Source organism: Harmonia axyridis, chromosome 7, assembly GCF_914767665.1.
Source record: "Harmonia axyridis chromosome 7, icHarAxyr1.1, whole genome shotgun sequence".
Classification (NCBI taxonomy): domain Eukaryota; kingdom Metazoa; phylum Arthropoda; class Insecta; order Coleoptera; family Coccinellidae; genus Harmonia; species Harmonia axyridis.
Window position 1 is genome coordinate 28205674 of NC_059507.1, and position 576716 is coordinate 28782389.

Here is a 576716-nt window from a genome sequence, read left to right on the forward strand (position 1 = left end):
AATTTTGTAGGAACAAAAAAATTTCTTAACGAATTGTATCAGATAGTTCTTCCTACCGACAATGAAGAATTTCTGAAGAGACATTTGTTGTCTGAAAGAATAGACATTTAATGTGTCATTAGCACCTCACGAAATGAAGATAAATGTTAAGGGCATGAAAAGTGATCTATTCAATCTATACAAAATCTATAGTAAAGATACAACGTAGTTCTTAAAGGTGCATTTAAGTACCTATTTATATTTCCATAATGTTAATAAAATTGGCTCTTGGCAATTTTATTCGGATTGAGGTAAAAATTTTGTAGGAACAAAAAAATTTCTTAACGAATTGTATCAGATAGTTCTTCCTACCGACAATGAAGAATTTCTGAAGAGACATTTGTTGTCTGAAAGAATAGACATTTAATGTGTCATTAGCACCTCACGAAATGAAGATAAATGTTAAGGGCATGAAAAGTGATCTATTCAATCTATACAAAATCTATAGTAAAGATACAACGTAGTTCTTAAAGGTGCATTTAAGTACCTATTTATATTTCCATAACTTCAATAAAATTGGCTCTTGGCAATTTTATTCGGATTGCGGTAAAAATTTTGTAGGAACAAAAAATTTTTTAACGAATTGTATCAGTTAGTTCTTCCTACCGACAATGAAGAATCTCTGAAGAGACATTTGTTGTCTGAAAGAATAGACATTTAATGTGTCATTAGCACCTCACAAAATGGAGATAAATGTTAAGGGCATAAAAAGTTATCTATTCAATCTATACAAAATCTATAGTAAAGATACAACGTAGTTCTTAAAGGTGCATTTAAGTACCTATTTATATTTCCATAATGTTAATAAAATTGGCTCTTGGCAATTTTATTCGGATTGAGGTAAAAATTTTATAGGAACAAAAAAATTTCTTAACGATTTGTATCAGTTAGTTCTTCCTACCGACAATGAAGAATCTCTGAAGAGACATTTGTTGTCTGAAAGAATAGACATTTAATGTGTCATTAGCACCTCACAAAATGGAGATAAATTTTAAGGGCATAAAAAGTCATCTATTCAATCTATACAAAATCTATAGTAAAGATACAACGTAGTTCTTAAAGGTGCATTTAAGTACCTATTTATATTTCCATAATGTTAATAAAATTGGCTCTTGGCAATTTTATTCGGATTGAGGTAAAAATTTTGTAGGAACAAAAAAATTTCTTAACGAATTGTATCAGTTAGTTCTTCCTACCGACAATGAAGAATCTCTGAAGAGATATTTGTTGTCTGAAAGAATAGACATTTAATGTGTCATTAGCACCTCACAAAATGGAGATAAATGTTAAGGGCATGAAAAGTCATCTATTCAAGTCGAATATTCATAATTCACTGAAATTTAATTTTTTTACGCACGATTGCAAGATTTATGAATCTTATCAATTATTAACATAAAATAGTTTATAATTGTACCAACCGTAAGGGCAAAACTATTGTATGGGGCAAAAATTAATTAATTTTCAAAAAAAAAATATCTCGAAAACGGTAAGACTTTTATAATGTGAATTTTGCGATAGCAGGTGGGTTATCCCACATTCTCCCTACATTCTCCCTCGGTTTGACGTGGTATTTACGGGACACCCTGTATATATATATAATGTTATATCCCAAAATAAACAACTGCTATTGAATAATCAATTGAAGTGTTTCTCTGAAATTAAAGTTTATTTTTTTATCATGGAAAATACAACAGGTAGATAGTAACACAATTTAATTAATTATAAAACATACCTGAAATTAAAGAAACAACATTCTAAGTTAATTATTCAATCAATTCAATTCAACATTCAAATTCTCTTCAATTCAAAATTCAGTTTTAATTATTTCTGTCACTTTGACATACAATGTAACTTGATAACATACAACAGTCTCCTTACATCTCCCACCCCCCCTAGGAAGACATTTTTGGTACAAAACTACTAAACAATCGAAATCATCCTTCATCTGCTACTTCTATATTAGGAATCTGAATCAATTTAGAAATATGAAACAAATTCGATTCTGATTTTCTATGTCCTGCATTAATTTCAAAAATCGATTTTGATATTTTTTTCAATATTATATAAGGTCCAATTCTTAATTGGTCTAATTTTTTTCGATTCAGTTTATAACCATTTTCAACATATACTGAGTCGCCAACTTTGAAATCGTATTCCCTTCTGTTCTTGTCATATATTCTCTTATTGTATTCATGGTATCTGTTACTATTTTTTAAGGCAATTTTCCTATCCTTTTCTAGGTTATTCTTGTCCTTCGCTTTCCTTAGTTCATTTGGTAATATTGAAGTATCATCTCCTTGTAATAAATATTTAGGATTGAATCCAGTAACTGTGTGTTCAGTCTCATTGTACTTTTCGACACAATTATGAGCTACTCTTGTCCATGCGTATCTGTTATTTTTTTCATTCATTGCACATCTTATTTTATTAACTTACCTTTGATTGAGTCTTTCATTCAAACCATTGGAGAATGGTGCATTCACTGCAGTGAAAATCATTGTGATGTTTTTCTCTTTTAGGACATTTTTAAAATCCTTAGAATTTATACCCGGATACTGATCGGTAAGAAGTGTTCCAATATTATAATCTTGAAGTACATTTTCTATAAGCTTGATGAAATCATTTGAGTTTTGTGTTTTTGATGTCAATATGTAAGCAAATCTCGTTAAATGGTCTACTAGCAGATGTAAATATTTCTTAGTGGACCGCGAGCCACCGAATCCTCCTATTTTGTCTATTGAAACTATTTCAAACGGTTTTTCTGCAGGACCTAGTTGCGATAACAGACCAATTTTCTCTTGTCTCGATTTATTTTTTATGCAATTTTCACAACACTTACAAATTTTCTTCATATTCTTCAATACATTCTCTGATGTGTAATAAGGGAGTATTTTGCTTTGCATTTATTTTATCCCTATGTGACAAAAATTCTTGTGGGTATTCTCTATAAGTTTTTTACAAAACTCTTCCGACAGTATTATCTTTTCTTTATTTCTTACTTTCTTGTAATATAGACTATTTTTGGAAATTAATTTATTCTTGTTATTTTTTAAATCTTTGTTCTCTTCTTGATCTGCCAAAATATCTTCAATCTTTATCATATTCACTATTTTCAATTTATCTTCTTCGTCCTCTTGGGATTCCAGTACCGGATTTCTGCTCAAGCAATCTGCTTCCAAATTTTCTTTTCCTGGACGATAAATTATTTCAAAATCGTATTGTGATAAATAATAAGTGATATCGCCCAATTCCTCATCTGTTCGAGCTTTAATATTCATTTTCTCTGAAGGTTTATGATCGGAAAATACTTTGAATGATTTTCTTATGAGCCAATGTTGCCAATATTCTACAGATTCTTTTATCGATAAACATTCTAAATAGACAGCCTTCTTCCTTTTCAGTGTTTCGTTCAGTTTTTTTGAAAAATATGCCACTGGTTTTTCAACTTTTGAATTCTCATTCAGTTGCGGTTGTTTCAGAACAGCTCCTATCCCTTGTAAGCTTGCGTCAATATATATATGGTTTGGTAAGCCCGGATCGAAAATAGCCAAGATTGGCTGAGTACACAGAAAATTTTTCATATATTTAAAGGATTTTTGACATTCTTCTGTCCAAATGAATTTTTGACCTTTCCTCAACAAATTATGTAAGGGCTCTAGAACCAATGAAATTTTGGGAACACATTCGTTATAGAAATTAATTTTTCCCAAGAACTGTCTAATGTTCTTCTGATTTCTTGGTATGAGAAAATTCCGAATTGAAATCAAATTATCTTTTATTGGAGAAACAGAGTTATTTCTAATGACGTGACCCAGGTATTGAACTGAGTCCAATGCAAATGAGCATTTAGAGAGCTTCAATCTGAAACCCTCTCTCATAATAGCTTCTAGTAATTGAGATAAATGATTTATATGTTCTTCAAAAGATTTGGAAAAAATTAATATATCATCAATGTAGTTCACGGTAAAATTTGATAATTTGTGTTTTCTTATTATGTTAGACAAGATTCTTTGAAAGATAGCTGGGGCAGTCTTCAAACCAAATGGCAGACAGGTCCATTGGAAATGACCCTCTTGAGTTACAAACCCTGTTTTTCTTCTATCTTCAATTCGTAGTGGAATAGACCAAAATGCTGAATTTACGTCAAGTTTCGAAAAATACTTACAATTTCTGGTTTTTATTACTAAATCTTCAATTATCGGAAATGGTTGTGATTGAGGAACAATTATCTTATTCAATTCTCTGAAATCTATGCATAGTCTTGATTTTTTGTTTTCATCTCTTTTATATGCTATTGTTGCCGGAGCAACAAAGGGACTATAGGATTCTTCAATTATATTTTTTTTAAGTAATTCTGAAATTTGTGCTTCTATCTCCTTCTTATCTTCAATCGTGCATCTATAAGGTCTTTTGCTACAGTATTTATCCACTATAAGATCTATTCTGGCTTCATAATCTGTTACCGAGCCAACATCATATTTATCTTTAGCAAATATTTTTTTATATTTATCTACAAGATTTCGAATAGATTTTTCTTCCTGATTATTCAAATTACTTGTTAGGACTTCAAAAATATCTACGTCTACATGTTCATTGAAATTTATTTGATACTCTTCTGGTTTTTCGGTAGAATCAGGAATTTTCTGTTCTATCTCTAATTTTTCATTTTGTATTAATCTAAATTTTGTTATGCAATCTAATCCAATTAAAAAATCATTTTCAAAATTTTCATTACTTATTATGAATACATCTATGTATTCTTCTATATTCAATATTTTTGCTTTTACTGTTATCATACTATCTGTTTTATTCACACCATTAATTGTTCTCAAGTTAACTCCTTGTATGGATTTATTCTCATTTGATTTTAGATGTATGAGTTTCGAATTTATTAAAGAAACATTTGAAATGTCATAAATAGCGGATACTTCCAACGTGTCATTCAATGTTACCTTGAGCTTAATTAATGGTGGAATTATTAGTTTTTTGGATCAGTGGTGTTGAATTCTACTTCTAATGTTGAATTATTAACGTGTTGCATTCTTTCTATTTTTTTTTTTTGAACCAGCGCTGTAGGATGAAAACGTATTCCTATTTCTTTATTTCTACAAATTTCACAATGTGACTTGACTGTATTTTCTTTGTTAGAGTAATACTTGTCATTTTTCTTTTCAAAACTTTTCTTATATACCAAATGTTCTAATTTTCCTATTTCATTATAGAGATCTTCTACTATTTTTAAATTTCCTCTATCAATCATGTTGATAACAAAATTTGGCAAACCTGTTGCAATCAGATCTATCAATGTTCCACTATCAATAGAATTTCTTGCTTCTAGCAGAAGTTTTTATTTTTATCGCGTATTCTAACAAAGAGCCTTTTTGGTATTTGAATGAGAACGCAAATCTTATAGAAGACCAACCTTTACCTGTGAATGTTTTACAGAAACTCTCTCTCCATATTTCCCATTTTGATTCAATGGTTAGTTTCATTAGTGTACAACTATACCAATCCATAGCACCTTTATCCATAAATGATTTCAGGATCTCAATTTTGTTTTTATCCACAGATATGTGAAATCGCTCGCATTCTTTCTCGAATCCAGTAATCCATTGATCTGCGCTCGAAGTTCTCCCATCAAATTTTTCGATGGTGAATTTATCTGCTATTTCGCCTATGTTTCTAAGTGAAGTTTGACCTCCACTCTTTTCAAGTAATTTTTCCAACGCTTTAATCAGTGGCTGGTCAGAGGCATTCACAGAGACATTTAGCTGATCTTCAAGCTTTTCTTCTAAGAAGATATCTTCAAACTGAAGATTACCACCTTCATCCAAATAGGTAGCAGCCAAATCCTCGTTTAAATTAATCCATACCCTTCTAATTTGGTTTCTCTTGGAAATTGAATTTTTAACCTTATTATAAGCTGAAGTTTTTATTACTTGTGTATGTAAACTAGCTCTTTGATACATATCGGGTATTGCATAATTACGGCCATCAGTAGTTTCAATAGAAGTTATGCAAAGCACATTAGTTTTGGAATCTTCTACACATATCTTAAAATCAAACCGTAGCTTGTCCATGTTTGTGATATCAACAAGAATGTTGTTTTATAATGTTATATCCCAAAAAAACAACTGTTATTGAATAATTAATTGAAGTGTTTCTCTGAAATTAAAGTTTATTTTTTTATCATGGAAAATACAACAGGTACCTAGTAACACAATTTAATTAATTATAAAACTGACCTGAAATTAAAGAAACAACATTCTAAGTTAATTATTCAATCAATTCAATTCAACATTCAAATTCTCTTTAATTCAAAATTCAGTTTTAATTATTTCTGTCACTTTGACTTACAATGTAACTTGATAACATACAGGGTGGCCACTTTTTCAATGGGATTGTATTGGTAACTTTTAAACCATAAGAGTTAGAAGGTCGGTCAAATGGAGAAAAAGTTGCATGCATAGAAGCATTATCAAGCAAATCAAACAAATCGAGATTATCAGTGCCGGTTTTCGAGATATCATAAGAAAAGTAAATTATGTCATTTTAATTTTTCTTTTTTTCCGACTTTATTTCAAATATTATCAAAAAATGTTACAGGAATTTTTTATTCGACAGTAAATTATCTTCAATTTGACGTAATCAGATTTCGTATCCAACGTTTCGTACTCTCTGGGCCATCCTCAACCTCATGTTTTTCAATACGGACCTGCATATTTTATGACATTTTTCGAAATAACTTTTAACGCTGGATTCAACGATATATCATACAATGTCATTCAAAGTTGATTTTAGGTGATTTTGACCCTTATCCAAATTTAATGGTGAGTATGTAAGAAAAAACAAGTCTATTAACGATATCAATGTTCTGACCCAAATTTAATTGAACCCAGAAAAAAATCGAGAACTGTGGCCAGTGAATGAATTTTTTCAAAAACTGCTGTTAATAAAATAGTCAAGAGACGCGAATACAATGATTTTAAATTTGAATACCAAGCCTTGCAAAAATTATATCGTAATGATCTCAAAATAAAGTTCGATTCTGTAATTTGTTTCAACGATTCAAATGACAAATACAACAATAGTGATACCTCGCGAGAAAATGGAGAATGTTTTGGAAGGTATTCAAGTAGACCAAACAAGCAACTGTATAAGAAGTATGGGTTCCAGAACCGTAAAGTGCAATTTACAAAATGGTGGACATTTCGAACACTTACTTCATTAATTTTCATTTACATTCGAATAATCATTTGATTTTTCTTTCATCAAATGATACTTTCGTTTAATTATTATGAATTGAAATATTTAAATGATTATTATAAAAGAAGAACCAAGAAACCAGTATACTGGTTTCTTGCTTTGATTCTAATATGTTCCATTTAGTTCAAGATGGGTAAGTTGATTTTCTTATCGAAATTTATTGCATATTGCATGTTGTTAATTAAACTAAATGAAGGTAATACAGATCCGACCCAAAGAAAATTGGAAAAGGGTCAAAATCACCTGAAAATCTACTTTGAATGACATTGTATGATATATCGTTGAATTCAGCGTTGAAAGTTATTTCGAAAAATGTCATAAAATATGCAGGTTCGTATTGAAAAAAAATGAGGTTGAGGGTGGCCCAGAGAGTACGAAACGTTGGATACGAAATATGATTACGTCAAATTGAGGATAATTTACTGTCGAATAAAAAATTCCTGTAACATTTTTTGATGATATTTGAAATGAAGTGGGAAAAAAAGAAAAATCAAAATGACATAATTTACTTTTCTTATGATATCTCGAAAACCGGCCCTGATAATCTCGATTTGTTTGAACTGCTTGATAATGCTTCTATGCATACAACTTTTTCTCCATTTGACCGACCTTCTAACTCTTATGGTTTAAAAGTTACCAATACAATCCCATTGAAAAAGTGGCCACCCTGTATAACAGTCTCCTTCCTTATATATGTTTATTTTCATAGTATGTAAATTCTGGGAATTGATGTCATTTTGAGAAATTTTGTTTTTTTCTTCTGAGAATAAACTATATTATTATAATCGGAGCATGTGCTGTTTTATTTTGGGAGGGGAGGGGAGGTAGGCCATGTTGTTATTGATGCTTTTTCAGCAGGGGCGCCAAAAAATTTGCTTCAGGTGCCAAAATCACTCAGTCGAGCCTGACAAATTTGAAATGTTAATAGTGATAATACGGATTCATCACTATACCTAGGTGTCATGCCATGTTCCGCCTACGTGTTTACCTTTTTTTTTAATTCTCCTACAAACTCTTAAAAACCTGCTAATATGATTTAGGTACGTAATGGCAATTGGAATTAAATTCTAGACAATGTTTCTTCCAGCATTCAATTTTCGGACTCTAGCACTACCATTTTTTTACACTCTATGAAATGGAAATGTTTTTTTCACTAGATTCACTAATTTTCCTCTACTGGTTGGAAAGTTGGGCCCATTTTCGGTTTTTCCGACATATCTAGCACCTCTGCTTATAGCCTTCAATATTAACAATAAAAGTACGTAATTAATAACTATGAAATGAATATTTTAACAACAAACGTAGGGGAGGCCGGGGCCACAATTAACAAAAATTGCATATTCATTTGTAATTCCGAAATTATTCAACATTTAGACCTGGTTTTTGCGTCAATTGATACTTCAAATGTTCAGGCATCATGTTAATAACATAAATAAAAGATTGAATTAATGATGTCTTAAAGAGACATTTTAATGACGAGAAAACCATTTGTTAATTCTTACCCCGTGGTTGGGGCTAAAACTAACAGCTCTGGGGCATTTATTAACATGATGTTATTCAAACTAATATGAAAGAAAACTAACATGACAATGAAATAATACTTTATTATCAAACTATAACTATAAAATAGCTGAGTATTATAGACTACATTAAAAATAAAAAAACTATTCGTACTCATCGTCATCTGAATCACAATTCAAGCAAAGGAATGATGTGATATCACCCTTGATGCACCCAGCTTGGGCCCATTCTTTACAAGAGATACATTGTATCCAATCACCACCTGATAAATCATCCTTATACAACATACCACAAACAATGCAAAAACATTCATCTGCTTCATCAGAATCATTGCTTTCGTTTAATATTCTTTTTTTTACCTTTTCTATTTTCTCGTCTTTCTTCCCCTTTCCTTTACCTCTTCCTTTTTCTTTCTTATTCTCTTTGTTATGTTTTCTTTCCTCCATTTTCCTCTTTTTCAGTTCTCTAACGTGTTGTTCTTCTTCCAACGCATTTTTTTCAGGTGTATCGGTGAGAATGGCAGATTTTTTAGCCCGCTTACGGTTGGATGGAGCTCGTGGTGAAGCTTTTGGCAGAGGTCTTACAGTTTCAATGGAGAAATCATTAGAATCCCTCTGCAAACCTGATGGTCCAGCTACTGGCCCATTAAACACGTGCGCAGTAACTACAGTTGAGCTGTCCAAATCGGGCATATCGTTCAGTAGTTCAGAATTAATTGAATTCGATGAAAAATCTTGATTCGTCGGGTCAGGACGGTCCGTGACATATGATGGCGCAAAGTCCGAATCTTGGAAGACTTCGTCGTTGAGTGGCCAGACACCAGATTTCCTAAATGCGTTTATCACATTCCTCGGATTCAATGCCAGAGGCAATGCATCTTCAACAATACCAGGGAGATCATATATGGTCATAGTTTTTCCGGGATTACTAGTCATCCAAGAAGTTTGCGCTCTATTTAGATAATTTTTAAGTGGACCATACACTCCAACATCAAGAGGCTGTAGGCGATGGGAGCAATGAGGTGGGAATGACAATAGAATTATATTATTTTCCTTGGCTTTGTTAACTACTTCTACATTCACATGTGAGCTGTGGTTGTCTAGTAAGAGTAAGACAGGGTCTTCTTTTGACGGCTTCACATGATGAATAAAATGATCAATGAATTTCACAAACTCTTTTTGAGTCATCCAGCCCGATTGATTACCAACTCCTATGCATTCTGGTGGTCCATTTCTAACAAATATGTCATTGTAACGAATACGAGGAAAGACAAACATACAAGGTATGGCATTGCCAATAGCATTTGTTGCTACTACAAGTGTAACTAGTACACCTCTTTCAGCAGATGTTACCGCACCGACCTGCTTTGTGCCTTTGCCAGCAACAATCTTCTTCGGCTTCTGCACGGTTGTGATACCTAGGAAATTATGATATTTATAAAAGTATTAAGTAAAAACTGACATAAGATTGGTATGAAGCAAAGAAGACAGATACCTGTTTCGTCAACGTTCCAAATTCGAGATGGTGGGAAGCTGTATCTTTCTAGTACGCTTCTGTATTTCTCGAAGAAATTTTGAACGTTAGTTCTATTAAATGAAGTCGCTCTGCTCAAACTGGTGGCTTCAGGGCTTCGTATTGCCAACTTAGGATTTCTCTTCATGAAATTAGTGAACCAATCATTACCGGCCATCTGGTTAACATGCCAGGACTCTGGTACCTTATCAACATCGTAAAATTTAGCACATTGATATGCTAATCGCCTTACGTCTTCGTAGTAATCCGAAATAAATATTGGAGCACTTCAACAAATATTCTGCAATAATTTCTTCTTGTGCAGCATTGAAGACTAAGCGGGTTTTCTGGTAACCTACTACTGCTTGTGCACCCGATTTCTTTTTTTTCACGAAGTTGTAGAGTGAAACGTGACAGAGCTCAAACTCTTTCGCTACTTCTCTATACTTTCTATTTCTTTCTATCACTTCCATTGCAGCCAACTCGTAGACTTCTAAGGATTTGGTTCCTCGAATAGTTTTTCGTTTATATGTTCTCATTCTGTAATAAAATGGAACGAAAGAAATATTTATATCTAATTATCATACCCAGTCCATAAACTTGTTAATACTAGCCCTCAAATTTGGGGTAGGTTTTAACACGTTAATTCTAACCCCGGTGATTTGTTAAGTTTAGCCCCAAAGGAATATTTTTGATTTCAAATAACATAAGAAAATATTTGTAGAAACGTTAGTCAATTGGGCTACACAGCCTTATTAAGTATGAAATAGGCTTCTAGAAAGATGAAAAGCATAATAATAACGCCGTTTATTTTGAGTAAAAATCAAATAATTTTAAGGTTAAAAATGTTCGTTACCTGCGTAATAAATTGATACAGTACACATGCGTCTTGCAGGACGCGTGGAGCACAACTGGGCAATGCAGAGTCATGTGGCGTGATCTAGATGGCGTTTTGAACCACGTGGTGTAGGTTTAACTTGTTTAGTTCTCGAGAAATTCTCTTGTTAATACTTACCCCTGTTAATTGTAGCCCCGGTCTCCCCTACACACCACAGTCTCCTTCAAAACCAACTGAAAATAAACTTCCTTTATTCACCTTTTTTCAATTACAATTCGTTTTGATTGAACAACAAGTTGTTTCAATTTTTGAAAATTAACTGTCAGAATTGAAGAATTGACAGTGTTGAAGTTGTATGAATTCGTGAATCCTAAAACTCAGATTACTTCGCCTGGGGAATTGGAATTCCCTTAAAAGCGGGTAAAAGGGTTGACTAGTATTTTCTGAGATTCCGTAACAGGAGCCAAAACATCATTTGGTCAAATCGGCTCTAAGTAGACGTCACTAATATGGGTGAAACTCATTATTCATAAAGACCTGTCATTTCCATGAATTACTGCTTATCTCAAAAATTCAATGAGGTAGAAAAATTGAATTTTAAGGCGATAACTGATGACACATTTCTCGAATTATGTCATTTCTTAGTTTTCTATGCTCGAATGAACTTATCTCCATTTCTTTTTCTTTCTACAAAATCTATTTAAATCCCATAAATCTTTCAGAAAGGTGAGATACTCAGTCATTAACAATTTAAGTGTGTTTAGTACTAGTGTGTTTAGTACTAGTTGAAGACAATGGCATCTTTAACCGAAAACGGAATGAAACCTTTCTCCTCCGGAAGAAGAATCAAGAAAGTACCTTCTGTTCGCTCAACTATTAATGAAAAGGATACCTTCAGATATAAAAAGTGTAAATGTGTTAGAAAGAAAATTAAAAATGCGGTGAAGAAAATGGAAATAATGAAATTTGATATCTCAGATATTGAACCAATCGCTACAAAAAAGTTCTATGGTGACGGATCAAGCAGGAAATATTTAAAACGAAAACCATCACTGGTAGAAGAAACACTTCAAGACGCATTTTCTTCGATGTCCATAAAGGAAGTTGATTCGCAACCGAGTAACAGTGTACCCAATCACAATAACAATTTCGTTCAACCAGAGATTGAAAACGAAATTCCTCCTTTGGTGAAATCAATGGCGGATTTATCTTTGAAGTGAACTATTGTTTTATAGAGTGAGTAACTATTGTGATGATCTTTACATGTGAATATTATTCTGTATTTTTTTGGACGTTTTGTATATTTATTCCTTGTGTTAGTGATGTAATTCTGATGTTATATAAAGATTATGAAAAACCAAAGTTTTTTACTTTCTCATTTCCATTTACGCTTTCCTGATAGTGTCCTCAGCCATATTTTTGAAATGTACAATTATATTTTGTTGAATTGAATAGTGCTCTTTTTTGTGCTTTTTAACGTAAAAAAACTAATGTTATTCATCAAAATGATAATACTTATGTATAAAATAACAAACAAACGGAGTCTACGTGTTGAAGTTGGTTATTGCCCGAAAACTTATGTTTTTTTCAATTTCAGTGTCGATCAACTTAATAAGAGCTTATGCACTACAGTTCATTCATTTCATTTTTCAAGTCTATGTTGATGTATAAGTGTTCGTTTGTATAACAAACATAATCAATATTATATAATAAATTGTTTATTTACCGAAATAAACTCCATTATTATATAATTCCTCCAATTAAACCTTGAAATTTCCTAATTTTATAAGAAGAAAGTTTTTATTTCTAATAATTCATGTTATCTTTTTCGTTGATTTGCTGTGCTTTGATTTGATGTAGAAAATTTCCAAAATTCCTTCATTTGTCCGAGTTTTCAATGATTTTTCCTAGAAATGCTTTCATTTCTCATTCTCCGTCTTACACTGATTACATCTCTTTACCTCATAAAGACCATTGCAATTGTTATTTATGACTAGGGACAGGTGACAATTTTATGATCTAGAGAATAATGGTGTCTCTAATACTACATAGTTGAAATTTCTAAATATTACCTTTGTTCAAGTTTTTCTGATAAAAACTCCAATTACTCTATTTCTAGGAGTTACTCGATAAACCTTTGTAAGTTCTGGGACACAAGTTGTCAAATTTAATGGATCTATAATTTAAACTAATGAGGGTTTTGTGGTGACTTATTTCAGTGATATTAGGAAGAACATCACGGTATAGGTATTTGCACTTTGAAGAAATTCATTATATTGAAATTGAAATATAATAATGAATTAGTATTATTACGATTTTGAGTGTTCTATAAATCGAAAGAGAATTTTATTGAGCATTACTTCATTATATTACAAATCAGGCGTTCAATTTTCAAGTTTGTAAATATGGGGAAGAAGGCAAGTTTTGATATTTATTTATTTATTCGACTTTTTTATTGAGTTTGCATTGAGTTTATTGAGTTGAGTTTTTGATAATTCTGTTTTTTGTGTTGCTTGATATGATATTGTTTTCATTTTAAATGAATACACTACATACAAATAGATATAGATATATTCTGAAGTGAAATTTTTACAGAATATTATAATAATTCGATATTTACTTTTATACCTAATAATATATTTCTCATTCCAGTCATAAGAAATTTGAAAATAGCCAGGTACGTATGTATAATTGTAATATTATGGTTAATTACTTATTCAATCAATAAATTCGAGTCAAGGAATATTGAGCTGTATAAAATGAGCTGAAATTTTCATGGAAATTTCATCAAAATTGGATCAGAATTGAAGAAGGCTGTTACAATGATGTGTGGACAGACATACACGAAACCAAATTTGTTCAGGATGGTCTAAAATGCATTTTGCGAGTGGATATTTTGAAATCTGAGACAAAATATACAAATCTTTTTTTCGTTCAAGGACTGGAATTTTTTCCCTACGCTAAGCCCCTACTATAATTTCACCAATTTCCTACTGATGTTGTACATTAGGGAGACTTCTTCATTCTCATGTCACTTTTTTCTTCTATATGTACTTCGTTTTTTGAAAGAGGTATTTCCTCTTGTCTGTCTTTCTTATTGGGATTCAAATTTCTCAATTCCCTATTCTCATGCTTTTTTAAAGTATCTTCCGTCTTCTTTATTCGTTTGTTGACTAAAGGGTGTTTTTTCAGAGCTATAGAACTTAAAAATTGCAATAAAACAACGATGGATTATTCGATTGACATGAATTTTATTTATCCGCAAGATAATCTTATGGCATTACATTGTAAATATGATTTCTGGCATATGACCGCCACGGCTGTCTCGGATGTAGTCCAATCTGGACGTTCAATTTTCGATGACTTTTTCCAACATTTGTGGCCGTATATCGGCAATAACACGGCGAATGTTGTCTTCCAAATGGTCAAGGGTTTGTGGCTTATCCGCATAGACCAATGACTTTACAAAGCCCCACAGAAAGTAGTCTAGCGGTGTTAAATCACAAGATCTTGGAGTCCAATTCACAGGTCCAAAACGTGAAATTAGGCGTTAACCAAACGTGTCTTTCAATAAATCGATTGTGGCACGAGCTGTGTGACATGTTGCGCCGTCTTGTTGGAACCACAGCTCCTGGACATTATGGTTGCTCAATTCAGGAATGAAAAAAATTGTAATCATGGCTCTATACCGATCACCATTGACTGTAACGTTCTGGTCATCATCGTTTTCGAAGAAATACGGACCAATGATTTCACCAGCCCATAAAGCGCACCAAACAGTCAGTTTTTCTGGATGTAACGGTGTTTCGACATACACTTGAGGATTAGCTTCACTCCAAATGCGGCAGTTTTGTTTGTTGCCGTAGCCATTCAACCAGAAGTGCGCTTCATCGGTAAATAAAATAAAATGGAGGTAGTGCGCGATACGTATTCCGCACAGAACTATTATTTTCGAAATGAAATTGCACTATTTGCAAGCGTTGTTCAAACGTGAGTCTATTCATGATAAATTGCCGAACCAAACTGAAAATGAATCACTTGACAGCTATCAAATCGGTCGCCATCTTGGACAGTAATGCCAACTTAAAGTTATATACCTTGAAAAAAAACACCCATTACTTCTTCTATAGTTTCAATTTCCAATTCTTCTCTGATTTGTTGGTTGCTAATATACCATGGTCCGCCAACAGTTGTTCTGATTACTGTTATTAGTGTACTTTGCAAATTATTTTTCTTATCGTCTTTCATATTATACCAGGTTACTCCTGCATACGTAATATTGGGTATTGGTACTATTTTAATTATCTTCAGCGTAGGGCTGAAGCTCACCTTCTCTCCTCTCGGTCTCTACGGCCCTGAATTTGAGAGATTTGCTCTTACATTTCTCCTCGCTCTTATAAATGTCTAACTCAAGAAATAAGGATATATTAACTTCAACAGCATGATTTATTAATAAAATAAAATTACAAAAATTAATCGATGCTATTTTTTCAGATATGACTTCTTTCTGATTTTTAATGGATCTATTGTCTGAATTAAATCTTTTTGAAAATATTTCTTTCTTGTGTTGTACTAATCTATTTCATCTACACCTAAATTATTGAAATATATGCTTGCTGAATTATTGAAATAATACCAAAAAAAGGGGTTCAATGGAACACACATTACATACATAGATTAGGAGGTAGTTGATCAATATTTTATATAATACAATATTAATTATAATCAATCACTTCTTGGGTGATCCTGAAAAAAATATATATATTTTAGACTTTGATGTATTTGAATCATGAAATTGTTACGTTTAATTCTCAATTCGAAATAAAGGTTTTTGAGTTTCAAATTTTCATAATAGCAATATTGAATTTTTCAAAATGTAAATTAACGTGTCTCGACAACAAGGCCATTGACACATAGTACAATACGAGTACTACAGGTAATAATGTTTTCAAAATATGAGTATTTACAGATAAGAAAACGTAGTACTATAGCTACATTGATCATATATGATTTTGTCCAGATGAGTTTGTAGAAATTTAATCAGATTTTATATTGGTTTTTTTGTATACTTGATATTTATCCCATCAAATATTTCAATTTTTTATAAATACTTAAATATCTTACCTAATTTTCCCAAGAGCATTTTATTTAAAATGATCATTGGTGATTCGAAGGTTAGGGTCCATATGGTAGATAATATTAAACATACTACAGTATTTCCGAAAAATAGATAAATCTAGAAAAAAATAAGATTAACTTTAGTTTTGAATAGTGAGAATTTGGAATTTCACTCATTTTATTCATATTATTTTATTTATTTTACTGGATGGCTGTGGGGATATCTGAAATACGTACTTCATCGAATGAAGTACGAAGAACATTTTTAAAAATTCTCAAATCGAAAAAGTTGGGAATTCAAAGTATAAAAATGTTTGTAGCAATTATAGGTGACTAACTACTCGTCTTCCAAAATGATTGTTCAAATTTGATAATGCTCCAATAACAATTGAGAAATTCTGTTTTTTTCATTGCAAATATATTATATTTCGTAAAATTCAGAAATGTTCGAGTGAAGTATTCTCGTTAACACTTTAACAATTCCCTAACTTGCCTACTTGTGTATATTTATCTACTCACTGAATTGTTAGTATAGGGTTTTAACAGTGGTGACGCCAGCTTTCAAAAATAGGGGTGGCCAAGGAGGGGCCGGATTTTTTTGGGGGATCAAAGTAAAGCGAAATTATAGTTCTGCTAATCTTTTAATTATTTTAGCCTTAGTATGTCAAACTTAAGGGGGGAGCTCAGGCCTCCCCCTGGACCCCCTAGCGACGCCACTGGGTTTTAATAATAAATGTTTGAAAATGATAACTGGAAAAACAATCTGAATGTTTTCTTTCGATTATAAAGGACCTAAGTCATAATTATATTGAATTGTAAAAACTCACCATAGCATAATCACTGAAATATTGATATGATCTGATACTACCAACGTTGTACAAAATAATCATACCATGGATACAATACATACAGTAGGACAGTCTAGATCCAATTTGGAAACACGAAATAGATAAAAATTTATTTATAATTCCTGTGGAAGAAATTGAAACGAGTTAATACTTAATACTAATACATAATTGTATCATAATCATACTTTTAATCACTGTACTCGATTAAATGATCTTCATATTGCAACGTAAAATGTAAAAAAAATTTTTCTTCGAGCAAGGATATCAGTCTAGTTTATACACATAAAATGATGTTGGAATCTTCCATTAATTTCGAGAAGTGATGATTTCCCAAAATTGGCGATAATGGCTTGAATATTGAAGGTCATAATTATATATAGATTTACAGAAAAGAATTCTAGAAATAAACCTGCACTTACTTCGTTCTTTGGAAGTAAATATTCATTGGAAATGACAATAACCTTTTCTATCTTTCGAGAAATTATTATTAATTATTTATTTATTATACCATTCAACAGCCTAAGCCAATTACAGAATGAAAAAAAATAACAAAAAATGAAACCTTATTAAACTAAATACATTCCACGTGAAAAGTAAAGTAAAACATAAGAAATCGTAGCCAAGTGCGAGGCATGAAATGATGCAAAAAAATACCCGCACTTAGCTGCATAATTTGTAAATTAATTCAGACTATGATCCAAGAATTTTTCCGCGTCAATCACGTAGGTACTACTGCAGAGCCCGCTCTAGAGGCCACCATTTCGCAAATAATGGAGGGTGGCATTTTCTACTTTTTTCGAGAAATCTGAATTCCTAGAAGAATGTATTGAATACATTTTTTTGAATTTTAATGAATTTCACAGAATTAATAGCTAGTTTCAGTCGTGGGTGCAATTTAAAATAATGGTACATCCGCATCTTCCGATTGTTTTACTATATCATCTTTGAGAAAAAAAAACAGAACGTTCAAGCATTTTATAAAGTCGAAACTCAGCAGAATAACCTGATGATACCTTAGGGCTTGCTCTAGAGGGGCGGAAAATATTGGATGATCGTATTGTCTATTTTTTCCGGGAAATCTGGATTACTACAAAATTGTATTGAATAATTTTTTAAATTTCAACAATTTTGTTTTTAATGAGTTTTTTGGATTTAACTTTGATTTTCTGAATGCTGATTGGAAATTGAAATTTTATTTCAAACTTTTTTAAAATCAATTATATCTTCATATTCAGTTGAAAGAGCTGTTAAATTTACTAGATTTTTTGCGAAGTTATCTGAGGATACTCAAAAAAAATAATCCCTATTTACAATTTTTTTGGAAATTTATAACAATGTACCAAATTCAAAATGAGAAGCGATTATTATTCAGTTCATAACTCATTCTTATAACACTTTTTTTTACTCACCACCATAGCCAAAATGACATGAGATTACAATCCATAAAATGCAAGCACTCCATATGGGTCTTTGAATTGGGTAAAAATAGTTCGTTTTATCCACAGTAGGATGGACGATTATGTCGTTTAAATAGAGAACCAAAAATATCATTACGGCTAGAGTAACAACCCACACAGCTAAGCTAACAACCTAAAAAAAATTATAATGAATGCATAGAAGAGTTATTATATATTATTTTTCCACAAATTGAGTTAGGTGATTTGTAAATAAATTTGATTGCCAACCTTTTTTATTTTGATAGTCTTTCCTCTCATAGTGTGCATTATTATTCCTCCTATGATACCAACCAAATAATCCGACAATCTTGAATGTGTATCATAAGGACTAAAAAAAAACAGAATGTAAATATATTCAACTGGATTAAAAAGTATATGCCAGAAGTTGGCTAATGTATCGTTATTTATGCCGATTAATTGAGTTCTTGTATTCAAAGAAGACCCTTCAAAAATATAAAATTTACTTGTAAATGCATATATTTATCAATGAATAAATAGTTCTTTCCGAACAAGTGCGGGAAGTGGTACTTTCTCGTATGGTAATGCCGTTGTTTGAACGACTCGAAGCGGATATGTATGACATACGTTATTCTGCATATACCGGGTGTAACAGGATCATGGTACACCCCCTGTATCTCCGTTAGTTTTGAAGGTAATAGATTGAAATTTGGGATATCCCATGAACATAATAAGCGACACTTTTTGATCTAAAAATGATTTTTTTTCTCTTCCTGTTTCGCCGGCAGTGATACCAACGATTTTTAAATGGAACACCCTGTAAATTATTACATTTCTGAAATCTGCATAATTTTCTGGATCCAATGATACCACATAAGTGGCATTTCAAACGTCAAAATTTTTTATAATTCAATTTTCAGTTTTTCATTTAAGTGTGCCATGATGGTTCCGATTTATTCCAATTGACCCGTCTAATACTAGGAAAATCTAAATCCCGTCAAAAATACTAAATTGCGTTTTTTTATAAGCAAATAAAGTTCGCCGTAATCGTTTTTGGGGTAAAACTCAATTCTTTCAAATGGAACCATATTGGTACCGTGGTACCAATTATTAGTACTATTAATAAGGAATTTATCCATACCTGGTAATAAAATGTGCGATCAATACAATCAAAATTACAGCCAAAAGATAAGAAAATACAATCATTTTGTTTTAGCTGTAATTTTGATTATATTGATCGCACATTTTACTACCAGGTATGGATAAATTCCTTATTAATAGTACTAATAAATGGTACAACGGTACCAATATGGTTCCATTTGAAAAAATTGAGTTTTACCCCAAAAACGATTACGGCGAACTTTATTTGCTCATAAAAAACGCAATTCAGTATTTTTGACGAGATTTAGACTTTTCTAGTATTAGACGGGTCAATTGGAATAAATCGAAACCATCATGGCACACTTAAAAAACTGAAAATTGAATTATAAAAAATTTTATTGTTTGAAATGTCACTTATGTGGTATCATTGGATTCAGAAAATTATGCAGATTTCAAAAATGTACTAATATACAGAGTGTTCCATTTAAAAATCGAAAGTTGCTATCACTTCCGGCGAAGCAGGAAGTGAAGAAAAAATCATTTATAAATCAAAAAGTGTCGCTTATTATGTTTATAGGATATCCGAAATTTCAATCTATTACCTTCAAAACTTACGGAGATACGGGGGGTGTACCATGATCCTATTACACCCGGTATAGTATGATAGTTATCTCATCATTGTCGTTAATTGGGTGTTAGGTTCATAGAGACATTACAGAGTTCAATTTACTCTTTGATATATGCGTGCGGAAAAAAATGAGCAGGGATTTTTCCTGCACCTTGCGGGAAATTGACTCTTTGTTACTTGAAATGCGTGCAGAAACATGGATGAAAGTGCGCTTGTAGAAAAAATATTTTATTGAAATATTTTCAGAATTCAACCTTATTGAATTTTCTATTATTTATTCATTTACAGAAAAGAGTCAAGGTAGAAAACCTAAGAAAGACTCAGAATATAAATTTAAGAAAAATGAACACAAAATTCTAAATAATCAATCGAAACATACGGAGAAAAAAAAATAAAAAATATATTATAATTTAATATTTAGAAAGAAAAAATGTCAGCGCAGCCAAACTAGTGGAATGAAGGAGGATTTGTTAATTTTTTTTCGTTTCGTGAACCAAGAGTTGTAGGGCAAAATTCATGAGTTTTCTTTACAAATAGTTGGTTAGTTGGAATATTCGAAGAATAATAAAATTTTTCATTGTTTTAGGCTAAAGGATTTCCATGTGCAATGCAAAATTTGAGACCCTGAACCAGCTTTTGAAAATAGGGGGGTCAAGAAGGAGCCAGCATTTTTTGAGGGGGGCCAAGATTTTCAGGCCCATTTAGTTTATGTTGAATTCATGTTGTATTTTTTTTGATCTTGCAATATTTCGGGGGGCAGAAAAAATTTAGAGGAGCCCAAGTCCGCTGCCATTCCCCCTTTTGGCCACGCTCCTGCCTGAACATATTGCTATCTTATTTCGACAATATGTCTGTAATTTTAAATTTCGAGCCAAGAATGATCTCAAATAATAAGCTTCTACTCTATCTTTTTGATATTTGAACGTCCGGGATTGATTTAATGTTCTCCTTAGCGGGTAGTTTCAGAGATAATTATAATATTAAGGTTCGACTAGATGATGACCAATTAATTCCAACCGTAAACACGATAACTCTGGAACAGAAAGACCTAGAAACTTGGAAATTACAGGTTTTGTTCATTTCAAAACTACAACTTCGATCTAGATGAAATTTTTAGATTTGTATTTGGATATAAAATGAAACTTAAAAAAGAAATATCGAAAAAAGAATACCCAATATTTCTATGACCACGAAATCGACGGAGTTGAGATTTTGGAAGGTGGTATAAAATAATAATTTCAAGCTTCATGAAGAATTTCAAACTGATCACATCGTCAGAATTATAGAAAATTGAGAAGAATATTGAAAAAAAAAATAAAACCCAATATTTCTGTGACAGCAGACAGGGCCGTAGCTAAGAGCTTTTCTGAGGGGGGAGAAACGGATTGTTATTCAAATATATACAAAATATAGAAGGTAGCTCACCTCCCTCCTCGCGGTTGCTATGGCCCTCACAAAAGATCCAATCAGCATGTGCTTTTGCGTGTATTTTAAAATTAACAATTTCAAGTTTCTTGCAGATAGCGTCATCAGAACCATAGAAAAATTCAAGCAGAATAACGAAAAAAAATACATGTATTTCAGCGACAACAGACACGACCGAGTTCAAATTTTGCGTGTATATAGAGAATAATCATTTCAAGCTTCGTGAAAAATTTCCATGTTGATAGCGTCTTCAAAACCATAGTCAGTATATCAAATATTGAAAAAAAAATAAGAAAGTCAAAGGCTTTTTGGCGCTTGTTGATTCATGTGCCAATTGCACTCTTGAATACAATTATACCCAGTTCTGTGGACTTCAAGGGCGTAACAGGCTTATAAATTAACAAGCGTACAAAAGCTCCTACCGTGATTTCTTCAGTTTTTTCGAAAATTTTTATCTATGGTAAAAATCATGAGCATACCCACACACGACCTATATAAAGTTCTATAGTCTCCTAGGGTAGAATTGGTGCACGAGACACTTAGTCAGTCTCCTAATTTTTTTTCTCTTTTATATAATGATATGGTATTGATTTAAAGATAAAAAGAATACTCTTGATGTCTAGGAATACTCACTAATTGTAATTATCCACAGTATATAGTATTGTAATAGTTAATCCAACACAGAATACTATCAGACCAACTAAAGAAGCTATAACCCAATATAGATTTTTCCGGAAGTATATTGCAGCCGGAATCAGAACTATTGGAGCTGCAATGAACATTTGCATATCTGCTGACAAGTACCAAGTTTGTGTGTAACACTAAAATCATTTATTTTTACTATATTTTTGAGAAACCAATTCATGAAATTGGATGGATAGACATGAGTATATACCACGTCACTCAATAAGTCCTGGGCTTGGGATACAGATGGCACTGCCAGTACCAAAACATTTTTTTCTCGTTAATACGAAGCTTGGTCATGGACGGTCTCCTGAAGAGGCTTATGGCAGGTGGCTTTAACACCCAGGCTTACGCCGACGATATAGTGGTGACTGTTAGATGCAAGCATGAGGCCTCAATAACAGCCGAATGCAACTTGCCCTCAAACTTATTGAAAAGTGGTGCGAGGAAGAGGGGCTAACTGTCAATCCCTCGAAAACAACACTTATTCCGTTCACTAGAAGAAGGAATCTCGATCTCAGAGCTCCGGTCCTAAATGGCCAGTCTCTGAACTTCTTTAATGAGTGCAAATATCTAGGTGTTATCCTGGACAGTAAAATCAACTGAGGGAAACACATAGATAAGACTCTTTCCAGAGCCACAGCGGCCATGTGGGCCTGCAAAAGACTCTTTGGTAAGACATGGAACATGAAACCGAAAATGGTACTGTGGTTATTATGCTGACTTACCCATGCGGTTCAAAAGGTATTTGCACCAATAGTGTATATAATAGTGCATCCCATTTTGGGTGAGACAGCCAGGTTTCTCGCTTGTTATTTAAGATAGAGCCTTGCGGTTTTCACTTTCCTGTCCTACTTTTTCGTGAAACTCAAAATGGTCTAATCAGATTTTGCATAACTGTTTTCGTTCAAGAGATACAGGGCGATTTTGGAAATTGATACTTTTGGGACCCCTCCTTTATCTCCGAAGTTATTAGAAATAATGCTGAGGTAAAAACTACGTCTGAATCAGAATTTTGCGTAGAATCCAGTGGCGTACTCACATTTTTTTTCGGGGTATGGTTTTGAAGATTCAACGCAAACCTATATTTTTTTTAATAGAACACCATGTATATCATAACTTCGTTGAATTTGTTATTTTTTTCCCTTCAAAATGATGTATATGATACTATGTAGGTAGGATGTTCATAAATGTTAAAAAAACACTAAAACATCAAATAATGATGATTTTTTGTAAATAGACCATGAATTTCCTAAGTTTCAATAAGAGGATTATTACTTTTGATTTTTAAAAGTAGTAGGTCGTTGATGATACAAACATCCTTGTTGTTATTATGGCTACTATGCATTTGGGAGCATTGTTTTATCAAGTAGGCATTGGAGAAAAAAAAACCAATCTGATTTAGCTGTCATCGCTATGAATTATTGTTATTATTATTGACTCTTTTTTTTATATGCGAAATCCATTGCCCATTTACAAAAAATCATCATTATTTGATGTTTTAGTGTTTTTTTCAACATTTCTGAACATCCCACCTACATAGTATCATACATCATTTTGAAGGGAAAAAATAACGAATTCAACGAACTAATGATATACATGGTGTTCCGTTAAAAAAATATAGGTTTGTGTTGAATCTTCAAAACCATAACCCGAAAAAAAAAATTGAGTACGCCACTGGATTCTACGCAGAATTCTGATTCAGGCGTAGTTTTTGGCTCAGCATTATTTCTAATAATTTAGGAGATAAAGGAGGGGTCCGAAAAGTATCAATTTCCAAAATCGCCCTGTATCTCTTAAACGGAAACAGTTATGCAAAATCTGATTAGACCAACTTGAGTTTCACACAAAAGTAGGACAGGAACGTGAAAACCGCAAGGCTCTATTTTAAATAACAAGCGAAAAACCTGGCTGTCTCACCCAAAATGGGATGCACTGTAATGTCAACCATCATTACCCGAAGCTCAGATCGTGGTAGGTCCAAGAGCTTCCTGGAATAGGTCGGTTAAAGCACCACAAATTCATTTACCTGAGCAAGTTTTTCTATGGCATCACTCCCATTGATGCCAACAGGTGTTAACATTGATGCCGTTTTTCCAAGTTTATTAGAAATTTGGTTCTAATGAAGAAGTGATTGGCGAATTTGAAGCTAATTTCGATAACAAAGACAAATCTTTTTGAAGAAAAGGTATTGAAATGTTGAAGTAGCTTTGGAGCACATGTATCACTCCTGATAGTGACCCTGTTGAAGAATAGAGCCGAATTTTTCGGAAAAAGTGTTTTCACTTAGCCCAAGAGCATATTGAATGAAGTGTTACCTTAGAACTCAACAATTTTCAAGCTTTTCATTATGAAGAAATACAATATCTTACAATTGCAGAGCTGTAGTTTTGCAAATAAAAGAAAAATCTCCACCAGTAATCCGTACATGGTTTATTTACAGATTCAACACTTTCAACCCATATTGGACCATTTCCCAATGACTTCAAGAATGAAATTGATACAAAAAACATTGCAGCTACTGCTGGAGTTAACCTAAAAATAAAATTAAGTTAAAATGTTCGGTGAATGCTCCAGCAAAATTCTTACCGTAGATAACGGTGCAAAATCATAAGTGGTATAGCCATGATTTGTTTGGTAGCTCTGACTCCTTTCATTTGCTTCATGTACCCGTATGCCAATAGGAAACCGGAGAGAAAGAAAAAGGTATCTACTGCATATGGTCCAGCCAATATATATTGAGCGTAGAGATGTGAACGCCACTGTGAATATTAAAATTTAATATATTTGACTTGTCAAAGATAATGAGATATCAAAAAGGTTTGTTTCATTTTGCCTTTAATTGGAAATTTATAATCAAAAATATTTCCAATTTCATGCAAAACATTTTGAATGAGCGTTTATTCAATCGTCAATTCTTACCTCTTTTGCGTCCTTCACATTGAATAGTGGCAGTATTTCCTCACTAGCAAAAGTATGTCCAGCAATAACCCACAACATACTGAAAAATCTCAGACCATGAATGCACTGAATTTGATCTGGATTGTCCCTACTTATTTCTACAAGTTTTTGGCCATTGTGTAGAACTGAGAATGCTTTGATTATGTCGTGTGGCTCCCCTTTTGAATTGATTAAATATATACTCAGTAAAATAGGTATTTATAATACAGGTGCAGAAGGCATTGATATTCTTCCACGAGTTCAAAAATTCAAAAACGAGCCACGAAGTGGCAAGTTTATGAACGAGTGGTAGAATGAGCCTTCTGTACGAGTATTATACATTATTTTCTCTAATTCATTTCATTCTTATTGAAATTAATGAAATATTTACATAACTATCATTTAGTGATTTTTGCATCGAAAAATGTTGGTTGGCAGAACTTTTTTCCTCAAGGCAAATTGATGAATTGACAGATAAAGCCGTGGCGGAAAGTTCGGAGTACCAACATAAAATAATAAAATATAACCATGAAAACAGTGCGTTTCTGATATATTCTCGCACGATTTTGTTCTACAAGATGTGGAAGAATGAACGGAATAACCACAGAATTAGAGAAAATATAATACATTACACATCATCTTCGACTTACCTTCATCTGCGCTACGTAGCCAAATGTGGTAAGCTGTAGAGCAAACAACTATAAGTAGTATTATACAGATACAGATTCTGAAAGATGACATATTAGAGAATTATTAAAAAATCAATAGGAAGTTTCAAATAACTTACGTGACGACTATTTGGAAAGTAGACATCTCTGTGATATCATCTTTAGTGACACAATTAGCTGTGCTGTTTTTGTAGAAAACTGGATAAACATAGGGATTGAAAACTTTGGTAAACTCCTCTGGTGTACAACCATCGGGTATACACATTGATCCCAGCAAAGTAATTTCTTCGGTTGTTCCTACTTTTACATTTACTACGTCCTTCGATGGAAGCTTTAATAATAAGATTTCAATAATTTTAGCTGAGGACATTTAAGGGAAAACATGGTTTTTATGTGCATTTCAAGATTATGTATAGAAAAAAAAGGTCTGAAGTTGAACTTATCAGAAAGTTTAGAGGAAAATCGTCTGAGGTTTTCATGGAATTTTCTGAATGACCAGAAAGAGTTATTCAATTCACCTGTGTTGAATGTATTCAGCTAGGAACCCAGTTGGCTAAAAACATATAAAATCGAAGAAATCAAAACTATCCCAAAACTTTTATGTGAAAAACTTATGATCTGAACACTGATGAAATCGTCAGTTTTGCAGTGATTTCTGTCAAATACACCTTCCATCCCTATGGCGGAGCATGGTTACTCTGCCGTAGCGAGGTTGGATTTATAAAGGGTGTTTTTTTTCGAGGTATATAACTTTAAGTTGGCATTACTGTTCAAGATGGCGACTGATTTAACAGCTGTTAAGTGATTTATTCTCAGTTTGGTTTGGCAACTCATCATGAATAGACTCACGCCTGAACAAAGCTTGCAAATAGTGCAATTTTATTTCGAAAATAATGGTTCTGTGCGGAATACGTATCGCGCACTACGTCCATTTTATCGTCGACAAAATCGTCCATTAGAGCAGTTAATTCGATTAACCATGGAACGTTTTCGCACCACGTTTACTCTTATTGATAACTCGCATTCCCAGAGACGCCTTAAGGTACAGAAGAAGCTATTGCTGCTGTAGAGCGTAGCATTGAGGAAGACCCGAATGAGTCTATCCGCCATCGAGCACAGGGATTGGATCTGTGTCCATCCACTTTATGGAAGATTTTGCGGAAGGATGTTGGTTTGCGTGCTTACAAAATCCAACTCGTGCAAGAATTGAAGCCAAACGATCATCAAGTAAGGCGTAGATTCGTTGAATGGGCCCAAAATGAGATTGCCGTTGTTCCTGATGTTCATAAGCGAATTTTGTGGTTGAATGGCTACGTCAACAAACAAAACTGCCGCATTTGGAGTGAAGCTAATCCTCTAGTATATGTCGAAACACCGTTACATCCAGAAAAACTAACAGTCAATGGTGATCGGTATAGAGCCATGATTACTAACTTTTTCATTCCTGAATAAAATTGAACAACCATGATGTCCAGGAGCTGTGGTTCCAACAAGACGGCACAACATGTCACACAGCTCGTGCCACAATCGATTTATTGAAAGACACGTTTGGTGACCGCCTAATTTCACGTTTTGGACCTGTGAATTGGCCTCCAAGATCTTGTGATTTAACACCGCTAGACTACTTTTTGTGGGGCTATGTAAAGTCATCGGTCTATGCGGATGAGCCACAAACCCTTGACCATTTGGAAGACAACATTCGCCATGTTATTGCCGATATACGGCCACAAATGTTGGAAAAAGTCATCGAAAATTTGACGTCCAGATGTGACTACATTCGAGCCAGCCGTGGCGGTCATATGCCAGAAATCATATTTAAAATGTAATGCCACAAGATTATCTTGCGGATAAATAAAATTCATGTCAATCGAATAATCCATCGTTGTTTTATTGCAATTTAAAGTTCTATAGCTCTAAAAAAAAACACCCTTTATCTACACCACAACTACTTCGATCATAATTCGGAAGAAGGTGCATTCTATCAAATCTTTCGCTACCAGGTGTTGTCGATTGATGACACAGTGTGAATTGCCTACTCCTGATGTAATTCTTTTAAGATTGACAATAAATTAGGGAAGACTGGTTACAAATGAAACAGGTGGCGGTTGAAACAAAGTGAATATCTCAAGAACTGTAAGTTGTACAAGAAAAGTTCCAAAAAATGATCGAAGCGGAAGACGAGTCCGAACCCGAATTTCAATAGCACGCCAATCTTCGCGCAGTTCCTTGTAGTAGGCCCTATAGTTATTTGGTGAGCAAAAGTAAGTAAAGAGTGTTTTTTTTAGAGCTATAGAACTTTAAATTGCAATAAAACAACGATGGATTATTCGATTGACATGAATTTTATTTATCCGCAAGATAATCTTGTGGCATTATATTTCAAATATGATTTCTGGCATATGACCACCACGGCTGGCTCGGATGTAGTCCAATCTGGACGTCCAATTTTCGATGACTTTTTCCAACATTTGTGGCCGTATATCGGCAATAACACGGCGAATGTTGTCTTCCAAATGGTCAAGGGTTTGTGGCTTATCGGCATAGACCAATGACTTTACACAGCCCCACAAAAAGTAGTCTAGCGGTGTTAAATCACAAGATCTTGGAGGCCAATTCACAGGTCCAAAGCGTGAAATTAGGCGGTTACCAAACGTGTCTTTCAATAAATCGATTGTGACACGACCTGTGTGACATCTTGCGCCGTCTTGTTGGAACCACAGCTCCTGGACATCATAGTTGTTCAATTCAGGAATGAAAAAGTTAGTAATCATGGCTCTATACCGATCACCATTGACTGTAACGTTCTGACCATCATCGTCTTTGAAGAAGTACGGACCAATGATTTCACCAGCCCATAAAGCGCACCAAACAGTCAGTTTTTCTGGATGTAACGGTGTTTCGACATATACTTGAGGATTAGCTTCACTCCAAATGCGACAGTTTTGTTTGTTGAGGTAGCCATTCAACCAGAAGTGCGCTTCATCGCTAAACAAAATTCGCTTATGAAAATCTGGAACAACGGCAATCTCATTTTGGGCCCATTCGACGAATCTACGCCTTACTTGATGATCGTTTGGCTTCAATTCTTGCACGAGTTGGATTTCGTGAGCACGCAAACCAAGATCCTTCCGCAAAATCTTCCATAAAGTGGATGGACACAGATCCAATTCCTGTGCTCGATGGCGGATAGACTCATTCGGGTCTTCCTCAATGCTACGCTCTACAGCAGCAATAGCTTCTTCTGTACGCATCGTACAGCATCTGGGGATGCGAGTTATCAATAAGAGTAAACATGGTGCGAAAACGTTCCATGGTTAATCGAATTAACTGCTCTGATGAACGATTTTGTTGACGATAAAATGAACGTAGTGCGCGATACGTATTCCGCACAGAACCATTATTTTCGAAATGAAATTGCACTATTTGCAAGCGTTGTTTAGGCGTGAGTCTATTCATGATGAATTGCCAAACCAAACTAAGAATAAATCACTTGGATGCTGTTAAATCGGTCGCCATCTTGAACAGTAATGCCAACTTGAAGTTATATACCTCGACAAACAACACCCTTTATTTGTGTACGCTAATTTTCACAATTAGTCAATTTTTGTTAACAGTGACAATGTTGATCGGTGTATTTATGTTTGAACTAATGCTTTTGGCATGAGGACAATTGAAACAATTTAATTTTAATTTTTAATTTGATTTCAAACGAATTCAAGAAGACCGATCTCTCAAATGATACTGTCAATCGGTAGATAAAAACACGAGCTTTCATTAAACATATCTAATTCGGTGTTCGGTTTGGTATTGAGAATGCTATGGGCAATTTAAGCAAAATTGTTTCAACCGTACTCAGTCTCCCCTATATAATTTACGAATTTTGTGCTTCTTTAATTTTTTTCAGATGTGTTTTACGAGCCGACATTGATGATATTTTTATTCATTACAATCGTAATCAGAATGATTTTTGTGGATCTCCACTAACAACTTGTAGACCTTATTTTTTCTTGTCAACGTGCACCCTTGTCATACCCTCCGTGGATCCCTGGGGGTCCATCTGAAGCACCTCACCACCGTAGATAGATAGAGCAATCTGTTCAGGGAACATGCACAAAAATCTTGTTCTTCGGTTAGAATAATAACAATTATACCTACTCACTTGGTACTCACTCACGGAAGGAATAGGAATATTAATATGATTTTTGAGTTCCATGACAGCTATAGCTTCTTTTAATAGTTCTTTTGGAATTGTTGTGGCCCATTGGAATGGACAAAATTTTCCCTTCAAACCATTTTCATCGATCGACATACATAGGTCGTAATTTCCCAAATCTTGATTATTAGTCGCTGTCAAACCATTGTGGATCACTCTTGTAGAAGAATCCCAGACTGGAAAAAATATATTTATGAAATTTTTCAGGTATAAAAAATAAATTGGGATTTTTCACAAAAAATATTTTCAATTTGATGGTACAACAAAAAATTATTTCGGGGAACCGTCTAAACATTCATTGTTGGATAGGCAATTAAAAGTAATATGACTGAAGTGGCAATGGGATACAATAACAAGGCTTATTTTGGATGCACAAGCTCTAAGGTTCTGAAAGGTATAAAAAAGAGTAAAAATTAAACAAATATGTAACAAACATTTAATCACACATTGCATCAGATTTGTTATTTGAGTAGGTATGTGACAACAATTTTTTATTGGATAATTTGGGAATAACTACTGAAAAGAACCAAACAATTGTATTTGGTATGTCTGTATATCTTTTGAATATCCATACTATTTAACACGTGAGCTATGAGAAAATATTGAGGGCTTCATTATTATGGAATAATATAAAAAAATGGCGAACAACAATCTCTTGTTGTTGTCAGACAGTCATCTTAATGTTTAGGTACCTACATGAGACATTAAGACAATTGAAAAACGGACATTTCATTTAGTCCTAGGCTTTTGTCAGGTTTGTTCACTTAATTCTCTCCTGCGCATTATGATGTGGATATATTTCTCATTTGTATCTGAATATAATAAAGCTTTTTTCTCTTAGATTTTGAATGTTTATGATAAATAAACCTGTAGGGAATCTATCGATTCCCTCGAAAATATTTTAAGTCCGAAAGTTGAATTACGAACGAAATTCCTATAAACGAAAGAACTCGGTGTAAAAACTTGTAATGATTAAAGCCACACCCCTAAGGGATCCGTAGGAAGGCTTTGCTAACGGTCGAATGGAAAACGGCCTGAATGCCCATAAAACTCGACATTTCAGGGCGAATAATTCAACCCTCACACTAGTTCCTTTGGAAAAGGTTCATCTGTAAATGGATTCCCCCTGCTTTAAAAAAAAAAAGAATAATTCAATTGAGTTCAGTCCAGTCTACAACTACGACATATGTGCAACACTTGCACCGACAACGAGAAGAGTAAAGATTTTCACAACTGTTCCCGAGACCGGTGAAAAAGTACTTGCAACCGAGCCGCAACGACCCAAGTATCCAGCGACTATTAAAAACGATTAGATCTAAATCTCATCTTCTTCACACATTTTTAGTGGGTAGGAAATAAATTGAATAAGTGTTGTTATCCCGTTATTTTATTTCCCTTATTTTTCCTTGGCCGTGAACTACTTAAGTCACAGTATAAGGATCACAACCCACAAACCACTGAAAAGATAACGTGAATGAACCAAACGCCACTAACTTTAATAGTTGAATATCTAATGAATGAAGTTGAAAAATCTAATGAATGAATTGAGTATACCTATTAAACAAACTGAGTCGAATTTCGAAAGTCGAATTCGAATTTGGTATCTTCTTAAGGCATAGCTTGTCAAGGATACATTCAGGGCCGCCGCCAGACTTTTTGGCGCCCCGGCAGCGTATTGGCATTGTTTACTATGCTGCAACGCATACATGGTGTTGCAACGCGGTAAATAATGACTGAATCAATGCTCTCTCTACCCAGACATATCTTACCACGACTCAGCACAGGAAGGTGTTCAGACGTAGTAACTATTTTATTATGGATACGCGCCCATTCTCGGGGCATTTTTTACCGCGTTCTAACTCAAAATTGAGCTCTGCTTACACGGCCGCACCAACTTGTACCAGCCACCGTGCCTTCTGAGCTCTTGTCAGTTACGCATGACCGCTAGACAGGCGCAGACGTTGCGAAGGTTAGGAAAAAAATGTCCCTCGAAAACAATATTTTCGTATCACTAAAGAAATTAAGTGGAGACGGTGTTGTCAGTAATTATAATTTTAAAAATGAAGGCTCTTTCACTGCTCTTGTTAGAGCAAAAAGTGGCTGTTCTGATAAAAAAGATGCGCAGTTTTATGATGTATGGTGCACAAAAGCGTTCAATGCTTGTCCCTTGCTGGATTTCGTTGCCAATGTTTTCGAGTTCTATCAAAGACGACACTTGCTGTCATTTGCCAATTTCCGGAACTCAAAGAATGAAATACTGTATAGAAAAATGTCACATTCTGCTAATGTCTTCTTTAGTTTCTTCGGAGACCGATGATCATATGTTTTATACTGCATATGTGGATAATGCATTTTGCGACTGTGTTTTCGGACAGGGTGGAAGGTATTGTAAGCACCTTTGTGCCATACAAAATAAGTTTGAAATCACTTTTAGGACCTGTATGCAAATAAACATTGATGACAGAAAAGAATTAGCGAAATTATCTCTAGGAGAAAACATATCCTCAGAATTTTATGACGACATGTTATTTGATGTGGGTACAGAAAATGACTTGACTACTAGTACAGAGCAACAAAGCAATATTTTTACCCAACAGGCTAATTTTTCTATAGCAACAATAAACACTGTCGAGAATGCCAATGAAACAAATTTAGGTGGAGAACATTCCGCAGCTGTGACAGAACTATCAGAAAATTTTGAACGCATTAGTAAAATAGCATACAAAAATAAAACGGTTGATATGGTTAATGCTATGAAGAAATTTAATAAAACTCTAAACAAAATTGTAACACCCTCTGACTTATTTAATTTTATTCACGTATCAAAAAATATCTCACTAAAAAAGAACTTTTCTGTTCAGCAAACATCAGTGAGCCGAAGAAAAATTAGACTTGGTTTATCATGCGGCGCAAAACGTATTCAAGCTAGTGGGCCATCCAACAAAGAAATGCCAAACAATCGTAAAAAGGAAAAATATCTTTAAAGAAAAATATTGATCTTAATAGACCAAATGCAAAATCACATGGAAATGCACACTAGGATTTATAAACTCTTTTCAGTGATACTCACTGTAATTATACTATTGTTATTTTTTGTGTATTAGTATTATTTACAATGTATTATTCTTTTTCATTTTAGTGTTGTTTAATGAACGATTTTTGACGATAGTATATTATTGTTATTTTTATGAACGCCGATTGCAAAATTGCGAAAGGCAGTAAATTTGAACGTGGTGGGGACTGCAACGCGGTAAACAATGCCTCGAGAATGGGCGCGTATCTATAATACAATAGTTACTATGTCTGAACACCTTCCTGTGCTGAGTCGTGGTAAGATATATCTGGGTAGAGAGAGCATTGGTTGAGCCATTCTTTACCGCGTTGCAACACCATGTATGCGTTGCAGCATAGTGAACAATGCCAATACGCGCCCCGGCAAAATAAAATTTCGCCGCTCTGATTTGCCTAATTCATCTGAATTAGCTTTTATGGAGTCTCTGTTATTCCCCTTAGGCATCGTTTCAATTTCTTATGAAATTGTATTTTTTGACTTAAAATCACCTCGTCAAATTATGTCGATTTCATCAAAAAACGTCCTGCATTGTTTAAAAGTACGAAGCTTTATAAGTCTATAGTAAAAAGACGACGTAGTTCCCAAAAGTGCAATTTAGTATTTATTTGTATTTTCTTAACTATAGTCGAGAGCATTCATTCTTTTTGAAAGAAATTAGCTCTTGGTAATTTTATTATTTTACTACAAAGAGTGGTATTTTCACTAAGAAAACATTTTTGTGTCCAAAAAATATGTCTTGTTTTTTTATCTGACTGGACCTCTAAAATTTGGCGCTCCGGCGGCAAAATGTCCGGTTTGTCGGTTCTGGATATATTGTCGGAAATAATTTTGTAGAATAAATTACCTACCTATATTTGGTTTTTGATAAAATCTTGCATACAGGTTAACGGTATTTTAATTGCTTTGGTTAAATTTTGAGGGAAATAAATGAAAGAAAGATAATGTCAGCAAATGAATGTACTGCAAAATTTCTTGATATTCGTACGTAGTGATAATAAAATTTTTTCGAAGCATATCTAGATCTAAATGTAGATCATCTATCTCTTATAGTTCAAAACAATATGAAATAATAATTTTATTGATAACTGAAATCTCCAAGTTCAATGTTCAATATCCAAAAATTATAATGAATTCGATTTTCAACAAGCACTTTGACTTATGCCATTGATTCTATTTGCAAACTACGCCAAATTCTATTAGTCACCACATGAAATATAGGTTATCATCCCCCCTTATTTCTCTTTTTATCTTCAATAATGATTCACATTTTATTCCAGTTTTGAATTGTGCACACTAGATCATGTGATATGAAGTGTTTACGTTCATTATGTTTCCTGGATTTTCATTTCGATATATAGGATGTCTCATTTAAAAGTATCCACCCTCAATAACTCAACAACGAATCAGAATTCGTGAAAACACTCAGGTCGATTTTTGAGGACGGGGGACATGATCAGGGATACAAAGCTTGTTTCTACTAGCAACCCCCTGGATAGGGTTGCAACCCCATCAGGAATTTGACATATAATATAATATAGATTTTTTTATAATAAGTAAATAATTTCATATAAACGTGGATCCGCCAAAACGTCGTTTTGGATTGTATAAATAATCATTTTTTACTCACATGCAAGTAGCCAATCTTTATTATTACATAATTTTTCTAGTTGATTTACACACTTTTCTCCGATCTCATTCCGCACAAAATCAATTCGATACGAACATTCATCAATCATCAATGATTGACCAAGACATAGAATTGTAATAAAAAAAATACTAAGAAATTTCATATTGTGGAAAAAGGCAAAAAAATTGTCTAATTCCATCAACTACCGAACTGGGGTATGAAAACGATTTTGCTATCTATCATTTTCGCATGCTATTCAAGTTTTGATAGTTATTTAAATTTTTTATCTATTATCTTTGATTTTCAAAACAAAAGAATATATCTTTTATCCGATTAGCGCAATAATTTATCTTCACTTATCGTGAAATCTATGATATTGATATTAAACAAAAATAATGAAGTGAATTTTTCGATGAGCTAATACATTCTTTCAACCGAAATCATCAAATTGTAAGATTATAATAACTTTAGAAATTTAGCGTGAATGATGAGTTTGATTATTTATAACATTATATATATAGTTGTGATTATGACATTTTAAAAGATGACATTGTGGTTTTAATCCAAATTATGTACAAGATGATAAATTTGTATTTTATCTTTGATAGTCGAGACATTAGTCGAGACGTTTATTATTTTTTATTATTATTATTTTTTCTATAGCCTTCAACTTTTAGACTTTAAACTCAGGTGAAAAATAAAATTTCAAAGAAAATTATAATTTTTGGCAGAAAAATCGCAATTGTTTTAGGGGAAATGCGGACAAAACGACATATGCGGACAAAATGAACTTTCAAATTTTTTCAAGAGTGGTGCTCTATAGCTCGGGGTTTCACAGTGATTCAGTTTCTGCTAGTGAACTGAAAAACGAGATTTTCTTTTTTTCTGTTTGACTTATTTGTTTACCGGTTAATTTCAAATGTTAGTATTGTTTTTTGTAGAACTTTAAGCCCTTAATAATAAAAGCTGCTCAGAACGCTGATTCCCCAGTTTTAGGGTGTTCAAAGTAGTCATAGCGATAAAAGTCACAAATGTAATAATTTTATAACTTTTGAAGCAGGGAACATATTTGAATTTTTTTTTGGCTATTTTGCAGTTAAAAGGAATCTTCTTTATTGATCGCTAATATATAATATAAGGTTTTTAATGTTTTAGTGTATTTATCGTTTTTACTTATGAGCCACATAACTAGGCCGATTACGTATCTACTTAGCTGTTTTGCACATACAATGTGGACATAAAAATAGCGAAATAATGAACGAATAATGAAAATAATACATTGTATGAGCATAACCATGATTCTGTAATTGGCTTAGACCGTACATGGGTGTAGAAATTAAATGAATAAATAAATAAATAACAGTTTAGAAGTTACGGTTTTCACCTAGTTACGTAGCTCTTAAGTAAAGACGATAAAAACCTTTAAAAGGATAAAAAACCTAAGTTATCAATGAAGAAGAGCCCCATGATAATATTATATTATAACTTTTATCGCTATGTCTACTTTGAACACGCTATAGCTTAGGAAATAGCGTGGATCAGTGCCTTCTGATCAGCTATATTTATTAAGGGCATAAAGGTCTACAAAAAACAATACTAACTTTTTAAATAATTCATTTTTATACATTCAGCTACCTTGGCTCTTTGTGAAATTCACAGGGAGAAAAATACCTCAGATGATTATCATTTTATTAAACCAAACAGTCCTTTTCCAGTGTATCTTTTATCTTGTGTTGATGTCATTTATTATTTTAGCTTTGAATAAGAATCACACAGGATTCGGAACGTTGTATGACTGAAAGATTAAAAAAAAATTTCTGTCATCTTTTTTAATTAGTTTATAAATATGGACACTACTAACAACAAAGAGGTAATGTTTGTTTATTTTTTCTCATTATTATTATTTACTTAAGGATTTTTAACTAAATAGGAACATTTATCTTCGTAGAACTTTCAGGAATTACGTTGTTTATCACATTAAGTAGATCATCATAGACCAACTTCTTGGCAGCTCTGGTGAATATAAAATCTATATGATTGAAGTTTTTTTCTGAAATTTTTCGAATTCCATGCCTTGCAACTTTGGGTAACTTATTATACAGATTGAGGGCATCCTGAAAAAAAGATGGTAGCAAATTATAACCAGTATATCAGGGTGTTCTGAATTTCAGGAAAAAAGGCTTATTAACATGTGCTCGTAAACGCTTTGTTTTCCAAATACAGGGAGTTGATCTTCGCTTTAGATTGGCGAATGCGTACCAAACCTTTTAATTGATTTATTCATCACAGCTAACTATGTAAGTGGGTCTTTAAAATAATTCGAATTCTCCTAAGGATTCATAGAGAATTGTAGAGATCAAAAAGTGTAGTACACAACCAAAGTCTCTTTAAACATTATTATAAACTACCAGTGGTCCATCTCAAAAAAATTCTGGAGAAAAGAATCAGAAAAAAAATCACTCTGTATATATGCATTCAAAATTACCATATCACATGATGAAAACTTCGAATTGGAATATTTATGCCAAATTTGAGGTGAATTTCTTGTGAAGGGAAGGTGCTTTGAGACAAAAACTTGAAAAAAAGAAGAACTTTAACACCCTGTATCTTCAACACAAAGCGTTTGCGGCCCATTCTTATGGTACTTTTTTTCTTAAAACGATGCGAGAAATCTGTCATTTTCATTTGTACCTCCAATTTAGGAATATAATAACGAATTACTAAAAACAGTTAAGTAATTCTCCGATTTTTCTTTACTGTTTTAAGAAATTCAATATTAGGAATATTCAATTCGTTGAATATTCCTACCAAATTCATAGTAAAGGGTGTTTTTTTTTAGAGCTATAGAACATGAATTTTATTTATCCGCAAGATAATCTCGTGGTATTACATTTTCAATATGATTTCTGGCATATCACCGCCACAGCTGGCTCGGATGTAGTCCAATCTGGACGTCCAATTTTCGATTACTTTTTCCAACATTTGTGGCCGTATATCGGCAATCATAGCCCCCCAGAAAGTAGTCTAGCGGTGTTAAATCACAAGATCTTGGAGGCCAATTCACAGGTCCAAAACGTGAAATTAGGCGGTCACCAAACGTGTCTTTCAATAAATCGATTGTGGCACGAGCTGTGTGACATGTTGCGCCGTCTTGTTGGAACCACAGCTCCTGGGCATCATGGTTGTTCAATTCATCATCGTTTTTGAAGAAGTACGGACCAATGATTCCACCAGCCCATAAAGCGCACCAAACAGTCAGTTTTTCTGGATGTAACGGTGTTTCGATAAAAACTTGAGGATTAGCTTCACTCCAAATGCGGCAGTTTTGTTTGTTGACGTAGCCATTCAACCAGAAGTGCGCTTCATCGCTAAACAAAATTCGCTTATGAAAATCGGGAACAACGGCAGTCTCATTTTGGGCCCATTCGACGAATCTACGCCTTACTTGATGATCGTTTGGCTTCAATTCTTGGACGAGTTGGATTTTGTAAGCACGCGAACCAAGATCCTTCCGCAAAATCTTCCATAAAGTGGATGGACACACATCCAATTCCTGTGCTCGATGGCGGATAGACTCATTCGGGTCTTCCTCAATGTTACGCTCTACAGCAGCAATAGCTTCTTCTGTACGGCGTCTCTGGGGATGCGAGTTATCAATAAGAGTAAACGTGGTGCGAAAACGATCCATGGTTAATCGAATTAATTGCTCTGATGGACGATTTTGTCGACGATAAAATGGACGTAGTGCGCGATTCCTATTCCGCACAGAACCATTATTTTCGAAATAAAATTGCACTATTTGTAAGCGTTGTTCAGGCGCGAGTCTATTCATGATGAATTGCCAAACCAAACTGAGAATAAATCACTTGACTGCTGTTAAATCGGTCGCCATCTTGAACAGTAATGCCAACTTAAAGTTATATACCTCGAAAAAAAAACACCCGATATTTATCAAATTATAGTATTTCACTTCATATGAGAAGAATCACTTGGTTATTACCTGTTCAGTAGTAGCCCAATCAGCAGTACTGTAAACTATGTAAATTGGAGTTTCAATTTTCTTGATATCATAAATTGGAGGTTTTGCAGTACCATATCTCTTGATGTTTTCCGCATAACCATGATCGTAATGTCTAAAATTCCCTAAAACTAAATCTGCTGAATGCTTGCCGACTTTCAAAGACGTTCCACCAGGTAATTGATGAAAGAAAATTGGCACATTTTCCTGAAATATACTGAATATTACGTTTTGCATCTTTAGGCTACACTCACAGGACGTTCCAATGAAAACTTGCGCGTGAAAAATCACGTCAATTCGTATACAATTTTGATATGAAATTCATATCTGAAACTGTATCCCCCCTCTACATTTTTAAACAGCAATTGGTTCATCTGAAAGTTTTTTTTGTCCTTCTATTATAGCTATATTTGTGTCCATAAATCTCCCATTTAAGGGGAAGAAATTTTTTCTCGTAGATACTTACAGGGCCTATAGTTGCATCAAGACCATAGAAGAGATTCCAAGCTCTAAGACATCTTTCCATCAAATTTGGAGATTCTAAACAAATTCTCCTCATCATTCCTCTTGTTGGTTCTGCTTGGGAAAAAAGTCTCATCAAGTCCATGTTGAGAGCAGTGTTCTATAAGTGAACTATAAATCATTTACGTAAAAAGAACAATGTCTAAAAATGTATGAATAGCAAACCCACGCCCATTACTAGTTCATTATTTTTACTCAGCATAGTGTAGTGTAGTAATAATAATATTTCTCTAATTCTATGGTTATTCCGTTCATTCTTCCACATCTTGTAGAACAAAATCGTGCGAGAATATATCAGAAACGCACAGTTTTCATGGTTATATTTTATTATTCTAGGTTGGTACTCCGAACTTTCCGCCACGGCTTTATCTGTCAATTCATCAATTTGCCTTAAAGAAATGAGTTCTGCCAACCAACATTTTTCAATGCAAAAATCACTAAAATATATTTATGGAAATATTTCATCAATTTCAATGAAAATGCAATGAATTAGAGAAAATAATGTATAATACTCATACAGAAGGCTCATTCTACCACTCGTTCATTCCAAAACTCGCCACTTCGTGGCTCGTTTTTGAATTTTGAACTCGTGGAAGAATATCAATGCCTTCTGCACTTGTATTATAAATAACTATTCTCTAATTCTGTGGTTATTCCGTTCATTCTTCCACATCTTGTAGAACAAAATCGTGCGAGAATATATCAGAAACGCACAGTTTTCATGGTTATATTTTATTATTCTATGTTGGCACTCCGAACTTTCCGCTACGGCTTTATCTGTCAATTCATCAAATTGCCTTAAAGAAATCAGTTCTGCCAACCAACATTTTTGAATGTAAAAATCACTAAATTATATTTATGGAAATATTTCATTAATTTCAATGAAAATGCAATGAATTAGAGAAAATAATATATAATACTCGTACAGAAGGCTCATTCTACCACTCGTTCATTCCAAAACTCGCCACTTCGTGGCTCGTTTTTGAATTTTGAACTCGTGGAAGAATATCAATGCCTTCTGCACTTGTATTATAAATAACTATTATTAAACTATTTTTTCATACAGTCAATAAACAGACGAAGTATCTTATAGTGGCTACCAATCACAAGAATTTGATTATATAGGGTCACTGGTGATGTTGAAATGTCCCATAAGGATATTTGTTTCAGAGTTATAAGGTGAAAAAGTGTTTATGAAAAAATGCTGGAATTATGAACTCCCATATCTCAATTAAAATGGAAAAATTTTCGCCAACATCTAATAGAAATTTGAAAAAATATTGAGTGAAGATCAGGTTATTGTTCGAATGACGCAAACGATGTATTGTTTTCATGATATGTTGAAAGCGGAATATCACAAAATTTTCATATCCACTTGATGAACTCCGATTTCTAGGTACTGGAGATAAGTCTGACTCATTTCAATAACTCCCAGAAGTACTGTTTGTTCAACTGATCCGAATTTGTGGAACAATCATCCACCTGGTATGTTTTCAACAAAGTATAGCTAAAATCCCTTATGTCACCAGTCACCCTGTCTATTCATACTATTATATATTCATATGAAGAACTTGAAAATAGTTCCAACCTGTTGTAGATCAAATGATCACAAGTCATTTCAGAGTCCAAATAACTAATACAAAAATTAAGATTTTACTTCTTCATATAGAAGAGGAGAATTTCAACAACTTACCAATATCATTTGTCCAAAGGGTGCAGCTAATCTATACGGTGATCTCATGTTTGAGATGGTATAGGCTGGACATAACAAGATCACTAATTTGAATATATGCTTCGCTTCTTTATGGTATTTTGCATTATACATTAGGGCCAGAGAAGTTCCTAAAGAGTGACCAATATAAATTATTTGACCACCAGAAGGAGTTTCTGCGAGAATTTTCTCGAAAATGGCTGGAAAATCATATTTCACGATGTCGTCCATCCTAGTGATGAGATTTTATATATTATTCAATTTCAATAGATACTAGAAGGCGATACAATAAATTTAGGTGAATAGGTACATAGGGGAGAGTGGGACTGGAAGTTCCCGGGGTAAGGCGTTCCGATGGTAATAACTTTTTAACGAAAAAAGACAGCATGACATGCAAAATATGCTTCTAAAACACCAAGTGGAGCGCCAATTTGGCAATAATATTTATTACTCTGGTGACGGCAGTGTGCATGTGCTCTCGAAACGTCACGTTAGTGTAGGTTTTCATGTTTGAACTATTTGGTCTATCTTTGTTAGTTATGAACCTATTCATTCGTAAATTTCCCAAATTTTAGTTACATAAGTAAGGAATCTTATTGCTTTAGTATTGTTTCAATTGATTTTGTTAGTTTGCCAGAATGTCAATGTTCGTATATTAAAGTAATTTGGGGTCATAAGTTCATTTGTGGTGGGGCTGATTGTTCCGCGGAAAACTTACCATAATCGACTCTCAATTGAATCTAAAAGTCTCATGACACATTTTTGTTTATTCTAAGGATACGAAACTACAAGACAGAGAGAGGTACATTGTTACGTCAAGCTTCCCCTTCTGTTAACAACGACGGAAAATCTGTTAAAACTGTGGCAAGAGTAATTGAATTTTTCGCATGACCTTACATTGACTTCTAGAAAATGACGTTCACGACAGACCAATATTTAAACAGATATGCCAGAAAAAATGGATTGGCTAAAGAACAGGCAGAAAAAAGACAAACAGATGAAGGCATTACAAGGACTGGAACAGAAAAAACAAAGATACAAAAAAAGTAAAGGGTAAAAGCAAGGAGGAAAGTGAAGAAAAATATCAGGGTTAGGAAAGAGCAAAACGCAAGATACCGACAGTGACAGCGGTAAGGATCTGGAATGGTACCTACTGCCTAATTTGTTATGATTCAAATTAAAATTCTCGACCAAGAGAACAATGGATTGTGGATATAATGTACTATGTGTAAAAATTGGGCTCCTACCAAATATTTAGATGGAAATGATAAAGTCACTCTTATCTGTGCATCATAATTATTGTGTGTCAGATGGGGAGAAGAGTGATGAATAAGATTGCTGATGAATAAAAATAAAAAACATACACAAGTTAATTAAAATGTTTTTTTTATTCAATACAAACATTATTTCAACAAAATATTGTCAGAATCTAAGAGGAACAATTTGCCCCAAAGGTGGAACAACTCGCCCCAAAGCGGGGTTGAATGTTCCGCTCCGAAATTTTACAAACATTTACTTCTGTAAAAGAAACTATTGAGATATAAGTAAATACGATTATAATATTTACAAAAACGATAAATATCCGTTCGATATTATCCCAAGTTGAAAATTACATCCTTCATTATCATTATGAAACTTCGTATTATTTAGAAATCGGAACGTCCAGCCCCGCTCATCCATATTCACAAATTTTGTTGAGTAACTCACTACATTTAGTACTCATATTCGCCTTATGAGTCAAAAAAATGTTGGTCACTTAGTTTTCCAAATAAGCATTTATAGTCTTAATTTGTGTAAGGTTATATAATTAAGTGTTAACATAGTTAATAATATTGCATGAAATATAATAGAAACCAACTCACGAATGATCCCAAAATTCATTATCTCTAGTGGTGTACTTCACATGTCCTTCGGAATATTCATTGCCCCTGTAATTTCCAAGCCAGACATCATACCCTGCATCAGCTAAGGTGAAAGCTAGAAAATACAGCAAATAAAGTATTATGACATACGAAAAAATATTAAACAACTATTGAAGTACAGATAGCGAGGGAAAAGTGATCAGAATTTAACTCGAAGTTTAAGGTTCAACAACTTTCAATTTCCTTGAATTTATTATCGTTCAAACATGAGGAAAAGCAGAAACACAGATGTATCAAAATTGGAATAATATGTCTATGGCCAGAACCTTCGCTAGCCAAATTGCCGCCCTAGGAAGATACCCATAGGGAAAATATTCATCAACAAAAAGCAACCATTTCAAACGTGTACGAAAAATTGAATTCATTTTAGGAATCAGAAAAATAGATTTTTCACTGAGTATTTTGATTACTGATGATTCTTTGTTATCAGTTTCCTTGAAGTTATAGTAGTAGCACAAAGTATTGTGCGGTATCACCTCCTTCGTTATTAATAAAAAAAACTTACCCAGAGAATCTTTTCCAACAGCCACGAAGTTAGAGGCAGTCGAAAGCAATCCATGTTGTAAAAAAACAGGAAAATATCTTTTTGTGGGATCTGATCTTATTCTGCTTGGTATTTTGAAGAGACCCAGTATGTGCCCATCTTTGGTTTGAATTTTATATTCACTAAAGTCGAATCCATGCATTTTAACGATTGTGCGCTATAATTTATCAATGAATTACAAATTTGAAATGCTGAAATTCAATTTAATTCAGAAAAAAGTGTGATTTGAGATCCGTAGATGTCAGGAAATTGCTCCAAAAAATAAATATTTTGAGGGTTACTACTTGACTTGAAAATCAATCTCGTGAAAAATTACATACTTGCTTGACTTGAATTTAGATATTTATTGCTTGACTTAATATCAAGCTACTCGATATTACTTGCGGTTGATATGCACTCAGAAAATAAATAAATAAGGGGATTCCTAGAGCGCCGAGAGACTAAAGCATTCGCCAGTGTGACTTTATTAATAGTTTCCTCCATTTTTTCAGAAATATCGTTCTCTTCCTTGGCCATTTTGGCCAAGGATTTTCTCATCAACGCCAGCATCTTCAGCTCTTGTTGAAAAACAATTTTCCAGAGCTGCTCTTACAGTTACAAAAACCCGCAATAGGTTAGGCGGCAAATCTATAAGATGCCTCATATCAAATCAAACAAAGCCTGGAGGTTTCCAATATTATTTTTTTACTATTTTTTATTTTGTTATGATTTATAGTTATAGTGATTTAATTTATGTTTCTATTTCAAAAAAGTTGATATTTTCGGTTCCTTTATACAAAAAGTTTAATAAATAAAAGTGTTTTTTTGCAAGATTTTTTCTCATTACATCATTTTTTTATTCATGTGACACTACACAATAAAACTGCTAGAAATCAAGTAACTTGATATAATTCAAGCACTTGATAATTAAATATGAAATGACTTGAGCTTGACTTGAAATCAAGTCAAGCTCAAGCCTGGATGGAAAATTATCAAATCAAACAAAGCCTGAAGGTTTCCAATATTATTTTTTTACTATTTTTTATTTTGTTATGATTTATAGTTATAGTGATTTAATTTATGTTTCTATTTCAAAAAAGTTGATATTTTCGGTTCCTTTATACAAAAAGTTTAATAAATAAAAGTGTTTTTTTGCAAGATTTTTTCTCATTACATCATTTTTTTATTCATGTGACACTACACAATAAAACTGCTAGAAATCAAGTAACTTGATATAATTCAAGCACTTGATAATTAAATATGAAATGACTTGAGCTTGACTTGAAATCAAGTCAAGCTCAAGCCAAGTAGCTTGAAAATCAAGCCAAGCCGATAATCCCTAACTGGATTAATTGGATTTATTCTTCGTGATAAATCTATAAAAATTGCAATTGATATACCATAAACACTTGTGACATATTTATTTTCTATTGAAATCTATATCTCTAAATCTTTCTCGACAAGTTCCGCATTCGGTAAGATTTACAGGGAGTGATATAGATATAAGCGATGAACTCATTACCAACTGAAATGTAATTTAATTGTAATGCAATATTCATTGAGACAATATTTATATTTTACATGCCATTGAAGGTCAGTGTAATGAATGATAGTTCGTATGAGAATGCAGAAATTCACTTGAAATGGTCATTTATTACGAAAATGTTGAAAACATAACTACAACTGCTCCACCTTGACCAACAGACGACAATTTTCATTGAAGTATCAAAGGCGAATCGATTGATAATTGGAGCAAGAATGTCATTCAGATGAAATCCGTAGATAAATGGTTTGTTTATAAAAAATCTCCAGAACAAAAAAAAAACGAGAAATTGGGTGAAATTTGTGGTTTAATGGAATGAGTAAAATTTTTTTTCTTCATTAGAAAAATAATTACAAATGTTATGTGATAAGTGTGCTCCTTTAAGTGATATTATTTGAATAATTCATGTTTTTTGAGTGGATTTCGATACTGTAAGAATTTTATTATTATTTGATAGTTTTTCTGGAGAGCTTTCACTCACTATGCTGATTCCGATAAAATCCATAGCATATTCACGTATGTACCTTCTACCGTAGTGAAATACAAAGATTCACATAGATTTATTTTGTTCATTATTGCGAAATTATTTGTTTTCGGTACGAAATGCAAAAGAAGAACATTTCAGTCAATATACAGGGTCAGTGTGATGTCAGGAGCTCCTTTAAATCTAACCTTAAAATGTGATGTTACTTCTCAAAAAACTATATATGAAAAACAGATATGACATCAATTCAGAAATTACCCCCATATATGATGCTTTCTGATTGGATAAACATGTTTCTTTCACAATACATGAAGCACTCATTTTATCGATGTCTTTTTGTTTGAACGTATATCAAAAAAACACTGAATAATTTTGAACAATGCTTCAATATTTTTTCCTTCAATGAAAAATATATCAATACGTGTAGAAGAACATTGATGAACCTATCATTCGTTTTGGAATTTCAATAACAATTTTAAAAATTCATAACTCATTGTTGAGTTTTGGAAAAAAAGATTTTTTCGATTTTGTTTCATAACTTTTTTGTTTTGAAAAATTATGAATAATATTCTCCAATTGAGATTGAATATAGTATAGGAACCGATTTTTGTACCCATTTTCAAGAAAACAAGAATGGATTCCTCATTCGATATTTGGAAATGAGATCTTTTGAAAATTTAACTGTGAAAATTTCAATGAGTGTTATTTTTTTATGATGAACAATGAATCAAAGCATGTCGAAATCCTTAATTCCTATTCTCAATGCATATTTATATGTATTAGAAAAATATCCGAAATTCATTTGAACGAAATGATTTTAATAAACCCTAAATGAACTCTATAAACTATATGAATGAAATACTCACTGTATCAAATTCAGCTGTGAAGTCATACCAACAATTCGAGTTATTTTTTATGGTATAATAATCCTTAAAAGTGGGGCAAACATTGTTTTCCTGAGCGCCACAAAAAAGAACAAAATTCAACACTACTATCAAAATTAGCACATTCCAGTAAGATATTCTTCTGACTGCTGAGATCATCTCAAAGCATTTGTTCTGTTCTGAAACAGAAATCAATATGAGTTACCTTTATAAAATCAAATATAACCTTGGTACAATGGTGGTCAGTTAAGTAACAAAATATCTTTAGGGCTATATGTTGAAGAAAGCTGGAAAATATACCGCAAATATCAATGTTGAAAAAATAATGGTTTACCTTTCGACCAAATGGTATAAAAAAGTTATTGAAAAATACAGTGTATTAATTAGCAAAATTTACATGAAATGTTAATGTGAAATTTGGTTTTCAACTATTTTGAGGATAATTACTGCATTAAATGGTAATAATAAAATCAAATGAATGATATTCAAGGTGCAATTTTTATGCACGACTAGCTGGGAACATGAAAAGGAGCTTATTCATCAGAATTTACGAATATTTGATATAAATTTGACAAAAATTTATAATATATAATAATTTTATTGAAAAAGTTGATTGTACACTGTTATTTAAATGATCTGATTTTGGTTTTTTGATTAATCTTTCTGAAAATTTTTGCTAAAGATTCAAGAACTGATCCTGACTTATAATGTCAAAACGAAACGAACATTTATTGGAATAAGTATTGTAAGATTTGAATGTATGGAATCCAAAATGTCCTTCTTGAAACTCAAACTGGTCTATCTATATTTTTTGTGGTTTGTGCACAAAAATATCCCCCTTATTAGCATAAATAAAACACCAACTAATTGGATTATTAACTGTGGGATTTACAGTATGACAGTCACCCATGTAAGTTGTTATAATATTCGATTGTAAAATGTATATGAAATTCAACAGAAACGTAAGTATAATTATTTATAGAATGTTATTTATTGCACCATTAATTGACGGAATTCTTCATTTATATGTATTTTCAAAGAACATGTTACAGGTCATCAAGTTTTTGCGTATTATACGTTACTACTTATATTACTATAATTATTGATTAAATATACATTACCCTGACAAATTTTTTAGAATATTTAATCAAGTACAGTCGGATAACATCATCATCTCTTTAGAAGTTCCAATTTACGCTTACGCAATGATCAATGTATAATATATTCAAAAGAGATGAAATTGGGTCCTAACCGAAATACCTTAATTCCATCAAATTTGGACCAATTGAAATAATAAACATCGACAATAAACAAATCGCTATTATTTAGGTTTATAGATAACCATCATATTCAGTGATATGGATCTCTTTTTGAAAAATTCATTATCATGCTGAAAAGTCTATTAAATAAGAACTTATGATACTTAATCCAGCCAACTTTAATATACATTTACGATACCTAATGAAACATGTATCCATAATATGATCACTCATAATCCCATCAATCAAGTTATTAAGTATAAATACTCTTATTCAAATACTTAACAGTTGAACATGATAGACTGGAAACTATAACACCTCGTTCGATTAACGAAAGAAATGTCTGAATTTTGCAATATTTAGGTCCGTCTGGAGTAGTTCATAATCGGAGATAGGATTGTTGAAGAGCTTTGTATTGTCCAGAAATTGTAAGGTAAGTAAGGTGACCTCAAACTTCGGGGTGAATCAGCAGTGTAGACCAAGAAGAGGAGAGGACCCAGAACTGTCCCCTGAGGTACACCGCTTGTTACAGGTCTAGGTGAAGAGAAACTGATAGCTTCAAACCACCGCAAAAAATGTAATCTGATTCCAAAATACTCAAGCTTGAAGAGGAGCCGTTCATGAGGAACACGGTCGAAAGCCTTTGAAAAGTCGAGATATTTTATATCAGTAGGAATACCTTTATCGAAAGCTTTTGTCCAATCATTTATGCTCTACAGAGGTCAGAGAGTTGGTGATAAAAGAGTGACTAGGTAAAAATCTATGCTGAGTGTCAGGAAGAATGTTTCTCCCTAGCATTGTCATATAATGACATGGATTGGCCCTTATGTGGCTTCTACTCGCAACATTTTGCGCACTATCAAAGAGAGAGAGAGATGTTGTGAAGGATGCAATAATTAATACCAAAACATACGAAGTGACTCTGAAAATAATGGGTTTTTATTTATTTTTTCGAAAGGAATATTGAGTTATTCGTATGGGAAGAGTACAGCTACAGCTGAATGAATCACATTTAGGGACAGATTTTCATGATATCTTAAAATTTCTTTAAGAAAAAAGCAAATTTCATTGAGTCCAATATTTGAAAGAAAATATTTTTTATTCTCTATTCCAAATTTTTCTTGTGATTCGTCAATATTTTCCCAGAAGAGAAGGTACAAGAACGATTGAATGATAAGTAGAAGTTAGGAATATTACAAAAGTTACAACTTTCGTCGAAAGGAAGTACTTTTTATGAATTTTCACAGAATTAGAGTTCTGCCTCATTTGTGATAATTTTTTGAAATATTTTCACGAATATTTTAATTCTTTATACCATATGATCAATTATTTCGCGAAAAAAAAAAGTTACCAGAATTATAATTTCGTTTTGAAATCAGCAGTTACGTGTTGTTCCCTCCTGTGGCCACTAGAAGGGTTTGCAAATGCACTGGCAGACTGACATCAAACCAGTTCTTCGAAATGGTATCTATAATATCAATTTTTTGAGCTGGAATGTTGGAACCGTAATCGAATTTTTGTTCATCTTATAATCTATTCATCTATTTTCGGTAGCTGGAAGCAATATTGTTTCTATACGTAATGTGGCTTTTCAATTGATTTTTGGACCAACTTTAGCTCTCAAACCACAATCAACATTAGGAATAATATCACTAAAATAGTTTACTAGTTTAATAACGTTGCTACATTTTTAAACTGGGAATATTACAATTTGCATATGGTATTTGAATAGTTGAGGGTGGTTTGTCGTTTCGAAGAACTTCGAAAAGTGGGGCATTCCTGAGGTTTCTTAAAGATTTCAAAGATAATACTATGTCTGTCTTCAATGTTGACGTTGAGTCAAGATAACGTTTTCAACTCTCAGATTATTGTTTTGAAAGACAATCTGAATATAATACATTTTCTGGACTCAACGTTAATACTGATAATAGATAGTATGTCTTCTGAAATCGTACTACCACAGACACTACTTTTCTATCCATCCTAACTCTCATAAACTAGCCGCATTCAGATCAATGATCCATAGAGTATTTTCAATTCCTTCAAAAAATACAGCATTAAAACATTAATTGAAAATCATGAGAAAAATAGCTGCTAGCAGTTATTTCAATATAAAAAAAATAAATTCCCTGTTACCAGAGAAATTTTATTTGGAAACCATATAAAATAGCCTTCACACCGTCCTACAGAATATCCAACCTTTCCTTCAATGCAGAATATAAGGACAACTGTTTTAATACAATATAATAACTCAAGAGTTCATAAATTAATATGTACTGAATACAATAGTGTATTCATAGGTCAAAGCGGTAGAACCTTCACAAAAAAGATTCAAGGAACACCAGTCGGATTTCACACCATAAAAGAATTTTTATTTCCCTAAAAATTTATTTGACACGAATTATGTTTTCCCGGAAATAAAAAATACTCAAAATACTACACATGGAACCAAAGGACGAAAACTATACTCAACAGATGAATAACCAGAACATAAACCTTCTCAAAAAACTCACGAACTTTTCGAAGTTCTATGAGACTAAAAACCAGCCTCAACCATTTAAATAGTGAAGGGTGTTTTTTTAGAGCTATAGAACTTTAAATTGCAATAAAATGGATTATTCGATTGACATGAATTTTATTTATCCGCAAGATAATCTTGTGGCATTACATTTTGAATATGATTTCTGGCATATGACCGCCACGGCTGGTTCGGATTAGTCCAATCTGGACGTCCAATTTTCGATCACTTTTTCCAACATTTGTGGCCGTATATCGGCAATAACATGGCGAATGTTGTATTACAAATGATCAAGGGTTTGTGGCTTATTTGCATAGACCAATTACTTTACATAGCCCCACAAAAAGTAGTCTAGCGGTGTTAAATCCCAAGATCTTGGAAGCCAATTCACAGGTCCAAAACGTGAAATTAGGCGGTCATCAAACGTGTCTTTCAATAAATCGATTGTGGCACGAGCTGTGTGACATGTTGCGCCGTCTTGTTGGAACCACAGCTCCTAGACATCATGGTTTTTCAATTCAGGAATGAAAAAGTTAGTAATCATGGCTCTATACCGATCACCATTGACTGTAATGTTCTGGCCATCATCGTTTTTGAAGAAGTACGGACCAATGATTTCACCAGCCCATAAAGCGCACCAAACAGCGGCAGGTTTGTTTGTTGAAGTAGCCATTCAACCAGAAGTGCGCTTCATCGCTAAACAAAATTCGCCTATTATACGTATTCCGCACAGAACCATTATTTTCGAAATGAAATTGCACTATTTGCAAGCGTTGTTCAGGCGTGAGTCTATTCATGATGAATTGCCAAAACAAACTGAGAATAAATCACTTGGAAGCTGTTGAATCGGTCGCCATCTTGAACAGTAATACCAACTTAAAGTTATATACCTCGAAAAAAAACACCCTTTAGTAGTATCTTCATTGCATTTGTAGACTAGAATCATCTTGTTTAATTTCCTATGTTCTTTGTTGTTTATTCGGAGTCTAATTGTTATTTTAGTATTTTATTTCCATATCCAATCAGGATAGATTCGGCTAACCTTAACAAGCGCGTAACGCTTTTAAAGATTTCGTGGCTTAGAGTTTGGTTACTACAACTTCAGGAGTCACAAAGTATTGACTATGTCGACAGAAGAATGGTTTCAAAGAAGATTAGATTAGATTGAAGGGAAGTTTCATTGCACCGCGACCTTCAGGTCTATTGTGCCCCCATCAGAGCTGCTCTCGCCATCTCGCCATTAGTTGCTATAGTCCATGGGCACCCGTAGGGGGAGCCAGGGGGGGCCATGGCCCCCCTGAGATTTTGATTGCCTCATTTTTCAGCACAACACCCTCAATATTACTTTCTCAATCCAAAGGGATTGGAAAAAAGGAAAGAAATGGATTCACAACAAATTTCCGGTTTTCAATGACAATCATGGACGCCTTTATCGTTTTTCAATAATTTTCATTTTGCCCCCCTGAGAAAAATTTCAGCGGGCGCCCATATTATAGTATGTAGCTCGCCCTGCAGCTTCAGAGTTCTAATGAACTGAGATGACTTCATGGAGGTTACTTCCTCAGTTCTACAAGTCTCTTGTCCAAAGATTTTTTTTGCGTTGGCTAGCGACGGCGAAGCATTTCATTTCTAGGGGATCCGGAGTTTCTTTCTGCTCTCCGCAGAACCTGCACTCGTTGTTTTCTGCTAGACTCATTCCCATGAGGAGCTTCCTGAAGCGACAATATCCTATAAGAGAACCAGCGTAGCATATTCTTGTTTAAATTCAGATATTTCTTAGATCTTGTAGTATCAAGCCAGAAAGATTCCGCCAGAGTGTTTGTGCTCTTTTTCCTTTTTTGGCTAGGCGTATCACCTCTTCATTTTCTCTTATTTCCGAGTGACCAGGAACCTAGACTAAAAGACTTTGGTATTTTGACTATTTCATTGAGTTTCCTTCAGCACTCCAATACCATCTTAGAATCGACGAGTTGTGAGTTCAATGCTTCGATTGCAGCCTGACTGTCAGAATTTATTTTTATTACATTTATCATATTTCTGATAGATTTAAGGAATTATAACCCTTTTTGTAAAGACAAGCCAATTATGTAAATATTTCAGATTTTGATTAATCAAAATCCCTAGTTTCTTAATCCTGTCAGTGATTACTTCATCTTCAAACATGATCTGATTCCCGAAAATTCAAATTGTATGTGTTTGTAGTGTGATGTGTTTGAAAAAAAACTTTCAATTTATTCAGATCGTAGTTAAGAGCATCGGTGGCTTACTCAGCCTCTCATCCAGACTAAATATAAATACACTTGGATTACTAGGATATCGTATGTGTAATGTGTTGTATGTTGTTAACAAGAAAGGAACTACATCCACTTTTTCCTATAGCTAATCTTGAAATGCTGTTTCAGCAGCTGTTTTGAGTAGATAAAGTATTTCTTTAACCGCAAGGGTAGATAAAGTGGGTAACACTTCAACTGGTTAAAAAAAGGGTGAAACATTTGAATCTACCCTCGTAGATACAAATGTTTCAAGTTTTTTTAATCAATTAAAGGGTGAATTACCAACTAAACGAATTTCATTTTGAAAAATGTTTGACTCAACCCTATCTAACAATAATTTTCATAAAAACCAGTCTGAAATTATTATCTTAAAGGTAATTAATATTAGTCGCGCAAAAGTGTTTCATTCCAGATGATTTCCTACAAGAAATTTTTCTTTGAAGAAATGCCATTTTCCAACTTCGACACCCTATATCTTGAAAACTAGTCATATGATTGAGTTGAACCCTTAGGCTAGGAACATAGTGAAACGACCAAGAGGTGCGAAGAGGATAGTAGAGAGGATATAGGCGAATTCAAACAAATATATTCTAATAGGGTAGTACATAGTACAGAGATCCCGAATGCGGTTGCGCGAGGCGGTTAAGCGAAGATAGGGGCGAGATCGGGGAAGTTTGTTTTCGTTCATCGCCGCGCGGCTGCGCAATTAATAAATAAAATTGGATATTGAAGCATTCATAAGTTCGATATTTGTGAAAAGTAATTTGTGGAATCAGAGAGATGCTCAACATCATAATTGATATATTTTGGACAAGTTATGGGATGCTGTAGCGGATGAAATGAAACAAACAAGTAATTAATCCATGGAAGTGATAGGGTCGCGAATGAAATTAGTCCAGTTTTTCATTAATTTAGATTCACTTTTTTCCAGAATGTAGTCGTTGTAATATTCATATGGAAATACGAAAGAAATTTCTCTGGATGATCGCTTAATTCTTTAAACAAGTGATGAAATTCACCATGTACTTTCCTAGATTTATTAATTTCGTGAACACTACAAGTTCTTCTATTTTCATCATTTTTCATTACATACCAGAGTTTCAATAACGAATTTTTTAACAGTATAAATCTTTTTTTCGGAAACGCGCCTCCTCTGTAATAATCAAACTCGACTATCGCCTTGATTTCTTGTTCGCCTCACTATGAGATGACACCTCGTCATCGCCGCTACTATCGGGAACCGCTATCCTTTCTGCTATCCTCTTCACACCTCTTGGTCGCTTCCCTATGTTCCTAGCCTTAGACTTTCTTGCTCAGAAGGCAGTGGCGACGGTGAGGAGAAAGCTGTTTTTGAGAGCTGACGTCTCCACTGTCAGGAGATCATATTCCACAAAATACGAAAAATTCAGAAAAATTAACCGTATATAGTTTTTTCATTAGGCTGCTGCTTGGTCCTCCACATCTAATGGCAGGTTTTCTTCCTCTTGTGTTAATTCTTTTCCATACATTTCGTATTTTCTTCGTACACAAAATGCAAAAATACTGCACTCAGTTGCGATTTTTGTACCAAAAATTACAATTTTCTTCGATATTTTATTTTTCACCTGAATCGTATGATCTTAGTGTCTCAACCGACGCCGACGTCTCGAAGATCAATACTCTCTAAGATAAAGTACAAATTTACAGTCTTGTGCAAAAAAAAAAATTTATCAGAGGTCACAAAATAGAGCCCCGAGGTATTGAAGTTTGACTCTTCAATTGAATATTCTACAGTTTCATACCCCTGGCTCAAAAAATTTTAAATGAGTTTAATTGCCATATGAAATGTAGAATAAGAGCAACATCTCGATTTAGAATGTTAATTTAAATAATTCAATGCTTAAAAATAAAGTGAATTTTCATCCGGAAAGAAAATTCAGGATAATATGAAAGTATGCTTTTTCATCATAATACAGAAAGAGAATGTAAAATACCTACTAAATTATTGCATTCCAATAGTCAAAAATTTCAAAAATTAATTTTCATCGAAATAATTAAATGGGACACGATGAAACGATGTGAACAGCAAAAAATGCACACGTTCCATATAACATATTATTACATGATAAAATGTCAAATTATTGCTCTATTTCAATTTCAGAAGTCGAAAAGGGTCATTTAAAAGAAAGGAGTACAATATATTAAAATTTATTAGAGTAGTCCTATTATAAATTGGTTTGATCCTAGTTTTTCTTTTCAGATCCTGCTAAAAGATCGTCTGTTTCAGATACTCTGCCCAGAAGTTTCAAAAGATGATCATATACTAATTCCTTGACGTTTCTGCCAAAAAGGAAATCGAAGTGATTGAAATTTTCGGCTGGAACTTCATACAGACCATACCGGATTCTATTTGGAAGAGTATTGTACAAATTGATGGCATCCTGAAATGAAATAAAATGAGTGTTTATCATTCATCTTCATTTTGACATCAACAAGTAATTAAGTATTTGATATTGCTGATGATAATAATGATTATTAATCAGTTGTACCTTTTTGGTGTTAATAAATATTTTTATATTATATTATTTTCGAAAATAAGGTGAGACAAATTATGTTCAAATGAAGACTGAAGTATTGAATGAAGAGGAGATTATTTTACCTTTTTTGGAGTAGCCCAGTCATTTCGTGCAAAATAAATGACAATTGGAACAGTAATCTTTGTTATGTTATATTCAGGAGGTTCAGGCGTACCATATTTTATCATATTTCGACCTCGACCATAATCGTACTTTGTGAATTTGCCTTTTGATGCTTCAGTTACATAAGTTAAAGTCTTCAAGGAGGTACCACCTGGCAATTGATTGAAATAAACTGGCAGCGTTTCCTGAAAAGAATTGAAAAATCATCAAGACGAATACCATTGAACCCTTATTTTAAGTTAAATATTTTTTTTCCATTTTCGTTAATGCTAACAGATTATCACATTGTTAACAACTGATGCGAGAAAATTTCATTTAGGCTGAGATTATGAATAATCTAAGATTGAATATTTGGTTTTCATTATTCACCATCTTTGTAGATTCTTGTCGAAGTTTTCTATTTACACTCACCGGCAAAAAAAAACTTGAAATTTTGTTGAACTTCGTTGTCCGAAAACTTTGGGAATTTGTCATCGATTTTAATGGTTTTCACGCCAAATTGAAGATAAATTCTTTGGTATCGAAACAAACTCCATAAAATTTCTCCAAAAATAATGTTACATTTATAAATATAATTTGTTATATAGGGTAAAAAAAAATGTATTTGTAGTACAATTCCTTAACATCATGTAGAACAGTTCCTGAAATTTGCAGAGTTGACGCTCAGTTTATTACAAAGACCATCGTTTTCGCCATATTTCAGTTTTTATTTGACCTCGAAATCTTGATTATTTTTTTAAGATACACGTTCGAAAACTTGCCACTTCGTTACTCGTTTTTGAATTAACGAGTGGTAGAAACAGCCTGTATGAGTATTATACATTATTTTCTCTAATTTACTGAATTTTAATATTATATTTATATTATTTAAATATTTTTTATTGATTCTTGCACCGAAAATGTTGGTTAGCAGAATTGTATTCTATATTACAAATTTGACAAATAATAAATAAATCTTTGGCAGGAGAGTTTCGAGTACCAAAATATTATAATAAAATATAACCCTGAAATCTGTGCGAATCAGCGATATTCTTGCACGATTCTATAGAAAAAAAATACTGAATATTTGTATGATTAAAGATTCAATCGGATTGAGATTTGGCGTGTTAATATACAGGGTGTTTCCTAAACATGCGGCAAAAATTCAGGGGGTTGTTCCTTGGACTATTTTAAGCATGTTTTGTCCTTGGATGATTTTTGAAAAACCTCTTTGTTTCGAAGATACAGGGCGAACAACATTTTTCATATTTTTAAAATTAATAATAGTTTAAATAAAAATGCGTACCGCACTGTGTTTACTTAGTAGGTACAATTTATTTTTAAATTTGTTTAACAACATTCCAATTACTAAAAACGGCCAGTTTTTTGACTAAAAATTAATAAGTGCAGATGGTAAAGGAATACAGATTGAACACGGTTTTCATTTGAATTCGTTTTGTGATGTATTAGCAATTAACATTTTATCTTTGACTATTATGAATCGCTATACAAACACCGAGATGACTGACATGCATTTCATTTATGGACAGTTTTTGTAAGTTGAGTTGAATTTTCATGTAATTTTTCATAATAAAATGTTATTATCTGAAATTTTGTTTCCCCTATATCTTCGAAACAAATAGGTTTTTCAAAAATCATCAAAGGACAAAATATTCTTAGAATAGTCCAAGGAACAACCCCCTGAATTTTTGCCGCATGTTTAGGAAACACCCTGTAGAATAACCATTACGTGCAAAATTTTGTATGAATAGCTCAACTAGAACCTCAGAAGATTCAAGAAGAAAACCGAAAAACCGAACACAACAATTTCAGTAACAATAAATCCGACTAAGCTGAAATTTAAGGTGCTCAAACAGCTCACAACAGTGCTTTCACCATTTTTTAATATAGGTTTGATTACGGACAACTCAAATGCTGTCGGAAATACACCATTTGTTAATCTCGTTAATAATATGAGAGAGTGTCTGAGCTATTAGATTTCTTCAATGTTTCTATTCTATTAACCTTCACATTTTCACTTCTAATTTACTCTGGCACTTGTTCTACAGTTTAATTCAAACCAAAAAATGAGTTTGATTAATTAATTAATTTACTCTGGCACTTGTTCTACAGTTTAATTCAGACCAAAAAATGAGTTTGATATCTCCTATGAGCTGAGGATCAAGTTTTATTTGATTCCTTCACCTAATTCTACAATTCTGATGTTAAGGTTTCCAAAACTCAACTCAAATTGGCTGATATCAAATTTTTAAGTTCTATTATACTCCTCTGTAGTATCCAATGATCTAATAATACATGGTTGTGCTCTTTAGCGAACTTACAGCGCAAATCATCGACTTCAACATTTAGAGAAAAAAAGATTAAACCCTGGGTCGCTGGACCATGAAGGAAAGGATAAAGATACTTTAATTTCAACCAATGATAAGGAAAGCCAATTCACGTGATCTAAAAGGGTTCAATAATTTAATGATCAATTGTTTCAATATGTTCAGGGCGTAAACGAACGTTAGTTTTAAGCTACTGACTTAAGGTCAGTACTCTTCTCTTTTTTGATTTCATTTTTCACAATATCAAAGCGTTCCCTTCATTTGAAATAAGTTACAAAATCTCTGATTCTGTGTTTTTTTTTGAATCTCTGCTTATATTTTTTCTCGTTTCAATTTCACTAACGAGTTAGATGCACTTACAGGAGCTATTTGAGTCCAAGGTCCAAGGTAAATGTTGATCGCATGCAAACATAACAACATCAATGCTGTAGAGGCCAAACATGTTGATCCTGTTAGTCTTCTTGAATAACCTCTTGAAAGAAGTTGCACAACATTCAAGCTACTGGTAACCCTCTGTAAGAATGAAATATTTCACTAAATACTGTAGATTTAATGAATACTAATTTAATATCAACATTTTCTACTCACCATAAATGGTTTCAATAAGGGAAACAATATTTTATATGGAGACGGAATATTGCTCAGTTTGTAGGCTGGGGATAGAAAAACAAAAAGTTTAACCGTGTTTCTCGCAGCTTCTGGATATTCCGATGCATACATGAGAGCAGCAGTTGTTCCAAGTGAATGACCTATGTAGATTATATCTCTCCTTCTGGTATGTTGTTTTATCATTGATAGCATGGCTGGTACATCATACAGTCCTATTTCATCTGCTCTGTATGACAAAAAATAAAAATAACTTTATTCGTTTAAGTAATCAGTAAGATTCGATCAACGGAATTTTGATAAGAGTTGAAATATATGAAAGATAAAGGAAATATATAAAATGTCATCGATTATTATCCATATACTGAGTTTCGACCAAACTTATTAGCTTAACAAAGTAGAGCGTAGAAAGAAAAATGCAGAAGTTAAAATAAATAGATACTGTCGGAAGCTTTGAAACAAGTCTCGGAAGTATTAGACAACGCTAGAAAATTGATTAGCAGACAATATACTCGTATATAGTAATCCTTACAGAATGATGGACTTCACCAAGCTAGTGTTCATCAAAGAATCTAAAAAAGTTTGAAAAGTATAAATGGAAATAATACGAAGTTCTTGTCCTTTGAGAATTTGGGTAACTTGAACCAATCTGTACCTGCTGCAATCATCTAGATACTTCATACAGACAACCAAACATAACTGAAGAAATAAAGACAAGAATACTGAAGTAGGTCGGATATGGCTCTAAGAGAAGACTCAAATATATACTACGAATGAAATTAAATTCTAGCTTGGAAAATTCAAATGAGAAGGATAATCAACCGATGATTCGTTCGTGTTGAGATTGAGATGTAATGATGTATACGAGTATATAGAATGTCAGCTCTATGCAAATTTTCATCTCGATAGCGTTTTCAGAAATCATAGGATACTCGAGTATCTACAGGGTCTTTCACGAGGAACCTCACCCATATTTATACGGGAAACTACTGAACGTATTTTCATGAAATTCAGCACTTATAAGTATTTCACGATGCTGATGAAATCTAAAATATTTTCAAAGCATGAACACCTCCGGTTTTTCCGGAAATGACGTCAACTTCCGTATTTCAAATTAGAACACCATTTTTTTATTGCAGAAATAGATTCCTTAGAAAATTTCAAGTTATTTTGATGTAACATTTTTCAGTTTTGGTTGGAAAATTCTCTCTGAGCAGGAAAATTCGAAAAAAAAATCGAAAATAGAGCTCCGCTGAAACAAGAATAACTTCGAGGTTTTTGGATGGAAAATTTTCATTTTTCGGATTTTTCAAGATGTAAGATTGATGTATCCACTTTAAAAATCGAAATTGCGATTCATGATACAGGGGGTGAAAAAATCGCTTTCAAAGTTAGGGATGACAAAATCGTGAAAAATCAATTTTTTCAAATTAGAACCCCATTTTTTTATAGCAGATATTGAATCTACGTTAAAAAATAATGTGAGTGTATGCATCACACCCTTGTCCTAAAGTGGATATTTTCTGAGTTATTCACAAAAAACTGTTTTTCGTCTTGAATTTTCAGCTATTTCTTTTCCCTTCACGCCAAAAAGATGAAATTTTCAGGAACTGTTGTTTGAACCATGCTGTAGATTTTTCACCCCTTCTTGAAACCGACTTCAATTTACTATTAGGAGAACCATGGCAAACTCTCGCAGTTATAACTAGAGAAGATGCTCAAAGTTTTGACCGTTAATTTCTAGACATTTATTTATACGTCTCAGGAATGCTTCGTGCGTTGCTCTTCTTATTTCATCGGGAGGAAGAGATCTGCAAAAGTGTTTAAAATCCAAATTAATAGTAAACACAAAATGCTACTGAATAAAGGGGAATTTGGCAGATGTAATTAATGATATCTATCATTAAAAAAAAAGAATGTAAAACATGGTAAGTTTTTGCATATGGTTCATAAGGAATTATTTATTTATCACTGGAGAGAAAACCGATGGCCGATTAGTTGAAATAAAGGGGTTTCCGATACAAATTCGAATCAAAATTCGCCATCTATTTAGGAACAACCTGTAACTTTTTTCTCTTGCATATTAGGGTAGTGAATTCTAAAACAAGGTTTAAGTAACAGTTCCTGAAAATTTCATCTTTTTGGCGTGAAGGGAAAAGAAATAGCTGAAAATTCAAGACGAAAAACTGTTTTTTGTGAATAACTGAGAAAATATCCACTTTAGTGCAAGGGTGTGATGCATACACTCACATTATTTTTTAACGTAGATTCAATATCTGCCATAAAAAAATGGTGTTCTAATTTGAAAAACGGAAGTTGAATTCATTTCCGGAAAAACCGGAGGTGCTCATGCCTTGAAAATATTTTAGATTTCATCAGCATCGTGAAATACTTATAAGTGCTGAATTTCATGAAAATACGTTCAGTAGTTTCCCGTATAAATATGAGTGAGGTTCCTCGTGAAAGACCCTTTATAATAGATGAGCTCTCAAAAGCTCTTGACTTCGTGTCAGAGTTTTAATTATTTGTTAATTTATATTTTATTAATTGGAATTGCTATGTTTGTATGAAGCAGTTGTTGCAGATAATAATATAGGTTATCATGATTCACCTCAGTGCCCTCTATTCAGCCTTAGCTTCAGTATAGCTCCTGTATAAATAACCATGGGAGTTATAGTGGTACTCACCCATAGTCCCAAAATTTTCTATCCGTTACATTCAACGTGGCGTGACCTTCTGAATATTCTGTTCCTCTGTAGTTTCCAAGCCAGACATCGTACCCAGCATCAGCTAATAGAAATGCTGAAAGAAATACACAGTGTGAAGGATTTGAATGAAATGATAGCTCACAAAAGATTTGATTAATTGAAATGCTTCAACAACGTAATGAACAAGAAAATGTGATCTATGATGTAAGAACAGATCCTGAAATTAGTATTGGGAGAGCATCTACACAATGGACTAGTTTAGTGATGTTGATAATACTATATTTGACACTACAGAATTGAAATATAGAGCAAAACTGATAAATCAGTGAAAAAATTTTGAAAATCCATCAATAAATGCCTGAGAAATAGATTATTTAAATTTACGTATTTTAGCGCGGAACGTCTTTGGTCTGTGACGTCACGGCTCTTGCCTATGATCGCTACACCATAAATTACATTTAAATAATTAGCCGTGCCAAGGCTCTCGCGCCGTTTGTAGTTGTACAGTGTAGTTTTAACTCGAGTTTTGTTTTTATGTCACCATAATGGAAGAAGGCTTCGTGAGAGGACAAAGTGACAATTTGCCTAAAATAGATATATTCGCAGTGATGGAGTTCTTTTCTTCAAATCCATTTTATGTCAGTGCAGAAATAAAAGGAGTTAAACTTTTCAAGTAAGTATCTACTTTTGAGTTTGCTTCATCATGGTTCAACTTATAACGATGATTTATTTAAAAAACGTTTCATAAACAGTTTGTAGTTGAGTACTGGTTGTTGAAGTCTATCAATGGCAAAACATATTTATGTGAGGAGTAAAAAGTAAAAACAGAAAAAAGTAATTTATATGTATGTATATAGTAAGTTATTTCAGCCATCGTCTAACGAACAAAACACGACACGAACGGCACAAGTGATTGTACACCAATGAATTCGTAAGCACTCTGCGAATACCAGTCGTCTCCAGTCGTCTAGTGTGTGACGTCACGCCACTTACACGTACTATGAAATTATTCTTCCAAGCGCAACTTCAAAGTCCCATAATTTTTTCATTTCTAGAGATATTTCAATGATTCTTCCACATTTTTGTTTCCTTTTACTCAAATTTTTAGAATCAATCCTTAACAAAAAAACGAAAACTAGTCCATTGGGAGGGAAAAAGAATAAAGTTTTGAGAATACTCCAAACTGAGAAAATGCATCCATTTCATTACCAGACAGTTAAAAGAGAAGTTAGAAAAATAGATGAAATCCTTTGAATGACAGTTTCCAACTGGGTTCTGTACAATCGCAGGAATCTCTCTCGAATATTGTTTAGCGATCAATCTCAATTCACTTGCGATAGCATTAATAACATGCGAAATAAACACGTTTGGTCCAAAAGAAATCCTTCTGTTATATTCCGGGAGCGGAGCCAACATAGATTTTCAGTTGATGTATGCTGCGAGTGAGATTATTTAATTGGACCACATATTTTCGAGGGAGCATTGAATGAAGGAGTAAATTTACATTGTCTCACAAACATACTGCCTAGTTTGATGCGAAATATCCACAGGCAGGATATGCACTCCACATTCTAGGAGTTCGAAATTTCCTAAATACAGTTTATAAATAGGTGGTTCAGCAGAGGGGGTCCAATTGCTTGCCTTGACAAGACTTCTCAATTTCTTCTTATAGGGCTATATGAAGAGCCGTTTTTACCAAAAATCCGAAATGTGTCTTAGGAATCAGGAATGAACCTAAGTTGATGAAGAAAGCAATAAATAATACCTATAACAGAGCTGAGGTTTATATTCAAATGGAGGACCTTCATTTCGAACACATATTGAGTGCCTCTGAGTTTTGTTTTATTTTACCTATTTCTTATTCAATACTACTGCCTATAAATGCCTATAAATTAATTAATTATTAAACACTCATCCTTGGGTTACGCTTCGAAAAACTGATGTATTCCATCGAATGAAATATGAAATTAACATTCAATAGCATTTATTCAATTGATGAAATTCATTGAGATTCTCGTCGTAATGAGATGAATAGGAGGTTAAATATTGATCAAAAAAATGTTTCTATAAAAAAAATCAGTACTCGCCTACCTTGATATTGCAACGTAATAATATTCGGCTAACTGAATATACTACAGTTTATGGAGATATGAAAATCGTTATTATTAGGATTTCTCGAGCTCGAATAATTTTTTTATTGCCGTTTACTTGAAACTCGTGGTAGCTATGTCCATTCTGTATATCAGATGAATCGGTGATTTGGTTCATGGTTTTAATTTTCATTCAAATTTGAAAAACAGCGCTAGAACTAAATGAACTAGAGTTTTTTGTGGTCCTCCAGGTATTCTCTGTCTCCATTAAAATGTTTCCCAATTTATCCGGACACTCTGCATACCTCAACTTTGACAAAAATTCACTTTGGATCAAATTGAAAAACCGAGGGAACCCTTTAAAAGGATGGGGAAAGACTTGCAACTTTTGGTTTTAACGACGAGCAGTATGGATCATAGTTTTATGTTTCATCTTGTTGGAACAAAAAGACTTGTTCCATAAAAATGAATCAATAATCAATATCATTCGATGACCCCCAAGGAAAAAAAAATATTGTTGGAATATTGGTTCATTATCAACGTCTCACTGTTTGGTTGAGTTTTTGGCTGGTGAGTGGTGATGTCACTGGACCTTATGAGACTGATGTAACTGTTACTGTGAATGATCACTGATTTTTATTGCCGGAATTGAAAGATGTTGATGTGGACGACGTTTATTTCCAACAAGACGGCTCTACGTGCCATACAAGCAAAGAAACGCAATTTTGCAAGAAAGGTTTCCTGGCCATATTATTTCTCGAAGAGGTAATCGAGATTAGACACTGAGATCTTATGATTCAACACCGTTAGATTTTTTTGCCACCTGACAGATAAGATTTACGCCATCAATGATCCACAATCTATTCAAGACCTCAATGGCATATCTTCCTCTTTACAATGAAATAAACATTCATTGGTTTCTTTCAAAATATACTTACTCTTTTTTTAACGACGAAAATTTCAGGTACCATAACGGTTCTAATCTCAATATTTAATACATTATTTTATAATTAGTATCATAACTTTTAAAAGTAAAAGCTCATACCACATTACTGTTGATATATCTCGAAAAATTGTTTCCTCATAAAGGGTTTTCCAAAAAGAGGTTTCATTCTGATATTAATAATAAGACTACACTCACCTATTGAATGCCTCCCTAAGCTCACAAATATGGCAGCAGTACTTTGTATCCCGTGTAACATGAACACTGGACCTTTTCCACTATTTCCGCTATGGATACTGGGTATTCTGAATAATGTTAAGATATATCCATCTTTCGTTTGTACTTTAAATTCTTGAAAAGGATAACCAGTTTTCTTTATTATATCTGGCTGAAAACAAAATTCATGTTAGTGACAGATCATGTATGTTACATGAAATATTATATAGGTATACATTTCCGAAAGACAAACAGCTAATGTTACCATATTGTAGAATTACTTGCCCGAAAAAATATGAAGGAGTTTGAAAAAATTTTCAAGATTGGTGTAGCAGTAAGATCATTAAGTCATCGTTTACAGGGAATGTTTTTTGGTGTATTTTAATGCATTTTATAGGCAACTATTGAGGTTTTTCAATATAGTTCTATGTCTGTACTCTGTACTGGATTCGAGCTAGCCGAAGCTAATTCGATTGTAATTGGTGACACTAAGTTTCCATCTCACTTGTACTCGAGATTGAGCACATATGCTTATTTCCCGTTCCTTCTGTCTATATTCTAAGTCTGTATTTTTTTCTTAGTATTTATTGATATAGTCGTAGATAAAGTATACTATTCAACTTGCGGTAATGGTCATAACTCACTTGAATGAATTACAGCACGAGCCGCAGGCGAGTGCTGCAAACTTCATCTGCGTGAGTTATGACCTACATTACCGTAGTCTCAAATCATAAAATAATATGGACTGATTGTTAGAGAGAGACCATTGATATCAGCGTATTTGTGACAAAGATAAAATAGTTAATGGCAACACATTGGTTTTGTGAATTGCTGTATGTAGTTTGTTGTGGTGATAACCGATTTTCGAACGATTTAATAAGTGTTTCTTGTAATTCTTTGATTCTTGGCCTATTTTATGAGTAATAAACAATTTCAAGTAACCCCACTTCGTGTGCAGCTTATATAATTGTGTTATTAGATCCAAAAAAGATTGGCCATGAAATTTCGTAGGTTTGTAAGCATACAGTGGTTTATTGTTTATTTTCTTGAATATTATCATAGGTTTCCAAGAAAAAGGGATGAGATAGAAGGAGTGATGGCAATAAGGAGAAAAGACTACAAAGTACAAAGTCATAGCCGTAAAATGTGGTAATAGCATAGTATAAGGAATACCTTATACTATGGTAATAGTCACTTCAAAACAGATGATATTTATCCTAAAACTTTTATATTGATATTTATTTTTTTCATATGTGCTTGAATACTTTTTTGTGATATTGTGATAAAATGATGAATAATAAACCATTCTATAATACTTTTTTACGCCGCCAAAATAAAGGAAGATCCTACTCTTGGAGCGTAAGGCTGAAATGAGAAAGACTTTCCTTAGGAGAGTCCGATTTTGAAATTGCTTAATTCCATTTAAACTTGTAGCTACATAATATCGAATATAATAGGTATTTTTCTAATAAGTACGAAAAGTGGTGAACGAAACTGCCAAGCCGTTGAGTGTGGGAAAGACACTTTCTGCAAAAGTTAGGAACAACATTTTTTCTACAAAAACTCAAATGATCCTAAATAGTACCTCAATTGAAAACAAAATAGGACCAACCAACTGCACACACCAATAAATTGATATAAATAAAATAAAACAAAGTAATTTCCACTGAACTATTCAATTGTTAGCAACAATTGTTTCGCCATACTGTGGCATCATCAGGCTACATTTCTGCCATGTAAAATTTCTTCTTCTACTAAATTTTGAATTTGTACACATTTTCCACATTATTGTATAAATGATCAAGTAGGAATTCGTGTTATATAACTATTTTACCATTGTCATCGTATGTTCTGCATGTCAATGATACACCGCAATTACCATAAAACAAGCAATCGGGAAATGCAATCTAATTGTACGAGATAAATTCCAGCCAACTCATGAAAGTGTTTTTTATCCTTAAAATGATGAATGAACTGCATTTATCGATTGATATCTGGGCTGATTGGCTGGGCAAACTTTCACTTGGTAAAGACCGTAAAATAGTCATATAGAGAATCCATTTTTTGTAACCGCTAAGTAAATGACACACCGGTGAAGGTATCTACACTTATTTTGATAATATGTAATTGACTTTCGGTTTTACTTGATTGGAATTTCTATTGATCACTTCTTGATGCACCAAAATAATTTGGAAGCATTGTTGACTGATATGTTTTGAATTCACAATATTTTTGCTTCCACTGGAAGATTTAATTCTCTATAATTTCTCATTGAAATATTAAAAATTCTTATAACACCAATTTCAAAATCTCCTGATAGTTTTGAACAAATTTTCTCTTGTAGATATTGTTTTCCAGTGTTTATTGGAGCTGACGGGGCTTGATCAACAAAAATTCCATGTGCAAAAAATTCAAAGTACCGGATGACAATGTCATTCAGTCAGAAACAAGAAGAATACAGACAAATTCAACATCAAAAACCATCTAAGGTGCCGCATTATGCATAAATATCTCAGATAACTCAGATTGACGCTAAATCTTACGTAAGCTTGTTGGCGTTCTCTTTGATAAACTGGCAAATTTTATTCTATTTTAGGGGTTGCTCCTTGATGTTTTAGGAATAATTTGCATTTTTGTTTCTCCAATCTCAATGTTACTTCTAAAAAGGAATGCAAAATATTAAAGAAAAGATATCAATTAAAGAAATGTAAGAGGTGTTTTTATTTCACACCACAATCTATTAAGATCATTTTTAATCGTGTAATGTATATGCAAAGTGAGTGTTATCATGTTCTTACTTTTTCAATTTGCCTTTAGATTTGAGGACTTCGAATTAGGTTACCTAATAATAGTAAGCCCATAATTTTTTACTTTAAACATTTTTTCAACACTGGGTATTCTCTACGATGTAATTATCACTCAGAATAGATGGCATTTATAGAGAGATATATTGATATATCGAGGAATTCCACAAATAATTCCGTGAATAATGGAGAAAAAGGAATTATAAGAATCAGGGAGAATTCTTTAGGATATGTTCTTTCAGGAATAACGGCTGGAGTGGATTTAGAAAAAGTTGTTGTCAGCCATCTAGAAAAAATATGGTAATGCGAATAATGTGAAGGGAAAGGACACTAGTTTTTCTAACCAATCCTTAAATGAATTCAACTTGAAATTGTTCGTTTTTTGTTAATGATCAAAATTTTTCAAGGAGAAATTTCATCTCAATAACTTTCATGTTATCCAAAATAATGAAATGAATTGATTTTAACTATTTTTTTAATTTATCACATTCCAAAAATTATCGAGAGACTTTAATTCCGATAACATTCGCTATTACTTCGTATTCTATCAATCACTTTTCCTTCAGATAAAATACTGAATAAGTCTGCGTATGAGGACATTGAAATTTGTGTTTCAATGTTGCAATTATTGATTCCACACCTTCAATTCAATATTCAGGAAGGAGCTCATTTAAATGATTTTTTTATCTTAATTTGGGTTATAATGTATTAGTTCTAATAATATACTTCAATATTTCTGATATAATTCGTGGGTATATGGACTGATTTGTCAGAATAGCCTTCACATTATACCTAACACTTTTTTTCAATTTCTGCGCTAAATCTAAAGAATTAAATTACAGGGGGGTGCAAAGCGCCTATGATTCATTTAAATTGGAAAAATATAAATTGAAAATAACTTATGACTAAATAAATAATAACTTATCGTGATAATGAAATAATCTTCATTCCATCATTATTGAGAAGACCTGTTGGTGAAAATGTAATAATAATTTCAGGTTCAACATATTTTTCTTAATAACTGGTAATTGATAGGTTTCTACCTTATACTTATTTCTAATCATTTATCTCATTTCTTTTATCTACCTTTACGAATAAATTATTGTGCTCAACTTCTCTTTGAATAAACTTTCATAAAATAGTCAGTATACTAAACAATTTGTCATTTCAACAAATGTAAAATCAAGAAATCAAATTACGAAAAGTCATCATTGACAGACTGGAATATATGCTCAGGAATAGACTATTATTGTGATACGTACATTATTTTCAGCAGTGGCGTAACTAGAGTTGACTCATGGGGGGGAGTTCACCTTATTTGAAAAAGCAAAAATCATTCAATTTTTCATAGTTTTTTTTTTATTGTTACCCAATTTTTTTTCATTTCTTTTAATCAATGGGGGTGTTTATGTCACCTTTAACTTCTCCCCCTTCCTTACGCCTATGATTTTCACCTCCAAGTGTCTCTGACAACGTGAACTTAGCTGCCATATGTATACAGCACCACAGTATAAATTGACATTAATAAAGTATTTTGATACTCAAGAATACTATAATAATTGTGGCAACGGATAGCTTGCAGCTAAGTGTCTATGTGGTAAACAGAAGTGGAAATAAAAAGAATGGGCATTCATATTTTTTTACTAGGCAGTCTATTTTTAATCGTTTCGAAGTTATATTATTCTGATCATTATTTCGATTGGATAATTGAAATAATAGTGAATGACAAAAATATTTACTCAATAAAATAAGTTTGATGAGCCGCTTGGTTTGTAAGTATATTCTGAAAAATAATTCCCAGCAACTAGTCAAACTAGTTAATTGATCGTCTGGTAAGACTCTGATATCCTTGGAGGGTAATTATATAGGTTGAAAATTTGATAAACCAATACGAGCAGTGAAAAATATTCAAAGAATTTGAGTCGAACATCAAGAAGAATTCAATATATTTACACCGATCGGAATTTCGATATTGCAGAATAATTAGTCGCAATTCTTATAGGTAGCTACTAATTATGTTATTCACGACATGCCACAAATTCATAAAAAAGGAATTTATCGATCGAGATATAGAAGGACCAGTGTGGTCAGAGGCCTAATTTCTGTATGAAATTTCAATAAATTGCGTCAAAGATTCCGAGAAAACCAATATGAACAGCGAATTGTCCAATTTTTTCAAATCGATTCATGAATTAGTTATTACACCTTCCGAAATGTGAACTGTTAAAATTCAATGGAAACCCAAAATTATTTCTTTTGCCTACACCAAATGATTATTATTGAAAAAATGAACCAAACATTTGTCCAAAGCTTTGAACATTGAAAGCTTTCAAATGAAATTTTGCGGAAATATAGTTTGCTGTAACCCTTTATTTTTCCTATCTCTAGAATCTGATCTATTCGCTATAAACCATAAAAATTAAGGAATCGAATATTAGAAAAAATTATTCATCGGAAACTTGAGGATAGGTAATCATCAGATGAATGATACTGAATACAATATTCCTTACGGCAGTTCTAAGCTCAGATTGAAACCACATGGCGTGCATTTATTGAATAATCTTTTCTTCTAGTTGAGACAATCTATGATATGGGGGAAGTATGTAAAATTTGCAATACAATGTTTTTGACATAAACCAAATAAAATAAATAAATTGGTTATATGATAACTCAACTTGATCTTGAAGTAACTACACTTCTACGTTTACCGAAGTTTCGACAACGATGTTGTCATCTTCAGAATTTCAAGGTTAGAAATAAGACAAGTATGTGACCAATCCAAAATTTTTCTAATTTAATCGGAAAATAAAAAAAAAGTTGAAATAAGAAGAAGGTACTCACTACTTTCGATTCAGCTGCGAAATCGTACCAGCAGTTGGGGTTGTCTTTCATGGTTGGATAATCCCACAGGCTAGGGCAAACATTGTTCTCGAACTCTGCATTAGTCGCCCACAAAAAACTCAGCGTCAACACGGCACTCAGCAGATTCTTTCCTATCATTATTATTGCAAAGTGAGGAACAGAATTTCTGTCTCTGTCCACTCCAATTTCTCCGATACCGGTGAGGGAATTCCTAATGCCACTTTCTTCCTTATTTGCCTCCGCCCGAGAATAACAAGAAAAATGTTTTCTTATGGTTCAATGTACCTACTACTGGGCATTGAAAATCTGTCTAATATAAACGGTCCAACAATTGTATCAATTAGACGGCAATTAGAATTAGTTTGTGGAGTAATTCGGATTTCAGTGTCATAATTTTGAAATTAATCTACTCCAATCACTTTTTCATCAATAGCCTCAAACAATTTAGGTACACTTTCTGAAGAAGAATTCAATTTTGACTACCCGTTTGGTACAATCACTTTCTCAAGAAAATTCCTGGTTATTTGAGATTTTCAATACAGGTTAGTTTGCACCGGTTTAGTTCGTAAATTGGCAAAATTTAGTAAATTATTTTGGACATACAGGGTGTTCCACCAGTGACACGACGCTCTGTTTGAGCAATGAAATTTTCAAATTTTTTTTAAACGCAGTATCATTAGGCTCTATCAGAGCGACATTCTCAAATTGTTTGTAAATACGTAGGAAGTACCAAAAAAGTGTAAATGACTAAACATAAGTTTTTCTTATGGAACACTATGGTTTTTATTGAATTTTCAAATTGCATGGAATAAATTAACCTAAGTTAATTCAAAGTTTCATGTGTTCAATTTTTTTAGATATTTCTATTATCATAAATTGAAGGTTCTTTGGAGGAACTTAATAACTCTGAACTGAATAAATTTATTCAAATGAGATTTTGGAAGTGAATCCTAGAAGAACTCTACTACCAATGAGTCATCAATTGATTGAATATCATATTGCGCAACATGTCTGAACTGAACCTGTACTCTACTATTCCGCAAATTAGTTATAGTTCATATATAGAAGGATACGCTTGGATTGTTTTTTTTTAAGTGTGTTTGTTGTGCGTTGTGTCTGAACTCGAAATGTCTGAACCAGAACTTTTTTCATATAGCTCATGCAGCTCGGAATACGTACCAGGACAAATTGAGTCTGGTTTTGAAGACCCCCCCCTCCAAAAACTATGAGAAAAAAATCTCTAGACGAGGCAAAATTAGCCAACAAGAGAAATAAATATACATATTTTTTCGATGTTGCGGCAGGCGATTCCAAAACAATGAAAATTCGAATGTGCAAAGTATGTAGAAATAAAGAAAAGCGGTATAAAATGCCAATAAACATTCACTTAATTTGTAAGAAGTACTCAAGTAAGAACTTTAATTTTCACGAAGAATTTTGAGGTGACAAGTTGGAGTTGACTAAAAAAGAGTTTAAAATAATGTATTTTCTTTTTGTTTTAAATTAATGTAGGTATTTGTTGTACCTACTTACTATATTTAACTGAATAAACTATTTTTCAAACTTGAAACTAGTTTGACCAACAGTTTGAAATTTCAAACCTGTAACCATTGTCCAGTTTGATTTGACTTGAATCATTTCTCAGAAAGATGGACTTGAGTTTGACATAATTTCAAGTCGAACTCAAGTCGAACTTGTGCAACTCTATGTCTCATGCATGCGTAAATATTGAGCACATTCCACTTGGCATGCATTGTATTTTATTTTTTTAATAGCAAATTTAAAGATCTATCTGAATAAATATAGTGTGCCATTTGGAAAAAGCTCAATATATTAACAATTGAATAATCATCAATGAATCGTCTCATTCGAACATTCTTTAGAATTCTCGATGATTATTGAAAAGTCAGTACTTATCTTCATTCTTCTAGGATTCACTTTCAAAATCTCAATCGAATAAATTTATTCATTACGGAGTCATCAGGGTTTTCCAAAGACCCTTCAATTTATTAAAATTGAAATAACTCAAAAACGATAAGTTTTAACCACATGAGACTCCGAAGAAACTTGGGTTTAATCCATGCAATCTTTAAATTCAATAAAAAAAGGCTGTTGAATAAGAGAAAACATTTGTTTGGTCCCCTAAACTTTTTTGGTTCACCTGTATATTTACCAACAATTTGAGAATGTAGCTCTGATGGAGACTAAACAATAATAGAATGTCGCGTCAATGGTGGAACACCCTGTATATCCAAATGATCAATTTCACTTAGTTTAAACTTAATAGTATCTAGTTAACTATCAATTAAAAATTTGTTGATGTAATTATAAGATGCATAAATTTATGCATAATTTATCGATATACAAGGTGAGTCAATAGATCCCGATCGGTCGTTAACTCTTGAAAATTTTGGGCTAGGAGAATGCTCAAAATTTTGAGGGAATCGACACAGCGCATAAGCTTAAATTATTTTTGACTTTACAGAAAGGTTCATTTCAATTTTGATAGAAATTACATCACTTGGAATGATTTCACTGGAATGAAAACAAATTGATCATTATATAAAAAGAATGGCAATCATCACTTTCATTTCATTGATACAATGTACTTTTTCGTCAATATTATGAAATTTCATTCATTGATATTATAAATTCCTGTAAACTGATATGACGACTCTAAAATTGATGCAGTGTTTTTTATTTCAGTAAAATATTCATTGGATAAAAGAACTTTGTTTATAATATCTAGATATATAAACATCATTGATACTAAGTAGAACTGATCGAATAAGTCTAAAATTATGACATCAGCGTATCGTGATCATAATGAACCGAATATTGTAATAATGAACATTCCAACTTTTTATGTTATTATCATTCATTTTTCTGTCAATCGGTTGACTAATTATGATCGAATTTATTAATACAATTGATTTTTCATACATTTACACTTTTGGTTCATGGTATCAATTGAAATTGATTGATATGATATTGTGAATAAAAGAAGAAAATATTCAGAAAAGATGGCAACATCTTAGTATTTGTAAATAATCTTGTCTGTCAACGAATCACTCCACAGATGAATAAAACCTTACTTTATTTTTTTTTGTTCACCCCTTTATATAACCAAAAAGAAAGTAAATGAGCACTACAACTGAATAGTTCTGTTCCCAAAGAATCAAGCTTCAATTAAAAAAATAATCACTAAAATCAGTCAAAGGGTTAAAGAGAAAATGAACCACAAACTTCGTTGAGATTTTGTCCGTTCCCCTAATTTTGCCGGTGTGTACCTATAACTGTCAAAACAAACGCTGAAAAAAAATTTACACGGACAAGAATGTGAATGGATGATCGATCAGTAGTTCTCAAAGATTAACAATCAGTTTTACAATTTTAGATTTTTCTGATAGAATCATAAACTAGAACGCTTTAGAGGGAGCTGGCGAAAAGTTTTGCTTTGTGATGATAATTACAAATCTTTTTCGGGTGTTGATCATTCTCAGATGATAACATCATATTAACATGACCAGTTAAAGACCATCAAGTCAAATTACCCAGTCACTGAACAAGATGATTACTTTTATTTGATATACTTAATTTGATGTTTTTTCGATTCTTAAGTTTTAAGCGTCTCTGATATTGTTATTATTTATTTGTATAATTGAATGAATTCCGCCAATTAATCAATGAGTTGAATGAAAATTTTCAATTGTTACAAAGTCACAATGCCAATTGACATACCACTTAACACTGAATGAAGAAGTTTACACTAACACATTACAAAGATCGAAGCGAAGAACACCATCAATAAGTAATTTTTCGCAACAACTCTTATCAAAATTGAGACTGACTATGATTGAATTTTATTTGTGGTTGACCATGCCAAAGTTCCTCATTTAACATTGAAGAACTCAGTAACCTTCTTTGAATATCATATAGGTATGGTACGCGCCTATTTATTAAATTGATTAGAATTAAAAACTGGTACATCTTTGGAAGTTTTTATGCTTGTTCAATATGGAACAAGTATAATTAATGGTCGTGGGTATACTAGGAAGCATTATTTTAATTATTCCTCTATAATTGATGGAAAATTATTTATTCAAGAAGCAATTGTTTATGTTATATGAGTTGCGCCTGATGGATCTCGTGTTTTTCAACTCAGATATTCAATTGATTAATTGAGTGTTGCATAGCAAGTTCAACAAGCTATTGAAATATGTCGATATCAAGGAATGTGCGAATGCGTGAACCATCATGTAATAACTTTGAGTTAAGGTTAAAAGATTAACACGCTTTAGTTTGAGCTGGAGATCATTGATTTATATGAGATTTTCATTATTATTCATTCAAAAGAGTTCGTTATTGCAAAAACTCCTCATATATTGACGCACCCGGTTCCGAATCTTCGCATCACTTACTTTTCCCAAAACTCAAATTTTCCCACCAGTTTCACTATTGCCGGTCGAGAAGGTGCTTCATGATGACCCAAAAGTGCTATCGTTTTGCGAACTGTGACTGCGAGATTTTCACCATTTTCCTAGTAAATTTCAACGATTTCAATGCGTTGTTGACGCGTGCATCGTGCAATTTTTTGTAATAACGTATTTTCACCTCTTAAATATCAAAAAATTACAGCTTCAAAAGTGACATCTGTTCAGCTGGCGGGTTATTCAAAATAAAACCTCTTATTAGAAAAACCTTTAGATTCATTTTCGAAAGAATTAACTTTTAGTTCGTGCACTTTATCATAATATTAATATCTTAACTTTGTCGAATGAGTTGGAAAGTAATATACCACAGTTAGAATTTCATCAAGCCAAGTAGCTTAACATTTTAACCAACTACTTGACTTGAAAATCAAGCTTGTGAAAAATTACATACTTGAGCTTGATTTGACTTGATTTTAGAAATTTATTGCTTGACTTGATATCAAGCTACTTGATATTACTCGCTTGAATAAATAAGGGGATTCCTCGAGTGCCGAGAGACTGAAGCATTCGCTAGTGTGACTTCATTAGTAGTTTTCTCATATTTCTATGAAATCTATTGGTAGAATTTGGTAGAAATATCTTTCCAAACATGGCCAAAATGGCCAAGGATTTTTTATCAACGCCAGCATCTTCAGCTCCTGTTGAAAGACAATATTCCAGAGCTGCTCTTACAGTTATTACCCGCAATAGGTTAGACGACAAATCTATAAGATGCCTCATGTGTCTTAGATCTTGGGAAATTATGGAATCAAATAAAGCCTGGAGGTTTCTCAATATTAAGAAACTTAATTTTTTTATTATACTTTATTTTATTATGATTTATAGTGATTTAATTTATGTTTCTATTTAAAAAAAGTTGATATTTTCGGTTCCTTTATGCAATAAGTTTAATAAATGAAAGTATTTTTCAACGTTCCTTCTCATTTCATCATTTTTTTTACTTGACTTGAGATTGAAAAACTACTATTTGACTGGAGCTTGACTTGATTTCAAGTCAAAAATTAGCTTGAAAATCAAGCCAAGCCGTGAATCCCGAACCACACTGTGTAATTTATGGCATTTTATAGTGATTTCAATGCACTAATTCGAAATTGCTCTGACATAATGTTGAATACATATACAGGGTGGCCATTTGAAAACGAAACAGACGAGATTACAGACGAAATAAAGTTTTTCGATAGAAATGCTCGGACAGGTCGATTTTTGTTTCGAGGGGGACAACTTAAGATGTAGGTTACGGATGCATAGCGCTTCAACCCTTGCTGCTACAACCCCCGACCCCCAATTTTTGAATAGGGAAGATGGGGTGAGTGATACCTCAATTTAAAGGTATTTTTATACTGATTTCAGCACAGTAATTGTTTTTTCATTTTATGCATTAGTTCTCGAAATATTCATGCGTTAGTTAGTTAGGAAGGAAGCCACAGTCATGGTTTTTCACAAAACACTACAAGTGCCATGAAAACACCACTTCATTTTCAAATACTTAGTTAAGAATATTTCGAGAATTAATGCATAAAATGAAAAAACAATTACTGTGCTGAAATCAGTATAAAAATACCTTTCAAAGGAGGTATCACTCACCCCATCTTCCCTATTCAAAATTTGGGGGTGAGGGTTGTAGTAGCAAGGGTTGAAGCGCTATGCGTCCGTAACCTACATCTTAAGTTGTCCCCCTCGAAACAGAAATCGACCTGTCCGAGCATTTCTATCGAAAAACTTTATTTCGTCTGTAATCTCGTCTGTTTCGTTTTCAAATGGCCACCCTGTAATTATTAAGACAAGTTTCTCCATTCCAGTTGAATAAGCAAACTCTTCAAAGGAAGCTTTTGCTAAAAAGTTATCTCAAATGCATTTAAGAGCATTGTTACATTGGAGTGAATCTCAAATATCTTGATCAATGTATTTTTGGGGAAGAATTGTGGCTAAGTGTTCCATCATTTTTAAAATTGCCATTTATGAAGTAAATAAGTGTAGTCATAGCAACTCGAACGACTGTTATGTCTAGAAAACAATACACAATTTTAATATTTAATAAGTAATTCAAGAAAACATTTCTCTTATGATAATCCATCATTATTTTTCATATATGAATGAAGAACTTTTGGATACATCACGATTGAGATTCATCTTGTGAAGTTGATTGTGGTGGAATTAGTTTCATCACACTGGACATCAAATGGGTGTGAAGGAAATCATTGATATCTTTAGCTTGCACAAAATCTGCTTGTCCAAAGGACTCGTATTCTATCACATGGAATTCGTTTTGAAATTCGGCTGGTATTTTTTGATACATAACTGTAGCATCCTGAAATATAAACAATGAGTTCAACATTCTAATCATTATAGGAAAGGAATAATGGTTACATAAGAATCAAATTGGCGAATGCGCTATACTTGAATGAGCCCATCAAATAACTTCCTAACATAACATGCAATTTTAATGGCAGCTATTTCAATCCCCAGAAATAAGAACATACCAAGTGAGTTTTGGACGATGGACGATTTATTTATTTTTTTTTGAATGATAGAGGTTACTTTCTTCTGTGTGAACCGTATCCTCATAAAAACCTGTATTTTACGAATGCTGACTATCGCAATTATAGCCTGTCGTTTTCATAAAATTTGTACACTCTGTAGAGTATAACAGTTATCAAGTTGTAATTAAACTTACACTTTATCCTTGCCTTTTTCATTTCTGATTATCTTCATTATCTTTCTCATTACTCGAGAAACACCATTTTATAGCATAACATGATTTTATGGAAAATAAAGATCCAAATACATAATAGCTAACTAACGAAATAAAATGAACAAGTTAAACAATAGTGTCAATAGCGAGTATTTCTATCTCTGGTAACGAAAGATGATAAGGTGGATATGTGAATAACCGATTCCATAAAAATGATTTGATTTCACTTATTGCTCTTAATTTCTCATATACCTTTGTATGTTATTTCTTCAGAGAAATCATAAATAACTGGAGAACTACTCAAGATAGCTTAGAAAATGTTGAGGAAAATGTACAGGGATTTTCACCATTATTTGACCCCCCCCTTTAACTTTGTTACTAAAAGAGGTACAAAAAAATTTTTCTACAAAAGTTTCACGAAATCGACTAGTGTTTTTCAAAATGATTTCACAAAACGAAATATATGCAGAGTGGGCCACATATTGATTGCAACTTCATTTTTTCAAATGGAACACCCTGTATATTTTTCTATATTTGACTAGCTCTTATTCCCCTGATTTCGAATATATAACATATGTTTGGCCTATCTCTCTTATTCTGAGTAGGTACCACGGAGTTTCAAATTTTAAGAACCACCTGACATGCTCAGTAATCAGTTTTCAAGTGGTAGGCTGCGATAACTCAAAATGCCCTTTTTTGAGTTATCTTGTTGGCAACGATATGACATATAGCCGAATTGCCAACGAGATAACTCAAAAAAGGGCATTTTAAGAACCACCTGGCATGCTCAGTAATCAGTTTTCAAGTGGTAGGCTGCGATAACTCAAAATGCCCTTTTTTGAGTTATCTCGTTGGCAACGATATGACATATAGTCAAATTGCCAACGAGATAACTCAAAAAAGGGCATTTTGAGTTATCGCAGCCTACCACTTGAAAACTGATAACTGAGCATGCCAGGTGGTTCTTAAAATTTTAAACTCTGTGGTACTCAGAATAAGGGAGATAGGCCAAACATATGTTATATATTCGAAATCAGGGGAAAAAGAGCTTGTCAAATATAGAAAAATATACAGGGTGTTCCATTTGAAAAAATGAATTTGCAATCAATATGTTGACCACTCTGTATATATTTCGTTTTGTGAAATCATTTTAAAAAACATTAGTCGATTTCGTGAAACTTTTGTGGAAAATATTTTTTTATTTCTCTTTTAGTAACAAAGTTAAAGGGGGGGTTAAATTATGGTGAAAAACCCGGTACACTGAATGTATGATTTAAGAATAACCTCTGAATTCACAATTAAATAGAAGATAGCCCATTCAATTTGAAAAAGTTGAGAGTATATTTTTAGTAAAATAAGAATCCTGTATTTCTGAAAAAAATTTCGAAGGGGGTCCGGATCCCACCTCCCCCATGGCTACGGTCTTTACAAGATGGCTATATAAAACAATGTATTTTACCTGTAGAGTCCCAGATTTGTCATTTCTTCCAACGAAAAATAGTTGTGGGACGTTTATCTTTTTCAAATCATATTCTGGTGGAGTACGGCTTCCATATATAACTTCATTTTTTCCATCTCCGTAATCGTACTGCTGAAATCTCCTGCTCATTGACATTTGGTAATATTGTTCAAATGTCATGAGGGAGTTGCTATCTTTATTCTGAGCGATAATCACTCGAAGCGTTTCCTAGAAAAACAATAGTTGTTACAGCATTGAAAATATAGTAGCAATAATATAAAGATTAGGGAAAATTTGGTGTTCAAGGTTATACTCAGTTCAGAACAAAAGAAGATTTTTTTTTCTGTTGTCTTTTTCCTGTTGTTTGAAATAGTCGCATTTCTCTCAAAGAATACATTTTATATAAAGGGTTTTCCATAAGAGGTTTTATTTTGAATAGGCCGCTATCTTGGCAGCTGTTACTTTTTGAGTTGTCATCTTTTGATATTGATGAAAAAATCGAACAAAACTCGCTTCAAAATTGCAATAAAATTGTTGAAATTCACTTCAAAAATAGTGGAAATTTTGCAGTGACAATTCGCAAAACTAAAGCACTTTTGTGTTTTCGTGAAACACCTTCTCGGCTGGTAATAGTGGAGCTGATTACAGCAGTAATATTATCCGTTGTTCTTGAGCGACACACACGGTTTCGATTTTTCACATCACTAACTAGTCCTAACAACTCCAATTTTTCCAGATCGTGCTTCACGACGACCCCCATTTCATTGCATTATTGAAAAGTGTATAGTTCCATTTTTAATAATGGCGTAGTTTTTGCTTATCAAATGTCGAAAGATTACAGCTTCAAGAGTAACAGCTGTACAGATAACAGGCTTTAAAAAATGAAATCTCCTATTGAGAACCCTTTCTTATTTTTATGTGCTCCTGGAAAGTATCTCGTAATTCTATATTTTTATGGCATGACAGAGTAATAACATATTGCGTATTAAACATTAGTTACAAATTTTGCAAAATTATAACTACTTACAGGGTCCTGTTGTTTTAGATCCAATCCTGATGAATACATGAAGAAGGCATCACAAAATCTAGCAAACCAAACTCCACCGTTGCGGCAAAATACTGTAGCCCGAAAATTTGTATATATTGCTGGAACCTCACCATGATAAAAGTACTGCAGTAAAGGCTAAAAAACACTCGTTTTCATATAGTACTCTTCCATAAAAATTATTTCTTCTCAAAAGTATTACATTCACCATATAAGATAAATAACGCCCCAGGTTAACAGTTCCCATTAGAGGGAACTTCGACCCGAGATTTTTATGTGTGAAGGTCACAAAGTCTATGGTGTCTTCAAAATTTTATGTCAAGCTAAGAAAAAATATGTTACGCTTCTTCACATCTTTAATTTTCAATACATGTTTTGAGACGTTATTCCATCTATAATGATGTTTCACAAAATTCTATCTAAAAATGTTTGTCGTCAACATTGTATAGAGCTTACAGAGAGCACAGAGTACAACTGCACAATTTCTGAGATGTTTTACAAGGCTAGTCTGACAAACAAATATAAAAATTTTTAAATCAAGAAAAAATATTAAAAAGTGCGGATTAAAGTTACCGCTGTTTTTCGAACAAAATACAATTTTTGTGAGAAAGTGGTCACAAATGACTCATTCAAAGTATTGCTGCAACATTTCAGCATTTTTTCGGTAGAACTCGAATGATGTTACGGTAAAAGAGTTGATTTTTTGAGGCTATCCACGAATCAAGCCATTTTTTGATGTCTTCATATGAGTGTAGCTTCTGATGAGTAAACAAACAAACAAACGAAGTTCAACATCTCTCGGCTTCAACTCGTACTTGATCAAGTAATGCCTCCAATTCTGTATCTTCGAAAATCTCCTCTCTTCCACCGCCATGCTTGTCTTTGACATCAAAATCATCGTTCTTTATATTGAAGCAGAAAATTAAAACCTCCCGCAAATGACAAGAATTTGGCTTGTAAGCTGACATGTTTAATCGAGAATAACTTTATGATGCAGACACAAATGGACTAATATTTCGATGGCGTTATGTTTACAAATACCTAAGCTTATTATATGATATCTACGATCTATTTATCCCGACTACTTCTCACACCAATTGCAAAATGGCGGAAGCAAAGTTGCACACTTTTTGTAGATAGCGATTCATTAACTCAATTATCTCCTGATGTTTTGCATTTTTATGACAGACTCATGTGTGTAATTATTATTATTTCTATACATGGTGACAATGAAATCGTTGAAGACACCATGACCACATTATTTGCCTTCAAGCAACTGTAATACCCGCTGTTTTTACCTTCATCATAACAGGTATGGAATATAACATCAGTTTGCTTAATAAGCCAACATTTATTGGTGCACCAGTTGGAGAAAGGGAGACAATACCACTCAAATACTTTTGAGCTTCATCGGGATACAAAGTATTGTAAATTAAGGCAGCTGTATTTCCCATCTGAAAACCAACTGCAAGAACTTTTTGATTATTATTTTCCTTAATTGTTTTTAAAGCTTGAGGGAGATCGTAGATCGCCAATTCATTAATACTGAAAAGAATTTTAGTTTATTTGATTGGAAAAGCTACTAACTCATACTCACCTGAATTTCCAGTATTGTGATTGATATGTCTTCAAATCTATATGCTGTCTACTATATTTGTTGCCTCTCCAATTCAACAGCCATACATCGTATCCTTTATCGACAAACTGATAGGCTGCAATAGAAATAAAGTCAGTTATGAACAGTTTATTAGAGGCCTTCAATGGTTATTCAAAAAATGAACTATAAAACTACTAGAGATACCCATACGATACGTACATAAAATGAACTTTCAAATTAAGAGGAGGTTGAAGTTGAAATGTTGCTCCTGACTTCACGCCAGTGCTTTTTTATTTTTTTTAAATTTTATTATTAGCTTTTGAGCTCTTACTGCACTCTTTGGAACCACATAACTGTATATATAAGCCTATGCAGGACTTAAGTATATGCAGTTCTGTAGTCTCCAAGGAACAAGAGGGCAACTTACGCATGAATGGCGAGCGCTCAAAATCTCCTGATACGTTAATGCTTTTCTTCATACGCAAATTGCTTCCTTGAAGCAAATATGATTATTTATTATTTCTGTCCAAATTCCAGTGATAAATTGCTCAATATGGATAATATTTTCAATAATAAACTTTTGGAATCATAAGAGAAACAAATGATAATTTCTCCAGAAAACTTCACAGTTTACGTTCAAAATAACATTTTCAATATTTTAGGTGAAACTACAAGCTTATCCATATAGAGTTATATACTCTACTCTTAGAGCTCCTTACATCATTAGAATCATAGAAACTTCAAGAAGAATTAAGGAAAAAATATAGTCGACAACGGATCCGATCGTATTAAGATATTTTACGTATATATTCAAAAAAACAATTTGAAACTTCATGAAAAATTTCTTGTCGATAGCGTTGACTGAATCATATAAGATGTAATCAAAATATCAACAAAAATGAGTAAACCCCTGTCATGAAGTCATGAGCTTTTGAAAACTAATTCATTAGTCCGCCAATTAGAACTACTGTATTATAGATGCCATTTCAGTTGAGTACAAGCCTTAAATACAACCACTCATCGAAAAAATGTTTTTGGATTTTATTGTCGTTGGTTTTTATGTACTGATAATAATAGTGTTACTTTCTTACTAATTTTATTTACTTCTTTTCATTTCTCGAATATTTGTTTAGTTCCCTATCAAAATGTTAACAAATGTAAACAGGTAAAGAATATGATCTTAATGATAGAAGTACCACTTCAAAAATTGAAGTCATGCTTACCCAGTGATTTCGTTCCTCTATCCACGAAAGCTATCGCATTCATGAACATACCAGGCAAAAGAAGAACTGGAGCTGTGTTCGGCTGATTTGCAATTATTCTGAATAATGTTAAAATATAACCATCATAGGTATTAATTTCATAGGTTTCCACCTTTCGACCCCATCTACCAACAATGGTAACCTGAAATATTCAAATAATATATAGGTACTTTAGGATTTAGAAATCAAATATAGGCAACAATAGATTACATATAACAAATGAAATTTTCCGATTTAAAAATTAGATTATAATGACACATCGAAATTTTTAAATTTAGTACAACATACAGGGTGTCTTATTTAAACGTGTCCACCCGCAATAACTCAACAACGAATCAGAATTTGTGAAAACAGACGCAAGTTATTTCCTTATTAGAAAATGCAGAGGACATAATATGTTACATTAATAGAATTTACAACAGAGCTTCAATAGCAGCTTGCTGACTGTATATGTGGATTGCTGTCACATATTGCAGATGGTTGCTTTCTTGGTTCGTTTACACGCATCTCTCAATTGCAAGAAGTATTTCAACTTAATTTGATCTTAAAAAAATTATCTGATAAAAAGAAAGTGTACTTTGACAACTCTGTTTGTAGTCTGTAGTTTGTAGGTTTCGCAGGTTTCCAGGGGTGACATAGCTATGAATCGGAAATAATGGTAAAGAAGAGTATTTCTCTAATTCTGTGGTTATTCCGTTCATTCTTCCACATCTTGTAGAACAAAATCGTGCGAGAATATATCAGAAACGCACAGTTTTCATGGTTATATTTTATTATTCTATATTGGTACTCCGAACTTTCCGCCACGGCTTTATCTGTCAATTCATCAATTTGCCTTAAAGAAATTAGTTCTGCCAACCAACATTTTTCAATGCAAAAATCACTAAATTATATTTATGGAAATATTTCATTAATTTCAACGAAAATGCAATGAATTAGAGAAAATAATGTATAATACTCGTACAGAAGGCTCATTCTACCACTCGTTCATTCCAAAACTCGCCACTTCGTGGCTCGTTTTTGAATTTTGAACTCGTGGAAGAATATCAATGCCTTCTGCACTTGTATTATAAATAACTATTCTTTTGACCTCAGGGATCTAATGTTGAAATATATTTACAAGTTAAAGACTCCCCGGTATATTAAGGGTTTTCCAATATAAAAATTCATTTTGATGTCAAAAATACGAGTATATTTTGAGAAAAGTCAATGGATGTTTATTTCATTGAAAAAAGGAAAGTAAATCATTAACGATGGAAAGCTCTATCAGCCAAATGGTTTCCATCTTCAAGGTCTTGAATCGATAGTGGAACATTATCGTAGACCTTATTTTTCACGTGACCCCATAGAAAACATTCTACAGGTGTTAAATCACAAGATCTCGGTGGCTAATTGTGATCACCTCATCCAGAAATCATAATTTTTGTTTGCAAAATTGCAATTGTTTCGTTGCTTGTGTAACAGGTAGCGCCGTCTTGTTTAAAATAAACATGGTTCACATCAGTATCTTCCAATTTCGGCCATAAAAATCCTTAATCATATATCTGCAGCGCAATGCACTTACACTTACAATGAGTAAGTTAAGCAATATTCTCGGTTTTTCTTGACACACACGGTTTCGATTCCTCACAGCAATAACTTGTCCCAACAGCTCAAATGTTTCCTTCAGTTTTAATAATACTAGTCGAGAACGTAGGTACTTCATGACGACAAAAAAATGCTTTGGTTTTCACCATTTTTCTAGTGCATTTTAACAATTTCAATGCGTTTTTGAAGAGTTTATCGTTGTATTGGAACCCGATATTATCAATTTCATGATATTGTGTAAAGTTATAAAGAAATTGAATATTAATTTCGTTTCCCTGTTTTTTAACATGTATGGATCATCATTTCAATCGGGAATATTAATAATTTTTATACCAAATTTCTTGCAAAAAGCATCTGTAACTCTCGAGAAAAGCTCTTGTCGGCGTACGCCAATTTTCTGTTATTTTCAATAGTTTAATTTATTCCTCTAATAATTCCAAAGGCTATTATTGAAAAAAAACAACAAATTGGAGAAAAAAAGATTATGTAGGCAGTTTGATTGAGTATTTGATTGAAATTGACTCAAAAAATTCAGTAATAACTTTCAAGTTATTAATCAATATATTCCACTCACAAATTCATCTTCGGCATCCAAATTCTGACGACAACTGTTTGCCCCGTAAAAATTCCAATAATCTTGCCATGTACTGCAAACTTTTACCGCAGAAGCATAATATTCTGAATACAAAAATAGGAGGAGGGTGATTTTAAACTTCTTAACTTGCATTCTGAAGTACGAGTGTTCAAACTATGAATGAATATCCACTTGTGAAGCGTTAGAATCTCTTGGAAAAGTACAGTAGTTTTCAAGATAATGTGAAAAACATTAAAAATATTTTTTTCATGATAAGTAGCTAGGTACTCAAATAGTGAAATATCAGAAAATTGTCTATGGCAATTGGGAATTATCTTTAGTTGAATTGCCATCGTTAAATTTTGTTTCGAAACATGACTATATTCAGTCATAAATTCTCCCAAATATAATCGATTCAATCGTAACAAAGAGACGAATTGAAGAATTTGAATCCAATTTTTTTTAAGTCGCATCAAATACTGTATAAAACCATTCTCATTCAGAATCATACCGGGTGTTAAAAAACAATGTTTCAATATTTTGGGAGCTAATTCTAGACTTTGAAATAAGTAAAAAGTTTCATATAAATATAGGTCCGCAAATGAGCCGTTTTGGAGATATGAGCGATTTTCGGTTTTCAAAATATTAATTATAGTTAATATTTTGAAATGAATTTCGCATTCGCGTTGGAATAGGAGTCCATTCTGCAACTTGTTTTAGAATAAGTCTGATAATTTCAGAACAACTAGTTCGATCGAGATATTATTTTATATAGGTACCTATTACTAAGACGGTTTCTATCTTCAAGTGAAATTTCACGCTCATCGCTTCATTAAAATTGAAGCAAAATATCAACAAAAAAAAAACAATATTTCCGTAGCATTAGATCCGACCAAATAGAAAAATGTATAATAATAATAATAATAATTTTTTGATTTATCTCATTGGCAACGATATGACATACGATTTTCACTATAAATTGGAATTGGATGAAGCTCCATATATTCTCTCCTTGTAGCTTCCTTATTTTTATTGTTCTTCACATAAAGTGAAGAAAATATTTCAAATTTTTCCGCTTCTGTGTAGTTCATATTCGATGAATAGTTTCATTCAATGAGAAAAGTATGTCATATATTGTTGCCAACGAGATAACCCAAAAAAGGGCATTATGAATAATCGCAGCCTTCCACTTGAAAACTGATTACTTAGCTTGCCAGATTGTTCTTAAAATTTAAAACTCTGTGGTACCTACTCAGAATAAGAGAGATAGGCCAAACATATGTTATATATTCGAAATCAGGGGAAAAAGAGCTAGTCAAATATAGAAAAATATACAGGGTGTTCCATTTAAAAAAATTAAGTTGCAATCAATATGTTGCCCACTCTGTATATATTTCGTTTTGTGGAATCATTTTAAAAAACACTAGTTGATTTCGTGAAACTTTTGTAGAAATTTTTTTTTCTACCTTTTTTAGTAACAAAGTTAAAGGGGGGGTCAAATTATGGTGAAAAACCCGGTACCTGAGCATGTTTGGATGAGGAACAAGATCAGAAAGATATCAGAAGATTTTAATGCTTGTGATTCTTCAGCTTTCTCTGTACGATCTCATCATTTTTTCTTCATAGAAGTAAATCAATTTCCACGTAGTTACTGAAAAACACTGAATTACCTTCATACAAGTGAGTTCCAAAGTAACATCATAAAATTTGAAGGAGTTATACCTGGCTCTATTTCAAGAGAAGAAATTTCCATTAATATGAGTCCGGAAAAGCTCACTCCCCAAATACAAGCTATTGAAAATCGAAAAAAAATGACTATATATAGATATAGAAATGACCTTTGAAGCATTGTTGCTACTTTTCAAAAAAGTGATCTCTGATATTTTTGAAAATGATCAATGGTTTGAATTCTTTCGAACGCATTTTCTTCCGATTTGATGAAATGAAATTCAAGTTCTGAAACTAGTCCCACCACGTCTTTTCACAATGCTTTATTCTTCACATGTCAAAGGCCATTTTGAGGCCTTTTATAGTTTCTAAAATATTCAGGAAAAGATTTCTTTCAAACTTCAACACCCTGTATATTGCTAAAGAATCATTTTCGGACCTAAGTTCATGGACAACTTTTTTCTCAAAATATGAAATGACATTTCCTGACGTCATTTTGGAGCACCCTGAAAAAGAGTGATATTTCTACAAAAAGTTTCAGTGAATAGCAATTCCACTACACACGAAGCATTGCCATTACCCATAAATTTACGTCTACAAAATACTGCACCGACGCCTTGTCTTGTTTGCCTACCATCAGGCAACAGACAACAGATACCGTAAATAATCCAATAAGCTAGATCATCCAAAAATGACATAAATGAAGCAACGACAAAGTCAACAAACAACAGTAGATGTAAAGAGTAGTTTATTTAAATTTTCTTCATATTTACATTAAAAGGACAGTTTACCATCCATGTGCACGGCCCAAGAGACCGTGTCCTGACACAGCAATTCCGTGGGAAACTGCTACTGGAACCCCAACAGGTCTGTCTACAGGTACAGCAATGGGTTGAGGAACGCCTACAGGAACTGGGTGTGGTACTGGTACTCCAATGGGTTGAGGTACGGCAACAGGAACTGGACGGTCGACTGGGACAGCTACTGGGCGGTCTACAGCAACTGGTACAGGGCGATCGACTGGATAAGGCACTGGACGGTCAACAGGCACATTCACTCTCACAGGAACTCCAACAGGTACTGGCCTGTCAACAGGAACAGCGACAGGGTGAGGAACTGGGATTCCGATGTTTCTGGTGATGGTGGTTTGGGTGTGAGTATGAGAATGGGCAGATGCTCCTAGATCGATGCCAGCACCTCCAATGGCTACACCTCCAGGAGATAGGGTAAGGGCGGAAGGTCCAACAGCTATAGCACCTGGTCCGATACCAATAGCTCCAGTGGTAGCCAGAGAAGAGAGTCCGGTAGTTCCAATTAATCCAGTTCCATGAATTCCAAGTCCAAGTAGTCCTCTTTTGTCAACCTTCTTGTCCTTTGGGACTGCCTTCTTCTCGTCGGCAACGACAACCGCGACTAAAACGGCAATCCAAAACTGCAAAAAAATTAATTTCATGAATGTCAAGATACGTTTCGAAGTGTACTCAGCGTTACAGGTTCCTCAAAGGCACATTAACAGCTGTATCATACATAAAAATGAAATTTGTATTCTTCGAACATTTGATAAGCTCATTTGATTGTTAGTTTTCAAAATTTTTGGGATTCGATAAAAATCATCATACAAAAAGTTAATCGACGATAAAATTTTCACACGAAAAAATCTGGGTATCCAAATCATAGAGAATATGAGATTAGTGATATGTCCAACCATTTCTTTGATGTATTTCAATCCTAACACTTTTTTCCCATGCTATTTAGTTCAAGACTGGATTCCAGTAATACAACATGAATATAAATAAAAGCTTATTGAATAAATTTGAGCAAGCTGCATAAAATGGCAAAACTCAATGAGATCGCCAGAATTAAACATTTATTATCAGAAGAAAATGAAACTTGATTCTATAATTGTATATTCTTCTTATTTTTTAAGATTTTTCAAATTATGCAATGATATGCACAAGGAAATTCAGAAATGAGAATAATTCAAAATTTTTTATAGTTCAAAAAAAAACTATAGCATTGATTCATTTGAGAAATATTAACATGAAAAGGAAGAAATCTTAGGTAATTATTCCTTGTTAGTTATCGTTTATTGCGATCTGGTAGAGGAGAATTGTCCTCTCAAGTAATAATGTCGATTCTTACAATTACTTTCAACGACACTGGACGCAAACAATAATAATCTCGCTATGACTAATACAAATAGGAAGCAGCCCACGAATTGAAGCTTTTTCTATAGATTTGTCCCGTAGGGTGTGTCAAGGATTCGTAAATGATACTTCTACAATTTCAAATGCCGTAAATGGCCGCTTTCATGAGTTAATTTATGATGTCCTTACTTCTGCTTTCATTGGGTAGTTGAAAAATCTATCTGAACTAGGTATATCATAATAATTTATGAAGGTGATTGTCAATTTCTGGATATTAATAAAAGTTAGCGATCATGTTTGGCTAAATATTTCAATAGTTAATCTTTAAATTCATGCATACAATCATAACTATCCTGAATTTTACGCTATGTTCGAAAGAATTTGGTAAGAAAATATGAATTCTATCAGAACGTTATTTTGTTGTTCGATTTGGGTGAACATATTTGCAACCTTTCGAGAAGTAAGAGAAAAAATTTCAATTCTGAGTCTAAAATTGAAATTACTTTTGAAATTTTTTGATGAATCATAAAAAAGACAAAATTATGAAATTGAAAATGTGTAATTTTATGAAATGAAAATTTCCCGAAGTCGTTCTAATAGGCCGAATCCCTATAATTTTGAAGTGATGACATTTTTCTGATTCTATCCAGTTCAACGTTCAACCAAAACATAAGGGTAAGGAAAATATGTAACGATATAATTATTTCTTGAAATTCATGTTTCGCGAAAAACAAAATGATTTCTTAGACTATCCGGTAATATTTGGAATAGGATTGTAACATCAATTCATAAAAAAAACTAGGAAGGAGTTGAGCAAATTGGGGAATCCCTGCTCGAGAACTTTCCGAATTATCAAATTATTAAATAGGTAATGAAAGAACTGAGAGTATTTTTCATGACCATAAAACTCAATTGGAATTGATATTTCGTGAAGATTCTATGAAATTTCAAAATGACAATTTTGGGGTCGTTACTCAATGAGTAATTTTTCGTTCTCACTTCCACTAAACTGGAAAATCCCGTAAAACGATCTTTCACCCGAATTATTTTTATCCTGAAAGAACTGTACTCACCAGAGTTCTCATGTTGGCAGTGATTATGTGACAAACACAACTAGGGTTTGATTGTTAGATTGTAAAAGGATCACTTTATACCAGAATCGAAGTCACCCCCACTAACCTAGAAAATGTTTCAGGGATACCAGGTGATAAAGAAGGATATTGAATTTGTCTCTCTAATACCGATATGAATAAATTTCTTATTTCATTCTTAAGAACACACCTAATCCGGATTTTACGCACTTGCTGAATGTTTATTCATAATGCATTCAATGCTGAATTGCGCTATATTTTGAATTTTGTATGCACTCTAGTTTCCCAATATTGAGGTGACTGCTTAAGGAAAAACAAATTCAGAAAATGCGGTCCTGCCGTTTTGGGAATGGAGAATCATCAAATTTGGAAACCATTCATTGGGATCTTCTTCCTCGATTTTTCAATAACCGATAGGGGCAAATTTTTTAATTGGTTTTCAAAAAAAGGGTCTTCAAGCTTCTCTAATCACTTTTTTGTCAGAAATGAGCTGTAAATTTTTCTTCTCGTTCATTCTCTCCCTCTGAGCCGTTATTGTTACAGTGTGTTTCATAAATAACTGATGTGAATGCTCTCAGTGGGAATGCAGAACACTTCCTATAGTCAGAATCAATTTTGAGAATTTTCCTAAGTATATGAGTATATAGGGTGCTTCATGCATTTCATCAAAAACTTCAAATCGGTATAACTCTTGAATGCTTTCATAGATTCATAGAAATTTTGGGGATAAAGTATAGGACAATAACTAATATTCAGTTCTAGTTGATAATCAGTAGCGAAGACCATTTTTGATGTAACATCTCGTCAGACATCCCGTACATCAATTTAAAAAAAAAACGCTCATAAACTACAATTTATAAAACATCCTTCGTATTTACATTTCTTGTAACTTAAACATCGAATATAATTTCAAACATTCTGAATACGGATCCGTTAATCAATTCTGCACAACTTTTAAATGATTAACACAGAGTTAGAGGACTTCCTAAAGAATGTGATACATGATGCATAATCTCGTTCCACCCAACTCCACAAATTTTGGATTCCCTCAAAGAAAGTCTCTATATATTCGAATTGATGGATGTTGAGCTTACATCCTCAATAGCTGCTTAGCTAGATTGGCTCACTTTGTTGCATCTCCGATAGCGTTGATCGAATAATATCTACAATATTTAATATTATTCCCCAGAACGGAATTCATGAAATGGCTATTATAGAAATTAAAATGAGTGAGGATTCGAAAAACTTAAAAATCAGAATAAGAAAGGAGATAAGATAACAGGGAAAAGTAACGGATAAGACGATGCAATCTAAAGGCGCCATACCAAATTTGTTCTCGTCAGTACCAAGCTTTAAAAGATGGGTTCAAAATTTCGTGTTCCTAAATTCATGCGACAGAATTCAAGAGGTGAATGCTCGTATGAAATGAAGGTGGGTCTTTGTTATAACAAAATTTCCTCATCCCACCGCTTTCCGAGATATCACCCTTTAATGGTGGTGTCTAAAATACAGTTGTTTTTTTTAATTCTAGTATATCTAGAAAGTTGAAATTATGTAATTTTCGTGCACTCACAAAGGACTAACCACGGGTATATTTTCAATATTCCTGTTACATTATACGGGAGTGAAATTAGCAACCCTTATTTCATTTCATATCAAAACATATTTTTCGAGATGAAGTTTCATGAAATGAAATTAAAATTGAAATTCTTGTTTTGTTCTTGAAATTTTTTCCCAAAACCAATAGCTGAAAAGAAAACCTTATTATAAAATTTTTTTAATAAATTGAGTAGAAAACAGTAACGATGTAAAATATGGAAGGATTCATAATAAATGCTGGAAATACTCCTTCAGCCAAAAAAAAAAGAACGTATAGTCATGGATTGCCATACACTTTCAAAGATTTAAGGTGTATTTCTTATGGCGTCACGCGCTATTCAAATACGATTCTTCAAATCATTGATATCTCGGACTGAGGAAATTTGTTATAGGAAAGACCCATCTTAATTTCATACGAGCATTTACCTCCTGAATTTTGTCGTATGAATTTAGGAACACCCTGTATAGTTGAGTCTGGATCGAGATATTGAAGGTTAAGTAATGTTCAATATGTTGTTGTTTGAAAAATAAATGAAAAAGAGTTCGATGTATTGATAAAATACTGTTTTCTCATTGGTAAAATACTGTGCAAGCAAAGCAATGGTTTGATAAGTGTTATTAAAACTCTGCTCCATAGATAAAAACGGTCAAAATAAGTTATGCTGACTTTAAGCATTATTGAACAATCACCAACGATGCTGAACGCCCTGATCACCCGCATAAGGTAGTTTCAAAAAACATGAAAAAAGTCCTCGAAATGGTTTTAAACGATCGTAAATTGAAGATACGTGGGATAGCGGTGGAATTGAAGATATCTGAAGGCAGCGAAAATTTATCCATGAGAACGCATTGCGCGAAATGGATGCCGCGCATCATCGCTGACCAGAAGATAAAACACATCGTCGATTTCAGGGTGACAGAAGATGAAACATGGATTCCTTACTACACTTCTGAGTTTAAAAAAGCGTTAGCTGAGTGGAAAGCAGTCGGTGAAAGCCGTCGAAGCATCTAAAATTTCAAACATCTACTGGCAAGGTCATGGAATCCGTATTTTCGACTGAAGCAGAGATCGTCAACTTCAAAGAAAAAGTCTATATGATAACTTTCTATCTTTCTAACTCTCTTTAGCTCATTTTACGATTTTCCTATTACTGAGAAAGAACTGATCGACGTAGTGAATAGGATGAAGGTACAAACTCTTTTGGATATGATGGTATAGCAATAACTGTAATTAAGAGGACTATACAGCTGATAGCGGGAATTTGGATCATATTATGTACCCTACATTTACTGAAGGGATGTTTTCATCCGCCCTCAAAATAACTCTCAATAAACCACTGCTCAAAAAAGGAGATATAGATGATATCAATAATTATCGACCAACTAATTTACTCAGATTTTTCGCTGAAATATTCGAGAGACTTCTGGTGGGTAGGCTTTGTTCGTTCATGTTGTATAAGTACCTACTACTCCAGCGATGTATGAAGTGATCTTTGATATTGTTGACGCTTTGGAAAGTGATGATGTTCCTACTGGGCTTTTTCTAGATTTATCTAAGACAAGCTATTTGATAGCGTGAATCATGAACGCCTTCTGAAGAAGCTCTCCTCTTATGAAATACGCAATTATCTTGTCAACTACATTACTCGAAAGCTATTTGTTCAATAGAATTCAAAGAGTTTGCATCGATGATGGATGACAGGTTTTTATGTCTGAGGATAAATATGTCAGTATAGGAGTCACCCAGGGAATAAATCTGGGATGTACATCAGTTTTCTGGATCTCTTGCTGTTTGTTGATGATGCGAATGCAAATTGGCAAACTCAATTAACTTTCAATTCAGTACAACACAGTTTCTTAATATGATTGCATGATATATAGAATACTCTCGGGCAATAACTCTCAATAATAACTAACCACGTAAAATTTTCATTGTTAACGAAATTTCTGTCTGATCTCAAACCCCAATTTGTAAATTTTCAACACAAAATTCTAACAAGTTTTCCATAAACGTCTAATAGGCCATCGCGGTGAATCACCCTGTACCTATTTATAGAATCCTTGGAATCAACTATTCGATTAATGTAGAAGGCTAAGATATTATTAGAAATATATAACTGTAGAATACTTTTCACTCATAATTATTTATACCCATATTAATTCCTTGAAGATTTTTTGAAGAAATAAAGAGGTATGTGAGAGAAGGAAATAATGAATTAATTAATCAAAAAATTTAGTGATAAGATATCAGTATTCCATACGGCTCAGTCTAAAACTTCAATCTAGCTAGAAGAGAAAATTGGTGAAACATAAGATCAACTTTTTGTATATCTGTCACTAGGATGTAATGACGAGAATATGAAAGTAACCCCCTGAAATATGAGGTAGTTTAAATCTCTATTTGACATCAAGTTCAAATCTGTGATTTATATGCCGTCCTCAATTCTGGTTATTTATTCATTAATTATTATTATTATATCTGATTGATAGCTGGAGATGAACGAACCAAATGCGAAAAGCTGTGAGGATTTCTCGAAACGCTGACATCAAGTGTTTTATTCAGACTACATTCTATCTCTTGAACTGTTATTGCAACGGAGAAACAGTTCTGTTTGAACTATGGATTTTACTCATTCAATAGATATATATGTGTTCTTCCGGAATCATTTCCAAATCAACGTATCGGGGAATACTAAACGTGAAGCAATGTATCCCTACCTCAGGAAGAACGATATTCAGACCTATCAACATGTCAACATTTCTATTAGGATTGTAGTAAAGAAGGGGATTTGAGTACTTATAAGAGAATAGAAGCTCTGCAGAATCAATTCATAACTATATCATGTGAGTTTTCGTTTGTGAGGAACAGAGCTTCGTTTCATTTTAGTTGATTATTTACAAGAGAACATTTTTCTGAGTTTTCCGGGTAGTTTCCATATGAGCAATAGTCAATCCATATAATGCGAATATGGTACACACAAACAGAATTCCAGTTGTAATGTAGAGTTGATGAAGATTCTTTTTTGGACTCAGTATAATGTGAATAGCGCAACCCCTTTGAGATGAACCAAAAATGAGAATGTATGATGCTCACACTTCTCGTGAGAATAGAGTACAAAGTCTAAGATGAAAACTATTTAGACAATATTTACTATTACAATTACAATATTTAGACTATTTAGACAAATGGACGATAGACCATGGAAATTAAATTCTCTTTTTTAGTATTTGAATCTATGCAAGACATGACTAAATAATTTCTAATATATTGTTACTCATTAGAGATAAAAATTTTGACTCTTATAATATGTTTATATTACGATATGTTTAGAGTAGTTTTGTGGAATATCTAGTCGTCTAATCTTTCCAAGACCCTATTTACGTTAAATTTCATATTCGAGAAATTGATCCCTAAATAGTAATAGAATTTAAATCTACGGATCGAATTGAAAAAAAAAACAATATAAATCATCAAATTGAAAACTTTCAATACTAGGTACCTAAAATAATACTGAATACAATGTTATAGCGTCGGCGTTTTTTTTTAACTAGGAATGAAAAAGTGGATACTAGAAATCATCTGATACTAAGAGCAATGGTAATAGTAGTCCTGACACTGATACATGAACAAGAAGGAATGCGCCAAGGAAATAGATAATATTAACAGATAACTTTAACAGCAAATATCAATTTCATCGCATTTAGAGTTGTGGAATTCCTTCTAAATAGAAATTGTCTTGAGCGATTGTCACAATCGAATGCACTTTTAAGGTCGATATATATCAGATATAACACCTCAGAAGCCATTCACTAGATCAAAAGACTAGATACGTATCGTATTTGTAATCGAAGATATATAACATATTTTCGTACAGAAATGACATGATTCTAACGTCCTTATAATTCAAAGAAAATTGTTAATAGATCAAAGTGGTCACTGGATTTTCTTACATAAATGAAATAAATTTTTATCAATATCAACCTGTTTTTCAAATCATAAAAAATGAGTGTACACAGAGAAGATAATTAACACCGAGGTAATATGAATAAAAAAGATTAGAAGAACTATTTAAAATGATGGAACATAAATATGTTTATGAAGTTTTTCGAGTTGACAGAAGATCATTCTACTGAAGTTGTTGCAACCACTCTCTTATCCGTAGAATCTTTATAAGAGTGTAAAAAACGTTTTGACAACGACGTTGTTACTCCGATTCGCAGAATCTTCATAAGATTTTCACGAACGTTTCGACTACGATGTGTTCATTTTCAGAATTGTGAAGTTACTAACCACACTGAATCAAAAGTGTACATAAATGCATGAATTCAATCGTCATTTTTCAACCAATGAACAGAAACATTAATACAATGAGAATTCGTTCATCATATTAATGAATTTTTTTCATTTCATTAAGGAACTACTCCTAATGAGCCAATGAAATATGCATTATCAAAATGTTGTTTGGAGCTGTGGCTTCATACATCTTATTGCCAATGGATATTTAAGTGAAACAAAGAACACTAAACATTAATTTCATAATCATGTAATTGATGAATAAATATAGTTAAGGAATGAAATTTGATAAATTGATGAGAACGTACATTGTTTCAATTAAATCAAGTTTATGATTGCCATTCTTCTAGATAATGAACACTATTTTTTCATTGCAAAGTTACAAAAATATCTTCCGAAGGATTCCAAACTACCCATACTAGAAGCTCTAAAAATAAATAGAAGTAGACACAATAAAATTAAAATTTTATTGAACGGCCAAAAGAAAGTTAACAACTCGCCGCTTTCAGATATCATTCTATAAACCATTTATTGGTTGAATTTTCAGGATTCCTTGTTAATAACACGTAACCTCAGAGAATTTTTTCAAGTCAGAAATCTCGAAAAGGAAAAATGTTTCAAATGAATGGTAAATAGTTTTGAGAGGAAAGTTCACTTATACTTAAACCTCTCAACATTCCAAAGTTGACCTTCCTACCCCCAGAAGGATCAATTAAATGGAGGTTCTGACATAAGTGGACTTCCCTCTCAAAACCATCATCTTTTAGAAACATTTTTCCATTATGTCTTCTTTTCGAAAAATGATTCAGTTCAAAAAATCACCGGGTACACGGGATAGAGTCATTTTAAAAATTCGATTATTCAAAATATAAAATCTGAAGAACTGCGTTATTTAATTCCGATTGAAATGAATTGCCATCAACTGAAGACTAAGTCAATCCAATAGAGATTTTTTACAGTGAAACGAACTCCAAACAGACATGTTTTGACACATATTTACGGAAATATACGACTGGATACTTTATGTGGTCCACCTGTATGTAGGTTTCTTTAGTTATTCATTCAAATTACTTCGAGTTGTTGGTGATAGTTCAAATTCGCATAGCTATAGTAAGTTGCACTTCTTCAAACCAATGTCATAACAAGTCGTTTACCATGTCAAGAATGAAAAAAAATTGCTATTGAGGTTGAATGAATAAATTCATATATTATCGTCAAATTGTTTATAAATAATGATAATTCTTGGAAGGAAAAGTGTCAGATATTTTTCTTGAGAAAAGAACCATTGAAGGAAATGAGAACCCAACGAAGCAGATTCTTTCGGAGCCATAAAACAAATACCACCTGGTAGTTGATGCTAGTTGTCGTCATTTCGTAAGTAACAACTGCAGATTAATTATAATTTCCTACATTCCAAATGTACTGGCATTTTCTGTTCCGACTTATAATCATCGACTTTTCCTATTAACATCAAGGTCCCTAAGAGTTGCGAAATCTTTGCAAGAAGGCGAAAAGTAATTCGGATCAAGTGGTTTCACACTATTCCGCATGTTTGCTTATCGACTTATGAGTTTACTGAGAATTTAGAAAACTGGAATAGATTGGCAACCCAGAATTCAAATAGATTCCATAAATACGTTAAATAACGGCTTTTTCAGGTTACAACCATAAGTGGCATTCACGATGTTATCTTGTTTTTCATCTTTGTCTTATCGGAAAATATTTCTAGATCTATATGGTTTCATCATTTACCATATTTACAAACGTACCTATATTTGAAGTGATTAAAGCTGTGGATCACGTGCATTTACATTTCATTATTTTCTTATTCTGTTAATTTCAGAAAGAGAAATTTACATCTACATTAGGGTTATGTTCCATATATTATTCATGGCAAATAAGGAATAGATGTTTTATTTATTATTCCTTCCTATATCAGAATTTTTTCCTATCTAACTTTCAAATTATTCGAGAAGATCACATAAATAAGTCATAAAAAAATTCTAGATGAGAACTAATCAAGAGATTTTTAGTGCTCGTTAATTCATGCGTCAATTGAAGACTACAAAATTGTGATGTATTATGATGCCATTGTTGTCGGTTAGTTTATCTAAACTGATGATACTTTCCTCCTGGAATTCGACTTGAACATTGGAGTGATTAGTTCCCAAAAACATACCTTCTTACTCAATTTCAACCTAATCGCATTTGTTACAGAAATATTGAATATTTTTTTCGATATTCTGCTTGATTTTTCTGTAGTTTTGGTGAAGTGACAATATGTTATTTTGCATCAAGCTCGGAATATTATATCTAACAGGCCAATTGAAAAGTCCCCTGTCCACCATAGTAGGTAAAACACATTTTTTTGACAAAATTCGATTTTATTATTCAACATAGTTGCCTTCAACGGCGATACAGCGATACGATTTGTCTTTCGCTTCAAAATAGGCCTCAGTTTCGGCGCTAAATTTCTTTCCAGCGAGCATTCTTTTGAGGTATGAGAACAGAAAAAAGTCGCTGGGGGCCAGATCTGGTAAATATGGTAGATGCAGAAGCAATTCGAAGCCCAATTCATGAAATTTTGCCATTGTTTTAATTGATTTATGACACGGCGCATTGTCTTGATGAAACAGCACCTTTTTTTCTTCAAATGGGACCGTTTTTCTACGAGTTCGTCCTTTAAACGATCCAATAAGGCTATATAATAATCGCTGTTGATGGTCTGGCCCTTTTGGAGGTAATCAATGGATATTATACCTTGCGCATCCCAGAATACTGATGCCATAACCTTGCCTGCTGACTGTTGTGATTTTCCTCGGTTTGGATTCGGCTCATCGTGTGCAGTCCACTCAGCTGACTGTCGATTGGAGTGAAATGATTGATCCATGTTTCATCCATTGTCACATATCGACGCAAAAATTAAGGTATATTGCACTTAAACAGCTTCAAACACTGCTCAGAATCTTTAACACGTTGTTGCTTTTGATCGATTGTGAGCTCGCGTGGCACCCATTTTGCACACAGCTGTCTCATGTACAAACATTTGTGAATGTTATCAGGTACACGTTCAGATGATATCTTCACAATGTCTGCTATCTCGATCAACTTCACTTTACGGTAATTCAAAATTATTTTGTGATTTTTTTTTCTCGTCGGTGACAGCCTCTTTTGGGCGTCCACTGCGTTCGACGTCTTCGGTGCTCATTTCACCACCTTTAAACTCAGCATACCAATCAATGATGGTTGATTTTCCTGGTGCAGACCCCAGAAACTCTTGATCAAGCCAAGATTTCGCTTCAACTGTATTTTTTCCCTTCAAAAAGCTATATTTTATCAGCACACGAAATTCTTTTTTTTCCATCTTTTTTCAAATAACAAATGAAGTAATTATACTTACAACGCAATATCTCACAAACTAATGGTCGGACTACTGTAAAATTTTGACACGTATCGTTTGAAGGTTGATACTAACTAAAAATAATATGGATTCAATAATAGTACCATCATCTTTGCATCAGACCGGGGAATTTTCAATTAATAATAATAATAAGAATGCACCCAAAGATGGTGGCCTACTATGAAGCTAATCGAGTAAGAATCAGAGATGTAGGTATTGTTATCATAAACATTCGTCCAACTATTCTATTAACAGTTTCAAGTTCGACCTTCAAATAATTCAATAAAAATCTTATTACTCCAACGTTCAATTTCTAGGTTCATTATTTTTCACCCTCAACTATGATTGATTATCAAAACACGACATTAATTCCCAATATTTATTTACATAATTATTATCATTACGCCTATTCCTGATACAGGTCTCCTACACAGATCTTTTGTAGCTTTTCCGAGAAAGTACGTTGCATTTTAATAGTTATTATTAAATCACCGAACTGATTATAGTGAAACAGGAGAAAAGGAGGTGCCTCCCTTGAATTCTTGTAGGAGTTTTAACAATGTTCTCTTTGACGTCAATGGATTAGTAATAGAATATAGAATGCAAATCATTGACGTATTTTGTTGTCAACAATGACTTGTGTTCATGAGCATAATGAATTAGAACAACCTTTTTTTCAGGATATTATGAAGTGAATATCGAACATAAAAACTGAATGCTAGATGGTGACAAGGTATAAATCAGTAGGTCTCCTAACACACATTCATTTATTCCTCACTAAGAAGGTGCAACAAATCTCCGTCCTGCTGTTTCTCTGTTTAAATTGAAATAAATAATAATATGTATTAATCAATCCATAAATCTACTCTGATTGATTTATTATATTAATGCGAGTTTGTCCCCTGATATTATTCCAGATCTTAATTACCCAAATTTTGTCAATATGAAATAATAAATATTGCATTTCATAGGTTTCATCCAGTGGCGTAACTATACCATTGCGGGCAAAGTCATTAAATGGGGAAAATGGTCTCATTAAAATAAAATAACAATTCAATCTAGAAAAACACAATTCGATCGTTAACAGATATTTATTGATATAATTCTATCTGGGAACTGAAATAAGGGGTGTTTTTTAGCTGCATGAGAAGTTTCAATGGTTGTTGTCTATGGTTTAATAGTTGAGAATGTCAAATTGTGTTAAGATTTCTGTTGAATAAGGTTTGGCAATTCATCATAAACGTTCAACACTCAGGGCCGTCGTTAGCAAAACTGCCACCCTAGATAGAGACCCATTTTGCTGCCCTAACAGAAGCTTACTCTGGAGAATGCTAAAAATTCAAATTTTAATCCAATAGATGATTTAGGATAAGTGGAATGCAATCAGCAATAAACGTGCTGAACTATATTCTAATGAATAAATGATAAAATATATTAATTGAATTCAGGTTTCAGATCCTTCTGCTGAGTTTTGACTACATATAACGCTCGAACATTTCGTTTTTTTTCTTTGATATATGATTGAATTAAACAACCGGATGATGCGAATGAACAATTATTTTAAATTCGAATAGATGCTACAGATATTCACGATTCAAAGATGTCCAAGATTAGTGAATTCGATGAAAAAAAATCATCAGTGAAATTCGTTTAAATAAAAAAAATATTCAATTCGTTCTTCCAGTAATCCAGATTTCCCAGAAGAAGTAAGTAATCCCGCCCTTCATTATTTGCCGGCCCTTTAGAGGGGCCCTGTAGTTTCAGGATCCTAGCTCAGTTTCGATTTTAGAAAAATATTGAAAAAAAATTTTTTTTTGTTTAAGATTATCAGTAAAACAATCGGAGGATGCGGATGAACCATTATTCGATTGCGCCCACGCCCAACACTAGATAATTTGATATAAAAAATGAAGATTATTATAAAATAATGGAATGTGGTATGAAATAATAAAACTTCTTATATATATCTTTAGAAGGATCAGTTGGAAGTGATGAAAGCGAATTATTTTCTAATATTTTGCATTTCATTCTAAGGAATCAACATTCTGATTAGAGAATTGGAAAGAAAATAATCCTGAACCCCAAGGTGCAATAAAATTCGGCAACGTAAAGGAAACACCGACAAGCCTGATGGATGCATGTGTTCTTTTTTAGCGTCAATAACTGGTAAACAGCACTATGAGGGGATCACGCCACATCTGGATATTTATAAGTATAATTTATAATGCGGCACCTTTGCTGGTTTTTGATGTCAATTAAATTTGTCGGTATTCCTTTCTGTTGTTGCTGACTGAATTAAATCTTATCTGGTACTTTGAATTGCTACACATGTAATATCCTCATATGGTGTTGCAACCGTAGCCGTAGCGGCCATTTGGCGTTTTCCATCATTAATGATTACCTACGTCTTTACAATGAAACAAACATCTATTGATTTCTCTTGAAATATACTCTCTTTTTAATATCAAAGTGAAACCACTTTTTGAAGAATATTTTATTCACTACATCCTCTCTAATTTTCCTTTTAAATTTTCTATGGTTCTGATGAAGTAATCGGCTTGAAATTTTCATAGAGCTTGAAATTGTTATTTCATATGAATACCCAGATGGTTGTTTTTTCGATTATCCTCTGGCTCCGGTTAAGCGATCAATATGATACCTCACACTCTCATTCTATATCCAAATGCAAATTTTTGGATTTTATCCATTAACGTCGTCTGCGACATTTGAGAAATTTCAAGTTTCTAGGTCCTTCTAGTAGTGGCTGAAATGACGAATAGAATCAATTTTAAACAGTGGTTTGGCATCAGTGAGCCAAACCCCATCGTTTGATACCATTTACGGCTCAAATTTCTGAATATATAGACATTGCGATGACATGATAGTGATATAGTCCGGGAGCCAGTAACAGATATACATGACCAAGTTCCTCTCAAACGGTAATTAGTAGAATGCATCAGGTAATAGTAATAAAAAGCCTCGTGAACGTCAGCTGCGACTCTGCTGGGGGTAAGAGCGGCGGCAGCCCCCAAACACGAAGAAAAAAAAATTCAGTCATTTCCTCCCAACTGAAAATTTGTCAAATTGTAGCTTACCCAATATCTAGACGAAAAAATACAATCAGCTGGCTATAGCATGGTGGATTATACGTCAGCTGGTGCATCAAACATGAAAAAAAAAAAAATATTTTCAATAACAGCTCTGACAGCGACTCTGACAATGAATCAGAGAGAAAAGGACTTTCTCCACATGTTGCACAATAATATTTAGTTACTTCCACTCTCTGATTCAGTATCAGAGTCACTGTCAGAGCTGTCAAATTTATTTTTTTTTTCATGTTTGAGGCACCAGCTGACGTATAATCCACCATGCTATAGCCAGCTGATTGTATTTTTTCGTCTAGGTATTGGGTTAGCTACAATTTGACAAATTTTCAGTTGGGAGGAAATGACTGAATGTATTTTTTTTTTCTTCGTGTTTGGGGGGCTGCCGCCGCTCTCCCCCCCAACCGAGTCGTAGCTGACGTTCACGAGGCTTTTCATTACTATTATCTGATGCATCTCACCAAGTATCTCTCGAGAGGAAATAATCAACCAAATTTGCACCAAGCTCCCTAGGTTCGGAGAGTGCTCAAAAACCAAAATTTGTTGGTTACTCATCTGCTGCTAAATTGAAAAAATGCGAAGGCATAAGCAAATGAGTTCAAGTAAATGAACCATCCTTGCTACCTTCCTAAATAATCCAAAGACCTCCAAGAAAAGAATCATCAACTGACGACAACTTCTTTCAACTAAATTCTTCAGAAGCAAAAGTTTTCTTCGTCTTATTAGCAACGAGCCAATTAACCAGTAACAGTATTCATGAAATCATAGACAACTCGGCATAATTACTGAGATAAATTACCATCGAGTTCAGTATTTCAAGTTTAATACTGCTCAATTATCTTCCTACTTTTGCCAATGTCCTCTACTTATTCTTGCACTTGATATACTTATGCAAGTCATTTCGTAATAGTGGGGGATGATGAAAAGTGTAGGTAGTCGGATTCGATTGTTTTCAACATCGCACAGCATGCACCTTTATTACTGACTCAAACAATATTAGTTTCAACTGTACAATCAGTTTGGAATGTACCTACTGCAAATAGTGCAAATCTGGCTATATACTTTCAGATAATTACCTGTTTTGAACATTGGTAATTATATGTATGGACCTTTTCTGCACGGGATGAGGAAATATGTAAATATAGCTCAGCTCATAAAGTGTTTGATGTATCAAAATCCATGTATTCCGATTTGAAAAAATTAAGTAGAGGGGTGCGCGGCGTAGGAGGTGAAAAATATCAAATTCAAAAGAGCATAGGATGAATTGATGCTTTCGAAATTAAAAATCGACGGGTGCGAGGATTGTTCTTAATAATTCTTCGTACAAGAATTATTGACGAGTTACGTTACTTTTTTGGCACTCTGTATATGAACTCACATGACACATATGCACATCTTTTGACATTTGACAAGTAAAATCTACACTATTACTAAAAATGAAACATTCTGCTAAGAATCGTTAGTGAAATGAAACAATAAATACTTCAACAAAGCGTTAAAATTGATTGACTACAAAAATAATGAAAATTTTGTGGTCATTGTTCGCAAAATTAAAGCAATTTTGGGTCATTGCGAAGCACCTTCTCGGCAAGCGTTAGGGATACTGGTGAAAAAATTTGAGCTTTTGGGTCAAGTATGTGATGTGCAGAATCAAAACCATGAGCTTCGCTCAAGAACAACTGGTAATATTGCTACTGCAGCCTCTAGTGTTGACGAATTCAATTCTCCAATTGGGATTAGACAATGGTTAATGATTTTTTATGGTCAGAATTAGGCGATATTGATATAGACGACATTCGTTCTCAACAAGACGGCACTACATGCCACATAAACAACAAAACAATTACAATATTGTGAGAAAATTTTCCTGACCGTGTTTTTCCTCAAAGAGATGATCTCAATTGACCACCGAGATTTTATTAGTTATAATAAAGGCGATTTATTATTATTTTTATTATCATTATAAACTATTCGAAAAAAATTGTCATTTTAAGATGCTCAAACAAATGTTTACAACAATATTAAGGTGCCGATTTATTGAAATCTAATGAAACTGTTTGACATCATTCAATAAAAATAGACACGATAGAAGAAGTGAGCAAGCACTAATTGCCGAATAAAATGATTCACTCTTTTCAAGTTTTATTTCATATTACAGGAATAGGCAGTGAAATATAAATAATTGTTTCAATTGCAAGTAGTAAAAGAAAAAAAAAACTGTTACAAAATGGCGAATGCGCAAGATAAAAATTAATCTAAAAGCAATTAGGTATAATTAATCTTTCGATTGATTGAAGTCATTCTTTCTATGATAAAACAACCACAAGAATGTAGATATATGGATGTAGATGATCTGGATTCTCTTCCTCCTCACCACAGGATCCACACTCGTGCTAAACTCATTGTCATGAGCATAATATTCTTGTTCAGATCTAGATACTTTCCATATCTTGCTGTATCAAAATTTCTCTTTCGGTGTTTTCCTACTCCAGAAACTCTTCCTTGTACATTTATCTATACATTATAAAGTTTCTTATGCTACTTTTCTGGCAACTGGCAAGTTTTTGACCTCTTTATTTCCTTTATTTCTCCAGTGGCCGGTAACCCAGACTAAAGAAACCTTGTTTTTCATGCCTATTTCGTTGAGTTTTCTAACTGCAGAATCAATGATATGTGATTTCAATGCTTTGATTGAAGCCTGACTGTCAGAATGAATCTCTATGTCCCATTTCTGATAGTTTCTTACTAGGATCATTTCCACACACATCTTTCAATTGCAAGTATCTCTTCCTGAAAGAAACACGATACTGAGCATTTGGTGCCAGTCCCCGTCGTAGTTTTAGAACCCTCTGTGTGCTATTTGATGGTATTATTTTTGAGAACAGAGATAGTGGACTCCCTTTCCCAACTTTTTTTCTACTTAGCATCGTAGTGAAGGTTCTCTATACTAGTTTTCTTTATCATCTCGTCACTAGGAATGTCTGCTAATGGTTTGTTATTAGTCAGAGGAGACCAAGCTCTCTAATTCCTAATTTCCTCATGGCCGATAACTTTCCTGGATAGTCTCAGAATGGTCTCATGGGTTCATCTAATGCTACTGGTGTGCCCCAGGGGTCTGTATTGGGTCCGATATTGTTTTTAATATATATAGACAATATGGTATATAACGTTGCCGCGGATGAGAGGATCATTTTCGCTGATGATACATCATTTTTGAATAGAGCACAAAATAATAGAACACTCCAGCAAAAAGCTGAAAAATCTGTTCAGGAAGCCGTTGAATGGTTCAATGGAAACAATTTGAAGGTGAATCCTGATAAAACACAAAGGCTAGTAATAACAACAAAAAGCCATAATAAAGAAAGTATTTCTTTGCTCGGGATGTGCATCAGTGGAAATTTGACTTGGACTGAGCATGTGACTGAATTGTGCAAAAGGCTTTCCACATCATTATTTGCAATAAGACAAATAAAAAATATGCTTACAGAAAACGAAGAAATCCTCACCTATCACGCTCAAATTTGAATATGGATTTGTCATCGACGAGTAAAACCTTATCGTTTGGGACCACTACCGGCTCAAAATTTGGAAAATTGAAGACATTGTAACGAAATAATATCCGCAACAGAATATCTAATTTGCAGTTCCTTCAATTCCATGAATGTATTTCCGAGAAAAACTTTACACAAGAACGGTGGGCGGACATATTTATTATTATTCTATTTTTAGCTACTAAACAAAGAATTTTTCCTCATTCTTTTCCAGAGGTTCATCATTGTAGCAATAAATCAAAACCGTACAATAACTCAGTGCAGAAAAAACACACGAGCCAAGAAAGGTATCAATATCCTAGGGTGTGGTGAAATATAACGATGTTGTTGCACCATTCCTCTAATGTGAACTTTTCGCACAAACGCCTTCTACATGCACGCTCCATTTACCCTACGATAACTCCGATGCAGTTTTAGTGCAGAATTTCGTTGTCAGTGCCGGAAGTAATCTAAAGCGAGCTCGAAATTACATTAATTAGGTTGCAACTTTAGATGGTAATCTCAATCTGTGGGGATACATGAGCACAACAGATAGGATGTCATTGAGTATTATATTATTATGTTGTAAGTTGCATTAACCTATTTTAAGTAATTTACAGAGTATTTAACTTATTATACGTCATTTATCAACTAACTGTAATTTTTGGAATCGTTTCGTTTGAGAATGCTATATTTCACATAATTGCAATTTTTCTTCATTAATTGATATTAATTTAGAAAAATGATCTATTAATACGTTCATTTTACTGATTAATTGCTTTTATCAGTTTGTGTAATATACAGGGTGAGTCAATAGTGCTCGATCGGTCGATAACTCCGGTAAATTTTGGTCTAGGCGAATGATTCAAATTTTGACGGAATTGACAACACTCAACACATAAGCTCAATTTAATTTTTGATTCTACAAGCTGGTCAGAAAGTGGTGAAACACGATACCATCTTGTTCTTTTAAATGGTAATGTCCATTTTTTATATCATACCCATAATTTCCATGAATTTCTGATTTAGAAATACCCCAGTTGTTGTCATTTATCTGTGTAACGTTTTGACGTAGACCACTTTTTTCGAATGATTTCATGATTTTAGTGGTTTAAACTAAAGTTCATATCTTGAAAATACTAGTGGAATAAATTGAAGGATCAAAATAAAATTGGAAATTTTTAGCGGTTTTTCAAATGGCTGTATTTTCGATAACAATGGTCGTATCTTACTTTGAAAAAAAAAATTTTTGAAGCTTGAAGTTTATAGTTTAGAGATCTTATGATGAAAAAATTTTTCAAGCTACGTGTCCCGCTCAATCATAATGAATACAGTATCTAGAATTTCTGCGAAATTTTTGAAGTTTTCATTTTTGGCATACAGACATGGAGATTTTTTTCCAACTTAACCACTATATGGATGAGATAACTTGTTTATTCAGCTTCAATATCCTTTTTTCAAAATTTCGATGCCAGCACTTCTCGATGAAATATCGAACTTTGAATTGAAAAGGACCTTTTTGTATTTAACCATCAATATCTCACCAATCAATGATTGCACAGAAAATTTGAGGAATAATTTGAAATCTTGAATGAATTCTCTACAAGAAGTAGCAATTGGATTTTCGGAAAGAATTTTTCTTCGTTTTATACATTAATTTGAAAAGTTGATAAAAAAGGGCTTTCGGAGGCTTTTTGGATAATCAAGCGCTGAATTGAAAATATCGAAAAAACCATCAATGTTAAGAATGCGTTTTACAGTTCGATATCACTACAAAAATCCCAGAGAATTTCAATTCAATCCATGATGATGGTTCATAATCACGCCTTCTAACCATGTTAGGAAATCAAAAATAATTCTCAAATTTTGCAAATTCGTTTTGAGAATAAGCTGGTCTTTTTTTAGTGTTGTAAAAGTTCTATAGATCTATAGATTTCGAAATTCCCTTGGGTATATCAACTTTAGTTTAATTTAATTTGGTTTTTATCATCAAGGTCATGGAATGAAATTACGGAATCGCACAAGAATTGATAATGACATGTTGAATTGATTCATTTGGAGTCAATGAAAAAAAAATTGAAAATAAAAAAACAATTTGATTTAAAAAAAAATATTTCATGAATTCTGTTATTTTTCTGTTCTGGTATTGTTAAAAATGCAAAAAAACAATTCTAAAATTTTTTTTCTTCATTTTGTGGGAGATAAAATGAATCGAAAATCGTGATCCTTTAATTTTTTGAAACTTCGATCGAATGAAACAAAAAAACCGCTTCATGGATTAAAATGAAATTCTTTGAGATTTTTGTGGTTATATTGAACTGTAAAACGCATACTCAACATTGATGGTTTCTTCGATATTTTCAATTCAGCGCTTGATTATCCAAAATCCTCCGAAAGCCCTTTTTTTTATCAACTTTTCAAATTAATGAATAGAACGAAAAGATATCCGTTCCAAAAATTCAATTGCTACTTCTTGTAGAGAATTCATTCAAGATTTCAAATTATTCCTTAAATTTTCTGTGCAATCATTGATTGGTAAGATATTAATGGTTAAATACAACAAAGTCCTTTTCAATTCAAAGTTCGATATTTCAGCGAGAACTGCTCGCATCGGAATTTTGCAAAAATGATTGAATCTGAGTGAACAAGTTATCTCATCCATATAGTGGTGAGGTTGGAAAAAAAATTTCCAAGTCTGTATGCCAAAAATGAAAACTGAAAAAAATTCGCAGGAATTTTAGATACTGTATTCATTAGGATTGAGCGGTACACGTTGCTTGAAAAATTTTTTCATCATGAGATCTCTAAACTATAAACTTCAAGCTTCAAAAAGTTCTTTTTCAAATTAAGATAGATCATTGTCATCGAAAATACAGTCATTTGAAAAACCGCTTCGTACAATCGATTTTTCCAAGAGCTATACCATCTCAGACCACATTTCCCTAGTGTACCTACAATCAAAGATAACTAAACTCCAAAATCTTCCAACAGAATTCAAATTATTTCCAGCAACCAGTTGTACCTGCAGTGGAATCCGGTGATTTCACTTTCTTGAATCCATATCAAGATGCCAATTAAAAAGAAGCCGTTGACAAATCTCGATAAAACATCTCTACATCTGAAATTAAATGACTGCATGTACATGTTTCGCATTGTTGAGTTGTGTAGTCGTGTTCAGTGATCTGTTACCAGTCTTTTTATACGGGAAGCAATCAATACGTTCTATACACGCAATCCTTCTGATTTTTCGGAAACGCTGACTACAGAAGGGAATGCTCGATTGAAGGTTGTCTCTGTATTGAGGTTTTTCTTGGTTGCAAGAATGAATAAATCGATTTCAATGAATAAATATCTAGCTAAAATGAAAAAGATAATGTTTATTCAATATTGGCTAATCGGTAATTGCTTTATTTATGAAATCCACAGTGGAATTGAGCCCATTAACTGACTTCGAGATCCAAAGCTACCGGCCGACTGGGCGGACAGAATTGAATGTGACCACGAATTCGTCATCGTTGAATAGAAACATATCGTTTGAGATCATCCCAGACTTGAATTTTGAAGGGATAAATAATATTGAAATATAATTACAAAAATATTCAATCTGAAGGAATATAAAAAACTGAGTCTTTTATGAAACATTATTCTATTGATATCAATATTGTAAGTATTTGAATTTTAAAGTTATCAATTATATTGAAATATAATTAGAAAAGTATTCAATTTTTAGGCCTCTACAAAGTAAATGACACTTCTTTATAATTTTCTTCTTTTATTAATCAGGGGCAATCCTCATGGAGTAACTACTTTATAAAAGGTTGAACATAGTGGGATACCGCGTTTGAAGAACACGATCAACCTCACTAAACCGAACCTGCTGTTTTTGAAATTTATTATTGAAAATAATCAACCATTAACACTGCAATTTTTTGTAATGGCAATTACTTGTCGAACGTGAAAAGGTGCACCTTTTTTCTATTTTTTAATTTACTACAAAAAATGGTATTTTCATAAGGAAAATATTGTGGGGTAAAAAATATATCTTAATTTACCAACTGACTTTGGATTTGGACTTTGGGCAGATGCCACTTTTGAAGTTGTCATGACAACTTCAAAAGTGGTATATTCTAACACAAAAAATAAATTCTACATTTTGTTCATAAATTTTTTGTGTCTTGTACTTTTTACGCATTTGTGATCGATATCGAGAAAAATGTGAAATTATTTTTTGTAATTCGCTAGATTTAATTAAAATTTTCAACTGAAGGTAATCTAAATATCTCAAAAACTGAAAAAGCTATGAAGAAAAAACTGAAAAATTTTTAAATCTTTAACGCTCTCTAGTTCGGTAACGAGTTTGCGGTCACATTTTATGGAAAAAAGTCTTATTTTGACGCATGTTATCTTGATTCTTGATACTGAAATTAAAAACACTCAGTACAAATAGCTACTCAAATGCGCCTTTAAAAACTGCGTCATATTTTAACCATGGAGATTGTTACTTTCGAATAACTCAGGGTGATTTTTTGTTGAAATCGACAAAACGTCCTATGATGAATTGGATCAGGTGATTTTAAGTTCGAAAATACAATTTCATATGAAATTGAAAAGATGCCAGAGAGAAATTACAGAGCCTCCTCCATAGAAAATTCAAGAACTCGCAATTCGAAATTTTGAAGAAATCCGAATAATAGGGCTCAAATATACAGGGAGTTTCGTAATTAATCCTGTGAAGAGGTCATACAAAAGGTCATTTGCAACAAATTAAGTCCAGTCAACAAGGGGTCAAAAGTGGCAGGTTATACTGAGCGATAGAGGTTTTCGATTTTTCAAAAAATTTCTGAGTTGTACCGGAAAAGTAGGTATTGATTGTGTTAAAACTGTTAGGGTGTGAAAATTCAATTGAAGCTTTCTTTGAAGCTGAAAAATGAGGGTACTTCAGAAAAAATAATTGTCGCCCGTAATTTAAACTTCAATATTCAACATAATAAAAACATATAAAAAACATTCAAAGGTCTTGTTCAAATTGCTTGCCTCGATTTCTCATGCAGGCACATAGCCTATAACGTACTTCAGTGTCTGTTACCCGCAATGAAAATCTTTATTTTATTTCATATGCTGGGTGGCCTTCAACATCCTCTCCCTCAATTTTTTGGATATCGACACATGATTGTTGTAAATCAAACTTTTCATGTGATATCAAATGTAGAAGTCACATGGAGTTAGTTCTGGATATCTGGCGGGTCAAGAAATTGGTCCTCGCGTAGGCAGCAGTACGTCAATCAGATTAGATTAGAGATTAGATTTAAAGGAGGTTACATTTTACTGCAACCTAATGGTCTATTGTGTCCCCCATCATAGCTATTCTCTCCATAACGTGATCTATAGCTCGCCTTCCAGTTTCAGAGTTCTGATGAACTCCAATATCTGGGATGCCTCCAAGGAGGCTAATTCTTCACTTCTATAAGTTTCGTGTCCAAGGCAGTTTTTGCGTTGGCTAGCGATGGCATTCCGTCACCAGGTGATCCGGAGTTTCTTCCTCCTCCCCACAGAATCTGCACTCGTCATTTTCTGTTAGACCCATTCTCATGAGGTGTTTCCTAAGGTGGAAATGCCCTGTGAGGAATCCAGTGAGGAGGTGTAGCATATTCTTTCTAAGATCCAGATACTTCTCGGATCTTGTAGAGTCAAAGTTTCGAAGAAACTTTTTGGAGTGATCCAGACCAGGAAGATTCCACCAGAGTTTTTCTCTTTCGGTTACCTCCTTTTCCTGAAATTCTTTCTTGTAGGTGCATTTGTCTACACCACAGAAAGGTTCCGGGCCGATGAAAGGAGTTTGTGCTCCTTTTCTGGCTAGTGTGATGGCCTCCTCATTCCCTCTGATTCCCGAGTGGCCGGGAACCCAGACTAAAAAGACCCTGTTATTCCTACCCATTTCATCAAGTTTTTTTTTGCACTCTAATACCATCTTAGAATCGATGGTATGTGAGCTCAGTGCTTTAATTGCAGCCTGACTATCATAAGGTATTACTATGTCACGTTTCCGATAGTTTTCTTGCTATGTTGATTTCTACACATCTTTCTATTGCAAATATCTCTGCCTGAAAGACATTTAGACAGTGACCTAGCGATATTGAGCATTTGGTACCAGCCCCGAATACTCCAGCGACAGTCTCCGTCGTGGTTTTGGAATCTGTATACCATTTGATGGTATTCTTTTTAAGAACTGGGATTATAGACTCCTTTTTACGTCAATCAACTCAGAGATTTTTCGAATCGAAAAATCGCCATAGCTGACCAACCATCAACTTTTGACCCATAGTTGACTGGTCTTAATTTGTTGTAAACGAGGTTGCAGTTGACCTCCAGGATGACTCCTTCAAATGATCACGTCGAATTACGAAACACCCTGTATATAACTTATTTAATCGAAATTAAAAAATTAATAGAAATACGTAGTAATAAATTATTGTCCTTCAGAGCGCTCAGCTGCCAAAAACAATTTTTTCTGTCAAATAACCAACAAAATTCGATGAAGAGGAAGGTACTATTTATTGCATATAACACAATATCGAGTCAGATAAATTTGGCAAAGCAGGGAGCCAAAATGTCTGGCGGTGGCCCTGTAGCGGCTACCTATTCAAAATAAAACATCCTATTGGAATAGTATATTCTAAAACAAGTTGCAGAATGGGCTCCTATTCCAACACGAATGCGAAATTCGAAAACGAGCGACGGAAGGAGCGAGTTTTGGAACGCATGAGTGTTGGAATTGCCTTCTGCAACGAGTATTAGACGATATTCTCTCTATTTCAGTCAAGTTCGAAATTCAATGAAAAATTCAGATCATATATCCTAGTGACATTTGTATCGTATCTTGGCAGTTGGTGCGACTGTTACGAAAATTGACAGATTACGGAATTCCAATTCGAATCGTATGTTTCGAATTTTGAAAAAATTTAATATTACGCATTGAATTCGTGAATAATGTCTGACAAAATCTATTTAACACCAACAGAATTGAGAGAAATTGCGAATAATATCGCAAATCATTTAATTATCCAAATTATATTATATTGACAATAATTGACGTGTGTTGAATTTTGATAGAATTGGAAGTTTGACGTCTGTGTAGACAACCACAAAACGAAAAATATAACTAAAAACAATGCTGTAATGACTTCATTACAGCACTGTTTTCAGAACTGTAATGAACTCATTACGATACTGAAATAGAGAAAACCCTTTAAAACAGGTACTGCTGAAAATCTTCAATCATCTATATGGCAAGACAGCATGGTAGCACCAATTCAAAACATAGGAATTGTGGGAAACGTAAGATAATAGATACCCTAAGGATGAAAACAACCGTTAGATACGTTAATAAGTTAGCGGTGAAACACATTGATATCTTGTGTGTGACATAATAACCCCAGAAATGGTAGACAATCCCTAGGCAGCTATACCTATGATATTTGATATTTCACAACCCGATATCTCGTGTTCACGGTTCGGTGTTACCGGTAAACCGAAGGTAAATGCAGTAATGCCTGCTCATTTTTGTTATCGGGCTGAAATCTAACGGCTAGTTCTCTAAGGTGAAGTGAGTATCAAATTGATACATATAATTGATCTGTGCACGACGCAACTTAAGCAACGGATGTGGAAAAAATGAGAAATGGGAAAATGATCACGAGAACCGCCCAACGGTGTACGCTTTCCCAAGTCAATCTACCTATTCTGAAAGATATACCGGGTGGCCCACTTCAGACCTGAATCTCATTTTAAGTGTGTCAGTAAGGATATTTTGAAAATATTTTTTTGAAATATGTATAGGATAATCCAAAGCACAATATAAAATTATTTTCATATATACAGGGTGTTCGAAAACGAAGAAATAGACGAAAGTTTCATTTTCTACAGTGGAACATCCTGCATATGAATTAAAAAATGGAATGGCAATGAAGAGTTCGTTCAGATCGCTTTATACCTTACAAGCACCATTTACGAGAAAATCTCGAAAAATTTTTTCTAATTGGTAATTAATAAAGAAACCGGTTGGATACGCCGCTGATACAATGTTTTTCCGAGTAGACATATTGGCTACTCCTAAATAGGGAAGAAATTTTGAACTCTGGATTATAAAGAGTGAGCATAATTAATATTCAAACATTAACTACAAATAATGGCCAAAAACTTTCTTATTTCCAATGGCACTTCCAGTATTTATGTACAGGGTGGGCAAATTTCGATGTTTTAGCACTACATCTTTTAAACCAGATGAGATAGACAAAATCTGATACCCTATTTTCGGTCTCTTTTTCTGGGAAACTAACAAGGGTACTATTCATTTTTGGCCACCTTCTTTTGTTTTCGAGTTATAAGCGAAAATTGGAAAAATGGCGATATCGAAAAACATTTATATCTCCGCTAATATTGATGATAAAACTCTGAAATTAAAACATTATACAGGCACTTTTTTACGAATAATCCAGTGGCGTACTCGTATTTTCAAAAGGGTTTTCAATTACGAAGCTATGACCTAAAGTTATGTTTTTTCAAATGGAAACACAAGATTTTTGTGCCATTTTCTGAAAGCTTAATTTTTTCTGATTTCAAAAATATATAACATCGTATGATTCGTATTAAAATAAATAACAGAAAATGGTCAAAAGCCTTTTTTTACTTAAGAGTCTCAATATTTCTATGGTTTCAACTGTTGATGAGCACAGAAAAATTGAGTAAATAATCTCCGGATACATGCATCTCAATGCAACTCTTTCGATTGAAAAATTCGATCTTGTGGTTTCTCCGTTATTTCCAAATCAATTTTTAGATAAAAAATTTATAAAACATATCTAGATTCGAATTTTGTAGAAATAAGTGAAAAGCATAGAAATAATCAGATTGACGGAAGGGCACTGCTCTTGTTATAGAAAGCTCAATTTTTCTGTGTTCATGAACAGTTGAAACCATAGAAATATTGAGACTCTTAGGTGAAAAGAGGTTTTTGGCCATTTTCTATTATTTATATTGATCCGAATCATACGATGTTATATATTTTTGAAATCAGGAAAAATCAAGCTTTCAGAAAATAACACAAAAATCTAGTATTCCCTTTTGAAAAAACATAACTTTGGGTCATAGCTTCGTAATTAAAAACCCTTTTGAAAATACGAGCACGCCACTGGATTATTCGTAAAAAAGTGCGTGTATAATGTTTTAATTTCAGAGCTCTATCGTCAATATTAGCGGAGATATAAATGTTTTTCGATATCGCCATTTTTCCAATTTTCGCTTTTAACTCGAAAACAAAAGAAAGTGGCCAAAAATGAATACTACCCTTGTTAGTTTCTCAGAAAAAGAGACCGAGAAGTGGGTATCAGATTTTGTCTATCTCCTCTGGTTCAAAAGTTGTAGTGCTAAAACGTCGAAATTTGCCCACCCTGTACTTCTAATACTTTTTTTTCAGGGGGTCACTTGATATTAAAGAGTTTTTGGTTTTTTTTGTACTCCATCTGGTATCTTCATTCTTCTTCTTTTTTATCAGTCATTGCAGGTCCACTCTTGGACATAGGCCTTCTTCAATCTTCTCCACTCTGACCTGTCCTGTGCCTTCTGATGTCATCTATTTCCTACCTGTTCCTTGATATCGCCCAGCCATCATTTTTGGGGTCTTCCCACAGTACGTTTTGTTAGTCTGGGACAATTGAAAAAACTTTATTCCTTAGTTTCAATTTTTCGCCATTTATATGTATATGGTGCTCCTAAGATATAAAGTGATCTGAAGAAACTCATCACTATTTGAGCTTGCCATTTCATCTTTAAATTCATATACTGGGTGTTACATGGAAAAAAGAGTGAATTTCGTATATATCTTTTTGTTTGCAAATATAAAAATAATTTCAAATTTTGCCCGCTTCTTAATTCCAGAACTTTTTTTTGGTGGTCCACTGGTATTTTAGATAGATTTTTTATAGTTTTTTCGTATACGTATGCTACCGATTTCGAGAAAAAAATTTCAATCAATTCTCTAGTAATCATCAGAAGAATACAAATTACTTTGAAAATCCAGTAAGTAGGCTATAATGAATAAGTTGATTATAAATTTTGATACTCATTTACTCAATCCGTAGCGAATATTAATAAAGATGAACTAATATAATAATCACAAAAAATAGAACTACAGAAACACCCTGTATCTCGAAAACAAAGCGTTTTGGTTTAGAATTTTTTCTGAAAATTAACACAGGAATCTCTCATTCTACTCTCTACCTCCAATTTAAGAACACCCTGTATAGAAATTTTATTGAATCTGTAATTTTAAATCTCATATTGATTCCTAATTTTTCGTAATTTCTCATTTATACTACAGTTTCAATCGTTTTCGGTTCGGAATAGGTTTATAGTTGCATAAGGTGTGTTAACCACTTAGGGAACGGAATCCTAAATACATCCTCAAATACTCTTTTTTGCTTCTCTCGCTAATAGTTGCAAATATTGTGATGATTTTTGTGAAAAAAAATATACGATGTCCGATTTCAAAATTTCTACTCCCAAAAGGCATTCAGACCATGCTAATCAACTTCCGTGTCTGTCTACCTGTATGTCTGTCTGTGTGTCTCCGAAAATCCTTGTAACAATTTTTATCCGATATTAATTAAATTTAGTACCTATGGCCCCTATGGGTATTCATTTTGGACCCATAAGGGTTGTTTCTTGAGCATGTGCAAGCATAATAATAGTGCCTTTATTTTTAGGAAAAATAATACATAATATAGGGACGAAGTCTAGCTTAAGATACTCCACTCACCCCCCAAATAATAAAATTAAGGAAATTACAAAACGAAATAGAAACAACAACCATGAAGCAACAATGATAACAATAGTGAACTCATCTCAAACAAACAGACTGCTCACTCAACGTTTTTTCTTCAAAATTCTCTCAATGAGGTCACAAAGAACATCCACATGAAATTAAATAAACATTATGTAGGACCTTCAATGCATTAGTGAAGGCGCTGAACCGAATCTTGGCAACCTAAGCCTATGCATATGCCTTATGGCAACTTCATGAATACCCGGGCCTAAAAATCATCTTTTCACTGAAATAGGAAGGAAGGAAGAGAACTCGAAATTCTTTGTACCGTTATCATAATCTGAAATCGAAAATATTCTCCACCCTGATCCACACATGTTTAGTTTATTTTTTCGAACACTTTTTCCTCCATAATGTTTGCTCAAGCCAAAAATGAACCAACAACACGAGTTCTGCAATCTATACCTCGCAACAGAATCAATATAAGGATAAAAAATTGTTAACCCATAGTCAAATTTAAACAATAGTCACTAGTGGCTCGCAAAGATACTTAAGTCGCAACAGGTGGGCGGCTAGGCCGCCTGACCTAACGTCTATGGACCTTTACCTTTGGGGAAGTTTGAAGATATAATTTTCCCCATAGACATTAGGTCCATAGGCGTTAGGTCAGGCGACCTAGCCGGCCAACAGTTGGGAATTCGAACCTGAGATCAGAATAATATCAAGTATGCTATATTTTTGGAATAGTAATAATATCTCTATCGAAATATGTAGAAATATACTTAGCTATTACCGTGAATAAGCATGTCACGCTTCATCAAAATTTGTGGATACTTAATCAAAGTTTTTGAGTAGTTAAGAAAAAAACGATTTTCTTAATAACTTGAACACACTGTATGAAATCGAAAATATGTTCAAGAAAAAAAACTTATTTCCTCTAAAAATCCTTTTATCTTGGTGTTAGCCTGGGTCAATTTGGACTGCAAGGATAGCGAGACGGGCGGACAGAATCGAACTTGAGGACCGATCCGTCATCAGTGACTGGAAACTTATCGGTTGAGAGCATTTTCATTACAAAATTGAAAAAATACAGACATTGTGACGAAATAATAAAACGATGTGTTCAAGGAAGAGCAGTCAAAAAAATAAATAATATATAATATTTTCCTTATCTGTAATAAATTTATATCCAGCATGAATAATGTACTCAGTGGTGTTTCATTTCATAAAGATTTTGAATTAGCCTAGATGGGGTTAGTATTAAATGAATGAATGAATGAAGATTCTAAATTATTATGTCAATTATATGTCCATAATTGATTTTTCAACCTACCTGCACTGAATTGATACCATGTATATATTACGAAAACGTAGATAATTTGAGATTCATTTCATCCCTTTTTCCACAAGATATACAGTATAGAAAATTCTACTAGTCAGAGTCTTGAAACAAATTCTAATATTATTCGATTTTGGATGGAGGGCCAAAAAAATTATTCAAATGTGATATACCTGAATCACTCGATACAGCTTGCAGTCACATCACAAACCAGAACTAAATTTTTACTTCAACACCATAAAGCAATCATAACCTTCCTTTGTGGCAAATATAACAGTGAAAGTTCAAATCCTAAAAGATACATCTCATGCGATTATTCAAAAGAGGGGAAACACCCAGGCGACTATAAATATCAAAATCGTGAAGTCTTTTGCACCATTCACCTTTTAACATCTTGAACAAACACAAACATGAGGGCATTCCAAGTAAGCGAAAATTATATTATAAATTTCACCTAAAAATTAATCTTGAACTCGTGAAGATATTTCCTGATCAAAATTATGTTTTGTTCTCCAATAGAATAGAACAAAATTTTAGTTGAAATTATGAAATTAGTAACATAATTTGTATAATATTTTCAGGTGATAGCTTTGGTTCTCGCCGCCGCTGCTTTAACCTCTTGCGAGGAGGCTAAAAAGCAAGAAAAGAGAGGCCTTATCGGTCTAGGATACGGATATGGCAGTGGCCTCAGTCATGGAGGATCAGGCCTATCTGGTGCCTATGGCCTCTCCGGTGGGTACGCCCTTGGAGGTTATGGACTTGGATCTGGACTGGGAGGACTTGGAGGTGGATTGGGAGGTGGATTAGGAGGTGGACTAGGAGGCGGAATCAACACAGTTACTACCATCAACAGAGCAGTCCCAGTTCCAGTTCCCCAACCTTACCCAGTAACTGTGAATCGTCCAGTACCAGTTCCAGTGGCTCAACCCGTTCCAGTTCCAGTAGATCGTCCAGTAGCAGTTCCAGTTCCCCAACCCTACCCAGTTACCGTCAACCGTCCATACCCTGTCGAAGTACCACGTCCATACCCAGTACCACATGCAGTACCTGTACCTGTCAGAGTACCCCATCCAGTACCTGTATCTGTACCAGCCCCATACCCTGTAAATGTACCAGTACCTCAACCCGTTGCTGTACCAGTAGCTGTCAGTGTTGGTGGTGGCATTGGAGGAGGATTTGGGCGTGGTCTTGGAGGCGGTTATGGTCTTGGAGGTGGATATGGTCTTGGTTCCGGACTAGGTGGACATGGAATCATTTCTGGAGGTTATGGATCCCTTTCTGGTGGTCATGGATACATCTCTCATCACTAAATGTTTACGGATTCTTTATAATCAGACTGTCTGTAAAATATACGAGCCAATGAAAGTATTGTGACCATGTACATATAGTGAGCAAATATAATTATTACCACAAAATTGCTTTCATCCATTTTTGAACTAATGACTCATTTTGAATACCCGTATTAATTCTCTTTGGTAAACATAAGTTACCTAATTCAAATAGTTAATACTGAAAATCTCACTTTGGTTTAATTGTAAGCACTTTCATCTCATAATATCTCGACTCTTATGAAAGAGTAAACTTATAATAAGGGCATGTTTCAGCACTTGCTGATTAAGTCCCAGAAGTTAATCCAGCGGATAAAATCTCTACTGGATAAATTTGTTAGATAATTTTTTTCCAGTTCCACGACACTCAGATCCCGTAGCAAAATATCTGCCAGATATGACTATAAAGTTTTGGCGAGGTGTTCTAAAGCCAATTTCATTTCATCCTGAGATCTTTTCAGCAGAAAAATCGGTTACGCATTTATAGAGAGTTTGGCGAGTCTTTCTCGAGCCAAGTTATGAGGTGCACCCCTCTCAGGGGTTTGATATTTCGACCCTGAGATCGCTGGTGGTCTCATCACTTGTGCTATCTAGCGATATCCACCCAAGACACAACTTCATACACCATCGTGGAGAGGTGACCATGTTGCAACGCAACGACCCCTTAAAATACGCCGGGGCCGAAGTAGTGTGGCGCGAAAACCCATAGCGCCATCTGTGGCAGACAGAGTCACCACAAAGGAATTGTTAAATTCCCTAGGTAAGTGTTAAGTGACTGTATATACAGTCACTGTAGGTAAATGAATGAAATGACGCTTAGGCAAAATCGCATGTATGGTTGCTAATGGACACTGGTTAAAGAAATGTAGTGTAAGTTCTTGCAAATTGTGTTATGTCTCTGTGATGATTTGTCCATAGAATCAGAGTATTTTGGGTATACAACTAACTCTCAAACTATTCAACACCACTCGATATTCGCGACTATTCAAAAAATGTTGGGGGTTGTTGGCGTTAATGCCACCTTCATGGGGGTAGCTTTTTCGGAACAAACTCATGACGAAACTTCGTTCCCCTTAAAACAGAAGTTGACCTTTTTTTTAATCTTCGAAAATTCTTCGTTTCTGAGTTCTGGGGGTCGAATTTTCGTTGTTATGATCATTCGACAAAGGCAGATATTTTTTATGGAACTTGGTCCCAACCTAAAAGTAAGTTTCTTCGTTTCAGAAGATTTCAAAAAGCCAACTATTTTAATTTTCATTGAAAATTCACTACCAATTATTGTTCATTCCTTACCGAAGGTATTTCAAAAAACTCAAAACATGATTTATTACGGGAAGAAAAAAATTTCTTGTATCATGATTAATTTTTCAATCAAATCATTTTCAGTAAACATTTTTTCTGGAAAATAAATATAAATAAAACAAGAAATTTATAATTACTTGAATATTTTATTTTGAAATTCAACCAAATACAAAAGTAACGAAAAGTTCAGATAAATAAATACAAAATTTTTATTTACATAATTACAAAATTAAAAAAACTATATAAAATTAACATCATTAATAAATTTGATAAGGACCGCTAAAGTTTTTCAAAAATATTGGAACTGATGTTTCTTTAATTAACTGGTATATTGTAAGAACTATAAGCTGATTAGTTTATGAAAGTATAAAAAGTGAAAATATTGGCCATTGAAACATCAAATTTATAAAAATTGCTCGTGCATGAAATTTCCTTCAATGTACATACTTGAATAATAAATATGTATATATTATGTCAAATACTTTGGAAGTACTGAGTAGCACTGAATATATTGAATAGCAAATAAAATATGCATTTTATAGTAAGACACTTCTACAATTATTGCCAAATTCTCCACCTTTGGTCCCTAATATAAAAAATCAGAAAATTTAAATACAATAATGAAACCTCTATGGAAAATGATTATATGTACAATTCTTACAAAATTCAATGGCATAGGCATATATAATTGAATTATTGATGATGCTGATTAAATATTCAATATTTCAAATATAATTTATGTATTACATATTTACAAGTAATTATGTATAGAGAATCTGCGATAAAACAATAAATATTGTATTAATTTTCAGATAACTATAAATTATTGAGATATCCATAAAATATCCCACAAAAAAAAGATATGGAGGTAATCTAAAAATGTATACAATCTATTCAAATTCAATCGTTTTTTTCAAATATCACCTCCAATCAGGACAAGTCCTCCAAGAAATTTTTGTTCAAAATCAAAACTTCCATTATGTTTTCAAAAATACATATAATACATTTCGTAAAAAAATTGCAACAATAGGTATGATTCATATGACAATTTTCGAGCTATGAGGGGAAGTTCATACATAGGTTTTTTAAATATTTTCCTTTGACAACAGTTTAGAGAATGCAACCAGAACGTATTATCTTTAAAATTAGTTTTCCCTTGAGAGTATTAGCCATTTCATACATAATATTTATGAGAAATATCAATACCTAATTAATCACTTGTAACAATAAAAAACTATGAGTTTCTTAACTTTTTATGATATTGATATTCTTACTTTTGGGTTTGCTGTATGAATAGTTTGTTCTTCTGCCTTGTTACAATTGCTTGAGGAACTGATACTGTTGCTTGAAGTTGCTTTGGTACTGTTTCTTGTCTGGCATATCTTGTGAACCTTGCAATCAGACTTTTATCTCCTTGCTTGCTAGTACCTGCCATTTGGAATGCTAAGGCATGCTTGGAAACCCTTGAAACAACTCTATCATCACCATTATCATTAGCAAGATGTTTCATAACTAATTGTAATTTATTCTCGTGTTGATGTTGTAAAGCTATAATTCGCCTCTCCGACTCCAATCGAACTTGTTGCAGGTTATAACTCAAATTTTGAACACGACAACTCAAATTTTCATTTTGATTTTCTATATCAATTACTTCAAGCTCCAACTTTTTTGTGCTGTTCCTTAGATCTACAATTTTTTGGAAATAATTATATAATAGGATCCTCATTTCTGCTTCATTCAGTTTCATTAGCCTATCCATTAACATTTTGTCACCATGATCATCAATAAGCTCTAAAGATTTTGCCACAATTGGATAATGTCCACACAGAATTTCATTTTTGAATTCCATTGCCAAATCTATTGCTTCAATAGCTTCTTCATATTGAAGCAATTTTCTTTCTTCATATTCATTCAATATTTTATTATTTGATAATTTGGTGTCAATCATATATTTCTGTTCAAGTAAATAATCACGGGTCTTCCTTAGATTCCTTATTTCATGACGAAGAGAATCTCTATTCTCGAAAGGCAAATTTAATACTGCGGGATGAGTCATAACCACCAACTGCTTATTTTCATTGGAATTTTTAGTTTCAACACTATTTTTTTGTTTTTCCAAACTGTCTTGACTAGTTTCAATTTTTTTTTTGTCTTCTTTAAGTTGAGTTTCATACATTATTCTCCTTTTTTCTTCTTTCCTTTTACATTTTTTCAATTTCTCCAACTGTTTTTTGGATGTATGAACACTATTTTCAACTTCTTGAAGTTTTTTATTACTCTCCTCTGTCAAATTTTTCAAAGATTCCGCATCTTTGATTTTTTTCTTGAGTTCTGTTAATTTTAACTGATATTTTTTCTCAGAGTCAGAGTCTTTATTAATTTCAGCTTGAGTAAGAGCAGCCATCATCTTATCATATTCTTTCAGCAATTTCTGACATTTCTGTTCTAGTTTCATCCTAGCATTATTTTTTATATTTTTATTCTTGATCAATTGTTGCATCAATTTTTCTTTAACCTGAATTGTTTTCTGTAAATCTTCAATTTGTTTTTGGTAACCTTGAATAGCTGTTACAATTTTTTTCAAAAGTTTTTTCTTCATTTCATAAGTCATATTATCAGTTTCACCTATTTTATCATCAGTATGAACTTCCAGTTCTTCACATATTTTGTTGTTGTTGATAGAAACTGAATTTTTCAATTCTGCAAATGAATGTATGCTAACTCGACGACCTCTAGCTCCCTTTATATGATTTTCCGTACTGGAAATGCAGGAACTTTCTTTACCACTGACATTTACATCAAAATAATCACGATAATAGTTACTAACAAGTTCATCAGTTAGGGAGGAGAAATTTTTCAACAAATCCTCAAAATTTTCCATGATCTTTTCTGAATTATCTTCCTGTTCTTCATCTATTCCTTCACTATCACTACTATGTATTGTATTACAGCTCATGTAATCCTCAGCTTCTTCCTCTTCAATTATATCTAATGATCTATGAGGCTCACAGTTGTCATTTAAGCATTCCTCGCATTCTTGTTTGAAAGTTAACCAATGGGATATCTGTTCTAACAAACTTTTGGGTAATGCTGAATTTGTTAATACCTTTTGGAACAAATCCTCTGCATTTTTAACTAATTTAAGTAATTGATTGGCTGCAAATTGAAGACTGAAAACATCTGAATTCTCTTCAATATTTTGGTACATTGTATATGAATTAACAGTGACAAAATTCTTAATAGCCTGTGACCTTAGTGCCAACTGTAAAGTATATAAAGATTCTGCAAAATCTTCTATAAAAGGAGATACAGTACATAATAATACTGTTTTAGAGCGACCACCAAAAGAATCTTTCAATAATTTTGTTAACACAGATTGATCATAAGGAATATTATTGATATTGAAATTTGAATAATGGGGTTCAGAAAGTGCATTGATACATTGTTGTAAGGCCATAAGTCCTGGATCAGTTGGTACAGACTGAACAAGTCCATTGTTATCATAGATCAAAACTTTTTCACTACTTCCCAAATCTGTAAAACTGGCTGTTGAAATTCGGTGTTGAACAGTAGATTCTATTGTCCATTCTTGATATAATGTGATTGTGAATAAGGTGTGTGCAAATTTTGGTCCTGTATTTGACATACCTAATTGAATTAAATGGAAAGCTTCAAGTATATCAGTACATTCCACTAAGCCTGAACCGAGTAAATCTTGAACTGTTTCACCACATATTTGGGACCAACCAATAGTTATTGTGAAAGTTTTATCTCGATACTGTTTGATCTTAGAAAATAAGTCTCTAATAAATCTTGGTATAATCCCATGTTCAGCTTCACTTGCAGCAAAATGAAATCCCGGTCCAAATAATGAATAAGTTTTGCCAGTACCACTTTGTCCAACCGCCACTACCGATATATCACAACCTTCTATGAAGAAATTCATTGAAGGTGTTACAATTGTATTGTACAAAACAGCTTGGCTAGTATGAGGTGGAAAGGCATAATTTACTGGAAACCTTTGAGTATTTGCCAACTGAATAGAGTTAGTCCCATTTGTATGCAATCCTATCATCCTATTTATGCCATTATCTTCACTATTCCGACAACTTATTGGGCAAATTCTTACTGCAGTTTCTATATTGATATCCATGTTTTTATTTTAGAAACTGCCTTTTCAATGAAAAAATTCAGTTGAATTAATATTTTCAATTCACATATTTTTAATTAGTTGAATAAACAGAAATGTAGATGAAATTATTCATCTCATATTCTTCCCGACGTAAAAAACTTTTAATTTGTTATTCGAAAACGGTGACAGACTCTTCAAATCTAATTAGTTCTAACCTTGTTTGACACTTGACATTTATGGTCATAGAATTTCAGATATATCTATTCATTTCGGATTGAAAAATTGGAAAACAATTTATGTTTAACAGTCGAATAACTCCGTCATCAATTCAAAATTTTATTATAAATGCTTCTTTTCGAAAATGGTCAATTGTGTTTTGCTATTTCAAATGTCGTTTGTATCATAGCTGTCGAGTAGATCTAAAGATCCTAATATAAAAGTGGCAAACCTGTTTGTATTATCAATAATCAGCTGATATGGAAGGTCGATTACACTTGATTGAGAAACAATAATAAACAATACGCAAAAGCTTCGACAATAACGTCCACATAATCGAATTGAATTCATAAACGAATTTTTTAAATCTATTCATGATAATTACAGAATTTTAGAGCGATAACAGATATGGAGCAAGTAAGAAAAAAGCCTTTGGGCAAGGTATGTTCTTTGTTATGATAATCAAAACCTCAAAATAAGTGTCTCTTTTTAAGCGGAGGAATAAATTAAGAAAAACAGTAAACAGCCATGAGGTAGTTCACAGTCAAGCAGAACAAATAAGTGAAAACCCTATTTTGTCAAATGAAGGATCTGAAACCATGACCAATTTTCACACTAATGATTCAAAAGATGAAGACAATTCAGAAATGAAAAACAACTTCTCCCAAAATACTATTGTCAAATCTGAGATAGAACACCTCAATTTTAAACTTTCTTCTACTACAATTAATGCTGATGATATTAAAGACAGAAGTGACAATGTTGAAAATAAAAGTGAAATACAGTCTGCTGTTTACAGTGCAATAAGACCTTATGCAGAAACGCAACTGGCAGCTTTTTATTCAAATAATGAACTAAGTATGATTGAGAATTTCTCACAACAATTCATTGAAGCTGAATTACAAGGTTTGGCAATAAAATCACACTCTTTATATGAGATGCTTTGTAATTATCTCGATATAAGACTAAAACTTATTGAAACCAATAAAGAGATCAACCAGCTGAAGGCAGAATATGTAGAATTAAAGACAAAACTATGGATTTCAAGTTCTGAAAATATTTCTAGTAAAGGAAAATGTCAACATGGAGACATAGTCAGTGTTTCACATTCATATTTGAAGTATAGTTTGAATAAGTCTGCTTGGCAGAGTATGCAGAGGATATTAGCTAATATACAGAAAAGTATTCTAAAAAATCTATCATTGTATCATTTTTCAGCAGGAAAACTTAAATATCAGGTTAGTTGATTTGTTGGGTGATTATGTGAAACATATCATTTTCATCTGATTTTCATTCGATTATAAAAATCGTTGATTACTTAAAAAAAATGCGTCCTTAGGTTGGGACATATTCCTCAATTTGTATTATCACCGCAAATTTAAACTTAATTATTATATGTTGCATCATATTTTTTTTTTAAATTATCCCCAGAAACTATTGAAATTAAGTCTTCAAAAATGATCTTTTTTTTTTTTCAAAATAGTAGCAAATAAAGTAATAAATAATCTTATTGTATATTTCAGCCTCATTACCAGAATTCATTGATGACTGGAAATATGTGAATGAATAATTATTTTCGAAAAATTATAACTACTTTTATTTTCAGATTGAAATATATTTACAAACAATAATTGCACATTGTTTGAATGTCACCCAATTAAATAAAGACAAAGAAATTATATTGAACCTACAGAAAGAACCTGAACATTGGAAACCCTATTTGAATGATTTGAGGCTATGTGTATCTGTTTTATTTGCATTTCAAAGGAAACTTATAAAAGATGATCAGTTTATAGATGAAACTAGAGCATGGTTGAAACGTCTCATTGCTGTTCTATTAAGAGTTGCGAATTATCAAGACCATCTGTTTTTATTGAACCATGTTTTAAGGTAGATTTCAGCATGTAATGATTAATTGTAATTTTCTATATTTTCCTAAGTCACATTTGAATTCTAGATGTCCAGCAGGAGTGGGTCTTTGGGCTTCTAGTTTTGTGCAAACACCTCTTTTACAAGAATTTGAAAATCCATTTATGAGTTATGAAATTAACCATGTTTTGGCAGTTTTATCTATAATTCTATCACCTGTAAAAGACAGAGATAAATTTTTAGGAGAGGTAAAAATTTATATTTTTGTTATCTGTAGTTTATTACACTTTGATCATACTCCCAGCAAATATGTCATGTTTGTCCTAGAAGTAAATAGTATTTTTTGGCAATTGGTTTTAAAATTCAGTGAACTATTTTCTGGAAGTAATAAAATAATAAATAAAAAAAAACTTTTTCTCAATTATAAAGCTATTTATTTTCATAGGTTGCCCAACAGAACAATGAAGCTCAAGATGCTTTATGGGTAGTTATAGATTCTGATGGAGAAGAAGATGAAGAAACCTCTGGAACTTCTTTGAGGGAAAATGATTTAGTGGCTCTCTTAAATCAGTTACCACTAGGATCATTATTTAGAGCGTTATCATTATTGAAACAGAGACATAATTTGGTAATAACCATTATTTATTCAGGCAAATAGAGAAATAGATGCCTAACTAGGAGCTAGTTATAATACTAGGATTTTTCAATAAAGTTGGATAATTACGGGCTTTGTAGCAGTGGTCTCACCAATTTTTCATCTTTTCTATTTATTTATTTATTTAATCAAACGGAACAAGCCATTTTACAGATGTACCAGAAAATAACTTTAGAGGTTTCCCTGTTGTATATTGTTGACTTGACTCTAAATTTAAACAAACTAGTTGTTCTCGACTCGATAAGGTATTTATATTTTCTCCATTCAGTGCAATAAGGATAATTGATTCATCTTCACCTTTTGATTGGTTTGGTTCAGGTACTATTGATTGCTAGAAGCCACTCGCTCTAAATGATTGGTGTCTCTTCTCTCTTGTTGATGTAATTGAAATTTTTGGAATAGGTATACGTCATATTGTTGATTTACGTTAACGGAACAGTTCTTGGATAATCTTTGAATATTATATTGATTTGAATTGAAAAAATTCAAGAAATTTATAACATGTCTTTGAAATGCGCTGAAATTTTTATTTCTTAAGAATATTCAAACTTTACACGGTGAAATGAAATATTTTGCGCGTGAAACAAGCATAAAAAAGTACAGACAAAAGTGATAATGACACAGATGGTGTGATATGAAGTTTGAAATCAAATAAAAATTTAAATAACTGGCATAACCATCATATCAAAATGAAATGCTTCCTTTTGGATAATGCTTTTTTGCTAAAAGTTCTCATTTTGTGTTGCACGTTTTTTATATCTGCTTCTAAGGAACTACACCGAGAGTACATTAGGTTTGAACATGCATACATAGTAATGGTTCTCGTCATGTTTTTGATGTTGAAATTTTTGTTTTATTTTTTTTATTCTCCTCAATCCTTAAGCCGTCCTTCATTCTTTGATGGTTGATTCGGCGGTTTTGTTTCATTCTAAGGTATTTGTAAAGATCGTCTGATTTCATTGCTTCTCTTGTTTATTTGGAAGAGCAATCGGTTCATCTTGATTTCTTCCTTGCACTATTTTCCACAGTTATTGTTATTATAAGTACCATATCCAGAAAAAAAAACAAATAGTTTGAAGAAATCTAGTATAGAAATACAATCCATGTCAGAGAAGCCTCTGAAGATGCCTATTGAAGTTTTAGGCAAAATGTTAAAAAAGTATTTTGGTAGTGCTTGCATTCATATTTAGTTCATCTTCTCAAATGATTTTAACGTGTAAATAAAATTAATAGCACAAATTATCTCAATACTAAACTTTCATTTTCAGTTCAAATTGTTTTTTTTTTAGGATCACTATGCAGATCAACTAACAGAACAACACATTCTTCGATTTTTTGCATTTTCCACCTTACTCCTAAGAATAATCAACAAAGGCCTTCATACATACAATCAACCAAGATATAATCAATTTGCAAAGAGACTCAGTCGTTTAATTCTTCATTTAGTACAATATGCCACAGATCTATGGGAAAGATTTTGTTCGACGCAAACCATTGACGATTCCGCAATGATGCAAAGGTTACAAGTAGAATATGACGCTTTTTTCTTTAGGGCTGTGTACTGTTTATACTCTTCACAGAAATTAGGTGCATGGCAGTTTCTTGCAGTTGTACCTTACAACTTAGTTTCATCAGTAACTTTGTGGAAAATTTTCTTTCTACTTCATGGTTTTAATGTTGAAGAGCAGGAATTGTTTTCATCCACAAATTTGAGAGATTTTAGAGCTCGTTTTGACAAGGAAGAATTCAAAGATCAATTTCTGGATAAACTCATTACTTTACCTGATGGCGAAATTTACTATTTGCTGAATACTTTTGCAAATATTGCATTGGCAAGAACTGAAGAAGAATTAATAATTGCTGCTACAATGGACTTACTTCTAGTGAGTTTACTTATTATGATTCATTCAACTAATAGCAAACCTACTGAAAATGAATAATAAAAAGGATAAAATAAATTTGTGTTCCAATTTGAAGTGACTCTCAGAGTAATAAACTTAGATAGAGGAAGCATATGTCATTTTCAGTAGGCAAGTTTGGTCCCCAACATGAACTATCAAATTTGACATGAAGCGTGCAGAAATGAAAACATATCAGTGATACAATATTTCACTCAACGCACTTTTTATGTCCCATAGTGAATCAACATTTCATATCAACTCAAAATATATTGAAATAAATACCTAAACATATGAGGAATTCAGAAAACAAACTTCAAGCGCGCCAAACGACGTTAAACAACCAATGACGCTAAGATAGCAAAAGTTGCCAAACCTTTGATTTCAGCAGGTAGATACAGAAAATAATAAATATTTTGCTTATTATAAATTCGACAATTAGGTAAAATATCGGATTCCAAATATTCAAATTTGCTTATTTCATCATGTTGCTCAAATAAATATATTTCATTCAATATAATATACATTCATAATGATATAGTAAACTTGTGGATTTGAAAATATATCACAATCCGACAACGTAATTTAACCATGTTGGGGACATGTAAAAATTTCGTATACTTCCTCATTCTATGTTTATTACTCTATGGTTTTCATTATGGAATCTCATTTAAAAATTTTTCGATGATTTGATTGCATATCATATTGTTTGTTTTTCAGATTGGCTTCATCAATGAAATAACTCAAGATGTATGTTCAAAAACATCTAGAATTTTATTGACACATATCACATCAAAACATCCTCATCTACTCTCAAGAATATTGAAACAAGTTATGGAAAACATCAATTATATACAGGATCTATCACTATATTTATATGAGGAACTACCTTTAGCAATTTGGAAAGTAAATAACAATGATATTGACTTACTGTCGAGACTCATTAGGACTGAGTCTGAGTCTCAAATTGAAACTAAATTAGCAAGAATGATAATATCTCGATTAAACTGGGATATAAATGGAGATGGTAGTTTATTTTTGCCTTATAAAATTCACTGTGATATAGCGATGCTAGTTTTGCAAGCTGTTGATGAAACACCTGCTTTTACTAATTGGGGCTGGCAAACAATTTTAAGGTTAAAATTACATATTAGTGATAATGGACTGAAAGATATCAAAATGGTTGCGGATATTGACAACTATGATATTCTTCTTAAAGGTTAGTGATATTTTGAAATTTCAGCTAAAATATTAATGTTACGCCGACCACACACATTAGGTACAACTGATAGGTACACCTAAATAGTTATGTCTTTCAAGAGTAACTTAATCTGTAACTGATGACGGCTCAGCAAACTTCTAGAAAACGGCTGCTTGTAGCGACTTTTGACAAGCATACCTTTTTCACGTAAAAATGATAAGGGAATCGATTTTTCTTCTAGAAAATGTGATACATACATGCATGACAGAATTGTGATTCCCCAAAAAAGGCAAAGGCCTGTAGGTGACGCCCCCTACATTTAAGGGCCAAACTAAGGTCAAATTTGAATTTCTCATATTGAGAAATCCCCAATACCAATTTTCGTCCAAATATCGACATTACTTTAAAAATTATTTACGGAAAACCAAAATGCTTATATGAACTTTTCACCTTATGAATAACTGAGTAATCGTCTTGAAAATATCAGACACTTAGGCTAGGAACATAGTGAAGCGACCAAGAGGTGCGAAGAGGATAGTAGAGAGGATAGAGGCGAATTCAAACAAATATATTCTAATAGGGTAGTACATAGTGCAGCGATCCCGAATGCGGTTGCGCGAGGCGGTTAAGCGAGGATAGAGGCGAGATCGGGGAAGTTTGTTTTCGTTCATCGCCGCGCGGCTGCGCAATTAATAAATAAAATTGGATATTGACGCATTCATAAGTTCAATATTTGTGAAAAGTAATTTGTGGAATCAGAGAGATGCTCAACATCATAATTGATATATTATGGGATGCTGTAGCCGTGTAGCGGATGAAATGAAACTAACAAGTAATTAATCCGTGGAAGTGATAGGGTCGCGAATGAAATTAGTCTAGTTTTTCATCAATTTAGATTCAATTTTTTCCAGAATGTAGTCGTTGCAATATTCATACGGAAATATGAAAGAAATTTCTCTGGATGATCGCGTAATTCTTTATACAAGTGATGAAATTCACCATGTACTTTCCTAGATTTATTAATTTCGTGAACACTACAAGTTCTTCTATTTTCATCATTTTTCATTACATACCAGAGTTTCAATAACGAATTTTCTAACAGTATAAATCCATTTTTCGGAAACGCGCCTACTCAATAATAATCAAACTCGACTATCGCCTTGATTTCTTGTTCGCCTCACTATGAGATGACACCTCGTCATCACTGCTACTCTCGGGAACCGCTATCCTTTCTGCTATCCTCTTCGCACCTCTTGGTTGCTTCACTATGTTCCTAGCCTTAACATAACTTCCTGTGTAACACAAATACAAATCATTTTTGTTCAGAAAGTACACATTTAATTTGTGTAATAATATCATTAAGAGAATTGATATCCTCAATCTATCAAGTAACTTTCAATTAACTTTCTTTCAAATTATGAAAAGTTGTTTAAAATTATATTATTCATTGTTACAAATATTTATAATTGTTGCATATTTCAGGTATAAGAGAGAGAAAACCTCTGCATGCATTTGTAGCTCTACTAATGACTTCTTGGGGTCACCTGATTCCAATCATATGTACCAATGGCTTTGCCCAACTACTTTTTCTCGAATCTCAACAAAAATATGAAGCAGTTCTATTTGCCCTCTACTTGATAATGCCCCTTTTTTTGAATGCGCAAGAATGTATTGTGAACTCCCTTGAATTTCAAGAGATATTATCTAATCTACTTTATGTCGATCAGAGCTATATATCAATGGCTAAATCATTCATTGGTGCACAGAATACAGTATTGCAACAATTCGGAAATATGATAGAAACTCAAATGAATAATTACCATAATTATAACTTGGACAGTCCTAGAATATTGGTTAGATTATGGATGAATTCATTGGTTTCTGTGGAGCAATGGACTAGAAACTATGGGGTATTATATTTGTTAGACGTGATAATTAAAGCGTCTTTCTTTCAAAAAGATGCCATAGAAGCTGCCACAAATGTTTTGAAAGAACTTTTGCAGGTATGTATTGTTTGTTTTCGACTCTCCTAGACGTTTGCGAGACCTAGCAATCTTGTGCAAATTATTGGATATAACAGTATTTATTTGATTTAGCATAAAAATTTCTAATATTCCCATATAGGAAAATTAAATAGGCACAGGTTCCTATCAAAGAATCTCAAATACAGTATAACTTCAGTAGTCCGGGCAGATATCGTTCCGGAACCTGCCCGGATTATTGAGGCGTCCGGATTACTGGAGTGATTTTAATTTATGACATAAAGCAACTTATTTTCAAATAAAATAAAACAAAACAGAAAAAAACTCCTAAGTACATGTAACACGTTATGTAAATATGTACATGTAATTATAATAATGTATACATATTATGTATGTATGCAAAATGAAATATCTTCCACTTTTTTGAAAAATACATATCAATTTTAGTTTGGACCTTTTTGGATGCTTCTATATCAGTTGCCTTATCTTTAAGCCTTTTTAAAAGCAATTAATCTTCAAGGGGAAGATTATTCTCCTCAGTCCACCTGATAGCTAGTAAAAATGCTTTGACAGCGTCTGCATACCTGTTCCTTGAAACGATTTTGCAGTAAAGGTTCTTATTTTATCCTTGTTTTTCTTTATATCGAACACTGTATATTTCGGAATACCTAACTGATCTGCAATTTGACGTGTAATTTTTCCTATATCAAGGCAATCTAATATTTTAGACTTTTCTGTGAGTGTAAGTGTCTTATGTGATCGTTTGACTGGAGCCATTGCGTCCGGCACGCTCAAAAACCAAGTGCAGAATGAAAGATGCTGTCGCCGCGCTGTTTCCAACCGACATGTTACCGTTTTTTGCATGTATAGACAGGAAAATGCTATTGTTTTGCATAATGAATATTTTCGCGCCCGGATTTCACAGGCAAAAATTTTATAATGCCCGAATCACAGCAGTGTCCGGAATACTGGAGTGTCCGGGTTAGCGACTGTCCGAACTATCGAAGTTGTACTGTACATATCAAAAATATTTTAACATCCAGCTATCTTCAAGGGAAGGACCATTTTTATGAACAACTGGATGGTAGTCCCTTAGGTCTAGCTATTGCAAATTTCTTCCCCGGATTTCAGAGGCAAAAATTTTAAAATGCCCGAATCACAGCAGTGTCCGGAATACTGGAGTGTCCGGGTTAGCGACTGTCCGAACTATCGAAGTTGTACTGTACATATCAAAAATATTTTAACATCCAGCTATCTTCAAGGCAAGGGCCATTTTTATGAACAACTGGATGGTAGTCCCTTAGGTCTAGCTATTGCAAATTTCTTCATGAAAAATTCCAAAAAGATGCCTTACAAACAGCACAAAATAATAATAATACAATCATCAGTTTGGTTTTCGTCCATGATAACAATATAATAAAAAAAAACTTGTCAGGAATTTGGACAATGCTTTAGTTTTTTTTCTCACAAGTTTACTTTTGCCAACGTTTTGGAGGCGATTTCCTCCTTCTTCAAGGCTCAAGAATATCGACTTTTCCAGAAAGCAGCAAATAAGCAATATTTCATAAAGATTTGCAGGATTTAATCACAAATAGATATAATATATAGAAAATAATTTCTGTATTGATGAAACTGACTTCAATGACAGAATGTATTTCTTAGGTTGATTTTTCAGATTATTTTTGTCTAATGTGATATTTTATTATCAGGATACAACACCCCAAGAACAAGGAGGAACAATAAGCTCTATTTTTAAATGGGTGTCTGCTTCGAATCAGAATGTTTCATTAATATCAAGTTCTTTATCACCATTTCCTTGGTTGGCTTATATAATGATAGGAATAGAGCATGAGGAACGAGAAAAAAAAACTGGACTTTGGAAGGAATTACTTCAGCAACTTTATTCTCAGAAAGGAAAAGTAAATGTGGATTCAGCTATAAAAGTGAGTTAAACAAGTTTAAATTTGTATAAATATGATATCGGGCGATTTCATAAAAATGAGAATGAAAAATGAGAATTTCCTATACCCTGCTTTTCAATTAGGGGTTAGTCTTGCTAGTGTGTACTAGCTTAACTTATTTCTTTTTCAGAAAGCTGCTGGAGTACTTAAAATTAATTCAGTATCTTCGGCTTCTTTGTGCATATACAGGTATGCTCAACTGGCCATGGATACAACTATTGATCATCCCATAGGTGTACTAATTTGGCAGAAATTTTTTGAGTTATATTTTGACGCAATATCAACTCCCGGGTGAGTGATTCTTATTTACTGATTCGAGATAAAAAGGGAATCTTCTCTCAACTAACCATTATTTCTGACTAACTATATATGATCGATTAACCTAAAATAAACATTATAAAAAACTTTCCAAAAGTAGTGCTCTTTTTATAGGTCTTTTGATAGAAGAAGTATTGGAGACAAATTTTTTGAAGGAGTCATAAATTTTGCTTTCCTCAAAAAATTAAAATATCGCCTGCAAGAAACCAAACAATATTATCAAAATAAAATTTATGAATTGGAAGAAGCAGAAGATAATTGGACTCTCCCATTAATGCAATCTGGTTCTAAGTATGTACTGACATAAAAAAATTATATAAAACCAATAGACAATAATTTTTCAGATTATACAGTGCTTTTGCACTATGGCTGGAAGAACCAAGATTGCATAAAGCTAATACATTTCTTCGCAGTTTTCCATTTTTATATGAAACAGATCTCCTACAGGTTTTATTTGAAGGTGATAAGGTAAATATCGTCATAATTTTCATTCAATTTCAAGACCCTAAATAAATTCTAATTGCTTCATTTCAAGACACCCTGGTATTCTTATGTTGCCTACAATAGAGTTAAAGCTGAACAACAAGAATCTATCAGGATATGGAGAATATCCAACTTCAGAGAACATACAAATGTTAACAAACCCCTTCTAAACCCTGAAGGACGTTCTCAAAGTAATGACCCTATCGAGAGAATGTTGAGCAGAATTGAATCATATGAGCATCCAAAACCAGCTCCTACAATTGAAATTGAAGAATCTGTAGTTCCTATAGTGGATACTAGTTCAGTGAGAAAGATGTTCCACATGTTGGAAAAACACTTTACAATTTTGAAATTTTTTGCTAAGTGAGTACATATTACTTGAAGATGAAAAAGTTTCCATATTACTTAAAAGAAATCCTAACAACTTGATAAATTTTCGAAGAAATATTTTCAAACATAAGTTTCTCAATGTATCATATTTTGATATCTAAATTTAATTATGATGAATGAATACAGAATCAAACATTCTACAATTACCAAAACTGCCAATATCAAAATTGATTGACCCTTAAATTGGAATTTTTTAGGGACCACTCCATATGTGTAAATACATATGAATCGCTCAACAGATCTTATCAAGAATTAATACCAATGCTTTATAAATTGGTACACGTGGTAACAAAGAAGGTGGCTAAATGTAATTGTAAAGAAACAAAACAAAGAGGAAGTTGTGCAGAAGTAATCATCAATATTTTATATGATGTAAGAAAAATGTTCTGGTTATAGTGTTGATAACTATTTAATAACAAAATGCTAATTGTAGGAAAGTAGGTTAGATGAAAGGACAAACCATCTCATCCAATCGAACCGACATGAATATGAATTTATTTTTGATTTACATTCTACACCTGCACCAGATATTCGTAACACGGCAATTGCTATTGAACATACTATCAAGTGAGATTATTATTATTCAAATATATTTATATTTGTATTTTATTAGTAGTTTGATATTTTCAACTACTTTGTTTGCAGGATTCTTCAACATCAAGTCCAATGTGATCCCTCAACAAGAATTTTAGGAGTTGAATTATTTTATAGCATCTTGAAATTGATTAATGAAAAAACCATGAATTATTTACCAACCAAAACTTTATTCGTTGATTGGTTAGAAAAATTGGGACAAGTAGGTATTTTTTTAGTCTAGTGAATTATGATTTCTATATTCTGAATTCTGATGATCTGAACCAAATTTTTCAAATCGTAGCACAAATCTTTTGCTATAGTTCAGAACTTTGAAGAGGTTTAAAAACCAAAACAGAAGCTGGAGTATCTGGAGCAGGCACTCAGTGTTAATTATCGTAAGACTACTGCTCCGTATCTTTCAGACAAAAATACTCCCATTCATATTGGAGAAATTCAGTATTGAGTGTAAATATAAGGCCTAGTAACCTTTGAAGATGCTTACCACAATAGTAAGCAAAGCTTCAGACAAAAATATCAACTACAGAGCCTGAGATTTTCAAATTCTGTTGAATAATCTGGCAGTAAAAACCTTCAGCATTATAGAAATATTTCGAGTTTAAAGATGTGTAGAAATTAATAATATTATGAAGTTTATTCGTCTAAAGAGGAGTTACGCCCAATATAAGACAAAAATATTAGTACAAAGTTGATGTCATGAACTAATATCAAACGAAAATTCAAAGAAGGTAACAAAAATAAAAACTCACAACTTCTTTTGGATTTTTTACAATAGCAATTTTATTTCATTTTTCGGCATAGGCTTATTAATCAAAATTTTCAAATCACTGTTGCATCATAGTAAACATGATGGAATTACGATCATGGCGTCACCTTGAAAATATTTTGAAATAAAAATATGGGAATGCATCTCTTTAGTTTCCTACAAAATACTAACACAGAATTCAGCCACAGTCCGTATTCTCAGTAAATTGAGATCATTCATGAATTTGTTTTTCAGTCACATCTTTGTGGAGTAGAATCCGAAATTTCAAGACTTTTGGATACAATTCTGGAGGAACCAAACTTAGGAGAATTTTTAGCTCCTCATTTTGCTCCAGGGAACACTGGTACAGCCAATTTATTATTAATGTATGAAAAAATATCAAATGAAATTGGGCAAAAATATGAAATATCATTTGCCCTGTTATCCAAGGTAAGATATTTCAATAAAAAGTTAATTGAACCATAAATTCCAAAATAATAATATTCCAATAAAAAGTTAATTGAACCATAAATTCCAAAATAATAATATTCCAATAAAATACCGAGAATTAGTGAACGAAACAAAATATTTATTGTTTATCCAAATTTAGAGTTCAGACCTTTTCGTATAAGTATACTTATTTCAAGGAATAATCTAATTATCAAATTTTTTTAATGTTTTCAAAAATCAATTCAGTACTTCTCTACATCTCTTTTATGTCTTCTTCGAACTTGAAACGGTTTCCAGGAAGTGGTGATTTTGGTATTTATGTAACATCTATTATTCTGTTATCTCTACTGCATACAAAATTCCATTTGCATTGAAAAATTAAAAACACATTCTATTGTTCGGTATTTTTTTTCATTGAAGAAATCTAACAACCTCTTTTAGGGGAACTGACATAAGAGAGCACTGTTAATTGAATAAATGACCCCGCGTTATCTTGAAAGATGGTTGTTTCAAATGAACTGCAAAAAAAATTTTTACAACGTCTTTGAGCTGGAAATTCAAATGACCAATTCTTTATATATTGTCGGCTTGTATATCAACATCACATTTAGTATCTAAAGAAATGATATATATTTCTTATTATGAGTTTACTTTTTTAATTCTATGAATAAACCTCTACTTGAAGAAAATAACCTTGAATAATAAGAATTTATTCTTGATACTTTTGTCATTTTTCAGTTTGATATAGATAAATGGCTGCAAAACAAAAAACCTAAGTTAAATGAGCGTTCTCAATTCATAGAATTAGTTGTGAAAGGACTCTCAACCTTGGGAACTGATCCACCAGTTGAAGCATTAACTCTCCATGGATTGTACAGAAAACATTTACTCTCTGTATTTCAATTTCAATTTCCAGAACATTATGGTGAAATATTAGTAAATCTTTTACGAACCTGTTGTGAAACATCTAACTCCTGCCCGGTTGCTATTTCTGTGTGGTTAGATATACTCAACTCACTGTCGTTTCCAACACAAATACATCCAAGGAATGCTTTAAGAGATCAGTTGAGGGCTTATGCCCAAAATCAACAAAAACTGAACTATCGAGAAATTTTGGAAACTTCAGAACTATTATCAGGACATTTCACTCAAGAAAGGTTGCAGTATGGCCTTTACGGTTTATATCCCAAATGTGAACAATATTTGGATATTTATTGCTTACTTTTGGGTATGTCTGGCCACTCTTTGATAATAAGCTCGCTAAATGTGCATCAGGGATTAGAATCGGATAAAATGTGTGAAAAAATATGGCCGCATATAAGAGATATGTTTGCACCTTGGATAGCACCATACTCAATGCAGAACCTGAAAGATTATATGGCTTCTTGGATACAGCAATTGACTGATGACAGATCAGTACTTCTACCTTGGATCCCTTCTAATGTTAATTCGGCGCAGAAAATGTTAGATTGTTTCAAGGAGTGTATATTATTCTTACTACATATTCTTCCAGGTACGCAATATTCATTTGCATAATGAATTTTATTAAACTCACTTGTCACATCTGTATTACAGGGACTCAAATGAATCTTTTTTAAATCGTCATAAATCGGTTATTTTTTCTTGAAAAGTTAGTTTATTTACATAGATATATTGATAGTTATATGCCATGTGAGATAATTGACTTCAAGTTTGAAAATAATATCAACTAGTTGACATACATACAAGTTTCCAACAGAACTGAAAAATCTTCCCTATTTGACCCAACTTTTTTCAAGTCGATTCTTTGCATACTGCAAAATCTTCGCATTGTTTGTAATCTCTAGGTTGAAGTTTTTAGGCGCTGCACATCTTGTTAGAGTGGAATTTTGATTTTTTATGCATGATCCTATACCTACAGATTCTCCCAAGTACTAACCATTTCAAAAAGTCATATTTTCGTGGGTCACCCTGTATACTGTATAATACATATATTGCTCTAGTTATATTTCTTTTCACTTCTTATGTATCTTGGTTCGTTCGATCATAATTGACATTTTTCAGCTTGTTCTATAATTCTCAATTATATTTGGCAATGGTATGTAACTACTTATGCTCATGGCTGTATTAAAGAGCATATACTCAACAGTATTCATCAGACATTGTTAGTGCTTCCGTGGGCTAATTTTTGGCCATCATTAACCGATTTGGAAGCAATGTTGAGAGTAAGTACATGATAAAGGGGGAATACATCATTTTTATGCTTTTCATTTTAGATAGTAGATCAGTATTTACCGGAATGCCATCAATTTTTGGGACAAATATTCATTTCAGTGCAATGGATGAACTGGATGAATCAATTCATTAACTGTCCAATTCAGATCAAGTCCAGAGTGTACCATTGCTATATTAGCCTATTGGTTAAACTCTCCAATGAGCCAAACTTAAGAAGTCAGCATGTTGAGAAATTTAACAATCTTCTCGTTCAATCAGAAAATTTAGATTGGACCATGTTAGACCCTGTTGCCTATCAAAATGTAATGGATTGGTACATAATGAGTTGTGATTCTAATGTTATTTTCAAAAGTGATCCCTTGGACCTAGATGTTAGAGTATTACAGTAAGTTTGAAGACAAAATTCCTAGCAACTCATTAGATGAAGTATTTTAATCATTTTCATTGTATTACATATTGAACATGATAAGTAAATAATCAGTTGTGTTTTATCAAGCTGTTGATTTTGATTTATCCAACTTTATGTGAAATATTTATGTTAATGAGAAGTAATTTTTTTAGCAAAAGATGGATAGTGATTATAGAGTGAGGTGTTAGAAAACCTGTTTGAGAATTTGCAAAAATAAAAAAGAATAAATTTGAATATTTCTAACTTCTTGATAATTCAATGGTACATCATAATCATCAAGTCTCTTTCCCATAGCCACCATTCTAGATACTTTGAACTTAACAGTAGCTGTTTTGTCCACAGTAGTTGATTTACCACTCTATAATGAATTTGTTCATATGAAGTTTTATTTATTTTTCATATATTTCACTTCAGGTTCCTGAAGACTATTTCTGGATACGATAATGTGATAGAAAAGTGTGAAAACCCAAATATTTCGAATAGGAGATACATATATGTCAGGAGTTTTGTGAAACTAATATCAGTGTATAATAGTAAAAATAAACTGACAGTACCTTCTAGAGAAAGTGAAATTTCTTCTATGATAAACAATAATATTAAACACATGGAGTGTGTCGTCAAGTCCAAAGAAGAGTTGAATATCATTTTACCAGAACTTCTCAATATGCTGAATGTTAGTCCTTTAGGAGATATAAGTTTAAAATGTTTCTCTCATTGGATTTCAAAAAAATCAGGAAACAGTTTTGTTATACATTCTTTGTTACATGTTTCTGTGAAGGCTGTGAAGAATTATGAATTTATAGCACAACTTTATGAATTATGTTTAGAATGCTACTTTCAGAATGGTGAGTAAATTCAAAAATTTTTATTGTACTTGAAGAACTATATCTTTAATTACCTTTAATTTTTAAAATAACTGTCCTTTATTTCTTTCGCAATCAGCCAACAACTTAATTCTCATTTTTTAATGTATGCTAAGAATGATTTATCTTTTAATGTATAATGTTGAATTCTAAACAAATTATAATGATGAATCTTAACAAACCTAGATTTAGGAGACTATCCTAGTTATCACTTGAATGAAAACATTTGTAATGTCTAAAGTTGTCGAAACCAAATTTGATCTAAAAGTAGTATATATATGTATATATAATAAAAGTACTTACATTTTTGCATGAAGTCTGTCAAGAATTATTGAAATGTTTAATGTGTTTTTGTAACTTTCTGTACAGAAGATAACCTTTTATATTCTTTAACATTGAAATTGTATGAATCCGTTTTAATATAAGATTATTTTTAGTCAATGAACATCACCAACCCTCTTGGACAGAACTGAGGCAGTATGTTAAAATAGTGGTTAACAATCAAATCGAACTGGAGCAAATTTTACTTGCCAAAAAAAGTATTCTCACATTAAACCTAATACTTCTAGAAAAGATTAATTGTTGCACCGACTACCAAGGATTACTCAATATGTGTATAGATTGGTTACCAAAAATTAAAATGGGGTAATATAGAAAAATTTCTTCATACGATAAAGTTTACAACAATAAATATGTACTTGGAATCTTTTGAAAAAGAAGATTCCACTTCTTTTAAAAATTTTAAATTTATTGGTGTCCTGGGAAGAATGCGACAAACAAATACCATAAATTAACGTCATCAGGCTGGACTTGTCACAAGAGGTTTCAATCGCCTGAGTGCCTTCGTCTGGAATATACAGGGTGAAGTTCATCTTATGAGTGAAATTTCACAGTCAATAATACTTGAACTAATCGACCAAATGATTTCAAATTTTGAAGTTTTGTCACCCTTTGCTATCGCAATCCTTCAATATTTCTCTTAAATCGCATAAATCAGATCCGAACTGAGAAAATATAAAACTTTTTTCTATTTTCGTGATTATTGGATCATCCTGTACGTAAACATTATGAGTTTTTTAGGTTTTCATAACAAATAAGAATCAACTCATAATAAATATTGTAAATCTCTACTTGGCACTGTTATACAGGATGATCAATAAACATTCTCTTATAAGTGAAATTTCATAGTTCAATGAACCTCGAATTTATGGGAAGAATTATTTTAGATTTTGCAGTTTTATCACCTTTTACGACTCTTTAAATTGAAAAAAAAATAACTTCAAAATTTAAAAATCAGTTATTGAACTGTGAAACTTCACTCTCTAGATGAATATCACTTTGTATATCTCAAACAAAGGCTCTCAGGTGATTAAAACCTTTTCTTTCCAGGACACCCTGTGTTTCAAATATCTGAAAGATTACAAATATTATTTTAAACTTTCAGTGATTCAGTGGAAAATAAAATACCACTGATATGGCTTGGAATATTGAATATTGCACTCAAATATTGTGAAGTGGATGAATCAGCTGCAGGCGGATGTTTGTATAAATTTTCTCAAATATTGTTGCAAATAGCGGAAGATAAAGGAAATTCCAGTTGGGGTAGAGGCATCTTAAGTGTGATTGGAATCAGTAAAGCAGATTCTGTATCTTTACCGTAAGTGAACTACTGATAATAACCATATTTTTATACATATAATAATGCAGTAGAAAACTGATGTGTCTGTTCATTTCATAAAATTATAAAAAAAATTCGAGTGGATGATAAAAAAAGGATAACACAACAAAAAAGTAATTTTTCGTCAACCGTCCGGGAAGTGCTCACTTCCCGGACGCTTTTTCTCTGAGAAAGTAGCATTTCCCGGCCTAGTCCGGAAAGTAAGTACTTCCCGGACTAGGCCGGAAAAGAATCATAGAATCCATAGCAACCGAGATAACGGCTGACAGTTCATATGAAATTAGTTGTCAAAAATTTGCATGTTTTTTATCGCAATCGCAATAAAATATGGAAAGCAGCAGCGATAGTGTTATTTTACATGGTTGCCGAAAAAATATTGTACGCAACACGCCCGAAAATGGTTTTTTTGGACTCACAGACCCTATTTTCCGGACTTGTTACGTAAAGATAATTTTTGGAAATGATCTTATCTCCAAAATGACTGCATTGATTTATTGAGGTTTTTACTGTTGAATTGCAATTAGATAGGAACAACATTTAGGCTTTATTTGTTTAAAATCGGATGGAAGTGAAAAAGCTGTGGTCTAGTCGGTTTTTCACCTAACGTTTTGCCTACAATTACAGTAGGCATTCTCTGAGGTTTCACAGTCATATGTTGTAACTCAGACATGGGATTTCTGTAGAACAGTTTGGAGAAATTCATTGACAAGTTACAATCTCTTAAGATACCTACCATACCACTGACTAGACCACAGCTAGAAAGTCCGAAATTTTCTAACTCTGTTGAATAATCTGACTATGAAAGAACTCAGTGTTATATGAAATTACTGTCAGTGTTATTAAATGTATGTAATGATATTAATAACTATATTATTATTATATCATATTTTTTCAGGTTTAAATTTCTTTGCCGGGCTTTAGGAGGTTATATTCTTGCTCAATTGCCTGAAATGAAAGGCAAACCTCAAATAGTTAGAAGACATTCGAATGCCCCTGCTAAAGTGGGTCAACCAGGTGGGAATACGGAGTGTGCAAAGATTCTTTTAAAATTAGACTTTGGCCAATCTCAAGGAAAATTGAAGGAATATGCAGAGTTGGCATTAAATGAGGTAATGTTAACCCCTCACTATGCTATGTCTTTTTCGTGCCTATTTTCAGTCTCCACAATGAATTAAACTGCAACTACATTTCTGAAAAATAATTTTCAAACAAACAACATTGTGTTGAATATTTATTTTATTTATTAATAATTTACAGCTCCCTTAAAATCAATTCCATAGAACTGATTATCTGCCTGTTATATCTTGTTGAAATTTATATTCTAAATTTCATAATTTTATTTTTTGATAAATATTTTTTTTTAATTTCATTCAAATAGCTGTTATACTTAGGGATAAAAGTTATGGAGGGATTTTTTAATTGATTTTTGGTTTCTACTCTTCCCAAGATATATGGCAGGTATCACATCCTATCAGCTCTTTAATTGTGGTTTGAAATTTGTAGTGGATCCTGAAATGACTTAAAATTGAATGATCTCATTTGTGAAATCCACTAGTAAACTGAAAATGTCAGTTTTTCCTGAATTTTCCTTACTTATTTGTTAGTTATGTCAAACATAAATACTGTATAAATGTCCTGAAATTTTAACAAAACAAGTTCTTATCAATTTTAGATCAGACTCTACATCTAAATAGGCATGAAAAAGACTGTTTTAAATGGCTTATGTTTATCAGAATCAACATTAATCCAACTATTTTTTTTAGATTCAAGATCCGACGAACTCGTTACATAATGTGGCAGATTTTCTTACTCTAATGACTAACGAGTTTTCTGATAAATTATATTTTAAAGATCTAAGCAGGAATTGAAATGATACTATGTTTTATATTTACATATATAAATCACCAAAGTTAGATATGTAATAAATTTTTAACTCATTTCCATTATAGTTTTGAAATCCAAGACCTTTCAGAAATTCTTTATGACAATTGGTTGTCTTTCTAGATATTTTTATACATTAATGAAAAACTAATTGAAGGTAGTAAAACATTGAGAATTAATAAAAAGATGACTTTTTAGAATGAACTTGTATGATTGTCCAACCACTTGATATTATGCATGCATTTACCCAAGTAACACTTCAAAATTCTCAAGAACATCTTTTATCGACATGAAAATAAAGTGTTGGAATGGAAAAATTTATCTTCTTCTAATTTTTTATGGGACGATGTTGAAAAATATTTTATTCTGATGAGTTTTATCAATGATCTAATAATACATGGATGCGCCTTCCAGCGATTATGCAGAACATTGACACCCACATTAGAGAAGAAAAAAGATTAAATAATAATATATATTTATCCTTCAAAACCATATTTACATGTATGAATACAAAAAATATAAAAAAAGGTATAGGATATGTCCAAAATGATTATATACAATCAAGTAGCATCTGACAAGTATTCCTGTAGAGAGTAGAAACACTTAGACAATAAAAAATTTTCAACTAACCTATTGAACTCACGTATATTTTCAATTCTAAGGGGAGTGCATTATACATTTTGATTCCCCTGGGTCACATGACCACAAGGAAGAGGATAAAGATGTTTGAATTTAAACCAATGATAAGGAAATCCAAATCACGCTATCTAAAATGGTTCAATATGTTCCACCAATAAAAACAATGCTTGGTTGGACTCCGGGTCATGAGGTGCATCATGCATCTCATCATCCTGTTAGAGTCGATTCCTGTCTCTCTATGCGCTCCCTAGTTAATATTAGATCATTGAGTTTTAACCAGCTATATTGTATTATTGAATTTTTTGAATATACAGGGTGAGTCTTTGACTTGTACATATATTTTAACCGAAGATTCTTGAGGTCAAAAGAAACACTTTTTTCATTTACCATTTTTTCCGATTCGGCCCTGTTAAAAAGATATAGCCATTTTAAATTTTCATAATGAGCTAATTCACCCCTGGTAACCGGAACACTGAAGTGTTTCTTTTGACCTCAGGAATCTTCGGTTGAAATATATGTACAAGTCAAAGACTCACCCTGTATATGCAGTATTCTACATTAGTTATGGTTTGCTAATTTCAATATTCTGCCTCATACCTAGACAGTTCAAGAAAACATTGTGCTTTGTTTCATCCTTAGGGTAATAAACATTATTACTTTGAGGTTTCATCACATGTATTATGATTGAAAGGTTTAGCAAAAAAAAACATATTTTGAACTCGTTTATTTTTCAATAATTGCATGCTGTCCAACAATCTTTGATAATTTTTCTAAATGGTTCTCATCTAAAGTCAATTTTGTTTGTAAATTTTTGGCAATTTCATCTATTCCTTCATAACCATAATCTGAAATGTACTGAAGAACTGTAAGTGCCTTAGAAGGAGTTTTCTCAGCAATACAAGATTCAACTAGAGCAAAAATTGCTTCCGAGGATGGAATCCCAACAATCTTATTGAAGTTTTTATCTATATCGGTAAATAAGTCCCATGCTTTATTGAAACAATTATTCCTCAAAAATAGTAACATTACACTGCCAACCATTTCCCCAGTTATGGTAATTTGATTGTATCCAGTTTGGTTCATCAGCTTTTCATAAATGTCCGCACCAACATTACAACATTTTTCAGTCAAGTCGGGATTATCCTTGGTGTCATTTGTTACCATGATGTAGAGTATCAAACTCAGCATTGATTCTTTCCTGGTACTATCAAAGATTACCATATCTGACCACATCTTTGGTATATATTCAATTGCACCATAAATTTCAATTTGTTTCAAGATTTCTTCCAGGACACTCATTTCTGGTGTATAAATATGAGGTACCAACTTATCATAAATATTCTCCATAAATTCCTTCATAGGTAGAGTGTGAACTGCAAGGATGAAATAATGGCGATAATACACTGCCTCTTTATAACTATCACCAAGAAGATCATAATTATTTCTATAATGTAAAAGAGCATCTACTCTTTTAGCTATTCCTAAATCATTTAAGTGATACCTGCATATACTCATTGCAGTAAAAAAAAAATTAACATCTCGCATGTCACGTATTTTATGCTCCTTGTTCTCTATTTCTTTCATAATATCGAATAATATCGTACTTATAGGAGCATTATCTTTACAAAATATTTGCATTAAAAAAGTCCATGATGCAAGAGATGGTTCAATGCCTAGTTTTTTGAACTCTGAGAGAGTTTTAAGTGCTGCATCTCTACTGAACTTACTTCCCATTGAACTCAAACAATATAAAACAGCATTCAATGTACCAAGATTAGGTTTTATCTTTTTCTCATGCATTTCATTTAATAACTGTTGAATATAGGCCCACCTCATTTCATAATTTTCTTTAAGTAAGTTACCAGCTTCCAACATAGCATTGTAGGTATCTGTACTAAGAATGAAGCCTTTTTGCTTAGCCTCCTCAAATAATTGTGTAGCACGTTCAATTTGGTAATACTTTGCCATACCCTGAATGATTGCAGAATATGTTTCCGCATTTGGATTTTTGATACTTATAAAAATTTCTTCTGCAAATGCACCATCTTTCCAAGATTTTCTTTTTCTTTCATTACCTTTACCGCTTTGTCTGAACCAACGTTCTTCAATAAATTCTTCGGATAATGTATCTTGACTATTGAAGAAACATAGTAACTCTAATAAACTCTGCAATAAATCTGGTTCACATTCTAAATTCTGCTTCTTCAGCAATTGATATACCATAATAGCATCGGATACTTCTACATTTTTTATACATTCTTTGAGATCATCTATGGAGACCTCACTAGTTTCTGTGTATAATTTTGGCGCACCAAACATTTTAATGAAAGGTTCAGCCTCAGCATGTTGAAATAAATCAGTATTTTCTTTCCTTACCCAATGAGCAGCCTTTTTTCCGGCTTCCTGGGCCATTGCAAAGGCTCTCTTACCAAGATTAGATTGAGGTATTAAGTATGGATCATCATGAAATTTATAATGTGCTGCAGTAGGATCTCTACCGATCGTACTTTCTAATGCTCTCAAGATATCGGTAGGTTCTCTTGGTATTTTATGAGGAATTATAATTTCTTCAGAAGAACTTGTAGAATGATTTTTTAATAAAACAGTTGGAGAAATTCTGAATGGTACCTTAAAAGAAAACGAATAAAGTCTACAATGTAATGCAGAAGAAATGTTCATTTTTATAATTTGTGATATCTTTATCAATATTGTGATTTGATTTCAAAATTATTTTTTTTATAGATTATCAAGAAAATTAGAGGTTAATTCAATCCTATATCTGTGATTATATAATTTATGGTTTTAGACAAAGTTATCTACTCAGTTATTTGTGGTTATCATCACAGAACAATAATTAGCATCAAAAGAACTACAAAAAAAAGAAACCTGTCAGCTCTGTCATTATTATTTATTATTTAACCTCTTTCACCTTGACTGTCATGTCAAATTTTTCCTGTTTTTAAAAATAATAATATAATTAAAATAAGCAAAAATGTAACATATTCTTATGGATAAAAGATAGATTTTATTGTTCAACAATCGATTTTACTATTTCTAAAACAGTTTGAAAGTTAGTATACATGTTATGTCATGTTATCATATGGTCGATTGGTAGAATATATCTCTTGAAATAATAATAATTAGAATTGATATAAATATACTTAACAATATTTAAGAAATGGTCGGCGATTATCTTATCTAAAGCGTTAGGAAAAAACCTGTGTTTATCTGTATTGTTTCTTATGTTTTATTTAGTATTATCAAGTTCTCGATTTGTTTGAATTAATTCTGCAAACCTTATCTAAAATAATTAAGTATATATTTAAATCAATCATATGAATTTAAATTGTGGAATTTATTCCATTGTTTCATTTTCAGTTAACACTGCAAATTGAATAGATAATTACATAAAATGAAGGTGGTAGCTTTAATAAGTGGTGGAAAAGATAGCACATATAATATGATGCAGTGTGTTGCAGCTGGGCATGAAATTGTAGCTTTAGCAAACTTATTTCCAAAAAATAAGACTGAAATAGACAGCTACATGTATCAAAGTGTTGGATTTGAAGCCATTGATTTTATTGCAAAGGCAATGGATCTACCATTATTTCAAAAAGAAACTTTAGGAATAAGTAAAGAACGTGGAAAAGTCTATAATGCAACCCAAGATGATGAAGTAGAAGATCTATTTGAATTGCTTCAAAAAGTGAAGAAAAAGGTTCCCATAGATGCTGTATCAGTTGGAGCTATTTTATCAGATTATCAAAGAGTTAGAGTAGAAAATGTGTATGTATGTTAATTAATTTTAATGAAGATAATAGAAAACTTTACTTTGAATTCTTACCTTCAAAATTAATATGAGAAGTTACTTGTGCAATTCTTTACTTTTCTTACTTTTATTGATAAGGTGTGGAAGGTTAGGACTTGTCCCTTTAGCTTACCTCTGGCAGAGAAACCAAGAAGAACTTTTAGATGAAATGATAAAATGTGAAGTAGATGCAATATTAGTAAAGGTAGCAGCAATAGGCTTAGATCCAAACAAACATTTGGGACGATCACTAAGTTCATTACAGTCTTTTTTACATACTTTGCATGTTAAGTATGGAATAAATATTTGTGGAGAAGGAGGAGAGTATGAAACACTCACTCTAGATTGTCCGCTTTTCAAACATCGAATTATAATGTAAGTTATAGATTTTTAGATTTATGTTTATTATTTTTTCATAATTTAGGAAAATCATGATATTGTAAAAAGTTTATTCTTCTACTAAAAACATGGGGGTTCTATTTCTGATATTCTAAAAAATTCTAGTGAACATTCAGAAATAATACTACATTCTAATGATCCTTTTGCACCAGTGGGATTTTTGAAGTTGAACAAACTGAGACTGGAACAAAAGCTTCCCGTTCTGGACCTTCATGAGCGGCTACAAAATTTGCCACTTAAAGATTGCGATGGTTATGTTACAGATCAAGGAGAAGATGTCAAGGAACTGAATGAAGATGACTTAGGTTAGAAAAATGATCTTTTTTAATTTTAATTTTTTTCCAACTGTCCTAGGCCTCCATGAGGAACTGTTGTGTAGGAGTACACTTGTCACTTCAGACAAAGAATGTTTACTTATGAAAAATTTTTCAGATTCTGATAGTGAACCTACAATGACACTGGATAGAGTTGTGCTAAATTCTTCAGGAATACAGAATTCATCTGTGCATCAAGCTTGTAGTGGATGGTTGTGGATAGGTGGTATCAGAGGTGAATTTGAAGGAAATCCAATGGAGAATGCCATATTAAAACTCATGTGTAGGTATGCCTTATTAGGCTATCATTTAGTAGGGTAAATGCACTGGTTCTCGACCAGTTAACAGAAATATCGATTTCGTGCACGATTTTTTCACACATAAACTTATCAAATTTTAATGGTGTTGGTGTTCATCGATTCTTTGGCGAGTTTTGAATGATTTGTCATATAATTTTAAGCGTTATTTCCGCATTTAACCTTTGAAATGTGAAAACATATAGAAAATCTCAATAACCTTCGGTTCTCGACCACGCCGCAGAGTTCTCGACCATTTTTGTGTTAGTTTTCGACCACTTATAATAGTGGCCGCTCCTCTTGAAAATTTTATAAAAAACTTTAGAGCGAGATGAGTGATTAGTACTTACTTTCGTACTGTACCATTGACATCACTACCTATCACTCAGATGGGTTTCAGATGAGGTAATCAAGTAAGAAACACTCGGAACGTAAAAAATAATTATTTTGCAAAAGTTTCCACTATCTATAAATATTTCAAAATAGCAACTCATACAACATTATTCGGTTATTTTGCTCTTAATATCTATTTAGAAACTAATGAGTAAATAAAATATAAAGCACCGACCACCAGTGTTTGAGAATTAAGTACAATCAAATTGGTTCTCCACCGCGAATAAATAAAGGGTAGAAATAAGTGTTTCAACGTTAATTCGGTGGTTGCAAACTAATATTCAGAAAGTAGATATGTAAATGAATCAGGGTATCGAAAAAAAAACGAAAATGATCCAACAGAAATATATCGGTTGAAATAAACAATTATTGAAGTAACATACTTCGGTCGAGAAATAAAAGATACAAATTTTCCAATACCAGTTCGCGACCGCCGAATATTGAACAAAAAAATATACATTTATTTGCTTTTTGATTGAAATACACTCAAAAATATATCTTATAGTTGATATGGAACAAAATATACACACATAATTCATTTTAAATAAGAAATAATTACTATTTTCTTGTCATATATCACAAAGCACTTTTCTAAGAGAGGACGAGAAAGAACCCTTTTCTATGATAGACGATTATAAACTAATTTTTAGGGCGAAAACTTTGACCTATACCACTACTATGCAAACTATCTTGGAAGGGTAGAATGGTCGAGAACACGTACCGCGAAAATATTTTGCACTACATGATATATTTTTATTATTATTTTATCTCAAATCACGAAATGGTCGAGAACCAGTGCCGGTCGGCTTACCAGTGCATTTACCCTATTTCTCTTTCAAAGTTCCTTAAGTTGATAAAAATAATCGAATCCATTTGATAAATCATAAAATTAATGAGCTTTTATTCTCCCTAATTGCTTTAATCTTTTTCAGTATCCTTATCCCATTATGAACAAGACCTAACTAATGTTTGTTCAGTTACTCTGTATATTTCTGACATGAAATTCTTTACTCAGATCAATGATGCCTATGTTAAATATTTCAATTTTCCCAATCCACCAACAAGAGCATGTATAGAAATTCCATTGAGCAAGGAATGTCCTATCATTTTGGATGCAATTTCATGGAAAACCCTTGAAATTCAATCTGATCTTCCAACAGAACGGTAATTGGACTATTTTAGTTTTTATTCAGTTAAAAATGTGTTTTTATATTTGCGCAGATGTACCATGCATGTACAGAGTAGATCGCATTGGGCCCCTGCAAATATAGGTCCTTACAGTCAGGCAGTCAAAATTGGTGAAATAATTCACCTAGCCGGTCAAATAGGAATGATCCCTGGAAATTTAGAAGTAGTGGAAGGTGGCATTAAATCTCAGTGCCGTCTCTCAATGAGACATTTGGAAAGATTATTGAAAGCTTCAGATGCAAATGTGAATTTAAGGAATGTTGTTCAAGTAGGTGTGAATGAAAGAAAAATGTAGTTATGTCATGAATTTTTTTTTAGGGCGTTTGTTATGTGACCAATATATCATCTATTCCTCAAGTCCGAAAAATTTGGGAAGAGAATACAAATAATGCCATTGTTGATTACGTTGTTGTTTCGAATTTGCCAAAATCAGCATTAGTTGAGTGGCATGTTTGGGCTCATAAATACAATCACATATTCGAATGTAAGTATTCAAAAATTTAATATATTACATTTGGACTATATGAGGAAAGATAGTTATGGTATCTTAGAAAAAACTCACGATAAAACTTTCAGATGAAGAGACTGGAAAATGTATAGAGGATAGAAACTGGTCAATATCCATTTACAAAAGATGGAATCCTGAAGATAATATAGTGGCTTTAGTATCTCACTTAGAAAAAACAATACCTAGTGAAGAAAGTATATTCAATAGAGATATTTTTATAGAGTTTATTGATTATGCACTCCAGAAACTTGACCAAGCAAATGAAGAGAATTCTAAAGCAGTTCACAATCTTAAAATATTTTACCCCACAAGCAAAAATATTGACAGTAGTGAATACTTTGAGTATTTAGATGATCTGAGAAACAAGATTTCATTGACATATACTTTTATACCTGTAATATATTGCAAGGATGAGAACACATATTTATCTATTTGTGGAACAAGAACTGAGTGATTCATAACGTGTTTCATTCTTCACTTCATCATCCTTAATTCATTTTTTATTTAATTTTGTACGGATCTATGGATTGGCAATACTCAAGTATTTTTTTAAGAATTTATATTCCTGTAATGAAGCAAATATTTTTCAGAAAGGTTCATGAAAAATACATAAAATACAGGAGGAAACCCCATTAACATTTACAGAGTGGGCAAATAAGCGAGGTAAGCGGCTATATCTCAGGATCCACTCATAGTAGAGACTTGAGGTAAAAAATTTTACCACTAAAGTGAACAAGGGAACACACTGGAAATTATTTTGAAGTTCATACCTCTACCGCTAGGGGGCGTAATAGCTACCGTCGAGTAGAAAAATGAATTTTACTCGAAAATGTTTCATATGAAGTTGAAGAAAAAATATCATCACAGTAATCCTTGGAAAATTCTCTATCTTTTTAAACTGTCACTTTCGATTTTACGACATCAAATAAGGGTAGGTGAAAGGGGGAAATCTGACTGATTGAAACGCCTGTAACTACAGTTTGGCTCAACATTTTTGAGCAAACTAGATCTCGTCTGAAAGATAATATCTTGTTGATTGAGGACAAAATATACTCATGATATATTTGTTTTTGCTGCTTTCGATAGGGGGCGCTAAGTCAGAAGTTCATTGTTTTGTTCATTTTACTCCGAAATTTCAAATGTAATGATAGGATTTTCTTAACAGAAACAAAAATTCCATCAAATTTGCATAAAAAACCTGTAGGTCGCAAAGCGATAATTTCAGGTGTTCTGAAGTTATGGCCGAAAGAAGATATTCTTCAACTGATGCACGGCGAAAAACCAAATTGTGTCTTTAAGTTCTTACAGAAACAGAAATCTCATCAAATTTGTATGAAAAAACCGAAAGGTCGCAAAGCGATAATTTCAGGCGTCCTGGAGTTATGGCCGAAAAAAGAGTTTCTTCATCTGATGCACTGAATTGACTAAATTGTGTCTTCTTTCGGCCATAACTCCAGAACGCCTGAAGCTATCGCTTTGCGACCTTTTGGTTTTTTCATACAAATTTGATGGGATTTCTGTTTCTGTAAGAACTTGAAGACACAATTCGGTTTTTCGCCGTGCATCAGTTGAAGAATATCTTCTTTAAGCCATAACTTCAGAACGCCTGAAATTATCGCTTTGCGACCTACAGGTTTTTTCATGCAAATTTGATGGAATTTCTGTTTCTGTTAAGAAAATCCTATCATTACATTTGAAATTTCGGAGTAAAATGAACAAAACAATGAACTTCTGACTTAGCGCCCCCTATCGAAAGCAGCAAAAACAAATATATCATGAGTATATTTTGTCCTCAATCAACAAGATATTATCTTTCAGACGAGATCTAGTTTGCTCAAAAATGTTGAGCCAAACTGAAGTTACAGGCGGTTCAATCAGTCAGATTTCTCCCTTTCACCTACCCTTATTTGATGTCGTAAAATCGAAAGTGACAGTTTAAAAAGATAGAGAATTTTCCAAAGATTACTGTGATGATAATTTTTCTTCAACTTCATATGAAACATTTTCGAGTAAAATTCATTTTTCTACTCGACGGTAGCTATTACGCCCCCTAGCGGTAGAGGTATGAACTTCAAAACAATTTCCATTGTATTCCCTTGTTCACTTTAGTGGTAAAATTTTTTACCGCAAGTCTCTACGATGAGTGGATCCTGAGATATAGCCGCTTACCTCGCTTATTTGCCCACCCTGTACACAAGTAATAAAAAAATCTTTTTCAATATTATTTCAGATAATTCAATCAAACAAAAATATCCTCATTCTAGACACTGAAAAAAATAGTCAAAATATTTCAGTGGTCTTTCTTCATTAATAAATTGTCAAGACTGATTTATTAATGCTCAAAAATGCTGTCCATTGCATTTTGTGTTAGACTTTTGGGAAATCCCAAAGTAAAGAAAAAGTCATCTAGATTGAATATTAAATTTGGAAAACCAATCCTGGAAGTATCTTATGAATTCATAAACATTCTTATATGGGCCTTTTTCTTAACAGCAGGTGTAAACATTTTCTACTCAGGAAAGTTAATGTATAATGCCATATACATTAGGAATCATGTTGGTTATTACATAGACCTTATATCAAAGAGAGATGGAAATGTTTTACCTCTTCTTCAAGCCTTACCTAGCTTTATATTTTTAATCATAAATCTCTTTGGACTTTATTTAGTGCTAAGAATAATGTCTTCCAGAGAAAAACAACCCAAAACGAATTGGATGTTGTATTTTGTTGTTCTTTTAAACCTCATCATGATTGGTGTGGGCTTAATTCTGGTGATAGTTGTATTAATTCATTCTTATGGAAATCATCAAGGTTTACATGATGGTATCAAAGGTGCTATGAAAGATTACGGCTCAAATGAGAAAGTGAAATCGCAGATTGACAGATTACAAATAGATTTACAGTGTTGTGGAAGTAAGAAGTATGATGAGTGGTATGACATAAAATGGTATGATAGTGCCCTAATTGCCAAAGGAAGCAAGTGAGTGATATGACAATATGAATGTATTATCAAAGTTTTAGAATGATGGGTGTCTATATCAAGATTACCCAAGTTATTTTGCTCAATTTCGGATATCTCAGAAACTATAAATCGTCACTTTGAACATTTATGTTCTAAATTTTAGAGAGTCCAAGAGTCAGACTCCGTTTAGTTGCTGTTCAATGAAGTCTTTATCCCCTTGCATTCATTATGACATTGAGGAAACCGGAAGCGTATATACCTATACTCCGGAATATAATTTAAGTATATCTACTGTTGGCTGTTTTGACATGTTGAAAAAAAGAAAGCAAAATGTTGGATGGGGAATAATTGGCAAACTTTTATTAGGACTATTCTTGCAGGTAAGATTAACTGTTAACATTTCTCAGAAATAAAATTCAATTTGATGTATGGAGTTCTTTTTATATTCAAAATTTTCAAGTAATTTGAAAAGAAGATAGATGATAACATTGATAACTACAAGAACTAAAGAATTATAAAAATATGATCTGAATTTTTTAGTTTACAGATGTATATGCTTTCAGATATTCTTTATATTCAAAAGATTTTAAGAATGAAATGAATGTGTTGTTAATAATTTTGGTGTTCATGAATTGTCTTTTATAGGCTCTCACAACGATCCTAGTGAGGTTTATTCAAACAGGTCATTTTGAAAAATTCAAGTTTGAAGGTAGGTCCAGAACTTACATCATCTGGCTGTTTGGTCTTTACACTGGCAGAAATTTGAAAAAAGTCAAGGAACCTCCTGAACCACCACCACTACCTCCTGAACTAGAAGATTCACAATGAAACATGATAATCGACTTTTAGTTTTCACAAATTTGTCTTCATTATTACTATTATTTTGCACAAAATACTTTTGAAAACAATAAAGAAGTGACTCACTATTAACATAATTTAGGAGCACAATAGAATAAACACATTTAAATATAAAAAATCCTTTTTTCAACAATATTTACATTTATGAGAAATACAAATGTGATTAAACTGTTGATGAAGACTTGGCATCTCTGGTCACTGGACTCCCCAAAGAATTTGACATCTTGAAGGGATAGATTAACACATTCTCCATGAAAACTTTTAGAAACAGATGACTTTATCCTTAAAAGAGATATTTTTCAAGCAAGCAGAGCAAATGGGCATTGTTAAGACTTTCAATTTAGAAATCTGAAGGTGTATGGTGAGCTTTAGTTTATACGACAAAAGGAAATAATCACGATATTACGAATATTTGTGACACTGCTACAGATTTTTAAAATGATTTAAAGATTCCCAATATTTGATTCAAAAATTAGTAATTATTTTCTGTTTTTAATGGCTTCAGCAGCTACCAAATTTCGACAAAAATAGTTCGATAAGATGTAAACACCTTGAGTTCACATTTGTATAAATTTCATGAGAAAATTCACTATGAGTATTCTCTTCTACTTTTTAAAAGCAGATAATTTATTACATCAAGTTGCAAATTCACCAGCATATTTGTTTATCAGAAACCAAGGCTTTTAGGGTCCTTTGAGTGATAAACCTCATTTCAAATGTTGGAACACTGGAATTATATAGAACACATAAAATATTCTCTTGAGAAATCAATGCATGACATTTGTGGTATTCTGAACACCAATAGGTTTCTTTTCCAACATTAAGATTTGAACTATCTGGTTGCTCCTTTTGAACTTTCTTTTTGTCATTTTTCTTGGTAGTTTCTTTTTCTATATTCACTCTTTTCTTATCATCCTCATTCATAAGAAATGAAAGAACCATTCTATAGTAAAATGTTCTTAATATATCAAGCCTATGTGAACTACTGGCTATTTTCTTTGTTGCATTTTGATGGGGATTTTTTGATATAACATACTTTCCAGCAGAGTAGTTAACAAGTAGTAAACTGCAAAAAGAAAAATTAATACTTTTCAGCAGAATTTTCAGTGAATTTTACCCTAAAATTCCACTATCTACTTGACAGGAAGCAGGAAAATTTCTCGGATGAGTATGTAGAGCTGCCGTAAATAGTTCAGTTGAAGATTTGAAACATTGTGTTACAGAACGTTCTATTTCAACCAAATTTGGAGTTGGACCACATAATGAACAAATTTGGACATCTGGAATTAATGTACAAGCAACAAATCTAAAAGCCATCTGAAATTATAACACTGTTCTCAAAACTATCAATAGATTAAAGTAGTTAAAGTGCACGAAACTAAGTATAATAGAATTACCGTTGGACTTTTATAAGGGAGAAATATTGGAATGTCTTTAGATGTTCCACCTTCTGACATAGCTAATAAGGACAGAAGTTTTATTTCCTCAGGATCAAGTGACCACCAACTCTCTGTAGCTACACATATTTTCCCATTGATTAACACACAGCTGTATAATGAGTCTACATACTCCATATACGACTCTAATAAAATCTGAAATATTTAACGAAAATTTATTTTTTAGAATGAAAGTAACATCTGTTACTAATACATTGAATGATTTTTCAAGTTGAGTACTGTAACAATTGAGACATTCGATTTTAGATCTTTGAACATTTGAATTCTAAGTAGTCTCAATAATTCAAATAATAAAAAATCCCCCTATGTCTTTTCAGGAACTCTCGATATTTGATTTGTTGGTAATGATAAAACTGAATACCTGTATCAAATGATTCTCAGGGCATAAGATACATTCTGCCAATCCAACAATGTCTGAGTAATATTTGTTATTTGTACCACCACAATCTAATGAATCCATCAAACGGTCAATCAATGGATAACAGGTTTTTAATTCCCTCTTCAATCTATCAATTATCCTTTGTGATTTTATTTCTTCAATTCCAACTATCAGAACCATTGAGTTGAAAACTGAAGTTAAGAGATTGTTCAGTACCTCCTTGGTACACCCGCTGGATATTCCAATAAGAATGACACTGTAAATACGAACTTTCCTACATTATTGCATTTTTTTGAACCACATCGATAAATAGTGGGATTGGAAAAGCAGGCTGTTAAGAATGAAAATCACTATGACAAACTTAGTTTTGTTGGGGTAGGGGGGTTAATACCCCCGGGCACCCCCTGGATTCAACTCTGATCCAGCTGAAGAAGATGTAGTTGACAAAAAAAAGTGTTAATTTACTTTGAATTAATATAAATAATTTTGTTTAGTATATTAATTTTTTGAAAATATAGATTAAATAGAGAGAACTAAAAATGTGATCTACCTATCTTCAAATTCTTTCCAGCTAATACAGTAATCTTCAGTGAGAGTATTCAGTAATTCTAGATTCAAGGATTTTCCATACATGTGAACTCCATTCAACGAACCTTTGATTGAGAATGGTAGCTGCAAATTGAAAATTATATTCCATTTTTTGAGTGTAGCCAGAACAAATAAAGGTTTTAATGCTTCTCAAGTATAATTCAGAGCAGTAAAATGATATGCATAGGATGAATACTGAAGTGACCCCACTGTTGTGGGGAAATATAATAATGATAAAGGTCTTTATTCAATTAATTTAATGAAAAACAATAACAATAAATTACATCAAGATACTGTACACAAATTAACCATATTAAGCAATGTATTCTTAATGACTTCAGTAATGTTTGAAAAAATCTTTGTTCTTACGCTATCTACATTTCCTTTTTTCCTTGAAAATATGGGAAGTCCACTACTGGAATCAACACAGAAAATAAAGGCCGACATATTCAAAAAATTAATATTTCATTTAACGTTTATTTATTATTTGTTTGTGAAAAAAGAACTATTTTACAGAACACATCGATAATAGTTCTAATGGAACAATATGTACTCTTTGAAGATAGATAATAATAAAAACATTGTTGAGATTTTTGGGTTGCAGTACTTGAGTACTACCAGTACCACAGACTAGTCTGTGGTACTCAAAGACATAAAATAATTATTTTCTTGTCTATGGTGGTTAATTTTTCAAAATAACCCGAGATTGTGTTCGGAATCTACTATAACCGTCACGAACTTGGTAAGCTATTGTCAACAATAGTTTTTGAAATTAAGTTGAGAAGGACCAGGTCGAACCGATGGAGTGCACCCGGGGTAATATTCGACTTTCATTCTGACCGCAATCAGACGAAAATGGAGAAAAACATAGTTGAAAAAGTTCCCCTTGTCTCTCTTTGAAATCATTGTCAAAGCTTCCTCTTATCCACGAAGAAAACAAATCGCTTCTCTTTTGGTGTGAGAAACCCTGGTTTGTGTACTGATCCGATTTTGTTTCGTACATTTTGAGGTGGTTCACCTATTGCTTTGGCTATAACTCGACAGAGGTATGTATTATTATTATTATTTCACTGAATCGGGATCTTTACGGCTTTGTTAGCCCTCCGGGAACTGCGACCAAGTTGAACTTTTCTTCTTAACCCTACCTATTTCATACAAACCCAGGAAGGCCGTCGATGCTAATAATGAAACCGACGACATCCTTAGAAGCCTATCCAGAACTGACTTTCCCATATGAGTGGTTCTTAGGCCAGTCCGCTCCGGAAATTTGCACACTTTCTGCTGTTTCTTCCTCCTTTCCACGTACATAGTCTGCAGATCTCATCTGCTGACTTATTCATTCGGTAGAAAAGGTATTTGCAGCGACAGTGTCCTGTCAGCAGTTTCACCATTATTTGAAGCTCAGCTTGTGGTAGCTTTCTGGTAAAGGTCGGTGAAAGCAATCAAGCCCCAGCTGACATGTATGAAATCAAAAGAGGAAGAACTACTGAAGGTGTCAGATACAGGGAGAATTGCCCAGAAATTGTATTCTTGTTGGACGGTGTAAGCCTAGATGCTCTAAGAGCGCTACTTTACTTGGTTAATTACAGTCTACAGACAAGGTAGAATTTTGTGTGAAGAAACCATCGAGCGCACATAGCTCTGCAGCTGCCGATGACGTGGTTCCTGTGGAATCTAATGCCGTGGCTCCTGCTCCTGCCCCAGCGAGACAGAGCCCTCGGTGTCCCAAGGAAACTGCTGAGCCGGCCAAATAGCCCAAAATCCAACCAGGGCGAAGGAAGACCCCAGGAATAAAAAGGTCCAAACGCAGGGTCATCAGAAAGGCGGAAGGTGAATTCTACTCCGGCAGGAAAGTGACAGGCGACCCCTGGAACAAGGTGAAGCCTTGGAAACACCATATGGAGGATTAAAAAGAAAAACTTCAAATGTCTCCAAATCCACCTTCGCCATGCCAAAGGCCGCTTCAGATGCGAACCTCTAGCGGTTGATCAAACAAGACCTTGACATAACGCAAAAAATCCTCATGAACCAAATTTTCATCTGCCAATCGCATTTTTGACCCATTTTTGAAGCGATTTGTGAGTGATGATGGAAAGTGGACCACTTACGACAACGTCAAGCGAAAATGGTCGTTGTCGGAACGCGGTGAGCCGGCGGAAACATTGTTCAAGTTAGGATTGACGGCCAGGAAAGTTTTTCTGTGTGTTTGGTGGGATTGACGGGGAATTATCTACTATGAGCTGCTCCTCTACGGCACAACTTTAAGGTCAACAACTGGATCATCTGAAGGAAGCAATCGCCCAGAAGCAGCCAGCCTTGGCCAATAGAAAAGGAATTGTGTTCTATCAGGCCAACGCCAGGCCACATACATCGATAGTGACTAGCCAGAAGCTCTGGGAGCTTTGTTGGGAGGTTCTTATGCTTCGACCTTATAGTCTGGACCTGCCACTAAGTGATTATCATCTGTTTCTATCCATGGCGAATATTTTTTTTAATTCCACAGCGGCACCGACTTCATGGTCATTGATCCGCTTTCCTCCTCCTCATTTACATCATAGGTAGGGAGGTAGTCTCACACTTTACGCCACAGGGGATCAGAGGATCGAACTTTGAGACAAACAGGGGGATCAGAGGGTAAGAAAGGTATCACATATAGGGTTAACCGATAGAGGACTTTTTTTAATTATAATTTGTAGAACATACCTAGTGCTTTGAGGTATAGTACATCCAAAGTCACTTGGAGGAAGCCAGAATTTTCGATTATATACAAGTATTATCTAAGTTCCTTCAGGGCCAGTGATTTTATTGCCTTACAATACCTTCAAATGAATCCCGGTATTCAGCGGATCGAGGTATCCACTTCAAATGGACATCTGGCAAGCGTTTTTTTTTTTTAACTAATTCAAATGACTTTGGATATATTATAGCTAATATTTGTTGCGGTATTATTAATTGTTTCTTCTGTATTGTCAGGAATCATTAGTTGTTGCGCAAGATTTGGTAATCTTCGCAGTTGAATATAGGTACGACTAACATAATGTCACGTATTTATCATATCCTCTGGTATTTATGGAAGTCATTTTGGAGGTCTTGGAGAATGCTCATTGAGTCCGTACAGATCAGGTTTCGCTTGTGTTTTGTTAGTATGCAATGTAGTGTTGCCTGTCAGATGGTGTATGTTTCTATTGAATCCATCAGTGTATATAGTCAGATAAGTCTCATCGATTTCATGTGCAGTTATTCTTTTCACAATGTTATTCGGTAGTCTGTCTTTTCCCCAAGCTTGGAGCGATGTATTTATCCTCAAGACGATGCATGTCCAAGGGGCGGGTTGCTGGGATTTGCGTAGGTTTGGAATATATCGGTTTGATGGGAAGATTATATTTCTCTCTGAGTTTAATGTGGCCTTATCCTCAATGGTCTCGTTTTTGTAGGTCTGGAGGAAAAATCATTAATTCGGTTGAGCATGTCGTTATTTATGTGTTCTGATGTTACTGTGGTTTTAGGGGGTGTATCACTGTGTGCATGTCATGGCGTAGATGGAAGGCTATGGTGAGACTTGTTCTCAAGGCTTGGTTCTGTAAGGTGTCCAGGTATTTAAGGTGTGTTCTTCTGGTTAGTGTTGATGATACTACATTGCCATAATCGAGCCGAGATAATATCAGTGTATTGTATATCTGTAGTAGGTTCTTCGCATCCCGTTTGATGTTGGATATGCATTTGAGTAGGTTGATTACCTTTATATATTTTTTCCGAGAGATGTTGTATGCGACCGGTCCATCGAAGTTTTGTGTCGAAAATCATTCCGAGGATTTTACTTTTTGGCTTAATTGTAGCAATCTAGCCCTCAACTATTCGTTTCTCAGACGGCAGAAAAGCATACATGCAGCTTTCTCGACAGAGAACTGGAACCCATATTGGAGCAACAGTTTCTGCTCGGTCGATTTCTGCTTGATAGCGTCCAATACAAGTTCAATAGAACGTCCTCTGTAGAGAAACGTTAAGTTGTCTACATACATGACCATTTTAACTCTTCTCCACTGAAGGGAAGGTTGTAGAAAGCATCTTCATCACTGGAGAAGTCCAAGTCCATGGATTCAGCTTGGTTCTTGTATTGTATAAAGGTTTGCTCGTAGTTGTTAAAGCTGCTTATTGAGTGAAAGTGGTCTGCTAATTTTTCACATATTTCGTTGTGGTCTGTGATTATGTTGTCATCGGAGTGAAGCGATTCTGTACGGTTGCCAGAGAGATTTCCCGAGATAACTTTTATTTTTCTCCATACCTGTGATAAAGGTGTTGATGGTGATATGGATGACACCAACTTGCCTTTGCTTCCAGGATCACCCTGCGAGCTTTAGCTCGCGATTATTTGAACTCTATCATATTCTCGAGTTGTAGGAAGCATCTTTATCACTGGAGAAGTCGAAGTCCGTAGATTCAGCTTGGGTCTTATATTGTGTAAAGGTTTGCTCGTAGTTTTTAGAGCTGCTTACTGAGTGCAAGTGGTCTGCTAATTTTTCACATATTTTGTTGTGGTCTGTGATTTTGTTGTCACCGGAGTGAAGCGATTCTGTACGGTTGCCAGAGAGATTTCCCGAGATAACTTTTATTTTTCTCCATACCTGTGATAAAGGTGTTGATGGTGATATGGATGACACCAACTTGTGCCCTTTGCTTCCAGGATCACCCTGTGAGCTTTAGCTCTGGATCCTTTGAACTCAATCATATTCTCGAGTGTGCAGTTTCTCTAAAATTTCCTTAGTGTATTTTTCTACTAGAAATTACATCTGCAACTTCTTGGTTCCACCAAGGTACAGTTTTTCTTCCTTATCTGGAAGTGTTTTACGGGATACTGACGGATGCTGCATCGATTATGGCTCTAGAAAAGATATCTACCACTTCATCTATATCATAAGGGAGGTCGCCAATTGCTAATGAGGTAGAGAATTTGTCCCAATTGGCTCTAGAGCATATCCATCTTTCATGGTAGGTATGTCTTCTTCATGCATTCTGAATACTCATCTTGAAGGGGAAGTGGTCGCTTAAGTGTAAGTCCGTTAGCGGTTGCCACGTAAGTTTTGGCATTAAAGATAGAGAGGAAAAGGAAAGATCTATGCAGGAGAAATCATGTGATCCAGCACTTAAGTGAGTAGGCGTGCCATTATTGAGTATACATAATTTGTTATTATACAGGATGATTCTTTGACTTGATTCTTGAGGTCAAAAGAAACACTTTCATCATTTATCATTTTTTCCGATTCGGCCCTGTTGAAAAGATATAACCATTTCAAATTTTCAAAATGAGCTAATTCACCCCTGAAAACCGGAACACTGAAGTTTTCTCAAACATAAGATATACCTTTTGAACCTTGGAAATAAGCTACTAAATTAGAAAAACCATCATAAACTCACGTTTAACATTCCATTTGTTGAATAAAGTAGTGTTAATAATAAATTAAATGAGTTATTCCAATTTCGTTGACGCTAAAGATTAAATATTCTCCTCTTGATTTTCTATTTCATTTTCGATAATTATAACGAATTGAGCTCGCTACCACCCATATTAGCTCTGATATTCATATCCATTCATTCATTATATTTCATTTTTATGGTATCGTTGTTTATTTCATTTCGTACAAGAATTGCCATTTAACCTCAAAATCTCAAATAAATGATATTCATCTGTGAAAGTTCTAACCATAGAACTATGTATTATTAGTTCGATGGTTCTAACACAGACTATAGTAGTCTGTGGTTTTAAGTTTGAATTTCAAATTTCGAGTGATGCCAAATATAAACACAGCAGTTCGGTAGAATAATCTATGTTCTAACCTAAAATTTTCATTTACAGTTTACACTGTTATTGTTATGATGATATGATATTTGTTATTATGTTAGCATGAAATGAAAATCAAATTAGCCAAATATTCTTCAATGAACGTTCAAATTACTCTTAAGAGTTGGTTTTTTCGAATTTCTGGTATTTTTATGGGATGTAATGTTCATAATAAAGAAACAGAAGAATGTGTATGGAATCTTGTGTTCGGAGAAGATGTATCACATAAAAAAAGCTATATTTCAAAAATCATTCCTTCGATAGAACCAATTACGAGATATAGTCGAAAATCACATTTTTTTAACGATTTTCAGCAGCCTGTATCTTTTTAACCGGGCCGAATCGGAAAAAAGGTAAAGGAAAAAAGTGTTTCTTTTGACCTCAGGAATCTTGGGTTAAAATATATGTACAAGTCAAAGACTCACCCTGTATATTACAGTTTCTACTTTTTGCCCTCTCACATCCTGTTGGGTAGATTCCCAAATGGGAGAGTAGGCTGAGTCTCTTTGTTATTTTGGTTTGGACCAACTTCGGTAGTACTTTTAAGGAATGCTGCCAATAAAATAAAAGTTGCCATTTTGATTGCCAATGTCCGGAACGGATATAGCACACCAGGAAGAATAAGTCTTTTTATCGAGGCGTTCTCGAGTCAATTTCGAAGGTGCGTCCTCTCTCTGAAGATTGTGGTATTTCATCCCAAGATCACTGATAGAATCACAGAACACTTATTTACAATCCGATTTTTCAACTCTTCGATGTGATTCATTGACGTTCATCATCATCATCATCATAAAGCTTATCCCGTCCACTGCTAAACGAAAGCATCCCTTAACTCTAGCCATTTTTTCGGTCTTGTGCCGTCTGAATCCAGTTTCGAGCTACTCTCTTTATATCGTCTGTCCACCGATTAGGAGTTCATCCTCTACTTCTATATGCCTCATGTCTGGGTCTCCCCTCCACAAGTCTCTTCGTCCACCTTCCATCACTCATTCTCGCCACATGTCCAGCCCAGCTCCACTTGAGCTGTAAGATAGCCTCAACTGCGTCTCTTACTCCTGTTCGGTTCCTTATGGTTTGGTTAGATATCCTATCTCTGAGGGTAACTCCCAGCATTGATCTTTCCATTCCTCGTTGCATCACTTGTATTCTGCAGATGTTATTCTTTGTTAATGTAAGTGTTTCAGCTCCATACGTGAGAACAGGCAAAATACACTGATTGAAGACTCTCCTCTTTAAGCACATTCGGACATTAGCTGTTTTCAGGACATTGACGTTGCATAACCTAAACTCTTCAAATATGGAACCGCAAATACAAAAGTCCAACGGATTCAAATTGGGAGATCTAGCGGGCCATGACACTAGGACTCCTCTATCTCTCTATCTATCTTCTGGGAAACTCTGCAGTAGCATCGGCCATCAAAAAATAATACACTAAGGGTCAGTAGCACCGTTTGAAAAATTGCTGCTAGACTGTTTATCCTTTCTGGAGTTCTAGTGGCAAGAGCACGCGTAGGTACGAGAGGAGGAAAACAGAACACTATCATCTGCGCATGAGCCTCTAGAATTCTTGCAGAAAAGTGCATGAGGATCGATGAATTTGTCACTAAACAAATATAACTTTAATCAACGTTACATAAATATGACCAGTATTACGATTACGCTAAGTGTTTTTGTAGGAGACGGAAATCTAGACGGTGTGCAATAGCGTAGGTGAGTTTGCGCGTAGATCACGTTTTGGCCTCCTCTCACTCCAACCGCAACGATTGGCGAATGGCGTTCGCTCGCCCCAACACAGACAGACTTGGAGACGCACTCGCGTGCGGAGCAGAAGCTCGGGAGAAAAATTGAAATGTCCGCCTTTTCAGTAACGCCGTGACGTTGACGCGCCAATGTACAGCGTCCGCTGGCCAAATAATACCTTACGCGTCGGTTTTAGCGAGAAAAAATGAGACGGAATGTAAAAGTGTTGTTGTTCCTATGCATTTCTTGGATATTTGTCGTTGTTTACTACCTTCAGACTGCGGAAGTTAGCAAGGTTAGAGATTTTTAACCTCAAATTTAGACACCCTCTTGTTCCCTGTTTACAAACAATCTGTGGTTGTTGGGTGGTTTTTCCGGGATGATTATCGGTTCCACGGTAATTGATTCGGGAAAACTGATGGACCAGGGGGAAAATGTGTTGGGAAAATTACGATAATATGTACCTACCTAATTCAAAAATTATTAAGTACAGGAGTTTTTTCCTCTTATCACTCAGACTCTTCAAACACATTAAATTTTGGCGTTTGAATACAAAATTACGAATGAAATATTTGAAATATCTCTACTTAGAAAATAGTAGTTTAAAGGAATTGCATGAAAAAAATTTCATATACCGCATAATCATACCTCTACATGTATATTTAGAAACAGTTTCTAGTAGATATCACATCTTTTTCATTCTAATATTTTCATTTTTAGCCTTCAGAATTAATGAATACATGCAATATTTTTTCCCTCTTATTTTTCTAAGGATACATAATTTTTTTCGTAAAATTGGTTGCATTTTTACAAAAATTATTAATTTCTGTTTTCGATTTGAATATTCTATTCCTGCATTTTATCATTAATTATGCATTATTCAGGAACCTTATTTGGTACTAATGACAATATAGTACCTATATGTATGTATCTTCTTTGTCGTCAGCTTCCAGTTTTACCCTTTAATTGTTGTAGCATGCCAATATCTAGGTGTCTGGTGATTTATTATTTTTAAAAACAAACTCTTAGAATCGTTCGAAAAAAAAAATTGAAATGTCCTGAAACGATGGGAAACATAGTTGCGTGTTGCTATGTATAAAATATAACTAAAAAACGAATAAATATCGTTTATAGTTTGCGTTACAGAGAGCTTTCCACGGAAACAATAAGCGCAGTTTGCGTAAAATAACTCGTTGCGTGTACTTTGAAGGCAGTGCATATTTATACACTCACATCATACCTAATATACAGGGTTAGAACTATTTAGAGGGGCACTACAGGGATATCGAAAATCGTTAGAAATACGGGGTGACTTAAATTATATAAAAGTTGCGTTAGTTAGGGATGCGCTTGTTGGTGTGAACAGATTCAAAATATCTCCAATGGTTCCCGAGTTATCTCGAAAAATCTGAAAATCGAGATTTTCTTTTTTCTATATAACTCATTTATTTTTGCTGGTAACTTCGCGAAATTTGGGTTGTAGCCATTATCCAATGTAGAAATTCTAATGGTGTCTTCAGATTTTTTCTGTTTTCCACTCTACAAAAATATCTAGCCTAAGCCTGTAGTGGCTCTCTGAATTGTTCTAACTCTGAATATACCATGATGAGCAATAAATCCAGAATTTTTTTCTTATTCCAATCCTAGAATAACAAAACTTTCCAAAACATACCTATGATTTTGAAATTTGGAATGATATAAGGAATAATGATATGGTGATATCGTATTTATTCAGAATAAAAAATTTTAGTTCGAACCGCGTAGTGTACCCATAGATATATTTCATTATAAATATTAATAAGATATTCTGTGAGAAAACTGAAAATAATAAACCATTTTGTAAAATTTGTATTGTGTTTTAGTAAAAATAACTAAGTCTTTTGAAAATAATATAAGATTGTGAGCGCACCTCAAAAATACACTAAGAAAAGGTTTCGAATTTGAAAGAAATTGTCGAGTGAAATATATTTCACTCATATATATTTTTTTTCTAAGTGGAGTTAATGAAAGTGTGTTAAAAATAGAATACAATAAAAATAATTGAGCGAGGAAATTCCCAAACGATATGTAGAATTCCAATTTATTCAATCTAATTTATGAAATTTAGACAGTAGGGTGTAAATATACCTATACCTAACTATGAAACACGCACTGAGATATTTTGATATAAATGCACAATTAATAATGAGATTGACCTTTAGAGTAATTTATTGTGCATTTTACATATTTATGCGTTTCTAAATTACTACCATTCATTGAAATTTTCCATCAACATTGTAGATTAATACAATCCAAATCTTGTGAAGAGGTTTCATACACTATAGGAGAAGTATTTTAGTCATTTTTCTGAACCATGAAGCTAAAGAGCTCATTGATTACAGTAGTTTTCAACAAAGTTGGGATTGTTTTCAAAATATTCAGAATAGTCAGTTGGATGAAGATACACCGATTTAAAAGTACAATATAGTCTGGTTCTGTTTTCGGATCTGGATAGGTCAGGAAAAAAGAGTTGGAAAATGTACCATTCCTCCGATAGTTCTCACTAAACATCGAATTGTGCCCACCCTTTGCATTGTGTACCGACTTTTATGTGCAACAAATTGAAGGAAAACGAGTGTAAAATTTGCATTAACATCCGAACAGAACTCGTTGAAATGATTTAGATACTCACTCAGTAGCGTATCCAGAAGTTAGATCTGATGGTAATGGTCAGTATTGAATCTTTGTATCCTGGGGGGTAATTATGACCCCCCTTAGTTAGACTGATAATTAATTGAGAAATAATCTATTTTGAGATTGAAATTATACATTTCATTAAATACATAAAAAATATTGATATGACAGATCCGGTTGAGATTTATAAGCTCCTTATTGATGGCTTACAGTCTACGTTTCCAAAATAAGAAAGTGATCTGAACATTTTTTTCAACTATGCCAGCCGCAAAAGAGCCTTTTATTCATCCGAAAGAGTGAAAAATAATTTGAGGAATATTTTGTCCTAAACAGTAAGTATTGTTTATCGAATCAGAATCAGTGTGAGAAATTGATTATGATTTTTATGATGCCAAGTCCAGCGTTAAAAAAGTTCTTTCATAAATTACCTAGAAAGTTTTTTATTTTTTAAAATTTTAGCATCCAAGGAAAGTATTTTTGATATTGTTATTTTTGTTTTAGAGTTATGTTTTATTTGTTCACATTTCTTTCGTTCCACCAAAAATAGCGTTTTATTTCTTTATTATATGTATGTATTTTTTTATTCTGAATATTCATTTTTTTACTTTCATATTTTATACTGTATGTAGTTTATTATTCTTATATTTACTGCCCTAAAATCATTTTAAAATAGAGTATACTGCGAATTCGCGATTCCAAGACCCATTATAAAAGAAATACAGAATTACTGGTGGAATCTTCAGTTAGACCACCTAGTGATCACTGCCTAATACACCTTCCCAGAGGTGACTCTGCTATGCGGCAGCCAGCTTACACCCGCCGGGGCCGCACTAGAGTGTGGCGCGAAACCCATAACGCCACCTCTCGGGCAGACAGAGTCACTACAATATTATTCACGTTATTCATTCAATTTAGTATGTGAAAATAATCTACCGCATTCTTCATTATCGCACTCATAATCTTGCCGATCCGAGCTAAGGTCTTTTCAATCAATTCTACCAGCCTACCTAACCAACATTTCGACTCTTCAGCTATTCAAAACATACACTTTCATGAAAAATGAATGGTATACGCATATTACCTACATATAAGGAATGAATTGACAATTTAAAAAAAGAAGAATGATTTGGTGTCGGGAGCTTTCAAGTGACCATCAAAGTCATTGTTATATGCCGTTGAATGATTCGTAAAAAATATACCTATGTATATACTTACTTGATGATCGAAAACTGAGGTTTGATCTCATTTTAAAACATAGAGGGACTTGATGAATTTCATATTTGTGATAATAATAGTATAGATATAAAACAGAATATAAAATTTGATTATTGTAGGTTATAGTCGACCATCGTTTCATCATCGAGATAAATGATCTGAAATAATACTCAAGAACTGTTATTATTATTCCGAAAACATTTGCAAGTGTTTCTCCTTCTGGCTCCTGAACCGATACTAGTATTAACTTATAGTTAATAAAAGCAGTAGAAGCTAAAATTAGGGTTGAATATCAATTGATTCCGTTCAAAAGGACCGCTCGGTTACTGATCTTCACTGTTGTAATAATAAGGAAAGTGTGGTATCCAATTAAGTAGAGTGTAGTGGTTATTAGACACAGGTGTGTAGGTTCACACCCTTTCTATGCTATTGAATCTTGAAAATAATCAATGTCTAGGCGCGTTTCTTGCTAATTTGCCAGAAATGAATTTCTTCAATGGACAACTATCAATTTTTCAATAATTACAATATTATTGACAAATGATTGAGAGTTTATGATTTGTTTTGAGCTTATGATAAAATTTCTCGAATTACAATTAACATCATCCAGAAGATGAAAATAAGAATGACGAAAATGTATTTTTGAAGATTTTAGAAGGTGACTATTTTCACTGTTTTAAATAACATAATTATAAAATTATTCTTCAGGGAAAAATTTTTTGATCACAATGATCACAAAATGTTATTTCTTGAACTCTTCTTCAATTTCAAGAAAAACATTCTTTTTAATTTTTGGAAACTTTCAAATGGGGTTATTTTTAATGTAAATTCTCCTATATTTTCGACTAGGATTCTCCGCCTTAAAACTTTTGACCTAATTTGGTAACATCCTATTTAACTCAACAACTTTTATGTTGCGTTGATCTTTATATTCCGAATATCAAGTTTTCATTTACTATCACAAGGATAGACAGACGAAAAATAGGATTACGGAGGAATAGGAATACGAAAAAACCCTCAGAATTCACTTCGAGTAACTCACATGACATCCGCCATTAACTAACCTGGTTAAAAAAAAGTTGAATCTTCAGGATGGACCATAGTGAGTGTTCTTAGATATGAAGAGCTGCGATTAGCATATATATGCAGGAGAGGGATAAAAACATCTTTAGTATAATCCTATTCAAAACATTTTCTGGATTTTAATGATGCACTAGAATTATTGTTCCTGCTGGTGGGATTTGTCTTGAAAATGAAATAAAACATTTGTCAAACCCTGCGCGGAAAATAGAGACTGGAAAGTTTTCCATTCTCCAGGGGCGTAGGATGCTGCATTCATATTGAACCAACTGTTTTCTGGATCATCACACTCCAAATATTTATCAAGTTCTCATTTTTTTAATGTCACTAGGAGGGACAGACGAAAAATAGTATGACAGAGAAATAGGAATACGATAAATCTCGCAGAATTCACTCCAAGTTAGCTCACATTACATCTGCCGTTAGCTAGCCAGGATTAAAAAAAAGAAGAATCTTTTGAATAGACCCTTGTAAATGATCTAGATATGAACAGCTGCCATCAGCATATATGCACGAGCGGGACAAAAACATTTTTAGTATAATACCATTCAAAACATATTTCAGATTTTAATGATGCACTAGAATTATAGTTCCTGCTGGTTGGGATTCGTCTTAAAAATGAAATAAAACAATATTTGAGAAATCCTGTGCAAAAATAGAAACTAAAGAGTTTTTCTCCCTGCAGCGGCATAAGATGCTGCATTCACATTCAACGAACTGTTTTCTGGATCCAACTACTCCAATTATCAAGTTTTCAGTTTTTACTTGTCACAAGGATGGACAGACAAAATATAGGATTACACAGAAATAGGAATACGAAAAAACCAGCAGAATTTATTCCAAGTTAGCTCACATTACATCTGCCATTAGCTAACCTGGATTCAAAAAAAGATGAATCTTCTGAACGAACCCTCATAAATGCTCTGGATATGAAGAGCTGCCATCAGCATATATGCACGAGCAGAAAAAAAAACATTTTTAGTAGTCAAAACATATTCCAGACTTCAATGATGCACTAGAATCAAAGTTCCTGCTGGTTGGATGCTGCATTCACATTCAACGAACAGTTTTTCTGGATCCACCTACTCCAATTATCAAGTTTTCAGTTTTTACTTGTCACAAGGATGGACAGACGAAATAAAGGATAACAGAAAAAGGAATACGAAAAAACCAGCAGAATTTATTCCAAGTTAGTTCACATTACATCTGCCATTAGCTAACCTGGATTCAAAAAAAGATGAATCTTCTGAATGAACCCTCATAAATGCTCTAGATATGAAGAGCTGCCATCAGCATATATGCACGAGCGGGACAAAAACATCTTTAGTATAATCACATTCAAAACATATTCCAGATTTTAATGATGCACTAGAATTATAGTTCCTGCTGGTTGGGGATATGTCTAGAAAAAGGAATAAAACAACATTGGGCAAACTCAACTCGAAAAATAGAAACTAGATAGTTTAACATTCTCCAGATGCGTAGGATGGTGCATTCACATTCAACCAACTGTTTTCTGGATGATCATACTCTAAATATCAAGTTTTCCTTTTTTATTTGTCACAAAGATGGACATACGAAATATAAGATAGCAGAGAAATAGGAATACGAAAAAACCAGCAGAATTTATTCCAAGTTAGCTCACATTACATCTGCCATTAGCTAACCTGGATTCAAAAAAAGATGAATCTTCTGAATGAACCCTCATAAATGCTCTGGATATGAAGAGCTGCCATCAGCATATATGCACGAGCGGGACAAAAACATCTTTAGTATAATCCCATTCAAAACATATTCCAGATTTTAATGATGCACTAGAATTATAGTTCCTGCTGGTTGGGGATATGTCTAGAAAAAGGAATAAAACAACATTGGGCAAACTCTACTCGAAAAATAGAAACTAGAGAGCTTAACATTCTCCAGATGCGTAGGATGGTGCATTCACATTCAACCAACTGTTTTCTGGATGATCATACTCTAAATATCAAGTTTTCATTTTTTATTTGTCACAAGGATGGACAGACGAAATATAGAATAACAGAGAAAAAGGAATACGAAAAAACCAGCAGAATTTATTCCAAGTTAGCTCACATTACATCTGCCATTAGCTATCCTGGATTCAAAAAAAGATGAATCTTCTGAATGAACCCTCGTAAATGCTCTGGATATGAAGAGCTGCCATCAGCATATATGCACGAGCGGGACAAAAACATCTTTAGTATAATCCCATTCAAAACATATTCCAGATTTTAATGATGCACTAGAATTATAGTTCCTGCTTGTTGGGGATTTGTCTGGAAAAAGGAATAAAACAACATTTGACAAACCTACGCGGAAAATAGAAACTGAAGAGTTTTTCACCCTGCAGGGGCGTGGGATGCAGCATTCACATTCCACCAACTGTTTTCTGGATCATCAAAAATCAAATATCAAGTTTTCATTTGTCACAAGGATGGACAGACGAAATATAGGATAACAGAGAAAAAGGAATACGAAAAAACCAGCAGAATTTATTCCAAGTTAGCTCACATTACATCTGCCATTAGCTAACCTAGATTCGAAAAAAGATGAATCTTCTGAATGAACCCTCATAAATGCTCTGGATATGAAGAGCTGCCATCAGCATATATGCACGAGCGGGACAAAAACATCTTTAGTATAATCCCATTCAAAACATATTCCAGATTTCAATGATGCACTAGAATTATAGTTCCTGCTGGTTGGAATTCGTCTTAAAAATGAAATAAAACAACATTTGAGAAATCCTGCGCAAAAAATAAAAACTGAAGAGTTTTTCACTCTGCAGGGGCGTAGGATGCTGCATTCACATTCAACCAACTGTTTTCTGGATCATCAAGAATCAAATATCACGTTTTCATTTTTTATTTGTCACAAGGATGGACAGACGAAGTATAGGATAACAGAGAAAAAGGAATACGCAAACACCAGCAGAATTTATTCCAAGTTAGTTCACATTACATCTGCCATTAGCTAACCTGGATTCAAAAAAAGATGGATCTTCTGAATGAACCCTCATAAATGCTCTAGATATGAAGAGCTGCCATCAGCATATATGCACGAGCGGGACAAACACATCTTTAGTATAATACCATTCAAAACATATTCCAGATTTTAATGATGCACTAGAATTATAGTTCCTGCTGGTTGGGGATATGTCTAGAAAAAGGAATAAAACAACATTGGGCAATCTCTACTCGAAAAATAGAAACTAGAGAGCTTAACATTCTCCAGATGCGTAGGATGGTGCATTCACATTCAACCAACTGTTTTCTGGATGATCATACTCTAAATATCAAGTTTTCATTTTTTATTTGTCACAAGGATGGACAGACGAAATATAGGATAACAGAGAAAAAGGAATACGAAAAAACCAGCAGAATTTATTCCAAGTTAGCTCACATTACATCTGCCATTAGCTAAGCTGGATTCAAAAAAAGATGAATCTTCTGAATGAACCCTCATAAATGCTCTGGATATGAAGAGCTGCCATCAGCATATATGCACGAGCGGGACAAAAACATCTTTAGTATAATCCCATTCAAAACATATTCCAGATTTTAATGATGCACTAGAATTATAGTTCCTGCTTGTTGGGGATTTGTCTGGAAAAAGGAATAAAACAACATTTGACAAACCTACGCGGAAAATAGAAACTGAAGAGTTTTTCACCCTGCAGGGGCGTGGGATGCTGCATTCTCATTCAACCAACTGTTTTCTGGATCATCAAAAATCAAATATCAAGTTTTCATTTTTTATCTGTCACAAGGATGGACAGACGAAATATAGGATGACAGAGAAAAAGGAATACGAAAAAACCAGCAGAATTTATTCCAAGTTAGCTCACATTACATCTGCCATTAGCTAACCTGGATTAAAAAAAAGATGAATCTTCTGAATGAACCCTCGTAAATGCTCTGGATATGAAGAGCTGCCATCAGCATATATACACGAGCGGGACAAAAACATCTTTAGTATTATCCCATTCAAAACATATTCCAGATTTTAATGATGCACTAGAATTATAGTTCCTGCTGGTTGGGGATTTGTCTGGAAAAAGGAATAAAACAACATTTGACAAACCTACGCGGAAAATAGAAACTGAAGAGTTTTTCACCCTGCAAGGGCGTAGGATGCTGCATTCACATTCAACTAACTGTTTTCTGGATCATCAAGAATCACATATCAAGTTTTCATTTTTTATTTGTCACAAGGATGGACAGACGAAATATAGGATAACAGAGAAAAAGGAATACGAAAACACCAGCAGAATTCATTCCAAGTTAGCTCACATTACATCTGCCATTAGCTAGCCTGGATTCGAAAAAAGAAGAATCTTCTGAATAGACCCTCGTAAATGTTCTGGATATGAAGAGCTGACATCAGCATATATGCACGAGCGGTACAAAAACATCTTTATTATAATCCCATTCAAAACATATTCCAGATTTTAATGCTGCACTAGAATTATAGTTCCTGCTTGTTGGGGATTTGTCTGGAAAAAGGAATAAAACAACATTTGACAAACCTTCGCGGAAAATAGAAACTGAAGAGTTTTTCACCCTGCAAGGGCGTAGGATGCTGCATTCACATTCAACTAACTGTTTTCTGGATCATCAAGAATCACATATCAAGTTTTCATTTTTTATTTGTCACAAGGATGGACAGACGAAATATAGGATAACAGAGAAAAAGGAATACGAAAAAACCAGCAGAATTTATTCCAAGTTAGCTCACATTACATCTGCCATTAGCTAACCTGGATTCAAAAAAAGATGAACCTTCTGAATGAACCCTCATAAATACTCTAGATATGAAGAGCTGCCATCAGCATATATGCACGAGCGGTACAAAAACATCTTTATTATAATCCCATTCAAAACATATTCCAGATTTTAATGCTGCACTAGAATTATAGTTCCTGCTTGTTGGGGATTTGTCTGGAAAAAGGAATAAAACAACATTTGACAAACCTTCGCGGAAAATAGAAACCGAAGAGTTTTTCACCCTGCAGGGGCGTAGGATGCAGCATTCACATTCAACCAACTGTTTTCTGGATCATCAAAAATCAAATATCAAGTTTTCATTTTTTATTTGTCACAAAGATGGACAGACGAAATATAGGATAACAGAGAAAAAGGAATACGAAAAAACCAGCAGAATTTATTCCAAGTTAGCTCACATTACATCTGCCATTAGCTTGCCTGGATTCAAAAAAAGAAGAATCTTCTGAATAGACCCTCGTAAATGTTCTAGATATGAAGAGCTGCCATCAGCATATATGCACGAGCGGGACAAAAACATCTTTAGTATAATCCCATTCAAAACATATTCCAGATTTTAATGATGCACTAGAATTATAGTTCCTGCTGGTTGGGGATTTGTCTGGAAAAAGGAATGAAACAACATTTGACAAACCTACGCGGAAAATAGAAACTGAAGAGTTTTTCACCCTGCAGAGGCGTGGGATGCAGCATTCGCATTCAGCCAACTGTTTTCTGGATCGGAAATGAATTTCAGCCGAGCAAATCTACGAAATCGTGATACTGAATTGGCGTCGACTGATTTGAATTCTAGATGAGTACGCCTCGCAAAGCCTCCGGATAATCATTGTCAGGTATTATTACCTTCTAGGTAGGGTTGGAATCAAAGCCTGACGTGGAAATGTGCTATTTCTGGAACGTTCTGTTTGCTCTTTGTCTTCAACCGGGGGGATTTTGTTGGTTCTCGCTTATTTTCATAACTGAGTTCTGTAAATATTTGTCAGCTTTTGATTTCGCCGCATTGTGAATAACTCAGCGACTAACGAGAAAACCATTCGAAATATTTCGAATTAAGGATGAAGGATATGCAGTTATTACATCGGACAATAGAAGACAGGAAGTGGGAGGCTCTATTGGAGGTTTCCTTCTGCAGGAAAAACAAAACCCACCTCTACTTTAGAATCGGATGTGTGATCATGCTATTAAAAAAAATGGAGGGGTTGCTGATGACCACATTGGGGTGGAGTTTAGTGTTTGGAATGTATCAAAATTGGACATCCTAGAAACAAAAATGCACGTGTCCTTTGAAATTTTGATCTAACAGCTCTTTCTGACTTACAGGATCGGACAAGTTTTCGTGGGAACGTTAAAAACTAAAATCCTTTCTTCTAAAAATAAATTAATTTGAAAATCGAATTAATCTATACCATTCTAATATTAGCCTCACTCCAGCTAACATTTTAGACCTTACAACTAAGGATTCTAACTAAAATTCTTATATGGGGTGTTTCCCAATTAGACGTGAACCTTGAAGGAGGTGTTAGTATCCCTCATTTGATGTTGATTGAGCCATATTTATTGATAACCGAAAATGTTTTTCAAAAATTTCTCACCTTCATTTTTTGTCAATTCTTATCTACGTTGACCAAAATTGATTTTAATTTTGGATTATTTTCATCAGGTAAGGATATGATATGTATATGAAGAAAGCAACACTATGCTGTTATTCTCATGAACTGCATAAACAAATCAACATTTACAATTGAAATAACAATTTTAGAAATTTTAAATCAATTCTTTGGTTGATAATGACTCTCAATCAATAAATGATAACTTCAAATTATAAAAGTTTGATGAGTCTAATTGATGAAGGATATTCAATAGAAATATCAAAAAAACACTTACGTTTAGTCAATTTGAAGTTTCTCAATTGCAATTTTTGTGAAGTAGATATACAAGTGGTGAGTTGGTAAATTCAGTAATTTTGTAGAACTAGAAGGCAGTGATGAGGAAAAATTGTATTAGCGAATACAAAAATTCCGAAACGTACGTCTGTCTTTATGTTAATTTAGTTATTCAATTTTTTAACCGTTCACTCTATTTGTACAGTTTTAGTTATTTTGAATTTTCTTTTGGTTGGTTATTAATTTTGTCATTTTTAGAATTGGAATTTTATTCCAAGACAAAAATGAACCGAATATATCATAAAGATATGATTGTGAAGGAATATGCACAAAATTGTAAACTTGTTGATGTTGATAATAAAGGAATAATAATAAATCAAATAATATATAAAGGATATTCCAATAAGAGTTGTCCTTTTGAATAGTTCGCCATCTGGGCAGCTATCACATTAGAAGCTGTCATCTCTTGACATTTAACTAGTAATAACTATGCAATTGCTAAAAATGGAATGATACATGCTCCAACAAAGCATTGGAATTGTTAATATTCAGTACCAAATGCTGAAATAGTAATTTACGTAACAAGTCCGGAAAATAGGGTTTTTTTGGACGAATAGACAAAATTCCAGGACGAGCGTAAGCGAGTCCTGGAAGTCTGTGAGTCCAAAAAAACCATTTTCGGGCGTGTTGCGTACAATATTTTTTCGGCAACCATGTAAAATAACACTATCGCTGCTGCTTTCCATATTTTATTGCGATTGCGATCAAAAAACATGCAAATTTTTGACAACTAATTTCATATATGAACTGTCAGCCGTTATCTCGGTTGCTATGGATTCTATGATTCTTTTCCGGCCTAGTCCGGGAAGTACGTACTTTCCGGACTAGGCCGGGAAATGCTACTTTCTCAGAGAAAAAGCTTCCGGGAAGTGAGCACTTCCCGGATGGTTGCCGAAAAAAGTTTTTCCGTTGGTTAAATGTTTTCGGCAGGACGAATTCCAGACACTGAAGTAACTCTTGAAAACTCTATTACTGCTTAAGATTTTACCACACCAAAATTCAACTAATTAAATGTTCCTGTTAGGAATAAAACCTCCTAAAATAAACATTATTATGTTGAACAATTTGAATAGATTTTCAAACGTATTACCAAACAAAAGCTTACTTCTCGCTTTTTGTAATAGCCTTCATACATATCCTTGAGTACCAATCTTTCATGTACGGTGTGTTCCTTATCAAGCTTTCCTTTCTTCTTCAATTTGTTGTGAAACACCTTCAATTATAAATTTCTTCAAAGCCTCATCAGGAGGAGAACTCCACGCAATTCAATTTTCTGTGAACAGAACCGACCAACTTATATCAAGGCAGACTTTCATTACACACCGCGACAAACAAAGTTAGCACAGAAATCGTTTACATGGGTGGATAATCTACGTCTTGGAAATTAACTAAGGAGGTGTCGAAAAGCAGCAGCATTGCACCTTGTTGCGAAGCGCTCAACCAAGCACTTCGTTAATTGAATTGCTTTGCTCGAAGTTTCCTATTTGGAGATCTTCGAGATTTCCACTTCTAAGTCGTATTTTTTTTTTGGACGTTTTCGATATGCCGCCCTATACGATTTGTCAGGTGTTGTGTTAATTGAGTTTACCACCGATGTCTTTTTCTATTTTTAAAACGCCCACTTCTCTGGACTTTAATATTAGAGCAGGTTGCAATATTTAGAGGACGACATTGACATAGAACATTCAATATGGATGTCTAAAAATAGATATCGGTTTTTGATGCAGGATTGGATTTACGTAATTCGAATGGTTGTTAGGTTTAGATTTAATCATAAAGGAAAACCTTCGAGCATTATGAGTATGAAAGGTGAACGATTGTCAGATTTACTGATAATAATTATTGTCGTCAGTTTGTATAATACTACTACTGAAATGTTTGTTTTTCTATCATTCATTCATCCAATATTCCCAAAGTATGGATTTCAGTGCCTTGAAATAGTTTGAAATAATTTTATATGAATTGCAAAGGATACCGCACAGTTCATCAGGGAAAGAGGCCTCCAGTCGAATTGACTGAATTTTTGATATGTTATAGTCCACATCATCCAAACAAAAAGTTCAATAGGCAAAAATTTTTCTATAGGCTAGTTTCGATGCAAGAGGCCCTTGAAAATTCTCGTTTGTTCTCCATTGTTAAACAATACAAAATATTATCCTGGATAATCATCACTCTTCTATGAGTAATCAAGATGTGATCAGCAGAGGCGGATCCAGGATTTTAAGGACCCTACGCTTGAAAAATTTTGCCCCCCCTCCCCTTTCCTTTCTTTCGAATCAATTTTTTATTTAGAATTCAATGTTTATACAACAAACATAAATTTAATTGATGAAATATAAGGTACCTACATCAATTCAAATATAACAAATGAATCGAAATTAACACAAATGTAACAACTTCACAAGAATAAATCAAGTACAAATACAAAATATTTCCAGAAATATAATCACCTTTAACAATAAGAATACAAATCAATATTTCTTCCTAAACATAAGCATGAAAAATTATTGAAAAATATAAGGGAAATATAATATAAAATAGCTCTCTCTCTTTCCCTCTCGAATGGAGACATCATAGAGTGCAAATCTGAAGTCGAATTTTTGGGAATAACCCTAGATTGCGAGCTTCTGTAGAATAAGCATATTAAGGTTTCTGTTAAGGCCTTGATGGCGTGCAGAAGTCTGGCTAGTAAGATTTGGGTATGTAATCCCAAATTATTGTGATGTGTACGTCATGATCTTGAGATCGAAAATAATGTTATGGAGCAATCGTCTGGCATGCCAAAGCAGGCCACAACAGCATGAGTAGATCCCTCGATAGAATATGAAGATTGGCCTGTGTTTGTATCATTGAATCTATGACAAACTGCCCAACTAGGGTATTGGAGATCTCTAACAGATCTCACACCTCTTCATTTTATGATAGAATACCCATGAGGCCATTCTAAGACTGTCCAGGGAAGGTACTGGCAATGGGAAAATTAGGAATCAGTGAGCTTGGTCCTTTTTGACTAATTACAAACCATCCCAGTAACGAGATGATAAGGAAAACTAGCATCGAGAAAACCTTCACTACGATGCTAAGTAGAAAAAAAGTTTGTAAAGGAAAGTTCCCAATCCTTGGCCTCAAAAAGAATGGCATCAAATGGTTATAAAACCACAACGAAGATTGGGGCTGAAGTAATCGGGGCTGGCACCAAATGCTCATCATCTTTAGACCAAGTCCAAGTGTCTTTCAGGCAGAGATACTTGCAATCAATGTGTGGAAATGAACCTAATAAAAACCTATCAGAAATGTGATATAGCGATGCATATTCACACATTCTGACTGGAATCAGATCATTGAGCTCATATATCGATTCTAGGAAATTAAAAGAAATAGGAGAGAAAATCAAGGTCTGTTTAATGTGGATTCCCGGTCAGTGGGGAATCAAAGGTAATGAAGAGACCAACACTCTTCCACTCATCCACATGAAAGAGTTTCAAGAGAGGGAAAGAACCGAAAGAGAAACACTGGCGGAACCTTCCTGGGTTGGGTAATTCCAAAAAGTTTTGAGATACTTTGATACTGCGATCTAAGAAGTATCTGTATCTTAGCGAGAATATGCTACATTTTCTCACTTGCTTCCTTACAGGACATTGCTTCCTCAGGAAGCACCCCGGGAGAACGAGTCTAGCAGAAAAATAGTACAGATTCTATGGGAAGACAGAAGGAATTCCGAATTACCCGGTGACGGAATGCCTCACCATCTTTTGCCAAAGCAAAAAATGCTTTAGACAAGAGACTTGTAGAAGTGAGGATGAGCACGAGAATAGCCTAGGGAGATACACCCACTTACTCAACCCAATTCGTGCTTGTAATGGTAGGTTCAAACCCTGCCCCTACTGGGTTGAGGAATCACTAAATCTTAGTGATGTGAGAACGCATTTCTCTAGGACAAAACCCCCTTTCTGCCTTCATAAGGTCCTAGAAGCCATCCTAGATACTGTTGTCACATAAATATGGATTATTTTTTTCAAGAATCTTTGTGATTTTTTTCTGGATCTGATGCATAATTGCCACAAAATTTTGTTCATAAAATCCTTAGTTTCGAAATTATCAAGGAACCAAACTTTTAATTTTACTCATTAAAAAATTTGCATTCGAGATCTGAACATACCCTGAGACTTTGAAATCTCTAGGCTTTTCTGTTCGAAAGTTATTGTATTGAATTTGATGAGAGATTCCTCATCTGTTTCGAACCCTATCAATTGAAATTATCGCTGATGGCTCAAATTTCGAAAATATATAAACATCGAGGCGAAATAATCTAGTGCTCTATTCATGGAACAAGCACTCAAAACGAGACTCAAAAACATAATTTGCTTGATATATGAGCGTCTGGATAAGGTAATTGAATATGATGAAACTTTTGCTCTTTCAAATTTCCATTAGAATAAAGTTGATAATTCGTAGCTCATCGAAACTAGAATCGAATTGCACTCGATATCCTACTTCGTAACCTTGGCATTCGGATTTCACAATGCGAAATTATGAAAATGAAAGGATTCCTCATCATCTGAAGAATCTCAGGTAGCGTCTTATGTAACAGTATGGTTTGAATAGAATTCACTCATTTGTTCGAGAAATGAAAGGCTCTTTATCTAGTACAGGTTAGTGAGCGGATTTCGTGATGTTCTTACTTTCGGACATTGAGATATTTACACACGTAATAAGTTAATAGATGATTGTGAGTTGCATCTTCGAGTTCAGGAGTCCAATTCGTATTTCAAGACGAAAGCCATTTGAACTTTAAGCAATTCGATCTGGTAATTCCCGCAAGCGGACATTCTCTCACTGGATATAATCGTCCGAATTTCAGTTTCAACCGGTAAGATGTTCGGAGTAAATGAGGAATGTTATCTATCACAGTTTGGGATCTTGGCAAATTCGACTTCGTACTTTCAAATCAACTTTTTTTTACATCTCGAAATCAAGATAATTTTGAAACTATGTTTGAAAGGGGTTTATACCATGTGGCATTCTCGTGATCGGCCAAAGTTCAACTACTCCTCTCTCCTCCGCGTTTTTGGGATCGCACCACTTTCCATGATGAGTGAAGCAAACTCAAAGGTTTCTCTTAATACTGTCTGTTAAGGGTACGCTTACCAAAGCACCAACTTTTTGGAATACAAAAATTTGTTTTTATTTCTACCACGGATTGGGATACCCTTAGATTCTGATAAAACACTTGGGTTTTTATACTTGTATTTGAACAATAACATACAACAGTATACAATGATGAAAATGAAATAGGTTATGAACCAAAATGGACTGTATTTCTATGATATGTCAGCTGATTGCTGCTATACAACTACAACTATGAAATCAGAGCTGTGAAAGAGGAAGGAATGACGGTAACGATCGGTGATGTCGAGTTGAGACCACAGAACTTACATATTAATGATTTCTTGTTCCTTTTTGGCTCGCCTCAACCGTCTATTGAAAATTGAAATATAATTCTAATACATAAACTCCGACACTGTCCTTTTCTACCATCTGCAAGAATTCAAAATAAGTTTTACGTCTTTATTTTTAATTTTAGAAGAACCGCATTTTCAAACTTTTTGTATATTATTTTTATGTGAAAATTCATACAGAAAATAAATGTTTGTCCGAAAAGTTATATTACGCATATATTATTACATAGGCGTATAACATTGCCTAAGCCGTTTTTTCCCGAAATTCGAGGCTTTAGATATTGTAAAAAACTGGTTTTACATTTAAGATTCAAAGTTGTCCATCGATGGCCAACACATTCTCCCATCTTTCGGGCAGCTTTGAAAAAACTGGTCATCTTTTGAAGTGATCTACGAATCGATCCAATTTTTTACTTCTTACCGGAATTGCTGGTCAGCCAGGCCGTGTGCCATTGATCGAAACAAGTGATGGTCCGAGGGAGCAACGTCTGGAGAATACGGCGGGTGGGGTAGGACATTTCAACGTTTCCAAATATGTCTTGACCACTTTCGCAACATGGGGTCCAGCAATATCATGCTTTAAAATCACTTTATCATGTCTCTCGTTGTATTGCGGCCGTTTGTCTTCCAATTCTCGGCTCAAACGCATTAATTGCGTTCGATAATGATCGCCTGTGATTGTTTCAGTCAGTTTTATTGACTCATAATACACTACGCCGAGCTTGTACCACCAAATACGTAGCATAACCTTGGAACCGTGAATATTCGGTTTGGCCGTCGATATGGAAGCATGGCCGAGATATCCCCATGATTCTCTGTGCTTCGGATTACCGTAATTAATCAATTGTTGGTCTCCAGTCATAATGCGATGCAAAAATGCCTTGCCTTTCAAGCAGACAAACAAGCAAACAAACGCCGTTCAACATGTCTCGGCTTCAACTCGTACGACACCCAATTTCCTCGTTTCTGAATCATTCCCATGACTTTCAGGCGTTTTGAAATGGCTTGTTGCGTCACCTTCAATGGCCCTACCAATTCTTGTTACATTTGACACTGGTTTTGATCAAGTAGAGCCTTCAATTCTGCATATTCGAAAACCTTTTCTCTTTCACCGCCATGCTGGTCTTCGACGTCAAAGTTAACGTTCTTGAAGCGTTGAAAACACTCTCGGTACGTTCTTTCACTAATAGCGGCCTTACCATAGGTATTTGAGAGCATCCGATAAGCCTCAACAGCAGATTTCTTCATATTAAAGCAGAAATTTAAAACCTCCCGCAAATGACGAGAATTTGGCTCGAAAGTTGACATGTTCAGTCGAGAATAACTTTATGATGCAGACACAAATCGACAACAAATTTCAAAGCTTAAAATTTCTATGGACCTTTTAGTTCGAACAAAACGGTATTTCATGTTTGGGCATAAGCGAGGCTGAAATTTTTAAAGGAACCTAAATACCCGATCCGAATATACATACAAATTTCAATCAACATCGAACAATGAGAACGCGATATATGGGAATCCTGTGAATTTCATGTTTACGCATGCTCAACGCGCATGCTCTCTCTGATAAAGCTGAAAGGAAACAACTTCATCTCTAATGAGAAATCTAATAAGAATAAATGAAAGCTGTTACAAGACGGTACAGACACACAGATTGACTGACTGACAGAAAACAAATGTTGTTCAGAATGATTATAAATGCATTTTGAGTTTCGAAATCGGAGATCAAAATAGTAATAAGTTGTACCTAATAATAATCAATATTCACTACAAACAGTACTGATTTGAATGCCATTTCCTAAAATGGATCCAAACTTCAATTTAAACTCCCTTCCTGACTATGCTTCACGTAAATATGTATTGAAATTTCACACCATGCAAAGTTTTGATTTAAATTCACCCTCTGTATAAATAATTGCAAACTTGTAGAAGTTTCTTAGCATTTTATGCGCTTTTGTATAAACGTAGATAGGGAATAATTGAGTTGAACTCTAAATGGATTGTTCATATGATACTGAAGGTAAAAGTTGAGGCTTTTAAGCCTTATGGCAACACAGGAGAGTAGGTTTTAGTGCTGAAGAGGAGGAATAGGGGTAGCATGTTATAACCGTATATGTATTGATCCTGTACAGTTCGAGAGCCCTTTATACACTGAATAGAATGAGGACAATATTGGCAATACTGGATTAAGTGTGATTAAAATAACTTATTCATATATTCGGTATTTTGTTCTCCAATAACAATAGTCTCTTTGTAGTGTTATATTTCATAACGGATAAATATTGCATTCTTGTTGGAATTATCAAAAAAAAACTCTGCCAATGGTTGAAGCTTTATGCTTCCTTATCCTTCGCTCCAAAACTCAGAGGGTGATTTGTAGAAGGCATTGCCTTCTACATTATGTTATTTTCAGTTTCAATTTCATGAATATCTGACTATTAGGTAAGTGCTGAAAATTTCCCAGGTGGAAAATATAAAATATGTACATACAAAAGAAGCAAGATAAAGATAGTTTTCAAGTTCAACTCGACTAGTTCGTGATATATGAAATATTGAATATTCATTAGGAATGCAGTTCATTAAAATGATTTAAGGTTTTTTTTTGAGACTATTTATGAGAGCGAACGAAATGCTTATCTCTTGTCTTTCATGTTGAAATTAAATCTGCCTTCATTAAAACGATTGGAGTTTTTTTTTTGCTAATATTTATGAGACAAATGAACGAAAGGGTTATCTGGATAGAATTCTCAAATTTTTGAGTCATCGAACTCATTCTAACGAAGGTTAAAATTTAAAATTATACATGCAAAGTAACCGGAAATAATTAAACTCTAGTTGGAATGAGATATACTTCATATGTTGCTTTCGAGATGAAGGAAAATGTTTAATTACGGTTTTCAGTTTCACCTTTATTAATCGATATGAAATGATGAATTCATATCATTATTTCAAAATTTACTTTTTGTCTTTGAGTTAAAGTTAATTGAAATTTTTGTGCCAAACATAATTCAAATGTAAAATAATGAATAATTCTTAAAAGTTTTCTCAATCAATTTATAATCAATTTCAATTTCAGCTACATATAATACAAAGTTTTAAAAATTTTATTCATTCTGAATTGCAAATGTAATTTTGAAATATTTCTAATTTCTCAACTATTAGGGATAATAGTAGACACTCTGAAATAATGTGTATCATGCTTGATTTCATGAATTTGTATTGTAAATTTTTTTGGAAATGATTTCCGGATTTCGAAAATGATGGATCATATTCTAAGGCTAGAATAACTCACTAAAATTCAGAAGAAAGCTCTATTGAAACTCGGATTTTTAAAAAATTTCTGAAATTTACAAGCTGTTCTACAAGCTTTTTGCTCATTTTGAAAATTTTTCTTCCATGAACATGCATTATTTTTTTTTTGTGTACTGAAGGGGCTTTAGATTTCAATGTATGATTTTGTGAATTCTATTATTAATAGTTATACGTCCGATTTGTTCTCATTCAGAACAATATTTTGAAGAAAAAAATGTCATGTTTGTGTTGAAATGAGGTCGGTAAATGAAAATACCGGTTGATATGGAAACAAGTGTTATTTTAATTATTCATTTTACAACTGGTCTACGTTTTGAATAACAATGCATTCACTCACACCTACCTGCTCACGCAATATTTAGTGCATCATTGTGAAGACTTCGAGAAATAGGCAATCCTAGTCCAAAAGAATCTATTTGACCAACTGAAGTCAATGTGGAAAAAGAAGAAAATGCTGTAATATGAGCTTCGAAGCTTGTCTTTGATAATTCTTCAATTAGTGTTCGTTTTACTAAACTTTATTCATCCCCAATGGCTTATGTTGAAGATAGAAATGTTGCATCCATTTCCTAGACAAAATATACAAGCTCTACATGCTGGTGATGCCCAACAGTTGTTAAAATTTTGTCGATGGTAACTTTAACAACACGCACAGATTGAAATATTTATTTCGCTCACCATGTGATCTTAGGTGACATGTTTCACTTATCAACAAAATCACAATGAAAATGTATTGGTATTGCAAAATCTACGGGTATATCAGACCAAGACATTTCCAGCAACGTTTGGATTAGGATTTTTAACAGTGATTTGTGTTTTTGTATCACAACCTTTTGGTTTTTCTTGTTGATCTTGAGTTCAACATTTTTAGCAGTATGAGGTAATAGCACTATGGTGCACCATCATATAGAGGAGAACAAGTAGTTGCTTAAAAATTTCTCGAATAAGTGGATAGTCCACCTCGTTTGCCGGATCTAAATCCGTTAGATTTTTATATCATATGTGCAGCAGCTTGTCTCTTATGTAGAAATAAAATCTCTTCAACAATTACTGCTTATAATTTCAAAATGGAGTAAACCAAATAAGAAATGACCTAAATCTGATCTGTGGAGTAACGGAATGTTTAGTTTGTCGATGTAAGGCTTGCATTCTAGTCAAAGGTGGACATTTTGAACAATTAAACAATCTCAAGATTTTTTAATCATCACATGATTATTGAATGTTTATTGTTGATCCAATGTTTGAAGTCCAAACGTAGTTCTGAATTTAACAAGAAAATATATTTTTTCAAATGTTTGCTAATACAATATTCAGAATTATTTGTCATAGAGAATACCCTGTTTGAAAATGTTGAAATTGAAATACCTTATTGAATTAAAAATGCAAGCAAAATTTCGTCTGTTTGAGCGATAAAAACTGTTGAGTATAAGTATGTATAATTAATCGAAAAAGAGAGATTTTTTCAGGGCAAACTGCTGAATTATGTAACGCGATAACGCACGATAATATACATTTTTGCCCAATTAATATTATCGAACTACCATCGACTGAATTCCTCTGATATGAATTCAGCTGATTGTAGGTGAAAGCTTTCGAAAATTAAAATTTTACTTGGAGGTAATAGTCGATAAAGGATAAAGAAGACAAGTCGCGACAAGTAAGTACTGAAGTCGATTTCTGAAAATGTGTTTGAAGCATTTAATTATATAACAAAAATATAAATAGATTCTATATTTTACACGTGCAAGAAAAAAAGAATTGATATTTGAGTTGTATTTTTCAAAAATTTACAATAAAAATAAAAATAATCTGCATTATTAAAATGACACAAATGTCAAATTTTTATTTTTGTGACAGTTACTTCAATAACTAATATTGGGCAATAGAAAAATGTGTATCTATCGCGAAAATCCAAATATTTCTCACAAGTGTGAAGTAAGAAATGAGTTAGAAGTGAGAAATGTGGTTTTCGATTTTTTACGATTGTACACTCTTATGAAATAGAAATCATACATAGGCACTTGGCTGATTTGCCGTGTGAAACTGAAACTTTTGATGATTTTTAAAGTTTGATGAGCAATTCATTTATCATGTTATATATTTTTGAAAAGTGTAAATCAATCAATTTTATTTATTACAGAAATTTGTATGGTTTTTATTAAAAAAAAAACAAAAGTTTGTATTAAAACTCCAAAACTGATTGCAATAACAAACAAATAATAACACCATTGGATTCTACTGAAAAAAGTGCCTATAGAATGTTTTTGTTTCATGTTTATAGCACCAGTAGTAAAGAAGTTAATATATATTTTCATTTCACGCCATTTTCAAATTTCCTCTTATATAAAATAGTTGAATTTATGAGGTTGCGGTTTTCTCTCGAAAATCTTACCCGAATATGGGCCATTTGTTTTTTTCTATCTCAAAGGGATTCTGAAATCCCCTCACTAGACAACGAACTTGACACACCCAATACATATAAAGAACTTGTATATACGAGGGAAATAGTCAAAGTAAGTATTTCATTTATGAAAATAATTGAAATGAAATTGCTGGCTATTTTGTATTATCTTCATTTGATTCACGCAGGTCTCCGGGTTCTGCACGTCGAAAAAAAAGTTTGTTTATATTCTGTTGAAAATAGTAATTTACGTAACAAGTCCGGAAAATAGGGTTTTTTTGGACGAATAGACAAAGTTCCAGGACGAGCGTAAGCGAGTCCTGGAAGTCTGTGAGTCCAAAAAAACCATTTTCGGGCGTGTTGCGTACAATATTTTTTCTGCAACCATGTAAAATAACACTATCGCTGCTGCTTTCAATATTTTATTGCGATTGCGATCAAAAAACATGCAAATTTTTGACAACTAATTTCATATGAACTGTCAGCCGTTATCTCGGTTGCTATGGATTCTATGATTCTTTTCCGGCCTAGTCCGGGAAGTACGTACTTTCCGGACTAGGCCGGGAAATGCTACTTTCTCAGAGAAAAAGCGTCCGGGAAGTGAGCACTTCCCGGACGGTTGCCGAAAAAAGCCTTTTTTTGGCAAGAAATGTTTTATCGTAAATCTTGAGTAATATCAGAAGGGCTTCTAATTTTTTCGACTATTTCCCTCGTCGTAATTTGCACCAATCAGAAACGCGCAATTTTGAATTACAAATGGTTTCTAGGTGGAAAAACTGTTTGGCAGGACCTGTCAGCAGTTTATTCGCGTTTACCCGCGGCAAAACTTGACAGTTGTTGTCACCAAAAATTACAATACCTTTGAAAACAAACATAATTATAATCTCCAAGGACACCAGAAAACGACGCTCAACAATTTTTTCTGATTTTATTGTCAAGTGCTAGTTAGTCAGCTTATATCGTGAAAATGAGTCGCTTTGGAAGCGATTCTTTGTCTAATATTGATCTGGCGATTGAGAAAAGTATACCGTATAATACCCTCAGAACTCATACTTCAATATGGAAACAGTTCATGACATTCTGCAAAGCAAAGAACTATGAGCTTATGGAAAACACAACTTTAGAACAACTAAACCTAATTCTGAAAGATTGGGCGTGGAATATGAAGAAGGAAAACGGTGAAAATTACAAAGAACTAGTTGTGAAGACAATGTGGAACACCGTTGCAAAAAAATGCAAGAAATGTATTTTGCGAAGTGGAAAATAATTTTTGACCCATTTAAAGACATTATCTTTAAGTCTAGTAGGGAAGCTCGTAATGCGAAAAGAAGGAATTTGCAGACGTGTGCAAATAAAAGGAAGTGCAGCTCTGCTTCATTGAAATTGGATGAGTATTATGCAATGGTTTCATTATGGGATGAAAACACTACAGCAGGACTCCAACGGAAATTTTACCATATCGCTTCAGTGGAACTTGCCTGGAGAGGTGGAGAAGCAGTAAACTGCAAAGTTCATTATTTTAAAGGGGAAGCGGATAATTCTGGGATAAAAACAGTTAGAATACACATTTTTTTAAATAACTGATTTTCAAAAATCCAACTTTTTAGGAAGAGTAGAATATAATCCTCTCTTCAATAAAACGACACAGGGTGGAGAAAAAAAATGGCCGAAAGTAAATGGCTGGTCCCTAACACGAAGAACCCAACCTTTTGTCCAGTCCGCCTATTTAAAATTCTGATGGTTAAACGTTCATCTAGAATAACAACTGATAGATTATTCGTAACGATTAACCCATCATGGAACAAAGAACTTTCAAGTGGATGGTACAAAAACACTCCAGTGGGAAAAAATGAACTTTCGAAATGGACTAAAGAAGCGGCACAGAAGGCAGGATTGAATACAAAAGGAATAAAAATAACAAACCACTCTATGCGGTTGACAGCAGTCAGTAACTTAGCTAAAGCAGGGGTAGGTGAACAACAATTAATTAAAATTACTGGCCACAGTTCAGCCAACTCAATTAAACCTTATCTGCAAATGGATAATGAGCACTACTCCAACATCATAAACACTCTTAGAAGTGACGTCTCAGAACCTCCAGCTAAAAAGCAGAAAACAGAAGATCCTGCAGTCACTCCTCCCGCTTCTCACTCAACAGATTACATTAATGATGTACCTACACCCCACATCTTCAATGAATCAACAAAAGTTTCAAACAATCCCCTACCGTGTACCAAAATTGCAATTTATATTTTAATTGTACCATAAATAATTGAATTTGTAGTATTTTGGATGAAATAAAATTGAGTATCTGTTCTTCAGTTTTCAAATTAATACCTATACATAGGTAATGCATGCAGAATAATCTGTTACTCAGGAAATAGTCTTGTCAAATACCATTCGGGCTTCTAATTTTTCCTGTGAAAAAAATCGAAAAAACACATTGCAAAGTAATATTTTTTGACAAAAAGCATTCGTGCAGGTGCAAAAATCCTCGTCTTCGACTCGGATTTTTCGTGCCACCAGCACTCATGGTTCTTGTCAAAATATTACTTAGCAACGTGTTTTTTCAATTCTTTTCGGAAAAATTAGATGCCCTTATGATATTACTCACGAATAAAATCGAAAAAACAGGTTCCTAAGTAATATTTTGACAAAAAGCATGAATGATGGTGGCAACAAAAGTCCGAGTCGAAGACGAGAATGCTTTTTGTTAAAAAAATATTACTTTGCATTGTGTTTTTTCGATTTTTCTCACAGGAAAAAGTATATGCCCAAATGGTATTTCACAAGACTATTTCATGAGACCATAATTACTTGTTAGATCAAACGTATTGAAATATTTGTTGACAACATCTGTCAAGTTTTGCCGCGGGTAGACTCGAAAAAACTGTTGACAGGTGGTGTCATACAGTTTTTCCATCTAGAAATCATTTTAAATTAAAAATTGAGGGTTTGTGATTGATGGACATTAAGACGAGGGAAAAAGTCAAAGTGAGTATTGGAATTTATGTATGCATTCTGCTCTAAAATAACTTGCCCTTAACATTTGAAGGCATCATAAATGACACATTGAATATATTGGAAAAACGTTTTTATGATTGGATTACGATTGGCGCAAGTTTATCATTTTTGAAGGTGCTTACCTCAAAACGAAGCAATAAATTTGGATGAATATACATGTATACCTATTTTATCATTGACTCGATTATCTCCACGTAGTTATATTTGGATAACCCTTCAGTCCGTCGTAAATTTTACTCGAGTGTGCACAAACTGGAACGATGATAAAGATAATGAAGCCCGTGTAAAATTCTGCACATAACCCTTATAATTGTTACAAGGTCGTTTACTCCGTGTCCCCATTAAAGAAACCGTAACTTTGAAGTTGAGTTCCTGTAACTTTGTCCCCCAGAACGACCAAAAGTAAGACAACTACGATTGCACAAAATTAAAATGGCCCTCGAAAACGTGCTCGGAAATATTAGCTAGAGCTGCACCCTTATACTCCTAGCTTCCTTGTTATTGATTTTGTGTAAATCAAAAGATAACGAGGAGAGCAAGCAGGGTAGTCGTTTGGGCCTTATGAGTTGAGACGAGTGGAATTGAAAATTCGGGCAATATCCTTTTCACTTCATCAGACGAATCTTCTTCTGATCTTCGAAATGATGATAGATTGAAGTGGTGGTGGAATGCTCTCTTATTTTGCGTTATTCGAAGACTTGGCTTAGGGTTTACTGTGTTTCTGCTTTCATCCGGAAAAAATATATTTGTTAATGATTGAGATCTGAAACTACGTCAAAAAGCTACAGGAAATTGACCAATGAAATTTAAAATATACATTTTCATCCAAATGAATACTATTATTTCCACAACAGGCCTTTTAGGAAATCAGACCAATTTAATAAATATCACACCGGTAGTATTAGGGGAACGAATCAAAAACGTTTGTATATTATTTTCACTTGAAACCTTATCTCTATTATAGCAATTTTTTTTAATTGTAGCTTGGTACCTTAGGAATATAAATGTTCAAGTACCGTCCTCAGTTTCTCCTTTTTTTGTCGAACAAAAAGAATGGAATGTAAGCTTTTATTCAGAACACCCTTTGATTGAATCGTTGACAGATGAGATGTTGCCTCATCTTTTATGAACATTTTCTCTCTTCAGTTATCTTCATTTTGAAAGAAATTAGAACACTTTGAATGGTTTCAGTACCTACACTGAAAAAATTGTCATTATATTGAATAATGGCAATCATCAACTCGATTTCATTGATACAATGTACTTTTTCATCAATATAATAAGTAATAAATTTCCTTCTTTGATTGATGTATTCATTGATATTATGAATAGAATTTATTTGAGCGTTCGTTCGCTTTCATTTCGTCACAATTTGTGTAATTTTCGAATATTTGAGCTGGTAGTGGTCTCCAACGATAAGGTTCTATTCACTGATGATGAATCCGCATTCAAAAACGATAACATTCAACGGAAAAATAACGAGAAGCTTGAAATTTTGGAACTCAAATGGCGTGGTTAAGTTTATAGCAAAATCGACTAGAGGTTTCGTAAATAAGGCTGTTCAAAATGTTGTTCTCTTTATAATTTGAAACCATAGTTGCGATCGAAATGAAATAGTGAGTTTAGATGTTATTAAAAATTTAAAGCCCTCTACAAAATTTTATATTGATCGCCACATCAGAACTAGTGAAATTTCAAGAAAAATGTCAAATGGGTCCGCCACTGTCGGATTCTCTGTTAATATAAAAAAACTTTCTTTTTATAGAGAGAGGCGTCGAACCTTTGTAAATTCTGTTTTAATGAAATGTAAAATCTTTAGAAGGAGTTTTGGTATCAAAATATTGAAACTGAATTAGAAGTATAGTCTCTGCTCTATAATTGTCACTCATTAGAAGTAGTCGATTGTAAGTTATACATCCCTTCAAGAAAGCTACTCAAATATTCTATTCTTCTCTTGATGACATATTTCTCCATTCTCCTGTGAAACATTATTAGACATAATATTGAAAAAACTCTTTTTCATTTATCGACTTGGTGAAAAAAGAAATGTTTGAAATTATGAAGAAGTGATCAAACAAACGAAAACCGGAAATGCAAAATTGAAGTGAATGCTAAGTTAACTCATTGCTTTATGTTAACTTCTGTTAGACAGGAAACGATCTTTCCCCTCTCCTTTTCCATATTGCTTTTTAGGAAACTCGAAACGTACATCTGTATCATTTACATATACATATAGGGGCTGAAATGACAAGAAATGTTTGCGCACTCTCCAAAGCCGAATATTCTCATACTAAATTTCATGCATTTATCTCTTATATTTACGAGGAACGTTTTGAATGGACGATGCATTATTTGATTTGATTTTAGAATTCTAAACACTGTCTCCGAAAATTTTACGAATTAATTCAGATGGTAATTGATTAGACGTAACTCACATTATTCAAGCTATTTTTAGCCTACTTCAAATTTCTACAGTTTACATTTTGGAATGTATATGAATTTCAAGAATCAATTGGAAAAGAGCGCCAGATTTAATGTCAGTGCTTTTCGCATTTTCTTCGTAATTTCATATGGTTCAGACGGCGCTATCCATCCAAAATGTTCAATTTTTGTAGATATACAGGGTGGTTCTAAAGTTCAGGTCATAGCTTTATGAAGCGATAGTTTTAGTTTAAATAAGAATTTTCTTTCAAGTCAATTTCCTAATTGGAATCTCTTCAGGGATAGAGGCTATTGAACTTTTTTTTTTCATTTTATTTTCATTAATTCTCAAAGAGTTGGAATAATAGGCGTTTGAATTTTGGAGGGTATAGTACCCAGAGGATTTCCAATATTTTGATGTTCTTGTCGAGTTCTTGCATACCCCAGTGTTGTAGTTTTTGGGGGTATCGTGACTTCAGTCGTCCCTAAGCCATTTTCTGGTTTTCCCAACTTTATCTGACAAAAAAGTGCCCTTCTTGAAAGCCGATAGGACATAGGTACCGTTATCGAGAAAAATTAATTCAATGTTATCGAGACACCAGTCATTTGAAAGGAAAAACATTGTCATTGTCATTTTTCTCGGAAACAGTGTGTCCTTTTGAGTTTTAAGAAAGGTACCTTTTTCGTGAAGATTAATGAAGATATAGCGCTGTCCATAACAAGAAATTTCGGACATAAAAATCATAAATCATAGTTCGGTAGCGGAATACACTAACCGAAACAATTGCACCAGACTCATCTTCGAATAAGGCAGGTCTAATCACACCACAAGCCCAAAAACCAAACCAAACAGTGACATGTTGAGGATGGAGAGGATTTTCAACAATTATTCTTGGATTTTCCGAGCTCCAAATGTGACAATTCTGCTCATTAACGTAGCTTTCAAGTTGGAAAAGGGCCTCATCTGATTTTTCGATGAAAATCATTTTGATGCATTTCAAGGACCAAATCAGTAAAGACACGACGTTACTGGTGATCGACTTGCTTGAGTTTTAATGTTAACTGAACGTTAAAACTTAAGACTTTATACAAAATATGTCGTCTGTAGAATGCCAAATTCCTATCATCGATGAAGAAACGACATAATATGTGGGTTTTCGTCAACACTATGGGCTACAGCAGTACAGCAGCAATATTCCCAGTTGTTCTAGTCGTTTTTTGCAAGTTGTTTAAATTTTACAACAAACAAGCTGTTCGAGGAAAATCAAAGTCGATATTTATTTGTTGTTAAAATGCCTGGAGCACGTGTATGCGGAATTTGCTATGACAGCTCAGTGAATCTGAAAGAAGTCGAATTATTGGTCTACGGGAGGAGCGGTCGTCATTTCGAGAAATCGCTAACCGTACGAACAGAAATCCAACTACTGTTATGAGATATTATCAAGCGTAGTTTGCTAATACCCAAAATCGAAGAAGAGTAGGCCGGACGTCGAAGGGAACAAATGAAATTCAAGATCGATGTCTAAGACTTATGGCCATTATAGAGAGATTTGCGACAACTCGATCTTTGGCTGATGAGTGGTTCGGAAAGCAAGGCCGTCTTCCTGTAACTGTCCGAACGGTTTACCGCCGGATAAGATCTTTTGGACTGCAGCAGTATCGACCCCATCTTTTGTTACCTCTGACGGTTGAGCATCACCGGCAACGATCATACGGGTGCAGAGAACGTCAACATTGAAATGTGGAATGGCCGAAGAAGGGTTAGACGACGTCGGGGAGAAAAACGTGAATCTCAGTTTGATGTTGAGCGTCATGTACACCGGACAGTAGGCGTTATGGTAAGGGTAATGTGTAATTGCACATGTAAGTAGGTCACCTTTAGTCTTTATTCGAAGTAACATGACAGCGCTGTGTTACCTTCAAGAAATAGTGGAGAAATATGTTATCCCTTACCTTTACCGTCTCGAGAATTCAACATTTCAGTAAGATAATGCCCGACTTCATGTTGTCAGAGTTAGTTCAACCACTTTCGAAGTGACCCATGTGAATCTTTTGCCATGGCCTCCCAAATCCCTTGATCTTTTGCCTATAGAGCATTTTTGGACATCATGGGTAGAAGGCTTGGAAATTTACCCCAGCCCCCACGGACTTTGGTGGCTCTGAGACATGGAGTACAGGTAGCTTGGGATAGTATCCCTCAAGAAGAAATAGACCATCTTGTTGCATCAATGCCGAGAAGTGTTGGGGAGTGTATAGATAATCGCGGTGGACAAACATATCATTAACAAATTTATTAAAAAAAATTGTGAATCCTTCGTTTTTTTCTCCAAATTTCAAACATTTACTCCTTGCCATACTTTCTATGTTTTACAAAAAAAAATCTAATTTGAACAGCTCCTCATGGTGTTGTAGTCTCTTTGTCAGTATAAAATAAACTGTTATAATCGTCAGTCATCATAAAAAGTAGGACTACAAGAAACACCCTGTATTTCGAAAGCGAAGCGTTTGCGTGCCCATGTTCATACGACTTTTTTTTAAAAGTATCTAAGGAATCTCTCATTCCCCTTTGTACCTCCATAATGGACTAGTTTAGTGATGTTGATAATACTATATTTGACACGATAGAATTAAAATATAGAGTAAAACTGATAAATCAGTGAAAGAATTTTGAAAATCCATCAATAAATGACTGAGAAATAGATTATTTAAATTTACGTATTTTAGCGCGGAACGTCTTTGGTCTGTGACGTCACGGCTCTTGCCTGTGATCGCTACACCATAAATTACGTTTAAATACTTAGCCGCGCCAAGGCTCTCGCGTCGTTTGTAGTTGTACAGTGTAGTTTTAACTCGAGTTTTGTTTTAATGTCACCATAATGGAAGAAGGCTTCGTGAAAGGACAAAGTGACAATTTGCCTAAAATAGATATATTCGCGGTGATGGAGTTTTTTGCTTCAAATCCATCTTATGTCAGTGCAGAAATAAAAGGAGTTAAACTTTTTAAGTAAGTATCTACTTTTGTGTTTGCTTCATCATCGTTCAACTATCAATGGCAAAACATATTTATGTGAGGAGTAAAAAGTAAAAAGAGAAAAAAGTAATTTATATGTATGTATATAGTAGGTTATTTCAGCCATCGTGTAACGAACAAAACACGACACGAACGGCACAAGTGATTGTACACCAATGAATTCGTAAGCACTCTGCGAATACCAGTCGTCTAGTGTGTGACGTCACGCCACTTACACGTACTATGAAATTATTCTTCCAAGTGCAACTTCAAAGTCCCATAACTTTTTCATTTCTAGAGAGATTTCAATGATTCTTCCAGATTTTTGTTTCATTTTACTTAAATTTTTAGAATTAATCCTTGACAAAAAAATGAAAACTAGTCCATTTAGGAGTATTCATTTATGTAATATCGAAACCACGTTGTTTGAAGTTCAATCCTACCCTGTACTAAATACGCCACGTGAGTCCCTATTGACTTTTGGCTTCCAAGCGAACGGATTTCGATCGAACCGCACGAAATGGCTCCAGAATGCACGTAACGCGTATATTATCAGCGAGCGTGGGAAACGGTAGAATTACGGGAACTATAAATCGTTTTGCGTTTCTTTTTCGACCCAGCGGCGGTTATTTTTAATAATTCAAATCTATCGCGAAAATAGGTACGTTTCGGCTGGTGAGGAAATCCGTACGGACAGATTTTCAACGGATTATGTTTAATCGTCGTTCTCGTATTGTTGTCGCCGTCTGAAATATGTGATAAATTTTTGATACGGTGTGTTTCCATGTGAATTGTATCGTGGGGTTTTTGGAAAGGGAAATATTTCCGACATTTTCGTGGGAGGAGATAAAAATGTTTCCATTCCTTATATTCCGGTTTTTTCTAAGTAATATAACGGGTGTTTTTTTTCGAGGTATATAACTTTAAGTTAGCATTACTGTTCTAGATGGCGACCGATTTAACAGCTGTCAAGTGATTTATTCTCAGTTTGGTTTGGCAATTCATCATGAATAGACTCACGCCTAGACGACGCTTGCAAATAGTGCAATTTTATTTCGAAAATAATGGTTCTGTGCGGAATACGTATCGCGCACTACGTCCATTTTATTTTGTTTAGCGATGAAGCGCACTTCTGGTTGAATGGCTACGTCAACAAACAAAACTACCGCATTTGGAGTGAAGTTAATCCTCAAGTGTATGTCGAAACACCGTTACATCCAGAAAAACTAACTGTTTGGTGCGCTTTATGGGCTGGTGGAATCATTGGTCCGTACTTCTTCAAAAACGATGATATGGTCAGAACGTTACAGTCAATGGTGATCGGTATAGAGCCATGATTACTAACTTTTTTATCCCTGAATTGAACAACCATGATGTCCAGGAGCTGAGGTTCCAACAAGACGGCGCAACATGTCACACAGCTCGTGCCACAATCGATTTATTGAAAGATACGTTTGGTGACCGCCTAATTTCACGTTTTGGACCTGTGAATTGGCCTCAAGATCTTGTGATTTAACACCGCTAGACTACTTTCTGTGGGACTATGTATAGTCATTGGTCTATGCGGATAAGCCACAAACCCTTGACCATTTGGAAGACCTCATTCGACGTGTTATTGCTGACATACGGCCACAAATGTTGGAAAAGTCATCGAAAATTGGACGTCCAGATTGGACTACGTCCGAACCATCCCTGGCGTCCGTATGCCAGAATTAATATTTAAAATGTAATGCCACAAGATTATCTTGCGGATAAATAAAACTCATGTCAATCGAATAATTCATCGTTGTTTTATTGCAATTTAAAGTTCTATAGCTCTAAGAAAACACCGTTTATATCAGAAAATTTTATGATTTCAAGCTTCCAATGAAATTTCGTATCGATCACTTCATCAGAATCATAGGAATTTCAATGAGAATAGCGAAAAAAACACGTTATCCGTGACAACAGAATCGACTAGCTTGAAATTTCAATTTGTTCGTGTAAAATAACCTCTCAAAAGTTCATGCCGAATTTCAGGAGCATCGTATCATCCCGATAAACTAACCTACAACAGTGAGATCATAATCATATTCATATGCTATAATCACGACATAAAACCGAGCACAAAATACTTTTTTTTTTAACCGTTGGTTGGTTCAACCAAATTCCTTTCTAGAAATACGGAATGTGGTAGTTGACGCACGGCTCAACCGTCGGTTATCATTTTATAATACCGGCCCTTATTCCTAAGATCGACCAGGAATTGACAAACCTGGGCTTTCGTCAATACCTCGGCCTACAGCGGTAATATTTTTCCAAAATCTCAAACTTGTCACCATTTTCACCATTGTCAGCTGAGAAGGTGCTTTACGACGACCAAGAATTGCTTTAGTTTTATGTGAACGGTGACTGCAAAATTTTCATCATTTTTGTTTTGATTTGATGATTTTTCGATGAAACTTTGATGCATTTCAGTCTTGCGAACTGTGATTGCGAAATTTCTACAATTTTTAGTGAATTTCAACAATTTTAATGACTTGTTTAAGCGTGTTAATTTTTAGTAATGGCGTAGTTTTCACTTGTCAAATGTCAGAAGATTACAGCTGCCCAGATAGCGGGCTTAGAGGATGCATCAAGCCAAGTGGCTTGACATTTTAACCAACTGCATATCTTGAAAATCAAGCTCGTGAAAAATTACATACTTGAAAGTGACTTGACTTGATTTAAGATATTTATTGCTTGACTTGATATCAAGCTACTTGAAATTACTTACTACACATTCTCGTGCGAGCTTAGATTAAATAAGGGAATTCCTCGAGCGCCGAGAGACTGAAGCATTCGCCAGTGTGATTTTATTAATAGTTTTCTCACATTTCTATGAAATCTATTGGTAGATTTTGGCATCTTACCAAACTTGGCCAAAATGGCCAAGGATTTTTTTATCAAGGCCAGCATCTTCTGCTCCTGTTGAAAGATGATTTTCCAGAGCTGCTCTTAAAGTTACAAAATCCCGCAATAGGTTAGGGGACAAATGTATAAGATGCCTCATGTGTCTTAGATCCTGGATTGAAAATTATGAAATCAAAAAAAGCCTGGAGGTTTCTCAATATTAAAAACTTTTTTTTTTATTATTTTTTATTTTGTTATGATTTATATTGATTCAATTCATGTTTCTATTTCAAAAAAGTTGATATTTTGTTTTATACAATAAGTTCAATGAATAAAAGTGTCTTTAGCAAGGTTCCTTCTCATTTCATCATTTTTCATTGATGTGACACTACACAATAAAACTGCTGAAAATCAAGTAGCTTGATATGATTCAAGTACTTGATAAATAAATGCTTGACTTGACATTGCAGAGGTTGCAGGTTGTTACAAGGATGTATGGACTCACATAACAACAGACATGACACCAAAGTTGTTTGGGATGGTGTGAAAAGCATGTTTTGAAATCGAAGAACAAAATTTTGTTTTTTCCAAAAGTGATCACAAAGCTTCCTCTACCTCCAATATATTGATGCAGAAACCAAAAGTTTCATAAATAACCATCATCTGATTCAATTTCGAGGACCTTTTTCTCTTTCAAAAATTACAGATTTAATGCCGATATAGGTATCCATTTTCAGTCGACAAAAAGTAGGTTTACGTATTGAGGTAATTTAATTATTTTTTGGATGAAATATTTTAGATTCGTTCATTTCACATGAATGTAAGTGTATCATATTTTGGAGGGGATACAAAAATTTAGATGAATAATTAACTTATAACAGTGTTGTGACATATGATTATGAATATCTATTATTCTAATCGAAGTTGTTGGGATGCCGACAATTTTTTTGACACATTCCTCATTACCCTGACGAAGAAAACTGATTCCGAAAGGCAGCTTAATCGAGAATTAATTAATGAACAGAACATGGTTGACTGAAGTCTGAAGTTGACTTCAATACAGCTTAATGATCGAACGAAAGAAATCCTCCAAATTTCTCCCGACGTTCTCACTTTTTAATTTCTCCTCGATTTATTTCCGAGAGACGACAGGATTCCTTGGATCCTGTTTAATTTGGTACTTTGCTTTCGAAATTTAGTTGATGTGTTTCGAGATCAGAACTGAAGGAGAAGTCTTTATCTTAACTTGAATCGTTAATCATCCTCATGGGATGGTATCTGATAAGTAATTAAGCTCACTGATGTATTAGACTTTCGGGGAAATTTTTCCTCTTGTGGGATAAAATTTAGAGGTAAACTGCATTGACGGAAATTAAGAGATTTCGCTCGATTGTTAATATTCGTACGAGAAAAGAATTGAAGAATGTTTTATATTGAGCCAGTTACAGATTTTGTAGATAAATTTCATTTTTGGAGGTATTCATGATGTATATTATTTATGTTGTATTTCCTTTCATTAATTTTTATTTTTGTTTTTTTCCTTTATTTGTATTTTGTTTGGGGGTTGAGTGGAGTAGCCTTGGCTAGACTTCGCCCCTTGAATTTGTCAAATAAAGACTCTATTATTATTATCATCATTACTTTTCAGCAGATTTGTATTTCTCTATATGGAAATTTGTCGTAATATTTTTCAGGAAAAAATTTCGATCCATTCATTTTGAACTTCGAGGCTGAGATAGTGATTTGTGAGTTTATCATTAATTCCTTTCATGTGTAATATAGGATCAAATTTGGATAGCAATTTGTATCAGTCTGAAAACTTACCCGAATTCCTAGAGTCGCATTCTGTCTTGAGATATACCCTGTGGTATCTATAAAAGCCGGATTACGATAGGTTAGGAAATTAATAATATGTATATCAAACTTTCAACGGATCATTCCGGAATTTATTGCCCGTTAAGTGAATTTGAAACAGGTCGAATTATTGGTCTACAGGAGACGGGGTTGTCATTTCGAGAAATCGCTAACCGTACGAACAGAAGTCTAACTACTTTTATGAGATGTTGTCAAGCGTGGTTTGATAATGCCAAAAAATCGAAGAGCATAAATGAAGTTCAAGATCAACGTTTAAGACTTATGGCCATTAGAGACCGATTTGTGACAACTCGATCGTTGGCCGATGAGTGGTTAGGTGAACAAGGCCATCTTGTAACTTAGCTCAGCAGTGCAAGAACCGTTCTAAAGGTTTACCGCCGGATAAGATCTTTTGGACTGCAGCATTATCGACCCTATTTTGTGTTACCTCTGACGGTTGAGCATCGCCGGCAACGATTACAGTGGTGCAGAGAATATCAACATTGGAATTGTGGAATGGCATCAGATCGTCTTTTCTGATGAATCTTGATTCTCCTTGAGGTGCACATGATGGCCGAAGAAGGGTTAGACGACGTCGGGGAGAAAGACGTGAACCCCAGTTTGATGTTGAGCGTCATTTACACCGGACAGTAGGCGTTATGGTGTGGGGTGTTATTGCACATGCAAGTAGGTCACCTTAACTCTTTATTCGAGGTAAGATCATAGCGCTGCGTTACCGTCAAGAAATAGTGGAGCCATATGTACTCCCTTACCTTAACCGGCTCGAGAATTCAATATTTCATCAAGATAATGCCCGACCTCATGTTGCCAAAGTTAGTTTAAACTTTTTCGAAGCGACCCATGTGAATATTTTGCCATGGCTGCCCAGATCCCCCGATATTTCACCTATAGAGTATGTTTGGGACATCATGGGTAGAAGGCTTGGAAATTTACCCCAGCCCCCACGGACTATGGCGGCTCTGAGCCATGTAGTACAGGTGGCTTGGGATAGTATCACTCAAAAAGAAATAGACCATCTTATTGCATCAATTCCGAGACATGTTGAGGAGTGTATAGATAATCGCGATAGACAAACACATTATTAATAAATTTATTTAAAGAAATTGTAAACCCTTCGTTTTTTTCTCAAAATTTCAATCATTTACTGCTTGCTATACTATCTATGTTTCACCAAAAAAAATTGAAATTTAAATTCTACTGGGTGTTGCAGTTTCTTTGTCAGTTAGTATATTTTGAATCTACAAAATGCTACAAGATACTACGTTTCTTCTGGACGTTTTGTAATTTGTAATTGTATAATTGACTAAACTACATTCGTCCAATTTTGAAGCAGATCATAACGAAACAACGCAAGCGCGTGATATTTAACGTATTGAGCTTTAAAACGCAGGTGAAGTGTTTAGCACATCTGGAACAACGATACCAAGTTCAAATTAAGTGATATATTTTCGTGAAGATCGAATGATTGCGTTTGTTCAAAGGTGTTCCCATTGACCGGGGTCCCCATTGAAAGGTGTCCCCTTCTCCCCTTCAGTTATATTTGGAGTATTTCATAGGGAACGAGGCAGAAAAGAAAATAAGCATCAAAAACATAATAAGCACGAGTGCATATCCTGAAAACTGAGTGAAAACCATTATGCGAAGAGATCTTGTTCGACTTCTCCAAACTGACTGAGGCTATTTATTCCCCAATCGCACAAAAGTTTAATGGATTTCTTCACTAATTCTCTAATTGGATCTTGACGAAGATTGTCTAGGGTGGAAAACTCTAATTTCTCATTCGGAGAGTTGGCTACTTTTCGAAATATAAATGAAATAGGATGCCGGTAATGAGAAATTGGAGAAAACAACAAACAAGTTTGGGGTCTTTCCAAGCACGTTGGAAGATGTGGTTGAATATTCATCGATGGGATCGTAATTAGTTCAATTGGACTGAAAAGATTGGAATGAACTCCTGCTCCACTTGGGATTATTAAATGAAATGTGCGCTCAGAACAAGTTTTTTATTAACGAAATATAAGCGGAGCTTCCGCGTGATTCTGCATTTTGAAGACTGAAATCATATTTCATTCAATCTACACTGTGTCCGTAAAGTATGGAACAACTTCATTTTTAGCTAAACAGAACATTTTAAGAAATAATCCTGAAATACATCGATTTTTTATTTTAATTTACCGTATTTCAAAATAATAATCTAATATACAAGGTGAATTACTTTCGAGTAATGACGTCACCCCATTTTGTCTCAATTTTTCGATTACTCTAGCGGAGCTGATTCCAAAAATTGTAAAACATATTGATTCCAATTGGTACAGGGTGGACAAAAATAATGAATTAAATCTAAGCAATAATTAAAACATTCACGAATACCAAAAGTATTGTAGTACTAAACTGTCATTGAACACCAATAAATTACTAAACAAATAATGACATTTCAGGAAAAACTAGACGACTATGTCTGTTTTTAAATTGATAAGAAATAATTTCTTTCATATTCTGTCTGCTAGACCACAAGTACCAAACATGTTTGGAAAGAGCTCATTTTTATTAATCTAAAAATGTAACAAAATACACGGTGTTACATTCAAACCAATTGCCGCTAGACAATAAGTCCTTTTGATAATATTATTAATTTAACTAATAAAGAATGTAACGCGTTATTTTATGAGCACACACAAAACTATTGTATTTTTGTCCACCCTGTACCAATTGGAATCAACATGTGATACATTTTTGGAATCAGCTCAGCTAGAGTAATCCGAAAATTGGGACAAAATGGGGTTGTTCTATTTAAAGAAAAATTACGGTGACGTCATTACTCGAAAGTAATTCACCTTGTATATAAGTTTTTTGTTTTGAAATACGGTAAATTAAAATCAAAAATCGACTTTTCAGGATTATTTCTTAAAATGGTCTGTTTAGCTAAAAATGAATTTGTTCCATACTTTACGGACACAGTGTATAAATGGTGAATTCACAGTATAAATTCAAATTTTGCTAATTAGGGTATTATGACCGGTGTAAGACTTCGTAGAGAAGTTAACATTTTGTTTTGCAGAATTGAAATCACTCTCGAAACCCACGTTTAAAAAAGTTCTCACAAAATAGGCTAATAGAACCACCGTTCAAGCTTACATCGAAATATACCTATCACTATATACTAAATACATTTTTATGTAATACGTCTATAATCTATTCATTTGCTATTTGATCATTTCATTCTAGATCATATGATTGACATACTTCCAAGGGGACCATAAACATTTTAATGTGAGAACGAATTAGTTGAGTTGAAAAAAATCAGAATATTCAATATTTATATTGAATAGCAGCTCTCAAAAACATCTTGCTCCAATACTTTCTTTGGAGTTATATGAGTATTCTGAAAACATCGGCAGTTGTTTCAAGCTTTGTTTTTATAATTAAATGACCGCTTCTGCGACCAATATACAGGGTGTTCCTAAATTCATGCGACAAAGTTCAGGAGGTGGATGCTCATATGAAATTAAGATGGGACTTTCCTATAACAAAATTTCCTCAGCCCACCCTTTTCCGTTTTTAGGTGGTGACTAAATATCAGTTTTTTTTTTCTAAAATTCCAGTGAAGCTAGAAACTTGAAATTCTGTTATTTTTGTGCACTCGCAAAGGACTAACCACTGATATTTATTCAATATTTCTGTAACATGATAAGGGGGTGAAATTAGCAGAGTTGTACGCCAATGTACTATTTTTTCATGAATTTTTCCTTTTCCAAAAATTCGCCGCGTCTTAGATTTCGCCACTCCTATTGAGTATTGAGTATTTTCCATTTGCTCTTACATTTTCAGCCAAGTGAGGTTACACTGAAGTTTGGCAGGCTAAATATAGATGAACCCGAGGATGAACCTAGCATAAACATATCCTCGAAGATAAACCTAAGTGTAGCTGGCTAATCTTAAATTCATATTCACACCTACCTTTAGCCGTAACATATACATATATAACATGCATTTTGGGGTAGTTTCCATCAAATTTTCAGTGCCCACAACATATAAAACTAATAATGAAAATGGATCGATTCCAGTGGTTTAATCATTTATGCATAGTGCAGTTAAATTAACCCTGTACGCTTTCTGTTTTCCTTTGAAAGTGCAGAATAATTAATCAATCTATCTCTGCATTCCAGAAATTTGTAAATTAATTACCCAGATTCCTAAATTAATCAATACAGCCTGCGTAAACTAATTAAAGCAGGGGCTCAACGAATAAGGTTGCACACGGATGGAAGGAATTCTCTGAGGTAGTGTTCGGTGTTCACATTGTTCGTCGCAAAACTTACAAAATTCTTTCAAGTGCGTTGTCAGAAGTTTCGGATGTCTAGCAAACTTGTATGTCTGAAATATGAATAATTTATGGATGCGCCTGAGCTTGCTGCATATCAGATTTATTGACTTCGTGAAAACTTTATGTCTTAATCTCTTAAATATTGAAGTTGTTCAGGATGATATTTATGGATGGAAACACTGAATTTCATACTTTGTTAATCATTTTCACTTTCATCGTGGGATATCTCTCAATTTACTTGAAAAAAGTTATATAATAAAAATGAAAAATTCGAATTCTTCGGAATTTTACACAGAACTATGAGAGTAGGAACATTGACGAAAAAAAATGTGTTTTATGTCGTGGTTATATCATATTAATGTAGGCTTGGTTAATCGATCGTCTAGAGGTATGATTCGATTACCTGGCCTTTCGTCTTTTCCTCCGTGACTTTGTTGGATTTGTAATAATTAAACTCTTTTCAATTATTTACATCTATTTAGAAAGCCACACTTATACAGTACAAACTCAGTATTGAGAAGATCCTAATTACGTCTTAATTACAAGTTTCTCACTACGGTACTGAATTTCGTCTTTAACTCGTTTGTTGATTACTCGAAACGTCTTCGTTTATCACGTCTTCGTCGTACTTCAAGTTTTCGGTCGTCTCGTCTCTAACTCATCTTAATTGAGTTCGCGAACCGTCTTTTCGTCTTAAGTTGACCGACCGAACTTGACTCGTCTTCGGCTTAAGTTGAACTCCCTGATTGTCGATTGGAACTTACCCTGTCTCGAATATCGACCTCCTTTCTTTCGGCTTGACCACACCCTTAGGGAAAGTACCATCCCCTAGTCCAATAAGAATTTTGCCGTACCGCCCACAAAGATCTTCGCGGATTCCTGGAAATCGAATATTCTCGAAGGACAAGAACCTGATACACAGATGTGACACATCTGGTACGACCGTGTTGTCTTCGAACTTTCTCAACCCCCCAAATAAATCTTTACAACTCCATGACATATCTTCGACACCTCGAAGGATAACACATCCTTTTTACATTATATGTACAATAACAATTCGTTCCCTGTAAATTCATTGAATTTGTCATGCCCTTGACACTTGAAGAAACTAATAGGTCTCCAAGCATCCGGTTCACCATCGCAATTATTTACAGGAAACAATAACTGGATCCTACATTAATATGATTATGATTTCAATGTTGTCGGTTAGTTTATCTAGATGATAGGGTGCTCCTGAAATTCGGCATCAACCTTTGAGAGGTTATTTTACATGAACAAATCAAATTTCAACCCAGCCGATTCTGTTGTTACGGATTACGTGCCTCTTTCGCTATTCCCATTGAATTTCCTATGGTTCTGATGAAGTGATCGATACGAAATTTTATAGGAAGCTTGAAATCATAATATTTTTCGATATATAAAGTGTGATTGATTTTGTGTTTCCGAAAGTAAAAGTAAATAAAATACTTCCATTCAGAATATTGAATAAATTTTTATTTCGAACGTCTATTTGGATCCACAACGCCAAAAAAATCGGTAATAATTTGGTTATAGCAATGAGAATTGACAGTTTGAGTGACACCTTCTGCATTCCACCAGACCAAATTGTATACCATATAGTGACTTTTTTAGGGTGCATATCTCAGCAATTACATGAGAATTCACGCTGCCTCATATTCAACAATTTTGCTTGTTTACATAGCCATCGAGTGTGCTTCGTCGATGAAGAAAAATTCGATCGAAAAATCGTCATCCATCTTTGAGAACCCAATCGGCATATGTCCTACGCATTCCATGGTCAGCTGGCTTTAGTTATTATGTCAACTGGACCTTATAACGATGGAGATGCAAATCCAGATGCAAAATACGTCATAGCGTGCCGTAAGAGAGGCCTAAATGTTGTACGCGCCGAAAAATGAATGAATTTGGATCTTCTTCAACATTTCGATGATGTATGGGTCTTGAGGACCCGTTAAGAGATCTTTGAGAAACCCCAACTTTGCTCTATATATCTAAAACGGTAATTAATTCCTATGATAGGTTATGAGTATCATACAGGGTGTTTCATTGGGAAACGGAAATACTTCACAGGTGCATAGGTGGCACCAAGGCGGTTCTGGAGATACCCCATTTATTGGGTATATATTACAAGGTAATGTTGAAATAATTATGGATTCAATAGTTTTGATGATTCATTGTTAGAAGCCACTTTCAGGTATCCAAGTTCTCAAAAACTTCACTTTCACGTTGAAAATTTGTGCAGTAAAACTGTCTGCGCGAAAATTTTAAGTATGTACACGTCTCAGTTTAGTTTTTAGTGGTGTTTCTGAATATTAAAACAGATTTTCTAAATTCTAATGTACAAGGTGTTGTTTCGAGGATTCAAACGATTCATAATTTTTTGTTAACCCGGACCTGGATTTTCAAGACGGTTATTGCATGATTCGTTTGGGCTCTCAATTAGGAACATATTTGCCAAATATGAAGAAAACATACCAGGTGGTTTGTTTGATATGGCCTTTGAAAGAAACGGGCAAAATTCATAAAACACTCTGTATCTCGGCTACGAAAACAGTAAGACCCAATAAATGGGGTATCTCCAGGTCCGCCTTGGTGCCACCTATGCACCTGTGAAGTATTTCCGTTTCCCAATGAAACACCCTGTATATCGGGTGTCCCAAGGTGAGTGGCCTATTAGATTATTATGGAAACTATTGATGGTAAAGATTTCAAATTTTGTGGATATATATTTGGCCATGGAAGGTACATTTTTAAAATAATTTCACATTTCCAGTGTTGCCGGATGTACGACAATCTGGCAACAACTTTGTTATTTTGAATGGGACATCAGGTATTTCTATTTTTTTTATGATACTCCATAAAATATTAAATCTATTCACTCTCACTTTTCCATCCCTATCTTTAACGGTTTTTGAGTTATTAATTATTTTTCGAAATTTTAGATCAAATTGGCGTATTACAAAAATGACTCTAGTTCGCTCAATATTTGAGATTTAAGTCAGAAATTTTGCAAGTCGCTAGATATTGATCTGATCTGTGTCACTGCTTTTGAATTATGGTTGTCAATAATACAGGACGGACCAAAAAAAATCATCATTTGCCAAGTTACAAAATTGTAAAAAAGTCTATTTTTTCAAATTAGACACCTAGTATATTTTTCAATTTTTGGAATCAATACAACACACTCTACAATTTTTCTATTCACGTCCCTATACCTATCTCAACTGGAGTCCGAGTTATATGCGTTATATGTGTATATCTTTCTTGAGCCATTATTTATAGAAAAACCTCGGAACAAAACACCTGTTAGGCAATAATTGTTTATTTTGACACTTATGGATTGAACTGATTCATTGATATATCCATCTATGAACGACACAAAGAAAATAACAATACAAAAGAAATTAACGCTTATTGAATCAATGTGAAATCTAATAAACGCATACAGGGTGGCCACTTTTTCAATGGGATTGTATTGGTAACTTTTAAACCATAAGAATTAGAAGGTCGGTCAAATGGAGAAAAAGTTGCATGCATAGAAGCATTATCAAGCAGTTCAAACAAATCGAGATTATCAGGGCCGGTTATTGAGATATCATAAGAAAAGTAAATTCTGTCATTTTGATTTTTCTTTTTTTCCCAGTTTATTTCAAATACTATCAAAAAATGTTACAGGAATTTTTTATTCGATAGTAAATTTTTCTCAATTTGACGTAATCAGATTTCGTATCCAACGTTTCGTGCTCTCTGGGCCACCCTCAACCTCATTATTTTCAATACGGACCTGTATATTTTATGACACTTTTCGAAATAACTTTTAACGCTGAATTCAACGATATATCATACAATGTCATTCAAAGTTGATTTTCAGGTGATTTTGACCCTTATCCAATTTTCTTTGGGTCTGATCTGCAATTTATCAAAAACTGCTGTTAATAAAATAGTCAAGAGACGCGAATACAATGATTTTAAATTTGAATACCAAGCCTTGCAAAACTTTTATCGTAATGATATCAAAATAAAGTTCGATTCTGTAATTTGTTTCAATGAAACAAATGACAAATCCAACAATAGTGATTTCTCGCGAGAAGATTGAGAATGTATTGCAAGGTATTCGAGAAGACGAAATGAGCAAATGTATAAGAAGTATGGGTTCCAGAACCGTCAAGTGCATTTTACAAAATGGTGGACATTTCGAACACTTATTTCATTCATTTTCATTTACTTTCGAATAATCATTCTAGTTTTCTTTCATTAAATGATAATTCGTTTAATTATTATGAATTGAAATATGTAAATAATTATTACTTGTTTCTTGGTTTGATTCTGATATGTTCCATTCAGTTCAAGATGAGTAAGATGATTTTCTCATCGAAATGTATTGCATGTCGTTAATTAAAATAAAGGTAATACAGATCCGACCCAAAGAAATTTGGATAAGGATCAAAATCACCTAAAAATCAACTTTGAATGACATTGTATGATATATCGTTGAATTCAGCGTTAAAAGTTATTTTGAAAAGTGTCATAAAATATACAGGTCCGTATTGGAAAAAATGAGGTTGAGGGTGGCCCAGAGAGCACGAAACGTTGGATACGAAATCTGATTAAGTCAAATTGCGAACAATTTTTTGTCGAATAAAAAATTCCTGTAACATTTTTTGATAATATTTGAAATAAACTGGAAAAAAAAGAAAAATCAAAATGACAGAATTTACTTTTCTCGTGATATCTCAATAACCGGCCCTGATAATCTCGATTTGTTTGAACTGCTTGATAATGCTTCTATGCATGCAACTTTTTCTCCATTTGACCGACCTTCTAACTCTTATGGTTTAAAAGTTACCAATACAATCCCATTGAAAAAGTGGCCACCTTGTATAACTCGGACTCCAGTTGAGATAGGTATAGGGACGTGAAAAGAAAAATTGTAAAGTGTGTTGTACTGATTCTAAAAATTGAAAAATATACTAGGTGTCTAATTTGAAAAAAATAGACTTTTTTACAATTTTGTAATTTGGCAAATGATGATTTTTTTTGGTCCATCCTGTATTATTGACAACCATAATTCAAAAGCAGTGACACAGATCAGATCAATATCTAGCGACTTGCAAAATTTCTGACTTAAATCTCGAATATTGAGCGAACTAGAGTCATTTTTGTAATACGCCAATTTGATCTAAAATTTCGAAAAATAATTAATAACTCAAAAACCGTTAAAGATAGGGATGGAAAAGTAAGAGTGAATAGATTTAATATTTTATGGAGTATCATAAAAAAAATAGAAATACCTGATGTCCCATTCAAAATAACAAAGTTGTTGCCAAATTGTCGTACATCCGGCAACACTGGAAATGTGAAATTATTTTAAAAATGTACCTTACATGGTCAAATATCTATCTACAAAATTTGAAATCTCTACCATCAATAGTTCCCATAATAATCTAATAGGCCACTCACCTTGGGACACCCGATATACCATACAAATTTCTGAAGAAAAATTTAGAATATTTAAAATATCTCGAACAAAAACCAAGCGAAAGATTTATTCATTTATTTATTTAATTTACGTGTCTCAACACTTATGGTTATTGACACGAGGGTCTGTTACAATCTCTTCATCATATTATATGTAATATCAATTTCACAAAAAGATTTGAAACAGTAATTTTTCAGAAACTCGACAACGAAGCAAGATATATCTGATCTGCCTTCTGAAATCTTATTATTTCGAAAAAGAGCTTGACGATTTTTTTTCCAAATCTTACAGTACTCGAGATGCTTTCAATGAGTATCGATTTGGGACAACCTGTACATACACTTAATTCCGAACTAGGTATCAATTGTAACAGGCATATTGATTTTTTTCGTTAGTTCCTACTATTCTGGCATTGCGATCTGCAGTAGCTTTAAAATTGTACCTAATATTTTATTCTTCGCGATTGAAATCGTTGTTTTGAAATTATCAAAAATGGCCATTTTTACGAAAATCCGTCTCCGCATTCGCGATCCGAAACTATAAAGCCTGAAAATTTCATGCTCCTACGGGTTTTCGCTCGAGTGTTATCGTGTTTACGGTAGGATGAACGGATATAATAGAATTTGACTGAGGATTCATTCGTCACCAGTGAGTCGAACCTCATCTTTCAGTACCTACCATATTCTGCCCAAAATTCGAAAATTACACACCTTATGACGAAATGATATAACTTACGCAATGTTCAGATGAAGGGTGGAAACGAATAATGAACGAAGCCCAAAAAACGTCTCGGAAACATTGACCTCCTCACAATCCCATCGCGAGAAAAAACTGGAGAACGAGGCATATCCTAAGCTTGACTTCATCATCACCAGTCAGGCGAATAGGAGTTTCTGAGGCGAAATAATCTTCCATCCTCCAGATATGACCAGAGAGCCTCGATGGATTTCACGATAATTGAGAAAAGTATTTGGGAGGTTTTCCGTTCTTTTGTGATGGAAAAAAGATATGGGGGAATCGGAGATGACCGCAAGTGGGGTGGGAAGGTCAAACGTTACATAGTTCTCTATTGATTCTTTCTGTCTGAAAAACTTGATGTGTTTCGACGAGAACCTTCCTAAAATTGAAATGGTTTATTATTTTCTAGTTCCTAGATAGTTATTATACTACACTGGACGAAAAGTGATAAGACCATACTTTTTTAATAAATAATATAAAATTGGCAACACCTGCACTTGGTAATGAATGAAGAAAATACAAAAAGAAAAAGAAGTACGATTTCCAAGTGTGTAATAACATACGATATTAATTATCTATCTGGTTAATGTATCAACAAGAATGCCATCATCATAACCATTGTCAAACAGATGATTTCCACGCTATTTCATAGGAATCATTATCTAAAGTAAACCAAGGAGAATGCATGTCATCAAGGGAGAGTAGCGATATACCGGTTTCACCCTTATTCATCATCAGTACCGCATAACTCAACCCAAGATGACAAACAAACAAAATAGCAGGCATCTTATTGAACGCTGGCTACTAGCTAAGGGTGAAACCGGTATATCGCTACTCTACCTTGATGACATGCATTCTCCTTGGTTTACTTTCGATTATGATTCCCATGAAATAGCGTGGAAATCTTCTATAATTTTATATGTTAGATGCTGTTCAAATAAAAATAATTTATTATTATAAGTGCATCATTCATATGAAATACAGATAGTTAATGATAGATGACGTGAGGCAAGTCGCAGAATACGATACTATCCAAAACACGAACTGTGGAATTTCAAGGTTGAATTGGACTTTTTCCTCTTCCACTTAAGTTCAGCTCTCACAATGCGACTGTTGAATCGAATTATCTTTTTGGAGCGAAAACTTCACTGATCGTTCGCTCGATTGAACCCCATCCAGATCTTAATGAAGCCTCGGACCACTTATTATCCCGTTATCGATTTTCACGTTATGCAGCTCTTGCAGGACCATGAAAAACCAAAATGTGGGAAAGTCACTGAATTCACAGTACTCTTATGAGCTGAAACGACTAGCTTCACGTTCCCTTTTCCATTAACTGTCATGGTCGAATCTAAAAGCTTTCCACTACTGAGAACTGTACTTCTTTGAAGTTTTCATTTGGTTATTTTCCACCACTCTTTCTATATTATTGCTACAGTAATGGGATTTTACTACGACCGTTCCAAAACTGCACGTAAAATAAATATTGGAATGGGAAACGTTGATGAGGATTTCAGTCTGGAAAGGAATCTACTATGATGAGAGATGATAGAATGTTTGAAAATGTACTCAGTGCTGTTTGGAGTGTTAGATTCGCAAGGATTACTTTCATATTATTTTCAAGTAATGTGCTGCATATATTAATAGAAAAGAAAATTCATAATATGCCGATACATTCGTGCCCTACAAGTCTAGGCCTAGATGATTCCAAGTAACTTAATCTTGGATGTTAAAGATTTATGAAGATAGTGAAAGCTGAAGTATCTACTTTAATCAATTTACTCAATTAAAAGTGCGTTCAACAAAATTCTGCAGCACCTATAGAGGGAATCCTCATGAGTCATGAACGAACTACTTTAGGAACCAACTGTTTACTTTAGCGAGTTGTTCTCAAGCCAAATTTACGTATGGGCCTCCTCTCCCAGAGGATTACAGTGTTGAGAGGCGAGATCGCTGGTGTACTCTTCAGTTAGGCAATCCAGAGATCTCTGCATAAAACACCCTTTACACCATCGTGGAAAGGTGACTCTGCTGCAACGCGGCGGCTCCCTTAAACCCATCAGGGCAGCATTAAAGTGTGGCGTGACGTCCATAAAGCCACCTCTCGGGCAGACAGAATCACTACAATACAACCAAGGACTCTTTCATCTAAATCTGAAAATGGGTTGAATGGTCAGGAATGGGGTTGCATGTCCCTTTTGTAGATTTTGAGCTTTTTGTAGGGGATTAATCAGTGGATTAGACCACTCACCTGTGGTCATTGAAATATTCCATTTGGAGGCTTGTATCTGGTAGAAGATTCGTCGTATTCCTGGGATTCCCTGACTAATCGCTTGGGTATATTTCTGCTTTCCCAAGAGTATTGATAGCGATTTCATGAAAACAACGTTGGTAGGTTCGTCTCACTATGGAGTTGGACATTGCGGACAAACCAGGGCTTGTTGAAGGCCAACACGTTGAAATGTAAATCATAGTGGGTCGGATAATGATTTATTATTTATAAGAGCGACTCATTATGAATAGACATGCAACTACCTGAAATGAAGGCAATTAAGCTTGCACCATTTTATCTTTTCCGACAGCATAGTCCAGGTGTAGATTGAATGTTAGCTTGTTATACAAGACGACTCCCAAGTATCTTACTTGGGATTTCCAGGGGATATGATCTCCGCACCTTTAGACATAACCGAACTGTTTGACAAAGCTCCGTGGTGAGAGAAGAGCAGTACTCTTTGCTGTACCATTTTTCCAGACAGCTTACGTTGTAATGAAGGTATTTGTTTACCAATCGGGGAAGATTTTGACCTTACCATTATAGCAGCAGTGTCATCTATGTTTATAGATGGGAAGAAGAATATTGAATAGGACACAGCACCTAATCTTAGGATCTTGGTTTCAAGATCTTCAGAGTCAGAGATTGTCTTGAAGGTTTTGCTTCTGAAGCGTAGAAAAGATGAGTTTACACATCAGAAGAAATATAGCACCAGTTACTTCTTCCGTCCGAAATCAGTCGAGCAGCTGATCTGTGATGTGGTGCTTGTGGCGAAAACAAAATCGTTTGACTAGGAGAATGTTCATGAGCCTGATGATGTCGGCTAAGTGGACTTGAATGATCCTTTCTGTCACTTTCCAAATTGGGTTAAGGATGAAAATCATGGCGGTACACTTCTAATCTACCTGGCAAATATCTGAATTTCAGGATTTTATTCCTCATACCTGCTAGAGCATCAACGACGTTGTTCGGCAGCAGTTTCAGGGTTTTGTTGGGATTGATTTTTTAAGACAGGAGGTAATTGTACGAGATTCCTCAGCGGTGATTGTTGCATGATATCATCTTCACTAATTTTTCCATAAGGCCCAGGCCTGCATCAGCAAATGTTTGGTCTACATTGAAGTTGGAGAACTTGGAATCACCGGTTTATAATCTGAGGTTGATTCAGACATGAACTGGAATTGAACACAATGGAATTTCAGTAGAATTCGATTTCAATGAGAAGGAAATAAATAATCCCAGATAATAGATTTGACTAGAATTTCCAACTGCACTAATTCTAATATAGGTGTTATACTCCGCAAATATGGACGAATCACGAATTCAACCGCAATTTCAATATGAAAGCGGTTTTAATATCAACGAAATCCCGAATAATATTCTCATCTGTAAATTCTCCAATGCCACCCAATTAATATAGTCGAAGATTGTATGGATGATATGATAATAGAAGGAATTATATTTAGGATTTATTCAAGAAAACCCGATACGATTTATCTTAGATCTTATTTCTAATCCTCTTTCTATTTTCTATCCGTTATACTAGTCTATCCTATTGAAGTTTCCTAGTTGGCACTGTGCAACTCCAGATTGTTAGGTATTTCATATCGAAGGATGAAATAAAAAAATAAAGTTACGTTATTTTCCGAAAATTTTCTGTTATAGGTAACCTTGAGTATTCCTTACAACATTCAATACTAATGTATTTAGGACTACTTATGTACTAGGTTCAATGATTCCAAATTTTTTTTTGTCATGGTAGTAGCTCCTTCCTTCTGATATGTTTATTCAGAATTGCCAGAATTCACAGAATCTTCACAAGTGTTCAAAGAACGTTTTGACAACGATGTCGTCATTTTCAAAATCTTAGAGTTAATCGTTAAACGCTTGTAGGGAATATGTGAATTAGACCGTGATTACTTCAACTTTAGTATCTAACAGGCCAATTGAAAAGACCCCGGTCTACCATAGTAAAACACATTTTTTTTGGTCAAAATTTGATTTTATTATTCAACATAGTTGCCTTCGAGGGCAATACATCGATTATAGCAATCTTCCATCTTTTCGATGCCATTTTTGTAGTACGATTTGTCTTTCCCTTCAAAATAGGCCTCAGTTTCGGCGATTACTTCTTTATTGGCGCTAAATTTTTTTTCAGCGAGCATTCTTTTGAGGTCTTAGAACAGGAAAAAGTCGCTGGAGGCCAGATTTGGCGAGTACGTTGGATGCAGGAGCAATTCGAAGCCCAATTCATGGAATTTTGCCATCGTTTCCATTGATTTGTGGCACGGCGCATTGTCTTGATGAAACAGCGCCTTTTTTCTTTAAATGAGGCCGTTTTTTAATGATTTCATCCATTAAACGATCCAATAACGCTATATAATAATCTCTGTTGATGGTCCGGCTCATTTGGAGGTAATCAATGAATATTTTACCTTGCGCATCCCAGAATACTGATGCCATAACCTAGCCAGCTGACTGTTGTGTTCTTCCTCGCTTTGGATTCGGTTCATCGTATACAGTCCACTCAGCTGACTGTCAATTGAACCCCGGAGTGAAATGATGGAGCCATGTTTCATCCATCGTCATATATCGACGCAAAAATTTTGATCGATTTTGAGCACGCGCGGCACCTATTTTGCACATAGCTTTCTCATGTACAAATATTCGTGATGATATGATGTATACGTTCAGATGTCTTCACAATTTCTGTTATCTCGATCAACTTAACTTTACGGTCATTCAAAATTATTTTGTGAACTTTTTCAATTTTTTCGTAGGTGACAGCCTCTTTTGGGCATCCACTGCGTTCGCCGTTTTCGGTGCTCTTTTCACCACGTTCAAACTTTGCATACCAATCAATGATGGTTGATTTTCCTGGTGCAGACCCCGGAAACTCTTCATCAAGCCAAGATTTTGCTTCAAATGTATTTTTTCCCTTCAAAAAGCAATATTTCGTCAGCACACGAAATTCTTTTTTTCCATCTTTTTTCAAATAACAAAAGTAGCTACACTCACAACGCAATATCTCAGAAACTAATGGTCGGAGTGCTGTCAAATTTTGACACGTATCGTTTAAAGGTAGGTACTAACTAAAAATCATATGGATTTAATACTAGCACCGCCATCTGTGCATCAGACCGGGGACTTATCAATTGACCTAATAGGTATTGAATAATGAATTTTTGAACAATTTTGAGTCGAGCAGATTTAAAAACCAATAAACAAAAAACAGATGAAACGGATTCATCACACGAACGTATTCATGCAACCATAAAATACCGATTACTCTAATACTGTTCGAAATGTAATATATTGGATTTCTATTCGGTGTTGGTTCAACGAATGGAGGTAAATGTTTTGTTACGGCTTTTTTCATCATTCACAGTTCCATCCGGCAGTTAGGGTTCAACACTGAAAATAAGCTAGTGAGAATTATGCTTTACGGAGCATAAAATAATGAGGCATAGGCTCTAATGACTTATCGGATGAGCTGAGTCTTGTCTATTACACAACGATGGCCTGTTAGGTTGAAATTGCTCCTTTCGTGTTAACTGGACAGAACCGTATTAATAGTTATAAAAGCTTTTCTTTCATCTATTCTTTGTCAACGTATTCCAATACTTATGTTATACAAGGTGCCCAATATGAGTTTGCGATGAGTGTTTCTATTCACAGAAAACATACAAAATAGTAATTTACGTAACAAGTCTGGAAAATAGGGTTTTTTTGGACGAATTTACAAAATTCCAGGACGAGCGTAAGCGAGTCCTGGAAGTCTGTGAGTCCAAAAAAACCATTTTCGGGCGTGTTGCGTACAATATTTTTTCGGCAACCATGTAAAATAACACTATCGCTGCTGCTTTCCATATTTTATTGCGATTGTGATAAAAAAACATGCAAATTTTTGACAACTAATTTCATATGAACTGTCAGCCGTTATCTCGGTTGCTATGGATTCTATGATTCTTTTCCGGCCTAGTCCGGGAAGTACGTACTTTCCGGACTAGGCCGGGAAATGCTACTTTCTCAAAGAAAAAGCGTCCGGGAAGTGCTCACTTCTCGGTTGCCGAAAAAGTAATTTATGCAGGCTGTCTATTTTTGAAAAGGCCAAACTTCTAGGGGAAATCATACTAGTTATTTGCAACAGCAAATGTCATATAACACATGGTCGAAATGTTGATGGTTATTCTTCAATTTGAAATTTCTTGATTACACGAAGTATTTCGAGTTTTTCCATGAAATCATTTATACAGGATGAGCCAAAGATGTGTACCAGACTTTCTGGGGGTGATAGTACATTGAAAAATAAGTATAGTTTGACGAATAAACTTATGGCCCAAGATGCATATCCAGGGTGATATATCCTTTTAAAGTTGATAAAATTGAAAGAATTTCTAAACGGTGAATGCCACTAGATTATATGTTGTTGAAATACATTTTTTTATTATACTTCTACATTTCTGATATTGTTTTAAAGGGTGTTTTTAGAGGGTGAGTCATGATTTTTTTTGGAACAACTTATGAGGTTATCGATGAATCTCGCGATGAATGAATCTGCTGACATCATGTAACTACAAAAAATCAAATATCCCGAAGACAGTTCAATTTTTTGTATTTCGATAAGAGTACCGTTTTTATTGAAATTTTCTTCGCTCCATCGAATGCTTTCATTTTTTCACCAAAACGAATGCAACGAAAGAAGTTGTCCTAAAAAAATCATGAGTCACCCTATAAAAACGCTCTTTATAACAATATCAAAAATTTTGAAGTGTAATAAAAATAATGTATTATAATAACATACATTTATGCACGAAATTTCAATCTGATGGCATTCAGCGTTTAGAAGTTATGCGAGAAATTCTTTTAATGTTATCAACTATGAAAGGATATAATTATCTCCCTTAATATGCATTTTGTGCTATAAGTTTATTCCTTAAACTGTACTTATTTTTCAATGTAATATCACTCCCAGAAAGCTCGGTACACATTTTTGACTCACCCTATATTTCATTTATCCTTGTAGCCACATCAAATTTGACCAAATATCTGAAAACGGCACTAAATTTGCACATTTCGATCATGTTATATCACATTTTTGGTTGCAAATAACCTGTATGATCTTCTCTTTAAGTTTGGCCCTTTTAAAAGTGGACACCCTGTATATTTTGTCAAAGAGTGTAACAATTACTTTCTCGTCCTCCGCTCTTGAAAAATCAGGCTCCACAGTACGTTACTTTCGGTTTTGTTATATAATTAGGTCTTCTTACCTTCCAACAAGTACTAATACATGCATGCTCAACGCTCAACAGCATATTTCTGAAAGAGGTTCAATTCTTACGCGACATCTCATGCTTCGAGGAAGCAAGAAAAATCAAAAACCACCCATACCTCTTAATAAGCAGAGAGGGAAGTAAGACAAACGACTTAAAGTGAGATTTATAAATCAATTATCAGATCCACTATATGACCTACGGAAGCGAAATACTACCAATGTGTCAGAACAAAATGAAAGTACTGGTAATAATAGAGAACAAAGAAAACAAATAACAGAAACAACTGACTATCAAGAAGGAGAGAAAGAAGAAAAATTAAAAACTAAAAGAGAAACTACACCGTCAAAATAACAATAAATAGAATAGAAGATTACACCAAAAGAAAATATGTCGAGGATAGCAGCGAAAGCACTAACACTTTAGTCTGCAAATCCAGAGAGAAATTAATGAACTGATAATGATCCGATGTGTCATATCGAATTTCATCATAGTTATTTCTGAGAGACTATCATAACCATATGAAATTGTAGAAGTTGAGTCCGTTTCAAGAATTTGAAATTCGACAGACGAACATGAAAGAAACCAAATTTATTCAGAATTGAAATTCATTTTGCAAACGGAAATTTTTGAATTGGAGAACAAAATTTCTTTCTTCCAAAGTGATTCTGGAGTTTCTTCTACCTTCGATAGAGTTGTAAGTCAGCTGACTTTAGTTATTGTGTTTACTGAATCTTACAAAGATGGAAATGAAAATCCGGATGCGAAATACGCCATTGTGTGCCGTAAGAGATTTCCAAATGTTGTGCGCGCCGAGGAATGTATAAATTCGGATTTTCTTCAACACTTTCACCTACAGCAACAATATTTTCCTTCGAACGTGAATTTCGATGATGTATAGTCTTTCAGACAAAAGTAACAGATCCAGTCTATTCGATTTTTCTCACCTACTACAGAATCATAATTTTAACAATTTTCACACGTTCAGCTGCAGATAAATGATACATATTGTTAAATGGCTTACCTTCAACTAAACATAGGACGATTCAGATGACTGACATATGCCATGGAAACAGGGCTAAAAACAATATGAAATAATAATAATAATAATAATTTATTCATCCTGTAAGACATTTTACATGTATAGGACAAGTCATAAAATCAGTGAACAATCACAATTTAACTGAAAAATATTCGCTAACTGAGTAATAACATTTTTCTAACATTAAAACCTTAACTACTTTCCTAAATTCCTTAAAACTAAGACATTGTACACTTCTTGGAAGATGATTAAAAAACTTCATACATTGATATAAGGGGGACTTTTCAAACTTAGTAGTCCTGTGTTTAGGGATGGACATAATTCTATCATTTCTAGTGTAATAGCTATGAAATACTGAGAGCTTCGTTATATTGTTTTCATTCTCTTTAGCATATAAAAGGCATCTGAAGATAAAAATTGATGCAACAGTCAAAATATGATAGTACTTGAAAAAGGGTCTGCATGAGGTTCTAGGTGTAAGATTGAACATCATTCGCAGAATCCGTTTTTGTGCTATGAATACTCTATCAACATCGGATGAGTTTCCCCATAACATAATATTATAAGAAATGTGACTATATACAAGACTATAGTAAACATTTATGAGTGAATGTAAGGGAATAGTATTTCTTACTCTACTTATAGCATAGAAGGAGCTATTAAGTTTTTTGCATACAGAATGGACATGCGATCCCCACTTCAAGTTCTGGTCAAGATATATTCCCAGAAATCTTGCACTTTCTTTAGCTTCTATAACAAAGTCCAAATACCGCAAGGTTAGCCCACCCAAACCATAACTCCTATTTTTGAAGTAAATACATTCTGTCTTGCTGATATTAATCATTATACTATTTTGACGACACCAGTCTACAAAATACTGTAGCAAGAGTTGACATAAACTCTGCAATTCCTCGAACGTCTTGGCGCTAATTACCACTGAGGTATCATCAGCAAACAAAACCAATCTCAACATGTTCATGAGAAGATTAAAATCAGTGTAACCGGATGACAAAAAAAGCATGTTCTTCAAATTCATAGGTAAGTCATTTACAAACAAAAGGAAAAGAAGTGGCCCTAATACAGAACCCTGAGGTACGCCCAAATTAATATTCTCTTCCTGCGAGTAAGTGCTATCAACCTTTACAAGTATAGTTCTACTCTCTAGATAACTTCGAATCCATGTTAGAAATATACCCCTGAATCCCATGTTGTAACATTTATCAACAAGGAACTCATAGGAAAGACTATCAAAAGCCCGTGACAAATCAAAAAACAACCCCGCGACGAACAAATCTTTATCAAGGCATTCATGCACGAACTCAACGAAAAATAAAGCTGCCGTGTGAGTCGAGCGACCTGACCTGAAGCCATGTTGTGCAGTGTCTAATATATTATACTTATCTATATAGTTCATCATTCGATTATAAACGATTCTTTCAAAAACTTTGGAGAAGACACTGAGAATAGAGATAGGTCTGTAATTAGCAACATCATGTACATCATTTTTTTTATGAATAGGCAAGACTATGGCTTTTTTCAAAAGATTAGGGAATACACCTGAGCTTATTGACAAATTAAAAACCTGTATATTCGTCATATTACCTATAATTATCTCTACCCATAAATGCTTCACGATCAATTCTGTCTCTCAAGTTGAAAGATGTGTATGTAATTATTAATAGAGAAAGGGATCGTTGTCAATTTCATTTTACCTCTTGATTAGAAAATAATTTTTATTATGGCGATTCGTGCATGTGTCGCCTGAGGAGATTTCTACTTCGAGATATCCATATGAAGTATTATTCTTCAAATAATTAATTTGCTGCAAACTAATTATTTCCCATAATAAATCGTTTGAACAAAACAAAATTTCAACCTAATTTTTACAGTTCACGTTATGGAATGTGGAGAATCCACAAATTGAATGGAGAAATCCTTCCTGCGTTTCTCGGGAATAACGAAAGCTATTTTCATGATATTTGAATAAATTAAATAATTTCTCAGAAAGTGGCAAGCACATAAAGTTCAGATCAAAAAATATATTGCTACAATGGTAATGAATATCAATTCCAATCATTCACAGTTAAGGAACTACGGATGTTTGAAATTCTTATTTGGTTTTTGAAGTTTTTATTTGACCCCAGTTTCGAATCGCACCGGAAGATTCTTTAAAATTTTGGTTTCATATATTGAGATATTCATCGTTGAAAGAAAAAATAATAAATCATACTGTAAAATTGGCTGCTTTTTGTAGCAATTGTGAGATCTTAAATTTGCAATTGTTCTGGTTTTTACTAATTATACTAATGTCAGAAAAGTACAGTGAATTGATGCATGAAATAAAAAATATGAATTTTTTTTATCAGAATTCATTGTATCACCTTCAAAGTATACCTCCTCAAAAATGAATTGTTTGTATGTTATAAATCATTATATTCATAAAAATACCCACATAAACGAACAATACAATCATGAAAACAACTTTTGCACATTTTTTAGAATTGCTTCGAGTTAAATTTTATGAATTCAGTCGTACGAAAAAGAAATCTTTGTGTTGTAATTTTAGTTTTGAAGAAAAATGTAGACTAAAATCATAGTTATTGGGATAAGATTTTTCGAGGTTTTTGTTAGAAATTCGTTATTGTTATGTAACATTTTCACGAATTTCTATTAAGAGTTAAAAAAATATGGATTTTGCGTAAGGTATTTTATTACATACGGAAAATCGAAAAAATCCAGACACTACAGTTAACAAAGCGAATAATAAAGAATATATAAAACTATGGGAGAATGAATTTTCGAACTACTTATGACATTGTTAAGTCTTCAAATTTTCTGGAGTTCAAACCTGTAAAATTCTGGTTACTACATATCGAGATGATTTGAAGCGAGAAATAATTTCAACTGAGCCATAGCGTGGTGAAATCATTAGGCCTGGTTTGCTCTGTTGTTATTTCGATATTAAGAGAGTAATGGTTTGATAAATCCGTCTCCGCTTATTATTACTCCGAAATAATTCTGAATGTTTCACCAATTTTTATTCCTATCTGTGGAAATTTAATGACTAAGACTTCAATTTTTTTGTACTGTACTCAATAGCCGGCAAAAACTATTTAATTTTTTGAATACTAGGATAACTGTTGAGTGTCGAGTTATTAGATGTGTGAATATGGACTATTACACTGCGTGTGTAGAATATTGTAGACGTTGATTGCTTTCGCCTTGTTGTGATGATAACACTGTATTTCAAGAAATTTCATATTTTTTCAATTGCCATTTTATTAGCGATATCTTATTGCATTCTCCTAAAGTGAACATTTCAAATGAAAATAGTTAGACTATTGAAGAAAATCGGTCTGAGACGAGATACCTGAGATAAATGGGAAACATCAGGTGAAATATGATTTTGAGTTCAAAGTCGACATACTGTTCTACTTACTTCTTCGACACAATGAAGAACCGTAAACGGTGCGTGTCAAAAATTCGAAACATAGAATTAAGTTGATAAGTGTGATAGGTAATCAATCGTCGATCGTACGTTGTGAATGTGAAAATCAGATATAGTACTTACGCATTATTCATCGGCGTCAAAGAAATTCAGGAATAAATTGAGATACCAATACCGACAAAAACATGAGGTAAATAGACATATAAACCATGTATTTCGTTTTATTAATTTTTTTTCCTCCTAATTGCAATCGCAGACAAGTAATGTATTATTTTTAGGAATTTATTGTGAGTAAAAATGTCAGAAGAAAGAAATGAACCCAGCGGAAACGGCTTCAGAAAGAAACGATCAGCTAAAACGCTTTTTCAGCAGAGGCGAAGAAAAATCTTTGCTTCAGATGCCAAAAATACTCGCGCCGACCCTGACTCTGGTCAGCAGAATTCAGAAGTTGGTTTGAAAAACATCTTATAAGTCCACAAAATGGTTCAGTTTCCCACCAGAAAGCAGTGTGTTCACTATTTAGTGTGCACATTTCTTCATGTAAAAGCATTGCTCGAAAAGGGTTCCGCGCTTGCTCACCGTTGATCGAAGGGAACAACGCATCGTCGATTTTCAACGTCGTTTTAGCTGGTTAAATGGAACAAACAGAATTTTTGCATCGATATGTAACAGTGAATCAAATATGGATTCATCACTACTCTCCTGAGTGAAAAGCTGCCCAAAGCGATCAAAATTTCACACATTAGATGGGAAGGTATTGCATCTGTATTTTGGGAAGCAAATGGTGCATTGTACAGTAAACATTCATTAAATAACGTTTTTCGGCAACCGTCCGGAAAGTGCTCACTTCCCGGACGCTTTTTCTCTGAGAAAGTAGCATTTCCCGGCCTAGTCCGGAAAGTACGTACTTCCCGGACTAGGCCGGAAAAGAATCATAGAATCCATAGCAACCGAGATAACGGCTGACAGTTCATATTAGTTGTCAAAAATTTGCATGTTTTTTGATCGCAATCGCAATAAAATACGGAAAGCAGCAGCGATAGTATTATTTTACATAGTTGCCGAAAAAATATTGTACGCAACACGCTCGAAAATGGTTTTTTTGGACTCACAGACTTCCAGGACTCGCTTACGCTCGTCCTGGAATTTTGTCTATTCGTCCAAAAAAACCCTATTTTCCGGACTTGTTACGTAAATTACTATATTGGAACGATTGAGTGCAGAAATCAAGAAAAAACGTCCTGGAACCCAAAAAATTATTTTCTCTCACTAAGACTCTTTCTCACAAATTGATGAAAACCACAAACCTAGTGTATTCTCCAGATCTGGCCCCAAGTGATATTGACTTTTTGCACAACTTGAAAAATATCGATGTTAAAATGGGAAGATTATTTCTGAACAGCCTATAGTGGAGAAGAAAATATCCTAGAAGCAATAGACAATGAGGAATCTCATGCGATCAACATCGAAACAGAGACAATCGCAAACTTCTTGAAGTCTCTGAAAAATCGAAGAAGCCCCAGTCCTGACGGAATAGCTAACGAATTGCTAAAATCACAAATGATGAGAACGACAGAAATGAGGATAATAAGAAGAATACATTGGGAGACTTTACTGGATAGGGTGAGAAACGAGGAACTAAAGGAGAAAGGTTGTGAGACAGAGGAGAGAATACTGGAACAGGCACATAGAGAAGATGTCGGACAACAGTCTGGTAATAAAAAGAACAAACCCACAGGGAAGAGAACCCAGGGAAGACCACCGAAAAGTTGGAGAGAATGATGGACGTCCACGTCGGAAGAGGCTGACTAATTCTCAACAGGCAGACGCCTACCTATATGAACTACCAGCTCATATAAGAAAGAAGAAGAAGAAGAAAATAATGCTTCAGGAAAAGAATTTGGCTCTAATGAGTACGTGATTGCCGAGATTGAAAAGACGAATCTTTCTACTCAAAGGGTATTAAAAAGTTAGAGGAGCGTTGGATTACATGTATTGCTTTTGAAGGAGACTATGCTGACAAATCTTCAAGAAGACATATTAAGTGGATTATTACACTTTATAGTAACCTTCTAAACAGCTTATTTCATTAATTCCCGATTTTAAATTGTCAATTTGGCATCTGACCTGGAAATAATTTCATGCACGATAATTTTGAAATATTTATGCATACATACCACAAGCATAAACATGCTCCAAATGATGTAATACTTTTATTTACTAAATATCAAAATATAGTATGCATCAGGTTGTTGTATTCTTCTGGATGTAGAGAAAGTGTCTGAAATAATCTGGTATTATGATGGATTGCTCATTTCACCATCTTGGAACCTATTAGTTTTTATTCATTTATGTTGATTGGATGTATGTTATTCTTATGTATAATAGATACTTCTTGATTCCATTGATAACATTACATGTTACTGAGAATTCATGAAAGTTCGAAACTGCTGTAACATGTAACCTCATCAATATATTTTGGTAGTAATTACATAGTAATACCTACTACACGTTTGTATTTCAATTATAATTAACTATCAATTATTTACGGCTAAATTAATGCGCTCAGTGAAGTCAATCATTAAAACACACATTTAATGCCAAATTTGTACTACTTGACTTAGTCAAGTTCAGTGGAACACAACATATTTATTATTGATCAAAAATGTTTAAATGATTGGTTCTGCTGGTGTTTATTGTCATTTTTGTGAAATATCCAAAAAGGATTATAGGCCAACCTCATTAGTGCCTAACATATCTGTTGTTTTCGAAAATTCGTATCAGGAGTATATGATGAATGAGAAGGTATCCGGGTCGCTGACCTACTATAGACAACCAATCATACACTAAAACGCATTGTGTGTTGCCTATATGATTGTACTCCTGCTCCTGATATACCTCCTCGATCTTATATGTCCCTGTTACAAATTCGTTCACCAAATTCTTGATTTTTCTTCCGAATTTACCCATTTTACACACAACAAGTACATCTAAACACAAACATTCGTATCAGGTGCATATGATGAATGAGGAGGTATCCGGGTGGCTGAACTACTATAGGCAACCAATCATACACTAAAACGTTTTGTGTGTTGCCTATATGATTGTACTCCTGCTCCTGATATACCTCCTCGATCTTATATGTCCCTGTTACCAATTCGTTCACCAAACTCTTGATTCTTCTTCCGAATTTATACATTTCACACACAAAAATCCCATCTAAACACAAAAATTCGTATCAGGAGCATAAGATGAATGAGGAGGTATCCGGGTCGATGTCTACTATAGGCAACCAATCATACATTAAAACGCATTGTGTGTTGCCTATACCATTATACTTTTGCAGAATTCTTGGCTCACAAATTTTGAATTTTATTTGTTATAATGTAAAGATGTTTTTATATGTGAGAACTTTATATTTTATTCTTATAATGATGTTCCTTGTAAATTTTAAATGATGATAAACGACTATCACCATGACTATGACAATGCACAAATTTTGGAGGAAAATTTAAATGACCATCAATTAATGGGCTATTTAATACCTATAAAACTGACCTCTTATTTCGAAGTCGTGGAAAAAATTAATTAATTCATTGATTGATTCAATTGTAGGAATTTGATTGGGCGTCCTAACGAGAATAAAAAAGGGAATATTGCTTCTAAGTCTTCACAATGCGTTCAGTTTCACGATTCTATTGTGGAATAATGAAAAATTAACGATTCGAAATGGAGGGTGCCTTAAAGTTGATGGAATCCTCTCAATGAAAATCCCATTCAATTAACTCGGAATATTCAGTGTTTCGTGAAATTTTGCCTGGGTTTTTGATTGCTTTTCCTTTATTGCAGATTGGACGGAAGTGGGTGGATATCTCTTGAAAGGGTTTTCAGTTTCAGAGGGTTTATTACATTTTTGTAGATAAATCCTTGATCGGAGAAAGCTAACGATCTCTTTTTGATGGGGCTGTCAAGCCCAAGACTCAAGCCTGTGTTGTTGAAAATACAAAGAACATGTATTATTAACATTGATAAATACAAATAGGAGCTGAGGCTAGGCCTATATCTTCTTTTTCTTCTTCAGCCCTCTTTCATCCAGTGTCGGACATAGACCTCTTCCAGTTTTTCCATGCTTCTCTGTCTTTTGCTGTTCTCATCCATTGCTTGTCGGCTACATCGACTTTGTCGTCTATACATCTTTTTCTCGGTCTTCCTATGCTTCTTTTCGCCTCTCGAGGTCTCCAGAACGTCACTTTGTGTTACCATCTCTCCACACTCTGCCATTGTAACATGTGCCACCCACTGCCACCTACTGCCACTTAAGTTTCGCTATTTTACTCATGATGTCAGATACTTTGTTCTTTTTTCGTATTTCGGTGTTAGGAATTCTGTCCCTCAAGTTACTATCAGTTGTTCTGCCACTTTTTTCGTTATTGCCATAGTTTCTAGACCATATGTTGCCACTGGTAATATACAGCTGTCGTAGGTTTTGCGTTTTAAGTGTAGAGGAATATTTTTGTCCTTAATGATGAAATTCTGTTTGCCGAAGGCTGCCCATGCTAAGCGTATTCTTCTCCCAATTTTCAATATTTGTTTTTCTTTTCCATTTTTAATCATATCCCTCAAAAATACATATTGTTCCACCTTCTATATGCTCATGTTATCTATAGTGATATCTTCCTGACTATGGCTCATTATCTTCTTTTGTCAAGTTTCATCTTTAGTCCAATTTCCTTTGACTTTTTATTCAGGTCGTGTAGCATCGATTTCAATTCATGGATGTCTGTGCTTATCAGTACTATGTTGTCTGCGAATCTCAAATGATTTAGATACGCCCCATCGATTTTCAGTTCTTTCCGATCCCAAGCTAGCTTTTTTATTGCATTTTCCAAGGCTAGAGTGAAAAGTTTAGATGAGATGGTATCACCTTGTCTAATACCTCTACCTAGATTTATTTTCTCGGCCTATATATAGTTCCAAATATACTGATACAGAATGTCATCAAATAATCTGCTGATAGTACACTTCTCAGCAAGAGAGAGATAAAGAACACAAAGATTTGAATATATAATCGTAGGTAATTCCACAAGTGCATCAAAATTAGCGATAATTTTGCATGACAGCGTGAACTGCATGAGTTCATTTTCATTTTTGGAGAAAGAAAAAAAAAAGCGCCTGCTGAACCAAATCAACAGAGCATATCTAGGATACTTCGAACAAGTTCGAACGTATAGTCAGAAGAACAGTGGAGATAGAAAACCTTATGGTTGAGGGTGAAGTCGAGGTAACGAGACCTAGAGGAAGATCTTCAATGAGATGGCCCGACAGATTAAAAGAAATTACCGGATAACTTATACATGAGGAAATACATTTGGACCAAGATAGAAGTGCATGGAGAAAATAAATTGAAAGAAATACCTGAGTATCACTACACTCTCTAGAGCTGGTCAGAACTCTGTCAGAAGAAATAATGAACCATTGCGTAAGAGTACAGTATCTCTTAAATAAGATTAAGTTTCAAAATGTGTGTTATCATCCGTACATTCGATTTATCGAAGTTCTTGATTTTTCCGGAATCGAACACTAAAGAATTTATTTGCAGATGTGTAAGCAATATAAATCTTCATTGGTGAACTGCAACAATGTGAAACTATTTACATTTTAAATTGATCCATTTTCTCATTCGTTAACGTTAATTCTCCGCTCTAAGACCGTCCGTTGTTGAGATCAATCGACAAACTTTGTCAGGAGAATAAATAAACAAAAAGTGTTAGTAGACAGGAACGCTCACTAACTACGTGTTTGCCTAACACAAAGGAATCTATTGGCAAGAAACTCTGTCCGATATTGACTCGGCGAATAAACGAAGATTAGTTTACCGTTGAAATTATTTCATTCTGAGACGATGAGGATTATTAACGATAATTACCCTGTTTGCAAACCGCTGCATCTTAACTTTTTAGCGTGTTTTCGAGAGTTTGCCATTAGGAAATGTTCACTTGGGAATTCAATAGTGAAGTTGTTTATTTGGCAGCTTTTCGATTCTCCTTTTGTTCACTGAGAATTTCTATGTTTGCTTCCTTTGGGTTCCACAAAATTTATTTGTGGCGATTAAGTTATTTCAATTTTTATTTTTTGTTCCACCAGAGATTTGGAACCATAGGCGCCTTATTGATTGATTTTCTTTCGGCCCTTCCATATCAACTTTGAATCGACAACATGGGAGCTTCAATTGCAACTGATAGTCAAGCTGCCATTGAAGCACTGGTCTCCATGTCATCGATTTCAAGTTGATATGGGAATGTCGAAGGACATAATGAATTTGGCAATAATAAAAAAGTCTTTTCAATCTGGGTTCCTGGTCACTTGGAAACAAAGGAGGCCAAGAATAAAAGGGAACACAAACGCCTCTTCTGGCCCAGAACATTTCTGTGATATAGGAAATGCACCTACAAAAAAGATCTTTAAGAGAAAGACGAAACTCCTAAACTTTAAACCTGCAAGTGTTTGGAGCTACACATCTGTATCGGCTTCCTCACACAGCTAACTGTTTCTTCAAGAAGCACCTGGTGGAAATAGGGTTATCAGAAACTGACAAGAGCAGATTATACATATAGGAGGAAGAAACTGCTGATCTACTGGTCATATAATGCATGTAAATACAAGCCAATGCATAAAAATGATTTGGCATTGAAATTTGTAGGAGTGAGGATGTAACCTCATTGAAGCAATCATGGATGCTGAAGTTTATTTGAACACTAGAATTGGAAGGCGAGCAGTCTCTAAGGCCTTGAGGTCGAGGTACCAGGTAACCACGTAAGAGTAATCAATAATCATTAATAGGGCGCGCAATGACTGGCTCTTACCCTGGACACAGACACACAGACAGGCAGACATGTAACCAAAGTTGCTTAGGATGGTCTGTAATGAATTTAGCTAGTGAAAATTTTGAAATGGGGGACCAAAAATGTTCTTCCTAACCAAATAATATCATAATGCTTCCACGTCTTTTGGTAGACGGTGGACGAGCAGACTGCGTCAGAGCGCGGTTTGACAGCAGAGTGATTTTGTTGTTGTGGCGCCACAGAACGCCTTATGTTCACCAAAGACCCTTCAACAGTCCAAAAGTCACAGTTAACGGTTCTGTTTGGTTTATAAGTATCGTTGGGCCTAACTTTTTTGAATAAGGCAGCGTCACCATTACAATGAACTGTGACCTAACATAACCTAACCTAACTTTTTTGAATAAGGCAGCGTCACCATTACAATGGACTCTGACCGGACCTGTGACATGCTAAAGATGTTTTTGCGTTTGAAAATTGAGGAGTATGATATACTACATGAATCAAAGAGTTTTTATTTACAATAATATGATAGGTATCATAGGACACATAGGCAGTTGTTCACGCGCTATTCTTCAGGAGATGTAAACTGTCCAGGCGATCTCTTTGTACGAGCAGCCTCAGTGGTCCCAACGCTCTCCCGATTTAAGCTCTTGCAATTTTCAGATGAGGTTATCTCAAAGTCGAGATTTTCAAAACATTGTCCAGACGTTGTGACGAAATGATAGAGTATTGGTATGACAATATGGGATATCATTTTCTCTAATTCTACGGCAAATCCCTATATCTTGAATAACAAAATCGTGCGGAAATATCTCAGTTCCACACATATTTCATGGTTATTTTTCTTGATTATATGTTTGTACTCCGATCTCTCCTGTCACGGATTTATCTATTATCTGCCAAATTTTTGATACAGAAAACGGTTCTGCCAACCAACATTTTTCCATCTAAAAATTACTTAATTTCAATAAAAATTCAGGCTATTAGAGAGAATAATGTTGAATACTCTAACGGAAGGCTCAATTTCTTTCGAAATTTTGCACTCGTTGAAGAATATCATCTCAGAATACCTTCAGCAAATGATTATTCCACAATTGATGCCTAATTTGGAACAGACATTTCAGGTTAAGCCTTTGGTTTTGTCAGAATTGATTAACTTTTTATCTTTTCCTGAATTGATTTCTTACAGAGAGATTTTGAATAATATTTGATTATTTGTTTCAGGTAAATGAATTCATTTGAAAACTAACAAGATGTGTTGCAAGTAGGTGAGTTATTAACAAACAATTGAAAATATTTAATACGATTTCCCACTTTCAATAAGCAAAAATTTTACAAGAATTTTTTTGATATCTCGAAAGAAAAAGGATCAGTGACACAATTGATGTTAAAGAGGGATTACCACCAGGTGGTTTTTCGCGTATCAGTCAAACTTTGGTACCTATTCATTTCCCCTCTGGCGCTTCTGCGATGACCAAACTTTGTACGATGTACGAAGTTATATATTCACTTCATCTTCTTTTTTTTTTGAAGCAAATAAGTTGAGGGCAGAACTCTCTCTTTGTAATGATTTTTGGTAGTTTTTTTCACGAATCTTTCAAAAATATATCGGTACTTTGTAAAAAGTATATAATTTATTTTTGTTGCGAAAAACGAAAAGTTAACAAAACTTTCTTTTTTAATTTGAAAATTCAATTTCTTCTCTGTAGATTATTGTTCAAGGAAATTCTGTGAAAACCCTATGAAAATCTGTAATTTAAAAGAATAAATATCTCTAATTTCATTTTGAACTGAGTAACCACGTAGTAGTAAACAACAAAGTAGATGTTATTCTCTGGTCTCTCTTGGAAGAATCGACACCAATTTAAAAATAATGCAGTTCAATTCGCCAGCACTTTAATCGTCGTCCTCAGATCGAACAATTATTGGAAATCAATTGAATCCTCGTCAATAACTATCACTATAATTTCACTTCCAATAATTACCGAAGTTGCGGAACATGGTCATTGGCCAAACAACTTTCTACCATTCTGATTCGATTCAATCGGCAATGCGTGGTGTAGAATCTGTGTCCGTATTCAGATCGAGTTGAGTTTTCGGACGATGATAGGTTTGACCCCTGGTCTTCAGTGGGTTGGTATGTAGCGTGGACATGACAAAAATTCCAGTTAGTTGGGCTCGGCGCCAGAAGTAGGTAATTTCGCGATTAACATTCACGCTTTTCGGTTGGTACGCCTGATGTACGTACCTACCGGTGTTGTGGTCGAATTGGTAATGACCTTGGAATCGATCTCTCGCGTTTGTTACACTTTCTGTCAGGAGCGATAATTCATGTGGTTCCCATGACGTTTTTGGTGAACTGGTTTCGTCTTATAAGGGCATTGTCCTATCACATTACTTATTGAGGTGTACGCTTGTGAGATCATAATGTAGATAATATTTTGTAAAACAAGTATTTGGAGCTATGAAAAGTGCTCACTGATTCACTGATGGATATTTCAGTATGAAATTCGAAAGTTGTATTTATGTTATTTGGTGAATTTGAAAATACGAAAATATATACATAAAATTTATTGGTTTTCATCATCAGCTCGCTATTTTGTGCTATCAATTTGCAGACATATGTACCGGGTTTTTCACCATAATTTGACCCCCCCTTTAACTTTGTTACTAAAAGAGGTACAAAAAAATTTTTTCTTCAAAAGTTTCTCTAGTGTTTTTTAAAATGATTTCACAAAAGGAAATATATACAGAGTGGGCCACATTTTGATAGCAACTTCATTTTTTCAACACCCTATATATTTTTCTATATTCGAATAGCTGTTTTTCCCCTGATTTCAAATATATAACATATGTTTGGCCTATCTCTCTTATTCTGAGTACCACAGAGTTTCAAATTTTAAGAACCACCTGGCATGCAAGCTGGCAGTTTTCAAGTGGTAGGTTGCGATAACTCAAAATGATCTTTTTTGAGTTATCTCGTTGGCAATTTGACTATATGTCATATCGTTGCCAACGAGATAACTCAAAAAAGAGCAGTTTGAGTTATCGCAGCCTACCATTTGGAAACTGATTACTGAGCATGCTAGGTGATTCTTAAAATTTGAAACTCTGTGGTACTCAGAATAAGAGAGATAGGCCAAACATATGTTATATATTTGAAATCAGGGGAAAAAGAGCTAGTCAAATATAGAAAAATATACAGGGTGTTCCATTTGAAAAAATGAAGTTGCTATCAATATGTGGCCCACTCTGTATATATTTCGTTTTGTGAAATCATTTTAAAAAACATTAGTCGATTTCGTGAAACTTTTGTGGAAAACATTTTTTTGTACCTCTTTTAGTAACAAAGTTAAAGGGGGGGGTCAAATTATAGTGAAAAACCCGGTACATTTTCGAATTTCGAACCAAGAATCGTCTCAAATCATTGAGTAAGACTTGAAGGTGTACCCTACCTTTTTCACTAGGTTCTTCAGTGCATATTAATTTCGATTATGTGGGAAAATCGCTTGATCGATTCCTATAATTTTGGCAAAATACCTTCGTATGGCAGTTCAAAATAAACTCACTAATTTTTTTTTACAGAAAAATATAGTTTTTGTTTTATATCACTCTGGAAATGGAAAGGTTCTTCAATAGTATCTCGACAATTTCAATGATGAATTTCTACATTCTTTCAATACCATGGAATTACCAATTTTTTTAGAATACTCCTCTGATCCACATTTATCATTTATCGCTTTCTTATTCAATAATATTTCCTCTAATTGATATTCTGAATTTTCAAATTGTTTATTTTTATTTGCAGTTTATTCTGAACTGCAATACCAAGGATTCTTCTAAAAATTGAAAGAATCGATCAAGCCATTTCAGCAAAGCTTCAAAATAATCTGTACAGAAGAACCTAGTGAGGAAAGTAGTGCACAGGGTGACCAAATTTCGCACTACAACTTTTGAATTAGAGGAGATAGACAAAATCTGATACCCCATTCTCGTTTTCTTTTTCTGTGGAACTATCAAAAATAGTATTTATTTTTGACCACCTTCTTTTGTTTTCGAGTTATAAGTGAAAATTGGAAAAATGGCAATATCGAAAGAAATTGATCTCTTCCCTAATACTGATGATAGAGTTTTGAAATTAAACAATGGTTTAATTTCAAAAGTGCCTGTATAATGATACAGGCACTTTTTTAAGTAGCATCCAGTGGCTTGCTCGTCTTTTTAGCAGGATTTTTAATTACGAAGCTATAATCCAAATTTATGTTTTTTAAATGTGGATACTGGATTTATTTGCCATTTTTTAAAGCTTCATTTTTACTGGATTCAGAAACATACAACATCGTATGGTTTGTAGCAATATAAAGAATGAAAAATGGTCTAAATTTTTTTTTCACCTAAGAGTCGCAATCTTTATATGGTTTCAACTGTTGATGAGCACAAAAAATGAGATTGACGAAAGGAGACCGCTCTTGTTTTAGGAAGATTTATTTTTCTGTGGTCATCATCATTTGAAACCAAGAAATAATGAGACTCTTAGATGAAGAAAGGTTTTTGACCATTTTCCATTATTCATATTGATGACAAACCATACGATGTTGCATATTTTTGAAATCAGTAAAAAAATAAGCTTTCCAAAATTGGCACAGGAATCAAGTGTTCCCATTTAAAAGAACAAAACTTTGGTTCTTAGCTCCGTAATTAGGAATTCTGCTAAAAATACCAGGACTCCACTGGATTCTACATGAAAAAATGCCGCTATAATGTTTCAATTTCAGAGCTCTATCATCAGTATTAGCGGAGATTTGATTGTTTTTTTCGATATTGCCATTTTTCCAATTTTCGAACATAACTCGAAAACAAAAGAAGGTGGTCAAAAAATGAATACTACTCTCGTTAGTTTCTCAGAAATATAGTACGAGAATGGGATATAAGATGTTGTAGTGCTAAAACATCTAAATTTGCCCACCCTGTATACCCTTAATGAATTTTCTAAGATTCTAATGATGTGATTAGTTGTAAATTATGCACGAAGCTTGAAATTCTTATTTTATACTTGCATCTAAAATCTCCACTTTCCTAGACAAGGAAAGAGGGGTTTTATTTCGATGTTGAATTTTCTTGAAATGTTGCTGAAATTTTTTTAGTTCTGGTGACGTGATCAACATGATATTTTTCATGAATCTTGGAATTCCAAATGTAAATGTTACATTTGGTTTCGATCGAATAGGTAGATTTGAAATTTACAGAAGGAAAACATCTGGAAAGTCCATAGTTACGGAACCCCTAATCGGATTTTGCTTATTAACGAACTCAAACGACTGCTCGAAGATTTAATTGAATTTCTGTAAGTAACCTATTTGTAGGTCATGGACAGAGTAAATTCTCAAATGAATTTCTTTTAAATAGTGGTGAATCGACAAGACCAGTTTTATCGCTTTTTAAATTTTGTTTGTCCTTCAAAATGCTTTTTTCATTTCATCATATATCAGTTGCACTTGTAATTTTTGCTGGAAGTTGATAAAAATTATCAGTTTCTTTATCGTTCTAAATTGTTATTTACCTTCGAAAACTTCAATTTCGAAATGTACAATTTCATTAGCAATCAACAGAAAAAAAACTTTGTTTTCTGCATGAATTTCAGCTTCAGGAAATAATATTGCCGTATATCACTCATCTTATAAATTCAAACCGCTTAAACGGTTGAAAATTTTTTTTGATGTGTTTGCTTTTAGAAAAATAGTTTCATGCACAGTACAGTTATTACGAAATGTAAGAAATATTTTCACTTTAAGCTATTCTAGCATGTGCTGAAAGCTGAAAGGTTCTGCATGTTCAGCTTTTTATTATATTATTCAATTAAATTAAAGATCGATTTCATACGAAAGAAATATACATATATGTAGATAGACATATCGGATAGGTCAAAATCTGAAATTGAGATAAATGACATTTTGTTGAAAGTGTCATATAATTCTTTATTTTCATGACATGTAACGCTGGCGATTAATCTAGTTAATGTATTCTATGGATGGTTCGTGCGAATTTCCGTGAAAAAATTACATGAACACAAAGTTTTCAACTACTTCACTTCAGCGCTTTCCTCATTATTTTCGGGGCATTGTTTCCAATTCTGAACAATAAACAATAACATAAAAGCTAACCACTTAACATAGAGTAGGTCTTAACGTCCTTATTTTTCGACTTCGCCGAATCATTTCATGCGAATATCCTAATTCCGCAAAGTATAAGACTGCAGTTGCCTCGGAAGCACACCAAATAGCAATCATGCATTATGGCTTGTGTTCTACCAAGCGTATATACGCTACATTACACATGAACTCGGGAAATGAGACCTTGGGTAGATATACAGGAATGAGCGACGATTGAACTGAAAACTTAATATCACAACCACAGGGTATGGAAAAATATGGTCATACCTGAATATTGAAATATTGTCCTATTCATTGACATTCTCATAAATTAGCAAAATTTGATTTTATATTCATGATGAAGATGTTGAAGCCTCTTTGAAAATAAATCGTATACTTCATTACCAGTCTTGAAAGTGAGCTTTTCCCGTGCACGATCGGGAAAAGAAAATCATTAACAATCAATCATTTTTCTACCTCCTCTACAGAAAATCGTAAAACTCGACAACTATGTAACTGTCTATTCAAGCACTGTGCAATGTAAAACTGTGCGATTTACTTTACCGTAACAGAAAGCACGATTAACAACCAATACGGTAGCATCTGTAAAGTAAATCGCACGGCGAATAACCAGTAATATATAACTTTTCGACGTTTAGTAATTGTGTCGCAATTTTTCACCATTTTTTGGATTTGCCTAAGTTTTTGTGGAAATGAATGCTCGTAGAAAAAGTATAATACACAACTCTTGTTGTCAGACAAAAAAAATGACCGAATGCAGTTTTTCAAAGAAAGCACGCTGGAATGCGAAATTATCCGGTCATTTTGATGCACGAGTGTAATTCGGGGGAATATTTCCCGAACAAACTGTTACATTACTTGTCAAACTGATGTAGAATGGAATTGCCATAGATTCGAACTGTGTAAGATGCATAGAAACTATGCATCTATGAACAGAACAATTATCGCAGTGCTGTTTCGCTTCCTACAATGCAATTATCGCTGTAATTTTCGATAATTGTTCTCCGTATACATAGAATTTTTGACAGGAGGGAAATATAAGCTGTAATTTTCGATAATTGCACTCCATTCACATAGAATTTTTGACAGGAGGGAAATATTGAGTTTTATGAGCCCAATAAAAATCATTGAATATTTTGAGGATTTGAAGAATTTGTCATATTATAATCTTTCGAAACATTGTTAACTGATAACTACAGTTCAAAATAAATTATTATTTTATGTTTATTTGCACTATTTCACTTCAATGTTAGTACATGCATTAACAAGAAGCACATTGAGGGCATTCAGCTTCTTTAGGATTCTGTTGTATGATGCCTGTCGCCAGTTTTGACCATTTAGAGAGAAATAAGGTGCTGGAGCAAATAATGACTGAGCAAAACGCAGCCACAACCGAATGCTTTCCATTCCGATTAAAATAGTGATTCCTCTGAGATTTCTCAATAACCAAGTCTATATAATGGCCGTTGAATTTTTCCACGGTAGCTAATTTATACGCATTGTTTACATTGTGCAGTTATGTGATCATGGAAGTTAGAATTTCAATGATGAAATGAATTATACCTTTTCCTCCCATTGCAATTCCAACAAATCCCTATTGTTCCATCGGAAATTTTGAATCGAGTCCGTTCCTTCCGGTAGAGGAATTTCATTCGCAATTTCTGTTCGGAATCTATCTATCTCGTACGATATGGAAATGTTTCGGTGAAAGCCGTTCCGAATTTTGTGAGAGATTATGCTGATTCCGATGTGTAGAAATAAAAGTTAGTTGAATTGAATCGGAACTTTGCATTCGAAATGGATGGAGTGGATCTTAGAGGAATCGAATTGTTAAATGAGACTTTCTTTCGTGAACGTATTGGTTTCAATATAGCATGATTTTTTTTCGAAAAAGATGTATGTATGAGGTTTCGAACGTTTTTTCATATACGCGTTGGACTAGTTTAGTGATGTTGATAATACTATATTTGACACGATAGAATTGAAATATAGAGCAAAACTGATAAATTAGTGAAAAAATTTTGAAAATCCATCAATAAATGACTGAGAAATAGATTATTTAAATTTACGTATTTTAGCGCGGAACGTCTTTGGTCTGTGACGTCACGGCTCTTGCCTGTGATCGCTACACCATAAATTACGTTTAAATACTTAGCCGCGCCAAGGCTCTCGCGCCGTTTGTAGTTGTACAGTGTAGTTTTAACTCGAGTTTTGTTTTTATGCCACCATAATGGAAGAAGGCTTCGTGAAAGGACAAAGTGACAATTTGCCTAAAATAGATATATTCGCAGTGATGGAGTTTTTTTCTTCAAATCCATCTTATGTCAGTGCAGAAATAAAAGGAGTTAAACTTTTCAAGTAAGTATCTACTTTTGAGTTTGCTTCATCATGGTTCAACTTATAACGATGATTTATTTAAAAAACGTTTCATAAACAGTTTGTAGTTGAGTACTGGTTGTTGAAGTCTATCAATGGCAAAACAATTTTATCTGAGGAGTAAAAAGTAAAAAAAGAAAAAAGTAATTTATATGTATGTATATAGTAAGTTATTTCAGCCATCGTGTAACGAACAAAACACGACACGAACTGCACACGTGATTGTACACCAATGAATTCGTAAGCACTTTGCGAATACCAGTCGTCTAGTTTGTGACGTCACGCCACTTACACGTACTATGAAATTATTCTTCCAAGCGCAACTTCAAAGTCCCATAACTTTTTCATTTCTAGAGATATTTCAATGATTCTTCCACACTTTTGTTTCATTTTACTTAAATTTTTAGAATTGATCCTTAACAAAAAAAATGAAAACTAGTCCATTGTAACATTCAATTGCGTGATACTTTCAACACTATGTCATTTATCATTTTTTTTAGGGAACTGAATAGCCTATAAATTAGATTCATAGAGTGATAAACATAGATAGAGGGTGTATACGCAATTTTTACATTACCCCAACATGGGTAGATTACGTTGTCGCATTGTGATATATTTTCAAATCTACTATTTTACTATATCGTTATGAATGTAATTATATTGAATGGAATATATTTATTTGAGTGATTCTCAATTAAATATTCAACTTTTAATATTTGGAATTTGAAATTTTTCCTAATTGTCGAATTTATCTACCTGATGAAATCCAAGGTTTGGCAACTATTGCTCTCCTGGTGTCATCGGTTGTTGCACGTCGTTTGGCGCGCTTGAAGTTTGTTTTCTGAATTTCTGATATATTAAGGTATTTATTTCAATATATTTTGAGTTAAAATATGAAGAAGTATTCACTATTGGACATAAGAAGTTCATTCTTTGTGGAGAAACTCGCGAATTGAGTGAAATATCGTATCACTGATATGTTTTCATTGCCGCGCGCTTCATGTCAAACTTGATGGATCATGTTGTGGACAAAATTTGATTACTGAAAATGACATATGTTCCCTCTATGTTCATTCCTGAAAACTTTTCAAGTCTTCTGTAAATGTACGTATCACTCTACAGTCTACAGGTACTCCGCAAGGCACTGTAATTTAAAAAAATTGCCGTTAAATAATGTCGATAAGTCCATATATTCAAATAGCAGGCCTTGATTTTGTTTTGTCTGACGGATACCCCAGTGAGCACTCTTAATTGTTTGTTGAGACAACTTCTGCCTGATATGAATAAAATGAATAAATGTTCTACTATCAATTTTGAAATAAGGAAGGAAATCAAAACACAAATCAGTGATACGATATTTCACTCAATTCACAGGTTTCTCCAGAAAAAGCACACTTTTAATGTCCCATAGTGAATCAAAGTTTCATATCAACTCAAAATATATTGAAGTACCTAAATACCTGAAAATATCAGAAAAATTTAAAACCCATTGAAACAACCTATGACAGAAGAATCGGAATAATAACGCTTAGGTGCCAAAGCTTGGATTTCAGCAGGTAGATACAGACAGGGCTGCCGTCAAACATTTTGGCGCCCCGGCAAAATGAAATTTTGCCGTCCTGCTACGCTCAATTTATCTGAATTTTCTTTTAAAGAAGTCTGTGTTATTCTTTTCAGCCATTTTCAATTGAATAAATTAAATCGTACTTTTTAATCAGTACCACCTTATCAAATTTATCATAGGAAAGTACGACGCTCTAAAAGTTCACTGTATGAAAATTGTAGTGTAGGAGGTGAATTCTAGTTGCACTATTTGCACTATTGGTATTTTTATAACAAGTTGAGAGCGCCTATTCGATTTCAATAAAATTGGCAATTTTCTTATTTTTCTACATAGATTGCTATCATTTTCATGTCAAAAAGTATGTCTTGTTTCATTGACTCTGTGCCTAACATTTGGCGTCCCGGCTGAATGTCCGGTGTGCTAGTTCTAGCGGTGGCTCTGGATACAGACTTACTACTTACTATGAATTCGACAATTGGGAAAAATATTGGATTCTAAATATTCAAATTTTCATATTTCATCAGAAATCACTCAAATAAATATACATTCATAATAATATAGTAAAATTGTGAATTTGAAAATTTATCACAATCCAACGTCGTTTAAGCATGTTGGGGACATGTAAGAATTGCGTATACTCCTTTTATCTATGTTTATTACTCTATGGGTATATCCAAGAGCGCAATTGGCGTATGATTGCACTCAAAAGCTCCAAGCTTGAAGTTAGTTCTTTCTTCATATTTTTGGTATTCATCGTTATGAAAAAATGCAAATGTAAAATTCTGCATTTCAGAATTGAAGTAGGCCAAATGTTTTCCAGTGGAAAAAACGTCACAGCGCAATCGTGATTTCACGGCGAAGCCTCTCCAATCCAATTTATGTCAAAAACTTTCACGAAACTCCCAAACAACGTTGTCCGCAAACCCTTTTCATAGAATTGAATGGGAAAGAAAGCCTGGTTGGCATTCGACGTAAAAGCATTGTAACCATCTAGTTGTGGTCACCGCCTCTCAAAGAACAGGAAATTTTAATTATTTCAGAAGTTTACGAGTGTGAATTTTCCTTTGAATAGCGACGAATAGCTTGACGGATGTTCCTTTGATTCCCCATATTTTGATCCCATAAACATTCTGGTCCACTCGAATTTTGGAGTTTTAGTTAGAGATTAGGAAATCGAATACATGTTTTTATGTATTAACGATTATTTCGGAGAACCAGATTGAACTTCTCGAGAACCAGATACGAGTTCTCGAGAACCAGAAAATAGTTCTCGAGAACCAGATTAGAGTTATCGAGATCTTTAGGTTCTCTGACGTAAAAAAAAATATAATATAATGTTCTTTGGTTTTCCAATGAAGTGGAATTGAGGGGTTTTCCAATAAAAAGTATCATTTTGATATTAAATAAAAACGATTATATAACTCATAACCAATAGAATCCGTAAATTTCCCATGGTTACGTCATATTGATAAGTAGATATACCCTTGACGACGTGGTATAATCGTTTTGGTGTTTCACCACCTGACATATTGTGATCATTGTTACAGTAACATTCTTGGATGTTCGCCAAAAATGAAAATCAAGCTCAGTGAAATGTCATTGAATTATCAAAATGCAGTGCTTTAGTTATAGTTATTGAAATTATTCGTTATATAATCGTAACGAATACCACTCGAGCATATACGATATATTTCGATTATATGAACTCCTTCACTCGACGTAGTTCGCGAAACACCTGTCGAGCTGTGCTCTCGTGATGTTTCGCGAACTACGTCTCGTGAATCGGTGTAAAATCGAATATTGTCTATGCTCTTGTGACATTATAACTGAGTATATTTCAAGAGAAATCAATTTCGTTGACATTAAAATGGAAAACGATATGAACCAAATGTCCGCCACGGCTACGGTTGGTGCACCATATTCTTTTCATTAGATATTTCTTGATCAATTTGACATTTGCGACTATTCATCCTCGATAACTTCACGAATTCCGACTTTGAGGTCTTGATTGTGGAGCATATATCGTATTTTTCACGTGGCTCCAAAGAAAAAAGTCCAAACGTGTTAAATCAGAAGATCTCGCTGGCCAATTGTGATCATCTCCTCGAAGAATAACACGGCCAGAGGAAACTTGCTAAATTGCAATTGTTTCGTTGCTTGTTTGGTGGCACCAGCCTCATTCTCGAAGTACAGTACAATTTCTTTGAAATTTAGAAGCCTTGAGACCTAAGTCTTCATGTAAAACACGGTGTATTTTCGTAGACGAGGAATCGATAAACCTGAGTTTTCGTCAACACTACGTACTACACGAGCAATATTCTCAGTTGTTCATGAGCCACGCAGGCGGTGTAAAATTTTCAACAAACATTTTTAACAACTTCAGTGCTATGATGAAGCATATATCGTTCCATTTTTTGTACAGCTTCAAAAGTGACAGCTGTCTAGATAGCGGACTTTTCAGACTAAATCCTCTTATTGGAAAACCCTCCAGTATTATTCATCTGAGTTGAGATATTGAGATTATGGTACGTACAATGAATCTAAAGGTAAATTCGCCAATTTCACGAACACAGTATTATAAGGAAAGATGTGTTGAAATCATGTGAATTGTCTCGCTTAATTTGCTAGGTAATTTATCTTCAAGATTTTTCCAATCAGTTCTTCACAATTGAGGATAAACAATGGCTCGAGAATTTCGTATCAGCCTATAATCTGGTGAAAGGTGTACAAATAAGAGAAAAACAATTTAATTTCTCAGTACGGAATGTTCGAAAAGGTTATCTATTTCTAATAACCATATACATATTTGGTGGAAGGCAAATCGCAAGAAGAAATTCAATAACAATCGCTAATTTGATTTATACACTGGATTTTCTAATTTTTCTGTTTCCTCATACAAGATGAAGAACTTTTTATTTCATTAAGTGGGCTTGGCTTTTTTGAAAAAATGTTCAAACTAAAGTATCCAATACGTCAATTGTTGATTGATTGGGAAGGTTTATTACAAAGAATACTTTTCAGAAATATACTAACTGACAAAGAAACTGCAACACCCAGGAGCTGTTCAAATTTCATTCTTTTTGGTAAAACATAGATCGTGTATCAAGGAGTAAATGATTGAATTTGGAGAAAAAATCGTAAAGGTTTTTTCATGTGAACAATTGTTGTTATTTAAATATTGTAGTCGTTTTTTGTAAGTTTTTTAAATTTTACAACAAACCAGCTGTTCGAGGATATCCAAATTCGATGTTTAGTTGTTGTTGTCGTGTACGCGAAATTCATCGCCAGCTAAGTGAATTTGAAATAGAAGAAATCGCTAACCGTACGAACAGAAATCCAACTACTGTTATGAGATGTTGTCAAGCGTGGTTTAATAATGCCCAAAATCGACGAAGAGTAGGCACTGGACGTCGAAGGGGCAAAAATGAAGTTCAAAATCGACGTCTAAGACTTATGGCCATTAGATACCAATTTGCGACAACTCGATCTTTGGCTGATGAGTGGTTAGCAGAACAAGGCCATCCTGTAACTGTTCGAACGGTTTACCACCGGAAGGAATAAAAATAACAAACCACTCTATGCGGTCGACAGCAGTCAGTAACTTAGCTAAAGCAGGGGTAGGTGAACAACAATTAATTAAAATTACTGGCCACAGTTCAGCCAACTCAATTAAACCTTATCTGCAAATGGATAATGAGCACTACTCCAACATCATAAACACTCTTAGAAGTGACGCCTCAGAACCTCCAGCTAAAAAGCAGAAAACAGAAGATCCTGCAGTCACTTCTCCCGCTTCTCACTCAACAGATTACATTAATGATGTACCTACACCCCACATCTTCAATGAATCAACAAAAGTTTCAAACAATACCCCTACCGTGTACCAAAATTGCAATTTATATTTTAATTGTACCATAAATAATTAAATTTGTAGTATTTTGGATGAAATAAAATTGAGTATCTGTTTTTCAGTTTTCAAATTAATACCTATACATAGGTAATGCATGCAGAATAATATGTTACTCGGGAAATAGTCTTGTCAAATACCATTCGGGCATCTAATTTTTCCTGTGAAAAAAATTGAAAAAACACATTGCAAAGTAATATTTTTTGACAAAAAGCATTCGTGCAGGTGCAAAAATCCTCGTCTTCGACTCGGATTTTTGTTGCCACCAGCACTCATGCTTCTTGTCAAAATATTACTTAGCAACGTGTTTTTTCGATTCTTTTCGGAAAAATTAGATGCCCTTATGATATTACTTACGAGAAAAGTGGAGTTAGTTTTTTTTTTAAGTTATTAACCTACTTTTGTGATTTTACAGCTGAACACAACTTGTTCTGTTTTTGTTTATGGTTATTGTTTATTTCTCGTGGATATCTGTAATTGCTTCCTACAGAAAGAATTTGAAGCTGGGACATGATTGAATTAATTTAAATTGCCGCAAAAAGTGCAATTTTGATGTCATTTTACTATTATTGGAGCTAATATTTTGTGCTAAAAAATAGTTTATTTGTAATTATCTTGTCAATACCTACTTACCAATTTGAATTTTCATGATTTTATGTAGTCAATTGTCAAGAAATAGTAAAAGAGATATTTTCAAAAAATGTCTACAAAACCGATTTTGTGATCTTTGACCTTAGATTTTGATAGTCGCGGACACCCTTCCATATGTAGGATTTGAGGCAACTTCAAGAATGTCCAAATACATGTTTTTACTAGTTTATAACTGGGTTTCTAGAGATTAGTACCTGCTTTTTAGTGTGATGACTGGACCACGAATATTGTTCGAGTCAATGTAAACAATTCCGAAATCATAAATTTTATTTATATTATTCTATTGCATCCACAAAGTTTATACCAAGATGGAGATATCGCAGCATTATATCTACCCTGTAATCAATTATGATATCAGTAACTTGCGACTTCCTCTTTATAACCTCGAAGATAAATTATAAATTCAGTGAATGGGGTATTGAATTCGACCTCAAAGCTCCACAGCAACCCAACTCCTGCAAAAACGACGATATTTCATCACTGTAACACCATTATCCTGATAAATGGACCATCTTGGGAGGTGAGAACCACCCTGTGGGGTTGATTTGTAGTCATTATTGTTCATTCAATTTATTTTATCACTCGATATTTTATGGTTACTTCTTGAAAGAAGATTGGCCATCGTTTCATTAATGTAGAGAGTCTAATGGAAATTTATCGCTGGGAAATTGCGAATTTTATGTACAGGGTGTTTCATAATACGCGACGCTCTATTAAGAACTACATTTTCAAATTTGTTCGAAATATACAGGAGGTACCAAAAAAGGTGTGAATAACCAAACATTGATTTTTCGTATGGAACACCTTGTTCCTTATTTAATATTCAGATTGAATGAAATAAATGAACCCAAGTTTGTTGGAGTTTCATTTGTTTAAATCTTACCGTTTTTGAGATATTTCGTTATCAATGAATTGAAGGGTCTTTGGAAAAACCTTATGACTCCGAAATGAATGAATTAATTTGAATGAGATTTTGACAGCAAATCATAGAGGAATGGAGTTTTGATAATCATTTAGAACTCTACTGGGTGTTCAAAATGAGACGATTCATTGATGACTCATTCAAACGTTAATATCAGGCCCATTCCAAGCGATTGTTTCAATGCTTGTGTGGTACGTAACGCCGTGTTGTTGAATATAAACGTTGTTTGGAATGCCTAATTCCCAAGATAGACTTGGAATCGAAAAACCTGGATTTTTGTCAACACTACAGACTACATCAGCAATATTCTCAGTTAATCTTGAGGGACGCATACGGTTTCTATTCTTTACATTACTAGCTTGTAATAACGACTCATATTTTCCACCAGTTTCACTAGCTTGCCGAAAAGTGCTCCACGACGACTCATAACTTGAAAAATTAAAAATTTTTCACCATATTTGTAATGAATATTAACGATTTCCATGCATGGTTGAAGATGTTGAAGCGTGTATCTTTCCATTTTCAGTAATGGCGTAGTTTCTACTTGCCAAATGTAAGAAGATGACATCTTTAAAAGTGACATCTACGCAGATAGCGGACTATTTACATTTAAACCTATAAAATAAAATGAAATAAATATGTATTATTGAATTTTGAATTTAATTGATTTAATTTTTTCATCATTGCTTCATCATATGATTTCGATTTGAAAATTCAATGTTGTGGGGTTCTCATGGAATATATTCTTCGACAATTTTATTCTTATTTCAAATCTAAATTGATCAAAAATGAGGATTAGGAAATTCAGTACTACTTAGCTGTTATCTAATCGGTTTTTTACTTCACATAATCAAGTCTAGTAATCCTGGAAAACTCCAGGGAAATTTTGAGAATAGCTCAAAATTGCTATCCAAACAGATAGCAATTTTGAGCTATTTTCAAAATTTCATGTTGAACCAGAAAAAATCAAGAGGAATATCGGCAATAAAAATAAATAAAAAAACAATACCCAATATTTTTGGAACTACAGATCAGACTTGATTGAAACTACTATCACATAATAACAAAGTCACATCTCATACATCTAAGTGACTAAACGACCGCTCTTAGGTGATCCTGGTATGATCTTTCAAAATATATACGTATTTTCAGAGCACTGAAAGTACACTGTAAAAGATCACTAGTCGAAAATACAAGCTTGGATGCAAACCCAGTGATTTTCTTGATTTTTCATAAAGCTTTCGCACATTATCATTAATTATCGTATATCGAAAGCTAAGAAGCATAAATGAGAATATCTCAAACAGAAAAGTGTAAACAATTTCTGAAGATACTTATAATAGGTATCATTAAATATTCATTTGACCTATGGGTTCCTTGTCATAACCTCACCTTCTAAAACCACCATCTCATCTTATTCTCTTTCATGGCAATCAGTGTGCAGTATGAAAATAAGTAATAACAGATTCCATGAATAATCAATCAGTAGTTTCTTTTGGGGAATTGATAATTCGATGAAACGTATTAGAAACGAAAATCGTGATCTCTTTCACAAAAGGTCAAGGGAAAGTCTGACCCAGTACTGCATAACTGACCATCTTCGGTGTAACGTTACCGTACAAATCTAAGATGTAACAAATGTGGAATGTACAAGATTTTATGGAATCGCACATAATACACCATTACTTCAAATGGGTCTCACTGTTCATTGTTCGAACTTCACGATGAATACTTTCAGGAAAAATTGATGGTTTCTTCATTGATTTAGCAATGAGGCAACTGAACATTTTTTTAATTGCTTGTTTGTTCTCAATATTGAACCAGGATGCATAGTTGAAAATGGAATAATTTCAAAGGAACATTTATATAGATAAAAGTCGAATTATGGAATATTGGAGTATTTACTACTTGTACTCTTTGTTATATTCCTGCTTTTTTTTTTTTCTCCGAGGAGATGATGTTATCACGATGTCTGTACTTCTCAAATGGTCTCAAACGATAAGATTCATTGACGTCGAATTCAAGGTCAAATCTACTTTTAAATAATAAATTGATCAAGTTGTCGAACTCCTTTTGAAGTTTCCCAATTTATGTGCTCATAATTGTTGTACAATTTAACAACAATTGGCTAGGTACAGCTCTAATCATGCATGAAAAATATACACATATTTGTGTATCTATGATTGTGTAGTATTTCTATCAAATCGTTCAATTTTTAACAGTTTTGTTTTTCAAAAAAAATAGAAATATTGGTGCATATTTTATGAATAATTGTAAAGGAAAATTATATGGATTTTGTGAAGGATTTCTATATAAATATTGTATTGATCTTGTGAACTTTGTTCTTGAGTTGTGAAAGAATGGAGACTTGTTACAGTTTTTAGTTTCTGAGACCCAACTTTTTGCTTTTGAATTGACATCACTCATTTCATCTAATTTTACTTCAAAATTATTACAATCATCATTGTGGTGTATACATAAATGGCTTTGAGACTTCTCAAAGTCAAGCATACTTTCTGTTTTGGCGTTTTCAGACAATTTTCAACGCTCTCCCAGACTCCCAGTGTATCGCTGTGTTTCATCCTGAGAGAACTGATGGAATCATTAGTTCAGCACTCAGTGACCCCTGCCAAATACACCTTACATCTTCATAGCGCATCGTAGTGGCTTCGCCGTAGAGATTCGCCCGTTCAGAATTTCCGAGAGATGCGAGGTCTAAGAGGCTATCTCACGGGCAAGCAAAGAACTACTACACTGCTTAGAAAAAAAAGTAGAATTCTTTTAAATTGAATGATTTCTGAATTTTTCAACCATTGGCATTGGTGAAATGATTTCCGAATGAGAAATTGAAGTTAGAAGAAATATTCATCGGGTTCGAAAAGTCTAGAATCTAGACAATATGTTGTGAAAAACTAAAAAAAATATTTCACTCAAACGTGTATACATTTATCGAAACTCGAAGCTCAAAAAAGTACAAAATTCCGTATCTCTATGAAACAATTCATCACAAGAGATTGTATACATCAGGAATTCTCTCATCAGTTTTCGAAGTACCTATGTCTATTCAAATTCTGGGAATCCATTGTCAATAGTTTTCAGATACACCATTCTGGAAGTATTTTACATTATCACATTCTATTCGAATACAGTTGCGAAGTATCTGTCGTTCAATGGACTAGTTTAGTGATGTTGATAATACTATATTTGACACGATAGAATTAAAATATAGAGCAAAACTGATAAATCAGTGGAAACATTTTGAAAATCCATCAATAAATGATTGAGAAATAGATTATTTAAATTTACTTATTTTAGCGCGGAACGTCTTTGGTCTGTGACGTCACGGCACTTGCCTGTGATCTCTACACCATAAATTACGTTTAAATACTTAGCCGCGCCAAGGGTCTCGCGCCGTTTGTAGTTGTACAGTGTAGTTTTAACTCGAGTTTTGTTTTTATGTCACCATAATGGAAGAAGGCTTCGTGAAAGGACAAAGGGGCAATTTGCCTAAAATAAATATATTTGCATTGATGGAGTTTTTTTTCTTCAAATCCATCTTATGTCAGTGCTGAAATAAAAGGAGTTAAACTTTTCAAGTAAGTATCTACTTTTGAGTTTGCTCATGGTTCAACTTATAACGATGATTTATTTAAAAAACGTTTCATAAACAGTTTGTAGTTGAGTACTGGTTGTTGAAGTCTATCAATGGCAAAACATATTTATGTGAGGAGTAAAAATTAAAAAGAGAAAAAAGTAATTTATATGTATGTATATAGTATGTTATTTCAGCCATCGTGTAACGAACAAAACACGACACGAACGGCACAAGTGATTGTACACCAATGAATTCGTAAGCACTCTGCGAATACCAGTCGTCTAGTGTGTGACGTCACGCCACTTACACGTACTATGAGATTATTCTTTCAAGCGCAACTTCAAAGTCCCATAACTTTTTCATTTCTAGAGATATTTCAATGATTCTTCAACATTTTTGTTTCATTTTACTTAAATTTTTAGAATTAATCCTTAACAAAAAAATGAAAACTAGTCCATTGAACAAATCCATGAAATCATGCTGCTAACGTGGAATTTCAATGATATTGTAAGTCAAATACTACATACAGGATGGCCATTTGAAAACGAAACAGACGAGATTACAGACGAAATAAAGTTTTTCGATAGAAATGCTCGGACAGGTCGATTTCTGTTTCGAGGGGGACAACTTAAGATGTAGGTTACGGACGCATAGCGCTTCAACCCTTGCTGCTACAACCCCCACCCCCAATTTTTGAATAGGGAAGATGGAGTGAGTGATACCTCAATTTAAAGGTATTTTTATACTGATTTCAGCACAGTAATTGTTTTTTCATTTTATGCATTAGTTCTCGAAATATTCCTGCGTTAGTTAGTTAGGAAGGAAGCCACAGTCATGGTTGTTTTGAAGCTCAAAATGTCGATTTTTCACAAAACACTACAAGTGCCATGAAAACACTACTTCATTTTCAAATACTTAGTTGAAAATATTTCGAGAACTAATGCATAAAATGAAAAAGCAATTACTGTGCTAAAATCAGTATAACAATACCTTTCAAATGAGGTATCACTCACCCCATCTTCCCTATTCAAAATTTGGGGGTGAGGGTTGTAGTAGCAAGGGTTGAAGCGCTATGCGTCCGTAACCTACATCTTAAGTTGTCCCCCTCGAAACAGAAATCGACCTGTCCGAGCATTTCTATCGAAAAACTTTATTTCGTCTGTAATCTCGTCTGTTTCGTTTTCAAATGGCCACCCTGTATATTTTTGGTGGTTCACGATTTTAAATATATTCATTTCATTTCAAAACACATCGAGGAAAACATTTACTAGGATAACATAACTAACGATTAACCCAAATTTCCAAGATACTTTTTCGATATTTCTCCATTTAAGTACTTTCAATAATTTCTACATTATCTCTAAAACACTGCAATGACAGCGTTTTTCAATGAGTCGTAACGTTGAAATGAATTCAGCGAGATGCGTGAAATGAAGTTACATCTTGTTATCTTCTTATTGTTTTATACCAAATATGTAGTGGAAAGTAGCTGTACTTGGAAGAGTTATTGGAAGTTCGTTGAAGAAAACGTTTGCTGGAAAGATTTGCAGATTGAAAATAAATTCGTAAGTTGGAATAGCTAAATCTTAGACAGTTTGAGTTTACGATCGGCTACCTATCGAAAGCCTTATATCGATTTTGCTATTGCAATATAATGTTGTCATGATAAACATAGAAAGCTTATAAAATTATTCAAAAAATGCGAAACACATGTGTTGGAAATTTTCGTAAATATTATCTTAAGGGCATATTTCCGAAGAAAATCGAAATGAGTGCAGGTGGAAATGAAAATCCGAGTCGAAGACGACCAAATACAAATGGTATTTGGTAAGACCATTTCATGAGACCATAATTACTTTTTATCGAAGGTATTGTGATTTTTGATGACAAGAGCTCAAGGCCGCCGCGGAAAACTCATGGCAGGTGCTGTCATACACTTTTTGCATCTAGAAACCATTTTGTTATGCAAAATTGACCATTTGTGGAAATCAAGATGAGGGAAATAGTCGATGAAAATATTGCATGTATTAAAAAGTTTCATTTCGATAATGAAAAAAAGTATTTTTCAAGCGAAATCAATGAGGGTTCTGACAATCTGGTTGAATTCAATGCATCTAAGACCCAGGCTACTCTGCTCACAAGAAAAACATCGACAGTTGCACCCCAACTAATAATGGACAATAAAACCAACCAATGGACTTAAGCTTCTAGGGGTCAATATCAGTCCAAATGCAACCTGGCATGAGCACGTCTGCTCAGTTGCCAAGTCAGCTGCACAGAAGCTTAGCTATCTATTCCGTGCGAGGAAATTGTTCACTCCAAAGCAGCTTTTATTACTTTATAAGGCTCAAGTGTGTCCAGCTATGGAATATTGCTCTCATGCTTGGGGTTCAGCTCCTAAGCACTCGTTACTCCTACTTGATTCCATTCAAAAAAGAGCAGTGAGCCTAATAGACGATCCAACGTTAACTGCCAACCTTCATAGTCTCGATCACCGTAGGAAGGTTGGAAACTTATGCCTTTTTTACAGATACTACCACGGAAGGTGTTCTGCTGCCATTGCCTCCATGATTCCACCAGGGACTCAATTTGATCGACGAACAAGGCTAGCCGATAATAGTCACCAGTTTGTCGTGCATCTTTCTACAGCTAGGACATCGGTGTATCAGAAGGCTTTTCTTTACCGAACTGCAAGGCTATGGAATACCCTACCTCAAGATGTATTCCCCCTTGGTTACAACTTACAGCAGTTTAAGACACGCACAAACCGATTTCTTCTAAATTCATCTCGGGGCGCTTGAAAGGGCGTTATAAGCTCAGTCTTTTCCCAAGAGATGCGTATAAAAAAAAATGGCTGTTTATTTAATTGTGAAGAGGTAGGTATGTCATTAGCCATGGAAAACGATATCAGCCAAATGACCACCATTGCTACCGTTGAAGCACCATATTATTCATGGAATTTTACAAAACCAATTTGCAAATTTGCGGCTGTCCTCGATCACTACACGAATTCCATCTTCAAGGTCTTGAATCGTTTTTGGAGCATTAACATAGATCTTATTCTTCACTTGCTCCCCAAAAGAAAAAAGTCTAAATGTGTTAAATCACAAGATATCGGTGGCCAATTGTGATCACTCTTTCGATAAATAACAGGGCCAAGAAACTTTTCTTGCAAAATATCTTTTCTTCCTTGCTTGTGTGACACGTATCGCCGTCTTGTTGAAAATAAATGTTAAGACCTGAATCTTCATACCAAATACTATTTATTAATGAGCATTCAAGTTATATTCAAGAGTTGGGTTCATCGAATTTCTGGTATCTTTATGGAATGAAATGTTCATAATGAAGAAACTGATAGATGTGGTTGGAACTTTGTTCGGAGAAGATGCATCACATCAAAGAAAAGCTTTATTTGAAAAATCGTTTCCTTTTATAGAATCATTAACGAGATATAGCCGAAAATTATATTTCTTTATCGATTTTCCTGTATCTTTTTAACCGGGCTGAGTCGGAAAAAATTGTAAAGGAAAAAAGTGTTTCTTTTGGCCTCTGGAATCTACGGTTGAAATTTATAAAAAAATAATAATAAAAATGGTTTATTCTGTAAGCTACAGGATATAAACATATAATCACAGAGGCTTGAGCCTGTACGTGTATGTTCAAGACAAAGTCTCACCCTGTATATACAGGTACATATAAAAAATGTTTTCTAATATAATCCATACATACCTACCATACTACCCCTGGGTATTTCATTCATTCATTTCATTTCAGTGTCACACAGTCACAACATATTCCCAAAACAGAAAATTGGTTGATAGTGCAATCAACAAATCCAGAAATCAAAACAAGTTTCTGTATTAACTGAACGCCACACGATTTGTTCACTCAGCATTTCATGTCAAAGGAGAATCCAGTTAACATAAAAGACCCGACGATCTTTTGATGTCAATATTCAAATATATATCGACGTATATCAAACGTGCCCACCCAATATCTCTTTGGGATTAATTCTGGTAACCCTAGATGCCAGAATTCGCTAACGTTATATGTGGGTTGTATCCCCAATCATTGGGGAATTGAGTGATTGCTCTTCTATTGATTGAAAATTGTGTATTCATGGAAATGGAATTCCCTATGATCCATCATAATTTTTGCTAGATTTGGTCATACATAATTCACATTTTGACTTTGTTTACATCACGATTTCAGTTCGATGAAAAGCTGATGAATGAAACACAATATCCATTGTTATAAAGGTTCCCAAAAATACAATATTTTGTTGATAAATTCGTTAAAGTTTGGCAGAACAAAAAAAATTCAGAAGGGAGTTGTTGTTGGATGAGACAAATTTTTAATATTTTAGAAATTGAGAATGAAACCATCACAAAAATGTTCCAAACAGCAGAGACCACCTCATTGAGAGCCATAAAAATGATATATCTCTGAAACCCTCTTCATAATCCTTCCAACATCCTCATCTATTAAATAACCGGAATTGCATTCATTAATTCATTTGAATGGGAGGAGTTCACCGAAAAACTCACCAAGTAAATCGAAAATAAAGAAATTTTAGGAGACTTTGTGGGGAAAGATGTCGTATTTGGAGGGTAAGTAGAAAATATCCATTGAATAACATATGGAAGGAATTGCAACTATTTTGATTTTCCACTTTTCGATTGTGTTTTTTATTCACTGTAAATTCCTATTTCAGTTGTTGGTAAAGCCTGAAGAACTTTGGTCGATGGACTTCCGTTAAAATGAATTACGGTGTTGTTTATTGTTATCAAGAATTTCTACCAGTGGCGGCGATAACTTGTCATTTTCATAGAGTGACTCTTAAATCCTTAGTTGATGATCTGATGGAAGTTTCAATGAAAATTAAATTGAAATCATGAGCTTTTTAGCTTTGTTTTTCCAGTTTATGATGAAACACCCTGTAGAATCACAATTCCACTTCGTGCCAAGTTTCGTGTTAATAGCCTAGTCAGAACCATACAAATTCGGAGTATGGTAAAGAATTGAGGACAGCACCAACATGAAGTCGGGAGCTTTCGAGCACATTTGTGTGCCGATTACGCCCCTGGAGACAACATGACCACTTCACATCAGTGCTTTTTTATTTTTTTCGATATTCTATTTGAATTTTCTATGAGATTATATCATATATGCCATGTTATTTATTCACTTCTCAAACATCTGCCTCAGCTGATCTTACAATGAGCCATTTGACTATTGAATGTTGTAGCATGTTTATTATATTCTATTAGATACTTTTCGGAAATTTAGAGAAATTGCCGATTCCAAAAGTGTTCATAATCATTAGAAAGCATAAAATCTGACGAAAATTTGAGCGCCTTGCATACAAATGGCTATAAATTCCTTTGTGCTCAGAAATTATATTTACAAATCATTGTAAAGACCACAGAATTGGCGCATGAATGGACGGGCCCTCCAGAGCTCCTGACTGAACGTCAGTGCGTAGTTATTTATTTTCATTATTTGAGTCCTATAGAATCACATCCTGCCTTACCTAACAGGCCAATTGAAAAATCCCCGTACCATAGGAAAACACATTTTTTGGCACAATTCGCTCTTATTATTCAACATAGTTGTCTTCGAGGGCAAAACAGCGATTATAACGATCTTCCAACTTTTCAATACAATTTTTGCTGTACGATTTGTTTTTCGCTTCAAAATAGTCCTCAGTTTAGGCGATTACTTCTTCATTGGTGCTAAATTTCTTTCCAGGAAAAATTCCTTTGAAGTCTGATAACAGAAAAAAAGTCGCTGGAGACCAGATCTGGCGAATGCGGTGGATGCAGAAGTAATTCGAAGCGCAATTCATGCAATTTTGTCATTTTTTTCATCGATTTGTGACACGGCGCATTGTCTTGATGAAACAGCACCTTTTTTTCTTCAAATGGGGCCGATTTTAACAATTTCATCCTTCAAACTATCCAATAACGCTATATAATAATGGCTGTTCATGGTCTGGTCTTTTTGAGGGTAATCAATGAAGATTATACCTGCACATTCCAGAATATTGATGCCATAACCTTGCCATTCGACTGTTGTGTTTTCCTCGCTTTGGATTCGGTTCATTGTGTGCAGTCCACTGAGCTGACTTCCGATTGGACTCCGGAGTGAAATAATGGAACCATGTTTCATCCATTGTCACATATCGACGCAAAAATTCAGGTTTATTGCCCTTAAACAGCTTCAAACACTGCTCAGAATCATTAAAACTTTGGTGCTTTTGATCGATGGTGAGCTCGCGCGGCACCCATTCTGCACACAGCTTTCTCATGTACAAATATTCGTGAATGATATGATGTACACGTTCAGATGATATCTTCACAATGTCTGCTATCTCGATAAACTTCACTTTACGGTCATTCAAAATTATTTTGTGAATTTTTTTTATTTTTTCGTCGGTGACAGACTCTTTTGGGCGTCCACTGCGTTCGCCGTCTTCGATGCTCATTTCACCACGTTTTAACTCAGCATACCAATCAATGATGGTTGATTTTCCTGGTGTAGACCATGGAAACTGTTCATCAAGCCAAGATTTTGCTTCAACTGTATTTTTTCCCTTCAAAAAGCAATATTTGATCAGCACACGAAATAATTCTTTCAAATAACAAAAGTAACTACACTCACAACGCAATATCTCACAAACTAATGGTCGGACTGCTGTCAAATTTTGACACGTATGGTTTGAAAAAAATTTAAAAATCATATGGATTTGATACTAGCGCCATCTTTGCATCAGACCGGGGACTTTTCAATTGGCGTTAAATCCGGCCACGCCGTATATATGGTGACTTCTGCTCCCAATCCAAGTCGATGCTACAAATCACCGAGATCAATAGGAAGGCGTTGAAGGCTGATGTTATTATGCAAAGAAAAAGTTCCTACTATTCACCTCCCGCTTTTAAGGAAATCTCCTCTCATTTTTAGCAACGAAATTTTGCGTCCGAAGATCGGCACGCGATATGAATACCCTCAACGAGATTGAAATCGATTTGATTTGAAGCAGAAAGATGCCGAAGAATAAATTAGTGCGTTTAATATTCTTTATGGTAATGAGAAATTCTCACCATGAGCCACCAACATCAGAATTCGTTTGGATATCATGCAGAAAAGAAATTAGGTTTGAAAAGTAATTTCGATTAAACTTGGTGCCTTGGTTTTTAGTCTTGAAATAATTAGATGAGGTGGGTGTATGAAACTTTTTGCATTTTTTAAGAAGTTAACTAATCAATATCGAATGTATTGAATGAAAATTTTGAATGATAACTGAAATTCTTACAGTTAAGTTCATCAAGATTCTGTGAAAATCTACAAAATATTAAAACCTACCTAAAGAAAAATAACTTTTCGAAACAGTACAAATTGAGTAAATGGTTAATAATTGAATGCCTGAATTCACGAAAACGGACGTATGATATGGAATTTTTCATTTAATACATTTTTTTTCCCACCAGTGTCTTGCAGTCCAAAAAACTTCTGAATTCAGTATTCACAAACATACAACTTGCATTCTCTGCTAGGATATATAGCCATAGATCTTTTCTCTTACTCTTCTGTGAAATGGGTATAGAAATCAACATTTACAATTGAAATACAAATTTTGAAAAAGTAAATTTTATCCTCTGCTAATATAATACTGTTTATCTTTATGAATACCTTAAACGAAATTGAAATCGATTTGATTTGAAGCAGAGAAGATACCGATTCAACTTGGTGCCTCAGTTTAGAATAACGGAGATGAGGTGGGTGTATGAAACACCCACAGAAAAAAAATATTATGGATATTGGAGGTATTGAACTCCCATAGTATGGATATGCTCAATGATAACTGATTGCCTCGGTATTTGAGATATTATTATTTTTTTAGGTGCTTCTGTTCGTGAATTATCGCGTTTACGGTCGAACAGAATTGAATTTGAGGACAGGTTTGTCATTAGAAAGGCGGACCATACTCCGGAGAACAAGCTCTTCAAAAAAAGGAAAACACTGACATGAAGCTTTTCAGGCATCGTTCAATCATGCGTTATTTGCATTTAGATACTACATAACTGTATATTAAACCATATTGCAATGTAGTCTTTGGGGGCTCAATTGGCGCATGAGTGAACCAGCGCTATAAAGCTTCCAACTTCAAGTCATGATGTCTGTAATTTTCGAATTTTGAACCGGGCATGATCTCAAATCATAAGGTTTGACTCAGTGATAACAAATCCGTCTTCCAATTCGATTCTGTTCGTCTGGCCTTTAAGATGATAACTCCCGAACGGAAAGGAAGCTGGCCACAACATCAGAACCTTACAAAAATTCGAAAAGAATATTGGAAATCAAACACCCAATATCTTCGTGATTACAGAACGGGTTGAGATTTCACATATTTCACATTTCAGAACAAAAATTTTTTCCTCTTACAATCATCGATTTTTATGAGGTTTTCACATAATTACTTCAAAACCAATATTTTTAATTTGCGGACGAAAAAAATGTTTTTGTTATCTTTTAGTTTTTCTTAAAATTATTATTTTGGGAAGGAAATAATCTACCGTCGTACAGTGCTGCTCTCTACTTATTTGGTCGAAAAGAGAAAGGAGATGAAGCGACTGTACACCGTACAAAGTTTGATATCGCATCACCGTCAGAGGGGAAATGATTGAGTAACAAAGTTTGACTGATACGTAGAAAGCCCCGTGGTGGTAATCCCTCTTGAAGCGTTCCTGAGTTCACGTCAGTGCTTTCATCATTCTTCAATTATATTTGCTTAATTACGAATTTTGAAGTTTCTTTTCGAAAAATTTAGTTCATTTTATTATTCATTCAAATTACATTTCACCGAGCATTTCACTCCTCGCTTCACTCATTAGTATCCTTTTGAGTATCATTCTAATCAGGAAGTGAAACAAATATCTACTGGTAATGTGTAAATTTCACGCTTGAGTACTCTGGGTTCGATGATCCATGTAACTTCTTGTCTTTTTCTCAAAAATTAAGTGACTAAACGATTCTGCTATATCTCGGAAATAGAAATGTAGTGACGGTGAAATTATAGTAATACGGAGAGGGTCAACCTCTTCATCTCTTCGATACAAACTTTTGTATTCTTGTAGAAGAGAGCTGTTCCGCATATCGGATCAATATTGGAATGGTGTTATCTTTGCAGCACAAGCAGAAAATGCCATACCCCAACTGAAATGCAAAGATCTCGTCTGGAATCAAGCCAATAAAATGCATGCGGGTGTATATTAGGCCCAGTGGCGGGTTCAAAGAGTTTACAATTTCTGTTTGTGATGAAAAGCTGCTAATTCAGGAAGTGGTTGATTTTTTACATTCGAAATATTGCTCATTCATCAACTGATAATAAACAAAATTTCGAAAGCCATGAGCTACAGTTCATTTGACCAAAATATTTTCCATAAAGCTACAAAATTTTCAAATAATACTTCCCACTGAATAAAAAAATAAAACTGTGGCCGAAATCTCGAGGTTAGGTCGTTAAGTTTTCAATTTTTGATTTGATAAAAACATTTTGACAACCCATTTTGATGGAGATCAAACGTTGTGTCATAGTAGGATGCTTAATGATTCATTTGAGCACCCCATTTCACACAAAGCCAGAAAATAGTCGAATAATTCTTTGTCATCGGTCGATTATCGATTATCAAAATGGATTCGATATTATTTTACACTTAAAAACACGTAAATAACAACATATAATACTATAAAATATATTAAAATTGTAGCCTTATGTAAGTGTGTTATTTTTTTTTTTGACATTTGGCTGAATGTTAAGGATAAACTACCTTTGAAGTAACATAAATAATAAATGGAAGATAATTATTATTTTTATAATAAACATATGGATACTATCATCCACGTGCTTTTGCCAATAAAGGAAGAGTTTCGTTACATTAAAATTAATTTTATATTCCAAACTATTCATGAAAACTTCAGCAAGAATCGGACTCAAGGGGTAATCTTAAGCAATAAGTCTGATGAAGGTTCAATTTTGGAGAATTCTCTGAGTACAATTCTTGCCGAAATATTTATTAATTATTTGGAATTCAAAATACATTTTGATCATATGACGAAATTCTTCCCTTATTACCTTGAACGACATATAAGTCTAATAATTTCATAAACAATGGTATTTGTCTATATCAAAAACAGAATTTGATATGAAATATATTGAGAATGAATACCTATATATTTTCAACATATACCAAGTTACGACTTGAAAATCACAAATTTGAAAAAAAATCGAAATTCTCAAAGATTCTTGATAACAAAAAAGAATTGAAAAATTTTCACTACATTATTGAATGAAATATCATTTGCACCTCCTAGTGGTTCAAGAATTTTTTAATTTAAAAATTTCGTCTGTTCGTTGTGAAAATAGTTGACTTTTATCTTTAAATGTACAGTTTGCATCGATTAAATTTATTGTTGCTCTTGCGATTTCATGCATTCGTTAGTACTTCGAAGCAAATGTAATTGGTTATTTCAGCCAAAGATATGCGAATAATGTTGACTTGTTAATTAGAATGAAGTCATTACCTAAAGTAGAAACTTTCTTCCTTCTTAAAGTTCAAACCTCTCTTGAAATAAAAAATATTCCCATGCTACTTTTGAAGGACATATTTTTTCTATTTTGAATGAGAAGAACTAACGGATTTGAATTATATGCCTATTTCCTCAGTGATGAATGCCGATATTCTTGATACGGATTTTCCAGAACTTCTATTGAAAAAGTGAAATAGATTCTCGATCGAGTCAGAGTTTTTCATTCGAGTTTTTTAAATCGTATATTTAAATATCGATAGGTCTTACTAGACCCTTTTTTTCATATGTTCGTTTCATTCAAAACTCTTTCTAACGTTCAAGGTGAATATTTATCTTTTGCGTGAAAATAACAATGTTTCATAATGAGAATTATTCATGAAACATTACCATGTAGGTTCATATTTTAAAATTTCCTCATTGTTTGGCATTATTGAAGCTTCTTTATGTGATGTCTGTCGTCTGTTCGTCAATGTCTAACTGCTATTCCTCTATCATTATATATAGGGCTTATAGATTTCTTTGGTTTTTTGGGATGTCAAATGTATAGACAGATGTATAGAGATTTATTTAGGTACTTACTTTCTAGTTGACTGAGTTTCTTTTTTCACTAAGGCACAAGTAGCCCTCTTATACAGGGGGGTTTCTTGAGGGAACGGATCTCATCTGAGTCACTCTCTTTGCTTCTGAGGCATTCTCCGGGTTTTTCAAGTCATGCCTTTTTTTTTCGAGCTCTGCAATTCTGATCATCAAATATTTCTTTTATTCCTTGAATTGATTGCTGTTCCTAAATGAGTTGTCAGTTTTTTCTTGTCATTTATAGTATTTTCCATGATTCCAATTCCATATCTGAAACTTCTTCTTCCCATGAGAAATAGTCTTCGATTTCCATTTCTCTATCTGCATCTGCTATCTTTGAACATATAATTTAAAATAGATTAGGAAGTTATATCGTCTTCCTGTGTAACCGTTGATCTATTGATCTGAACTCGACTCAGGATGTAAATAATACATTGTATGCAATCTTTTATCATTCTTGCTGTGAAAAACCACAATTAAAATGTTCAGAGAAGAACATGTTATAATTACGAAAAGCATTTAATCTTATAGTGTAAGTTTCAGTGAAAATTAAAGAATTTGAAATTTTAGTTGTCCTAAAAAAAAACACCCTAAATACTCAACATAAATGGTTTTAAATTGATTTGAAATTAATGATTACACAGCTCTCAACGGTGTTGAGTATATAGTCAGGTGAATCAGTGGGTGACAGGGTGAATTTTCAGTGTGAATGGGCAACTGAAGCAGTGAGCAAAAGTTCCTGAAGTTACATCGATGTTTAACTAACTTTTTCGGAGTGAAAACTTGTATAGACTCCAATATATGATCGGAACTATTATAACATGTTTAATGTAAATAGTAAATGGTGTTTCATGCAAATGATGCGAAATACTTTGAGAGGTGATTCTATAGTACAAATTACTGAAATTCTATCCTGAACCTCTTTTTATTTTCAACAAATAAAAGTTGATGAAAAATAGATATCTCCATTTCGGCCAAAGGTTTCCGATTCAAAACTTGAATCGGAAAGATTAATTCAAGACCAGTTGATAATTCGGCTTTTTCCAGAAAATTGTTGATTCCACAAAAAAAGAGGTAGTACTTGAAATATTTTCAGCTAAACCTAGAGACTCCGGTAGGTTGGTATTATAGAATGAATTAATAAAACCAAATGATTGTTCTGAAAGGTTTTATGAGGAATCGAATCAATTTAAACAACATATTTTCAATTGAGTTATTTTAAATTACTCCTTGTAAATCGACGAATTCAGTTGCTATCGTGGATACAAAGAATACATACCTCAGATGCAATTATGTTTAAGGACATTCTATCGATGCCTAGAAACCTTTTATTTGTATTAAATATTACTCCTTTTCAGAATTCCATCAACTTTTATCGGAGTGCAAAATCTCACTTGCACAGATTTTTTTTTGCGTTTATTATCAAATCTCTGTGAACTTTTTAGCATAACTGGATGCAAATAATATGCTAATAAAGGCTTATTCATTTTGAGGCTCCGAAAGTAAACGAATAAAAAACACACTTTCATATCGTGATTGTCATCATGAACACTGCAGACCTTTATTTGTTGTCAATAGTGTTTTGACTGTGCCTTCTATATTTATATATGAAAGATAACAAATCTGCTTTTAACATGACAAGGAAATTTGAAAAGTCCTCATTTTATCAGTGTATCGAGCTTTATAATCACTTGTCTGATCCTGTGAAAGAAATGAACAGATTAAGTTTTAAAAGAATAGTAAAACCGCATGTTATAGTGTGAAAGAGTATTTGGATGACAGAAAAATGTTTTAGAAATTTTGTAAATGTGTATTCATATGACTTGTCCTAATCCCAAAATTCAGTCCAACAGGATCAATAAATTATTATTATTATTATTATTCAGAATATCGATCAAATTTTTACTTCAAGGTCCATGCATTATATGAGAATTGATGGTTTCAGTGATTGATATCTTCTTCATTTTCAAATAAGTAAGGGCCAATCACTTCACTAGACCAAATTGCATACCATACTTTGTGGCTGAAATGGTCTCCTAGCAGTTACATGAGGATTTTCAGTGCCCCATATGCGATAATTCTGCCAATTTACATGGTCACAGAGTGAACAGTGTGCTTCGTCTCTAAAGAAAATTCGATGCGAAACATCGTCATCCAAACGTTGTAGTACAAGCTCCCACTTTTGCATATGTTCCACGCATTCCATGGCCAGATGGCTTTAGTTCTTGTATCAACTTAAGAACTATAAGAATGGAGATGCTGATCCAGAAGCAGAATACGCCATAGCCTGCCGTGAGAGAGGCCCAAATGTCGTGCGCGCCCAGGAATTAATAAATTTGGATCTTCTTCAATACTTTCACTCACAGCAACAATTTTTTCGATGAAGTGTTCATTTTGATGATGTTTGGGCCTTAAGATATCAGTAGCAGATCCAGCCTCTTCAAAATATTTCACTGTCTCACCAATTGTACCCTCAGATAGACGATTATGTCGACCATAATCTGCCAGTAAAGCACGAAACGTACAGTATCATAATTTTTTAAGTAGGTCTTCACAATTTTCACACGTTCAGCAGTAGATAATAGTATATTGTCCAACAAGTGGGGAAAGTCCAACTTTTCTCGCGAGTGTGGAAGGTTGTGGCACGAGCCTGAAAGGCGAGTGCTGCAAACACACGAGCGAGAAAAGGACTTTCTCCACATGTTGCACACTATACTTTTCCTATAACTGCACAAATTTCAATAATTCAAGTAATGGACTTGAATCAAATCAAAATGGCTTTCGTTGAAAGTATGTGCTAATTTATTGCGTTTCCATAGAAACGACTTAAAAGCTCAATTCCATTGGTCTACCAAGCAAGGTGTGGGGAAATAATATTTCCCACAGTAGGAGCAATAGATAGTTTTGAAATTGAGTAAGCTGTGGAGAATACGCTACTTTCCATAGCAGTTGTAGAAAAACGATCCTTATTGATATATGACGCTTCGAATGACATAATATGTCATTGAATAAAGGCAGTGAAATCCAGACCACGATATGGATAACCCAGTATGAATGGAAAACCAAAATATTATTCATCACCTGTTAAGTGTTTCAATCGTTATCAAATGGCATTCCGAATTTATGGGGATCAAGTGAAATGGCAATATCGAAATGTATAGCTTTTTATAGGCGATATATTAATGTCATTCGATGTGGATTAGGTTTTCTGCCTTAATTGCGTTTTTCTATCGGTATAGTTGGTCATTCTCCAATTGAACCACAAACAATTTGTTGATTGATGACCAAATAAATCTTCCTAATGTGATTTCAGTCCAGAGTGTACGTCGTATGCCAGTGACCGGGTGATATATTAGATTCTTTCTCGACATCGCCATCTGTAATACTTTGCTAGGAAACGAATGGCTTGCAGATAGCGAAATACCCTGCGATGTTTCCGAAAAAACATAGAAATCGATAGTTAGATATGTGTAGTAAGTATAGGGATTGTTCTGTGAAATTCAACATGGAATAACGTGGGGAAAGAATTTTATTGCGGTTCTGGAAAAAATCACGGAAGTGTTGAGCTGAATATGGGTCGAGATAAACCACATAAAATTTTATTTTCCAAATTAACTACCCTTTTTTATGATCCGAACATGATAGTCCTCGTAAATATGAGGGGTTTTCCAATACGAGGTTTCATTTTGAATTTCCCGCTATCTGGGCAGCTGTCATCTTTTGACATTTGACAAGTACAAACTACGCCATTGCCTACTGAAAATGGAGTGATAAATGCTTCAACCACTCATTGATATTGTTAAAATTCACTACAAAATTGGTGAAAATTTTGTAGTCACAATTCGCAAAACGAAAGCACTTTTGCCTCACAAATCATGAAGCCGTAGCAATTTGACAAGAAAAGTTTCCTGTTCGTATCATTTTTCGAAAAGACGATCACAATTGTCAACCGAGATTTCTTGATTTAACATCTTTACAATTTTCATAACCATTATCATTCAAGTACCAGTCAAAATAAATTATCCGAACAGATCTGTTGTCATGGAAATATTGACTATTTCTTTTCCATTGTTCTTCTTGAATTTTCTATGGTTCTTATTATGCGATCAGATTAAAAATCCAAAATCTCAACTCATTCGGATAAGGGGTCATCGGAAGATCGAGTAGTTCTTTTCGATATTTCTTTTGATTTTATCTGCTGTGGAGACCTACCTTGAAAGTTTGTAGGACTTTCGGTTCGATTGTTATTGTATTCACGGCCTGCCGGACAGAATCGAACATGAGGACATGTAGGTCATCTGAACCTTATCGTTTGAGACCGTATCTGATTCAAAATTCGAAAATCACAGATATCGTTATGAAATAATAGAGTGATAGATGTTCGAGGAATGGCGATTAAAAAGAACCCTTCAATAAGGATACTATACATAATCCTCAATTCTTGAAAATTCGACTTTATTCATCAACATAGTGAAAAGTTATAAAACGGTCTATTTTTTGTGTACTTTTTCTGAAGGAAGATTCGTATTTGCTAACGAAATTGGCATAAAAAGAACCCTTCATTTAAGATACTATACATAATCCCCAATTCTTTAAAATTCGACTTTATTCTTCAACATAGTGATAGTTATAAAACGGTCCATTTTTTGAGTACTTTTTCTGCAGAAAGATTCGTGTTTGTTAACGAAATTGGCTTCAACCTCAGCAATCACCTCTTCATTGGAGCCAAATTTCTTTTTCTAGAGCACATTTTTACTGTCGATGGAGTCTTCTTCTTCTTCAAATACCTATCTGATTCGAATGTTAGCATTTTAGCAATCATAATTTTGTTGGTAGTAGCTCGAAACAATTCTGCTGAGTTTTTTCCAAACCAGGCTCTCAGGTTCTGCAACCATGATACTTCTTCCAGGCCTCCTCTTACCTACTATTTTCCCTTGAAATATATTCTACAGTAGAAATAAAGAGAGAAACTCCTCCCTTTATTTCTGATAATATGTCCCAGATATTCGAGCTTTCTTCTATTAACATTAAAAATGATTTCCAGGTTTTTTCTCATTCTCTCTAGCAGTTCTTTATTTGTTATGTGAGCTATCCAATATCCTGAGCATTCTCCTATATAGCCACATTTCGAATGCTTCCAGTTTTTTCGTCAATGTCCAAGATTCTACGCCATGCAGTAACACTGAAAAGACATAGCATCTAAGTTGTCTTACCTTCGTTTCCAGAAATAAGTTATGATTCTCGAAGATGGCACTCATTTTGTTGAAAACCATTCTAGCCTTACCTTGTGCCTTACCATTGCTCATTTATTACAGTTCCAAGATAGTTATACTGCTTTACGTACAAGTGAGCACCTCGTATGTTACCTTTACTTATTATCATCTGTTTGGTCTTCTGCACATTCGATAAGGTAGAGTCTGCATAACACTTATCAAACCATTGCTTTGGGTACACAGTATTCTTTCCATGTTTCAAACAACAAAAATGTATTGTCAATTATCTATCCAGACTTTACTCTAGGTTTCAACATTTTGACACGCCTCTTTTGAAGTTTGGTTCTAAAGAAAAAAGTGACACTGACACTGACGGTGCCTTCGTGCGTCAGGTTCGGGTTATCAGGTTTAGGTGGTGGCGTGTTAGTACGTATAAACACAACAAGGACAAGAAGACAAAGGATGTGATTTATTGGTTTATTTCACTTATCATTCATATATGGTCAATCAGCCAATCCAAAGAGAAATGAGACTGGAATAAATCAGAACTTAATTTTTGTCATTCATATAGGCGTAACAAGGGGGGGGGGATTATTGAGGACATAATCCCCTCCATTTATTACAATAAATAAACGAAAATTGTAAATATTGATTTAAAAACATTTTGTTCATAAAAAATTTATAGATTTTGCTTTTTCAGAGAAGGTTTAAACTATTAACCCCCCTCATGAGACAATTCTAGTTTTACACTTATCATTCATGACCCAACGTTCATTCGAATAAAATATCTTCTTCATTAAATTTTTTTCTCCAGATAATTCTTTTCAGAAAAAGAACGTGTTATTAGATATTTCCGCTAATTTATTATTTGTACCCTTTGGCGTTAAATGGAGAATATTCTTTATTGTTCTCTCGTCTGGCTCGTTCATTAAGTCGCGCTTCCTTATCTCCACTGCTTTTCGTTTCAAAAGACTTAATAAATTATTTCGCTACATTTCACAGTTTGGAGAGACCTAATGGCTCTCTGGGTTTCGGAGATAAAATCAGGAATTTGCAACGTTTCACGCCCCAGTTGTTATTTCCCAGAACGTGAATCCGTTCTTCGTTTGGTTTTAGCTCCAAAATATGAAACCAATATATAACTGAAAACATCAAAAATCTTGTATTCTCTGTTCTCTCAATATAACCATTGTTTTCTCGATGTGTTTACTCTCAGAAATCATTCTTTGGTCCGAATAGCAATTCGTAGAAGCAACAACTAAAAATATCCGTATTTGTCAGATCTCTTTAACTAGTTTCTTCGCAAGAACTGAAGAAATTAAATCATGTTTTTGCGAAAATCATAAAAAATATTTCGAAAAGTAAGCAGAGTATACCGAGAATCGCATCGATCTATCTCTACTCAAGTAAAAAAAAACCTACAATGGACTAGTTTAGTGATGTTGATAATACTATATTTGACACGATAGAATTGAAATATAGAGCAAAACTGATAAATCAGTGAAAAAATTTTGAAAATCCATCAATAAATGACTGAGAAATAGATTATTTAAATTTACGTATTTTAGCGCGGAACGTCTTTGGTCTGTGACGTCAAGGCACTTGCCTGTGATCGCTACACCATAAATTACGTTTAAATACTTAGCCGCGCCAAGGCTCTCGCGCCGTTTGTAGTTGTACAGTGTAGTTTTAACTCGAGTTTTATTTTTATGTCACCATAATGGAAGAAGGCTTCGTGAAAGGACAAAGTGACAATTTGCCTAAAATAGATATATTCGCAGTGTTGGAGTTTTTTTCTTCAAATCCATCTTATGTCAGTGCTGAAATAAAAAGAGTTAAACTTTTCAAGTAAGTATCTACTTTTGAGTTTGCTCCATCATGGTTCAACTTATAACGATGATTCATTTAAAAAACGTTTCGTAAACAGTTTGTAGTTGAGTACTCTGCGAATACCAGTCGTCTAGTGTGTGACGTCACGCCACTTACACGTACTATGAAATTATTCTTCCAAGCGCAACTTCAAAGTCCCATAACTTTTTCATTTCTAGAGATATTTCAATGAATCTTCCACATTTTTGTTTCATTTTACTTAAATTTTTAGAATCAATCCTCAACAAAAAAATGAAAACTTAGTCCATTTTGGGACTTTAAATTCTGATCCGTCGACTTTAAATTCTGATCCGTCGAATACGGAAATATACTAACTGACAAAGGAACTGCAACACCCAGAAGGAGCTTTTAAATTTTTTTTTTTGGTAAAACATAGATAGTATAGCAAGGAGTAAATGCGAGAGTTAATTATTAAAATTTGGAGAAAAAACGAAGGGTTTTCAATTTTTTTTAATAAATTTGTTAATAATGTGTTTGTCCGCCGCGATTATCTATACACTCCCCAACACGTCTCGGTATTGATGCAATAAGATGGTCTATTTCTTCTTGAGGGATACTATCCTAAGCTACCTGTACTTCATGTCTCAGAGCCGCCACAGTGCGTGGGGGTTGGGGTAAATTTCCAAGCCCTCTACCCATGATGTCCCAAATATGCTCTATGGGCGAAAGATCGGGGAATCTGGTGGCCATGGCAAAAGATTCACATGGGTCGGTTCGAAAAAGTTTAAACTAAATCTGGCAGCATGAGTTCGGGCATTATCTCGATGAGATATTGGATTTTAGAGCTCGTTGAGATGAGGGAGAACATATGGCTCCACTATTTCTTGAAGGTAACGCAGCGCTGTCATGTTACCTCAAATAAAGACTAGAGGTGACCTACTTGCATGTGCAATAGTCATCATCATCATCATTCTCAGCTAACAACCCATTGTCGGATTAAGCCTCCCTTAGTTTTGTCCATCTCTCTATATATTTTTTCTCCAAATTCTTCCAAGTTTCCCGGTTTTGAGCTTGCTGTCCCCAGTTTGTGCCCAGAAGTCTTTTTATAACATCAGTCCATCTTGTTTGCGGTCGCCCTCTACTTCTCGAATTGCTGCGTGGCCGCCATTCCACAATTCTGCTAGTCCAGAGTGTCATGTGCAATAGTAGTCCATACCATAACGCTTACTGTCCGGTGTACATGACGCTCAACATCGAATTGAGGTTTACGTCTTTCTCCCCGTCGTCGTCTAACCCTTCTTCGGTCATCATGTGCACCCAAGGAGAATCGAGATTTATCAGAAAAGATGACCTGATGCCATTCCATATTCCAATGTTGACGTTCTCTGCACCACTGTAATCGTTGCAGGCGATGCTCAACCGTCAGAGGTAACACAAGATGGAGTCGATAATGCTGCAGTCCAAAAGACCTTATCTGGCGGTAAACCTTTCGGACAGTTACAGGATGACCTTGTTCTCCTAACCACTCATCAGCCAAAGATCGAGTTGTCGCAAATCGGTCTCTTAAAGCCATAAGTCTTAGACGTCGATCTTGAACTTCATTTGTGCTCCTTCGACGTCTAGTGCCTACTCTTCTTCGATTTAGGGCATTATCAAACTACGCTTGACGACATCTCATAACAGTAGTTGGATTTCTGTTCTTACGGTTAGCGATTAATCGAAATAACAACCCCGCCTCCCATAGACCAATAATTTGACATATATTTCAAATTCACTCAGCTGGCGATAAACAAAAAATATTCACATGAAAAACCTTCACGATTTTTTTCTCCAAATTCAATCATTTACTATATGGTATACTATCTGTGTTTCACCAAAAAAAAAATAAATTTAAAGACCTCGTTCTGGGTGTTGCAGTTTCTTTGTCAGTTAGTATATAAAATATAGATTGATACGATCATGAATTTAAATAGAGCTAAAGCTACGAAGATATTAAATTTCTAGAGCAAATATCTAATCCCCATAGTTTCGGAAAATTTCAACTATTTGAACATTAATTTTAAATTAACGAACGTGGTATAAACTTCAAACCCATTTATTCTGAACAGGATAGAATAATTAACCATTGTGCAACAATTTCAGCGTTTTCATTCTACATTCGCTCTTCCATGCAGCTCTGAGGATTCAAATATGATACCATAGAGATAAATATTCATTACCTACATTTTCATGTAGCTCCTTCCGATGGGAACTAGATCTCTTCGTGAATATAACATAAGGCACAAAATTATTCAAAGTGAAAGGGATGATGTCTGATATCTGTTCAGTTCCTGAGAATACCCGGAATACAAAGAATGATTATTACAATACAGGACCGTGCTTCACTTTCTCTTCCTGATCTTCAAGATCACACAGATCAGTCAATTTATCGCTCAAACGTGTATTCATTTTTTTCTCTTTACTGTAATTAGATGAGACCGTTATATGTTAATTCCTCGCGGGTTTTGGCGCTTGTCCAACCTAAAAACATTCTTTTCGAAAGTTGGGGAACCTCCTCATATGCATAAAAGAACATGACAAGTGAATTACCGAGAAAAGTAATGGTCAGATATCTTGAAAACTGTGCACCTAATTGTCATGAGGTTGGAAGTAATTTCAATAACCCAGATATTGAAAGCATGAACGCTGCAATATGTTGTAGAGAGCTAACTTTTTCCTTTATATAAGTCGATTCATAGAAAAATGTTACCAATGAATTATTTAAAAAATTTTGAAGAAAAAACCCGCAAATTTTTCACCCTGATTTATTGTTTCGTGTTTGAACTCAAAATATCTCCGTTCTCAAAAGAAAAACAGGAAAATATAAACAAAAAATCGAACTCAGGGTTGTACTTCCCCAAATCCGAATAAACATTTCAAAACAATACTATGGAAGCTTGGAATCGATGTGGAGCATTGGCATAGACCTTATCTTTCATGTGACCTCATCGAAAAGAGTTTAAAGGTGTTAAATCGAAGAATTGTGACCATATCTTCGAGAAATAAACACGGCCAGGATTCTTTTCTTGTAAAATTGCGATTGTTTTGTTGCTTGTATGGCACGTATCGCCTTCTTGTTGAACATTAAGCTAAACCACTTGCCAGTCGTCATTGAATGCTCATTTGTGTTTGGTATTTAACCGTTAGAAGAATAATCCTTTAGCTTTGCATTTATTTGAGTTTTAATATAGTCGATAAAGAATGGAATAGCATTTTGAAGTACATAATGTATGAAGACTGTAAAGTAGGGCAAACACAATTAAACCAAAAAGTTTTAAGACAATGGTTATAAATTTATTGGGCGCATTTTCTTCCCACTTCCCATGCTCGATAAATTTCTGTTCATGAAGTAATCGCCTATTGCTCTTCATGTAACTTCCTTTACGAATGTATATTCCTAATTATTAGCTCATTCGACTTGCATCCAACTAATTATAGATGCTAGTTTTAATTTTTTCACCTCAACAATTTCACGCTATCTAATGAAACATCCTTGAAATTGTCTTAATTTGCGAAGGCCAAGGACCTTGAAATCGAGGTGTCACATGACATACAGCCGATGACGTCATCAAGACCATACCAATGACGTCATCTCTGTCGCATGAATATCAAAAATTGAATAATCAGAAATATAAATTGACAGGTTTCAACATTTTTCAGAAAACTTGTTTTTTTGGGAGAAAATCAATTCATTACATACATTTGCACCATACTGTATATGTTATTAAGTTCAAAATAGTTTTCGTTTATCATGATTGAATTTTCATGAAAGAATAAAATAAAATATCTTAATATATTATATAGTCATTTTTTCATTTAGAATTTTCCGAAATATAAAGGTGAAAAATTTCAACCAGGTTCGAAGTTTTCTCTCCTAACCTTCCAAAGGTATTTTCAGAATTGATGAACCAGAATGTAGCGAAATATATTCAATTCTTGACGAAATCTCTACATTCGAGATATGTGAATCGCTCAGGAGGGGGAGACTTTTTCAACTGAATCAACGTAAAAACTTGTGTCACTCGCCATGTTTGCCTTCAAACAAATCGAATCAAATCTGTTGAAAGGATAGGTAAGTAGAATTCGGAAACGTGTCCTTTGAATTCGCTCGATTGGTTCCTTTCAGAGCCAAAAGATTCTCGACATTTCCCTTCGCGAAAAAAATCACTTTTCGATCGAGATTTCCACTAGAATTTTATGGAATCTCAGAGATATAACGTTTAATATTTGTACATGGTGTACGAATGTTTCGCAAATACTCAGGAATTCTTTAGAAATACCGTGAAGGTATGAAATGGTTTCGGTATCAAGATAATGGAAATATTTTCGAATATATCTATCCGTTTTTTATTGGGTATCGAACTTTTGTGGTAACTGTTGATTGTATTGGATATGTTGATAATATATGAATAACGGTGTGTTCAAATATTTATTCTATTCGAAAATATTAAACAATAGTCGATCCATTACAATTGGCGCCCAACGTGGGGCGCAATGGATCGACCATTGTTTTATATTTTCGAATAGAATGAAACTGATTTCAAATTTGATAATTCGATCCAATGAAAATATATAAACTCTTTTTAATGTTCTAATAAAAATGATGCAAAACTCTTTCTCAGTTGAATTTACAATTTTTGCCTTTCATTTCATTTTTTTTCTTGACGTCTTGTTCTAATGTTTTGTTTTCGCTATCCTGAAATTTAAATCTTTCTTTCTCAATTCGGTGCTCCAATTTTTGTCTGTGGAATGTCTATGGCACTGTCACTCAATTTTGAAATATCTATCAAACAAATCTTCTTCTTTTCAATACTTATTCTTAATTATATACAAACATCTTTTGAATTCTAATTTTGAATAATATCTGTTAAACCAACTGAGATATTTAAATTATTTTCAATTCAACTCAAACTCTGATGACTATAAATTCTTGATGAAAAAAAAATTCATAACAATACATTATATCCAAAGTCATTGATATCATCATGGTAATGAGCTGCAGTTGAAAGCTAAATCATGAGTAAATAATGATCAACAAAAATTTGTTCGATAATCAGTGTATGATAATAACAGATACAGGAAGGACAACTTAAAACTTCAATGAAAAGTTTATTCAATTAAATGGAATTGACTCATTTAAAATCACCATAACAATATAACACAATTTTTTTTCTGTGCGATTTATGCTGATGAACAAAACGGCAAACGATAAAAATGAATACTGAATGACATCATATCGCTAATAACACTTATATGATAGAATGTTAAAATCTTCAAAAACAAAGGTTGATGAAAATTTTCTTCAAATATCAGACAATGAGAATTATTTCATTACTATACATACACTGGAACGAATAGGCGGACTGAAATTCAATTTGATATGAGCAATAAAAAGGCTGCGAAGTTCTCACAAAGAAGGTATTATTAATCTCACATCAATGGGAATATTACAACTCATAAAATATTGGAGTGACTGCTCTACAGTGGAGTTTCTCCTCTAGTGAAGCTATATTTAGAACATCGAAAATATTAAAATGTAATTAAGTGAATTGAGGCTAGATTATCCCAACTAAAAACGCAAGGCTTCATCATATTACATATTTCTGAGCATTTTTGTACAAAAGATAGTATTAACTGAAAATCATCGTTGAAACAATGAATAATTCAAGATATGCTAAGATTGAGTAGGTGCTATTGCAATTTTCACATCAACTACGATTTAATCATGTTATTTTATCAAATTGTTATATGCGCTGTTACCTTTAGTTCTTTGTACATTCTCAAGCAACGTTATGCCCCTTCAGTGTCTTAGAAGATTTCAATAAATATTCCATTCACGAGAAAACCAAAAGTTCAAATGAAAAAACGATCAGAAATTTTCTCTAAACCATTCAATTTTTAAAACTGGTGAAATATGAAAAAAAAAATGTGTTTATTCGGATAGCCCGTGAAAAATACCATTAAATTGTTGAGTGACTTTTAATTCTGCTTAAAGAATTGATCACAGAATCCAGTGATACGCTAACGTGATCCACTTTGTACAAAATTTCAATTTCTGTTATGTTTGTTGAAAGGAAGAGAATCTATAATGCAAAGAGCTAGTTTGAGTAACATGCATGAACAAGAATTATATTTATCCATATTTATCTGCGATGTCCAAATATTTACACTTTTACTTGAGCGGTTGATTTCTATAGTATATATACACCTGGAGTGACTCCTTGCTAGTCCAGCAAAGTCACCCAAAACACACTGAAATTGTCAGTTCACACACCGTGTGTGATGTAAGCTTTGAGTTCATTTCCTTCAGGAAAAGTCCTCAGCTATAGAAATAGAAGGTGTATATTTGACAGAGATCACTGAGTGCCAAACTGACGATTCTATCAGTGATCTCAGGATGAAACAGCCCTTTCCAAGAATTAACTCGGGTCGATTACTTTCTTCTATGATTTGATTCTGAACTGGCTTATGCAAGTCAGTTTGCGAAAATGATTTGAGCGTGTTAACTGACCCTTAGTAATGTTTTCTCCAATGCTCACCATTTAGCGTGTAAATTTCAAATGAATCTCCCTGCATTCATTTGTTTTGTTAATAGGACAACGTCATTTATTTATTTATTTATTCAAATGGACTACATGAGAGGACAAACTCAAAAATATGTACTCACTAATGGCTACAGTGGTGTTTAAATATTAAAAAAAATGTAATAATAAATAATGTTAAAATAGTGATTTTCATACATAATACCATTTTCGATTCTCTACAATGTATTCATCAAAAATGCTAATAGAAGAGGAAAAAAGACCCAAGGAGATCTAGACAGCATATTTCGCCAGAAGCACCGCTGAAAAGACCTGATATGAATATAAAAGAGAGGAGGCGGCATAACCCGCCTTGTATCGATCCCCAGGAGCGTATTCTCATCACGGGACCACTGGAAATATCTATCCACTTATCAATTTGTTCTCTCCGTACAGAATGTATAACCTTATGTTAATACATGTCGATTTTTACAGGGTGAAAACCGCGCCCTCCGACTCAAGGAGGGTTTCAGTTTGCAACCGCAATACGATGAACTGGGGCCAGCTCCGGGTGTACAGATGGCCCTTCAGGGCAGCGCTGAAACCACAGATGGGCGTCTTTCTTGGAACTATTTCGACGAAGAAGGCTACGTTTCGAGAAGTGGGTTGAGGCAAGGAGAAGACCCGTATATCAGGAATAGGTTTAATCAGGAAGCTACAGATAATCTACCGAGTAACAGGGAGATACCGGATACTAGGAACCAAATGTAAGTAATCAACATTTTTGACATGTGCGTAAATGTTATTGCAACCATTTTGGGCATAGCTTTCTCAAGAACAAATAATCACGCAAAATGGTGAAAGCACTGCTCCGCTATTTTACGTAACTTCAATTTACTATCGCTCAAAACTCTATCGCCGACATTTTTGATCATTTGATCTGACACAACTGCCGAATTAGGGAGACCAGCATGGTCGGTGGGGCTTCGACCACGTTTGTAGTCACGATACCAATCAAGAGTCCAATGGTGTTAAATCTAAAGACACTATTTCACAAATCGTTTTTTTGGATTTTTTTATGGAGGTGTACCATGATCAAAAGGTTGATTTCTTCGAAAAGAATATTTTTTCGACATATCTTCAATTCATTATCAAGATTTTTATAGGTAAAATCTCATTGAATTCTAATATTTTATGCTGCATAAAACACAATTTAAATTAAGAGTGGCGTAGCGAGAATTTGAGCTCCCTTGAGTAAAATAAATGTGACGACTCCTTCCAGTTACCCCTATGAATTTCTCACCGCAATGTCGATTTCAACAATTTTATGGAATATCTATAAGAATTTTTGTTTCTCAATGGAATCCAATAAATGCTTCAATATATTTTTTCTACTATTTTGCAATAGATTTTTACCTACTATTTGACTTACCATTACTATTACTTACTATACTGCTGAAAATATTGAATTTAAATTACCAATTAAATTTGAATTGCCGTGGATGCAATGAAATGCCATAGAAATAAAGCACTGATTTGTCCTGGATGAATGGATACACACAATATATAAAATTTTCTTCCAATTGTTTTTCAAACCATATGAATATACTAAAACTTAACGACTAATATTACTCAACAATTAGCTCATGTAATGTACTCCTATGAAACAATAGAAGATTTATGGATAATATTAGAACTCCATAAACAGGCTTTTCTTCCATTGTACGCTCTGAAATATCTTTGTTAACTTGCGATGTTATATAGGTCATATCTAAGCGTTGTGAGTGCCAACTGCCATTCAAAAATACCCAGAAGATTATTATTATAATTGACGCATTCTCAATTATAGTTAAACAACTTTCGATTGACGAAATTGATTTGATGATGTTACTCATGCTTACGCTTGAGTGAATTGCACTTTTAGATGTAATATGGAGATTAAGATGAAGGCAGAGTTGGCTCATACATTGATTTGAGATCTCCAGCTCCTCTGTATGTGTTAGTATTTCTTCATGGAAAAAGTTGTTCTATCCGACGCTAAAGTTATTGAACTAAAATCTGGACCACCCTGTATAAATGTTTACTTTATGTGTAGTAGAATGAACACGTTTTGGTTAAGTTATCTCAATTTCATGGCTATCCAATGTGAATTAATCTGTAGTAAGTGTTATTACATGTATTAGGAAGAAGATTTCCTTTGATGACATTCTTCCAAAAAATCTCCTGAGGGTGCAAAACAACCCCCAACATTTTTAGAATAGGGAGGAGATGTTGAATGTGGTTTAGTTGAGGAGTTTTTCTTGTTCTCTAAACATCGCAGTTGAAATGAAAAACTTCTCAACTGAACCACATTCAACATCTCCTCCTTATTCAAAAAACGTTGGGGTGGTTGCCATCCCCAGGTGATTTTTTCGGGAGAATGTCGTCATAGGAATTCTTTCTCCCTAAAGACAACTTGAATAGTTGTTTAAAATACAAGTGCAGAAGGCATTGATATTCTTCCACGAATTCAAAATTCAAAAACGAGCCACGAAGTGGCGAGTTTTTGAATGAACGAGTGGTAGAATGAGCCTTTTGTACGAGTATTATACATTATTTTCTCTAATTCATTGCATTCTTGTTGAAATTAATGAAATATTTCCATAAATATCATTTAGTGATTTTTGCATTGAAAAATGTTGGTTGGCAGAACTGATTTCTTTAAGGCAAATTGATGAATCGACACCTGTCAATTCATCAATTTGCCTTAAAGAAAAAAAAGCCGTGGCGGAAAGTTCGGAGTACCAACATATAATAACAAAATATAACTATGAAAACTGTGCGTTTCTGATATATTCTCGCACGATTTTGTTCTACAAGATGTGGAAGAATGAACGGAATAACCACAGAATTAGAGAAAATTAGTTTTTGGATTCTTCGAAACTGGAAGGTTCTTGAGTTAGGGTAGTTCAACAGTTGGTTCACATCACCTTTGGACGTTTCAGGTTCAATATTTGTGAATAATCAACCGACTTTGAAAATTTATCTTGTGAGTGGAGTACAGAATATGAATAACTTTTCCTTGGGACACCCTGTATATCATTAACAGAAGTACGAAAAGTTTCTGACACGTCATCTTTTGAATTTTTATCTGAGTGTTTCATCTCACCCCGCTCACAATTTATAATTACACAACCCGATCTCCATTCGATCCTGGAAATATCCTGGATCAGAAACATATCGGAAGCATCCGTCGACGCCATTCTGGACACTGCCGTTTTGCAATTTAACCATTCATATGGGATGGCGACTGGCCAAATCCCGAAATCATGGTTTGCAGTTCCTGATGGATTCTTCGACCCCGATCCAAAATGGATATATATGGATTTTATTCCCAGGCGCATTCGATGCTGCCCTCTCTCTTGGCGATTTTGCGAGGCAATCTGCGAGAATAAAGCCTCGGCTAATTCACAGTCGAACCTTGCCGCCGAGATATGGACAGACTGATTGAATAAATTCAATAACAGTTAATATCGATTTGTGGATTTATTGCCTCATAAATTCTTATTGCGATAAAATGTAAAGCAGCAGTTGAAAGCGGGCGTTGTAATCCAACGTTGGCTTTTATTTATCGTGGTTCGTTCAATTTTCACTTTGTTGTTATGTTACCGGTATTGTTTGTTCCTTTTATGTTCATTTTAACCGTTTCGATTCTTATATTTTTTCTGTGAACTGTTTAGAGTTCATTGAAGTTATGTTATCAATGTTTTTCCCTGAGTTTGGTTGTATAAAAAATACCCCGTAATGCAAAAGGCCTTCTTCGTGTTTTCTTTGATGACTATTTTCTATCTCTGATTTCTGATAGATGTCTGGAACTTTCATCTTATTCTTTTTTGAGCTCTCGTTCCTTCTAGAATACGCTTTTCAATTTTGTCAATGTGTTGGTTCGAAATTGTGTTCTCATGTTAATTAGAAAACTAGAAATTCAATCGAAATAAAATTTTGTCTTTGTAACGGGTGTTTTTTTTCGAGGTATATAACTTCAAGTTGGCATTACTGTTCAAGATGGCGACCGATTTAACAGCTGTCAAGTGATTTATTCTCAGTTTGGTTTGGCAATTCATCATGGATAGACTCACGCCTGAACAACGCTTTCAAATAGTGCAATTTTATTTCGAAAATAATGGTTCTGCGCGGAATACGTATCGCGCACTACGTCCATTTTATTTTGTTTAGCGATGAAGCGCACTTCTGGTTGAATGGCTACGTCAACAAACAAAACTGCCGCATTTGTAGTGAAGCTAATCCTCAAGTGTATGTCGAAACACCGTTACATCCAGAAAAATTGACTGTTTGGTGCTCTTTATGGGCTGGTGGAATCATTGGTCCGTACTTCTTCAAAAACGATGATGGCCAGAACGTTACAGTCAATGGTGATCCGTATAGAGCCATGATTACTAACTTTTTCATTCCTGAATTGAACAACCACGATGTCTAGGAGCTGTGGTTCCAACAAGACGGCGCAACATGTCACACAGCTCGTGCCACAATCGATTTATTGAAAGACCCGTTTGGTGACCGCCTAATTTCACGTTTTGGACCTGTAAATTGGCCTCCAAGATCTTGTGATTTAACACCGCTAGACTACTTTCTGTAGGGCTATGTAAAGTCATTGGTTTATGCGGATAAGCCACAAATCCTTGACCATTTGGAAGACAACATTCGCCGTGTTATTGCCGATATATGGCCACAAATGTTGGAAAAAGTCATCGAAAATTGGACGTCCAGATTGGACTACATCCGAGCCAGCCGTGGTGGTCATTTGCCAGTAATCATATTTAAAATGTAATGCCACAGGATTATCTTGCGGATAAATAAAATTCATTTCAATCTAATTATCCATCGTTGTTTTATTGCAATTTAAAGTTCTATAGCTCTAAAAAAAACACCCTTCATTTGTCAAATAATAATGTCGAGTTTGGTGAAAAATTTCCATCGGCTGAAATTTTTATGATTCTGATGATTGAAATAGAGTTGAATACAAATTTCGAGCAAAATTTCAAAAATTTCGAGTTATAAATCTACTTTTGTTTCTTTTGATTTTTTTTAAACCGAAAATACATATGATAGGATTGTTTATGGAATAACAATGGCAAATGGCCTCCACGACTTAGCAAATATACGCACTCGTTTGTCGAAATTTTCCATGACCATTCTGCATAAATGTGTTTGAATTTCTTTGATGCAACGTTGAATCTCCTCATTTGATGCATGCGTGGTTGTGAGCTTGTTGACATAGACCTGTGATTACAAATGACCCCATAAAAATTAATCGGATGGTGTTAAATCACAAGATCCAAGGGGCCAATTCGGATCACCGAAACGAGAGAGTTCACGACCTGGAAATGTCTCATGCTGTAATTGAAGTGTTTCACGGGCTGTATGGCATGTGGCACCGTCTTGTTGGAACCACATATTGGCCTCATCAATATCATCCAATTTTAGCAAAAAGAACTGTGTTACCATGTCGCGATATCGAGCACCAGTAACAATCACTGCTTTACCCTCATTTTCAAAAAAGTATGGTCCAATTATGCACCCAAATTAGGCTATTTTGGAGATTAACAAACCCGTCAAACTGAAAATGTGCTTCGTTACCAAGCTTTGATTATTTTTGAACTATTGTTCAATAATGAAGCCACGTTTTTCTGTTGTGTAACGCTTCATTTTTACTAACCCTAAACTGTCAGCTGTCGATTTGTTTTTTGTTTTTGAGTTGTCAACACTTTACTGCATACATAGCGGCAAATTTAAATATTTCCTTAATTTTGGGACACCATTTAGTCCATTCATTTGAAGAACATCTTGCAACTATAACTGATTCGCAGAATTTTATTGCATTACTGGTTTATTTTTAAACTTTTTATCAAGAACTGCTTTTCGTTACCTACCTGAAAGTTATGTGCACAACAATAATGTGGAACATACCTAACCAGTCCAAAGAATTCTCCAAGATCGAATAATGATTTTGCATATTGACCATGACTTCTCCTCAAGGTCTTATGATATCACACTTTGCAATTTCTTCGCGTATTCCTGAACCCAGTCTTTCGCTTCATCACCTTAATAAGGTGCTATTTTTGCTTTCGTTTCGATTAATGGTCATTCATTTTCTAACATCCTCTTTTGGTCACAGAAGAACGTTCACTTCCTTTTTTATACAGGTTGTAAAACTTTCCGTTATGAGAAAGTGATCGAGGCCAAGTTCACGATGAATTATTACTTCCATTCATAACATAGAACAGTAACATCTGCACTGCTTCTAACTGCTACGCATTGATATTGGATGGTTTCACTTTCGTTAGTATTATATGATTTCACCATTTTATTATGGAATAATGAGAGTATAAAAATGGATGTGTTGTAATTGAAGGTATCGTAATTTGTACGCGATGTTGATCTTAATATAAAATTGTTAGATATCATTTTCTCATCTTGGGTTTTGATTGAGCCAAATTTACTAACTGCAAAAGAAACTGGTACACCCAGAAGGAGCTGTTTGAATTTTGATTTTTTTTGATAAAACATAGATAGTATAGCAAGGAGTAAATGATTCAAATTTGGAGAAAAACGAAGGGTTTACAATTTTTCTAATAAATTTGTTGATAATAGGTTTGTCGACTGCGATTATCTGTACACTCCCCAACACGTGTCGGCATTGATGCAATAAGATGGTCTATTTCTTCTTGAGGGATACTATCCCAAGCTACTTGTACTTCATGTCTCAGAGTCCGTGAGGGGTGGGGTAAATTTCCAAGCCTTCTACCCATGATATCCCAAACATGCTCTATGGGCGAAAGATCGGGGGAAATGGGTGGCCATGGCAAAAGATTCACATAGATAGACTAACTATGGCCACATTAGGTCGGGTATTATCCTGTTGACATATTGGATTCTCGAGCCGATAAAGGTAAGGGAGAACATATGGCTCCACTATTTCTTGACGTTAACGCAGTGATGTCATGTTACTTCGAATAAAGACTAAAGGTGACGTACTTGAATGTGCAATAGCACTCCATACCATAACGCCTACTGTCCGGTGTACATGACGCTCAACATCAAATTGAGATTCACGGCTTTCTCCCCGACGTCGTCTAACCCTTCTATGACCTTCATGTGCACCCAAGGAGAATCGAGATTCATCAGAAAAGACGACCTGATGCCATTCCACATTCCAATGTTGGCGTTTTCTGCACCATTGTAATCGTTGCCGGCGATTCCCAACCGTCAGAGGTAACATAAGATGGGGTCGATAATGCTGCAGTCCAAAAGACCTCATCCGGCAGTAACGGTTTGAACAGTTACACCACTCATCAGCCGAAGAGTTGTCACAAATCGGTCTTTAATGGCCATAAGTCTTAGACGTCGATCTTGAACTTCGACATCCGGTGCCTACTTTTTTTCGATTTTGGGCATTATCAAACCACGCTTGACAACATCTTATAATAGTAGTTAGATTTCTGTTCGTACGGTTAGCGGTTTCTCGAAATTACAACTCCGCCTCCCATAGACCAATAATTCGAATTCGAATGTTTAAGAAAAAATGAGAAAATATGGGATGGAAATAAATAGAAGAAAGACAAAAGTGATGGAAGTGAACGATGAACGGGAGGATGATTGGAGATTGGAAATTGAGGGAGAGGAAGTTGAAAAGGTGGAATTTTTCAGATATTTAGGAGTGAACATAGAAAATACGGGAAGTCAAGAAAGGGAGATTAACTAGAGAATTGAAAATGCCGGCAGATTATACTACACAGTTAATAAGAAATTCCTAAGAAGAACTGAAGTCGAAGAGAAAACTAAAATGAACGTGTTTAAGTCGATATTCAGACCTGTTCTGTCATATGGATGTGAAACTTGGAACACAACAAAGAGAATAAGGAGTAAACTACAGGCAGTAGTGAAATTTTTGAGAGGAGTGAAGGGGTTACAAGGATGGACAAAAGGAGAAATGAGGACATAAGAGGTGAATTAGGGATAAAATCATTGGAAAGGTTTGTGGGTGAAAGACAGTTGGGATGGTGGGGACACCTACATCGTATGGAGGAGGAGAGGCCAATCAAACAAATAAGGAAGGCAAAAGTCGAGGCAAAAGCAAAAAGGGGGAGGCCTCAACAAACATGGGAGGATATGGTAGAGGAGGAAATAAAGAAGAGAGGGAAAAGCGTCAGAGAAGCTAAGATGATGACATCAAATAGGCCAGAATGGAAAAAATTCATCAGATCAAATTAGAATTATTCTTAAGGTATTGTTAAGTTAGAGAATGTAGACAATGAAACCCATACACCGAAAGGTAACAAATGGGATACAGATTATATATAAGAAAAAACTTTCTTGTTATTGAGTGAAGTGTTGTTTCGTAAAATTATTATTATTTCTCACTAGAATTTCGGTGTGCAGAACCTCGTGCAGAACACACTTTTTACAATGCAAAGAATATCTCTAAAAATCTTGAAGAATTAGAAAGGCTTTGCCAATCAAGTTGAATATGCCAAAGTCTATGAAAAATACTCAATAATAAGCTGGGAAAGAATTTCAATAGCCCTCAAAAAAATCAATTTTCATATTTTCATCCTAATAGAATCGTTTATCATATATTGGATTCGCTTTGAATATCATTTTGAAATCAATTCTGTGATAAAGCGGTGATGCCTATGAGAAATTCGATGTAAAAGTTTCAAATTGAATATTGTTTCAGTGGAATTCAATTTGTTTCCGTTTCTATCAGTGCTTGATCGGATATAAAAATAATGGTGAATGCGCTAGTAGCCGTGAATCGTTTCTTCAACCAAGTAACAGATTAAAAGAACGATGCAATTTCCATGTAATTATCTGGTGAAATTTTTTTGACCAAATTATATATCATATCAGTATTCAGATTTTTCCGATTATCCAATATTATGAATAAAAAATCATTTCAGAATTCAGAATTTTAGCGATCATTGGCGAATCTTCGCATCCACCATTTTCAGCATAAATGTATTAGGAGTAGAGAAGTGAAAAGAAATCCATTATTTTTCCAATAGATGATTTAAGTTGTATGTATCTTGCGTTGTATGAAAACTTCTGATGGTTTTGTGATCAGTTGACTCAGTTTAGTTTTGGTGTTTCGAATACATTGCAAATACAATACAAATACACGTTATATTTTACAATTATTATTTCATAAAGACAAAATTGTAAGCCAGATGGCTGAAAATATAAATAATGTTTATGGTTCTAATACTGTAACAGCCAATCACGCCTAATTCTCGGTTTCGTCAAAGATGTCAAAGATGCACCAAGCACTGGAAGGCCAATTGTCGAAAATGTCGATAAAATCATGGGCATTTTGTCGAGTCCGACCGTCATGTTAGCAATTGCTCGAATGCTAAAGATGGCACAAAAAACCGTTTGGAACCATTTGCGTAAGGCTTGTCCCAAGAAGAAGCTCGATATATGGGTACCACACGAGTTATCGCAAAAAAACCTTATGGATCGAATTTCCATCTACGAATCACTGCTGAATCGCAACAAAGTCGACCCATTTTTGAAGCGGTTGGTGACTGGTGATGAAAAGTGGACCACTTACGACAACGTCAAGCGAAAACGGTTGTGGTCGAAACGCGGTGAGCCGGCGGAAACAAAGGCTAAGCAAGGATTGACGGCCAGGAAAGTTTCGCTGTGTTTGGTGGGATTGGCGGGACATTATATCTAGTATGAGCTGCTTCCCTACTGTTGACTCGGAACTATACTGTCAACAATTGAACCATCTAAAGGAAGCAATCATCAGAAGCGGCCAACTTTGGCCAATGGGAGAAGAAATCTGTTCCATCAGGACAACATCAGGCCACACACATCGAAAGTTACTCGCCAGAAGCTCCGGGAGCTTGGTGGGGAGGTTTTTATGCATCCATCTTATAGTCCGGACCTAGCACCAAGTGATTACCATATGTTTTTATCCATGGCGAACAATTTTGCTGGTGAAAAATCCTCTTCAACAGAGGCTTGTTAAATCTCCCGTCTCAATTTTTTGCCAATAAAGACGAGGGCTTCTATGAGCATTATAATGATATTACCTTCGATATGTTATCGACCAAAACGGTACATATTTGGCATATTTGGATCATTCTAATTATGATAATTAATGACTTGGTTATGTGCACATTCACACATGCAGACTCTAACCCCACCTAGAAAATTTAGACCCCTAGATATTCTTTTCTGGTGAAAAATGCTCAATTATTCACAGTATTTCTTTGTGCCAATATTAATAATGTCATATCATTTTTCCGCAACTGGAGACTGAGTTTGATTCGATTAGATCAAATATTTTTGATTTTTATGGATCAAAATCATTTCATCGAATGGCAAAATATGGAGAAAGCATTATTTGAGACATAGGTATTACAAAAATAAATATATTTGGTATTTCAGTTACACTAGCTATATTAATTCAAATAACTTGGTATCTTTGCTTCAAGAAATCGGCCATTTTTTCACCTATCATGAAAGCAGGAGCGTTGGTGTGTCCAGATGTTGATGAAGGTATCACACCACAATCTCCAACTCTCAGTTTGTTGATTCCGTGAACTTTTAGTTCGAAATTTACCACAGAAGTTCTTGTATCATTACCCATTCTGGTTGTGCCAGAGGTGTGATATAATGTGGATGTCAAATGTCTTATAGCGCAATACCAATAATCCTTACTGTTATACTCATATTCACGACAAACGTTCAACTCTTTGGTGATAGGAGTCGCATTAAGTCTTTTAAAAGCATCAGTCTCTAAAATTTCCAAGGCATGCCTTATACCTCTGTACATGGTATCTATATCTTTATCTTCGGAATCCGTGAAAAAGTTCGTATTTATATCGGGAAAGTCTAAAGGATTTGTAGATCGAAGAGTTATTTCTCCGATGGATTTTGGATGTAACAAGACCAACATGAATTTCAAATCATTCAGAGAGTTTTTATTATTGATTAAAGTTTCAGCGATTTCAGGTTTGAAGTTGAAAGCTTTTGCCTCTAAAGCGGAACCAGTTGGTGGTGGTACCAAGATAATTTCCATATCGGGTACTTCGGACATAGGATTGAATGTATTAACAAACTGGACCGCTTGTGTATTCAAACAATAAGTGAGGAAACCTTTACCCTCTAAATAATCCTGAACTTGTTGCTTCAGAGTTGGCTTTTCAAATGTGTAGTTAGTTCTGACATTTAATCCCACAAAAACGGGATGATCTTGCAAATGTTTTCCTACTGGTAGATCTTGGATGACAGGTATATTCAGCTGTTCAAGGTGTTCCCTTGGTCCTATACCTGATAACATCAGTAATTGTGGGGTATTCACAGCTCCAGCGGATAAAACAACCTCTTCATTCACGAGAGCTCTGTAGAGTTTTCCATTCTTTAGGAACATTACTCCATATGCCGTTTTGTTGTTATCAATGAGAACTTTAGTGGTTAGAGCGTTAGTTACTATTTTAACATTAGGTTGATTACGAACGGGATCTATGAAAACTCTACCACCACTCGCTCTCTTACCATTATTCATATTCATCTGTAATTTCGAATATCCTATTTGGCTTTCTGCATTATAATCAATGTTGTCGTAACCCATTTCTCTCCCAGCTTCTGCGAAATAATCAATTAAAGGGCTTGGAGGTCTGTGTGTGCTGACGTTCAGAAGGCCTCTAGCAGAATGGAAGTCCATGTCTCCTTTTTCGATTTCGAAATGTTCGGATTTCTTGAAATAGGGTAACAGGCTCTCGTAAGACCATCCAGGGTTGCCTTGGACCATCCAATTATTATAATCTGCTCTGTTACCTCTGATGTACATCAAGGCGTTGATGGTACTGGAACCACCGATGGTTCGGCCTCTTGGATAGCTGCATTGGTTGTTATTCATACCTGCAACAAAATTTGAGTTAAGTAAACATTTATTGCTTCAGATTATCGTGGAGAGCAACAGAGTATAAGTGTTTTAAATTATTTTTGCGAAATAGTGATCAAGACCTGCTTATTTTAGAAAGGAGATCCTTTCAACAATGTGGAATTTGAATAGAAAAACTTCGTGAACTTTCTGACGAAAGATCAGGAGCTTTTGAACCTTTTTTATTGTGAAATTTTCTAAACTATGAGTTATTTCTCAAGGTATTCATAATAGAGTGTACGTTATGTATGTATTATGTGATCACTTTATTTTCAAATGGATAAGCTATACAGGGCGGCTCATATTTATATATTAATTATTGTATATTGGATATGAACTAGAATGGCTGAAGACAAGTTGAATGTATTGGCATTAATGCATATACATAGAACAATTTGCAGCAGTCTTAATGTTGAAAGATACGATAGTCAAAAAAATACGAGACTAGAATTTGTTATTAAATTTTTAATATTTGATCATATGTCTTAATTTAATGAGTGTAGTAAAAGGGAATTCATTATTTGTCCAATAGATGGCTTTAGTTATCAGTATCTTGCGTTGTACAAGTCCGATCGAGTTGCACTATATGGCGTTAAAAAGATGAGATTTCGCACTACAAAAATATTCTGACAGTTTTGTGATGAGTTGACTCAGTAAAGTTTGAGCGCGCCACAATGATGGACACTAGCAAAAAGAAAATACCCTATATTTTATAGTTTTTCTTAGATAAAGACAAAAATATCAGTCAGGCGGCTGAAAATGTAAATAGTGTTTTTGTCGTTATACTGTAATAGCCAATCACGTGCAGTTTTGGTTTCGTCGATTCCGTTCCGGTAATTTCGATGTCAAAGATGCACCAAGCACTGAAAGGCCACTGGCCTATTGTCGAAAATATCGATAAAAGCATGGATATTATCGAGTCCTGTTTCGATTGCTCAAGAGCTTAATAGTCCACAATAAACCGTTTGGAACACTTTTTGCATAAGGCGATCTTAAGAAGGTGCTAGATGTATGGATATCACATGAGCTAACCAAAAAACCGCATGCACCGAATTTCCACTGCAAATCACTGGAGAATCGCAACAAAATCGCCCTATTTTTGAAACGCTTGGTACCTGGTGATGAAAAGTGGATCATTTATAACAACGTCAAGCAAAAACGGTCGTGGTCGAAACGCGATGAGCCTTCGGAAACAGCCAGGAAGGTTTTGCTGTGTGTTTAGTGAGATTGGCAGGGAATTATCTACCAAAAGCTGTTCACCTGAAGCACAACTATGGTAATTGAAGCCTTGTTTTTTATGCAATGATAATGGTTTTCTTTTTACTACATCTTATAATTTCTTGCGCCTGGGTTTTCTTATGAAATAAATTTACGGAATATATTTATTGAATATGTGAAATTTTTCCTTGTTTTTGTCCTAAAAAAATTTTGGAAACTGAATATGATATGATTTACTAAAATCCATTTTTCTATAAAAAAACCCTTGACCCGGTAGGTACCAAAAAAAATCCCGCTATTTTGCTAACCTATATGAGCCGTGACTTTCTATGGCTCTCCCCTCAAACATCGTCTGGATGGGCCCCTGATCGAATTTCCGGGCGGAAGATATTACAATCATATTTATGAATACGCTAGAGCGACAAACACGTTAGGAGTAATAGTTCAATTTCCAAATTGAAGGATTTTTGAAGGAGTTGCACCCCGTTTAAAAGAATGACCGTAAACCCACCAATTTGTAATCATAGAACGTCCTTCATATTAAAATTGATTTGTCTCGATGTTTTGTGGAAAAACTTTCTGAAATGTTTTATGTGAGCTACCCTATATAAGTAAGGACCTTTTCATTTTCTGATCTTACAATCCTAAAAAATTTAGTCTTCCTTTCGAATTGATTGAATCGGTGCATTCAGAAGGCAAATATACTTCTGGGATCAACATTCTTGTTTTGGGAGTTTGTTCTCCGAACTCTACCACATTGTGATTTTTTTTGAGCTGGGAATGGTCTCCAACTGTAAAGTTATGTCCGTCAGGGTGAGTTCGTATCTTTGTATGAGGTATACAAGGTGTTCCTAAATTGTACGTACAAATGAAAATGACAAATTCCTGAAATCAATTTAAGAAAAAAAAATCCTATAAACATGGAACCACAAACGCTTTATTTTCGTGATAGAAGTTTGATATTTTTCAAGTTTTTTTTTCATAGCACCTTCCTTTCACAAATAATCAACTTCAATTTCGCATAGATATTCCAATTTGTTTTCATCTTCGATATGCTGATTTTGATGCAAATCTACAGGATGCTTTACGCCAAATTTAATGTTGACCATGTCATTAGAATCATGGAAAACTTGAGCAGAACATCGAAAAAAATTGGAAAGCATTGAAGGGAAGTCAGGAGCGTTTGTGTTTATTCGCAAGTTTCACCCTTGGAGACCACATATATACGTATCTACAGTTATATACGGTCTCCAAGAGTGTGCGTGAATGAAAGAACACTCAAAAGATTTCCCGTGAGTGCTTTCCTCATTTTTCTTATTTTCTCGTCGAAGTGTTCCAGTGGTACTCCATGTGAACAATAAGTGGCTGATATTAGAAAACAATGTATCAACTTATATCCGATCAATCGCAAATCTAATCGAAAGAGATTTTTCAAATGGTGTGAATCAAAAACACTTACCATCGAGATTAGTAAGTACCGTCTGATATAATTAATGAATACTCACACAAAAATACAACTGCTCTCTGGTATCAATGCATTTGATTTACGGTATTTACTCAAAAAAAAATCTCTCGAAAAAATTTCTGAACAGTTGGAACAGTTGTAGTTGCATTAAATCTATACAGGGTGGCCATTTGAAAACGAAACAGACGAGATTACAGACGAAATAAAGTTTTTCGATAGAAATGCTCGGATAGGTCGATTTCTGTTTCGAGGGGGACAACTTAAGATGTAGGTTACGGACGCATAGCGCTTCAACCCTTGCTGCTACAACCCCCACCCCCAATTTTTGAATTGGGAAGATGGGGTGAGTGATACCTCAATTTAAAGGTATTTTTATACTGATTTCAGCACAGTAATTGTTTTTTCATTTTATGCATTAGTTCTCGAAATATTCATGCGTTAGTTAGTTAGGAAGGAAGCCACAGTCATGGTTGTTTTGAAGCTCAAAATGTCGATTTTTCACAAAACACTACAAGTGCCATGAAAACACTACTTCATTTTCAAATACTTAGTTAAGAATATTTCGAGAACTAATGCATAAAATGAAAAAACAATTACTGTGCTGAAATCAGTATGAAAATACCTTTCAAATGAGGTATCTCTCCCATCTTCCCTATTCAAAATTTGGGGGTGAGGGTTGTAGTAGCAAGGGTTGAAGCGCTATGCGTCCGTAACCTACATCTTAAGTTGTCCCCCTCGAAACAGAAATCGACTTGTCCGAGCATTTCTATCGAAAAACTTTATTTCGTCTGTAATCTCGTCTGTTTCGTTTCAAATGGCCACCCTGTATATTGAATCGAGAATTTAATATTTCTATGTGAATCAAAGGAAAATGATAGATAAAGAATTTTGGCGGTGATCTGGAGCAAAGAAAAATAACATATTATTCACTCACCCAAACAAGAATTTTTTTGGGAGGTGGTATTATAACCCCAATTCATATCAGTGTATTGTGAATGGAAAGCCATCGTGGGTATATCACTGAAATCATTCTCTTCTCCTCCTGCCTCCAGCAATAGAATCCTCCATCTTGGGATCTTTGATAGTCGGTTGAAAATAACTGATCCACTACTTCCAGCTCCAACTATTATGAAGTCGAATGTTCCATAATCTTAAAAATGAAAAAATTTGATGCAAGTCAGTGAAAAAATATTGAAAACTAGTGGACCCAATGACTCTGATAATTACAGTTATGTATCTAAACAAATTCGCATGATGTTGGATTCTGAGAGTTTTATTGAATTTTGACGAATACGAATTTCGAACTGATTAATATCAGAATATACCAAAATCAAATTTTTTTCAAAATGTAGAACGAACTTTAATGACCAATTTGTAATCCTACCCCAGTTGATGATCGACTGCGAAGTCATTGGGTATGATCGAAAGGATATTCAATCAGATTAGATGTCCAAACTATAAAAGAACCTTAAGAACCACTGGTGTTAGCCGAGGTTTTGTTTAATTCATTCACTTCCTCAGGACACATAGGATTTATTAATTATCTATTGTTAACTTAAAAATCAAAACTGACCAAACCTTCTGAAACAACATAATATAACGGGGAATTCCTATGTACCCTGAGAAAGTCTATAAATTGAACGAAACTTTTATGTTTTATTGGCCAATTCCCAGTTATTTTCCTACATGCTGGTATATAAGATGGCCAACAATAACTACTGAAGCTTCATCTGTGTCGCGATTCTTTATAAAAATATATCAGTATCACAACAATGCAATTCTACAATACTTTTTGAGCGCATTTTCCCAAATATCTGTTATTTTACTATTTCAAGCCGAATGATGTCTGCATAAGACATCAGATCGCATAATGGGATGATATATTTTTTTTCTTTATAATTCCGATATATCAGAATCTATCAGTTAGAATACCTTCACTAAATTTTTTTGTATATATTAAGTTCATCGATATTAGTTATCCCAAAATTCAGCTATGTAGCTTCTGAATGGAAAGAAATAATTTAGTTCTGATCAGATCGAATACTTGCGAAACAAGTTACAACAAGTACGGAATTTACGTAGGTTGTCAAATTCATGTTAAAACGCGCATCATTTACTCTTAATAACATTTTAACATTCAATCAAAAGGTTGATTTTATTCGAAAACTTTGAATGCAAAATATCCTTCTGCCTTGATTCGATGCCAATATAAATAAAATAAATATTTCGTAATGAGAGAAATCAAACCTTTCAAGCACGAATTTTTTAAATAAATTTTTCTCGCATCACAAATAAAATTATTTCCATAAGATGGTTTGGATTTCAGAATACTAAATTGAGTAGATATAGTGCAGAATAAATCTAGGTATACGAGGATATTCGTGAAAAAATACATGAATGCAAATTTTAACAAGCGCCAAAGCTCCTGATAGTACATTAGTGTTTTTTTATTAGTTATCGAATAGTTATTTAAAATACATGTGCAGAAGGCATTGATACTTTTACATGAATTCAAAATTCAAAAACGAGCCATGGCTGGTTTTGACTGAACGAGTGTGATAATGAGTCTTCTTCACGATTATTATATAATTTTTTTTCTATAATTGACTGAATTTTCATTGAAATTAATAGAACATTTTTTTAAATATCGCTTAGTGATTTTTGCATTGAAAAATGTTGACTGGCCTAGCAGAACAGTTTTCTGCATCATATCTTCGACAGCTTGAGAGTTCCGAGTACCAACTTATAATATTGAAATATAACCATAAAATCTGTGTAAAACTGAGATATTCCCGCACGAATTTGTTTTAGAAGGTATTGCAGATGAACGAATTTGCCACAGAATTAGAGAAATTCAAAACAGGAATGGATGAAGAGGAGTTACTTGCGAATATTTCTGAACCGAAACTGATATTAGATTTGAGAAAAATGATCCAGTACTGACCTTCTGCTGTAGATTCATCGGGCAGTTCATCACCAAAGTATCTTTTATTATCGGTTGGTAAGACAAAAGCTGATGTCTCCTTTGCTTTCCTTGTCAACAGATTTTCGTAATACTCTACATTTTTCTCAGCAGGGTGGGCAACAACTCCATATCTGGACAGGCAGAAAACAGCCAGTAGTAGAACCAAAATCATTTTACCGAATTGATTTTTTTCGAGCTACAGTTCTACTACTGCTCCGAAACTGGGTGAGCTCCCAATGAGTGCAACGATTAGACTAAAAAAAAATCCTGTATCAGGTGTTCAAGTTGATTTTTATCCGATTATAATTATCATTACTACCAATGTGAATTCTACGAATTTCGTCCTTTCTCAAGGAAAAAATGTATCCAGTGGGTCGAGGCTGGCAATTCTGTTGGCTTCTATGTAGAAGAGATGGGAGACGCTGCTTAGATAAACTCCAACCTTGTACGAGTAGTTAAACGATGAATATGGATATATTAGGTTAGATACACTTCATTCTATTTGTTGATGATTTGTCCTTCAAAGGAAACAATTTGATAATTATAGGTTAGCTTTTTAATTTCTTGGAAAGAAATAGCTTGCTTATGACACCCTTTTTGAGCGCTCGTTCACCGAATAGATCGTTCTAAAAGGTGTTTTTTTTTAGAGCTATACAACTTTAAATTGCAATAAAACAACAATGGATTATTCGATTAACATGAATTTTATTTATCCGCAAGATAATCTTGTGGCATTACATTTTAAATATGATTTCTGGAATATGACCGCAACGGCTGGCTCGGATGTAGTCCAATTTTCGATGACTTTTTCCAACATTTGTGGCCGTTTATCGACAATAACACTGCGAATGTTGTCTTCCAAATGGTCAAGGGTTTGTGGCTTATCCGCATAGACCAATGACTTTACATAGCCCCACAGAAAGTAGTCTAGCGGTGTTAAATCACAAGATCTTGGAGGCCAATTCATAGGTCCAAAACGTGAAATTAGACGGTCACCAAACGTGTCTTTCAATAAATCGATTGTGGCACGAGCTGTGTGACATATTGCGCTGTCTTGTTGGAACCACAGCTCCTGGACATCATGGTTGTTCAATTCAGGAATGAAAAAGTTAGTAATCATGGCTCTATATCGATCACCATTGACTGTAACGTTCTGGCCATCATCGTTTTTGAAGAATTACGGACCAATGATTCCACCAGCCCATAAAGCGCACCAAACAGTCAGTTTTTCTGGATGTAACGGTGTTTCGACATACACTTGAGGATTAGCTTCACTCCAAATGCGGCAGTTTTGTTTGTTGACGTAGCCATTCAACCAGAAGTGCGCTTCATCGCTAAACAAAATGAAACGGACGTAGTGCGCGATACTTATTCCGCACAGAGCCATTATTTTCGAAATAAAATTGCACCATTTGCAAGCGTTGTTCAGGTGTGAGTCTATTCATGATGAATTGCCAAACCAAACTGAGAATAAATCACTTGACAGCTGTTAAATCGGTCGCCATCTTGAACAGTAATGCCTACTTAAGTTATATACCTCGAAAAAAACACCCGTTATCATAGAGTCACAATTTTATCTTCAATATAAATGAATTTTAATGAAAATTTAGCGATAGTATCCGAACCCAGAGGTATTTGTTACGAAAATCCGAACGAATTTCTGTAACTATTAGACTTGAGAACTTCATGGGATAAGAAATAGGTAATTATCGTCATAACATTGGAAGTTCTCAATTCTCCGAGTTTCTGAGAAAGGTTTTTTTTCAGTGTGAATCCTTGATTTTTGCTTTCAAAATCTATAGATTTTACTCTGCAGCTGAGTGGCTCAAAATGTAGCCAAGCAACTAATTTTGATGCCAAATTCAATATAAATGGGATTAAATAAGTATATTTAAATCCTACTTTCAGGGACTAAAATGGTACTTTTGTTCCCTAGGGATTAAAAGTGATTGACATCGCGTTACTAGGTTAAATATATTGTAGTAGCACACTACTCCTATAAGACTTCTAATCTGACACGTTTTTGACAAATCAATTATTTGTTATTGAAGGCATTATTTTTCACTAGTTATAGAAACATAAATATATAATCTGTATTCCATTTGTTACCTTTCGGTGTAATGTCTACATTCTCTAACTTAACAATAACTTAAGAATAATTCCAATATTTCAGTTCTAGATTTTCTTTTTTTATATTCTTACTTATGAAACATACCATCAACTGCCTTTATCACTACCTGAGATAAACTCACTTTTCCACTAATTATCGCTTTCTTGACACGACCGTATTTATCGGTTTGGCGCCAAGCTCCACCCTATAGAAACATATGATATGATATCTTTTCAATATTTTTCCAGAGTGCATAAAATAGCTACGGCCGGCGTTAGGGGTGAAACTGTGAAGCGACCGTTTCAGGTACCTCTATTTGAGGGGCAACAATTCGGCCCAGTTTTCTGACCGCCTTTTCATATTTCATCCTTGAATCTTAAAATCAAAATGAGGTTGTTCTGCTCCGCTGCGTTCATCAACATCACTTGCAATTTAAATCTCCAAATCGCCTGTATAATAAAAACACGTGGCAGCTCAACATATAAACAGAATTGCCTATTATCCCCATTGAAAGGGAGATCATGTTATTGATGCTTTCACTGCAGGGCAATTAGGCAATTAAAAATTTTTTGCTGCCGGCGCCAAAATTACTCGCGCCGGTCCTGAAAATAGCGTAAAAACATCGTGGCTGAAGTGTTTTTAATGCTTATCCGAATTTTTCGCCTCGGGATCAAAAATAACATCCTTGATTTCAAATATACTAGCAACTTAAGCAATTTTTGGGAAGAATACATTAAAATTTTAGAATTGACATTTAAAAGTGGGTTTTTGTTCTGAATTCCGAAAAAATCATAATAGCAACTCTTCAATTCAATTTTCATTTCGAAAAATGCTAGGATGTCAACCTACAAAATTTATCGAACGATATGAATTTGCGTTAGATTTTTTCAGTTTCTGGAGTGAGTTTAATGCTTTGGTAGACTGTTAATTAACTGTTAAGTTTTTCAACAAAGTCTTAATATCTTGAAATTGTATCAGTATGGTTGAATAGCAGAAAAAATATTACCTTTTTCAGCTAGTATCAAAAATGTTTTTTTTTTAAATTGCAAAAACTTTTTCATAAATTATATTGAAGAGAGGCAGATTTATTAATCTTCATACAACATGATACAACACCTTCAAATTAAAATCACGAACTAATTTGTTCCGATGTTATAATTTACGATGAACAAATCACTAATTGGTCATTAACAAGGGATATTGCCGTCAATAAGAGCGGTTAAACAATAAAAAAGAAGCAATGAAACGAATTATTAATAGAAGCTCGAACAAATCGAATTTTTGATGGCATTCAATTATAATATTCATACCACATCAACTTCAACGAACGGGGAGTAAAATGCTCTATTTCATTTCAATTATTATCCATAATACCCTGAAACATTCGCAGTTCATTATTCGAGGTGTAGATCGATTAAAAACTTGCTCCTTTCGTCTATCGAGTGTGTTTGCTATCGAAGTTGGAGTATGTAATTTCTTCTTCTTTTTCTTCGGGATGAAAAAAACAATTATTTATTTTTTCCTCAGCTCAAAATATGTCTATACGTAGAGAAAAATATGAACATATGCAAATAAACGCTTTAATTCGAACCTGGGGTCATTCGTTCCGAAATCCGAATGAAGATGAAAAAATTGATAATTCAAAAAAACTGTAAGTATCAGAACTTTGTGGTCAAATATATTCCATTTGTGTCATTATAAAAATATGTGTTCTGAATTTCTTTATCATATGTTGTTAAGTTTCCGGGAATTTTTTTTTTAATTTATATTTTTTGCCTACAGAAGCAACGGATCGTGTTCTCGAGTTTGGTGGATCAAAACGGCAGGGCCGGCATTAGGAATGAAACAGTAAAGCTACCGTTTCAGGCGCCTCTATTTGAGAGGCGGCAATTCGGCCCAGTTTGTGGCCGCCTTTTTATATTTCATCGTTGATTTTAAAATAACTTAAGTTAGTTTCTTTCCTTGTTTTCCCGAAGTCACAGACTACTCTATACTCTACTACTCGATAACTCTTGAAGTATTCATTTTAGGTATAGGGTTTGCTTAAGTGACCCCTTCCTCTTTTTATTCGTAGAATTATTGTTATTCATTCCTATACTCTTTGTCTTTTATTCGACAGTGCCAAAGGATACAAGGTAGAATGTTTGTTTTCGGAAGGATTCACATGAAAAACATGTCGATCACTTAGTAGATTCACAGGTCGAAAATTCCTTATTAGAGGTTTTTTGACTGAGATAATAGAAAATATAGATTCTAATTTGAAAATCTTGAGTTTTGATGAATTTAAGTTGTCCAAGTTTATGATCTTTTGATAATAACTCTGTACATTTTTGGTCCAAACCGAAAACAGTATTATAATAATACGTATTTGCAGAATCAAAAATGAAAAAGGATTTGAAAATATTTTATAAAGAAAGATCATTGTCTCAAATCTCAAGATGCAAATTTTCAGCATAAAATTAAGTAAGTTTTCCATAAACGTCTAATAGGCCATCGCGGTGAATCACCCTGTGTATGCTAAATAGTAAACAACATTTTTCCCCGCAAAATTTCACTAAGTAATTTCCATAGAAGTAACTTGATTATCAGCTCAATTTATGTGGAATAGAATTCGCAATTATTTTGAACTTTGTATAAAGAATGAATACTTCAATTGATAATATGTACTATAAATATCATATTTATGACATAGAGCTTAAATTTGCAATTCGAATGCATTTTCAAATCAGATAGAACTGATGTTATCAACATATTCGTCGCAAAAAGTGATTTAATTTTCGAGTACTGATTGATATCATTATTTTGGGAAAACCAACCTTTCTTCTGAATCTGATATTTACATACGCACTTTGGGAATACTTCAGATAAAAGTTTTCAGAATTGATGAGACATACTCAGAATTGATAGAAATTCGATGGCTATCATCCTCTCATTTAAAGTATTCAATAAAATTTCTTATGTTGTCAAATGAACAATTTCCTTTCCAGCATCGCTTTGAGTGAAGGGGGTACAAGTAGGCGTGTTCTAAATGATTCGTTGTAGATTATTTGAATTGTGAGTTCGTATTTTGTTTGCGAAGAGAATGATAAATTCTCATGTTTTTATTTTGCTATTATTTTGATTTTACGACTTGTCCTATACATGTAAAATGTCTCACAGGATGAATAAATTATTGTTATTGTTATGTTTTCAAGGTGACGTCATAATCTTAATTTGGCCATATAATGGTAATATAATGATTAGAAAATCACGAATCTCAATTCGGCTTATATATGAACGGCATGGAAGTTACATCGGATTTGAGGGATGTCATCTTGGGTATTGCTCAGGGAGGGATCGCTGGTCCACTCCTCTTCCTGGTGTACCTGAATGACTATGGAATTGAAGTTGATTGGTTCGATGGAAAGATAATGAGCGTGCATTATGCTGATGACACGAATTTACTCGCTGTGGAAACACTGTGGCCAGACCTTAAGCTCTTGGCATCGCAGGTAATGGAGTACACTGAAAAATGGTTTGGAGAGAATAACTTAATATTGAACAATGCCAAAACAAACTCAATTCTTTTCCATCCTACTATTGGGAGTCCGGGAGATATAACCTTGAATGGCTGCAAAGTTGCAGTATCTGAGCATGCAAAGTTTCTGGGAATTGTTATAGACCATCGACTTAACTGGAGCGCACACATAGACAGTCTCTGTGAAGGGTTGGGATCATCCATTTATGCACTTTTAACCTTATCTAAACACCTAAATGCAAGAGTAATGAAGACTATTTACCATGCTACCATTGAATCGAAAATCAGATTTGGCATAATATTTTATGGGTCAGGAAATATGTCGTCATTGTTTATCTTGCAGAAAAAAAGCGATTCGAATTCTCAACAAAATGGAATACCGACAGTCTTGCAGAGGTTTCTTCAAGGGGAATGGCATCTTGACAGTGTATGCTATATATGCGCAGGAATGCCTACTATTTCTTCAGAAGAACAAATGTATGTTTGAACATTTCAAAAGTGACCACACACACATGACAAGAAACAATAATTATAATTACCCACTATGTAATCTCACAACAACTCAAAAACAGCTAGAGTTCAGATGCTTAAAACTTTATAATTCTCTACCTGACAACATAAAAAGGATCGAAGACACTAAATGCTTCAAAAAGAAATTATTTGTATATTTGTTGAACTTAGAGCCATACAGTATATCAGATTATATCAAGTAAATCTATTCAAGTTATGACTTATGACACTATTTCATTTCATTTTTCATGTACATGTACATATTTAATTTGATCTGAAATAAAGCACTATTATTATTATTATTATTATTATTATTAATCCTAAAATCGAAAGAAAAATTGTTATTTTTGAATAAATAATCTATCATAAAAATAAATTATGTGAGAATTATAAATGAATAAGTAGAAATCAACTGATCAAAATGAGTGCTCAAAACAATTTTTCCGTTGTGCATTTCAACAATACAGGTGTTACCAAGCTCGCCATGTCGTAGATTTTTTTAGGCCTCTCATGTTATGATAACTGTAAATTTTTAGAGTCAAGTGACCCCACCAAAACGAGGAGAATGTCAGATCCCAAATACTATTCAATAATTTTTTTTTTTTTGTTCACAAGAATACATTTCTCTTAGGATCTTTTGAAAATATGAGATAATTTAGTGACTGAAGTAGTTATAACCAGCACTGTGCAGTAATAAAATTTGAATATTCAGAAGAACCCACAAACATAGGTAAAATTAAAGGGTTACTTTTGTGAAAGAAAATTGAAAAACTACAACAAGAACATTTTGAAACCTAAATTCCTAGTAGGTATTTTTAAACCTTCCTCTGCCAAGCCCTCTAATTATTACTCTACACAAGGCTCTCTCGAAAGATTAACTGAAAATGAAAATACCATTACGATGCATCATCAGAGACGAATATTTCCAGAGGTGTCAGATGTAAATTGTATTGAAAGTATTTTCCTCTTGCTTATAGTTGGACTTTCAATCTTTTCGGGACAGAAAATGGTGAGACTTCGGCATTTTTTATGCATTTGTATCAGAAACATTGAGACAGACTTACAGTGTATAGCACTGTATACAGTTTAAACTCAAGTAACGTTCATATTGTGCAGGTAAGGATATTTTGGGTTAGGTTTGTTCATGAAAAAATCTGAATAATTTTATGACAATTTAGAAAAGTATCTCCTCCTCATGGCACTTCTGTTATTGAGAAAGATTACAGATGTAATATACCATTGGCAATCCATTAAAATCGAAAATGAAATAAAACCCAGATGAATCATTTGTTTTCCTTTATAACCATACATTGAATAATTGAACAGAATAAAAAAATTAACCTCATCACTTTCTTTTTCTAATGAGTTCAGTCATGGTGGATGAGCCAGCATCATTTTTTCACATACTTCTCCCAAAGATTTTGATACTTACAAAAATTAATCAAATGACCGGCGCATCCACCATTTAGTTTCAAAATATTTTAAAATAGGAACTGGGGTTTGTACAATATTCGAAACTTAAAATTTTCGGAGATAAATTGTTCTCGGAATAATCAAAGTTTGAAATCATATCACTAATTTATAACTACTTAATACATAATATTATCAAATTTAAGAAGTAATCAGCTAAAACAATCCCAATTCCCATTCTCCAACAACAGAATGAAATTCTCACTCAATATTTTAAAAATTGTGACAAACGTTCAACTCAAACCTTATTTTCTGATTGACATGAAACAAAACCTCTTCTGCTTGTTCGCATAATCTATAATGGTCTAAGAGGGCTATCACAGTCAAAAACAGGATGAAAAATATTCACCAATCAAAACTCCTTTGTACCATAGTCCTCTACGATTAAAGAGGACAGTTTTTCTCCAATCATATACGCTGGTCCATTTGTATGACCAGACACGGAATCTGGAATGACACCACAATCGGCCACTCTGATGCCATTTAAACCATGTACTTTCAACACTTGATTTACCACAGATGTTTTAGGATCGACACCCATGTTAACAGTTCCCATACCGTGATATGATGGAAGGGCCATATATTTAATAGCGCAGTGCCAATATTCTTTCGAAAATAACTCATGTTTATTGCAATCGGGTATATTTGAGAACATTGTTGCATTTATTCTTTTAAACGCTTCAGTTCTGGTTATATCAGAGATGAACTGAATGGAATTATACATTTCTTCAAGATCTTCTTCCTTCCCAAATACGTTACTATCGATAACAGGATAATCTTTAGGGTGGCTTGACTGGATAGACACTGTTCCACGTGATTTGGGGTGGAGCAATATAACAACAATGGAGAAAAACGTTTTTGGGTCAATTTTACCGAAGTAACCTTCGTTGATACTTTCAATATACGGAGATGGTGGAGGTTTTTTGACGTAATTGTCACCACCTGTTGGTGGGAGAAGCACGTATTCCACTTTGGGTCTGCCTTCAAAATCGGGACGCCAGAAGCTGACACTTTTAGCATTGAACGGTGTCGTTAATAAACCTTTCCCCTGCAGAAAATCTTCTATTTGTTTCTCTAAAGAAACCGCATTTTGTGTGATATTCGATGTGAATTGCAAATTGAAAGCTACGTGATCTATTAGTTTCTCACCAACCGGTAAATCTTTAACCAAAGGTATTTTGAATTTTTCTAGAGTTTCTTTAGGTCCTATACCAGACAACATAAGTACTTGAACAGAATTGATAGCTCCTGCTGATAAAATGATCTCTTTTCTAGTAGTTGCTTCGAAAATCTCTCCATTCTTAACAAATCTGACACCATAGGCAGTATTGGTCTTAACATCCACTAGAATTTTTGTAACAAAGGCATTCAACGTGAGATTGAGGTTTTCCCGCTGCAATATAGGTTTTATATAGGCATTAGCTGCACTAACACGTCTTCCATTTTTTATGTTTGTTTGCATTCTAGAACTACCAATCTGATTACCACCATTGTATTCGGTTTGTGGTATTCCCATTTCTGATAAAGCTTCGGAGAATATTTTTTGGAATTTGTCTTCTGGAAAACTATAGTTTATATATAGTGGACCATTGTGTCCAAGTACATCGGAATGGAATTGAGCGTTTTCCATTTTTTTGAAGAACGGTTCGACATCTTTGAAACTCCACCCTTCATTACCAAGTTTCACCCAATTATCGTAGTCTTTTGAGTTACCTCTGGTATAAATAAGACCGTTTATGGAAGAAGATCCTCCTAATATCTTACCAGTAGGAAAAAAACAACGGTTATCCACCAAAGCTGAAACAAACGAAAATATTAGATGTACTATTCACGCCCATGTTTAAAAATTAAGCAATTTATCACAGGAATTTGGACAGAAATAACAAATAATCAACTATGATTTTGCCAACGTTTCGGAACTTCTTCTTCCTTTTTCAAGGCTGAAAATAAAGGATTCATTAATCATAAATAAAATAAAATTTATGATTAATGAATGCTTTATTTTCAGCCTTGAAAAAGGAATAAGAAGGTCCGAAACGTTGGCAAAAATCATAAATTATTTGTTATTTCTGCCCAAATTCCTGTGATAAATTGGAAATATTAGATATTTTAAAACATTGGCTTTTTATATTTTTCTATTGTAAATTCAGTTCATAGAAAGTCGCTATATTTTATTACAATTTAATATATTTCGAAATTTTTAAATATCATGCAACAATGAATATCGACAAAGTGCTTTATTTCTATTTAACCATTTGGCAATATTTGGCGGTCATATGAATTCAAATTATAAGAAGTTTGTGAGGTTAATGAACGATATTCCATGAACTTCAACGACCAAGAAGTAAGAAAGATATTTCAGGTTTCAAACATTATATTCACATCTGATTTGTAAGGCTATTTCGTCATAAACACTAAATGTACAAAAATTCATTATCTAGTGAGAGTTCTAGAAAACTATCGCAGCTAGAAGAAAACAGAGGAAATCAAAAAAAAAATTATTAAAAAAAATGCTTGTTCGGTAATATCTAAAAATCAAAAATTAATTTCATAAGTAGTCACCGATTTTGAATAGGAATTCAAACAAATAAACTCTTCTTATTTTTTCTTTCTCATAGGCTTAAAGCATTATTTTCATCAATACTCTCTACTCGGTGCGTATATTATTTCCCTATTTCTACCTCAGAATCTAAAATGATGAGTCGATTTGGATTAGTCAGGAAAAAAGATTTTTCTTTGAGTTCGGCAGTTCTTGAAATAACCTCACTATACAGGGTGTTCCTGAATTGGAGGTCAAAACGAAAATTGGAGATTCCTTGGATAATTTTAAGGAGAAAAAGAATTATAAACTGGGCTAGCAAACGATTTGTTTTCCAGATAAAGGGTGTTTGTTGTGGACCAACTTGTTTCGAGATGATTAGTTTATACGAGTTTATCGAACCTTTATGAATCATTGATGCAGTCTGCAGATCAGGACAATTAGGATAATTAATTCATTGATTACATGTTACTGATTGGACAATTCGGATTTTCCTGAGGATTTTAGGAGAATGATTTAAAAAAAAATTTCTCGAAATCGGTAGCAGATAAGACAAAACTACAAGATACCAAAAAGTTTAGTAGCAGATCAAAGTCTCTCTTTACATTCATTCAAACTGATAGGGGTCCATCAGAAAAAAGTTCTGAAGGAAAAAATCGGGCACAATTCCTGAAAAAATATCGCCCTGTAGATTCACAATCGAAATTATTGGTATATCAAGTTATACATTTACCTTTTCTGAATTGAGCGTTTAAAAATACTCTGTTGTGACCAGAAATCGTAACTTCAAAGGTTATAACTATAACTAACCACATGTGGAGGGTTGGCAAATTTCGATGTTTTAGCATTACAACTTTCAAATCAGACGAGATAGATAAAATCTGAAACCCCATTTTTAACCAAATGTCTTCTTTACAATCTGTCTATGGCATATTTTCCAAGAAAAAAATTCCACCAGAAAACACAGGAATTTTAGATGAGTTTGTCGTACTTACCTTTGCAACCATATTTTTGAGAAGTCGTATTATACCCCCAATTATTTTTAGACCTTAGGGAATATTGATACATAGACGGTATGTCTGTGAAACGATTGTCAACGTCTCCAGCTTCCAAAAGCAGCACACTCCAAGAACTTCTCGATGATAATCTATTTGCAAGAACTGATCCCGTAGATCCTGATCCGATTATAATAAAATCGAAACTTCCATAATCTGTAAATAATTTTTCAATGAAAAATGCTCCACATCTCCATCAAATATTGATTTTATTTCATATTATTTCCACCAAGACATGAAATAATAATAATAATAATAAAGGTCTTTATTATTTAGACATTAGTTACAGAAAATATATCATACAAATAAATAGGGCGAGGTTCAGTGTGGGTAATTGCACATTTCTGCACAACCCCCACCTGTTCTTACACCTAACCCAAAATTCGAGAGTGGCACTGAGAAAATAAGAAAAAAAAAAAAGAAACTTAAATTAAATTCAATGGAAGAATTCACCTTTAATGATAGCAAATATATATATATATATATATGCTTATTGATCATTCATGAGCTTTTTAAACAAATAAGATTTGAGCCTGGCTGAGGAAGAATGCACGACATAACTAGGCAGGGTGTTCATAACTCGAGTAATCTGATACGTGAAAGAAGACTTGAACATTTCAGTCGAGTGCATAGGAGGAGTGAGGGCGCTTTTAAATCTTACGTTGATGTTATGAACGTCTGTACGAAAAGTTATTTTGTTGTATAGGTAAGGAGGCTTCCGAGTTTTCAAAATTTTATGGTATAGACAAGCACGATGCATATACCTTCGGTTTTTCATATTAATCCATTCATTTAATCTCAGGGTATGAGAAATTGGTTGACGCCTTCTTATCCCGAATATTAACCTCAAGCAACAATTTTGAAGCTTTTGGATCCGCTTCGCATCCACAAAACTTATACGAGGGTCATATACCACATCGCAGTAGTTCACATGGGAAAGTACCAAAGTATCACACAGCATTGACTTTGTTCTCCGACACAGCACCGATCTATGCTGGAAAACCATTCTCAAGGTAGCATATGCTTTCTGTAATGATACGCTAAGATGATGCGAATATTTTAGATTTTGATCCATCCAGAGTCCCAAGTTCTTCACTTTGTCAGTAAAAGGTACCACTTATATGATTTAGAATCGAGAATATTTACTCCTTCCAGGAAAAATTTGTTTCGGAAAACAATTATATCAATTCTTTCCTTCTAATATTTCTAATAAAATTATACAAGATATCTGTGCTTCTATTCACACTGAATTAATTGTTTTAACTACCTCTGTATATGAAGTAACTTTTTCAACATAAATCTGCCCAATTTCAATTAAAATAATTTAAATTTTGAGCGTTAAATTATATAAATTGAATCTTCGAATTGAGAACATAAGTAACTACGATTATGGAATGATGGACATTAGATTTGGCGAAGAAAGGAATAAAGAAAATTTTCGCTGAGAGAATGTTCTCAGAAAATCAATCAATGGAATGAATGGAATTTATTGTGAAAGTGGTATTTGATATTGATTTGAAAGAATTCAATTTACTGATTTTGGTGGTTTCGCACCAGTAATCAAATAAAAAAAAATTGAAAAAATAAAAAAAATGAATGCTTTATCACAAATTGTTCTACTGATGTTGTAGACTTCATTCAATAAACGTATATACTCCTACAAAAAATTGTAATTGTCATCTCGACTTTTAGAATTTTTAATGAATATTGTATGTTAATATGAAACCTTGAAGAGCTTCCAAAAATAGGTTTTTAAAAAAAATATTAGACATTAGAAAAAAGATACTCACCTATAATTTTACTGCCATCTACATCCCTAAAATATTCAGAGTTATCTTTTGGATAATGATATGATAACGCATCATCTATATTATCCAAAATAAGGTTCCGCAGTTGTTCTACTTTATCGGCATAAACTTCGCAAGACACTGCTAAAAATATTGATGTCAATAACCACTTCTCTGCTAACATCATAAAATAATATATATTTGCTTGAATGAACGTAAGATCGGGTATAAGTGAATATGAATTTCCGCTGTTTTTATATACGAGGTATCTGGACTTATTAAGTGAGTTTGAAGACCTTTGGTGGGACCACTACCGGTTAGTTTGAAGGTTCTAGAGGATCTTCTCAGCTTTTACATTAATGTCTGGGCACCTATAGTTATTTCCCATATAGTTCTGTTAGTCGGTGAGTACTTTCAATGAAAAAAAAATCAATAAAAGATTTTTTTGTCGAAGTTTTAATAAAATCATCAAAATGCGTCATAACAGGTTCAACACAACATTATTGCATGCATGAAGGACGAAGTTTTAGGAGTCGCATCAAAATAGCACAAAAAAACAATTTGTCAATAGATAAAATCCTTCTATTGATGGCGTTCATTATTTCGAATTTGGTTTTTACCACATTTTGAATCGACTTGAATATTTTTCATTTATTGAAATTATTTTTTGAATATTGTAACTATTTTTGACAAAAAATGTATATTTTGATGTCATTCCGAATATATTGTAATTTTCAATAATTATTGTTTACAGATAGGCGAATGGTACTAAGAAGTAATAAAAAATCCTGATCAAGGCCATTTACAAATTTAGTGACTGTTAATCAATGAATTACCTAACCTACCTACAAAATATGTGAACTTATTTCACTTTATTTTAAATTCAAATTTAAAAACGCCTAAAATATTTGTATGTATTTGATGTTTATAATAATTTTAGAAAATTTTTATTTTTAAGCAGACTTGCTGATGAAGAATTCAAGGCTAAATCGATTTTGTCCGTTTGTCCAGAAGGTCGTACTCTATGTACAGGGTATCTCAAATTTAATGTTCACTGAAAGCATGTCGAGAATATGAAAAAAATCTCCAAAGACTCCTGATCTTTTTTTTCGAAATGATGGATATCAGAAACCAGCTCACAGTTATTTGATTCGTTCTCGAGTGACAGGGAGTTTCTGAAAAATAATTGTTTAGAATATTTCGCTATATCTTCGTTCAGTTCAATATACTCGAATAATCCTCAAACTCTTTTTTTCGCAGGAATTTTTATGGTTTATATGTTACTCTACAGATCATAGGAATCAATTACCGTTTCAGAGATATAGAGGGGATTTGGTCTCTTTCAAATGAGATACCCTATATTTATCAACGCAGTTTTTTGAGCAGTTTTGTCGAAAATCATCCTGTTACCGGTTTTTCAAAAATGTCATCTGTTTTATAAATATTCAGTTTTTTGACTTCAATCATTTGAGAGATACTTTAAATATAAATATTTTCCATTCATTTCGAGATTTTTTTCATTTTGTATCTATTGTATAATTCTAATCAAATCATATATAGGTGTCCCATTTAAGCACACCAACTCTTCTCTTTATCTTCAAAACGGTAATTAATTTTTATGATCTGTTATGAGTATTATATAAACATAAACCATAAAAATTACTGAAAAAATTCTCAAAATTTTTGTAATATCTCGAACAGAAACCGAGATATAATTGTCATTTTCTATAAATCCCTTTGAGTCGAGCACAAATCAGGATATCTATAATCTGCTCCCTGAAATCTTATGATTTCGAAAAAAAATATCAGAGGTTCTTAAAAATTTTTTCTATAAGTCTTCTATAAGTTCTTGAGTTGCTTTCAGTGAGCATCGAATTTGGGACAAGCTGTACTCGATAATTCTCGAATGGAATGTAATTATGTTTTTGTTATCGATCATGCATTGCCAAAACAAAACTTACGTATTCCGTAATCACCTAACAGACAGAAAATATGTTATTGTTGACATTAATACTGCACTTTAGCAATATCTGTAAGAATAAGCAAAGTGATATTTTTATATTCTTCATTTATTAGGTAATCCCACTCGGTAATCGATGAAATTAGTCTGGGTTTTCTGTTTTTTTTTCAGCCAATTGTCTGCTAAAATTTTATTTCTTCACAATTTCATTTTCAACCCTGAGCAATGAATAGTCAGAGAATCATTGTTGCCCACCCATGCCCTTAACTGTCTACGCCAATGATTATAAAACATAATTGAACACTCTCAAAATATATATATATAATTATGTTTACTTTTGCTGGCAGCTATTCTATGGGATAAAATTACAATCCTTACTCAAATTTTGTGAACTCTCTGTTTCCAAACTCGCAATAAGTGTATTAAAAATTGCTCAAAGGCCACTACGTTGTTACGATCATTTTAACTTTAGGTTTGTATGAATTAGGTTTACCAACCTATTGAAACAAAAATCTCGAAATCTCGTGAAATATCATATTAACCAAGCGGTAAAGCTCATTCTTTTACGTCAGTGCTTTTCCCATTCATGTTTCTAATTGACCATATTCACCGTCGCCATATTGTTTTGCGACAATACCAACTACCCAGTGTTCCCAACGGAGAAATTTTGAGTTTACTAGAAAAATACCGCTAATATCAAAAAAACTATCAGCCATAGAGACTATTCTTCCACTGACTATTTCCAAAAATGAAGCGAATCCTTCATTTATACACTCGGCCACAATTAATTTGTTCAGAAAACCACCTTTCACTAATGTTTTTATTTCCAAAAGGTGAAATTTTTGCAAAATATTGTCCCAAACAAGCCTATCTGACGTAGCAGCCAGAAAAGGTACACATAAACTTCACTTATAAACTTAATATTGTGGAATTTTTCTAGTAAACTCAATATTTCTTCGTTGGGAACACTGGGTAGTTGGTATTGTCGCATAACAATATGGCGACGGTGAATATGGTCAATTGTCGATCCAGTTCAATATGTAGGTTTCAGTTAAAGGGTTTATCATATTTCAAAAATTGGCCTGATGAAATTAAGAAATTATTATAGGTAAAAAAAATACAACCTGAATTTTAATTACCAATGAAATATTTTCATTCTAAAAATTTTTTTCAGATATTCAATTCAAAATAACATATATTTGTCAATTAATACACTTTTGTGCATTTGCAAAGGAGATATGAACCTGCAATAATGTTAAATGATTTTCAGAACCAATAAATCATTCGAAATGTTGACACACAAACCTTGAATTTTCATAATCGGTTTCATTTGCTCCTGCTCCTGATCCTTTATCAGTTCGTTAAACTTTTACTAAGGTATAACCTTGAAAAAATAAACCTTCTGGATAAAAATGAAAATTATTATGTAGATGTCGAAAATTATTTCGACTTGCATTATTTAACATTTATGATGCAATCATTGTTTATTTTAATGTCCCTCTAGGTTCATTTGGTAATCCTGAGAAAATAATTGTATATGTACTTTGTCTTCTTAAATAGTTTAATACGTATTGAAATAAGGTGTCATTGATTCCATCTGTGATCAATTAAATGTTCATACAAAGATTCCGATATGGTCACTAGTTACTAGCTTATATATTGATTAGGTCAAACTATACAATAGTTTTAATCTATTTTTTGAGTCTCATGCAAACAATATCATATATTTTTTCATCTCCAGTTCAATTTAATGATTTTTTCACAGTATACTGTAGTTTCAATTTTTCGCTAATCTTCCTATAAACATCATTTAACATTAACGGCATGAATAAAATATTATCTCATTTGATAATATTATCAACCAAATCTTGAATGGTATCTCTTATAAAAATTAATTATTGTCTCTTAAATATTAGATTTTTTCGATATTATTTCGATCATTCTTGTTAGGTTTTTTCCGATATCTTGCTTGAATATTTAATAGTTCTGACGAAGATATCAAAACGAAATTTTGCACGAAGCTTGAAATTATTACCAATTATACATATATGTACCCGATTTTCAAACTTGTGGGTAATTTCTTCTGAGAGTTATCGTGTTTACGGATGGACTAACGGGATTTAGTTCGAGGACGGATTTGTCATCAGTATAAACCAAGCCTAGTTTGTGACCATGCTCGGCCTATAATTGGAAAATTACAAACATCGTGATCAAACTGTTATTTTTTCAGGCAACGAGCGTTCAAAAAGAATAAAGACTTTTATATTCTTCTTTTTTATCTCTGAAGTATTCAGATTTCGAGATCTAGTAATTTATGTTAAACTTAAAGTAAAAATAGAATTTCAAAAACCTTCCTATGAAGAACACTATATTTTTTATCTTTCCATACTTACATTTTACAGTTTTCAGTCGGATGTGATTATTTCATTTGCTCCGATCATATCCGAAAATATTATAAATTTAAAAATTATCTTGAGCTTTGGTTTTCTTTATGGCTATTCATAATGATATACAAAATCGAGCTTAGAAGCAGAAATAGGCTTATTTTACACTTATTCAGAATTTATATATTTATGACATAACAGGTACTTAATAATTTAAATAGACGCTCTTCCTTCTAAAGTCTTTCTAAATGTTGCATTTTCAACAAATCCGCAGCTTTCTCTCCGATCATATATGCCACACCATTCAATTGTCCAGACAAGGTAACAGGAATCACACCGCAGTCAGCTACTCTCAGATTCTTCACCCCGTACACTTTCAAACTCTGATCGACGACTGCCATAGGATCACCAATAGGACCCATTTTAGTCGAAGAAGTCAACTGATGAGCAGCAAATGCTATATGCTTTATACTACAATACCAAAACGACTTAGAATTGAACTTGTGAGCTTCACAAGGTTTTGGAATAGAATAAATAGTCGCGTTGATCTTTTTGAACGATTTGGTATCCAAAATTCTGACTATATTCCGTATTCCTTTGTAGAGTTCTTCAACGTCATCTTCGTTCTGGAAAATACCAATGTCGATTTCGGGGAAGTCCATGGCATTAGCAGATTTCAATGTAATTCGTCCCGTTGATTTTGGATGGAGCAATGTGACAGATATTGCAAGGTCGGTAGAGATGTTGTAATTTTTGGAAACAGATGCTGTCATCTCCTTGGTGAATCTCTTTGATGCGTATAGACCGATTCTAGTACCTGTTGGAGGAGCAAATATATACTCTATATTGGGTCTGTTAATCGAAGAGTTGATTGAAGAGTAGCCCAAAAACTCGGAGTTCAAAGATTTAGTCAGATATCCATAACCATCAAAGTATTGTTTTAGAAGTTCTCTCATAGGTGGAGTTATTTGGGTGAAGTTAGTTCTTATGTATACACTCAGATATCCGAAGTGGTCTTTCAAAGTTTGCCCTACTGGAAGATCTTGAACAACACTAATCTTGTGTTTTCGGAGGATTTTCTTTGGACCCACTCCTGAAAGCATTAACAGTTGAGGCGTATTGATGACACCTGCTGATAAAATCACTTCCTTATTCGCGAAAGCTCTAAACAATTTGCCATTTTTAACAAATTTTACACCAGTTGCCATCTTTTGAGAATTGAAAAGTACCTTGGTTACAAGAGCTTTTGTAGTAATGTTTGTGTTGACTCGATTCCTAGCGTCTTTCAAATAAGTGTTACCGCTGCTAATTCTCTTTCCTTCCCAAGTATTATACTGTATTCTTCCGAAGCCATCGCCTATTTCGTCAATAGTATCGTAACCTATTTCTGTCATTCCATCTACGATTGCTTGATGTAAAGCTGATTTAGGTTCACTATATTCAACGTTGATTGGACCGCCGAATCCATGGTTATATGGGCTGCTCTTGATACGGTAGTTCTCAACTTTCTTGAAGTATGGTAAAATTTCCTCGAATGACCATCCTGGGTTTCCTGCATCTGCCCAGGCTTTGTAATCCTGTTTGACTCCTCGGTTGTAAATAAGGGCTCCAGTTGCGCTGCTACCGCCTACTGAAAGTCCTCTGGTGACAAGGCATTGGTGGTCAATCATACCTTTCAGAATAGAAAAAATAATATATTTATTGCTTTAATAATCGTTTTCAGTTTAATTTCTGGTTATATGTTTCGGAACAAAATTTCAACTTTAAGATTTTATTCAGCTTCGTTATATGCTATACTCTACTTAATAGAGTTTATATATATTCTGAAAAATCATCAGATCACACTCACTGACAAAGAGTTTGGGGTCGAATGGAATTCTTCAATTTTAAAAACGCTAAGGTTAAGATATTTAAGGACCTGGAATTTTGGCTGTACCTTTGTGGTTTGAATGCATAATTTGAGTTCTAATTAGAAAATGTGACAATATGGCCATTATATAGAGTATCCAAATATGTATTTCATTTCGGGTATTAGTTAGAATGTAAAAATGTTAAATCTCAAAATGCGCGCACTCAACTATAAGGACCTGTTTCACCACTTGCTGATTGAGTTCCAGATAAACAATTCATGAATTTTCCTGAAAATTGTGTTTTACATATTTCGCTAAGTTAAACTAGCTAGTAAGCTCCTGAATTACTTGTCTATAAATCAAGATTTAAGTGTCCACTTAAATCTATATGTTTTCATCCGGTAAATAAACTAACTTATTTCAAGACATGTGCCATATGCGTAATGATGAATAGATTGTGTCTTGATCAGGCGAGAATCATGTGCGATTTATGTGAACTAGTATCTTTTTAATATTTTGATATATCACGTCCTTGAAAACTTTGTGAATTTAGAACTGCAGTTGATCATTTGGCTGAATATAGTTTTGAAGTGTTAAGGTCTACATTTCGAAATTAGCAATTACTTACGAAATCCGAAGACAAAATTCAAATATCAAATGCGGTATAGCAACCGATTTTGAATTTAAAATCATTACAGATATTATAAATAGTTGATATCAATATCAAAATCAAAACCTTCTTGTGCCAAAACCTTCATTATCTGATATATCTTTTTGGTACATACATTTTCGTCTAGGAATACAATTCCAACTGACAAAATTTTAAACTAACCAAGAAATTATTGATCTAAAACTGTATACCTTGAGTAAATAAGTAATTAACTGAATAAATAAATAGACATAAATACAGACGAACCAACTTCTCGGAAATGTTGTATTTTTCAATACAATATTTCCTCGTCAGTGCCCTTTAATTTACTGATTTTTTAAAACTGGCATTTTAGGACATCGTGTGCTAACTGAAACAAAAGTTCCTCTTGTAGAATATTCGAAGATTACAATCTCAAAAGGAATTAAAAAATCTTCCCTCTTACTCTTCTGTGAAATGGATATGCAAACCAATATTTATAATTGAAATATTCATTTCATTTATTATTTATTTATTTCATAATGAATAGATGCGGTGAAAGACATCACTTTACTTCTGTTCAGTAGGAAGTTTCATGCGACGTTGCCAAACCGACCTTCTATTCAATTATCAGATCCGGAACAAGTAAAATGGAACGGAAAATATTATCCGACAAATTTTAAAATAGATGATTTTTTTCGTTTGATGAATATCCTAGACTCAATCAGCAAGTGGTTTAACAGGCCCTAATTATTCAGAAATAAATATATGTACATGTTGTTTTCTTACCAAGACAACCATTTTGTTGTGGAGTGGAAATATATCCCCAGTTCTTCCGAAAATTCGATGTCAGAGTATGCAATCCTGGAATTTCGGATAAATCGTCTTCGCCCTCTCCAGCTTCAAGGACCAAGATCCTCCAGTCTGGGATTTCTGATAGACGGTTAACCACAACACAGCCGCTTGTCCCGGCACCAACAACGATGAAGTCAAAAGTGCCGTATTCTGTAGAATTGCGAAGTCCAGTCATTATATCGAATTATAAACCTTGGTAAATGTCTAACTCATTGGCGTAACGACCAGGGAACGGTTGGGGAAGTCACTCCAGGTTGAAACACCCGTCGAAGAGAAAAAAAATATTTTTCAAAAAAATCACCGGTGAATATTTTAGGAGATGTTTGAGGTTCATGAATTGTACAGTTACTTTTGAACTACGAAGATTGACCAAATGGTATTCGTTGTGTTTTTATAGTCGTTGGTACCTTATAGGGACGTACTGAAGGAAGTTTGAGCCAGGGTATGAGTTGACTCAGGACACTATTTATGATTTCAGTATTTTGCATCTACAATGTTAGCAAGTCGGTATCTGGGGATATGATATCTACATGTTAAAAAGAAATACATGGACGATTATTTTGGCGGATGCGCATTTCGACCATCTGTTCTCTTTATTCTAATGAAAACGATGTAGACTTTCTGTGGAATTATTTGAAGTAAATAACTCTGAATTTTTTTTTTAATACATAAACCTGCTGTACTCCATCCATTTTTTTGGTTCAATTTCCTGGTATATTCGATGATTTGATATATTAATGGAGATATAAAAATTGTGGAAACAAGACAGGACAATCTGAAAATTGATAAATCAAGGAATGTATCACCAGCATGGCCTACCCAAATACCTTCAGATCATCTGACAGTATACGTCACGGTGGGTAATTTTCCAAGATTATGAACCTTGCTGATAGGTTGACGTTAGCTAGAAAGAGTGAAGGTTTGCTGCCGATGAATGAAACGCAAAAAATAACAAGTGGGGTCACGGAGATTGACCTACATTCGAAAAAAGGTGAAAATTAATATTTTGATATATAATTCTGGGATTTCGACATTCAAAGATCGAATGCTTCAATAAAAATTTGAGAAAAACTGAAAATGAACATGCAAAATTATTCGAAAAGAAGCTCTTTCTGATAGGACGTCTACTGGGTCCTCCAGAATGAGCTAAAAATTCTCTGAAGAAAGAACTGGCTCTGAGGATTATCGAAATTATAAGTCAGTTCAGGATAAGCTTCATTTGACGTTCAGTTTATATTATAGTATTAAACCTACAATGGATGAAAATAATTGAACAAAGGATCTGTCTTAAATATTTGGTGTTGCAAGAAGTATTCCGCGTTCGATGTGATGAAAGTATTAGGATTACTGTCAATTACTGAAAAAAAACATGAGTCGACGAAAAAAAATCAAGTGTAATAAGGAAATTCAAAAATCTATAAAAAATTTCATCAAACAACCACTTTACTGTAACGGCTTGTCTCTAGCCTGAAACTCAAATAACCACTTCAATAAATGCAACCACTGAGATTGATTCTTTAAAACGATCTGAGGAAATAAAAATAGAAGAAGAATTTGAAATTAGAAATTTTTTTAGACAATTAATTTCAGTATGCTTGTTACAAATTGGCGAATGCGCTAGTGTGAAATTATTTTTCCTAGCTCTGGAAGACATTCGAAGATGTTGGTAAAAAATATTCTAATTTCCTATTTTTGATGGACTATGAAAGCGATTTCAGAAGTGAAAGCCAGAAGCTCACAATAGATTCATGGAATAGGGGAGAAAATCTATTCAAATCAGAATGGAAAATCGAAAAAATCGTTCAGACCTGTCAGTTTTTATTTCTCCGAATAGGAGTGAGATATTGAAACGTCCACATACGATCCAGATTTCAATTGTTATTTTGAAATCAGAAAGCGCATACATATCCGAAGGATATATTTGAGGAATTTTGTTCTCTTGTGTTCCGAAACTTTTTCACCTACTACCAATATTTAGGTATTATCAAATATTACGTTACGGACATGAGTATCGTAATGGAATATTTTACGACACAAGCGAGTTGAAGTGTACTTTACAGCACTGTGCTCAAGTTACACCACATCTCAAATTTCATTTTTGTCTGATGCAGGATTTCTTCGGCATTATAGATTGTATAACCTCCTTTAATGGAGGTTTTATCCCAAATTATTGGGATAATTTCTTTCTAGGTTGGAAATATTCAGAATGTCTTTTGAATTTGAAGGAAACCTTGACTCATACATACTCAATTATTGTTTTTGGTAGTAGGTAAAAAAAATTCGTATTGAAAATTGATCTTTACAATACTTTTGTGATAAATATGTTCAGTATACACAGTGTTTTCAAATTTTTAGGAGATGAATCATTGTTTAAAATTAAAGGGGTTCTTTCATGTAAACAGAAGCTCTCAGCTCTTGAATTGTTATGATATTTTTTATTTTTTTCTTGAAATTGCGGAAGAGTTGAAGAACAGACATTTTGTCGGTATGTTTCATGAATAAAAAGACAACCTATAAATATTTTCTTATTATTTTGTGTTTGTTTGTAGAATCAATAGTTTCCTAATAAAAATTAAAATTTATCATGGTACATACGTATCTTATGTGAATAGAATTAAAAAAATTTAGAAGGCTGCTGTTATATATTTATTTTGTTTCGTTTCTAGTAGAACATGATCGCAAAATACCAGCAATTTCAAGATGAAAATAGTTAGTTAACTCATTTTTGAAGCGCCTAGAAGCTTCTGTTCAAGTTACATAAAAAACTCCTTTGGATTTTCGGCAAGGATTTAACCACTGAAAAGTTTCACATTTCAGAAACAGCCTGCATATTCCCGAAAATAAAATTCCTTTTTTCATATAACCAGTGATCATTCAACACGAAAATAAATAAATATTTCAATCCATATGTACTAGATAACACTTTATTTATTATATCATGAACAAAGAACAAATTTTCAAATATTCGCTAATGGTTAACAGGTACATCACAGAAAAAACTAACATAGCATTCTCATTTACAAATCACACAAATTCATACTATTCCATAGGAATTCTTATAGAGATATTCTTCCTACTTAAAAGTTATCATATATGTATATACTTTTCGAAAATAATTAGGAACGAAATACTGAATAGTGGTTCTTTATCATATCAGCCCCTTTTTCTCCTATAGCAAACGCTATAGCATTAGTATGTCCAGAAACTGTATCAGGCATGATACTACAATCGATGACTCTCAAATTTTCAACTCCATACACCCGTAGTTCACTATCAACCACTGCCATCGGGTCATCTTTCGGTCCCATTCGAGCTGTTGAAGACATGTGATACCCATTGAAGGCGAGATATCTCATAGCGCAGAACCAGAACTCTTTGGTGTCATATCCGTGCTGCTCGCATGCCTGAAACTTGAAATTCTGCCTCACATTGAACTTTTGGAAAGCTTCCGTCCTTCCCAACTTCTGCGCGTATCTCACTCCTTCATACAAGGTCCCTAGATCTTCTTCTGAGGAAAATATTCCTATATCTACCTCCGGGAAGTCCAAAGGATTTGCTGATTTCAAAGTTATTCCACCTGTAGATTTAGGGTTCAGAAGAATGGTCGAGAGGACTATGTTAGAAGAACCATCGAATGTTTTGAGAAACTCCACCACATCCTTATTGTAATTTCTAGGGGCACCGATTTTTTTAGCTCTCCCGCTTGGAGAAACCAAAATATATTCAATTTGATTGTCTCCGAATTTCTTGAAGCTTAAAGCCTTGGAGGAGAAAGACGTTGTAAGTACTCCGTAACCATGAAGGTAATCTCTTATCTGATCTCTGAGAGGTATGAGTTCTTCGGTGTGGTTGGTTTTGAAGAAGACCTGATTAAAAGCAATATGGTCTCTCATGGTCTTTCCTACGGGTGCAACCTTGATCACGTTTATGTTGTGCTTTTTTAACTCTTCTGAAGGACCTATACCGGACAGCATAAGGAGTTGGGGTGTGTTTATAGCACCACCTGATATAATGACCTCTTTATCTGCAAGAGCTTTGTACATTTTTCCATTCTTCGCGAATAAAACTCCTCGCGTCTTTTCTTTATCAATCAGGATTTTGGTTGCTAAGGCTTTAGTTGTGAGATTGAGATTAACTCTGTTCAATGCGGGCTGCAAGTAAGAACTTGCTGCGCTTACCCTTTTCCCGAAAAGGGCACTGCTCTGGCATCTGCCAACTCCTTCTGATTGACCTCCGTTCACGTCTATGTAATTGGAACCTAGCTCTTTGTTGGCATCTATAAATGCTTGGACTAAAGGTGATTCCGGTGTTGAATAGCAGTTGTTGATTGGTCCGGCGAAACCATGGTAATCGGTTTCTGCGTCGGATATTTGGGAATTTTCGGATTTCTTGAAATAATACGTTATGTTTTGGTATGACCATCCAGGGTTGCCTAATTGTTCCCATTTATCGTAGTCCTCTTTGTGACCTCTGATGTACATTATGCCGTTTATGGCGCCAGATCCTCCCACCGATTTTCCTCTTGCATAAGGGCATTTATCTCCTATCATTCCTGAAAATAATAATGTGAATGAGTTTCATGAATGAAATGCAAGTTGGCATGTTGTTTTATGTTTGTTAAATTTGCGTACGCACAACGTGCGATCCGCTCCTGAGAACACACTAAAGTGACTGAATTCAGAATTCTCAACAAGCAGGCTACCGATTGACAACCTGTTTGTCCCTCCGAATCCGAAAATGAGACACCTTGTATATTCTATCGCAGTTCCAGTTGATCACATATTATATTTTGGTTTTCAAAGTGTATAATATAATAAATTTGTGTTCTGCATTGCAACTCGAATTTGGGTGAAATTGTTGTATAATATGAATGTTACAGTACGATAATACTATTCACTAGATCTGAATAATTTATGTCTAGTTGAGAGGGAGGTTATTGCACTCATACTCAAAAATTTTGATTTCATTCAACACAGTTTATAATTTGTAATAATAATAATATATCAGAGTGTTATTTACACGTTTTTCATACAAGATATTTTTTTACAATAGTTTTTAGTTAATTCTATATAATTGCTAGTTCCTGCAAATAATTTTTGCTTAACTACAGTTTTCATAACATAAAGGACATAAAGTCTATAAAATTTTTTTTGTATAAGGATGATGTAATTCAGTTCAGGATATGTTTGGTTTTATGCAGGAAAATAAAAATAAAGAACCTGCTCAAGACTAGTCCAGAGCTCTACGAATTTCTACCGAGAAAGCTGAACGTGTATGGTATATCTAGGAACTGTTTCTTTTATTTTGTCATCATCAGAATATAAAAGTTACTAACTTAGCTCAGAACCTGTGAGTTGTCGAAATGACTTAAGAGCCTTGAATTTAGCGTGTGGATATTTCAATTTTAAAATATTTAAGTTTATTCTTCACTGGAAATATTCCGTTTTCAAGTATGTATATTTCTTTCCGTTTGATTTTTCATTCATCTAAGAAAATAACAAGAATCGATATCGGTTGATAAATTTCCATGAGAACTACATTTCATGTGTCCCATTATACAGGGTTAGAACAATTCAGAGGGCACCACAGGGATATCGAAAACCCATAGAGATACAGGGTGGCTTAAATCACAAAAAAGTTGCGTTTTTTTTAGGGATTAGTGTGTAGGTGTTAACATATCCAAAATATCTCCAATGATTCCCGAGATATCTCGAAAAAACTAAAATCCGGATTTTCTTTATTTCTGGTTCTTCTAACGGTTTTCGATATCCCTTTAGTGCCCCTCTGAATAGTTCTAACCCTGTGTGTGTACACTAAATAATAGAACAAGTTACGCTCAGATAGTACACAAAGTCAAACGCCAATTATCCAGAATGATGAACTCGGAGTGAATGATTCAACTTATTGCTTACCTAGACAACCATTCTTCTGTTTGGTAGTTTTGTAACCCCAATCCTTATCGCTGTTGGGCAGAATAGTGTGCATACCGGGAATTTCAGATAGATCATTTTCTTGATCTCCAGCTTCTATAAGAAGGATTTTCCAGTTTTGATTTTCTGACAATCTGCTGGCAACTACAGCACCAGATGAGCCAGCACCAACTACTATGAAATCAAATTTTCCATAATCTGAAAAACACGATATTTTTAATTCGAAATTCATTATCTGTTGTTGAATTTGAGATATATTCTGAGTTATCTTTCATTACCTGCAATAACTCACAAAAACACAACTCACAGATTCGATGAAATCACCGAAATTGATTTCATTGAAAATTTCAGGTGGCGTGAGATATTTTAAGCTACATTTCCCCATTACGAAGTTGAAAGTAAAAGATGGTTAGAAAAAAATTCTCATCTTGTCACTTCGTATCTGAAATGTTCTTTGAAGTTGTCTCCTACTACTAATTTGAAAAGTTTTTTCCTTGTCATCTTCTCGCCAGTTGGAAGTGATAGCTCGTGAGAAATTAGATTAGAGGTAGTCATTTATTTTCGTACTTCTTAGGATTTTCGATAAACGCTTTTATTGATGCTCGGTTGGCGAACAATTTTTTGCAATACAATGTTAAAATTTTAAACTACTCGAAATTATATTATGAAGGAATTACAAAAGTTCATCTCTCAAAATAGTGAGTAGAAAATGAATTTATGAAAAATGCCACTATACAGTTTGTCTCAGAGTAGGTGTAACAAGCTGATCTTGATTCTTAAATAGATATTTGATTATTAATCAAAAGCTTAAACCGCATTTTTTCAAAAAATATCGCCCTTGAAAATCAATAATAATAATAATAAAAATCTGGTTTTACTGATAAATGGGATACCTAAAAATTAACGGTATTTTATTGACAACAAAATTTTCAAAATGTCGATTTTGCGTAACAAATTACTATATTTTTTCAGAAAATTTATTTAATTTAATGAATTGAATAGGATTGTCATTTGACAAGTGTTCATTTTACATTCAACTTCGAATTTAGCTGTATGGATTGAAGATTTTGATATATGTATAAAATTACGTAGATACTAAAGTAAAGAGTAAAAAAAAATAGGTTGATCAGAATATTGATATATTCTGATTAGGTTAGGCAAGGGTCATTTTATTATTTCTTTATTTTGAATTTCATGTGTCACTTTCCAAAGAAGAAACAACAACCAAAATAGAAAAGATAAATCAGCTTTCGAAGAACATGTTTATCTTTAGCTCGGTAGGTACGGTCTTATGTAGTAGGTTGATTTATAAAATTATTGTACTTTGTCATTTACAAATCATTTCAGGAAGACTCTGTAATTATCATGAAGAGTGTTTATAAATTTCACGTAAAATTGACTTATCCCAGAAGACGTACTGACAATTTGTGAACTAGTACAAAGCAATGAGATTATTACTCATTTGAGAATTCATTAAAATAATTTACGTAGCACATTCAAAAATTCAATAATCTATCGCTCAATTATTGAGCTCAATCTTTTAGATGCTGTAATCAGCCAAATTGGCCATTATAATAAAGTTGGTTTCTTCAAGTTTAAGATGATTATTATCATCATAGATGTTCTACATTTCCACATTCGATTGTAGAAGGTTGAGGCTAATTACATAATCAATTAAAAATAAGTGCTTGATAGAAATTTGTTTATTTGATGGAGTATGATGTCAAAAACGAAAATACTTTTCAGTCTTGCTAATATTTTTATCATATAGACTAATTGTCAAACGAAGTTATACAAGGAAGTTAAAGCAATCATACTAAATAAAAAAATTTCAATATTTCAATTACATACTTTTGCCAACCTGAATTTCAAAAAAAGTAGATTATGTTTTGAATGAACAAGTACTTTTCTACACTCAGATAAATTATGTGAGTTCCATTGAAATCCAAATAATAATTCAATCATTCCCACTTTTCTTACCATGTATTTGTGTCTCATCAACATTAGACAAAAAATCACTATTATCTATCCTTGGTTTATGATTTAAAGCATCCTTGACACCCTTCTTGATAAGAGCTTCGTAGTAGTCAATTTTGAGTTCCAACGCACTATCCTTCTCATTTTTAACACCAACAAAAAAAACAAGTAGTAGAGCGAGAACTATAGGTCTCACCGGGTATTGTCTAATTCTATTCATGACAGAAACATAACTGAATAGCTATCGTTTAATTTTTTCATAAAATACTAAATGTCAGCCTCGAAAAGCAGGTTATCTGTTGCGATATTATGTCGTTGACCAACTTGTTTCGAATGCGGCAAAATTTATTGTGAAACCCGTAAATTAGTAAATCAGTTCAATTTTACTCGCAGTTCAACGATTTCTTACAATCTCTTAATTCAATCGAACTGTGTTAGGAACATTATGAAAATCGATTTGAAGATGATAATAATATACAGGATTATAATTATTTGAAGGGGCACTACAGTGATATCGAAAACCATTAGAAATAAATTACAAAAAAGTTGCGTTATTGTGGGATAAGTGTGTTGGTGTGAGCAGATCTAAAATATCTCCAATGGTTCCCGAGATATTTCGAAAAAACTTTTTTTTTTCTTTTTTTCTGTAAAACAGATTTTTTCTGTTTTTCATTGTTTCAAAAGCGAGATAGAGAATTTTTTTTTCTTGTGGACGCCATATTCTCGAGATATCTCGAAAAAATCCGTAAATAACGCAACTTTTTTGTAATTCAATCCACCCTGTATTTCTGACGGTTTTCGATATGCCTGTAGTGTCTCTCTGAATAGTTCTGACCATTTATATCTCAACTGAGTACAATTTTCGGTGCAATCTACCATTTATTTTCGAATAAACCACATTCGTTGATGAATTTAGACATAATGCAATTGCAATCATAATCATTTTATTCTTTCTATACCTTTCATTCTTTTTTTTTATTTTAGATTCTCAAATACTTTCGAAGTATTTGTAATATGATAAAAATTTCAATAACACCTCATTACCTAATATATTTCATTCATTTTTAATATTAAACCATTAATATTACAAAAATCTATCTGTATTTTTAATATTTTGTTCCATCTACAATTGCAATGAATAACATTTCAGATGAAAAAAAGGAAAGGTTTTCAATTATACCAGATTCTTTTAGATTAATACATACTATAAACAATGACTTCTGGAAGTCATGAACAATCAGGTCATATTCATCTTTTTACCTACATTAATTGTTTATACATTGATAATAGCTTGCACAATTGGAACATAACTAGCAGAGAATGCTTTCATGAAAAAAGACACATTTTTCCTGCAAGTAGTCCACTACATGCAAATAGTAAATGTAATATACCATCGTCTGAAAAAAAGTCAACACGATCGAATGTTTTTTTATCTTCTGTTCACAACTAACTTAGAATTTTCAGTACTTATAACAATATGTGAGTATGTTGAAGGTGATTTTTCTAAATTGCCACAATGTAGTCTAAATATCAAGTATAATTTTCAACTGAATACATCATTAGTTTATTCAACTAAACACCTTTAAATGATCTTTTTTGATGAAGTCAGCTCCCATTTCTCCTATCAAGAAGGCCTGTGCATTTATATGCCCAGTGACGGTGCTTGGTACTATACTTACATCTATAACCCGTAGATTTTTGATGCCGTGAATATTAAGTTCATCATCCACTACAGCTAAAGGATCATTGCGTGGTCCCATCTTGGCAGTAGAAGACAAATGATAAGCTGGTAGTGCTAGCTGACGAAGTAGACAAAACCAATGATGTTTCGACAATGGTTTATGTTTGGAACAAGAAGCCAGATTCAAATTCAATTTCAGATTGAAATCTCTACCAACAGATGTTTCAATTAATTTCAAAGTGACTTGAATTCCATTGTACATATCTTCTAGATCTTCTGCATTATCAAATATTTTGCTATCTATCAATGGAAAGTCTCTAGCGCTAGCTGACTTCAAACTCAGAGTACCAGATGATTTGGGATGTAAGAAAAATACTTGAAAGTTCCAATTGGTGGACCTGTTGATGCTACCTACGTAATCGCCCACTTCTTTCCTGAAGTTAGCAAACTGAGGAATAGATGTTGCCACAGGATTAGGCGGAGCGAAATCTATTTCCATATTAGGATGAGGCGAACTTCTATTTCTTGTATTGTAGTAAGATATGACTCTGTAGTATGAGGGAGCAGTAAAAGGACCTTCGGCATCAAGATATTGCTTGATCAAATGATTAGTCGTCTGAGTCCGTTCTACGTAATTTGAGCTGAAGAATAGATTCAAGAATCCAATGTGGTCCTTCATATATTTTCCAACAGGTGAATCTTGAATTACTTCGATTCCTAATTTCTGTAAGTCAGATTTTGGACCCACACCAGACAACATAAGGAGTTGGGGAGAGTTAGCAGATCCACTAGAAAGAATCACTTCCTTCCTGGCTTTCGCTCTGTATTTGCGGTTGTTAAGTACAAATTCAACACCATCAGCGGTTTTTGTCTTCTCGTCTATCAATACCTTCGTCACGAAGGCTTTTAAAGTTACATTGAGATTTATTCTAGTCCAAGCAGGTCGTACATAATTGTTAGCACCACTGGCTCTTCTTCCGTTTTGTATATTATGTTGGATATAAGATACTCCACTGACTTTTTCAGCGTTGTAATCTTCCAAGAATGGTATACCAATTTCTTGATTTGCCTTTATGAAGGCCTTCTGGAGAGGAATATCGGGTTTGACATATGCAACATTCAAAGGACCGTTGAATCCTCTATATTTCAAATCTATGTTATTAGATTGAAAGTTCTCGATCTTTTTGATATAAGGAAATACTTTATCCCAGGACCAACTTGGATTGCCCTCTTTTGCCCATTTGTCGAAATCAGCCTTTATGCCTCGTGAGTAGACTAAACCGTTGATGGTTCCAGATCCTCCCAGAATTTTTCCACGAATATAGGGACACTGCCTATTTATCCTTCCTAGAATAGAAAAATTCAAAATTGAAGTTCCAATAAAACATGGTTATCTCATGTACAGCATGGAAATATTTGTTGACTTGATTGTTTTGACAGTTGCGTTTTGGCGCGTTTCAGCAATAGGGATGTTGCCTTTATTTTGAAATTGCTTTTAATTTGTAGATAAGCCCCATGTAAACTCGAAAAAAAAATTTTCATGGAGAAAAATAGAAAGTACCAATAAAAAATACGTAAATAAAAAAAGTTTTCAAAATTCCCCCTGAAACGCTCCATTCTGTCACGTCTGTTCTGTGACGTCACTGCATAAAAGAGTCACCACCATAGACAAACTAACTAGTTTATCTATGATCACCACGTGCTAACGGTCTATCAAACTGAATTAATATCGGCTGATATTGACAGTCAAGTCTGTTTGATTATATCATCTGACGTTTTAAACCATAGATTGACTAGTTCTAGATAAGATTAGTTTGTCAATGTTCTAAACGTTTCAGTGCTTTGACATCAAATTGACCTGATTGGCGTTCGCAGTCACGTACTAATCGATAAGAATTTACACAATTTAAATCAATTTTATTAAATTGAATTTGATTAATAAAATGATGAAAATGCTTTTTTAGTATTTTAAAACCGGCCTTCAATGAGAAAAACCTAAATTCATTTGATTTTATTATATGATGCAACATCAATATTGCAAGGGCGTGAGGATCTAGTGCGCCGAGCTCTGGGGTGACACGCACCTGACTCGAAAGCACTTATTGGCAAAATTTTCAATCGCGAAATGGCAATAGTGAAATTTTTGTTTGAGAAACTGCAAACTTTCACAGAATATTACAATTCAATTCATATTGAATTTATAATGAAATTATTGGAATATAATGACAGACGGCTATTGCAGTCGGAGTATAGAAGATTAACACGAGCATAAAATATAAAATACAGGCATCATTCTTTATACTCCAAGGTCACGAGAGTCGAGTATGACGAGAAATGTCAAATATAAACGATGTATGCGCCATCTGAAACTCTAGTGATCTCTTAAAATTCAGCAGGCATACATTTCCCGTTTTGTCTGAAAGTTGTACAGGTATGAGTAGACACATCAGGGTTTTTCGGCATCTTATCCGTCACAGATGATATTGTAGTGAAACCAAAAACTACTGCGATGGACTAATTTTTCAGAAGCAAAAATCAAAAAGCATAGTAAGACATCCATTCTGAAAGTATTCCATATGAATGTAGGATCCACTTATTGTTCCCTGTAAATAATTGCGATGGTCAACCGGATGCTTGGAGACCTATTAGTTTCTTTTAGTGTCGAGGGCATGACAGTTTCAATTGATTTACAGGGAACGAATTGTTATTGTACATATAATGTGAAAAGGATGTGTAATTCTTCGGGGTGTCGAAGATGTGTCATGTCGGTTGTAAAACTTAAGAGATTTACTGGGGTTGGGAAAGTTCGAAAACAAGACGGTTGTACCAGATGTGTTACATCTGTGTATCAGGTACTAGTCCTTCGAGAATATTCGATTTCAGGGTATCCGCGAAGATCTTTGTGGGCGGTACGACAAAATTCTTATTGGACTAGGAGATGGTACTTTCCCTAAGGGTGTGGTCAAGCCGAAAGAAGGGAGGTCGATATTCGAGACAGGGTAAGTTCCAATCGGCAGAGAGCACAGTTCAAATTAAGCCGAAGACGGGAACAGTTCAAATGAAGACGAAGACGGAACAAGTTCGGTCGGTCAACTTAAGACGTAAGACGAAAAGACGGTTCGCGGACTAGATTAAGACGAGTCGCGAACAAGTTAGAGACGAGACGACCGAAAACTTGAGGTACGATGAAGACGTGATAATCGAAGACGTTTCGAGTAATTAAAACTAGAGTTAAAGACGAAATTCAGTACCGTAGTGAGAAACTTGTAATTGAGACGTAATTAAGATCTTCTCAATACTGTGTTTGTACCGTATAAGTGTGGCTTTGTAAATAGATGTAAATAATTCAAAAGAGTTTAATTATTGCAAATCCAACAAAGTCGCGGAGAAAAAGACCAAAGGCCAGGTGATCGAATCATACCTCTAGAGGATCGATTAACCAAGCCTACATGAATTATAAAGGAAAAACATACCAAAACAGCCGTTTTTCTGTGGAACTGTCAAGTATCCCCAATTTCTGTCAGATTTTCCGGACGCGTCGAAAACATATGGAATATCAGTGAAGTCATCATTGATATCGCCAGCTTCAAGTAGCAGAATATTCCAATTTAATACTTCTGACAACCTGTTGGCAACAACCGAGCCTGCTGAGCCACCACCCACTATGATGAAATCGAAGTCGCCATAGTCTGAAAAATTAACCTCAGGTCACTACGTACTTTGTGAATTCAATCCTTACTGAAGATGTTTTTCGTATTTTCCACATCACCTAGTAAATCCCGATTGTCGGATCTTCCCTTATAGTTTTTAGATTTTTCGATTTCGGTTTCGACAAGGTCTTCCAGATACTTTACTTGAAGGTTGAGTGCATCGGTGTCAAGACAGGTAGCGAACGCTAAAGTGAAAATGAACCATGTCAAAATAAACATGATGGAAATGCTCGGAACTTTTCGGATAATCGAGTTTATATATTCGCTATTTCTTTCAATGACGTGCATGCATAATTTGGACTTATCGGGTGAATATTTATATTTTATGATGTTTTGGAATTTCTGTTGTTTCGAATGTTCAAAAAGAATGGAATTATCTAAATTACCTGAGGTTTTCTGAGAATTTTCCTAGTAATGTCATTCATTTATGAGCGCTATTCGACCGCTCGCAGCGCTATATAACAGGACAATTGAAAAGTCCCCGGTCTACCATAGTAAAACACATTTTTTTGGCAAAATTCGATTTCATTATTCAACATAGTTGTCTTCGAGAGCGATACAGCATTCAGAAAGCGATCTTCCAACTTTTCGATACCATTTTGTATTAAGATTTTTCACTTCAAAATAGGCCTCAGTTTCGGCGATTACTTCTTCATTGGCGCTAAATTTCTTTCCAGCGAGCATTCTTTTGAGGTCTGAGAACAGGAAAAAGCCGCTGGGGGCCTGATCTGGCGTATACGGTGGATGCAGAAGCAATTAAAGCCAAATTCATGCAATTTTGCTATTGTTTTCGTTGATTTGTGACACGACGCATTGTCTTGATGAAACAGCACCTTTTTTCTTCAAATTGGGCCGTTTTTTAACGATTTCTTCCTTTAAACGATCTGATAACGCTATATAACAATCGCTGTTAATGGTCTGGCACTTTTGGAGGTAATCAATGAATATTATACCTTACGCATTCCAGAATACTGATGCCATAACCTTGGCTAATGACTGTTGTGTTTTTCCTTGCTTTGGACTCCGGAGTGAAATGATGAAGCCATGTTTCTTCCATCGTCACATATCGACGCAAAAATTCAGGTTTATTGCACTTAAATAGCTTCAAACACTGGTCAGAAGCATTAACACGTTGTTGTTTTTGATCGACTGTGAGCTCGCGCGGCACCCATTTTGCACACAGCTTTCTCATGTACAAATATTCGTGAATGATATGATGTACTCGTTCAGATGATATCTTCACAATGTCTGCTATCTCGATCAACTTCACTTTACCGTCATTCCAAATTATTTTGTGAACCTTTTTGATTTTCTCGTCAGTGATAGCCTCTTTTGGGCGTCCGCTGCGTTCGCCGTCTTCGGTGCTCAATTCACCACGTTTAAACTTAGCATACCAATCAATGATGTATGATTTTTCTGATGGAGACCTCGGAAATTATTTCCGAAGATTTTGCTTCAACTGTAAGTTTTCTCTTCAAAAATCAATATTTTATCTGCACACGAAATTCTTTTTTTTCCATTTTTTTTTTCAAATAACGAAAGTAGCTACACTCACAACGCAATATCTCACAAACTAATGGTCGGACTGCTGTCGTTTGAAGGTTGGTACTAACTAAAACTCATATGGATTTAATATTAGCACCGACATATGTGCATCGGGCCGGGGACTTTTCAATTGGCCTAATATATATCATATCGTCACGATGTCTGCGATGACCAATCCGTACTTAAATTCAAGTATGCCCGTCCGGCCGTCCGTGAACACGATAACTCTGAAATGGAATAACCGAGAAAGTTGATATTGTTAGGATAGGTTCGGATCTTATTTTTGTTTGTCGCTCTGTCCCACTCTGTCGGTATCTCTGCACAACCTGATTTTTTACAATTCACATCCGATTTTGAGGAAATTTGCTATTTATATTCAGTTTAGTTTAGGATGGTACTATGTAAAATTCAGTTTTTCTATAGACAAAGCTAAATTGAGAAATAACTGCGACATTCGTATATCGTGTTTGCGTCATGCATTTCATGTGGAAACGTGAAATAGACGTGATCTCAATATTTCGCGTTACACTCCCTCTGATTTTGATGGAACTTGGTATTCGGGTAACATGAATGTAGTATTCATTTTCAAGTAACGAAACAAAACATAGTGCAGCATAGCATCAGAGAAAATGATGACAACAACACACTCGGCATTGAAAGAATCGAACCGTAAACTCACTCTCTAATTGGATCAAAAAGATTATTCTTAAATCTACTCCAAGGACTGCCCAGGACAATAGATGAACTTTCATTTAAAAATCGTTATATTCTAAGTAAATAAACATGTTTCCGTAAATTCGATTTTAGTATTTCTAGAACGAGCAAATGGGTTATTCTCGTTTTCTCGATTGGAGCATTGAAACATACACTATTCTAATAAATGCGGAGAAAAAACTGATCCATTAATTGATTTAGACACTGAAAGAACATCAGCAACCAATCTTCTCTTTTGGGTGACTCTAACTGCAGAGATTTCCTCATTCCTGCATAGCCTATCTGTGACATACGAATACCTTTCTTGAAAGCAACCAACCGAATGAGTCTATTCTGAATACTCTCCAATACCTTAACACCTCACCCAGTCATTGGAGACTAAATTAACGAGCCATACTGTAGGATACTTCTAACTACTTGAAAATAAAAGGTCATTACTGTCTGAATGAAAATTACCACAATTACGCTGGATGAGACCAAGAACTCTCACAGCTCTAGAAGGAACTTGCTATGCAAGGAAATAATATCATTTATAAATAAACAATTAGTAAGGACCCAAAAGGGATCCTTGCGGAACACCCAAGAGCAGGGGAATATAATAAGAGGAAACATTTTTGTACCTAACCGCCTGCAATCTGTTACGTAAAATGAGTTAAAACAGTCATACCTTGCACCATTTATGGTGCGTTATGGAAAATTGAAGGTTCTATAATAATTTTATCTTTTTTGAATATACGGTTTGCGTTTCACATGAGTACATCAGATCTTTCTGGAAGATAATATTGTTTCAAGACCAGGAATAACTTATTCCGCAGAATTGATTTTTCAACAGCGAAGGACGGGAAAGCATTGTGCCACACTCATTAGCGTAGTTTTACTTTTGTTTTTCGGGTATTAAGTGACGTTTACATTACAGCGTTAATATGCAAGCCGTATGCATTTAGCTATGCCATCAACAAACCTCAACTTACAGGCTAATTCAATTCCTAGATTTCGTTCAGTTCTCTCAACTTCTCTCTCACTTATAATGTTTTATTTTTTTCCCTTACATCTATCATATGACTCAACTCCTTCTCTATGGTTATTCGGGCCAAAGAGTACGTTTTACTTATTTTTCGTCGGATTCTTTGAGACATAAGTAAATATGCTAGGGTGTGATATTTGTAACGTACTTAGAGTCGAAATAAAGTATCAAAGTTTTGATGAATTTCTTTGTTTTCTTTGCAGGTGTAGGAGGAAAAAATGGAACGTAACTCAACTTCCAGCGACTAGTGTCATCATTACTTTTCACAATGAGGCACGTTCCACTTTGTTGAGGACCGTTGTTAGGTGAGTATTCATTATCGTAATTGATATTACAAACGGAAGTTTTTTGAACTTATATCCGGTATAAACATAAGGATACAGGGTTTTTCAACAAAAGTTTTGTTTTGATCAAAATAAAACAATAAATGTAGATGACGATAATTCCAATGTTTTTATTACTTGTATATATCAGAAGAAGTCAGGAATTTTTGAGGAAAAATGTCTTTTTGCTGGTTGCATACGTGTATACTTATATCTGTTACTTTTTTTCTTATTTATTCACCATTTTAGTCAATACATGGCTATAGTCAAAAACATTTGAATGTACTATATTGATTATACCTAAACGGTATAATTTATTATATTTTTTGATATATTCTCTAGTTAATTTTTAGCTTCTTAAAGTCACTTTATTACATCCATGCTAGCTGTTTCCACTCTTAGGGAGATACTTATAACTCTCTCCTTTTGCGGCAGTGCCTCCACATTAAATACCTTCTTTAGGATATTCAACTGCAAATGTGTATTCTCATCCTTATTCAAATTCGAATCTTGATCTTCCAACATCTATCCAGGAAAAATTAGGGTGAAGGGAAACGGACGAGTCTATATATTAGATACATTTAAATGATACACGGAATATTGGTAAACAATATCCGAAAGTTCAGTTTTATAGGACACTGAGTACCAAAGTGATGAATGTTCCATTGAAGTTATGTTTTGTACAATAAAAGAAGTAAATCAATCAATAACTCTAAAACTGCTAGCGATAGGGACAAGAAAGTTAATAAATGAATTATCAAGAGGCTACGGCAAAAATAAATAGATAACATACGGGGTGTTATATTTAAAATATCGACGTTTTTAATACTTTTTCATATAAGCGGCAACACCGTATCGCTAAAAAAAATTTATATCGATAGAGCAATATTTCTTATTACCCAAGAAACTAAATTTTCAATAAAATCATACCTCCCGTTTTCCCTAAAAGTCCAGCGTTTCATCGACCGTAGCCCACCCTGCATACAGTTACATGATATTCAAGGGTGCAATTGGCGCTAGAATAAAGGAGACCTCAAAATACTGACTTCACGTCAGTGTTCCATTTTTTTTTGTTATTGCCCAATTTATTCGAAATGCTGAACATATTCGTCAATTGACCATAAATCTCGAGCTATACGAGTAAATGACTTTCGAGGATTTTTTCCGAACTATAACGTGAATTTCCTCGTCCATGCATCATTAAACAAACAAAAAAATTGTCCCCAGAGGAACTCAAACTACGATTATTTGTATATACAGCTCCGCATATAAACGATTCATCATGGCCAGTGCGATTCGTGGTTTTTGCAGGGATTCCCTGGGCAAAAATAAGGTCAGAAGGAAGAATAATGGATGACGTCCGCAACATGGCCACGAAATAAAATAGTTTTTCCGCTTTAATAGATGCATTTTCCATTTTCATTGTGCTATACTGTGATATCACCAGGGGCACAAAATCTAATTAGTGCTAAGCGTGCACAATATGAATTGTTAGTGCTGAAACGTTCAAAACATTTCTATTCAAAAGAGCAGAATGTTTTAATTATAAATCTCAACCGGAGAGGAAATTAATTCTAGTTGAAAATGCTGCTTACATCTCATAACTATGCGGAACAATATTTCGAATTCGAAACAATTCGATGAATGATTTCACTGGGAAATTTCTACTTTGTTTCATTATTTCCTTTTTTCTAGAGCTAATGTTAAATTGCTGTTATAGCAAAGCTACTTTTTTGAGTAGATAAATTATCACTCTTACCACAAGGGTAGATAAAGTTGGTAACACTCCAACAGCAAGGATAGATAAAATATGTATAATCTCACAATTATTTCTTCAGAGATCATCATGCGAACGGATATGCGAGTAAAAACTATCAAAATAAAAATACCATGCTCTTAATTTTCTGTAGTAATTCAATTTAACTAAAATTTATACTGTCATGATGAAAATCTCTTTAAGTTTATTTGAATACATCGACAGTTTCCTTGAGACACAGTTTACAAGAGCATAATAAATTAATTCATAATATAATAATTTCCTCTATTATTTCATAGTATACCTTTCTGCAAAAAGATAAATCAGAATCAAGTCAGATTTTCTGTTTGATTATGCATTTCGACTCGAAGTTCGTTTTCCTGTGGAATCAGCTTCGTATTAATTACATTGAAATGATTTAACATCCAGTATTGAAATTTAAATTTGCAATCAAATATGAATTATATAACTAGATTTTTGCAACGCATTCGATTAACCCAATATTATAATCTTAGCGAAATATTTCAGCTGCATTCTTGTTCTTAATTGAGGAACCAAATTATTATAGCTGAATTTGATATTGAAGATTATATACATAATATACTTATATAAGAAAGCCGTGCATGAATGATCTAAATGATAAAAATATTATACCGAAAAATCAAGAAACACTGTGCGTCTTAAAAAAATAATTCAAAAACCTCTAAGTTCTATATTATAATTTCATTTCAGTGTTCTCAACCGAAGTCCCGAACATCTTATCAAGGAGATTATATTGGTGGACGATTTCAGCGACGATCGTACGTATAACTTTTTTTCAATATGTTCGTAGGATTCAACTGAATTCTGTTCCAGCTGAGGATGGGAATGAATTGGCGAAAATCCAAAAAGTACGGGTGTTGAGGAACGAAAAGAGAGAAGGACTTATGAGGTCCAGAGTGAAAGGAGCAGATGCCGCTAAAGCTTCTGTTCTCACTTTTCTCGACAGCCACTGCGAATGTAATGTTAACTGGCTGGAACCCTTGCTGGAAAGAGTTGCAGAGGTAAGCATAAAAAATGTATATTTAAATGAGAGCCGGAATTTTGGAATAGGTCCTATATATTGTACATACAGTACATTTTTGTTTCTTCGTTCAAACACGAGGCGCAAGTTTATAATGTTTGGCAGAAATATTAATTTCTTCGTGTAAGTAATAAAAAAGGAGAAAAACGTTAACATAATGAAATGTAGATTCAAAATAAAAGCACTAACTGACTGAAGTCAGAAGCTTTTGAGCGTTCATTCTTTAAAATTTTGCGCATGAGCGCTCTTTTAGACCACATAGCTGTATATGTGGTATCTAAGGACTCAATTGACGCATGAATGATGAGCGTTTGAAAGCTCCTGGCATCACATTAGTGCTCTTTAATTTTTTGTCGATATTTTATAGACATATATGTATAAGGTGTACAACTTCGCTTCTGCTGTTTTGCAATAGATGGCTGTAGCGGTAATTGATAAGAGGTAGTCGAAATAAATAGATAGTATGTCATACAATAAGCTTAGGTATTTTTAAACATAACGCCATCGAAATATTAGTTGATTTGTGTCTGCATCATAAAGTTATTCTCGATAAAATATGTCAGCTTACGAGACAAATTCTCGTCATTTGCGGGTGGTCTGCTCAATATGATGAAATCTGAGGCTGAGGCTCATCGAATACCTATGGTTAGGCCCTTATTAGTGAGAGAATGTGCCAAACGTGGTTTCAACGCTTCGAGAAAGGTGATTTTGACGTCGAAGACCAGCATGACGGTGAAAGAGAGAATATTCTCGAAGATGCTGAATTGGAGACATTACTTGATCAAGACTCGTGTCAAACGCAACAAGAATTGGCAGGATCATTGGGAGTGGCGCAACAAGCCATTTCAAAACGCCTGAAAGTCATGGGAATGATTCAGAAACAAGGAAATTGGGTGCAGTACGAGTTGAAGCCGAGAGATGCTGAACGGCGTTTGTTTGCTTGTGAACAGCTGCTTGCAAGGCAAAGACGGAAGGGATTTCTACATCGCATTGTGACTACAGACAAAAAATAGGTTCAATACGATAATCCCAAGCGCAGAAAATTATAGGGATATTCCAGCCATGCTTCCACGTCGACGACCAAACCGAATATTCACGGTTCCAAGGCGATGCTCACTATTTGGTGGGACCAGCTCGAACTAGTGTATTATAAGTTGTTGAAACCGACTGAAACAATCACAGGCGATCGTTATCGAACGCAATTAATGCGTTTGAGAGACATGATAAAGTGATTTTACAGCATGACAATGCTCAATGTTGCGAAAATGGTCAAGACATACTTGGAAACGTTGAAATGGGAAGTCCTAACCCACCTGCCGTATTCTCCAAACGTTGCTCCCTCGTACTATCATTTATTTCGATCAATGGCACACGACCTGGCTGCTGAATAATCAAAGAAAAGAAAGTAATGAATTAAATATTTTTTATTACAATTAAACTCAAAATTGCAGTAAAAAATGTATTCATAAATTATATTTGAAGTGACCTCTATCATTCCTTATTCAAGCACGTGTCATCTTCCTAATTTTTTCAGTTTTTACTTTCCGCCTGAAATTTACTCTCAATCTTCTCGCTGTTTTGTGTATTCTAATGGTGTTAGATCCGGACTTCTCGCCGGTCACGAAAATATTACAAAGTTATAATCAAATTTGGTCAACGTAAAAAAAAATTAAGAAAATGACGTAAGGTCAGAAATCTTTTAAAAATCACAAATATCTCGTAAACTGTTGATTTTTGGTTAACACTAAATACAATACGGCTTAAACGACAGTAAATGTGTCATACTAACACGTCCTCCAAGGTTCACGTCTAATTTGGAAATACCCTGTATACAAGGAATTTGGCCACCCGTTACATACATAGGTCCAAAAGCCCATGGTTTTTGGTTTGCAGTTACGATCATTCAAGATTTAGAGAATTTGTACGTTCCACAATAGATATTCAATTCAATTTTAGTAGTTCAACAGCCGAAAACGTCACTTTACAATGTAAATGAATTTTCCATTATCCTCTTCCATAAATAATTCCCTTGACATTGTAATACGAACCTTAGAACGAAATTACGTATTCAGCATTCGCATTCCGGAAACTGCAGCCCCATGTAGCCACATTTAGAACGAACTAAACTACTATTTTCCAACACTATAAACTCTATGTACCTAGCCAGACTAAATTTCCTCCGCAACATAAATGGGTTAAATAACGAAGCAATCTGATCAATATGAATTACTTCCATCGTAACTGTCTGTGACTAAGTGCAATTTCCCAGAACAACCATTAAATAACTCTGAAATTTAGATTTTCATGAAAACATAAGGGTTTGATGAGTCTACTTGATGAAGGATATTCAATATAAATATCAAAAAATTGACAACTTTGCATCTATTTCTTCACAATAATATCTATATCTATATGATATATTAAAAATGACAAAATTAATAATCAACCAAAAGAAAATTCAGAATAACTAAAACTATGAAAATTGAGTAAACGGTTAATAAATTAAATAACTAAATTAACATCAAAAGACAGACGTACGTTTCGGAATTCACTTCTTGATTAAGAGTCATTACCAACCAGAGGATAAATTTAAAATTTCTAAAATTGTTTTTTGAATTATAAATGTCGATTTGTATATGTATTTCAAGGGAATAACAAGAAAGAAATCTATGACTACCTGAAGTATTTGCTTTCTCTGTGAATCCTTACTAGATATACAGTTACGTTTAGTTAATTTGAGGTTCCTCAATTGCAATTTTTGTGAAGTAAATATACATAAGTGATGAGTTTTTTATTTCAGTAATTTTGTTGAACTATAAGGCACTGATGAGGAAAAATTTTATTATTGAATACAAAAATTCCGAAACGTACGTCTGTCTTCATGTTAATTTAGTTATTCAATTTGTTAACCGTTCACTCAATTGTCTATCGCTGGCCACCATTTTCTCCCATCTTTCTGGCAGCGTACGAATCCATTTTTTACTTCTTCATAAGACTTGAAGTGCTGGTCAGCCAGTCCGTGTGCCATTGATCAAAACAAATGATAGTCTGAGGGGGCAACGTCTGGAGAATACGGCGAGTAGGGTAGAACTTCCCATTTCAACGTTTCCAAGTACCTATCTCTTGATCACTTGATCGTAACATGGGTTCGAGCACTGTCATGCTGTAAAATAACTTTATCATATCTCTCGTTTTATTGTGGCCGTTTGTGTTTAAATGCTCGGCTAAAACGCATTAATTGCGTTCGATGACGATCGCCTGTGATTGTTTCAGTCGGTCTTAACAACTCATAATACACTACGCCGTGCTGGTTCCACCAAATATTGAGCATGACCTTGGAACCGTGAATATTCGGTTTGGCCGTCGATGTGGAAGCATGGCTGGGATATCTCAATGATTTTTGCGCTTGGGATTATCGTAATAAACTTTCGTATTTGCCTTGCAAGCAGCTGTTCACAAGCGAACAAACGCCGTTCAACATCTCTCGGCTTCAACTCGTACGGCACCCAATTTCCTTGTTTCTGAATCATTTCCATTACTTTCAGGCCTTTTGAAATGGCTTTTTGCGTCATTTCCAATGATCCTGCCATTTCTTGTTGCGTTTGGCACGAGTCTTGATCAAGAAATGCCCACAATTCTGCATCTTCGAAAACCTCTCTTTCACCGCTGGTCTTTCATGCTGGTCTTAGACGTCAAAATCACATCTTGAAGCGTTGAAACCAATCTCGGTCTCGCCATAGGTATTTTAGAGCATTCGATGAACCTCAGTCGTAGATTCTTCATATCAAAGCAGAAAATTTAAATCTTCCGCAAAGGACGAGAATTTGGCTTGTAAGCTGACTAATATTTCGAAGGCGTTATGTTTAAAAATATCTAAACTTTTTGTTTGAGATCTACGATCTATTTATTTCGAATACCTCTTACCGCTACAGTCATCTATTGCAAAACAGCGGAAGCAAAGTTGTACACCAAATATAGTTCCAGGTTTCTCTTTCTTTGTCGTGTTTGTGAAAAATAGATTACAAATATTAATTTGATGAAATATTTATTTTTATTTCTGAGTATCTCCAATTCATTTCAAGGACGAAACAACTCAAAATGCTTGGAAAATCAACTCTAATTGAATGTCGTGAAAGTTTGAAAGAGACAAGTTTCAAGCTGATCGGTCAACTAAAAAATTCATGCACTTTCGGTTAGTATATGAAAAGTTCAGAGGTCCCAAATACTTTTCACCAGTATACTCACCAAATGTAAACGGAGCTTCCTGGTTACATCGAGACTAGTTAGAAAACTTTCTTCAGACACAATATATTACCCACAAGGGAATGAAACCAAGCATTTCCCTTGAAATTTACTGTATTCGTTATCAATAACAAACTTATTTTTTCGAATGATGTAACGAGCGTTCATTTAAATTCGTAGTCAAGAATGCTGTGGAGAAATTAAATGGAATTATAAGTAGCGCTTAGCTTGTACCATATCATTATCTTGTAATTTTTCCATTTCACTTGAAACTGCCATATTAGAATTGGATTTCGAATCTGTGAGAAAAGTATATAATGAAAAATGGGTTTTGCCGAAGTACAAAAGGCATTCATGATCGAATTTTATATCAGAAATGGACATAAAATTGGAGGCAAATGAGAATATTCTATAGATGAATGTCTAACGGAATTCGGGATTAAGTAAGCAGATGTTCCCATTGATTATAAATGTTTTCAAAGCATTGTTTCGGCAGGGTGGAAGGAAAGAGTGGAAGTTGTCGACAAAAAAGGACACCAGACTTGATTAATACAGCCGAAGATATTATGGAAGAAGCTCCAAAATCTCCAGTAAGATTTTTATTCTAACGCAATTGTGTCTCTGTTGGTACATGTCACAAGATATTAAAATAAGACATCAGTTTATTTCCATACCGATAAACCTGATACCAGAAGGTTCAAGAAGTTGATTATCCTTGTAGGATGGCTTTTTGTCAGTGGTTCCTGAGTGATTTCAATAATAATCTCACAAACGTTTTTTTTTTCTGACGAAGCTTGGTTTTACTTTCTGGGTATGTTAACTCAAAAAACATGAGAATGTGGATAGGTGAAAAACCTTATTTTTTTTATTGAGATGCCCTTTCATTCTCAAAAAGTTGAAGTTCGGTGCGCTATGAGTCAGAGGCGAATTATTTGCCCAATTATCTTCAATGGAACATAAACAGCAGACCGCTATAGGGAAGAAATTCTCGTATCATTTATTCGTGAATTGAATTTTGAGGGATTGACTCAAAGTTTTTTGCAACAGGAAGGTACAGCAGCACACACGGCTACAAAAACTTCAGCCTTTTCAAGGAATATCTTTCAGGATCGGTTTATCAGATTGAACACAAAAAAAGATTTCCTCCACGGTCTTGCGACCTGACACCTTGTGAATTATTTTGTGGCTTCATTTGAAAAATAGTATTTTCTTGTACCTTTACATAATTTAGTTCAACTGAAGGAACGAATTATCGAAAAGGTTGAAGAAATTAACAATTCACCCCTTACATTGGATAATGTCTTGAATGCCATCATAAAACGATATGAAAAATGTTCAGAGCAGAGAAGTGGTCATTTCCAGCAGTTCCTTTGATTAAAATTATGATTTTGTATGGTCAAGAATTAAATGAAAGTCTCATATTTATTACTTTTATTTTTCGTATGAACTCTCAACTTGTTTCAATCGACATGGGAATTTTCAACCGAATTTTTTGAAATTCCTTGACCGAAAGTTGTCAGAATCCTCATATTTTATCAATTCATGTTAACTTGCCAATGAAATTTTCAAGTCGGAGCAAACCATTTTTGTGAATTGGCTTAAGAAAGTCGAAAATTGAACTGGAGTTTTGTCACTTTCATTTGTTTACATACTTCGAATCTGGGAACTATATGGTACAAGCTAAGTACTACTTGTAATCACAGAAAATCACCTCTAATTTGTCCACAGCACTTTTTACCATGAATTTAAGTGAAAGCACGTTAGATTTACAATAGGTAATATTTTCAATGGAACCGGAGTGGGTAGATTTTGCTCAAAATACGTCAATTATTCGCTAGATTTTCATGTTCGAGATTATTGACGTAACGAAAATTAATTCGTTTTAAGGATGATTATACGCGATCACAGAGTAATTATAATTAAAAGGACCCTTAGTGTATAATTTTCAGCGTTGGCTGTTTTTTTACTTTCGTTACTGATGATAGGCTAAGGGAATATTAATCATAATTACGTAGTGCGGTGAAAGCATCGGAAATTATGTTTGAAACGTTATCCCTATCAGTACGTTGTTATTATTTTCTGTTTCAGGATCCATCCAGGGTTGTTTGCCCTGTAATTGATGTCATCAGCATGGATACTTTTCAGTATATTGGTGCTTCAGCTGATTTGCGAGGTGGTTTCGACTGGAATTTAGTTTTCAAGTGGGAGTATCTGAGCTATGCAGAAAGGGAGAGCAGACAGAGAGATCCTACTCAGGTAATTGGAGATAATGGTTGAATAGTAGCATTATGTGCTATATATGGATATAGATTTCCACTTTAATTTTTGATTGAATAAAGTGATTCAGAAATTTCAGTGGGTAGCAAAGATCAACTGACTCACGAAAGTTAAGCTTTTTTTATGGCAACATATAAAAATTTGTAACTGAAACTATATAATTCGAGTGATCACCATCGTATTCAATAACCAACTGAAGTGCTTTCAATTTCTCTACCTATTTTGAAAATCCCGAATTGAAATAATTGTCAAACTGTATCTGGAACAATAAATCAATTTACAAAATTTGGCAATATTTTCCAACAGAGTTCCGAAGTTTTTGTACCTCATGGTATGAGGGTGTACGTTAAATTTTAAGAATATCACTTGCTTTCGATTCATGAAAGATATTTGTTCTTGGATTTGTGTTATTCTTGTATTCGTTGAAACTGATTACAATGGGAATCAGTAATGATGTTTACAATTTCAGTTGCAATCCAATAATCACAAACTAAAACCTATTTTGGATACAATGACTGTAGAAGACAGTGAATAAATTTAAACATTTTCAAGATTGAAATAAAAAGTTTGTTGCAAATTGTAAGGAGTCAAAGAAAATACATTGAAAAACAAAAATTACACTTTCAAAGAATATGGTATATATATTTGGCAAATTTTTTTGTTTTGTTTTTTCAGCTTCTCTAAGGATTAAGTTGCTAGATGTTGGCTTCTTATTAACGATGTTTTTTTATGGTTGTTCAATTCAGGAATGAAAAAGTTAAGTAAATCATAAGATCTTGGAGGCCAATTCACAGGTCCAAAACGTGAAATTAGGCGGTCACCAAACGTGTCTTTCAATAAATCGATTGTGGCACGAGCTGTGTGAGATGTTGCGCCGTCTTGTTGGAACCACAGCTCCTGGACATCATGGTTGTTCAATTCAGGAATGAAAAAATTAGTAATCATGGCTCTATACCGATCACCATTGACTGTAACGTTCTGGCCATCATCGTTTTTGAAGAAGTACGGACCAATGATTCCACCAGCCCATAAAGCGCACCAAACAGTCAGTTTTTCTGGATGTAACGGTGTTTCGACATACACTTGAGGATAAGCTTCATTCCAAATGCGGCAGTTTTGTTTGTTGACGTAGCCATTCAACCAGAAGTGCGCTTCATCGCTGAACAAAATTCGCTTATGAAAATCGGGAACAACGGCAATCTCATTTTAGGCCCATTCGACGAATCTACGCCTTACTTGATGATCGTTTGGCTTCAATTCTTGCATGAGTTGGATTTTGTAAGCAGGCAAACCAAGATCCTTCCGCAAAATCTTCCATAAAGTGGATGGACACAGATCCAATTCCTGTGCTCGATGGCGGATAGACTGATTCGGGTCTTCCTCAATGCTACGCTCTACAGCAGCAATAGCTTCTTGCGAGTTATCAATAAGACACGTGGTACGAAAATGTTCCATAGTTAATCGAATTAACTGCTCTGATGGACGATTTTGTCGACGATAAAATGGACGTAGTGCGCGTAACGTATTCCGCACAGAACCATTATTTTTGAAATAAAATTTCACTATTTGCAAGCGTTGTTCAGGCGTGAGTCTATTCATGATGAATTGCCAAGCCAAACTGAGAATAAATCACTTGACAGCTGTTGAATCTGTCGCCATCTTGAACAGTAATGCCAACTTAAAGTTATATACCTCGAAAAAAAACACCCTTTATTTTCAAATTCAAAACAACATTCAGTAAATTATCGTATGAATTAGTCTCACATTCCTACTTAGTTCTACTGTTATGTGAAGAGTGAGCTCTAAAAAAGGAAAATTCACATTCATCACTGGATTATTTTTTTCTGTTGATTTTGGAATAAACTATTGATAATTGTTATAGGCCATTCGAACACCAATGATAGCAGGAGGACTTTTTGTCATAGATAAAAACTACTTCAATAGACTAGGGAAGTATGACATGCAGATGGACATTTGGGGAGGGGAGAATCTCGAAATATCCTTCAGAGTTTGGCAATGCGGAGGAAGCTTGGAAATCATTCCGTGCAGTAGGGTAAGAGAAAATTTTCATTTTTCATGTCATTTCACATATGAATTCATTTATGTTATATTTGAATTTTGAATACTACACCTCGAACATCTTTCGTTTTATTTCTTTTGGATTCTTGATTTGTTGGGATTAGGATAAGTTTTTTCTTTTTTCATACTTATATTGTGAAGAATCTCGTAGGATGGTTCAATGCAATAAAATTAGATGAAACCTCTTCTGAAGGATATTCCCATAAAAAGTTTCATTTTGATATAAAAAAACGAGAATATTTAAAGAGTTATCAATGGATGTTTATTTCGATGTAAAGTGGAAGGTATGCCATTAATGATGGGAAAAGGTATCTACCAATTGGCCGCCACGTCTAAGGTTGCAGCGCCATACCCCTTTATTGAATTTTTCTCACATCTGTGGCTCTGTATCCTCGATAACTTCATGAATTCCATCTTTAGAATCTTAAATCGATTGTGGAGCATCAACATAGATCTCACAAAATCTCTGCCATTTGTGGCTCCAAAAAATAACATGCCCAGAAAACTTTTCTTGCAAAATTGCTTGTATGGCATGTAGCATCGTTTTGTTGAAAATAAATGTCCCCTACATAAATATCAGAATAATAATTGAGTATAGCCTAATTCTTGAAATCTAAGAGGAATCGACAAACCTGAGCTTTTGTCGACACTACGGGATACAGCAGTGATAATTGATCATTTCGTATGCCCAATGCTCAAAACCTTCGATATTTTTTTCAGGTAGGTCACGTGTTCCGAAAACGTCACCCATACACTTTTCCCGGAGGAAGTGGAAATGTGTTTGCGAAGAATACAAGAAGAGCTGCCGAAGTTTGGATGGACGACTATAAACATTTCTATTACGCTTCAGTGCCTTTGGCAAAGAATATTCCATTCGGAGAGTGAGTATAAACAAAATTTCGTACTGAATCTCATGTTTTCATAAATTCTAGAGTCTCTACTCGTTATTCCATTAATAACCATGATAACTTCCAATAAAGTATTGAATTGGATATCAGGAGCTTCTGTTTTTCTGTTCATATAGTTACAAACCACCGCCATAACTTTGTTGGACTAGAAAAGGAACAAATGTCAATTATTACGGTTTCAAGATATTTTTACTCGAAAAACACGAAAATTAAAAATAATTAGTCTTAGTGATCTCAAAGCTTCCTGTACCTACGGTATACTCAGAATCAATAAAATAAAAATGGTTATGTTTATTTCATCGAATCTCAAGAAAATTTGAAACATTTTCTAAATTTTTGCTGAATACATTCGAAAAGATGGAATATTCAGCATGATTACAGAGAATACCCATGGTCCAGTGAAGCGATGCAACAACCAAAACATCTGTATGATACGATATCGAATAAACGAAGGTTCTTTTTCAATGGCGAAGTGGGGATGGTCACAGTTGCGGCCTGCTCTAGCTCTGCAACTTGAATATTAATCGCTCTACAACTGTGGGATGGGTTACGACAATGTTATTCCATTTATTCATTCGTGACAATGAACGACACAAATAATTTCTTCTGTGCAAATAAGTACTCAGGTTTTTTTTCCACAATAACTGATTGAACATTGAAAATAAAATAAATTTTACGCAAGTGAGAATTATAATGGAAAACAAAAACAAATTGTGAAAAATCCTAAATCGAGGGCCGGCCTATTCAAATAATTCACCTTGCCAAGCAGTAGTGAAACTATTATTAGGAGATATTCTCATATCTCCGAGTAGATTCGGCATAATTGCTATTTTGGCACATAAATGAATTATTTTGAACAAATATTCGTCGCTCTATAAATCAAATCATAAAAAAATCATTGGAAGGTAAATCCGGTGATCTGGGGGTCCAATTGATCGTTCCATTTTCCGGAAAGTCACGACCTGAAAAAATCATCCTAAGATAATGTATGACTATTCTTGTACTATGACTTGGACAGCCATTATGTTATGTAACCATCAAAATTAATTGTTAGCTGTGGAACTGCCGGAGTATTCTCTGGAATATCGTTGAATATCCTTCCGAATGTATTTATCAAACCTCTATAATTATCAAAATACGAAACCTTCTAACTCTATTTCGAAAGAATTCGAGAAATACTTCCATTTGAAAATCCGCAATATCCACCGAATTCAATATCAAGATCACTCTTTTCGAATGCTATATCTTCATCCGTCCTCAAAATTATACCGCGATCACAAGATTGAGAAACATCCCAGTCACAATTTCAAAGGATATGGAACATAATATCCACTCTAGAATTACGTTCACTTGATCCTATAAAATTAGGAAGTGCCAAAGGAAATGAAGTCAGTTTTTCACTTAATACCCCAATGCGGTATTCTATTTCCCGTAGTATCTCTGCTCGAGCAGCATCCCATTAAAGGATGCTGAGCAATAAATTCTGAGGTATTTAAATTTTTCGTAAAGTTCTCGGTTTAAGCGCTTGATATATGCGACAATATAAATTTACCCTTCTTCAAAGACCAAGGAGACTTTCATCTTCTCTGCGGAGGGGGAAGTGTGTAGAAGGAAGATTAAATTCATGCGTGAATAATATGAGACCTGTCTGTATATAACCGTGACAAATATGTTCACGTACAAAAGAAGCATTCCAATTAAATCGAAATGATGAGTTTTGTTTAGAGGGGGTTGCTCAACTGTGAATACATTTACATTCAAAATTGTTTTCGAAAGGCATAGGCGCAAAGTGTTTTAACACGTAACAGCATAAAAAGTCTTCCTAAGTAATCGTTCATATGCTATACAAGGTGATTCGCCGAGATGACCTATTATAATTTTGAAGTGATATTATAATGAAATGAGGAATTAACAGAATTCGGCCATATTATTATCATCGAAGATAAAAATTTGAAAATGAACAAATATTGCAATCAATTCAAAATGGCAAAAAAGTAGTTAGAGTCGATATTAGTTAATATGAACTAAAATCGAAGGATCAAAATTATTTGAATTTGACATCAATTTAAACAGAAGAATAACCCACCTAAGAGTTTGTTGATGTCCTCATCTATAAAAAAAATTGTGTTCTTGGGAATTAATCTCTAGGCAATAATCGATGAAATGAAATAAAACCGAAACGTAACGTAATTGTCAATTGTGTTGGTAGTTACAAATTAAAATTTGTTCAAGTCATTATAATACATGGTGATACAACGGCATGGCCTATTAGACGTTTATAGAAAACTAATCATAATTTTGAGCTGAAACTTTGCATATTGGAATTTGAGACAATGATCTTTCTCTCTAAAATATTTTCAGATCTCTACCACATTTTAGTTTCTTTCTGTGTTTTCCGGAAGTCACTGAGTCACACAGTGACGAATTGCAGTTTTTCCTCAATTGAGGTTCTTCCTCGATTACTCTTTAATGTATTCATTTTAGTTATAGGGTTTGCTCAAGTAACCCCCACTATTTTTGTACGTATAAATAAATAAATAAATAAATGACGTCTTTATATATAATCGACTGAAATAATGAAAAATATAGGTTCGGTTCTAATTTGAAAATCTTGAGTTTTGATGAATTTGAGTTGTCCAAGTTCATGATCTTCTTATGAACATTTTTGGTCTAAACCGCAAACACCCTTATAAAACTACGTATTTTCTGAATCGAAAAAAATATTTTCGAAAAAAGGTATTTCTGCAGAAAAATTCGAAAAATGTGAGTCCTCATCGCCTCAATTTTTTTATAAAAAAATCATGAACTCATTAACCGTTGAACTATTACCCAAGGTATGGCATATGGCCGAAATTGTCATCAAAAAAGCTATCTAATGACGCAATGATATACTGGATATGCTATTCGAAATAAGAAAGTAGTAATCTGTTTCCGGTATAACCGGAAGTTGTAAAAATCTGAGAATATTTTAGGGAGAAAGATTATTGTCTCAAACCCCAATCTGCGAATCTTCAGCTCAAAATTATGATTAGTTTTCCATAAACGTCTAATAGGCCATTCTGTTGTATCACCATGTATTATAATGACTTGAACAAATTTTAATTTGTAACTACCAACACAATTGACAATTACGTTACGTTTCGGTTTTATTTCATTTCATTCATTATTGCCTAAAGATTAATTCTCAAGAACACAATTTTTTTCATATAGATGGCGACATCAACAAACTCATAGTTGTGTTATCCTTTTGTTTAAATTGATGTTAAATCCAAATAATGTTGATCCTTCGATTTTAGTTTATATTAACTAATATCGACTATAACTATTTTTTTGCTATTTTAAATTTATTGCAATATTTGTTCATTTTCAAATTTATATCTTGGATGATGATAATAATAAGGCCGAATTCTGTTAACTCCTTATTTAATGATAATATTACTTCTATTTCCAAAACATTTTTTATATTATAATGCAAACAACAATTTGAAATATGAAACTAAAATGATTTTCTGGTATACGATTAAGGTTATAAAATTCAATCGAAATGAATAAAATTGTCATAGATTAGATTCTCGCTGAATTATTGTGGAATCGTTTTTACATTCATCAAATTGAAGCTTCTTTTAAATTACTGTTTGGTGAAAAAAGAATTTGGACATTCGGAAAATTAACTGGTAATGTACCACAATAAATAAAGGCACATTTTTCACGATTCCAATTTTTACCTCTCTACATTTTTCTAATTTTGGAATGTTTACTTCTATTCCACTAAGTAGTTTTTTATTATTCCACTAGTTGGGAAATTAGAATTTCACTATTTGTATACTTTACTTCTGTAACACATATATCTTCAAGTCTTTCCATCCATTTTGGCATTATTTCACCTAAGTGCTTGAAAATGTTGAGATTATTTTGTCTGTGTCAATCATCAAATAACATTCATTACTAATATTTAATTTGCTAAACGTAACTAAAAGGTCTAGAAATAGTGGTGTGCCCACCCGCTATTAAACACGTATAATAATATAATAATAATTTATTATGACTTGTACTACAGTTACAATTATAAAAATGAACCATCAATAATTACATGGCAAGTCTGGAATCTAAATAAATATACATGGATATATATTTATACACACATAAAAGAAGGTATATAACGCAAAAACAAAAATTCACAAACAGTAAAAAATCAGAGTTTGAGGGAAAAAAATTCCTTCAAGTCAAATTGTTTCCTCCAGCAGCAAATCTCTTACCTTCCTTCTAAACTGCGCAAGAGGGAGTAGTTTGAGCTCCTGAGGAAGCTTATTGAATAGACTGGTAATTTTTGTAGTCATGAGCTCCTTAGTTTCAAAGGGGTTTGGCGATACTTGAGTTGACTCAAGTTCCATAGCGCACACATCCAGTTTCCAGGAAATATTCTATTATGAAGCTCATTACATGTCGCCTGAAGCACCTCAAACAAAATAAAATCAGCGTGCACATCACTATTCCTTAACATCTTAAACTTAACATAATATACTCATTTCAATCAACAAAAAATTATAAGCATCAGCTTTTTTGGAGATGCAGTAAATTCTGATCATTTCCTATAACCAATTCCATCTTGTCTTTTTTTTTCAGTATATCCGAACGTGTTAGACTTCGCAACGAACTGCAGTGTAAGTCTTTCAAATGGTACCTCCAAAATGTCTACCCTGAGCTGTCTATACCTCATTCAACCACTTCCCACACTGGGGAGTTCAGACAAGGGATGTTCTGTCTAGACACCATGGGTCATCTGTTGGACGGATATGTAGCTCTCTATCAATGTCACCACACTGGCGGAAACCAAGAATGGAGTCTTACCAACTCGGGTTTGATAAGACACCACGACCTATGTCTGTCCTTGGCTAACTTCATGAAGGGAGCTCAAGTGGTGATGAGGGTCTGTGATGGTTCTGACCACCAAAAATGGCATCGCATTGAACCTGGTGGTCTTATACGGCATGCAAAATATCCCCTGTGTTTAGACTCTAGACTGAACGATGTACGTGGTATAACAGCTGAACGATGTAATAGTGCATCGGACTCTCAAAAATGGCAACTTACCTACTCTTCCTAAAGGCCAGTTAAGATTATTTTTATTTTGTATATAGATGTACAGAAAAGTCTGCCTGGGATCATTCTTAATTATTCTCATACAGTCTTTCATATCGCCTCGAAAGACCAGGTCTAGTGATGGGTGTCATAGTAATAGTATCTAACAATAAATATGCACTCTATATCTCAAAAACTACCAAACATATCCCATTTGAATTGAATGAGCACTTGGTGTATTTATTGACACTTATTGGTTGAGTATAATGCTAATAAGAGACTGAAAAAATATTGTATGCTTTTGATCTATAGTTTGAATTGGTTAAACAAAATATATATGATAAAATAATGGAAGTAAGGGATAAAACATTTCAAAACTTATCTTATACACCTGAAAATTCTTGTATGACCAATGGTTTTTGAGTAAAGTTCCAATGATAAAGAAAACTAAACAAAACAATCAATCAGAAACTGAAAAATTAAGCTTGTCCTAGTTGAATCAAATTTGTATTATATCACTACAGAATTTGAAAAGGTACTCTATCCTATAACCCATCAATAAAAATTAGCAAATATTTGATTTCTTTTTAAGAATGATCTTTGGACCTACCTTATTGATTTATCGCAATCAGCTATGAAGAAACTGTGTTTTCTATATGTACATATATTGAATTTATACAGACATCAGAGAAAAATGGGGTATAGAGACGACTTAACAATTATTTTTATTTCAAACGATTCAACATTTGTACTTAATTCAATGAAAAAATGAAAAAAATCTATAAATTAAATACCTGAGTTTCGAATATGTGTTTCATCAAATATATCGAAATGGAGAATAGAGCCCTTATATCATATGAATGTAATCGTGATATGTAAAATGGTTACCTATGAAAAAGACACTTGATAATAGATATACAGAACTGTCACATCACGTTATGGGATACATTACTTAATAGTTAGGTCCTCTAGGCTTTATGTCCTGACGTAAATGAAAAATTACTTACCATAATCCTTAATTGTATGTATGTATATTATTTTGATATTTTGTTATATTTTGTATATAAAAGGCTTATATAATTTGTTGAATTTTTAAATGAATGAACACCTAGACAAAAGAAATATCTTGATTGAGAAGAGACAATAGAACAGGATTGTAAAATCCTGAAATTTGGGTGATATATTGCCAATGAAAAAGTAAAGTTTTGTCATTAAAGAGTGAGAAGTGTTACTGAAGTGCTCGATATATACTAGTTCACTCAGAAGACTTTGTGATGAATGAAAATTAGACCTGTCTAGTTAATTATTTTGTAAATTAGAGTTGTAGCTTTTTATAAAAAATTTCTACTGAAACAGATTTTTAATGGAAACGGGTTATTGAATTACATCAATATGATTTATTGTTTTGGTCTAATATTCAAAACTTGTGATCTGACATATAAGTTATAATAAGTTGCAGTTTATGTAACACACCCAGTAATAAAAGATCAGTACTTCAATTATTGTTTTATTCCTTTTCAGATAACAGCTGTAAGAGCTCATTCAGCTTGGCATATTACATGTAAGAATAAGAGTAAGATGCCCAAAATGTTGATGTGTACTCTGATGGAATTATGTTTGAGATTCTCGTGACTTGAACTTGGGATTATTGTATTTCCCTTTTATTCTTTTGGATTTCATGAAGATACATTAGTGATGATCAACAATTTCTAAGAGACATTCTGGTCTGTAATAAATGTACCGGGGTTTTCACCATAATTTGACCCCCCTTTAAATTTGTTACTGAAATAGCTAAAACAAAATGTTTTCTATAAAAGCTTCACCAAATCGACTAGTGTTTCTAAAATGATTTCAAAAGACAAAATATATACACAGTGGGCAACATATTGATTGCAACTTCATTTTTTCAAATGGAACACCCTGTATATTTTTTTATGTTTGACTAGCTTCTTTTTCCCTGATTTCGAATATATAACATATGTTTGGCCTATCTCTCTTATTCTGAGTACTACAAAGTTTCAAATTTTAAGAACCACCTGGCAAGCTAAGTAATCAGTTTTCATGTGGAAGGCTGCGATAATTCAAAATGCCCTTTTGTTTGTCATTGAATGAAGATATTCATCGAATATGCACTACACAGAAGTGGAAAAATTTGAAATATTTTCCCTTTATGTGAAAAACAATAAAAATAAGAATGCTACAAGAAGAGAAAATATGGTGTTGCATCCAAATCATCGAATTTCAATTTATAGTGAAAAACGTATATCATATAACAAGATAACTCAAAAAAGGGCATTTTGAGTTATCGCAACCTACCACTTGAAAACTGATTACTGAGCATGCTAGATGGTTCTTAAAATTTGAAACTCTGTGGTACTCAGAATAAGAGAGATAGACCAAACATATGTTATATATTAGAAATCAGGGGAAAAAGAGCTAGTCAAATATAGAAAAATATACAGGGTGTTCTATTTGAAAAAATGAAGTTGCAATCAATATGCTGCCCACTCTGTATATATTTCGTTTTGAGGAATCATTTTAAAAAACACTAGTCGATTTCGTGAAACTTTTGTAGAAAACATTTTTTTGTACCTCTTTCAGTAACAAAGTTAAAGGGGGGTCAAATTATGGTGAAAAACCCGGTACATTTACTCATCAAAGTAGAGTAGGACTAGGTAAGTACGGGTTGACTATAAAAAAATAATTCCAGTCTTTGCTCAGAAAGCTTCAGAATGAGCTTAATTCGTAGTAATAGTAATGTCTTCATTTCACATCATCTTCCAAAGTATGCGTCCAAATAAAAATACATGCAAACAAAAGTTACCTCTTTTAAATATTAGTATAAATTACTGCTTTTCGATATTTTTCATTATCAAATGAGTTTATTGAAGCTCCCTACTTTCTAGATGATTATTAGGGATGAATTTTACTTTTTATTGTTGATCTCAGTCTTGTTTATGTGAATATCATATTTCTTAATTTTGTTCAATTTCAAAAGTTGATAAAAAAAGAATTGTAAATGTGACTGATTTGAGTGATACCACATATTGAAACTGAATTAAGGCATTCTTTGTAAACTCGATCCCAGCATGTAACAATAACATCTCAAGTTTCAATAAATTCCACCGAAAAGTTTGGTTTTTATGATGGTCTCAGTATTTCAATGGATATGAAATTTTACTCTGTAGCTTTCTGAAAAAAGGCAGAAATACATTTGTCATTCTGTACTCACCGAATCCTACTACAACTCACTAAGGGTAAATAGTTACTCCAAGGATACTCTGAGGCCTCTATAACTCAAAATCTCAACCCAATCGGATTCGTGACCATGGAAAAATTAGCTCACTATAAAAATTATATGACAGATAGTTGGGCATCAGTTGAAATTCTTGTCAAGCCACTTGAATGCAAATAACACATGAGGAACTTCTCACTTCAAAAAAACAAGGATATCTTAATATATTTCCTTTATTTCATTACTGAACGAGATATTCTTTCTTGATCATATCAGCAGCTCTTTCTCCAATCAAAAATGCTTGAGCGTTGATATGACCTGTTACAGTACCTGGAACGACCCCTACGTCAGCCACCCTAAGTCCTTTGATTCCATAAACCCTAAACTCATGATCCACCACTGCCAAAGGGTCTTGTGTATTACCCATCTTAGTTGAAGAAGAAAGATGTAGTGCAGGTCCAACCAAATGACGTAGAATACAATACCAAAATTTCTTCGATCTGTATTTTTCACCTGCACATTCTGGAACTTTCAAATCGAGGGTTAAGTTCAACGATTTGCCTACAGTGGTATCCAGTAACCTCAAAGACACCTCAACGCCCTTGTATATATCCTCTAAGTCCTCAACATCACCGAAAATATTGCTGTCAATCAAAGGAAAATCTCTAGGATCAGCTGATTTCAGTTTCAGAGATCCTGATGATTTTGGATGGAGTAGGAACAGTTCCAGACTCCAAGTAGTGGACTGATTGACCGTTTCAAGGAAATTATTTATGCTCTTTTTGAAATTGTTCAAACCCGGATACCCTGCTGATATTGGCTTTGGAAAAGAGAACTCCACCTCTATATTAGGATATGGTGACGATAAATTATTGGCGTTGTAATAAGATGTCAAACGATAATTTGTTGGAGCTGTATAAAAACCTTTTCCATCCAAATATTCCTCCACGAGTTTCCTTGTTGGAACTATAGGTTCAACGTAATTCGATTTGAGATAGAATGACTGGAAACCGATGTGATCCTTCGTGTGTTTACCAACTGGTAGATCCTGAATGACTTCAATCCCTAATTTCAACAAGTCTGATTTAGGTCCAATGCCGGATAACATCAAAAGCTGCGGAGAATTTATGGAACCAGCTGAACTTATAACTTCTTTTTTTGCTCGTGCTATATACTTCCTGTTTTCACTTACAAATTCCACACCATGGGTTTTTTTTGTAATTGGGTTTATAAGTATTTTTGTAACGAATGCATTAAGAGTAACATTGAAGTTAATTCTGTTCCAAGCTGGTCTAACGTAATTATTTGCTCCACTTACTCTTATTCCTCTTTCAATGTTGTGTTGGGTGTATGAGATTCCGCTAATCCTTTGTGCATTATAATCTTCAATGTATCGAATACCAATTTCTTGATGAGCTTCTATAATTTTCTTATGTATGGACCCTCTAGGTTGTACATAAGCTATGTTGATGGGTCCCTTAAAGCCCCTGTAGTTTAAATCTATATTTTGTGATTCATAATTTTCAATTTTCTTATAGTACGGTAAAACATCGTTCCAAGACCATCCAGGAATGCCTTGTTTTGCCCACTGTTCGTAATCTTTCTTTATTCCCCTTGAATAAACAAGACCACTCATTGTTCCTGATCCACCTAGGATTTTGCCTTGGACATAGGGGCATCGGTTATTTGTCCTTCCTGAAATGTTTTACTTTGTATAGGCATACTCGTATTCATTCGAAAAGTGATGAGCTATGTACAGGATAAATGTGTATAAGAGTATCATGATGATAGTATCATATGAATAAGGGTACGAACAAGGAATATTTCTTTAAGTCGCGGCCTGTTGTTGATTTTGAAAAGTATTATAACCCTATCTAATGACAAAAGAATCAAGAGCGATATCTGCTGTTATTAGCATTGTTTGAAAATAGTGTTCAGAATTCTGTTTGTGCAGGTGAAAAAATTAACGCGATGTTCAATTATGATACAGCATGATTAATTATACCGGGTGGTTTAAAAGTCTGGAAAAAGTGAATTTAATTCGCGCACAGGTGGAAAATCGCAATTCTGATACTGTAATAAGTTAAGTAATTTCGCCATCAGATTTTGGGTGCAAAAAGGCTTTTTACGAGATCAGAGGCCTTACTTCGAAATTTCAAATGCAAACCCATTTTTTTTTAACAAATTTCAGAGTTGGGCCTCTTATCTCGTATAAGGCCCTTTTGCACCATAAATCTGATGGGCTCAATCGATTCAACGAGAAAAATTACTGAGGACCTCAGTATCAGAATATGAATTTTTGCAACCTGATCTTTAGTCTTCCAGTCAGACAAAATTATTGAACAGTCCGATATTTTTGTATATTATATCAAAATACTTAAATTTCTTCAACTTTATTTTTAAGAAATTTGGTGATCTTATAAATATTGGATTGGCAAGAAAATAATAATGAGAATGATTTCATTGTTTGCATCTCCGAGAAATATTTTCACTGCAAAGTATTATTTTTGGAAATTATAGAGAGTTCTCACCAAGACAAGCATTTTTCTGAGGCACAGTAAAGTAACCCCAATTCCTTTCAGAGTTTGCAGCTGGTTCGAAAAAAAATGGAATGTCTGTCAAGTCATCATTTATATCTCCAGCCTCCAAGATGAGAACTTTCCAATTTTGAATTTCCGATAATCTGTTTGCCACTACTGAGCCAGCTGATCCTCCTCCAACTATGATAAAATCAAACACTCCATACTCTATAATTATAACGGTATTGAGCATCAGTGATTGATGATTGATTCCCAAAATTAAAATTACAAATGAAACTGTCGAAATCAAATCAATTATAAACAATCAAAATAGTACCTATATTAATTGTGATACCAGTGTACCTAGTGTGTATTGGTAAATTTTTCAAGCAGGCGTAATAAGTAAGGGGGGTGCTAGTTGAACGTTGTCTTTTAAGAATATTCCTCCTGGGGGGAGGATATATCCCCTTTGTTGCTGAGATCTTTATATTTTCGTTTAAGATAATTAAGTCTAATGTGTTTATTTTATTTTCGGTAAATTATCCGAAGAAAATTAGTTTGAGTTTGGTTGTTCTGTCACTATGTAGATTATAAATAAAAAACTGATTGTCAGACACAAGTTTAACTTCTTCTCTGATCAACATTGAACCCATGATTTGGCTAGACATTCTTAGGGCCGGTATTATAAAGGATAACCGACGGTTCAACTGTTGCGTCAACTACCAAATTCCTCAACCGTCGGTTATCCTTATCGACTTAACAAAAAATAATTGAATTTGTGATTTTTATAGCTGCCAACTTCGATAGTTCAGGATATAGATATTTTCAATTATTGAGAATACTTATTGAAAATGAGAATTCTCTATTGACATTATTAATGTAATTAATTGATTGAGTTCCTTAGTTCTTGAGTTGTAAATTGATCAACGTTTAGTTCTCTCTTCTTCTTCTGTTCTTATAAGCTTTTATGTAACAATATGGTACATACCAACATTTTAACATGCATGATTGTCATCCAAAACTACCATGCATGCAAAATTTCATTGAGATGGGTTGCGGTAATAATAATAATAATAATAATTGCTTCAAAACTCAGTTGCAAGATTTGAACCGCAACATACATTTAGATTTTTGTTCATAAAATACAGGGTGATTCACCGCGATGGCCTATTAGACGTTTATGGAAAATGAGTTTGTGCTGAAAATTTGCATGTTGGTATTTGAGACAATGATCTCTCTCCCTTAAATATTTTCAGATCTCTATACACTTCCAGTTATATCGGAAGCAGACTACTACTTCCTTATTTCAAATGGCACACCCAGTATATCATTGCATCATTAATTAGCTTTTTTGATGAAAATTTCAGCAATATGCCATACCTTGGGTAAAAACTCAACGGTTCATGAGTTAAAGGGATTCTTATGGAAAAAACTTTTTGAATATTTCCGCAGAAACAACTGAATTTTACAATTCATGAATTGTAATTAATTATTCGTAATTGAAAATTGTATTGATTTATAGATTTCTCAATAATCCCAACGAAAAATAAGTTATAATTCATTAAATGTAAAATTCTTTATGGGAATTGTCCTACAAGTCTCAAAAGGCAGTGTAGTACAGTACCTTCTGTCGATCTTGACTCAACCATTGAAACATAATGTGAATGCACTGATGGATTTTATCGTTTTGAACATCTTTTTCGCCTTTTTAGAGCTTTGGAATAAAAGCTTAGTTTCAAAAATGATTTTTCACTATTTATTTCTGAGTTGGTTGATGTAATACTTTCGAAAAACAATAACATGAAAAATAAATATGACATGATTCTTGAACTTACCATAAGTAATACTCCTTCGATCTACACTTCCCAGCAATTGCCTATTGTCAGTTGGCAATTTATAATCCTTAAACCTCTTCAATTCATTATCTATCAATTCTTCTAAATACTCAACTTTCAAGTTGTATGCATCTTGATCAATCCCATGAATTATACGCACTAACAAAAGGAAATAAATTAAATACATTTTACGTACCGTGTTTTTGTATCACTTTTTTTATACGTTTTAAGTGCTTTTTACGTCAAGCGGAAGATTCTTGAGATGTTTGTATATAAATACGTAATAGAAATGTTCTAATAATCTGTTATCTATGTGACAACATGTAAACATTTCTACGAAATGAAATTTAAAGAATTTCTGAAACAAATATGCTAGAAGTAATATAATTGATTGCAATGGGATTCGAAAATGCAACAAATATTTTGATTATTTCCTAAATCCTACGAAAAGCTATTTTACATCATTGAGGATTTTTCAAAATGAAAAAATAAAGTATATTAGTGAAAAATATAATGCAATTATGGCATATTCCGATTAAGAAGTATTTAATATTTTTGTAATGAAAAATCGTAAAAAATATTAATTCATTGCTTTTTTGAGCGCTCGTTCACGGAACGTATTCGAACGTCGATTTTTCTAATTTTGGTCTGGGAATTATTTCAAATATTGAGGTTCGACGCACTGATGACTAATCCATAGTTAAATTCAATAATGTTCGGCCAGCTGTAAACACGATAACTCAGGGTAGGCTCAGATCTTGAATGCCGCGGTTAGGTCTGTTAATGAGCATAATCCTACTAGGGGTTCCGTGAATATGGAAATTTTTATTTCTCTCGATTTCAAAACTCCAGATACCAACCATGCATTTGCATGTCTTCTTCTTCTTCTTCCTCCTCTTTCAAGAGGATCTGGTCCTGTTCAATTCTGTACATTTGGCCCTCTTCTGGGATCTTCCTGAGGTGCCAAACTCTAGCTCTCGTGCCACTTTTTTGGTGGTCTGTGTACCGGTCTGAGTGTGTTAGATTTTTGAGTTTCAGCCCTCTTTGCCCATCTGTCTTCTGGCATTTTTTCTACTCGATCTCTCCGAAATCTTTTTCATGTCCTGACCCATCTCTCCACATTTTGTACGCTCAATTCTTCTCTTATGTCATTACTCCTTATTCGGTCCCTGAGTGTGACTCCCTTGATGGTTCACAATATTCTCATCTCTGTGGTTCTCATTATTCATTTTGTTGTTGATGTCTCAGCTCTGGTTTCTTATGCATATGTGAGAATAGGTCTCACACACGTTTTGTAGATTCTGGTCTTGCTCTGTGAGCTCATCACTTTGTTCCTCCACACCATATCTCTCAGATAGCCGCCGACTCTCGACACTTTTATCGCTTTATCATAAAAAATCCAATTTCTACATGTAATGTGTCGAAAGGATCTTAACAAAACAAAACGGTACAAAATTTCTTCGACGCCGATAAAAAATGCCTAAGTACTATATTTTATTTTCACATCCAAATGACATTGCGTACGATCGAAGAATACACAAGCTACAAAGGGCGGTAGAGCATGCAAAATGTCAGTATTCCTTTGAAAACTGATTGGGATTGCATACATGTTTTCCGCTGTTAACATTTGTCATTTAACAGTAACTACATAACTGTCATAACTAACATTGGAAACAAGATCCAATGAAAAATCGTGGAAATTTTCCATATGTTGAATGTGTAAACATCGGCTTCCAAATACATAATTCGAAGGCTGAGGTAATTCAGGTAATGTTGGTTTTGGTCTTTGTGAAATACATAATAATTTTATCCCTCTTTTAATGAGAATTATAAAGTATTTTTTATATTGGTTGAACTACCATATTTTGTTTATTATTATTACACAAGTGGGTTAGTGAACACGGTTTCGAGATTTTCATTCCAGGGAATATTGACAAACGCAAATTATTGCACTTAAACAGCTTCAAACACTGCTCAGAATCATTAGCACGTTGTTGCTTTTGATCAATTGTAAGCTCGCGCGGCACCCATTTTGCACATAGTTTTCTCGTGTATAAATATTCGTGAATAATATTATGTCTACGTTCAGATGATATCTTCACAGTGTCTGCTATCTCGATCAACTTCACTTTACGGTCATTCAAAATTATTTTGTGAACTTTTTTTATTTTTTGTCGGTGACAGCCTCTATTGGGCGTCCACTGCGTTCTCCGTCTTCGGTGCTCATTTCACCAGGTTTGAACTTAGCAAACCATTCAATGATAGTTGATTTTCCTGGTACAGACCCCGGAAACTCTTTATCAAGCCAAGATTTTGCTTCAACTATATTTTTTTCCCTTCAAAAAGACATATTTTATCAGCACACGAAATTTTTTTTTCCATCTTTTTTCAAATAACAAAAGTAACAACAATTTTGACACGTGTTGATACTAACTGAAAATCATATGAATTTAATACTAGCACCGTCATCTGTGCATCGGGGACTTTTCAATTGGCCTAATAAGTGTTAGCATAAATCTGTCGTTTTAGATGGTTCTTGATTTGAAAAGAGACTAACAAAATTTCGTTAAATTTAGAATTTTTCGCTATTATTTGATCATAGCGTGTCTTTTAATTTTTTATGGATATGATTCCGCAATCATTATATGGATATTTCCTCAAACTAATTTTACTGGTGCAACGAAACCTTAGATCTTACTGTTGAATATTCAAGAATTGGAATCATACATTCTGGATGTAATCGCAATTCGCACTATATGAACAGGAACAACCAAAATTGACCAGAATTAATCATCAATGATTTTTACCAAATAGTATAAGGCCATTTTCCCAAGAACACAAAAAAAACACATAAGGATAAGACAGCGATTTTATTTCTTCGAATGATCTTTTTTAATCAAATCAGCACCCTTTTCTCCTATCAAGAACGCTTGTGCGTTAATGTGTCCAGTTACAGTACTTGGAACTATACTAACATCTATAACTCTCAAGTTATTAACTCCGTAAACTTTCAGTTCATGATTCACACTGGCCAAAGGGTCACTTGGTGGTCCCATTTTGACAGTTGAAGAAAGATGGTACGCTGGTAAGGCAATTTGACGTAATACACAATACCAGAATCTTCTAGGTTGCCTCCTCGCGTATTTATCAGGACATGACGGGATATTTAAATTGAGTTCTAGATTGAATTTTCTTCCTGTAGATGTATTGGCTAAGCTCAAGGCGATCTCTATCGCTCTATATAAATCTTCGATGTCTTCCGGATCGTCAAAAAGAGCACTGTCAATCAAAGGGAAGTCATTAGGATCCGAGGATTTCAATTTCAAGTTACCTGAGGATTTTGGATGGACGAGAGATAGCTGAAACTGCCAATCGGTTGACTTATTGATTTTGCTATCAAAAAGGCGTATCTCTTGATCCGCATTATCGAAAGAAGGAAAATAAAGTTCTGTTGGGAAAGGAGGAGCGAAAGACAATTCGATATTGGGGATCGGCGATGTCCAATTCCTGGAATTGAAGTACGATACACTTCTTTGGTGTAAGGATGCAACACCTCCAAGGTACCTGCTGACAAGTTCTTTCGTGGTAATTAAAGGTTCAACGTAGTTAGAGCTGAAGTGAAGACCAAGAAACCATATGTGATCCTTCATGAACTGTCCTACCGGTAAGTCTTGAATCAACTGGATTCCATGCTTTTTCAATTCAGATTTTGGTCCTATTCCAGATAACATAAGCAACTGGGGAGAGTTTATAGAACCACCTGAGAGTATTACTTCCTTCTTGGCAGTGGCCACGTATTTTATATTGTCCTTCACGAATTCAACACCGATAGCTGTTTTGGTCTTCGGATCAATCAAGATCTTAGTGACGAAAGCTCGGAGTGTTATGTTGAAATTTATCCTGTTCCAAGCCGGTCTGACGTAGTTGTTGGCACCGCTTACCCTTCTTCCTTTTTGGATGTTATGTTGGAGCCATGAAGCACCATTTATGTCGGCCGCGTTATAGTCTTGCACAAATGGTATACCAATCTCTTTACTCGCTTCAATGAACGCTCTTTGTGGAACCGTTTCTGGCTTTATATATGCTACATTAACTGGACCCCCAAATCCTCTGTATTTAAGGTCGATGTGTTCTGATTCAAAATTCTCTATTCTCTTGAAATATGGTAGAACTTCGTTCCACGACCATCCTGGATTCCCTGCATCAGCCCATCTGTCGTAATCTGCTTTGATGCCTCTTGAGTAGAAAAGTCCATTAATGCTGCCAGATCCTCCCAGAATCTTTCCACGTGGATAAGGACACTGCTTTTTCACTCTACCTGAAAAATTAGAAAATTACATATTATTTTGTGCTCTTATTCATCAATAACACATATTGTTATATGAATTGTCGAATTAAAGACTCCAAGAAACAGGCTTCAAATTTTTGGCATGGCCATTACTTTCCAGGAAATATTTTACGAAATTTCGAATAAACTTTCAATCGTTATTTGACAACATGGTGAAATCTATTATTTCATTGAAATAAGAAAAACAAATTTTCTGCTGAGTCATTAGGTAGGTTGCTTCAATATTAGTAATTAATTAACACAAAATTTGGTCTATCTTAGTGATCAAAATATGTGTTTCCAAATTTGTTCATAACATAATACGATTAACAAAATGTCATTCATCAATTTTTGATAAAAATATGTGTTGAAGAAAAGTATTTTTTTTCTTCGAAATATCTTTCTTTTATAAAGATATTTCAGTGATAATACACATTTTCTAATATTGTAGATTTTTGCTTCAAAATTCCTAATTGGAGATACAAAAATAAATGAAATATTCCTCGGATCCTTTTAAGATGTAGACATGTTCCCGCAAAACTTTGTTTTCAAGATACAGGTTATTGAAGTTCGAATATTTTTCAAGTTGTTCCTCATAGCACCTTCCTTTCACAAGATATTCAACTCAAGTTTGGTATAGATATTTCAATTCAAAGATTTCATACTGTTAAATGCTAATTTTCATCTTTTTTCTATAACACTGCTTGCTTCTTTCTACCAAAACTTTGTGGTGAACTATTAGAAGTTTAAAAAAATAAAAAAAAACTTTGGTCCATTACTACACTTTTCGGTTTCTTGAAGTTGTCGTAACTGCTACCAATTTCAAGAAGAAATTTTCGAACAGGATTATTGAGTAATCCTCAAGTAAGTTGTGATGAATAAATTAATTATAAGTTTTGATACCTATTCACCGGATTGGTAGCGAAGGTTATTGAAGATTCAATAAACTCACAAACAAGTAGGACTACAAAAAACACCCTGTAGTCCGAAAACAAAGCAGTCGCGTTTTTAGGACTTTTTTTTTCTTGAAATTATCCAAGAAATCTTTTTTTCCTTTGTACCTCCAATGAAGGAACACCCTGTATATTCTATTCAGTATCTTCAACACAAGGTTTATACTTCCAGGTCTCTTAATTTTCAAAATTGTTTTTAAGTGGTTGTTTCTTGATCCTGACTTCTGCCAGTTCGATATTTTGTATATAATAAAATAAGTTTTTTCCAATAATTGGTTTTCCAAAAATTAGGATAATTGTCTTACTCCTTTATACAATATTCCTTTTTTTGATACTTCGATATCCAGACCACAAACCACTAGAATCTTATCATGAATTCCTATTGTTGAGAAACGATCTAACATAGCTTGAAATATTCAGTTATTCAACTCACCATAACATCCATTTTTTTGTGGTGTGGTCAGATAGCCCCAGTTTCTGTCCGATAATGCAGAAGCATCAAAAACGAAAGGCATATCAGAATAATCATCGTTGACATCTCCTGCTTCTAGCAGCAATACATTCCAGTTGAGATTTTCAGTTAATCTGTTGGCAACCACTGATCCTGCTGAACCTCCACCAACTATGATGAAATCGAATGATCCATAATCTGTGAAAAAAATTACTTAAAGTAAGATTTTCTAAAACCTTCATCCATATAAGTTTTTATAACCAGCAGAGTTCTACACTCACTGGTTAACTTCGAAGCAGTACCGAGTAGATCTTCATTATTGATTCTTGTTTTATACGTTTGAGCCTTTTTCACCTCTGTTTCAACCAAATCTTCTAGATATTTAGCCTTAAGCTTGTTATTTGATCGATCGAGACCATTAACAAAATAGAAAATGGTTAAGAGGAATAGGAAAAACAACATATCGAAATATGTACCGATGTTTTTTTGTGTGAGAATGAAACCTGAATGTGAAAAATTGTTTTAGTTTATTGAGTTAGAATTCCATTGAGGAATGGAATTTAACTTAAATATTCAAAATATTGAACTTGTAATATTCGAATTGCAAACAATGTGTTATTTTTCCAGATATCGTTAGGAAAACTACAGCAAATTACTTTCTTTCGATTGCATATTCATGAGTATTTTCCAATAGTTTGAAAACAAATGTATCTGAAAAATAGTTTCTCTCGGACTTCAAACTACCACGTAGGTAATTCAGCTCTTTTCCTTTTGAGTAGTAAATTTAGAGACGGTCCTACAGGTCTGTGCTTTTCTCATTTTTTCCCATTGAAATGATATATTTTTGCCTGAGTGTATTATGATTTACCTACCATAGTGGATAAGTTACTGATTAATAATCAGCAAATACAGATCGTTGAGATTGGTAAGCTCTAATTGAGCAGAGGTTTGTCTCTAATTGAGCAATAGGTTTGTCGTCCTGAAAATTTCACAAAATTTTGGACGAAGTTCAAAACAATTATTCCATAGCTTGCTTAGGTTCTATGTTCTAAAACGTTCAGAATTGTTCAATTGTTCAAAACAAAGCAGCTAAAGAATTTTGAATTTGTGCTTTATTTCACTATGAAATTGATTCTCATATTTGACAAGAAACATGCTCAGTCATAACCCTAACATGGTTTCCTGTTGAATTCGAAATTATTTCGAGTTTTTGAAAATCTCAAATTTAGTAAGTATTGCAAACTGAAATTTCCATAAAATATAAAGGTAAAAATTGATAATTACAATATCTGTTAAATATTGTTTTTGATAATTTATTAGATATTACTTCCAGTACCTGCTTTTTCGAGACATGTTGATTACCTGAAGATGCCGATGATTTTGTCAGTAACTATTCTGTCATAGTTAGACTACTAGAGCATCATCAAATAACTGAATTTTATGCTGAAAATTTAGTCCCGTAATAAACGGACATAAAGTTTATGGAAAATTCTACCTATTTTCCATTAATTTGCCTAGAGTGTTTGAAAAAAGTGAATTCTTCAAAAAAAAAGACAGTGCGATGAAATGTATGCTGATATTATATTTATTATGTATGTTCAATTAGTATTTCTTTCACTATATTTTTCTTCTATACTAATGATATTCATATTGAAATTTTTCACGAAACTTGAAATTTTTATTTCATATAAACACTCGAAACCTCAACACCATTGGTTTTATAATTTTTGTTCAATATTTTCATGAAATTTTTTATTGCGCGATTATGCGATCAGGATGATCGCGATGTTCGATGCTTTTTATTGCCATTCAACATCTATTTGCAAATTTTCATTTCTGTCTAACATTTCTAAATTATTACCAACACAAAATTTTGAACTGCATCATTTACGGAAACCGTAGGCATTGTAACGATATGATAAACTGATCTGTTTGGTGAACGAGCGCTCAAAAATTGGCTCCGTACATCAGGTGGAAATGAATTTTATAATTTTAATAAGATAATGAACATTATCGTTTAGCGATTGCATGTATACCTTTTTAGCATACTGAAACGATAGTTCAGACATCTGTAAGATTCCAACTAACTAGCATTTCATCGAAGCATGTTGTCTACACAACTTATCACTGAAGAAAAATATTGCGAAAGTTATTAGCGAGGGGATATCGGTGACAAATATACCCTTCACAACAAAGAAGTACTTCTTGAAGAAACTATTTATTATGTTACTGGATTGATATTCTGAGGCAGTGGCGTACTCAAGGGGGGGAAGGATAAGGGGGATATATCCCCCCAAAGGGAATATCCATTATAATATAATAATAATAATATATTATATAGTTTATTGAAAAAGTACAATTTGTATAAAAAATCAATAACATTTAAAATGTAACATTTATATGTAACAACCTTATATATTACAATCTTATCATGAGTAAGCAAACTTCTTTAGAAAACTCCTTCAAAAGAAGGAAATCTGAAATTTTTTTTAATGTAATAGCTGTCCAGCTAGCGGGATATCAAAATGAAATCCCTTATTTGAAAACCATTTATATTTACATTTTGACGCTTTTAATGTTCACACCTGACAAGTTTAGTGGGCCCAAGTACATATATTTCAAAAAGAGAATGATGCGGCCCAGAATGACAAAAAACAATTTAAGAGTCAATATTCCAATAAACAATCGTACAAAAACGGCAGACTTTCATTTCCCGAAATTTGTCTCCTAATTAAAATTACATCTAAGTTTCCACATATTATCTTCAACCACAAAAATTTTCAATTGAATGAGTAATTAAAAATATTAGGTCTACAACTTTGCTTCCGCTGTTTTTCAATAGATAATAGCGGTAAGTAGTAGTCGAAATAAGTATATCGTACATATCATACAATAAGTTAAAGAATTTTTAAACATAAAGCTATCGAAATATAAGTTGATTTGTGTCTGCATCATAATGTTATTCTAGATTAAACATATCACCCAACGAGCCAAATTCTCGTCATTTGCTGGAAGTTTTAATTTTCTGCTTTAATATGAAGAGATCTGGAGCTGAGGCTCATCGAATGCTCTCAATTTCCTATGATGAGGCCTCTATTAGTGAAAGAACTTGTGGAGAGTGGTTTCAATGCTTCAAAAACAGTAATTTTGACATGGAAAATCAGCATGTCGATGGAACAGAGTATGTTTTCGGAGATACATAAGTAGAGGCATTACTTGATCGAGACCCGTGTCAAATGCAACATGAATTGGCAGGATCATTGGAAGTGATGCAACAAACCATTTCAAAACGCCTGAAAATTATGGGAATGATTCAAAAACAAAAAAATTGGGTGCCATACGAGTTGAAGCCGAGAGATGTTTGCGGCGTTTGTTTGCTTGTGAACCGCTGCTTGCATCGCATTGTGACTGGATACGAAGAATGGGTTCATTACGATGATCCCAAGCGCAGAAAATAATGGTGAATCCCTGCCATACATCCACGTCAATGGCCAAACCGAATATTCACGGTTCCAAGGTCATGCTCAGTATTTGGTGGGAACAGCTCGGCGTAGTGTATCATGAGTTGTCAAAACCGACTGAAACAATCACAGGCGAACGCAATTAATGCGTTCGAGCCGAGCATTGAAAGACAAACGGCCGCCATACAACGAGAGACATGATAAAGTGGTTTTATAGCATGACAATGCTCGACTTCATTCAACGAAAGTAGTCAAGACATTCTTGGAAACGTTGAAATGGGAAGTCCTACGCCACCTTCAGTATTCTCCAGAAGTTGCTCCCTCGGACTATCATTTGTTTCGAACAATGACACACGGCCTGGCTTACCAGCACTTCCGGTCTTATGAAGAAGTAAAAAATTGAATCGATTCGTGGATCGCTTCAAAATATGGCCTGTTTTTTCAACGCGGGATTCGTAAGGTGCCCGAAAGATGGGTGAAAGTATTGGCCCGCGATGGACAATACTTCGAATCGTAAATGTATGACCAGTTTTTTACAATAAAGGCTTGAACTTCGGAAAAAACGGCAGAAGCATAATTGTACGCCTATGTTCGTACTTTCAAAAAGAGAATGCTGCTGTCTGAAAATAACTAAAAACATCAATTGTTAAAGAGTCAATATTTTGATAAACAATCAAGCAAAAACTGCACACTTCAGTTCATTTCTCGAAATTTGTCTCTTTCTATTTAGAAGAACATCTATGCTTCCAAAATGTTAAGGCTTACACAGGAAGAAGAAGGATTCATTTGTGGTTCTACTCTTTGATTACTCGCACCATGCTTTCACCTCTAGCGAGTTCTTCCATAATTCAGTATTTATTCATAAGTTATCTATTCCGTATTCATTAGTTTTTACTATGATGTCAACTACAGTTCTATTAAGTGTTTGTGTTCTCTCGCTTAACATATTAGGCAAGTAAAAATCATTATCGTATTTTCCTTCATCCACAAATCCAGCAAGCATGCTTTTTTTCATGGTCCTTCGAGCCGGATTACCTCCATTTTCTTTCAACAAACAACCACAAAACTTTAATTGAACGATCAATTATAAATAATAACCTCAAATAACATCGACGAGCATTATTTAAGTGGTGGAGGATCAGATCCACCCAACAGCAATAGTGTGCAACGCTATTAGCACCACATTTACTTCACACACATCGCGACCAACGCAACGTATTTCGACAATTCCTCAGCTGAAATCGAATCTTCAGAGTCGGCTAGGCGACGGTGGTAGTGTGTACATGTGACGGCCAAATCGAATATTCACGGTTCCAAGGTCATGCTCAGTATTTGGTGGGCCCAAACCGGCGTAGTGTATTATGAGTTGTTCAAACCAACTGAAACAATCAGAGGCGATCGTTATCGAACGCAATCAATGCCTTTGAGCCGAGCATAGAAAGTCAAATGGCCGCAATACAATGAGATACATTATGAAGTGATTTAACACCACCCGCCGTATTCTTCAGACGTTGCTTCCTCGGACTATCATTTGTTTCGATCAATGGCACACGGCCTGGCTGACCAGCACTTCCGGTCTTATGTAGAAGTTAAAAATTGGATCGATTCGTGGATTGTTTCAAAAGATGACCAGTTTTTTCAACGCGAGATTTGTACGCTGTCCGAAAGATGGGAGAAAGTAGTTGCCAGCGATGGACAATACTTTGAGTCATAAATGTATAACCAGTTTTTTACAATAAATCTTCGAATTTCGGAAAAAAAAAGGCGGAAGCAAAGTTGTACGCCTATATACATACTTTCAAAAAGATAATGCTGCTGCCTGAAAATGACAAAAAACATCAATTGTTAAAGAGTCAATATTCTGATGAACAATCGAGCAAAAACTACAGACTTCAGTTCATTTCTCGAAATTTGTCTCATTTTATTTAGAAAAACATCTATGCTTCCACATTGTTAAGGCTTACACAGGAAGAAGAAGAATTCATCTAAGGTTCTACTATTTGATTACTCGCACCATGCTTTCACCTCTATCGAGTGCTTCCATAATTCAGTATCAATTCATAAATTATCCATTCAGTATTCAATAAGTATTCATTAGTTATTACTATCATAACAATTACAGTTCTATTCAGTGTTTGTGTTCTCTCGCTTAACATATTAAACAAGTAAAAATCATTATCGCATTTTCCTTCATCCACAAATCGAGCAAGCATGCTTTTTTCATGGTCCTTCGAGCCGGATTACCTCCATTTCCTTTCAACGAACAACCACAAAACTTTTATTTAATGATCAATTGAAAATAATAACATCAAACGAGCATCATTTAAATGGTGGAGGATCAGAACCACCCAACAACAATAGAGTGCAACGCTATCAGCCGCTATCAGCAGCACATTTACTTCACACACATCGCGACCAACGCAACGTATTCCGACAATTCCTCAGCTGAAATCGAATCTTCAGAGTCGGCCAGACGTCGGTAGTGTGTACATGTGTGTTGCGCGTCCGACAGGAGTCCCTCGGACTATCACTTGTTTGGATCAATTGCACACGGCCTGGCTTACCAGCCCTTCTGGTCTTATGAAGAAGTAAAAAACTAGCTCGTTTCAAAATATGACCAGTTTTTTCAACGCGGGATTCATACGCTGCTCGAAAGATGGAGAAAGTAGTGGCCAGCGATGGACAATACTTTGAATCATAAATGTATAACCTGTTTTTACAATAAACCCTCGAATATCGGAAAAAAAACGGCGAAAGCGAAATTGTACGCCTATGTTCGTACTTTCAAAAAGAGAATGCTTCTGTCTGAAAATAATGAAAAACATCAATTCTTAAAGAGTCAATATTTTGATAAACAATCGAGCAAAAACTGCAGACTTCAGTTCATTTCTCGAAATTTGTCTCATTTTATTTAGAAGAACATCTATGCTTCCACATTGTTAAGGCTTACACAGGAAGAAGAATTCATCTAAGGTTCTACTCTTTGATTACTCGCACCATGTTTTCACCTCTAGCGAGTGCTTCCATAATTCAGTATCAACTATCAATTCATAAGTTATCCATCATTCAGTATTCAATAAGTATTCATTAGTTAATACTTTTATAACCATTACAGTTCTATTCAGTGTTTGTGTTCTCTCGCTTAACATATTAAACAAGTGAAAATCATTATCGTATTTTCCTTCATCCACAAACCAAGCAAGCATACATTTGTTCATGGTCCTTCGAGCCGGATTACCTCCATTTTCCTTTCAACAAACAACCACAAAACTTTAATCGAATGATCAATTAAAAATAATAACCTCAAATAGCATCGACGAGCATCATTTAAATGGTGGAGGATCAAAACCACCCAACAACAATAGAGTGCAACGCTATCAGTCGCTATCAGCAGCACATTTACTTCACACACATTGCGACCAACGCAACGTTTTCCGACAATTCCTCAGCTGAAATCGAATCTTCAGAGTCGGCCAGACGTCGGTAGTGTGTACATGTGTGTTGCGCGTTCGACAGGAGTCCCTCGGACTATCACTTGTTTGGATCAATGCACACGGCCTGGCTTACCAGCCCTTCTGGTCTTATGAAGAAGTGAAAAACTAGATCGATTCAAAAGATGACCAGTTTTTTCAACGCGGGATTCATACGCTGCTCGAAAGATGGAGAAAGTAGTGGCCAGCGATGGACAATACTTTGAATCATAAATGTATAACCTGTTTTTACAATAAACCCTCGAATATCGGAAAAGAAACGGCGAAAGCGAAATTGTACGCCTATGTTCGTACTTTCAAAAAGAGAATGCTTCTGTCTGAAAATAATGAAAAACATCAATTCTTAAAGAGTCAATATTTTGATAAACAATCGAGCAAAAACTGCAGACTTCAGTTCATTTCTCGAAATTTGTCTCATTTTATTTAGAAGAACATCTATGCTTCCACATTGTTAAGGCTTACACAGGAAGAAGAAGAATTCATCTAAGGTTCTACTCTTTGATTACTCGCACCATGTTTTCACCTCTAGCGAGTGCTTCAATAATTCAGTATCAACTATCAATTCATAAGTTATCCATTCAGTATTCATTAGTTAATACTATTATAACAATTACAGTTCTATTCAGTGTTTGTGTTCTCTCGCTTAACATATTAAACAAGTAAAAATCATTATCGTGTTTTCCTTCATCCACAAATCAAACAAGCATATTCATGATCCTTCGAGCCGGATCACCTCCATTTTAATTTCAACAAACAACCACAAAACTTTAATTGAATGATCAATTAAAAATAATAACCTCAAATAACATCGACGAGCATCATTTAAATGGTGGAGGATCAGAACCACCCAATAACAATAGAGTGCAACGCTATCAGCCGCTATCAGCCGCTATCAGCACCACATTTACTTCACACACATCGCGACCAACGCAACGTTTTTCGACAATTCCTCAGCTGAAATCGAATCTTCAGAGTCGGCCAGACGTCGGTAGTGTGTACATGTGTGTTGCGCGTCCGACAGGAGTCCCTCGGACTATCACATGTTCAGATCAATGGCACACGGCCTGGCTTACCAGCACTTCCAGTCTTATGAAGAAGTAAAAAATTGAATCGATTCGTGGATCGTTTCAAAAGATGACCAGTTTTTTCAACGCGGGATTCATACGCTGCCCGAAAGATGGGAGAAAGTAGTGGCCAGCGATGGACAATACTTTGAATCCTAAATGTATAACCAGTTTTTTACAATAACGCCTCGAATTTCGGAAAAAAAAGGCGGAAGCAAAATTGTACGCCCATGTTCGTACTTTCAAAAAAAGAATGCTGCTGCCTGAAAATAACGAAAAACATCAGTTGTTACAGAGCCAATATTCTGATAAACAATCGAGCAAAAACTGCAGACTTCAGTTCATTTCTCGAAGTTTGTCTCATTCTATTTGGAAGAACATCTATGCTTCCACATTGTTAAGGCTTACACAGGAAGAAGAAGAATTCATCTAAGGTTCTACTCTTTGATTACTCGCACCATGCCTCCACCTCTAGCGAGTGCTTCCATAATTCAGTATCAACTATCAATTCATAAGTTATCCATTCAGTATTCAATAAGTATTCATTAGTTAATACTATTATAACAATTACAGTTCTTTTCAGTGTTTGTGTTCTCTCGCTTAACATATTAAACAAGTAAAAATCATTATCGTATTTTCCTTCATCCACAAATCAAACAAGCATATTCATGGTCCTTCGAGCCGGATCACCTCCATTTTACTTTCAACAAACAACCACAAAACTTTAATTGAATGATCAATTAAAAATAATAACCTCAAATAGCATCGACGAGCATCATTTAAATGGTGGAGGATCAGAACCACCCAACAACAATAGAGTGCAACGCTATCAGTCGCTATCAGCAGCACATTTACTTCACACACATCGCGACCAACGCAACGTTTTCCGACAATTCCTCAGCTGAAATCGAATCTTCAGAGTCGGCCAGACGTCGGTAGTGTGTACATGTGTGTTGCGCGTCCGACAGGAGATGGCTTGCGCTGTGTCAGTCGCGGATAGGTTGGGCGAGGGCTTGCAATGCCAAAGCGCGAAGCCGAGCGAACCTCATCGATTAAAAATAGACGTTCTAGCGAACCAGGAAGAGGGAATGGTTGTAGGCAGCTCTATGAGTATGAGAAGCCTGAACGACCCGATGAACGTTGGCTTCGAAAATGTGTCGTATAGTGTCACTGAAGGATTTTTTAATAGAGGTAGGCTGAATGTAAACAAAGGAAATCTTTACAGTCTCCTTTGTGCCTGGTATAAAATCATGGCGAGGCTCTGCTGTAAAAGTTATGGACATTACTGTTGATATCGCAATCACGAAAAAAAAAAGTGCATTAGTCAAGACACCAACATTTGATATTCAAAATAAACTGTCATCCCTTGTTAGCAACAAGCATATGCAAACATAAAATCCAAACAAAGATTATTCACTATCTTTATCTACGTTCAGATTTCAACTGGTCGTTTTTTTGTCTCATATCTAAAATCCTAAAAGATGATATTTTATCAAATTGCCAATTTCATGCATATAATTTCATTAATATCCAACTCTGTTCATTTTATTTTGTTTGCTGTCAAGATTGAAACCAACCTATTGTCAACAATATTCGATATTTTTGGTATCGATAATTTTTATAACAGTTTGGTCTCAAACTTGACAGGAAATAAAATTGGGTACATTTATGAAAAAAATTGTAATTTTCCTTGTTTTCACTAAGGTGAAGGAAATCAAAGTCTTATGGAACAAACGAATTTCCCTGAATGTTGGCTTAGAAAATGAGACGTCTAGTGTCATAGAACGAATTTTCAATAGTGGTAGGCTGAAAGTAAACAAATGAAATTAATCTTTAAAGTCTCTTTGTCCCCTCTATAAAGTTATAGAGATGCTTTGCTGCAAAACTAACGGACTCTACTGCTATAATATCGCAATAACGAAAACACTAACTTGATATTCAAAATAAACTGTCATCCCTTGTTAGCAATAAGTATATGCAAACATAAAATTCAAACAAAGATTAATATGAAATCCTAAAACATGATATTTTATGAAATTACCAATTTCATGCATATTTAATGGTTTTCTTACTGTTTTCATATTTTTCCTTTTGCTGTCAAGATTGAAACCAACCTATTGCCAACAGTATTCAATATTTTTGGTATCTTTAATGTTTATGATAGGTAGTTTGGTCTCAAACTTTACAAAATAAAATCAGGTACATATATGAAAAAAATTGACATAATTCCTTTACAGAGGTGAAGGAATTAAAAAGTCTTGTGGAACTAACGAATTCTCCTAAGTATTGGCTTAGAAAATGATACGTCTAGTGTCATTGAACGAATTTTCATTATGTAGTAGTAGGCTAAAAGTAAAAAAAAGAAATTCAGCTTTAAAGTCTCTTTGTGCCCGCTATAAAGTCATGGCGAGGCTGTGCTATGAAACTAATGGACCTTATTGTCAATATCGCAATAACGAAAACACTAAGTGTATTATTCGATGAAGTCAAGAAACCATCATGTGATATTCAAAGATAAACTGTCATCCCTTGTTAGCAATAAGCATATGCAAACATAAAATCCAAACAAAGATTATTCACTATCTTTATCTACGTTTATATTTCAACTGATCGTTTGTTGTCATATATCTGAAATCCTAAAAGATGATATTTTATCAAATTGCCAATTTCATGCATATAATTTCATTAATATCTAAATCTGTTCATTTTATTTTGTTTGCTGTCAACATCATTCAATATTTTTGGTATCGATAATGTTCATAATACTTTGGTCTCAAACTTGACAAAATAAAAACAGGTACTTGCATATATGAAGAGAATTAACATAATTCCTTATAGAGGTAAAGGTATTAAAAAGTCTTGTGGAACTAACGAATTCTCGAGAATTTTGGCTTAGAAAATGATACGTCTATAGTGTCATTGAACGAATTTTCAATAAGTAGTGGTAGGCAGAAAGTACACAAAGGAAATTCAGTTTTGAAGTCTCTTTGTGCCCGCTATGCCTATAAAGTCATAGTGAGGCTGTGCTATGAAACTTATGGACTTTACTGCCAATATCGCAATAACGAAAATACTAAGTATTCGATGAAGTCAAGAAACCATCATGTGATATTCAAACATAAACTGCCATCCCTTGTTAATAGCAATAAGCATATGCAAACATAAAATCCAAACAAAGATTATTCATTATCTTTATCTACATTCATTTTTGAACTGATCGTTTACTGTCATATTTCAAAATTTATGGCTCATAAATAGAGTAAAATCGAATGTAGGTAAATTTTGATGTTCTTGAATAAATTTCAGAAAGAATAAAATTTGGAAATATTTTATTATACCCTTTGTGTCTACTGCTAATCCATATCTGATAATTATACATACAATCACAAGTTGTTATCCGATCAATTTGAAAACCGAAATATACGTTATTATGTTCTCAAGAGATACAGATACTATCATCCTTTGTCTTAATTAATCCTATGCAATCAACAAATTGAAACAGAAGCAAATCATTTATAAGAGAAATGTTTACATATAGGTACCGTTTGATCGTAAATCAAAAGAAATTTTTGTTTTTTTTTTGGTTCAATTAGATTTTTGATTTCTTTCGGCATTCATAATGAAAGGCTTCGTTTTCATTTGAAATCCAAGATATCTATATAAAAATTCATACATTTTGAAATAACTTTCCACACTTATATCCTTTAAAGATTTAATAAAGAAAGCTGTGAAATAAAATAATAGGGCATTGCTCCTAAGTCATAATAATTACGATAACAATAGGTACATTACCCAATGAACACATCAAGAAACCGAAAATTTAATATTCGTAAATACACTGTCTTCATTGTTGTTATGCAGCTCATACGATCATCAAAAAATTAATGAAGGTGAATCGGTCAAACCGTATATCTGTTTCAAGTTTTAATTGAATTATGTATTATATTTCTCAAACATCAAAGGTTTGTTCTGTGTTAATTCAATTTATTTGATAGTGACTCCCTTTGTGAATAGTTTTCAGTCTCTGAAGATGACAATATCGTTGTTGAAACGGTCTTTAACACTATTCTTTGAGTACTTCTTTGTTTTCATCAAGAACAGAATTGAACGATAAATGTGGATTATTTTTTTTTTATTGAACAGATTGTGATAAAAAACACAAAACAAAAGTTTTTTAGTTACCAATTCAATTTACATATTTTTCTGTATCTAAATCAACCTCACATATACGATTATGAATGAACAAAAGGTATCGTTACATAATCAAAAAAAATATTGAAAAAAATGGTGGAAATCAAAACTACTAAATAGTGGAAAGTAAAATTTGTAATTTTCCAACTAATTCGAATAATCTTTAGTACTTATTGTTATAGTACCCAATTGAAAAAGAAATTAATGAAAAAGAAATATCACAGTATCCAATGCACTTTAAAACAAAATGAATCATATGCAGCCAATTGAATGTCTTCTACGCAAATATGAATATGCAAGAACAATTTTCAGCAGACATTAACCAACGTAAAAAGAACATGCAATATGATTGCATTTTATATTCACAAACTACTTCAAGCAATAACCACCCCAGTCAGAGAAACCTTCAAGCGAGCCTTCAAGGTCAAATAAGGGGTCTTTTATTCGATCCCCCTGCAAGATATAAATGAAATTCGCCAATGGAGAGAAGTATTGATTCAGAATTGCAAATTACTTTCAATATTCAGTCTCTCTCAACATTTCCAACTGATAATATTCGATCATTTTGGTTCATTATTCCCAACATGAATATTTTCATATTCCAAATGAATAACTAGTAGATTATATAACGTCCCATTCTCTTCTGTATAATACATCTTCCAATACCTCTTTCTCAATGATTTTCTGTCGGCATTGAATGAAACTTATCGATCTCAAATCATTTCTTTCGGTTCTTTGTTAATTGAGACGTGATAAATCAAAGGTTAATTAAAATTCAGATATGTTGGAGCTTCAAGTTCATCAAAATTTATATTCACTCTTATGTTATGATTCCTATTTTGTGTTGAAGAATCCGGCAATAATATTATTGGTTTGTTATTTTGAATGATTTACATATTTTTCTCATAACTGGGTATACTTGTTCGTTTATATTAATATTATCCACTGAATGTTAAAAAAAGATCCCCTTTTGAATCGAATGATCTGTTTTGAAGCCCTTTTTCGTAAATTACCCACTTCTCTGGAATCGTTAATCAACTACCTCACCTAAAATCTAAGGATTTAACAACAATTCTCAACCGAATGGTTTCATAGATTTCCATGAAAATTTCAAGAATTGAATCTGCGACAATGGCCAATATTCAGTCCCAGTAAATAATCATCTGGCAAGTCCTTACTGGGAAAATTATATTTTTGTTGCAACATCTAGTGAAACACTCCATACATACATTTTTTAAAAACAAATGTATGATTATAATGTAAATACCTTTAATACTCAAATAAGCCTATTGGTAATATCGGTTGACTTCAAATACAGACCTGTTAATTTCTGAATAATAAGTTGTTCCACTTTGCACAACAATTAACTCATCAAATCTCACAATAAAGAGTCTTAAAAAACAAATTTTGGGATGGAGTGTGTTATTTCTTCATACGAATATGATTTTTCAGCAACTTTGTTATGAATGAATTCCATTCAATTAATTATCATGTCAAATATGAATCAAAAATATAGAGATAGTATTTGTTCATATAAGCTGAAAGAGTTTCTCAAAAAAATACTCCTAAGCTCAAAAACATGGTCTTAGTAGGAATTGCAGTTTAATAGAAATATTTCATTCTTAATTATGAAAACTTATATTTTTTGACATAACAGTTTATGCCTTAAGTGCCTTATGTTTCCGAACATTTTATTTATTGGGTGGAAATAAGAAACGATGGAAGTGAATTCACTGAAAAAGAATGAGGAAAAGTAAGTTATCTAACGTGTAATGAACTTATCACAAAAACTCATCAGTAAATTGGAATGAGATTCATATTTGAAAATTTCTACATTAATTCTATTCCACTTTTACTACATTTTCCTTATTCATCTGGTCGATTTTGAACCCCATCACATGCTGCTTGAATACGGTTAATAAATTTTAGTGATTTCTTCATATTAGTATTTATTTAAAGTGTCTACAAAAACAATTGTTCAAGCATTTGGGATCTAATGCAGATCAGTTTTCGTTATTTATTGTTTATCATTACAAATTCATTTATATTTGACATACTTATTATTTTATTAAAGTTCTTTGAATTCAATGCTGCTGAAAAAAATCATCTTCACCTGAAGAAACAACAACTGCACTCCCAAAATTCATATATTCAGGTAAAATAAAATATGCAGCACATTATTCAAGACTCTTCGCTATCCGATTTAATCATTAAAATATAGAGCAGAATGGAACCATGCATTATTAAAAGATTAACCGGTCCCTATTCACAATTAATTGAGTTATGGTCGATAATTAAATAATTCTAAATAAATTGTGAATAATTAGAGGGATATTTCCAATAGGCTTATTTAATAGAATAATAGTTCATGTGAGTATTTTTTTTTTTGGAAAAATTGAAGTACAGGGTGTTTTACTAGATTCAAAATCAAAAATATAATTTTCCTTGTCCGGGCCTGCACTTTTTATCATTGACTAGAACGAAGACTGAATATTGGCCTTGGTCGTAGACTTAATCCTTGAAATTTTCATGAAAATCTTCGAAAGAATTCATCAGATTATGAAAGGCCTATTAGAATTTGTACAAAAAACATTTGAATTCACAATCTTGTAACTCCTACTGTGCAGTACAGCTAACTAGAATAAGTAATCATGATCAATTAATCGACTCCAATTACAGTGAGAGCTTTGTTTCATGAAAATGTATATTGACAATGATTGCTCTTGAAGGTTAACGTCGATAGACCTTTGTGAATGAAGAATAAAACCTTGCATGAGTCATAAATAAATTTATTAGGATTGCAAAAGAAACATTAATTCAAAATCGTGTTCAATTTTAGAGCTACAATTAATTTCGGTAATGTAAAAAAAAGAATTTAAACATCATCCATAAAATGATGCAATTGTAATCTTAACTCGTTCTATGATCGACAACAATCCTTGTCAAAAATATGAAAAACAAGTCTAATCTTTTTTTGTGAGGTATAAATTATATATTCAATAAAGCACCTTTGTTTTATATATTGTGCTATAGATCTATTCCAAATACCAATCTGAATACCAGTGGATGTGAATAGCCTCATTTTAAATTATTAGGTATATTCTACGTTTAGACTCGAATTTATGTTACCAACTGAAATCTACACAAGGAAAAGTTCGTCTTATCGTCTCACACAAATATCAAACAGATATTCGAATACGAGGATGTTTATCAACAACTTTGAATATTCAATAACCTCCTTGAAGAATCAGAATTGATATTCACTGGGAATAATAAATTAACTCGATGATGATCATCATTAAATTCGTATATCCACTTAAACTAGAATGATTTTGCATCAAAACATATCGAAGTCTTATTATAAATAAGTGTATCAAATATTTTTTTCGAGATAATCAAAATTAATTCTAACTTTGAAATTCTACTTTCATATCCAGGGTTTTTCTTGAATAAGTGTATAATCCTTTCAATGCGAATGCAGGACAATTTGAATAGTCTGAATCAACCTAGAAAATTGTTCGTTTGTGGTATAGAGGCTGTTCTATGTTTTATATCAGAAACTTTCAACCGGTATAACTCTTGAAAGCTTAGGTTCAGATTATCATGAAAATTTCAAGCATTCAAAACTAAGATCAAGACTTTTCAAATTGTCCTGCATTTGTACTAAAATTATATGTACACTTATTCCTGAAACACCTTGTATGTAAGTAAGGTTATAGGAATATGGGGATTTAATGATATTAGGCTTTCTTCCCAAACAAAAAATTCCAGAAACAATGATGAATATCATAATTTCTTGCCGGATATTGTCGGAAATCTTCTATGACATGACTTCCTCAATTAATAATTCTGATAATTGAGAAATAGCTTGCGCTATTCCGCATAAAGATCGAAATGTTGCTTCAATTGATTAGAAAACTATTATCTATGTGGTATCCCTAACTGTGCATTTAATACAGAGTGTAAGATTATTAATGTCAATTTTCATAGAAGTGGAAATATTCTGAGAAAATGAATTTGAATAACTGTTATATTTTTCTGGTTTCGAATAAGTGTTAAAAAGTTTTTCTTTAGCTTTATTTTGAACAATGAACCATAGGCCCATTGCGAAAAACAATAAAAGTTTTTTTTTTATTTTTGAACAAGTTCTTTCCATTTAAAATAATATATGCAGTTGGAAAGTTATGTCAACAATTGATCAAAAAAAATAGTGTTTCCTGAATTTGGTACTAAAAATAATTATTATTGCACAGCTTATAAACTAATCGTTTTTATTTAATTGTTAACATCCAATTTTGTCCTCCATTAAGATTTTTATGAATGCCAACTCATCAAACTTGCAAAACAATTTTTTATCCAACTGGAAATTATTTTAATTTTTGAATTGATGTGTCTCTTGCAACAAAGTATTTTCCTCACTTGTAGCTGGTTTTATTGGTGTCATAATAATTTTATCATTTATTTTTAGTTATTTCCATTGCAAGCATGACAAATAGATAAAAAAACAATATATCAACTCCAAATTGAACATTAAAAATTATTATGCTCGTTTATGATAATTTCTTCAATTATTTGCCTTAGTTTTTAAAAAAAGCTCTAATTGGGTGGCAAAAATGCTTTTCTTTCATTTTATTTCCAGATTCTACGATTTTTAAAACTTCGAAGGTTGATCATTTATTCGTCGAAAATTATAACCCAAAACCATGCAATTTGATGAAACCACTATAATTCAATAAAATTAATAATCGAGAAACTGAAGCGAATAGTTCAAAGATTATGTTTTGTACGTTTACAGTTTCATGTAATATTTTTTTCAACTTTTTTCTTACTCACGGTTGTGATCTGTATGGGTTTTATTACTGTGTCCCATCGCCACTTTTGGCACAATATTGTAAATTTTTTGTCCAACAGGGAATGGTTTAAATAAATTATAATTTGAATCATTGAATCATCTGATAGCATTTTGACTTCGGTTTTCTGAATTGTAACCCTTATTGAAGATGATATGGAGCAAATGGTTATAACTTCAACACTGTTTATTATTTTTTGATATTCTCTTTCATTTTTGTTCAGTAGGTTATGCCATTTGATCATGGAAAGATACACGCCTCAACAACGTTTATAAATTGTTAAAATATTTTATCAAATTCAGGAAGAATTCATGGACGACATTATTTAGTTGATCAACTTACTACTCTATTATATTGTAGACAAAGTTCAAAGTGGTACAAGGAGGTTTAGGTACTTGGTACTGGTACTACTGTATCGTGTAAAAAATTCTCTTTCAAATTTGTCTACAATACGACGATGAATTCCAAGTATTCTGATTCTGATAAAACAATTAAACAATTTCTAAATGTTTTTGGAGCATATATCTTTTTATGATTAAATGGCTAACTTACTGAACACCAATAATCTAAGAAATGTAATAAAAATAAGAAACAGACTTCTATTAGAACAATTTCAAATTGTATCATATCTATGGAGAACACTTTATATTATATTTAGTATTTTTCCTATCCCCTAAAATTGTAGTTTTCAGAGGTCATAAAAAAAATTATTCGGAAAAATCATTATCATTTAAATAAAATCAAAAGCATTTTATATATTCAGAAGTGGATGCTTTTTTGACATAATTAGTTGTTTAAGCTCAATCATAAGTTAATTGAATCAAGTTCAACGTTCAAATTGCTAAGATGTAGACTTTCAGTCGTATGAAAATGTGAAACTCTAATGAATTAGGAACTGGATCTGTTAACAGCTGATTCAAAACAAGGATAGATAGCATTTCTGTGACAGATCGTAACGTAACGATCTTTAGAGAAACACATGTGCATGATTGCATGGCTGCTTTCCTTTCACAGGTAGAGGTAAGAAGTTCACATAGCCTGTGGGTTCTATGGCTTAAAATAACTTCATAAATCTCATGAACCTGTTTTCGTTTCCTATCTGAGGGCTGTACTGTGGTAATTTCGAAATCTTTTCGGGTTCAATTTGAAACTTTTTTAATTATATCACATCGGCTCTTTAAAAAAAAAAAAGTTGAAATTTTTCACGAATATTAATTCACCAATATATGATTATAATATATTTGTAATAAGTAATAACGAATTCATACCCTTTTTAATACTCGATTCCCGATTATAGCGTTACAGGATTTTGTCATGATTTTTCAGGCGTTGATATTCTGAAACGATAAGGTTTGAGATCTTCTTTATGAATTACCTAGAGCTTATTTATGATAGGTATTCATCTCAATTTTTGTAATCACATTATCGTCTATTCACACCCGCTAAAAATAATTGTGATATGTTCCTACTACAGTGAAACAATGTATAAAGAAATTTTCTGATTAGATTTATATTCTATCGAAATACATATTTAACTAGGTTCAAGAGTCAATTTGGGAACACTTGAAAACCAACTAACCAAAAGTCATATGACGCTCTCAAATTATATGAGCATCTCTATTGATAAACATTGCAATTTTTATAATTTGGTTTATTACAGGATCCTTTCAGATTCTTTCAAGTCTGCTCTGTAAGTCTAAGTGCTAATATATGTACATACATGAATATGTACATAGGTACATATTCAAAATATGCATAAAGATGCATAACACATAAAGGTAATAATAATAATATTTCTTTATTTGGCAAGAATTAGTAATTATAACTTTAAAATAAAAACATTTCTCAAAAATAGTTATCCTGAACATAAGATATTATAACAAATTCCTGAAGGCGACATAGCAGTCAACATATTAGGCAATTTATTATAACATATCAAACCTTTAATAAGAAGGAACCCATTGTCAATTCAGTGCTGAATTTATCAACAAAAAAACTATTTTGATTTCTGGTATCATACTGATGAAGTTACCAGAATTTTGTATATGAAAACGTTTCCAAATAGATTCTTTGTCTGACAGTCATCAAATTCAGAGACTCTAACATTGATTTGATTGGTGTTTTTGTACCACATCTGAGAACTATTCTCATGCCTCTATTCAGGACTATTTGTAGTCTACTGATGATATTCGATTTTTCAAATTAAATAAGAGAGACGTACAAAAATCTAAATGTGGTAGAACGATTGATCTCAACAAAAGACATCTTGTTTTCATGTCAATTTTATTACTTATTCTTGAGATGTTTTGGATCTTTTGTGCTTTGTTTTTGTCAAATGATCGGCAGAAAGTTCAAAATTCAGATTTTCATCGAGTACTTTACTCAGTTTATATTCCAATTAGGTTATATTCATATTTCAGTGTTCATAAGATTAAAATAACAAATTCACAAAAATAACCACACTTGGATTGGTTTATTGAAAGCTGGGACAATAAAATATATAGAGATGCCAGTTCTTTTTTTATTCACCTCGTAATTTTACCTTAGCAGACGCTCCAAAATTTTATTTCGTTATAAGAATTAAAGATTGCAACTTACAGTATCGTTTAATTTGTAGATTTGAAATTACTAATATAAAGTAGCATAGAACATCATGATGAAATTTTGATATGAAGATTTCATTTATTTCTATGTTAGTCATTGATTGTAAAGTATTTTTGTATTTTTTTCGTAGCTCAAAATTCAATCATTCAACTAAGATATAGAGATTCCAGGTCGAAAATTGTTCCTGTGATACAAATCTCATGTATATTTCAGAGCACGAATTGTCCTTGTATGTTGTAGAGCAAGATAATGACAAAAATCATATTAAAAGTTTTGAGGACCTCTGATCATATAGACATGTCTGGACATTTTTGGAAACTCTGAAACAACCCTCTGGAACCGTTTTATAAACTCAGCAGATGAGATAATGCAACCCCCACTCAATTCTCTAGAGAAGCAGGTTTAGAGTTAAATATACAGAATATATTTCCATTGACCAGTGGCGGCCCCACGTCTTTTTAGTGTATAGTGTATATTTTGAATATTTAATCCCAACATAATTAAGCCCCCTCTGAAATTTATTCTTAGAATGTGTAGATTCCAAAGATCGAATAAACAAAAATTGTTATTCGCAGTTTTCCCAGAAACAACAAGAATAAAACTTGATGAAACATAATCTTTAACTAAAAATATATTCTGCTAGATTGATGGTTATGGATATTTAACATTTTTAGTTGGATTTCGGAACCCTGAATATTCCATTCCCAAGTTTGGGCATAACTTATTGAGGTAATCTACCACGATATTATTTGTAGTTTCAAAATTCGTTTGAAAATTCAAACGGTACGGTTTATTTCTCTACTAGAGATTGTAACCCAGAAAAGTTTCAACAGCAACATTCAAACAAAATGGTATTATTGCCAAGGTTATTCAAAAAAATAAATGGTATGTACTCGTAATGTTAATATATTCGCCATATACTCATAACCAGTATGCATGTAAAGAGACATATTCAATATTTTATGCTAATTTGGTATTCATCAGATGTGCGATACTTCCTTTGCCTTCACACATTATTTCATGATCTCCAGACCGTTAAATTTATTAAAAGACATCGTAGAAGTTCGGAGATAAACAAGCTTCCAGGATATAATATATCCTGGAAATCACATTCTGCATGTGAACATATTATGTTCACATGCAGAATGTGATTTTTTTTTAAGATGCATATTCATCAGTCATTTTTATAATACTTTATATCGTCTACTTACATTGGGAAATGCATTATTCCTTGTTATCATAAATTGTTGAATTACATCCGAATCGAATATATTAACATTTTTTTGGAAAACATTTTTTTTGAAAAAATCCCTTGCATGTGTTCTTAGAGGTATTTATAAATCGACTGAACGCGGTAATTATTAAATGATGTTTCTTCATCCTGCTTGACAGGACTCACTGGCGGATTTGAGAGGGGGCAATAAGAATCATGACTTTCCCCCACTAAATTTCTAAATATTAGTTGATCAAACAGAGTCTTGATATGCAACAAACTGAAGCTTGAATAATTCACATATGGAAGACATCTTAATGAATACCGATAGAAAATACAATTAAATCACGAACAAGAAGAAAACTATGGAATTATAACAAAAACTTCAGCTGTTGTCCGAGATCAACCTTATTCTACTCATAATTATCCTCGTAATTATCATTAGCCAGCCTGCAATTCCTGGTAGGATGGCTGCCAATTACCTTATTCACAAGTTGTTTACTTTATAAATCATCGAACTCATTGAAATCTGTCTGTTGAATATAAAGTACCCACTGTTGTTGATATCGGAAATAATCTCAATGAGATAAACCTCAAGAGCACGCCACTGTAACATAAAGATCGACCGTAGTCCCCCATGACACTATTCTTCTGTTTCTCACCAAAGTATCTGTAATCGGAGAGAACATTCCTTGAATAAAGATTCAACATTACTTATATAATACACTTCCCCCTTGACACTACTATTCGGTGTCTATAAACAAATCACCTGGAATAAGAGAGAACAATCCTTGCATGAACATTCTCAATTATTTATAAAATATATAAATACATAGTTTGTAGTTCTTTGGAATTAAGGTAACACTCGAGCTAACATAATTCTCAACCAAAGTTTGATTATTTATTCTGTTTCCTGAGTACCGAAATGGGACAATTTTGAATTTTCTAGGTCAACCTTCTGATGAATCTACACAGGTTGTTCCTTCAGGAAAAGGAAATTCTTAAAAGGGGGATGAAGAACATCAGGATGGTTTTAGATATACCATTTATTAGCTCTGACTGTCTTTGTTACCGAGAAACCTTTCCTTATTTTTTCCTGGGGTCTTAACGAGCGAACCACCCTGTATATTTTCTTCATATTTGGCACACTTGTTTCTTATTTAATGAGCAACTAAATTATTCAATAACCTCAAGGAAAATCAAGGTCCAGGTTCACAAAAAAATGGAACAAATATGTATATCCAAATTTTGAAAATCCTTTTGCATATTTGAAAAGAGCACAAAAACTAATCTGAGAAGTCAATTTTACTTTGTTTACTGTTTTCTTGCACAAATTTTAAACTCGAAGTAAAGGCTTTAGAAACTCGGAGACCTAAAAATGATTACTTTTAATAATAAATTATTGAAACTATTGATTCCATAATTATTTTAAAATACGATGATTCCACTTTTTATAACTGCAGTACAACCCATTATTCATTTTGCAGACACATACTTACTTTTTATGACGAAAAAATTAACGCCCTGTATGTACATTATTCAAAATTGATTTTGATCTAAATACGAATAAAATATTGTTTTTCAATTGCTCACGAATGGTTTTAGGTATAGAATATACAGTGCGCGTCACTCATGTCCAAGTTAAAATTTCTGTAGAGTATATTAGATAATGTTGTTTGATCGAAAATAACTAACGTGCTAATTTTTAAGGATCGAAAAAGGCAGAGTATATGTAGATTTCGTATTGATTTCGGTTTTTGGGAAATTATTGTTCTCAAATTTCTACTCGCCGATTTATATGCCTCAAAATTAACTAGATCAGATTCTAAGAATAAAATCATCAATGGAAAATTCTAAGTTAAAAAATGGTTTAAGCAGAATATAACAAGATTTCCAATCACGATTGTCCTTTCCACTTCAAGTTCCAAATTAAATCGATTCAACTCGCTCCGTTAGTTCACAAAACTCGAGAATGAAAATTCATATGTGCTCTGAAAATAGCAACTTCTGTGGGAGGGACCTGGTCGTGAACCTTAGTGATAGAAACTATATGGTTGACTTTCGTCTCGCGAAAAGTTAATTATTGGATTTATTGCGAACATTAAATCAGTTGAGATCAGAAAGTTTATTCTATATTCGTTCCTTATTAAAGAAGAACATTTATATTTAAGTCGCGACGTACGTTGATGCCTGTGATTTTCAATTACCACCCCATTAAGAACGTTTTGATTCCAATTTGAGACACATTAACTCATTTATATTCACATAGAAACATTAGAAACTAATTGGAAGGGAATCGTCAGAGGAAATGAAAGTCTACAACTTATAGTCAATATTTCTATATATTTCTATATATTTCATATCATCATCAAGGCAAACCTGGTGAGGAACTTGAGATGATTCCTTATTATGTCCACCATTCCGATTAGTTTCTATATGAATATATTTTGGTCAGATAATCAGTTTCCATTCAAATCATTTTAATCATTTTCATTTGTGGCCGTATATCGGCAATAACACGGCGAATGTTGTCTTCCAAATGGTCAAGGGTTTGTGGCTTATCCGCATAGACCAATAACTTTACATAGCCCCACAGAAAGTAGTCTAGCGGTGTTAAATCACAAGATCTTGGAGGCCAATTCACAGGTCCAAACGTGAAATTAGGCGGTCACCAAACGTGTCTTTCAATAAATCGATTGTGGCACGAGCTATGTGACATGTTGCGGCGTCTTGTTGGAACCACAGCTCCTGGACATCATGGTTGTTCAATTCAGGAATGAAAGAGTTAGTAATCATGGCTCTATAACGATCACCATTGACTGTAACGTTCTGGCCATCATTGTTTTTGAAGAAGTACCAATGACCAATGATTCCACCAGCCCATAAAGCGCACCAAACAGTCAGATTTTCTGGATGTAACGGTGTTTCGACATACACTTGAGGATTAGCTTCACTCCAAATGCGGCAGTTTTGTTTGTTGACGTAGCCATTCAACCAGAAATGCGCTTCCTAATGGACGTAGTGCGCGATACGTATTCCACACAGAACCATTATTTTCGAAAAAAATTGCACTATTTGCAAGCTTTGTTCAGGCGTGAGTCTATTCATGATGAATTGCCAAACCAAACTGAGAATAAATCACTTGACAGCTGTTAAATCGGTCGCCATCTTGAACAGTAATGCCAACTTAAAGTTATATACCTCGAAAAAAAACACCCGTTATTTTTCTATGAAAACTGATAATAGAAGAAGTGTTATATCACGAAAAGTTATTTATTTATTTTACAATAAAAAATTAATCTAATTCGTTTCTCTCCTATTTCAATAAAATTCATAAATAAAATTACTTTCCGCAGATGAATAGTAAAAACCTCACATAAATCGTAATAATAATAATTGAATTATTTTATGTTATTTTTTTGTGCATCATCCGAATATATTGCTCTATCATTCCTTGATAATGTCTGTAATTTTCGAATTTAGAGCCAGAAATGGTCTCAAGCGATAACGTCCATTCAACGTAAAGTCAAGAAGAATAGAATTGAAATACCCCTTAATATCTGATCGGGTTAGTATTTTATATATTGAGATTAATTATTCGAACTTCGTTTATAATAGCCAATAGATGCCTCGAGTAGAATATCGACAAAAATTACCCAAAAAAATGGTTACAACAGATCCGATCCGACCTAGTTAAGATTTAGCAAATAAATATAACATAACAATTTCCAGCTTTATTTAAAATTTCATGTCATCAGAACCATAGTATATTCAAATAGATTATCGAAAAAATTACTTAATGCCCAATTGCACCCTTGGATAGCACAAATATACATATATCTAGTTATGTGGTCTTCAAGGGTGGAATTGGGACTTAAATGAACGAGTGATATCCTCATTTTTCATGTATAGGTTTCAGTCCATACAACAAAATAATGAGAATGCAAAGATATGATAATTGGATGGATCAATACAATTGTGCCTATGTTTTTGCCGTTATCTGACAAAATTGCACTGTTGGAAATATGAACGAGTTCTAATATTATGGAATTCACGAATCAAATAATTGATATTTGTTTTCATTGATTGCCATTTTTCTCCAGTTGATTAAAAAATTTTAATATTTCTATACAGTTTATCGATAGCCTCCATTAGCATCAACAACGAATATAGCCAAATCTTGAATACAATAATGGATAAGGCTATTCTGATTTCCACATATCTTTTAATAATAATTCAAATATATTCCATTAATTAAAGATTGAAAACCTACTACGAACGATAACAAAAAAAAGGAATAGCTCTAATAGAGTACATTTATATGTTCATACTAGTTTTGACTATAATTCCATTAGTTGCCATTAGTTTATGTCTTTATATGAGAAAGCCCGGTCAATTAAATTTCAAAATGTCTGAACTTTGAGTAATTACAAAAAAAAAAAGAATAGATGAACATCTCTTTGTAGTTTTAACTTTTCTTTATATTGAAAATTTCCATTAGTAAATTAGGTAAGTTTTTCCTCACTTCAAAACGCTGTTGTTATTATCATTTCCTTATGTTGATGAAAAATAGGTTGAATACTTGTGCTTATAACATTCATTAGTAAAACATATTCCCGAAAATGTATAGTTGAAATTAGCATTTCAAGTGATCAAAACTAGGGAAAACTAATCATTCAAATGAATCTATTTGCCAATTCCCAAAATGTTTTAATTCAGAGCATATGTACTTAGATCTTTCATCAAATATAAATAATTTCACTTCTAGGATATGTATTTCATATGCATTTTTGAAGGCTTTTTTGTTGTTCTCAATACTGCATGAATCATTACGCCTGTTCGATTAATAAATAATTGTATTAACAATTTTTCGTGTCGCTAAGTGAATGATGGACGATGAAGTATAAATCTTGATAAATATTAAAAAACCCAGTAGTTCAATTTTATCAAATGCTCCCAAAAACTAACGATTAGGAGTATTTCCGGCATCATAGCGATTATCTAGTTTGCTATCTACATTTTAAACGAAAACATTTTTACCTAGTCTAAAGATTAGACTTAAAATTTATAGTGCAATCTTGACATTTCAAGAAATGCATCAATTATCTCGGTCCTAGTCTACCTTTATCCGATAAGTATTAACCAGGTGTCACTGATAAAATCTATTCAAATCTGTCAATATTATATTTACTTGACATGAAGGTTAGATATTTGATACTTCAGCAATAAAAAATGTTATCACAAATCGATGTCAGTTTAAGATAAAGAAATATTTCTTTATACTAGTATCACACCGTCTCCTGAGACGTTGTATAAACAGGTCCTAGTCCTACCTCTCTAAAATTCCAAAAATTAAGTTTCGAGGCACATACATTATTAAATTTATAGAAATCGGACAAATTTTACATCCAAAAACAGGATTTATATTTTATCTACAAAAAACGTCAGAAATTTATAGAATCGATGAGACATGCTGTAGACATTGATCACACGGACATAAAGGTCTCCCGTAGTTTCGAAATTCTGAAGAATTTATAGATATCCTTAGTGAAAAATTATTATTTACTGCTAACAAGTACCTAATCATGTTGAAGAAATAAATCCAGAAAAAATTATTTGAAAATAATCAATAATATTTCATCTGATTCTTCCAAGAGAATTTTATATTCCATATCATATCAATCAATTATATCATTATATCTTTATGGACAGAGTTATTTTGGAAAAAAATTATAAATCATATGATAAAAATATATTTTAATCAGTTTCGCGATATTTGCCCAAAACTCTTATCTTCAATAACCTACTTTCTATGAGAAAAGGAAAAAGATAACACAACGAACTAAATAAATTCAAATTTCATAACTTATTCGTTATACCAACTCTCCAAAAATTCATTAAACTGTCATTTAACCCTCCGCCTGAATTATTGCTTTCTTACATAATAATAAATTTAACAAATAATCATTCATAGAAGTAAAACTGGAGAAATTATTGAAATCGATAAGATTCATCATTCTGATTTTCAAATGTAAAGGCTGAATAGTTGAAATTTAGTTTGTATATTTAAAATTATCGCTTATGTCGAGTTTGAGGAACAATGTATCTACAAAACTCCTTATGTAGATAAACTAACCCTCAACAATGTCATATCTAATAATAAAACCCACCCCATATATAAACCACATACCGTTGTGTGGTCTTCAATGGTACAATAGGCTAGCTCCCTAAAGATCCGGACGCCAAGTGCATTTCTCATTTTTTTATATCATTCTCTTCATTTGTTCATCCAATTCCTTGTTTGTGTCAATATCGTTATAGAATGCCAATTATAAATCTTTTTGACTATGAATAGAATGATGCTTCATGAAAGAATATGAACAAAAAAATAAATTTTTATTTCTCCAGAGCTTTCACAGCGAATATTTTTCTAACTATAGAAATTTGTTTGGTAGCTTTTACGATTGTATGTACTCAAAAATTGGAAGATATGAAATGAAACCCCAAAGAAGAAACATTAATATTGTAATTAAAAAAAATGTTATATTTTAATAATTCATTAATCGATATAAATAAGAAGTCAATGAATCTAAGAAATATCCTTATGATCACTCTCACCACAAGCGGACTCCCAGCCATTATTTAAAAAATGTTTAATGGATGTGCAAAGGCATACATATGCATTAATTTGCTGAAACTTTTGAATCAGGCCTGAATTAACCACAGGTTCAGCAACTGGCATTTATCTTATGGTTGAAATGAATCGAATGCAATTAGGATACCCCTGAAAAACTTATTAGTTTAGTAGTTCAACGCTGTAGGCTACTCGTTTATTTATATCGACTCATAATATCAAACCATGCATCGCATTACGTTTTGTAGTTTCCTTATGTAACTTGGAACAGGTTTTGCTCGTTGTACTAGTATTTAGGTTAAAGAGTAGGTACGCAATATGTTCAACATATTTACATACAGTCGATTCTGTGATTCCAAAAGAGATTGCTATTTCGCAGAAGAATTAAAGCAGCTCTTGAGGATGAGGATTAATAGGAAAAACAACGGGAATAGAATATCTCAAATTCATACAAGAAGATACGATGGAATATCCAAAAGGTAGTGAAGGCGAAAATTTAATTGATAAACAATGTTGAAAAATCAATAAAGAATGATATTTTGAGGGGCGATTAACAACAATGCAACAATTCGCTTGAATTTCCAATTGATATTCAATACTTGAAAACATCATGCTGTAGCGTAGGTATCTTGCCATCATCTGTGAATACAACACAATTTAAATGTCCTCCGCGTGATCGCTTACAGGACTTGATCCTTGTGAGGTAATTTTCGATAACTCGTCGACAGATTTCGGGTAATATCTCATCAATAATTTGACAGATGTTGGTTTACACATCGCCAATAAGACATTAAGATTATTGATTTGAATTCAATCCTTCACATAAGAAAAGAAAAAAAGAAATACAGTCGATAAATCCCAAGATCTTGGAGGCCAATTCATATCACCTAAACGAGAAATTACATGTCATGGGAATTTTTCTTGATAAAGCCAAAACGGGTCGTGTGCTTGCTGCACCATCCTGTAGGAACCACATCCTCTTTCAATTCCATATCATTAATTTCAGGCCAAAAAAAATCTGTATCATTTGGCTATAGCGATGAGAATTAATGGTTTGGGTGACACCGTCTTCATTTTCAAAGAAGTACGGCCAATCACTCCACTAAACCAAATTGCACACCATACATTAAATTGTTTTAATGGTCTCTCAGCAGTTAACAGGATTTTCACTGCCTACATTCGACAATATATGCTTCGTCACTGAAGAAAATTCTATGGGACAAATCGTCATCCAAACGTTGTTGCTCAAGCATCCAATCGGCATGTGCTTTAAGCATTCCATGGTCATCAGCTGGCTTTAGTTCTTATATCAACTGAACCTTACAAGGATGCAAATACAGATGCAAAATAGGCCATAGTGTGCCGTAAGAGAGGCCCAAATGTGCGCGACGATGAATGGATAAATTTGTATCTCCTTCAATACTTTCATGCAATATTTTTGGTCGAACGTGCATTTCAATGATGTGTGGCCCTTAAGATATCAGTAGCGGATCTAGTCTCTTCGACTTTTTCCTCGGTCTTACCAATTGTACATACTTACTATACAGAATTATAATTTTTGTAATAGGTTTTCATAATTTTCACATGCTCGGCAGTAGATGAACTATCCATGTTGTAAAATGGTTAACCATCAACTAAATATATGACGCTCCGGATGAGAGTTCTGTTTGACATATATCATTGAAACAGAGGGTTATGAAATCCTGAGAACGACATGTAACCCATTATTTTCAGGAGCACTTTTAAGAATTTACAATTTTTAAACTTGTGAACTAGACTATATCGAGAAAAACTCTCGATAGCTCACAGAGAACGTATTCTGATTCATTAAAATTTGAGTGAGGCTTCTCTCGATGAAATATGTACTTTTATAGTAGAATCTATTTACTATTGGTTAGAGTAAGGGAGCTAGGAATATTTCTATTGATGTGAAAATCGGTCTAAAATTTTTTCTTAATTTTTATCTTTCTCCATAATAATTGGTTAATTATTCAAATACCATCAGTCAGTAATATAACTACATATATTATATAATAACAACCATTCATATACATTTGAAAAATTGTCGTTTTTAATGCCCTTAAAATACCCACTTGAAATTTTATTAGGAATTTCAATTTAAAGACTTCAAATACCTCTTCCCTAGAAAAATAAAAGAGAGCATCCTTGTCACAATTAGAGCAAACTAGGTTAGGAGTTCGACGCCAATTAGTTAATTGTGTTCACAATTCAAAAGGGAAAATGGACCAATGATGGGAAACTTATGTGCGTGTGTCACTGATGTTATACTAGGTGGGCCCAAAATATATGCGTGAGTGATAATATGATTAAAATTCCAATGGTTGTGGCACTATGATCCCTCTTTTTTTACTCCCAAAAAATCAGCACTCTACAATTAGTTATTTCATGTAACACTATTATCTTCTGATCTACGGAGATGCATCGCATACCGTTTCTAAATTCAAAAGGACTTAGATTTCTTACTACAAACATATACATTATGTTTCTACCTGAATACCAATTTTCATCAATATCCTCTTCTGAGCTGGAACAAGGCACCTTATATCTGAAAGAATCACCCGGTATCTCGATTGGTTGTCAAATTTACAAATAAAACTATTAATGCTTCGAATCATGAAGTATAATTCAAGCTGTAAAAAATCGTAAAAGTCAAATATCACAATTGCAAAAGCATGCCTTTTGCAAATGCTCTGAAACTCTGAAAACTACTATAAAAAAGATGGGTTTGGGTTTGAAATTTCAAAGTTGGGCCTTTTATCTCGTATAAGGCCTTTTTGCATCCAAAATCTGAAGAGCTCAATCGATTCGTCGAGAAAAATTACTAAGGACCTCAGTATCAGAAAATGAATTTTTGTATCCTGATCTGAATGAGGGCCCCTGGATTTTTGAAAAAAAAACGCTGCATAGGGCCCAGTAAAGGACGAAAACATTTTAGTTTCTCGCTGAATCCGAATCTGCTATAAAAAAGATGAATTTGCATTTGACATTTCAAAGTTGGCCCTTTTGGGTCCAAAATTTGATGGGCCCATTGTCTTCCTCTGGCCAAATTACTAAAGACTCCAGTATCAGAATTCCGATTTTCCACCTGTGCGCTGAATCACCGTTTCCATACTTATGAACCACCCCATATAGTAAATATACCGAACCAATTTTGATATCAAGTTTGTTTTTTTTATGCGTATTTATCTAATGATATCCTTTATGCCCTGTTTGTAGGTTGAAATATGCAGACTAACTACTACAAATCATGTAACATTTTCACGAATGTGAGTATAGACAACAGTTATGCCAACTTAGCGACATTTTTTTTAAATAATCATTTTTTTGTTCCTCGTTTGACAGAGTGCTAGTAGAGCGAGTAGGTTTTTTACGTTTGAATTTGTTCTAATATACAGCTTACCTAAAACTCAATGTTCTATATGTAAAACGATTGTAAATTCAGACATAACGAAAACATGCCGATGATATTTTTGGCATTCAGTTCAAAATGATTTAGATAGTCAATTTGAATGGTATACAATACATTGTGCCGAAAAAGTAAAGCAAAAAAACCAAAATACTTGTACGAATAATTATTGAGGAATATCCTAGCACCCGTGGATTTCTATTCTCGAAAGCGAATTACATTTTTTAACTTTATATTTCCCACCCCCCACAACTTTTTCAAATGGGAATATATGGATTGTGATACTTCACATGAAGGAAATTGGTTCTGCCGTTTTTCCATTGAACATTAGGATAAAATTAAGAATCTGCTAGTGAAGACTCTGCAATCAGGCCATAATCTTTGTATAAATAGATATTGAGAAAAGTCCTACCACCCGTCGATTTATATTTTGAAAATTAAGTAAATCCATACATTTTTGAAGTTGAAGATTTGTATATCTAACCCCCTACAACCTCTAATTTTTTTTCTATTGAAAAAATATTCAGTGTGATATATCGCATGAAAATCTATTAAATTCTCATGTGATAAATCACAGTTGGCGTATAGATGATTGAGTTTCCGACTTCACGTCAGTGCTCTGCTCATTTTATCTATAATAGGATTGTCTCAGACGTGATGTGACTGAAATTTAAACAGCAATTTGTATGCCTAATTCCTTATCTGAAATTAAATTTCTGATATCACCACACGACTTCATCGTTGCTTCTGAAAGTGAAAATGGTATGGAGTACTTTTTACAAACCAGTAATGACGCAATGCTTTATAATTAAATTCGTTTTCGAAGTTTCGATGTTGCAAATACAATAATGATCATCCATCTGTATGTCATTGCCATTTTGAAAGTATGTATAGAATACAGATGACATTGAAAGTAGAAGTCTTTTATCAGTTGCCTTCAAATGATAATATTTTGCCAATAGTTGTGGCACATTAATTCCTTCCCCTTAGTTTCTAAAAAATCAGCAACCAAAAAAAATTCTGGGAACTTTGTGCATCAGCAAGATTCACAAAAGCTGAAAAAAACTAGCAAATTATTTACGAATCGATTCGTAACGGGTGTTTTTTTTTCGAGTTGGCATTACTGTTCAAGATGGTGACCGATTTAACAGCTGTCAAGTGATTTTTTCTCAGTTTGGTTTGGCAATTAATCGTGAATAGACTCACGCCTGAAGAATGCTTGCAAATAGTGCAATTTTATTTCGAAAATAATAGTTCTGTGCGGAATACGTATCGCGCACTGACTCTATGGTGCGCTTTATGGGCTGGTGGAATCATTGGTCAGTACTTCTTCAGAAACGATGATGGCCAGAACGTTACAGTCAATGGTGATCGATATAGAGCCATGATTACTAACTTTTTCATTCCTGAATTGAACAACCATGATGTCCAGGAGCTGTGGTTCCAACAAGACGGCGCAACATGTCACACAGCACGTGCCACAATCGATTTATTGAAAGACACGTTTGGTGACTGCCTAATTTCACGTTTTGGACCTGTGAATTAGCCTCCAAGATCTTGTGATTTAACACCGTTAGACTACTTTCTGTGGGGTTATGTAAAGTCATTGGTCTATGCGGATAAGCCACAAACCCTTGACCATTTGGAAGACAACGTTCGCCGTGTTATTGCCGATATACGGCCACAAATGTTGGAAAAAGTCATCGAAAATTGGACGTCCAGATTGGGCTATATCCGAGCCAGCCGTGGCGGTCATATGCCAGAAATCATATTTGAAATGTAATGCCACAAGATTCTCTTGCGGATAAATAAAATTCATGTCAATCGAATAATCCATCGTTGTTTTATTGCAATTTAAAGTTCTGTAGCTCTAAAAAAAACACCCTTTACTAGTAAAACGCAAGATTTGGAAATCTCGGGTATTCATTGTTTGAACAATTTGCGAATTCTGTATGGGATAAAGTAGAATGCCTGGTTTTCTAATGTCATACCACATATGTGCATACTTATATTCGAGTAAGCGTTAGTAGAGTATTTTAGAATTTGTTTCCTCTCATTTTAATTAATCTTTGATCAATAGTACATACACTCAGTTTTTATAATTGATCAAAATTGATTATGCATATATATTTATTCTCACAGATGCAAGAAACAGTCACGATTCTGCAATAAAATAGTATCTCTCATTCTCTCTAACGTCTCTATAACTAGACAATCTTCAATTCACTTCCAGACAAATAGTCGAACAAACGAGGAAAAATCCGATAAATAAATATGCATATTTCCCATTCAAACCATTGAAGATAATTCAAAATATTTTGGTCATTTCAATTTTTGAAATATCTTCTTTGCGGTTTAGAGATTTTATGAAGAAGCATATGCGAAATTCTGAGTATTCTTATACAGGATCTTTTTCAATCCTTTGAAGTTCATCCAACACTGCTTATCAAATAGTCTCTGTTGCAACTGCACAGCAATGTGATCTAATTCTATCTCGACTCCAACCAATAGAGTGTTCAATTTTAATTGACGGCCTTTTCAAAGATATATTGGTCTGATGAAACAATAACTTCCGTATATTTTAGAAGGTCAACAAGCTAAACACTGTACAGTGTAACAATTTTAAGGCGAAAATGTATAAGGTAATTTTCGTGACTATTAATAACCCAATTATTTTATCGGTAAACTATGAGTTAAAGAGGACATCTGCCTCTCATAACTTATATAAGTATTTAATTTTATTATCTAGAAAAACTATCTGACAACTATGACATCATTGTAAATAGGTAAATCACATCTACAAATAAGTGCCTGTGGTCACAATTGACACATGAAATAACAGGCGCCAAAACCTTCTGATGGTAAATCAGTGCTTTTTTCGAATAGCATAGGTACCTCGCCTGGAATCCAAACATAGAAATAATTAAAACAACAAACAAAGTTTGATGGAGCGTTTGATATTTATTTGGTAAAAAATAATTGTAAACACTTACTTCTTTCCACAAGTAGTAAGTGTTTACAATTATTTTTTACCAAATCAATATGATTTTCTACCAAGTAAGGACTGAATCAATTAAACGTTTGATATTTATTATTTCTTGTTTTATACTAAGTATATAATAGTAAATATAAAGAAATATAGAGAGCAAAATGGCATTCATTCATCAAGATATTCTAAAGAACTTTAATTACTATAAGTAAACAATATGTAATTGCACCTAAATACATATGTACATTTCATCTAAGCAACATTCCGTTTTTTTTTCAGAAACAAAGCATTGCAAGATCTCCATTTTTCCTTTTTTCTTACTGCCGCAAAATTTTAGCAGAGCGTGGTTTCGATCCACGGACCTCTGGGTTATGGGCCCAGCACGCTTCCACTGCGCCACTCTGCTTACTGAGTAAACTGTCTTTTCATCCCTATTAAAGTAAATTCAGTCATCTCGCTCTGATAACATATTCTATATCTGATGTATTTAATAAACATCACAAATTTTGTCCTTTAATATTTATTGAGCCATTTAAAATTATAGTTATGAAGTTCACATCTATTTAATTATGGGCTGTGACTAAGTCCCAACTCGGGACTCGTATCTGGTCTCGACTGACGTCATCAATGACGTCATTACCGAATATTTTTCGCTCTGACTCGGGACCTATATCTAGTGCCGACGGAGTTTCGAGGTTAGGTTTTCAATTATACATATACTGAATATAATATGCGATATATGTACAGTGCGCTTCTAATTGATAGTTACAAATTTATGCAAGCATCTATTGTTATTATTAGAAATGCTGCTCTCTTACGAGAGCTCAGTCATACATAGGCTTAACGAGGGGGTTAAATGGGGACATAAACCCCCCGTGATAAGAAAAAATAAAAAATCAATATAAGTAACAATTAAAAAAAAACTATTTTATAAACTAATGAAACATTTTGTTTTTTCAAAGTGAGCGTAACCCCATTCCCCCTATGAGTCAACTCTAGATACAGCAATGCTTCCATACAACCAAATTCCTTCCTTATATTATTTATTAGTATATTAATTTAAAGTGTTCAGAAGTTAGAAAGAAAAGTATTTGATTGTTCACATTATTATTCACGATAACTTAAGCCCTCAATTTATAATTTTCATTATTTGGAAATAAAATATATGTATATCAAAAAATATTTTTTGGGAATTTAATTACATTCATCTTCATAGACAATGAATTTTATTAATGACTCTTTGTTTCTTTATTCACATAAATAGTTTCCTAAGTTTATGATTTGTACTGAGAATTAAGTTTTGAACCATAAGTAGTAGAATTATTACGATAATTCTAAGGATTCAAATCCATTTTTTTTCATTTAAATAATGAATACCTACGCAAATTTATCGTCCAACTCCATTCACTACTTTATGATTTCAAAAAACCACTTAGCATTCAGTGTTCTCTGCCTTCCATTTCCGTAGCGAATTTTCATACAAAAAAAAATAAACAATGGCAATTTTGCAAGAAAAGTTTTCTGACTGTATTATTTCTCGAAGAGATAATGAGAATTGGCCTCCGAGATCTTGTGATTTTAAAGCGTTAGACTTTTTTCTTTGGGCCACGTGGAAGATAAGATCTATGCCAATATTGCCAATGTGTTACAAGACCAAAAATAAGCTACTAAGGAGGAACGAAAGATGAGAAAGTATAGCGCCACCCATTGTCAGAGTTTTTTGCACTATATGTAAATATATAATAGATCAATTCATATTATTGAGGATAGAATTTTCACATCTAACTGTTGGGTAGTTACTGATGCAAAAATCTTTGTTGTGCACTTAAAATCGTTTCGATGAAGGCTGTGAAATGTTGTTATACCGGTATCAATAATATTTTCTTAGATTACGTGATAATTGGTTGTCATTCTACATCAAAAGCATCGAAGCCGCTATTCCCATATATTGTCTCAGATATTTCGAATTCCTTTGTTTTAATTCGGAGTTTATCATAAAAGTTTTTCTGAATTCAAGCTATGGGTGGGTATATCCTGTTTCTTCATTAAATAAAATGTAAATATGGTTTTTGTTGGTCATTAGTTAGTTACGCCCCAATGAATATATGTGCTCATTTTATTTCAATGCAAATGAAATGTGTTGACTGATTATAATCTAAAATACTACTTCCTATTGTGACAGCACATGAATATTAATTTTTAGGATGCAGATGATTTTTAGCATTGGAACGGAATTTATCTGATTGATGGAAGCATTGAAAATTTTCCACGAACTATTATTAGTTTCTCATCAGTTGAACAAGAAATGAAAGGCCAAATATTCCAGAAATTATATAGGTGTCACTACATATGACCCTACTTCATATCAAATTTCATGGTTCAGTGATTATTATTTCCTACGTTGATCCCTGAAATTCCAGAACAATGCAAACAATTGATTTGATTGATTGATTTTTCTACCAAGAGGAAAATTTGAGATATTTCTTCTTACAAATCAACGATTTTTTTGGGGTTTTCTCATAATTTCCTTAAACTATAATCTACCTGGAAGAAAATAAATATTTTCAATTTGCGAAAGGAAAAATCAAAAGAAATTCTGTTAATCTCCGTTTTCCGCAAAAAAAAAATGGATAATATGTACTTTGTGCAAAGCACTGATATATTTTTCGAATATTCGGGAAAAAACCTACCAAAAATTAAAAATGGTAAAATTATATATTTTTTAGTTTTTTCTTCATAGCTCTTTCAGTTGTTAGATATTAATATCACATTAGAAATATAGGTTCGTTAGGTTTCTTATTTTTAGTTAATCTTTGAGGAAAATTGTAATTTTAGATCACAAACCAGATACCTAGAGTTTTCTGTTCTCATTGTGATCCTACATTTAGTTTGAAATTTTAATTAAATGTAGCGAATTACAAAAAATTATTTCACTTTCTTCTCAATAACGATAGCAGATGCGTAGAAATTATAAGAGAAAAAAAATGTATGAAAAAAATATAGGATTCATTTCATACGTTAGAATCCACCAGTGGCATGCCACAATAAAGTTTTATGAGGCGAAAAAGGAAGTGACCCCTTGAAAAAATATCTCTCTGTTGCTTGTTATACACACTCGGCATAGTGGATAATGAAAACCCTAAAAAGTTAGATCTTAACATCTCGAAAACTGAAAGAGCTATGAAGAAAAAACTAAAAAATTGGCTGCCCTATACAGGGTCTTTCACGAGGAACCTCACCCATATTTATACGGGAAACTACTGAACGTATTTTCATGAAATTCAGAACTTATAAGTATTTCACGATGCTGATGAAATCTAAAATATTTTCAAGGCATGAGCACCTCCGGTTTTTCCGGAAATGACGTCAACTTCCGTTTTTCAAATCAGAACACCATTTTTTTATTGCAGAAATAGATTCCTTAGAAAATTTCGAGTTATTTTGATGTAACATTTTTCAGTTTTGTTTGGAAAATTCTCTCTGAGCGGGAAAATTCGAAAAAAAAATCGAAAATAGAGCTCCGCTGAAACAAGAATAACTTCGAGGTTTTTGGATGGAAAATTTTCATTTTTTGGATTTTTCAAGATGTAAGATTGATGTATCCACTTTAAAGATCGAAATCGCGATTCATGATACAGGGGGTGAAAAAATCGCTTTCAAATTTAGGGATGACAAAATCGTGAAAAATCAATTTTTTCAAATTAGAACCCCATTTTTTTATGGCAGATATTGAATCTACGTTAAAAAATAATGTGAGTGTATGCATCACACCCTTGCCCTAAAGTGGATATTTTCTGAGTTATTCACAAAAAACTGTTTTTCGTCTTGAATTTTCAGCTATTTCTTTTCCCTTCACGCCAAAAAGATGAAATTTTCAGGAACTGTTATTTGAACCATGCTGTAGATTTTTCACCCCTTCTTGAAACCGACTTCAAGTTACTATTAGGAGAACCATGGCAAACTCTCGCAGTTATAACTAGAGAATTTCTCAAGTTTGTCATGGTTCTGTTAATGGTATCTCTCGTTGGTCTGGGTCGGTCAGGAAACCTCTCAATGAACAGTCGAATCGTTCTATCTACAACTTTATTACATTCTCCATGAAGTAGAATGAGATTTAAATAATCTTCATTGGTAAAATTAGGCATAGTGATTAATTTTATAACTTAATACGAATTATCACCAAATTAATAGTAAACACAAAATGCTACTGAATAAAGAGGAATTTGGCAGATGTAATTAATGATATCTATTATTAAAAAAAAAGAATGTAAAACATGGTAAGTTTTTGCATATGGTTCATAAGGAATTATTTATTGGAGAGAAAACCGATGGCCGATTAGTTGAAATAAAGAGGTTTCCGATACAAATTCGAATCAAAATTCGCCATCTATTTAGGAACAACCTGTAACTTTTTTCTCTTGCATATTAGGGTAGTAAAATCTAAAACATGGTTTAAGTAACAGTTCCTGACAATGTCATCTTTTTGGCGTGAAGGGAAAAGAAATAGCTGAAAATTCAAGACGAAAAACAGTTTTTTGTGAATAACTCAGAAAATATCCACTTTAGGGCAAGGGTGTGATGCATACACTCACATTATTTTTTAACGTAGATTCAATATCTGCCATAAAAAAATGGGGTTCTAATTTGAAAAAATTGATTTTTCACGATTTTGTCATCCCTAACTTTGAAAGCGATTTTTTCACCCCCTGTATCATGAATCGCGATTTCGATTTTTAAAGTGGATACATCAATCTTACATCTTGAAAAATCCAAAAAATGAAAATTTTCCATCAAAAAACCTCGAAGTTATTCTTGTTTCAGCGGAGCTCTATTTTCGATTTTTTTTTCGAATTTTCCCGCTCAGAGAGAATTTTCCAACCAAAACTGAAAAATGTTACATCAAAATAACTTGAAATTTTCTGAGGAATCTATTTCTGCAATAAAAAAATGGTGTTCTAATTTGAAAAACCGGAGGTGCTCATGCCTTGAAAATATTTTAGATTTCATCAGCATCGTGAAATACTTATAAGTGCTGAATTTCATGAAAATACGTTCAGTAGTTTCCCGTATAAATATGGGTGAGGTTCCTCGTGAAAGACCCTGTATATTTCAACTTTAATTGCATATATTAATATTCATATTGTTGCTGAGTATAGGACCTTGCTAGGGATTCAAGCGTATTGGAAGGCATCACGAAAGGTGCCTAAATGAAAATTATCTAAGAAGGTTAACATAGGTATGACTCCTTTCTTCATCGAGAAACGCACGTGTTTGTGTTTATCTAGACGGTTCACTTGGTTATCGACAACTTCCTTCCTCGAGGTCAGTTCATCTATTATATATCAGATCTATTAAACCGTTAGTTTATAATGACTACCTGTTAGTCACACCAGAAAAATGCACAAATGTACTAGTACACCACTTCATTATCTTCATTTATTTATAGACAATAGAGGAATCCATAGTTTATTCACTATTTAAAAATATTCAATGTGGTAAATGATAACTGAATAAAATTAAATGGATGGTCTTGTTTGTGTTCTTTCGATAGTTGTCGGTTAAATCGATACAGGTTTAGATGAAAATGTGATAACGATGAATTAATTTCATCATCATATGAATGTTATCAACGGCGGAGGTTGTGCTCTTAAAATTATATCTCACATTTCAGCATTTGTGGTTCATTACTTTATCGTTACTACTCTGCGGTAGGTATAGAAACGAAGATTTCACGATAACTTTTTGATTTTTCGGCAATTTATTGAAACCGGTATGTCATTCAGATATAAAATGGTTTATCCATTCCTAAAATGTATATCGAATTATAATATCACACAAAGGTATTTTCCAGAAGATATCAAAGTAGGTACTATAATTGATTTCAGGTCAGTGATTTCTTCATTTTCATTCGATATCCCGCTAGAATTTTTCTATGTTTGTGATAACCCTATACAGACGAAATTACCAGAAGCTGGAAATTATTATTTTTGGTTTTCATGCAAAATCAAACTTAGAAATTTCGCCCAGATGATAAAGTGTTATAGCATATCAATATCAATAATCTCAAAACATTTTCTATGGTTCTGCTAGGGAATTGAAAACGAGATTGAAACTATCTATCTACATACCAATGCATTATTTTGATCATTAACGAGATCCGAACCTACCCTAAAAATTTCAATTTTGTAGATATGTATTTCTGTTCGAAAGTATTCATGAATACGGAATGTCAAACGGACGAAATAGAATTTTTATACCTATTCGTTATCAGTGAGTTAAATCATAGAGTTTGAGAGCATTTCCGGCTCTTAATTAGAAAATTACAGACATCGTCACTAAATCTTAGAACGCTCAAAAAACAACAATCGTGCATAAAACGATCATTAAAAATAACTCATGGCATTTAGGCACAAAAAATACTGAATTTAAAGGAATTCCCCAAAGATAAACAATTAACTGCATAAAATACTTTGAATGCTGAAATCTCCATTCTCCATATCAAGGCAAACAAGCCCGGTTATTATAATTATTACAACAAAAAATAGTGATAAAATATTCCTGTTGATTCCAGACTTTCAAAATACCAACTTGAAAGAGTTAGTAGCTCCATTAAATATACAGGGTCGTCCAGATTTTAGTTCAATAACTTTGGCGTAGTATAGAACAACTTTTTTCATGAAAAAAAGTCTGCTGACTAAATTATTCAGTGACAGATGCGATGATCCTTTCTCTATTGAAATTCTACGACACTGTCTTTTTCTGCAAAAATTATTATACATATTTCTTAAATCAATAGTGTTTTACTAAAAAAAGGTCTCCTGAATATTTTTCATGGAATGTAACGTTTTCAAGAAAATCGAGTACAAAGCAAAGACTATCTACGAAAATAAATTATGAATACTCATTTAACAAATTAAATTATTATTATTATTATTATTTATGTTGGAAGAAATGGCTCACCTTTTGAATGATTTTGGTAATTTTTTGTTCTGAAATGTTCAATTAAATGCCATCTGAAAGCGTTATAATAAACATCGCCAATTTTTGTAATTGTTATTTAATTTATATAATAGGACAGTGTTTGCTTTATGCTCGATTATCTCGAAAACTGTACATACTGTGAAAATATGTGTTCGAGAGACCTTTTGTTTTAGTTCTGTTGATTCGCACACATATCGAAAGACTGACGATGCTATTGAAAAATATACAATATTTTCAGTGACAATAATTCGACCGAGTTTAGTCTTTTCATCTCTTGCTTCCGAAGTTAACGAAGATAGAAGTTTCATGATCACTTTTGATAAGAAAAAATCTTTGATATAGCTTTTGCTCAAGTTGGGACACAAATCATTTCATAGAAATTTTTCTGATACTCTTATGCATAAACGAGAAATTCCCGGGACCTCAATTTTTCGTGCTTCAAAGGTCTAATTTTGATGAAATTTTGAGGTATTCCATTTGAGACGAAGATGGTTCTATAAGAATTTTAGCACTTTTAAAGTGGATAGCATATCATTCCATTGGAGAAGAATTTAAAATGTTGAAAAACTGAACAAACATCAGATTCCTTTCAAGTCATACCCACTATTTCTTGCATACAGAATGATAAGGTTTGGTATAAAAAAAATATAAATTTGGATATACGAGTAGCATTTTGTCTTACCAAAAAGTCTTCAATACAATATGTTTCACTGAAATTTCAGATTTATTCATCAGATGAATTTTCACGCAAAAAGTATTCTTACGAGTGTTGTTTTTTACAGGGACAAAACTTCTTCTGAATGGCGTATCAGGAGAATTCATGGGAGGGGAATTAACTGCCATAATGGGTCCATCTGGAGCAGGAAAATCAACATTAATGAACATCTTAGCCGGATATACGTAAGCTTTAATAAGACATTCTTTGATAATATACTAGAACATAATCACTCAAAAAGTCCTCTTGCCAGGATTTTCCAACGTAAAATTCATTTATACTCACGAGGAGTATAAATCATTTTGTTCGATCACAGTGCTGCATTTTGACAGTTTATTCTAAACATGTACATGGGTTTTGCCAAATAGAATGATGGAGTGCTTAAAATGCAACTTCATTCGTCGATTCATAGAGAGAAAACTTTTAGATTTGACTGACAATACAATAACGAATTTCGAAACAAAATTTCAACAAATCGAACCCTACAACCACCTTATCTCCCTGATATGACTCCGGCCTCCTGAAATTACTACTTCAAAACAAGTGTTTTCGGAATGCAAATGTGAATACGCAACTCTGAAGTCCTTGGTCGATTCTTAAAAATGAGTTCAAAACAAATTTTTATTAATGTTTGACGTTAGTATTTTGAGAGAAACCTCTTTTGAAGGCGATATAAATAGTCAATTGAATATTTTGCAGGCTTTTCCAATAAGAGGTTTCATTTTTATATATTTTTAAAGGAATTCATGGATGTTTATTTCATTATAAAGAAGAAGGTGAGCCGTTTACGATGGAATCAGCCAAATTGCTGCACCATATCATTTTCATAAAATTTCTTATGAGCAATTCGCACATTTGACGCTATATACCCCCGATAACTTCACGCATTCCATTTTTAAGGTCTTGAATCTATTGTGGAGTATTGGCATATAGACCTTGTTTTCACGTAGCCCCCGAGAAAAAAGTCTGAAGGTGTCAAATCACCAGATCTCGGTTGCCAATTGTGATAACCCCTTCGAGAAATAACAAGGCCAAACAACTTTTCTTGCAAAATTGCGATAATTTCGTTGCTTCTTGTGGGGCACGTAGCGTCGTCTTGGTGAAAATAAACGTCGTCCAAATCAATATCTTCCAATTCCGGTAATAAAAATACAACACTGTTGTGGACCGTAGTGTTGACCAACACCAATATTCTCACTTGTTCTTGAACGATACACACGGTTTCTATTCTTCACATCACTAACTTGCCCCAAGAGCTCAAATTTTTCTACCTGTTTCATTGCCGGCTTCATGTTTAGTAGTGGGAACTGTATCAGCGGAATTTTCACCATTTTGTGGTGAATTTTAACGATTTCATTGAAGGGTGTATTCCATTTTTAGTAATGACGTAGTTATTACTTGTCAGATGGCGATAGATGACAGCTTCAAAAGTGACGCTGTCCAGATAGCGGACTACTCAAAATGAAATCTTTTGCTGGAAAACCTCTTATTTCACAGATGTCACTGATTTTGGTAATATGGAATTTTCATTTTCAAATTATTGCAGTCTAATCTTATAATCCATTCTAAACGAGATTATAGAATTTCCTTCTTTCTTATCAATTATACGATGGATGGAAATAAATTCGCTTGAACGTTGAATTATGATAAGTATTTTTTTAAATATTTACACCACACTATCAAATTATATACTTATAGTCGAATCGAACTTTACCCAAGAGAGATAACATATTCCGGTAAAGAATATACCATAAGATAAGATCCTGACCTAACAGTTCATTATTTTTATTCTTCTATCCTGAAATTCACTAGAATATCATCTCAGAATGACGTTAATGGCATTTGATGTACATAATACATAATTTCACGAATTGGTAGGAATTAATAAAAATACCGTTTCTTATCTAGATTGAATTCTATTTCAAAATAACTCGAACTTAATTTTTCGAATATGAAATTGAAAACATATACATATTATATTACTTCGATGATAAAGAATCCAGTATTTTTTTGACGTGGTTTGAGCACTTATCGTTTCAGATTTATGAGTTTTCGATACAATATAGTTTCGATATGAGAATATTGTGAAACTTACATCGCATTCGACTGCACTGGCACGATGCTTATGCAAAGTGTTCTGTGATCATTCGCTGTTATTGGACTAGTATTTAAATTTCAAATTTGAATTCCTGTACAACATAATACGAATATTATTTGACATAACCAATGAATTATGATAGGACCATGAGCGCTTGGCACCTTCGAAAGAATACAGTGCTAAAATATTGGAACTGAGAGCGAGCGCCGTTACTAGGGATTCATCAAGCCAAGTAGCTCGACATTTCAACCAACTACTTGACTTGAAAATCAAACTCGTGAAAAATTACATACTTGAGCTTGTCTTGATTTTAGATATTCATTGCATGACTTGATATCAAGCTATTTGATATTACTTGAGCTTGATATGCACCCGACGCACGGCATATATTTCTTCAATCTCGTGCCATTGGACTAAACGAGGGGATTCCTCGAGCACCGAAATACTGAAGCATTCGCCAGTGTGACTTTATTAGTAGTTTTCTCACATTTCTATGAAATCTATTGATAGATTTTGGTTGTTTCAGAATAGTTATTTATAATAAAAGTGCAGAAGGCATTGATATTCTTCCACGAGTTCAAAATTTCGAATGAACGAGTGGTGGAATGAGCCTTCTGTACGAGTATTATACATTATTTTCTCTAATTCATTGCATTTTTATTGAAATTAATGAAATATTTCCATAAATATCATTTAGTGATTTTTGCATTGAAAAATGTTGGTTGGCAGAACTGATTTCTTTGAGGCAAATTTCAAATTTGACAGATAAAGCCGTGGCGGAAAGTTCGGACTACCAACATATAATAATAAAATATAACCATGAAAACTGTGCGTTTCTGATATATTCTCGCACGATTTTGTTCTACAAGATGTGGAAGAATGAACGGAATAACCACAGAACTAGAGAAATATCCTTCCGAACTTAGCCAAGATGGCCAAGGATTTCTTATCAACGCCAATATCTTCATCTCCTGTTGAAAGACAATTTTTCAGAGCTGCTCTTAGAGTTACAAAACCCGCAATAGGTTAGGCGACAAATCTATAAAATGTCTCATGTGTCTTAGATCCCTAGAGGTCCTCAATATTAAGAAACTTCATTTTCTTCATTATTTTTCATTTTGTTATGATTTATAGTTATTTAATTTATGTTTTTATTTCGAAAAAAATTGATATTTTCGGTTCTTCTATATACAATAAGTTTTATAAATAAAAGTGTGTTTTGCAAGGTTCCTTCTCATTTCATCATTTTTTATTGATGTGACACACAAAACAACTGCTGAAAATCAAGTAGCTCGATATTATTCAAGTACTTGATAAATTAATATCCATTATTTTTGCTTTAACTACCATAGTTGAAATGATCCGATTTAGGTCGAATATGCCCTGTTTTGTTCGAAAACTTGTTGCCATTTTGAACGTGATATCATTATATCATTATGCCTCTCTCATTGAAGCCCTCGTCCCTATTGGCAAAAATTGAGATGGTAATCACTTGGTGCCAGTTCCGGACTATAAGGTAGATGCATAAGAACCTCCCAATCTAGCTACTGGAACTTCTGGTGAGTCACTATCGATGTGTGGCCTAGCGTTGTCCTGATCGAACACAATTCCTCTCCTATTCGCCAAAGCTGGCAGCTTTTGTGCGATTGCTTCTTTCAGACGGTCCAATTGTTGACAATACAGTTGTGCCGTTGGGGAGCAACTCATGGCAGATAATTCCCCGCCAATCCCACCAAACACACAGTCAAACATCCTGACCGTCAATCCTAGCTTGGCCATCGTTTCCGCCGGCTCAATGCGTTTCGACCTTGACCGTTTTTGCTTGACGCTGTCGTAAGTGATTCACTTTTTATCACCAGTCATCTACCGCTTCAAAAATGGGTCAATTTTGTTGCGATTCAGCAACGATTCGCAAATAGAAATTCGGTCAATGAGGTTTTTTGGAATAACTCGTGTGGTACCAAATATCGAGCTTCTTCTTGAGACCAGTCTCATTTGAATGGTTTCGAATGGTATTTTGTGCAATCTTTAGCTCTTTGGCAATCGAAACAGTGCTTACATGACGGTCGGACTCGACAATGTCTATGCTTTTATCCACATTTTCGACATTTCCCAGTTCGTGGTGTGTCTTTGACATCGAAATCAACGGAACGGAATCGATGAAGCCAAAATTTCGCATGATTGGATGTAACAGCATCAGGACCATGAACACTATTTACATTTTAATCCGACTGTCTTGCATTTTCGCCTTTATCGAAGAGAAACTGTAAAATATAGTGTAATTTGTGTGTACAATGAATTAACTAGTCACAAAACTGTCACGAAAGTTTTTGTAGTACGAAATCTCTCTAAAGCCATCCAGTGGAATTCGATCGGACTTATACAACGCGATATACAGATAACTAGAGTCATCTATTGGAAAAATTTTGTTTTATTACTATACCTAATATCATAGTATAAGGAAAGGATAGTAAGCCAGTCTAGTGCTTTTTTCGATTTTGTTGATGTTGAGCGCCATGTAGTTGCACTCACGTTAAACCTCGAATTTTACTGTCAAAAATTGGTCCGTAAAGTGGAGCCCTCTGAAAAAATTGGTGTTATTTTTAACAACTAAAATATTTGAAATAGAGTGGTCAGAAGATTTCTATATTTTGATATTTTTTATGCTCTACAATAAGAATTTACGCCAGTGGCGTGTATTTGTGATAAACAAGTACAATGCTACAAGTTATCATAAAATCACTAATCAGGTCCAGTCGTCATGAAATGATATCTCTAGGTTATTTCAGGATTTATGAATGGAATAAACTCCATTTTCCGGAATATCGAGATTGCAATTGAATGTATTTGAAGAATATTCGATTGATATTGTTTTGTTGTAGATTGAGTGAGAATAGGTAAAGTTTCTATCAACATTAATTTCCTAATGTCGTAAGTTCCAATGAAATTTCTCCATTCCTCATACTATGCTAATATTATACCTACCTGAACTGCAATATGAAGGATTTTCCAATAAAAGGTTGCATTTTGAATAGCCTGCTATCTGGATAGTTATCACTTTTGAACTATCTATTGACATTTGTCAAGTAAAAACTATACCATGGCTAAAAATGGAACGATGTTCGCTTCAACAACGTATTGAAATTGTTAGATGTTGAAAATTTTGCAGTCACAGTTCGTAAAACTAAATCATTTTTGGGTCGTCGTGAAGCACCTTTTTGGCTGGCAATAATGAAACTGTTGGAAAAATTTGAGCTGTTGGGACAAGTTAATGATTTGAAGAATCGAAACCGTGTGCGTTATTCTTGAGCAACTGAAAATATTGATGCTGTAGCCCGTATTGTGTCAAGTTTCATGAAGATATCGAAATCATTTTTGAATAAAAGGCATGAACAATATTTTGTTAATCTTCAATGAGATGCGTCTTCAAAGATATTCATCTCCAGAAAAATCTTGTTCCCACAAAATACATTAATTTTTCAAAAATCTATGCGTCCTTGACATTTTGACATAGAATTAGTTTGTTAGTTTAGAATAATAATCAAATAAATAAGGAAAAACACCACTCTTGTAACCCTCATAATAAATGTAGGTCATTCGTTTTCACAAGTGGGTAAATTAACTAGAAGAGAAACATACTACTTAGGTACCATCTCCTACTCGTGACTTCCATTAATCAGTTTCAGAGTCAGCCTTGAAGCATTATTGAAGACGTCAAGATGTAACACATGCTAAGATAACGGTCCCGACGCCCACTCTTCAGAAAATCTTTTCCTGTTTACGTCGATTGATAAGTGCCACATGAAAAATACTATAGAATTGTCAAAAATTAATGAAAAGAACAAAATAAGATCCGATTGAACTAATTTGAAAGGAGAATGTAGCAAGATGATCGCCTAAATATTTTATTTGTTAGATATTGTATACATCAAAAATCACAAGACACTCAAGATGAACTAACAAAATCACTATTGTGTTATTTTTAAATAATACACTCATTATTTAAAAATGATTCTCCGAGTGAATAAAGTACCTAGACAATAGTGGCAACTTAGCGACAAAATGAATGAGGTCATTTCCAGATACTTTCAGAAAAGGCCGTAATTTCATTCAAAGAATAATTTGCTTATACAGGGTGCTTCATGGGTAAATGTAAAGGATTTTTTTTCCAGGTATATAACTTTAAGTTGTCATTACTGTTCAAGATGGCGTCCGATTTAACAGCTGTCAAGTGATTTATTCTCAGTTTGGTTTGGCAATTCATCATGAATAGGTTCACGCCTGAACAACGCTTGCAAATAGTACAATTTTATTTCGAAAATAATGGTTCTGTGCGGAATACGTATCGCGCACTACGTCCATATTATCATCGACAATATCGTCCATCAGAGCAATCAATTCGATGAACCATGGAACGTTTTCGCACACTTATCAATAAGAGTAGACACTCTTATTGATAACTCGCATTCCCAGAGACGCCGTACAGAAGAAGCTATTGCTGCTGTAGAGCATAGCATTGAGGAAGACCCGGATGAGTCTATCCGCCATCGAGCACAGGAATTGGATCTGTGTCCATCCATTTTATGTGGATGATGTGGGGCTATGTAAAGTCATTGGTCTATGCGGATAAGCCACAAACCTTTGACAATTTGGAAGACAACATTCGCCGTGTTATTGCCGATATACAGCCACAAATGTTGGAAAAAGTCATCGAAAATTGGACGTCCAGATTAGACTACATCCGAGTCTGCCGTGGCGGTCATATTCCAGAAATCATATTTAAAATCTAATGCCACAAGATTATCTTGCGGATAAATAAAATTCATGTCAATCGAATAATCCATCGTTGTTTTATTGCAATTAAAAGTTTTATAGCTCAAAAAAAAACACCCTTTACATACGTACGATTTTTCTGAAATGTGAAATTACACTATTGAACCAAATTTTTGGCCCAAAATTTTTACGAGTTTAATGATGAGACATTAGAATATACTGATCCCCATATTGAAAAATGTCTGCTCTTTCCAAATCATCCATTAGATTTATCAGGATTTAATATAAAGTTGTATTTGTGTATTAATTTATCTAAATTACACAAATTATCATCTATTTCACGAGAAGCTTCTTCAAATATATCCTTAGAAAAATGGTACCTAATAGAGTTGTGCATAAGCGGATGATAATCCGCTTATGCCTGAGTATTTGGGACTTGTTACCCCAGTACCAATATCAAGGAATATTGTCAATCGATATACATTAACTCCTATACATGTCAAGTAAGAATACATCAGCTCCAGTGACTCTAACTTAAAACCAGATATTTTAATTTTTAATATTGCGCTCAATGCTATCGTCGAGGAAGAAAAGAACAGTGACCAAACCAGAATTGTCTGTTCAATAATGTCACCGATCACCGTTGCAAGAGCTGTTGCAGTAGGTACAATAACCTTTTGAACTGTGATAATAATTTGTTAATATTCAGAATTTTTTTCAAAACTGAAGCATATAATTCTAAAATCCAAAAATTAGTAGGATTGGTTTCCCCAGAACAACCCTACATGATGAAGGAAGAGAATAATTTCATTCTATGCAAACTTTTAACATATGTATCAAGTATCTCAAACTCGTTGTCTAGTGAGCTAGTAAAAATAAATGGCACATTTTCGGGCTCGATTTTTGAGAGGATTAATCGGGTTAAAACCGCAACCTCATAAATCCAACTGTTTTCAAGCTATAAAAAATTGGAACATGGCTTGAAATGAAAAGCTCTCATGACTTCTTTATTACTGGTGCTATAAACATGAAACAAAACATTCTACTTTTTCAGTAGAATCCATTGGTGAAATCATTTTGTTTTTTATTGCAATTAGTTTTTAAGTTATAAAACAAAATTATGTTTTTTTAAATGTACCTAAATCATTCAATTAGTTTTTAAGTTATAAAACAAACTTATGTTTTTTTAAATGTACCTAAATCATTCAAGTTTCTTTAACAAATAGAATTGCCTTTTTTTTCTGTTTCAAAAATATATCATGGATGAAAGTTCAGTGGCTGTACATTCAATTGAAGTTGAATTGTACATAGTGTAAATAAACAATAGTTAAGTTCCGGCTGCCTTTTTATATAAACCCCTAGACAACGATATAAAAAACCCTACATACATTTCCAAAAGACAAACAGCTAATGTGTGACGTGTCGACCTTGAGTAAGCCGGTCACAAGGCTAAATTCGGCTCGCGACTACACTCAGTGAAGATGGGAGTGAGTTCTTCAAAATTAGATGGAAGGTAATAATGGGCGCCAGGTAGAGATATGCCTGTCTTAAGAATAAATTGCGTACTCCTCTACCAGAGTAGCAGTAAAACAAATCACTCAAGTCAAACGTTTAATAAAATTAAAATTTATGCAGTGGTTGATAATAAACAATAAAATAAAAAGAATTCTCAAAGTTGCCAAGAGCCAGAAGGGCTTCCCAAAACTTTACCTAACACTAACAAACGCCAGAAGGGCTTCCTAAAAACTATAATCAACAACAAATGCCAGAAGGGCTTCCTATAACCTATAATCAACAACAAATGCCAGAAGGGCTTCCTATAACCTATATGCCTAAACTAATCCTGAAAACAGGATCCTTATATCAGCCTACACTTGGCTTAGGCTTAACCTCAAACTTCAGTACCAAAACTAAATTAAAACAGAGTTCAACAAACTCCAAATTTACCAGATAATAAACCAGACAAATAACCAAGTTGAACAAGAAGATTGACCTCAACCACAGATCCTGAAGGAATATACAAATACAGTGGTTGTACTAACTGGCTGGTATAAAATAGCAGGTTGAATAAAGTGATAATAAATTCCAGTCACAAATCCTGAAGGGATACACAAGTATTATAGTTGTTAAAATCAATGGCCAGTTAGTGAAGTGCACCTCACCGCAAACTGTTTACAATTGCAACAGTATATAACAAGCATGAAACAACCTTTATTCAATATAACTTATAACTTCAATATAACTATCAATGGATAGAAAATCAATAATAAAACCGTTAACTCCTATTCAAATATCTGATTAACTATCAGTACACTAAATCGTTACTTTCAAAAACTAAATCTCAGTACAATACTCATTAAAGCCAGTGCAAGCACCGGTTACCTGATACAAAGTCAATATTGAAGGTTGACATCAAATCTAACGGTGAGATCTCTATACGTAGAATGTACCATCTACTCGAGCTGCACCATATGCCAGAAATATACTATGTACCACCATATACCAGAAAATAATACCATAAACTCCAACCGTACTATACACCAGACTCCAAAACTCTTGAACGTAATCAGTCACTAGGACTCTTCAAATCCAACCAGACTCTTACCAGGCACTAGGATTATTCAATTCAACCAGGCACTAGGATTGTCAAAAATATCCAGGCACTAGGATTCCAAACAGTGATCCAGGCACTAGGATTGTCAACCCAACCAGGCACTAGGATTCTTAGACTCAACCCAGGCACTAGGATTCCAAATAGAATACTATAAGATATTGTTCACAAAATGAAACGGAATTTATACCTCTCAGTTGTTGTTCGAGGGAAAAGGATCTTCTTGATATTCTTCGTATAAGTTCAACAGTTATTCGAACTAATCGGCGGGAAGCGAATCCTAATAAAACAGAAATTTCAGACAACAGCTCAAGATATAGAAATGATATCATACCTCTCAGATCTTCAGAGTAAATTCAGTACAAGAGATGGGCCTTGTGGAAGAAAATTTTATAATCACGTATAAAACGTATTTCCCCGAAATATTCACAATACCATAAACCATACAGGGAATTATCCAAATTGGAGAAATAATCGCCTATAACAAGGATGATTCTAGATCATATATTCTCCAAATTTGGTCAATTTTTTCCAAAAGCCTTTTCTCAAAATTATCACAAATCGCCGATAACCTCTATATCTGACAATCATTCATAACCACAGAATCTACCAGTTGTCAAACGAAACTTCCCACACAGAAGAAAACAAACAAGAAATCCAGAAATTATAAAATATTTCCCAACGGTAATGATATTCGACCTCACTTATCCGGAAATAACTGTTCCATAATAAATTCAAATTTAAATTAATACGGAATATTCCGAGTTGAATTCACAATCAACCTCTAGAGGGCGTAGTACCAACCGAAATATCAAATGGTGTAAATTGAACCGTTACAAATGTTACCATACAGAATTACTTGCCCGAAAAAAATATAAAAGAGTTTGAAAAAATGTTCTAGATTGATGTAGCAGTAAGATCATTAAGTCATCGTTTACAGGGAATGGTTTTTTGGTATATTTTAATGCATTTTTATAGGCAACTATTGAGATTGTTCAATAAAATTCTATGTCTGTACTCTGTACTGGATTCGAGCTAGCCGAAGCTAGTTCGATTGTGATTGGTGACACTAAGTTTCCATCTCTCTTGTACTCGGGATCGAGCACATATGTTTATTTCCCGTTCCTTCTGTCTATATTCTAAGTCAGTATTTTTTTCTGAGTATTTATTGATATAGTCATAGATAAAGTATGGTATTCAACTTGCGGTGATGGTCATAACTCACTTGATGAATTGCAGCACTCGCCTGCGGCTCGTGCTGCAAACTTCATCAGCGTGAGTTATGACCTACATTACTGCTCGTTTAATAATATACTATTATCTACTCCTATGGAATTATATATTCATCATTCAACTGCTTTTGAGCAATTAAGGGTATATATTAACAAACAGCGTGAGTTATAATACTCACTACTATAACTCACTATAATATAGCGGAAAATATGGATCTGTGCTTCTATACTTCCCTGCTTCTATTCGATTGGCCGAAAGGGAACATTCCATTATTGTTAAACCGATTCAGTGGTGAGATCTTAGTAATTTATTATCGATTGATACGTTAATAATCGGTAGGCTCCATTCCCCTCATCATAGTCGCTTTAGTGAAAGGATCCAGTGCCAGGATCGGAAAGAACGAGGAATTAAGCATTTAAACCTCGATATACATACATTTAGATCCCTTGAGGCGTTCCAAGCTTCCTTAGAATCACGCTCCATAGTAAGAGAATTCATAAAGTCTTCTCATTATGTATGGCTGGGACCATTAAATTCCCAGTCGGTGGGTAATCACGTTCTTTTGAGTTTTTCTAGAGCAAGGTTTCTCTGATTCTTCATGGATTTAAAATTGTTCGCCGACCGGAGAGCCGTAGATTTCATCACCCTTCTCGGAATATAAAGCTCTATGAGATAGGAGGAAATGATAAAACATGGTGTAGAGTTCGGAGTGTTTTTTGCGCTCTTCTATGAACATATCAGCTCTTTACAATATCTGTACCGGGTTTTTCACCATAATTTGACCCCCCCTTTAACTTTGTTACTAAAAGGGGTACAAAAAAATGTTTCCTACAAAAGTTTCACGAAATCGACCAGCGTTTTCTAAAATGATTTCACAAAATGAAATATATACAGAGTGGGCAACATATTGATTACAACTTCATTTTTTCAAATAGAACACCCTATATATTTTTCTATATTTGGCTAGATCTTTTTCCCCTGATTACGAATATATAACATATGTTTGTTCTATCTCTCTTATTCTGAGTACCACAGAGTTTCAAATTTTAAGAATCACCTAGCAAGCTAAGTAATCAGTTTTCAAGTGAAAAGTGCGATAAGTCAAAATGGCCTTTTTTAAGTTATCCCGTTGGCAACGATTTATGACATACGTTTGTCATTGAATGAAACTGTTCATTGAGTATGCACTACACAGAAGCGGAAAAATTTGAAATATTTTCACTTGATGTGAAGAACAATAAAAATAAGAACGGTACAAGGAGAGAATATATGGAGTTGCATCCTAATCATCCAATTCCAATTTATAGTGAAAAACGTATGTCATATCGTTGCCAACGAGATAACTCAAAAAAGGGCATTTTGAGTTATCGCAGCCTTCCACTTGAAAACTGATTACTGAGCATGTCAGATGGTTTTTAAAATTCGAAACTCTGTGGTACTCAGAATAAGAGAGATAGACCAAACATAATATGTTATATATTCGTAATCAGGGGAATAAGAGCTAATTAAATATAGAAAAATATACAGGGTGTTCTATTTGAAAAAATGAAGTTGCAATCAATATGTTGGACACTCTGTATATATTTCATTTTGTGAAATCATTTCGAAAAACACTAGTCGATTTCGTGAAACTTTTGTAAAAAAAAATTTTTTGTACCTCTTTTAATAACAAAGATAAAGGGGGGGTCAAATTATAGTGAAAAACCCGGTACATATTTTGAATTTGGAGCCGGGAATGGTCTCAAACGATGAAGTTAGACTCGCTGCAGACAAATTCGTAATCAAATTTGATTCGTCCGTCCATTTAGCCGTATAGACGTTAACTCTCGAACGGAAATTATCGAAAAATTGACACAATATTCTTTTTGCCACGAAACCGAGAACGCTGATATAAGAGGTGCTTAAATGAAATAAAAATTTCGAGCTCAGTGCAAAATTTTGAGCAGATCACATTATCAGGACCATAGAACATTCAAAGAGAATATTGGAAAAAATACACAAAATTGCTATGACCACAAATTCGATCAGTGGTGACAATAGGTTCAAATTGAGTCTAAAAATGGCGAATCGGGCAGGGCTTCACCATAGAACTTAAGAATACGATTGACTGAACTGAACCATAGAATATAGAACAAATTTATTCGACTGAAGAATATCTACTACAATAACTTAATAAAATGTGCTTTACATTTCGAATAAATCCCGAAAATCAGTTAAAAGCAGAATGTAAAGAAACAGTCGCCATATTTAGGCTCAGAAACCGGCAGCCAATTAAAAACGAAACCACTCGTTTCGCCACTGTGTTTCGTTAAGTCACTGTAAACTATAAATGGCTCAAAAATTATACGAGATTCGTGGTGTGGTTGAAAACTGGTCGCATAATATTGTCACCGATTTTTGTTATTAGCTATTAAGCCAGTAAGCCAGTTCACACATGACGAAATGTTGATTCAAATGTTTTTATGATTGAATCCTTGATATTACTACAGGAAATAACCTTCAGTTTATTTGAAATTATTTTTCATCAGTTTACCTTCCATTTGGGAATTTTTTCCGTAGCCTGAGGTTAACCTGTTTTCAACAAGTTTCAGGTCAAGCTTACGAAATTGAATATGATTATATCATCCGCTCCTAAATCCTTTCAAATCAAAATATTTTCTGTTAATTGCTGAAAAGCTAGTTCTTAATATTCTGACAACCAAATATATCAGATAGTTATGTTTTCGTGTTCACGTGGACACGAACATTTCGACAGTGGTTGTGTCATCTTCAGAAACATAAAAGTACTTTTGCATCCGAGCCTATTAGGGAAGGGAATTAATAATAATAATATAAGTTTATTTTAGCTGATAGATAAATACATACAGATACATAAATAAACATTTTAAGTTACATCACACATTGGCGATTCTAGGGCGGAACCAGGGGGGTCTGGGCCCCCCATAAAATTTTGCTGGCCCCCTATAATTTGACATATTATGGCTAAAATTACAAGATCAACAGAACTATAATGTTTGCGTTTATTTCTCATTTCTTATTCGATTTTGATGAAATTTGGTTTGGTCCGAAGATGGTCCCAAACAGCTTCTTCAGATAAAGTTTGCGCGTTGTGCATGTGCAAACGTGACATTCCTGGTATTCTCATAACTCGCATTCTTCTTTTTCTTTGTTGGTAAAAAATTAATTGGTATATTTATTGGGATCGGTTCTATGAAAATTTTAGTTCTTAAATTTTGATGAAATTTGATATTGGAACATTGCTTCTAGGTAGCATAGGAATTACAGCTCTTTTGAGTATAATAATAATAATAATTATAATAGGGTAGCGGTAGGTGAATCTCTAGCGATTCACCTATCAGGAGAGTTGAATCGACTCCTGCCCACCGCAGATTCCAGGAGCTCTCTGACCCGGGAAGCTGAAACCTGTCGAAGGGTCCCTGTCCAGGGTAACGGACGAAGCCGTGTGGAAAGCAGCTCAAGAATTCTCCCACCGTAGCTCTGCGGATCGTAAAAAGCGATCAAAGGCCGTCTCCCCCACGACACGGAGGAACCCATGAATGATGGTGAATTTAAGGAATAGGAATATAGAGCCGCTGCCTGAGGTTCGTCAGGGCGTGTCTGGAGCCGGCGCTGGACATGACAGTATGCGGGACGTCGGTGACAGAGTGCTAAGGAGACGGGCGTCTGTCGAACAAAATGCTACGCCTCCACAATCTCAACATTCTAGGAGAAGAATAACACGAGTTTCTCCGACCGCTGAAGGTGCTGCGCAGGATCCCCAACCAGCACTCACCCAAGCAGGTCTACCAAGAAGACGCATGAAATGGACAAGTTCGATAAATGAAACGATCATGCGCATATATTATGAAGTGACTAATATGGAAGAGGATAAAATAGGCTACCGTCAAAAATTATTTGCAGAATTCCACAGAAACTATCCCGAACTTCAAGTTTCTGAGCAAAGAGTAGCCGACCAATACCGGGTCATATTGAGAAATAAACTTGTACCCGATGAGAGACTTAACACCATAAAAAATGAAGTCCAACTGAGGCTACAGAATAGGAACCTCACTAACAACGAAACGACAATTGAAGAAAACTACGATTGTGCTGAAAACCAACACAACATCAATGCACAAATGAACTCTGAGGAACAAAACAACGCAGATGTGTTAGCAATAAGTGATGCTCAACGACGGAATATATATGCTGCACCCGTCGTAAATCCAGAAGAAGACCAAAGAGAACTACTGGATCGATTATTTGCCACAATGAATAGATGCGTTATAGATTTTGAGGGCACAGATCCATTGAGACGACCGATTCTGCCAAGATTGAGGACATCTAAGAAACTATCTCATCTTCTGGTCATGACCAACAAGGAGATTATACCCAAGTATCTTTCTGACTACCATGATCTCGAATCATTACACCTCATTATATACTGTGCAGCATTTTCAATAGCAACAGTGCTAGGTGTGAAGCCAAAACCTAAAAGTCAGCAACCAGCCAGAGAAAAACAACAAAATAAACCACATTGGCAAAAAAGGCTAGAAGACAAAGTTCATAGCATCCGCCAAGAAATTGGGAGGCTCACCCAATTTGCAAAAGATTCGCCGTCTAGAAGATTACAAAAAATGGTGAATATAATAATGGATCGTCACCGGCAACATACAACGTATGATCCAAACAATGAAAATGCTCAACAAATTTTAGACACACTGAAACAAAAACTTAGTGTGTACTCCGAAAGACTCAGAAGATACAATGAGAGCTATAGAAGAAAACAGGATAATATGATTTTTGAAAATTCCGAAAGAAAATTCTATAGAATGTTAAACAATAATATGTCAGCAACACCAGGAAGTTATCCAACCGTCGAGGATATTGAGAATTTTTGGACAGATCAACTGGCTACACCAACCCCCTACAACTCCCAAGCTGATTGGATAAGAAATGAAGAGAAATCCTATGAGACAATGGAACAAATGCCGCATAACGCAGTTTCTATAGAAGAATTCCATGATAATAATAATAAGAGAGTTTATTCAAGAAAATAAATACATTAAACAAACTCTAAACTACTGTAGAGTTAATAAAAAAAATAAACATTTTAACATTTACTAAGGTTGAGATAATTACAAGATCAGCAGAACTATAATTTTTGTTATTGTTTTTTTGTTATTTTGATTAACTTTGGCCCAAAAAAAAATCCGGCCTCCCCTTGGCCCCCCCCTGTTTTTGGAAGCTGACGTCGTCACTGGTTACAGAGGATTTTATGTGAGATAAGCTCTTTTGAGTATACTACCACTTGCGTTAAATAGACTGAAATCGGAACTTTTCGGAAGGTTATATTGTTGAAAGACTGAAAATAACATATTGTGGAGCGCAATTTTTTTTGCAAAAAGAATTTCATCTTCATATTGTTTATTCTACCTAGACACAAATAAATACGGGTCATATTTTGTTTACGACCGGCCTGAAGGTTGACTTGAAATCAACTCAAGTTCAGGTCGAGTAGTAATTTTTCAATTTTAGGTAAAGTAGGTAATCAATAAATAAATACTTGACTTGATATTGAAAAACTACTACTTGACCTGAACTTGAGTTGATTTCAAGTCAAGTATCTTGGATATCAAGTCAAGCCGTGAATCCTTAACCCGAGACCGATCTTTGTTTGGTTCGTTTGCATGATAATAAAATAATCAAAATGTATACAAATTCATTTTTAATTTTCGAGAATGTGAGAGAACTGATCTTGAATGTATTTTCAGAATAGGTGCTTCCGGTCAGCTGACGATAAACAAAGAACTGAGACATGAAAATAGTTTTCGCCGAGAATCCTGTTATATTATGCAAAATGATCAATTGCAGCCTCTACTTACAGTTATGGAATCCATGAATGTTGCAGCTAATTTGAAAATGAGTTCCGAAGTCAGTCGCAGAAAAAAACGAGAAAAGGTATGGATACATTCATGATTTCTAACTTCTTTATCCTCTCCTTCATGGTAATTTGAGAGGAGGCTCAACCTTTGACTCTTTTAACATTGTAGTCGATACTCTGCAACTGCAAAGCGTTGTACACAATGTTCTATCATTAAAATAATCTAACGCTTGCTGTGAAACATTTCAAAAAACACCTCTATCTCATGTTGGTCTCACACTGCAACATTCTTATTCCTCCATTCTCTATGGTTCTGATTGAATAATCAGTTTCAAATTAGTATTCCATATTTTCATACCAACACTCAAAACCTCAGCTAAATCGGGGAAATATTGGTTAATTTGCTATGAATTGATATACTTCTTATTTTTTTTATGGGTCTGGTTATGCTATCAACACAAAATTTTGCACAAAGCTTTTATAGTTATTCTATACAAGGTGATTTATTAGCTCACCGAGAAACCTATGAAAGTTCATGCAATTTTAACAAAAAAAAAAAAACATTTTGGGAACATATGTTCCATTTTAATTATTTTAAGAAATGAATGACTTCAAATGTTTCATACATGTCTATTGATATGATTTATAAATAAAAAAAATATGCTTATGAACAAACATAAAAATAAATCACCCTGTATATGCAGTTAAAGCATCTACCTGATCGCATCTGTAATCAGTGAAATATTTAGTATTTACGATACTTTAGTATTTTACCTCAACTCCCAGAAATTGGATAATTTTCTTTCGATATTCTTCTTGAATTTTCTTTGGTTCTGATTTCGCGTTTGATATGAAATTTTGCACAAGACAAGATTGTCATTTTTCATCCCAATACATATACGGACGAACACAATAAAACTTGAGTAAGGATTCATCATCATTGAATCAAATCATATCGTTTGAGACCATTCCCGGGTCAAAATTCTGAAAATTTTACACCAGTGAACTAGGTACTATAAGAATTTAATATTTCCATTATTTATCATTGGTATTTTTCATTCTGAACGATATAAGGCTACTTAAACCGATTGTCCGATTGATATCTGTTACCAATAATACAAGATCGAAAAAAAAATTCATTTTACATATGGGCTGTTGCCGAAAATGCCAAATATCTGTAGAACCAGAAAATTTCATAGAAATGTAATTAAAATAATTCAGGAAATTTTTCTTAGTTTTTTCACGTCAGATAGAATTCGGTAAATATTCGACAATTACCCATAGCCTATGAAGAAGTATTCGATTATTATTTATGGGTCATACTGATTACTTCATATTGAGTTGACAGATGCACCCACTCCCTCTAGAAAAAAATGGAAGCGCGATAATTTTTTTTCTTTTACGACAAATTCTCGACAATTATTGAAATGAGTTTCACTGATTTTTTGTATGGTAGCTCTGCTAACTTTAAGGGGTTGCACTATACAATCGCTCAAATATTCAAAGAATTTTGATATTATTAAATCATTCATTTTCTCAAATATTTTTCCTATAACCTTTTTTTCCTATAATTTAACTGAATATATATTAATATCCTATATTTAACTGAATATTTCTGAGATTTAAATTGAATGAGAATTTGAAGAAAGTCATTCAATTACTCAATAATTATTACTTATTTCCGATATAATTTTCAGATAGAAGAAATTCTGAATTCGATGGGCTTATGGCAACAAAGAAAAGTACGAACACAGGCGTTGTCAGGAGGACAGAGAAAAAGGTTGTCTATTGCTTTGGAACTATTGAAAAACCCACAGATAATGTTCTTCGATGAACCAACCAGGTAATAAGAGTTCATAATATTTTACATCACAAAAATGTCTTCTTATCAAGTAAAGATACATAATTTGGAAGTATTGAAATTAGTTCAAAAAATTAGTAAAGCAGTAACGGAAACTCGAGAGATTTTAAGCGCTCCTTTATTAATATGTCAATTGCGCCCTTGAAGGCCACAGAACTGTACATACCCATAGTATGTGGTGTATAAGGACGCAATATTTGTAAGCTATCAAAATGAAATTTTGCACGAAGCTTGAAATTGTAATTTTATCGTTTGAAACTATTTCCGGCTCACATTCGAAAATTGCGGACATTGTGTTGAAATTATTGAGCGATTTTTTCAGGCAACTAGTGCTCAATAAGTTCATACTTTTTTTGGTTGGGGGTGAATTTGCTGATCGGAAGTAATATTGACATTTTCCTATACCTCCTTAAATGAGATGATGTATCCAATGAAGAGTCTTTCTGAATGCCACTTTAGCTATAAAACAACAATACTGCATCAGACTACACCCATTCAATAGTTTAATAATTATATTTTTATTAGTTTTTGATTTCCAATAGATTTAAACAAAATCAGATGCCTTTGGCGCATGAATGAACTAGCTCTCTAATGCTCCTGCCTTTTCTTTATTTCAATTTTATAAGACAACAACAAAATAAAGGAAAAACAAAGTTTATTATTCATTACGTAAATCGTAACTAATTATAAAATACAAAATGTAATAATATTTATGTGCTTATTTTTCAGTGGACTGGATAGCCTGACATCCAAACAATGCGTCAGTATACTCAAAGATCTTTCAGCAACAGGCAGAACAATAATTTGCACCATCCATCAACCAAGTGCTTTAATTTTTGAAATGTTCGACCACCTGTACGTTTTAGCAAAGGGTCACTGTGTATATCAAGGCGCAGTTAAGCAGCTACTGCCGTATTTGAGTGATATTAATTTAATATGTCCGCCTTACCATAATCCTGCTGATTTTAGTAAGTATATTAATTAATATTCATAAGTTTGAATGACAATATCAATAATTAGTGTATCTAGTAGTAGCAGAAGCAATACATTGCCGACAACGACAATGTGAAAGATTTGGGTATTGAAGTCTAACAATATCCTTCTACGGCTTTTACCACAAGATATTTCTACCAATATTTCAATCGGCATTATCATAAGTTAAGAGAATGGCAAAGCTGAATATGCTAATACAATAGTAAAATTGTCTAACAAGAAAACAACAGAAAGAGATATATTTGAATATATGTAGGTTGAACTAGTCCATAATAAGATAAAAAATTCGAAAGAAGCTTTATTATTTGTTTGCTTTTTTTCTCATCTAATAGACATAAATTATACAAACAGAAAGTGATTGACTTAAGTAAGGGGTTTTTTTTCAACTAAACTGAGTTATAACATGAGGACTGATTAGACACAAACACTTAGTTTTTCAGGATTTCATTTAGAAAAATCACGACAATTATTCACGAGTCTTGAATGCAAATAGCAAATAGTCTTTATGAGTTAGCTCCAAAACAAAGACCCATAATATGGCCCATTATAACAATCTACTCACTCGAATTAATTATTTTTGATGTGTATTTTTATTTTTCACCTCGTTAAACTCAAATTATGATAACATTGATTTAAGTACTGTACTTCATTCCTTAATCTATAATTTTTCTACTAGGTACCTACTGTATAATTTTTGAAGTAGTAAATCTGGATTCTTGGATATTTCATTTTTAAAATAGTGCACAGCTTTCACACAAAATTCATATCAACAATCGTTTATGTTCTTCAATATAATATAGGTACCCATAAATTTTCCACATGTGAATTTCAAAACAGATCGTTGTTGAGGCATCGTAGCAACAAAGCAAGTTGTGGGCAAATGTGATTTTCTTTTACACAGTATGGATCAAAATCAGGGAGTCTATACATGCGCTCAATAGTATCTCAAAAGGGCTAGTATTTATATAACTACGGACAGCAAGGCCAAGCTGAGTTTCCTGTAATCACATAGGAGTCTCTGCTGACATAGGAGTATCTGGATACCATAAAGCAATTGGCCAGAAGAAATAAAGTAACTCTACTAAGGGTACCGGGGGATTGTGGTATGGAAGAAAGAGCCGATGAACTTGCAAAAAGGAGATCAAGGTTAATACTTGTTGGCCCTGAGCCTTTTTGTGAGTTTGGAAAAGACCAATATAAGGCAGCGGTCGAACAATGGGATTTGGGCAATAAAAAAACCATCTGGAAAAACACTACCAGTCTTGCTCAGGCAAATAAATTAATGGTGCCTTCACTGATCTACACCAGAAAGCTCTTGAAAGAGAGCTGAGCTTCAGTTAATGATGGGACTGCTGACAGGCACTGTCGGTGCCTTTTGTACCGCATGTTAAAGTCAGCAGATGATATTTGAAGGCTCTTTTAAACAGAGGTAGAAACATCTAAACACGTGGTTTACAAATGTCCGGGGTTGACTGGCCTAAGTACCACTCATATGTCTTGGTGCTAACGAGGTAACAGCCAAAGCTCCTTAAGATGTTGTACGTTTCGTTAACAGTACCGACGGCTTCCTTGGGTTTGTATAAATGTGTGAGATTAGGAATAAAATAACCATGTAGTCATAGTTACCGCTGATGGAGTCGCAACGACCACGATTCAAAATAAAAATAATAATTATACAATGGAAATGATTTACTGGACCTCATAGATCGAGTCAATTCGAGCAAATGGTGCCAAATAGTTTGTACTGTTTAGAAAAAGGAATCAACTCAATATTTTATGAAAATTTTGTGAAAACAATAACGAAATATTCGAACGATATATTCAAAACCAAATCAATCTATTCGTACACTCTAAATTCAGAGAATAAATAGAAAAAAGTGCTAAAGGGAAAACTGCAAACTCATACATTAAAAATAAAGTTTGAGCAATTTTCTTTTGAATTTAGAAAGAACAGATTTCAAAAGCGCCCCAATCCAATTTTGGTTGATGTGAAACATCAGATAATGTGTTTATATTTGTCCATTGAATCATTAAGAGGTGCTATTAAGAGGTCAATGCTTGAGAACAATTGTTGTCGAGACGATTTCAATTATAGTTGACACTTTCGATCATGTGATTTCGTTTATTTTCAGTATTGGAAGTAGCAGCGGGAGACTTAGGAGATCACTTTGATGCTTTACTCGAAAGGAGTGCGAATGGAACAAGAGACGACTGGAGAGAAGTTAAAAAAGACATTGTGGACCCACTCGCTAGTTGTTCGAGTGAGTATTCATTTCAAATGGGTGAATGCTAATAGTTATTTATAATACAAGTGCAGAAGGCATTGATATTCTTCCACGAGTTCAAAATTCAAAAACGAGCCACGAAGTGGCGAGTTTTGGAATGAACGAGTGGTAGAATGAGCCTTCTGTACGAGTATTATACATTATTTTCTCTAATTCATTGCATTTTCATTTAAATTAATGAAATATTGCCATAAATATATTTTAGTGATTTTTGCATTGAAAAATGTTGGTTGGCAGAACTGATTTCTTTAAGGCAAATTGATGAATTGACAGATAAAGCCGTGGCGGAAAGTTCGGAGTGCCAACATCGAATAATGAAATATAACCATGAAAACTGTGCGTTTCTGATATATTCTCGCACGATTTTGTTCTACAAGATGTGGAAGAATGAACGGAATAACCACAGAATTAGAGAAAAACAAATTCTCAAACTCCTCAATTCCACTTATCTATAATCTTTTCATTTCAATTAAAAATGATAATAGATATGAACAAAAATAATCCAAAATTGCTTGAAAAATTCCATATCTAATTACTTAATAAGGAATACAAATTTAAATACCTAGCTGAGTCTCTCTGACAATTTTTTTCTTATAAATAAAATTATTCGATAACACTCAGACTATTTTCACAAGAACTTGCAGACGCCTTAATTAGTAGAAATGTCAAGTACCTAAGTTACAATCACATGAAGGATAAAAGCAATTTGAGGTAAATAGCTTGTAAAATGAAAGAAGTGGTCCTTGTGCTCTTCTTAAAATAATTATGTATTTCCTTCTTTCAACACTCTAAGTATGAATATTTACAAGGTGTAGTAAAAAGAATGACATTGTTTTTGCATGAAAAACGATGATTTAATTACCATAGTAATTACGATTTAGGTCGAATATGCGCCGTTTTATTCGGTAACTTATTGCCATTACAAGGTAATATTGTGTAGTCTCTCTCATAAGCACTCGTCCTTATTGGTAAAAAATTGAGACAATCGATTTTCACAAGGCTCTGTTGAAGCGAATTTTTCGCCAGCAAAATTGTTCACCATGGACATGAACAGATGGTAATCACTTGATCAAAGGTCCGGACTATGAGGTAAATGCATAAGAACCTCCCAACCAAGGTTACGGAGCTTCTGGCTAGTCACTATCGAGGTATGGCCTGGAGTTGTTCTGCTGGAACACAATTCCTCTCCTATCAGCCAAAGCTGGCGGTTTTTGGGCGATTGTTTTCTTCAGATGGTCGAATTGTTGACAGTTCAGTTCCGAGTAAACAGTTGTGTCTTAAGGGATAACTCAAAACCACCAGAATACAGCAAAACCTTCCTGACCGCTAATCATAGCTCACCACGTTTCGACCACGACCCTTTTCGTCTTGACGTTGTCGTAGGTGATCCATTTTTTATCACCAGTTACCAACCGCTTCAAAAATAGGTCGATTTTGTTGCGATCAGCATATGGAAATTAGGACCATGAGGTTTTTTTGCGTTGAATCATATGGTACCCATATATCGAGCCTCTTCTTGAGACCAACCTTACGCAAATGGTTTCAAAAGGTTTTTTCTGCAATCTTTAGCTCTTGGGAACTCGAAACAGTTCTTTTATGATGGTCGGACTCGACAGATTTTATGATTTTATCAACATTTTCGACAATTGGCCTACCAGTGCGTAGTGCATGAACAAACAATGAAACCAGTATTGTGCTTGATTGGCTGTTGTTACAGTATCAGGAACATAAACACTATTTACTTTTTCATCCGAATGTCACAAAAGTTTTTATAGTACAAAATCTCATCTTTCTAAAGCCATCTAGTAGAACCTGATCGGACTTATACAATGCGAGATACAGATAACTAAAGCCATCTATTGGAAAAATAATTTCTCTTCACTACACTTAATATACATACATATATTTTAATTTAGTTTTGTCAAATAGCATCATGATCTGTTTTTTTACTTACTCCTTGAAATGCTTTCCCGTGAATTGGATAATTCAATACTTCGGAAGAATAATTAAGCCTTTAAAAGAAGGATAACGTGAACGGTGTCCTCAACCCAAGATGATAAACTTAAATTGTTTTTGATATCTGCAAAAAAAAATAAAAGATGTGTGGAAATGTGATATGGAATAAACAATCAAAGCATTGAGCTGACATATCATCGAATGTTGAGATGGTATTGGAGTGCCCAAAAAAATCAACTAAATAGTCAATAGTAACATAGTCTGGTTATTCTGGCATCCTGCTCACTTTCTGTGGTAAAGGTTAAATGTACCTACAAGAAAGAGATTCAGTTGAAGGAAAAAACCGAAATAGAAGCATTCTGGCGGAATCATTCCAAAAAACTCTGATACTACAAGATTAAAGGAGTATCTGAATTTATTCACTCGCACTAGCTTTGAAATTCCTTGCTTATATATACTTATATAATATATATATATATATATACTTATATAAGTATTTAGGTATAACATCGTGTTCTTCGATCTCATTATCAAGTTCAATTATCTTCCACAGGTAAAACAATCACCAAAAATAGGTTAACACCATTCAGCATTCCCCAAGTGATCTTCCGAAGAATGAAGAGTTCCGATAGGGACAAAAACGATGAAACTTCAACATGCTGCCAATCCGACTACGCCACTTCTTCCCTACATCAACTTCTAGTCCTAATAAAGAGAAATTATATTATTTTAAGTAGAGACAGAACCTTGACGTACTCCAGAATCGCAACTCACCTCCTGATTGCCCTTTTTATAGGATATTTATATTACGGGATAGGAATAAAAGCACAAAATATGCTCAACAATTTCAATTATATGTATTTTTCTGTGATGTTTTTGATGATGACCGCATTCAACTGTGTTTCAACGACATGTGAGTTCTCTCAATATTTTTGTAGAAACTTGAAAATACAATTATTTCTTGTTTTCAGTTCCCTCTGAGCTTCCAATTATCAGTAAGGAATATTTCAACAAGTGGTACTCTTTGAAATCCTATTTTCTAGCAGTAACGTTAGCTGATGTTCCAATTCAGGTAAGAATAATGAAACAAATGGTGCAGGCAGAATTTTACTAGATGAATATAATTCACGATATGATGTAGACTAGAGAGATGTAGTTTTATTCAATGTGAGTTAATTTCATTTGAAACATAATAGTTAAAAACATTCTGATGCCAGAGACCTCACCAAAAATATGCATCGAATACCTATATTCAACCAACGAATCAAACTTTTCGATTTTCCATAAAAAAATATGAAAAAAGCACTGGCGTGGAGTTACTTGTTAAAAATCGTATTCATATAACTTTCACTTATTTTCGTATTTTCCTTCAAACTGTTGAAATAGAATCCAAATTCTCAATTAACCTGCAAAGTGCCAGGCCGTTAATACATAGAATTACATGATACTTTCAACACAATGTTATTCAACACTTTTTGAGTCCCCATTCTCGAGCAACAACTGTCCATGCGAAAAACCGGGCAATTCAAGGTTTATTCCACCAATTTGTAACTGTTGAACTTGTGATTCATATATAATCATTGCAAATGCAAGTCGCACTAGACACTGGACACGTTTAAATTCAAAATGAAATCCAGATGGCATTAGTGGTATCCTTATAACATATAAGAAAGAATCATTTTCGTTGCAATTCAATCATCTACTATCTGTCAGGAACCCCAAAATACATCCTTCGAAGTATCAACTTATACTCTATGATTGTTCTCCCGGTTGGAGGAGAATGGCAAGCCATTTTTCTTTTCCATGCAATTTTTTCGAAAATATTTTATCGTAAAAACCTTCTCATGACAGTAATGAACACAACAAAAAAAAAAAAAGAATTATCCAATTCGGTACTGTCGTTTGAATGTGATGCCTTAAATTATATCCAAAGATCCTCTTTTATATATAGATTGAAAAAACAAAATTTCAGTAGATATTTAGCCTATGTAGCTATTCGGAAAATCTCTAGCATATTCCCTTGAAGCGTTATCTAGTACACAGCTGCTGGCCGAGTGGATGAAGTGATTCTGACCTCGTATCATGTCAAACAAATTATACCCTTTTAGAACCTGAAAATTTGTAAATTATAGATATTTGAGTAAACTGATTACCTGCTGTTAGGATGGCCGTTTATCGAAGGGGCCACCCACCTAGAGAAATAAACCAAAGAATCCTTTTTATGTAATCTAAAAAAATAGTGTCTTTTTTGTTCGTGTTATAGGACAAACATATTTTTTTCAACAATTTCCTCAATATTTAGAAAACTCAGTAGTTTGATTAAAATGAATCCAAAAATCGAAACAATACCTAGTAATTGAGCGAATCAATAATCATATAAAAGCTTGCCTGACACAATTTTCGAACAAATGACATGTAACATTTGAATCAAGTAATCAGAATAAATTTTGTTCATATTTAATACTTCATTGAATTAGAACAAAATCAAGTAGATTCCATTCATCTTCGTATGTTGTTTTTCCTCTTATTGATTTTTGTTTTGGTTTGTTTGGTGACTGTTTGGTGCGCTTTATGGGCTGGTGGAATCATTGGTCCATACTTTTTCAAAAACGATGATGGCCAGAACGTTACAGTCAATGGTGATCGGTATAGAGCCATGATTACTAACTTTTTCATTCCTGAATTGAACAACCATGATGTCCAGCAGCTGTGGTACCATCAAGACGGCACAACATGTCACACAGCTCGTGCCACAATCGATTTTTTGAAAGACACGTTTGGTGACCGCCTTATTTCACGTTTTGGACCTGTGAATTGGCCTCCAAGATCTTGTGATTTAACACCGCTAGACTTCTTTCTGTGGGGCTATGTAAAGTCATTGGTCTATGCGGATAAGCCACAAACCCTTGACCATTTGGAAGACAACATTCGCCGTGTTATTGCCGATATACGGCCACAAATGTTGTAAAAAGTCACGAAAATTGGACGTCCAGATTGGACTACATCCGAGCCAGCCGTGGCGGTCATATGCCAGAAATCATATTTGAAATGTAATGCCACAAGATTATCTTGCGGATAAATAAAATTCATGTCAATCGAATAATCCATCGCTGATGTGACAATTTTCTATTTGTCGCAGTCATCCTTGCTTTTCAATGTACGAATTCCATTTCCCAGGTTCACTGTGATATTTCCATCGGCCATTCATTTTTTAAACCAAATTTTTCTCTAGCATATCTTAATATTTCGAGCCGTTTCCAAATTAGATCCTCCTCGATTTATATTTTATAATTTCTAAAGTATTTGCCTCGATGTTTCCTCAATGTCTTGAAATTTTTTTAATTCTTCAGTCTTGAATGTCAAAGAAACTGGACGTGGATTTTCATTTCCTATTCAATAACATATTCTTATTGACTCTTCAAATATCTATAAATTACATTTTTCATTAAGGAAATCAAGGCGGGATGGAAAAAACAAATTATTCATTTCTGAAAATTCTTCGAAATTGAATAGAAAAAATTGTCCTATAACATAAGAGAAATAGTCGTATATGGACTGTTCTCCAATAAGTGCGAAAGTTTTTAGGTAGTGAATCCTTGTCGAAAATTAAATGGGTTCTTCCATGTAAACATATACTATTAGGTCTTCCCTTTTAACATAAACTCTTGGATCTTCCTTTAAAAAGCTCAAAAACTAAAATAAGATTCTTCCACCAAAGACTATATTTTAATAAATATCTCCATTTCAGGTTTTCGCTACGTTGCTTTATTCTTCCATCACGTATTTCTTGACAAAGCAACCCACTGATGAACCATACAGAATAGTATTCTTCATGTTCATGTGTGTGTTGGTTTCGTTGGTAGCTCAGAGCTTCGGATTGTTGATAGGTGCAAGCATGAATGTCAAGGTAAGTTCCTAATTGGATATCTTAATTAGATGCAATCATTCATCAAAGTGATGAAAACTTGCAGCAATTTTATTGTAATTACCATTCTGAAATTGGTATAGCTGTAAATGAGTCAAGTTTTCCTTGGAAATTTCTCCTAATTCTAATGTCTAATCTTGTGATGACAAACGAATGTATCATTTTCTCAGAAATATTAGAACCTTCAGGATGTATGAATCTATATTGGTAACTTTTTAGGCATCAATATTTTCAATTAAATCTTGGATTTTAATGGTTCAACGCTGATAGTTTTAAAATGGCTTGTTGCGTCACTTCCAATCTTCCTGCCAATTCTTGTTGCATTTGACACGAGTCTTGATCAATTCTGCATCTTGTAAATCCTTTTCTATTCAACCGCCATGCTGGTCTTCGACGTCAAAATCATCGTTCCTGAAGCGTTGAAACAACTCTCGGCACGTTCTTTCACTAATAGCGGCCTCATCCCTCATCATAGCTATTTGAGAGCATTCGATGTGCCTCTGCCTCAGATTTCTTCATATTAAAGCAGAAAATTAAAACCTCCCGCAAATGACGAGAATTCGGCTCGTCAGCTGACATGTTTAATCGGGAATAACTTTATGATGCAGACAAGAATCGACTAATATTTCGATGGCGTTATGTTCATAAATACTTAACCTTATTGTATGACATCTACGATCTATTTATCTCGACTACCACTTACCGCTACAGCCATTCATTGCAAAACGGCAGAAGCAAACCTAATAATCAATTTCATCGTGAATGTCATTTTTTTAGACTTACTTACATTTAAAAATAAATGGGATCATTTTGCAGAAAAAGCATTCAGGTTAACTCCCTATTCCTCTTAATATCTCAAAATTATTAGTAATAGCAATTTATGTGAAAAAATATTATCTGAGATTTCAACGATAAAAAGTACAAATAAAAATGGTCTCAAATTTGATCCCTGAGGAATGCCCTGCTCACCATGAACGAAAATTATTTCAATATAGGTAGCACTTTCTGTTAGTTAGAAAATACTCCAAGAGAGATATAAGAACACCAGATAAAGCATATCCAGATAGCTTTCTGAGTAGTTTATGAGAGATATGAACGAGGACCCATGGAGCTCCTAACGTATAAGTAGTTTTTAGCAAACTTTTTAGTTCAATCCATCTTGGCAATTTAATCTTTATATGTAAAAAACCTTACAAACTTTTCACTTTACAGAATGGTGTTATATTCGGACCTTTCTGCTTCCTACCTTTCACGATATTCTCTGGCTTCTTCGTGCAGTACAGTGCTGCGCATCCAATGTTCCGTTGGATATTCCACATATCCTTCCTCAAATACGGTTTGGAAGGCTTGGTACTGGCTGTGCTGGGATACGGTCGAGGAAAACTGCCATGCGAAGCCGACTACTGCCATTACGTCCATCCTAGGAAGTTTCTACGAAACATGGACATGGACAAGGCAGACTATTGGTTGGGGGTTTCATTCATGGTGTTTCTGATAGCCATCATCAGGATTGCAGCATTCTTCGCCCTCAGCATTCAAGTGAGAAGTCGGACGTAGCGGTATCAGAACAATATTTGATACATACATCATTTTTATAATGAGGTTATTGTTAACCCCATATTTTACCACTTTTTGAAGTCTATTAGATTTTTATACTTATTATCATTTTTACTATTATTCCATGTAGGAATAGGTTTTGAATGTTTCTTCGCTGTTTTTGGAGAGTATATATTATCTGAGATCTGTCTCGTTTTTACGCATATCTAGTTATTGTAGCATGAGAAATGAGTTTATATTTTTATAAAATATATTACGAATAACTTTTATTGTGAATCGTTAGACAAGTCACGTTATTCAATTAATGTAATATCGTAATGTGGTTATGATGATATGTAAATATCGACATTATTTTGTTATTCTATTCAAAACTTCGTTATGTATGATATATATTATGTATTCACTTGACAACTGAAATGAGTAATTGCAACTCAACTTGGCATGTTTTGTTTGAAAAAAGATACAATTTGAAAGAAAGATACAATTTTAAAAAAATTGGAATTTTATGATAACATATATTGATTTTCTTTGTTTTGCATCAACAATTGTGCAGCAAATATGGTGCTCATTATCTTTATGATATACGGAATCAAAGGCTTCACATGAATGAATTTGACAACTTCTACATTGGTAAAGACTTTTGAGTGTGATAAATAACACCACTTTCGCATACATATCAGTGAAATATCTTCAGAATACAGTGCAAACAAGAACATAATCAAATTATACAAGTGTCTGAAAGAAATATATCAAAATATCTAGCGTTTAGAAAAAAAAAACGATCTGGTGGTAGACCATAACTGATCGTATGGTTAGCTCATATCATACGTTGAAACTATCAGAATCTAACTTAAGGCAAAAATTATCTTTGATTGTTGTAAATCAAAATGATGGTTAGGACTTAGGACATGCATCAGGAAGTCCATGGCCTACCACGTTTGCCTCGTTTGTTTCCAAACACTGGATATATCAAGCAAAAACAAGCATAAGCCAGAATAGACCAAACTAAAGGAATAATTTCCAAAGATGATCTCAGATAATCAATATAAACCTACCATATTTAGGTTTTTGTATGAAACGGTAATAAAATACTCTGTACCTTGATAATGAATGTTACCAAAGGTGACATACCTAACGTCTGAAACCAGAAGTCGTGTGTTCACTCCGATGGACAATAAATGTTCTTTATTGATATGCTTTTATAAATATAAGGTGAAGGACATTCATCTCGTTCTTTTCATAGTACAATGAATTTATTCAACTATAAGTTTCAAGAACATTCCGATTATAGTCGAAGATATCTGTGATCGAAATATCAACAAGACCAACCATAAATAATTGTGTTTGATCAAAATAATCTTTTGATATTAGAATTTAGTGAAGATTTATAATCAAATATATTTTTATTATCTTTAAGGTTTCATGAGAGTTTTATTTCTATCCTACATACAAAAAACATTGAGAATTTCAGACCATAGTTTATAATTTCCTCTTTCAACGCAAAATACCTCAACAAGTGAAGAAATAGTACCTATATTCCTTATAAGTGTAGAAGTTTGGGAACACTAGTAAGAAATATGGTGTTCCACGTATTGAACACTATTATACTCTTTCAACGATTGTGAATAGCCATCACAAAATAGAAATTTAAAGGAACTATTTCTTTTCAAGATGGCATTCGTTACGTAGTGGATCTCAGGGTCTTTTACAATAGGTTGGCATCCTAATCATATCTTCGACAGGCTTTTGGCAAACTATTACTGGTCTTTTCAAATCATCATTTTGTAGTCGATCAGTTTGGATCACTCCAAAAAGTTTTTTCGAATCTTCGACTCTACGAGATCCAAGAAGTATCTGGATCTTAGTAAAAATATGCTACACCTCCTCACTGAATTCCTCACAGGGCATTGTCGCCTCAGGAAAAACCTCATGAGAGTGGGTCTCGCAGAAAATGACGAGTGCAGATTCTGTGGGGAGAAGGAAGAAACTCCGGATCACATGGTAACGGAATGCCTCGCCATCGATAGCCAACGCAAAACCTGCTTTGGACACGAAAACTGTAGAAGTGAGGAATTAGCCTCCTTGAAGCCATCCCAGATATTGGAGTTATTAAAACTCAGGAACTAGAAGGCGAGCTGTAAATCTCGAACTAAAAAAACAAATTAAACCTAAGTTCATCAGCAGCCCTGCACAATCGATAGACCGAAGCTTGCTCAAGTATGTTAGTCCGAGGTTTAGGGAGTCGAAAAGTTGATGTGGTCCTCGTTTCAATTCTTGGTACACGAATGTCAACCCTGGACAGTAGATGAGGTGAATCAATTCTTCCAGAGACAAGCTTTTGCGCAAATTTAGCGCACTGGCGCTTCTGTCTCTCCTGCAACGTTGAAATTCGCATTTCCCGCATGATCTTCGACAAATCCGCACCACGTTCAGGATACCTGCCGGTCTTTCTATATTCAGCACACTTCAAGAATTTTCAATGAATGCGTTCAAGTGATGTTAGGTGGGAACTGTATATCGGAAACCAAACCAAGTTGGCGTACTCTAACTTGCTGACGACAAGAGAAAAATAGAGAATTCTGAGGACTGAAACATCAGGGAACTCCCTGGAACACCGGAACACAAAGCCTAAAGATCGACTAGCCGAAGAACAAAGCTCCTCGATATGAGGAACAAAGCTGAACGTCGAATCAAATAACACCCCCAAATCGCGAAACCGATCTCCACTAGCGATAAGACAATTACCAATAGAATAATTAAAGGTGAGAGGACGTAAGCTTCTCGTGAAAGTCACCTTAAAACACTTTTGTAGATTTAAAATGAGTCCATTGCGCGAGCACCAAACATTAACTAACTCCAAGCTGGACTGGAGCAGCTCCAAATCAGCAATTCCGCGTATCCTCAAGTAAAGTTTGAAGTCATCTGCATAGGCCAAGGCTAAGCAACTGAGAAGAGCCAGAAGATCATTGATAAAAATTATGAATAACAATGGTCCAAGATTAGATCCTTGCGGCATACCAGATGACAGATAAAATTCGAAAGACTTGAAGCCATTATAAAACACATGACTCATTCTTCCCTCCAAGTAAGATCTCATCAGGTCGACATATGCTGGACTGAGGCCAAAAAAAGAAAATTTATTCAGCAACATACGGTGATCAACCGAGTCGAAGGCTCGTGATAAGTCTGTATAAATATGGGAGAATAGTTATGATGGAGGGCACAATAGACCATTAGGTCGCAGTGTTACGGAACCTCCATAATTAAATCTAATATATATACCTAACATAATCTATGGTATCTAATATATGGTAACATGAATATACTTACTTACTAATCTTGATGTCGAGTTGCTTTTTCAGAAATTTTTTCAACCTTTTTCTTCAGGAAATCTGTGACAGTTTCCCATTCTACATATATGTCGATTTGTTGTTTTCTTACAAACATACGACATATCCATTGCTGTTCTTATAAGATGAAGAATTTGTCACTTATATCTTTTTGATATGGCTTTTGGCTGCATAACCTCATACTGCTGTTCCATATGTTAGTTGAGTTCTTGCAATTGACTGTGTCATTCTCAGTTTCGTATATTGATTCTTTTTACTCTTCCTCCCTAAGAAGTCTTCCATAATGCCCACGTTATATTCAGCCTTATAACACTCTCTTATATCATCTCTGCAGATGTTGTAATTTGCTCATGCGTAAAAACTACTAGTATATTCGAAAGTACCTATAGGGAATCTATCGATTTCCTCGAAAATATTCGAGTTGAGTTAAATTTCGAACCAAAAAGCTAAAAACAAAAGAACCCGGTGTAAAAACTTGGAATGATCAAAGCCACAACCCTAAGGGATCCGTAGAAAGGCTTTGCTAACGGTCGAATGGAAAACGGCCTGAATGCCCATAAAACTCGGTATTTCAGGGCGAATAATTCAATTGAGTTCAGTCCAGTCTACAACTACAACATATCTGCAACACTTGCACCGACAACGAGAAGAGTAAAAATTTTCACATCTGTTCCCGAGACCGCCAAAAAGCGACCCTTAAAAAACGATTAGATCTAAATATCATCTTCTTCACACATTTTAAGTGGGTTGGAAATAAATTGAATACGTGTTTTTATCCCGTTCATTTATTTCCCTAATTTGTCCTTGGCCGTGAACTAATTTAGTCACAGTATAAGGACCACAACCCACAAGCTAAAATAGCTGTGTCCCAATATCCATACCTTACAAATTTCATCACCAGAATCGGAATTATAGAACACGAAATATTTAGTTCCCAAAATTTCGTCAATTTGCACATTATATTCAGAAGTGCTTAAATTTTTTCGGAAAAACGTACAACCCAATCCGAATATCCATACCTACCCAACGTCATCAAAATTGAATCTACCTAGAGAAGAATGGTCTGAAGAAGGCATGAATATATTTCCACAACCCACTGATTCTGTATAGTTACTTAATAGTTAACTGCAAAACACGAAATTTTTTTCGTGTAGTCTGCCTACAGAAAGATATGGATATTGTGCCATATATACGTGTTAAGAAAATATTAATACAAACATCGCTTTATGATAAAGAAGAGCAATTCAGGATAAAAAATGATGATGAAGATGATCCGTCATCAGGGCCGTAGCGACCGGAAGGGAGGGAGGTGAGCCATATGATTTGTCCAAAAAAGACAACAATGAACTCTATTTTTGAAAAAAATAAATAAAATCGTTATTGTTCTTTTGGGTGGAACCTATTTGAAGCCTACCAAAGAACTGAAAATAAGAAATTATGAAGTGTATAGAAAAGACGGGAACAAGGAAGAGGCGGAGATACAGCAGTCCTGAAAAAAAAAGTAATTGTACATCACGAACTACCAGAAGTTCTGAGTGCGAATATCGAAGAAAAAGGGATAAGTTTTAAAACGAAAGCAGGTGAAATAAACATATACTCTATATACCGATCCCCAAACAATAGGCTAGAAGAAGCCGATATATAGAACATTTCTTCAGAAAAGAAAGACCTTCTATAACTGCGGGAGACTTAAATGCAAAGCATCCTGACTGGAATAGCAGGAAAACAAATCCCCAAGGAAATAAACTGAGAACCAAATAGAAGAAAATAGTGACGTGCAGAAGGGAGAAAAGTCTCCTAATTAAACAACAGTAGAAAAGTGGAGAAATTATAGTAGAAGCGTAGAGAAGTAAATTACAGTCATTAAACAAAAAGGAGACCTGTGGTATGATTTTAATTTTCATCGAATTTATTGAAATACCATCTACAAAAATTCAATCGACACAGTCCATTGCCTTCTCTAAGTCGTACTTAGCAATATTCCGGATGAATTTTTTAAGTTGAATCAGTCAAAGTCCACTTATGCCTGTACATCTTCCTTATAATTCCCCTTGTGGGGCAGACACAGACGAAGCCAAAGTTAATCAAAAAATTTCTAAAATGCATTTTCGAGCGGAAATTTTGAAATTGGATATCAAAAACTCATTCCTAAAATGATCACAAAACAGTTGCCTATGAAACAAGCCTGTAAAGCAATTGCATCATTTGGTTTGATATATTTGTGTCATTATATGTATATCTATAATGATTAGTTAGTTAAGATATTCGTGAAAAAAAATAATGCAGCATTGTGCTTAAAATGCTATATCTTGTTGACCTGCACTGCGAAAAAATAATAATATCAATTTATTTTTGAATCAACATATTCATCATACGCCTACCATAATCCTCATCTTATTAAGCATATGTCATTCATAATATGGAGCATTTATAAAGGTATAATGATCTATTTTAAGAAAGCAAAATTCATCCAATACAATTTCCCACTCATACGCGTGCATTCAGGGGAATCTCATTTAACATCTATAATCCTCTGTGATTTAACCAGTTCTGGGAGACATTACTCATTGTCATATAATTAGTTGAAGATTTCAGTCAATGTCCATACCGTCATCAATGTAACGACGTCATATCCTTCATGGTCAAGGTGGTCACTACGACATCAAATTCATCATCGCCCTTATCTTGTTGGTGTTTGGAGGTCAATAGCTCTGTATCGAGAATCAGTGGAATCAAATCAAAACTATTATTTCTTTGAAATAGCTGTGAATAACAAATCCAATAAGTTATCTTCAGTTTGGAAATTTGATAAATTTGCAAAATACAAGGGAGACATTGCTCCAGAAAACAAATAAGGAAAACTATTTTGATCAACAATACTTGAAGTTATTAATACAAAGTTTTATAGTGAATTGCAGACCATCTCAAAACCAATCAATTTGACTTGATAGATTTGAAGTTTATGGAAAAAAGTTTATGATTCGTATGATACTTGATACTCAGCATTAGGTATACTATTATATAGTTACATAATACTTTCTTCGATGTATCAAGAAGAAATTTTTCGATTATAGTACCCGCTGAACCTGATTGCAATTGAAATGATCATAGAATCATTTACGACCCAATCCGGATATGCATAGTGCATACCACTATTCATAGAAATCGGAGAAGATGAACTTGATATCCCTATAATTTCACGTTTGTACATACTCAATGCGCACCCTTCAACTGGATAGGTTTACATTCGTATGCTAATATCTACAGACGGAACTGAATATCCATTGAAAGTAAATAAGAATTGCTAGCAGTTGGAAGTGTTATAAGGATTTGTTGACACACAGACCGACAGAATGGTCCGAAATGCATTGCTAAGCGCTCGTCAGCGAACAGATCGCTCTATCCTAGCCTTACAATGCTTGCCTTTTGAAATTGTGATCTGGGAATGGTCTCAAAGAATAAGGCTCGTCTATACCTGGCAATATTTTTCCGAGAAGACATATTTGCTTTCAACTTTGGATTTTAGAGGGTGATCATATTTTAATATTCAAACATTAACTACAAATAATGACCAAAAACTTTCTTATTTCAAACCCTGTCTTTTATATCTAATTGAACGTAAAAATTAATTCCGAAACCATTTTCATTAGTTTTTTCTGCACCTCAACCTTATAGTTTTTCAGTGGTTGGCCATTATTTGAAGTTAATATTTGAATATTTATGATTATCTCTCTGTATAGTCCAGAGTTAAAATATTTTTCTCTAATTCTGTGGTTATCCCGTTCATTCTTCCACATCTTGTAGAACAAAATCGTGCGAGAATGTATCAGAAACGCACAGTTTTCATGGTTATATTTTATTATTCTATGTTGGTATTCCGAACTTTCCACCACGGCTTTTTCTGTCAATTCATCAATTTGCCTTAAAGAAATCAGTACTGCCAACCAACATTTTTCAATGCAAAAATCACTAAAATATATTTATGGAAATATTTCATTAATTTCAATGAAAATGCAATGAATTAGAGAAAATAATGTATAATACTCGTACAGAAGGCTCATTCTACCACTCGTTCATTCCAAAACTCGCCACTTCGTGGCTCGTTTTTGAATTTTGAACTCGTGGAAGAATATCAATGCCTTCTGCACTTGTATTATAAATAACTATTCTCCAATTCTGTGGTTATTCCGTTCATTCTTCCACATCTTGTAGAACAAAATCGTGCGAGAATATATCAGAAACGCACAGTTTTCATGGTTATATTTTATTGTTATATGTTGGTACTCCGAACATTCCGCCACGGCTTTATCTGTCAATTCATCAATTTGCCTTAAAGAAATCAGTTCTGCCAACCAACATTTTTCAATGCAAAAATCACTAAATGATATTTATGGAATTATTTCATTAATTTCAATGAAAATGCAATGAATTAGAGAAAATAATGTATAATACTCGTACAGAAGGCTCATTCTACCAATCGTTCATTCTAAAACTCGCCACTTCGTGGCTCGTTTTTGAATTTTGAACTCGTGGAAGAATATCAATTCCTTCTGCACTTGTATTATAAATAACTATTCCTGCATAGAAGTAGCAATACTACTACTACTAGCCAATCATAACTGATGCTTCTAAGAATAAAGTGATCTGATGAAAATCATCATTATTTGAGCTTGCCATTATAATTTTTAATTCATGTACAGGGTTTCACAATGAAAAAAGTGTAACTTTGGTCTATTCCTTTGTTTTCGAAAACTCTGTATATATGAAAATAATTTCAAATTGTGCTTCTAACTACCCTATACACATCACAAAAAATGGTTTTCAAAATTCACTCCCTCAAAATGAGATCCGCGTCTGGGTTGGGCCACCCAGTATATAAACGTTCTTCATTCATTTCGAGTTTTAATCTTATCTCCATTGCATAATTGTAGTCAAGTAATATATAGCGTGCCCTATTCAATTAGAAAGGACCCCGCACGTTTAGTATGGGAAATGGCTTTCCGTGAATTTGGTTGAATTTTTGATATGTTGTAGTTCTTGATGAACTGATCAGAAAAGTCCCTAGCCACAAAGCTCAAAAATGGACAGTTTTCGAGATATGGAGCTTTGAAAATGGATTTTTTGCAATTTTCGGGGTTTTTGCTCATCAATCGAGGAGCTCTCATTTCAAGTTCATAAAAAAAATTGTATTTTCAAGAAATCGTGGGTTAATTTCGGAAGTTCCATTCATAGTTAGCTTCCAACACTTGGACTTCTATATTCTACCCGGATAGTACTATATTGTATCAAAACTGCAGACATTTTCACGGATTCGTTTGTCTGTGAGATGCTATCATCAATTTCGAGACATTCTGAGGAAAATGTCTTGGCACCCCATTGTCAGATTATCGAGATTTGTGAGATACAAATCACATATCATATGTAAATGACATCAATAGTGATCACAATTGTTATCCCTGAGGATATATGATTATGATTTTCCCATTTTCCCCCATTACAGCTCGCGATGCCTGGTTATGAACATTTCGGCTAACATATTTGATATTATTGGACATCAGATATATGAGGATTCAGTTATTATGGTCTCTCTTAAAAAAATCTCACAATATGTCGTTTTCTCGGTCATGTGAATTATTTTGGCGTCATCTTGTGGCATGAAAAGATGTATGGAAGATCTTGGATTTTGTATCTCATTTCATAGCCAATGTGGAGCAGTGTTTAAAAAATTATCGATGGCGGTGCCTAATATAACCAAGGAAGATCATTTCTCAGTCGGCTTCTGGCCGCCGAACATCCAAATTTCATTAAAACTAGAAATGAGAGCTCCCCGATTGATGAGCAAAAACCCCAAAAATTGCAAAAAATCCATTTTCAAAGCTCCATATCTCGAAAACTGTCCATTTTTGAGCTTTGTGGCTGGGGACTTTTCTGATCAGTTCATCAAGAACTACAACATATCAAAAATTCAGCCAAATTCACGGAAAGCCATTTCCCATACTAAACGTGCATAAAATTATGATTAGGTTTCCGTAAATAGGCCATCGCGGTGAATCACCCTGTATAGCAAAAATATCAACAATACATTTTTATTGAAATATGCTATATCTGTTGAGAATTGGTTTGATATTCTTTTGCATATTATGCAAATGCATTTAATCCGTTCTCTAATCTCTAGTTATTAGAAATCTGTAGATATTTGACCATATCACAAAGAATCGCAAATCGCGGAGAAACGAAATAATCTGGCGAAATTAATATTGTTCAAATTACTCGATTTCCAACGGAAATCGCACCGTAAGAGCTCGAATAACCTCAGTTGACGCATCCCGTTTTATTTTTAGACATATTTTCCACGGCAATCTAAATCCCGCATTAATGACAAATAAGATCACTCAAATTCGATAGTAATGTCTTTTTCGTCGAACGTTTCCAATCGAAAACCAATAAAGTGCAATATTTTGAGCCGCAAAGCACGGTAGTGACTAAACGGTGGGGAACCGTCCACCTTTTGCTATCATCCTTCTGTCCTGCTCACAATCAGAGACTTTATATTCCGCTGACAAGCGCTGGAAGCACCAGAACAAGCGAGGAACTCGACCGAACGAGCGTATAAGCGATTATTTACATTTTTTTATCTACTAATTTTTTTCACCAATCTTGCAATTTCCGCGATTTGAGTGCAACGAAATGGGTGTGAAAATTGGTGTTTTCTTCTTACTGGCGATTGCGGCATGTGTCTCCTCACTGCCAGGTGAGTTTTGATTCTTGACCTATATTTCTTTACTCCTAAAATAAACAAATAGGTACTATTTGAATATTTTCCGGTGTTGTGACAATTTCTGATTGGGTGAAAATCTCGATGATTTAATGCATTCCTTTCGGTTTTTTATGTAGGTTTGAATTGATGGCATCTTTAAAAATAAGTTTGTTTACTGTGGTATAAGGATTAGTGTGCCAATTCCAATTCACATTTGTTTACATTCTCAGTTTTTCGAATCCTTCGATGAGGAATATAATTCGGAAAATATGTCGATACGTTTTTGCTTTTCTCTTAATCTAACAGGATAATTGCATTAAATACCCCAAATTTTATATCTGGTATGAAACCTCCCAGCATGGGAATTTGATCAATGACCATTAAAGGCTCAAACTCAAAGAGTTTTGAATAACATTTCAACTGGCAAATGTAATAATTTTTTTCGGTATGAATTCTAAACGGAAAAAATTATATTTATATCTAGTAATAGGTTTAGTGTAATTAGTTCTATTCCAATGTTTTTCCTATGAAATGCTGGTTATCTTTCAAATCAATAGAATTACCTTTAGAATCAATTTCAGTATTATCTACATATGTTCGTGTTTTTATTTTTTGTTAATGCTAATATCGCGAAATGATTACTGTTCAAGGGATGTACCGAGATGTACACTACCTTTCTTACAAGGTTTTTCAGTTCGGAAATTGCTTGATCCATTCTTTCAATTTTCGTAAGAAACCATCGTATGGCGGTTTAGAATTAACTCACGGATATTTTTCTCCACGAAAAATTGATAGTTTTTGTTTTATATAACTTGAATTGAAAGGTTTTTCAATCGTATCTCAATTATTTCACCTAACGATGAATTTCAAAATTTTTAGAATTTTCCCATTTTGAAGAAAAATTCATACAATATATTTGAAGTTTTTCAAAAAAAAATTATACGTTCTGGTGTACTTCCATTTAAATTCAGTTGTATATTAATAAATGAGAAATAATAATAATAATTACCAAATAAGAACTGCAAACTTGCAGCCTTTCTAGTGTGTATCTTTTGAGCTGTCTATAGTAGGATAAAAAAGGATCAAATTAGTTTTGGCATTGTTCAAAATAAGATTATTTTCTATAAGCCAAATTTCAGTGTGCTCCATTACCTGTGATGCCCGTAGCTTGAGATCTGTCTCCACAATGAGCAGATTTATGTAATCTGAGTAATGTATGCTCACAACTCAGATTTCTGTCATCTGAGTTATGTATGCTCATAATCTATTGTCCCATCTGACTTCAATTGAATAATTCCATTAAAAAGATAAACCAGGAAGAGAAGCGGGCCATCAATGCCACCTTGGGATATAACTGATTTTATTCGTATGCGCGTTCGAATCTAAATAGGCTTAATTACTGTACGAGGTACGAGAAGAAACTGAAAAAAAATGTTCTCTACAACTTGCTGATGCCGAACATTTATACAGATTATTCGATAAGATTCGGCAAGTGTGTGCAATTATCCATCTGTGGCACTGAAATATCCAGCCCTCAAAGAGTCCGACGAATATTTATTTATTCTCCTTCATCTGGATGTAATAAACAAAAACAAACGATTCAGAGCAATCCTAGAGGTCGTCGGTGAAACCAGAACGTCCTAATAGAAGCATTTTTGCAACAAAATACAGATTACGTATTCTCTTGGTCCGTTTTCTGGCTGATCGAGCGATATTTCGAAAACTACAATAGCTATAGGCTTCCCGTTTTTTCAGTTTAATTTGTGCTGAAAGGTTTTTGCTTATAACGTATTTAGGAAGTTGTCATTGATTGTAATATTTGGGAAATTAGTAATTTGAAATTATTGCATGATATATATTTTATGTGCACCAAGTTCCGTAACTTTTTTTCAGGGTTTGGATATTCATGGAGAGGTCATTACCCCCCCGTAAATCCGCTCTTGTGTATGATAAATGTTTTTGATTTTCACAGATTAATTACATCCGAGTGAAAAATGGCCAATTTTCCAATACAGAGTGAATTGAAACTTATAGTGGTAATTCATTCATGATATAAATATTCTGAAAATATCTACATGCGATTGCAATGTAGAGACTTCCGATGGTTTTTCAAGGCTTCTCAAAACGAGTCAATATAATACGTTGAGGAGGTTCTTCATCGAATCAATCAATATGTTTTTTTTTCTGCTAAATCCGATCTCACATGCTTTCTTGAAGATTACGAATAAGCGGATCGTAAATTGTAAGAAACCAGAATACGGAAGAAATGTTTGGGTATAACGAATAACATAAGCCTCCAGATCTGTCATCCAGCAGATATTCGTTGCAAATAAATTGCCATACGCACTATCTTCAATAATGATTAATTTTGCCTTGAGATAACGCTTTACGACAACTACTTACTACAGGAAACTTTTGTCTGGATGGGAAAATTGAATGCATTTCTGCCTTTTGTTTCCTAATTACACATATACGTAAATTACTTTTCACTATGTACATATTTACTGTCCTTTGGTGAGTATTCTCACTGCAGTTCCGAACTTTCATTAATCTTCAGACATCAGTACAGTACAGTGGAACGGTTTTTCACTGTACTTTTATGCAACCATTTACTGCCCAATATATGAATATCATACAAGAATGTGCGGACATACGGATCGACAGATAGACACGAAACCAAAAGTATTCAAGAAGACCTCTAATGCATTTCTCCGACTGGAAATTTTAAAATGTACCTACTTTTTAATTTCATTTTGATAGATGATATAGAAATAATAAACAATAGCAAAATAGATTTTACATTAGTATATTTTATCGAAAATACTACAGTTGATTATTCATTCATAAATACATAAGAAATATTTTTGTTTTTTTGGTAGGTATTTATCAGCTGTTATCGAATTTTCTCACATGGCTTATTCCTATTTACCAAATGTCATAGGTGGATCTTGATATGGGCCAATTAAGAATTTTGGAATCATGAATGATATTCACATTCGAATTAATAGTTTGTAAATATTACAGATAACTTCGAGCTTCAAATGCAATAACAGTCACCACAGATTTCATAGCAACAACCGAAAAATTCTGAAAATAACAAATGTTCATCAAATCCAATTTCACATTTCGCAGTACGCAGCGCGGTCCCTGGGACCGCGATCGACTCCATTTAACACTTCATCTTATAGGAAAATTGAAAAATTTCAAGGGTGATTAGAAGATGTTTCCTCATATAATTTTCGTCATGAATAATGGAAATAATCATAAAGTCAAAGTCGTATCAAATTTCCTGTCTAACCGCGGCTGATATTTTTCCAGAATTTCAATGAATTCTATCAGAAAAATAATTTTTAGTGGCTTAGCCGATTAAAATAATGAGTATTAGAGATTTCCGGTACTATCAATTCGACCAAGGTTAATAACGTTTCCTGATTCAGTGTCGATAGTAATTGAATTGGGTAAATTCTAAATATGAATCATTTAATGACCGAAATTGAAAAATTGACGTTATTACCTTCATTGTCTTCCTGCGATGGAATTTTATTAAATACTTAATAACAACGTCTCCACGTATTTTTGGTTGAAACGGGCCAATTGCTATCGAAATTGATTGAATGAAATGAAGGAGAATTTGTTGGTGAACTGTATTCAGGAAATTTCTGACGGTGTACCAAAGCGGTCGAGAACGAGTCAAGTATTGTTTACATTTGCAACAATGGGAAAATCACATTGTTACGTTGGGAATCCCATCAACTCGGCATAAGTATCTACCATCGACATGTTATTCCGATGGTAATTTATATAATTCTACAACTAGTCTTTTAAACATTGACTATTCACTTCTAATTAAATATATCGAATAAAAATTTATACGACCTAGGCCCCCCAAAAAAATTTTGCTACCCCCACCCCTAGAATTAGGCATACTCAGACTAAAATAATTACAAGATCAGCAAAAATGCAATTCAACTCAATTTCTGAAACAAAGATGTTGAAAGTACTGATTCGGAATAGGTACCATTGCCCAAAATACCAGTACCTTTTGGCTTTTGAATATGTGAAATTTCACCCCCCCTCCCCCAATAGTCGGGCCTGGTTTCGCGCCTGCCAATATCGATCCCCTCATTTGTGAAATTCTATACATTGATTGGCCGGAAACAGAGATCTACTTCTACTATTTTCAACTCAGAAAAAATATTTCCAATTAAATATCTCACCTGTCCATTGTCACAACAGTTGTACGGTAAAAAAATTGAAAAAAAATTAGATTGGGATTGATTTTGTGTTAGGAGCTATTAAGCGCTCGTTGCTTCTCGCACCTAGAGATCACATAATTGTAAAGGGCGTTTTTTTTTGAGCTATAGAACTTTAAATTGCAATAAAACAACGATGGATTATTCGATTGACATGAATTTTATTTATCCGCAAGATAATCTTGTGGCATTACATTTCAAATATGATTTCTGGCATATGACCGCCACGGCTGGCTCGGATGTCATCCAATCTGGACGTCCAATTTTCGATGATTTTTTCCAACATTTGTGGCCGTATATCGGCAATAACACGGCGAATGTTGTCTCCCAAATGGTCAAGGGTTTGTTGCTTATCCGCATAGACCAATGACTTTACATAGCCCCACTGAGAATAGTCTAGCGGTGTTAAATCACAAGATCTTGGAGGCCAATTCACAGGTCCAAAACTTGAAATTAGGCGGTCACCAAACATGTCTTTCAATAAATCGATTGTGGCACGAGCTGTGTGACATGTTGCGCCGTCTTGTTGGAACCACAGCTCCTGGACATCATGGTTGTTCAATTCAGGAATGAAAAAGTTAGTAATCATGGCTCTATACCGATCACCATTGACTGTAACATTCTGGCCATCATCGTTTTTGAAGAAGTACGGACCAATGATTCCACCAGCCCATAAAGCGCACCAAACAGTCAGTTTTTCTGGATGTAACGGTTTTCGACATACACTTGAGGATTAGCTTCACTCCAAATGCGGCAGTTTTGTTTGTTGACGTAGCCATTCAACCAGAAGTGCGCTTCATCGCTAAACAAAATAAAATGAACGTAGTGCGCGATAGGTATTCCGCACAGAACCATTATTTTCGAAATGAAATTGCACTATTTGCAAGCGTTGTTCAGGCGTGAGTCTATTCATGATGAATTGCCAAACCAAACTGAGAATAAATCACTTGACAGCTGTTAAATCGGTCGCCATCTTGAACAGTAATGCCAACTTAAAAACTTACCTGGAAGAAAAACACCCGTTATATATGTCATTGTGTTATTTCATCTGGATGACTAGTTCTGATAGGATGATCTTCCTGGAATTTGGAATGAACATTCGAGAGAATATTTGGAACATTAGCCTCATTTTTTTTGATATTCTGCTCGAATTTTCTGGTTATGCAATCACCATGACTTTGAACTTACTTGCCGAATTTCAAATTGGTCGAAACAGCTGAAATATTGGGATTTTTTTCCAAGCCCCATCTGGTGCCAATGAAAGCCATTGAGTTGTTGCTATATTTCATAAACTTTCTCTTATTCTGCTGGTGGACCGATCAACCAGAAATTGTTGATAAGGCGTCAAATTGTTATTTAGAATATAAGGGCAAATTTTCGTCTCGATCGCATCTGTGAGTCGATCCGGCTCAGCATTTAAAAAATATAGACATTGTCACGAAACTATGTACCTACTACGGAAACGAAAAATGATTGCTGAAAGTTGCCTTTAATTCTGTTAAGATTACAATCTTTCATTTATTATTTTTAATGAAAAATATATTCCGCTGAAATGTTCACAGCTCACTGACTCAATCGAATATAAAAATCCTTTTAATTAAATGTTACACAAAAATCAGGTGTTATACCATGTTGATCCTTCTAGCTCGTACACTATCCATGAATGTTAGGATTGTATTTCTGGCAAATTTTCTTTGATTAGCGTATTTATACTTTGTTGTACTTTGAACATACGCATTGCCAAAACGTGAAGTTTATTTGGAATGAAGTTATCAATCTCGTTCGTGTTGTCGTGATTGATTGTTGCACTGAATGCAATTATCATTGTCATGTTGACATGATTGGGTGAAGGTGAAATTGTTTCATACGACACAAAATGACAAAATTTGATTGGTTGTTAGAACTTGGGTTCGAATTTACGGTGCTCCAAGATTTTTATTGTACATATTATGAAATATGTAATTTTTAATCGAAAGATAGGAGTTGTATAGATAAGTCCACTCATAATACTCAATTAACCACTGCATTATCGATCACATATCGAAAATAAAGACTGATCCCGGTAATTCTGGAGAAATCGAATGAAAACTTCATATCTAATCGGTGTTCCACATCACTATATCTAGATAGAAATGGAACCTAATTATAGGCACCCGCATATGATTATGCAAGTGTTGCGGGAATCCATCAACATGGGTAATTGTAACTCATCAATAATCCATATACCATCGGTATATTTGATGTCGAAATTATGTGAAATGCTTCTGTTATTCGCATAGAACTTGTAAAAGCGTGAATTCGATGAATAACGTAATTTTCAAATTCGCGCGATCCTTTTTTTAGTTCCTCTTAATTGTTAAAATGAAACACTTCAAATATGATGAAATGTTTCATCAGTTAAACCTCTCATCCCATATAATATCTCGAAATAAAAAAATCACACACAAAGTTTCCCTGCTTCAATAACATGTCAAACTGTTATACAGAGCGTTATATGTTTAGCCATTTAATAATATTTAATGCTGAACATGTGAAAACTACTAAAATAATGATTCTGTAGTGAATACATTACGGACAGATTATGGTCTATGAAATCGCTCATCTGAACGTACAATTGGTAAGACAGTGAAAAAAATCGAAGAGACTAGATCTATCACTGATGTCTTTAGGCCCACAAAGCATCGAAATGCGCGCTCGACCGAAAATATTACTGCTGTAAGGAAAGAGCGCACAACATTTGGGCCTCTCTCACGGTAGGCTGTGATGTATTTTACATCTGGATTTGTATCACTATTCTTATGAGATTCAGTTGAAACAAGAACTAAAGCCAGTAGACTTTGAAATGCGTAGAACATAGCCGATTGGAAAATTGGACAACAACGTTTTGATACAGAAAAAATTTCTGTTTTTCAGTTTTTTCGAGATATCTCGGGAACCATTGGAGATATTTTGGATCTGTTCATACCGACACACTCATCCCTAAATCACGCAACTTTTTTGTATTTCAAGCCAACCTGTGTTTCTAAAGGTTTCCGATATCCCTTTAGTGACCCACTAAATAGTTACACACAGCGATAATTACGTTTTTATAACTTTTCGATACCATTTTTGTTGTACAATTTGTCTTTTGCTTCAAAATTGGCCTCAGTTTCGGCGATTACTACATCATTGGCGCTAAATTTCTTTCCAGCGAGCATTCTTTTGAGGTCTGAGAAAAGTAAAAAGTCGCTAGGAGCCAGATCTGGCAAATACGGTGGATGCAGAAGCAATACGAAGCCCAATTCTTGCAATTTTGCGATTGTTTTCATTGATTTGTGACACGGCGCATTGCCTTGATGAAACAGTACCTTTTTTTCTTCAAATGGGGCTGTTTTTCAACGATTTCATTCTTTAAACGATCCAATAACGCTATATAATCATCGCTGTTGATGGTCTGGCTCTTTTGGAGGTAATCAATGAATATTATACCTTGCGAATCCCAGAATACTGATGCCAGAACCTTGCCAGCCGACTGTTGTGTTTTACCTCGTTTTGGATTCGGTTCATATTGTGCAGCCCACTCAGCTGACTGTCGATTGGACTCCGGAGTGAAATGAATAATGATGGAGCCATGTTTCATCCATTGTCACATATCGACGCAAAATTCAGTTTTATTGCACTTAAACATCTTCAAACACTGTTCAGAATTATTAACACGTTGTTGTTTTTGATCGATTGTTAGCTCACGTGGCACCCATTTTGCACACAGTTTTCTCATGTACAAATATTCGTGAATACTATTAGGTACACGTTCAGATGATATTTTCACAATGTCTGCTATGTCGATCAACTTCACTTTACGGTCATACAAAATTATTTTGTGACCTTTTTTTATTTTTTCGTCGGTGACAGCCTCTTTTGGGCGTCCACTGCTTTTGCCGTTTTGGAGCTTATTTCACTACGTTTCAACTTAGCGTTCCAATCAATGATGGTTGATTTTCCTGGTGCAGACCCCGGAAACTCTTCATCAAGGTGTATTTTTCCATTCAAAAAGCAATATTTTATCAGCACAGGAATTTTTTTTCCATCTTTTTTCAAATAACAAAAGTAGCTACACTCACAACGCAATTCTCACACACTAATGGTCGGACTACTGTCAAATTTTGACACGTATCGTTTGAAGGTTAGTACTAACTAAAAATCATATGGATTTAATACAAGCACCGCCATCTGTGCATCAGACCGAGGACTTTTCAATTGGCCTAGTGCAGATAATGGGAAATGATCAGATGTCCCGAAACCGGTAGTAGAATAATATTTGCGACGAAAAACTTTTTTAAATTTATTTCATTTCTTAATCGTCCTTTAGAATTCTCTATTTCGATTCAACACTTAATCACGTCATACCCTTTGGACATGTTAACAATCCAACGGATTTTCCTGTTATTCGACATTGTGTTTTTATGAATCTTAACCGATCACCTTGTGGCCTAGGTGACCACTTGCCACTTGCATTTACATGCGGTTCAAACGAAGATATCCTGGACAGTGGGGTCAGTGACCACTCAGGGAACGATGTACCATTTTTTTCGTTTTACTACCTGTTGCTCGCGAATAAAACAATATCAGTGTTTGTTTTAGCATCAATTAGTAAACGCCACACCATAAACGTAACAATGTCATGGTCTACATTGAGAGGATTGCGCAAAACACATGGATGTTTATTGAATAACAATCAGTTTTCTGGATCGCGCTTTATTTTCAACTGCGAATAATTTATTATTGTTGCTAATACCGGGTGTCCAAAGTTATTGTATACAAGCAATATCTCGCTCATTTGACAAGGTAATAAAAAAATAAAAATTGCTTTGAATAACATCAGAGTACCTTCCCAATTATGTATGAAAAGGGTTCTTACAACTTACAGTTTGTGGTAGCTACCTACCCCTCACTTTTTATATTCAAATGTCACCCCCTGTATATTTTCAATGAAAATTGCGTGTCATTCTATTTGGAATACAACGATAGCACATACTTGGTATTTTTCTAGTAATAGCAACAAAAACATCAATATTTTGTGTCTCCTTTTACGTTATTTATTTATTCTTATAAAAATGAAATGCCTCCACCCATGTATATACAAACTTCACATATTAGAGGTAGATGAATTCTTCGTTTGAAAAACTGAGAAATAATAAATACTTTTGAACACATGTTTCTTGTTTTTTGAATTGCATAGTAGGTTTTTTGGTTGCAATTCATACTTCACAAAATATGTATGTTTTTGTTGTTATTAATGAAAAAATTCCAAGTATGTGCTATCGTTTTATTGCAAATAGAATGACACGCAATTTTCACTGACAATATACAGGGGGTGCCATTTGAAAATAAAAATTAGGGGTAGCTACCACAGGCTACCACCCTTTTTATACATCATTGGGAAGGTACTTGGATGTTATTCAAAGCAAGTTTTTTATTGTCTTGTAAAATAAGCTAGATATTACCTGCATACGATAACTTGGGACAACCGGTATGTGTGAAGTAGTTATTTTTGAGCGATCTTCCATGAACAGATCCCTCTATCATTTCGTCACAATGTAATTTTGTAATTTTGAGTGGAGAATGATCTTAAACTATAAGATTCTACTCGCTGATGAAGAATCCGTTATCAAATTCAAAAATAATCAAGGACCCGAAATTTTAAAAGAAGCTTCAGATTGAATGCCGCGATTAAGAGGGATTACCACCACGTGTTTTTCGCGTGACTTCGATGTAGTAGTAGTAGTAACTGATATTTATTGTTAAACAAAAGGCCACCGACCTAGGGTCCTTCAGCCTTTTAATTTACATTTTTTTTTTTTTTTTATACTTAAATATAATACATTTTATAACATATAATATTATTTAATTGGTATTCAAAATTTTCAAAAGTGTTTGTGTAGGGTGTTTTCTTGTTGACTTATTTATTCCATCGTCATGGTATTGTTCAATTATATTCTGATGTTCAATGAGTTTAGAATGAAACTTCTTGTTGAGTCTCTTAATTCTTTCATTTATCTGTTCAATTCCTGTCTTTTCATATAAAAGTTGGTTAGGGGGATTATGTAGAATATTATTTGGATGTCGCATTCTTGTTATTTTTCTCAGGGCTGCTGTTTCTGCTACTTGTAGATTTTTCATTGCTCTGGATTTGCAGTTTGCATACAGTGGGTGAGCATATTCAATCAAGGGCCTGCAAATTGCTTTATATATTTTTGCTGCGGTTTGTATGTTGATTCCTTGTGACCTATATGTTAATTTGGCAAAATATGTGGCTCTGGAAATAGTCTTTTTCTTTATCATCTTTGTGTGAGCATTAAAGTTGTATCTGTTGTCAATTTGAACTCCTAAATATTTTATAGTTGGTGACGGTTTTATATTTATTCCATTGATATTTATAGATGGTGAATTTGGGCTAATTAAGTGATCAAAGATGATAAACTGAGACTTATTTGGATTTGGTTTCAATCTCCACTTGTGGAACCATGTTGTGATTGTATTTACTTGTTCTTGTAGGTTTTGTATACAGCCTTGTATTGTTTTTTCATGTACTATCAATGTTGTGTCGTCAGCAAATTGTAGCAGATATTGATTTTTAGATGGATTGGTGTACATATCATAACAATAGAAATTATACAGTGATGACGAAAGTGGAGATCCTTGAGGTGTGCCTTGATCTGGACTAAAGTGGTTGGAAACAGTATTATTTATTTTAACAGTTAGTTTTCTGTTTTCTAGGAAATGCTGACATATCTTTATTAGGTAGTAAGGGCATTTTGTTTCATTCAACTTATATAAATGACTTCGATGAAATTTTAACATCTTTAAAAGATGTTTTCAATACTAAAAGTCATACTGGGATTCGTCAACAATTTCATGCTTTTTACTGATATCGCTCAGAAAATTGAATGATAAGAAATTAAATGGTGTTGAACATGAAAATTCGAAAAATAACGATAATTCGTTGTAATAAAAATTAAGCAGTTCAATTACATACCCATATGTAATTCGCGATAAACAATTCTCATAAAATTTTTATGGGATTTCAGTGTGATATGGCAATCGAAATCTTTCAAGGGAGGAGGAAATCTAACTAATCCCGAAATTTCACTTTACAAAAACTTTCAGGAATAGCATAGAATTTTCTGATGAATTATTATCGAGTTAATAAGTAATAAAGGGTGTCGCTCATCGAGATACGTTTAGTGAAAAGATATGTAAACCTTATAGTTGCGCGAGATATGTTTTAGGTAGTGCGAAATTTAACTCGAAATATGACTAAGTTTCCCCCGAGTGAGTTTCGCGAGGAAGTTTCGCTGAAGTTAACACAACTTCATAGATGAAAATCTGCAAAAGTTCACTGTTGCAGATGCACAGGCTGAACGCGGAAACTGTAAAAGCTGAATTTTATATGCGGCGATCTGACAAACTGAATTTCCATGCCAAATCTCATCAAGATCGAACAAGGATTTTCTAAAAAATAGACCGACAGACACGAATAGTCCGAAATGCTTTTCGTGAGCGGAAATTTCGAAACTCGGGTCCAAAAATTTTTTACATCTAAAAAAGTAATCACTGGCTTATCTATCTCCAATTGACTCGGAAGCAATGGAATTCGTGCAAAAATCGACAAACAAAGTGTTGCGTACGTCGCATGCATTGAACTCTTTCACTTCCGTATCTTGTATCTACTGAATATATGAAGATAAAGCATAGTGTGTACCTACTATTGGGTAACAAAAATTTTTAAATTTATGTTAATTTGGTTTTATCTGGAGATCACACCAATATTAAACTGTTTCAGCCGTTACTAACTGGTAGCTGATCATGATTAAAACCAGCTTTATACTTCTTATTTTTTAATACCAAAAATTAGGTATTAACATTTTTTGGGAATAAAAACATAAAAATAATAAAACTTGTTTTAATGACTGTCATACCAATTGACAAGATTTTGGCACTTGTTGCATGAAGAATTGTTGGAGTGGGTTTTTTCTAGACTGTGCATTTTAAAAACGACATTTGCGGTTTTGGTATAATTGAAATTGATGGATAGTTTTTCAGTCAATATAATAGTATATTTTGAAACAAGTTACAGAATGGGCTCCTATCCCAACACGAATGCGAAATACGAAAACAAGCGACAAAGGGGCGAATTTGACAATTGACGTTTGATGAAAATTGGTAGTATCGAAAATCAGTGTAGACAACCAGAAAACGGATAATATAACTAAAAACGATGTTGTAATGAGTTCATTACACCACTGTTTTAAGTACTGTAATGAACTCATTACGATACTGAAATAGAGAAATATTTACTCATTCCCATTCGAAACAGCCTATCAATATCAGCAATCTCAGATTTCATAAAACGAATAGATTGAAGGATGTATTGAATAAACTCATCACGATCCAGGGTGGCAATTCATTCAATAGGCTAGGAAGGACGGTTAAATAATTGATTCTTGGAACGAGTTGCATAATAAAAATGATCGCATATAGACATGCCGATGCAAGTAATAACAGCCAGCAGGGCCAGCTCCAAGGCCAGACAGACAATCTGGCAAATTCAAGGGACAGGAGACAGCGTTTTAGTTATAAATATGAATTGATAACCAGGGCAATATAGCCAGAATTGGATCTTTGAAGGGCAAGGCATTATTTTCATAAAAATGATGACCTTGGAACTATCGCTCCAAACAACTACCTTTGCAACTTTTCACTTTGCATTATGTCAATTTCAAAAATTGAAATAAAAAATCTGGTGCACAAAAATATGTGTTGAGCCTGCTTGCACAAACTACTTGACAACTTTTCACATGGTAATTTTAAATTCTGAATATTTTTCGTGGAACGTTGATCATTCGAAAAGTGAAAAGTTGTAAATTATTTTAATGCAATAGGCAATAGGTCCCTTCGATAATTTTTTGAATGAATATACCAACTTTCAAATCATATTAATTCTTTTTCAACATTTATACAGCTTAGTTTTGCTTTTTTCATGCATTTCTGATGAAAATAATTCGAAATTATAATCAAACTAGGTCAACGTAGAAAAAATTGACGAGAAATGAAGTGGAAAATTTTTTGAAAAATACAATTAAATAGGTACTCAAATATCTTGGGAACTGTTCATTTTCGGATATCAATAAATATGGCTCAAACGACAGGAAATGAGTGATACCAACACCTACTCTAAGGTTCACGTCTAATTTGGAAACATCCTGTATAATAGGTGGTTATATAGCGTAGAAAATAATGAACAGAAAAGCAACAAATTGGTCAGCAATTGGAAACTATTGGATATTATTCTCCGACAAACAAGATTTCGTAATCGATACATAATCAGGGAACTCATGAAAATTATCCGATTACATTATTAGGGCTATCATCTACTAACCGATTCGTGACATTCGCAACATTATAGACAATGCTAATTTCAAACCGATATATTCCTTACATTCGACAAGAATTCCCGCAAGGTCGACGAGTTTAAAAATGATACGCAATTTCTAGACGTATGAGAAATGAAATCGTTCGAATTTTTTCGCCAAGTTTCTCTATTTCTCAGAACGCATCCAATTATTTTGCCTGGTCAATATTTGAGAGAATATTTCATTGTTTCGCTCTTTGAGGTTTGCTGTATGGGAATACTCAAGATGGTAATCCCAAATCCTTTCATTGGACATTCATCGCATTTTTCGCTCTGGTTCTAGGAAGCTGAGTTAAGTTTGCCGTTGGGCAAAATCCGTCCAATGATTACTTATTTTTTGTTTCAGTCGTTAGTTATTCGTGAAATTACGACAGAAATTTTGTGTGAAATTTCGTCTACTTTTTTTTTATGAGTATGTCCTTAAAATTTGTAGTTCAAATATTCAACTTTATACCTCTCCATGTAAAGAAAATATTAACTGAAAATCAGTGCTAGATATTTTTTTAACAAATTTAGGGGAGCCTAAAAAAATTTTTAGTTCGAGGTCGACATTCAGGGACAATGTGCCATAGTTACTTTTCCAAGCTAGGTTCATGTTTCGAATCCGTTATATAGATCCTAAGGTACACCCATATGATAAAAATAATAATTGAATAGTTATTTATAATACAAGTGCAGAAGGCATTGATATTCTTCCACGAGTTCAAAATTCAAAAACGAGCCACGAAGTGGCGAGTTTTTGAATGAACGAGTGGTAGAATGAGCCTTCTGTACGAGTATTATACATTATTTTCTCTAATTCATTGCATTTTTATTGAAATTAATGAAATATTTCTATAAATATCATTTTGTGATTTTTGCATTGAAAAATGTTGGTTGGCAGAACTGATTTCTTTAAGGCAAATTGATGAATTGACAGATAAAGCCGTGGCGGAAAGTTCGGAGTACCAACATATAATAATAAAATATAACTATGAAAACTGTGCGTTTCTGATATATTCTCGCACGATTTTGATCTACAAGATGTGGAAGAATGAACGGAATAATCACAGAATTAGAGAAAATATCTTATGGAACTGAAATTTAGTAATTAGTTGAAAAATATTTTAAAACGAATGTTTATGCGAAATTTTGTGAGATTGAAAAATAATTCTTTTTTGTATGAAATCTTGATATATTGGAATCTATCAATCAGATTCAACTGAATTGTTGTGTATGTAATATAGAGTTCAACGATAAAGTGAGATATCCGAAATAGATAAACTTAAATGTGGTATGTCCCTACATCATTTGATGACGATATACCTATTAACGATATACCATAATAATGATATATCGATATCGAAAGGGTCGATTCTTTCAAGGATGCATTTATCAATTATTTCAATATACACACATCGTCAAAAGTCTTGGCGCCCCCTATCAACTGTCAACTTCTTGAATGTAACATGACAATTTTTTGTGAGTGGATTCTTCATTATCATGTCACTTAAATGAAAACAATAAACCAGAAAAAATGTTTCTTTTTCGGGAGAATACAGGTGTATTTGAAGTTAATCAGTTTTCAGCGAATAACGAGAGTTCTCAATTTGACCGGGCAAGAAGCTTCATCGAACCATCATATTGTGCAACGTCCGAATATTCCAGGGACTTTAGTAAGACGCATAGGGGTCCTTTTCCTGGAAACCGGCAGCGTTGCCCGGAGACCGGTACCTGGACGACCCAGAGTAACATCTGCAAGGGAAGACCATTATATCGCAAATTTCACTCGAAGGAATCGAACGGTATCTGTAACAGCCCTTCGAAGTCATTTTTTGAGGACCTGAAGACGGGTAGTCTCAACCAGTACCATAAGAAGAAGGTAGCATTCCTCAAATTTAAGGTCAAGAAGTCGTTTAAGAGTACCCTGGTTATCACCTAGACATAGACATGTCGGCAAAGGGCAGAACACCACCCCCAAGACTGGCTTTTACCACAATGGCGCAACGTACTTTTTTCGGACGAGTCTCGATTCGGTTTACGAAGTGATAGTCAACTAGAAAGGGTTTGGAGAGGTCCAGGCAGACTAGAGCGGCTCAATTTCGCCCGGGAAGTTGTGCCTTTTCAAGGCGGATCAATAATGTGCTCGGGGTGTATAACGTTCGGTCGCCGTATGATGATGATGATAACGCACATGAAGGGTTTCAAAACATTCTTCAAGAGAACAATATCCAGTGAATAAACTGGCCAACAAACTCACCAGACATTAATTCAATTGAGCACGTATGGGATTACTTAGGGAGAGCAATATCCAATCGCCAAAACCCACCTCCAACTTTTCAGGAATTGAGTTTAGCCCTTCAGGAAGAATGGAACGATATGCCTGATAATTTCATTAATGACTCAATTCGTGGGATGCCTAGGACAGTTGATTGAAACAAGAGGTCATATTACGGACTATTGAATTTGGATTCAGTTGTAGAATAACTAACATTAATCAAGAATAAATAATCGATAAATTTAGATTTTTCTCATTTTTCCTTTGTTATCTCATCCTGCAAAGAGTAACAAACAAAGATTTTTCTATCAAATATATTGCAGTTGAAAACGAGGAAAATATTCATCTCATTTCCAGAACATTGATTATTTATTTCTTGAGAAACCTAGGGGTTTTTGACGATGCGTGTACATTTCGTTTCCTCAAGTAAATTGTTCCAAAAAAGAGATAAATGACATTGCATTGAGCGTGTTCATGTTTTCATGCATGTCACAGACCACAATGTTTTAACCTCAGATTTGTGCTCAGAAAATAAATGTACATACTTCTTTAATTTAGTATAATGAGGCAAAAATCTACTTGCAATATTTCATGAAAAATTGTATGAATTCGAGTTTGAACAAACGTCCAAAATCTTGTTACGATATTGCTGAATATAATAATGTTTACTGCTAAGTCCTAGCATTTATCGTTTCGGAATTTTTTTTTAGATTTCCTTTTGAATTTTACCAGTATGTGAGCGTATGTTGATAATTTCTACCTCAAGTATTGGTTTGACCCTACCTTTATATTATAATATTTTATACTCATTTTTACTTTTTCATTTCATAAATCGACGATTTGAAAATTCTATGGAATAAGAAAAAAATACTAAATCATATTGTAAAATTTGCGATGTTCTCTTGTATAGGTACATTTACAAATCATCAATCGATCGCAACTTGATATGGTAGGTATTTCGCTTTGTCTCTGATGATACGAAAGAATCATCACTATGTGTGATGTTGAATTCAACATTCATCAATGACTGATGGTGACTCAAAGCTCATTGTAATTCTATAGTATTTTCTAATGTTACAAAATAACTAAACCATGAGAGGAGGAACTTCAAACAATTTTAGGAATTTCCATTGACTTTCAGAATAGAACTGCTGGTCTGCTGCAGCCTGATGAAGGTTGTATTTGAAAAATATTACACGAACTTTCTTGTATGCTTTACGTTATGATGCATAATTTATCATCAGACATTTTCCGTCTTGGAGTGGAAGTCCAACGCGCATTATAAATTTTCGAAATACATTTTCTGAAAAAAAAAAATTCAGTTCGAAATCCAATATTCAAATTATCATATACCATTATCCTTTGATTATCAAGAATAGAAATTTGCGTTAATTTGTTATGTTGTATTATGTAACAAATTCTACATCCAATTAATTGCCATATTAAAAAAAAAAAACATGAACTGTGGAAATCACATGGATGTTAACATTTTCTTCTTGTTTCATATGGCAACATCTAAACAGGATTTTCTGGTACAGTATAAGGTATAATCCGTAACTCGAATAATTCCAGAGGGAAATGTGCTGTAGAATCCAATTACATACCTATATGAACTTAACTGCTATCAGCAACGGAATATGTAATTCAAAATATTCAACGAGGTACAAATATCAGGATATCTGCATACGAATGAATTGAGTTCAAATTCTACCCATAAAAGAAATTAGTAATTCTGAAATATTTCATTTAAAAATTTCACCTGTTCAAACTAATAAAACTTGGGAGAAGGACAATTTGGAACTTTTTCGGCCATCTGTTGTCTGAGTGCTTGTTATTTAGACACTGGTGATACTAAATTGTCGAAAAAGACTGACACAGTTGAAATTTTTAATGTTGATATGAAATAACAGTTCCGTGCAAATTTCCAAGATTGCAAAAGAAATACTCAATACTTCCGTGAATACATATTCGATAAGTTTAAGATTTTGCGTGTATATATAGAAGAATCGTTCAAAGCTTTCGTGCCATTAGCATTGTTAAAACCAATCAAAATTCAAATGACGAAAGCACTAATGTGAAGTCAGGATCATATGAGCGCTCGTTCATTCATGTTTCATTTGCACCATTAGATATTTGGTTCTGTGATATCCAAGAATGTAATTCGCGTAGGACTTTCAATAACCTGCCTAATCACTTTATCATGTCTCTCGTTGTATTGCGGCCGTTTGTCTTTCAATGCTCGGCTTAAACGCATTAATTGCGTTCGATAACGATCGCCTGTGATTGTTTCGGTCGGTTTCAACAACTCATAATACACTACGCCGAGTTGGCCCCACAAAATACTGAGCAAGAACTTGGAACCGTGGATATTCGCTTTGGCCGTTTACGTGGAAGCATGGCTGGGATAGCCCATGATTTTCTGCGCTTAGGATTATCGTAATGAACCCATTTCTCGTCACCAGTCACAATGCGATGCAGATATCCCTTCCGATTTTGCCTTGCAAGCAGCTGTTCACAGGCAAACAATCGCCATCACTCGGCTTCAACCCGTACGGCACCCAATTTCCTTGTTTCTGAACCATTCCCATGACTTTCAGGCGTTTTGAAATGGCTTGTTGCGTCACTCCCAATGATGCTGCTAATTTTTGTTGCGTTTGACACGAGGCTTGATCAAGTAATGCCTCCAATTCTGCATCTTCGAAAACCTTTCCTTCTTCCACCGCCATGCTGATCTTCGACATCAAAATCACCGTTCATGAAGCGTTGAAAACACTTTCGGAACGTTCTCTCACTAATAGCGGCCTCACCGTAGGTATTTGAAAGCATTCGATGTGCCTCAGCAGCAGATTTCTTCATATTGAAGAAGAAAATTGAAACTGACGCAAATGACGAGAATTTGGCTCGTAAGCTGACATGTTTAATCGAGAATAACTTCATAATACAGACACAAATCGACTAATATTTCGATGGAGTTATGTTTAAAAATACCTAAGCTTATTGTATGACATCTAGGATCCATTTATTTCGACTATCACTACAGCCATCTATTGCAAAACGGCGGAAGCAAAGTTGTACTCCTAATATAATATTTCCAGTCAACAATATCTGCTCAACATGGAAATAAATAAAAGCTTTTTCAATTTTCATAGTTATTAATGCTATACAGATGATAGGTATAGGTCCTTTTTAGGAAAACTGCTTTATTGAAATGCCGACGTTTCGATATATTTGATATCTTCTTCAGGGCTATCTACAGTCAGTTTTCCGTGTTAATAAAATTATTTTAAAATAATTCAAGGGAACGCACACTTCTAGGTGTGCTAGGTAAAATGAGATTGATGGAAGTGTGCTTTCCCTTGAATTATTCTAAGATAATTTTATTAACTCGGAAAACTGACTGTTGATAGCCCCGAAGAAGATAATCAAATATATCGAAACGTCGACATTTCAATAATGCAGTTTTCCTTAAAAGGACCTATACCTATCATCTGTATATAGCATCTTATAAAGGTCGTCATACTTCACAATTATAGTTATTAAGTATAAATGAAAAAAGCAAAATCTGCATATCCTAAAAGCATGTACTCATTGTTGAAAACTGATTCGGCTCTTGAACTACGAATATTTCGACGTGGCTTGGAAGCAATTATCCCCTTTACCGCAGACATCCCCCTGCCCTGGATACGCCATTGGCGCTAAGAGGCTTTTCTCAACTCCCACTGCTGCAGTGTTTTGTCTAAGACCACAGGGTTTCAATAACCTATACTAACACTTTTTCTTTACTTTCAGCTCGTCCAAGTGATACAGAACTGATCGACCCTAAATATGGCAACCAACCAATCGTCGACACCGGCGTGATCAGTGCCGGCGGTGGAGGTTTCTTTGACAACTCCTTCGACATTTTCCGCAGCATGGAGAGTAAGTAATTAAGATCAAAATCACCAATTATCTTGAGACTATCGGCTTTGTGCCATTAATTTAAAAACTCAAAAGGCAGTAGAAGGTCTTCTCGTTTGCAATTTGATTAGGCTTTGAATACACCTACTGACAGATGTGGGAGAGTTGGTGTTTATTTATGAGTGCATTATTGAAATTTTAGACATTTTTGAATCGATCTTTGTGCTGTGAGGTGCGAGATGATACGTAGAGATGATTTTATTCGTTACCATCGTACTCAACATCAGGGTAAGATTCCAGAAATTCGTAAATCTTGATCCAGATGGCCTCATCGTGTAGCATTATCCATGAATTTCCTTTCGAAAAGTTTATTCATTTTTTCATTTCATTCATTTAACAAAGTATTACAAACAGCAGGCAATACTCAACCCTTTGTGACCGGAATTAATTTTATCGATATTTTTCTGTTGAAAATCAAATAATAGTATTCAAGTATGATTGAATAATGTGAATAAACATGTTTTTGAGTCAAGTCATTCTCAATTTCCGCATCATTCCCTTGAAGTAACTCATCATCAGAACAATCATCAACCTCCGAGTTGTTCCCAGATGGTATTTCTTCTAGAAGAGAGAATAAATGCTGAGAATTCAACTCTTCCAAATCACGAAATAAGAATGATGTTTTCTCTGAAAAAAAAAATGGAAAAGTTACCATTTGCCTTGTGTCCCCAAGACGAGACCACCGACATTCACGCGAAAAATAAAATTATTATTAGATGATATTCACATCAGCTCACGAACATGACAATTTATAATAAGTTTTTATATATTTCCCAAGAAAAAAACTACCTTCCATGTTTTTTTTCAATTCGAAACACGATAAAATAGCTGCTTCATATAGTTAGTACACAATCGTGGATATTAGTTTATATCCAATGCGTTTCCGTATGGATCAGCGATGTAGTTCTTGCTCCTATGTGTAGATACGGTATTTACACGAACTAAGCAATATGTGGCTATACGGTGAGCGCATTAGGCGTCTGAGAAAAAAATTATCAACTTGTGTCGCCACAGTGGACACACTAGGACACAAAGGATTAATAGTCAATATATAAAAATAGTAATAACAGTAATTTAAAAAATTTTGATGTGAACAACACAATAAAAGAAACATATAATAGAGAGAAAACAAACACCATGATAACACTGAGTGGACTGGATCAATCCGTGACGTTCATCAAAGTAGGAATTCGTCAAAACTTTAATAAACTCCTTGGATCAAATATTTTCGAAGACTTCTCTTGAAAAATTTGTCATCTCTCAAACTACCTGAATTATTTATCATTTCCGGCGCTTCTGCTCATAAAATTCTATTCGGAATAAAAAAATTTTGACAGTTTGATATTTTTATCCATTGTAATGCTCAAATTCCTCGTGAGTATTGTCCTTGAATTACAAATTCAGATAATCCTTTCAAGGAGTATTTTTGAATTACCAATTCCTGGTAATTTTTCTTCAGAATTATTCCTGATTTTACTACCTCTCCATATGATTTTCTCCAAATTTGAATCTAGTATCCAACAAATTCAAATTAATTCGAGGGGATACATCGTTCAACAAAAAGCTTCAATAATTTTTTTGTTCTATCTGTTCACAAGGATTTTTTTATCTTTTCACCTCATTGTTAGAGATCAAGACCCATCCAAGGAAATTTCGAAGGAATTGTAAACAATTCTTTTTTCTGCAAAGATCTGAATTGGAATATTGACCTTGATCTCATATCATGAGTCGTAAAGATAAGGAAACCCTCATGTTATTTAGTTATTGACATCTGTTACCTATATATTGAAATTTGTCTGTTGAGAAAGGTTGAAAAAATTCGGTTACTTCATTTTCTAGCTGTTGAACTCAATTGTTATGAACAAATGGTTCTTTGCAATGAATAATATATGCATTCACTATTTAACGAACATCGAGCATCCTGTATGATGTTATTATTTGCTTCCAATGTAAACTTTGACATCATGCAATCAGCATTTTTCAAATAAAACACATTCATTCGAATTTAGTCCATAAATCAGGGCCGGCATGAGCAATTTTGGCGCCCGAATCAAAGAATTTTTTGGCGCCCCAGCTGAAAAAGTATCAATAAACACACTCCCCCCCCCCAACAGAAAACAACCTGTCACGCCATGATAATTCGCCATTTTTGATTTCTCTAGCGTTTTTGCTAATCGTTTCTTTTTAAAGTCGTTTCCACTGGGTTTCTTTTTTTTTCGGACATTTCACCTACAATAAATTCCTGGATTTCTTCGACGCCGATGAACAATGCGTTAGTAATATATCTGATTCTCACATTCACAAGATACTGCGTACGATCGATGAAAGATTACCTATCACACCACAAGATACAAAGGGCGGTAAGGCATGCAAAGTTTCGAAAACGAATTAAAAACATAGGTTCCGCTGAAAACATTTAGCATTTATCAGTAATTAGTTTCGAATGCAGAATCGTAGGAATTTTTCACATGTTGAATGTGTGAACAACTTCCACGTAATTCGAAGTGTTGTTTTTTGTCTTAGTGAAATACATTCCATCCCTCATTCAATTAGGGTAATAGGCAATGCTGCTTATATTGGTTGGATTGTCATGTGCTATTCATTGAACAGGCGGCTTATTAAAGAGGGTTTGGAGATTTTTATTGCAGAGATTGTTGATAAACGCAGCAAAGCGGACCAAACTCATGTTGTTTTTAAGAATCAAGACTATATTTTTTCAGAAATATAAAAGGGCGGTCACAAACTGGGCTAAATTGCCGTTTTTCGAAAAGAAGGGCCTGAAACAGTCGCTTCACTGTTTCACCCCTAACGCCGGCCCTGACATCAAGTGTAAACGTATCCACCTATATGACAGAAATATTTATAAAAATAAGTAAATCATCATTCATTTATCTCTAAATAATAGGCCAGCCTTGAATTGAATATGTTATGTTTATACCTATTACCTCTAGCGTAATGTTTGAATTTTCATGAACGATATAGGTACTATGACCAATTTAAAGGCACGCTATAGTATTACAACATCCGTTGAAAACGGATTCTACTCTTATTCATCAGAAGATAATCGTCATTAATTTCAATTACATCTCAAGGTTGAGACATGAAATATTGTATCGCTTACTGGAAATTTATTGATGTTTTGATTTCGAAACAATTTCCAGTTGAATTTTCAAGAATTTCTTCGAAATATCATAATGTTCAATGTTGACGTTTCTTTTGAGGACATAGGATAATAGCGGATTCCCTGAATCTTCCTTATGTAGGTATCAAAAAAAAATCAGCCAACCAAAAAAATTCTTGTGTCTTTTTCACTCAATCTGCACCATTTTCAAATGAAGTTGGTCAGTGTCGGTTTAAGGCAGCGCTTCTCAAACTTTTGCTCTTTATTCCTCCTGTTGTAATTTGATAAATTTTGCTCCCCCTATCCATAGACCTAGGAATTAAAATTACACAATTATACTCCTTTTGAGAATAGACCTGTTAGTCTATCACCACAAGAAGAAGAACAACTGATATATTTTTCATCAAGTATCTTACAAAATAAATATTTAACAAACTTCTGGACTGAGCTTCCGAACGACTACTCTATAAGCCAAAACGCTTAAAAAGGATTCTCTTGCTTTTCCCAACGTCTTATCTTTGTGAAATTGGATTTTCTGCACTTGCTATCTTGAAATTCAGATACAGAAATAAACTTCAAGTAGAAAATGAACTCAAAGTGGCCATTTTCAACACGGAAACCAAATCAAGAGAAATTGTGCGCCCTAAAACAAGCCCATATTAGCCATTAGTTAGTCCTTAAAATGTTTCTTTGTCATAAAATTTCAATAATGATTTTTTTTATTTTCAATCAATTTTCAATTTCTCGCACGCCCCCCGATAATCTAAATGGGCCCCCTCAGGGGGCGCGCTCCACAGTTCACTCAACAAGTACCGAGCCTTCCCAATAAAAACAATTTTTTTTATACGTCTTCAACATAGTCACCTTCAAGAGTGGTATCTACTCCAACGAGCTTTTCAATCTTCTCTGTAGAAAGATGCGTCTTAGCTTTCTATATAGGTTTTCAACTTGTTCGTTAGGTCCAAGTTCCTTTCCCTGGAGCATTCTTTTGTAACACCCTTGTATATGAATTCAAAAATGGAATCGCAAGCTCGAATAATGATGAATTTCCTTATATCACTTTATCCTTTTGAACTTTAGACACAGCATTTACGATAAAATGGGGAAAAATTTCAAATAGAGTGTTTTTTCAATTCTTAATTAATGAGGAAACAAGTTTCGCCGCCGATACAATGTTTTTCGAGTAGACATATCGGCGGCTACTTCTATGCAGAAAAAAAATGTCAACTCTGAATTATACAGAAATTAATATTCAAACATGAACTAAAAATAATGACCAATAACTTGCTAAAAAACTATAAGGTTTAGGTGCAGGAAGATCAAATAAGAAAGTTTCGAAATTAATTTTTGCGTTCAATAAGATATGAAAATATAGTACAGTTTTGCGAACTTTGAGTTTCAACAATTCGAATGAGTTGTTGAAGCGTATATAATTTTTAGCAATGGCGTAGTTTCAACTTGTCAACTACCAAAATATGACAGCTTCACTATTGACAGCTGCCCAGATAGCGGGATATTGAAAATGAAACCTCTTAGTGGAAAACCCTCACAATGAAAACCCTTGAATGAACGAGGTTTAGGCGAAGAAAGCTAGGATATTACAGCGTACATTATCCAACACAACGTTCGGGGTTTGACAAGCATCTAGACCCCCCTTTACGTCATTTCGTAAAAAGGAACAGAAGAAGTGCGGACCAAGTTAATATCGAGATTATCCAGATCATCCGTTCTTTCATTCTAAATGCATTTGTTCCTTTCGAATATATTTGGGAAACTGTGCTTCTCCACTTTCATGGTAAAAACGACGATGAATTTTCTTTTGAATAAATTGAAGGACAGATAAACGTAGGTGATTCATCATTGAACTTGAAGGTCTTTATTAAAAAAAAAATGGTTATACATTTATGATTCAAAGTATTGTCCATCGCTGGCCACTACTTTTTCCCATCTTTCGGGCAGCTTACGAATCCCGCGTTGAAAAAACTGGTCTTCTTTTGAAGCGATCCACGAATCGATCCAATTTTTTACTTCTACATAAGACCGGAAGTGCTGGTCAGCCAGGTCGTGTGCCCTATTAATCGAAACAAGTGAGTGTCCAAGAATACTACGGTTGGGGTAGGACTTCCCATTTCAACGTTTCCAACTATGTCTTGACCACGTTCGCAACATGGGGTCGAGCATTGTCATGTCGTAAAATCACTTTATCATGTCTCTCGTTGTATTGCGGCCGTTTGTCTTTCAATGCTCGGCTCAAACGCATTAATTACGTTCGATAACGATCGCCTATGATTGTTTCAGTCGGTTTTAACAACTCATAATACACTCCGCCGAGCTGTTGCCACCAAATACTGAGCATGACTTTAGAACCGTGAATATTCAGTTTGGCCGTCGACGTGGAAGCATGGATAGGATATCCCCATGATTTTCTGCTCTTGAGATTATCATAATGATCCCATTTTTCGTCTCCAGTCACAATGCGATGCAGAAATCCCTTCCGTCTTTGCTTTGCAAGCAGCTGTCCACAAACAAACAAACGCCGTTTAATATCTCTCAGCTTCAACTCGAACGGCACCCAATTGCCTTGTTTCTGAATCATTTCCATGACTCTCAGGCGTTTTGAAATGGCTTGTTGCGTCACTCCCAAAGATTATGCCAATTATTGTTGCGTTTGACACGAGTCTTGATCAAGTAATGCTTCCAATTCTGCATCTTCGAACTCTCTTCCACCGCCATTCTGGTCTTCGACGTCTAAATCACCGTTCTTGAAGCGTTGAAAGCACTCCCAGCACATTCTTTTACTAATAGCGGTCTCGCCATTGAGATCATTCGATAAGGCCTCAGCCGCAGGTTTCTTTATATTAATGCTAAGTTATTAATTGAGAGTTTAAGAGTAGCTTTAGCTAATCTTCGCCTTTTCAGTGCAAATGTATGTACATTTGTTGAATAAAGTCGGTTTATTATTATAATGCAGAAAATTAAAACCTCCCGCAAATGACGAGAATTTGACTCGTAAGCTGACATGTTTAATCGAGAATAACTTAATCAATCGACTAATATTTCGATGGCGTTATGTTAACAAATACCTAAGCTTATTGTGTGACATCTACGATATATTTATTTCGACTACCACTTATCGCTACAGCCATATATTGCAAAACGGCGGAAGCAAAGTTGTACACCTAATAAAATGCAGATTGTGGGGCATTGAAGACCTTTCTTTCTCAGAATTCAATGAATTTTCTTTTGTTCACAGGCGCCATGAGGCGAATGCGAGAACAGATGGGTGCTCTTCTGAACCGCTTCGGGACAAGCAATGGTACCATCGCGGATGTTGATGATTTCTCCGGTTTTGGACTACCCGCCATCCCGGACCTAGATTTGGGTAAAGGGAATACCACATCCGTCACCAAGGTAACCGTCAAACCACCGTCCGCATCTTCGCATCTAGATGTGAAGACTACGAAATTATCGTTTTGTGGTTGCGGTTTCATTTCTTGATCGTTCGAAACTTTTTATACATAACTTATTTTTTTTCTCCCCAACACTAAAACCAGAATACTCGTATTATATCCTTGAGATGTGCGATGATTGAATATATTCTAGAAAAAGGTATCGGAAAAGTCCAGTTCTAATAAATAATTCCGTATAAACAAGTTCTGGACTATGGAATTATTGAGCATTAAGCAATTTCATGAATATTGCCATTTTTTTTACTCAGATAATTACAAATATACTGCTCGTTAACATGTTGGTTAATTCTTGAAAAAAAGCGAGATTGAAATGTGTAGCATTGAGGAGATCATCAAGTTAGATGATGAATCCTTTTTCGCTATATTTTTCATTTTCAAACGAAGTATTGAAAAAAAGCAGGTTTTTTTTTCAATTTAGAGAACCACTGCAATTTCAAACCTTACATTGCATTACTTGAAAATCATTTCAATTGTTCACAAGAGATTACAATTTTTTGTATATACGAAAAGTCTTGCCAAAGGCTGAAAATTCAGTTCTTATAAAATTAAAAATAAAGACGTTAAAACGTATATCAGAGGAATGTTTGAGATTGCTTCACCCATCTTGAAAAGTGATGGGATCTCAAAAATGCTGAGTGGTGAGGAGTAGTTAAACTTTGGCAGATCACGAGAATGTCACTTGGTATAAACCCCTTTTAACTATACCCTCTTAGACCTTGATCTTGAACCTAAGTGTAATTTTTTAGGGAACGTTTTTAGCCAATATGATTTAATTCAATTGTTCACATATTCATGACATTCAACATGACAGTTATTCAAAGTCCATTCATCACAGAGCTGCTGAAAAAATAATATTCACTTGAAGAAACAACGGCTGCAAACCCAAAATTTGTGCATTCTTCAAGATCTTCAAGATTTATTACTGTGAGATTTAATTATTCAATTGTTGTGCAAAATGAATCAAACAGATCAATGTTTATAGTGATTCGATATTTAATGCTAAATACTGAGTACTGCCAATAGTATCCAATAAGCGTTTATTTGTTTTGGAAATAATGCATGTTGGTACAAGAAGTGAGGGGGTTTTACTAGATGTAACATCAAAAATATAATTTTCCCAGTCCGGGACTGCGTTACTGATTATTATCTAAAACTGAATAGTCCAAGACTTAATCCTTGAAATTTTCATGAAAATCTATGAAATAATTGAAGAATTATATCGGTTTTTGATGAAATTCATAAAACAATCTGTCTTCCAAACGAAAATTTTCAACACTGATTTAGGACTATGCAAATCCTCCTGTATTAGCACTGAAACCATGTGCAGTTCTGTACATCACTCTACTTCACACCACAGCATAATCTCATGCGCAATTAATTCAAATGGGCTAAAATTCACAGGGAACTCGTAAACTGAATAAACATACCAAATTTTATCAAAATCGGACTAGTAGAATGCATTCATATTTGCACTGTTCACCCAGAAGATCCAAACTGAATACCCATGCCAATTTTCATCAAATTCTAGTGATAATTGTGGGAACTTAAGATGTTACAAGGATGTGTGGACACACAAACCGACAGACAGTCAAACACAAATCCTAAGTTATTCTGGATGGACATTTTTTCAAGTCAAAAGTGATCAGAATGCTGCTTCATCTCGCATCGGTTGTCTCGGAAGCAAAAACATATTTTAATAAAAAAAAAAATAATTGTTACAGGATATTTTCTTGGGATTAACATCCCGTATTCACATACGGAATTGGTCATTATTATTATAAAAAATTATTTCAGGTTATTGATGGTCACAAAGTGGTGATCAACGAAACCAAATACAGCAACGAGAACGCAAACGGTGGTGCCTTCTTCAAAGTTCGCGTAATCGAGGTGAAACCTGAAAATCCAGGTCAGGAACCGGGTGCAGCCACCAATACCACTCCAAGGGACGTCGAACCACTCGAAAACAGCAAAGAAAACGAAATCTCCAAGCAGGCAGGAAACGAGGTTGGTAGTCAAAGTAATGCACCAGAAAAGTTACAGCAAGCTTGAAGAATAATCGCATGAAAAATAACTATTGTTAATACGAACCATTGAACACTTGTCTAGTACCTAATCAGTAATGAACAATTATTTGAATCAGTTGAAATAAGTGTTGTTTGTTGATAAATTCCTTAAAAATTCAAAACCAAATTTCATCGTAAAATTGAACTGAACGTGTTCAAGGAAGTTTTTGTTGCCTGTTTTTGATAACGAGCACGTCTGGTTTGGCTTACAGATAAGCTGTTCATGGTGATTAGGAATTTATATATATATATACCTATAAAATATAACTTTATCAGAACTACTGGATACAAAATACCTACTATTTGAAAATAGATATTACTTGACAGCCTTAGCTAACATTTTTTTGTTTGACTCTCTGGCAGTATTAGACTGAAATTGTGTATATTCTCAATAAATATGAATATTAACAATGAATAGTTTTTTTGGTATCTCGTACTCTTGCATGAACGCTTTCGAAAGCATGACATTGCTCTTTCACACCAATGAAAAATAATAACAATCACACAAATAATAATTTCATCCTACCATTTTCAAATCATACTGTAACATTGGTGGCAAATAAAATCCAAGAAATTCTTCTGAAACATTTAAGTAGGGGAGAACATCCATTTTTTAACATGAATTTGAAAAGAATTTAGATCAACTAGTATTTGACTCCTGATCCTGAAAAGGGTAATGCGGAAATGTGAACTTTGACTTAATATCTAAATAAGCTTTGTTTTAGTATTGTTCTGATTTTATTAAATTAATAGCTCAGTGGTAGATTAGAAAATTCGACTGAATGAAAAATCTCCTCTCATTAAAAAGTAATTTCAACAAATAATAATAATTGATACATTTCAATTCATCCTTCAAATCAGATCCGAAAATTTTAAAGACTGTTATTCAAAAAAAAATTTCAATATTGTTATGATGGAGGGACTTCAATATAAAATTAAATTTCTCCACACAAGGGTCTCTTATTGTGAATGATGAATTGAAGAGTGGTCAGTTCAATAAATGAACAAGTTCCAAATATACCTAAGTGAGAATATTTCATATAAACAAATCTATATTAAATTAATTATGGGATTAACATCGCAAAAGATATTTGTCCTCAACCTTCAAACTACCAAGAATTTTGTAATATTTTTAGCATTAGTGAAGGTTTTGATCTCATTCGATATTATAAACGACCCTGTAATACTTGATAAGAATTCTCACAAGAATGTGCTAATATTATACATCAGCCCATATCGAGAATTCGACGTTGTATCAATCAATAATAAAAAGATTGATGTCCTGAATTTTTCCATATATGTATCGAATGCAAATGATCCATACTTCGAGTTTTTGAACCTGATGCATTTGGTTGTTGAGAAATCATGTCACTAGCCTACTTCTAAATCAAATTCGACAGAGATTAATGCATTTCAAAATTAACATGTACCCAATTGAAGGATAAGTTAATTAATTGATATCATGTATCATCATTTCTCGAAATTCAAAATACTTATTTTGAATTGTCGTTTCGATATTTTAGAAAATATTTTCCTAGATCTATTAAAAATCTTATGATATCTTCATGATTAATTTTGTTACAGAATTCATTAATGTAAATGAAAATATTTATTTTTCAGAAGTAAGTGTTTGTCGGAAATCGAAATTGAATAATACCTACTGTTCATTTCTGTTGGCTTTGTCATACTAAAGTTATTATTATTAACCTTTTCTGATAAAAAACGAGGAAAACACTGAAATGTAGTTAGGAGCTATGAGAATGAACGCTCGTTCATTCATGCCAAAATGCGTTTTGGAGAACTCGGGACTGTGTATTCAATGATCATGCAATAATTATTGTAATAGTAATACGATTGATGTCTTTGATATTCTGTTTGAATTTTCTGATTTTGACGAGGCGATCATCACGAAATTCTGCGTAAAGCCAGACACTTTTATTTCATTGAAAAATCTAAACACGATTGGATTGGATCTGATCTCACTAAAATATTAGGTATTTTCAATATTTTGCTTGAAATTTCTTATGAGGCTGTCGACAGAAAATTCCGCATGTAGCTTGAAATTGTCATAATGTTTATTAAAATGCACGCAAAATCTCATCCCGATTAGTTTTTTGACATGGAAATATTGTGTTTTTTCTTTTAAATCTTATGGAATAATTTCTTGACAATCTCTTATGATTGAACGAGCGCTCAATGGCTGTTGACGTCAAGTCAGATGATTTTCTTTTATTATTTTTTTTTTTTTGGGCCGTTGACGTATGATGAATTGATATGCGTTATTATAATATATATTTGTTATGTTTATTATCTATAGATATTTTTTTATTAATCTTAAGAAATATTAATTTCTAATTTTAATTTTTTGGCTGAAATAGTTATTTCACAGAAATCACTTCACTTAAATTATCATTAATTAAAAAGGCAAAAAGAAAGGTATAATAATAGAACTTCCACTATGAAAAATTAACATGTTGGCTGCAATATCTCAGGTTAATGACGGTGGTCACTGTTTTCCAATATCTGAATCATGTTGAGTAGCTACCATCTTGCATCATCTTAGTTGGGTTGGGTAGCTTAAAGTTAAATTTATTTAAACGATGATAAACGCGAAATTTTGAATATTGATATTGAAGAACAAAATTAAGGTACAGTATCCTTATCGACTGTTCCCTGTGTTCTCAAAAATATGAATAAACTGGCAAAAATATCTGGTACTTAGGTACTCTCAGGATGTACACACAGCTTCGCATGTTTACAAAGAAACACTTTGTTTAATTGTTTTACATAAATTGTGTTCCTAAATTGGAGGTATGGTATATCCAAAGTCACTTGGAGGAAGCCGGAGTATTTCGATTTTACAAGGGTTGTCCAAATTTCTAGAGATTCCTTTAGAGCCAGTGAATTTATTGCCTAACAATACTTTCAAATAAACCCCAATATTTAGCGGATCGAGGTATCCACTTTTGAGGGACATCTGGCCAAGCGTTTTTATGGACTAGTTCAAGTGACTTCGAATATACTATACCAATGAAAATGAAAGATTTCTCCGACAAGATTTAGAAAAAAAAGTCATATGAACATGGGCACGCAAACGCTTTTTTTTCGAAAACAGGGTGTTGAATGTTGATTTTCTTCATAGCACCTTTCCTTCACGGCATAGATATTCCAATTTCAAGTTTTCATCATATGATGTGCTAATTTTTAATGCAAAACTACAGGGTGGTTGTTTTTCTGGAATAGTGTCCGCTTCTTTCCTCTAGAACTTTCTTTGGTGGACAATTGGTAGTTTGGAAAACTTGAAAAAAAACTGGTCCAGTACTACACTTTTCGGTTTCTTATAGTTTTGCCGTATCCGCTACCGATTCAGAGAAAAAAATTTCAAATAATTCTCTAGTAATCTCCAGGAAAATAGAAATTATTTTAAAGATCCAGTTAGTATATGCTGTGATGAATTAATTATAAGTTTTGGTATTTATTTACTCAATAAGTAGCGAAGATTAATGAAGATTCGATAAACTGGAATAATCTTAACAAAAAAAATAGGACTACAAGAAACACCCTGTATCTCGAAAACAAATAGTTTTTTTCCTTGAAATCATGCAAGGAATCTATTAATTTCCTTCGGACCTCCAATTTAGGAACACATTTATTCACTTTTCTATCTTCATTTCTACTAATTATGGTGTTGGTTATTTTGATGTTCCTATTGTGTTTCCATACTGCACCTTTTCATTTTCTTGCACTTTTTCATTCAGGCTCGCTATGGGAAACTAGAACGTCTTGATGACCCCGATTACACCTTTCCCAGTAAAATTGCTCCCTTTCGCAATCAATGGGGTCAAATCGAAGAGTTTGATGGAGATAACAGCATCGACGGGCCTGTTGCACAACCAAGGAAGCCATACGACCTAAGTAGTGACGTTAACGTCAACTACATCCTCGCCAAGAGGCATTACCCGATCAATCCAGATTCGGAATTCATTGGCACTCATAACAGAATCGAACCGGTTGGCAAGGAACGTGATTTAAGCCATGATATCTGGATAAATCAATTGATGGCAGACCAACCTTACGTTCCAAATCCAGACGTGGAAATCTTCCAGCCAAACAATCCAAGGAGGTTTGAAAAATTCATAAATCCTCGATAAGATTAAGATTGCATGCTTGCTATAAGAAGAGGCTAAACATTTACAGGGTGTCCTAAGTGGAAATGGCGGTAAACAGCTTCGATTGTGATAAATTTGGTCTGTTTGAACGAATTTTTTCGATTAATGTCGTAAAAGACTGACTTATATTTTGTTATTTATACATTTTATGAAGGCCATCGGAAGTATGTACTATGTACTGAACTGCAATTGCAGTGACAGAAAATGTATTCTTTAGAGATTGACTGGCCAAGTTTGTGTAATTTCTTTATGATGACGTTTATGAATGAAATTATTTAAAAAATATGCCTAATCTGAATATATTGAAATAATATTAACGTTCACCTCTAAATATCCAACGAATCCGATATAACTAATTTAAAATAATTATTAAGTAATGTAATACACTGTAGCTATTTATCTATAGCGTTCCTAATTTATTTAAAATAATTAAAAACATGTTATCCTGAATAATTATGCCTTTTTTTTCTGTCATCGAGAACCATTGATTTTTTCTTGCATGAGATCCCTTTTTCTAGTTCCAAGGAATAAGAGGTGGAAAAGAAGATCAATGAAATATTCATATTTACCCATATTTCTCAAAACAACTTCTGAAATTTAAAAAATAATCCTATACCTTCACATAATAAACCAGTAGAAACCACAGGTTCTTTAACCTGAAAACTGACTAGAATTATTCAATTCCATTGAACAATCCTCATGTTTTTTGAGAACACTCCAAAATCTTGGATTAATGCTGGATAGAGATTTGGGTTTCGCAGAGAAAATAGATTATGTATCACTGAGAGCTTTTAGAATGATAGACTTTCTCAAAAGACATATGCAGGACTTTGGTGTCTCTTCCATAAAGACAATGTACATAGAGCATGTGAGAAGTATTGTCGAATAATCATGTGTAATATGGTCACCCCACTATGCTGTACACAAACAATACATTGAAAGGGTCCACAATAAATTTTTGAAGTGGATAAGATACATATGAGGATTAACCTCTGAATATGTTTAGTACGAAGAGATTTGAAATAAAATGTCCCTTACATCCTTTGAAACGAAACAACATAATTTTGATATAATGCTTGTATATAAAATTTTGCATTATTACATCGACTGTCCTTATCTTTTACGAAAATAAATTTGAATGTTCCCCAAAGGAATCTCAGAACTTGGGAAGAATTCAATATAAAATTTGGCAGAACCAACTACTCAATGGACAATCTTCTCGATAGAGCACTACCAGCTGCTGGTTCGGTGGAGATCATGTTTCAAGGCAAGTACATAAACAAAAAAATTCACATCTTGTTGTATTTTCATACAATATTCACAGCTTATCTGTTTGGCCTGGGGGTGACAAAGATGGTCCCACAGGTCATTGTACAAATTGAGATCTAATAATACTAGAAATAATGATATAAACATACAATGTACAACCACCAATAACGAATTGAAATGATAATATAATAGAATATGACATTTATAAAAAATTTTCAAGATCTAACCAATTAAAATCAACTTTCTGAAGTATAGGATGTCCAATTGGAGAACATTTATTGAGCTTCCTGCGTCAAACATATGTAGCCAATAGAAAAATCCCAATTAGGAATGGAATTTGCCAGAAAGATTCCTTGAGCCCTTTGGTCCTGCTTGGCGCTGAACCCCCTCTCTAAAAAACTGAACGCTACAGAGGAGAATTTTTACATCAGAGGCAACAGGAACACTACCATCCTCAATCACCTGTCATACATGGATGAGCTAAACCAATAACTAACAATAACTGGTGGAAAATGGTATTTGAATAAGACAGACAAGTGTCAAACTCTCAGCTTAGTACAGGGAAAAATTTAAAATGAACCGAAAACCCCATTCAAATGGACAAGAGATTTAAACAATGAAATTGGACAATCTCTCGAAATACTTGGGAATTAAACAAAAACGATAAATCAATCATCAAAGACTGAAGGAAGACAAATCAACTGAATTAAGCAAATAAAAAAATCTAAAAACAAAACAGTAAGAACATGACAAGAGCCATCAATACGTAAGCATGTTCAATCGAAACATACTTTTTTGGTAATGTTCCATGAAGCAAAAAAATATCGACAACCTGACATGCAAAATGAGAACTTTGATGACAAAAAGATTTCTCAACGTGGTAAACTAGGATCATTTCTTAACAGAATTGACAAACTTGATTTTGTCAGAAACGTACCCATTTGGATAAAAACAGTCATATCTTTTTTCTTTGAATAACAAATGACTTGTGTGATACCTCTTTGAAATCACTATAAAATAGACAATTTATTGGTGTATTGTGCAGCAGTAGCTCGGTACATTTTTTTCCACTTTGATGGGCTAAACTTCATGAACAAAATAATCCACTACCAAAATTTCCAATAAAATTATTTCTCATAGTCCCCCTTTGAAATTTTCGGAGGATGTTTTTAATGTAAACGTAAAAATCATTCTTCAGCAATATTTTACTGAAAAAATTAATCACAAAGATCTAAAATTGTACCAATCGTAAGGGCAAAACTATTGAAAGGGGCAAAAATTCATTATTTTCAAAAAAAAAAAATATCTCGAAAACGGTTAGACTTTTATTATGGGAATTTTGTCATAGCAGGTGGGTTATCCTTTGATCTACATTCTCCCTCGGTTTGACGTGGTCTTTACGGGACACCCTGTATATATTGCATCAGAGAACTATTGGCTCAAATCAGGTCGAATGTATCCAGAAATACAATGCTTTCTCCTAGCCATCAACAAGAAAGTACTATGAACACATCAAAGGCTGTAACTATAACTGACAATCGATAGCAATAAGGGTATCCAATGAACAAAACAATCCGACATATCATGGGTAGATATCAAATGTTTGCAGGCAACAAAAATGAAGAGAGAACGATGCCGTAGGAAAGCTTCAACAAAAATTGGCAACCGTATTAGGTGTAATACATTATAAAAAAAGTACACCATTCTAACGAACAAATGCTTTAAACTGTACTGAAATGGCATGGTACTCACTGACAAAACAGGTTCTCAGAAAACCACTGTCAACCAGTAACCTTATTCAGTTATTTGCCTACATTCACCCAATTCAAATAAGCGACAAATGTACTTCTAATTTATAAAACTAGGTAAAAACTGTATTCATACTGAAAATACCATCATATTGAATTGCATAAACAGCTTACCATTTCCAATTCTGGGTTAATAAAAGCTGAATTTATATTGGTCATTGGAACATAAACTAGTGACTATTTCTAAAAAAGCACTTCCAAGAGATTCTTCCATTCAATCAATGCACAAGCTAATACACCTGGCTTGAAAGAGACTATATCCAAACAAATATTTAATGGTGCCTCTAAACAGTTACTAGAGTAATAGAACTGTTAATGATTAATATATGTACTTCATAAGTTAAATAATTGCAATAGAAAATAAAAATGAAAAACATATCTTGTAAAAAATGTAAATGTCTACAAAGGCATCAATAATCATTTTCGCCTCTCGACTACATCGTTTCATAGGCAAAATTCACTGTATGGGACACCCTGAACTGAACCTTTCACTGGTACAGTGATGGTCCACCAACCTTCACACAAACTAAATTAGTTCATATTAATAAAAAATAAGCAAAACATTTTATTTCAATGATTTACTTTCATAAAAATTAGAGGAATTGATCAGAACTAGAGTAAATAAATTAATAAAAGTCAGCATTTACTTTCAGTTTGAAGCTAATCCTTCAGCAATGATGCATCTGATCAATAGCAGATTATTTGTTGAAGTAAAGGGTTGTGTAGTGGTTTATACTGCAATATGGCTGATGTAGTGAACGTGAGAGGTTAAAAGAGCGTAAAACCTTTAAACGTTATTTCCTTAGCAAAAAATTATGTATCATAAGTTTCAAACTAGTTTTTAGTCATAGTCCTAGAGTCCTGAGGGGATTGCTCTCTTTGAAACAACAAATGAAGGTAAGCTTGTGATATCTAGCTAATCCAAGCTATCAAAAGTGAAATTGAAGGGGAACTAGGAGTGTGGTGTCAATAATTGTGAGTACTGTCGTCAAATCAAATCATTGACAAGGCCGGTCGGTGTATACAATTCCCCTCTATTCCTGATGAATTAGTGCAAGCTAAGGAATTATGGCAAAGTAAATACCATTTACTTCTGAGCAGAAGGATTAGCTCGCAAATGACAGGTAATTATTATCAATTTGGATTGAAGGATATGCTTATACCTTTCACTAAAAGTGAATACTTTTACTGTTACCTTTTCCTTTTGAGCAAATCCTTAAGGCTCATTAAATTGGATGGCATATGAGTGCATATGTGTCATATATTATTGTGCGTAAACTTTTGAATGCTGGGCAAATTAAAAAGCAGAATAGTTATTTATAATACAAGTGCAGAAGGCATTGATATTCTTCCACGAGTTCAAAATTCAAAAACGAGCCACGAAGTGGCGAGTTTTGGAATGAACGAGTGGTAGAATGAGCCTTCTGTACGAGTATTATACATTATTTTCTCTAATTCATTGCATTTTCATTGAAATTAATGAAATATTTCCATAAATATATTTTAGTGATTTTTGCATTGAAAAATGTTGGTTGGCAGAACAGATTTCTTTAAGGCAAATTGATGAATTGACAGATGCAGCCGTGGCGGAAAGTTCGGAGTACCAACATATAATAATAATAAATAACCATGAAAACTGTGCGTTTCTGATATATTCTCGCACGATTTTGTTCTACAAGATGTGGAAGAATGAACGGAATAACCACAGAATTAGAGAAAACAATATATTCTATAGACCAAGTAATGACTTACCTTAATTCAGAAGTAAAGCATTTGAAAATATAAACCATCTAGTTCTAGATGGCATTCTTTCTTTGGGTTTACATATATTGAAAAATCCATTGATTAAATTCACTATGCTTTAGATGATTATAAAAGGGCAAACAGTTCTTTATAATTATTTATTATATTCTATTCATCTTGAACAACTGTGGTTTTTTCTGATACATACAATCCGTCTAAAAATTTACGTATATCCTTATTTTTTACTGTTGTACTTTGTTGAATGAGAGCAGCAGATCTTGATACATCTTCTAAAGAATTTCCTTCAAGGACCAGTTCATCCTTTTGTTTTTGGGAATTTTTAACTGTAACTCCTGGGGCCATCTTCACTCTGAAAAATAACAGAAAATATGAATGAATATTACACGGAATTTTAGGAGCAAATTAACAAATTTTGACTGAAATCTACTAACCTTCGAATGTATTTCTCGCCCAAGAAATTTCTGATTTCAATTACAGTATCATTTTCTGTTGTAACACAATTAATAGGGAAATGGGCATATACCGCACGCATTTTATATTGATAACCTTTGGTTACACCTTTCAACATGTTTTCAACATGTGAGCATACAGTACGAACACTGGCCAATTCTTTTTTAGTTCCAAACCATTTTTCTACTTTCAGTAATCTTGGATTCACCATACGAATGTCTAAAGCTAGATGTTTGAATGACCTCTTGAGAACTCCTCTTGGTCCTGTAACAGTGACCACACGAGACTTGGCGGTAACAGTAAGTCCCTTAGGGATCTTAACCGTTTGGTTATTCACAATCTGCTTCATTTCTCTAAAATAAAAAAATTAGGTTATAGAAACTCATGAATTGTTTCAAAACCGAATATTCACTATTTCATTTATAACAGTTTGTTAGCAGTGTCTGGACCCGAAGTTCCTTTTACTAAAATGCACCTCCACCGAATTATTATGATTTATTATGAATACAAGAAAAAAATGAACTAATTTTCATCCAATGAAATAAAATTTATTGATTAGTGACTCTTGTCATGATAATGATAATGTAATTTACCAATTTTTAAATGGAAACTTCACAAAAGTAATATACCTATTCGTTTATTATTTTTATTAGACTGCTTCCAGAAGCACATGTACTAAGAGATCGAGAATTTTTCGTTTTTGGTTGGTATGCCTACGTGTCAATATTGACACTTGTTCTGTGCTTTCTTGTTTTTGAAATGAATTTCACACTGAAATCAAATATTTGCCTTGGAATCAATGCGACGAAAAAAATCTTAATCTGATTCGAAACTAATTCTTTACTTCATAATAACTTTTCCACTATTTAAAAAAATTCTAATTATTCAGAAAAAAAAGGGAATGTAGTGACATCTAGTGAAATCTCTTCTCATCTTTTTCCAGGTATATTTAATAGTAGAAAGAACATTCTTCTTCGTGAAAGATTTCTGTAAACTTTAATAATCTAGTGACATTGAACGATGAATTATTCGATTTGCAATAATATTGAATGTGTTATTATTGGATTGATATCTAAGATAAAATAGCAGAAAGAGAAACTTGGGTATCTAAATGTTGTACTTTGAATTAGTATGATTTGTCGTTACTGCTGCTATCTGTTGGGCAGATTACCAACTTCCTTAGTTCGGAAATCCGCCGATAGATGTGACGTAATAAACAAAATGGCATTTAAGATCATATTATTCTGTACTGGTGTTGTCAAAAGTTAGATATACATTTTTGTTGAATGGTGTTAAGATCGAATTTTCCACAGTGAAAGTGCATTAGAATAAATTAATTAATTAAGTGAATATCTGAACACAACACACAATGGAATGAACAAGTACCATGTTGGAGAAGTCGTCTAAAAATCATTATTTTCGCGCTTATAATAACGGAGAAACCGGCAGCCATGTTGTGGTTTCGTTCTTGACAAGCATCATGGGTTAGTGCAGTGAAGTTGTCGTATCTTTTCTGAAGAAAATCGGTTTTTCTTGAAGTTGGAATATTTACATCTGATGCTAATCTGTGTGGATTTATCCAATAGGTGTTGTAAAACGATTATTAGCCTCGTAAACGATGATACTGCGCATTATTGGCGTCGTGATTCGTACTAGCGCAGGGAGTCAACTGCCTGGCTAGTGGCTAACGACTACTAGGCTCGAGCATCCCTAGTTGCGGGAGGTGAACAAAACCTACGTCGGGACCTTGTGTTAGCGCCCTGGAGTTCGCTCCCGCTCCCGGTATGGCTTAAAGTGAGAAGTGACATATGAAGTGATTTTTATTCGGTCTTTCGTGCTAAGTATGGCCCAGGTTCTGGAAAAAGACCCAGCCACGTATTCTAAGGAGCGTGATGGATTCATCCGAGATCTCCAACATTTCCACGACACTAGGGGGTAAGTTATGAAAACTCCAAGCTATGAGAACGAGTATTCATTGATGCTTTTTCAGTACCCCATTCAAGAAGCTCCCAACCATTAGTGGAAGGGAAGTGGACCTCTATCTGCTTTACACCCTAGTAACAGCGCAAGGAGGATGGTTGAAGGTAAATTTTAATATTCTATTGTTAATTTTTAAATTAGAATTGGCATTATAGATTTTGTGAATTTCAAGGGAAATGTGGAGTATTTGGTTTATATTTGATGGGAGAACAATTGGAGGAAGTACCATTTGTGCGGCTTCCAACGCGCGCTTTATAGCATGTGCTTATGTTTTTGTTTTTGTTATGATGTGGGAAGCTTTTCACTATACTTCGGGAGTTTCCTAACTTGGACCACTTTTATAATTTTCCATTTTATTATTAGTGGTTTCATGCATATTCTGTAGTGTTTTTCAACACATAGCAAAACGCGAAATGTCCAAAAATTAATTATCCAAATATTCAATGATTCACATATGTGGGTACTTGAATTCATTGGTTGTCCATATCTCTATTTTCGCATTTATACAACCAAACATAGGTAATAACACAAGATATGGGATCTAATGTTACCCTTGTATGCTTATGATATAGTAATTTCTAAATTATTACATTGGGAAACTCAATTCCAACTTTATTTTTGAAATACTGGTATCACAATCATTCATTTTCAATAATGATGAACGAATTTTTGAGAAGGTTGCTGAAAGTTGAATGATGGTACATGAGGATTGTTGATATTTTCTACCTAGATAAGATTGAAAAGCTACTTCTAATATTCAGGCAGGTATCTCAAATGACTAAAATATTTGTTCGAGTATTTGTTGAGTATTTTGAATGTGTGGTTCTCAAATTCCATGGTTTAAACATGATAGCAGTAATTTGAATTCTGTTTTTATTGAAACATCACATTTAACATTATTGCATAATTTCAATTCACACTTTGTAATTTGTATCAAGTATAGGAAGGTCATGTATTCTATCTCATTAACTATGAGTTATGTCCGAAATGAGTATGTTTTCTGAGAACAATATTACAGTTGTTTCTTACTAGTAGACTCGTCTTTGGCCTAATTAGGAAAGTTGAAATGAATTCTAATCTTGCCTTTATGCCTTTTTAAATTCTTCTTGTAACTTTCTTAAATCTCTATTTCTGATGGAAATTTTGATAAGGTGAAATGAACTTTCTTTCCACAATGAAATGAGAATTATTGAAAATACATCATATTTATTAGCATAGAATAAATTATGTAGGAACCTTATTTCTATTATAAATGGAAATCTTTGATTAAGCAATTTCATTGTTCTTTTATGTTATTATTATTGCCATACCATTAAAGAGTATCTACTAGTATTTTTCTCTATAAAAATTATTATTTCAATATCACTTCGTTTCTCAAATAGTATATGAGCTGGGTAAAAAGTACATCTGAAACCTTAGGATTTGTGAAGAAATAATTATTGCTGTATTGGAAGTTTGTGGGATTGAAATTTGTAATTTTTTTCATTTCTGGAATGGGTTTCCATCAAGTAAAGATTGGATCAATCACATATGTGTTAAAAGCTAAGACTGGTTTTTGTGTTGTTTAATCTAATGTTCTTACCAAATTTTATGATATTAGGTTTTATGGTTTTTGAGAAAAGCTAAGGTCGATAGAAAGTTCATTCGTTAAAATTTTCCTTTTGATTTTTTATGAAATAACACATAGAATTGTTTCATAAAAACGTACCTTACTTTTTAAAAGATTGAGGTTAGCTTAGGTTAGGTTTCCATCAAGTAAAGATTGAATTAATCACATATTTGTTGGAAGCCGAGACCAGTTTTCGTGTGTTTCAATCTAATGTTCTTACCAAATTTCATGATATCAGCTTTTATGGTTTTTGAGAAAAGTTAAGGTCGATAGGTCGATTCGTTAAAATTTTCTTTCTATTTTTGATGAAATAACACAGTTTACATTAGTGACGAAACTTTTGTTCCACTGCAGTTTTCATTATTACCTTAAAATATCTACTTGAGAAAGCACATGTACTATATTTTTTAGATAGATGGAGGATAAGTTATCTTGTTTGTAATTTGCGAATTCTAGTTTTCAATAACAGGCTTTAGTTAACTTATCCTTTCAGTTTTGGATAACGAGTAGTTACGTAGGTAATTTGGTTTTTTTTTCTAAGATGGTATAAATTGATTTCGAATTGAACTAAATGGTCTTCAAATGATATCTTACAATGGCTGTATCATCTAGACCGCTAGGTTTCGATTCTTTTAAATGCGGTGAGAAGTTCAGAGGCAATACTACGTATTTATCCGTTTTCAATTTTTTTAGCCTATGAAAATATCCTTCGTCATTGGGGCTCACCCAACAGGAATCATTGATTCCCCGCTTTACTTTCCTAGATTATTTTTGGTCTTTTCACCAACTTCTTATTGCAAACTTCTCCTTCTCGAAACGTCTTGGCTTTGAATGACAAGGAAATGACAATAATTCAAACACTTTCTAAAATAACAGAAAAATAATAATTCACACTGTAGAAACACTTCTGTACAAGTAAATTCTTAACTACTTTCTTTAACCTAACTGTATTTAGTGACCCAAGATTACGAGGGAGATTGAATATTTTCATACTCTGATATCTAGGTGACATTTCAAGTTCTGTGTTTGGGATACAATATTTCCCTTTTTCTCGTATCGTGGGAATGGAAGCTTTAGCTAGTGTATTGATCTTGATTAACCTATACAGTTTTCACTTGACTGTTCCTTCAAAATATTTGTAGAAAAACCCTCATGAAATTTTCTGTTTACCTACCTACTAGGAGAAGGAATAGAATCCGAAAATCTGGTAAAAAAATGCGGATGGCGTATTCATGTGAGGTGGGGTGCTTGCCCTTTCGAAAGAAAACACGAAAATCGACAAAACCTTCTGTGGAAATATACAGGGTGGTCCAATTAGGGGTTTCTGAAAAACTGGGCCTATTTGAAATCTGAAAATTGGGATTATTATATTAAGTATTTGATATTCACTATAAATCTAAAATATTTTAGCGACCTAAGCACTACCGGTTATAAATATTGGTATTGAACACTTTTTTCTCTTTGATATAATTAGCTATTCAAATTCGAATGACTTGATGTTTCAATCTGGTTAGTTTTCAAAATATGTATCAATAAAAAAAATTTCGAATTGCAGAGACAGTATTTAAATCGTTCAAATAATTCTCGATATCCTAAGCGTAAACCATCTTCACATTTTCCAAATAAAAGAATGTAAAAGTGGCATCCATCTTCTGAATTCGAGAAATAACTTTGCAAGGTGTTCGAAATGTTTTATCGAAAATTGAGAACAAAATTTGCGTTGGATTCTTAAATGATTTTGTTCCCAAATTAAATAATTTCTGAGTTACTTGAGAATTTATTGAATTATGTTTTATGTAAAATCGAATTTATTATATTTAGGAGCCCAATTGTTTTAGAATCATTTAGAATCCAACGCAATCATTAAAAAGTAGTGTTCTAATTTGATAAACAAAAATTGTTGTCAAATTCTGTTCACTATTTTCGATACAATATTTGAAACATCCTGTGATAGTACTTCTTTAATTCAGAAGTTACACATTTTCACATTCCCTTACTTCGAAAATGTGGAGGTTCTTGCTTAGGATATTGAGAATAGCTGAATTGGGTGCTTTTATTTGTTATAGAAATTGTTATAGTTTACATTTAAAAAAACACAAGTACTATAACTTCAAAACTAGTGGCAATAAAAAATAAATTATTACATCAATGGATTCTACTAAAAAAAGTGCCTGTAGGATGTTTTTATTCCATATTTATAATAATAAAGAAGTTATGAGAACTTCTCATTTCATGCCATTTTCCAATTATCTTATAGCTCGAAAACAGTTGAATTTATGAGAGGTTGTGGTTTCCACCAAATTAATTTTCCCAAAAACGGTTTTTTTTTTCTAGCTTGAAAAAGTTCTGAGATCCCCTCACTAGACAACGAATTTGGGACACCCGATACATATACAGTAATGTATGGATAATCCGAACAGAAACTTGGCAGTTGGCGGTTCGGTTTATCAAATCATTCGGATTATAGGAATCATATTGAATGATAGAATCATTTCTGGAGCGTGTAAACTCATCTTCAAAAAAATTTTTTTACTTTATATAAAAATATGTATTTCTGACCATCAAAGATATTAATTCAATGATATGATCGCTTCTTTATTGGACACTTTTTGAACAGGTTCATCTTCGTTGTCAGAACTTTCATTTTCCTCAGTGACATTAGCAATTATCTCATCATCTTCAACTTTGTCTGAATTTTCTTCGTAATCTCCTCGTGACCATTTTTGATTTTCTTTTTCATCTATTGGATAGTATGATTTACTTTGTTCACTAATTCTACTGAATTAAAACCTTGATCTAGTCCTTCTCCTGATACATCTGATCTGAAAGGAATCAAATCTTCTTCATTTTATTCTTCAGTTCGGATTGTAGAGTTCAGGCCGTTAGGATTATACAAATCGTTTTACCAATTGGGACGTTCGGATTATAGGGTACTTCGGATCAGCAAGTCTGCGAGAAAGTAGGAGCAGTGTAAACAGTTCTTAATTTAGCTAAAAATTTATATTTTTCAATTATGAATAATAAAAATCATTATTGAAAAAAAAATCCATACATTACTGTACACCCTTTTAATCTCCCCACACTTCGATCTGTTGTCATTGAAGTTTTGAGTATTATTTTCCCCAAAATTCTTCTGGGATTTTCTCTGGTTTCATTTGAAGTTATAAGGAAAAATAAAATTTACCCCTCAATCGGAATTCTGCCAATTATTTTACTTAACGCGAAGGGATAAATGTGATAGGTTTGGTGATGGGACGATGATGAGATATTTATCAAGACTGATGAGATGGCAAACATTTTTGTGCAACTTATTGCGAATCTTTACCTTTGTGAAGGAGCAGCTTTCTGCTTGGACCATCGCTCTCGGTGCACAGTCTGCCGGTAAATGTGCGGACTCGCAGAGTGCAGGCCGGCGGACAGAAGCTCTGGTGTCTAGACTCCCGATCAGCTGATCGTACTCAAAGGTTCCCTTCCAGTGATTTCATTTTCGTGACGTAACCGGCTGTCCCGATAATTCTGGCGTGCGCCACTTGCTTTTGCTCATCTGCACCTACTTGGTCGACCTTTCGTAACGTGCGATTGGCGTTCGAATGTGGGCTGGTGCTGACTGAAAAACCATGTGCTTGCTTTCTTGCTGTACGGAGTTGTCGCCGCTTTCCTACAAGTACATATAACTTTTCTACTCTTGGTCTTGAACGTACGAAGGTGCAATGGACTAGTTTTCATTTTTTTGTTAAGGATTAATTCTAAAAATTTAAGTAAAATGAAACAAAAATGAGGAAGACTCATTGAAATATCTCTAGAAATGGAAAAGTTATGGAACTTTGAAGTTGCGCTTGGAAGAATAATTTCTTAGTACGTGTAAGTGTCGTGACGTCACACACTAGACGACTGGTAACTTACTATATACATACATATAAATTACTTTTTTCTCTTTTTACTCCTCACATAAATATGTTTTGCCATTGATAGACTTCAACAACCAGTACTCAACTACAAACTGTTTATGAAACGTTTTTTAAATAAATCATCTTTATAAGTTGAACCATGATGAAGCAAACTCAAAAGTAAATATTTACTTGAAAAGTTTAACTCCTTTTATTTCTGCACTGACATAAGATGGATTTGAAGAAAAAAATTCCATCACTGCGAATATATCTATTTTAGGCAAATTGTCACTTTGTCCTTTCACGAAGCCTTCTTCCATTATGGTGACATAAAAACAAAACTCGAGTTAAAACTACACTGTACAACTACAAACGGCGCGAGAGCCTTGGCGCGGCTAAGTAATTTATGGTGTAGCGATCACAGGCAAGAGCCGTGACGTCACAGCCAAAGAAGTTCCGCGCTAAAATACGTAAATTTAAATAATCTATTTCTCAGTCATTTATTGATGGATTTTCAAAATTTTTTCACTGATTTATCAGTTTTCCTCTATATTTTAATTTTATCGTGTCAAATATAGTATTATCAACATCACTAAACTAGTCCATTAGAGTTTTTCGATATGCAATAAATATTCCTCTTCGCTTATACCACGTCCAAACAACCGATGAAACGTCTGGGTAATCATGGTCACTGCCATATCCCATAATATTAGGAGATTGTGCCTCACGATCGTTTGAAACATGCAATGAAACCTTCATTAAGTGGGGATTCTTACCTCTTTAATATTCATCAGTTCTGAAAAGTTTTCAATGCGACTGAGATCTGTTCAAGCTGCTGGTCTTGCCCCCTATCTTGAGTTTGTTCAGATGTAGTCTTTTATTATGCCATTGAAAAGGTTACGCAGTTTTTTTCAAGAGATGAATCACAAAGTTGTGATATTGTTGTTGAAACCACTACTCAATAAGGAAATATTATAGTTATTTACTACGAAAATATAATAGTTATTTACTACACAAGTGGGATAAATTCGAGGATAAATTCATCATTACTCTATGAGTGTGCAAGTTGCAAACGACTGTGTAGCACTGTAGCACGAGTTATGTAAGCACTCAAATATAATAATAATGCATTATCACACATGTATAGTACGTTTTATCTACGACTGCCTATAATGAACAACGTTGTAATTAACTTTTGTGAACCTAAACTGAAAATATCATATAATAGTTGATATCAATTGCCTCGAGATCGAAATACATATTGACAACCACTTGACGTCTATCAAATTTGATTGTAAACAATGCCTTTCAAGTGAAATAGGTATTCGACTGGTATGTATTTGATGTGTTTGGTCCAAATGAGAAAGAAAGACTTTCATCCTATATACAAGAAGCAGTGTCTGTTATTGATTAGATACAAATCCATTTATTGTCTGAATTCTTCTCCATAAAAATGAGTTACGCAATGAAATTCGAGTTGTGTAATGAGTTTCATTACGTAAAGCAAATGAAGCAAATTCAGTGGTTACATACCTTCAAAATGAAGGAGTCCTAGATAAAAGATAATTACTTACTTCGTTGAATTTCTAATAGAACTGCCGAAAAGAACTTAGGTCAGGTACAACAATAATTAATGAAAATAATCTTTGAACCGATGAGAATACGAAACTTTGAGTCTGTTAGTCGGAAGAAATACATCAAGAAAAAATACATGTACGAAGATTGGAAACTTGCTACGGTTAAATTATTTAGACATATTCAAAATAAACAAAAAAGTGGAACGACGGAAGCCGAAAGGAAAAAAAGGTATTACAAATAAAAACTGTCGATTCAAATCCAAAACTAACGACAACACTAAAGTGAATTTCCCATGGTTCTAAAAGTGTATAGAGCTTCAGGCTCGGGTTCAGGTAACGCGATGAACATGAAATTTTGCGTGGAACTTGGTCGGATCTGTAGTTACTGTATTATCAGGTTTTGTTTTGTATTAGTTCTGAACTTATCAAAAACACAAAATTTCGAACAGTCATATTTACGAACCTTGCTTCGAGATTCGACTATTTCCGGCTTATAATTCGAAAATTACCTACATCCTGACGAAATGATATATCTAGCGCTCGGTTCCCGAAAAGCAATCAAATGAGTGTTGCTGTAACAACCTCCTTTTCCTCAAGTTCTTGGTGTTCAGGTAATATAAGGTTGAACGAGTTTTTGTGCCTCTTTTGGAAGATATTGTTCTCGACGTTTGAACATGACAGGCATACCAAACGGGAAATATTAACAAGAATAGGACGAGTCCTCGGCCGAGTCATTTGTGTGACATTTAGCTGTAAAGTTATTTGAAATCTGCGCCACGACTCAAGGCCAAAATTAGACGCTACAACAACATAGCCGTTATCGAAAATTTGATTAATCGTTATACTATGCTTCCTCAGTTCGTCGCCCTCCCTAGCACGCTGTTTTCGCCCTTGTAACAACGACAAAGTAGAATTTATACATACACAGAGTGTATTGTGTATTCGATAGGAATTAAACTCCTGTGGAGTCGTTTATTAGTGACACAACCTGTGCATTCAAACCAGAGAAATATCAAATTGAAAGATGGATAGCGTAACTTGCTTTGAAAATGGAAATCGACGGCTACTAGGATTTTCCTTAATAATTCTTCGTACAATAATTAGGGGTTTGTTGCATTACTTTTTTGGCACATTGTATATGGAAGAGTTGAAAGAAATACTAGGTGTACAACTTTGCTTCCGCCGTTTTGCAATAGATGGCTGTAGCGGTAAGTGGTAGTCGAAATAAATAGATCGTAGATGTCATACAATAAGCTCAGGTATTGGTAAACATAACGCCATCGAAATATTAGTCGATTTGTGTCTGCATCATAAAGTTATTCTCGATTAAACATGTCAACTTACGAGCCAAATTCTCGTCATTTGCGAGAGGTTTTAATTTTCTGCTTTTATATGAAGAAATCTGCGACAGAGACTCATCGAATGCTCTCTAATACCTATGATGAGGCCGCTGTTAGTGTAAGACGTGCCGAGAGTGGTTTCAACGCTTCAAGGACGGTGATTTTGACGTCGAAGACCAGCATGGCGTCGGAAGAGAGAAGGTAGATGCAGAATTGGAGGCAATACTTGATCAAGGCTCGTGTCAAAAGCAACAATAATTGGCAGGATCATAGGTAGTGACGCAACAAGCCATTTCAAAACGCCTGAAAGTCATGGAAATGACTCAGAAACAAGGAAATTGGGTGCCGTACGAGTTGAATCCGAGAGATGTTGAACGGCGTTTGTTTGCTTGTGAACAGCTGCTGGCAAGACAAAGACGGAAGGGGTTTCTGCGTCGCATTGTGACTGGAGACGAAAAATGGGTTCATTACGATAATCCCAAGCGCAGAAAATCATTGGGATATGCCGGCCATGCTGCCACGTCGACGGCCAAACCGAATATTCACGGTTTCAAGGTCTTTCTCAATATTTGGTATGACTAGCTCGGCGTAGTGTATTATGAGTTGTCGAAACCAACTGAAACAATCACAGGCGATCGAACGCAAACAATGCGTTTGAGCCGAGCATTGAACGACAAACTGCCGTGATACAACTAGAGACATAATAAAGTGATTTTGCAGCATGACAATGCTCGACCCCATGTTGCGAAAGTGGTCAAGACATACTTGAAAACGTTGAAATGGGAAGTCCTACTGCAGTTTCGATCAATGGCACACGGCCTGGCTGACCAGCACTTCCGGTCATATGAAGAAGTTGGATCGATTCGTGGATCGCCTTAAAAGATGAGCAGTTTTTTCGACGCGGGATTCGTACGCTGCCCGAAAGATGGGAGAAAGTAGTGGCCAGCGATGGACAATACTTTGAATCAAAAATGTATAACCAGTTTTTTACAGTGAAGCCTCGAATTTTGGAAAAAAAAACGGCGGAAGCGAAGTTGTATGCCTACATGCGTGGGACCGATTATGACTTCTTCTTCTTTGACTTAATTTAAGCCTATGGCTTGTATTTATGATTATGACTTATGCAATATAAACCAGAGCCGAGAACACAGTAACTATTTAGGACAACTGAAATGCGAACACTAAAGTCAATAACAGGACATACGCTATTTGACCGGAAGATAAGCTAGGAAATAAGAGAACTGTGTGAGATTCAGGACGTGGTAAGATGGTCAAGAAACCGAAGAAGAGAATGGAAAGACCATGTATCATAGATAGAATGACAGGTTGGCTAAGATAGCAAAAGAAAAAAGGCCCAATACTCCTAGACCACCTGGACGACCAACTATAAGATGGTATGAAAGCTGGTCTTCATCATCCCAACTCCGCCTGGAAAACCATTGATGCAAACACAGGATCAGTCCTAACGTAAAGGAAAGAAGAAGCTTCAAACGCGCTCTCATCCCTAGCAGTAATAAACGGCACAATCAGGCCGAGCGAGAAGTGCGATCCTTAACAAATGGACTGACTGGTTAAGTGTCAGATGGAAATAGCTCGTCCGACAAAACGCAGCCTTTGGTCCTCTCTAGCGGAGCGCGCTGCAAGAACGCTCCCCGTCACCTTGAACTGCAGTCATAACACCGCAATGATGATCGAAACCCGATCGTATGTACGCGGTGGTTCCCCCGGCAGCAGGACATTCGGTTCGCCGGAAAGTAAATCGAACGAGGCGCGATAATCGGTCCGAAATGCCGCCGCCACCTCGTTGCAATTTCCTGCCCTCCACTGGACTGATTTCTACTAGGTGGGTCGCTGAACTTGGATCGTAACGTTCTCGTATGTGTATCTCGGGGTCTTATCGTACCGACGACGTTGCGTCTTCTTCTGGTGTGTGCCGATTAGGTTTGTTACGTTGTTGTGTTTGTCGATTTTAGTCTTGCGTTTCGGTGCCGGCGGTTCGCACGCAAGATCGTATTCCCGTGTGATGATTTATGCTGAATAATAAGGGTTTACGTTTCTCAGAATGGTTTATTGTTTCTCCTTATCAGAACTACTTCTTGCAGTTGAAGGGGTTTCCGATGAGAGGTTTTAGATTGTTATTAAAAGTAACGGGGATATTTTAAGAGAAATCAATGGATGTTTATTTCATTGTGAAAAGAAAGGCATATAATTAACCTGGGATAAATAGATAAATAATTCCCTGATAGCTCAACGGCGAGAGCATCGGACTATTAATTCGGAAGTTGCGGGTTCGATCCCGGCTCGGGGGGTACTTTTTCCAGAATTGAAAAATTGTCTGAATGCCGTGAATTCAATTTGATAAATAATTAACGATGGAAAATGATATGAGCCAAATGATCGCCACGGCTAAGGTTGCAGCACCATATCTTTTTCATGAAATTTGCCGCTGTATGTTCCGATAACTTCCATATCCTGAATCGACTGTAGAACATTGGCATTGGCCTTATCTTTCACGTGGCCCTAAATAAAAAAGTCTACAAGTGATAAATCACAATACCTCGGTGGCCACCTGATCACCTCTACGAAAAATAACACAGCCACAAAACTTTTCTTGCAAAATTGCGATTGTTTCGTTACTTATTCGGCTCGTAGCGCCGTCTTGTTGAAAATAAACGTCTTTCACATCAGTATTTTCCAATTTCGGCCATAAAAACTCATTAATCATAAACTAATTCCCAAGATCGACGAGGAATCGACAAACCTGGGTTTTCGTTAACATTACGAGCTACAGCAGCAATATTCTCAGTTTTTTCGATTCTTCTCATAACTAACTTCTCATAAAAACAGCTGTAATGTTTTCACCAGTTTTACTATTGCGAGCCGAGAAGGTGCTTCACGTCGACTCAAAAATGATTAAGTTTTGCGAACTGTTACTTCAAAATTTTCAACATTTTTGGCAATGGCGTAGTTTTAATTTTCAAATGTCAAAAGATGACAGCTGTTTCAATAGCGGGCTATTGTAAATGAAACCCCTTATTGGAAAACCCACTTTTTTCTACTTTTGTGTTTCCTTCATAAAATATATGAGAAGTTTCTGGTTTTTAGATCTCTTCACACTTTTTTTTGAGAGGTCTGTTTTTGAAACTACTGTTCCTTGGCCAAATTCGATTCTATCCGGCTGTCGGTAAACACACTGTTTATCCATTGGTTCACGTGCCTGCATCAACGGTAACCGCACGTGCACGCTCATGTACATGCCATGTTGACACGTGAGTCCAAATGCTGTGATCTGTAGGTTGCCATAGGTTTGAAACTACACCACTCGCACGAGGCTCATGTTCACCAATGCGAGTGGGGCCATGTGCGAAAGGGCAGACATATATACCGAATCGCAGAAACGTCCATTAAAATTCAATGCCGGCATTAATATTTTAATCCTTCAGTAGAAGGCTATTGAATACCTGGATCGTTTAAAGGAGGTTTTGGTGTTTTTTTTTTCTGATGATTTCAAAACTACATATATTTCAGTTTTATGGAAAATTTCACAGTGTTTGTGTCACCAGGACCAAAAAAAAATAAATAAAATATATTTTCGAGAGTACAAAATCAACAAAGTTGAGAGTTAGGTGAAGATATAAAAGAACTATATTAAACGTGCAAAATTTCATACCATCAGAACCGTAGAATGTCCAGAATAATATTAGAATAAAAAATACCCAATATTCATGCGACATCTGATCGAATTGGGATTTTGCGTGTATATTCAAATGACAATTCCAAGCTTTGTCCAAACTTTTCTATTGATCACTCCGTCAAAACTATAGGAAAGTCAATCATAATAATTATAAAAAAAAATATTTCAATGACGATAGATTCAAACGAAATTGAATTTTGAAAATAGAATAACAATACCAAACTTCGTGCAAAATTTCGTCTCCGTCAGAATCATGGAAAATGCAGGCCTAATATACGCGTTTCCAACGCGGAATTGACGCATGAATGACGAGCTCTCAAAAGCTCATGCGGCCAAGTCGGCGCTTTTCTCTAATCGAAATCGATGGTTACAACAACGTCTAGCACCCAATTTTCTCGCTTTTGGATCATTCCCAAGCTTTCTCAACGATTAAAACTGGCTTGTTGAGTCACGTCCAATGAATCTGCAAGTTCTTTTAGTGGTGTTCAACTCGAATTTCTATACAGAAATGCGTGTTCGAAGTTAATTCTCATTCAATATGTATTTGATGCATCAGTCAAATTCTAACCTAATGAAGCAACAGTGTTGCCGAAACAACATTCGTGAAAATCATTTTGTTTGATTTTATACAGGGTGTTCCGTTGAAGGAGTAATAGTAGAGGTCATTTGCAGCGATTAAGTCCAGTCACCTAGGGAACAAGAGTCGATGGTTACTGAGCTTTGTATGTATGTTTTTCGATTTTTCAAGAAATCTCTGAGTTGTTTTGGAGAATAATTAAGTGTTAGATACTATTATACTGTGAAAAATCTAACTCATGCTTTTCTGAAAGCGGAAGAATCAATTTAGAAAATCGCTCAAAACTCATACCATCTTGAAAATAATTGGTGGCTACGTTTATTTCTCTTCTTGTTTAATTTTATGTTTGATCCCGTGGAATAGTGATAATATTTATACATTTTTAGAAAGCTAATATAAAGAATTGTTGTTAAGTAATTTATACGCCAAGTTCCATGAAGTTTATGCGAGTAATACACAACCGAGTCAAAGAAAATAAAAAAAAAAAGTTGTGGCCAGTTGTGGTATAAGTTTTGGGCGACCATTCTGCTTTCTAAAGTAAATTCTCATTTTTCAGCTCCCAAGAAAGCATCAATTAAATTTGCACACTCTAATAGTTTTCACAAGATTATTATTCGAAACAAATCAAATATTTTTCGAAAAATCGGAAAATCAATATAGCTCAGTAACTATTCACTCTCGACTCCTCGTTGACTATTTAATTCGATACAAAAGACCTCTAGTATGACCCCTTCAAAGGATCACGTCGAGTTATGAAACACCCTATATATTCAATTTGGTTAGCTTAGCTGAAAAAAAAATCATTCATTCTGGTATGCAGGAGTTTTTAGTATATTATTCAACTAGCGGTAATGTAGGTCATAACTCACGCAGATGAAGTTTGCAGCACTCGCCTGCGGGTCGTTCTATATTTATATATATAATTTGAAAACGTCAAAATAATTAAAGTGACGTTCTATCGGACATTCCTCCCCTCAATAACAATAATGAAGTGTTCCTTTTTCGCCCAATCGAATACAAGCAGAGAAGTATAGAAGCATAGATCCATATTTTCCGATTTATTATAGTGAGTTATTATAACTCACGCTATTTCTTAATAGATACTATTAATTGCTAAAAAGCAGTTGAATAATGAATATATTATTCAATAGGAGTAGATAAAAGTTTTTATTGTCTACACAGAACTGATATATTCAAGGTGGTTTATTCTCGTGAATCATAAGAGCCAACTACATATGTAATAATACTTCACCGATGAGAACATAACTATGAATTTTTATGCAAAACTCGTACATGCTGAAAACATTCTCCTCGAAACAATTTCGTATCGTTATATTAGCTGTTGATAATATACGATGAGAAAGCAAAAGTTAGTCATTTGAAGCATGAATAAATAGCCGAACATTTGAAACGTATCGGTAAAAGGTGGATATTTCACATGTTTAGTACTTATCTCGCTGTTCCGATGGCGGTTTCAAATTTCACGATGTGTAAGGCTTGGTTTAATTGCCACATAAAAGAACTCTGATCGATAATGCTCCCAACTTATATTCGTAAAGGTGTAAACCACGTCATCATTGAATACTAAACAATGAACAATGCTTTGCTAATTCCGTTAGTAACGAAGAAAATAATATTGAAGAGCTTTCGAGTGAACCGTTAACGAAATAACTGCCAATGTACTGAAGAAATGCTGTAGTGAAAATATGATTTTTTTTTTAATTTCATCAGTCCGGTTTAGGGTATGAAAAAAACTTTCGATTTAAAGAATTCTGAGCAAAATGAAATGGACTAATTTAGTGATGTTGATAATACTATATTTGACACGATAGAATTAAAATATAGAGCAAAACTGATAAATCAGTGAAAAAATTTTGAAAATCCATCAATAAATGACTGAGAAATAGATTATTTAAATTTACGTATTTTAGCGTGGAACGTCTTTGGTCTGTTACGTCACGGCACTTGCCTGTGATCGCTACACCATAAATTACGTTTAAATACTTATCCGCGCCAAGGCTCTCGCGCTGTTTGTAGTTGTACAGTGTAGTTTTAACTCGAGTTTTGTTTTTATGTCACCATAATGGAAGAAGGCTTCGTGAAAGGAAAAAGTGACAATTTGCCTAAAATAGATATATTCGCAGTGATGGAGTTTTTTTCTTCAAATCCATCTTATGTCAGTGCTGAAATAAAAGGAGTTAAACTTTTCAAGTACGTATCTACTTTTGAGTTTGCTTCATCATGGTTCAACTGATAACGATTATTTATTTAAAAAACGTTTCATAAACAGTTTGTAGTTGAGTACTGATTGTTGAAGTCTATCAATGGCAAAACATATTTATGTGAGGAGTAAAAAGTAAAAAGAGAAAAAAGTAATTTAATATGTATGTATATAGTAACTTATTTCAGCCATCGTGTAACGAACAAAACACGACACGAACGGCACAAGTGATTGTACACCAATGAATTCGTAAGCACTCTGCGAATACCAGTCGTCTAGTGTGTGACGTCACGCCACTTACACGTACTATGAAATTATTCTTCCAAGCGAAATTTCAAAGTCCCATAACTTTTTCATTTCTAGAGATATTTCAATGAGTCTTCCACATTTTTGTTTCATTTCACTTAAATTTTTAGAATTAATCCTTAGCAAAAAAATGAAAACTAGTCCATTGTCAGGTTTATGTTTGGTATGATGCCTGTCTTATTGCAAGTGCTTTTCTGGAGTCGAATAAAAAAATTCACTGCAACACGACATTAATTCTATTAAATTGAGAATATTTCAGTCATTTGGAAGATCTTCTCTAAGACTGTTACGTTTTCATTTTGATTTCAAGCGTGAAAACCTTGCATATCCTGTTCAACACTAGATCCATGTTATAGATTATGAGGGTTGGTCATAATGTACAGGGAAGCGAGAGGAGGGTAAGAACAATGGTTCAGGCGTACTTTCGAAACCAGGCAACCCTAACAGTAACTTTCAATCATGTGTTCAACACAACAGCTGAGAATATAGAAATAAGCATTCGCTGTATACGAAATTAAATGGAAGGAATATATTTCGTTTTTATTTATATATACAGGGTGATCCATCATTGACGTGATGCTGACTCCATTGCAGCTACATTATCAAAGTGTTTGGAAAACACAGGCAGAACCAAAAAAATGTAAATGACCAAACATATCTTTTCCTTATGGGACATCCTGTATCATTGAATTTTCCGATTGCATGAAACAAATGAACCCAAGTTTCTCCAAAGTTTCGTATGCTTAAAACTAACTTACCGTTTTTGAGGTATTTCGATTTTCCATGAATTGGAAAAATCTAAATAGGTACTACAGAATGAAACAAGGGCGGACCTAGCCTCAAATTTGGGGGGGGGTCGCCGTTATGGGCTTCTAGTTTTTTGATGGGACCATTTGGTACATCGTCTGCTTAAATTAGTACTTGTCTCTGTCTTTATTATTCATTTTCGAAATCTCATTTAAGTAAATTCATTCTTTTCGAAGTTATAAGGATTTTCCAAAGACCCTCCAATGTTTGAAAAATCTAAATATCTCTTCTGGTTATTTCTATCCTGACGACAACAGTCAGATAAAATGACAGGACTGACGTCAACCTATGTCTCAGAGTAATAAACAAACAGCGAATTTTGTACCCAGCATGAACTATCAAATTTGACATGAAGCGCGCGGAAATGAAATCGTATCAGTGATACGATCTTTCACTCAATTCGCGAGTTTCTCAACTAAGAACGCACTTTTTATGTCCCATAGTGAATCAAAGTTTCATATTAACTCAAAAAAATATTGAAATAAATATCTAAATATATCAGAAATTCACAAAACAAACTTCAAGCGCGCCAAACGACGTGAAACAACGGATGACACTAGGAGAGCAATGGTTGCCAAACCTTGGATTTGAACAGGTGGATACAGAAAATAATAAATATTCTGCATACTATAAATTCGACAATTTGGAAAAATATCGGTTTCCGAAGACTCAAATTTGCATATCTAATTGAGAATCACTCAAATAAATATATTTCATTCAATATAATAAACATTCATAATGATTTAGTGAAAATTGTTACGAGCATAGAATATAGAATATTATTGTTCTATTCTCAAAGGTCACGAGAGCCGAAAATCGAGAGAAATGTCAAATATAAACGATCTGAAACAGACGCAATCCCTCGAAATCAAGTAGGTATAAATCTGAAAAATCTCCCGTTTTGTCTGAAAATTTTACAGGTATAAGTAGACACACCAGGTTTTCTATGCATCTTACCTTTGACCTATGTTGACGTCAGTTTGACAGACGTTAAGTAAGCCGCCGATCAAAGCTAGTTGTGATTACAATTGGAACCACGACTGTGATTGAGAACATTTAAATTTTCATCGATCAAAATATTATATTTCCAAACCGACCGATATCGGGAACTCCACCTTCCAAGGCACACATTTCCTCCGTCCGCTAGCAAAATACAGAGATCGCCCTCCTACATCGCCCCGCAACCTTGATCGAAATTAGGTGAACCGTCGTTGTAGAGCGGTTTCCGACGACAGCGTTAAAATTGATCTGTCAACGCCGCATCGGTGCCCACAACGCGGCAACGTTGCGTCGACCCTGGAATGATCGGATGGTCGAAGGATCCCGGTGTAATTGCATATTTGAGCTTGCTTCTGTTTGTTTCGCGTTGTACAATGTGTGCAATAAACGCATCCGTATATCGGTGTTTTCTATTTCTGACCTCTACGGGACGGTGGGGGACATCAGGAAGTCAGCTCTGGCACCTTTGAGGCTATTTGTGATATGGGCTCTCTCCGTTGAACTTTATTAATGGTTCACAAAGGTGCACGTCGTAAGACTTCATCAATAACAATTTTGATTCCAAGTTGTATCAATCTCGAAGTTGGGAAGTGGATGAATTTCTTTTTGACCTATCCGAAGCCACTCTGTGGATTGCCAGATATATTCCTATTATGACATATAATTCAACTGGAATCGAGAAGTCTATGGAATTTACAGCTACAAGTAGCAGAAAAACTTGAATATATTCCTCTTTTCTGTAGGCATAGGTATGTTGATCTTACCTTCGAACTGGAGAGTGTTGCAAAATCTTTATAGATATCAAAAATAAATATGTATGTATAAGTGGTAACCTTGGAATAACTTGAACAATTGAAGGTTAAAAATAATTCGGACAAGGTACAATAATTATGAATGATTATATGAAGTCAGACAATGTTGAAGAATTAAAGAAATGAGAAGTTTTGTCATTGATTTGAAGATTGTCCACTGGGAAAATTCATTATAGACAATTCCAAACAATTGTTTTCGTGCCTGTTGGTGTGTGCCCGTAAATTATAAGACTCAATTTCTACAATTTTTATCGAATTTTGATGGAAATTTCTATGGCTATCCTGTTTGGGTCGTACATGATTCCATACACAATTCAGCTTTTCCAGTTATCAAGAGTTTATTCAACATACAAGCTCTAGCTTAGGTTGTATAGTTTTATTAATGCTAAAATGATGTACTTTGATTGTCACTGTTGAACTGAATAAATTATTATCATTATTATTTTGTGGTAACGAAAGTAAACGTAAACTAAACACACTTTCATTTAAAACATCGAGCAATGCTATGTGGAATATAACATGATTTGAATATCCTCCGCGTGATCTCTTATAGGACTATATCCTTGTGAGGTAATTTTCCATGACTTGCTGGTACATTTCTGGCAATATCTTACCAATAACTTGACATTTGTCAAGTCATAACGAAACCTTATAAATATGGAGATGCAAAATACCCCATAGCGTGCCGTAAGAGAGGCCTAAATGTTGTGCGCGCCGTGGAATGGATAAATTTGGATCTTTTTCAACACTTTCACTTACCACAGCGATATTTTCGGTATGCATTTTGATGATGTGATCCATTTTTTTTTCACTGTCTTACCAATTGTACGATCAGATGGACTATTATCTCGACCATAATCTGCCTTTAATGCAGGAAACGTACTTAGTTTAGAATCATTATTTATATGTTTATGTTTTCACAATTTTCACACGTTCAACAGTACATAAACGATCCATATTATTGAATGGCTATCCTTCTACTGAAATATTATGACGTTTCGGTTGACAGTTATGTTTGACATATGTCATTGAACGAGAAATCCGGCCTAGGACGTGGATAAACCAGTAGTAGACCATGCACAAGTTCTTGGGACCAATATTCCGCTTACTATTAGTTCTAGTCCAATTTTAATGAAATTTGGTATTCTGGTTGGAGAGTTATTTCTGCTCTTTCATTGCTCATGTGCAGATAAAAGGTGTACATACAGCGAAGGGCTTGTTTTATAGGATCGAAGGACTAGAAAGCAGAATGCCACACTCATTGGCGTAGTTTTTTTTTTTGTGAAATAGTTTTTTTTTCCAATCGAATTTGATATAAGCTTAACTACTTAACATAAACTTGTAAGTCAATTCTCCTGAAACCTTTAGTATATTTTCGTTCATTGGATAACGCCTTGTCGGTTTTTTTATGATATTTAATATGAAACTTATCGCTCAGTTATAAATAAAATAAACGCTTGAACTGGCAAGAATAATAAATATATCGCATAAAGATCATTTCCATTTATTCATTAAATCGATGGAATTTGAAGGTCAGCGCGAAGTTTCATAAGTCTAATCCATATTCAAACTGAAAATTAAACCCTTCATTCGTTTTTTTTTTTTAAGTTTCAAAATAGTTCATTGTTTCAACTCTGATAATACCTTTACCTCCACTCTTACTCGGAAAATATTAAAGCTAGTTTTTGCATGATCGGTACAAAAACCAGTTGATATCTGGCATTATTCTCGTGCGAGGCAATGAGTTAAAATTTTCTACTGAAAATAACTCTAATGAGTAATTATTGAATTATTTTTTAATTTTTTAGAAAATAACATCATATTTTCCAAATTATTATTTTTATGTATAGTGTCATATAGTTAAACTATTTCCTTTTTTTTTTTCAGGTCAATTCGAAGAATGCGTGGCCAGATCTACTTCAGCACTTCCACCTGCCTTCGAAGTGTGTCAATGGAAGCATCGCCTTGAAGCAGGTTTATTTGAGGTAAATTTCCTCCGTAATGATTTTCGTGTTTTTAATTGATAGTTTATTCGACATATCCGTTTCTTGCATTTATTATTTTATCGTATCAAATGATACATTATGACGTTCAGAACATGTGATTTTCTCGAAAATTTGGTAATAATAATCTAGATCTTAGAAAAATCAGTATCAGCAATGATAATTCAACTGGAGCAGTGGTGCACCTTGTAAAATTTAGCATTGTTGGCACCCCTGTCGGTTTCTTATTGACTTTGAGTTGTCGTTCCCCGAACAGATAGCTCTATCATTTCATCACAATGAGATTTATATCGGTAATGGGCAGAATTGGACTAAGGGTTTCGTAAATATTGCCGTTCGAAATTTTGTCTTTCTCATTATTTCAAAAGTTCTCATTCGATAGAGATTAAATTTGCATTTGGATATAAAAAAATTTCAAGCCGTAAGCAAGGCTCATGTTAATCGCTTTACCAGAATCAGAGAAAATTAATGAATAATATAGGGAAAACATTATATTATATTTCAGTGATAACATCTATTTGAAATAAGATTTTTCTGATCTGATAAACAATAGGTAACGGTTTTAACTTTGTTTCGTAAATGTTGGTCGTAAATTCAAACCCATAGAAACAATTTTCAACATTTTCGTAACAATAGATCTGAACAGTTTGAATTAAGTTTGTATACGAAAATCAATAAACTAACTAATCAATAAACTAACCGGCAACAATGGCAACATGAAAAAAATCTCATCTCATATAGGTATTGGATGAATGAAGGGATCGCTCAAAATTCCTGATTCCAAGTTTTTCTTTTCTCGATTTTTTTTTATATTTTCATACAACTTATTTCAGTGATTTGTTCAAATCATAGTTCCTATTAGATTATAGTTTTGAGCGTAGTTCAGAGAGGTCCTGTAGATTAGTTCTTATCGGTAGAATATACAGTACAGGGTTCGTCAAAGTAAGACGTATATGTACATACATATATTGTTTTTCAAATGCCAATACCTGTATTATTTTGTTGACTGAAATAAAGGCATTTTATCGCCAATAATTAATAATGGTCTATCATATTTCTCTACCGAATAGAAGCCCAGTTTTCATGAAATTTCTACCTTCGAGGTTTGAAGGAAGCTTTTGAAGTAATTTTCATCATCATCCAAATATTCCAATATCCTGCGATGAGCAGCATTGCTTTCTCTGGAATCAATACAGGGAGGAGGGGGTGATATATAAGGGTTTCTTGAGTAATTTGAAGAAAAAAAAGTCCTGTAAACGTGGGCCCGCTTGAGAACAGGGTGTTTCTTGTACTCACATTTTTTTTTGTAACGATAATACCAGTTTATCGAATCTTTATTAATTTACGCTACATATTGGGCCATTATTGATTTATTCATCATAGCCCACTTACTGGATCATTTATAATGATTTGGATTATCCTGAGGATTATTAGAGAGTTTTGATCCACCAAAAAAAAATCACTATCAGTATTTTCTCTTTAGGAGACTTTACATAGTTCATCTTGTGAATATTTAATGTTTGGCATCCTAATTTCCCTTAGCCTCTTTGAGAACTCTCAAAGCTAGTGCAAGTTAGGAGTTTGTTCCAGGTAAACTTTTTTACTGAATCAGATTATTCTCTTTTTGACCAGGGACTCGAACTTCCTACCCTCACAGTCGAAAGATCAGAAAAACAGATTCTTATTCACTCTGCTGCCACGCACGTAATTTGAAAGTCGCTAGAAGAGGAAATGATTCACTTTAATCACATTCATTCCTGAGACGTTGACACAACGTTGATTACAAATATAATCTTGAACATAACGACCGATCTATATGTACCTAAAACCAACCAATCCCACAGAAATATTATAAATACAAAAACTCCTCGAAAGCAAACATAGCAGTTGGGTAGATGAAATACTCACCTGCATAATCAAACTAGCTCTGCCTGAAATAAACTATATAAGAATTGAAAGAGGATGAAACGCTTATCATTCGAAAACCAAGTGATAGAACGCTTGACTGTCAAATGGTTTAGGATTTTCCAACGCATCCACTAAGCTGTAAAATTTTCGGAATTGCTCTCTCGCCTTCTAATAGAAGATAGCATTTTCTCTGCAGAATTTGACACATGACTTCTACAGCCGCTTCTTCCGTTTCCTTCTTAAATTTACATGAATATGTAGCTCCTTTCTGCACCTCTTCAAATAGAGGTTGGTTTTTTTTTAGAGCTACAGAACTTTAAATTGCAATAAAACAACGATGGATTATTCGATTGACATGAATTTTATTTATCCGCAAGATAATCTTGTGGCATTACATTTTAAATATGATTTCTGGCATATGACCGCCACGGCTGGCTCGGATGTAGGCCAATCTGGACGTCCAATTTTCGATGACTTTTTCCAACATTTGTGGCCGTATATCGACAATAACACGGCGAATGTTGTCTTCCAAATGGTCAAGGGTTTGTGGCTTATCCGCATAGACCAATGATTTTACATAGCCCCACAGAAAGTAGTCTAGCGGTGTTAAATCACAAGATCTTGGAGGCCAATTCACAGGTCCAAAACGTGAAATTAGGCGGTCACCAAACGTGTCTTTCAATAAATCGATTGTGGCACGAGCTGTGCGACATGTTGCGCCGTTTTGTTGGAACCATAGCTCCTGGACATCATGGTTGTTCAATTCAGGAATGAAAAAGTAAGTAATCATGGCTCTATACCGATCACCATTGACTGTAACGTTCTGGCCATCATCATTTTTGAAGAAGTACGGACCAACGATTCCACCAGTTCATAAAGCGCACCAAACAGTCAGTTTTTCTGGATGTAACGGTGTTTCGACATACACTTGAGGATTAGCTTCACTCCAAATGCGGCAGTTTTGTTTGTTGATGTAGTCATTCGACCAGAAGTGCGCTTCATCGCTAAACGAAATAAAATGGACGTAGTGCGCGATACGTATTCCGCACAGAACCATTATTTTCGAAATAAAATTGCACTATTTGCAAGCGTTGTTTAGGCGTGAATTTATTCATGACCAATTGCCAAACCAAACTGATAATAAATCACTTGACAGCTGTTGAATCGGTCGCCATCTTGAACAGTAATGCAAACTTAAAGTTATATACCTCGAAAAAAAACACCCTATATTTCAATTCGAACTCGAATATTCAACTCGGAATACTGAATTTTGAAATGAAATTTGCACTCAAGATCATCTGGTGCTTTCAATATCTACCAACGCCTACCCCGGGTAGCCTCTGAACGGTGCGCGCGGTGAACCTCCGGGGTCAGTCCGGTGATCTATAAACTTTCTCCGCGCGCGCCACGCAGTCTGGCCACCTCTCGAAGGTCGACCGAGACGGTATATTTTTCCCGCCAGGAAGAGAAGGAAGCGGGCCACGCCGCCATCGCGAGGTACTTGGCGCGCTGTGCTCTCTACGGGCCGGCCGGTCGGTAGCACCGGACGTGGACACCCCAAGATCAGCTGATCGGGCGACATACGCTCGCACGCACTCCGCCGGATCTCTCCTCCTCCGGTCGTCGCCGTCGTCGTCGGGTTGCTCTGTGCACTGCAACTGCCGCCGCCGTTGAGACGACGGACTCTCCCGGGGGCGTAGTCGCGAGTGACGGCGGGCGAGAGGTGGCCACGTGGTGCGCCAAACGCGCGTCCGCCAGTACCATAGGTTAGTGCCGCGGATAACCATGACCCGTCGCGAACCCCGCCGGTGATATACCGGACGATGTTCGTCGAGAGGGTCACGTTGTTGTTGCGAGAGTATTTGATGCTGTATAGGTGGTGGTAAAGGCTAGGTCGTTGGCGGTTTCCGAAGGTGCTCCCGTACGTCGGCCGATTTTTGTGTTGGTTTCGGTGGATGTGAAGTGGTAACGGATATGGTGCCGAGTTCCTTGCTTCGGCGTGAAATATTAGTATGTAGTTGCACCGCAAGGATATCTAAACTAATGGCACACCACGTGCATATCTCTAAGATGCTCAGAAATATTGGGGTGCAAACTCGCTCCTGAAAGAGATGAAGATAAAACTGTCGACTATTATTAAAGTGATAACCTTCTTGACTTCAAAGGAGGTTGCCGATACTTTGGTTAATCTACACATCGTTTCCAACTGCGCTCCTATGAAACTTCGCTGTCATTCCCACGGAAATATGGCCATTTCATTTAATTGTGTTATTTATCTTCTCAAAGTGCCGTATCAATTCTCCTTGAAGTTTGAGACTAACATGGCAAAACTTTGTGTTGAGCTTGTCCTGGTCCAGTCTCCAACCAAGAGGCCTGTTTTCTTCTAATTTCTTTACAACCCCTCAACGTTTTCCAAGTCCAAGGCCTGTAGATTACACAGGTTGCCTCGTAACTTAGGTTGAAGAGTGGGGTAACACGTCATCCGGTGTCTGTCAAGGTCTTCAGACTGTCTGTATTGGCCATCATTGACAGACATTTTATCGTAGCTATTTTTTGATTGAAGATATTTACGATAAACTACGAACGATATATGCGATCAAACTAATAAGAAAATCCGTGAAAACCCACGATTTCATTGCAACCAAATGTCATTTATTTGAATGTATAAACCGAGTGACGTCAAGAACGGTTGACGCTGATTGGTTGAAAGTTACGAGACAACCTGTCTAAATCTATAGACCTTGTCCCAAGTCCATGCCTCAACGCCATTTGAGAGAAGAGACCATATATATCATCTGCTATGCTCTCGTTACAAAAACAGTAATCTCTTATTCTCATTTTCAAAAATGCTACACAGGCTACCTCAATTCTCTAAGTTTTTCAGTTATATATAGCAACCAAGATATTTGCAATAGGACACTCCAAATCTGTTGACTGTTTACCTCCAATTGCGTACCAGGGTATGGCGAGCGAGCTAGAAAAAAATGAATGGTACATGTTCGGGCTCGATTGTTGAGAGAATTAATTCCTCCATCAAACTTTTTTCGAATTATAAAAAAAAAATTGAAAATGATGTGAAATAATAAGTTGTCATAATATCTTCATTACTGGTGGTATCAACATTAAACAGAAACATCCCAGAAGCACTTTTTTTCAGTAGAATCCTATGTTGTAATTATATATTTTTTATGTGTTAATGAGTAAATTATTTTTAAGTTTCTGTGTCTAAATTGCCATACGATAAATAAATAAAATAAAATATTTTTTATTGCAATTAGTTTTAAAGTTCTAATACAAACTTATGTTCATTCAAATGTTCACAATAAGAATTTTTATAAAGAATAAAATCGATATTTTTCCCTTTTTGAAAATATATAACAAGATATATAAATATCTTATCAAACTATAAAAATCATCGAAATTTTCAGTTTCCCTCAGCAAATTAACCAAGTGCCTATATTAATCTGTGAACTAATGATTAAAAAATTCTGTGAACACCAAGGTCTCCGGATTCAAGACCGTTAGATTTTTCAACATTTTCAAATTGATAAATTTGACTTTATTATTTCTTGCCTTTCCTTTCCATCAAAAGTAATTTCTTCGGTGATCTAGCAATAATACCTCCTATCTGGTTTCAAGTAGGTACATTTTGAAAAACTTTACGGATTGCAAGTGGGAGAATTTAAATTTGTCATTTTCTTCAGTTTGTTTTTTTTGCACTATGGGGATTTTATAGTGTGACTTAAAATAAATAGTATTTCGAGATTCATCCCTAACTCATTTTCATTCAAAGTAGCAGATTTAAGGTTTTGCCACATCTCTGATGATTTGCTCTTCTGGTTTATCGTCCTCATATTTCGTTGATATAAATACCCTAATTAGCTGTACGGATTGCATTCTCATCCATTATCATATTTCCTGCTGAATGCATTTCAATATAAAAGGTTTTCTTACGTTATATTTATCTGACCTTCAATATATAAGTCTTTCATTTCAATGCGCTTGTCTCTCATACAATTTTCTTCGGCAATTTTTTTTGCCTCATTACTCTATGCATCTTATTTTATTCCCAGTTCTTCGCTGCCTATTGTGCTCCACCAATCCAAGTCTGCCATCCATTGTTGTCTTTTGAGCTTTCGATTCTCATTAGTATGATTTTCTATAATCTTCGAAACGATCCTCGACGAATTCCAGATTTCTATATTGTCGACCTTATTATTCATGTTGCTAAGTTGAGCATTCAGATCCATTATCATTCTGCTTCCCTCTAAGAAATATGGCCTTGATACCTTGGAGATCTTTTGTACTTTTCTGAGTTTTATCTTAATGAGCGCGTTCAGCAGAAAAATCGGTAACGTAAGTAGCTCCGGATGTATGGTATAATTCTATTATGTACAGTGCATCCCATTTTGGGTGAGACAGCCAGGTTTCTCGCTTGTTATTTGAGATAGAGCCTTGCGGTTTTCACGTTCCTGTCCTACTTTTTCGTGAAACTCAAGTTGGTCTAATCAGATTTTGCCTAACTGCTTCCGTTCAAGAAATACAGGGCGATTTTGGAAATTGATACTTTTCGGACCCCTCCTTTATCTCCGAAGTTAGTAGAAATAATGCTAAGGTAAAAACTACGTCTGAATCAAAATTCTGCGTAGAATCCAGTGGCGTACTCATCAATAACATGAAAAACAAAACGTAGGTGCCTACCTAATAGCAACAAATAAATAATACAAAAATTCATAAACATTGCATAATATCTTACAGATTAAACTGTTCAAATTACTGTCCATTTTCCGTAATACATATAATATTCTACAGTAAAAGACACAACAGTCCCGAAGAACTTCTTGCATCAACAGAGGCAGTCTTCCAGGATTTACAAAACCGCCCTTTTATAATATTAAATGCACTCAGGCGTATTGAAAAATTTTGTCAATTATGTTTTATGGAAAATGGACAGCAATTTGAACAGTTTAATCTGTAAGATATTATGCAATGTTTATGAATTTTTGTATTATTTATTTGTTGCTAATAGGTAGGCACCTACGTTTTGTTTTTCATGTTATTGATGAGTGTACTATCTTTGTTTGCTTACTATACTATAAATAAAAATCACAAATGACAATTATCCAATTGATTCTCTTTTATATGGGAAATCCATTGCCCATTAACAAAAAATCATCATTACTTGATGTTTGAGTGTTTTTTAACATTTCTGAACATCCCACCTTCATAGTATCATACATCATTTTGAAGGGAAAAAAATAACGAATTCAACGAAGTAATGATATACAGGGTGTTTCCTAAACATGCAGCAAAAATTCAGGGGGTTGTTCCTTGGACTATTTTAAGCATGTTTTGTCCTTGGATGATTTTTGAAAAACCTCTTTGTTTCGAAGATACAGGGCGAACAACATTTTTCATATTTTTAAAATTAATAATAGTTTAAATAAAAATGCGTAGCGCACTGTGTTTACTAAGTAGGTACAATTTATTTTTAAATTTGTTTAACAACATTCCAATTACTAAAAACGGCCAGTTTTTTGACTAAAAATTGATAAGTGCAGATGGTAAAGGAATACAGATTAAACACGGTTTTCATTTGAATTCGTTTTGTGATGTATTAGCAATTAACATTTTATCTTTGACTATTATGAATCGCTATACAAACACCGAGATGACTGACATGCATTTCATTTATGGTTTTTGTAGGTTGAGTTGAATTTTCATGTAATTTTTCATAATAAAATGTTATTATCTGAAATTTTGTTTCCCCTATATCTTCGAAACAAATAGGTTTTTCAAAAATCATCAAAGGACAAAATATTCTTAGAATAGTCCAAGGAACAACCCCCTGAATTTTTGCCGCATGTTTAGGAAACACCCTGTATAGGGTGTTCCATTAAAAAATATAGGTATAGGTTTGTGTTGAATCTTCAAAACCATAACCCGAAAAAAAAATTAAGTACGCCACTGGATTCTATGCAGAATTCTGATTCAGACGTAGTTTTTACCTTAGCATTATTTCTAATAACTTCGGAGATAAAGGAGGTGTCCGAAAAGTATCAATTTCCAAAATCGCCCTGTATCTCTTGAACGGAAACAGTTATGCAAAATCTGATTGGACCAACTTGAGTTTCACGAAAAAGTAGGACAGGAACGTGAAAACCGCAAGGCTCTATCTTAAATAACAAGCGAGAAACCTGGCTGTCTCACCCAAAAAGGGATGCACTGTACTTTGTAAGAAAGTTGACCCCTGAAAGTCAAAACCGATTTTGCTGATTTTTTGTGCGTGTTCTGGTGAATCCTGACTTAAATTCATGATAGCGTCTCTCGGTCTAGTTTACTTATAAAAATGCATTCTTCTGAAAATTCTAGACAATTTTCTTGTCCAACCAACTCGAATGAAACAAGAAAGATGCTTCTTTTCAAGAACGTTCTCTTAGGTGAAGTATACTTCATATAAGACAACGTTCACCATCCATATAAACATCAGACATGAACATTTGAACTTGGATCGGTAATAACTAGTTTTCTTGACTGGTTCTCATCCAATAGTGTTCACATATTGTTGCAAGTAGAATCAAATTACGGGAATGTACCGCTACTAGCTTCTATGAGCAATGATTCTTTATACCCAGATGCAATTTTGTTCCTTTTGCAAGTAAGTTTAATTCACGATTGTTAATTACCTAATATAACGTTATATTTCATGTCAACCGATTAGCAGTGTATTATTAAAAGGCATTATATTATAAAGTCTATGTTCGGAAAAAGATTTGCGAAATTTGTGAATATAATCCTAATAGTATTCACTCAATTTCATTTATCAAGGTATATCTCATATGTTCGCATATATTATTTATCCTGGTAATCAACCAACCACGTCATATTTCATTGGGGACAGTTATTTTGCCGCTTTAGAACTTAATGTATACCGCACTCAATTCTACGTAATCATACCGCTATTGGTGTTAAGGGAAATCATTAGCTAAACTCGGAAGTCTCAAGTTTAATCAGAGCAAATTCATATGACTAAATCTCTTAATATCTGCATGCATTAATTTATTTTAAGTGCGCTTTTTAAGCCAATTTGGAGGTCTTTATTTCAAGTTGTATTGCAATTAATTACTCTAGAATGTTCTGCAGTTTTGCCTTAACGTCAACTTGAACCGGTAGCTTACCTAACATTGCTCCTGCAAAATCTCATATAACTTTTTGTAAAGTAACAAAATGTTTGATGAAATCACTTTGAGAAAACCGTTATCGTTGACGATGTTTCTTTCTAGGTTTTTCCGTATTATTTCAGGGTAAGTTCGGATCTTGAAGCTGCGGTTAAGCTCGTAAGTAAATGGGCATAACCAATACCTCCTAGACTACAAGGCCTGGGTGCTCTCTTGTGACGTAAGCATACCCAGGGCATAGTCGACTGAACTGTGAGCGTTCGGCTTGTGACTCGTTTCACAATTATATGAATAATATTTGGAAGGCTTTTTGTTTAAAGAGGATGCCAGTCGTCAACTGAGCCTTTCGTTGCATCCCATTCGTTTTTATTATGGAAAAAACCAAGTTTCAAAGAAAAAACCAATTTATTATCAATAAAACTGGATAATCAATATGATACCTATTTATATGTATATGTATGAAAACGTTGAAATATCTCGAAAGTGGAATTCGAAAGTATTGAAATAACGAAAATTCGATAATATTGATATCTTCCATAAGGGATAATAATGATATAATTGGGAAACAAATGATTCATTTGAATTATATTCAAATGATGAACTTAGATGAAAATGACACTATCCACAAAAATGATTCGAAAAGTCCTTGCCAGTAGGAGTAATCACTAGATAAGCTGAAATTCTAAGCATTATATCAAGATTATATCTACAAAATCACGTACTGAATTTTCTTGGAGAAAAATTGACTCAATATCTTTGTGAATGTTCACTGGGAGAACTATTATCACAAGTGATTATTGAGTATCAAATGTCTTCGCTTTTCTTTTATTGAATGTTTTAACTAGACGATCATTAGTTTTTCCGCAGAAGTTCTTCAAAAGAGTATTTGTAGTGCATGTTATCACTATATTAGCTATCAATTCACCGGAATGAATTTCGCAATGAATTTCTGGCAACATTTCATTCTGAATAATATATTTCGAAATAAATTGAATGAGACATGTTCGCTTATTATGAATACTAAGGAATGTCTCTTCGAATTCTTGAATTATTTTATTGAAAATTAAATATGAATATAAAACTATTTGTATAACAGAATCTTGAGGATAAAGCAATCGTCCTCGACTTAGATTAGTAATGAGACAGTAATTATCTTCAACAATAAGTTCATCATCTAAAATCAATATTCGCTTACATCTTTCACACTGAATTTTCCTCAGAACAATATAACAACAATAACCTGCTAAATAAGTAATCACAGGCATGTCTTCCTTAATATTATCTATGTCGCTCTCTTCTACAATGAGATTCGGATTGAATGTATTATATTCTTGTTTCTGGTCGGTGAAATCAATATTTCCTTTTATTTCCTCACCAAATAAAAATGTTTCTACCTGCAAATTTGATTTAACTACAACACAATATGTAATTATAGGCCCTGGTGAATACTTGAGTTTGAATATTAAAACTTTTTCTTCGTCAACAATTTTGTTCCACAGCTTAGGCAGCTTAAAATTATTTAAAACATTCAGAAAAGTTTCAAAATCTACATATGAATTCAACTTTCGATAATTTTCAAATTCTACTCTACTTTCCGCTATAGCCTTTTCCAAATACTTTAGTTCGGTTCTTTCTAATTTTTCATCACGAGTTTTTCTAAACTTGATATTTTTCGATAGATATTTAGGACAATTAGGAAACAAAGTTGGAACAGCATCTGGTTTGAGTCTAGGGATTTTCAGAGTTACCGTTATTGTATGACCGCTTCTTGAATCCGTCGCTGAAGTGGATTTAATTAAATTCTCCTCTGCGAAATGCTTCTCACATACTTTGGTATGTATAGTGGGTTTTAAATTTTGCCTAGGAATGGCCGCTAACCACTTTTCAAGCAAGTATGTATCCGTAGGGAACTTAAAAGCGTGCACTTTCGGTCCATTTTTGTAATTTCCCCTGCACCCAGGAACACAACACATATAAGGCATTTTCTCAACACAGGTAGTACTTAAAAGTACTGTCCAATATCACTGAACACTAATTATTCACACAAATTTCACAACAGGTTGAATAACCTTGCTAACAAGTGTTGAAAAACTAACAAAACAAGTGAATATCACGGTTCAGTTGTGTCGACTGGGATATAAGAAGCGTCCCTAAACCCGAGCCCTAGTATTAAAATGACCTGGGATGGTTGACGTCACAAGATTTTCGGGTCGAGTACCGTGGCCTTGTTTTCTAGGAGGTATTGGCATAACCCATCGAAAAGTTCCCCAAGTATGACTGTTCGAAATTTTGTTATCTTGTTAATTCTAAAACTGCAGATTCGATCGAGTTGAAAATTTAGAGTGAATAATGACAATTTCAAACCTCGTGCAGCATGTACATCAAGATTAATAATTTCATGTTTTGTGTAAAATTGCTATAAGATAGCAAACATTAATTCCCTTACACCTAGTTGAAATTTTAAAAGTAAATTTGAAATAATAATTTTAAGCATAGGTAAAATTGTTAACTAGCAATATAATCAAAAATAAGAAGAATACTTACGTGAAATCGGGAGTTTTTGAACGCTCGTTCATTCGTGCACCAATTGCTGTATCCTCAGAGACTACATACATACAGTTACAATTGGTGCATGAGCAAACAAGGACTCAGAAGCTCCAGACTTGATATCAGTGATTTCCTCATTTTTTAAATGATGTTCTTCCACTCTCATTCTTTTCACCACCGGTTTCTTGATTTAACTGACACCGTGAACCTAGCTGCTTTCTGCCTGCTGGCAGATAAGGAGCATCTAGCAGTTAAGTTTTCAGTGAAATATATAGGAACCGGAAGTGAAAATAATTGTCTATATCTCCTGACTTCATGTCAGTGATTTCCTTATATTTTTATGATGTTTTCACCACCGGTTTCTTGATTTAACTGACACCGTGAACCTAGCTGCTTACGGCCTGCTGGCAGGTAAGGAGCATCTAGCAGTTAGTTTTCAGGAACCGGAAGTGGAAAGAATCGCGTGCGTGCGATAAGACACGAGCTTTCTCCACATGCTACAATATCGATTATTCCATTGTTACACGTCCGAATTATTTCAGGTATCTGGACCGATGGGAGAAGGTTCACTTTCTGGGAGAAGAGGGCGACCGAGGGAGCGATGACGACGAGGAGGGCCGTCATAAGAGATGCTCCGCCCGAGCGTTGCACATGGTGCCGCTGACCTACAATTACAATCAACACGTAGTAAACGGTGAGTAACTATAGCGTTTCGTCTTCCATTGGTGGTTTCCCGCCGGCGATAGCGATGGTGTTGACCGGTTTACACTTCGAGTGAGTTTTACCAGAATATCTGTATTGAATTATCTCGAACACGAGTGATATCAGTCTTCTCGGTGGCACAACGTACTTTCTTTGCAATGTTTGAAAACTCCCTGTCCCTGATAATATTATTTTTATTATACTTTTGAAAAAAGCGGTTTCTTCGATTTCTTCTTTAATTGAAATGCGGTAATGTATTTCGTCGATCTAGATTCCAAATCATTATTCACAAAACGAATTGTATCTAGTGGTAAGACATAAGCGATAGTGGCCCGTAAAAAGTGAAGATTTTGGTGATAGCCGTTTTTCCAATGGACTAACTTTCATTTTTTTGTTAAGGATTAATTCTGAAAATTTAAGTAAAATGAAACAAAAATGTGGAAGAATCATTGAAATATCTCTACAAATGAAAAAGTTATGGGACTTTAGTTGCGCTTGGAAGAATAATTTCACAGTACGCAGCGTCTAGTGTGTGACGTCACGCCACTTACACGAGGCGACTGGTATTCGCAGGGTGCTTACAAATTCATTGGTGTATAATCACTTGTGCCGTTCGTGTCGTGTTTTGTTCGTTACACGATGGCTGAAATAAAAAAAAATCCTACAAATATTGTAATGTGCCTATGTGTAAACATTACTTTTTTCTCTTTTTACTTTTTACTCCTCACATAAATATGTTTTGCCATTGATAGACTTCAACAACCAGTACTCAACTACAAACTGTTTATGAAACGTTTTTTAAATAAATCATCGTTATAAGTTGAACCATGATGAAGCAAACTCAAAAGTAGATACTTACTTTAAAAGTTTAACTCCTTTTATTTCAGCACTGACATAAGATGGATTTGAAGAAAAAAACTCCATAACTGCGAATATATCTATTTTAGGCAAATTGTCACTTTGTCCTTTCACGAAGCCTTCTTCCATTATGGTGACATAAAAACAAAACTCGAGTTAAAACTACACTGTACAACTACAAACGACGCGAGAGCCTTGGCGCGGCTAAGTATTTAAACGTAATTTATGGTGTAGCGATCACAGGCAAGTGGCGTGACGTCACAGACGAGTCGGAGACCAAAGACGTTCCGCGCTAAAATACGTAAATTTAAATAATCTATTTCTCAGTCATTTATTGATGGATTTTCAAAATTTTTTACTGATTTATCAGTTTTGCTCTATATTTTAATTCTATCGTGTCAAATATAGTATTATCAACATCACTAAACCAGTCCATTGTTACACTTGAAGAAAATGAAGCATTATACGGCGTTTGATTTATGAAATAGCAAATTCGTCAAGGAATAACAGATTTGTATGTATGTTTGATTATATAAAACCGTATTTTGTTCATGTTCAATGCTCTTTTAGACGTCTGTGAGACCTCTTACAAGCTTACGAGCTAGAAGAATCATTTGTGTGTTATTTCCAATAATATATAATTGCTCAAAAAATGAAATAACCTCCATGGAATTTTTATGGTTTAAGTTTGTAATGTGTAGAATACCAAAATCAAATCTGTCTGAAAACTTTGTATGCAATAATTGTCAAGTTGTATGACTGGTATCCCCATCTTGATGAAATAACAGGTTCTCTGTATCAATATTTTCCAGTTTTGACCATGAGAACAGTAACTCTTTGTGGACAAGTTGATTCAGAAAGTTCAAATTGTTGTGAAAGTCGGAAAAATGAAGTGTTAGGATAAGCTGCAACACTTCGCAGAACCAATATTTTCTTCAGAAGGTCCGACACGAACATACTCACGTTGTTCTCGATCTTGTACCAGTTTCTGGAAAATTCCGGAAAATTTTGTGGATCAGTTTGACATCGCGTAATTTGCATTGCTTACAGAACGATCATTTTATGAAATAATTTAATAATCTCAATACGATGTTGTGATGCATACCACTCCATTTTTATAAATGCAAATGTTTCTGATTGGCAAATGACAATTGTGTCTAGAATATAAGAAAACCTTTAAAATAATGATCCATTTCGTTTGAAAATTCCAGTTCCAAATTTCAGATACTGAAACTACACTACCTGAGAAGCAATTGTAATGTGATAGTATAAAGCAAAATAAACACATGAGATTTGTAGCGTTCATCAAAAGTTCTTTGAAACAAGAAAAAATCAACATGCTTCATTATTTTTATGTCTGCAACAGCGTTCCTTTTTCTTTGTGTATACTTTAGGTTTAATTTAGTCGGCGAAGGAAATTATCCGTCAAGACCCGAGAAACCATAAACTTCTAGTCTGTCAATCGACTAACACCTTCCGCTCGCTCTATCTGCCATCTGTCGGCGACCAGAGAGTGAACGCGCGGATTTATCCGACGTGCCGTCGTCGTTACGCCAGGCGTCGTCGCCGTCAATCGATAGACGCCACATAATGGGGACCGCCTACTCTTCGATAACGTTGACATTTTGCTCGGATTCTCTCGATTTGATCTGGTTAGGAAGTAAACATCGATTATGTTGATATGGGGTGTTCCGCAAGGGTCGTAAAAGGGGGCCACGAGGATTGACGCTGCTTCGGGTTCTTGTGACTTATGAGCAGTGAGGAAAACTCCTTCAGAAGTATTGAAGTATTTTTTCAATGGAATATCTTCGGTGCTTTTTCAATCGAAAAGCACTGGCGTTAGTTTTTTTGTAATTTTTTTTTCAATTTATATAACTACTTCCGCCTTCTGAACACAAATCTGCTGTGATTACATAGAATGACGTGACACGTTCAAATAAGTCATTTACATAGTGTAATAATCATAGATAGAGGAAGTATACGCAATTTTTACATGTCCCCAACATAGTTAGGTTACGTTGTCGGATTGTGAATGTGATATATTTTCAAATGCACAATTCTACTAAATCGTTATGAATGTATATATATGAATTGAATATTTTTATTTGAGATATTCCGGATTGAATATGCAAATTTGAATAATTGGAATCCGATATTTTGTCCAATTATCGAATTTATAATGAGCAGAATATTTATTATTTTCATTGTTATTATTTTCTGTATCTACCTGCTGCAATCCAAGGTTTGGCAACTTTTGCTCTCCTAGAGTCATCGGATGTTTCACATTGTTCGGCGTGCTTGAAGTTTGTTTTTCTGAATTTCTGATATATTAAGGTATTTATTTCAATATATTAAGGTATTTATTTCAATATATTTTGCTTTAATATGAAACGTTAATTCACTAAGGAAGAAATTCGCGAATTGAGTGAAATATAGTATCACCGACATGTTTTCATTTCCGCGAGCTTCTTGTCAAATTTGATAGTTCATGTTGGGGACAAAATTTGCCTACCCATTAGCGTTTATGATACATTAAATTATAACATTAATATATTACAGTAAGATACTAACTAAACAATTATATTTTAAAAATTGATGTCTCTGATGAATTCCAGGGTATTCTGCATTTGAGGGTTATTAATATTGAGGGCGTCTTCTATCTTCGAAGGAACATCGTGCATTTGAATTCTTGCATTTCGGATGAAATCCGTTTTTTTCAAATTCACAATTTCTTCATAATTAATGCTGCTTCTTCTCGACATCCCATGAATATTCTGTCATTGTATTTATTTATGTTGGTGTTTATTTATTCTTCTCTGTAAATTACCAATAAATCATTCCATTCCCCGTAATATATTCTGCAGATCAGAAAACTATATCAGATCAATTTTTTTTTAAATGAAAAATTTACATTTTTGGATAAATTGATAAACCGCATATAGCTACCTACACACAATATTTCAAGTATGCAAACTATAAAGTCCTTCTTTTTCCCATTTCTATTTTTAACAATATTGATTATAGATTTCATAGTTGCTAGAGGGCAACAAATTCGCTGCGATTAGATAAGCAATTGCTGCTATATTTTTACCAGGTGTAATTTTGTTTCCGTTAACTGCGAATAAATATAGGGAAGAGATTAGATAACTCAATTTTAAGGGTTTTGTTCAATTTTGCTTGTTAAATAGAACTCACTAAAATTTATATTTTTAATCTTTTCGATCACAACTTGATACATCGGAATTATTTGTGCTCAAATTATAGCAAAATTCGAATACAACAGTGTTGAAATTTTAGCCTTGGTTCAGTTTTCACTTTCACAAAGATCACAATTAGAGAGTTTCAGTCAAAATCTACGATCTAGAAACTAAAGATGCCTATCGAAGTTGAACTAAATGCCTCAACTATGTTCAGGTAGACCCTCAGAGTAATAAACATAGATAAAGGGAGCATATGTCATTTTCAGTAAGCAAATTTTGTCCCCAATGAAATGAAAACATATCAGACATACGATATTTCACTAAATTCGCGAGTTTCTCCACAAAGAACGCACTTTTTATGTCTCATAGTGAATCAACGTTTCATATCAACTCAAAATATATTGCAAATATATACAGCAATATTTGCCAAACCTTGGATTTCAGCAGATAGATACAGAAAATAATAAATATTCTGGATATTATAAATTCGACAATTAGGGAAAATATCGAATTTCCAAATATTCAAATTTGCATATTTAATTGGGAATCACGCAAATAAATATATTTCATTCAATTAATATACATTCATAATGATATGGTAAAATATTGGATTTGAAAATTATCCGACAACGTAATCTAACTATGTTTATTATTTTAGGGGTTGACCCATTTCATTATGCACTGTTGCTTCGAAATTTAATAAAGACCCTCATTTGGGAAATCAATTTCAATAGTTAATGTTGGGTAACATTGCTTATTAAGTTCCTTAGTTACCCTTGTAGGCCTGTCCAGCCAACTGTTATTGAGCAAGTGTTAATGTTTGTGTGCCTCCACAAAATTTATTGTTCACGGGTTTGCTCCTCTGGTCTATTTCGAAAATTGAAAAATGGCACTTATTAAGTTCAAACTTAATACTTATTTCCGTAGATATTTTTATTATTAATTATTAATAAATTATGATTCGAACCGAGTGGAAAAATTTGATTTCACTGAATTATTAAAAATTGAAATATCTCGAAAACGAAAAAAGTTTTAAGCACATTGAAAACATATTAAAACCAGGACGTTTCATAAGATAGAATGTTTGGTCATTTACACCTTTTTGGTACAACCTGTGTACCTATTTCCAAACAGTTTCAGAATTTAGCTCTAATGGAGCCTAATGATTCTGTGTCGAAAAAAAAAATCGAAAATTTCAACGCTTAACCGTAATACAACGTCCCGTCATTGGTGGAACATCCAGTATATGCATACAAATATGGAAACAATGTATTTGTCCATTAAAAACTCGGAAGCTAGTTTGGGAACTTCTGTCAGTGATATTTGCCCATTTTTTGAGAAGACATAAAAATAAGAGTAAAACTCCAAGTGTAGCGAAAAGTTCATGCTTTTGTAATGTTATGAATTATTTATATTTATATCGGAGAAAGCGTCATGGCTATTTCGCTTCGTCTGGAGTTATTTTGAACTCGATTATTATTATGACACATTGCAAACGAGTTCGAGCATCTAGTTTTTTCATTTATTTTTGGATTAAATGATCTTTGAACATGTTCATTTACATGAGACTGCTTAGGAAAGGTGAGTGGTGAATCCTTTAAAGCCGAACTTCGGGATTATAAAAATGTAGGACGAATAAGATTTGTAGCAAATTGACAAATTCTGGTTTTTTGGAATAAATCTAATTTCTAGACCCCGGCAAACTTAGGGCAACTGACAAAATCTCATCAGTTTATAGTTAATTTTCTCTTGAACCCTTCGGTCGATTTTAGCAATAATCCTTTTTGAATTGTAGATTGATTTCTGAGTGACATAACTGTTCAAATGCCGTCTTTAGTTACTTTGATTTTTTTATATGCAGGGATGAATAAAAAAAAATGAAAATAATGCTTCACTTCAGAAAACACCCCGTGGAGTGAATGTGAATATTCACAAATACATATTTGCTTCATCTTTTCTGAAGATTTCTATTTTGAATAAAAGCTCAATTTTCATTCGTTTTTGTTCACCCCTGTTTATAACAAAAAAGTAAGTAAATAAGTTCGGCATCTTGAAAAATATTTGGCTAAATCGACCAAAGAGTTCAAGAGAGAATGAACTACAGACTTCGTAAAGAATTTGTCCGTTTTTCTAATTTTGCCGGTGTTGTATCAATATAACAGGAACTATTGTAATTTGGTATAATTATTTTTTTTGCTAATTTATGTAATATTGATTTAATTATACGCAAATAGTTGAGCAATAACTAGGAGAACATCTTTATTAGGTAACATTGCAGAAAAACTCTTAATGAAGTACATAATACATACATAAATGTATTGAATTTTAGGTTATGGTAAAATTGGGATAACCGGTGGAACAAAACAGTTTGTTACTATTATTCGTTGTATACACAGTTCAATGATTTGCCGTTGGTGATCCGAAGTACGCCCCCAATGTCTATATATACAATAAAGCGGCATAATAAACAATCAAAGATAAGGATAGTGTTTAAGTCTCGATGAGACAAGTAATCAGTAGTGATACTATGAACACTTCAAGATAATCATCAAGTGCTGATATTGTTTGTTGCATAATAACAGAGTGTACGTTTTATAGCCTGAGTACTCCAGGAAAATCTGGATTCTTTTTATGTATATTTTCATTCTTCATTTTTTTTTTCATCATTACGAAATATTCGAATTCTCCTATATTATCAGTAATAATAATTAACCTCCATCGATACGTGTCAAAATTTGACAGCAGTCCGACCATTAGTTTGTGAGATATTGCGTTGTGAGTGTAGCTACTTTTGAAAAAAGATGAAAAAAAGAATTTCGTGTGCTGATAGAATATTGCTTTTTGAAGGGAGAAAATACAGTTGAAGCAAAATCTTGGTTTGATGAAGAGTTTCCGGGGTCTGCACCAGGAAAATCAACCATCAATGTTTGATCTGCTAAGTTTAAACGTGGTGAAATGAGCACCGTAGATGGCGAACGCAGTGGACGCCCAAAAGAATCATTCAAAATAGTATATTGTGCAACAAGTGGGGAAAGTCCAACTTTTCTCGCGAGTGTGGAAGTTTGTGGCACGAGCCTGAAAGGCGAGTGCCGCAAACACACGAGCGAGAAAAGGACTTTCTCCACATGTTGCACACTATACTTTTCTTACAACTGCACAAATTTCAATAATTCAAGAAATGGACTTGATTCAAATCAGAATGACCTTCGTTGACAGTATGTGCTAATTTATTGCGTTTCCATAGAAACGACTCAAAAGCCCAATTTCATTGGTCTACCAAGGGAGGTGTGGGCAAAGTGCCGTGGGGAATAATATTTCTCTAATTCTGTGGTTATTCCGTTCATTCTTCCACATCTTGTAGAACAAAATCGTGCGAGAATATATCAGAAACGCACAGTTTTCATGGTTATATTTTATTATTCTATGTTGGTACTCCGAACTTTCCGCCACGGCTTTATCTGTCAATTCATCAATTTGCCTTAAAGAAATCAGTTCTGCCAACCAACATTTTTCAATGCAAAAATCACTAAAATATATTTATGGAAATATTTCATTAATTTCAATGAAAATGCAATGAATTAGAGAAAATAATGTATAATACTCGTACAGAAGGCTCATTCTACCACTCGTTCATTCCAAAACTCGCCACTTCGTGGCTCGTTTTTGAATTTTGAACTCGTGGAAGAATATCAATGCCTTCTGCACTTGTATTATAAATAACTATTCTCTAATTCTGTGGTTATTCCGTTCATTCTTCCACATCTTGTAGAACAAAATCGTGCGAGAATATATCAGAAACGCACAGTTTTCATGGTTATATTTCATTATTCAATGTTGGCACTCCGAACTTTCCGCCACGGCTTGTCAATTCATCAATTTGCCTTAAAGAAATCAGTTCTGCCAACCAACATTTTTCAATGCAAAAATCACTAAAATATATTTATGGAAATATTTCATTAATTTCAATGTAAATGCAATGAATTAGAGAAAATAATGTATAATACTCGTACAGAAGGCTCATTCTACCACTCGTTCATTCCAAAACTCGCCAATTCGTGGCTCGTTTTTGAATTTTGAACTCGTGGAATAATATCAATGCCTTCTGCACTTGTATTATAAATAACTATTCCCACAGTATGCGCAATACATAGTTTTGCAATTGAGTAAGCTATGCAGAAAACGCTACTTTTCATAGCAGTTGTAGGAAAAAGTTTTTACTCGAAAATGTTTCATATGAAGTTGAAAAAAAAAATATCATCACTGTAATCCTTGGAAAATTCTCTATCTTTTTGAATTGTCACTTTCGATTTTACGACATCAAATAAGCCTGTAACTTCAGTTTGGCTCAACATTTCTGATCAAATTAGATCTCGTCTGAAAAAAAATATCTTGTTGATTGAGGACAAAATATACTCATGATAAATTTGTTTTTGCTGTTTTCGATAGGGGGCGCTAAGTCAGAAGTTCATTGTTTTGTTCATTTTACTCCGAAACTTCAAATGTAATGATAGGATTATCTTAACAGAAACAGAAATTCCATCAAATTTGCATGAAAAAACTGCAGGTCGCAAAGCGATAGTTTCAGGAGTTCTGAATTTATGGCCGAAAGAAGATATTCTTCAACTGATGCACTGCGAAAAACCAAATTGTGTCTTTAAGTTCTGACAGAAACAGAAATCCCACCAAATTTGTATGGAAAAACCAAAAGGTCGCAAAGCGATAGCTTCAGGCGTTCTGGACTTATAGCCGCTTATCTCGCTTACCTCGCTTATTTGCCCACCCTGTACATCATTTCATTCACGAATATTTATACATGAGAAAGCTGTGTGCAAAATGGGTGCCGCGTAAGGTCACAATCGATCAAAAGCAACAACTTGTTAATGATTCAAAGCAGTGTCTGAAGCTGTTTAAGTGCAATAAACTTGATTTTTTGCGTCGATATGTGACAATGGATGAAACATGGCTCTATCATTCCACACCTGAGTCCAATAGACAGTCAGCTGAGTGGACTGTACACGATGAACCGAATCCAAAGCGAGGAAAAATACAACAGTCAGCTAGCATGTTTATGGCATCAGTATTCTGGGATGCGCAAGGTATAATATTCATTGATTACCTCCAAAAGGGTCAGATCATCAACAGTGATTATTATATAGCGTTATTGGATCGTTTAAAGGATGAAATCGATAAAAAACGGCCCTATTTGAAAAAAAAAGGTGCTGTTTCATCAAGACAATGCGCTATTTGAAAAAAAAGGTGCTGTTTCATCGAGATAATGCGCCGTGTCACAAATCAATGAAAACAATGGCAAAATTGCATGAATTGAGCTTCGAATTGGTTCTACATCCACCGTATTCGCCAGAACTGGCCCCCAGCAACTTTTTCCTGTTCTCAGACCTCAAAAGAATGCTCGCTGGAAAGAAATTTAGCGCCAATAAATGAAGAAGTAATCGCCGAAACTGAGACCTATTTTGAAGCGAAAAACAAATCGTACTACAAAAATGGTATCGAAAAGTTGCAAGATCGCTATAATCGCTGTATCGCCCTCAAAAGCAACTATATCGAATAAAAAATCGAATTTTCCCAAAAAAAAAATGTGTTTTACTATGGTAGACCGGGGACTTTTCAATTGGCCTGTTATGGTGCTACAACAATAACCGTGGAGACCATTTCTCTGTTATCGTTAATTTTAATGAATTAGACATTGATTTCTCTCAAAATAATATGCTTTTTTTCAATGAAATTGAAACCTTTTATCGGAAAACTGTTTATATAAGCCTTTTGCATGAATTTCGAAACCAACTAACTCCAGAATACAATCGATGAATTTTTAAGGCAAAAAAAATAATTTCCCAAAAAAAACCAACAATACTTGATCCTGAAAATAAAACATTGTAATTGCTCGATTGTACTGAATATATATTATACATTATTCACCTATGGTTTCGCAGTAATGAATTTTGGAATTCATTATTTCCAATATGATCAGCTTAGTTTAGATGTTAGCGCTTGAACCAAGCGTGACCTGGGTTCGAATCCACTGTTTTCCAATATTTTTTTTTACCATTATTTACCATTCGTGATATTCTACTAAGACATAATTAAGTAACCATAGTGTTCAATTTCTACTATTTTCAACGGTCCGGTCCGATAACGCCCTTCGTTACTTGATATTTACATTCTGATATATACATAGGAAATAATCAATACGCGTATAATAATAGGGGCTATCGTATTCGCAGCAATTCGTCATTAAACCGGCATACGCTAAACGGGGTGAGAGGGGGTGGCCGTCCTGCAACATCTGAACACAAATCGAACGAATCGCGCGATGCAATTCCTCCATAAAAACCAATCGATTCGCGCGCGTCACGTTATCCCAATGTCCCCCCGGCACCGGCAACAAAGCGCCCCCCTTTGTCCCCCCGAGCGGCGCGCGCATGCGCCGACCGGAACGGCGCTTCGTCGTCGAGGGCAGACGTAACGATGACGGCCAAGTGAGATATGGATTGGAAAAATGTTGAAAAACGCGCGCCACCGCACAGACCCGGAAAACCCGTTTTACCGGTTGCTGCACGACCGGCGACGACGGTCCCAGTCGGCTATGAAGAGAGGGAATCTGTTGTTGTGGTTGTGTGTTGCGCCCCGTCGTCGTGTCGATTTGATCGGATTTCTTTTTTTTTTTTTTTTGCGGGTGCCGAACGCGTGTCTTGTCGAGAGGTGCGGATGGAATTTGCGGATTGGCACTCGTGCGGTTGATGCGGTACGGGCGGCGTTGCCGGTTCGACCGCTTTGACGGGATAACTAATAATAATTTCTAATTTCAGACTTTGGTTATTATTTTATATTGTAGTCTATTTACCTTGTTCTAATTTCCACCAATCACAAACGATCAATTTTGAATTAAAAATAGTGTCTAGATGGGAAAACTGTATGACAGCACCTGTCAGCAGTTTTTTCAAGCTTACCCGCGACTAAGATGTATAGAAAACCTGGTGTTTCTACTTATACCTGTAAAACTCTCAGACAAAACGGGAGATTTTTCAGATTTAGACCTACTTGTATTCGAGGGTTCGCGTCTGTTTCAGATGGCGCATACATCGTTTATATTTGACATTTCTCTCGATTCTCGGCACTCGTGACCTTTGAGTATAGAACAATAATATTTTATATTCTATGCTCGTAACAATCTTCTATACTCTGTCATTATATTCCATTCATATCATTGAAAATTCGATAGGAACTGAATTGTAATTTATTGTGAAAGTTTGTAAATCTAGAATCAGTATTTCATCTTTGAACGGCGCCAGGCAGATAGCGGGAATCTGAAAATTTTTGAAGAGTGCCACCTTAGAAAATTCTGGTGAAGCAGAACACCAAAGCAACAGGTGGATATCTCAAGAAGTCTGAAACAAAATCGAATCGGTACACACACCAAGGATTCTATGCATCTTACTTGCCCTCCACCTTCGGTGTCGGGCTCTTTCTCCAAAAATGAAAATGACCGAATGCAGTTTTTCAAAGAAAACATTACTGGGGAATATTTCCCGAATAAACTGTTACATCACTTGTCAAGCTGATGTAGAATGGAATTGCCATAGATTCGAACTGTGTAAGATGCATAGAAACTATGTATCTATGAACAGTGCAATTATCGCAGGGCTGTTTCGCTTCCTACAATGCAATTATCGCTGTAATTTTCGATAATTGTTGTCCATATACATAGCATTTTTGACAGGAGGGAAATATTCGTAAGTAATTGCACAAGTGCATCAAAATTACCGATAATTTTGCATGACGGCGTGTTGTCATAAAAACTGCATTCGGTCATTTTCATTTTTGGAGAAAGAGCCCTCCACCTTCGGTGTCGGGCTCTTTCTCCAAAAATGAAAATGACCGACTGCAGTTTTCCAAAGAAAACACGCTGGAATGCGAAATTATCCAGTCATGTTGATGCACGAGTGTAATTCGGGGGAATATTTCCCGAATAAACTGTTATAGATTCCATAGATTCGAACTGTGTAAGATTCATAAAAACTATGCATCTATGAACAGAACAATTATCGCAGTGCTATTTCGCTTCCTACAATGCAATTGTCGCTGTAATTTTCGATAATTGCATTCCATTTACATAGAATTTTTGACAGGAGGGAAATATTCAAATATATAGATGATTAAAAGAGAAATCATTTCTGGAAATGCTTTTAAAATCATTCGCTATCATTAGAGTTTTTCCAGGTGAAAGCCATGAAATGAAAAACCATTTGCCAGGATCTTACCTTAATTAAATACTACTGTCGTCCAATTTATTTACTCTCAATAGAAATTTTACTATTCAATCAAAAAAATGCCGCAAACGTGAAACTTTACATTTAAACTATACATACTTGACTCGACAGGTATACTATATTTGTCGATCCTCTAAATTCTTGTGATTGATTGGTAGTGAACCGTAAATAATGAGAATGAAACTTTAATAATAAAAATAATATATGTACATTTATTTATTTATTTTTATATACGAAATACTACAAATATGAAACACAAAATGTCAAATATAAATATATTCTCTTTCCAAAGTTTACGAACAGCCAGATAAAATTCAGATTAACGAAACAAATAATTTTTTCCAAAACTTGATTTACAGCCTTAACGGATCCGAATCTCGGACCAAGATGATATTAAGATTATTATTGAAATAAATAAATCTTAGTGACGGTACATTTATGATGGCTGATATTTAATGCGGCCACAACTTTATATAATGAGCCTACATGTGAAGACACTTATTCAATGTGCAAACCTAATAAGAGATAGGATTTCATACAAAAGTCTCGTCCAGCTTTTCATGAAATGGAAAATAATGCAGGAAACTTTAACTGCCAACTGTAATTGAGTTATGCATTGTTAAAGGCGGTGACCCAGTAATAGATAACTGCACCATCATTACACACTGGTTGAAATGAACCGCATTTTCACTAAGGCCTTCAGCTTTTAATTACGGTTAGCAAAATGCCATTCCAACTAATTTCCAAAGAATATCATTCTTTCGTTAAATCGAAAAATAGCAGGCGTCATAACTGGCTAGTTATTATCTTGTGACGGTTATGTAAATTTTTGTCATTTCAGAGCTCCATTATACCGCATCCTTACGAAATGTTAATTCCATCAAACAATAATTTCCAGTAGCGTTTAACCATAAATTTGTTGATACATTCCTTCAGACAATGCCCGCACACGTCATCACATGCACATAAGTATACTCATTTATCGCCTTACCGATAGGCTATTTTCACTCAAGGTAACAGGGATTTTCCCTTCGGCTAATTTTCCTTAGCAACATAATGAATAGAGCAGTTCCAGTAGCTTCAATTTAACCGTATAATTAGTACCTGCCTTTATATTATTTCTTGTCACTTTGTCTTAGCCTTGGTGCGCAACGAAATCCATTGTTGAAAAGAGAGAATTCCATATGAAATCACGGTAAAAATACGAGTAAAACTGCCATTTCCGATGAACAGTAACAAGCGTCTCATCGTACAGCACACTTTGTTATCTCCACAACAGCATATCTTCCGAAGGTTTGGGCTCTACTGTACCTACAGTCACGTTATGAATGGACATCGAAGGACCCAGTCCCACTTTCCCAGTTCAATCCAATCAATTTCAGTGGTGGGGGAGCATATTGTGAATTACAACTGATTTTACTACACACACACACTCACTCATCTCACTCACTACTCCACTTGATGTTATGTTTAGGTATGAATTAATAGATAAGTAAAAGTTGGCTATGGCAATGACCTCTCCCACTGGAAACAACGTCTAGGACGTTAGTCCTTGCGGAGGATCGACCTATCCATAATCCAAAGACTCGTGTGTTTTTGGTGCCGCGACGTCAAATAATAGTTGTTCTGCTTCCATCTGGCGGTGTATCGATGAGTTTTAAAAATTTCTTGATGTTTTTTGTACGCTACCAGGTGCTGACTGGATATGGTGGAAACTTAATTCATTGAAAAAAAAGGAGCTAGAAACAGAAAATTAAAATCGGTATTGATCCTATTGATTTAACCATCTTCGAAAGCCAAGGTGTAAAAAGTCTCAGTGAATAAAATGAAAAAACACTTGACATACTGATATTTTACATGCTCTTAGTAAATGTTGTTTATGCTTAGTCATTGACATATCGAGATGCCGAAGTCGGGAACTCGACCTTCCTATTTGCCCTTGAAATCTACCCTGCGAATTTCGGACTATATTATTATTTATTACGGAAGCTAACATGCTTATAAAGCACGGACCTACCAACGGAAAAGTTAATTCAAGATTAACCCGTCACTCAGTGAGTCCCAGAACTGACGCACAGATGGAGCTGCCATGGCTTTTCCACTTTTTTCTCGTTAGTTCCAATTTTCAAAAGATGCTGGTCAAATTTTCGAAACATAGAGTTAAGTCTGAATCGATATATTTTGAAGATTGTGACACTTTTGTTGTTGTTTAAAAATGGGGGAAAAAAGAGTTGCATGTATTGATGAAAAACTGTTTTTCGATGGGAAAAATACGGCGCAAAAGTTTCAAAAACTCATCGTTGATTCCGAACTTGTTTGTAGCTTTTTAACGGAATAAACAGGATTTTTTGCTTGGACATATGACAGTGGATAAAACATGGATTCATTATCATACTTTTGAGTCATAAAGCATCAGCTGAGTCGAAAGCAGTTGGTAAAAGCCGTCCAAAAGCTTGAAAATCAGCTGGCAAGGTTATGGCATCTGTATTAAGGACGTACGTGGCACATTGTTCATTGACGATGATAGTCTAACCATCAACAGTGAAAATATTACATTACGTTATTGAATCGATTGAGTGCAATAATTAAGAAAAAACGTCCTCAATTGCAAAAGAAAAAATTCTACTTTTCTAAGACAATGCTCCTTGTCACAAATCAATGGAAAATAGAACTAATTGGGCTTCCAATTGCTTGACCACCCAGTTCATTCCCTAGGTCTAGCCACCATTGATTACTGGCCTTTTGCTCCAAAGAAAGAAATTTGGCTCTAATGAAGGTTGAAGCCTATGTCGAAAGCAAAAACGATTATTTCTACAGAAAAGGTAATGAAAAGTTAGATGACCGTTGGAGTACGTGTATCACTCTTGAAGGTTACTATGTTGACGTATAAAGTCGAATTTTTAAGAAAAAAATATACTGTTAGCACTGTTAAGTTACTGTTAAGTGTTATTTTTGGTTGGAAATTCGTGAAACTCATTCTGAATGATTGAATAATGAAATCTAAATAATAAAACTTTCCTGTAAAAGTATCATTTTCAATTTTTACCTTTTTTTCCAGAGGCCAATCGAGAATTCAACCATCTATCTACAAATCTCTTCAAGCCAACTGACTACGATCGTCTTGCCCTCTCTCTAATATCTCCTTTACCCAACGAGCAGGACTTTGCAATTAATGTATGCACATTATTATCAAATGATGGGAAGCATACATTGAAAGTTGAGAAGAATCCTAGGTTGTTGGATTATTTATTAGCCCATGCTGGGGTATTCAATCATGGTAATTATTCTTTTTGAGATAAAAACGTTATACCATGATTAATGTTGTATAAAGTAGATAGTAAACGCATTTTTACAGTACAATTGAAATGGTACCAACATTTAATAAATCAAAATACTTTTTTTTTTCAATGTCATGTAGAAATAAACAATTCCACAAATTTTATCATATTTAACATCTTCCATTTGAAATATCGAAAAACTAAAAATAATGGTTTTATGAATATTTTTCTTTATTTTTCCAGTTTCAACAAGAAAACTTTTTCTCTATAATTACAACGTAGTTAGGAAACACCCCATCCACAACTTCTGGGATGAAGTGCTCGATTCCAAAGACATTTTGGAACTCATACAATCGCCTGACGAGGTAGAAAAGAAAGAATCGCCGGGATCACCAAAAAAGCCTAATGACCCTCCCACTACCACAACACAAGTATTGGAAAACTGTCAAGTGGAGACTCCTATGGAAGTCGATGTAAATAGAAATGAACATGTTATTAGTGTTGATGAAAGTGACGGTGAACTGTTTAATTTAGATGATAGCTCGAATCGAAAGAAGTCGAGTCGAAAGATAACTATAGATCCTTTGGATAGAGATCTGTTCTGCCTTGAAAGGACGCTCGGCACTCAGGACTATGTTGGGCAGAGAGTGTTACAGATCGCGACCATACTTCGTAACTTGAGTTTTATTGAGGATAACGTTCCGATTCTAGCGAAGAATAGGACTTTTGTGCGGTTCATTCTTTTGTGTTGCTGTTCGAAGTGGAATTATTTGAAGAATCTCGGATTGGACATGCTCGGTAACATCGCGGGTGAATTCGAAGTGCGAGAACTAAATCAAGATAAATTAGCGACAGCCTTGTTGACCATCATAACGAGGGGTTTGGATTCCCAAGACCGACTGTGGTGTCTTTCGTCCCTAGAAATGTTGAACAAATTGAGCCAAAATGAAAAGAATGAAGATGTCATGTTGAGATGTTTGGAAACGTCGGTTTATGAAAAAGTCTGTTCTTTTCTCACCATTCATGATGTCATGTTACTCATCTATACCCTGGAATGTTTGTATTCCTTATCATCATTAGGGGAAAGATCCTGTAATCTTATTGTTATGAATCATGGAGTGGTTGACACTCTGGTTTCTTTAGTTACTGTTGAAGGTAAAAGTTATGGTCCCAAGGCATGTATCGGCATGAAATTGGTCGAAACTGTATCAGGAGTCGTACCTATGGCAGCTTCCTCAGTTAGTAACTCGAATTCTACAACTAATACCAGTGTAGTCCAAACACCTTCATCCATATCTACTTCAGTATCTTCCACCACTATGTTAACGCCAAAACCTATTTCCACTTTCAATACAATTCAAAAGGTGGGGTCTGGTTCTACAGTGATGAAGAGTATGCCTATGCCTATGCCCCCTAAGAATATGACACAAAATACACCTGTCCGAACCATACAGATGGCGCCACAAAGACTAGCTACAACTTTACCGAGTCCGCCTATTGCCAGTGAGTATTCACATTTGTTTTTATTAATTTTCCATGTTTGAATCTTGAAAATTGTTGAAAACCTATAAAATCTGCCTTTTACAATATGCTTTTGTTTTTCAGCTGCAGTACCTGTATCTGTACCTAACAGTACGCAATCGGGTAATCAAAATTCACAGTCGTTAACGCCTCAACAATTGATCCAACAGCAGCATGCACATCAACAAGCAATCCATGAAAATGAGCAGTTTGCTCTTGCGTGGTTGAGGGCAACCTATGAACCATGTAACAACAGTAAAGTAAATAGTCAAGAACTCTATAAACACTATATTAATTCATGTACAAAAATCGGTAGACAGGGTGTCATTTCTCCATTGCATTTTCCACGATGTGTGAGGTGAGTTTCGATTTATTTTTAATAACCTATATTGTTAATGTACATATCATGTTGAGTATGAAGTGAATGTGTTGTATAGAAAATGGGATGTCTGTAGTCATCTCAACTCATTCCATATAATTATTTGATTGTGGGAGAACTTCTGGCCAGGCTTTATTCAATGAGTTGTGGGGACCTGTTCTAAATATTTCCTATTTAGTCTTGTTTCCACTAGGAAACATACTAATGTAATTTTTATTATCAGTATCAATTTTCGCTCCATGAGCTTAAACTTATTTGTATCAAGTTGTTTCCTCTTATGTGACTCTTTTGTGACATTAAAGTGACTAAAGTCCTAAATATTCATAATTTTTTTTTTATTTGATCAATTATGGTCAAGTTTTCTAAAAATTGTGTTGTGTAGTGAGTTTATCCTACATTGAATTAACTTACAGCCTCCAACATTGTTTATTCTGTTCACGACGTTTTTCATAATAGTCCCTTCCCGTTAATGTGGTGTTTTGTTTATTATTGTTTAGTACTTGAATTTGTGTGCCCTCTATGGGTTCAGCAGAAATTGGTGGATTTTCATTGTTCATCTCAACCATTATGATGTATACTCGGTTTCCTGAGAATTCTGCCGTTGTATCTTTGTTTTTTGCCTCTATGACTCTTTTTACCAGTTTATAACTGACTTTTCAAAATAAATCTAGTTTCATTTTAAGTGATTCTTTATATAGACCGAAATGTTGTTGAATGACGATTTGAATGGATCGGACTATTAGGAAATTCAGTTTTTTTATTTTCCTGGATAAATAGAATTTTTTCGCATTTTGTAATGATTGCTAACATTGTACAATTTTAAGTTTTTTGTTCATGCTTCGGCTTGTAGATTAGTTTACAGTTTCACCAAATTGTCTAAATTCATGAACAGGTTGTACTTATACAGTTCCTGGAAGATTGAGGAGATATTTATTACTTTGTTTTGTAATTGATGCAGCCTATTCAGATTGAATTTTTATGGGTTTGAACATTTTATTATTAAATAGTACAGGCAAAAAGGCATGGTATATGTATATGTCGAACCTTGGGAAAGGAATATTAATTCTATCTGATATAGTTGTACATTGATACAATGAATATTTTTTTTATTTTAAATGCTGAATATTTTGCAGGTCTGTGTTTGGAGGAACAGTGGGACCAAATCCCATGAAGCTAAGCAACCCCAAGGATCCCCAATTTTATGATGGTATTAAGGTGCGAGACCACCCACTTATAATCAATGTTCCACCATCTTCTCCCATTCCCAGTCCTCAGCCAACAGCAACACCCAAAACCACTCGGCGGAAACCTAAACCGAAAGACACCTCCAAAATACCTCCCACAGTTAGTAATACCCCATGTAGTTCCTCGATCAGCTTAACTCAGTCTCAGGTGAATAGCTCGCAGGGTATTGCAACAGCTCTAACTCCCAAAGATAATAGTATATCGCCTCCTGCCCCTCAGCCACCTCAGCTCTCTCCAGCCCTTCAAGCGGAGGCGCCTGAGGGAGGGGCCTCTCCCGCATCCCCAATCCTCAAGGCCCAGTTGAGTGCTCCCCCAAAACAAAGAGAGACGTCGGCTGCATCCCTCAGTTCGGCCCTTATTAAAACCGATCCAAAGAATCAGGTAATTTCAAGTAAAATTCACACGCTTATGAACTATCTAAGTCTCTCTTCCTGCTATTATTCGACTCATATGGGCTTGGCGGGCATATAACTAACAGCACTAATCTCATCTGGTAGCGGGTTCCATGTCTCTTAAATATAAATTCGAAATGTACTAACACTATTAATCAACATTGCTTGGTTAGGGTCTTACCATCTTACCAAAACTCGGTGCAATGTTTACCAGATTTTGATTCAAAACAATTTTTTGAAATTAAGTTGAAAATGTGGAATAATTGATGTTATTTCGGAATCATTCTCCTATACTTTCTAAATTAGCCTTTTTTTAAATTGCTAATCTCAAATTCCGATTATTTTTGAGTTTTTCACAAATTGGACGGTGCTTAAATTTCTGCAATTTCTCCAAAAATATTATTCTGCATGTTGACTATAGTTAATAAGTATAAAATCAAATACGACGAATTTTTTGTTGCATTAAGTCATCTCAATGAAACAATTAGTGGTAGTCATAAGTGTCTATTGTCATACCTGAAAAATATACTATTGCTTAAACCTCTTCCCTTTATCCGTTAATTATTTTTCCTTTTAAAAATGTATGTTGGTGGTGGGGACATATTTCTAATCATTATGCTTGAGTACTTTATCATCGAAAGATTCATGTTTAAACAATTGAAATTGAAAAAAAAAAATTAATTGCTTTGAAAAAATTGTTCAAACATTAGAAAAAAATTGTTTCCGCATGAACACTTTCATTCATTCCATTACTTGTTATTTTAATGAAAATGATTTATCTTAGATTCATAAGTATCTATTCTACGCATCCAGAAAGAGATAAATCATTTATGTGTTTCAAATCACTTTGAGAATTTAGCCTAATCTATTAATGATTTTGAACAAAATAGGCCTTAGCACATCCTCATTTGAGCCAGGCTCTATTGGGAAACTCCAGTACCAGTACCACCACGTTCACAACAACAACATTGATAACAAATAAAGACGGCAGCCAACAGCAAATCATATCAAACCAACAAGGAGCTAACACCTCACTTATTAAGAGTTTGTTGGCTAATAAGGTAAACGAGTGCATGACCGCAGTGAGCATGAGGACTGCAGAGTGTCAAAAAGTAGTTCAGGTAACACACTAATCAATTAACTCCTCTCTGGCAAAAGCTATTGATTTGTATTTATTTCAGATGATTTACTAAAGAGAATTTTAAATAACCTTAATACTGGTAGTTTTTTATTCTTCAACTGTCAAAAGTACTTTTCTCTAATTCTGTGGTTATTCCGTTCATTCTTCCACATCTTGTAGAACAAAATCGTGCGAGAATATATCAGAAACGCACAGTTTTCTTGGATATATTTTATTATTATATGTTGGTACTCCGAACTTTCCGCCACGGCTTTAGCTGTCAATTCATCAATTTGCCTTGAAGAAATCAGTTATGCCAACCAACATTTTTCAATGCAAAAATCACTAAATGATATTTATGGAAATATTTCATTAATTTCAACAAAAATGCAATTAATTAGAGAAAATAATGTATAATACTTGTTCAGAAGACTCATTCTACCACTCGTTCATTCAAAAACTCGCCACTTCGTGGCTCGTTTTTGAATTTTGAACTCGTGGAAGAATATCAATGCTTTCTGCACTTGTATTATAAATAACTAATGATGATATTGTTTGTAACAATGTTAAACGCATTTGGAGAGTCCGTGGATAAAATTGTAGTTAATTCAAACTATTCCTATCATTTCAATTAATTGTTTTCATTCTGAGTACAATATTGATTATTTCAGCCTTGAGAATTGATTTAGAAAATATGATCTGCAAGAATAGTCCATATTTCATTGATTAGAAGTTGACTTGTATTTCAAAATTTTGATAAAATCATCGAGCAAACATGATCAAATATAAGGTCGTAATTAGTTTGGTTGTAGGAATTATTATTTATGAATTGCTAATTTCATCAGTTATTGTTTGTAAGTGAGTGATTTTTGGAATTCAGTCAAATTTAATTAACATATTATTTGAATGAAATATCTATAAGCAATGCTTACACCAGTATTTTTGATTCATTAACTTATACTTTGCTGCTCTAGTTCCATAATATTGATCAATAACTTTTGCCTTATTACATATTCTCATTGAATTGATGTGAACTCAAAAAAACCATATTGTACCCAATTATCAGTTCAAATAAAAATATGACAATACTTCAGACGGCAATTGATATATATGCATTGCCAAAAAATCTGATACATGATGAAAAAAGCTAATGTGAAAATTCTATTCAAGTGGATTTTCTGAATTTGTGATTTTCTATTAAGCCCAAATGAATCAATTTAGTTTATATTTCTAGGAATAACAAAAAATGATAATATAGGTTGAAATATTCATTTTTATTGAAACAAATCGTTTTTGCAGGTAGTAAATTATTTCTGTTCACATCATTCAGCGTAGAATATTTAAAAAAAATATGAACTTTTCTTTTGTAATTTAATTATCAAAACTATTTAATTCATCACAGTAGTTTGAAGATTTGTTTGTTGTATAACAAAAGTAAAAAAGCCACTAACCAATCATCTGCTCTTATAGTTCAATTGCATGATAAGTTTTGATGACCTCGAATTCTAAGAGAGTCTTTCGATATATTCTTGTACTAGCTTAATAATATTATGATTGACAATAAAATATCTTAACATGAAGTTGAACTTGAAAGTAGGTTATTTTTATCAAGTTGTTAAAAAATTTGTTCTTTATTCATGTATATCAATTCATTAGGTTGCGGAAAGACAACAGAGGCTCCTAGCCCAACAGGGTCAAACGTTTTCGAATAAAACACCAATTAAGACAGAACAGCAGGCTAACGTTAGATTAAATGGGGCCAGACAGTTGTTTGGGGATGAGGAAGTCGGTGATCCATCCGTATCCTCAACTACTCCATTTGCGAATACCACGAAAGGAAAGAAGGAACCTCCACAACCTCCACCTCCACCACTAGCACCTCTCACTGCTACCGCGCAGCTGAGGATGGTTAGGCCCCCTGTCAAAGTCGATAATGAAGACAGCGATTCTATCGGTAACAATTCATTGGCTTCTAGTATCGTTGGAGTTGGGGGTATTTCTTCAACTGAGGATGGAGATAATTCGCTAACTAGGTAAGTTTCACAACATCACCTTCTCCACTCTTGTATTTCATTTATGTTCAGACTTGGGTCTTGTTGGATTATGAAAAAAGTAATCAATCAATCATTTGCTTAATTTTGTCTTATTTCATTTACAGTTTTGAAGGCTTGTTGAATGGAGTTCCTAATATTGATAATCCATTGAACGAAGATAGCAACTCGAAAGATTCCACTGGTGAAATAACAAGAAGTAAACCACTGAGGCTGGCAGATTTATTAGAGAAAAAGATTGAAAAAACCCCACCAGTTATTGTCAATGGTTCTTTAGGAAAAGACTTGAAAATTACTGCCAAAGGTTTGGAGTTGGTAGAAAACCATATAGAAAAGGCGTTGATTAGGGACAAGAATATCCAAATGGTGAAAACTGATCCAGAAATCAAACAAGAAATTCAAACTGGAATTAAGAGACCTGCTACTGAAGATATTTCTAAAGTAGAAGTGAAAAAACCCTGTCTTGAAAATATTAATGGAAATGCGCCTTCTCCCAATCCGGATTCACTGGTATGTAATCATATTATTTTTGAATTTTCGAAATATTTCAATGTGCAATTACTTTTAAAGGATACTAAGCAGGATGAGCCGGATGAAGAAGAATCAAGAGGCAGTGCTAGAGTATCGGATGCAGCAGCTAAGCTATTTGCTGATATCGCAGCAGATATATTGGAGGATGAAGATGAGGAGCAACTTTTACAAGAAGCTCAACAACCAGCGCAACCACCAACTGTATCAGTTGACACATCTATAGGTACAACTCCGTCCGTGGGCCAATTGGTAATGGACAATGGAACGGGACAGATGCTTATCACAACACAGCCCCGACAGGTTTGTTTCAATTGAAATCGATATTTTCATTTATTGAAATTGAAATTTTTATAGTTGAAAAAAGTTTTAAATGTCAAGGATTGCGGTTTGGTGTGTGCGCCTTTCCGATTTTGAATCTTTGAAGAGAGTTATTTTCCATAATAAGGTGATGAAATAATTATAAATCAGTGGAGCGGATTCAATTTTATTATTTATTTTTAGGGTATTATATTGTTATTTCTTTATTTTTCTTCATTATTAGTTATCTTCTTTTGCATATCATAATTAAAGTACATATATATCGTTGAAACTTATGATAAACAAGAAAATATCATCAGAATGAGATAACAATGGCAAATATAACAGTTCGAGGATATGCCCCCAGATCAAAAATTGAAAAAAAGAACATCCTTCGCAGATATGATAAAACACTAAAACAAATCAGAGGAACTTAAAATTGTGCTAAAATACACCTTTCTCTAATTCTGTGGTTATTCCGTTCATTCTTCCACATCTTGTAGAACAAAATCGTGCGAGAATATATCAGAAACGCACAGTTTTCATGGTTATATTTTATTATTCTATGTTGGTACACCGAACTTTCCGCCACGGCTTCATCTGTCAATTCATCAATTTGCCTTAAAGAAATCAGTTCTGCCAACCAACATTTTTCAATGCAAAAATCACTAAAATATATTTATGGAAATATTTCATTAATTCCAATGAAAATGCAATGACATAGAGAAAATAATGTATAATACTCGTACAGAAGGCTCATTCTACCACTCGTTCATTCCAAAACTCGCCACTTCGTGGCTCGTTTTTGAATTTTGAACTCGTGGAAGAATATCAATGCCTTCTGCACTTGTATTATAAATAACTATTTTGGTTGCCTTGAATACTTCAGATAACACAAATGAATCCAGAATATACATTTGAGAAAGAAATTGTAATGTATTTTAAATTTCCTTTGGCAAAATATTAAATTTCGTTTACATTGTGTTGAAGTTTTTTCTTAATTCACTTCAATAACAGAAAATTTAAGATTAAAAATTGAAATTTTGAAAATTTTTTTTTACAGATAATTATGTCGCAGTCAAACCCTTCGATGAAAACAGCTTCGGTTCCACAGCCTCAACAAACGGTGATTGTGCAGAATTCTGCACAACAACGAGCTCCTGTAATGCTGCAACAGACTAACTCCGGCCAAATTCTTCTTTCTCAAGGTCTGCAAGGTCAAGTACAGTTTGTTACGAGCGGACAGGGTGGACAACAATATGTTCTTCAGACTGGTGGTACTCCTGGCACTTACATGGTAGCACAACCACAAACAGCTATGGTACATGGGCAACCACAAACTGTGTTAGTAGCGCAAACTGCGCAACAGCATGCAACTGGAGCGAAAACCATAATAATATTACAGCAACAACCTTCTTCTGCTAATTCATCTCATCACCAAAAGGTAAAGTCCATAGTTTCATGTATTTAATTGAATTTATATTCTTCTATCAAATTTTTTTTTTGCTGGACAAACTACTGTATCTTGAATGGACTAGTTTTCATTTTTTTGTTAAGGATTAATTCTAAAAATTTAAGTAAAATGAAACAAAAATGTGGAAGAATCATTGAAATATCTCTAGAAATGAAAAAGTTATGGGACTTTGAAGTTACGCTTGGAAGAATAATTTCATAGTACGTGTAAGTGTCGTGACGTCACACACTAGACGACTGGTATTCGCAGGTGTACAATCACTTGTGCCGTTCGTGTCGTGTTTTGTTCGTTACACGATGGCTGAAATAACTTACTATATACATACATATAAATTACTTTTTTCTCTTTACTCCTCACATAAATATGTTTTGCCATTGATAGACTTCAACAACCAGTACTCAACTACAAACTGTTTATGAAACGTTTTTTAAATAAATCATCGTTATAAGTTGAACCATGATGAAGCAAACTCGAAAGTAGATACTTACTTGAAAAGTTCAACTCCCTTTATTTCAGCACTGACATAAGATGGATTTGAAGAAAAAAACTCCATCACTGCGAATATATCTATTTTAGGCAAATTGTCACTTTGTCCTTTCAAGAAGCCTTCTTCCATTATGGTGACATAAAAACAAAACTCAAGTTAAAACTACACTGTACAACTACAAACGGCGCGAGAGCCTTGGCGCGGCTAAGTATTTAAACGTAATTTATGGTGTAGCGATCACATGAAAGAGCCGTGACGTCACAGACCAAAGACGTTCCGCGCTAAAATACGTAAATTTAAATAATCTATTTCTCAGTCATTTATTGATGGATTTTCAAAATTTTTCCACTGATTTATCAGTTTTGCTCCATATTTTAGTTATATCGTGTCAAATATAGTATTATCAACATCACTAAACTAGTCCATTATAGGTATAAATTTCAAAATCTTGTATGTGCAATATCCATTTTTTGTAGGTTATGGTTACGCCCCAAGGTCAGCAAGTTGTGGTGACCCAAGTACCTAGGCCAGTTATCCATACCTCAGTGAGCAACATTGTTCAAACTTCAACAGTTATCAAGTCTAATCCAGCATCGATAATTACAACATCAACGACTACTAGTACGGCAAATTCTAATGTGACAGTATCGCAGACTGTCAAACAAGAAGATTCAAAACCAAAAATCTTCAAAGGAAAGACAGTCAAAGATACCACACATCTCTTCATCTGTGAATGGATTGATTGCACAGTGTAAGTAAATCCAATTTTTTTTTTTATATTTTATATTTATTATTTTTTCCACTTATTTCTCTAAAATAAAATATTCTCTTCTTTATTTGTTATTTTCACACTCTTGATTTCTGAACACTGGAAGTAATGAAAATAATTTCAGGACAACAAATTTCAAATCGGCAAATGAGGTATATCTTCATGCCTGTGAGGCTCATTGTCCACAGAATAATGTCGAAGAGGTTATTTGTCAGTGGGACCGATGTGACAACTTGAAAAGGAAGAAATTTTCATTGATGACGCACCTCCATGATAAACACTGTAATTTAGAAGTGAGTATAAATATCAAATATTTCAAATATTTGGAGAACACGTTCATTAGACATGATGACTGAAAAATTAATAATTTCAGGCTATGAAGCAGTCTTTAGTGAAAAGAAAAACACAACCAAATTCCGGTAAACCTGAACCAGTGGCTCCCCCTGTCAGCACGTCCCCTCATCCTGGTTACGCTCCTGATGCTGCTCTTCATGCCATCAAGAGGCATGCACTTGAGTTTGTAAATCCAAAGGAACTTCAGGTTAGTGTCTTACCTATATTTGGCATTCTATGCATAAATGTGAAGGGAAGTGAGCATATTCATGTGATGAAAAAAAACTTCTGCTTAATTATAAGAAAAAACTTCTCTTTGGGTCGTTTCCAAGATAATGGCTGAAGTGAAATATTAACTTTGAGATGAGATGTAGTGGTAAATACACTAATTTGACAAGAAGAATATGTAGAAAAGGCTCTAAAAACTCTTATAATTCTTATCTTAGATGCATAGAAAACCTGGTGTGTCTACCTGTAAAACTTTCAGACAAAACAAGAGATTTTTCAGAGTTATACCTACTTGATTTCCACGGATCGCGTCTGTTTCAGATGGCGCATACATCGCTTATATTTGGCATTTCTCTCGATTCTCGGCTCACGTGACCTTTGAGTATAGAACAATTATATTTTATGCTGGTAACAATCTTCTATACGCTGTCATTATATTTCATTCATTTCATTAAAAATTCGATGGGAACTGAATTGTAATTTATTGTGAAAGTTTGTAAGTCTAAAATCAGTATTTCATTTTTAAACGACGCCAGACAGCAGGAATTCGAAAATTTCTGAGGAGCGCCACCTTACAGGACTGGTGAAGCAGAATAACCAATCAACAGGTGGATATTCCAAAAAGTCTGAAACAAAATCGAATCAGTACACACACCAGGGATACTATGCATCTTATTCATATCTAATATCATGTGATAACCGAATTTTCTAACTTTTGCATTTAGTGTTTCGCTATAACTTTCAACATTTTCTACAATAAAATATACTAGTTATTTTAAGAGTCTCAACAGATTCATTTTTCATCAAAAACTTGGGGCATTTGTAACATTGAGCTCTAACCTCCAACAGGTTGTTGTGAGAATGTAATGAAGGTAAATTGAAAAACTATCAAAAATTGGTTTATTACTTCAATTGAAATGACTTCACAAATGAAACTGATTGAATTAAAAATTAAAACAAATGCATTTCTGTTGGACACTTGATTGTTTATAATTCCATGTTGTGTAATTTGGCATTTTGGCATTTTCATTTTTACACTTCAATAAAAAAAAAATAGTATTTCATTACATTTTCACATGTACTGGGTATTATAACTATTGACACTATGACGGAATATGTTCTATTTTTTTTGAAAAATTGATGAATTTGAAAAAAGTTTTTTTATTTCGGGCCCTCCCTTTTTTATGGATATGAAAGGAAAACTAGAGTTAATTCTATTTCAATTGTTACTTATACATAAATCAAATTACTTTTTGGGAGAACTAACATTTTATATTCTTGGGATTAGCAAAAACAGACGAAACAGAACACACTCAACAGTGTGACTGTTATTGCAGCACCAAAGGTTGTTCCACCTTCAACTGATCAGGTGAGGTGGTTGTGTAATTGAGTGTGTTATTTGTTTAATCGATTTTGTTTGGTTTCTGCTGTTTTATGTTCTTTGTGCATTTAGATGAGCATGTTAATTTACGACATTATTATTTTTTTTTGCTTAGAATAACGATATATTCAGGTAAATTAAGATAAATTTCATTGCATCCAGCTTTCCCGAAGGTAGATGATTCACTTTTGAGGTGAAAAAAATTAGTGGTCTCTGATTTTAAAATTTCCGCTCGAAAAATTCATTTTACATAATTTTTGTATGTCTGTATGCCTGCGAATCCTAGCAAGTCTCAACTCGAGCAATTCTTATTCGATTTTGATGAAATTTGGTATGGATATCTTATTTGCGCCGTAGATGGTTCCATACAGGTTTTTCAGCGCGTTGAGCATGCGCAAACGTGAAATTTCCAGGATTTCCGTTCTACTGATCCAATTTTTATGTAATATTCTATGAATATGGACTGGGTCATAATTGGTTCTGTACAAATTTAAATTCTTTGGGATGCGCGTTGTTGATTCGCAAACGTAACATTTTTGGGACCTCAATATTTCGTGATCTACTAGTCAGGTTGGGTTGGGTCATAAGTGGTTCCAAATGCATTTAATCTCTTTTGTATATTTAATATAGTTTGCATATTGTGCATTTGCAAACAAGAAATATCACAGACTTAATATTTCGCTCTCATTAGTCTGATTTTGATGATTTAAGTTATTTAATTTATTCAAGCTGTTTGGGGGTCAGGAATAAATGAATGAAAAATAACATAAAATTTGGTATGGGTGTTCAGATTGAACATAAATAGTTCTATAGAAATTTCAGCTTCTCGAAATATACAGTGCTCGTTCTACATCCCGGGATGTGATTGCCACAGATGATGCCCTTCCTCCATAATAGTACTAATTGTTGTGAATCCAAATCTTCTCTGTCTTTGCTGTTTTGATTCCTGGACAAGGGGAGTTGGGGGTTTGTTATAATGCCTATGATGCTGAAAGCAATGAAATAATAATAAATAAATTTTATTCATCCTGATAATATATACATAATAACAATAAATTCCATATACAATTACAGTGACCTGGTGACCTGAGCTGGAGCTCGTATGTCACCAAATCACCTATATACGTGATGAACAAGTTGAGCAATTCACAGTTTTCATTTCTATGTGATAGCGCCAACGCCATATTCCTTCAATAAGGTGTAAAAAAAAAAAACCAAAAATGAACTCAACCACATCTTGTCCACTTCAACACACAACCGCCTATGAACCAAAAACCCACGGCCTGTAGATTGATCCGTCAAAAACCGCATAAAATTCATTTGAATTATCAATCAGAAAACGTTTGAGTTCAGTCTTATGTTTTTTATTCCTGAAGTTGAAGTTAATTTTAAACCTAAGTGGGAGAAGAGTGTATAATTTAGGTCAATAGTACAGCCAACCATGCTGAAGGTGATATCTGCTCAATCTAGGCACCACAGTCGCCTGTTTAACAAGTACAAGTACAACAAATATTAGAATACTTTTGCTAATAATGTGGTACCTAGGGTTATATTTCTAGGTATATATCAAAAAACTTCAGCAAAACGCTGAACATATCTATATATTTAAACAGTTTGAGATCATTGTGATGAAAATAAAGGACAATGGCGTGCTGGCAATCTATTTTAATTTGGAGATGCTTTTTTTCATATTTTCATGGAATCAACAGCGGAATTTGATATGAATGGGAAGGGTGCTGGTCCCTTCAAGTTGACAATAAGGTCTTGAATTTTTTCACACACACCAGTATTTCTAAACATCTCAATCGCGCTACCAGAACAAGAGAAAGAATATCGAAAAAATAGATTTGACTGTGTTGAGAATTTGCATGTAGATGTCCAGGATCAATTTCAAAGATGCAAAATATCATGTTAATCGCTTTATCAATATCATAAATAATTCGAACAAAATATCAAAAAAATTAGCCAATATTTCTGTAACAAAAGATCCCACAAGGTTGAAATTTTGTTTGAAGTAATCGCTTAAACAATCATGCTGATATTCAGGAGATATCCATCATTAGAACCCCTCATCTGAATATTTTGACCAATAACAATGACATAAATCTCATCTCATATATACATATTAACATCAATGTGGTCCCCTAGGGATCAATAATTCAAAACGAGGAGTTGGCTGTAATAATGAGTTCCGCATGTGTAAAGCAGAGTTGGTATGATTTGATTTTTCGGGGCATTCAAATTTAACGGATCTATCCTGACCTTTAATCTCAGACTTGAAATAAATATTATGAAACAATAAGTTGATGGAAAAAATTTGAATAATAGTTATTTATAAAACAAGTGCAGAAGGCATTGATATTCTTCCACGAGTTCAAAGTTCAAAAACGAGCCACGAAGTGGCGAGTTTTGGAATGAACGAGTGGTAGAATGAGCCTTCTGTACGAGTATTATACATTATTTTCTCTAATTCATTGCATTTTCGTTGAAATTAATGAAATATTTCCATAAATATAATTTAGTGATTTTTGCATTGAAAAATGTTGGTTGGCAGAACTGATTTCTTTAAGGCAAATTGATGAATTGACAGATAAAGCCGTAGCGGAAAGTTCGGAGTACCAACATAGAATAATAAAATATAACCATGAAAACTGTGCGTTTCTGATATATTCTCGCACGATTTTGTTCTACAAGATGTGGAAGAATGAACGGAATAACCACAGAATTAGAGAAATAACTTTAAACTCAAACTGAGACGTTAAAAAAAGTTGCATCATGCTAAAATCGTTCTATACTTACCTAAAACAGTTTCAAAAGTTGTAATATGACCTATAGATTAAGAAATTATAAATAAAACGCCATTCAAGTAGGTTTTCATTAAAAAACAACAAAATGTGAGTTTTATTAAGAGAATATTAAGAATCACTGATTCTAAAAAATCTTTGTTTCTATTTTTTCGTTTTCTATTTATAGTCTTCGCTTAGTTATTCATTCGAATCTTTGTTTTACAGGATGACAACGAGGGGCCAGTAACGAAAAGTATTAGGTTAACAGCATCACTAATTCTGAGAAATCTTGTAATCTACAGTGGAAATTGTAGAAGGTAAGTAATCTGAATCTGATGAATAACTTGAATGAATTTTAAACCGTTTTATATTTTATAGGTACTTAAAACATTACGAGTCTCATTTAGCAAATGTAGCTCTCAGTAATGTCGAATCATCTAGAACCATAGCCCAAATTTTGTACGATATGAATGAAGGGTCAAATCACAGGTGACCTAATCATAGAAAGAATAAATGAACAATCGAATTTAAGAAAAGTACAGATCTCCAGTGATAGTGTTTGAGAATTGAACAGAAACTGAGAACTGTTCGGAAATGCTGAGTGATTGTGGAAAATCTAAAACATTTATATATAAGCAGTCTGTATAAATTATTAAGTGTACAAATATAATTTTTAATAGTAGGTAACTAAAACAAAAAGCCTAATTGTTATTTTTATATTAATTTTCTAGTGTATTGAAGCTTTTTCATGATAAGCATACTACTTAGTTAAAGAACGAACTTTCAGTCTTTTCACTTTATATCATTAGAACCAGTTCTCATCAAAGTTAATCCCCTCTTCTCCTCCGTGCAATGAATTATCCGACGGGAGTCGGTGACATCTTGTAGAAATGTAAATAATTGTGATTATAAGCTTGTATGGTGGACGAAATTATTTTATTTTGATGATGAATATAAGTGATGGGAATATTTATTTTCGAATAATATATTATGTACAAATTTAAAAGTTGATCAGCTTTTTATGTTGATCCATAAAAAAGTAAGTTAAGAAAACAGAATAGAAACTTTTCCAATTTCAGATTACAACCTGTATTTGACATGTTTTTATATAAGCAATTTTGTTTTGTTTTCCAGAAACAAGAAAACTATTCCTTTGAAACTTTATTTTGTAGATTAATATTGTAGTTCAATAGTTTTTCACTTTATAATTGTTAGAGCAATTTTTTTACATACATATTGTCGTAACGGAATTTATCGATTAATTCATGAAGATTATTTATATTTTTATTGAGAATGTTATTTATATTGTATTTTTCTTAACTTGATTGAATAAAAATTTTAAGTGATAGATATATATCACGATATATGATGATCTGAACTTCCGGAATTGTTTAGTTCAATTTACAATGCTTCCCTTTTTATTTATTTTCATTTATTCTTTTACTACCAATTTTTATCAAAGAGGTAAACATTTTATTGGTGGCCTTTTTATGATATACTAATTGTAGGGACCCGTAGAAAAATTTTCTATAACCGATAACTTCAATTCCATCTGACAAGCATATTCTTATGAAATGAATTCTTATTATACACATGTCTAAATATGGGAGGAATAAAACTGGGAATCGATTTTGAAAAGTTTATAAGTTCTGAATTTTCTTACGATTTTTATGAAAATATATTTCTCAAGGCAGTGAATATACATTTTAGTGGTATCTGCGTTTTTGAGTGCTACTTGATTGATTTTATATAAGATTTGGAAGGCTGATAACCAAATAAATTTTGTATATTTTGATTCAGTTTCTTCGAAAATTCTATTTTGTCCACACTACATGTAATATACGAAACACGTAAAAGCACATGATTTATTTAAATAATCAGTATTATCTCATGAAGATGTAAACTTGTTATTTTGACGTACTTGTAAAATGAAAACAGAAAGAGGCATTGAATCTCTTCATTACTACTTGAATATCTGACTGAATTTTTCGTGTGGATTTCTTTTCAATTTCTATGTGCTAGATAATTCATCATCTCTACGTACCAATAAACAAATCTGTAAGGATTAATTAAATAATTAATCAGATGATTACAGGAAATAAAATTGCATTTAATGTAAAGAATTTTTATTTGCACTTCTTTTGTTTGTAGTGAAATCCTTCAATAGAAGTCAGACTTTTTATAATATCTCGTTTTATTTTTCCATTGAATATTTACCTATCGCTATAATTTGTGTTGGAATTTACATTATTGCGTATTTCAAACAGAATAGTGGTTAAACCAAGTGGTAAGGTCTGCAGTTCTCTTATTTGCTCGATTGTTACAGAGAAACAGCGGACTAATTTTTTCACCAATGTCTATAACTTTTGAACTCTTACAAGAGAAACATGAAATTTTCAGGGTATGTTCAGGTAGAGTCTAGAGTTTTGAGTTCATAAATGAGCAAAATCAATTGGATGGTTCTAAAGTTTCACAAAAATGAAATTTTCGAAAAGGCAAATTAATTAATTTTGTGAGGACTCTATCATTGGGTGATGAAAAAATATTTTGATATCCCAAAATCTATTCATCGGATTCTATTGAAATATTCTTGTAGAAAATAATTCAAAAATTCAGCTATACAGGGTGTCCTGGGAGTAACTGTACATACTCTTATCAGAGGTAGAGAAGAACTAAATGAGTAAAGATTGACTATTGAAAATTAATTTCTGCCTTTCCTCAGAAAGCTACAGGGTGAGTTTTCATATTCATGGAAATATTGAGACGATCATCAGAATCAAACTCATCGGCGGAATTTATTGAAACTTGGGATGTTATTGACATATGTCGAGTCAGAGGGATATTAACCCTTCGTTAGGCGCGTGGATTACGATTGTAATCCACCACTATTCCAACGCCGATATTTTCCTAATTTCATTGGTTATGTAAGCGCGGACCTCAGTGACATTTTATAACCACACCAAAATTGGCGTCGACTTAGTGGACCAACTATGCCAAAAATACAACATTGCGAAAAATGCAATGGTTGTTTTTTACAATCTGCTGAACGTAGCTGGAATAAATGCCGTCTGTATTTACAAAGCGAACCATCCTACGGAAAAAAAAGTAAGGAGTGATTTCATTGAAAAATTTGCTTGGGAACTCATCAAGCCACAAATAGAGGCCAGGTCGAATATAACCTGCTTACCCATGGAACTCAGAAGACGAGCGCGTTCCCTCCTTGGACTCGAAGCGACATTACCCCCGCCTTCTGATCTACCAAGGCAAGAAAATCCTATAAAACGATGTAACATATGTCCTAGAAGCCGTAACAAGTCAACAAGGAAAGTGTGCGTGAAATTCAAAAGACACGCTTGCAAGCAACATGCAGTAGATATTTGCACTGAATGTTTAGATGGTTGAAGAAATCACCATAATTGTGTGAATTTTCCATGAATATGATAACTTCTATCGAATGTAGCAAATTGTATTTTTCATATTTGGTTTGTCTTTTTTCAGAATATTTGCAGATAAAACTATGAATAACGTGATTCTTTTGCTTTCTTATTCAAACAGTGAGATTCTTGAAAATTTTCATAAAAAATTTTTTTCATCATTGAAGCAGATACATCAACAAGACTGAATAACCAATTTAGCCAATGATTATAGTCTGAGTATGTGATTTAATGACAAATCATTTTGGATTACGTTTGTAATCCACACGCCTAAACGCGTTAGGAAATACCGCGCGCCTAACGAAGGGTTAATTATTTCAATATTCCTGGACCCGATTCATTATTCCTCATTTGAAGTGTTGATGTTAAAAATATCCTTTGTATTTCGAATTTGCAATTACTGGTTAGATTTCCAAAAAGAGCATAAATTCAGCTTCAATACGCGGTATCACTCAAAGTTGTCACATGTTACATTCTTTTTTTATGAATTTTTGAAATTGGACAAAGTTCGAAAAATTTGATTTATTCAGGATTGAGGTATCTCGTGAAAGAAAGAATATAAACAGAGAAAATCTGAGTAATGATTATTGTATGAGACTAAAACAGATAAATAAATACCGAGAATGATGCAGATATTATTTTGAATTAGAAAATTGAGTACAAAATTTTTATGACATAAGTGTAAAATAACATTAGAAGGTAAAATTTTAAGTTCCTAATGAAAAAATCTATTAAAAGAATAATTGATTTTAAAAGACTGCATTAATCAATCTTTAGATTGACATATCTACTTTCCTAGCAGAGGTTATTGGTTAGTAAACATAACCTCTCAATTTCAATCCTTTTATTTTCGCATTATGTACGAAGTCAAGGTTCTCTTTGATGGATACTCAGGAATAAAAGAAGATGGTTATTATGCAAATTGTACTTGTACACTACTTAAAGGTCCACAAAACATAATTGTTGATACACTAACACCTTGGGATGGTGAAAAACTCAGAGCAGCACTCAATCAACATCAATTAGAATGTGAAGACATACAGTATGTAATTTGCACCCATGGACACTCAGACCACACTGGGTGTAATTACCTTTTTCCTAAAGCCAAACTCATTGTAGGGTACTGTATTTCATTCAAAGATCGTTATTTTGACCATAATTTCAAAGATGGAGAAACATACAAAATAAATGAGTTTGTAAAAGTTTTACCTACACCAGGACATACCATGGAAGATGTCTCATTACTAGTGGAAACTAAAAATAAAGGCTGTATAGCGATTACAGGGGACTTATTCGAAAGGGAAGAAGATATAATCGATGAAAGTATATGGCAATCTGCAGGAAGTATGGATGTTATATTGCAATCGAAGAATAGATATAAAATACTGGAGATAGCAGATTGGATCATTCCTGGTCATGGACCAATGTTCAAAGTTCTTGAAGAATACAGAGTAAAAGGTAAAAATACGGACAGTTTGAATTCATTATGATGCAATTATGAGAAAATACATATGTACGATTGGGATCATGAAATTTAGAGATATATGAAAAGTGTTTTAATTAGAATACTTTTGAACTAATTTGGAGTATTCTTTTGAAAATCATTATATACTACAATACGTTTAGTAAGAAGTCAATCTCTTGTATTCAAATATTTTTTAAAGCAAATTTTTAAATATAGTACCTGGTCACAAGAAGTGGAATGAGTTTCCTGTCACAAAAAATTTTGAAACAGGCCTCTTGTTACTTAATGTGGATTACAAAAGTAAACAATAAGGTTAAAAAGATGAGTTGAATTAAAAAAACGTAAATTTGAATGTTAATGTATCCTTTCAAATATCATGTTGAAGTAATAATTATATTTTTTCAATGCTATCAATACAGTATGAGGAGCATTTAGTGATCAATCATTTTTTTACTAATTCAAAGACTGTTGATAGGGCTTTACAATCTGAATGTGGCCGTTTGATACATTTTCATGTTATACACAAAATTAATAAACACATAATATAAATAACTGCAATAACCGTCACATTATTCATATCGATCTTTTGCTTTGTTTCATTATTGATATGCCTCAAGGTTTTTTTTCTTTATATATTCGTTCTGTGTGAGTTCTGCAGCTTGATCCAAAAATGATTTTATTACCCTATTTTATATTCCAGATTGTTAAAAGCTACTGAAAGATCAAGAGAAAGTATACATTGATGTTTTTGATGATTCAACTTTTTTCCATGGCGAATCCTAGATATTAGGTGTGTGTTCTACTACTTGATTGATTGGGTACCAATTTTCATAAAAAAATCACATGAAAAATTACTTCACCTTCATAACTTAGGAATCTCTCATTACCATATATGTATATGTTATCTACCGTTATATACCATTTTTATTCACTTTGGTTATTTTCCACATAGACAAGAATTCTTTCATCAGTAAATATACCGAGAGTTTAATGATTTTCTTCCTAAATAGCACACTTACGTCATTGTTGTTGTATCATAAAAACAGATAGAGAGAGGGGAACTAAATTTATTGATCCCCTATCGACATACAATTTTGTATTACATATTCAATTAGAAATTATCAGAAAATATCAAAAAATAACTGCCTTTGGTGTAGATGCTCTGTTGTGGTGGTGTATCAACAGCTTATGTTGATCTTATTTTAGATTACGATGAATTTTTCGCTGAGTTTTACATCCTTTCCTGTATTAGTTCTATTTCCGTTGTCTGATATAAAAGCTGATTGGATGGGTTGTTGGGTTGTCTTAATTTTTTAATTTTTCATCAGCCAGTTGTTTCCTCTCCTTCAATTGTATTCAGAGATGTTTTTGTTGAATTTGAGAATATTGTATGTCCATAGTCCAATAAAGATCTACATATCATTTCGTATATCGTACTAGCTGTTTTACTGCCGATTCCCATGTTTTTATAGGTAAGAGATCTAAAATGCCCAGCTTGTGTGATAGCTTTTTTCTTTTGGAGTTGAATTTTATAACTACGTCATAAAAACAATTTCAGTTAATAAAATAGTCAATGTCATGGATTCAATGTCCTTTTCTATCTGTGTAGTCTGTAATTATGTTGTGCATGCATTATTCTTTGAATCCCAGTTTGAATATGGTGCGAATAGCTCTCTTTTGAAGTTTCAAGATCTCCTCCATTCTAGAAAAGACCCCATAGAAAATGATATTGTATCACAGCTTGATAGATTCTCTTCAATGATGTTGAATCAAGACATCCAAAGAGAAACAGATAGAGCTGGGTTCTTCATTAAGTTGGTGACAATGCCATTTCAAACTCTTGTTTATGTAATGCTCAAATCCAAGAAATTACTATTCAACAAAATCAACTATCCTGATGTATGGTGGAATTTCATTTTTGAATGGTTGGTATGAAACAAAACAGCACTTGTCTTCTGAGTGTTCGAACATAATCACTTATTTACTTTTGTTATGGTAGATTCAATGTGGCATTTCAGATAACTGAGAGTAGTCACTTTTATTAAGATGTTGGCGTCATCTGCAAAATATATTAGTTAACAACAGTGATTGGGGCTGTTCCACCAAATAGATCATTCATAAAAGTAATGAAAAATAAATGGACCCAAAATTCTTCCTTGTGGTACACCCAATTCAACTGGAAGCGGATCTGAGATTGTTTTCTCATTGGTGATTAAAACTTGTGGTGTTTGATAGGAAATATATGATCCAAACCGTTTAAGTGGGTACCTTTTTCTTATTTCATAGGAATTCATTTGCAGTTTGAGTTCGTGGTTGAGAGTATCAAAAAGCTTTCGAAAGATCCAGAAAGACAGCCATCACAATTTCAGAATCCTCCAGAGCCCCCAATGCTTGACTTCCTAATGAATTCAAATAATCTTGATTTTCCTTTTATAAATAAATGTTGTGAGGAGAACAGAATATCCTAATCAACAAGGAAATCCTTTAGTAGTCGTTAACTCACCACAAGCTTGAATATTCTCTATACCTTTATACCTCTTCCTTTGCCGTCACCTCTGTAGGGGAGAGGAGGGTCAATATTGGAATTTTTAAAAGGAACCCCTGTTTTTATAGCAGATCCGTATCCTACGGCAAAAAATAAAAAGTTTTTGCGTGAAAATTTTTCAGGATTCATCACAGATGGCTCGAATTTGAATTTTCCGTCTGAATAACCGTTTCATTAATCATTCACATAAAATTCTAGTTGTAAATTGTTCAACTATTCATTTGAGCAAGGGGAACCGTTTTGCGCATAAAAGATAGACGGCTCGAGAAGATTTATACTAGATTCCAAATAAAAAAGATCCATTTCGATATTTTTCTTTTATTTCAACTGATACATCCTTTTAAATTGGGTATGGGAAGTATTTTGAAAACACTAAAAACAAATAATTTCGTCAATTCTGAATGATCAATGTAAGCACTGAAAATAAATCAGGAAATGTTACAATTTCATGTGAATGATTAATGGAAAGGATAAATGAAGGTCGTTCAGACGGAAAATTTAAATTCGACTGCGCAGCCATTTGTGACGTATCGTTAAAAAATGTTCGTACAATACTTTTGTATTTTTTGCCGTGGAATGAGAACCTGTAAGAAAAAAATAGGAATTTTCATTTGAAATTCTACAAGGGTAAAAGCAATGGCAGAGGTGTAACATAGATGAACATCTTCTTCAAAACCATATCAACATTTTTTTTTTAATTCCACAAGGGTAAAAGCAATGGAAGAGGTGTAACATAGATGAACATCTCCTTCAAAACCATATCAACATTTTTTCCTTGAGATGCTTCCTTTTCGAGATTTTTGATTGATTCTACTTAAAAAAATTCACCCGGTGTAGTTCTTGTATTTTTCCACATTTTCAATATCCCCAGATTTTGTCAACGCGTGTATTTCCTGGCAGCAATTCAAAAGAACAGGCTCAATTGCAATGCCTTGACAGTGTCACACGATACCTGCACGTAATATTATCCAGAAATGACGCAAATGCGAAACAGCGATAACCCAATTAGGAAATAAGTTCTGCAATAAGCAAACATAAGAGGCAGTTGTCCTGGCAACACTGCCGGTTTCCCCCCGGTTCCTCCCCTTTTTTCCTGCAGACAAAGGATGCTAACTCATCTTTAATAAGACGATCAATTATGAGGCGGAGGAAACTTCTGTGCAACTTTCGTTGTAATTATATTTTCGTAATTATGTTTCGTCCATTTCTGCTACGGTACAGATTTATCGCGGGCTTTTATAATATGGAGGCTGTGTGTGTGTTGTATCCCTCCTATATAGAAGGGGGAAGTTTGAAGAAAAACTGCACTAAGCTTTTTGTTTCTGCTTATTATTTCCGATCTTTGAAATCGTTAGAGGGAAGAAGCAGTTCTAATTCTACACCATGTTGCTTTTCTCCTTAGCGAACATTTTAAGTACCTATACTTAATTGATAAAAGTGGTTTCAAGTTTTACAATAATTTTATTATATCTTTTTTCTAGCAGTTTTAATACGTTAGTGATGACGTCACATATCGTCATTTTAGTTCTCCTGTCAGTGTTCGGAATCCAAACAAACAAATTGTCATTCAAATTAGTACGTTGTCGTTGAAGAGTTTGGCTTATTTTGATAAATAAGATTATTTAAGAACGATTTTACTATTAATTGATAGACAGAAGGAACGAGATTAATGCCAGTAAGTTCGAACTTGAAGTTTAACTAATAAACAAGGCTTTTTACAAAATCTGGGGAATGATACAGGATTCAAACTTACTGGTATTAACCTCGTTCCTTCTGTCTATCAATTAATACTGAAATCGTTCCTCAAATACTCTTATTTATGAAAATAAGCCAATTCCTTCAACGACACCGTACTAATTTGAATGACAATTTATTTGTTTGGATTCCGAACACTGACAGGAGAAACCAAAAATGGCGGTGTGTGACGTCACACTAATAGAGCGTATTCTATGCAATGTTGCTTTCCTCGTTAACTTGGCGAACATTTTAATTACCTACTTAATTGATGAAAGTGGTTTAAAATTTTACAATAATTTTATTATATGTTTTCCTATTGAAACAACGGTTCTTTTGATGAAACTAAAAACTTAATATCTTTCAGTTTTATAGGTGGTGACTTCTGCAAAGTGTCCGATCATCTACCTCTACCCAATAGCCCAGTCAATATATGTTTTTCACAGGAAAGTTTGGGGTAGTCTTGTTGTCTTCGATTGAATATGTTTTCGGAGGGCTGAATTCGAATCTGAGGTTTGCCATCAAAATTTCGTGACGGAACAGTATTTCATTAAGGTTTTTGTCCGAAAACTCGTTCTGGCTCAAAGAATAGTTGCGGATTTTATCTGTTTCGTCAAAAACCCCCTTTGTCCTACCTGAAACTTGAATTTATTATTAATTTAATGGTATGTCTTCTACTCAATGATTTCTTCTTCCAATACAATCCAGATGGGTTTAAATAATAAAGCCATCATCAGTTTAAAAAAAAGCATTTTCAAAATTACTCCTTGAAATTTAGTTTATTTCTTCATATCGATTTCATTGAACTCATTGAAGCAACAATAGCGTCGTATTATTTAAACCTAGAATAAAGTACATACTCCAATTCAAATTTTTATATGAGAAGGTCGTATGATATTTTTCGAGTTGCAAAAAACCGATAAAAAAAGAACATTTTCAATATAATGGTTTTAGTATCCGTGAATCAGAAATAGTGAGGCCGCTATTAGTGAAAGAACGTACCGAGAGTGGTTTCAAAGCTTCAAGAACGATGATTTTGACGTCGAAGACCAGCATGGCAGTGGAAGAGAGAAGGTTTTCGAAGATGCAGAATTGGAGACATTCTTTGATTGAGACTTGTGTCAAATACAACAATAATTGGCAAGATCATTGCTAGTGACGCAACAAGCAAATTCAAAACGCCTGAAAGTCATAGGAAAGATTCAGAAACAAGGAAATTGGGTTCTGTACGAGTTGAAGCCGAGATATGTTGAACGGCGTTTGTTTGCTTGTGAATAGCTGCTTTCAAGGCATAAACGGAAGGGATTTCTGCATCGCATTTTGGCTGGAGACGAATAATGGATTCAATACGATAATCCCAAGGGCAGAAAATCATGGGGATATCCCGGCCATGCTTTCACGTCGACCAAGCCGAATATTCACGGTTTCAAGGTCAAGCTCAGTATTTGGTGAGACCAGCTCGGCGTAGTGTATTATGAGTTGCTAAAACCGATTGAAACAATTACAGGCGATCGTAATCGAACGCAATTAATGCGTTTGAGCCGAGCATTCAAAAGCAAAAGGCCGCAATACAACGAGAGACATGATGAAGTGATTTTACAGCATGAAAATGCTCGAACCCATGTTGCGAAAGTGGTCAAGATTTACTTGGAAACGTTGAAATGGAGTCCTACCCCACCCGCTGCATTCTCCAGTCGTTGCTCCAACGGACTATCAATGGCTCACGGCCTGGCTGACCAGCACTTCCGAAATTTCGGAAAAAAACGGCGGAAGCAAAGTTGTACGTCTAAATATTAAGGGTCAAGGGTGGGTACCTTATAGAATTTAACGCTGACACACACCGACAGACAGACCCGAAACAAAAATTGTTCCGTTTGGTCTGAAATGTCTTTTGCCAGTGAAAATTTTTAAAACGGAGAACAATATTTGTTTTCAATCTAAAAGTGATCACAATGGCCCCCACTACTTCCGGTAGACTCGAGAGCGATAAACATACCCCCAAAACCGTAGGCGCCGAATTGCATGTCAATGAGTGCTCCTTAATCAATAATCCGCCATCTTGGCAACCAGATAAGATCCACCTCCAGCCGATGGTCCTTTTAAAATGGGTGTTTTACATTCACCGAAGATTGCCCTGAAACAATTCAATCGCCGGTCCGATATTAAAAAAAAATCGATATTCGCGGTGCCGGGGCGGGCTATGGCTGTACGTCATTGGCCCGAGCGAGGGCGCATAACCTATATTTGAATATGCGCAATTTGGCGGGATTTATTCACTTCCCCGTCATATTTTGAATATATAGCGTCCGGAAAGTGCGCAATTTCGCCTGCAGATTATGGATCTAGTCCTCCTTTTCCCTCCTTTCGCGTGGCTTCCTTCTCCTCCTTCCTCTCCTGTTGCCTCCTTACTGGGGGTAGTTTGGGGTTGCATCGTTTGGGAGTTCTGACACAGGGCAACATTTTTATACTTTGTATTTGGAATTTTTATCGGGTGATGCTGGGATTTATAGGTTTGTAGAAAAGGGAAATGATTTTTTGCTTTCCAGTGAGATAAAAATTGAGTTGAATATACAGGATGGCAGTGGCGTACCCAGACAAAAGAAAAACTCCAGAACGCCTGAAGCTATCGCTTCGCGGCGAACTTCAGGTTTTTCTCATACAAATTTGATGGGATTTCTGTTTTTATCAGAACCTAAAGACACAATTTGGTTTTTCGCAGTGCATCAGTTGAAGAATATCTTCTTTCGGCCATAACTTCAGAACTCCTGAAACTATCGCTTTGCGACCTTCAGGTTTTTTCATGCAAATTTGATGTTTTTTTTCTGTTTCTGTTGAAAAAATCCTATCATTACATTTGAAATTTCGGAGTAAAATGAACAAAACAATGAACTTCTGACTTAGCGCCCCCTATAGAAAGCAGCAAAAACAAATTTATCATGAGTATATTTTGTCATCAATCAACAAGATATTATCTCTTAGACGAGATCTAATTTGCTCAAAAATGTTGAGCCAAACAAAAAAGTTACAGGCATTTCAATCAGTCAGATTTCTCCCTTTCCCCTACCCTTATTTGATGTCGTAAAATCGAAAGTGACAATTCAAAAAGATAGAGAATTTTCCAAGGATTTCAGTGATGATTTTTTTTTCAACTTTATATGGAACATTTTTGAGTGAAATTCATTTTTCTACTCGACGATAGTTATTATGCCCCCTAGGGGTAGAGGTATGAACTTCAAAACAATTTCCAGTGTGTTTCTTTGTACACTTTAGTGGTAAAAATTTTTACCGCAAGTCTACGATGAGTGGATCCTGAGATATAGCCGCTCACCTCGCTTATTTGCCCACCCTGTACACAATTAAATTATTGTGTTGTGACTTATAATGGATATACCTCCTGGGGGGATATATCTCGCTTACCACCCCCTTCCCTCCCTTGAGTACGCCACTGCAGGATGGTCCAGATTTTAGTTCAATAACTTTGGCGTCGGATAGAATAATTTTTTTTATGAAAAACAGTTCAAATAAACATATATCCTAACATGTTTCATTTTTAAGTTACAGGGTATGCAAGTTCGAAAACAAATCAGTTTTTTATTCATACTCAAGTATTTTTACATTCATTTATTAGGTATTGAAATCTAGATAATTAATTCTTTCGAATTAGATTATTATTTCCTGCAGAAATGATTCAGTGGCGTAGATACATGGATGCAATAATCTTTTTCCCATTGAAAATGTAGGCTACTGCTATTTTTTTGAGAAAATTATTCCATTTCTGAAATCAACCGGGTCACCCAAAAGTTCAACTGTGTTGGTTTTTGTGATCACTGAAATATTGGATAATTTTGTTTCGATATTCTTTTCGGAATTTGTTTGTTTCCAATTGGTAGTTTTGAAATTATTGAGGAATTGAAATATCGAACAGCCATAGTTGCGGAATCTCTTTTTTTTTATTTTGCTCATAATAATAATGATTAAAGTTAATTAATTGCCCTGTAATTGGGAAACTGTTGGACACTCCGAGCTATTATTGTAATTAACCGCGGCATTCGAGATCAGAACATAACCTGAAAATTTTAAGATTCTAGGTAATTCCATTCGAGAGTTATCATATTTACGGCTAGACGGACAGACAGAATTGCACCTAAACACGGACTCGTCAGTGAGTCGAGCCACCTCATTTGAGAACAATCCATGCTCAAAATTAGAGAATTGCAACATCTTTGAGTTGATGTCAATAATTAATAATCAAAAAGAAAGAAACTTACCCATATTATTAACTTTGTATCATATCACATGATGAAAACTTTTAATGGGAATATGCATATTTGTCAAATTTAAGTTAAAAATCTTGTGAAGGAAAGGTGTTATGAGAAAAAATCATAAAAAAATCAAACTTTAACACTCTGTATCTCGAACACAAAGCGTTTGTGGGCCCATGTCCATATATGACTTTTTTTTCTAAAAATGACCCAAGGAATCTTTCATTTCCGTTTGAACCTCCAATGGAAATATCTCTAGAAATGAAAAAGTTATGGGACTTTGAAGTTGCACTTGGAAGAATAATTCCATAGTACGTGTAAGTGGCGTGACCTCACACACTAGACGACTGGTATTCGAGTGCTTACAAATTCATTGGTGTACAATCACTTGTGCCGTTCGTGTCGTGCTTTGTTCGTTACACGATGGCTGAAATAACTTACTATATACATACATATAAATTACTTTTTTCTCTTTTTACTTTTTACTCCTCACATAAATATGTTTTGCCATTGATAGACTTCAACAACCAGTACTCAACTACACACTGTTTATGAAACATTTTTTTAATGAATCATCGTTATAAGTTGAACTATGATGAAGCAAACTCAAAAGTAGATACTTACTTGAAAAGTTTAACTCCTTTTATTTCAGCACTGACATAAGATGGATTTGAAGAAAAAAACTCCATCACTGCGAATATATCTATTTTAGGCAAATTGTCACTTTGTCATTTCACGAAGCCTTCTTCCATTATGGTGACATAAAAACAAAACTCGAGTTAAAACTATACTGTACAACTACAAACGGCGCGAGAGCCTTGGCGCAGCTAAGTATTTAAACGTAATTTATGGTGTAGCGATCACAGGCAAGTGCTGTGACGTCACAGACCAAAGACGTTCCGCGCTAAAATACGTAAATTTAAATAATCTATTTCTCAGTCATTTATTGATGGATTTTCAAAATTTTTTCACTGATTTATCAGTTTTTTAATTCTATCGTGTCAAATATAGTATTATCAACATCACTAAACTAGTCCATTGCACCTAAACACGGACTCGTCAGTGAGTCGAGCCACCTCATTTGAGAACAATCCATGCTCAAAATTAGAGAATTGCAACATCTTTGAGTTGATGTCAATAATTAATAATCAAAAAGAAACAAAGTTACCCATATTGACTTTGTATCATATCACATGATGAAAACTTTTAATGGGAATATACATATATGCCAAATTTAAGTTAAATATGTTGTGAAGGAAAGGTGTTATGAGAAAAAATCATGAAAAAAACTTAAACACCCTGTATCTCGAACACATAGCGTTTGTGAGTTCATGTCCATATGTGACTTTTTTTCTAAAAATGATCCGAGGAATTTATCATTTTCGTTTGTACCTCCAATTTAGGAACGCCCTGTGTAAAACGCACGTTCAGTGAAATTCTTGAAATATAAAATATGATCGACCCTCACTATTCCACAGATAAATCGCATCGATTTCGCGACTTACTCACATCAAAGAGGGTTCCACGCTCTGCCGACCCCGACAAATTGTCCAAATCTGCGAATTTACAGAATATTCGACCGTCCCGGGGTGCTTTGTTCTGCGAGTTTTCAGTTTATCAAACGGGGTAATGTAGCATGAATCGCCGCGGGGTGTTATAATTTTAAATGTTGGTTCTATTCCGGTTCGCCCCGCTGGGTGCAACCCCCTTGAACGCCGCCTCCGTGGTTTCAGACGCTTCCGTGTGATCCCCCACAGAATATGCACCCTTGTCTGGATTCGGAATAAATTGGGTTTTCCATTCAAGTTCAGAAATTGGAAAACCAATAAATAATCAAGAATAATATACGCAGTTTGTTTGTGCGAGTTTGTTCTAGAGAATGAGGTGCTACTATCTTGCAATGTCCATTCAGCAGACTTATACCTACTCACGAAATTTGACTGAAATAGAGAAAATATCGTCTAATACTCGTTGCAGAAGGCAATTCCAACACTCATGCATTCGAAAACTCGCTCCTTCGTCGATCTTTTTCGAATTTTACATTCGTGTTGGAATAGGAGCCCATTCTGCAACTTTTTATAGAATATACTATTTAAAAACTGTTCAATATTCCTGTTTAGTTTATTTTTTTTTTACACTTATCAAATATTTATCAGAAAAATTTATTTCTTCTGTTTCTTCTCTTTTGAAGCCTTGGTTACATCTTCATTCTCGGCAGCATCCTTTGCTCTCTTAGCACGAATTCCTATATTATGATGTCCTATATGCAATGTTCATATTTTTCTGTCAATGTTGAGTTTTATCGTCCCCTATATAAATGTCCTACAACCCCTGTATTCTTATCAGTCAAAAATTGTAGCCTGATGAAGCCACAGTGGGGCGAAACAATTGTCACAGACAATAAAATATTCGTGGAAATTGCTTTGTTATCGGTTTATTTCCACCAATTAGGGGTCGAATCCATTGAATAATTATTACAATAAATAAAACAAAGAGTCAATTATACATTTCATCCCAAAAAAAGAAAAGTGTGGAGAAAATAAAAAAAAATACAAAACAAAACAACGAGAGAACTCATAATTATTTCTGTGCAGTATTAATTTCATTTCAAGCTGATGACCACATCAGAAACATCGAAAATTCGAGCGAATGTTGAAAAAAAAATTAGGAAAGCAATGAAAGAATCTCAGTAGATTTTGAGCGCTCGTTCATGACATCAATTGCAGCCTTATAGACTTCATATATACCGGCCTATATGAAGTTTTGTGGTTTCCAAGGGTGCAATTGGCACATGAATGATGAATGAACGAGCACTCAACATCTACTGATGCCACGTGAGTGCTTTTCTCGTTTTTTATTTATTTATATTCAGTTTCAGAAAGAAAAATGATGCTCAATCATTCACCACCAAATATACAAGGTGTTTAAAAAAAAATATATATCTTTGAAAAAGCGATTAAAATGAAGGTGTTTGTCGAAAAAATGTTTACTAATTACAAGAATACACCAATTGGGAATTTATTTTTCTAGAATAATGTCGTTCGAAGATATATCCTCGCGTTCGCGACACTGAATCAATGTATGTATGAATATGTAACACTAAATTCCTAATGACGTCTTGGAAACTAGGTAGGCTTCGTGATGGTTTCCATTTCATGACAAATATTTTGTTTTAACTGGACGGAGGAAGCTAATACTGACGTAAAATTTTGTTTTAATGATACTCCTCAAGTAAAAGTCCATGACTTAGAGAGGGGCGGTGAATGTTACCTCTCTAGAGATTAAAACCCTTTCAGTCATGGCGTACACTACAGTGTACACATATTTCCATTGATTTTCGTTGAGTCCCCTTTTCTTCTCTAGCTCGTGTTTATTGTGTATACTGCAGTGCTATATCGGGTGTCCCAAGGTGAGTGGCCTATTAGATTATTATGGAAACTATTGATGGTAAAGATTTCAAATTTTGTGGATAGATATTTGGCCATGTAAGGTACATTTTTAAAATAATTTCACATTGCCAGTGTTGCCGGATGTACGACAATTTGGCAACAACTTTGTTATTTTAAATGGGACGTCCGGTATTTTATTTTTTTTATGATACTCCATAAAATATTAAATCTATTCACTTCTTCTTTTCCATTCCTATCTTTAACGGTTTTTGAGTTATTAATTATTTTTCTAAATTTTAGATCAAATTGGAGTATTACGAAAATGACTCTAGTTCGCTCAATATTTGAGATTTAAGTCAGAAATTTTGCAAGTCGTTGGATATTGATCTGTGCTTTTGAATTATGGTTGTCAATAATACAGGACGGACCCAAAAAAATCATCATTTGCCAAGTTACAAAATTGTAAAAAAGTCTATTTTTTCAAATTAGACACCTAGTATATTTTTCGATTTTTGGAATCAGTACAACACACTCTACAATTTTTCTATTCACGTCCCTATACCTATCTCAACTGGATTCTGAGTTATATGCGTCAATAAGCGTTAATTTCTTTTGTATTGTTATTTTCTCTATGTCATTCATAAATCGATATATCAATGAATCAGTTCAATCCATAAATGTCAAAATAAACAATTATTGCCTAACAGGTGTTTTGTTCCGAGGTTTTTCTATAAATAATGGCTCAAGAAAGATATACACATATAACGCATATAACTCGGAATCCAGTTGAAATAGGTATAGGGACGTGAATAGAAAAATTGTAGAGTGTGTTGTACTGATTCCAAATATTGAAAAATATACTAGGTGTCTAATTTGAAAAAATAGACTTTTTTACAATTTTGTAACTTGGCAAATTATGATTTTTTTTGGTCCGTCCTGTATTATTGACAACCATAATTCAAAAGCAGTGACACAGATCAGATCAATATCTAACGACTTGCAAAATTTCTGACTTAAATCTCAAATATTGAGGGAACTACAGTCATTTTCGTAATACTCCAATTTGATCTAAAATTTAGAAAAATAATTAATAACTCAAAAACCGTTAAAGATAGGGATGGAAAAGAAGGAGTGAATAGATTTAATATTTTATGGAGTATCATAAAAAAAATATAAATACCGGATGTCCCATTTAAAATAACAAAGTTGTTGCCAAATTTTCGTACATCCGGCAACACTGGAAATGTGAAATTATTTTAAAAATGTACCTTACATGGCCAAATATCTATCCACAAAATTTGAAATTGACCATCAATAGTTTCCATAATAATCGAATAGGCCACTCACCTTGGGACACCCGATATACATCATAGCCCTGCAGTATAGACAAAAAACACGAGCTAGAGAAGGAACGGGGACTCAACGAAAATCAATGGAAATATGTGTACACTGTAGTGTACGCCATGACTAAAAGGGTTAATTTGCCTGGAAAAATTTCTTGTCTGCCACTTATTCGTGAAATTTTTGTTGAACGTGTGTGAAGTTGCTCTATCCTGCTGAAAACATGTTCTCTGCTTATAACCAAGAGAGTTTTGAAGCTCAGACAACAGAACTGAATTTACAGTAAGTGGACAGGGTGCATGCCCCCTTTCATCTTCAATAAGGTAAGGGCCGATAATTCCTCGTGATGACAGCTCATCCGGTCAGATGAAGGGGTTTCTGATGCTTGCGTTTCGAATTGGTTGCACTTATGACAGCGGAAGTTGTGCTTATTTATGTGACCACTAAAGTCGAAAAGAGTTTCATCCGAAAACAAGATGTTGGTAAATGTTTGTAAGCGCTTAATTGCCTGATTTACGAATTCTTACTTCTGAATGGCATTTTGGAGTTTCAATTCTTACACAAATTGATTTATATAGAAGTGCAACTTCAGATTCTTATGAAATGCGGTGTAGCGATGATCTATGCACATTCAAAGCACTTCTGAATGAAGAGTTCGGGATCATCACGAACATAACGATTAAACCGTTCTACGTTCTCTTCCAAAACCTTGGGCGCCCAGGAGTTGGTTTTATCTAGTGTTGAACCGGTCTCTCCCAAACTTTTTCACCCATTTTAGAATGAGAGAAATATTTCCTGGACAAAACACCGCAATCCTCTGAGTGGGAGTGCATCTTCAAAATTGGTTGAGAACGTTTTGCCAAAACAATATGACATCCTTAATCTGGCGTCTTCGAGCTCTTACTATATAATTTTTAACGAATTGATCCATTCAAACAACGCAAGATTTTCAGTATTTTTAAATTCCTGCCACAGGACACTATTGTACAGTGCATCCCATTTTGGGTGAGACTGCCAGGTTTCTCACTTGTTATTTAAGATAGAGCCTTGCGGTTTTCACGTTCCTGTCCTACTTTTTCGTGAAACTCAAGTTGGTCTAATCAGATTTTGCCTAACTACTTCCGTTCAAGAGATACAGGGCGATTTTGGAAATTGATACTTTTAGGACCCCTCCTTTATCTCCGAAGTTATTGAAAATAATGCTGAGGTAAAAACTACGTCTGAATCAGAATTCTGCGTAGAATTCAGTGGTGTACTCAATTTTTTTTTTCGGGGTATGGTTTTGAAGATTCAACACAAACCTATATTTTTTTTAATGGAACACCATATATATCATTAATTCGTTGAATTCTTTATCTTTTTCCCTTCAAAATGATGTATGATACTATGTAGGTAGGATGTTCAGAAATGTTAAAAAAACACTAAAACATCAAATAATAATAATTTTTTTTAAATGGGCCATGAATTTCCTAAGTTTCAATAGGAGGATTATTACTTTTGATTTTTAAAGGTAGTAGGTCATTGATGATACAAACATCTTTGTTGTCATTATGGCTACTATGCATTTGGGAGCATTGTTTTATCAAGTAGGCATTGGAGAGAAAAAACCAATCTGATCTAGCTGTCATCGCTATGAATTATTGTTTATATTATTGATTCTTTTTTTATATGGGAAACCCATTGCCCATTACCAAAAAATCATCATTATTTGATGTTTTAGTGTTTTAACATTTCTGAACATCCTACCTACATAGTGTCATATATCATTTTGAAGGGAAAAAAATAAAGAATTCAACGAATTAATGATATACATGGTGTTCTATTAAAAAAATATAGGTTTGTGTTGAATCTTCAAAACCATACCCCGAAAAAAAAATTGAGTACGCCACTGGATTATACGCAGAATTCTGATTCAGACGTAGTTTTTACCTCAGCATTATTTTCAATAACTTCGGAGATAAAGGAGGGGCCCGAAAAGTTTCAATTTCCAAAATCGCCCTGTATCTCTTGAACGGAAGCAGTTAGGCAAAATCTGATTAGACCAACTTGAGGAACGTGAAAACCGCAAGGCTCTATCTTAAATAACAAGTGAGAAACCTGGCAGTCTCACCTAAAATGGGATGCACTGTACTTTTTCGAACATCATTATTTCGTATTCCTTCTTTGATTTGTCAAATTTCATAGGAATGATTTGTCCAGTAACCATTTATGGTAGATAAAAAATGGGAAAGTTAACCTTACCTCCCATAAAATCCAGGTTACCGCGATCACCGAATCGCTTCCTGTTTGATATCTACTAAGAAAACACCAATAAAAATTGACTGTTAAATTATGGCCTCAGAAAGCTTCGGCACGTCGAGATTTGGGGAACAAATATGATCCCTGAAGCGTTATTGGCAGGGTTAATTGTTTGAGAGCATCGCCGCCAAGTTGGCCGGAAGGATAAAATCGATCAATAATGGAATATAATGAAATAAAAGACAGACTAAGGCGGGAAAATTAGCAGCTAATCATTGTTGAAGGCAGCTGCTTTACGAAATAAACAGGAGGTTTCATATTTTCTGACAGACGATATAAAGTTCAAACCAACTTTTTTATTGTCGGGAAGAGGCATAACTGCGTAACTTTCAGATTATATCTTCGATATAGGTAACGCCTCTGGGTATTGAACTTGCCGAACCTCGGCTTTAGTCAGCCATTTTTATTCGGCAAATAAGAAGAATTGGATAATTCGATAAAAGATATTGTATTTCAAGGATAAATTGCTGAAAAATTTGAAGAAAAAATTCCTTATCTTACTCAATGGTTTTCTTCTATCACTAAGAATATTAAAATCCAAAGATTTTTTCATAAAGAGCAATTCATGAAATAAAAGTATTCAATTTCTTCCGAATCGAACCTGTAGGAGCGGTATTATTGGCATGGTTCATAATCTAAAGGGTGTTTTTTTAGAACTATAGAACTTTAAATTGCAATTAAACAACGATGGATTATTCGATTGACATGAATTTCATTTATCCGCAAGATAATCTTGTGGCATTACATTTTAAATATGATTTCTGGCATATGACCGCCACGGCTGGCTCGGATGTAGTCCAATCTGGATGTCCAATTTTCGATGACTTTTTTCAACATTTGTGGCCGTATGTCGGCAATAACACGGCGAATGTTGTCTTCCAAATGGTCAAGGGTTTGTGGCTTATCCGCATAGACCAATGACTTTACATAGCCCCAGAGAAAGTAGTCTAGCGGTGTTGAATCACAAGATCTTGGAGGCCAATTCACAGGTCTAAAACGTGAAATTAGGCGGTCACCAAACGTGTCTTTCAATAAATCGATTGTGGCACGAGCTGTGTGACATGTTGCGCCGTCTTGTTGGAACCACAGCTCCTGGACATCATGGTTGTTCAATTCATATGCCGATCACCATTGACTGTAACGTTCTGGCCATCATCGTTTTTGAAGAAGTGGACCAGCACCAGCCCATAAAGCGCACCAAACAGTAAGTTTTCTGGATGTAACGATATTTCGACATACACTTGAGGATTAGCTTCACTCCAAATGCGGCAGTTTTGTTTGTTGACGTAGCCATTTAACCAGAAGTGCGCTTCATCGCTAAATAAAATAAAATGGACGTAGTGCGCGATACGTATTCCGAACAGAACCATTATTTTCGAGATGAAATTGCACTATTTGCAAGCGTTGTCCAGGCGTGAGTCTATTCATGATGAATTGCCAAACCAAACTGAGAATAAGTCACTTGACAGCTGTTAAATCGGTCACCATCTTGAACAGTGATACCAACTTAAATTATAAACCTCGAAAAAAAACACCCGTTACTAGGCTATAAGCTTGTAATGTTGATGATATAATTACCATTTTCTTCGCCATTTTCACAGGCGATTATTGAAAAATTCATAACTCCAAAACTAATTGAGTTAGAACTTTGCTTAAAATATTGTAGTCACCAATCATAGCATTACTCATTCGAATTTTTATAATTCAGTGTCGTCAATTTCTGGACATAACAGGCCAATAGTACCATAGTAAAACACATTTTTTTTTGGGAAAATTCGATTTTTTATTCAACATAGTTGCCTTTGAGGGCGATACAGCGATTATAGCGATCTTCCAACTTTTCGTTACCATTTTTGTAGTACGATTTGTCTTTCGCTTAAAAATAGGTCTCAGTTTCGGCGATTACTTCTTCATTGGCGCTAAATTTCTTTCCAGCGAGCATTCTCTTGAGGTCTGAGAACAGGAAAAAGTCGCTGGGGGCCAGATTTGGCGAATACGGTGGATGTAGAAGCAATTCGAAGCCCAATTCATGCAATTTTGCCATTGTTTTCATTGATTTGTGACACGGCGCACTGTCTTGATGAAACAGCACCTTTTTTTTTCAAATGGGGCCGTTTTTTAACGATTTCATCATTTGAACGATCCAATAACGCTATATAATAATCGCTGGTGATGGTCTGGCCCTTTTGGAGGTAATCAATGAATATTATACCTTGCGCATCCCAGAATATTGATGGATAACCTTGCCAGCTGACTGTTGTCTTTTTCCTCGCTTTGGATTCGGTTCATCGTGTGCAGTCCACTCAGCTGACTGTCTATTGGACTGCGGAGTGAAATGATGGAGCCATGTTTCATCCATTTTCACATAACGACGCAAAGCTTCAGGTTTATTGCACTTAAACAGCTTCAAACACTGCTCAGGATCATTAACACGTTGTTGCTTTTGATCGATTGTGAGCTCGGTGCTCACGTTTGAACTTAGCATACCAATCAATGATGGTTGATTTTCCTGGTGCAGAATCCGGAAACTCTTCATCAAGCCAAGTCGTGTGAATAAACTTGGAGCAAATGCCTTTGCTCCAAATTTTTGATCACTGGCATTCGTTCATATTTACATCTATAACAAAAGCAGTTGATCGAAAGCTGATTCAGCTCTAAAACTATGTATATTTCGACGAAGCTTGGGGGGTAATAATAACCTCCTTTATATGTATACTCCCTGGATCCAACACTGTATGTTTCTCATGTGAGGAGGATTTTATTATATACTTTCCTCATCAAAAATTTCTCAGTGCATTCTTATAGTTTGTTTGAATAAACTCGACGCGAATAATAATCTGAATAATCATGTATATATCTCACAAAATGTTGATATACAGGAGCAACTAACAAAATGTGTTATTGTGTTATTATCCTTTTTTTTTGTACTGTGGAATTCATATTTTCATTTCTTTTATTGAGTTTATAGGTTTATACCTCTACTCATACTTTTATATAATAATAATATCTAATAATAAGAAATATACATTTTGAACACATTAACACATATTGAAATAAAATAGCAGTTTAACATAGGTCATTTATAAGATCCTGCATTTCCGAATACATAAAATATGATAAGCGTTGTATTAGTATTACAAAATTATTTATTCTACAAATTACTGAAATAACTATTCGGTCTACTACGAGTCACTACTAGTGAGAATGCCATCTAGAGACGAAAAATACAATTTATTAATTTTTTCTTTTCTCTTCAAATGTTCTATTTTCACCTTATTACTTTCTCCCTAAAGGGGGCACCTGCAGTGAACTTCTCCCATTGATCTATTTTTGCGTGACACCTAGTTTCTTTGTCTTCAACTAGTTTGACTTTTGACTACTTTGTTTTGATTTTTGGGTGAATTTTCAATAAGTTTGTGAATTTATAATTTATGAAATCGGTATTCATTAACATAATTTTCATGACATTCTATTAGGTTTATAAAATTTGAAGGCATGGATTTGCCAGATTCGAACATCTACATTGGTAATTTTAAATATATATTTTTTCATTTTCAGGTTATGGTGACAAAGTACCAAATACAAGTGATAATTCAGAAAGTTCAACGACATTGGAGAATATGTGATAAAAAATTATACATTTTTTTGGTCAATAGAATTCCTATGGAATATATTTTACTTCTTTCTAGCATCTAAAATATTTCTACCAACATATCCAACATTTTTTGAAAACATTGCAAATGTACCTACACCACTGAAAGGATACAAAAACACAGCGTGTGCCAGCACGCGATGTAACACTATACACAGCCCTCCCCTTCTAAAAAACTGATTGTTAAAAGCCAACCCTAACCCTATACTCACACCCCTTTCTTCCATCTGCTGAAAGGGTAAAAAACTATAATTGATCCGTGATTTTTACGGATACAAAGGGTTGATACCATAACAATATTAGATTACAGTAAGGGTTGAATAATTTTTTCATATAACAACCTATTTCAATAATAATTATATGGAAATTGTTGAATGTATTGGTTCAAAATATAAATTTCAAGCTAAATGTAAGTCTTTTTTCTTTATCATTCCATCATTTTCCTTGAAATACTCAAGAAAAGGAATATATAAGGGCTGATGAATCCCTTTTTCATATTAGTCATAGCTGTAAAAAGCAAGGGTTGCTTCCCCCTTTTTTAGAAGGGTTGCTTGCATTTCATATTCTAAAAATAATGGTTGAAGTGAGTTTACAAAGGTCTCTGGAGAGGGTAATATTGCTTCGAGAGCAATCATTGTCCCCCACTACGAAGGAAGTTCAGATCGAAGCAGAAGGAGACCTTTCGAATAGCTCGAGAGAGCTTTACATATGCTCCACCCCTTTTTTAAAGGATTTGCGTCCTTGTGAAAGGGATATATCCTGTGGAATAGTATAGTGAATGTAACCCAAGTCATCAGTTGACATTTAGGATGTTACCGAACAGGTTGGATGAGGTGATAGATTGCTCGTGAAGTGATTTACATACAACCCCTTTGATACTTTTGTTGAATTGAGAGGATAAAATGAATAGATACTATGATTAGTGATCTGAAATGAAAAAAAAAATGATTTGAGTGTTATCTACTTGTTATGGTTTATTGTGAATTGTATTTGTTTCTTAAAGGATTAATTTCTATGATAATATGAGTAAGTATTATCCCTTAAAATGTACAATTTTGATGACTTCTACTCAAAATACCAAAATAGAGTAATAGCTTTGAAATGGTAGTTTACCAATTTTCATTGAAATGAGCAAACATTATATATTTTTATTGAAAATTTCAAATTCTATTTATTCGCTAAATCTTGCTATCTAGTTTGTCTATTTTGAATTGCTGTAAGTATACTGTTTCTTCATTTTGTTTTTTTTTTCATGTGCATTAGATTAAATATTTTAATTCATTCTTGTGATAAAGGTTACAAAACTTAATTTAATAGGTTTTAACTCTTGAATTACCTTACAAGAATGATTTCCCAAGTAATATTAGATGAAAACTGTTTAACATCATGTTCTATGTAATTGAGTACTTTTTTGCTGACAAGATTTTATAATTCCTTTTCAAATAATTTATTATTTTTAAAACTGATTCATATAAAGTGTTTGATAAGGAGTTATAAGATTTTAATCAGGAATCTGGGTTTCACAGTCCGTTGTCCAGAGCTTTTCTCGGAAACTTTAATACATATTTCCATGAAATTTAGTACAAAAATCCTTTGCTGTTCAGTATTGATCCTCCTACCTCGGGAACATGACCCGTGAATTTTTGAACAAAAAAATTATGAAAACAATTAAAAAAAATGAGTTTCTCAGAAAATCGAGAACACTTAGTCATTGAATTGACAAAATATATTATTACGATGATGCTGAATACAATATTTTTCATCGCAAAGCGCTAACACATATAGTTTTGCAAATATGAATTTTTGATTAGTATTTTTTGGAACTAATGACCCCAGGTTCGAATCCCGCCACATTTAAGTGTTTTATATTATTTATTTTTTCGTTTTATTTCGAGATATTATTCTGCATTGAAAGAGGAAATAACAAACCATAATGTAAAATTTGCATTTTTTTTTTATTCCAATTACTATTAAAATTTGAGAGGACGCCAAAACCCCTGGAACTACATATATTACTTGTTCTTAGAAAAAATAGAATAAAATCGTTGGAGCAAATCAAAGCAGTAAAATTTAATTATTCGTCCACACCAATGTCACCAGGCTTATTATCAAAGAAAATTCGAGCACCAAGCGTTTTTGAGCGCTCATTATCATAGGAATATATCAGATATAATTTGTTATGAAATAATTTTGTCGGTTATTTTATCTTGACCAGGGATTCTGATGATACGATCGAGTGATTAGTTGACATATGTAAGATTTAAGAAGGTATCTTAAATGATTTCAATTAGTGATATCATTCCAATGAAAACGATAACATCGAGAATTAAATTTGTCCTCTTTGTTTTGTTTCTGAAAAACATAACATCTTAATGAAAACCTTAAAAAAGCCTTTGAAACAGAAAAAACATCTCACAAAAATTGCTCAAAATGGCTTCCATTCTGCTCAATGCATTTCTGTGCTCATTTAATCAGACAAGTTATTGACTTTCTCATCATTTAGTGTTTTCATTCTATCGCTTATTCGTGCCGAGTAAACTTCTGATTTCAAGTAACCCCAAACAAAATAATTTGTCGGGGCTCCTTGCAGGATGGTTCACTTCACCTATCCAACGATTCAGATTATTTTTCGTTCGGGAAATTGGTCAAAATGGCCTTGAAATGAAGTGCAGCCCCACCGTGTCGAAAATACATACCGCCTACATCAAGCAAAAAAGGTAAAATATTTTGGAGATAATCAAAATAAACTTCGCCAGCTAAATATGGCGCTAATATGTAGGTACGGAACAACCATCTCGGGTAAATTGTGCTTCATTGCTGAATGAACATCTATATAATATTCTTTGATTTCGCAATATACAACTGAAAACTAGTCAAGGTATTTCATCACCTAACTCTAACTTCTGAACTTTTCCTATTACTACTAGATTTATTAAGTATTGCAATCTCATACGGGAAATACTTTGCTCTCCTTCGTTTTTCTCCTTTATATAATCATATTATTATTTTCTAAACTGAAAATTTCAATATTCTAGGTTGTTGCGTTTGAGAGTTATCGTTATTTGTTATCAGTTGAACCTTTCCTCTCAAAAACTGAAAAATACAGACATCATGATAGGGTAAATGCACTGGTTAGCCGACCGGCACTGGTTCTCGACCATTCCGTGATTTGAGATAAAATAATGATAAAAATATATCATGTAGTGCAAAATATTTTCGCGGTACGTGTTCTCGACCAGTTAACCCTTCCAAGATAGTTTGCATAGTAGTGGTATAGGTCAAAGTTTTCGCGTTAAAAATTAGTTTATAATCGTCTATCACAGAAAAGGGTTCTTTCTCGTCCTCTCTTAGAAAAGTGCTTTGTGATAGAAAATAGTAATTATTTCTTATTTTAAATGAATTATGTGTGTATATTTTGTTCCATATCAACTATAAGATACCTATATTTTTGAGTGTATTTCAATCAAGAAGCAAATAAATGTATATTTTTTTGTTCAATATTCGGCTGTCGCGAACTGGTATTGGAAAATTTGTATCTTTTATTTCTCGACCAAAGTGGTCGAGAAACAATATGTTACTTCAATAATTGTTTATTTCAACCGATATATTTCTGTTGGATTTTTTTCGTTTTTTTTCGATACCCTGATTCATTTATATATCTACTTTCTGAATATTAGTTTGCGACCACCGAATTCCCGTTGAAACACTTATTTCTACCCTTTATTCATTCGCGGTCGAGAACCAATTTGATTGTACTTAATTCTCGACCACTGGTGGTCGGTGTTTTTCTAAATAGATATTAAGAGCAAAATAATCAAATAATGTTGTATGAGTTGCTATTTTGAAATATTTATAGAAAGTGGAAACTTTTGCAAAATAATTTTTTTTACGTTCCGAGTGTTTCTTACTTGATTACCTCATCTGAAACCTATCTGAGTGGTAGTGATGTCGATGGTACGGTACGAAAGTAAGTACTAATCACTCATCTCGCTCTAAAGTTTTTTATAAAATTTTTAAGTGGAGCGGCCACTATTATTAGTGGTCGAAAACTAACACAAAAATGGTCGAGAACTCTGCGGCGTGGTCGAGCACCGAAGGTTATTGAGATTTTCTATATGTTTCCACATTTCAAAGGTTAAATGCGGAAAGAACGCTTAAAATTATATGACAAATCATTTAAAACTCGCCAAAGAATCGATGAACACCAACACCATTAAAATTTGATAAGTTTATGTGTGAAAAAATCGTGCTCGAAATCGATGTTTCTGTTAACTGGTCGAGAACCAGTGCATTTACCCTATAGAGCTCTGTTCGGTGAACGAGCGCTCAAAAAATGTTGATTACTGAAAGTGAGGTAGATTGATGCATTCAAATGTTCACTTACACATTTTGTTATAAATGTATCTTGCACTATACGTTCATCTTCTAGTTGCCAATATTCCCTAAAATCAACCCTTGTTCAAACCAACCCTGATCGCCTCTCCCAATGAAGATATGTTAATATGTGGAAGTGGCGTTTCACAGTAGGGAGCCGAAGGGGAAGCAGCATTTTCGATATTTTTCTGTTTTATGTGACATGATTATTATACCACGAGCGCAGGTGGCCTCGACCGCAAGATATTTAGGGATGCTTCACCATAGATATATTGCCGCAGGGAATTTTCATCGTGGAAACTTTGCGCCCTATGCTGCAACGTCTTTCCGTTTCATTCATTTTACATGACACTTTTATTATTTTACTCAATTTGTATGGCGAGAGACACTCGTTGCGAAATTGGTGTATTTTTCATCGAAAACAGAGAAAAGCTATAGGTTTTCAACGATCGATCATTTCTAGTTTTGTACCGAAAAATTCTTATAAAGCCTTTTCGAAAGTTTTGAATTATTCCATGTCGTAAATATAGAAATTTTCCGATTGAAATATTAGCTGTTAATAACCTCTCATCAATACTTCGGATATATTACTCAAGATCTTGAATGGAATGGACTACACTTATTTTGAAATAAAATATTATGAACCAATGAATTCTGTTCTGTACATCAAAATTCTCATAAAATTTGTTCAATAGCATATTATTTCATTAGGAGAACTGTCACTTTTCATGGTGAGCCTGTGTTTACCTAATTGAAGGCGAACGAAATAAAATATTTTATTTTTTTTCCAACCACCATATCCTTTTCATGAAATTTTCCATCACCAATTCGCATAATTTACGAAATTGCGATTGTTTCGTTGCTTGTGTGGCATGCAGTGCTGTCTTGTTGAAAATAAATGTCGTCCACATCAATATCCTCCAATTCCGGTCTTAAAAAAATCAATAACCATAGCTTGGTAGCGTAATCCATTCACCGTAACTATTGTAAAGGGTGTTTTTTTTTAGAGCTATAGAACTTTAAATTGCAATAAAACAACATTCGATTGACATGAATTTTATTTATCCGCAAGATAATCTGGTGGCATTATATTTTAAATATGATTTCTGGCATATGACCGCCACGGCTGGCTCGGATGTAGTTCAATCTGGACGTCCAATTTTCGATGACTTTTTCCAACATTTGTATATCGGCAATAACACGGCGAATGTTGTCTTCCAAATGGTCAAAGGTTTGTGGCTTATCCGCATAGACCAATGACTTTACATAGCGCCACAGAAAGTAGTCTAGCGGTGTTAAATCACAAGATCTTGGAGGCCAATTCACAGGTCCAAAACGTGAAATTAGGCGGTCACCAAACGTGTCTTTCAATAAATCGATTGTGGCACGAGCTGTGTGACATGTTGCGCCGTCTTGTTGGAACCACAGCTCCTGGACATCATGGTTGTTCAATTCAGGAATGAAAAAGTTAGTAATAATGGCTCTATACCGATCACCATTGAATGTAAAGTTCTGGCCATCATCGTTTTTGAAGAAGTACGGACCAATGATTCCACCAGCCCATAAAGCGCACCAAACAGTCAGTTTTTCTGGATGTAACGGTGTTTCGAAATACACTAGCTTCACTCCAAATGCGGCAGTTTTGTTTGTTGACGTAGCTATTCAACGACGATAAAATGGACGTAGTTCGCGATACGTATTCCGCACAGAACAATTATTTTCGAAATAAAATTGCACTATTTGCAAGTGTTGTTCAGGCGTGAGTCTATCTATGAATTGCCAAACCGAACTGAGAATAAATCACTTGACAGCTGTTATATTGGTCGCCATCTTGAACAGTAATGCTAACTTAAAGTTATATACCTCGAAAAAAAACACCCGTTACTAGCCTCATTTTCGAATGAATAAGGTCCGAATTCTAACCACATACATACAGCCCAAAAACCTCACCAAAAAGTGACGTGTTGGAGATGGAGAGGTTTTTCCACAATCATTCTTTGATATTTTGAATCCCAAATGCGATAATTCTGCTTATTAATGTAGTCTACGAGGTGAAAATTGGTCCCACCACTGAATTGGAGATGGAGAGGCTTTTCAAAAAAAATTTTTCACCAGTTTCACTATTGCCTGCCGAGAACCCAAAAGTGCCTCAGTTTTGCGAAGTGTGACTGCAAATTTTTCACCATTTTTGTAATGAATTTTATATCAATTTTAATGCTTTGTTGAAGCGTGTATCATTTCCAGGGCCGTCGCTAGCCGAACTTGACGCCCCAATAGGAGCGAACTCTATTGAATGCTAAAAATTAATATTGGATAATCGGGTCTAGGACCCGCTTTAGCGTTTCCGCCGCTCCGGCAAAAATACAGGTTGACATCCTTGCAGGTTTGTGGTTTTGTAGTTCATTATTTCAAATTCGAATGCGCCTGTGCCCGACACCAGTTTATTTGATATAAAAAATATTATAATATAATGAAAGGTGGTATGAAACTTCTTATATTTCTTAAGAAGGATTCTTTGGAAATGGTGAAATAGAATTATGTCTCGTATATTTTGCATTCCATTCTGAGGAATCAACATTCTAATTGGAGAATTGAAAAGAAAAATGATCCCCGCCCCAAATGGCAATAAAATTCGGCAACATTTAGCAAACCGAACGCCTACAAACCTGATGAGTGCATGTGTGTTTTTTAGCGTCAATAACTCTTAAACAGCACTATGATGGGAAAACGCAATATCTGGATATTTACTCGGATATTTATGACTATAATGCATAATGTGACACCTTAGATGGTTCTCAGAATAGTGATGATTATTCCGATAACGTTTTATATTGTTTAACAATGAAGAATAAATGAAAGTTTTCAGGGGCCTCTAGCGTCGAAACTATAGAAAAACTTTCGCCTCTTGAACTTTTTGCTTGTAATGAGTTGAACTATAACATAAAAAATTCAGCAAATTCGACAGGAGGACACTTTTCCTAATGAAGTGTGCATCTTTTTATTAATAAGAACAGTTTCATGCAAAATAGAATAAATTTAAATGAAGAACGCCATTCTTTGAGGATTTGGCGCAGATAAATACCTACAATTGTATGTATCGACAGGAGATAATGGGATCTCTCGAGCATGTATTGATTATTTATTTTTATATGTTCACTCATTCCAAAAAAGTAACACGCCATTCTATAATTATTATATCATGTCACATATCAGAAGACTGAATTGACCATTTTGAAATGAAAATCCACATTGATTTTCACCATGAAATCTTTGATTTATCGTTTGAGACCTCTCCATGATTTGTGAGAAAATCATTTCTGGTACCTGCCATACCAAAAGGAAACTTATTCAAAAAAAATAGCGAAAAGAATATCGATAATTTTTATGGTTGCAATAAAATTTCCCCCCAACAAGCAATAATCGGAAATGCCGTACACGATATCAATCTGGATACCAAAGGACGAAAAAACATTGATATCTAAATACGGTGGAGAGGGCAGGTCCACAATATAAGATTGCCTTCGGCTGCTAGGGTAGGGACATTTTTATGTTGCAATTTTCCACCCCTAGAGCTTTGCAGTTGTTATCGAAGATGAGGACCGGTCAGAGGTTAAGTAAGTCTTATCATTACGTTTTTTCCCTTCAGGCACCATTTGTATTCCGGAAATAAGAAAACGTTGACGTATGAATATTACGGGGATACTCTGT

At 34.0% G+C, this 576716-nt stretch overlaps 24 protein-coding genes, 1 long non-coding RNA gene and 1 other non-coding gene across 39 annotated transcripts; 10 read left to right on the top strand and 16 right to left on the bottom strand.

Annotated features, from left to right (window-relative positions):
* Window positions 1–15603: 15603 nt before the first annotated feature.
* On the bottom strand, window positions 15604–35158 carry LOC123684517 (O-acyltransferase like protein-like). Of its 2 annotated transcripts, none has more exons than XM_045623810.1 (13): window positions 34917–35158; window positions 30163–30392; window positions 26123–26334; window positions 25986–26062; window positions 25318–25514; window positions 24985–25157; window positions 24768–24930; window positions 22345–22532; window positions 18828–18927; window positions 18552–18732; window positions 17122–17264; window positions 16301–16412; window positions 15604–15922 (listed from the first exon to the last, which is right to left on the bottom strand). In XM_045623810.1, exons 1-13 carry the CDS (start codon window positions 35113–35115, stop codon window positions 15906–15908), a joined length of 1992 nt encoding a protein of 663 aa, XP_045479766.1. In that variant the 5' UTR covers window positions 35116–35158; the 3' UTR covers window positions 15604–15905. The 2 variants fall into 2 exon arrangements, with proteins under 2 accessions (XP_045479766.1, XP_045479765.1); XM_045623809.1 differs by having other exon boundaries at window positions 30178–30392; window positions 34917–35155.
* A 1568-nt stretch (window positions 35159–36726) lies between these two features.
* Window positions 36727–47016, bottom strand: LOC123684376 (lipase member K-like). The gene is made up of 8 exons (XM_045623609.1): window positions 46858–47016; window positions 46506–46702; window positions 43595–43790; window positions 43030–43144; window positions 41150–41399; window positions 39401–39556; window positions 38917–39141; window positions 36727–37030 (listed from the first exon to the last, which is right to left on the bottom strand). Exons 2-8 carry the CDS (start codon window positions 46680–46682, stop codon window positions 36839–36841), a joined length of 1311 nt encoding a protein of 436 aa, XP_045479565.1. The 5' UTR covers window positions 46683–46702; window positions 46858–47016; the 3' UTR covers window positions 36727–36838.
* A 7728-nt stretch (window positions 47017–54744) lies between these two features.
* On the bottom strand, window positions 54745–73703 carry LOC123684377 (lipase 3-like). 3 transcript variants are annotated; one of them, XM_045623611.1, is made up of 8 exons: window positions 73549–73703; window positions 69787–70044; window positions 64124–64313; window positions 60872–60986; window positions 58167–58413; window positions 57939–58091; window positions 55212–55436; window positions 54745–54993 (listed from the first exon to the last, which is right to left on the bottom strand). In XM_045623611.1, the coding sequence occupies exons 2-8, from the start codon at window positions 69943–69945 to the stop codon at window positions 54796–54798; spliced, it is 1287 nt and encodes a 428-aa protein (XP_045479567.1). In that variant the 5' UTR covers window positions 69946–70044; window positions 73549–73703; the 3' UTR covers window positions 54745–54795. The 3 variants fall into 3 exon arrangements, with proteins under 3 accessions (XP_045479567.1, XP_045479566.1, XP_045479568.1); XM_045623610.1 differs by having other exon boundaries at window positions 69787–70050; window positions 73549–73701; XM_045623612.1 differs by lacking the exon at window positions 73549–73703 and having other exon boundaries at window positions 69787–70052.
* A 2614-nt stretch (window positions 73704–76317) lies between these two features.
* Window positions 76318–84735, bottom strand: LOC123684379 (lipase member K-like). The gene is made up of 7 exons (XM_045623613.1): window positions 84517–84735; window positions 82317–82497; window positions 81094–81208; window positions 80795–81041; window positions 79479–79634; window positions 78452–78679; window positions 76318–76608 (listed from the first exon to the last, which is right to left on the bottom strand). The coding sequence occupies exons 1-7, from the start codon at window positions 84667–84669 to the stop codon at window positions 76414–76416; spliced, it is 1275 nt and encodes a 424-aa protein (XP_045479569.1). The 5' UTR covers window positions 84670–84735; the 3' UTR covers window positions 76318–76413.
* A 2180-nt stretch (window positions 84736–86915) lies between these two features.
* On the bottom strand, window positions 86916–89562 carry LOC123684262 (anti-sigma-I factor RsgI2-like). The gene is made up of 2 exons (XM_045623444.1): window positions 89405–89562; window positions 86916–87616 (listed from the first exon to the last, which is right to left on the bottom strand). The coding sequence occupies exons 1-2, from the start codon at window positions 89414–89416 to the stop codon at window positions 86972–86974; spliced, it is 657 nt and encodes a 218-aa protein (XP_045479400.1). The 5' UTR covers window positions 89417–89562; the 3' UTR covers window positions 86916–86971.
* Window positions 89563–117778: 28216 nt separating this feature from the next.
* On the top strand, window positions 117779–118922 carry LOC123684263 (glycine-rich protein 5-like). Its single transcript, XM_045623445.1, has 2 exons — window positions 117779–117932; window positions 118089–118922. The coding sequence occupies exons 1-2, from the start codon at window positions 117918–117920 to the stop codon at window positions 118815–118817; spliced, it is 744 nt and encodes a 247-aa protein (XP_045479401.1). The 5' UTR covers window positions 117779–117917; the 3' UTR covers window positions 118818–118922.
* A 1370-nt stretch (window positions 118923–120292) lies between these two features.
* Window positions 120293–124485, bottom strand: LOC123685412 (kinesin-like protein costa). Its single transcript, XM_045625091.1, has one exon. It carries the CDS (start codon window positions 124288–124290, stop codon window positions 121408–121410), a length of 2883 nt encoding a protein of 960 aa, XP_045481047.1. The 5' UTR covers window positions 124291–124485; the 3' UTR covers window positions 120293–121407.
* Window positions 124486–124600: 115 nt separating this feature from the next.
* Window positions 124601–144136, top strand: LOC123685411 (ectopic P granules protein 5 homolog). Its single transcript, XM_045625090.1, has 25 exons — window positions 124601–124926; window positions 124980–125723; window positions 126092–126375; window positions 126443–126602; window positions 126800–126982; window positions 128299–128892; window positions 129628–130126; window positions 131591–132111; window positions 133800–134033; window positions 134182–134342; window positions 134484–134660; window positions 134714–134837; window positions 134905–135215; window positions 135440–135614; window positions 135676–135809; window positions 135888–136038; window positions 136837–137031; window positions 137770–138544; window positions 139075–139235; window positions 139287–139630; window positions 140069–140499; window positions 140955–141162; window positions 141962–142174; window positions 143091–143304; window positions 143959–144136. The coding sequence occupies exons 1-25, from the start codon at window positions 124894–124896 to the stop codon at window positions 144061–144063; spliced, it is 7131 nt and encodes a 2376-aa protein (XP_045481046.1). The 5' UTR covers window positions 124601–124893; the 3' UTR covers window positions 144064–144136.
* Window positions 144137–145424: 1288 nt separating this feature from the next.
* Window positions 145425–147518, bottom strand: LOC123684161 (protein PTCD3 homolog, mitochondrial). Its single transcript, XM_045623317.1, has one exon. It carries the CDS (start codon window positions 147392–147394, stop codon window positions 145439–145441), a length of 1956 nt encoding a protein of 651 aa, XP_045479273.1. The 5' UTR covers window positions 147395–147518; the 3' UTR covers window positions 145425–145438.
* A 107-nt stretch (window positions 147519–147625) lies between these two features.
* On the top strand, window positions 147626–152079 carry LOC123684159 (diphthine--ammonia ligase). Of its 2 annotated transcripts, none has more exons than XM_045623315.1 (9): window positions 147626–147785; window positions 148094–148501; window positions 148623–148898; window positions 149028–149227; window positions 149355–149519; window positions 150858–151089; window positions 151147–151381; window positions 151432–151597; window positions 151690–152079. In XM_045623315.1, exons 2-9 carry the CDS (start codon window positions 148128–148130, stop codon window positions 152073–152075), a joined length of 2034 nt encoding a protein of 677 aa, XP_045479271.1. In that variant the 5' UTR covers window positions 147626–147785; window positions 148094–148127; the 3' UTR covers window positions 152076–152079. The 2 variants fall into 2 exon arrangements, with proteins under 2 accessions (XP_045479271.1, XP_045479272.1); XM_045623316.1 differs by lacking the exon at window positions 147626–147785 and adding an exon at window positions 147908–148029.
* A 1732-nt stretch (window positions 152080–153811) lies between these two features.
* On the top strand, window positions 153812–155525 carry LOC123684455 (rod outer segment membrane protein 1-like). The gene is made up of 3 exons (XM_045623726.1): window positions 153812–154601; window positions 154747–154963; window positions 155229–155525. The coding sequence occupies exons 1-3, from the start codon at window positions 153967–153969 to the stop codon at window positions 155409–155411; spliced, it is 1035 nt and encodes a 344-aa protein (XP_045479682.1). The 5' UTR covers window positions 153812–153966; the 3' UTR covers window positions 155412–155525.
* Window positions 155526–155550: 25 nt separating this feature from the next.
* Window positions 155551–158394, bottom strand: LOC123684454 (protein fuzzy homolog). Its single transcript, XM_045623724.1, has 6 exons — window positions 158235–158394; window positions 157828–157949; window positions 157260–157533; window positions 156839–157033; window positions 156559–156758; window positions 155551–156507 (listed from the first exon to the last, which is right to left on the bottom strand). Exons 1-6 carry the CDS (start codon window positions 158310–158312, stop codon window positions 156090–156092), a joined length of 1287 nt encoding a protein of 428 aa, XP_045479680.1. The 5' UTR covers window positions 158313–158394; the 3' UTR covers window positions 155551–156089.
* Window positions 158395–165499: 7105 nt separating this feature from the next.
* Window positions 165500–348993, top strand: LOC123684986 (polypeptide N-acetylgalactosaminyltransferase 2-like). Its single transcript, XM_045624531.1, has 9 exons — window positions 165500–165736; window positions 275416–275687; window positions 329971–330072; window positions 332579–332646; window positions 332702–332889; window positions 339240–339407; window positions 341311–341481; window positions 342228–342388; window positions 347039–348993. The coding sequence occupies exons 1-9, from the start codon at window positions 165647–165649 to the stop codon at window positions 347517–347519; spliced, it is 1701 nt and encodes a 566-aa protein (XP_045480487.1). The 5' UTR covers window positions 165500–165646; the 3' UTR covers window positions 347520–348993.
* LOC123684984 (glucose dehydrogenase [FAD, quinone]-like) lies at window positions 285344–292775 on the bottom strand. The gene is made up of 3 exons (XM_045624529.1): window positions 292501–292775; window positions 290491–290706; window positions 285344–286851 (listed from the first exon to the last, which is right to left on the bottom strand). Exons 1-3 carry the CDS (start codon window positions 292691–292693, stop codon window positions 285395–285397), a joined length of 1866 nt encoding a protein of 621 aa, XP_045480485.1. The 5' UTR covers window positions 292694–292775; the 3' UTR covers window positions 285344–285394.
* Window positions 295508–296913, top strand: LOC123684988. The gene is made up of 3 exons (XR_006748223.1): window positions 295508–296096; window positions 296159–296282; window positions 296414–296913. It is a non-coding gene; the product is annotated as an uncharacterized LOC123684988 (long non-coding RNA).
* Window positions 299940–305929, bottom strand: LOC123684985 (glucose dehydrogenase [FAD, quinone]-like). Its single transcript, XM_045624530.1, has 3 exons — window positions 305513–305929; window positions 303663–303878; window positions 299940–301925 (listed from the first exon to the last, which is right to left on the bottom strand). Exons 1-3 carry the CDS (start codon window positions 305694–305696, stop codon window positions 300481–300483), a joined length of 1845 nt encoding a protein of 614 aa, XP_045480486.1. The 5' UTR covers window positions 305697–305929; the 3' UTR covers window positions 299940–300480.
* On the bottom strand, window positions 309462–321629 carry LOC123684983 (glucose dehydrogenase [FAD, quinone]-like). Of its 2 annotated transcripts, none has more exons than XM_045624527.1 (3): window positions 321097–321629; window positions 313121–313336; window positions 309462–311525 (listed from the first exon to the last, which is right to left on the bottom strand). In XM_045624527.1, the coding sequence occupies exons 1-3, from the start codon at window positions 321311–321313 to the stop codon at window positions 310087–310089; spliced, it is 1872 nt and encodes a 623-aa protein (XP_045480483.1). In that variant the 5' UTR covers window positions 321314–321629; the 3' UTR covers window positions 309462–310086. The 2 variants fall into 2 exon arrangements, with proteins under 2 accessions (XP_045480483.1, XP_045480484.1); XM_045624528.1 differs by lacking the exons at window positions 309462–311525; window positions 313121–313336 and adding exons at window positions 316091–317738; window positions 319099–319314 and having other exon boundaries at window positions 321097–321597.
* On the bottom strand, window positions 322613–326771 carry LOC123684982 (glucose dehydrogenase [FAD, quinone]-like). Its single transcript, XM_045624526.1, has 3 exons — window positions 326514–326771; window positions 326248–326463; window positions 322613–324121 (listed from the first exon to the last, which is right to left on the bottom strand). Exons 1-3 carry the CDS (start codon window positions 326701–326703, stop codon window positions 322662–322664), a joined length of 1866 nt encoding a protein of 621 aa, XP_045480482.1. The 5' UTR covers window positions 326704–326771; the 3' UTR covers window positions 322613–322661.
* Window positions 348994–350946: 1953 nt separating the features above from the next.
* LOC123684562 (glucose dehydrogenase [FAD, quinone]-like) lies at window positions 350947–355344 on the bottom strand. Its single transcript, XM_045623856.1, has 3 exons — window positions 355084–355344; window positions 353261–353476; window positions 350947–352424 (listed from the first exon to the last, which is right to left on the bottom strand). Exons 1-3 carry the CDS (start codon window positions 355268–355270, stop codon window positions 350971–350973), a joined length of 1857 nt encoding a protein of 618 aa, XP_045479812.1. The 5' UTR covers window positions 355271–355344; the 3' UTR covers window positions 350947–350970.
* Window positions 355345–357938: 2594 nt separating this feature from the next.
* On the bottom strand, window positions 357939–361339 carry LOC123684622 (glucose dehydrogenase [FAD, quinone]-like). The gene is made up of 3 exons (XM_045623940.1): window positions 361096–361339; window positions 360797–361012; window positions 357939–359401 (listed from the first exon to the last, which is right to left on the bottom strand). Exons 1-3 carry the CDS (start codon window positions 361274–361276, stop codon window positions 357954–357956), a joined length of 1845 nt encoding a protein of 614 aa, XP_045479896.1. The 5' UTR covers window positions 361277–361339; the 3' UTR covers window positions 357939–357953.
* Window positions 361340–369676: 8337 nt separating this feature from the next.
* Window positions 369677–433031, top strand: LOC123684166 (ATP-binding cassette sub-family G member 1-like). The gene is made up of 10 exons (XM_045623323.1): window positions 369677–370021; window positions 402502–402619; window positions 418924–419110; window positions 420731–420876; window positions 421624–421862; window positions 424020–424148; window positions 426682–427041; window positions 427100–427200; window positions 429877–430035; window positions 431266–433031. The coding sequence occupies exons 1-10, from the start codon at window positions 369802–369804 to the stop codon at window positions 431608–431610; spliced, it is 2004 nt and encodes a 667-aa protein (XP_045479279.1). The 5' UTR covers window positions 369677–369801; the 3' UTR covers window positions 431611–433031.
* On the bottom strand, window positions 395073–395144 carry Trnam-cau. The gene has a single exon. It is a non-coding gene; the product is annotated as a tRNA-Met (tRNA).
* Window positions 433032–441335: 8304 nt separating the features above from the next.
* On the top strand, window positions 441336–474911 carry LOC123684158. Its single transcript, XM_045623314.1, has 5 exons — window positions 441336–441711; window positions 461468–461596; window positions 468010–468167; window positions 470021–470230; window positions 474048–474911. The coding sequence occupies exons 1-5, from the start codon at window positions 441648–441650 to the stop codon at window positions 474438–474440; spliced, it is 954 nt and encodes a 317-aa protein (XP_045479270.1). The 5' UTR covers window positions 441336–441647; the 3' UTR covers window positions 474441–474911.
* A 4511-nt stretch (window positions 474912–479422) lies between these two features.
* Window positions 479423–480532, bottom strand: LOC123684093 (60S ribosomal protein L9). Of its 2 annotated transcripts, none has more exons than XM_045623220.1 (3): window positions 480379–480532; window positions 479731–480102; window positions 479423–479648 (listed from the first exon to the last, which is right to left on the bottom strand). In XM_045623220.1, the coding sequence occupies exons 2-3, from the start codon at window positions 480096–480098 to the stop codon at window positions 479447–479449; spliced, it is 570 nt and encodes a 189-aa protein (XP_045479176.1). In that variant the 5' UTR covers window positions 480099–480102; window positions 480379–480532; the 3' UTR covers window positions 479423–479446. The 2 variants fall into 2 exon arrangements, with proteins under 2 accessions (XP_045479176.1, XP_045479175.1); XM_045623219.1 differs by having other exon boundaries at window positions 480343–480461.
* Window positions 480533–480984: 452 nt separating this feature from the next.
* Window positions 480985–546699, top strand: LOC123685409 (AT-rich interactive domain-containing protein 2). Of its 7 annotated transcripts, none has more exons than XM_045625082.1 (19): window positions 480985–481684; window positions 481740–481833; window positions 501446–501543; window positions 513737–513888; window positions 529301–529519; window positions 529764–531023; window positions 531126–531399; window positions 532554–533046; window positions 533948–534178; window positions 535834–536210; window positions 536336–536738; window positions 536799–537059; window positions 538120–538500; window positions 539494–539768; window positions 539911–540079; window positions 540160–540327; window positions 541636–541716; window positions 544740–544831; window positions 544893–546699. In XM_045625082.1, exons 1-19 carry the CDS (start codon window positions 481593–481595, stop codon window positions 545005–545007), a joined length of 5235 nt encoding a protein of 1744 aa, XP_045481038.1. In that variant the 5' UTR covers window positions 480985–481592; the 3' UTR covers window positions 545008–546699. The 7 variants fall into 7 exon arrangements, with proteins under 7 accessions (XP_045481038.1, XP_045481039.1, XP_045481042.1 ...); XM_045625083.1 differs by having other exon boundaries at window positions 533948–534118; XM_045625086.1 differs by having other exon boundaries at window positions 532554–532635.
* Window positions 546700–548565: 1866 nt separating this feature from the next.
* LOC123684522 (metallo-beta-lactamase domain-containing protein 1) lies at window positions 548566–569042 on the top strand. 2 transcript variants are annotated; one of them, XR_006748152.1, is made up of 3 exons: window positions 548566–549406; window positions 550114–550203; window positions 568541–569042. XR_006748152.1 is itself a non-coding variant. In XM_045623816.1 (2 exons), exons 1-2 carry the CDS (start codon window positions 548806–548808, stop codon window positions 568606–568608), a joined length of 669 nt encoding a protein of 222 aa, XP_045479772.1. In that variant the 5' UTR covers window positions 548570–548805; the 3' UTR covers window positions 568609–569042. The 2 variants fall into 2 exon arrangements, 1 of the variants encoding a protein (XP_045479772.1); XM_045623816.1 differs by lacking the exon at window positions 550114–550203 and having other exon boundaries at window positions 548570–549406.
* The last annotated feature ends 7674 nt before the right edge of the window (window positions 569043–576716 follow it).

Coding starts and splice junctions, on each gene's coding strand:
- LOC123684517 (XM_045623810.1), bottom strand. CDS start 35,115: ATGGAATTAGACAATTTTTTTGCCTTTTTCCACAATATGAAATTTCTT. Junction 24,931..24,984: donor ATTTTGCACCGTTATCTACG/GTAAGAATTTTG, acceptor TTTTATTTTTAG/GTTAACTCCAGCAGTAGCTG. Junction 22,533..24,767: donor AAAACTACAGCTCTGCAATT/GTAAGATATTGT, acceptor AAATGATTTTAG/TGTTACACACAAACTTGGTA.
- LOC123684376 (XM_045623609.1), bottom strand. CDS start 46,682: ATGATCTCAGCAGTCAGAAGAATATCTTACTGGAATGTGCTAATTTTG. Junction 43,145..43,594: donor TGTTGGAAAAGATTCTCTGG/GTAAGTTTTTTT, acceptor TGTATTTTCTAG/CTTTCACCTTAGCTGATGCA. Junction 37,031..38,916: donor ATTGGGCTACTACTGAACAG/GTAATAACCAAG, acceptor TCTTTTTTTCAG/GATGCCCTCAATCTGTATAA.
- LOC123684377 (XM_045623611.1), bottom strand. CDS start 69,945: ATGATAGGAAAGAATCTGCTGAGTGCCGTGTTGACGCTGAGTTTTTTG. Junction 64,314..69,786: donor TCGCAGCTGAATCGAAAGTA/GTGAGTACCTTC, acceptor TTTTGTTTTCAG/CCAGATATAATAAAGAAAAC. Junction 58,414..60,871: donor AGAAAATTTTGGGACTATGG/GTGAGTACCACT, acceptor TTTGTCATACAG/AGCAGATGAAATAGGACTGT.
- LOC123684379 (XM_045623613.1), bottom strand. CDS start 84,669: ATGCAAGTTAAGAAGTTTAAAATCACCCTCCTCCTATTTTTGTATTCA. Junction 81,042..81,093: donor TCACAATACTGGAAATTCAG/GTGAGTATGAGT, acceptor AATTCTTTTCAG/TATTAATGAATTGGCGATCT. Junction 79,635..80,794: donor CCATACCTGTTATGATGAAG/GTAAAAACAGCG, acceptor AGTGTTTTTTAG/CCTTTACTGCAGTACTTTTA.
- LOC123685412 (XM_045625091.1), bottom strand. CDS start 124,290: ATGGATATCAATATAGAAACTGCAGTAAGAATTTGCCCAATAAGTTGT.
- LOC123685411 (XM_045625090.1), top strand. CDS start 124,894: ATGGAGCAAGTAAGAAAAAAGCCTTTGGGCAAG. Junction 132,112..133,799: donor TTTTGAAAGAACTTTTGCAG/GTATGTATTGTT, acceptor TTTTATTATCAG/GATACAACACCCCAAGAACA. Junction 141,163..141,961: donor TTACCAAAAATTAAAATGGG/GTAATATAGAAA, acceptor TTAAACTTTCAG/TGATTCAGTGGAAAATAAAA.
- LOC123684161 (XM_045623317.1), bottom strand. CDS start 147,394: ATGAACATTTCTTCTGCATTACATTGTAGACTTTATTCGTTTTCTTTT.
- LOC123684159 (XM_045623315.1), top strand. CDS start 148,128: ATGAAGGTGGTAGCTTTAATAAGTGGTGGAAAAGATAGCACATATAAT. Junction 148,899..149,027: donor TTCAAACATCGAATTATAAT/GTAAGTTATAGA, acceptor AAAAAATTCTAG/TGAACATTCAGAAATAATAC. Junction 151,382..151,431: donor ATTTAAGGAATGTTGTTCAA/GTAGGTGTGAAT, acceptor ATTTTTTTTTAG/GGCGTTTGTTATGTGACCAA.
- LOC123684455 (XM_045623726.1), top strand. CDS start 153,967: ATGCTGTCCATTGCATTTTGTGTTAGACTTTTGGGAAATCCCAAAGTA. Junction 154,602..154,746: donor CTAATTGCCAAAGGAAGCAA/GTGAGTGATATG, acceptor TCTAAATTTTAG/AGAGTCCAAGAGTCAGACTC. Junction 154,964..155,228: donor TATTAGGACTATTCTTGCAG/GTAAGATTAACT, acceptor TGTCTTTTATAG/GCTCTCACAACGATCCTAGT.
- LOC123684454 (XM_045623724.1), bottom strand. CDS start 158,312: ATGTCGGCCTTTATTTTCTGTGTTGATTCCAGTAGTGGACTTCCCATA. Junction 157,534..157,827: donor TGGAAAGAATTTGAAGATAG/GTAGATCACATT, acceptor TCGTATTTACAG/TGTCATTCTTATTGGAATAT. Junction 157,034..157,259: donor CTGAGAATCATTTGATACAG/GTATTCAGTTTT, acceptor TAAATATTTCAG/ATTTTATTAGAGTCGTATAT.
- LOC123684986 (XM_045624531.1), top strand. CDS start 165,647: ATGAGACGGAATGTAAAAGTGTTGTTGTTCCTATGCATTTCTTGGATA. Junction 332,647..332,701: donor GGACGATTTCAGCGACGATC/GTACGTATAACT, acceptor ATTCTGTTCCAG/CTGAGGATGGGAATGAATTG. Junction 339,408..341,310: donor GACAGAGAGATCCTACTCAG/GTAATTGGAGAT, acceptor TAATTGTTATAG/GCCATTCGAACACCAATGAT.
- LOC123684984 (XM_045624529.1), bottom strand. CDS start 292,693: ATGATTTTGGTTCTACTACTGGCTGTTTTCTGCCTGTCCAGATATGGA. Junction 290,707..292,500: donor CGATGAATCTACAGCAGAAG/GTCAGTACTGGA, acceptor TTCATTTTTAAG/ATTATGGAACATTCGACTTC. Junction 286,852..290,490: donor CCAAAAAAATTCTTGTTTGG/GTGAGTGAATAA, acceptor ATTTTGTTGCAG/GTATGAATAACAACCAATGC.
- LOC123684985 (XM_045624530.1), bottom strand. CDS start 305,696: ATGATGTTAGCAGAGAAGTGGTTATTGACATCAATATTTTTAGCAGTG. Junction 303,879..305,512: donor AGATGGCAGTAAAATTATAG/GTGAGTATCTTT, acceptor AATTATTTACAG/ATTATGGAAGTTTCGATTTT. Junction 301,926..303,662: donor TCAAAAATATGGTTGCAAAG/GTAAGTACGACA, acceptor CGTTTGTTTCAG/CTTTGGTGGATAACCGTTGT.
- LOC123684983 (XM_045624527.1), bottom strand. CDS start 321,313: ATGAATAGAATTAGACAATACCCGGTGAGACCTATAGTTCTCGCTCTA. Junction 313,337..321,096: donor TGATGAGACACAAATACATG/GTAAGAAAAGTG, acceptor GCAATTCTACAG/AATACGGCACTTTTGACTTC. Junction 311,526..313,120: donor ACAACAAAATGGTTGTCTTG/GTAAGAAAACAA, acceptor CTATTCTGAAAG/GTATGATTGACCACCAATGC.
- LOC123684982 (XM_045624526.1), bottom strand. CDS start 326,703: ATGTTTATTTTGACATGGTTCATTTTCACTTTAGCGTTCGCTACCTGT. Junction 326,464..326,513: donor AAATACGAAAAACATCTTCA/GTAAGGATTGAA, acceptor TTAATTTTTCAG/ACTATGGCGACTTCGATTTC. Junction 324,122..326,247: donor ACAGAAAAACGGCTGTTTTG/GTATGTTTTTCC, acceptor TTTCTATTCTAG/GAAGGATAAATAGGCAGTGT.
- LOC123684562 (XM_045623856.1), bottom strand. CDS start 355,270: ATGTATTTAATTTATTTCCTTTTGTTAGTGCGTATAATTCATGGGATT. Junction 353,477..355,083: donor TCGAAGGAGTATTACTTATG/GTAAGTTCAAGA, acceptor TTATAATTATAG/AGTATGGAGTGTTTGATTTT. Junction 352,425..353,260: donor TCAGAAAAATGCTTGTCTTG/GTGAGAACTCTC, acceptor AAAACATTTCAG/GAAGGACAAATAACCGATGC.
- LOC123684622 (XM_045623940.1), bottom strand. CDS start 361,276: ATGTTGTTTTTCCTATTCCTCTTAACCATTTTCTATTTTGTTAATGGT. Junction 361,013..361,095: donor TACTGCTTCGAAGTTAACCA/GTGAGTGTAGAA, acceptor TTTTTTTCACAG/ATTATGGATCATTCGATTTC. Junction 359,402..360,796: donor ACAAAAAAATGGATGTTATG/GTGAGTTGAATA, acceptor CTAATTTTTCAG/GTAGAGTGAAAAAGCAGTGT.
- LOC123684166 (XM_045623323.1), top strand. CDS start 369,802: ATGGCTTGCGCTGTGTCAGTCGCGGATAGGTTGGGCGAGGGCTTGCAA. Junction 420,877..421,623: donor TTCTTCGATGAACCAACCAG/GTAATAAGAGTT, acceptor CTTATTTTTCAG/TGGACTGGATAGCCTGACAT. Junction 427,201..429,876: donor TAGCTGATGTTCCAATTCAG/GTAAGAATAATG, acceptor TCTCCATTTCAG/GTTTTCGCTACGTTGCTTTA.
- LOC123684158 (XM_045623314.1), top strand. CDS start 441,648: ATGGGTGTGAAAATTGGTGTTTTCTTCTTACTGGCGATTGCGGCATGT. Junction 468,168..470,020: donor ATACCACATCCGTCACCAAG/GTAACCGTCAAA, acceptor AAATTATTTCAG/GTTATTGATGGTCACAAAGT. Junction 470,231..474,047: donor CCAAGCAGGCAGGAAACGAG/GTTGGTAGTCAA, acceptor TTTTTCATTCAG/GCTCGCTATGGGAAACTAGA.
- LOC123684093 (XM_045623220.1), bottom strand. CDS start 480,098: ATGAAGCAGATTGTGAATAACCAAACGGTTAAGATCCCTAAGGGACTT. Junction 479,649..479,730: donor GGCGAGAAATACATTCGAAG/GTTAGTAGATTT, acceptor GTTATTTTTCAG/AGTGAAGATGGCCCCAGGAG.
- LOC123685409 (XM_045625082.1), top strand. CDS start 481,593: ATGGCCCAGGTTCTGGAAAAAGACCCAGCCACGTATTCTAAGGAGCGT. Junction 501,544..513,736: donor TTGAAGCAGGTTTATTTGAG/GTAAATTTCCTC, acceptor GAATTATTTCAG/GTATCTGGACCGATGGGAGA. Junction 536,211..536,335: donor GGAGATAATTCGCTAACTAG/GTAAGTTTCACA, acceptor TTTCATTTACAG/TTTTGAAGGCTTGTTGAATG.
- LOC123684522 (XM_045623816.1), top strand. CDS start 548,806: ATGTACGAAGTCAAGGTTCTCTTTGATGGATACTCAGGAATAAAAGAA. Junction 549,407..568,540: donor TGAAGAATACAGAGTAAAAG/GTAAAAATACGG, acceptor TTTCATTTTCAG/GTTATGGTGACAAAGTACCA.